The 547,102-nt window shown below is 47.7% G+C and overlaps 10 protein-coding genes, 2 long non-coding RNA genes and 5 other non-coding genes across 26 annotated transcripts; 9 read left to right on the forward strand and 8 right to left on the reverse strand.

Moving 5' to 3' along the window:
• Positions 1–30,905: 30,905 nt before the first annotated feature.
• On the reverse strand, positions 30,906–107,479 carry RTN4RL1 (reticulon 4 receptor like 1). Its single transcript, XM_069603082.1, has 2 exons — positions 107,025–107,479; positions 30,906–34,016 (listed from the first exon to the last, which is right to left on the reverse strand). The coding sequence occupies exons 1-2, from the start codon at positions 107,035–107,037 to the stop codon at positions 32,689–32,691; spliced, it is 1,341 nt and encodes a 446-aa protein (XP_069459183.1). The 5' UTR covers positions 107,038–107,479; the 3' UTR covers positions 30,906–32,688.
• Positions 107,480–111,207: 3,728 nt separating this feature from the next.
• Positions 111,208–120,700, forward strand: DPH1 (diphthamide biosynthesis 1). Of its 2 annotated transcripts, none has more exons than XM_069603073.1 (13): positions 111,208–111,321; positions 113,123–113,275; positions 113,401–113,464; positions 115,076–115,197; positions 115,584–115,741; positions 115,861–115,982; positions 117,607–117,675; positions 118,073–118,229; positions 118,346–118,446; positions 119,140–119,218; positions 119,493–119,633; positions 119,790–119,897; positions 120,612–120,700. In XM_069603073.1, exons 1-12 carry the CDS (start codon positions 111,261–111,263, stop codon positions 119,877–119,879), a joined length of 1,317 nt encoding a protein of 438 aa, XP_069459174.1. In that variant the 5' UTR covers positions 111,208–111,260; the 3' UTR covers positions 119,880–119,897; positions 120,612–120,700. The 2 variants fall into 2 exon arrangements, with proteins under 2 accessions (XP_069459174.1, XP_069459175.1); XM_069603074.1 differs by having other exon boundaries at positions 111,246–111,364.
• OVCA2 (OVCA2 serine hydrolase domain containing) lies at positions 119,910–121,466 on the forward strand. Its single transcript, XM_069542572.2, has 2 exons — positions 119,910–120,256; positions 120,612–121,466. Exons 1-2 carry the CDS (start codon positions 119,944–119,946, stop codon positions 121,109–121,111), a joined length of 813 nt encoding a protein of 270 aa, XP_069398673.2. The 5' UTR covers positions 119,910–119,943; the 3' UTR covers positions 121,112–121,466.
• A 9,188-nt stretch (positions 121,467–130,654) lies between these two features.
• HIC1 (HIC ZBTB transcriptional repressor 1) lies at positions 130,655–135,306 on the forward strand. 2 transcript variants are annotated; one of them, XM_069603050.1, is made up of 2 exons: positions 130,655–130,829; positions 132,297–135,306. In XM_069603050.1, exon 2 carries the CDS (start codon positions 132,317–132,319, stop codon positions 134,459–134,461), a length of 2,145 nt encoding a protein of 714 aa, XP_069459151.1. In that variant the 5' UTR covers positions 130,655–130,829; positions 132,297–132,316; the 3' UTR covers positions 134,462–135,306. The 2 variants fall into 2 exon arrangements, with proteins under 2 accessions (XP_069459151.1, XP_069459150.1); XM_069603049.1 differs by lacking the exon at positions 130,655–130,829 and adding an exon at positions 131,828–131,955.
• Positions 135,307–135,457: 151 nt separating this feature from the next.
• SMG6 (SMG6 nonsense mediated mRNA decay factor) lies at positions 135,458–335,835 on the reverse strand. 2 transcript variants are annotated; one of them, XM_069603023.1, is made up of 19 exons: positions 335,537–335,835; positions 331,656–333,390; positions 330,928–331,120; positions 330,241–330,351; positions 327,084–327,190; positions 326,776–326,854; positions 319,558–319,668; positions 318,968–319,180; positions 287,178–287,239; positions 280,194–280,339; positions 242,991–243,107; positions 241,266–241,434; positions 228,507–228,708; positions 157,535–157,711; positions 153,714–153,860; positions 143,725–143,878; positions 140,644–140,855; positions 140,309–140,390; positions 135,458–137,148 (listed from the first exon to the last, which is right to left on the reverse strand). In XM_069603023.1, the coding sequence occupies exons 1-19, from the start codon at positions 335,622–335,624 to the stop codon at positions 137,018–137,020; spliced, it is 4,236 nt and encodes a 1,411-aa protein (XP_069459124.1). In that variant the 5' UTR covers positions 335,625–335,835; the 3' UTR covers positions 135,458–137,017. The 2 variants fall into 2 exon arrangements, with proteins under 2 accessions (XP_069459124.1, XP_069459125.1); XM_069603024.1 differs by lacking the exon at positions 335,537–335,835 and adding an exon at positions 335,277–335,387.
• LOC138447358 (uncharacterized) lies at positions 148,879–157,334 on the forward strand. The gene is made up of 2 exons (XR_011259805.1): positions 148,879–149,097; positions 156,226–157,334. It is a non-coding gene; the product is annotated as an uncharacterized lncRNA (long non-coding RNA).
• On the forward strand, positions 183,887–183,996 carry LOC138415525 (U6 spliceosomal RNA). Its single transcript, XR_011247283.1, has one exon. It is a non-coding gene; the product is annotated as a U6 spliceosomal RNA (small nuclear RNA).
• Positions 210,289–210,361, forward strand: TRNAG-UCC (transfer RNA glycine (anticodon UCC)). Its single transcript has one exon. It is a non-coding gene; the product is annotated as a tRNA-Gly (tRNA).
• SRR (serine racemase) lies at positions 335,345–355,678 on the forward strand. 3 transcript variants are annotated; one of them, XM_069603083.1, is made up of 8 exons: positions 335,345–335,876; positions 345,634–345,805; positions 347,450–347,576; positions 347,762–347,865; positions 348,891–349,010; positions 349,138–349,212; positions 349,695–349,904; positions 350,236–355,678. In XM_069603083.1, the coding sequence occupies exons 1-8, from the start codon at positions 335,863–335,865 to the stop codon at positions 350,434–350,436; spliced, it is 1,023 nt and encodes a 340-aa protein (XP_069459184.1). In that variant the 5' UTR covers positions 335,345–335,862; the 3' UTR covers positions 350,437–355,678. The 3 variants fall into 3 exon arrangements, with proteins under 3 accessions (XP_069459184.1, XP_069459185.1, XP_069459186.1); XM_069603084.1 differs by having other exon boundaries at positions 335,853–335,920; XM_069603085.1 differs by having other exon boundaries at positions 335,865–335,955; positions 350,236–350,565.
• On the reverse strand, positions 349,244–360,940 carry TSR1 (TSR1 ribosome maturation factor). Of its 2 annotated transcripts, none has more exons than XM_069603052.1 (15): positions 359,442–360,940; positions 359,151–359,254; positions 358,786–358,836; positions 358,366–358,500; positions 357,571–357,995; positions 356,688–356,847; positions 356,152–356,309; positions 355,699–355,895; positions 354,808–354,970; positions 354,337–354,447; positions 353,033–353,165; positions 351,805–351,921; positions 351,284–351,424; positions 351,103–351,177; positions 349,244–350,978 (listed from the first exon to the last, which is right to left on the reverse strand). In XM_069603052.1, the coding sequence occupies exons 4-15, from the start codon at positions 358,475–358,477 to the stop codon at positions 350,800–350,802; spliced, it is 1,971 nt and encodes a 656-aa protein (XP_069459153.1). In that variant the 5' UTR covers positions 358,478–358,500; positions 358,786–358,836; positions 359,151–359,254; positions 359,442–360,940; the 3' UTR covers positions 349,244–350,799. The 2 variants fall into 2 exon arrangements, with proteins under 2 accessions (XP_069459153.1, XP_069459154.1); XM_069603053.1 differs by having other exon boundaries at positions 358,617–358,836; positions 359,442–359,594.
• Positions 352,813–352,905, reverse strand: LOC138415571 (small nucleolar RNA SNORD91 family). The gene has a single exon (XR_011247322.1). It is a non-coding gene; the product is annotated as a small nucleolar RNA SNORD91 family (small nucleolar RNA).
• On the reverse strand, positions 354,104–354,197 carry LOC138415572 (small nucleolar RNA SNORD91 family). The gene has a single exon (XR_011247323.1). It is a non-coding gene; the product is annotated as a small nucleolar RNA SNORD91 family (small nucleolar RNA).
• On the forward strand, positions 360,589–398,340 carry SGSM2 (small G protein signaling modulator 2). 3 transcript variants are annotated; one of them, XM_069603037.1, is made up of 24 exons: positions 360,589–360,938; positions 366,146–366,221; positions 379,717–379,879; positions 380,130–380,291; positions 380,562–380,629; positions 380,729–380,874; positions 381,140–381,274; positions 381,749–381,873; positions 382,264–382,331; positions 382,465–382,625; positions 382,782–382,908; positions 384,442–384,576; positions 389,411–389,564; positions 390,317–390,381; positions 390,486–390,631; positions 391,085–391,213; positions 391,442–391,624; positions 393,641–394,015; positions 394,225–394,349; positions 394,761–394,843; positions 394,987–395,096; positions 395,713–395,809; positions 396,357–396,524; positions 396,740–398,340. In XM_069603037.1, exons 1-24 carry the CDS (start codon positions 360,882–360,884, stop codon positions 396,826–396,828), a joined length of 3,147 nt encoding a protein of 1,048 aa, XP_069459138.1. In that variant the 5' UTR covers positions 360,589–360,881; the 3' UTR covers positions 396,829–398,340. The 3 variants fall into 3 exon arrangements, with proteins under 3 accessions (XP_069459138.1, XP_069459139.1, XP_069459140.1); XM_069603038.1 differs by having other exon boundaries at positions 394,225–394,301; XM_069603039.1 differs by lacking the exon at positions 384,442–384,576.
• TRNAG-CCC (transfer RNA glycine (anticodon CCC)) lies at positions 370,783–370,855 on the reverse strand. Its single transcript has one exon. It is a non-coding gene; the product is annotated as a tRNA-Gly (tRNA).
• A 6,020-nt stretch (positions 398,341–404,360) lies between the features above and the next one.
• MNT (MAX network transcriptional repressor) lies at positions 404,361–420,708 on the reverse strand. 2 transcript variants are annotated; one of them, XM_069603119.1, is made up of 6 exons: positions 420,250–420,708; positions 414,054–414,633; positions 413,472–413,513; positions 413,215–413,326; positions 408,047–408,239; positions 404,361–407,913 (listed from the first exon to the last, which is right to left on the reverse strand). In XM_069603119.1, the coding sequence occupies exons 1-6, from the start codon at positions 420,320–420,322 to the stop codon at positions 407,156–407,158; spliced, it is 1,758 nt and encodes a 585-aa protein (XP_069459220.1). In that variant the 5' UTR covers positions 420,323–420,708; the 3' UTR covers positions 404,361–407,155. The 2 variants fall into 2 exon arrangements, with proteins under 2 accessions (XP_069459220.1, XP_069459221.1); XM_069603120.1 differs by lacking the exon at positions 413,472–413,513.
• Positions 420,709–434,934: 14,226 nt separating this feature from the next.
• Positions 434,935–495,914, reverse strand: METTL16 (methyltransferase 16, RNA N6-adenosine). Its single transcript, XM_069603123.1, has 10 exons — positions 495,748–495,914; positions 489,896–490,023; positions 475,496–475,695; positions 469,539–469,679; positions 467,033–467,148; positions 463,695–463,837; positions 446,647–446,716; positions 445,838–445,927; positions 436,707–436,880; positions 434,935–436,585 (listed from the first exon to the last, which is right to left on the reverse strand). Exons 2-10 carry the CDS (start codon positions 490,021–490,023, stop codon positions 435,962–435,964), a joined length of 1,686 nt encoding a protein of 561 aa, XP_069459224.1. The 5' UTR covers positions 495,748–495,914; the 3' UTR covers positions 434,935–435,961.
• Positions 495,915–500,721: 4,807 nt separating this feature from the next.
• Positions 500,722–517,543, forward strand: LOC138447362 (uncharacterized). Its single transcript, XR_011259807.1, has 5 exons — positions 500,722–500,879; positions 503,539–503,639; positions 513,636–513,725; positions 515,156–515,259; positions 515,932–517,543. It is a non-coding gene; the product is annotated as an uncharacterized lncRNA (long non-coding RNA).
• The last annotated feature ends 29,559 nt before the right edge of the window (positions 517,544–547,102 follow it).

The following is a 547,102-nucleotide window of genomic DNA, read 5'->3' on the forward strand; positions in this document are numbered from 1 at the left end:
TGATGATCCGGCACTTTGGGATTTTATTGATGTTTACACAGTGGTCTTAACACCAACCAGGCTTTGAAATGTGAACAGACAGTGAGCTGGTAAGAAAACAGTAATTATGCTACTGGGCTTTTCAGTCGGCAAGAACATGCTTGCTCTGTGTGTTCCTAATCATATTAATTATCTATCCGGTCGCTGCAGCCCCTCATTTGGCGTTTGCAGCACACCTCTTTCCAAGCATCCAGGCAGCATTGCAGTCTTCCTGTGGTGCCGGGCCCTGGTTTTTAATCTGGGTGAGCGCGGCACATGGAGGCCCTTGCTAGGCCGGAGGAGTGAGCACGTCCCGCCTGTGTCATCCTTAGCCTTCCTCTGCCGGGAGGAACCAGCTGGCGTCAGGCAGGATGACTTCCATGGCTCAGAACCTAGGATGGCCTTCTCTCAGGCCCTCTAATTGTCTGGACATGGTCTAGTCTCAGAAGATAGCCACCAGGCTGCACTTGATTCTCCGACCAAGGCCTCGGCGATTTTTTACGGAAGCTCCTTTCTGTCTGACCTTGCTCGTAAAGCGCTGACTAGAAAATTACAGTCTTCAGTGCTATGGTGGATTGACAAATTGTGGGTTGGAAGTAGCAATCTAGCTTTCAGCCTGGTAACCAGTCTTTTATATCTACCGCTCCCAGCATCCCCACCTCTCCCCATCACGGCTCCCACCCTGCGAAGAGCACTGACCGGCAGCGTGACCCCAACGCCTCTCCCGGAACATGGTACCAGCCGCCATGTGTTCTCCACGACCATGAGGTGACACCAGCACGTCTCTGCGGATGTGCTTAGAAGCCCACAGAGGGATGCTCTGAGATGGGGCGGCTCCCTCGAGGGGGCATGTAGAGCAGATTCCCCACTAAAAAGCAGATCACCGGCAGAGGAGCATCAGAAATTGGCTCCACTGTTAGGCTTTTAAGAGCCTCAGGTCCCTGAGGGTCACCTAAATAGATTCTGGCCCACAGTTCTTAGAATTCTCTTGGAGATAGTTTAACCTCGAAAGGCTGTTCATGTTCTATTTCTCATCTTTCACTTAGAGATCAATGTTTATTTTGTGTACACCATGACATCAGCGTTAGACAATTAGGGAAAAATCTAATCATTTCGTCTTTGTTTTAAATGGCTCTTGGATCCCTTCCAGTCTCATTGTGATGGAGGCAGGGGGGGAGAAAGGGTAATAATCTGATTTCTGTCCATATTTTCTGTGTTTTACGCTTTCCATTAAGGCCTTAGTAATCTCTGGTGTGCTCATTCTGACTTTTTGAACTTCAGGATCAAAAACTTCCCCTCCCCCACATCTTTTCCTGAGTGGCCCATCTTCCAAAAGTATAAATAATATCGATTATGGCGTTTAATACCCTAATGAAACCCATAGTTATTGACTACGTAATTAATATACTGTCTAAAAGTGAAGTTTGGTAGCCCAGTGTATAAAGGTTTAGATATTGACTTGTGTTTCTTTGGCAGTATGCCTTCTCAGATTTTATTTATAGAAAATGAAACTGGTTGTTCAGTCTCTTGTCACTTGTTAGAAACCCACTACTCCTCCTCTAGTAAATTGATTATTTCCTTATCTCAAAGAGAATATCCCCCCCACCCCCCAGGGCTCCCTCCCACCCTCTTTTATGTGGTTTGTTAGCTCTTGGTTTTATAATCCACTCTGCTGGTAGAGCTATGGCTTTCAGAAACACTTTGGGGAATAATCTTTTTTTTTTTTTCTTTCCCTCTCAAAAAAAACTTTAGATGTTTAATTTTCATTGTTTTGAAAAAGAAGCCAACTGAGTATGTTTTATTATTAAGCTGATAAGTATTGTTAACATCAATAAAGAAAAGAATGGGTACTATTTGGACCATTGATTATTTCTTAACTCAAGTAATCCATGTTCACTGTAGAAAAAATAACCTGCAGACAAGAAAAAACAAAATTGTCCTTAATCCCGCCTGTCAGCAATAATTGCTTATGTAGCTGACTACTTTTCTCTCTGCTTTTATGTGTGTAATTATAGTTTTAACTTAAAAATGGGATTATATTATGCATATTATTCTGTAACACTTTGCTCCTAGCACTAAAGAATGGACCTCTTTCCTGTTTCAATAAAAAGAGATCTGCATTATTTTTTTGTAAATCTGCATAATTTTAATTGGCATTTGGCCATGTGTTTGCATGGGTAAGTTTATTGAGCCAATTCTACCGGATGTGCATACTTTCTAACTTCTAAAGTTTTATTTCTATTTAGACCTAATTGGCATATAACAGGAGAAGGCAATGGCACCCCACTCCAGTACTCTTGCCTGGAAAATCCCATGGACGGAGGAGCCTGGTAGGCTGAGTCCATGGGGTCACTAGGAGTCGAATATGACTGAGCGACTTCACTTTCACTTTTCACTTTCATGCATCGGAGAAGGAAATGGCAACCCACTCCAGTGTTCTTGCCTGGAGAATCCCAGGGACGGGGGAGCCTGGTGGGCTGCCGTCTATGAGGTCGCACAGAGTCGGATGCAACTGAAGCGACTTAGCGGCGGCATATAACATTGCATGAATTTTCTTTTTTTTTTGACTGCATTGGGTCCTTGTTGCGGCGCACCGGCTTTTTCTGCTTGTGTTGGGGCATGTAGGATCTTAGTTCCCCAACCTGGGATTGAACTCACATCTCCTGCATTGAAAGGCAAACTCTGAACCACTAGACCACCAGGGAAGTCCATTAGTTTTAGGTATACACACACTTTCTAATTGTATTTTCTTAAACTCAGCTTTTGAGCTTTTGATAGACAGGAACATTCTCCTTTGCTCCAGCGTGAAACTGTGTGCCTCTCTACTTGTTCTGTACATTTTTCTGATTGTGCTTTCTTTGCCTTAGTTCAGTAAGGGCTCCTCTGATCCTGTATACCATCAAGAGCTGGCAGGTGGTTCGAGCAGGCACTAGAATCCTCTGGAGCAAAAGCGGGTGGTTGACTTGGGAGGAGAGGGCTAGAGCCTTGGTGGCTTCTTCCTACCTACCACATGGACGTGGTGGTGGCCAAGAAGAGGCCTGAATCCTCTTGTTTTCGATGAGAAATGCCCTTTTGAGAACACATTTTACTTGCTTTATAAATCAACCTGATTAAAAAAAAAATTTTTTTTTGACCACACTGTATGGCATGTGGGATCCTAGTTCCCCAACCAGGGATTGAGCCTGTGCCCTTTGCCTTGAAAGCTCAGACTCTTAACCACTGGCCCACCGGAGAAGTCCCAAATTAACCTGCTTTTTATCTAAAGCTAATAATGAATGATTATTAAAATCTTTTCATTATATTTGCGATGGCGGTTTTGAGTCCTTGAGAAAAGTACATAGCACCTGTCTTCACTGACCTCCCGTGCCATTTTCTCCCTCTGGGTGACTCCTTTTTTTGGCCATACCGCGTGGCTTGTGGTGTCCTGCTTCCCTGACCAGCGACTGAACCCATGCCCTCAGCAGTGAAATCATCGAGTACTAGCCACTGGACCACCAGGGACTTCCCCTAGGTGACTACGTCAAAATACCTTGTCCCCAAGAACTGCAGTCTGTTTGGAGCAAGGCTTGGGGCGAAGTAGTATTATCACAACTCAAATTAAAATTCAGTAGATGGAGAGATCACTGGAGACTGGATTCATCAGAAAAGATTTCACAAAGAATTAGGTGATTTGAGACTCACAAATTGTAGCCTTCATTTAGGTCAGGGGCTGTCTGATCTATATGGAAAATGCGTGCAACCCCTGCTAACAGCTATTCATTCCATATTCACCACTGGCAGATGAAGCCACGTAGATGCCATTAGAGTTTTAAGTAGCATCAAAGGAAACGGGGTTCCTGTGGAAGTAATGTTTGCCCATGGCTGGTATAGAAGGACTTGCTTGTACTATCTGTTGCCAGGCCCGCCCGTAACTCTTCCCACGTGGTGCAGTGGAAAAGAATCCACCTGCCAATGCAGGAGACACAGGAAATGCGGGTTAGATCCCTGGATCAGGAAGATCCCCTGGAAAAGGAAATAGCAACCCATTCTAATGTTCTTGCCTGGAGAATCCCATGGACAGAGGAGCCTGGCAGGCTACAGTCCATGATGCTGCAAAGAATCGGACACGACTGAGCAGCTGAGCACACATAACTCTCCTTGCATCGGGCTTGCAAGTCACATGAGTTTGTGACTTGCCCGTGACCTTGTGGCTGAGACCCAACCCACCACCTGGCCATTTTTGCAGCCCTCCAGCTTTGCCAGGCTCTTGATAGCTGTCTCCTTGGACCGCCTCCTCCTCCTTAGCTCTTGATAAATCTCAGAAAAAGTAGACTTTTCATTTCTTTTTCATCCTTGAATACAGACCACGTGAAAAACAATCCCACCTGCCTCGTGAGATATATTTATATCCAATTCAAAAGTAATCGTGTAAACTTTTTAAATAATTTTGAGCCATTCTTATAAAAATCATACCTGCTCCCTGGGGTATTACCTGGTTGGTAATTGGAAGTTTGTGCTGTCATTAAAAATGACAGCTTCCTCAGTTAACATTCTTGGTGCTTGTAAAATGCAGATAACTCAGCCTATATTTAACTTGTGTGGGGCAGCTTCCATTCCTTGGTTAGGTAACCAGGGGCTGGTGCTGGGAAAGCAGTAGAGCTCACTGCAGGGAGCGGCAGCTTTGTGTCCGTGAATGTCCTCCCCCCCGAAACGCAGTCAGAACAACCAGGACTTTTTAAAAATAAGCTTGGATTGGGCTCTCATCTCCCCTCTCACAGTTGACACTGCTGTTCATGTTGAAGTTTATTTATATCTTCAGTCAGCCATGGTACAGAGGTCATTTCTATTGGCCTAAAATTTTAGAGGCTTATGTTTGCCTCGGAAAGCTGATCTCCAAAGCACTTAGGCTTGGAATGCAAAGCTGGTCTTCTGTGGAAGTTTTCTGTCTCCACAGCAAACCTCTTCCCTCCTACTCCTACCACCAGCACCAATTTCTCTCTCCATCATTTATTTAAAATTTGAATAGCTTTCGGAGGTGCATTCCTGTAAACGAGCTCCCCACCTCTAATGGGCTCTCTCCAGGCAGCAAACCTTCCGTAAAGGAGCCACTAATTAAGCAGAAAACGTTTGTCTTGCTTAGCCATGTTCCATGAATCTAGCAGTCAATTTAGAAGATGGCAACATCCTTCTTTATGGCTATGATTTTAATAATATTCTTTTGTCTTTCTGCCAGCGGTTAGGGTGTTTGTGTACGTCTTCCTCTCCGTCTTGAAGTCTCATTACCGTGGACTTTTTATGAATATCCTGATTAAAGTTACTCTTGACCGATCAAACCCTTGCCGAGCCTTCCTGGTGGGAGAGCCAGGCGGTGGGAAAGCTCGTCCATTTGCAGTGAAAGCACGCACACAGGCTCCCAGGGAAGATGCCTGTCAGTCAAACGGCTCTCGTGTTGTGAGAGGCCCCCAAGACTCTCGGGCCTTCTTCATCTGAAGGTGTTAGCAGGCTTCCCCGTTGGCGGATGTGCACACCCCGGTCAAGCTGCACATGCCTCCTATTCGAACCTTTAGCTCCGGGAGCCGAGTCGTCTTGTGTGTGTGTTATTCAAGTGCCGGGAGGCTAGGAAAAGCAGGGCCTTCTTAATTAGAAAGCAACATTCTTGCATAGTAGTGGTGTTCCGTTCGTGGCATAATTGTCACAGCAAATTACCAGTTAGGTTAAATATTGAGCTGGTAGTTCTCCGAGCTTCAATTATTTGCTCCACCCCGCCCTCTCCACCCGCCCCCACCCTCACCATCACCTGCTAACGTGCACTTCTAACTTGATCTTCTGCCAAGTGGTAGCTTTTAAGTGAGGCTTAGAGAAGATACACTTTACAGCAGGAGCAATAAATCTGGCTTTGGGCAAGTTATAGAACGCTGGGAACATCTGAATGAGGGGTGCAATTTTTGCTCGGCTTGAAAGCAGGGGATAAGCTGGGTCGTCTTTCCTGACTTCTCACTCCAGCTATAAAATCGTTAGGTCAGTCAGTATATCTAGCAAGGCTGTCTCCTAATGTGAAAACCCTATTTGAAATGCCACAAGAAACGCAAAGGAAATATAAGACTCAGTCCGTTCTCTCTAAATGTGCATCCGTGAGGGGGAAGGCCTACAACATGGTAGAGTACTTCTTATAAAGAAGCAAAGTAGGAGATTTCTCTGCAGGTCCAGTGAGTGGTTAAGACTCCTGGCTTACACTGCAGAGGTCACCAGTACGATCCCTGGTCAGGGAACTAGGATCCCGCAGCCAAAAAAACAAAAAGCAAAATAATAGCTGTGGGAAAGGAGCCGGTGGAGAGGAGGGAACAGACTCTGGCAGAGGCAATCCCAACACATGTGAATTGTCATCATCGCAAGAGCAGGAAAATGAATTGGCAGGGAGAAGAGATCCATCTCCAGCTGAAGGAAGGGCACACAGTGTAGGCGCAAGAGAAAGGAAAGTGGGTGCAGTGTTACCAAGGAAATCAGCTCGGTTCAAGGGCTTGATCTTTGTAGAGAAATAGAAAGTGAGATTGCTGAGCATCAGGAGAGCGGCCTGGACCTTGATTTACAGGGAGCTTAATGTTAAGCCCTTTGGAACGTGGGTCCCAGCTAGCATCCTTTGTCTTTAATTGACCGATTGTCGGCTGCTTCCTGAGCCGGCGTTCAGGCCAGCCAGAAACCCTGGCAGACTGCTCCAGTGCAGCCTCTCTGCTTAGCCAACTAAACCGCCGAGGAAATCCTGCAGGGAATGTTATTGGAATGTTGTACACTCCATTCCTCACCAGCTTCATGCTGGGCGGCTCATTTTCTTTGGACAGAGATAGACTGGCTCCCTCTCTTGTTGATGGAATGAAAATTCTCCCTTGCATTATGGCTCATGTGATAGCTTTGGTGGCGGTGCTGTGGGGGTAATGAAGAGCCTCTTAATGGCTCTAGTTAAACCCAGTAATCTCACTCTATCAACCTTCAGCCGGCTGTGGGACTCTAACCCCGTTTTGTATTCCTTAATGCCCAACGCCCACCACTGGTATCCGGAGCACATTTATAAATGGGTGCTCATTCCTTGACTCTGGGATTGTGCCTCCTTTAACTCCACTTCCTGGCCGAGGTCAATCTCTCTGAATAAACCGGGTAAGGTGAAGTTATTTTGGCCTCAGCATCACCCTTCTCAGTCTCTCAGCTACTGGCCTGCTGGTATAGTGTCCCCAAGGCGAGAGAACTCATTTTATCCTGGAAAATGGGGAACCAAATTTGCTTCAGGACCTGCCTAGGTCTCATTAGCCCGGTCTGTAAGCAGGTGTGTGAGCACGGTTTGTGAGGTGGTGTGTGTGCACATGTGTGCCCTTGGCTATAGGAACCTGGGCTCAGCAATGGCTGCTGCTCCCTCTGGGGGGCCCACTTCAGTCCCCTTGTTCTCAAGAGAGCTGGTGCATGAGCCCACCTTACCCTGGTCTTCCTGAATTTCCCAGGTTCACCTCCAAATGGGAAAGTACTGATGAACTTATTTGTAGGGAAAGGAATGGAGACGCAAATGTGGACACGGTGGGGGAGAGGAAGAGTGGGATGAACGGAGAAGGTAGCATCGACGACATACAGACACTCTCAGGTGTCAGAGGGACAGCTGGCGAGAGGTTGCTGGGTAGCGCAGGGAGCCCAGGTGGGTGCTCTGCAGTGACCTGGAGGGATGAGATGGGGGAGGGGATGTATGTATAATTACGGGTGATTTTGCTGTTGTAGTTCAGAAACCAACACAACATTGTAAAAAAAAAAAAAGTTTTAAATTTAAATTAAAAAATAGGAAAAAAAATGGAAAAGTGGCCAAGTGGATATGAACATCAAGGCAACTTTCTGCTGCGCCTGAGTGAACTAGGAAATGCGCCCCCACACATCCCCCGCCCAGGCAGAGGACGGCGATGGGGCCGGAGGAAAGGTATAGGTGCGGAGAGAGGTCATTTTAACCTAAATTAAATAATGGAAATGACAATTATGAGCTGCAATGAGAGCGATGACTAGGCAGCCGGGGCTACCGGACCATGACAAATGGCTCTCCGGGGTAGGGGGTGCGGGCGCAGCCTCCTCCTGGTGGAGCCGAAAAGGGGTCCCTCCACCCGCCGGGGCGAGAGGCAGGGCGGGCGCTGCCTGATTTAGCCTGGAAGTTAAAATCGCTGGAGCAGTTTATAGAAACAGAGGAGTGAGCTGTACCGCACAATCAGTAGGCAGGATCCAGAGATGATGGCATAAACGTTTCAAATGTGCTCAGGGTAATTAGTTTTGAATTACCATGTGCATATTTTAAACATTTAAATGATCATCCCAGGTTTTCGAAAAACAGTTTCACACGGCCTCACGTCGCTCCCCCTCCCGGCGCGGCCTGCCCGCGGGAAGGCAGCCGGCGCGGGGCTGGAGATGGAGCCAGGTGGATGGAGCGGAGCGGTTCTGCGGCAGCTTCAGTGCAGAGAGCAGAGCGGGAGGCGCGCTAACCCCGCGGATCAACGGGGATTAGGCCTCAGCCCAGGTCCTGGCGCAGACAGCTCGCCCAGGACTCTCCTTCCTCCAAGCCACTGTCGTCTGTGCCAGGTTGTTTTTTTTTGTTTTGTTTTGTTTTTTTTTTTTCCAAAACGATTTGTTCAGCTTTCACGTTTTCCATTGTGCGTGAAAATGGAATTCCATTTGGGTAGCTTCTCCCCCTCTCCTGCCCCATTTTATTTTATGAAGACCTGGACAGCTGGGAAACTTGAAAGATGGTTAGCCAGGGAGGAATAACATGAGGGGTTGTACACGCGGGTCTATGTCCGCCAGTCAACTTCCAGCAACTTTAGTCGACCCCTGTGTTTGGGCCAGAATGCCAATAGAAGTTTCTAAAATCCCTAACTCGGTGGAGAGTGGAAAGGGCAAAGGTTTTTCATGCTACAAACCTGCAGTCTCTCTCCTCTTACAGGAATTGCTAAAGGAGGTACACGCTGGTGGTATCTTTCACAGGACCTTCCTAGGTCCTTCCGGTTAGGAGAAGCGGGTGTTATAAAGTCAGGTCTCTAATAAAGGACCTGAATTTAGTGCAGAGGCTTAGAAAGCAGCCCCGCCATCCTTTTCTCCCTGTTAGATGCTGTTCTTCCAGCAGGGGGAGCTGGGAGAATAAAAACTAGGAGCCCTTGTCTAGGACCTTTGGAGTGGGAGCTATCGTTGCTGAGATCCTGATTGAATGAAAATTGTTCATTATGCAAACTGTGTGGTGATACACAGAGGCGGCCCCCAGGCACAAACCCCAAGTAGTTGCTTTTTCTCTCTGCAGATTAAAACATATGAATTGCTTTGATGTAATCTTATAACAAAGCCTAATAGAAATTTTATTTCTTCTGAAGTTGCCTGTCATTTCTTATTGCCCCCCTTCTTCTGTCCTATTAATACCCTTACAGTCAGGGATACGCGGCTGAGTTTAGACTGTATCTGAGGATGGGAACAGTGAACAGTGTGCTTTCCTTGGCAACGGCCGGGGTTATTTAAATACACGTACACTGCTTGCGATATGTTTAATCTCTTGGTTTTCCCCACCCCCCCCCCACTGCTATTTATCATCTTAATGGAATGCTACAGAATATCACATTATGCAATGTGTTTAAATTGATAAATTATATTAGAAAAATATTGGATCGGATTTTTTAATGGTAAGTGGGTTTTGTAGAAATATTTCCTCATTAGTAGATCAGCTGCTTGCAGGGTAGACATTGTAAGGATTTGGGAATAAGCTATATTTATGACCTATTTGGCTAATTAAAATTAAAGCATAATTTTAGCATGAAGTTCCTGCAAGACTTTGCAGAGAGGGTGGAGGAAGAAACTTGCCCAAATCCAGTTACTTTTAAATGTCAGTTGCCATAACAACTTCATATGAGCCATATTTTTGCTTGAAAATTCCTTTTAGGATTCGGTTGCTATAATAATTTGCCTCAGCTCTTTTTAGGAGGCATATTTTCCTGTTTTCCTTTTGTGATCATTTCAAGGCTTTCAATACTGTAACAAAAATGACCATGTAAATAGCTCCACTCTTGTTTCCTTCTACAGGAGCAGAGTACCACCCCCCCCCCCGACCCAAAATAGAAGTGTAGGCTACAGGGGATTCTTTTACATGGAGGGGTCTCCCAGACCACAGGGGAAGAGGGCAAAGTTCTAGGACTCCGTTGCTGCAGGAGCCTGTGTCCTTGGAGTTGGGAATCATTAAGCCCACAGAATTTTCTGAAGTGTCACTGTTCAGCTTTTCTGTGTCCTGGGGGTTTTGCATAAGGCAAAAGCAGGTCTGACCCTCTGAAGGAAGTCTAGGTCCGCTCATGTATTCTGGAGGCCCATCGCCTGCCATCAACTTGTTGTTCAGAGGAAATCCTGGCATTTGATGACTGAATGAGGCAATCCCCAAAGTATTTACTTAGAAGCAGAGTGGTAGCAGAGTCAAGTTCAATGGCCTTTCTTTAGCTGTTTAGCTCTTAACCATAATTCATTAGATGATGTGACCTCAGAGAAGCGCTTGCATCTAAGATCTTCTGGCCAGAGGCACACCAGAGGGGACCAGTTGCCGCCAGCCTTCCAGCTCTCTCTGGCCCGACACTGTCTTTGCTGAGGGCAAGCTTGGGGTCCCAGGGAAAAGGTGTTGCAAGTGGGAAGAATATTTAATTTCAACAGGCTTGTGGTCCTGTCTCCTTGGAGGAGTTCTGCTGTTCTTGCTCACTTCCGGTGTCCCTTCCCTGGGGCAAAAGTTGCAATCGAGTCTCTGAATTGACCCCACCATGACTTTAGGGACCCCAGCTTATCTTCTGGGTTCTCACCATGGTCCTTCTTCTCCCTTGACCATCTTTCCTGTTCTCACCCCAGCTCTTTGTCAGGATCTTGAATTGTTACATTTTTCCTGTGACTTGGAGGCTTGCAAAGGAACAGTGGGACTCCTGCTAGGAGGATAATAAAGAAAAGAGAGGACTTGATGGCTCCCCTATGGTCCCCGGGGACTCCGCAGTGGGCAGCCCACTTGGCTTCCTGCTGTCCATGCCTGTGTGGGGAGGGTAACCCCTGCCACGACCCCCACCTCTAAGGGTGGAAGTGAGCATCAAATGCAATGATTTGTGACAAAGAGAAAGTGTAAAACCCTCATAAATTGCCGGGGAATAATAAGTATTATACTTTCTCCTTGGAGTGAAGGCAGACTTTGGAAGTATGGAACTTATACTCTAGAAAAATCAGCTGGGCTGCAGACACGAGCTTCTCTTTCCACACCTTGGTGGTGTGTCTCCAAAGGAGACTTTGGTGAAGGTCTGCGTCTGTTTGGGGATGTTCAACCTTTTAATTGTTCTGTACACGTTCGCTAAAATGTAATACTTGACATTTCTCAAGCACTGGTTGTGCTTTTTTCTTGTTTTTCAATCTGAATGTAACTGAACTATACGTTCAGGGAAGTGGAAATAAAACATGATTGCTTGGTTTCGATGTGAAGCTGGAGTTTCTGCTTCATTCTCATCCTCCTTTGAGGATTTTCATCCTTTCCTCGAGTTTCAGTCCCCAGGCACTGAAAGCAGACTGTTCCTTCACACAGCAGGAAGACAGAGGTGTGGGGGGGTGGGGCACAATCTGAGGCCTCTGCAGTTAGATAGATATGGGTTCAAATCCCACATGCTCCACTTATCAGAATTCATTCCCTCATGTGAAAAGCATGGATGATAATGACCCACACCTTTCAGACTGTTGGGTAGATTAGAAATAACATTTGTAAGTTTCTAGCAGATCTAGCATCAGTTCATTGGAGAAGGAAATGGCAAGCCACTCCAGTGTTCTTGCCTGGAGAATCCCAGGGATGGGGGAGCCTGGTGGGCTGCCATCTATGGGGTCACACAGAGTCAGACACAACTGAAGTGGCTTAGCAGCAGCAGCAGCATCAGTTCAGTTCAGTCACTCAGTCCTGTCTGAGTCTTTGCAATCCCATGGACTGTAGCGCACCAGGCCTCCCTGTCCATCACCAACTCCCAAAGTTTACCCAAACTCATGTCCATTGAGTCGGTGATGCCATCCAACCATCTCATCCTCTGTCATCCCCATCTCCTCCTGCCTTCAATCTTTCCCAGCATCAGGGTCTTTCCCAGTGAGTCAGTTCTTTGCATCAGGTGGCCAAAGTACTGGAGTTTCAGCTTCAGCATCAGTCCGTCCAATGAATATTCAGGACTGATCTCCTTTAGGATGGACTGATTGGATCTCCTTGCTGTCCATGGGACTCTCAAGACTCTTCTCCAACACCACAGTTCAAAAGCATCAGTTCTTCAGCGCTCAGCTTTCTTTATAGTCCAACTCTCACATCCACACATGACTACTGGAAAAACTATAGCCTTGACTAGATGGACCTTTGTTGGCAAAGTAATGTCTCTGCTTTTTAATATGCTGTCTAGGTTGGTCATACTTTTCTTCCAAGGAGTAAGTGTCTTTTAATTTCATAGCTGCAGTCACCACCTGCAGTGATTTTGGAGCCGGCCAAAATAGAATCTGTCACTATTTCCACTGTTTCCCCATCTATTTGCCATGAAGTGATGGGACCAGATGCCATGATCTTGGCTTTCTGAATGTTTAGCTTTAAGCCAACTTTTTCGCACTCTTTTACTTTCATTAAGAGGCTCTTTAGTTCCTCTTCACTTTCTGCCATAAGGGTGGTATCATCTGCATATCTGAGGTTATTGATATTTCTCCTGGCAATCTTGATTCCAGCTTGTGCTTCATCCAGCCCAGGGTTTCTCATGATGTGCTCTGCATATAAGTTAAATAAGCAGGGTAACAATATACAGCCTTGATGTACTCCTTTCCTGATTTGGAACCCAGTCTGTTATTCCATGTCCAGTTCTAACTGTTGCTTCCTGACCTGCATACAGATTTCTCAAGAGGCAGGTCAGGTGGTTCTGATATTCCCATCTCTTTTAGAATTTTCCACAGTTTGTGGTGATCCACAGAGTCAAAGGCTCTGGCATAGTCAATAAAGCAGAAATAGATGTTTTTCTGGAACTCTTGCTTTTTCCATGATCCAGTGGATGTTGGCAATTTGATTTCTGGTTCCTCTGCCTTTTCTAAAGCTAGCTTGAACATCTGGAAGTTCATGGTTCACGTATTGTTGAAGCCTGGCTTGGAGAATTTTGAGCATTACTTTACTAGCGTGTGAGATGAGCAATTGTGCGGTAGTTTGAGCATTCTTTGACATTGCCTTTCTTTGAGATTGGAATGAAAACAGACCTTTTCCAATCCTGTGGCCACTGCTGAGTTTTCCAAATTTGCTGGCATATTGAGTGCAGCACTTTCACAGCATCATCTTTTAGGATTTGAAAGAGCTCAACTGGAATTCCATCGCCTCCACTAGCTTTGTTTGTAGTGATGCTTCCGAAGGCCCACTTGACTTCACATTCCAGGATATCTGGCTCTAGGTCAGTGATCATACCATTGTGGTTATGTGGGTCATGAAGATGTTTTTTGTACAGTTCTTCTGTGTATTCTTGCCACCTCTTCTTAATGTCTTCTGCTTCTGTTAGGTGCATACCATCTCTGTCCTTTATTGAGCCCATCTTTGCATGAAATGTTCCGTTGCTATCTCTAATTTTCTTGAGGAGATCTCTAGTCTTCCCCATTCTATTGTTTTCCTCTATGTCTTTGCAGTGATCACTGAGGGAGGCTTTCTTATCTCTCCTTGTTATTCTTTGGAACTCTTCAAATGGGTGTATCTTTCCTTTTCTTCTTTGCCTTTCATTTCTCTTCTTTTCACAGATATTTGTAAGGCCTACTCAGACAGCCATTTTGCTTTTTTGCATTTCTTTTTCCTGGGGATGGTCTTGATCCCTGTCTCCGGTACAATGTCCATAATTCATCAGGCACTCTATCTATCAGATCTAATTCCTTGAATCTATTTCTCACTTCACTGTATAATCATAAGGGATTTGATTTAGGTCATACCTGAATGGTCTAGTGGTTTTCCCTACTTTCTTCAATTTAAGTCTGAATTTGGCAATAAGGAGATCATGATCTGAACCATAGTTGACTCCCGGTCTTGTATTTATTGACTGTATAGAGCTTCTCCATCTTTGGCTGCAAAGAATATAATCAATCTGATTTCGGTATTGACCATCTGGTGACGTCCATGTGTAGAGTATTCTCTTGTGTTGTTGGAAGAGGGTGTTTGCTATGACCAGTGCGTTCTCTTGGCAAAACTCTATTAGCCTTTGCCCTGCTTCATTCTGTACTCCAGAGCCAAATTTGCCTGTTACTCCAGGTGTTTCTTGACTTCCTACTTTTGCATTCCAGTCCCCTATAATGAAAAGGACGTATTTTGGGGGGTGTTAGTTCTAGAAGGTCTTGTAGGTCTTCATAGAGCCATTCAACTTCAGCTTCTTCAGCATTACTGGACAGGGCATAGACTTGGATTAGCATGATATTGAATAGTTTGCCTTGGAAATGAACAGAGATCATTCTGTCATTTTTGAGGTTGCATCCAAGTACTGCATTTTGGACTCTTTTGTTGACTATGATGGCTACTCCATTTCCTATAAGTGATTCTTGCCCACAGTAGTAGATATAATGGTCATCTGAGTTAAATTCACCCATTCCAGTCCATTTTAGTTCTCTGATTCCAAAAATGTTGCTGTTCACTCTTGCCATCTCCTGTTTGACCACTGCCAATTTGCCTTGATTCATGGGCCTATCACTCCAGGTTCCTATGCAATATTGCTCTTTACAGAATCAGACTTTGCTTCTATCACCAATCACGTCTACAACTGGGTGTTGTTTTTGCTTTGGCTCTGTCTCTTCATTCTTTCTGGAGTTATTTCTCCACTGATCGCCAGTAGCATATTGGGTACCTACCAACCTGGGGAGTTCATCTTTCAGCGTCCAATCTCTTTGCCTTTTCATACTGTTCATGGTGTTCTCAAGGCAAGAATACTGAAGTGGTTTGCCATTCCCTTCTCCAGTGGACCACATTTTGTCAGAACTCTCCACCATGACCCGTCCGTCTTGGGTGGCCCTACATGGCATGGCTCATAGTTTCATTGAGTTAGACAAGGCTGTGGTCCATGTGATCAGATTGGTTAGTTTTCTGTGATTGTGGTTTTCAGTCTGTCTGCCTTCTGATGGAGAAGGGTAAGAGGCTTATGGAAGCTTCCTGATGAGGGGGAAACTGGGTCTTGTTCTGATGGGTGGGGCCGTGCTCAGTAAATCTTTAATCCAATTTTCTGTTGATGGGGTGAGCTGTGTTCCCTCTCTGCTATTTACCTGGCATATATGGGCTAAATTTAAAAACTGCAGTAATGATTGCTGTCCATGATTGTGGACGGGTCGAAATTCCTTTGGTCAGTCTGGCCCAGCTGCCAGTGCCCTGTGACCTCTGAGGGGAGGGTATATTTTTCACCCCTCCAACTGATTAGAATAAAACCTGAACTCCTGAACCCAAGAGTGACCTTCATTTGCAGAGTTCTTGAAGGTAAATCAGGGCCAGTAGGAGGATAGCATTCCAGGTAGGTCACTTAAAAAAAAAAAAAAGCCATTTATTTGGCTTTGCTGGATCTTAGTTTTGGGATATGAACTCTTTGTTTTACCACATGAGATCTAGTTCCCTCACCAGGAATTGAACCCTGGCCCCTTGCTTTGGGAATCAAGGAGTCTTAGCCACTAGGATACCAGGGAAGCCCTCCAAGGAGATCACTTTGAACTCAACCACAGAAAGTGTTTTGTAATGATCAGAACTCACGGATGACGTAAGAGGTCACTTTAGAATATAATGAGCTTCTATCCATTTTCCATTAAGAAAAGGCTGGTAAACATTTGCAAAACCCCTGAAGGAGAGGAGCCCTGTGCTTGGCCCTTGCAGCTCAGAGCTTGGGAGAGGACAGACTGTGAGGAGGAGCATTTTGGCTGCAGGGTTCGGCTAACACTCCCCTTTGATTCTTTCTCCCTGAGGATTCCTGTGGGGAGGTGTTCTGTGGTGCATTCCTGTGGGGAGGTGTTCTGTGGTGGCTGCCGTGTTAGAAACCGCCTCCAAGGTTTCTAAGGCTCTCATGGCTGAGTAACAGTCCAGGGACATGGTTTAGAAAGCTGTGGCCTGGCTCTGAGGAAGCGCATGGTGTTGTGGTGGCTTTGTTACAGAGCCAAAGTCCCAGGTGCCTCAAGGGTAGGCAGAGGGTACAGTGGGAGGTGGGCTAGAGAGAGAGTTTTGCCCCGGAAGCAGTTCCCCAGATGACTTCTAATGTCACTGTAAGTTGAATGGTGTTTCTCCAACAGATACATCCAACTGAATCTGTGAGTGTGACCTCACTCAGAAAGAAGGTCTTTTCAGATGAAATTATGTGAAGGCTCTTGAGATGAGATCATTCTAAACTAGAAGGTGAAAGTGTTAGTCACTCAGTCGTGTCCAACTCTTTGAGACCCCATGGACTATAGCCTGCCAGGAATACCCATGGGATTGTCCAGGCAAGAATACAGGAGTGGGTAGCCATTCCCTTCTTCAGAGGATCTTCCCCACCCAGGGATCGAACCCAGGCCCCCTGCATTGCACGGATTCTTTACCATCTGAGCCACCAGGAGCATTACCATCGTACACTAGAGTGGACCCAAAAGTCAGTGACCAGTGTCCTTAGAAGAGAAGGCTTGAGGACACAGAGTAAGTAATGTGAAGGTGGAAGTAATGCTGCCTCAAGTCAAGGATGCCAAGGATTGCTGGCAGCTATGAGAAACTTACAGAGAGGAGTGGGGCAGCTTGTCCCTCAGAGTCTTCAGGAGGAAACAAGCCTACTGACCCCTAGATTTCAAACCTCCAGAACTGGGGAGAATAAATTTCTGCGGTTTTGAGCCACCCAGCTTGTGGTTGTTTGTTTCGGCAGCCCTACAACACTATGCAGCTGCTTTCCTGCTATCTTGAATTCTCTCACGCTCTTTGCAGTGGGGCAGTGAGGGGAACCCTGGACCCAACCACCCAAGTGTCCATCATATCCTATTAACAACTAGCTCCCTTGCTCCTGAGGCTGTTCTGTGAGGTGCCTCAGCTCAAACTGTCCCTTCTCTATCTCCAAATGCTCCCTGGGATCTGACTCCTTCTGCACCAGGTACAATTGTATTGTATTCTTAGTGGCTGGGGTTTTATTACTTAACAATGTCTGAGTCACGGCATGAAGAAAACACAGGGCCATCGCCACAAGGCATAAGCCCAGTGCAAAAATCACCAGTAGAAATAACATTTTTGAAAATCACCTAAAATATAAAGGTAGCACCAAGCATGCAATAAACAGCTTTCAGCCACAGTCTGCCAGCCATAAATTTAATCTGTTTTGACCTGGACACAGCTGTTTTCCTCTCCTTTCTTCAGCATCTTATTCTGAGCTGGCAGCGGCCAAGTGCCCATTGTCATTGGCAGTGAGTTTTCATGCTGAAAGACACTTTAATGAGAGAGTTGGCACCACATTCCGCACCTCGGTGGGTATTGTTCCCTCAGCAAAGTTTGCAGTTAACGAGTTTGGGGTTTTGATCTCAAAAGCACTAGGGAGATAAGCTCGGAGGCCTGGCAGTGACATTCCTTTGGAGACAGGCAGGAGCCAGCACCGTTTTCCAGGAGCTGCTGATCAGCCTGGGAGAAGTCTGCAGGCAGACCACACAGAAGGGGTGAGCATGCTGGGCTATTTCATCCCACTCATCACAGCACCCACCTGAGCTCCTGCTTTCTCCTGGGAGAGAACACCAGAACCCCTGGGTCTGCTTCCTTGAGCTATTGTGGCCCATCTTGCTTTTCAGAAAGATGCCTTTCTTCCCAGGGCAGCCCAGCATTAGCATGGAAATTGAGACATCATTCTTGAGGGGACCTCTGTTGACATGTTCCTTACACATCAGTGCTGGGGAACCAGTCCCTCGGCTGTGCTCTGAGCAGAGAGGATACATTTATCCTGTCTCCTGGCAGGTGGTACCCAAGGAGCCCTTGCATTGGACCCTGTTGCCACAGAATGTCAAATAATGCACCGACTTGGATTCTCCGAGCCTGGCTTGGATGTCTCCGGAGGCAGCCTTTCTCCTTCCTGGGACTAATGAGAACCTTTCAAACAGTCTTTTTTCTCTTTCTTTCTTCTTCCTATTTTTTCCTTTCAATATTCTTTTCTGTCTGTGTGAAAGTACTGAGTCCTGAGTGCTGCTGAGAATGGAGTTGTCAAAAGTGAAAAAGGCAAGGAAAAATCAAATGTTACTCTCATCAGTCACAGCTGAAGGTGTATGATGACTGTCTCCCACCGGGGGCCCATGCCAGGCACATTGCCCCCTGTCTGCAGCCCTGGGTGATCACGAGGAACTCAAGCACCAGGTATACTTGAAATGACTGGACAGTTAAACCGCGGCCAGCTACCGCCCACGCACCTCTGCTTGGCTTTTCTTTTTTGGCCATATCATGCAGCATGTGGGATCCTAGTTCCCCAAGCAGGGATCAAACCCGCATTGGAAGCACAGAATTTAAACCACTGGACCATCAAGGAGGCGCCTCTGCTTATTGGCTTCACTTGGCTTCGGAGGAAGCCTCTCCTGCCCATGGACTCCATTTCCCACCTTCGTGTGGACATGCGGTGGCCTCACGTACAGAGCGGGGCGGCGTGTTTGGTGGGCAGGGGTTGTGATTTGGAAGAGAAGGTTGGGATCCGTGAGGCCAGAGAGAGAGAGAGGCTGGGAGGGAGGAGCTGTCCTGGGCAGAAAGGCAACTTGTCTTTAATGGAGTCCTTTGCGGGAGCAGAGGAAGGGGGGCTAGAGGGAGACGCGGAAGCTGCAGCGCAAAGTGTAAATAGGATGATTGTTGTCTCTTTCTCGGGAAGTAAATAAATCAGCTCCGTGTAGATTTGAGAGGTGGCTGGCGATGCTGTGTACTTACACGGCGTCCTGAACCCGGCCTCTTCATCGCACTCCCGACGTTGATTCATGACGCCTTCACCAGCCCACCGAGGGCGGGAGGTGGAGGAGAGTTATTATCCTTCCTCTAAATCCAGAGACTGAGAGAGGTTAAGAGGCAGTAAGTTGGGAGTTGAAGGCGGGGTCCCAGCAGCCCTTCCAGCATCTCTTCCACTAGACCATGCTCCACTTAGAAGCAAGTAATTGTCAGGTAACCTATTTTTCGGGGGCTAATTTCAGCGTATGAGGGTTTTGTCTCCCCCGTATATTTCTTTGCCTGAAAAATGTATGAGCTTATGGAGCAGGAAAGAATTTTAATCATGTGCCTGAGCTCATCTGGGGACCAAAGGTCCAAGAGAGAGTGAGCAGAGGATGGGATTTCCCGCCCCACCCCACCAGAATGGAGTACCTTTGGCACCCAGGTGAAATGTGGATGGGGAAACGCCTGTATCGGTGGAATCATGGCGCTTCTGGCCTTGGGTTTCCTGAAAATGTGGATCTGAAATGATTTTCTCATTAAGAATCTGTTGACCAAGTGTCCTGGGGGAGGGCTCAGTGCGGGAGAAGAAGTAAGACGCTTTGGCTGTGGGTTTTTGCTCAGCAGCGGTGCTGTGGCAGTGGAGCTGGCTGCTGGGGTTTGCAAATGGGTGGAAAGGGCATAAGCCTCTGTTATCCCAGGCCTGGAGTTCAACCCCTGCTGGAGGATGGAAAAGCCAGGCAGTGAGGAAGGGATGAGACTCAGATCTCAGATGCCAGAAGGGAAAGTCCTTTGGAATAGTTCTCCGCAGCGCTATTGCTATACACTAGGCCATCCGGAGCTCTTCTCACCCCAAATCCTGCAGCTCTCCCCAGGTTCCTGAGAACGGGCGGGGGTAGGAGGGAGCAGGCGAGCTGCCAGTGGAGCTCTGTCTTGTATGTTACCAAGGAGCAGGTGAGCGAAGGAAACTGCCTTCTGTCCCCAAAGACCAATTTCTTCCAGCACCAGCAAGTGTGCAGAGCCTCCACCGGGTCCCACACGTCAGGGTGGCCCCGGTTGGAGCCTCGCGGATGGCTCAGAAGGTGGATGCAAACTCCGCATCTTCAGGCCCCCTGGGGAGACGCATGGCTCCTTCTATGAGGAAAGGCACACCTGGGTATGCCTGCCCCGCTATCTCCTCCGCCCCCCGCATGCACACCATGGGGAGAGGAAGCTCTAGGCAGCCTGGGCCCTGTTCCCTTATCCTGAAGCGTCAGGGCCCACACCAATCCCTCTATATTGGGCAGGCCCTGCGGGGACGTAATAGTATGTGTTTAGCACTGCAGGGACCTGCCACCATTATAGCCATCTGACGCAGTCTGGCGCGCCCCCCCCCACCGCCCCCGACAATTGCTTCCCTTCTTCCCCTCCCTGCCTCGCTTCTCCATCTCTTTTTTTCTCTCACTCGGCCTCTGCTGAATTCTGCATTGACATCAGCACTTCCAAAAACAACAACAAAGGAAAGTAGGTCACTGGCGGTTTCAGGTTGGAGCTGGGCCCCGGTGCCAGCTGAGTCAGGGGGTATGACTCCTCCCATGGAGAGCAGGGAGACACCCCAAACGCTGCGCCTGCTGCTTTGTAAGTGGGGCTGGGTTCCCACCCCTGCCCCATATTCTCTGGGAAGGGTAAGACCAGGCACATATTCTGTGTGTTTGCACGCTGGCTCACTGACAAGGCAAAGTTGGGGCTCTGGGACTGAGAGCCACGCTCTGATCCTGGTATAGGGCTGGGGTTCAGGGACCCCGGGGTGTGCACAGCCGGTCTTGTGAGCGGGAAGGCAGCCTGAAAATCCACATGTTTATTCACACATGTGTACATAGGCCCGTCGCCTCGGCCTCTTCTGCCCTGTTCCTCTGAGGCATCGCACGTAATATTTCCTCTGCTCTCTGTGGTCATGGAACTCCCAGTTCTACTTGAAAGATACCCAACATGCTAATTGGGACTCCTGCTATGATTAAAAAGAAATTTCAGATTAGAGCCACCGCGCTCTAGAGCCGGGGAAGAAAACAGCTCTTTATAAACGCAGCAGGAGCAGACTTTAGAGGTTTTTTTTTTTTCTTCTAACTTTGAAAAAAATTGCATCTTACTGGTGTTTTGCCCATGACGGCTTATGTACAAATAGCCACTGGGTAGGGCCCAACCCATAAAGAGAGGGGCGCTTACAAGGAGATGAAGTTGCAGTTTCCCCCCACCCTTTCTAATACAACAGCTGCAATGGAGTTCTTTCTGTGAGCCTGGATCCTGCCTCACCGGCATCTCTGGCCTCCTGACTTGGGAGATGCCAGCATCCATTCTAGGGCAGCCTTTGCCCAGGATAAAGCGTTTATGAGCAGCCAAGGGTGAGGCGCACATTTCAGTCAAGCTCCCTGAAGCGATTAGCTCTGGAGGTCCCCAGGGCTGGCCGGGGGGCGATTTAAGCTGTGGTCAATCACCGGCAGGAGGCACACCAATGAGGGCAGCGCTCCTGAATGATTTCACTGCAGGGCTGAGCTCATCGCATAGGTACTTTAAGATCTCATTAGCTTGGGGAGAGCAAGAGCACACTGTACCGGATCCTGGGGGCTCCTTACCTTCTTAAGCAGCTTCTCTTGTTTCAAGAGGGATCAAGTTCGCCCCACCCCTTCCTACCCCCAGCCCCCAGGTACGATGTTTAAATTTTAATTTTGAACTCAAATCCTCCTCAAAGGGGACCATTTGACTCTATGTAGATGAAGTGTCTCCTTTATGTCAGTTTCATTAAAAGACCCAAGAAAAGAACATCAATGTTTGCTGATAGAAGAGTATAATTTTCTTTAAGGGTAATTGGGTAATTATTGCAGATAATTGTCTACAAATAATGGAGAGGCAGGTAATAAAGAGAGAGAAGGCTGCATGGAGGGGCTGGGGCAGGTAAGGAGACCTCACTGCTTCAGTGGGATGAGGTTGAGGCTAGGAGAGTATAAGGCCAGCACTGCACTGTCTGACTCCTCCAAAATTACCATTCTCAGGGTCTTGCGATTCCCCAGAGCAGGAAAATTCCAGAAAGAATTTGGAGGGCCTCCCTGGGATGGCCAAGGAGAGACGTGCAGAAACAAGAGCCCCTATGCACTAATTCTATCCGTTCACAAAAGGAGGGGTCCTTTCAGGACCCCTCTCCATCTCCCAGCCAACACCTGGACTCGATTTCAGAAGAAAGGATTATCTTTACATTGAATAACTTTGGTTTAATGAAAAGTTCGCTAGGTTAACGTTTCATCGCAAATCAGTAATATCACAATCACAGGCTCCCCTTGTCTTCAGACCACTGTTTCCCAGAAGCAGTTGCCACATCTTTTGGAATGAAGAGGAAGCAGAGAACCTGGGTTTGGCGTGTGGGATCTTAGTTCCCTGACCAGGGAGGGATTGAACTCGTGGCCTCTGCAGTGGGCACATGCCGTCTTAACCACTGGACCAACAGGGAAGTCCAAGAACCTGGGTGTGAAAGACTGCCGCCATTTTATTCTCGTAGTCTCTCGATCTTCCCTGCCCACTCCCCTCATTTCCTTCGTGTGAAGTAGACGATTTGGTCAAAGCCAAGCTGGTCAAGAAGGACTATTTCCACTGCCGCCTTAGCCTGATCTCTCTCCAGGGCTGCCGTGAGAGCCAGGAACGGCATCTGGAAGGCAGGGCGCCACCTGTGGGCCAGGGTGGGGAGTGCAGCAAGGATTACTTGAAGCTTTAATTAGACTCCCAGTTTTTGACTTTTTTGAGGATCTGATGAAAAGCTCTCTGTAGAAACTTGCACATCCCCAGAGGGCCTTGCATCAGTGCCACACAGTTTACGGACACAGTCCCTCATTCCCCAACTCTGTTTCAGAATCCTGAATCTTGACAAAGCTCTCTCATCTTTCTCATTTCAATGACATAGTTACACTTAAAATCCCAATGTTTCATTCAGAAATATTCAAGCAAAAGTGTAACCATTTATATCATCGTCCCTAAAGTCGAATAAAGTTTCACTAAAGTTGAAAACTTTGTTTTTCTTAATCAAAGTTGTTTAAATAGAAAACTCTATCTAAATACATAAATAGCATGAATTGAAAATAAATTTAGAATTGAAAAAGCAAAATAACCTGAAGTTATACAAGATGTTACCATTGGGGAAAACTGGGTAAAGTCTATACCGGACCTCCTTGTACTCTTTTGTGGTGGGATAGGGGATGGGAAACTACCTGTGAACCTATCTTATTTTTTTTAATGCTTTTTAAAAATGGAAAAAATTTTCACCAAGATAAATTATAAAAAAATATACTATCATCTACAATAAATTATTACTTGAGCTAGTGATTGCCTGTTCATGTTTTAGCCAATTTGCTATTAGACAATTTAATATTGGAACCAAACTTTCAAAATTCATGAAAATACTTCAAACAAACAAAAAGCAGATATATTTGACTGAAAATATTATGATGATGGTAAGTTAATTTTCCAAATGAATAAAAACAACAAAAAGAAAATCTAAGTGTCCAAAACAGTCTCAACAAAGCTCTGAGGAGAGGCCAATAATAAATTATCAAAAATGCTGAAGGGGAATTTCCCTGGTGACCCAATGGCTAAGACTCCATGCTTCCAATGCAGGGAGCCCAGGTTCGATCCCTGGTCAGGGAACTGGTTCCCACATGCTGCAACTGAGACCAAGTGGGGCCAAATAAATAAATGAATTTTAAAAAAGTGAATACTGAAGAGACTTCCCTGGTGGTCCAGTAGTTAAGACTCTCCGCTTCCACCGCAGGAGGTGCAGGTTTGATCCTTGATTGGGGAACTAAGATCCCACATGCTGTGCTGGGTGGCCCAAAAATAAAGCAAAAAATTGCTGAAAGCACAAAAAATTGTAAAAAATGCAGGCACTTGAGAGGAGCAGCTAGGAAGGTACCTGTTTTCTGTTTGTACATAGGGACCTCCATGTTGTTCTCGCAGGTCTAACTGTTGACTTTGAGGGGTTCTTACCCACTGTCTTCCTGTCACAAGGCGGGAGGTGTGCTGCAGGGGAAAAGAACATGGGGCTGGGTCTTCTTTCTCTGCCTTTACCATTGGAATTACTCTACTATCAATACATGGGGTCCTTTCAGAAATGGAGACCCAGATACCCAGATACCCCTGGAGCGGGGCTTCCCTGGTGGCTCTATGGTGAAGAATCCATCTGTCAATGCAAAAGACACAAGTTCAATCCCAGGTCTGGGAAGGTCCCCCATGACGTGAAGCAACTAAGCTCATGTGCCACAACTTCTGAGTCTGTGCTCTAGAGCCCGGGACCCGAAACTACTGAGCCCATATGTTGCAACTACTGAATCCTGTGTGCCCATGCTCCGAAACAAGAGAAGCCACCCCAATAAGAAGCCTGCTCCCCGCAGCTAGAGAGTAGCTCCCACCCTCTGCAGTTAGAGAAAAACACCCGCACAGCAACGAAGACCCAGCACAGCCAAAAATAAATAAATAAAATTATTTAAAAAACAAAAAAAGAAAGAAACTGGAGAAATAACCCTGCCAGTGTGGAAGTTCATTGTTACTGTACCCCGGTACTTGTGGGGGTGTCTGCCAGCTCCTCCAGCCACTGGCAATCCCAGTGACCCAGTTTGGGAAAGTTTAGGGGGTCAGGAATGCAGAGAGAACCTCTAGGAAAAGATTATGCCTTTTGATTGATTCTGCAAATCAGTTCTTCTGAGGGTAAAATTCCCGAGGGTGAGAAGAAAGAGTTGAGTCCCACCCCACCCAGGGTGGTCCCATTCTTAGCGTTAGGTCATGTGGGAGGGAGCCTTCCACTCGGGGAAGGAAGCCCACAGCTGTGTTGGGGAAGACCCCAGTCTTGGGCTGAAAAGCATGGATTTGAATTATCAGGAGACTAATTTTTTCCATCTGCAAAATGGGGATTGTGATCCAATCTCCTCAGAGGTGACACTTTCCAATTAACTCCGAGGTTGTGTCTACAAGGGGACTTTAAAAAACTCTGAAATTCCACCCAATTCTAAGTTGCTTTTTTATTGCCACTCATCACTGGTCTTAGGAGAGAAAAACAGATGAGGAGGAAAGATTCCCAAGAAGACAGGGTCATAGCCTTGCTGGAGCTGGTCTCATGGGCTGAGGTGGGTCAGCAACTCTGAGAGAGGAAGCTGTCCCTGAGTGAGGAGGCTGAGGGGGGCCACAGGAGGCCACTTCTGATGATGGCTGGTGGCCGCTGGCGAGACCGAGGCCAGGCTGGGCCCAGTGTGGGGTTGGTAGGGAAGGCGAGAGGAGCTCCAAAGACAGCGAATGGTTGCAGGGAGAAGCCCCCCACCCCCGCCCCGGGAGCATCACCTGTGAGGCCAGGAGGGACGTTCGTCTGGTATAGGGAGTGGGGAAGGGCCGCCGCAGAACAGGTCCAGCCAATCAGGGACAGCCTGGCAGTGCGGAGTCCACAGCAGTCACTCCTACATCACCTTCCACCCAAGATATCCAGTCTCCACCCTTCCCGCCTCTGTGGGCACAGAACTGAGGGCACGTAGGGCCCCCAGGGTGGTCTGAGTCACCTTTCCGATGAACTTGGTTCACAGCCAGCAGAGACACAGACGAGATGAGCCTGGAGTGGTGTCGGGAAAGGAGGCTGGTGTGGAAATTCAGAAGAGCCTGTGCCTTAGACTTGCAAAGTGCCAGACACTCAGTGGCACTTTAAATGCCACAGATAAAACAGTGAGAGACTCTCTGGGCGGCAGGCAAGACGAGGGGTCAGGGACCTCGGGGCTTCTGAGGCTCAGATGCTGGGATAAAGAATAAAAACACCTTGGAGACCTCAGTGATCCTGAGCATGGGGGCGGAATGCCAATACAGAGAGGCACCTGCCACATGCCCATGGACACGGCCTCCAGGAGATTCAGGACTCAGCCCCCTGGAGCCGCCTCGGGGCTGGGAGGCATACAAGCGCTTTCAGGGTCAAGGCTCAGTGGGAAATGCCGCCCCCCAGGGCTCAGACCAGGTTCTGTTTCCGGCCACATGCCTACCAGTCCCTAAAGAGTGGCCACTAGCGTGTGGGCAGGGTAGGACTCGTCCCACCTTCCACTCTCCCTGGGCAGCGGGGAGTGGTGTCTACATGACAAACCCCTCCACCCTGCTCCTGGCTATGCTCCTTGTAATCCTCCCAGACAGCAAAGAATCTGCCCGCAGGGGCAGAGACCCAGGTTCAATCCCTGGGTCGGGAATATCCCCTGGAGGGGGCATGGCTACCAACTCCAGAATTCTTGCCTGGAGACTCCCCATGGACAGAGGAGCCTGGCAGGCTACAGTCCTTGGGGTTACACAAAGTTGGACATGACTGAGTGAATAACATTTTCACTTTTTTTTTTTTTTTTCAGTCAAAGGGGGATGTTGGTGGCTGGAAGGTAAGTTCCTCATCAGTGCATGTGGTGGGTATCCAACCTGGGGACCATGTGCATGCCCCATGCTCGGATGCACGGGGCAGCGACAGGACATGGTGCCTGAGAGATGCAGTTCTCTGCCTACTGTACCCTCCTGTCTGTCTGTCTGCATCTTTCCTGCCTCTGACTCTGGCTTCATGATGCCCCAGAGGGTTGTTTTTTCTTTCTCTAAGTGACACTATGTGTGTGTCTTTTGGGGTCTCGCTTGGACTCCACCAGTCCACAGCGGGACCCCATCCCTCACCACAGTTCCCTTGGTGGGTTTGTCCTGCCGGCCCTGGTCCCTGAGAACGTCTTGTTTGGTGGCTGTCCCTTGCATCTCTCTCTGGCTGGAGCAGTGAGCAGACACCTGGATGCTGCCACGTCTCCACCTCTGGTCAGCTGCCACTTGGAAGGCATCCCTGTCTTGCCCATGGCCGTCCCTGAAGCTGGGGGGTTGGGTGATCCGGAGCCTCTTGCCTCGGAGGCCTCCCACCTGTCTAGGTCCTGAGCTCTTGTGTTTCCTTCTTCCTTAGAGTCTGTCTCCTGGGAAATGGTACTTACAGAGATTGAAGAGTTTAATACATCTCTCGCTTCCTCTATTTTCTGAGAGGGAGCTGTGGAAACTGTGGTTGGCAGGGGCTCCCCAAAATGCCTGGGTGAAGGAGGAGGTGGGGGTGGGGTGGAGCCTCAACCAATCTGGACCGCACTGTGACCCAAGCCCGCTCTGCAGCAGCAGTGTCAAATTCTGCTGTTCAGACATGCCATTAATGTGCGCGCTGCCACACAGGAATCCGTGACACAAAAGGCACAGCCTTCCCCACCCTCCTGGTGCTTAGAAACGAAGAGCTGTAATGAGAAATAAGAGCTGAAAGCAGAGAGACGCAGGGCAGGCCACATCCGTGCAGGAGGGTGGCGTACTTTGGAGGAGGCTGACCCACTTCTTTTGGAGGTAAGGGGCCTTGTGGGCCGGCTCACTGAAATACCACTTAAATTAGCCACTGCTACCCACACAAGGGTCCCCTTTGTTCTCACCCCTCCTGCATTGCTTTTGAAGCATGTCAACACGGACTCACAGTTATCCTGCGCTCACTCTCCCTCGGGGCATCCTCTGCTGCCTCGCCCAGTGGACATTTTAAGACCACAACCCACCCTGACTCTAGGGGCCCTCTTAAAAGAGACAGACTGAGAGAGACAGCACAGGTAGGCATATCTCACGCTGAGTTTCCCTTTCTTCCTGGCTTTTTGGGCAATGGCACCCCACTCCAGTATTTTGCCTGGAAAATCCCATGGACAGAGGAGCCTGGTAGGGGGCAGTCCATGGGGTCGCTATAAGTCGGATACGACTGAGAGACTTCACTTTCACTTTTCACTTTCACGCATTGGAGAGGGAAATGGCAACCCACTCCAGTGTTCTTGCCTGGAGAATCCCAGGGACAGGGGAGCCTGGTGGGCTGCCGCCTATGGGGTCACACAGAGTCGGACATGACTGAAGTGACTTAGCAGCAGCAGTGAGTTATTTAGCGAACAGTAGATGTTTATGTATACTTTTTTAGAGCTTGTATTTATTAACAGCCTGCAAAGAGGGGAGACGGGGAGATTTATACTGAAAGCACAGTGAGTTAAAAGGGACAATTAGAGGAGCAGAAAGAGATATCGAGTAGAGAGTTGAAAAGGATATTTTAATGCACAAAGGTTCTTGAGATATTTCCCAAGTAGACAGAAGGTAAAAGAAAATTGGCCCATTACAAGCTGATGGTGGGGAATTGGTAACATGGGATGGGAGTAATAGCTGATGGGCTAAACTCCTACTTAGACCAGAAAACCAGGCTGGGAGGAGGTGAGCTGTAATGCGACCACAGTTGCTTCAAGAGGCTGAACATTAGATATTGAGAGGGACCCCATCAAAAGGTATACTCGCTGCAGATCCAGCAAAGAAGATACACAAAGCAAGGCTGACATCTTCCAGGTCAGAGTGGAAAAGGCCCCTGAGGAGCTGGGTCCCAGAGTTGGGTCCACCCAGGGGCTGGTGGGGACAGTCTGAGTGGTGGAAACTCAAGGGCAGGTTTGCTGGGAGCCACCAAATCCCTGAGGCTCCCAGCCAACTTCAGGGAGCCCCACTCCCAGAGCAAACCTGTTCTCTCTGACCCCAGATGCTGCAGCTTGTCCTCCAAGAAGCCTTCCTGGCTCCTCCCAGCCCCCTCAAACCTGCCAACAGGCCTTCTGGAACCCCCCATTTGCCATAGTGGCAGAGTGCTGAGTGATTAGTTAGGTGACAAGTAAACATTTGCTAAATGGGGATTCTTGGCTCCCTGGTAATGAACAGCCCCAGCAGGAGAGGCAAAAAGGGAGGTGCAGTCTGGGGGGAGTTCTGGGGATCACTGATGGTCTGCTGGAGCCAGCACATGCGGAGGTGTCTGGGCAGCCCTGTGGAAGTGCGGAGAGGGGCTGAGGGGTGAGCCCTTCGCGGATGGGGAAGGAGGGAGTCTGGAAGATAAAACAGCTCTGGGGTATTTCCGAGCTTGGAAGCAGCAGGTGTCTGGGAATGGGACTCTGGCCCAGGCACACTTCCAGGGAGCGCTCCAGCCTGCTGGCACGAGGGGAGGATCTGGCTGAGCAGAAGAGGCAAGGTTTCGATGATGAAATCCACTGTTGAGGAACATTGGCAAGTGTGCCACGGGTGTGGGCCATGTGCTTGCAAAGGTGCTGGGGGTCTGGAGCAGGGACGAGAACCCCAAGGTAGGGGGCTCACACCTCCACTTTTGGAGTAGAATCCAAGTTCCCCAAGTAGGATCTCTGGGCCTTTCCCTTGCCAGGCTCACCTCCCACACCTCCCCAAACAGCATTCCCAGTCTTCAACTCACAGTTGGTTGCAGATAGCCCAAACGTGGTGCTATTACGTGCCTCAAGCTCTCTGCCTGGAGTACTCCCCACACTCCTCTGGCTGCCTCCTCATCCTCTGAGAGCCATCTGAGTGTCACCTCCTCCTGGAAGCCCTCCCTGACAGCCCTCACCCTGCCTGAGTTTCTCATGGTGGTAATGGGGTGCACTTACAGAGACACCGGTCCCACTCTGGTTTCACCCATCCCATACTTCTTTCCACATCTAGGCTCTGAGGGTCCTTTTGGCAGAGCCACGTCTTCACACTTTTAGGTCCCCCGAGCCTGGGCCAATAGTTGGCGTAAGTAGATCCTTGTTTAAAGCTTGCTGAATGAAGGGTAGGGAGCTGGCCAAGCTCTGCGGTCTGGGGAGGAACTTGTGAAGAGAAACGCTGAGACCACTGGTGGCGAGTGAGCAGATGGCTCCCTCCTGGGGCCTGGGGACAGCAATGAGCGAAGATGGCAGAGGGGCTGGCCCTGCCAGGAACAAAGGGGTGGGGGATGGCCCTAGCCTCTGGGAGGAGGATGGAGCTTTCCAGGCAGGAACCCACCCCTCCCTGCCCTGAACCACCCAGAAGAGATGCCGGGTCTGGTGAATTGAGGGGCCTTGGCTTAGCTCCCAACTTGTCAGCTTGCTCCAATGCTCTGCACAATGGTGTCACTGTGCCTGCGTAGCGTATGAGCCACTGAATGACAAGTGATGTCATCCGCCACAGAGCTGCTTTTCTTCCCTCTACTCTTCGAGGAGCAAGCTGCTGAAGCACACCTGGCATCCTGGGCCCCTCTGCCTCGGCTCTAATAACAGTCGGCAGCCAGAGACTGCGCTCTGCTTGACAGAAGAGGATCATTTATAAAACATTAGCATTTCTTGTCCTGACATTTCACTCCCATATTACAGGACTTACAAAGTCTTAAAAAAAAAAATTTAATAAAGTGCTTGGACCCTTGATTTTCCCGCCGAGGGCTGTGCTGTCTAAAGTTGGAAATGAAATCAACAACATAACAGCATCCTCAGGTTCTAAAGGGGACAGCTAGGCCCTGGCACCGGCCTGGGTAAGAGCAGGCAGACCACTGGGAGCAAACGCAGATAATTTGTTCTGCCGCCACCAGACTCCCTTTAGGGCACATTTCCAGCCCTGTAATTAGGAGGATTTGTCCAGGCCTGGAAACACAGCCTCTTTCTTCTATTTGCGGGAACTCGCTCCTTCCTTCAAAGCCAGGGAGGTGGGTGCAGCCTCCAGACCCCACATACATCCCCCTCTCCATAGGGCAGTCTCTGGCTTCCTGGAACACCCTCTGGGTCCTGGGAACTGGCAGTTCCCTTCCAACTAGCCCCTGGAGCCCACTTAAGAGTCGACAGCTCAGCTGCTGTGGGTGAAGCTCTTAGGAACAGGCCAGGAGTGATCCAGGGCCAGCCTGCTCTGGGGACAGCCAGTGCAGCCAGAGCATGGGAAGTAAGTCACGTCCTGTGTCAGTGAGCAAAGAACCGAGAACGTGTGCACGCGTGTGTGTGTGCGTGTGTGTGTGTGTGCGCGTGCAGGCACACGTGTCCCAGTGAGTCAGTGTGCCCTTGCTTCAAACAGCTCCTCCCACCGACAAACGTGCTTGTGTTTTCAGAGCTGAGCCTAGCCAGGCTCGCCCACCCCCACAAAAGCCTGGGATCTGCCACTCCTTTAGGAATGCCGGGTTAGGAATTGAGAAACAATGTTCTTTCCAAGAGAATTTTTTTATTATTATTATTTTTCTCTCTTAATTGGATTCAATGTTTCTTGCACCTGACACACAGCCTCTCTGGTGGGGAATTCGGGTTTGTGCAAAGCCAAAAACAATTGTGCCCGCTCGGACCCCAGCCAGCAGCATGGCTGACCTTGACTTGAGCCCCTCTCCCCTGTCTCTGGGCTTTCCTGCTCCCTTCCCTGCATGTCCCCATCTTCTGACCCCTGAGTCTGGCCACCCCCCTGAACTCTCCCTGTCCCCAGGGCATCTTCAAAGGGTCCAGGAGGGATGGGGCCTCCTTAATGCAAAAGTGCCTGAGATGGTTCTTGAAATGCCCTCTTTGTTCTCCTTCTGCTAAGGCCGCCTGATGCCACCCTCCTTCCACCCTACCCAGGACCCTTGCTGGGACACCCACCAAAGAGCCTCAAGGAAAAATTCAGCAGCTGAGCCACGCTGGAGGCCTGGGCTCATGCCCAGAGTCTCCCTGGCCGGTCCAGACTGTTGCTGGCAAAGTCCTAGGCTAACAACACTGCCCAGCCTGTTGGACTAACACTGTGGATGCTGCCTCGCCTGCCTGCCTAAGAAATCCAAATCGCCTTCCTGCTCCTTCTCCTTCCAGCCCCTTCCCAGAGCCTGGCTCCCTGATGTTCAACAAGCTGCTTCTAGCTTCTCACCCTGATGCCAACAGCTGCTGTACTGGGAGAGATCGGGTGCTCTGGGGAAGCAGACGGTCTTGTGTTGCATATAAAAACATGGTGATGCTCTAAATAGCTAAGAATATTGGTCCCCTGAAGTGATCCTTGTGGCATCCCCTTCTCCCTGACCCTCCCCATTGCCCCTTGGCCCCAGGCCCGGGAAAGCCCAGGTTACACGGGGAATACCGTTGCCAGGTTGGGATTCTAGACAAAAATCCTAGAACTCCTTTCTTGCTAGAAATCACCAATACAACCCTTAGTTCCGCAGATATAGTTTTCCATATAGTTTATAAACATGATAAGACATACAGTTAGGTAAGGGGGTAGGGAAAGGACCTGTGCATTTGTGTATATATATGTAGAGAGTGTGTATATATATATATATAAGTGGACATAGTTATAAAACTGCACCTCCTGTGAGAACCCCATTGCACATGATGAAGTTCTAAATTTCAGCCTCTGATGATCTTGCCTTTGGTAATTGGTTCTTGGAGCCCAGCAGCTGGGCCTGGTCTGCCAGGGTTGCCTGAGACATCAGGAATGAGAGGCGTTACCCCCAAAGGAGGGACTGAAGGTGGCACAAGGTTGGATTCAGGGCAGGGTGACTAAGCGGCCTCAGGCAAGAGCCAAAATGCCACCTGCTCACCTGCCCCCACATAGCTGGTGGACCCAGCCTCTCGTCTGTTCGCCGAGTCCTGCTTCCTCCAGGGGTGGCGGGGCCCCTTCAGACATCTCCAGATGACCAGGATTCCACAGAGCTCAGCTCCTGTGGTGCACTGTCCCATTGTTGTTAATGAAGGATTCACCTTGCGGCTTTAACTGCCTTGCTGGGTGGATGCTGTCCGTGGTTGCTCGGCGAGGGGGCTGGCTGGGAACAGCTGGGTGGGATGCACTAAACCTCCCTCTGCTTGGGGCTGTACACTTTGGGTTTTTAATCCACTGGCCAGGGCCCAGACAGCAGCCGAAGCCTCTACCAGCCTTTGCCTGAAACCCAGCAGATCCTCCACTTGTAAAAATAGAAAAGAAATCCTGTTCCTTGGTGGACATGTAGCAGTGCTGCGTGCTGGCACCCCGCGTCCTCAGCGGAGAGTGACCACCAGCCCCAGTATCCAGGCCAGGAGCGAGGCCCTCAGGGAGGTGCCCAAGGAGGCCTGCTGCACCCCGCTGGGGGCACGGATGGGGGTCCTTCGGGCACACTTGCCCTTCCTCTTGGGCCGTGATGTGGGCATGAAGTCAAAGCTGAACTTGTGCTGGTAGTCGGGGGCGTAGTCCTGCAGCTCGGGGGCCTGCTTCCCAGAGCCTGCCTTCGAGACCTGGTTGCGATTCCTATGGCTGGTGCAGTTCTTGCCCGGCTTCTTGGAGCCTGACCGAGAGCCGGGCAGATGGCCATGTGGGTGGCCCTTGTCCCTGGCAGGGCCGTGGAGGGGCGGGTGGTGCTCTTTGCGGGTGGCCCTGTCGGTGGTGGTGAGCGTGTGCGACTTGATCTGGTGCGGGGACACCGGCCCCGTGCAGTTCCGGAAGTCCTCGGCCCTCAGCAGCTTCAGGTCTTGGCCGTGCAGACGCTCGGGGGACACGCAGGGGACGGCCGAGCTGGAGCCCCGGAACCTCTGCAGCCATTCCCACAGGGAGCGCGCCCGGCAGCCACAGTCCCAGGCGTTCCCATTGAGGCGGAGGAACTCCAGGGCCCCCAGGGGTGCCAGGCAGTCACCTGGCAGCTCAGAGAGACTGTTGTTGAAGAGGAAAAGGGTGGTCAGCCTGCGGAGGTCGTGGAAAGCCTTGTGATGGACCCACTGCAGCTGGTTCTCATGCAGCAGCAGCCGGTCCAGATTCACCAGGCCCCGGAAGGTGTCCTGGCCCAGGCTCCACAGCTTGTTGCCGTGGAGAAACAGGTGGCTGAGGTTGACCAGGTCCACAAAGATGTCATCCTGGAGGTACTCGATGTGGTTGTCCTGCAGGTAGAGGTACTGCAGGCTGTGCAGGCCGCCAAAGATGCCGGCCGGCAGGGCGCTGAGCCCGCACTTGTAGAGGTAGAGGGCGTGGAGCTTCACTAGGCCCTGGAAGGTCTCGGGGGCCAGCGTCCGCAGCTGCCGGTTGTCACCGAGGTCTAGCTCCTCCAGGTGCACGAAGCCCTGGAAGGTGTTGGGGTCGATGAAGGTGATGTTGTTGGAGTAGATCCACAGGGTGACCATGGCCGGGCTGAAGTGGCCCTGCCGCAGGAGGGTGATGTGGTTGTTCTGCAGGAAGATGCGCTCACTGTCCTCCGGGATGCCCTCGGGGATGGCGGCGAAGTTGTGCGCCTGGCAGCTGACTGTCATGGGCGCGGGGTAGCACACGCAGTCCCGCGGGCAGCCGCCGCCCAGGGGCAGCTCCCCGGCCAGCAGCAGCAGCAGCAGTTCCACACAGCACCCTGGAGGGGAGAAAGAGAGCACAGCCAGGTCACGGGGGTGGGGGGGGGGTGGGGGGGGTGGGGGGGGGGTGGGTGCTGCCCGGGAGGTGAGACACTCCGAGACACTCGGAGAAGCCGAGCTCCACGGGTATGTGAGCCTCCTTAGTCGCCGGGGCTCTGTCCTTGTCTTAGCCGCACTCAGCGATCTGGGGACTGGGGTCATGGCCCCCTGACTCCTGATGGCTTCCCACGCCCTGGCGCCCCACCTCTTCTGGGGGTTTCTATTCCAGCCTGGGTTGTGAGGTGGGTTGGTGTAGAGGCTTCGGTCCCCCTACATCAGGCAGACTTCTTTAGCCCCACCCCTCAAACCCCTAGCCCCGCCCACAGCTTCTGAGCCCCGCCCCCTTAGGCCCTGTCATCCTGGCTAGGATTGGGGTCACCTCCCATGGACCCAGCAGCCAGCCTCGGGGGTCCTGTCCCCCTGGGGTCCCAGCTCTGCCACTTACTTGCCTTTATCTGCAAGAGCAGATAGTGGGGCAGGCTCCTGTTCTAACATAGTAAATATCTCACATGGGCTCCTGAAGCGTCTTCTTATTTCAATTATTCCCAATAACAAACAAAGCGAGCAGGCATGTCACCAAAGTTTATCTTGAAAGATTCTCATTTACAGTGCCTTCCACGTCCTCAAGCATGCATCATTCCCCCATGACTTAAGTTTCCTCATTCCTAAGTAATAATAGTTGTTCTCTGCAAAGGACACGTGTGTGTATGTGTGTGTGTGTGAGAGAGAGAGGGACAGAGAGAGAGGAGGACTGCGGGAGGCACCAGGACTGATGGTTCTGGGGTCCTAGGAGTAGCCAGAGAGAGACTGTCCCCCACTGCGGTCCACCGTCTGGTCCCTCCCGTCTCACCCCCTCTCCCCCTCTCTCTGGAGATCCCAGGCTACCACTGCAAATCAGGCCTTGCCTCTCGATTGTCCAGAGCATTTCCTCTGTAGCTTCTCTCTAATTGGGCATTAATTAGGCATTCGTTAATGGATCCTTAAAATAATTTATTTTTGGATGTGTCCAGCCTGTGGTCGGATAACAGCCACGCACTCATTATCGCAGCAGCCTCATTATGGATGATCGTCATTACCTGCCTTTTTCCAGGGTCGCAGCTGCCCCGAGCAGCCTGGCAGGCACGCCAGTGTTGTGGGGACCGGCTCCAGGCCTGTAGACCCCCGCCCTGCAGGGCCAGGCCGTCATCTCATCCCTGCCGGGGTTGGCTTCCTGATCCTTCCCTTCCAGCTTGGCTGATCACAGGCCTCTGGGGAGAGCTGGGTGCCTAGGGCAGCTCGGCTGGTTCTTCCAGCTGCCAGCTCTACCCAGAGCATATTGAATGAGAGAACTAGCCCTCCCGGCCACTCTCGGGCTGGCCCCTACTCCCAGTCTCAGGCCGGCCGCTGCCCCAGAGCTGCCTTCCTGGGCTCCAGCGGACCTCACCACCCCTGCCACCCTCTCTTTCCTCCCAGAAACGGCATCGTAAATAAGTGACAGCTCCCAGCTGTTGGGAGTTATGGGCTCCCAGAGAGTGGCAGCTGCTTCCTGTCCCCCTGTAATCACCCGGCTTCAACAACGTTTCCAACACATAAAAATCATCGCACATAATTCGGTTTCTGCATAATTGTGTTGGGTTGTGATTTCAGAGCAATTATGACCTCGGCGGTTGTGGCGATGGTGGCGGAGCAGCTGTGAGTTCCCATTCTGGGCTGGGCCACGCTCTCTGTGGCCCCTGCCCCGCTTCAGTCATTGCCACCATTGAATAGTCTGCAGCCCCAGCCCCAGGCAGGGGGGCCTTTTCAGCCTCAGTTTCCCCATGTGTAACAAGAGTAGGAGAGGATCGCTACGCCAGCACTCCCTGAATGAAGTCTGTTCTCACCCACTACTGCCCACCTAGGTCTGGCCAGGGGCCCCCAGCCCTTCAGGAGGAGACTCTGCCTTGGGAGGACCCCCTAGGAGCCTGGCCCCCAAACCCAGGCTGACTCTCAGGGAGCCTGCCCACTGCCTTGAGCCTCCAACACCAGGGCTGGGAGGAGGGCCCAGCAAATTCCAGGTCCACCTTCCACACAGCCTGCCACCCCATCTCCCCTTGCTCATCTCTGCTCCTCCGCCTGGCCCAGATGGCCCTGGGGAGGCGCCTCCACCCTGCCACCCTGAGGGAGCCCAGGGTCCCCTTCCTAGCTCAGGGACATTCAAGGCACTCACTGTGCTAAAGGGGACAGGGCCACTAAAGACCCCCACCCCCACCCCCTGGAGTCTTGCAAAGACAAGGCACTTCGTTTAAGTCAGGCAGGGAACGCGGCCCACAGTGGGAGCAGGCTGAACCCTGGCAGGCTCAGTGTTAATACCACCGACATTTGTGCAGCTTATAGAGTTTACAGAGTGCTCTGCTCACATTCCTCGGAGCCTCAGAGCTATCCTGTGTGGTGGGGGGTGGTGGGGGAGGAGGTTTCCTGCCCCCAGACCTGGGGTGGGTCAGATAGCCCTTCTGCCTACTACTGTGGCTCTGTCTCTGAAAGGCCCTGAGTGGGGGTTTTCTGAAGTCATCCTCAGAGAAGCTGAGGGTGCTCCATAAAAGCCACACCCTTCCCTCAGGCAGGTGCCCCGGGGGTGCTGGGGTACAGGGAAAGCCGGGCAAAGACCCCGGTTTGGGTAAAAGAGCCAAAAGTCCAAAAATCTAGGTGTGGCCTTAGCGGCTGGCCTATGAACACATTTTGGCAGGTGGGAGGGGTCAGGTATTGTGGGTGGGGGCAGGGGTATAAAGGTGGCACTCAGGGCCGGAGCCTGAGAGGGACCCAGGAGGAGGCAGGGACCCCAGGCGATGCTTACAGCTGCTCTCCATCCTCTGGTACCATCCAGATGCCAGGGGACCCGGGCCAGTGGCTGCTGCCCTCTCCCACTGGGCACTGCAGTGGGTCTCAACTGAGTCTGCTTCTCCAACCTGGAAGCTGGTTCCATCTCCGAGGCCCTGGACCAACTCTCCCAGCCTATCCCGCCTCCTCTGCCCGAGCCAGCGTGTGCCCTGGTCATGGATCATCACCCTGCCTATTTCTTCCCAGGGAGGCTGGCACTGCTTCGCCACAGCTCCTCCTGTGCCCCTGTGCCTGCTCTGTGTGGCCCATGGGAGCCTCGACCCACTGATTACTGATTAATGTACTAACAATGACACTGGTGCCTTTGCTGTGCGTTTTAAGATTGCAAATTAGCATGGATACAAGTCTCCGTGGAGGAGCCTTATGGTTCCTCCCATCAGCTTCCTTGTCCCCTCCTGGGGAGCAAGGAGGTCACTCTACCTGAGGGGGCTGGAGAAAGTAAGGTGCGGACTCAAACTCCGGACTTCCTCTGGCTCTCATCCTCCACTGTCTCCTCCCCTGATCCCCCTTCCTCCCCCTGCTGCCCGCCTACTCCAGGGGCATCCACCTGATTGTTACTCGGCTGCTCCCAGACCTCCTGGCCTCCCACACACAGATCTGCAGCCTCATTCATTCCTTCTTCCATTCAACACTTGCCGCCAAAGTCCTGGAGTATGCAGAGTGCCTGGGTAGGGAGGGGCCTGGGAAGAACTTGGCAGGCAGGTTCTATTCCTGGGTTGGGAAGATGCCCCTGGAAAAGGAAATGGCAACCCACTCCAGTATTCTTGCCTGGAGAATCCCATGGACAGAGGAGCCTGGTGGGCTACAGCCCATGGGGTCACAAAGAGTCAGACACGACTGAGTGACTGAACACACACACACACACAAGCAGATGGGGGTCTCAATGCCAGACTGTCCAGCAGGCGCCAGGCCCAGAGTAGGTGCCTTGGTGTGTGCATGGCAAAGGCACTTGCTGCCTTGTGCCGCTTCCTCCATGAAGTCTTCTTGCTTCCTTGCCAGCACAAAGGATGTGCAGAAAAGGAGAGCCATCACTATCTTCATGTCCTATGTGTGTGTGTGTGTGTGTGTGTGTGTGTGTGAGTGCGTGCTCAGTCGTGTCTTTTTGCGGCCCCATGGACTGTAGCCCACCAGGCTCCTTTGTCCATAGAATTTTCCAGGCAAGAATATCGGAGTAGGTTGCCATTGTCTCCTCCAGGGGATCTTCCTGACCCAGGGATCGAACCCACATCTCTTGCATCTCCTGCATTGGCAGGTGGGTTCTTTACCACTGTGCCACCTGAGAAGCCAGTCTTCATGTCCTCTTTGCCTCAAATCCCCAAATCCCTCACCTGCTGAGCAGGGACCTATGAGTAGCCTGGGTGAGTAGCCTGGGCTTGGGCAGGTGCCTCACCCAGACTCAGCAGCCCATTCACAAGCTGTGCCTATGAAAAGTTCCATAGGGGCTGGACCTCGTGGGCTGGGTGGAAAGGGCATTCCAGGCAGAGGGCAGCACGTGCCAAGGTACTGAGGTGGGGAAGTAGGCAGCAAGCCCTGTCTTACCTCCACCCTTCTCTTAGCCTCTAAGCAGCTTGAACTCGCCAGAGAAGGCGATGGCACCCCACTCCAGTACTCTTGCCTGGAAAATCCCATGGATGGAGGAGCCTGGTGGGCTGCAGTCCATGGGGTCGCTAGGAGTTGGACACGACTGAGCGACTTCACTTTCACTTTTCACTTTCATGCATTGGAGAAGGAAATGGCAACCCACTCCAGTGTTCTTGCCTGGAGAATCCCAGGGACAGGGGAGCCTGGTGGGCTGCCGTCTATGGGGTCGCACAGAGTCGGACATGACTGAAGTGACTTAGCAGCAGCAGCAGCTTAAACTCCTTAAGAGGCTGTAACTATGGCTTAAGCTGGGTGAGGGCTTTCCAGGGCTGGGGAGGCCAGAGAGCTCCCCACTGGGACCAGCACCACTGATAGGGCCCCTGCTCCTCTCTCAGGGGCCCTGCAGCTTCCCTGCCCCAGAAACAGGAAGGGAGCTAACCAAACGGGACCCAAGCCTGTACCAGAACCGAGCGGCAGGTTCCTTACATGGCATCCCCCTGCTACCCCACAGGTGGGAGGCACAGAGGGGAGGGGCCGGCCAAGGCCACGTGGCTGGCGAGCAGGACAGTGGGGGCATCCTTGTCTGAGGACTGGTCCGCCCTCCCCGGTCCCAAGGTCTCGGGCCTCACTCTGGCCTGAGTCTGGTGCCTGCCCCTCCCCACACCCACGTAGGGTGCCAGCCCGGTGGGCTGATAGCCCCCGGAGCCACCAGGCAGCTCCACGGGGCTCTGGAGACTTCGAGACCAGTCAGCCATGTGGTCAGACCTCCTGCCTCTGCAACCTGCTCCCCCTGCATGGGGCTCGGCTCCTGGTCCCCCTGCTGCCCCAGCCTGGCCTGGCGCTCCTCTCCAAGCCAATCGATGCTAACGGGATGGCTCTGCCGCCAATAACGGCCTCAGGCCAAGCCGGCTGTGTTCACAGAGTGACTGGCGCCTCCAGCCACGCGGCACTGCCCCTCTGTGCCACACCCAAGCCCAGGTCACTTCTGGAGACAAAGAAGCCAGCTGGGGCGGAGCTGGGTTTCCCTCCTCTTGTCCTTTCCGTGCCCGGTGCATCGTGCCTCCAGCCTTCTGCATGCGCCGTCCCCTCTGCTGGAAGCTCGCCCCAGGACACCTGCAGGGCTCCTGCCCTCACCTCTCCGTTCAAGCCCCTCCCCTTGTCACCTGCTCAGGGAGGCCTTCCCCAGCAGCCTTTGAAAATATTTGTTTATTTATTTAGGGGCTTTCCTGGTCGCTCAGACAGTAAAGAATCTGCCTGCAATGCAGGAGACCTGGATGGGAAGATTCCTTGGAGAAGGGCCTGGCAACCCACTCCAGTATTCTTGCCTGGAGAATCCCATGGACAGAGGAGTCTGGTGGGCTACAGTCCATGGGGTGGCAAAGAGTTGGACACAGCTGAGTGACTAACACTTTCAATCCATTTATGTTTTTTGGCCACACCACCAGCTTGTGGGATCTTAGTTCCCCAACAGGGATGAAACCCAGGCCCTCGGCAGTGGGAGCACAGAGTCCTAACCACTGGACCGCCTGGGAATTCCGCCCCCACCCCCACCATAGCCTATTTTAAATGACCCCTTCCCTGTTTTACTTTTCCGCATAACATTTCTTCTTTCCTAATAAATTCCCATCACTTTTTAATTGATGTTATTTTCTGTCTTCCCTCACTGGAGGGGCAGTTCCATGAGGAGTAATCTTGTCTAGTGTTCCCTGCTGTGCCCTCAGGGCCTAGAACAGTGCCTGACACACAGTAGGTACTCAGGAAGAAAACCCTAGGCCCAGAGCCTGGCTCATAGTGAAGTCCTCAGTGATGTCCGACTCTTTGCGACCCTATGGACTGTAGCCCATCAGGCTCCTCTGTCCATGGGATTCTCCAGGCAAGAATACTAGAGTGGGTTGCCATTTCCTTCTCCAGGGGATCTTCCTGACCCAGGGATCGAACCCAGGTCTCCCGCAGTGCAGGCAGACGCTTTACCCTCTGAGCCACCGGGGAAGCCCTAGTAGGTGCTCAGTAAACACAATGGTCTTGATTAGTACACAGGCCTCCAGGGTGAGCAGAGACTCCACTGTGGCTCTCTTTCAAGGGCCCAGCACAGAGGTGACCCAGGAGGACTGGGGAGGGAGGGGACGCGCCGGGCCTGCCTGGGGCCTGGGGCAGCGTGACCAGCACAGGTTTGTCTGGGACTCAGGAGTTTCCCAGCATGCAGGACTTTTAGTGCTAATGCCTGAAAGTCCCAAACAAATGTCAATCAAACTATCTGGGGGCCAGGAGTGCCGTGGCCCCCCAAAAAATACTTCTGGCCACAGGATGAGGAGCGAGTAAACAGGCAGGCATGAGGCACACTTGTTCTCCAGGCCCGCACCTCAGACCCTGTGGCTGCAGCTTAAGGCCTAGACAGAGCCTGTGTGTGTGTGCGTGTTCGTGTGTCTCTGCACATCTACACGTCTGTCTGTCTATGTGTGTGGACATGGCCGTGTGCACATACCTGCATGCCCGCATGTGCATATTTCAGCAACCTTTATCTCTGGAGACCATCGAGGGGGCTGGGCACCCAGCCCTTTCATCCTGAGTGTTCCTGAACTCCACCCCAGGGAGGGGGCCGGCCTCTTCCGAGGAGAGGCACACCCGCCCGTGACATTCCCGTCTTATCTCAGCGCCCACTCTGGCTTTGCCTATAGCTCCCGCTCTCCTCCTGACACGCTGAATTATGTACCCACCCCAAGCCCCTCCAGCACACCAGGATCACTCTCAGCTGGGAAGTGGGCGGCACCTTATTGGAATAACCTTTCAGCTTTCATCTGCTGCAGCTAGTCCCCCGAGCGGGCCTGGCCAGGAACGCTGTGCTAATTGGGCCGCCAAGCTCTCAGGAGGCCTTATTGGAGCAAACTCAGCCTCCTCTCTCCTCTGCCTAACCGTATCTATCACTTCCTCGCTGCGGGGGTCCCTGCATGGGATGGAGAGGTGGGGGAAGTACACTGCAGGCCGGCACAGGCAGCTCTGTGTCCATGAACTGCCTGGGCCTGGGACCAGTCCCAAAGGCAGCACGTTTCAGATGGACAAGCTCAGACAGGTCACTAAACCTCCACAGCCTCAGTTTCTCAGTCCGAGAATGGGGACTTGGAGCACATGCATTCTTGGGTGTTGGCAGCACTCATTGAGGCTGTACTCTGAACTGGTACCCAGACTGGCTGCAGGGCGGGGCATCCCCAAGGCTGAGGGCTGCCATCAGAGGAAGCCACTGCCTCCCCACCCCCCACCCTGTGGACCCTGGCTTTCACCCCACCCACCCTGGCACTCCCAGACCCCAGAGGCCTGGCAGAGGGACCTGATGGATTAGATTCCAAGTCAGGGCTTAACCTCAAGTTCCTGCCAGGTCTTGGCTGCCCCAGGGCATAGCAGGTGGGGGGGCCAGGTCTTGACCTTTGTACTTGGCTCTCTCTCCCAGTCCATCCCCCCCACACACTGCCAGCTCTCTGCACAAAGCCCTGGTCATATGAGCTCTATCTTCACTTTGCAAAGCTGCCCTGGGGCTTATAATATGTGCTCAGTTCAGTTCAGTTCAGTTCAGTCGCTCAGTCGTGTCCGACTCTTTGGGACCCCATGAATTGCAGCATGCCAGGCCTCCCTGTCCATCACCATCTCCCGGAATTCACTCAGACTCACGTCCATCGAGTCCGTGATGCCATCCAGCCATCTCATCCTTGGTCGTCCCCTTCTCCTCCTGCCCCCAATCCCTCCCAGCATCAGAGTCTTTTCCAATGAGTCAACTCTTTGCATGAGGTGGCCAAAGTACTGGAGCTTCAGCTTTAGCATCATTCCTTCCAAAGAAATCCCAGGGTTGATCTCCTTCAGAATGGACTGGTTGGATCTCCTTGCAGTCCAAGGGACTCTCGAGAGTCTTCTCCAACACCACAATTCAAAAGCATCAATTCTCTGGTGCTCAGCCTTCTTCACAGTCCAACTCTCACATCCATACATGACTACTGGAAAAACTATAGCCTTGACTAGACGGACCTTTGTTGGCAAAGTAATGTCTCTGCTTTTGAATATGCTATCTAGGTTGATCATAGCTTTCCTTCCAAGGAGTAAGCGTCTTTTAATTTCATGGCTGCATTCACCATCTGCAGTGATTTTGGAGCCCAAAAAAATAAAGTCTGACACTGTCTCCACTGTTTCTGCTACTCAAATTTGCTTCTCAGTCTGTGGGCCCCAGAACCTGGGCTGTGGCCACCAGGACTCTAAGGCTGGGGACAAAGGCTTCTGAAAGCCAGCCCTCCCAGGGAGAGGTTCTGGGCCCTCTCTGCTCCATCTGGAACCAACTGTCTGTCCCCACAAACCCCAGAAAACTGTAGGCCCACCTGGAACCGGACAGGCCCCCTGACACCCACGTGGTGTGATTACTGGGGCTGGGAACCTCTGCAGGGGTGGGACAGTCCTGAGGGGCAAGTGTCCATTCAGATGCCTTCCTAGGGGGCTCCTGAGGGCGTGTGAGAGAGGGGAGTTGGGGGAGTGCTCTACCAATCCCTGAACGAAAACAGAAGATGGAACCCAGCCTTTGAGAAGCAGGAGCAGAGCTCTCCACCCGGGCCCCTCATTCTGAGTCCCTGGAGCAGCCACTCCTTCCTTTCTGTTTACGAAAAGCCTTCAGAACTCACGTCCTGTTTATCGATCACCCCATCCTGAATCTAGCTTCCAGTTCTTTCATTCATGTGAGGAACAGCTCCGCGCTTGGTGCTACCAGTAAGAGTCGTGGCTCCTTCCCTCATGAAGCTTACAGTCTAGGGGGAGATGATGTAAACAACCAGAGATGCCCAAACAGATTGCTGGGCACTGGGGGCACAGGAAGACGGTTTAAGACAGCTGAATGAATGAATGGCCTCTCTGAGCAGTGGGTGACACCTAATGTTAAGAAGGAGCTGAAGAACAGCTTTCCAGGCAGTGGGAACTACAGGTGCATAGGTCCTGGGGCAGAACTGAACTTGGTGTGGATGAGAGGGACACGTGATGGGGTCAAAAAAGGCTTTAAAAGGCTCAGTCAAGAGTTTAGTTCTGGGACTTCCCTGGTGGCACTGTGGATAAGAATCCACCTGCCAATGCAAGGGACATGGGTTCAATCCCTGGTGGGGGAAGATCCCATAGGCTGCGAAGCAACTGAGTCCGTGTGCCACAGCTATTGAGCCTGTGCTGTAGGGCCTGGGAGCTGCTGTGAAGCCGGCGTAACCTAGAGCCTCTGCTCCACAACTACGGAACCTGTGTGCTGCAACTACTGAAGCCTGTGTGCCTACAGCCACGTTCCGAAACAAGAGAAGCCACTGCAATGAGAGGCCGGTGCCCCACACTGAAGAGCAGGCCCAGCTTGTCACAGCTAGAGGAAGCCGGCACACAGCAGTGAAGACCCCGCACAGCCATAAATAAACAGAGTTTGGATCTGATTCTGTTTCTGGCAGGAAACTGAAGTACTAGCAACCTGATCAGATTTGGGGGGAGCATGGATTTGTGGGAGCAAGAAGGGAGGCAGGGAGGCCTACGGCTGTCATCCACGAGAGACATGGAGGATTCAGAAGGGGTAGAGGCCATGGAGACAGACAGCAGTGGACAGGCTGAGAAACATCCGGGGTGCAGAGCTGACAGGACATATGGATGGACTGCTGTGAGGGAGACAGGAGGCTGCAGAGGGTAAGAGCACAGCAAGACGGGAGGAGCCTAGGAAAACAGGCTTCGGGGCCGCGAGGAGCTCCGCTTAGGATGAACAAAGTCATAAATCTTATAGAGATGGTTAGCTGGAAGCTGGTTGTTCAAAGCTGAAGCCCAGCGGCGAGAAGCACACCTGGGAGGCATCGGCATAGAGATGGTATTTCCATCCATGGGAATGGATGAGGTCACCTCTGAGAGTCAAGAGAGAAGTTAGAGTCAAGACTTCCCTGGCGGTCCAGTGGTTAAGATGCTGCACTTCCAACGCAAAGGGTGTGGGTTCAATCCCTGGTCAGGGAAGTTCCACATGATGCATGGCACAGCCAAAAAAAAAAAGAGAGAGAGAGAGACTGCAAGAAGATAAAGGATTGAGGACTCTGGCAACACAGCAGAAGGTGTGTAAAGGAGAAGGAATGGGCGAGGAGGTCAGAGGAAAGCCCGGAAGGTGTGGCATGACCAAAGCCAAGAGTGTTTCGAGAAGGAAGGAGGAATCAGTCGTGATGAGAGTGGCTGAGAGTTTCTGTGAGGACTGGAGAGTGTATTTGACAACGTGGAGGTAATGGGTGATGCTGGAAGTTCGCTGCTGGTAGGAAGGTGATGCTGGAACGTTCACTGCTGGTAGGAAGGAGGGGGCAGAAGGCACGTGGGAGTGGGATGAAGAGTGAATGGGAGCTGAGGAGGGGAGACAGCACTGTATCAGACAGCACAGGCTGGGGCACGCTGATGTGACAAGGGACCCAGAATCTCCACGGCCACAACAACAAAGACTGGCTTCTCACTCAGGCAGGGCAGCTGCCGCTCTGCTCAGGGACGCAGGGGAGAGCTCACCCTCCACCCAGGACACTGCTGGTCTCCTGGCAGAGGGGACAGAGGACTGGCACTTGAGGCTTTCGTTTCCAGGGGTGCATGTCACTTCGGTTCACGCTTCACTGGGCAAGGTCCTTCAGAGGGCCCAGCCTGTCATCGGTAGGAGAGGGACAAAGGCTCCCAAGGGACTCCGGGATCAGCAGCTGGGAGCATCCAGAGGCCATTCACTAGGGAAGCTTGGCTGCAAAGGGAGCAGAGAGTCTGGGTAGGACCTGAAGGGGTGTTGTTTGTTTCCTAAGATGGAAGGAAAGACACTAGAGTCAGTTTGCATGTTCCTGGGGGTGATCCAGGAGGAGAGGGAGAGAGAAACTGATGCCTTAGGAGTGAGAGGACCAAAGAGACCAAGATCCAGAGGTCCAAAGTGGCTCAGGTGTTCCTCCTGAAGAGAGGAGGATGTGTTAGCTTCTGAGGGCTCCTATATTCTCCTGGAAGTAAGTGGGGTCATCAGCTGAGAGCGGAGAGAGGGAAGCGGGAGGGAGTTTGAGGAGGAAGAAAACAGAATGAAACAGGCCCTCTGGTGAGAAATCAAGCCACCCTGGTCACACACAAGGTCTGTGGGGACAAGGAGACAACGTGCCTGTAAACCCAGGCTTCCACGGCCACTGCCCCAGGCTCTGCCCAAGCTCTCCTTACCTTTCACTGGACAGGTGGGGCTGTCTGGCCCCTCCCATGAAACCTGCTCAGGTCACTCCCCTGCTGACATTGCCCTGTGTGTGTGCACGTGTGTGTGCTCAGTCGTGTCTGATTCTTTGCAGCCCCATGGACTGTAGCCCACAAGGCTCCTCTGTCCATGCAGTTTTCCAGGCAAGCATACTGGAGTGGGTTGCCACTTTCTACTCCAGACCCAAGGATGGAACCTGCGTCTCTTATGTCTCCTGGATTGGCAGGTGGGTTCTTTACGACTAGCGCCACCTGGAAGCCCTCACAGTGCATTAGCTCAGCAAATATTTACTCCCCTACTTTCCTCTGACCAGGCACCATGCCAAGATGGCTCTGGGGATAAAAGATCCCGTTCCAGGCTTCCATGAACTGAAAGTCTTCCCCAGATGCCTTCAGGAGAGTATGTTACGGACATCTGTCACTCTTGCCAGCCACCCAGTAGCTAAACCCTCTTCCTGTACTTGGCAGATCTTCCAGTTGAGGTAGATGAGCCTTTCCTTCCCCGTGGAAGCTGAAAAGGTCCAGCCCTCACTTTCCCAGCCTCCCTTGCAGCTCCGCCACGACCCTGGGTCGGGGCTCTGCCCCTCGACACGACTACCCCAGACTTCTGAGCTGGGAGTTAATGAGGTGGATACAGAGGGGGCTGAGCGGGACCCACGCTTGCCAGGATGGCAGCAGCGGCAGAGCCAATGGGGGCAGAGGCTGTGATGAGAACCTTAGGTGCTCACTGGAGGTGTCTTTGCCTTCACTTGGGCTGTTGTTCCTACCTGTGGAGTCCCCAGCCCTCTGGGAGATTCTGTGAAGGACTCAGTATACTTCCAAAAGAATTGCCTTTTATTTAAATTAGTCAAGGCAGGTGTCTGTTGCTTGCAAATAAGAATCCTCACAGATGTGAGGTCCCTCCTGCTGAGCGTGACTCCCAAGCCCTCCGTGGTCTGGCCCTGCTCCCCCAGTTCCTGCTCTTTTTGTGGGAGCAGTGCCCTAAGTTTCCTTGGGGTTGGGGGGAAACACCCTCACCTAGTGCCGGGTATGTGGAGCTTATCCAAGCATGTCTGGTGAGTGCATGAATGAATGATTTCGCTGATGTAATTCTAGCCCAAAGCAAGGAAACCAGGTGCTAGAGTTGGCTGAGATGGCTTGTTCTGAGTAAACACATCGTGCGTGCTCAGTTACTTCGTATCTGACTCTTTGTGACTCTACTGACTGTAGCCCGCCAGGTTCCTAAGTCCATGGGATTATCCCAGCAAGAATACCGGAGTGGGTTGCCATTTCCTCCTCCAGGGGAATTTCCCCCACTCAGGGATCGAACCTGCATCTCCTGCAATGGCAGGCGGATTATTTATACCACTTGAGCCACCTGGGAAGTCCAAATATATACAATATATATTTTACAGTAAGTTTTAGCAGCAAGAGAGACCTCGTGCGGAAGAGGGTAATTTACCAGGCATTTCAGGCCTCACCTCACAGACCTTTCTCTTTTGACCCTTTTGCAGAATCTCTCTTGATTGGCTCCTGAAGACACTTGGTAGGGAATGCTTCCAATGGATGTGTGGTGTTCTGTGTGTTAAACTGAGCAGTGGGCTCAGGGATGCTAACTTTCTTATTCTTTATGCCTTATATTTGCTTACATTTACTCTTCAATAAAATAAATAAATCATACAGAAAAAAAATAGCCTGCCGAGTTTAGCTGAGAATCTTAGGTCCCAGGCCTTGAACTGCTGTCTCCTCCCTGCTGGTGGAGCCCCGTACTTTCTTCAGGGACCCTCATCTGGCCAGCCAGCAGCACAGGACAGCCTCTGACCCTTATCCAGAGAGCTTTAGTCCAGGTGGCACGGGGCTTCCCGGTGTCCCCAAGCCCTACCTATTTCCCTCCACAAGGTTTTCCTTTAAAGTCACTCTTCCTCACTTGTTTTAGCTTTAAAATAATACTTGCCAATAGTGGAAAATGTGAAATGTATAGAACTAAAAAGGGAGAAAAATCACCACAATCCTATTATCCTTGACAATCATCCACGGGGCCTTCCTGTACCTTCTTACGAGACTTCCTTCATTTATGTAGGGATATATAAAATTTAAATAAAAATTTTATTTAAAGCAATAAAACTGGGATCATGCTATATATGCAGCTCTGAAGCCTGCGTTTTTCTGCCTAACTTATTCATTCGTTCAGCTGCTCTCCAGGTGCCTCCATCTGTGAGTCTCTGCTCTAAGGCAGCCTTGGGGAGCCCAGCAGATAGACTGACCCCACCCTCCAGGAGAATACAGTCTGATGGGAAAACAGACACTCATTGAAGGGCCATATCCATATCTAATCACACCCTGTGCTTGGATGGCATCACCGACTCAATGGACATGAGTTTGAGTAAACTCCGGGAGTTGGAGATGGACAGGGAGGCCTGGGGTGCTGCAGTCCATGGGGTTCCAAAGAGTCGGACATGACTGAGCGACTGAACTGAAGGAGGAGTATAAAGAGAGAGATCCAGGTAGCCAGGAGAACTGTGGGGCTCCCCTTGTCCGTGGGGGTGGGAGGGCTGGGGGTCTGAAGGTTGAGCAGGACTCCACTGGGGTGAGTGGGCATTCCAGGCAGAGGGAACAGCAGATGCTGAGGGTCAGAGGCAACACACAGGCAAGTGACGGAAGATCGGGTATGGTTTTTGAGACTACAGAGGCTCCTACTGTATGGACAGACCATAGTTTATCTTTCTGAGACATTTAGATTGTTTTCCGTTTTTCGCTGCTATAAATCATCATGGCAAAACTGGTAATATCAGTTGCCTCCTGGGAGACTCTCCTGGAAGCTTAGGGACTGGTGTGGAGGGAAATTCACTTGTATACCTGTCAGGAGTTTTCGATTTATTACCGTGTGAATGTACCTATTGATTCTTTTAAGAGTCAGTTAAGCTAAAACTAAATAATATTGAAATGAACATCCTTATGCATAACGCTTTATCCAAATTTTTTCTTTTTTTTTTTCACTCTTTCCCTAAATCAGAGATTCATTATCAGTCCTTCTGACACACGATGAGAGGTCACCCAGAAAGGTTAGTCCATAGAGCCTTACGTTCCGTGCTCAGGAAGTCACCAACCACGGGGTTTTCAGAGACTTGAACTTTTCCTTTGTCTGCCTTCCCATCTAGGCTGTGAGCTACTCAGGAGACAAAAGCTGTGTGCCTCCTACAAAGAGGAGACCTCTGGGGTGGGGAAGCAAAGATGAACATGTGTTGAATCCCTCCTGTGTGACAGATGTACCATCCTGGGAGCATCCACATATACTCTTTAGAGGTGTATGTATGTGTGTTCAGTCGCTTAGTTGTGTCTGACACCTTGCGACCCCCTGGATTGTAGCCCGCCAGGCTCCTCTGTCCTTGGGATTTTCCAGCAAGAACACTGGAGTGGGTTGACATTTCCTCCTCCAGGGGATCTTCCCGACCCAGGGATCGAACCCTCAACTCATGCGTCTCCTTCACTGGCAGGCAGATTCTTTACTACTGCTTCACCAGGGAAGCCCACTCATTAGATACCCCCCCAGAGATTATTTGTTTATTTATATGTGTTTATGCGGCCGCATCCGGTCTTAGTTGCAGCACACAGGATCTTCATTGAGCCCTGCTGGATCTTTCATAGCAGTGCACTAGCTCTCTAGTTGTTGCATGTGGGCTTAGAGTCCTCTTGGCATGTGGGATCTTAGTTTCCCTACCAGGGATTGAACCTGTGTAGCCTGCGTTGCAAGGCAGATTCTTAACTACTGGACCACCAGGGAAGTCCTTCCCCAAAAAATTATTAGGAAGGTATTCATATCCCAGATAATCATGATGATGTGATCACTAATCTAGGGCCAGACATCCTGGAATGTAAAGTCAAGTGGGCCGTAGAAAGCATCACTACCAACAAAGCTAGTGCAGGTGATGGAATTCCAGTTGAGCCCTTTCAAATCCTGAAAGATGATGCTGTGAAAGTGCTGCACTCAATATGCCAGCAAATCTGGAAAACTCAGCAGTTGCCGCAGGACTGGAAAAGGTCAGTTTTCATTCCAATTCCAAAGAAAGGCAATGCAAAAGAATGCTCAAACTACCGCACAATTGCACTCATCTCACATGCTAGTAAAGTAATGCTCAAAATTCTCCAAGCCAGGCTTCAACAATACGTGAACCGTGAACTCCCTGATGTTCAAGCTGGTTTTAGAAAAGGCAGAGGAATCAGAGATCAAATTGCCAACATCCGCTGGATCATGGAAAAAGCAAGAGTTCCAGAAAAACATCTATTTCTGCTTTATTGACTATGCCAAAGCCTTTGACTGTGTGGATCACAATAAACTGTGGAAAATTTTGAAAGAGATGGGAATACCAGACCACCTAACCTGCCTCTTGAGAAATCTGTATGCAGGTCAGGAAGCAACAATTAGAACTGGACATGGAAAAACAGACTGATTCCAAATAGGAAAAGGAATACGTCAAGGCTGTATATTGTCACCCTGCTTATTGAACTTATATGCAGAGTACATCATGAGAAATGCTGGACTGGAAGAAACACAAGCTGGAATCAAGATTGCCAGGAGAAATATCAATAACCTCAGATATGCAGATGACACCACCCTTATGGCAGAAAGTGAAGAGGAACTAAAATGCCTCTTGATGAAAGTGAAAGAGGAGAGTGAAAAAGTTGGCTTAAAGCTTAACGTTCAGAAAACAAGATCATGGCATCCGGGCCTATCACTTCATGGGAAATAGATGGGGAAACAGTGGAAACAGTGTCAGACTTTATTTTTTGGGGCTCCAAAATCAATGCAGATGGTGACTGCAGCCATGAAATTAAAAGACGCTTACTTCTTGGAAGAAAAGTTATGACCAACCTAGATAGCATATTAAAAAGCAGAGATATTACTTTGCCGACTAAGGTCTGCCTAGTCAAGGCTATGGTTTTTCCTGTGGTCATGTATGGATGTGAGAGTTGGACTGTGAAGAAGGCTGAGCACAGAAGAATTGATGCTTTTGAACTGTGGTGTTGGAGAAGACTCTTGAGAGTCCCTTGGACTGCAAGGAGATCCAACCAGTCCATTCTGAAGATCAACCCTGGGATTTCTTTGGAAGGAATGATGCTAAAGCTGAAGCTCCAGTACTTTGGCCACCTCATGCGAAGAGTTGACTCATTGGAAAAGACTCTGATGCTGGGAGGGATTGGGGGCAGGAGGAGAAGGGGATGACCGAGGATGAGATGGCTGGATGGCATCACGGACTCGATGGACGTGAGTCTGAGTGAACTCCGGGAGATGGTGATGGACAGGGAGGCCTGGCGTGCTGCGATTCATAGGGTCGCAAAGAGTCGGATACGACTGAGCGACTGAACTGAACTGAACTGATTCATATCCTTATTTTACAGCTGAGAAAAAAAAAGGCTCAACAAAGTGCAGTGATTCACCTGAGATGGTGGAACCAAGATCCAGACGAAGATGGATCTGGCATTGATCGATGGGAAGACAGTTCTCTTTCTTCTTCGAGACCCCTGGCCCCTCAGGGACCCTCACCTGCATCCCACAGACACTGTCTGTGCTCCCTTGCCGACAGCTTCACCACCCCCTGCAACCCGCCCCATTGTCATTATTTCCTCTCCTTGTGCTTCTCACTTGCAAGGCTGGGGAAATGGAGGAGGCAGATGGGGAAAGAAGTAGAAATTCAGTGTAATACCGTTGACTGTTATCACAAAACTTGTCTTAAGTGCCAACCCTGGGGATTTGCCGGAGTTGGTGCGACAGAGGCGGGGCCGAAGGTCAGATTAAATTGGGCTAGTAACCCCAGGGGGATGCTTGAAAGGGGTAGCTAAAGAAAGCATTTCCAGCAGGAACACGAGGCAGCTGAGGCAGGCAGCAAGCCGGCCGGCCAGGTCAAGCCTGCTTAGAGAAGCTTAGTGGTGACAGGCCTGGGTTCACACATCCTCCCCCAAAAACCTGAAATCTTGCCTTTTCCCCCCAATAATGAGTTGGTATAAAAATGGATCCTGAATAAAATCGTCTGCAGTTTTCAAATTTCAAACTGCATTAGTCAAAATATATCAAATTTCCGTGTACTGACTTACCACCTGCTCAAAATCGGATCCTTTTTCAGCTGGAATATATTGAAATATGAATCACCTCCTGAAGGAAAAGGGGAGACGTGGAGGGAAGGCCCTCACAAAGTGTGTGGATGGACAAGCCAGCATCCTGTGCTCCTTGGGCTCCCCGGCCTCCGCCAGCCTCCCAGCCTCCCTCAGCCTCCTGTGACAATGGGCTCCCTGGTGGCCCATGCTCCTCAGCCACTTCCCCTTGATAGATACCTGATTTCTAGCTCGAACTCTGATGCTCTGGGCAGTCTATGCTGCATAGTGCAGAACATGCTCATTTCAGGTCCTCCAGTGTTTAAATAAGCATCTACTATGTGCTGGGTGACACAACTGAGCAACCAAGCTCAGCACAGCACACAGGTGCTGGGTGCTCAGACTCACAGGGAAAAGTGGAAGTTGCTCAGTCATGTCCGACTCTTTCAGTCCATGGAATTCTCTAGGCAAGAATACTGGAGTGGGTAGCCTTTCCCTTCTCCAGGAGATCTTCCCAACTCAGGGATCGAACCCAGGTCTCCCGCATTGCGGGCGGATTCTTTACCAGCTGAGCCACAAGGGAAGCCCAAGAATAATGGAATGGGTAGCCTATTCCTTACTCCAGGGGATCTTCCTGACCCAGGAATCGAACCGGGGTCTCCTGCATTGCGGGCAGATTCTTTACCAACCGAGTCATCAGGGAAGTCGGACTCACAGGGAGCCCAATCTCTAGTTACACTGCTAAATCCTAAGGTGACTCCTTGTCCCCTTCTCCTCATCCTCTCAGCAGCACTCACTGAACAGTGTGGGCCCTCCCTTCTGGAAACACTTTCTCCACTGCAGAGGTGGAACTGCCGTTTTTTTCCTCCTGCCTTGCTGGCTGCTTTTCTTGGTCTGCTGTGCTGGGGGCTCTTCTTTGGCTTGATTTCTACATAGCCTAACTCCCTAGGCACAGCCCTGGGATCTTCTCTCTTCCATACCCACACCTATCCCCAGGGGAGCTCACCCAGGCTCAGGTTTTAAATACTGTCTCCATGGGGATGAAGATCAGACATGTGTCTCAGTCCTGAACTCCAGACCTGCCCACCCAGTGGCTCCCCTGACATTGCGCATGGATATCTAATAAGCTGCTCAAACTCTGAGTGCCCCAAAGGTGTTCACTGCACAGGCTTCCTCATCTCAGTAAACACCAACCCCATCCTTTTAGTTGCTCAAGCTGAAAATGTAAATGGCATTCTCCATTCTTCCCTAGCCCTCAGTCTCTTTCCCTTTAATCCATCAAGTCCCACTAGTTCTACCTTCAAAATAAATCCTAAGTCGGTTCTCATCACTCCATCCTCACCGCCTGCACTCTGTCCCAGGCCACCATCGTCTCTCCCCCGGACCCTAGCAGCAGCCTCTCCACCCAATCTCCCTGCTTTTATTTAGGTCCCATCACCACCCACGGCCCACACACAGCCACCAGCATCTTTAAAAATGGTAAGTGCTATCTTGTTCCTTTCCTGCTTGAAGACTTCCCAGTGGCTCCCCCACTGCACCAGAATAAAATGCAAGCTTCTTACCAACCCAGCACTTCCTCATGACCAGCTTTCGTCACATCTCCAGCCCCATCCTCTACCATTTTTCCCACACTGGCCTTCCGGTACCTAGAATACAGCAAGCTCATTCTTCTTCTTCTTTTTAAATGTATTTATTTATTTGGCTGCTCTGGGTCTTATTTGTGGCACGTGGGACCTTTGATCTTCATTGCGGCATGCAGGCTCTTTAGCTGTGGCATGTGGAATCTAGTTCCCTGACCAGGGATCAAACCTGGGCCCCTTACACTGAGAGCTTAGAGTCTTAGCCACTGGACCACCAAGGAAGTCCCAGCAAGCTCATTCTTTTCACCATCCCAGAAGAAAACCCCATAACCATTAGCAGTCATTCCCATCCTGCCTGCCCGCTCCCTCCGCCCCGGCCTCTGGCAACCATTAATCTGCTTTCCATCTCTGATTTGCCTATACCGGAAGTTCCATACAAATGGAATGATACAATATGTTTGCCTTGGCGTTTTAGTGCTGACGATTCCTGCATGAACCATCCTGCCCCTGGCCCTGTGGGACCACCTCCCTCTCAGCACTCAAGCCACAGCTCCAGCATCACCTCTTTGTCTAAAGCAGACGCCCCCGCCCACACTAGTCCCTCTTGATTGCAGAAGTGCATCGCGCTATTTCCCTCTTAGCCCTCTTACTTAATTATTTGTTTACATGTTTATTGTCTTTCCTCTCATCTGCCTGTTCCCTGTCATGTCCCAACCCCCAGGACAGTGCCAGGCACCTGGGAGGCACTCAACAATTATTTGTGGATTGAGTTACCGAGGGCAGCATCAGTGCCATGATGGAGCACTGAAAATGCTCTTAGAGAACATGGGTGAGAGTGGGATCCAGTCGTGCTGCCAGGGAGTGGAGGGGTCACAGCGGAAAGGCTGCCTCCAACAGCGAGTAGAAGCTGCCCCTGGCCTTTGTGTTAGGTGGAAGGAACCGCCATGGTCAAAGGCCTATAGGCAAGAGGCAGCCTGTCTGGTTTGGAGCCCATGGTGTCTCCTCTGGCTTGCAATTTGTCCCCTAATTCATCCGTCCCCAACCTTTTTGGCACCAGGGACTGCTTTCACGGAAGACAGTTATTCTCTGGACCAGGGTGCAGGGGATGACTTTGGGATGATTCAAACACACTACATTTATTGTACTTTATTTCTAATCCAACACCACCGCCGACCTGACAGGAGGTACCGGTCTGCAGCCCACAGGTTGGGGGCTCCTGCCCTAACTCTTTCACTAGCTTCCCACAATGAGGAGACACAGATATGTCTAGGAGTTGGGTTTGATACAAGATGCAAGGTACAGAGGAGAAAGAAAAGATGGAGTCTTTTTCATGTTTCTTCTCCCCCAGCCTGGTCCTGGCATGGGCTGGACACCCGCACAGATGCAGAGAAAAACAGACCGGTTCCAAGTTTTCTGATTCTGAGTCATTCGCAGCTACCTTTCAGAGACATGGGAAGGTGGGAGGAGATGGCGATGTATATTACAGACACTTGCAACTGTGTTTTGAAGATGGGGCTGAGCCAATGGCCCCTCTGGGCGCTGGACTGTCTGTGAGTCCCACATCCTTTATTTCTCCTGATCCAATCAGGCCCTGCCAACCTAGGCCCTGTGGCTCTGGGAGTCCAACTGGGCTCCCAGGAGGAGAGGCCCTTCCCCAAAGCCAGGAGGCTCAGGAGGGCAAATTCAATTGTGTGCCAGGCAGGAGCCATTAACCTGTCTGTGGACTGCAGTCCCCCCGGCCTTTCTCCGCTTGGCCAGCCAGGCCTGTTCAGGCTGCCTCTGCCAGAAAACAGCCTCCCACCATCCCGAAGGCCCCCTGCTGCCCCGGGGCTGTGCGAAACCCTTCCTGTCCCTTGGTGCCCCATAGCTCTCATCACCACTGCCTCTAAGATCAGAGCAGGTTCTGAGCTAAGAAGAAAAACCAATCCATGTGGCACTCACTCTGTAGTCAGAGGCAAGCCTGTATCTTGGTGCTTCCTGCCCCTCAAACTTCCAGGTGGAATCTGCCCTTGTGTGTGCATGCTCCGTCACATCCAGCTCTTTGCGACCCCACGGACTGTAGCCCGCCAGGCTCCTCTGTTCATGGGGATGCTCCAGGCAAGAATACTGGAGTGGGTTGCCTTGCCCTCCTCCCGGGGATCTTCCTGATCCAGGGATCGAACTCAAGTCTCTCCCATCTCCTGCACTGGCAGGCTGGTTCTTCACCACTAGCGCCACCTGGGAAGCCCATCTTGGCAGGGATACCCAGCACATTATGTGGGAGGGCGGGCTGGGAGCACTCTGAGTGCATCTGCCCGCCCCTCAAGGGTGCAGAGGAATTAGCTCAGAGCAGGGCTGGCCTGCACCTCTCCCAGGTGGCTTCTCCTGAAAACTCCGGGCCTCTCTCAACCCAACCTCAGGCCTTGGCAGGCCTTCCTGCCCACTGCCCTGCCAGCCACACACCCAGTCCACACTCCAGAAAGTCTGGCTCCTCTACCCCACGATTTTCTGCCCTCACCTGGACTCAGTTTATCAAATGGCTGCATGCCACCATGGATGATTGTGGCTTCTTTCCCCTAGCCCAGAAACACACAACTTGCTCGCTTTTTCGTTTCAAAGCCCAGAGTACCCTTTCAGGCTCTCCACTAAATCTGCTGCTTTCTGTTCAGGATCAGGCCAGCTTATTTAGGCAGCTGGAACGAGGAACAAATCAGGAGCACCTCCAGAGCTAATGAATGATCCGAGCCTTCGGCTCAGGTCAGCAGCCCCCCGCCAGCCTCCTGGGTCCTCTGTGATGGCTCATTATTCCAATATTCCCAGGAGATAGACGGAATTTTCCCCAACATCGCCTAATTACATTCCGGCTCTACGTGATTCTGTGACATGTGTGCAAGCTCGCACCGCTCCCCACACGACGCAGACTGGAGCCTCCCTGCAGAGGGCGCGGACGGGATGTTTTCATCTCGAGGTGTGTGCTGAGAGCTGTTACCTGGGGAGGCTCAGGGATGATACCCCCCCGCTCTCCTGTCAAGAGCAAGCCCCATCCCAGGTGACAGAGAACCAGCCGCAGAGGCACAGACAGCAGGGACTTCAAAGCGAGGACAGCTGTAGGGAGGGGACGTGTGTTTCCTGAGGGCCTGCCGCAGAGGATCGGAGATGGCTCTGATGTGGAGTCTCAGGAGCACTGATACGCAGGGCCCTCCTGGGCTTGAGCCCCTCAGGGTGCCATGCTGAGCTTCCCAGTGTGCTCCCAGCTTGGGAGGGTCCCTGGGACAGAGGAGGGCAGGCTCTCTCTTCTGGGGCCCTGTCTGTGTGGCCCCAAGGCCTGGGGACAGCCCAGACCCACTAACAGAGCCAAAGGACACGGAGGTGGGTGCGGAGGCTCCTGGAGAACAGAGCAGCCTCCTTTGTGCCCTCCCCTCCCTCCAGCTTCTGTTCCATCACCCGGGGGTGTAGGCTGGACTGAAGGTCCCTGCCCCCCCAGCCTCACTCCCTGCAACCTTCACAGCCTCCTCTCCCATTCTCAGTGGCCTTTCCAAACCTTTCCCACTCTCCCTAAATCGCTACCCTTGGCCTCCGGGCCTGCCTCCTCACCTTCTCAGCACCCTCCCTCATCAGACCTCCTGCTGAGGCTGGCTCTGGTCTGCCCTCTCACCTCTCCTCACCCCAAGGTTTCAGTGCAAATGTCTGTGCTGTGCTTGGTTGCTTCAGTCGTGTCCGACTCTTTGTGATCCTGTGGACTATACTCCCCCAGCCTCCTCTTTCCATGGGGTTCTCCAAACAAGAATACTGGAGTGGGTTGCTGTGCCCTCTCCAGGGGATCTTCCCCACCCAGGGATTGAACCTGAGTCTCTTAAGTCTCCTGCATTGGCAGGCAGGTTCCTTATGACTAGCGCAACCTGGGAAATGTCTCCTGGGGCCAAACAGGAAACACAAAGCGTGAGAAGGGCAGGTAGGATGAACGGGTGGCCACCTGGAAGCCAGGACCATCTGGAGAGGCCCAGGCTTCAACCCCTGCTGCCTGTGGAAAGGAGGGAAGGGGAGGGTTTTGATTTTTCTGGACAGTGGGAATGAGAATTTCCACATGTCATTGTTTAGCAGCAAATTCCACCCAAAACAAAACACGCTGTGGGCCAGCGCAACCCCACCTGCAGCCCAATTCTGCCTGAGGCCGTGGTTTCTGACAGCTGCCTCCCTGTCTGGTGTGCGCCCTCTCGGCATCTCCAGTTCCCTGCCCCCACTATCGACTGCTCCCTCTCCGCCTTGAGACTCCTTCTAGCCTCTCCCATTGAATAACAAACCCTGCCAAACCAACATTGCCCTGCGGCCACCTCCTCTCTCCTCCCGACTCAGGCCAGACAGAGGCAAACCACTGGAAAAGTCTCTCTCCTTACAGTCAGTCCACTTCCTCTCACTTCCAGCCCCTGCCCTGGGATTCCACCTGCTTCTCATGCACAAACTCCCTGCTTCTGCCCAAATCCAACCGTTTTCAGTCTCTCTCTTGGATCAATTGCCCCTTGAAATCTCCTCCGCCCTCAATTTCCTCAACACAGCTCTCTCCAGGGTCAACGCCACTCAGGTCTACTCCGGACGTGCCTTCTCAGCCCCTGCCATGCGCACCTCTTCCTCTTCCCATTCTATCCGCAGTCCTTGTGGGGCCACCAGAACCCATACAAATTCCTCCCCCGCTTAGCTCACTCCTAGCTCCAAATCCGAATCTCCAAAGGCTCCGTGCACGTTTCCTGGGATCACCCAGACTCTTCCTACTCAGCATTCCCCAAACGAGTATCACCCCGCTCCAAACCTCCTCCCCTCTCCCTGAGTCACCTTCTCAGTGACCATTGACTCCTCAGTCTGCACAAAACCTGGACTCTGCATTTCTTCTCTTCCCTTGAGTCCTGTTCACCCCTGTAGCTTCCACTTTCAAAACTCCTTCCCAAGACAGCAGCTGCCTGCTCATCTCCTACCTTCATCCTTTCTCCCTTCCAGCTCCTCCTTCTGATCCTATCACTCCAATGGCTGTGACCCTCTTTGTCCAGTGCCCTGGATCCTAAGCCAACATTCAGCTCCTGTCAGAAGCCCAACCTGGTCCACCAGGCACAGTGTCTCCCCCATCTCCAGGCCTTGGGTCATGCTCCCCTCGCCTTGAGATGTCCCTCCTTCCCTCATCTACCTGCGAGTTCTCACCTGTTCTTCAAACTTAGTGCAAGCTAAGTGTGATTTTCCTTCTTTTGGGCTTACCTAGAAAGCTCTGTTCATTCCACACGGCTTCACTATCATCAGTTCACTGGCAGGAACCTGTTATCATATGAGAGACTGAATATACAAACAGGTGCCGAACCACATAGAAAAACAGAACTCTGACACTCAGGCTGCAGTAACCAGCCCAGGAAACTGTCCCCTTACCTGCAGTAACCAGCCCAAGAAGGCAGCCTGTACCAACAAGTCAGACTTGTAGGAAATCAGTCCACATCTCTAGCAAACAGTCCAGGAAGCCAAACAGTAACCCCTGTGACAATCAGCCCCAACCTGCAAGAACTTGACTAGCTTCCCTAACTTTTGTCCCCACTTGCAACTTAAGGTCAAGCAGGGGAAACCGAATAAGCTCCTAACCACACATAGAGGATACCCTACTTCTTTTTTGAAAAAATATTTATTTATCTGGAGCTGCACTGGGTCTTTGTTGCTGCTCCATACTTTCTCTAGCTGTGGTGAGCAGGGGCTACTCTCTAGTCGCAGTGTGCAGGCTTCTCGTTGCGGTCAGGGGCTTCTGTGTCTGCAGAGCATGGGCTCTAGAGCTCTCGGGCTTCATAGTTGTGGCACACAGGCTTAGCTGCCCCGAAGTATGGGGAATCCTCCCTCCAGACCACGGATTGAACATGTGTCCCCTGCACTGACAGGTGGATTCTGAAGCACTAGACCACCAGGGAAGTCCAAGGATGCCCTACTTCTAGAGAGTCCATCCCTAGCTTCCCCAGCCCAGTCAGGGCACAACTGAGGCCTTCCTTTCATTCCACTCTAAAACTTTCCTACTCCTCTGCCTGCCTCGGACTCTCTGCCAAAATAAGTGATTGTTACTTCAAAAAGCAAGCTCTGAATAAACTGCCTTTACATGTTCTCATTCCGTTGGTCCATTTATTTCCACATGTGTAATAAACTATCCCAGACTTGAGCCATTAAAACAAAACTCATGACCTTGTGCTCTGTGGGCTGAATGGGCTCTGTGGGATGGTTATTCTGCTGTTCTCACTCGGGGTATCTCTTGTGCTTGCAGACAGATGGTGGAGAGCCCTGGGTCCTCTGGGCTCAGAACTAAGAAGTTGGGGCTCTTGAACCCCTCTCTCCTTCTCCATATGGTCTTGGGGCTTCTCCTCTCAATGTGGTCACTGCCTGTGATCTCTCCAGAGGAGCCTGGGGAGCCAGACTTCTTACACCATGGCTCAGACCTCCCAAAATCTTCTTCAGACTTGGGAAAGTGAAGATGCTGGCTGTGATCAAGAACTGGGGATGGGAATTGGCACAGCTTCACTTCCACTGCATCCGAGTGGTTAAAGCTAGTTGTGTACCAGCCCGATTCCATGTGGGAAGGGACCCTTCCGGGCTATGATGACAGGAGGCACGGGGGCCACCTTTGGAGACTGGCTTCCACACATCTTCCCTCTCACTGACATTGTTCTTAGTCTCTGGATGTTGGCATTGAGCAGGAGCTTGGCTGAATCAGGGCTCAGCAAGGCTTGACAATTGGGTATGAACCGACAGAGGGTTGGCGTGTCCAAGAGATGAACAGAAAGGCTCTGCACTGGAGGCCCTGCCCCCAGGCCCACACCACCATGTGTCATTCACATAAACACTGCTCTCTGCTGCTCAGCACACTGCTATTTTTAAACCTCTCAAGCAGTGAGCGGTGCTTAACATTTTTTGAATCAGGGACCCCTTAGGGAATCTCATGAAAGCTGTAGGAGACCCTCTCTCTGCAGAAGTCACTCACAGTTCTGCAGCACATTAATGACAGCTGCCCTTTACCGAGATCTTTAGAGCAAACCAGTGGCCGTGCACAATGCAACATGTCCATGATCTGGACTTATTACCCCAAACATACTGCAGGCTAAATACTACCATTTAGATCCATTTCATAGAGGAGAAAGCCGAGACTCAAAAATGTTGAGGAGTGGGACTTCCCTGCTGGTCCATTGGCTAAGACTCTGAGCTCCTAATGCAAGAGGCCTGGGTTCAATCCCTGGTCAAGGAACTAGATCCCACACGCTGCAACCAAGACCCAGTGCTGTCAAATAAATAAAAACAAACACTAATTTTTTTAAAAAAAAGCTTCCTGGAGAAGGAAATGGCAGCCCACTCCAATATTCTTGCCTGAAAAATCCCATGGACAGAGGAGCCTGGTGGGCTACAGTCCTTGGGGTCACAAAGAGTCGGACACAACTGAGTGAGTGAGTGCACGCATATTAATTCCTACTTGTAGATGCTTTATGCCTTTCAAAACTAAAGCCTCCTCTTAACAAGAAAAACTTCACAGACCCCTGTGGTAATTGTGTGCTTCAGTCCTTGATTAGAAAAAATGGACAGTGACAAGAAGCAACTACTCAGACATTTGCAAATGAGAACTACTTCATCATCTGGAACAGATCAACACTTATTTGAACACAGTAGCCTAGTAAGCACCTGCTGTATGGTGCAGGGACCTCTGTTCAGTGCTCTGTACTGACTCAGACGGGAAAGGATCTAAAAGAGAATGTGTGTGCGTGTATGTGGCACTGATCCACTTTGCTGTGCAGTAAAAGCTAACACAACATTGCGGACCAACTACACCCCAGTAAAAATTAACTGGGAAGGAAAAAAGGGTAAGGAGTACCTAGAAAACAGCACTAGAGCTCGGTGCAGGAAGGTCTGAAGACAAAGCCCAGACCCTTCAACCACTGCACCCTACAGTTTCGGGGTTTCTGGGATGCTCTGAGTCCATCTGGGAACCCCAGGTTAAGAATCCCTCCTCTAAGGGCTCCCAAAGTCCTACTTCCTGATCTAAATACCCTACCTGTATTTAAGGCTCTGAATAAGCCAGACCCACTCCTTGCTTCCCCCTCCCCACCCCCAACACCTGGATTTCCAGCTACTCCCAGGCCACACTTAACTGCTGCCTCAGCCTGGCTACCCCAGACTCTGAGCTGGCCTCCCTTGAAATGCCCTCTCCACACTCTGTCCTCACCCAAAGGTCAAGTCCCCTTCTCCCAAGAACTTTCCTTGACAGCCTGCCCTGGACTAGTGCTGGCTTATCCCTCTCCCACTTGGGGCTCTCATCACTTCTTGAGTAACTGCGATTTTCCCAACTTAGCTCTGATCCTCTTGAGAGCAGAGACCCATCCTCCCTGTCTTTCTCACCTTTCTAGATAGATACTTTCATAAACACTAACGGTTCACAGACTCCTCACCAGGCCCATTTCCTCCACTCTCCTTTTCACTCCTGGACCCTCAACCCCAAAGGCTGAATGAGACTCCAGAGTAGACCAGGTCAGAGAGGCGCTGCCTAGACCCAGACATGTTTCCTTTACGCAGAGAAGCAGCTGCTGAAATACAGTTTTAGAACCCAGCCCAGGATCCAACCCACACCTGGCTGCTCCAGCAGGAATATCTGGTATCATCTGTTTCCTTCTTTTGCATTCTCAGGGGACACTATATTGCACGAAATCTGTGACTGTTTTGTTTCCTGATAACAATAAATAAAGACTGAAAAGAATGTGCATGTATCAGTTGGATGCACAGCTTCTGTGGAGCAAACAGGACAAAAGAAACATTAGCTTCTCAGACTTCGCTGGTGGTCCAGTGGTTAAGAAGGCAGGAGACACGGGTTCAATTCCTGGTTGGCGAAGACCCCACATGCCTCGGAGCACCTAAGCCCGTGCACCACAACTACTGAAGCCCATGCGTCCTTCAGCCCGTGCTCCGCACGAGAAGCCACTGCAATGAGAAGCCTGTGCGCTGCAGCTAGGAACAGCCCCCGCTCACCACAACTAGAGAAAAGCCCGCACAGCAACAAGACCCAGCACAGCCAAAGTCAGAAAATTAAACAAGCAAAATTTAAAAGGAAAGGAAAACCAGCTTCCCAAGTTCCGTGAGAGTCTGCTCTCCTGGTGCCCCGCTCCTAAACCAGGCAATCGGTCAACAGGCCCTGGCTTGTGGATGGAAAGCTGACAGCAGGATCTAAGACCGCCACAGACGGAAGACCAGGACAGACAACTGCCAAGGACAGAGATGATTGACCAGTCCCCCCAACACACACCATTTCTGTCCCCGAAGGCTAAAGTTACTGTCCTCCAAGCCCTGGGTCAAGCACTTTGCACTTGTTACAACCACACGAGCAAACTGTTGAATAATAAAATTCATTTTATAGGTGAGAGAACCAAAGCTCCAAGAGGTAAATGACGTGCCCAGGACCACTGAGTCCATCGGGTGCCATTAGGTATTTTGAGAATAGTTCAGTAAAGGGACAATTGACCAAGGTATGGGCAGGGCCTAGGCAAATCCTCAGGGATAGCAAATAGCAGGCAAGGAACCACCAGTGTCACCACCCCTAGGCCTGAAGAGGGGACAGCGGGGAGTCAACCCCAGACTTCTGGAGGACTTCTGAAAGTCAACCCAGAACACAGAAGCTATGTGAGGAAGGCAAGAGTTGAGACATTCGGTCAGGGATGAGGATAAATACCCAGCAAGCACTTTCTTCCTGGCCTCTAATTGCCTTCCCTCCCCATGCTACCTGTTGGCTGGGCAGGAGGTCACAGTTGGGAACAAATAGGTCAGACTCCAGGGGTGGGGTGGGGGAAGGGCTAGCACCTTCACCCTCTGGAAAGGGGCACATTTCTATGGGGTGGAGGCCAAAGAGGCCCAGAGGGGCTTACGCACAAGTCTGGGGTCCTGCACTGCCCTGGGTGTTGGCACTCCCATCAACTCCAAGCATTGAGGTCTCACCCCTCATTTGTTCCCCACACGGTCCAGAGCCCAAAATGAACCTTCTAGTTCTTTGAGAAAATACTGTGCGGGAGGTTTGAGAAGTCCCCAGCAGAGGGGAGCTGCGGTTTCACAATTAACCTAAAAGCCTCTTATTAGCATCTTGGCCTAAAAGTCTCCAAACACCCACGCAGAAACAGGTCTTCCCCCACACCGCCTGGCTTTCAGCTTTCGGGTAAAGAGACGGTTTCAGCAGAGATGTGGGCTGAGGCTCTGCAGTTCAGCACAGCCCCTTTTGGGGTGGGGGTGGGACCAGGCTGCACCCCTGTGACAGGAGGCTCAGGGCGGGCTAACATCACATCAGCTCATCAAACCCTCCTTCATTTGCAGATTTATTAAATCGAGAGCCAATTCTGACACAGTTTCTTTCAAGCCATTCTACCTTGCAGGTGTGCAAAATTTATCTGAGATAAAGAAAACCATTACAGAGAGAGCACAATCTTCAAAGCCCACCTCTGAGACCAGGAAGAAATAAAAACAGTAGCCCATACAAATGTGCAATTAAGTTTGCAAATACTTGGGAGCCAGGAGAAACACCTTCCCTGTGGAGAGCAGGTCTTTAAGGCAATTTTCTTGAACTCTATTCAACACTTACTCAGAATGCCTTTTAAAAAATAACATATGATTTTCTTCTCTCTCCAAAGGCTCCCTTATTCTTTCTCTTCCAGGTAAGAATGAGCCAGCTCTGGAGTGAGAAGAGCAGTTGCTCATATTGATAGGGGATGATGGACTATGTTTCAGGGGAGGTAGAGAAGAAGGACAAACATCCTTGGCCAGGGAGCAGGGTTTTGCTGAGGTGTAGGGAGGCCCAGAGCCTAGGGGCTGGCCCTGGGGGTCTTCACCCACCAACAGAAGGCCACGGTTCCAAAGATCAAGACTCAGCTCAGAGGAAGTGTCTATCCACAGCCTGGCCTGGGCTCCACAAATGGTCAGTTTCCCCAGGTGGGGATTTGATTGCCCATGAGAGGCAGAGGGCTTGTTTCTGCTATAGTGTTTACTAAGCATTAGATTCATTTTTCTACATGAGGTTGTGTGTGTGTGTGTGCTCAGTTGCAACCAACTCTTTGCAGTCCCCTGGACTGTAGCCTGCCAGGCTCCTCTGTCCATGGGATTCTCCAGGCAAGAACACTGGAGTGGGTTGCCATTTCCTTCTCCAGGGGATCTTCCCAACGCAGGGATCAAATTCACATCTCTTGCATGAAGCAGAGCTACAAATAGGTATAAGATGGAGTCAGCGCCGCAGAGATAGGATTCACATTCTGGCCCTGCCACTCAGCAACAGTGTGACTTTGGGCAAGTGGCTTGGCCTTCTGAGCCTCAGTTCCCTGAGCTGTAAAATGAGACACTTCATAGGGCTGTTGGGTGAATATGTGGTTTAACTATATGAGCACCTAGCAGGTTATATGTCCTGGACCCAGGAAAAAACCACTGCAGCTGGGGCTCAAAGCATTGTCCTAATTCTGGAAAGGGCCACCACCCAGTTACCAGGGCAGAGAACCAGAGGTATCACTCTGTACAGACAGCACAGTTTTTGGATGCTGCTGCTGGTGCTGCTAAGTTGCATCAGTTGTGTCCAACTCTGTGGGATCCCATAGGTGGCAGCCCATCAGGCTCTGCCGTCCCTGGGATTCTCCAGGCAAGAACACTGGAGTGGGTTGCCATTTCCTTCTCCAATGCATGAAAGTGAAAAGTGAAAATGAAGTCGCTCAGTCGTGTCCGACTGTTAGCAGCCCCATGGACTGCAGCCTACCAGGCTCCTCCGTCCATGGGATTTTCCAGGCAAGAGTACTGGAGTGGGGTGCCATTGCCTTCTCCGAGTTTTTGGATGGGACTCAGCTTTCTTTTTTTTTGGCTGTGCCTGGTCTTAGTTGCGGCACATGGGATCTTTGATCTTCGTTGCAGGGGTCTTTAGTTTCAACATACCAACTCTTAGTTGTTGCCTGTCGGATCTAGTTCCCTGACCAGGGATTGAACCTGGGCCTTGGGAGACTTGGGAGCACAGAGTCCCAGCCACTGGACCACCAAGGACTCACCTTTGAAACTTAGTTCATAATTTAGCGTCTGTATGTCCCTTGGCCAAAGCCCTTAGCTTCTCTGTATCTCAGTTTCACTGTCTGTGAAATGGGAACATGAATAATATCTGATCAAAAGAGCTAATCCATGTAAAATGTTTAGCTAGTGTCTGGCACAGAGTAAGCATTAATAAGCATTGTTTTGTTGTCATTATGGCTTTCCCAGATCAGACTCCATGTGCTAAAATTTAATAACATTTTGGTTTTTTGTATTTATTTCTGCAGTTACTTTCTATTTATGGCAAGTGGTACTGTCTCCATTTACAGAGGTGTTATCAAGTTTCCCTTTTAAATACATCTATTTAAGCTAAAGTGGGTCAATATACAGATGAGAAAAGAAATGAAAAATTAGTGCAGGTGGCTCACAGATGGGTGAGACGCTAAGAAGGTGCGAAGCAGAAATTGAAATTTGGGAAACACCCAGATAGTAAGCCGTGTGTAAAGCCAGAAGCAGATCCAAGCCATGCCCCACGCCCACCCCAAGGCCATCCCAAGGTCGTTCGGAGGCCAGCGACCTTGAAGCCTGCTCTTCCCTGCCTTCGGAGTCCTCCTTGGATATCCCACCCTGCCTCAGGCAGAAGTCCCCAGCTCCCCTGAGGAAGACTCCCAAAATGAGGGTGCTGTGAGGCGCTCCCAACGCCCCTTGCATGCCTAACTCCCTGGGGTGCCTGGGCCCCAAGCGGAACCACGGAGCCGGAATCTCGGGGCAAGTCTGATGGAAGACCTCCAGGCTGGGGGCTGGGGGCTGGAAACCGGAAGGTTGAGGGGTGTGGTCCCTCTGAGGAGGTAAACCGAATGCCATTTTTCTACAACTTTTAAGGAGAGACTTGGAACTGCCTGGAAAATAAAAACAGAATCCTGGCTCTAGTCGCCGAGGTGTTACAACTCAGTCCCAGTCGCCCGGCAACTGTGCAGGTGTGTGATTGGGTGAGCAGCGCTCCCAAGGAGCCAACCAGCGCCCGCCGGGCCGGCCAAGGTGGGAGACGGTCCGGGAGCAGGCCAGCGGCCGCATCCGCATCCCGCATCCGCTCGCCGCCCGCCGCCACCCTCCTGCTGCCCCTCCTGCCCACTCCGCGAGAGAGGAATCGCTATGGCCTCTGGGGGTCGCGGTTTGGCCGGTTGCCAGGTACAGGCACCCGTGCTGCGGCCTCCACTGCTGTCTCTAGCCCTGGAGGGGTCACCGACTTCAGAATCCGTGTCCGAGAACCCTGACCCCTACAGACTGGCCTCCCAACCCAGCCCAGCCCAGCCCAAACCCGGCATTTCAGAGAAACCCGAGAATGAGAACGGGTGGGACCTCGGCCTCCGGGATCTAGGCTGTCTTTTGGCACATAAAGACACCTTCTTCTGTCCCCAGAGAAGGTGCTAAGGGAGCAGAAGCTTTCAGAGGAGGGTTTTGGTGGACTTTTTTGGTTGACTCCGCTCTCCAGGTGGGTTCTCCCAGCACCAACAACCAGTAGGAGTAGTGGCTAAGACAGCAGGCCTGAAAGCAGGCCTGCATTTGAATTCCAGCCAATGACCAACGGGGCTGTGTAGCCCTGAGCAAGTCACGTTGCCTCTCAGTTTGCTGATCTGTAAAATGGGGGGAAACACCTGCTTCCTAGGGCTGCTGTCATGGTTAAGTAATAAACATAGAACATTTAGCATGGTGCTTGACAAATTCTCAGCCCTCAGTCCCAGAAAAATAAATAGTTCCATTAGGGCCTAGAAGCTGGTGCCACCAGGCATAAGTCACTGATGCTGGGGTGCCTCCCACTCAGCACATGGCATTCCAATCCCCACCCCTTTTTCAGTAACCTGTTCAGGTGGCCTCTCAGAGGTGGGTCCCTGTGATGAAAGGTGGGCTGGCTACCTTGTTCCTCATATGGTGGCCCCTCCCAGCCAGCATCCCTGCATTTGCCACCTCCTGGCACCATTTACAACCACCCTAAAGAAATGCTGAAGAACTTCTCTGGTAACCCAGTGGTTAAGAATCCACCTGCCAATGCAGGGGATAAGGGTTCGATCCCTGGTCCAGGAACTAAGATTCCCACACACCACGCAAGAGGCAGCTAAGCCTGTGTGCCACAACTACTGAGTCCATGCTTTAGAGCCACCCCAGTGAGAAGCCCATGCACGGCAGCTAGAGAGTAGCCCCCACTTGCTACAACTAGAGAAAGCCCACACGCAGCCAGGAAGACCCAGCGCAGCCTAAATGAATAAATAAAAAGGAGTGCTGAGTCAAGGGGCAGGGGGTGTGGGCAATCAAGGCTTCTGCCTGGCTCCACCTGCTGTTTGCTCCACCTGCTCCTGGCTCTGCCTTTTCACTCTCCCTCTTAGGCAGCGCTCTCCGTGGGGTCCTCTGCAGCCTGCACTAAGGACGCATCTTCTCAGGGCAGGTGTTGCTCACTTGCAGTTCAGTAGGACTGGGCACTCCCCACCACCCCCACCAGGAAAGAAAAAGGGGAAGAAGGTCAGCTGACTCCGCCCCTTGGCCAGTGGATAGCTCTTCTTTGCGGAGAGTATCACCCCCACACACACACCAATCCCTCTCTTCCATCCTCTACCCTTCACTGCCTTCCACAGACCCCAGGCAGCCGGCGGCGAGGCCAAGTGTGAAAGCACTCCTGCCGGGCAAGAATGTAGAGAAGGAAATCTCTGAGATTGAGGCAAACCCCATCCCACCTTCTGGGAGGCTCCTGGAAAGACTTGCTGAACCCCAGGGGCTGAAGACCCAGACTTTGTTCACACTCCCCAGCCTGGAGGGGGGTGCCTGCAAATCCCCTACACTCCAAATGCGCTTGGTTCAGATGTGTTTTCTTAAAAAGATTAATTCCATGCAGTCCCAGGCAGCCTTTGACACTGATGTTTACATGGGGTTTTTAAAAGCTTCTGCTTTTCAGCCAACATATTAACATGTTAACAGTTGTGCTTGACTCTGCTTTGGTGTCTGGGCTTTTTCTCCTGCTTCTTTAGAGTTTTCTACACTTTTTTTTTTTTTCAAAATTTCCACAGATGGCGTGTATTACTTTCATACCAAAAAAATAAAATAAACAAAAACAAAAGATTAATTAGTGGGCCCGCTCAACAACCTGTTTAAATCCTTATCAGAAGGGTAGCAGAGTTTCCCAGAGGGCCAGAAATGGCCCCTGTCTCGGGATCCACGCTCCTTTCTGAAGTCACTCTGGGCAAGAAGGGCAGGGAGGCACTGGTGGGACAAAGTGATCCCAATGATTCTCCTGGGACCCCTCTAGGGAATGGCTGTGGTCCTACCAGGGAGCAAGTGGCCAGCAGGTTCCTGGAGGTCACCTACCCATGGTACCAGGCAGAAACAACCCTCTTAGGAAACTGGCAAATGAAAATTCTGGTTTTCCCTTTGTTCAGCCCTGCACTTCCGGGAGGGCTTCCCAGGTTGTTCAGTGGTAGAGAACCTGCCTGCCAATGCAGGAGACATAGGTTTGATTCCTGGGTCTGGAAAATCCCCTGAAGGAGGAAATGGCAACCCACTCCAGTATTCTTGCCTGGAAAATTCCATGGACAGAAGAGCAGGGTGGGCTAAACCATCCATGGGGTCACAAAGAGTCGGACTTGACTTCGTGACTGGGTACACATGCACACCCTTTCAGAGACATTAGGGAAACAGGCTGGAAGGGCAGGGTCGGGAGGTGGGTTGTCCATCCCTTATTCCTGCAGCTTCCTCATCTGCCCATCCTGACCCAGCCCCACCCGAGTTACCGACCCCTTCCAGCTTGGCCTGCTCCAATTTGTTGCAACCAGTACTGCCCAAGGCACTGCCCTGGGAGATCCATCCATGCCTTGGCCTTGACCAGTCTTCTCCCAGGAAACTCTAGGACCCAGCAGAAAAGGAGACTTGCCAAGGTGCTAGAGAGAAAAGGGTGGAAACTCCAACGGGGCAGGGATGGCTCTTCCAAAACAATGACAGTAAGTGAAAATTTAGAGCCACTGACCTCAGGGCCAGCACTGTGCTCAGCCCTACATGTGTGAGATCCCTAACCTTCTCAACACTCCAGCAAGGCTGGTGTTATTATCCATCTTCTAGATGACAAACTGGAAGCGCAAAGAGGTTCAGAGGCCTCCACAAAGCCCACAAGTACAAACTGGCAAAGCAAGAGCCAGATCCGGGTCCTCTGGGGTCAGCCTCTTGCTCCCAACAGCATCTTTCTTCCCATCATATCTTCAGTGTCATGCAAATACAGGTGAATAGATAAGGCAAGGATGGAGGGAAGGGACTTCCCTGGTGGTCCAGTGGCTAAAACTCAGCATTCCCAATGCAGGGCACCCAGCTTTGATCCCTGGTCAAGGAACTAGATCCTACATGCCTCAACGAAGCATTCATAGGCTGCAAAAATCGAAGATCCCTCATGTTGCACCTAAGACCCAGCACAGCCAAATAAAAATATTAAAAAGAAAAAGAAAGAAAGAAAAAGATGGAGGGGACTTTCCTGGTAGCCTACTGGTTAAAAATCCATCTGCCAGTGCAGGGGACACGGGTTCTATCCCTGGACCAGGAAGATTCCACATGCTGCCACAACTACTGAGCCTGTGCCAGGAGAAACCTGTGCACTGCAATGAAGATTAGCCCCTGCTTGCAGTAACTAGAGAAAGCCCTTGCAAAGCAAGGAAGACCCAGCACAGTCAAATAAATTAAATTTAATTAATACATTAATTTTTTAAAAAAAGATAAAGGTAGCTTCTATGCCCCCTAACCCTCCATCTTCCAAAGGGCCTGCCCCAAACCTGGGCCTGAACAAAGCATCATACTCAGCTCATCTCAACAGAAACTATGGGAAGAGACCATGCCACAGACACTGGGACCCCTCCTTAGAGGCTCTACCGACAGCCCTCTCCTCTTCCTGCACAGAAGCAGACAGCCAGGACCCTTTTTATCTGTGGGATAACCCTGAAAGTGAAGCCGGGGAGGCCCCACCACTTGCTGAGCTGTGGGGATGCAAGGTGGCTCAGCAGGCAGCAAAACAAAAGCTGGGGGAGCTGCAGTGGCCAAGGGGTCATTATTTCCCCGTAAACTGGGTCCTCTGTTACTGGGAGCTCCTTGAGGGCAGGCTGATCTTTTCACACATCCATCTCAAGCACCCAGCGGAGCAGCATCCGGAAAACTGGGTCAGTGCCCCTGGGAGGCCACAGACCTTTGGTGGGTGAGCAATGCTGAAACCCCATATTCTCTTGAGGACACTTGTTTAGTAACAACACCAGCAGAGGCGGATTTACAGGGATCCTAATAAAGCATCCACAGTCCTCCCAAGACCCTGCACCTAGTTCTGTATTCATGACTTATTTTTTTTAATATTTACTTATTCATTTAGTTGGACTTCCCTGGTGGCTCAGTGGTAAAGAGCCCACCCGCCAATGCAGGAGACACAGTTCGATCCCTGGGTCAGGAAGATCTCCTAGAGAAGGAAATGGCAACCCCCTCCAGTATTCTTACCTGGGACACCCCATGGATAGAGAAGCCTGGCGGGCTGTAGTCCAAGGGGGTCACTAAAGAGTCGGACATGACTTAGAGATTAGCCACAATGGTTTATTCGTTTGTCTGCCTCAGGTCTTAGCTGCAACACATGGGATCTTCATTGCACCATGTGGGAGCTTCCTTCAAGGCACGAGGGCTCTAGTTGTGGGTCCCGGACGTGGACCTAGTTGCTCCTTGACATGTGAGATCTTAGTTCCCCCACCAGGGATCGAACCTGCATCCGCTGCCTTGCAAAGCGGACTCCTAACCACTGGACCACCAGGGAAGTTTCTCATGACTTGTTACACTTTTTCATAAAAAGGGGAGTCTAAATTGTGTAAACCCCACAAAATCTGGAACCAACCCAGAATGTCAAAACCTGGAACCCCCCACCCCCACCCCCCACAACATACACACACCCTGCTCCTAGCTGGCACATGTAAGCTGGTTTTCCAGGGAAAGAACAGCAAGAACCAGGGTAGAATGAGAAGGGCTGGTGGGGCCCTGAGGCCAAGGAAAACCCCAGATCACAGCCAGATTTTGATCATGATCAAAGATGCGTAGAACATCAAATGCAGGTGGGAGGGTTGGGCAATGCCCCCACCTCCACCCAACAGTCTCAATATCAGAGTCCAAAAAAGCCCTCAATCTTTCTGAATGGGGGAAGCTTTTTAATGTTATATGACTCTCTCTTTCTTTAAAAAAAAAAAGTTTGTTCATTTATTTTTGGCTGCCCTGGGTCTTCGTTACTTTGCAGGCTTTCTCCAGTTATGGTGAGCAGGGGCTACTCTTTATGGTGGTGTGTGGGCTTCTCACTGTGGTGGCTTCTCTTGCTGCAAAGCACAGGCTCAGCAGTTGTGGCACATGGGCTTGGTTGCTCTGCAGCGTGTGGGATCTTCCCAGACCAGGGACTGAACCCATGTCCCCTGCATTGGCAGGCAGATTCTTATCCACTATGCTACCAGGGAAGTCTTGAATGGGGGCACCTTTTGAGAATCTGATGAAAACTCTGGCGGCATTAAAATGCACTCACACACAGAATAGTGCACATCCTTGCAAGGGGTTATGGCTCCTGAGGCCCATTGGTTGGCCCCGCAGGAGGCAGGGAGGCCCAGGTTGAGGCCCCTGCAATGGAGGCAATATGATGTGATGATGTACAGTGGTGACTGTCAGGAAATTGGGTTCCATCCAGCTTCTGCTACTGCTGCTGCTAAGTCGCTTCAGTCGTGTCGGACTCTGTGCGACCCCATACATGGCAGCTCACCAGGCTCTTCCGTCCATGGGGTTTTCCAAGCAAGAATACTGGAGTGGGGTGCCATTGCCTTCTCCAATCCAGCTTCTAAGTCTCTTCAATTCCCCAAACCTCTACTAAACTTTGCATGAGGTGTTCTCTAAATTCCTTCCAATTCCTTCTAGAATTCTGATTATTTCTGTGACTTTCATCTTCTGCAGGCCTGAGCACTGCCCTAGGCCTTTAGGGGAAAAAAAAAAAAAGAACCAAACCACCCATTCCATGCAATAAGAACTTTTCATACGTTGCTTGTTTAATTCTCTCAGTTACTCTATGGAGCAAATATTCTTTGCTCCATTTTACAGACTAAGAAACCCCTCTGTTGGCATGAGGGGTAAAGGAACTCCCCCAAAGTGACGGTAGGTAGTGAGGTTCAGATTTGAACCTGGATCTGCTGGGCCCACACAAGCCTGTGCCTTTGCTATGGGCACACTGATGCCCTTAGTCCCTGCTCCTTCTCACACCCACTGTCAACTAAGCCTTGAAATATTGGTTTTTCCCCCCACCTCTTGGCCTCAAGCCACTTGCTTCCCACTCTCTGTCCATAGGGGTCTGCTTGCCACCCAACAGATGGGGAATGAAGACCCCAATCCCATCCGGCTGGATCAGATCCTATTGAACCTGATTCCTCCTGGGGCCACTGCTTTGTCGGGGGATAATTAATGGCCATGGTTGATTGTTGGACACTTAGACATGGAGCAGCATCACCCAGGTTTGCCTTCCCAGCTTAAAAGCCCAGATTAATCGCCCTGGGCTGGTTCTGTCACACACGGGGATATATTTTCCTCTTGGAATTTACAAGTAGTTCCATCTGAGAAATAAACAACTGGAGATAAAAATTACATTGTCACAGTGCAGGTGTGATAGATGTAAGAAGCAAGCCATCGTCGTGGTTGCCGCGGAGGTGCTCTGCGGACAGAATCCACCAGATGAGACCTGGAGGAGCCCCAGGGAAGGGGAATGAGATGCTGATGGGACCTCAGCCGAATGGGAAGCGTGGACTCTCTGCAATTTACATTCCATCACTCTAAATCATAGGGTTCCAGGCCGGCCTCCCGGAGCCAGGGTGAGTTTGATTGACAGGAGACCTCCTCAAAAAACTCCGCCTCTCAGCTGCAGGCCTCAGGAAGGGGGAGCCTGGACAATAGAACAGGCCCCAACTGAAGAGCCAGCAGGGGACACTTGGCTTAAACTTGGCCAAAGTGTCTCCATCAAGGGACCAACTAGGGACGTCCCTGGTGGACCAGTGGTTAAGAATCTGCCTTCCAAGGCAGGGGACGTGGGTTCGATCCCTGGTCGGGGAACTAAGATTCCACTTGCCACTAAGGACATATGTCACAACTAGAGAGAAGCCTGCTCACCACAGAGAAAAGCCTAGATGCTGCAACTAAGACCTGACACAGCCAAATACATAAATATTAAAAAGGAAACAAGACACCAACTACTTGACTTGTCTCTACTGCTACTAGTTGAGCGAACCCAAGCCTACCTAAGTCTACTTGTAAAGAAAGCCACTTCAGAGAAGCCCACAAGAAGACCAGACTGGACCTGGGTTCAGAATAACTAACCTTTACTGAGTACTACATGCTCGGTCCTCTGTGAAGGACCCAGCAAAGATTATCTCATATTAATCCTCAAGGCAATGCTATGAAGTGGTATTATTCCCATTTTGCAGATGACAGACTGAGGTTCGGAGAGGTTAAGTGACTTGTCCAAGGTCCCTGGAATGGATTCAATCTTGTTGTTTAGTGGCTAAGTCGTGTCCAACTCTTTGCAATCCCATGGACTATAGCACACCAGGCTTCCTTGTCCTTCACCATCTCCTGGAGTTTGCTCACAAACTCATGGTCATTGAGTCAGTGATGCCATTCCATTCAACCATTTCATCATCTGTCACCCCTTCTCCTCCTGCCCTCAATCTTTCCCAGCATTAGGGTCTTTTCCAATGAGTCAGCTCTTTGCATCAGGTGGCCAAAGTATTGGAGCTTCAGCTTCAGCATCAGTCCTTCCAATGAATATTCAGGGTTGATTTCCTTCAGGATGGACTGGTTTGATCTCCTCACTTTCCAAGGGACTCTCAAGAGTCATCTCCAGCATTCACAGTTTGAAAGCATCCACTCAGCACTCAACCTTCTTTATGGTCCAACTCTCACATCCGTACATGACTACCGGAAAAACCATTCAGCGAATGGCCCCCAAAATATATGTCCACATCCAAATCCTTGGTACTTGGAAATGTGACTTTATTTGGAAAGAGTCTGCAGATGTAATTAAGGATCTTGAAATGAGATCATGCTGGATTACCCAGATGGGCCCTAAATTTAACAGCGAACGTCCTTCTAAGAGACAGGAGAGGAGAAGATAGCAAAGAGAGAAGCCTGGTGAAGACAGGGGCGGAGACTGGAGTACCACGGGGGCCACCAGCCGCCACCGGAAGCCACTGCCACCGGGAGCTCTCCCCAGAGCCTTTGGAGGGAGCACAGTCCTGCCAGCACCTTAAGTTCAGACTCTTTTTTACCTCCAGAACTGTGAGAATACATTTCTGCTGTTTTAAGTCACTCAGTTTAGGATTCTTTGTTGCTTGTTTCTTTGTGAGTGCATGCGTGTGTGGTTTTTTTTTTTTGTTTTGTTTTTTTTTAAGTCATGTCACACAGCTTAAGGGATCTTAGTTCCCCAACTGGAGACTGAACCTGGGCCCCGGTATAACGAAAGCACAGAGCCCTAACCGGTAGGCTGCCAGGAAATTCCCTGGCCACTCTGTTTGTGGCAATTTGTTATGACAGCCTTTGGAAAAGAATACAGGGCCACAGCTGACAAATGGCAGAGCCAGGATTCAGATCTGGCAGGCTGGCCCCAGACTTAGGGTCGGCCCTCCAGGTGATGCTTGGATGCCAATCCCGGCTCCACTGCAGTCGTGGTGTGTGACCTTGAGAAAGTTGCTGAGCCTCAGCCTGCTCACCTGCAAAATGAGGAGGTCAAACAAGACAAGTGGGGTGACTCCAGGGCTGCCATGGTGACAAGAAGGACAAATGGGGTTCTGAGTACATCATCTAGTGCAGAAAGAAAGAGGGCTTTCTTAGCAAATCACTTGCAGACTGCAGCTTCTGTGGGGTTTTCGCCACCCATGACACAGTCCCCACCTTCTGGTTACAGTCCCCCATCAGCGCTCCTTCCCAGGCCTCAGTGACTGGTTCAGGGCCAAACCAAGGTTGTGACATCAGACCCAGAAAGATAAGCTCTCTCTTTCTGAGAGGGAGGGGGGTGTGAACTTAGAGTTGCTGGGCCTTTTGAGCATGTGCCGATGCAAGAGAAGTCATGCTAAGGTGCTAAGAAGCAAAAACCAAGTCCTGGTGGTCAAGTCACACCTGAAGATGAATCTCACAGTTTTACGAGCCTGGGAAATTTCTTTTTTTGTTTCAGCAGTCTGAGTTTCTGGCCTTTCTAAACTGAGTGTCCCAACCCTCAAGGAAAGGGTGGGATGAACTGACAGAATAGCAAGGAAACATATACATTACCGTATGTAAAATAGATAGCTAGTGGGAATTTGCTCTGTGACAGGGAGCTCAACCCGGTGCTCTGTGACAACTGCCTGCAATGCAGGAGACCTGGGTTCGATCCCTGGGTTGGGAAGATCCCCTGGAGAAGGGAAAGGCTACCTACTCCAGTATTCTGGCCTGGAGAATTCCATGGACTGTATAGTCCATGGGGTTGCAAAGAGTCGGACACAACTGAACGACTTTCACTCACTGAGTCAGGATGTACAGGTATTTGGGAGGGAGGTTCAGGAGGGAGGGGACATATGTATACCTGTGGCTGGTTCATGTTGATGTATAGCAGAGGCCAACACAATATTGTCAAGCAATTATCCTCCAATTAAAAAAATAAGAAAAGAAAAAATATATAAGCCAGTTTTCTCTACGGGTCTCCATCACCCTGAGGATAGCCTCCTGTGATCGCCCCATGACCCAAAAGTTCTCATGTGAACTGAACACTCTGCCCACACCCCTTTCCCCTGATCCCTGTGCCCCGGCCACTGGGGCCATCTTGCTGTTCCTGGAACACGCCAGGCACACTTGTTCTCAGGGACCTTGCTCTGGTTTTCCCCTCCGCCCAGTCCCTCTGTTGCCCCAGCATCCACATACTCCATCCATCATTCATCTGGCTGTCTGATCAGTGTCACTTCCTCCTAAGGTTTCCTTGAGCACCTTATCTCAGACTGCCCACACCCACCTTCTGTGCTGTCACCTCCGAAGTCCTCATCAGCCTGCCATTGCTTTCTCGTCCCTGACCCACCCTGGAGTGTGGGCCCCATGACAGCAGGGCTCTGCCGGCCTCATTCACCACGGTGTCCTCACCATCCAGGCTCCTAGTATCCGGCAGGTGTCATTACATGTTTGTTCAGTGACCAAATGAATGAGTGCTGGATGCCCTGGGTGCCTGTAACTGGGGAACCTGCTGTAGTCTGGCAGGCTCAGGGCCGCTTCTTGAGAAAGGGTCATTTGAGCTGAGCTCTAAAGGAAGAGGAGGAATTATCCAGGCGACGGGGTGGGGCAGAGGCAATATTACAGGCAGCGTCATCTGCTTGCGGGAAGACCCTGACCAGGATGAAGACTGACACAGTGAGGGACCGAAAATCAGTAAGAGGGGTAAGTCGTGTGAGGTGTGATCAGAGGTGTAGGCAGGAGGGGTCAGTTTACACAAAGCCCTGAAAGCCCTGTTAAAAAACGAAGCCTCTGATCCCAGAGCCGTGGGAAGCCACTGGAGGATTTTAAACAATCAAAGTGATATGATCAGATCATTTTCCCTAACATCACCTTTCTGCAGGGCAAAGCCTAGAGACAAGAGAAGCAGCTAGAACACCAATCAGGAGACTACTGCAATAGTCCAAGCGTGAGATGCAGGGCCCTGGTTTAAGACGGTAGAAGCAGGGGACATGGAGAGAGGGGGATACATTTGAGCAATCTGCAGGGGATGGGCTGGACTGGTGGAAGATGACGAAAAAGCGGATGACTCAGTGGGTGCGCAGCAGATAGCAAAGCAGGCCCCTCAGTGTCCTAGATTTGGACCCTCCTATTAATGTGGCCAAAGATTATAGCTGCTTGGGTTTTTTTTTTTTTTGGAAGGCACATCAAACTTTCTGACTCACTGCACTTGCAGGCAAACGCTTCCTCATCAGAACAACCCTTATGGGGACAAGAAGTCTCTACTGCGAGGGAGGTGGAGCCCGCGGCAAGTGGCTGGATCACAGCCTGGAGAGAGGTGTAGGGGCATCACACATTGGCCAGGTCTAGAGAACCACTAGGAGTGGGGATTTTATTTCAAGAATGAGAAAGTGATCATGGGCAAGGGGTATATACTCTTTCCTTCCACTAGGCTGGAGAATTTTTGCTGCTGCTGCTAAGTCGCTTCAGTCTTGTCCGACTCTGCGACTCCATAGATGGAAGCCCACCAGGGTCCCCCATCCCTGGGATTCTCCAGGCAAGAACACTGGAGTGGGTTGCCATTTCCTTCTCCAATGCATGAAAGTGAAAAGTGAAAGTGAAGTCGCTCAGTTGTGTCCAACTCTTAGCGACCCCATGGACTGCAGCCTACCAGGCTCCTCCGTCCTCCTCCTCCTCCTCCAGGATTTTCCAGGCAAGAGTACTGGAGTGGGGTGCCATTGCCTTCTCTGAGAGAATTTTTGAGACGGGGAAAAAAAGAAATCAATAGTTGGAGCTGCTGCTGCTGCTGCTAAGTTGCTTCAGTCGTGTCCGACTCTGTGCGACCCCATAGACAGCAGCCCACCGGGCTCCCCCATCCATGTCACCAAATTATGACACCTATATCTCTGTTTCTAGAGTCTTCCGTGATCCCCTCCCCACTTTGGTGTTCTACCGGACTGTCAATGCCTGCGGATGATTACAGAGACCAGGGAAGGAATGCCCCTGGATGGCAGTTTCAGAAGCTGCAATCTGGAAGACTTATGTGGGACACAGGCCAATCCCGAGCAAGGATGAGCTCCTTAAGCAGAAATCAAGTGGCCATGAATTTGGTGGCCTTTCTCTACTTTTTAACAACCATGCCTCATTAAAATCGGTCAGCATGGGTTGCAAACCAGTGTGAAGGTACTTAATGCTACAAAACGGCACACTTTAAAACCGCTCAAAATGGTACATTTTATGTTATGTGCAACATAAACACGAAAAATGTAGTCCACCAAAACAACCGACTACTGAAGCGTTCATTTCTCCTACACCTGCCTGCTAAGCGGCTGTCTTCCAGCCTCAGGTTGAACATATACAGCAACAGGTGAGCCACTGCCACTGTCACAGAAGATGCCATCTTTTCTATCACTATTAAAAACTTCTCAGAATAAAACCAAACTGGCCAGGGACTTCCCTGGCGGTCCAGTGGTTAAGAATCTGCCTGCCAGTGCAGGGGTCCCAGGTTTGATCCCTAGTCTGGGAAGATCCCACATGCTGTGCACCACAACTTCTGAGCCCGTGCTCCAGAGCCCATATTCCAAAACAAAAGAAGCCACCACAGCGAGAAGCCTGCAGACTGCAACTACAGAGAAGCCCCCCACCCCCCACAGCAACAAAGACCCAGCGCAGCTAAAAATTAATATTTTTTAAAAAAATCAAAGCGGCTAATACCTAAAAGAAAAAAAAAAGTCATGGAGTTTTGGGGCCCCTCTCCGGATGCTCTTCTGAGTCAGAATCATTCCAGAGCTGGACCTCCCTGTCGATCACACCATTGTTCTATCCCGCTTCCTCAAGTCCCTCTGAGTTGTGTCTCTAGGAGAAGAAATGGTATACACGAAAAGTGCCCCCAGGTCATGTTGGAGCCAGGGTTCAGAATGCATGCAGGGAAAGAGCCCCTCTCTGAATCCAGTGAGCCAACCTGTGTGGGATTTGGATGGCTGACCTTGGCCAATTAGTGCCTTGCTCGGTGTAACCAACCGAGTCACAGATTCAATTCAATTCGGCAAACATTCATCGAGCATCTCAGAGCCAGCTGATTTCTGTCTGTTCTGTAAGTGCAGTGAAGCTCAACCTTCTCTCTAGATTAGAGTTATTTGTATTTCGAGGCAAAAAGGTAGGTTTTAAGTACCTGTGAGAGGTGGTAATGGATCCTGGGGGAGGGGTGGGGGAGGGGTGGGCATGGGCTGGGGCTGAGAGAGCAGAACTGAGAAAAGGCCTGTGAGTCAGGACCTGGGCACATACCAGGGAAGAAAAAGTACCTGAGAAGCCAGATAAAACCTGAGGATTTTTTTAAACTCCCCCTCCCCTACACACACTTTCTTTTTAATCAAAAAGATAATGCATGCACATTGTTTAAAAAAATTTTTTCCCAAAAAACACAAAAGGGAATACAATGAAAAACAAGCCTCCTTTCCTCTCCCAGACCTCCAGTCCCTAGTATCTTTCTTCAGAGGCATCCCACTGTTAATAGTTTCTTTTGTGGTCTTTCCAGAAAATTTCTATCACATACAAGCATATCTTTCTTTTTAAAATACAAATGGGAGTGCAGTATATTACCACTGCTTTTTCACTTAGCAATGCATCTTGGCATCTAGCCCATATCAGCGCTACACAGTCACCCATTCCTTAGAGCACAGAATCCGATTGTTGTAATCTACCCAATCGATCCCCTACTGATGGACATTTAGGTTGCTTCCCGTTTCTGCTATTACAAGCAGTGATAACGTGCATGCTCCTATATGTGCATTTCTGCCCACAGGTGCAAGGGAATCAGTAATAATTTCCTGGAAGTGGAATTTGCTATATTTAGATAGATGTGACTGACCGTGGCTGAGAAGTCCAGTTGGAGCTCTCTCTCCGGGAGAGGAGCTGCTGTGTATCGAGTCTCTACCTGCACTCCTTCCTTGCACAGGACCCCAGTTCCCTCACTGCCATGTGGCCATATCAGAGCAAGGGTTCAGACTTCATGTTGGGAAAGAGTTCCTCCCTGGATTCTGGGTTCAGTCCCTGGGTAGGGCAGATCCCCTGGAGAAGGGCATGGGAACCCACTCCAGTATTCTCGCCTGGAGAATTCCATAGACAGAGGAGACTGACAGGCTACAGTCCGTGGGGTTGCAAAGAGTCGGACATGATTGAGTGACTTTCATTCATTCACTGAATTCAGAGGAGCCAACTTGCATGGCTGAGGACCCAACTGGGAGCTAAGAGTATGCAGACCCCCCCCTCCAGTCAAAGAGGATAAAAACATGCAGAGAGGGAATTCCCTGGCAGTCTGATGGTTAGGACTCTGCACTGAAGACGTGGGTTTGATCCCTGGTCAGGCAACTAAGATCCCACAAGCCAGTGTTTAGGAATCCGCCTGCTAATTCAGGGGACACTGACTCAATCTGTGGTCCAGGAAGATTTCACATGTGGTGGAGCAGCTAAGCCCCTGGGCCACAACTACTTAGCCTACGTTCAGGGCCCTTGAGCCACAGTAAGAGAAGCCACCGCAAAGAGAAGCCCACACACCACAAATAGAGAGTAGCCCCCACTGTCACAACTAGAGAAAGCCCATGCACAGCAACGAAGACCCAGTGCAGGGCAAAATAATTAATTTAAAAAAAAAAAAAAAAGATCCTGCAAGCCTTGAGGCAAGGCCAGAAGAAAAAAATGAGGGAGAGAGACTATACAGAGAGATCAAACCATCATGGTAAGGCATTTGCACAATGCCTAGAACATAAGTATTCCATCAGCATGAGTTATCATTGGTGTAATAATAATAGGAGCCCTGTCTTGCCAGTGGTGAGGGTCCGGCCGTCCAAGCATCCAGCTGACTCAAAGGCTCAGACCTGGGAGCCTGCTCCATGTTTGGAGCCGAGACAGGCAGTTTCCACTTATCACAACTTGGCATCTGGAACTCGCGGGCCTTTGCCAGTGCCTAATAAACACCATACTTCACGCCTTGCCATTGTCACCCACGCGTCCCCTGACGCCTGCTGACGCCGCCTGCCACCGCACACAGTCAGCATTTCGGCCAAGCACATGACTCCTTTATGACCTGCTTTCTTTTTTAAACTGGTGGATGTAGCCTAAATGACGTCACCTTGACATAATGAAACTAAATCTGTGTTTGGCGGGCGGGGGCGGGGGGGGGGGGCCGGCGGCGGCGGTCGCAGGGGGCGCGGGGAAGAGGAGTGTGCTGGGCACACCAGAACTTACCCAGCCAGAAAAGAATCAGCCTTGAGTTTGGGGCCAGTCAGACCTGGGTTTGAATCCTGACCCTGACACTTACAAGCTCTTAAGTCATTTAACTTCCCTGAGCCTTAGTTTCCTCACTTGTGAAATGGGCTAAGTACTTGTTCTAACAGGATTACAGTGAGAAGTACGGAGTACACAAGATAATGGATTATTGATGAATTGTTTTTTATAGACAGGCCTTATTCCAAAAATGATTTCAGGCAGCTGAGATAATGTATGTAAAGTGTCTGGCACATGCAGTGCTTCCATAAAGGATCAATTCCCCTCCCTGGCCCTTCTGTTGAAGTGGTCACCTTCAGACCCCAGCACCCCCACACACACTTCAGTTTCAAAGTTCTGCCATCACTTGAAATACTTCTGGAAATTTCTTGTGAGAAAAGTGGTTCAATTCTCTCTCTCTTTTTTTTTTTTTTTGGCTGTACTATGCAGCTTGTGAGATCTTAGTTCCCTGACCAGTGATTGAACCCAGGCCTTTGGCAGTGAAAACATAGAGTCCTAGGAAAGCGAAAGGAAAGTGTCCGACTCTTTGAGAACCCATGGACTGTAGCCTGCCAGTCTCCTCTGTCCATGGGATTTTCCAGGCAAGAATACTGGAGTGGTTGCCATTTCCTTCTCAAGGGGACCCAGGGATCGAACCTGGGTCTCCCGCATTACAGGCAGACTCTTTACCATCTGAGCCACCAGGGAATCCCTCAATCCTAACCACTGGCTAAAACAATAAAGCTTCTGTGCTGTGTGCTGTGCTAAGTTGCTCAGCTGTGTCCCATTCTGTGTGACCCCATGGACTACAGCCTGCCAGGCTCCTCTGTCCATGGGATTCTCCAGGCAAGAATACTGGAGTGGGTTGCCATGCCCTCTTTCAGGGGATCTTCCTGACCCAGGGCTTGAACCTGTGTCTCTTACATCTAACCTGCATTGGCAGGTGGGTTCTTTACCATTAGCACCACCTGGGAAGCCCCCAAACACTGGACTCCCAGGGAATTCCAAAAGTGGTTCAATTCTTAAGTCCCATCTTGCTTTCAACCTAAAAAAAAAAATTCCCAACAACAAAACAAACCACATTCTGAAAATGTCTTGTCTGTTTATTCATAATACACAGCTTCAAATTATTCTTGGCCTTTTCCAAAAAATCAAACCTACCCTCAGCGGCCAAGGATTCACCACCATCGAGGCTATTAAGAGGAAAATGCTGAGAGATCTGAGGCAATTTCCAAGAACTGTTGTGATCTAGCAGAACTGGAATAATGGCAAAGCCTTCCCAGTCCTCCCCTCCCCTCCACTCCTCACCCCCACGGCTCCTTGACCCAGCCCATTTCTGGGGACATTTGGAGTCCAAAACCTCCTCGCAGGAAAGTCCACCTGCCGCTTCCTGGTCCCACTCGTGGATCACACTTCCAGTCTCCCGGGTAACAGCAGACTGCTGCCTCTGGACACTGAGTGCAAGGACAAGGTATCGAGGATGGAGTTGCCTTCCTTCCGTCTTTCATGGGGACACTGAGAAAGCAGCCCGGGGATTGGAGCCCAGGGGTTGGAGACAGGATGCTTCAAAAGCAGAGAGCAGGGTCCCCCTGTGCCCACGTCCACTGTGGACAATATCAGCCACCAACTCTCCTAGAGGGAGACCCACTTGACCCCTCCTAGGACCAAAGGAAGGCAAAGGCTGCCCATAGTCAGAATTTCCTCAGCCTCATCCTTGCCAGCTGGTGAGCTTGTTCCTCCTATTCCCCCAGTTCCCAAGAAGGCCCTGCCCCTACTTAACCTTGGAGAAGGCTGCCGGCACTGTGGCCAAGCGGAAAGATCTAGCCTCCAGAGTGAGCCAGGCCTGGGTTCAGACAGCTCAGGCAGCACAAGCAGACAAGTTACCTCCCATTCCAAGCCTCAGCACCCTTGTCTAGGAAAGGGGATAACACCTGTTTGGGTTTGGGGGGAGGGGTATTCAGGAGGCGGGCTCATAAAGATGAGATGACTTAGCCCCTTGGCAGATGGCAGCTAATATTCCCAAGGCCCTGGGTGCAGGCCCTGTATCTGGAGTGGATGGTTCGCCCGCTCTCACAGGAAGCCTGGGATGATGCCCTGATCCCACTGGGATGGAACTCAGCCTGCTGAACTCTCACTGTGTATCTGTGAAAGGAGGGTGGGGGAGGGGAGCTTCCACAAGCAGGAGAACCTAGAATTGGCTCTGGGAGGACAAGACCTTGGTGTTCCCTCACACTCCTCCCCACAGGCTCACCCCAGAGACAAGATGGGCTGACTCTTGCCGTGGATGGAAGCACCGTCTGGAAGGTAGGACAGCCCATTAGTTAAGCCTGGCACTTGGGATCTCTATCAGCCCTCTTAGATGGTTTGTTGCAAGATCTCCCCTTGGTTGAAGATACACAAGTCCTTATCTTCTTGCTAATTGGTTCAGATCAATCGACCTTCAAGTGGGCCTAATGTACAAGTGGTAAGAGATGGCTTGTATGCCAAGCAACCCGTGCACTTAACTAGCTGTTGCTCAAGCAACCAAATGAGACACATGAACCCAAATTTCTCAGAACACCTTCTCCTAACAGGCTGCAAAGCCGGGATTTCCCCCATCAGCCTGAAATACTTGGTGGGTCCACAGACCTGCTTAAAGGCACCAGATCCTATTAGGCAGGTGGCAGATTCCTCAGGGAGGCACAAGGGGGACTGAGCCTGGTACCACAGTCCCTAGGCCCTGCTTTGCCCTGGCTCAAGCCACCTGGCAGGAGAAGGGGCTGCACCCCAAGCATTGGCAGAGGAGGGGGAGGAAGACATATTTCTGGCACTCTGGCTCCCATCTGACATTTTTTTGGGGGGTCAAGTTTCGAGGCTTGTCGGATCTTAGTGTCCTGACCAGGGATCAAACCTGCACCCCCTGCATTGGCGTGCGGAGTCTTAACAGCTGGATCACCAGGGAAGTCTCTCCCATTTGCATTGTGATCTGTTTCCTTGCTCAGCCTATTCCCAGAAAAGTGGGAGTCTGTCTCACTGAACCCATCTCTGAGGTTAGGTCACTGCTGATTTTCAAGTGGGAGCTGATGTTTAGTCTTTCATTGCTGCCAGTCCCTGAAGTGATCTGGAAACAGGTAAAGACACCAGGAGAGGGCCTAGAAATCTTGGCCAGGCTGGGGGTGGACAGCAACTCTCCCCATCTTTCATCACCCCCTCTGTGGTGCCCCCTCCCCACCCCGAAGAGAGCTAGATGCTGGCCAGAAGTATCTCTCTGCCTGCCAGAGTGGAGGTCAGCCACCCCTAACTTTCCTGGGCTCTATTTATAAACCTCTGCTGTGTTCATTCTGAGCCCCCTCCTCAGGGTGTGAGCCGAGCTGCTTTGCCTTATCAGCCTTGCTTTTCACATGCGCTTAAATTCATGAGAAAAGGGAAAAAGTGAAATCAGATAGAAACGCAGGTCTGTTTGCTGTTTTCTCCAATGAAATGGTTCTGGGTAAACAGCAGACGCCTTTGATGAAATCCCAGCAGGCTTAAACAATAAAGCTGGTTACAAACTCAATCTGGCCGAGATATCAGATCTGAAATTGTTTCAAAAAACATGTCAACATTTTCTAATGCTCCTTGAAAAAACTTCGTGGGTTGCCCTCTGTGGAGTCTGGGTCGAGGACAGAGGATGGGGGCAATCCAGGCAATCAGTTTCTGCTCAGGCCCCACGGGACTTAAGCAGCCGGGAGTCCAGGAACAGGCTGTTCCAGCTGCTGCGAGGCCCTGCCAGGGCCTGCTGTACACATCTAAATGGTCACTTCGCAGTCCTTGTCTGATCCAGGCAGAACACCAGCCTCCTTCCTGTCTGCCACTTCACCCCCCTCCCCAAGCTGGCCTGTCAACCTCCTCCCCTAACTCCCTACCTTCTCTTCTCCATACTGCAGCCAGCAGAAGCTTTTAAAAATGTAAATCAGATCATGCCTCATGCCATTCCTTTGCTTAAAACCTCTAATGCCTTCACACTGCACTTAGAATAAAATCCAAACTCCTCCTGTGGCCTACAAAAAATCCTACGGGATCCGTCACTGCCAGCTTCCTTCGGCTCACTACTACAATTCCAGCCTCCCCCCACCCTCTTCTCTCCAGTCCTAGAAGCCATACCCATTTCTGCTTCTGGGCCTTTGCACTTTCTGTAAACTGCCTGGGATGTTTCTGTCTCAGTTTGTCAGCAGCTCCCTGCCCACCCTAGCTAAAGTTGGTCCTCTCCTGGCCAAGCACAATATCACCTCACAGCGTATTCTCTACACTAAGTCCGACCACTCTCTGAAATCACCTTATGTGTTGACTCATTAACTGTTTCCTCCTTTGGAATGCAATCTCTCTGCAGGCTCCCCACCTGTGAGTCCCCTTACTGGTAGTTTAGGACTGGCATACAGCTCAATCATGAACTGCTGCGTGAATGAATGAGTAGCAAGGATGTCCTCACCCCCTTTAGGTATCCCGCAAGACCCAGGAGGACAGCACCATAAAGATACCTCACCAAAACACACAAAAAAAGATACCTCACCAGCCTCTCCCGCCTGGTCACCCTGGCTATCCTTGCCCCGCCACCCCCCTCCCCAGCAGGCCTCACCCAAGGTCGCTGCAGGCTTTGGACCACCAGGCCTTGGTGGAGCCTGAGGGCAGGAGCTCAGGATTGGGCATCTTCCCACTCTCACTGCCTCCCTTCCTCCTGGCTGTTTCTCTACTCTTCCCATCCCTTCCTCCCCCAGGACCCAAGCTCACACAGGCCTGAGACCGGGGTGGACAGGGGCGCAGCGGCCCCCCACCTCCTCCTTGCCGGCCTTCTTGGACAAGCTCAGGCGCCCGGTTGGCTCGAGTCTCCTGGGTCTGGGATGGCGGAGCGGGCTGGGGGGCAAACAGCGATGCCACCCGAGGGCTCGGGCCCCCACCCCAACCCCCACCCCGCCCGGGCCACGATCGATCCTTGCTGCTCCGGCCTCATTACCGGGGAGTACAGCCGGGGCTGGCAGAGGAGCCAGACGGCTGCCGAGGGAGGTGGGGAGGGCTCCCGGCTCCCTGGCCCGGATTAAATATTTACTATGTTTTGTTTGGCCTTTGGGGGAGGGGCAGGAGGGCTGTCGCATCGATCCCGAGCTGCCGGCGGGGCGGGGCCCGGAGGCGGGGGCTGGGCTCATGCTCGGCGCCCCGCACCCCAGCCTCCCTGGGCGGGCCGGATCGGGAACCCAGGACCCCCGAGAACCCCCTTCCCGGTCGACCCCTCTAGGGGCGGGGATTTGCTGCAGAGACGCGGGGCCGCGGTGACAGATCTGGGTTACCGCGCGGGAGCGACGGGCCTCTCTGGAAACGCTTCCCACCCCGAGGGCGCCTAGGCCGGCGGCCCGGGAGCGGCCGGCGCTCGGCGATTCGCTCCCTCGCCCACCTGCGTCCTGCCAGCAGACCCCAACCGGGATCTGAAACCGCTGCCGGAGCGCCGGTCTGGTTTGATCACACCAGCAGCCCTGAGCCGGCTGCACTCGCCCATTGCACAGATGTGAAATCCGAAGCAGAGAAGGAGACGCGGGGCCAAGCTGGACACCCGGGCCCTTCCTCACCAGGCTCGCCCAGCATCTGGTCGAGCTTTACATTTCCACCGAAGGCGGCGCCATGCCGACGCCCTGGCGGGCTCCCAGCACCCGCCTAGCGGGCTTCGGAGAAAGGGGGAGAAATGGGAGTAGTCTGGGCCTCGAGGGGCTCTGGGAGTGCTCTAACACTGCTCGCTGGATGCGCGGGCTTGGCACACTCCTCCGCAGCCAGAAAGGATCCTCCCGGAGGCCCTCTAATCTGTCACACACACAACTGCTAGTGATCCATTTAGTGTTCCCCCAATCGGATCAGGTGCGGTGGGGGCAGAGTGCTGCGTAGACAGGGTCACTGCCCTCAGCGAGCCTATGGTCTGCTGTACACACAATAAGAGTTGTCATCTCTTTCCAGCCCTCTACCGGCATGCGCGCGCGCGCGCGCGCGCGCACATACACACACACACACACACACACACGGTGACTGCTGCTGCTGCTGCTAAGACGCTTCAGTCGTGTCCGACTCTGTGCGACCCCATAGACGGCAGCCCACCAGGCTCCCCCGTCCCTGGGATTCTCCAGGCAAGAACACTGGAGTGGGTTGCCATTTCCTTCTCCAATGCATAAAAGTGAAAAGTGAAAGTGAAGTCGCTCAGTCGGGTCCGACTCTTAGCGACCCCATGGTGACTACTCCCCCACAATCCTGCTACAGGACATAGACCCACCCTAAAGGACTGCTCCAGGCTTCCCTGGTGGCTCAGGCAGTAAAGAGTCTGCCTGCAATGCAGGAGACTCAGGTTCAATCCCTGGGTGGGGAAGAGCCCCTGGAGAAGGGAATGGCTACCCTCTCCAGTATTCTGGCCTAGAGAATCCCATGGACAGAACGGGCTACATTCCATGGGATCACAAAGTCGGACACGACTGAGTGACTAACACACACACACAAAGTCCTGCTCACATCACATTCTACACGGGCAGGTGCACCCACAAATTCCCAGCCCACTCCAACCCCATCTCTACATGCGCATGTGTGCACACCACCCCCCACAAAACAACTAAAGGGTGGCCGCGGCACTCATCACATGTGTGTCCACTAACAAAAACACACATGCGTACAAAGAGCTGCCCATCCCTGGGCGTGCATGTGCCTATGCTAGTACACACACGTTCACACACAAAGAACACCCCTCTCCACCTCCACACAAGTTGGTGAACGTGCCCACAGAGCTGACCGTCCCCTCACCCCATCCCTGCACACACACACATATGCACATGCAGTGGAGCATCCACTGACACCTCATCCCTATATGTGTGTGTCCCCCTGCACACCTGCACACACACAGGCACATACGCATGCGCACTGACTGTATATAGGCAACTGGGGAAGAGCTGCAGCCTCCAGCCCTGCTCCTATTTAAAGAGAAGCATTGCTGGAAAAGGAACAAAAGCAAAGCTGGCTATAAATAGCCACCTCCCTCCCTGCTTTTCCTGCCCTCCGGCCTGGCGGCCTTGCCTCTCCTCTCCTGCCTGGGGCCCAGAGCAGCCAGGGCAGGGCTGTCCCCAGGGGTGGGCAAGGGGGCCCTCAAGGCCCAGTGGCCAAGCACAGAGCACTGGGGCCCGCCAGGGGCTCTGGGCCCAGGTGGGTGCAAGAGCTCACAGCCTGCCACCTGCAGCCAGCCCTGCGTACATGTGCCCGGCTCAGAGGGAGGGAGGCCCACTTGGGCCTGGCGGGGCTGCTGCCTCAGCAAAACTGCAAAGGCTGGCAGCTGCAGGGGAGGAAGGCAGGGCTGCTGAGGAAGGCCACAGCTGCCCCCTGCCCGGGCCCTCCCTTCCCGGCCAGGCCAGACCTTCCTGGGGTTGATTCCTGGTTTGGTACCTGGGCCCAGAGTCAGGGATACTGGGTGCCCTCTCAGAAGTCACATGCACTGGAGGAAAGGTTGGCAGGACCAGAATGGGGGATGGGACACAAGCCCTACTTGGAGTTCCAGTTCTATTTCCTCTGATCCACCAGCTTTAGGCAAGGCTCCTAACCACACCACCCAGCCTCAGTTTCAACCCCCTCTTCTTGGGGTTCTAGAAATGATGCATGAAAAACCAGTGTGCCTAGAAGGCCCTTGGAAACTGGAGAGCCACTAGGATGGGGGAGATTACAGACTGCTGTCTGCAAGAATCCGCCTGCAGTGCGGGAGACCAGGGTTTGATCCCTGGGTCGGGAAGATCCCCTGGAGAAGGGAATGGCTACCCACTCCAGTATTCTTGCCTGGAGAATTCCATGGACAGAGGAGCCTGTCCTGTCGAGCTATACAGTCCATGGGTTCTCAAAGAATCGGACACAACTGAGTGACTAACACTTGCTTTTTAATGCTTTCTGTGTCTGAGAAGAACTGGATGAAAATAATAATTTTGTTTTGTATTTGCCATGTGCTAGGCACTGGGCTATCTTTATTCCATCCTCTGTGAGGTAGGTACTATTTATTCCCATTTTACAGATGGAGAAACTGAGGCTCAGGGGCTTACTCTAAGGTCACACAGGACCCTAAAGCACAAAGCCAGGTCGCAAAGCCAAGCTGGAACAGAGACTGAAGGCCTCTGTTCTATGTTTTATACTGTGGGGGGACTGAGGAGCCCTGGTTCTCAGGTTAGCCCCTCCTCAGAGACCAGTGGAAGGCTGGGCTGGGCTGGGCTGCCTGGAACTGGAACTGAACGGGCTGCAGGGAGGGAGCTGGTGTGACCCTCAGCTCCTGAGGCCCCCACAAGGGTCTTGTAGCTGAGCCCACCTCCTGCTCACCCTTCCTGTCCCCTGAGGGGCTTTTCTCCACTAACCCTGGGGGAGGGGGCGGAGGAGAAGAGCTCAGGCAGACCTACTTTCAAGGCTTTAATCCTTTTTGCTTAAAGGATTTTTTTTTTTTTTGCTTGGGGAAGACTTGGTCTGATCAGACGAGAGACACAGGGAGCTGACAAGCTGCGGAGGATGGGGGGGAGGGATTGGTGAGGAGAAAGAAATACATATTTATTACCCTCAATTATTGAAAAATAGATAGTACCAGATCTTAGGTCCTGGCAGACACTGCAGTGGCATTTGTGCAAGGACTATTTTCTTTCCCTTTTCTATCTCTCTTTTTCTTTTTTGGTTATTTCTGTTGAAATTGTAATGCTTGTAATGTGGTGAGCTTGTTAGTAAAAAAAAAAACTCCCTGGCCAGTTCCCAGCGGGTTGGGAAGAGCTTGTGACCAGGGAGCCTCTGTACTCCAAGTACTGGGAGGAGCTGGACCCCTTCTCAATGGAGGAGAGGGTGTGGACAAGAAAGATCTGAGCCCTCATTTGGGGCTGCAGGGGCTGGGCCCAGGCAAGCATGTGGCCCCAGCTGATCTCCATTCCCGTCCTGCCCCCTGCTCTCTCAGGCAAACCCTCCACCAATTCGGCCCCCACTCCCGCCCCTTCCCTCATTGCTGCTCTTTTCGAGGGAGTGGAGAGAGAGAGAGAAATCGATTCTGCTTCTTCTGTGAAGGAGGTGACAGCTCTTGCCCCAGGCTTCTGAGGGCTTTGCCCAGGGGCACTGCCAGCTCCCCAGACACACCCTTCTCTTGCCAGGGCCTGATCAGCCTATTGAAAAGGGGGCAGGGGCAGGGCACCAGCTTGGTACAAAGATGCGAGGCATCCTGTAGGGCAAACTGAGGCCTGAGACCCAGTTCGGTATACACCCCCAACCTCTTTTGTTGTGGATTCCACATCAGGGCCAGGTGGGGCCTTAAACAGAGAAAAAAATAAATTAATAATGAGGGAGAGGAGGGGGAGATCTACAATGAGGAAAAAGACCAAAAAGCAAAGCCACTGGGAAGCGGACCGTGGCATTCATTTTGGTACTTGAAGACTCCCAGAGCCTGGCACACAGTCAGCCTCAGTCGAGGACTGTTGGCCAACAGATGGAGCTGATGCAGTCAGAAGAGCAACAGCATCTCATGAGGCCTTGCTACCTGCCAGGAAGGCCCTTTCCACCTACCTTGTCACGATTTCTCAGAGCCCCGAGAGGCACCTGGCATTAGCCCCAGTTTTCAGATGAAGAAATCGAGGCCCAATAGAGAATTAAAAGCAACTGCCCAAGGTAGGGCAGCTGGTAAGTGGCAGAGCAGGGCCCTGGTTCCCGCCCGTCTGGCTGCACAGCCTCGGCTCCCAGCTACTCAGCTCGATATACAAAGACAGCAGGCAGATGTGAGCAGACCAAGGATACTTTTGAGAAAAAGCAGGCAAGAAGACATATCTCACAGGCCAAGAGACAGAGTCACTGAATGGGGGTCGGGTTTTCCTTTCTGATCAGGGAGAACCTGCTTTGGGGAGAAGGAAGAAAGAGCTGAGGAGAAGTCAGGGCTGTGAGCCGGTGGCTGGTGGATAATGTCCCAGTTTTCTGGGGAGGCTTTCAATCTCTTCTTACTTTCCTGAGCCATTGAAAACCCCATGGGGATGCTTTGCAAAGCCCTGTCCCCTGCACTGCCTTATGGGGTTTCCCCTAGACTCTAGGCAGAGGGGCAGGAAGTTGAGGACATACCCAGTCTCTCCCAAACAAGGTGACCCATCCCTGAGACTCCTCCCACTGGCCAGGGCTGGCCTGTGTCGTTTTGTCCACTCACACGGACTCAGCCCTGGACACAGAGAGGCAAAGCTTCAAAGGGCGGCCAGTTCTGGCCTGCAGGAAGGAGGGCACAGGGAGTTACCATTCATGTTACTCATACTCCGGCCGCATCGGTTGAACTCCCATTCTGGGTCATAGTAAAGTGCCATTCTTGGTCATAGTAAACTTCATCAGCATCATCTCACTTAAGCTTCACAAAACTCCAAGACAGGTACTCTTGGTAGCCCGATTTTACAGATGGAATAAGTTAAGCTCAGAGAAATAAGGTCATTCCTAGGACTTGAACTTGGGTCTGACCGGATCCCACATGCTTGATCCCCACTTGGAGGTGAAGGGCTCGATTGCTGACCCCTGGACTGAGCTCTGCCCACCAGACTCATCTTTCAGAAGCAAGCCTCCACAGCCACCAGCATAGCTGCCGAGGGCCCCTCTGAAAGAGAGGTACAGGGAAAGGCTGGCCTGGGCTCCTGGACAGATGAGGGGTGTGGAACCAACCTTACCAGCCAGTGTGCTGTGGACAAGCTTTGGGACGCAGCAACCTGATGCTGTATGATGCTGGGCAAACCACTTGGGCTCTCTGGGCATCAGTTTTTCTCAGCTGAGTTATAAGGTCTTTTCTAGCACCAAAGAGCCTGCAAATCTATAAAACTCACACCAATTCCCTGGTCCAGATCAGAAGCTAGGGACCTGCCCTTTCTCATGTTCCACCCTCAGGAGTTTTTGGTGCCAGAAGCCACCCCAAGTGCGAGGAAAGCCAATGCCCTCTATTCATCTCCCCCCTCTGGTGTGCTCACAGCCCCTTTCACTGGAGATCCATGCTGTGTCCACGGCCCCAACACACTCTCTCTCTCACACACACACACACCCTCCTCTCCAAATAACCAGAAGACTTAGGGTCTGGCTGTCTTCTGCTTGGGGTAGTGTCAAGCCCACCTACCTAAGGGACATTACTGACCTCCCAGGATGGCTTCCTTAGGAAGCCCTTGACCTTTCAGCCTTCTCTTTTCCTGCCCAGAAGCCCACACAGCACATGGACCAAGGCATATACAAAGATGTAGGCTGTGGCACGGTCTCCAACAGCAAAAAGCAGCTAACAGCCTCCATACACAGGCCGGAGGATGGGCAGTCAGATGAGGCACCTTCTGCAGCCATTCAATAGAAAGGCCTTTGAGAACTACTGTTAATTCATCAAGACAGGGCACATTTCATGCAACAGAAGGAAGGACGCACCGAACACCCTGGGAGGGGTAAGCGTTCCCACTCTTTGGGTTGTGGGATTACAGTGATTTTCTTCTTTCTGCCAGTCTGTGGGTTTCCAGTGTTTTCTGCCATGTGTGCCCATTAGTTGTGAAGTTCAAAAATGTTACTCTGGGGAGAGAAGTTTGGAGTATGAATGAGGCAGCGAGTGAAAAAGATAAGACATTACAGAAAACTAAGTTCTGTGTAAAAGGCAAGGTCTTATGGGAACTGACCTCAGGCCTTGTGCCTGAACCCCATTAAGAGCCAAGGAGGAGAGGTGTCTGACCTCAGTGGGAACGGGGAGCCCAAGACCCACCACTCCTCCTCCCCACCCACCATAGCTGTCTCTTTGGTCTGGGTTTTGGCTCCTCCCCCTTGGCCAAGTGACTGATGGGCTTGGGCTGACCCTGAAGCTCTGGTCCTCTCCAAAGGAACCCGAGACTACTCCACGGGCTTATCTCAGAAAGTGTGCCCTGCTCACAGCTCCAGCCCCCAAGGCAGCAGGTATTGTGTTAAGCACACTCCTGCCTCAGGCCTTTGCACTCACTGCTTCCTCCTTCTCGAGAGGTTTTCCCAAGCAGAAGCAGCTTTGGTAGCGAAAGAGAGCCTTCCCTCACTTCCCTTAGGCTTCTCTTCAAATGTCACTTTATCAGAAAGACTTCTTAGCCACTCTCTCTAAAATAATAGCTCTCTGGTCACCCTCTGTTCTTTAATGAACCCTCTGTTACTTTTCTTTTTCTAAGCACTTATGCCCACCTAACAGAGTTAAGTTGATCAGCAGTTTTGTTGTTGGGTGTTTTTTTTTCACTCATTTTTTGACTGTGCTGGGTCCTCCTTGCTGTATATGGGCTTTCTCTGATTGCAGTGAGTGGTGGCTTCTCTTGTTGCAGAGCACGGGCTCTACGGTGCATGGGCTCAGTAGTTGAAGCTCGCGTCCTCGGTAGTTGTGCACTTTGCCTACAAAGGTCCATATATAGTCGGAGCTATGGCTTTCCCAGTATTCATATATGGATATGAGAGCTGGACAATAAAAAAAGGTTGAGCACTGAAAATTTGATACCTTCAAACTGTGGTGCTGGAGAAGATTTTTGAGAGTCCCTTGGACAGCAAGATCAAACCAGTCAATCCCAAAGGAAATAAACCCTGAATATTCACTAGAAGGACTGATTCTGAAACTGAAGCTCCAACACTTTGGTCACCTGATGCGAAGAGCTGACTCACTGGAAAAGACCCTGATGCTGGGAAAAACTGAAGGCAAAAAGGAGAAGCAGACGACAAAGGATGAGATGGTTGGATGGCATCAATGACTCAATGGACATGAATTTGAGCAAACTCTGGGAGATGGTGCAAGACAGGGAAGCCTGGCGTGCTGCAGCCCATGGGGTTGCAGGGAGTCGGACACGAATGAACTGAACAACTGAACAACAGGCTTCGTTTCTCCAAGGCATGGGGGATCTTCCCAGACCAGAGGTCGAACCCTGGGTCCCCTTTGTTGGCAGGCAGATTCTTAACCACTGGGCCACCAGCGAAGTCCCTGATTGCTCATTTATTGTCTGTTCTCCTCACTAGAATGGAAGTTTCATGAGAACAGCAGACTTAGTTTTTGTTCACTGCTTCATTCTCAGGGCCAAGCCAGCAGAAGGCGGGCACTCAATAAATGTTTAATGTTTATCAAACGGAGGGAGCCCTCCCAAACCTCTCTTGGCTGACAGGATAAAAGCTCATCTATGGACAGATAATCCATGGTCTGACATGGAAAAACATGGCTGGCTCAGCTGGGATCTTCCTTCTGGGAAATAAAGCTGAGAATACCAATAGGAATTCCCTGGTGGTCCAGTGGTTAGGATTCAACACTTCCATTGCTGGGGGTACGGGCTCAATCTCTAGTGGGAGAACTGATATTCTTCATGCCGCACGGCATGGCCTAAATAAATAAATAAAGCTGAGAATACCAAGGATGTGGGGCAATTGAGTGGTGGGAGGAGGGGGGTGAAAGGCCATCTCGAAGAATAAGCAGCCCAGAGTCTTCCCTGGTGGTCCAGTGGCTAAGACTTTGTATTCTGGGAATACATGCCGGGGCCTAGGTTCAATCCCTGGTTGGGGAACTAGATCCCACATGCCACAGCTAAAAGATTGCACATGCTGCAATGAAGATCAAAGATCCTATGTGTTGCAAATAAATCAAATAAATTAATTTTTAAAAAAGAAGAGGAAGAAGCCACCTTGGGTGGCCATATTGGGCTTTACGAGAGGTGAAAAGTCATGAGTGCTGACAGTGGGGTCAACAGGGGCAGTAATAGCTGGCTTAGGTGGAAGAGGAGTCCATGAGGGGGATCACACAGAGGCTGCCCCTTCTTAGAGGGACTCCTTTTCGTGGAGGTTTCTAGAGTCCAGGTCATGCATCTCTTTGCGATAATTCCCCATTTCCAGTGAGAAATCTTGAATCGCTGTAATCACATTTGTTCACTGAAGGCGGAAATACCAGCCCACCAGGGGCACTGGGCCAATTACAGGGAGATGATAACCATTGCTACCTCGAGGCAGCCCCAGGGCCAGTTGCCGCCCCACAGTTTGGTGGTACCGTTCCCCCTTGGGCTGGTGTGTTCTCCTGAGCGTGGCCCCGTGAACTGTCCCAGCCTCTCTCCCCTGCTCAGAGACTCTGTATCAACTGCAGCCTTGGGCAGCAACCCGGGAGCCCTCCCTGCAAGGAGAGGAAGTGGTTCAAAGTAAAAGTCATTTTCACAGACAGGAGAGAAGGCAAAAGAGGCAGCGTGTTCTCACCCCAGGCACCACCTGAGCTCAGCTTGGCCTGGCAATTTTATCTCCTCATGTTCGGTCCAGCCTCATTTAAACATTTCAGATCTCTGAAGCCCAGAATGTCCACGAGAGGTTTTTCATTTGCCACGGAATCAATAGTGCAATTTTTGTTCCATACAAACCTGCCAGGTCCAGCCCTAAAGTTTTTCGAGCGAGAGTGCTGCCTCTTCCCCCAGCACAGCTCTTGCCCTGCTGAAGTCCTCTGTGGCCTGGTTGCCCGGTCTTCCTCTGCCTTTTGGCTTCCTCCTCCTACAGAGGAGCGGAGCTGGGCTGGAGTGAGGCAGCAACCGCCCTGGGCCCTGATGAGCTCAGTGGCCCCTCTGTGCCTCAGTGTTCTCATCTGTAACTTGGGGCTAATACTACCTGCCTTTTCTGCTCTTAATGAGGCATTGCACGAAGAAAAATGTGAGACACCTTTCTCCACCCTCCTCACTAAAAAAAATAATATTAGGGCTTCCCTGGTGGCTCAGTGGGAATGCAGGAGCTACAGGTTCGATCCCTGATCCAGGAGGATCCAACATACTGAGGGGCAGCTAGGCCTAGGTGCCACAACTGCTGAGCCTGTGTTCAAGAGCCTGGAGCCACAACTGGGCCCATGTGCTGCAACCACTGAGGCCCTTGCTCCCTAGGGTCCGTGCTTCACAACAGAAGAGGCCACCGCAATGAGAAGCCCATGCACTGCAACCAGAGAAAAGCCTGTGCAGCGATGAAGACCCAGCACAGCCAAATATAAATAAATAAAAATTAACATTGAAAAATAAATAAAAAGAAAAAAGGGAAGAAAAAAATATTTTCTCCTAGTTCCTGATACAAAGTTTTTTTTTCTCTCTCTTTTTTAAGCCCTAAGTTATCATGATTTAATTTTTCTTGCAGTTACAGAGCAATTTAAAAATTGAGTTTCGATACTAAGTTCCTTGTGTTCCAACGTACGTGTACAGTCATTCAATCAACATCGCTAGTCAACTCATAAAGACACAACTTCAGTTGTTGATTCAATACTGTTTGCCCAATGTCATATTCGCGCTACATTTTATTTTCTGCAGGATGCTGTATTCAGTCGGGTCCTGGTAGGAAACACAGAGCACTTTCAGACTGAGTAATCTGATGAGCACATAATGATGATGAGGATGGTGGGGGTGTGTGCTGTGTGCTCAGCCTCTCAGTCCTGTCCAGCTCTTTGCAACCCCATGGTCTGTAGCCCACCAGGCTCCTCGTCCATGGGGACTCTCCAGGCAAGAGTACTGGAGTGGGTTGCCATTTCCTTCTGCAGGGTATCCGCCCAACCCAGGGATCGAATCCAGGTCTCCCGCATTGCAGGCGATTCTTTACCACTGAGCCACCAGGGAAGCCCCAGGAAACCCTAATAGATAATGTCTTTTACAGGCCCCTCCCTCCTCCCATGGCACCCCCTCCCCTAACCCCAACTCCCCCATCCCTCCAACCCCCCATCCCTGGGGCTGAGTGAGGGGAGGGAGCTCTTACTGAGCGTGGAGACAGAGCTGCTGGGAGAACTTTCACTGGTTCAGCACAGACCAGACTGACATCCAACTGCCAGAACCTGCATTCCTTTGCCTGAGGGCCTTCTCTAGCAGAGAAACTGTCTTTGCTCGCTTTAGGGGAACAACACTCACCCAGTGAGGGACTGGAGTTGTGTATAAATACCCAGCTCCCTCCCCTTAGGGTGAAATAACTTTGAAGTGCATGTTCTAAACTGTATCTGAAATTCCCCAGTGGGTCTGAGTTCCGGGAGAGGTGGGGTGAGGTGAGGGGCTCATCCGTGGGTCCAGTTCTCCGACTGACGTACCTGCAAGGATGGTGGTGCAGATGCTGAAATGGGAGAGATGGGGAAGGGTGAGTGTGCTCGGAGCTCAGGCAACACACCTGCCACTGGCTTCTTCCTTCCCTGTCTCACTTCCACACTCCTCTCCTAGTGTTCCCCAGGATCCTTCCCAAAGAGACCGGCACTTGAACCCTTGTCTCAGGCTGTACTTCTGGGAGGAACTTTGGGTGACCTGTGATGGAGGGACACAGAGAGTCCATCGTGACCCACCCATCGGTTGAACTCGGCTGGAAGCTCACGGCTGAACTTCAACAGAACAAGCTCCCGGGACAGAGAGCACATGGAGAAGGATGGAGAACAGATCTGGAGGGGTCGGGGAGGAGGGTAAAGAGGAAGCTGTTTCCTCATGGAACTTGCCATCCAGTGGGGAAGGCTAATGACATAAAGGTAACTGCAATAAAATCGACTGAGTACTGTGACCTGGGGTACAGGGAACAGTGGGATATCAAGGACCACTCCCCTAGCCCAGGTAAGTTTTCCTCGCGGAAGTGACGTGAAAGCTGAATCCTGAAGGATAAGTGTGAAGGGAAAGAAGGAAGCAGTGTTCTGGGCAGCAGGGGGTGCTTGTGCAAATCTTTAGAGATGAGACAGAGAGAGAACAATTCCATTGGGGGATTGAAAGAAGGTCATTAGACCTGGACCTCAGAGTCCAAAGTGGGGAGTGGGGAGAGGAGAGCTTAGTGGGGCTGTAGGTGGGACAAGAGAGGAGGACTTGACCGCCAAGCTGGGACATCTAGACCAGCCCCTGAAAGACAAGGAATCAATGAAGGTTCTTAAACAAGGGAAGGACAAGATCCTGCGGCACTGTAGACTCTGACCACCATGTGAAGGCTGGAGCGGGGGAAGGCAGAAGACGCAGGGGGGCTGGGAGTGGAGGGTGGCAAAGGCTAGGGTAGAAGCAGGGAAGGGAGGAGCGAAGGATGCTGAGGGAGAAGGGGCATCACTGCTCGATGGACTTGTGGGGAGTGGTGGGCTGAGGTGAGGGGCTCATCCGTGGGTCCAGTTCTCTGACTGATGGTACCTGCCAGGATGGTGGTGCAGATGCTGAAATGGGAGAGATGGGGAAGAAGTAAGGGTGCTCAGAGCTCAGGGTCAAAGTAGGAGCATCGTTTCACACACGCCAGGTTTGAGGGTCCTGTGCGGCGGCCAGTGGAGACATCTGGGGGTGGGGGGTCAGCTGGATGGATGGCCCTGGAGGTCGGAAGTAACACCTTGGCTCTCGATAAGACGTGGAGGGGAAGCGGTCAGTAAATGGACCCTGCAGCTGTGGACAAGCTGACATCATCCCCAGGGCTGAGCTGACACCCCTAGAAGGCAGGCCCAGGGCAATGCCCCCAGGAGGCACCACACTGGAAGGACGGCAGGCGGTAGTGAAGCTGGCAAGGAAGGCTGAGAAGGAGCAGCCTCAGAAGCAGGAGAAAGACCAGGGGAGCCGCCGTCGGGGAAGTCGAGGGAAACTATGACCGACAGAGTCAAGGGTCACCAGGTCAGGTGAGATGAGGAAAATGTCCAGCAGGGTCAGGCCAGAGGGGTGGCAGTGGAGTGACCACCGAATCGCCTCTCCCTGAGGGGTGAGCGGTAGGCAAGGGCAAGCGGACTCCAAGTGTAGACAGCTTCTCCCAGCGAGCTAAGCGGTCACAAGGGGTCCAAGTCCTGCTGCACAAGAGCGAGCTCCAACCCAGGCCTGGGCAGCGTGGTGTCCTCTGGGTCAGCACACAGCACACGACACAGCCAGTGGCCTTCCTGCCTGCACTGCTTGCTAGTGGAGGACCAGAGGGGACTCCCCAGCCCCCAAACTGGAGGAGCTTCCAGGGCAGCAGTAAGGCCAGAGGAGGAGGCCCCTTGAGCCAGGTGTGACCAGGGCCACCTGAGCTATCTGCTTTATATTCTGGGCTCTGACACTGGACATCATTTGAAGAAACTCTCTTACTGCCGAAAAACATTTGCCAAACCGTCCATCTAGTTATATGACATATGGGGAAACTGAGGCCCAGCGTCCGGGGTCCTAGTGAGTCAGTCACAGAGATGGAAGCAAATCCAGCCCCAGGGCTCCAAGTGTGGGATCCTGTCCACAGCCCCAGAGTCCACAGCGAGAAAAGGGCCGTGGCCAGGCCAGAGGCAAGATTGTGAGAGGCTGCTGCTGCCGGCGGAGCCGGGCAGCCAGTGAAGACACAGACAGACAGCAAAGTAAACAGCACGTGGCGGGCCGCCCGCAGCACAGCCGCGGAGGTGGCCGGCGTGCCGGCCAGCGGGCTGCCAGTCCGTGACCGCGGCCCTCGGCCCGTGCCCAGCCCGCCCCGGCTGCCCCACGCTGGCCACTGAGTGACCGACTGTCTCCCCCAGAGCCCCCCGCACCGCCTGCTCCTTCCTCCTCCCAGCCTGCTCAGACAAGGCCATGAATAGAACATTAAAGGTAAAACCTTCTAAAAGAAAAAGCAGCTCCCTGGTAGGAGTCGCCTCATGAAATGTCAAAGGCAGAGCAAGGCTTCCTGCCTTGTGTGCTTCTCACTAATGGAGGCACCTTAGCCTCTGTATCCCCATCATCCAATCGCCCTATAAATAAATCATGGTAAGAAGAATGCCAATTTTCCCCCTAGGGCCTCATGAATCTCTGCATAAAAGCCCCCTTCATGATGCACACATTGGCTCAGGTGCCCAGAGAGAGAGAGATGGCGAACTGTGCTTCCAACAATTTCATAGGCAGTAGCAACTCTCATGCCACCTCTGTGGGCTGAGAGTTGGGAACTCTGCTTTCCTCCTGACTTGGGGAAGAAATTTTTGCTCCATTTCCTGCAAATCCACCCCGACCACGGAGCCATTGCCCTGTGGAATCAGCCCAAGGGGCTACCAGGAGGCTTCATCTCTGAGGGCTGCGGTCCTGTGTCCCTTGGCAGATGTATGATGACGAGTCGTGCCCACCCCCCTGCGTGGGTGGGCGAGCTACGTACCCACTGGAGCTCTGTTCCCGACATGCGGCACGCATAGTGCTGGCCCACCCGCCCACTCCCAGGGGGCCCCCCACTGGGTGGCTCACCAGCCGCTCGTGCTGCCAGTGGTCCCGTCGGAGGGAGTGCCAACCTAGGTGCCCGGGAAGCTCAGCTCTGCCAGCGGGGGCCTCTGGCAAGCACTCCTGGAACCTGTTGCATGCTCGCCAGGTGTGGTTCTGCGTGCAGACACACACACAGCATTGTGCCAGCTCTCTTGCTGGGTGGGCCTGGAGGCCTCCACAGCACTTCTTCTGAATCACCTCGCAGGGGATGTTTGCAGGTTTGGATCCCAGCTTCACCGACTGATTAGACCGTAATCACAGGTTCCAAAGCACCCTGCTGAATCTGTTAGCTCTGACAACCTGTCCTGCCCCCACCAAGGAGAGGGACGCTCCTCCTTGAAAGGTGGGAATGTGCTCTTCTGCACCCAAGATGAGATCCACTAGACTCTCCGCCTTCTCTTTTCTTTTCCAAACTGCAGGAAGAGTAGGTCTCTGGGGTACACATCCGTGGCTGGAAGTGGGCAGGAGAAACCCTGCATGGAGGGCCTGCAGTTACTGCCCAGCTGACTGGCTAGGGCTGGGCCATGGGAACTCTCCAGAGGAGAAGGGGCAGGTGGAGGGACCCCTGCCCCTGCCAAGTGCCAGTCCTGGGGCTATTGCTCCCCAGTCACCAACCAGTCTGGGGTGTGGCTGTGTTAGCCGTCCCACCAGGACAGCCTGGAAGGGGAGCCTTGGAGAGCAACAAATGCAGAGTGCCCCGCCCCCTGATAAGCCAGGGCCCCGCCTTCCTGAAGGGCCTGAGAGCAGGCAGGATGCTTCATTGTCTGATCTCTGTCTGCAATGAAGACAGCAGTGCAGGAAGCAGTAGGGGAGAGAAGGGACGGGGGCAGGGTAGAGGAGGACAACTGAGAGAGGGGTTCAGGGTCTCAGGAGCCCCAAGTCCCAGCCAGAGACGTTCCTGGAGGAACACCAGAAGAGTGCGTGGGAATTACCAGGGAACTCTGTTACGAGACACGACTGATTCAGATTCAGCAGTGCCCGGCACCTCACAAAACAAATGTCACATAAATCAAGGCACGTGGGCGTGTGAGGCAGTGGAGCTGAGAGGTTAAGAGGGCGAGGCAAAGAGCGTGGTGGCACACAGACCTGGGGTGGCATCCTGACTCAGCATGCCAGCTGGGTGACCCAGGGTCAGGGAGATCATCTGGCCTGCACCTCAGTTTCCTTATCTGTATGGCAGGGACGAGCACAGACTGATCTTGAAGGGTGGCTGTGGAGACTGCCTGAGGCTAGGCATGGAGTCCACTTAGCCTGGCCCATCACTAATTATAAGCCACTATCGTCAGCATGTGGACAGGGAGCATGGAATCGGATTCAAGGCAGGTGAGGAAGAACAGTCCATTCTCTGCTGCTCATTCCCTGCTTGCATCCATGCCTCCTCCCAGCAGGCTTGGCCAAGCGTGTTCGGACCACAGCGGCCTCCCCTTGCTCCAGTGATGGACCCCAAGTCAACTGTATCTTTTCGCCCCAGTTCAATGACATCCAAGGAGGTCCCTGCTTCTGGTCTCCCCTTCGCCTTGGGGTTGATGTCTTCCTAGGTGTTCTCTTGGGCTTCCCAGGTGGCACTAGAGGTAAAGAATTTGCCTGCCAATGCAGGAGATCCAAGAGACGTGGGTTTGACCCCTGGGTCAGGGAAGGTCCCCTGGAATAGGGAGTGGCAACCCCCTCTAGTATTCTTGCCCGGAGAATCCCATGGACAGAGGAGCCTGGTGGGCTACAGTCCATGGAGCCAGAGAGTTGGACACGACTGAGTGACTAAGTACACATGAGGTCTTCTCCCAAGCCTGAGGAAGCCCTCACCCTGGGGTGCCTGCATCACTCCTCTCTCAGACTCATTTCTACCCAGGTGGCCTGGCCAGTGCACCCCGAGGAAAAGGCCGCTTCCGGCATTCTGCATGGAGGTCCTGCCTTCTGCTGTCCCTGGAGGCTCTGTTCCTGTTTCGCCAGCTATTTTGCTTCCTCGGCCATCTGTTCCCTCCCTGTCATCTCCTCTCTGCTTTAACCTTAACCACTACTTCGCTGCAGATGGTACCAAACAGATCCGTTCTTGACATCCTTCAGCAGGCCTGCCCCCTCCTTCTCATCTCCAGAGAGTGAACTTCTGCTCTGTCCTTTCTCAGGCCCTGACTTCAAAGCTTGGAGTTAGACTCACTGCCCACCCCCCCCAAACCTCCCTCCTAGATCCCATCTGCTGTCAACTCTGCCACAGGTCAGGGGGCAAAAACTCCTACCAGTCTCCCCTGTCTTTTTCATTTCCTAATGAGACTTCCTTGCTTCAAACTTGGCCAAGAACCTCTCCCCGTGTCAAGTCCACTGTCTGCTCTGGTTATCCACCTGATCTCCTAAAACAGAGCCACTGAACCCTCCGGGGTGGTGGGGGTCGAGCTTAGCAGCCTGAGCCTAAGACCAGAAACTCAGGTTCATTCCTGCAGTAGAGGAGTCAGTGTGTCCACGCTGGGAGTTTGGGTCCTGAACAGTTCTTCTGCAGCAACTAGACCTGGAAACTATGGTGAGGAGTTGGCTTCATGTTGGCATGACAGGGGCGGAACCAAAACACATTTTCTACTTCGTCTTAGCTCACAAATGGGGAGCATTGCATTTCTTTCCTTGCTTTTATTCTGGCTACTGGTGAGAAAATGCATGCAAGGACTTTATTTAGCAACTCTGCCTCTTTTCTCTGTTGAGGTGACCTGGTGCTTCCTTAAAAATTTCTCATCCTGTCTTCTCTTTGCTGGTGTAAGGACCAGGAACTTTGATGGGAAAAGCAGTCCAGAAGCTCCCAGTTAAGGAAACTGTCTTAGTGTCACTGGTTTCACTGGGCTGCTTTCCTTGAATGGGACAGACTTGTGCTGGGAAGACTGGAACTCCACTTCTGTACCTAGATTTGGGCTAAAAAGGCTTGTATCTCCTCCCGCTACACAGGGTTCTTATAATTTCCCTCTCTACACTTTCTCTAGTAGAAAGGGGAATGTCTTGGCTGTCTGCGGAACACTCTCCACTTCCCTTCACCGTTGGGGCTAAGAAGGGCCACAACACTAACAGCTCTAAGGGGAGCCTGCTTATACCTGGACACCTGGAGACTCTCTGATTCCCTAGGGGACCTCTGAATGCAAATCAACAAAGCATCTGACAACCCCATGGTCCCTTCTTTCTCCTACCTTCCCTTCTTCCCACAAAAGAGACCCAATCCAGCCACCAGGCCAGCCGATCTGGCTATGGAAACCAAAAGAACAAAATGCATCTTACTGGGTTGTAGGCCTTAATCTAGCTCTTGCTGAATTATTCAGGGATGGCATTAACTTATAAATGAGTGTGTTTGACTGATTTTGTGGTTGATGTACAGATAAATTCTAATGAAAGACAGCTACACGATTTTAAATTATTAATTAGACTGCCACTTAACAAAGCCTATTTGGCACTCTATTTCCTTGCTTAACAAGACAAAAACTTTAAGGAAAGGTTCTGTATTCACCCAGAGGCTGTTGATTTGCATTCTGTTTTTTATAGCTCTAAAAATGAAAACCATAGATCCTGACCTTAAGCAGGCCACTTCTGGCCAAGCAAAAACCCAGCAGGCCACTCTTCCTTCCTAGATGGTGCTGAGTGGCTCGGGGCCTCGCTTGCCCTGCCTGCCTCTCATCTCTGACCAGAGATTTGCTTTTTATATCCCCGGTTCTGCCAGGCTAGGCTGGGAGATGGAAAAGCCAGCAGGGCAGCTGCTGAAGCCTTCAGCTACCAGCGCGGTCAGCAGCAAGATCCACTGAGGACTCGAGGCTGTTCAGGTTCATAGAGGTGGGGCTGTGGCCAGGAGAGTCTGTTCATTAAGAGATGCAAGTCAGCACCCCTAGTTCTTAAAATGTCCTGCCCAGGGACAACACCATATTAACTGTCATAGGACAATCAGAAGTCAGAGACGTGACCCTTGTGGTCTAATGCCTACTCTCACCTTCTTCCTTCTCTGGGGTTTCTCCGCAGGATATGTAGGGCTCATGGTCCTCTCTCCTCCCGGGATCTAGGAAAGGCTACTCTTTCGTCATCTTTCAAACCCTTTTCCAAATCATAATTAAACTATGAAACTCCCCCGAGGGTCAGGACCCCATGTAGGGTTCTGCATCTGATGGGCAGGGAAATTGCAACAAATACCTGAATCCATCCTATGACCTTTTTTTTTTTTCATCCTATGACTTTTTTTTTTTTTTTTCATCCTATGATATTTTTGCCAGGAGCTTTTGGGAACACTTGAGAAGCAGAAACTTCAATGGCCACCTCTCTTGCCACCAGCCCCAAGCATATCTTTGTCTCTGGGCACATACCTAGAATCCACACAGAAAATCTGAGTGCCCTGTGTTATGTATGCACAAGAGAGACCAATCCTGGTGACCAGGATCAGGGGCCAAGGGAGAGATTTGCCCAGACCAGGACCAAAATAAAAGCCCTTTGCCCACACAATGGCCCAGAGCAGCAAAGGACTTCTCTGCTCTGCTTTCCTCTGGCCAATCCAGGTGAAAACCTCTTTGTCGGTAGAATCTCTCTTGCCAACCAAGCTATGCAGGAAGGGAAAAATAGCCCAAGTGGCAAACACACGTGACTGCCAAGTCTCCAGTGGCCATCTCTTGGGCAGGGTAAGGAGCCTCCTGCTGGGGAGCAGGCCCCAGAATGCACTGGGTTCATCCCAAGCTGGGTCTCTGGCTAGCGAGGATGGGAGAAAAGGCTCTTGGAGGCTGCTCAAGCCTCCCTGGACACCTCAACCATATAAATAAAACGCGTGGGCCGCCTCGTGGCTCATTTTTAACTGTAAACTGACAAAAGACCAAAAGGGAAATGAGATGTCAGCTGCTCTCTGTTATCTCCATCACAGACCTGCAGCCCGGACATGGCGGCCTTTAGAACTACCTGGGAAGCCTTCCCCACTGGGGCAGGTTTGCAGGATCCAGGTCCAGGCTGCCAAGCTCTGTTAAAAAAAGGCACCTTCTCTGTGCAGACACACTCTGGCCAGCACTGGCGGGTGCTGAAAAGACTTTTGGTCCCTTTTTAGCTGGGGAAAGGAACTGGAGTGGTGCCTCCAACCAGCAGCAGAGACTTCCCACCCACAGTGAAAGGCAGTCAGGGTTCCCCCACCCTGCACCGCACCGACCCACGTGGAGGATACAAGTCACACACAAGTTGGTGGCTATTCACACAGTGGGGCGACCCAGATTCATCGGTCGGCCTGAGCCAGCCAGGACCGCCACACAGCCTTTAGGGCTTCCAGCGCAGACGTGGTTTCTTCACGCACCTGTCCCACCAGCTTATGGGGTCTCTTCCATCACCCCCACACCTGCTCCTCTCCGCCCATCCCTGGGCTTCGCTTCCCCCTCCTCCCGTCACCTCCCCTTGCCCATTTTCTCCTTTCCCATCCTACTGTGAGGTCAGAATTCCGTGCTTACGACACCTCGGTCTGTTGCCATGGAAACAGGGGCGGATTAAGGCTGGAGCGCGGAGCTCAGGGATCAGGCCCCTCCGCTACCTGAGGTCCCACCTTAGCTGGCTCCCGTAGGGCCAGGGCAGACAGCCGCAGGCGCGGGTGGCTCACCGGTCGCTCGACCCGGGCCAGGGACGAGGGGGTCCCGGCGGGGCGCCGCAGCCCGCCCGGACCTGGGAGGTGAGAGAGGTAGACGCAGAGGCCCGAGCGGCGGGTGGCGGAGCCCGCGGGCTCACGGCGTGGTCACCTGCCCTCCCTGGGCCCTGGGGACCGCTCCCCGCGCGGCAGCCACGTGGGGGCGCGGCGGGACTTCCCCAGCGCCCGCGCCAACTTTGCAGCGCTCGGCTAGGAGCCCGGCGGCCCAAGGGTCGTGGTGAGGTGGTGGTGGCGGTGAGGGGGGGGCAGCTGTCCTCAAGTTAAGCCTGGCACCGGCTGCGCACGCTCCTGGCACCCCTCCGCCTTCCAATCCCTCCTCTCCAGGCAGAAGGAAAGTTTGAGGAACCGGACCTCTGGCGCTAGCCACCAACCCTCGGCCGCTGGATGCCCAGAGCCCATCCCTGGGGACCACCAAAGCGCGGTGCAGGGAAGGTGCCCGTGTCCGGGCCCCACCTGGGAAGCCGGGACGCGCGGTGAGTGAGCGCAGGGGCTGCGCGGCGCCTGACCGCCGGCTGCACCGGAGCGCGGGTCGAACCCGGCCCCGCCTAAGCGGCGGAAGCTGGCGGCGTGGGTCCGCGAGGGGGATGGAGGCTGCAAGTGAAAAACTTTATACCGGCAAAGCTAAGGTCCCAGGAGGCCGGCTCCCCTTCCATTACAGGTAGTTCACTGTGGTCTCCAAACGACCTCGCCGAACCAGATCTCTAGGCCTGGCTGCTGGATTCAGGGAGCAGATCCCAAGTCTCGCTCCTAGCCCCCGTCGGGAGCCGAGCTCCCCCAGCAGCACTCCCTCCGCGGCTGAGTCCCCGCGAAGCCCGCTAGCCTTCCCAGAGCAGCTTCCCAGACCGGGAGCCTCGGCGCCGGGCGGCTCTCGGGCGGCTCCCAGGCTCACGGCTCTGCCCCGTGCGCATACAACTCCAACTTGCCCCTGCGGCTCCAACTCACCTTTGCGAAGCATGTTGGCCGCGGGGCCGCCACTCTGAGGTCGGCCTAAGCGCGCTCCCTCCCGGGGTCCGGATTCAAATCGTCGGGCGCCGGCTGCAGCTAATCCGTGCGCGTCGAGGCGGGGGCAAGCCGGGGATCCACTGGTGCCCGGCGGCCCGGCCCCGCAGGGGCATGGTGAGCCCGAGCCCCGCGCCGAGGGCACCTGCGCCCACCGGCAACCGCGGCTCTGCCCGGCAGCCCCCGGGGCGAGCTGCTTTCTCCGCGGAGCCGGCGGCCTGCTTCTGCAATCTCGAGCACTTTGCAGGCGGTTTTGAGGGGGGACGCCGCCCCCTGGTCCCCTGGCCGCGGCCCCCTGCTCTCCGCCCCCTCGGGTCGCCGCCGCCGCCGCGGCTGCTGCAAAAGGGCGCTCGCACGCACCACCGAGCTCCGGGGAAAGCGCCGGGCGCGCGTTTGCAGGACCGTGCGATCGGCGGAGCGGGGCGCCTCCCTTCCTCCCCCCGGCTTCCCCCACCTCTCCTCCTTCCCTCCCTCCCCCGCTCGCTAGCTCCCTCCCTCTCTCTCTGCGCTCCCCGCCCCCGCTCACGGAGCGCCTCCCATACAAAATTTATGAAAGTGCTCTCAGCTCGCGGTGCCGAGCGCCGTCCTATTCCCAGGGCAGCGGCGCTCAGCCGCGCGGCGCCGCCTCCCAAGGTGTTTTCGCCGCGCCCGCCCCCGGGGACGATCCTCGGCCCGCGTCGGTCCAAGTACCTGCCCCAGTCCCCGGGCCGGTCGTCGGGCCACTCGAGAGTCCCTCCCGGGCTCCACGGGCTTCCCAAAGCTCGCACCCGCAGCCCCACCCCCTCCGGGCGAGCGCCCTTCGCGGATGGAGGTCACCGAAACAGGCGGCTGGAAGCGTGCTCTCTGCCCACCGGCTGGGATGCGAGGACCGCCGCCCAGAGTCCCCGATTATAAGTCCGCACTCCTGCCCATCTCCTCACTGGCGGACTCCGCTTTTTCTTCGGAGGCTCGACGGCTCCTCCTTGCCCAGGACAGCTCCCACAAACCCAGCAGCATCGCATCCCGCGTCCTAGGACACTGCTCTTTTTTGGGGGGAGACGAGTGCGATGTCCCCCTGGCTAGTCTAGACCTGGCAACAAGCATTGGGGAGGCCCAGCTGCATATCCTAGCGAGGGGAAGACCGATGTGGGGCTCAGCCAGACTATCTCTGCTTAGGGGGGGCCACTGTTGTCCCTCAGTCTATACAGACCCAGCCCAGGGCTTCGTGGAAAATGGAGGAGGCACCGCCTAAAAAGCAGGTCCAGCTGGGAACCAGTTGGGCTGAGCTTAGAGAAGGTTAAGGCCAGACCAGTCCCGGGTGGAGGCCGGCACCCCCTACTGGCCTGATATAAGAGGGGTCCTAAACAGGGGAAAACAGTGGCCCAAGTCACCTATTAAAGGTACATTTATTGAGGGACTATCAGTATAGAGCTTTAGTCTTCTGGGATTCAGTCAATGAAAAAGGCAAAGTCCCTGTCCTTGTGAAATTTATGGTTATTAGGGACCAATTTAGGAAAGTCCAAATGAGATCTTGCTTGGAAGAAGAAAAAATAAGTCAGGTGTTGTTCTGGAGCTAATAAGAGGGGATCAGGGAAAGCACTCTGAGCAGGCGACATCTAAGCAGAGATCTAACTGAAGTGAGAGAGTCGTGTGATTCCTTGGAGACAAACTTGACATGTTAGGAACCTCAAAAAGAAGGCCAGTATCATTCATTCACTCATACATGCATTCAGCAACACCAAGGTTTGTGCTAACTACATAGGCTTGGTATTCTGCAGTCCATGAGGCTGCAAACAGTCAGATGTGGCTTAATGACAGAACAACAACAACAACATAGGCTTGGGTTTTCAGAAGCTTATGGCGAGCTTCTGTAGGGGAAGACACATAAGCTGTCTTAGAATGTGCTAGGAAGAGACAGTGTGGGAGGGGACTCTGCTAGCTCTGTAAGGGGCTGAAAGACCATCCAAAACTGTTTCACAAAGGAGGTGCCATTGGTCTTGAGGGCTGAATGCATCAGGCTGAGAAGGGGAAAGACTAGGACAGGCAGGAAGGAATGTGTAGATGGCTTGGAGGTGAGAAAGTAAGCTTGTGCTGAAGATTAAGAAGATTGGTCCATCTTGCAATAGAAACCCCAGGTAAGGCATTCTCTTAGCCTCTGCCAGCTGCAGGACTGGACTGAGCAATCCTGTCTGAGCCCTGCCAGGCAGACACTAGCTGAACTCCGAGGACACTGAGAGCTGCAGAGGCCCTCCACCAGTAAAACCCAGGTCAGGGAGGTTGAGCAACTCACAGCAGATCAGTGCTGAAGTATGAGCCTGCATCAGGATATGCTAATCCTTCTTCCACCTCCCCAAGCCGCCTCCCCATGACCCCCTGCCCTGCAATCTGCAATCTCCAGTATCTTAGGCAAGGTTGGCCGGGGCTGGGCGTGAGTGTGAGAAGCAGAGTTATTTCGGGCCTCTGGAGGGCTGGGTGCTGTTTTGGAGTCCAGCCAGGGGGTGGGGGCGACTGTAGGCGGTACTGTAGTGCAAGGTGGGGGTGCGCTGTGCCCGCCTTCTTGTCAGGCAGTAATTACTCAGACTGCTGAGTAACTCTGGCAGGGAGACCCCCGCGGACAGATGGAGGTGTTCTCGGCCTAAGCTGAATGATGGCCCCCAGTGTCCTGCACAGCAGAGTCTTCAGGCACAGGCTTGTTTCCTAATGGGGGCCACACAATTCATTCAGGCCAGAGGCTGTGGGGTGGCGCTATAAGAGGAGGGGGGCCTTCTATTACCACTTCTGCTGAGGGAAAGGTCCTAAGGGGTGCGGGCCTACTAGGGAAACGCCATCACTCGGTACTGAAGCGAGTCTTTCCCTCTTGGGACTCTCAGATGCATCCAGAGCTAAGGCTGCCCACAGACTGGGCCTTCGTGTCCTGAACGTGGAGGGGATGGACTCAAGTGGACCCCGGAATTGAGATCCTCCACACTGTGGGTCTGGAGAACCTGAAGGATTGATAACGTGCAGGCTGGACTCTCATCACACTGATGGGTTGTTCCTTGGGCCACATTCCTGTCCAAAGGTGTGACCATCCTAAGAGCATTCTTTGGGGGTCTGAGGGGCAGAGCACTGACCCCTTCTGGTCTGCCCCTCGGCTGCTCATTCTCAGCCTGCCCAGCCAGACCTCCTCTCTGGGCAGTCTCCCAGGCAGAGCCTGTCCCTGGCTGCTTGTTTTTCACTTCTCCCTGCACCTTAATTAGGAGTTTCCAAGCAGGGAGGGCCTCCAGGGGAGCCTGAGGCCACAGAGCTGCCTTAAAGGGCCAGCTGTGTTCACACAGAGCAGAGAGGAAGATGGTGCCAGAGGGCTGGGTGGGCAAAACGCCCTGGGGGTGACTGCTCTGTGGGGCAGACCTTGATGAAAGCCAGTCCTGCAGGCAGTCTGCTCTTCCAAAGGTCAAGGCTGTCTCACTGGCCACTTTGCCTTCTCTTTGGGATTCCAGGAGCTTATAGGCCGGCTGCCTAGGCTGGAGGGGCAGCCAAGGCAGGGTAAACGTTGGCCAGAATCCAGAAGGTTTAGGCAGTCGAGTCCTTGGACTTCCCTTTTCTCCCAGGAAGGCATCCTCAGGCTGGAGTCCTTCCCCTGGTAGCAGTTTTTCACAGTGAACCTTCCACACTGTCGGTTCTAGAGGTGTAAGGGCATCCCAGCACTCCGGAAATCGGCCTCAAGACTCGATTTGGCACCGGCTCAGTGGGCGCTGAGTTCTGTCCTGTCGGGACAATGGGATCCTCTGAGGCAGGGAATGCGGCCCCGCCTATAGGTGTCCAAGGCTTATCAGGAGGGGAGATAGAGGAGCTGAAGGAAGACCCGGCGGTGCTTCTATTTACAAGACTGCGCCCCCCCGAACTAGGGCAGGGAGTCTTTAAATAGGAGGGCACTTGTGCAGGAGAGCCAGGTTCAGGCTGCTCGCAAAGGGAGGAGGGGACAGGGTCGCCGGGAGAATGGAACCACAGTGGTCGAGGACCACTAGGGGCTCCCAAGAGTCCCGACCTTCCCGGCTGAGACAAGCGGCCCATTCTGGCCCCGCCCCTATCTTTCTCCTTCACGGTCCCCGCCCCGCAAATCCCCGCCCCTCTCTGGCCGATCGGCGATCTATCGCACTGTCTGCGTTCTCTGCGTTCTTCTAGCGCTGTCTTTTTGGTCCCAACGTGGGTCCGCTGGCGATGGCGGCGCTAGTAGCGGCCGAGGCCGCAGAGTCTTGCAGCCGAAACGGCCCGGGCAGAGGTGGGTGCTAGGACGCTGCGGCCTCCGGACCTCGCATCTCGGGGTAGGGCCCCTGAGTCAGGGACAGGACCAGCCCACTTTAACAGCGGCGATGCCGTTCTCCGCCAGATCCGGAAGGTCTCGTAGTCACTCGCTCAGAGTCACTGTCGCTGGAGTCCAGGGGGACCCTTCTTTCTTATGCGACCTTAGGGCACCATCGGGAGCAACCCCTCCTAGAAGCTTGTAGTCCTCAAGCCAGAAACGCTGCCTCCCTGCCTTGGCAGGTAGACAGACTCATGAAGACTCAAGGATGAGACGGACCCGACGGGGAGGGAAGGAGCCAGGCGTGTTGGACGGGGCATTCCTCGAGTCTGCCTTCAGGGAATGCTTTACGTAGGAGGCACAAGGTTTCATTAACCCGGCACTTATGGAGCGCCCGCTGAATGCCAGGCCTGTGCTAGGTGCAGGGACTAAATTGCAACCTTGCTCTCAGGGATCTCACCGTCTACCGGGGAACACTGAAGTAAACAGAGGGTTACAGCCAAATTGTAAAGAAGGAGGAGCTTACTGGCCTTTGGGACAAATTGAGCTGCTGGGAGTAGCAGCTCCCACAACCCTGCAACCACTAGGGACGTGGGCCTGTCAGAGGAGCTTCTGACAGGGCCGGCCCAGAGACACTGGTGTTCCAAGGCCTTTGAAACAACTGAACAAGTACCATAGCAGTGGTTACATGCAGATCAGGACTTAGGGTCCGAGCCTGCCATTCTGCTTCTCCACTGCGCCATCACCATCATCACCCCTGTGTCTGCTGCTGCCCCAAACGGGTGCCCACACACAGAGGCTGAAGTGTCAGTCTAGCAGGATCTCTGGTAGAAGTTCTGGCAAATAGTACCAGCTCAGTAAATATTCTCTGAATGAGTCCATTTCTCACCTTTTCACACTCTTGAACTGTCTGGTGCCTAAAGAGATGCCCAGGTTGGGGTAAACTGAATTATGGGGAGTTGGATGTTGAGTAAGGGGCTACAGCCTTCCTAAAGGACTACAGTGTTTCTTCTCCTTTAATCTTGGGGGTGGGGGGGTTGTAATTATTTGTGTCCCTACATTTCGCCCTCTGGACTACAAGCCCTTAAAGGGCAAGATCACTTTTCTGTCCTCACCTGTTTGCCCACAGTCCTGACTAGAGTGTATTCTTTCCAGCCTTCCAGGAGTGGGAAGTGGGGGAGAATGATGGAACTAGGGAACTTAAGTTGGTTAAATGTATGGTGCTTACCTTTTGAATGAGGAGAGGGAAAAAGCAAGAATTAACCAGTGTCGACATAGTCAATGGGACTCGAGTAAGGAAGGAAGTCTTTTAAATTAGGACTTATAACAGTTTGTTTATAGATCTCATATCTAGGATCTCAGAACTTCAAGGCTTTCTCAGGGGCTGGGAGCAGAGGGACATTTTCCTAGACTGATTGGGCTGGCTGGGCTCTCGGGTTTTCCTCAGGATTGTTCTCAATCAAGGAACAGTTGTGTGGATATTTTTCCCATTTGCCTCTCAGTTGTGTCCCCTGGTGCCAGCTGTACGCTCAGGGTGAGCCACACATTCAAGTCCTTGATTCCCAATAATCTCATAACATGGAAATTAGTTACACAGATTTCCTCCTAGCTTAATGGGTTGTCTCTCCAGCTTCAGGATGAACTCAGTGGGGAAGAAGGCTGGGCCAATCCTCTTGGCTTCTGGGATCTGGGCCTTAAAGTTGGGTGGCATTAACAGCTCCATCAGGTCTGGCTGTGATTTAGGCCAGGCACCAACTCAGGCCTCTCACATTTATCCTAGGTCGAGCCCCTCGGGGCCGCTTGGCCAATCAGATCCCAGCTGAGATCCTGAACAATCCCCAGCTGCAGGCGGCCATCCAAGTCCTGCCTTCCAACTATAACTTTGAGATTCCCAAGACCATCTGGAGGATCCAACAGGCCCAGGCCAAGAAGGGTGAGCCCTGCAAGCTCTGAGCTGGAGTATGGGTGGAGAGGTTGACCCAGCCGGAGGGTGGGGGGAGGTTCCCATCCCAGCCTTTTCCCAGCCCTGTGCTCTCCTGTCTCTGCTCTGTCTTGCAGTGGCCTTACAAATGCCCGAAGGCCTCCTCCTCTTCGCCTGTACCATTGTGGATATCTTGGAAAGGTGAGCCTTGGGGCACTGAGGAAGCTGAACCGAGACCTTCCCCGTGTCCATTATAGCTCTGGCCATCAGCTAGTTGAGCTAGTGTCTGCCTGGCAGGGCTCAGACGGGATTGCTCAGTCCAGTCCTGCAGCTGGCACCTCTGCCTTACTGTGTTCCTTCCCACAACCATGCACACACCAAGGGAAAAACCCCAATCTAAACTCCTAGCCTGCTACAATACCTCGTCTCTGTAAATCTCCCCTTCCCTAAAAAAAAAAAAATTGGGAGGGAGAAATGAGTCAATTTCATTATCTTCAAAGCTGGGCCCAGAGCAGTTGGTGGGGCCTGAGGAAGAAGCTGAGAGCCCCTAGAGTTGACCCTAAATGGGCTGTGTGGTCAGCATGGGGTCTGGCTATGGGGGGAGACTTTTTCTCTGGCACATTTGGAGGAGCGGGGCGAGGGGGGCTTGGCAGCAGGAGAAGTGCCTAGGAGATGGTATTCAATTCCTCCACCTCCCTCATCTAAGTTTCAGTACAATGAGCCATCCTCAGGAGGGGGGTGAGCGCTCAGCCATCTGGAACCAGCACGGGAACAGGGAAGGCGAAAGAAGAAAGGGGAGGTCATCTCGTGATGGGAACCTCCCACTTCCCTGCTGCTGCCCTCCCCTCACCCTGCTTCGCATCCCGCAGCCACAGACTCACTTCCCTGCTCCCACCCTCTTGCCCCTTGGGGATGCTCTCTGGGGCTTGGGCCAATTTGCATACATTTTAATCTATAAAAAATTAAGTGCTCCGGCTGACTCAGACGACTGGGCTGCATTCTAAGGAGCTGAATAATCTGCTTCTGTGCACAGCCTGGCAGCAGCTCAGCATTCCCCACCACACCCCCAGGAGAACAGGGAGACCCCCCCAACCTCCCGTCCCTGAGCCGGACTGCATGCCCCAGGGGTGGGTCTCAGGGAAGAGCTGGGCCTCTGGCCCCATTCCTGTGGTGAGTTTAGGGGCTGTGGGGTCTTCCTTACCCACCCCCATCCTCCAGTGATTCAGGCCTGGCAGCAGATCCCATGGCAGTGCGCTGGCCATAGCCCACTCTTCCTGACGCATGAGGCATGTGGGTGGCGCCATGTGCTGTGGGGGAGCTGTTCATGGGTTCCCCCATCCTGGCACAGAGGGCCTTGACTAAGGGTGGGGAGGCAGCAGGGGTTCTGGGCGACTGGGAGGTTATGTGCATCCACTACGCGTCACGGTGCCAGGGCGTGGAAACGGGTGTCTTTGCCTGTATGTGCGTGCACCTGGCTCTGGGTGGCATGAGTCAGGGCAGCGGAGGTCTGTGGATGACCCGTACGCATGCCAGGCTGAGGCCTGGGGGGTCCTTCTTGCAGTCGGAGTCCGGGCAGAGGAACCAGGGTGCTGCAGAGTCCATCCGCATACAGCTAGAGTTCCAGGAGCTGCTGCCAGACCTGGGGGAGGTAGCAGCTGGGCCCCTCCTACTCTGTTGGCAGAAGTGGCAGTTGCCAACCCAAGGGATTGGGAGAGGCAGGGAGAGCAGAGCTGGGCCCTGAGATAAGCCACATTCGGGTCTCTCTGCCACCTCACTCCTTGTGTCATTGTCCCATCGTTTCCACCCCCACAGGTTCACAGAGGCCGAAGTGATGGTGATGGGCGACGTGACCTACGGGGCTTGCTGTGTGGACGACTTCACTTCGAGAGCCCTGGGGGCTGACTTCCTGGTGCACTATGGCCACAGCTGCCTGGGTACAGGCCGCCAGGACACCCAGACCTGGCAGGGAGGCGGAAGCGCCCGCTCATCTCCATTGCAGTGCCTGGTGCTGCTTGCACGCCTGGGGTCCCTCCTGGCGTCTGGGATGGCCCTGGCCTTCCTGCTCCATGGGTGGAGCTTGCCTTTGGACTTGGTTGCCTTGGAAACCATGCTGCTGTCCCAGTTGTGGGTGTTTGAAAGGCTGTTGGTGGTAGAGCAGGCTGGACCCCCCAGTTGAGTGGCAGAGATGGAGCTTCTGAAAGACCCGTGACACCACCCTCGCCACCTCCCTGAACTCCCTGACTGTCCTCAGGCTGAAGCTGCTTGTCCTCTGCCCCTCTTGCCTTCCAAAACAGTCTCCTGAATTCTTCTCTCCTCCCAGTTCCCATGGACACCTCGGCCCAAGACTTCCGGGTGCTGTATGTCTTTGTGGACATCCGGATAGACACTGCCCACCTCCTGGACTCTATCCGCCTCACCTTTCCCCCAGCCAGCGCCCTTGCGCTGGTCAGCACCATTCAGTTCGTGTCAACCTTGCAGGTGAGTGAGCTGGTCTCCGGGCTCTTCCTGGGTCCCCACGTCAGGTGCTGCAGACTGGTCCTCTGGGCCTGGCTCTCCCTCCCCGTCCACTTGCTCCTCTTCCCTCATTCTTCCTACAGGCAGCTGCCCAAGAGCTGAAAGCTGAGTATCGTATGAGTGTCCCACAGTGCAAGCCCCTGTCCCCTGGGGAGATTCTGGGCTGCACGTCCCCCTGCCTACCCAAGGAGGTGGAGGCTGTGGTGTAAGTGGAAAATGGGGGGCCAGTCATAGACACATAGGAAAAGTTCCCTAGGTTCCTCTGGACACTGAGGTTCATCGTCCAGGAAAGGAAACTGAGTCTCAGATTCCTTAGCCATTCGCTCAAGGTCACTCTGCAAGATGGGGACCAAAGAGGGTTTCAGGTTCCCCAGCTCCCTCTCCAGTGCTCTGGCCAACATCCAGAAGACTATCCCCAGGGTGGGGCAGGAATGAGGGCCTGAGGGGGGCGGTGGACAAGGGTGGGGCTCAAAATGGTGCGCATATAATTGGAGAAGATGGATGGGCACGCCCAGGCTGCAGCCCCATTAATTTAGCATTTGGACAGCTAACAAGCAGGAGCAGCGTGTCTCCTGCTGCCTAATTATTTTAGGTAATAGAAATGCTTAATGTTGTGTGAATGCAGCCAGCCTCGGAGCCGACAGCTCCCCCCCGCTAAGACTGAGGAGGGGAGCCCCATTCTCAGCTAATGGCAGGGAGGGGGGGCATTCCCCTGACTCAGCCCCACTTCTGGGGCTGCTGATGCTGTTCCTACAAGCTTTGCAGAACCCACATAGGACACCCTTGCCCCCAGAGAGGCCCACATCAGGGCCTTCCCTTTTTCTGGCAGCCCTGCTCCCCGATGGGCATTCCCTCTTGCCTGAGCATACATAACTCTGAGCTCATACATGACTGCCCCTAGGGGCTTCGGGTGTCTGTTGGAGGGAGGAACACCCCGAGTGTGTGTTGGCCATTCATCACAATTTGGTATGGTCTCCCAAGAGAGAAGGAGCTGCCACGTGGACTGTCTTCCATGCTGTGGCCTCTCTTCCATGCTGTGGCCTCTCCATGATCTGGGAAGGTACAGTTAAGGACAGCATCTCCTAGCCCTGCTTGATACAGCCTGGTGTTTAAGCCTAAAATCAAGTCCCAGGTATACTGCTTAAAAGAGCTGTGTGACTTTGGGAAAGTTTCTTAACATCTCTGAACCTCACTTGTATCTTTTTTGAAATGGGGATTCAAGTTTCTCAACATTGAAATGGGTAGCTTGGAGGATTACCTGTTAGGACTGAGTGAAGTCATACATGTCAGGTGTTTAGCCCAGGCCTGGTACACGGAAGGCGTAAGCCCAGTAAACCGTGGCTCTTATTACAGTTCAGTAACTGGACCCAAGAGCTAGTTTGAGCAGAGAGTAGTCAAACTATATATACACCCTGAAAGCTCATTTATGGCCCAGATGACACCCTGGACACTACTTCCCACATCCGTACTGAGCTAGGTGAGGGACAATCTCTCCTCCCACCTCCACGTTAGTCTCTCTAGAGCCTTCCCATGACCCTGGCTGGCTCTTTCCTCTTCCCCTAGAAGGTTCAGGTGGGGATAGGGGCAGTTCTCAGACTCTGCATTACATAACTAGAGGGGCCTTAATGGTCCTCCAGTTCAAACTCCTATTTTACACGTGAGACAGCCAGGGCCTGGGGGGTGGGAGGAGGGGTTTTAAAGGATGGCTTGTCCCAGTTCATACACACCGCAGTGTAGCCAGCCAAGAACTCAGTCCTCTGGACCTCCAAGCCGGTGCCTGCTTCTGGTGCCCCATCCCACCCTCATGGCCCCCTTTCTCCCCGCTGCAGGTATCTTGGAGATGGCCGCTTCCACCTGGAGTCTGTCATGATCGCCAACCCCAACATCTCCGCTTACCGGTATCGGCTAGACTAGGCTGACCAGCTGGGAAGGGGGTGGAGTCCCCTGCCCCTGAGACCCTCAGTCAGCCCCAAACTTCCTCACCGCAGGACCACTTAACAGTCCCCAGCCCTGAGGATCTGAGGTTCTGAATCTGGGTCCCAGACGTAGGGTTGCTGCTACACAGCACCTCCGCATCCACTGGATCCACACCGAGATCCTAGAACCCTCTCTCACTCGTGCCTGCTCCAGCTGTGGAACTGATCTTCCCAGTAGCAGTCTCTGCTCTTGCCTTTTCCTAATTGCCTGCATGGAGCCTGAAGGTTCCAAAGACCAAGGGGCTGCATGAGGGAGCTGTGTATACGGCGCAAGTTCTGTGAGTGGCTGTCCCAGTGACCCTGACAGCTTCTTTTCCAGATATGACCCTTACAGCAAGGTCCTGTCCAGAGAGCACTATGACCACCAGCGCATGCAGGCCAACCGCCAGGAAGCCATAGCCACTGCCCGCTCAGCTAAATCCTGGGGTCTCATCCTGGGCACTTTGGGCCGCCAAGGCAGTCCCAAGATCCTGGAGGTCAGAGGGGCTCTGGGAAAGGGGACTAGCTGGGAACCCAGCTGAGAAAATCAGGAGGCCAAGGGATTTACTTTGGCCGCTTGATCACCCCAGCTCTGCCTCCCTCTCCCAAACAGCACCTGGAATCTCGGCTCCAAGCCTTGGGACTTCCCTTCGTGAGGCTGCTGCTCTCTGAGATCTTCCCCAGCAAGCTCAGCCTCCTTCCTGAGGTGGATGTGTACGTTTCCCCACCTTAATCTATCTAGCGATGATTGGCTAAGGAAGCGTAGAATCTGGGTTCTGCCCATTACCTATTGCAGGCTGGAGTCAGTGCTTCCATGACCATGAAATTTTAATGTTTAGAGGGCACTCATCTCGCAGGGGCTACTTTTGGCTGTGGGTCAACCCAACTTTGTCTGGCTTGGGGGCTCACAGGCAATGGCTACATCATAGTTGTTCTGTGTGAGATGAGTTTGAGGGGTGGTTGGCAACTGCATTGGACCAGGCGTTAAATTTTATCCTGGGGTCTGATGGCAAACATGCTGCCCAAGCCCTCTCTTCAGAAAGTTCATAGTCAGGGACTTCCTGGCCGTCCAGTGGTTTGAGACTTCACTTTCCAGTGCTGGGGGAGGGGGGGGGGGGCTGCAGGTTTCAATTCCCTCGTGGGGGAGCTAAGATCCCACATAAGATATGCAATATTGTAACAAATTCAATAAAAACCTTAAAAAAGCTCACAGTGGGGGAAACAAGAGAACAATGCTATTCTAAACAGCAGTGGGTGAGAGTCTTTACTTTCGAATTAATAGTAAGCTCCATTGAGTGTGTTGGGGACACAGTCATGTTCTTCAGCATGCTGCCAGGAACAGGAAGGCTACCCAACCCCACTCCCACCCCCTGCCCCTTGGATCTGACCTGATTTCCCTTCTTATAGGTGGGTGCAGGTGGCATGTCCACGCCTGTCCATCGACTGGGGTACAGCCTTCCCCAAGCCGCTGCTCACGCCCTATGAGGTAACACTAGGTTCTGAAAATCCCTGGGGGAGAACGGACTTTACCCTTAGTTCTGTCCTGGAAGGAGTCCTCAGTGGAGCAGCACTTAAGGTACAGCGGAGGCACTTCCTAGCTGTGTGGCCTTGCGCAAGTCCCTTCCTGCTCTCTGAGCCTCACATTTCCTTTCTATGCTATGGGTATAATAGGACCTTCGTAGGTCATTGTGAGGACCGAATTAAATAATCCTGCGTAGAAAAATGTTGGCAAATGTTACTGCCCAGATTTTCTCCCCCAGGCGGCGGTGGCCTTGAGGGACATTTCCTGGCAGCAGCCCTACCCTATGGACTTCTACGCCAGCAGCTCCTTAGGGCCGTGGACGGTGAACCACGGGCGGGATCGGCTGCTCCAGGTCCCAGGCCGGCCGGGCCTAGGGAAGGTAGGAAGAGACTCCAAGGAAGACCGAGGTGTCTGGGCGCGGCCGCCCAGGCGGCGCGAGCCGAGGCCGCCCCCCTGCGGCCGCTAAGGGAAATGCACGACAACAGGGTGGGGAACGTCGCAGAAGCGGGACCGTGACCAAAGTCTGCCACCCCAGGTTCAGGGGGGGCCCGCGCGCCCCTCTCCAGCCGCGGCTTGCGAGGCTTGCAGCTGCAGAGGCGAGGAGGTGTCGGCGATCGCTCCCTGAGACGCTCCTGGTTCCCAGGTATCCGCCCTACCTCTGGATCTGCAGCACCCGCTTCCGTGTTGTCATGGCAACGTCCGCTTGCTCTGTGGCCCGCCTCCAGGGTGGTGGCTGTATTGGGTCCCCCACTTCGCGTTCAACTTCCGCTCGGGGAAAGGCTGCTTCCGGTTCCTCTGGCGCGCAGGCGCCATGCATGATGGCTGCGCAGCCGCTTCTGCGGATTTTGTGTCTGGCGGGTTTTCGGCAGAGCGAGCGGGGCTTCCGTGAGAAGACCGGAGCGCTGCGGAAGGCGCTGCGGGGCCGCGCAGAGCTCGTTTGCCTCAGCGGCCCGCACCCGGTCGTGGACGTAGCGGGGTCGGAGGGCGCCAGGCCAGACTCTGGTGAGAGGAGCCCTGCCCGGAAATGCGCCCAGAGTCTTCTGTCTTGCCTAGTCCGCGTAACACCTGCCTGCACACAGCCACCCTGTCCCTCCCCACATTCCTGTCATCCTCCCACTTCATTCTGCCCATACACGCCATCTCTGCCAACCTAGCCCCTTGCTCAAATTCCTGCCTGGCTCTCCCAGGCTTCTACCCATCTCCTCTTCAGGTCAGTCTGTTCCGCCTCATTTTCCCCAGACTTTCTACTCTGCTTCAACCACCTGTTTCCCTCATTCCCAAACCCTCCCTCACTCCCTTTCTTTCCCCCTGGATTTCCCCTTGCCTTAACTCTGTACTCTCCCCTTCATCGCTGTAGGACCCTGCCCTCCGGAGGAGCAGCCTCGAGGTTGGTGGTTTTCCGAACAGGAAGCAGACGTTTTCTTGGCCCTGGAAGAACCCACGGCGTGCAGAGGTCTGGAGGAAGCTCTGGGAACGGTGGCACAGGCACTGAACAAGCTGGGGCCTTTCGATGGGATCCTTGGTTTCAGCCAGGGGGCCGCGCTAGCAGCTCTTGTGTGTGCCCTTGGCCAAGGCGGTGATCCCCGCTTCCCTTTGCCCCGGTTTGTCATACTTGTATCTGGTTTCTGCCCGCGGGGCCTTGGCCTCATGGAACCCATCATGCAGGGCCCCTTGTCACTGCCTTCCCTCCATGTTTTTGGGGACACTGACGGCGTCATCCCCTCTCAGGAGAGTATGCAGCTATGTAGCCGATTCGATGGAGCCGTCACCCTTACCCACTCTGGTGGCCACTTCATTCCAGCAGCCGCACCCCAGCGCCAGGCCTACCTCAAGTTCTTGGACCAGTTTGCAAACTGAAAGCTCTGTAAAGGCCTTTGCCTTTGCATCCCCTTTCCACTCCACCACCACCCGCCACCCACCCGCGCCCCGAACCATAACCTTGATGCAACCTTTGTAATCCCTGCGTTTATTTTTCTACCTAGAAATCTCCCCTGCTATTTAGGGCACCTCACCATCTCCAATTAAGAGACAAATATCAGTACTTAAGACTCAAATCATATAAGCCTAGCTCTGCACTCCAAGAAAAAAAGCGAGGCAGGATTAGGAGGCCTCAGTGGACTTTGACCTTGGCATCCTGAATGAGGGGGGGGTGACAGGAAAAGCTGAGACCGGCAGCACTGACTACCACACAATAAAGTGATTTGGATTTTGAGCATCTTTTTCCTGGAAAAGATAGACAGGAAAACTTGTTTTATCTTTTTTAGAAAGTGGATTCCTGGCCATCAGCACAGCCTCCAGGGCAGCAGCAAGCAGGGAGGTGTTTGTAGTTGCGAACCCCTAAGACAAGCTCATGCATATGTGCACATAGACACATTTTTGGTGGAAGTCTTAAGTCCCAAGCTAAAGGAAAGGACTCCTCCCTGAAGGAGGGAAGAGTTTACATCTGAGAAGTTTAGGGAAGAGACCAGTTGGCAAAGCTCTGCCTGGGCCATACTGGGTTTTAGCTCCTTGGATCCTGATCCCTGAGAGTTGTGTGTGGGCCTGTCAGAACCAGGTTCATGTATTTGTTTTCTCCACTGTAGCTGTCAGCTTCTCTGAACCGTGAGTTTGAAGGATGGGATGGTACTAGACCTAGCTGGAAACAAAGCACAGAGGTAACCTTTTCCAAACTTAACCCTGTTTGCAGAGTTGGAGATGGATGCTACTCTGTAGTGGTCACAGCCAAGGCCTAAGCAGCCCATCTCGTCTGAAAATGCTGTTAGTTATTCTTATGAAAGTGGCTCAGTCATGTCCGACTCTTTGCGACCCCATGGACTGTCCATGGAATTCTCCAGGCCACAATACTGGAGTGGGTAGCCTTTCCTTCTCCAGGGGATCTTCCCGACCCAGGAATCAAACTGGGGTCTCCTGCACTGCAGGCGGATTCTTTACCAGCTGAGCTATCTATTCTTAGGCACTCTAAAGACTGCTCGCTTTAGCTATTCCCTCCAGTTCCAGTGCCTTCTTCCCCAGGCTGCCCTGCCTCTGCAGATTCACCAGTTTGTTCCTTTTCTGGAAGATTGCAACATACCCTATCTGGCCTGCAAGCATGGCTGTCCCAAGTAGTTAGTAACTGAGCAGGAATTGGGGTTAGGGAACTGTAGCATAAATGCCCTAGCCCATCCTGAGGCCGCCAGACTAAGAGCCTTAAATCATCTGAGATCCTGAGTTCTTCACTATGATAGCAGCTTTCTGAGACTTACAAGGGCTCCCTGGGTACACTAGTGTTAAAGAACCTGCCTGCCAACGCAGGAGATGGTAAAAGACGCTGGCTCGATCCCTGTGTCAGGAAGATTCCCCTGGAGGAGAGCATGGCAACCCACTCCAGTATCTTTGCTTGGAGAATCCTATGGACAGAGGAGCCTGGTGGGCTACAGTCCATAGGGTTGCAGAGAGTCAGACACGACTGAAGCGACTTGGTAGGCACCATACAATATTAAAAAAAAAAAAAGTAAATGCCTAGGCAGAAAGTGGGGGTGGGAAGAAAGTTCTTTGCTACAGTCTGATACTGCCTTGCTCTTGGTGTTTTAAAGGGACCCCTTCCTTGGCAAAAGGAAGAAACTGAAATGCTCTGAATTATTCCTACAGACCTGTGGGATTTGGCCCATAGAATTTTAGGGGAAAAATTGGGTTTGTGATAGTTAAAATTTTAGGATTGTCACACAAAAATTCAGATTCCTTTCTTTGGAAATAAGCAGTGAGTAAGTCTGCAGTTAAGGGCTCACAAGCCCTCCTGGCAATCACAGGCTTCCCTCTTTAGCAAGGCCTCAAGAGGTGAAAATGATGTCTTGCATACCATAGTTGCTGCTACTTGGAATTATTGGGTGGAGTAAATGAGAGAGGGAAAGACATTTGGGGAGTGAATATTAAGGCAGTGTTTAAGGCTGGAAGGGTGAAATTGAAGACCAGAGAGGATCTGGTGAAGCAGAAGTGAAAAAGGTAGAAATTCCCCTGAGGATCAAAATGTGTGATGGGCTTCCCTGGCAGCTCAGATAGTAAAGAATCTGCTTGCAGTGTGGGACACTGCTTGCACTGTGGGTTCAATCCCTGGGTTGGGAAGATCCCCTGGAGGAGGGGATGGCAACCCACTCGAGTATTCGCGCCTGGAAAATCCCCATGGGCAGAGGAGCTTGGGCTACAGTCCACAGGGTTGCAAAGAGTCAGAAAACTAAGCACAGCATAGAAGGAAACATGATATGGTCTACGTGTTCCCAACAAGTGTGATACGTCATCTCCCATCGTGCCCTCCAGGAACAATGGGGAATCTTAGGAGGTTATTCCCCTCCACACAGCTTCTATGGACCATTTGCATCAGGATCATGTTAAACCTTGGGTTCCTGGGACCAACTCCAGACCTAGTGAGCTAATCACTAGGACCCAGGAATCTGCATTTTGACAAACCATCCTGGTCACTGTCATGCAATGAAATGCTGGGAAACCACTGTCTCTATAGAGTGTAAGTGTCTGGTGAGTGAGTGAGTGAATGAGTGAAGTTGCTCAGTTGTGTCAGACTCTGCGACCCCGTGGATTGTAGCCCACCAGGCTCTTCCGTCCGTGGGATTCTCCAGGCAAGAATACTGGAGTGGGTTGCCATTTCCTTCTCCAGGGGGTCTTCCCAACCCAGGGATCGAACCCAGGTCTCCCGCATTGCAGGCAGATGCTTTAACCTCTGAGCCACCAGGGAAGCCCAAGTCTCTGATAAATATGTGTAATTTGAAAAAACAGAACAGTGATTCTCAGGCACTCCACTAGGAAGAGGTGTTGAAACAAGCTCTCTGGCTAAGAAACATTGATCTAACATTTTCAACTAAGGATAATGAGGTCCTGAAGACAGGAAGAGGAATATCATCTATTGAGTGCTAACTATGCAAGGCCTTGTGCTAAGCAGAAGGTTCAGTTACCTAATTTAATTCCATAGCTTCATAAGGTAGATGCTAACCTAGTTTTACAACTGAGACAAGAGGCACTGAGAGGCTAACTTCCCCAGAGTTGGATTCAGATCCAAGAACTGCCGTTCTTGACTTTGACTAGTCATTTTCTTCTCTGCTGCTGCACAGAAGATGAGCAGAGAGGCCACTACTCACTACTGGACAGCATGTCCTGCAAGGGCCTCACCTTCCTAATCCATAAAGTAGGTTGTGGGTGCGGTGCCCTGAATGATTTTCAAGATACTCAGATCCTAACTACAGTCAGTCCTCTGGTTTTTCCCCCTCCTCTGGCCACTTGCAGATGGGTTCAAACTGCAAAAGACTTCATCTCTTCTTTCCAAATCATCCCTGCCATTTATCTTTTCTACCTGTCACTCAACCTTAGTTCCTAAAGCTCTTGGGAGAGAGAGTCCCTAAGCAGAGAACCCTCAACAGCCTCAGTCTTAGAGCTTCTGCTCAGAGAAATGTGTCCCCCCACTCCCCTGTTCATTCTCAGTGCCCAGAGCTGGGGTCTCCCCAGCACCACCACCTCCTTACAAGGACATAGTAGCCTAAGAGAATACTTCAGATCAAAATAGCTATCTGCAGTTTTCAAAGGTTTTTACTTACATGATCTAATTTGGTCCTCACAACAGGCCTGCCAGAAAGGAGGGATTATCTCATTTTACAGAAGGCTCGGAAACAACATGGCCCCTTAACAGCCAGTTGGTGACGCCAGGGGGGACCTCCTGCCTCCCTGTGCTCTCTTGGCAGGTGCACACAGTCTGCCCACCGATGTGCACTGGATGCCAGAATCAGGTGCATTTTCATCTAAGCCTTCAGTGTCCTTGGGTGGGAGACAGACAGTGTGGGTGTTGATTAGCTGTGAAACCAGCACCAACTGTGTTAGAAACAGTTTAGAAAAGGGGAAATGGAGAGGTCAAGAAAAATTGCATCAATGGGTGTCAGGGCTGGGTTGCATTAATCATCCCAGCACTGTCCCTCGGTGGTCCTGCACCCAGTATTCCAACAGTCAACCCTGAAGTGGGTGATGGTGGTGGCGGCAAGTGACAGGCAGAATGTTTTTGAAGAGGTCATTGCTTACACTTCACTAGCCCAAGAGGACTAAAGCTCCTCTGGTATTTACTCCCCCTCTTTATGGCTAATTTGAGACAGTCTAAATTGGAATCCAGCACCTAGAGATAGAGTGAGGTGAGCATGCACACAGCCGTTTAGGGACGGGGTTAACTTTACAAGCTTTACGCTTCCTGAGGGTCGGGGATCCTTCTTATCCTTCAAGATTCGGAGGGAAAGAGAGAAGGAGGGAAGGCTGTGACTCCATCAGGCAATGGGTTCAAGGTTTACCCTTTGCCCTCTGCCTACTCAGCTAGGGGTTCCTGGAAGAATGAGGTCGTGGCGCATTTCGAAAACCTTTCCTCCGTCAAGCCCGTTCAGTTCCCAGGATGCAAACATTTTCTCAGGTGCCTGCAGCCTCCCTCCCTCCCTCCCTCCAAGGAGGTAAAAAGAACCCAAATCCCAGAACTCCCCATTCTCTCACGATCCCTTGGCTGCAGTACCTCGGCTAGGAGGACAGGATGGTCACTGAGGGGGACAGTCAGACATATTCCGCAGAGCATACTCCGCTTCCTTCTCTGCCTCGTTGGATGCCCGGCTCCGGAGTAGCCCGCCTCCCTGTGCGGCACCTCCCGCCACCCCCGCAGACACATGGGCTCTCGACTCGCCGCCTCCGCTTCCTCCTGTTCTGAGTCTCCCCCATCCCGCCGGGCGGTGCGCTGCGGGGCGCGGCGCGTGGGCGTGCTGCGGGGCGACCATGGCTGTAGACTGTTACCTCCGGTTCCCACAGTAACAATCGAAAGCCACGGTTGCCCTGGAGACGCGGGGGCGGGGCGCGCGCTGCTGACGGCACCACGGCAGCTCGGGTTGGGCTGACGTCAGGACCGCGGGGTGGGGGGACGGTGGGGGACGGCGGCGGTGCGGGCGGGGGCCGGTGCTCGCTGCAGGGACGGGGCTCTGGGCTCTTGGCTCTGCGAAGTGCGTGTGGGCCGGCAGCCCCTCAGTAGCCCCTGGGGACCGGTGACGGGACGGCCCAATGGCGGTGCCCGCGCTGGATCAGCACCGCGGACAGCGGCGGCGCGGGCAGCGAGCGTGGGGCTGAGGGATCTTCGGGGACCGAGGGGCCGGGGGCGCGGCAGGTGGCCGGGTCCGCGGTCCTGAGGCGGGGCCAGGCGTCGGTGGCCGTGACTGGAGACTGTTACTGAGGGCGGCCCGGGCAGTAAGCAGTCTAGAGCCAAGGTGCCGGCGCGCTGCCCGGGCAGGATGGCTCCGTCGCCCACAGCTGGGGGCGCTGCTGCTCTTCCTGCCCCGCGTCTCCAACCCTTCTCGGCCCCGGCGCTTGCGGACAGGCACGCGGCCCTTGACGTCAAAACACTGTGACGTCAAAGATGTCCCTGCGGAGAGGCACTTCCGGCTGCGGGGAGCGGGGAGGGGCGGGTGATGGGGGCGGGGCGGGGCAGTCAGGCCGAGGCCCCGCCCCCGCCTGGTCCTGAGAGGACAGCTCCTCATGCAGAGGCGGGAAGTTGGGGGCGCTGAGGGACCAGCTCGACGGGACGGGGAGGGGGCGCCCCGGCTGAATGAGGGGAGGGATCCCGAGGAAGCTGCGGCAGGGGGGCGGGTAGGTGGGCGTCTGTCTCTCGCCGGCGCCCCAGCTCAGCAGACCGGGGGCAGCGAGGCTGAGTCACCACTCTGCGGGGAGGAGAGGAAGGGGCGCGTCTCCTGGGGCGCCAGCACCTTGGTCCCACTTTCTTGGGAGGATGGCGCAGGAGCCTCAGGAAAAGCCGCAGGGACTCTGGTCGGTCCTCTGATCGATGCTCCTCCGAAGTGGTTGCGTCTCCATCCGGGCGCAGGCAGGTGCTGCTCGGGGTTCTGCGTACGCCTCTGGCTCCAGCTCCAGCAGTTGCGAGGGGACCCTCGTCCCCTCCACCCTGTCCCCAACCCCACCCCTTTGGGGCCCCTCTAACCTGCCTCCTGTGGGTCTCCTCCTTGCCTTCCAGTCCATGTCCGTGCATCGTCCATCTGTCGCCCATTGGTCGGTCGGTCCCGCTTACCTGTCGGCTGTGTTGCGCCCGCGCCCGCTCGCCTCCCGCAGCCCGGCTGGCGCGGCGGCTTTTATAGGCGCGCGTAGTACTCGTGCGGCGGCTCATTCATGCGGCCGCGGCTCCTACACACTGACGCGTTGCAGACGTCAGCAGGGAATTTAGGAAACGGGAAGAGGGGCTATTTATAGTGGCGAGGCGGGGGGGTGGGGTGGGGCGGGGTGGTGGGGACTGAGGCGATGAGGAGCTGGGAAGGGAAGGAGGGCGCACGGAAGCAGGAACGGGGAGGGGAGCTCGCGCCCCCCGTACGGGTCTACAAGGGGTTAACTTTCCGGAACTGCGGGCTAGGGGCCAGGGAGAGGACAGTGCAGGGAGTGTGGCCAGGCCCATTATAAATGTATTCACTCTGGGACATCTGGGAGCTCAACCCCAGCCCACCACCCGGCTTTCCAGGGTCCTCACCCAGTAGCCCCTACTCCCACTCCTCAGTTCCTGGACCCGACGGCTCTGTGACATCACTGGATGCCCCGCGGTGGTGGCGTTATACCCCTCAAGGCTATTGCGGTGTCGTCACCCTTGGGCGAGGAGGGGGGAGAAAAAGCTGGACCCCCGGAGGAGCCTCTGACATCACCTAAAACGGTGGTGTCAGGGACATGAGGGGAGGAGGGGGATTCCAGGGGGTTGTAGGAAGAGGCTGCGCATGGCCTCAATGGGAATCCAGGAGCTGGAGACCCAAGGGAAGGGAGAAAAGTTGAGGAGAGTGGCTTGGACTCCCCAGAAATGAGCAAGAGGGTGCTCTATGGGGGAGGTGGGAGAGAGGTGGGAGGAGAAGGGAGAGAAAGGAGCCTCAGTGAGTGGAAGGGAGGAAGACCAGACCACAGTTTCAGAGCCTGACTCCCAGCAAACCTCATTTAAGACCCATCTGTGGAAGGAGGGACATTGACAGCTCAGCAGAGAAGAGTCTGGGGGGAGGGTAGCTGGGCTGACAACCATTCCTATAGGAGTAAGAGTTCCTGTAGGTCAGAATTGGTAAGAAGAGTCCATGCTATATTAGGCGAAGTTCTCCTGGACAGGAGTAGGGAAATGAATGAATGAATGGTCCTGGCCAAGCCTAGCTCAGTCAATTGAGGAAAGTTCTAAACGAGGGAGGGGAGTGTGTTCAGAGACAGGAGCTGGGTTAGGGTGGAGAGAGGGGAATGCCAGGCCAGGCGGAACTAGGGAGGGAGGGAAAGGTCAAAGATTAAAGGCAGCTAGGCTGGGGGCAGGTATGTCAGACCCTTCCATACAGACGTAAGGACAGTATGAGGGTAGGGACTGGGGGAGCAGGAATCTGGGGAGATTGTTAAAGAAAAAAAACTGGCACCGGGGACCCTGGGGTGGGCCTACAGTGGACAGACACCACTGCACAGAGACCGGGCTGATTGGATCCTTGTGGGGCTAGGATGTGGCCTCATCATGGGGAGAAAAGATTACAGCAGAAATGGGGTCAAAGAGGTCCTGCATACCCTTTGCCATCTGGCCACCTAGAGTTCTCTATTTTTGGCCTCCAGCCTTTGTCCTACTAGTTCTCTTCCCCAGGAATGTCTTCCTGCTTGAGGGAGAACTCCTATTCATCCATCAAAGCCCAGATGTAAGAGCACTTCACAGGAGTCTTCCTGCCTCCCTGCCCAGTACTCTATACACTTTTCCACCTCAGTGTGGCAGCACATCTCTCTGCCAAGATGTCGATGGATGTCCACCTCCCCCTGGAGGCTCTCAGCTCCGGACCCCACCATTTTCATTCTTGGAACCTATTTCCCTAGTGAGCACCCTAGGGCGGGGGTTAGGGAGACGGAAAAGAGGACTGTGATCAGATGCACCCAGAACACAGAGTGGAAAGAGGGTAAAGACTCGGGACGCAATGGGTGTCAGAAGAACCCGTGGGGACCAGGAGCCGCCTTCTGACTGTTGAGGAAAGGGAGCCTCTGGGGGGCGCCCGAGACCTTGGTGTCTGGGACCGCGGGTGGCCGCTGCGGCGGCCCCTCAATGAATGACTCAGCCACTACCTCTGGCGGGGGTATGGGGGCGGAGGATGGCGCGGAGCCGGGGGGAGATTGGTGAACGCGGCCCCCACGGCCCAGCGGCCCTGCGCGGTTGCTAAGCTTTCCAAGGCCTCGGAGAGACGCGATCTGGGCGAACCTCATCGGTTACCATGGTAACTCTGCGCCCCAGCCTCTCGCGCTCCGCGGCTGAGGGAGGCGCAGCCAATCAAAAGCTGCAGGCGTTCTTGGGGACCCACTCCTACCCACCACGTGTGGGCGGGGGTCAGGAGGTGCGGGGAAGAGGCGGAGCGTGGGCTGCGGAGGCCCACTCAGCCGCTCAGGCGCTGGCTGCCGGCCTGATGTGCTGGGGCGGCGCGGGGACACTTCCGGAGTTAGCTGTGCAAGCGCCATCGCTCCAGCGCCCGGTCTCCTCCCTCCTAGAGGGGGCGTCACCTGAAAGAACTGGACCTTCACGTGGGGTGCAGGACCTTGCGGGGGATCCCGGGCTGCAGGCCCTCCTGTGACTTTTCTCTCGAGGAGGTCGCTCAAGCTGGTCGTCCCTCAACACAGCTCACACGGGAAATCTGGGGGCTTGGGTCGCTTCTGTGGGACCCCCAAGAGGCTCTGTCCAGCCATTTCCAGTCACCTTTCCTGGGTTCCATGTAGAGGCCTGCAAGTTCAGGGTGGGGTTTTGGGTACCACCTCTGCCCAGGTCATGGAGGGCTCTATATGGCAGTACCCTGAGTATGACAGAAAGCCGGTTCTTGGACTCCAGAAGGGACAGGTGTGCGTCTGCAAACATGCACGCTCACGGGTGTCAATGCATGGAGAGGGTCTGGGTGCAAACGGGTCTATTCTGTGCATACCTATCCCACGTGGCTGAGTGAGGTTGGGTGTATTGGGGGGCCGGTGTACAAATGGAGAGTGCCATCCAGGGATATCTAATGAGAGACCCTTAAGAGCTTGTCTATCTTCTTCCTTAGGATTTCGGAAGCCTCCTCCCTTCCACTGCCCCTTCCTTGAAGGCCGGACTTATCTGAATTGGGACAATGTCAGAATTTAGAAATATGTACACAGGAACATTCAGCTCAAAACCCCGGTTTTTGTGGGGCTCGAAGGTCCGGGGCTGGGGCCTCCAGGTGGACACATCTGGAAGGCTGAATCTGAGAACGGGCCCCACTCCTGGGTCCACTTCGGCATCTGCGAGCCTCCCTCCATCTCAGGTGCGCAGGAAGGAGGCCGTGGCTGTGCCGCGCAAAGTACCGCACGGCCGCGAGGTGGCGCCATAGCTGCAGCAGCGCCCGCCGGCCCGGGCCGCTCCAGATAAGAGTGTGCGGAAAGCGCGGCGGGGCTGAGACGCGACCAGGACGCGGGGAGGACGGACCAGCAGGACAGACCGACCGGGGGCCCGGCGGGCGGAGGGCAGCGCAGCGCAGCCACGTCCCCCCCTGGATCCGCCGGCAGCCGGGCCCGGGGCTTCCGACATGCCCCCCAGGTGGGTCCTAGGGCTGGGGACGGGGGAGGGACAGGGGACCCGAACAGCCCGGTCCTCGCGCGCTGGCCGCCTGGGGCGCATCCTCCGGCGCTGGCGCCCCCAACGCGGCTGGCGTTCAGGGCTCCGGGTGTCACCCCTAGAGGACTCAGGACCGCCGGGCCGCTGCTCTGCGCCGGGTTCACGGCGGGGTCAGCGGCCCGGGGCCGGCTCTGCCCGCACATGGGCTGGAGAGGCGAGGGGAAGGGAAGGGGAGCTGGCGGGCGGGGCTGGCAGGGGCGCTGCCCTGGCACAGCGCGGCGCCTGGCAGCGGGGCGGGTGGGGCGCCGACTAGGAGCTGCCACCGCCGCGGGGAGGGAAGCCCGGCCGGGCTGCGGCCGCAGGTAACGGGCCGCGCGCGAGGCCCTGGGGACTAGGCAGCGAATGGGGTCGGGCGGGCGAGCGGACGGCCGGGGTGCTCAGGGCTCGGTTCAGGCCCGGCGGCCGCTTGGCAGCCGAAATTGGGGGCCGAGAGGAAAAGCTGGGAGCCGAGGGACTGGGGCTGGCGCGCTCCTCCCGGCCTGTCTGAAGTTGGGAAACTTTTCCCCAAGTTTGGGGCGGCGGAGTTCCCGTGGAGAAGGGGCCGAGGGGAGCCGGGGAGGGAGGCGCCGGGCCCGCGAATGCAGAGCGGAGGCCGAGGCCGGGGCCGGGACGCGGGTGGGGCGCAGGCCAGGGTCAGGGCCGCAGCCGGCTGTATGCCGTGCCCGCCCGGGGCGCTGCCCCCTCCCTCCCCTGGGAGCTGCGTGGCTCCCCCCTCCCCCCCACCTGCTTCCTGCCTCAGCCTCCTGCCCCGATATAACGCCCTCCCCGCGCCGGGCCGGCCTTCGTGCTCTGCCCGCCACGGCAGCCGCTGCCTCCGCTTCCCGCGCCACGGCCGCCGCCCGGGGCCCCAACCGAGGGTCTGACAGCCCCCGGCCAGGGCGGCGGCACGGCGGGCACCGCATTGCCCTCCTCCGGACCTCTTCCCCCAACTGGGGCAACTTCTCTGGAGGCGGGAGGCGCTTTTTCACTCGGCTCCCTTGTATCCCACTTGGGCAAACTTCTCAGCCCTGAATGACTTTTCCTGAAGCGGACATTTTCCTCAAATCGGGTAACTGTTTCCACAAGGGTCGCTTCGCCGGAACAGTTTTCTCCTCGGAAGCCCCCAGAACCCAGGCAGAGTGCCCGGCTGCATCCGGGCCTGGGGGTGCCGGCCAGCCTGGCCTCCTCTCTGCCGGCTGGTCTCGGCTCCTTCTTCTGGTCTAGGCCGGCCGGCCCAGGCGCCCACTCTTGGAGGCCGCGGATTCTCCGCCAGGGCCCAGGCCGCCGTGCTCCATGCCCCTGCCCCTGCCCAGCTGAGGGGAAGGGGAAGTGCAGGGGAGAAGCGCTGGGCTGGGGGCAGGCAGCCAGCGCTCGGTGCGGCTCTGACCCCGCCGGTGTGTGTCCCCGCAGGAGAGTGTGCTGGGCAGACGATGCTGGACACGATGGAGGCGCCCGGCCACTCCAGGCAGCTGCTGCTGCAGCTCAACAACCAGCGCACCAAGGGCTTCTTGTGCGACGTGATCATCGTGGTGCAGAACGCCCTCTTCCGCGCGCACAAGAACGTGCTGGCGGCCAGCAGCGCCTACCTCAAGTCCCTGGTGGTGCACGACAACCTGCTCAACCTGGACCATGACATGGTGAGCCCGGCCGTGTTCCGCCTGGTGCTGGACTTCATCTACACCGGCCGCCTGGCGGATGGCGCGGAGGCTGCGGCGTCGGCCGCCGTGGCCCCGGGGGCCGAGCCGAGCCTGGGCGCCGTGCTGGCCGCCGCCAGCTACCTGCAGATCCCCGACCTCGTGGCGCTGTGCAAGAAACGCCTCAAGCGCCACGGCAAGTACTGCCACCTGCGGGGCGGCGGCGGCGGTGGCGGCGGCTACGCACCCTACGGGAGGCCGGGCCGGGGCCTGCGGGCCGCCACGCCCGTCATCCAGGCCTGCTACTCCTCCCCGGCCGGGCCTCCGCCGCCGCCCACCGCCGAGCCGCCGTCGGGCCCCGAGGCCGCTGTGAACACGCACTGCGCCGAGCTGTACGCCTCGGGCCCCGGCCCAGCAGCCTCGCTCTGCGCCCCGGAGCGCCGCTGCTCCCCGCTCTGCGGCCTGGACCTGTCAAAGAAAAGCCCGCCGGGCTCCGCGCCTCCCGAGCGACCGCCAGGGGAGCGAGAGCTGCCCCCGCGCCCAGACAGCCCTCCCAGCGCCGGCCCCGCCGCCTACAAGGAGCCACCGCTCACCCTGCCACCGCTGCCGCCGCTGCCCTTCCAGAAGCTGGAGGAGGCCGGACCGCCTCCGGATCCGTTCCGAGGTGGCGGCGGCAGCCCGGGATCCGAGCCCCCCGGCCGCCCCGACGGGCCCAGCCTCCTCTATCGCTGGATGAAGCACGAGCCAGGCCTGGGCAGCTACGGCGACGAGCTGGGCCGCGAGCGCGGCTCCCCCAGCGAACGCTGCGAGGAGCGCGGCGGGGACCCGGCCTCCTCGCCTGGGGGCCCTCCGCTTGGCCTGGCGCCGCCGCCGCGCTACGCGGGCAGCTTGGACGGGCCTGGCGCGGGCGGCGACGGCGACGACTACAAGAGCAGCAGCGAGGAGACGGGCAGCAGCGAGGACCCCAGCCCGCCCGGCGGCCACCTCGAGGGCTACCCGTGCCCGCACCTGGCCTACGGCGAGCCCGAGAGCTTCGGCGACAACCTGTACGTGTGCATCCCGTGCGGAAAGGGCTTCCCCAGCTCGGAGCAGCTGAATGCGCACGTGGAGGCGCACGTGGAGGAGGAGGAGGCGCTGTACGGCCGGGCCGAGGCGGCGGAGGTGGCCGCGGGGGCCGCTGGCCTCGGGCCCCCTTTTGGAGGCGGTGGGGACAAGGTGGCCGGGGCCCCAGGGGGCCTGGGCGAGCTGCTGCGGCCGTACCGCTGCGCGTCGTGTGACAAGAGCTACAAGGACCCGGCCACGCTGCGGCAGCACGAGAAGACGCACTGGCTGACGCGGCCCTACCCCTGCACCATCTGCGGGAAGAAGTTCACGCAGCGCGGGACCATGACGCGTCACATGCGCAGCCACCTGGGCCTCAAGCCCTTCGCGTGCGACGCGTGCGGCATGCGCTTCACACGCCAGTACCGCCTCACAGAGCACATGCGCATCCACTCGGGCGAGAAGCCCTACGAGTGCCAGGTGTGCGGGGGCAAGTTCGCCCAGCAGCGTAACCTCATCAGTCACATGAAGATGCACGCTGTGGGCAGCGCGGCCGGCGCGGCCGGGGCGCTGGCGGGGCTGGGGGGGCTCCCCGGCGTCCCGGGCCCCGACGGCAAGGGCAAGCTCGATTTCCCCGAGGGCGTCTTTGCAGTGGCGCGCCTCACGGCAGAACAGCTCAGCCTGAAGCAGCAGGACAAGGCGGCTGCGGCCGAGCTGCTGGCTCAGACCACGCACTTCCTGCACGACCCCAAGGTGGCGCTCGAGAGCCTCTACCCGCTGGCCAAGTTCACCGCGGAGCTGGGCCTCAGCCCCGACAAGGCGGCCGAGGTGCTGAGCCAGGGCGCACACCTGGCCGCCGGCCCCGACGGCCGGACCATCGACCGTTTCTCTCCCACCTAGTGCACCTCTGGCCTCCGTGTGGCCCCGGGCGCGCCCCCCGGCGGCGCCGGCGGCCACCAGCAGGCGGGTGCCCCCCACCTCCCCGTGCCCGGACGACAGTAGCAGCCGCGGCAGCGTCGCCACAGGGTCGGCGGCCTCACCTGGCCTCACTGCTTTGTGCCTTAGCCCGGGGGTGGGGGTAGGGGTGGGGGAGGAAACCCCGGGACGGGGGTGGGTTGGGGGAAGGGAGATTTATATTTTTGATATCAGCTTTGACCAAAGGAGACCCCCGGCCCTTCTCCGCCTCTTCCTGTGGTTCGTCGGCCCCCACCTCCCGGCTCCGTGCTGCTCTTGTGGGGGGAGGGGTGCCACTGTTGGGGCGCTCCCAGCCCTACCTCCGGCCCTTGCGACCACACCCATTCTCACTGTGAATCTCCCCGCTGGGGTCGGAGCGTTGGGCAGAGCTGGGAGCGGGGAGGGGACTGAGCCGGCCGGAGGGCCCCCCCGCCCCAGCCCCCGCCCGCCCCGGGACGGATAATGTGAAGTTCCTCATTTTGCACAAGTGGCACTAGCCCCAGGGCTCACCTTTCCGGCCCTCTGGAGTCAGAGGGCTGAGACGGCCCTGGCCTACCCGGTCTCCCACGCCCGCGGTGGTCCCCCCTCCCTTCCCTGGGGCCCCGGACCATATTTATTGCATGCGCCCTGGGCGGCCCCCCACCCCGAGCCCAGGCTGGGCTGGGCTGGAACGTGGTCTCTTTAGCTCCCTCCTCCTCGTTTGTATATTTCCTACCTTGTACACAGGCTCTTCCAGAGCCGCTTCCATTTTCTATACTCGAACCAAACAGCAATAAAGCAGTAACCAAGGACCCTGGACCCAGCGGCTCTCTTTGCCCTGCACAAGGAGCTGGGTGGGGCGCACGGGGGTGGGTGCTGGGGCTAGAAGCAGCACCCTCAGACAAGTGCAGTGGCTTGGACCTTCCCTCCCCAGCCCCAGAGACAGGTCAGCAACAGTTCAGGTATGTTTTATAACTGAAAATTTATTCAGGAAACAAAACCAGGGCTGCAAATGGAACAGAAAGGAGGGATGGGGGTCTCCCACCCACCCAGTCATTAACCTTCATCCTGGAGAAGGGATCTCAAAGAAGAGGCCAGGGACCCTATACCCCAAAGCCCAGTCTTCTGAGCCCTGTACCCTCAAATCATGGGCTGTGGCTCTCCTGCTCCCCATCTTTCTGGCCACATCTTTCGGGGAGGGCACTGCCTTGTTCCCATCATCTGGGCAGGCTGTGTAGTCAGTCAGGGGCCTCTGGGGGACTTCCCCACTGGTCCCATTAAAATTGATTCCTGGCTTCGCCTCCACATCCTGTCTTCCCCTAAGTCTTCCTCCAGCCCTGTCCCTGGCTTAGGGGGAGAACACAGTCCTGGTAGGAAGCCTCCAGAGGGAGACTGAACACAGGTGCCAGCTAGAAGCAACAAAAAATTCCAAGCATAGCCAGAAGGCCCCTGCACCTTCCAGGGCAGAGCTAGAAATGAATGGGGTGCAAACCCCAGGTCAGGCAATGCTCCTCGTGGGCACTGGCCTGCCTTACCCTCAGACTACTCTGAGCATTGCTCAGAGCACAGGGGCTTGGGAAAGGAGGTCAGGGGCAGGAAAGCTACATTAGGTTCCTGCCACAGGTACCACAGCAGAGTCAGAGAAGCTCCATGGCAAGGGACTGAGGGGCCGGGAAGGACTAGAAAGGGGGGAGGAGGGGGGTGGCTCAGGAGGGAGAAAAGGAGGGGGAGTTGGGAAGAAATTTTGTGAAGCAGGAAGAGAGCAAAAGGAAGGCCACTGAGGGGAGAGGGAGCAGGCAAAGGCAACCCAGGGGGCATGGGCCTGAGCGGGCAGAGGGCCCTTCCCTACAGACCCATGACCAACTGAGGGGAGAGCAGGTGGCAAAGCACAGGGGACCCAGGCGGCAGGGCAGGGAGAAGAGCAGCAGGGCGGGGGGAGAAGAGGTGAGGGCCTAGGGCTGCTGTTCCGGACATGGTGTTCAGAACCCAAATGGGGTCTCTGGGGGTCAAACAGGCATCAGGGACCCTGACAGACCTCCTGGGTACTCTCCTCATGACCAAGGCCTCTTGGACACTTTCGGGTCAGGGCTTCTGAAGACTGAGGGGACCCATGGTTTCACCTGCATCTGATGGAAATGCTAACCCCGCCCTGCGCCATCTCCAGCTGAGAAAGTGGCTGCATCTCCGGGCTAAGAGGCCTTCCGCTGGCCCTTGATCTGGACAGGGGGAGGGAGAAAGGCTGGGCATGGGGCGGCCCATCTGGCTCGCCCGCCTGCCATCACTGCAGCCAGCCACCTCCCTGCTAAATCCTGGCAGCCCAGGAGGGTCCCAGCACTTCCGCCCACCCTTAGGAGGGGCTCTGTGAGGAGCAGCTCCCCCACAGCACGGCCACGGCGTGGGTTGGAAGAGGATGGTTTATTGTCTGGGTGGACTGGTGGCTCAGGCGCGTGGGTGTCTTCTGTGCTACACCGGGCACCTGGCGGCCTTCTCAGGAGCGCTTCCGTGGGGGGCGGCTGCGCCCCCTCAGCCCACCTGGGCCCACGTGAGGAAGGCTGGGATGTCCCGCACAGGCACGTTCCTGGTCAGCGCCTTCACACGCAGGTTCCGGTCGTCCGTCAACAGCACCACCTCCCTCAGCAGCCGGATGGGCTCCTCTGTGGGCACGAGAGAGCACGGGGACTCAGAGAGCAGGACGCGGAGGCCCTGGCTGCCTCTCCTCTTCTGGAGGGGAAAGCAGTCCGGGGGGCTCAAGGCCAACCATTTCTTGGCCCTCCCACAGGGCCTTTCCCTCACGCAGACCATGAGCAGAGGGCGCCTCTCCCCTGCGGGCTGAGGGAGGGCCGTCACGGGCCTGGGCTGGCCTTCTGTTCTGCACTCCTGCCCCCGGCATGGGACTGGGCCACCTCGTGCCCTCTGAGCCCCCCAGCCGGCCAGCCTCTGCACACCCCTCTTCTCAGGACTCTGAGCTGAGGCAGGAGAAGCAGCCTCCTGTCCCTTCTGACTGCAGGGCTAGTTCTGGGCTCATAAGACTCTCTTCTGCATTATCTTGCCCGCCCCAAGGCCAGTAGCCTGATGCTTGAGGTATTCAGAAGTAGGAAATGCAAGATGGAATATGAAACATATCCAAGGCTCCCAGGATGTGAGGAGGGGTGCTAGCTCTGAAGAGAGGAGGGCAAGGGTCCCCCGGCAGAGGCCAGCCAAGTTGGCCCTGAGGCTAGAGCCCAGAGATTCCCACCACTGAATAAAAGTAATCCACGTCTGTGGTATAAACCTTTTAAGCACAGAACAAGGAAGGTAAAGTTGACTGTCCCCCAGCCGCCCCGTGAGCTTCCTCATGTCTCTGTCTTGTCCCAGGGTAAGCTGTGTATGTTTCCAAAATTTCTTTATGTACATTTACAAGCATAGATACTTGTCATATAAGCTTTTTTTCCTGTAATGCTACAGTCATACTAGCTGTACTTCACTGAAATTCTAAAGATCTTTCTATGTCAGCACAAACAGCGCCTTCATTCCTTTTAGATGACCTTTTTTTTTTTTTAAAGCAGGATGTCTTTCCCCCCAGTTCCTTAACCTTTTAATACTAATGTATCGGGGAGAATTTAAACTGGGGCCAAGGACTCTCACAAGTGACATCCCACCCCCGCTAAGGTCCCCCGGGTGGGAGGTCCACTCCTCATCCCCAGGCAGGCAGGCAGTGAGGCCCAGGAAATGTCCTGCAGGGCTTCCTGACCACGGGGGCCTGGTGGGGCTGGGGGACTGCAAATATCCGTGTCAGACCTGAGCAGTTTCAGGCTTGCCAGCTCCAGGCAGGGAGGCTGCGAGCTGGCTGTCAGCCTTGGGAGGAGTCTGGGGGAAGAGGGAGGAGAGGCTCGCGGGGTTGATGGTGGTGAGAGAAGGGGAGCGGCGGAAGGAGGGTGTGGTGGGAGGTGAGCGGCCGTGGCGGACTGAGAGGGCGAGGAAGGCGGCCGTGGGGAGAGGAGATGCTCTGAGACGCCCAGCAGCTTGAGGGTGTGTGGGCGGGGCGGGGTGACGGGCAGTGCCCTGTGGGGCTCGCAGCAGGCGGCCCGGGTCTGTCCACGGCCCCACTGCTCCTGCCCTGGGACTCAGACCAGGCGAGTCCCAGGCCTCACGGCAGCCAACCGAGGCCCGGAGTTGCTGGCAGGGGTCTGCAGGGGTTTCTGTGGATACTTTGAGACATTTTGAACAATAAACATCCTCTGTTTTGACACTGGTAACTTCACTTTGTTAGAAACCAGAGACTGTCATCCTGTCAGGCCCCATCCGCCATAATCCACATGATTTTAAAATTCAACATCGTTTACACATAAACATTTGGTGATGGTTTCTCTGTGAATCTGACAAGTTAATCTGCTAAGAATTCACACTGACAAATGGGGTTTGATTACACCAGCCCTTGCTGATGTAATTCTGATAGGGGCGGTCCCCAGGATGCCAATGGGTTCCTGTAGGCTGTTGGGGGTGAAGTGGGGGCTGGGGAGACTAGGGCCAAAGCCAAAATGTGTCTCTGCTGAGAAAGAAACAGCTCTGAGGCTGGGTGGGGCCACAGCGGTATCTGAACCGTACTTCCCAACAAGGCCTTCTGCAGTCCGGCCGACCTTGCCCTCAGAAGGTGCCCCTCCAGGAAGCTGCCTGGGAACAGAGCCCCACCCCTCCGCTGGGCTCAGTGGGGCTCCTCTTTGCCCCCCTGAATGCTCCGGATCTGCCCCTTAGGGACGGTGCAGGCGTACCACGTAGCTGGGGCCCTCTGAGGAACAGCAGCTGTGGGCGTGTCACCCGCCTCAGGTACAGGGCTGTGGGCGGCAAGGGCGGTGCTGAAGCCGCGCGAGGAGGCTGGAGGGAAGGCAGTCCCGGGCCCGCCGGGCAGCAGGGCGGGGAAGCCAGCAGAGATGGGCTGGGCGACCTCAACACAGAGAAGAGGACAAGAAGGCTGCAGACATGCAGACAGGAGACCAAGAGCTGGGAATTATCAGCTGTGCAGATGACACTGAGCTGGAGAGCCTAGGAATTCCTTCCCGAAGAAGAAAGGGCTGGAGTCCCAGGAGCCAGGACCAACACCTGAGCCTCGCTGACTCTCAGAGGCCAGCTCAGGCAAGAGACAGTTCTGGGATGAGGTTAAGGTGCTCAAGCACCCCGAAGAGAGTCTCTGACCTGACAGGCTTCTGCTCACCAAAAGGGTTCTGAAAACCGGGCTGAGGGCTCCATCTGCAAGGTCCCACCTGCCTCCAGAGTGCTATGTCACACAACCAGAGAGACAGGAAGAGAAGGACCACTACTAGCTGGGGAAGTACTTCCACCCTGGCCTGATACAGGGTGAACATTCACGGATGAACTGAGAGGGTGAGCATGGCCAAGGACAGGGAGGTGGGGCCCTAGGGACCGCTAGGGACTGTCCTCAGCGGCAGAGGGCTGGGCTCAGGAGACCATGGCCGGAATAAGCTACAGTGAATCATAAAGACATTCTTGCTGTCAGAGAACTCACTGAGGACCCAAGAAAGGAAATGGATGCATGCAGAGGAGGAAAGTTCGCTGCCTGAAGCCCAGCTTCCTGGGTGAGGCCCGTCCTTAGCTGGCTGAGGGTCCACCTGAGGCTGGGGGAGTCGGGGGTGGGGTCTGACTTCCAGCATGGGGTGGTTGTGTGCTGGGGAGGAACTGGGTTGGCCTCAGGCTTGTATCAGGCCTCATCCCTGATTGTTACACTTCCCAGGCCAGAGTCAGGGAAGGGACCTAGGGCTGAGGCAGGCAGGACGAGGCAGGGAGGGAAGGGAAGGTCCCGAGGGGGAGGGGGCGCACTACCTTTGTTGGTGGGCATGAAGTCCTTCGCCTTGTCTTTACAGTAGTGGAGGCAACAGGAGAGGATCAGGTCATCGTTGTTACCCTGGAAGAAGACAGGGTGAGTGCCGCTGGGGTCACATCTCAGTGGCCCGCCGATCCACGCCCTGGACCTGCTTGGCCAGGTCCCACTGTGCTGAGAGTTACCCGGGGGACAAGGAACCCCCTCCTGGGCCTCGATGGCGGATGCCCCCTAGGGGCAGGAGGTCCAGGCTGGGGGGCCTGCCTTGAGCCCCTCCCTCCCAGGGCGCCTGTTCTGAAGGCTGGCTCAAGTGCTCCCGTTTTGCCCTGGGTCTCACCAGCTGGCCAGTGATGTCCTCGCTGCGGAAGGCGATGGATTCGAGTTCATTGCCACGGCTGGTCAGGGCCCGCAGGCAAGAGTCCCGACTCTCGAATCTCCGCTCGAGGAACTCAATGGACTTCCGGGCCTTTTCCTGTACCACGCGGGCATAGCCCCCGGCCCGGTGGTCTGTCTCCTGCCCCTTGGCTAGGCCGTCCAGCTCATTGATCACTGAGGAGACACAGTCCCACAAGGAATCAGCCTCAACAATCATGTCTGTCTTGTCTGTCTGCGCCCGAGGCCTTGCTTTCGCAGGCAACTTCTACCCGACCCCGGAGGCCACGTGGCCCCACAGGAGTCTTCCCATGAAACTGGGGGCCCTTGGCGGGCAAGAATGCCCTTGATGTTCCAAGTGTTCTCTCCTTTTTCTGCCTCTTCCCCTGGGCCCCACCCTTCTCCTGGGAGGGATTTACAGGGATTTTCTGGAGCTGCTGTATTCAGAGGAAGAAACCTGGCCCCTCCATCACATTCCTCAGTTATAGAATCAAATCAAGAGGGTCCCTCAGGAAAGGCAAGGGTATGCAGCAGCTAGAGGGAGAGGGGCACCCTCCCTCATCCACCCGGGCCCCCAGCTGTTCTATGCCTGTCCTTGGCAGAGCGCGAGGAGGTCACGGGGTGGGAAGTGGGGTCACGGCCTCACATGCAGGGACCCTGCTAGTCCCCTGAACCATCCCCTTGGCACTTTGACCTCCTCTGATACTGCACGTGTGTGTGTGTGTGTGTGTGTGTGTGTGTGTCTGCCTGCCTATGTGTCTGGGACACGGCTTCATTTTCTGGTGAAGATTCTTTCCAAAATTCCAGCCAAGAGCCTGAGGTCAAGTGGGAAATATGCACTCCTTGGGGGCTCCGGGGAGAGTTTGGGGTCTGAGGCCTCTCCTCAGCAGTGATTCATGGCTCGGGGAGTCGGCGTGAGCATGCTGTTCCATGGTGAGCCTGGCACTCACTGTCTGGGTATTCAGAGACACTTTCTGGAAAGGGCCCATGTGGGAAGACGAACACACACACACACACACCACCACCCCACCCCCCCCCCCCCCCATGCCTTCAGCAACCTGAAGCTGCAGCGTCCACACGATGTATGGCTGAGGTTGCGGAGTAGTGGTGGCTGAGTGTATGGTACACCAAACAGAACATCAAACGTGAAAAACTAGTATTCTATCCCAAAATCTGCTTTCCTGCTTCCAAACTAAACAGGCTTCAAAGGGGAAGCTTGTTTGTGCTTCTGCACCAGGCGGGGCTTCTTGATGCTGGGGTCAGGCCTAAGGAGCATGGAGCAGGTTAAAGAGCACAAGAGACAAGCGGGGAGGCTGTCAGCTTAACCCTCTGTGCCCTGGGCACAGGGCAGGGGCCCGCTCTCCTGTGACAGAGCTGGCATTTCCCGGCGCCCCTGAGGGCTGACTATTCTATAGCTGCCATCTCCTCTGGGCCCCCTTATATATTTGCTCCCTTCCCACATAATCTGGCTTCCCCCACTGGCCCGTAAGCTCACCAAGGCCAAGGGCTGCAGCTCTGCCTTTCATGGGCGACCTTGGGAACAAGGAGACAGAGCACATGGTGGGCCCCATCGGTGCTGGTGACCAAGAACTCGTCGGGCTGGGGTGGTGTCTGAGGCTCCTTCCAAGACTTAGGTGAACAGCCTGAGACGTGGCCGCCTCTCAATTACCCCATTTCCTGACCATCCAGCAAAGAGCACCCAATTCACTTTCTTACTCCTGAAAATCTCCTGGGCAGGAGGGCACAGGGACTTGCTCTCCTGAAAGCTGCCCAACCCGGGACCCAGTGAGGGCAGAGGGGTGGCTCCAACAACACGAGGGTCTGGCTTGGCCCTGGGGAGACAAGCTGCTCTACTTCTGAAGAACAGAAAACCTTCCTGTGGGTCTCAGGGCCTGGGCTGAAGAGGCTCTGGCCAGGCCACATGGGGAGGGGGAAGGAAGACAGGGAGGGTGGAGGCGGGCCGAGGGCCGCTTCAGTGCCAACATTCTCAGGTGGTGCTAACGTGTTTCCCACAACCCCCCAGGGTTCTACAGCCTCTGCAGGGGCGGATGTTTCCTGCCCTTTGTTTCCACCCTCATCTGGCACTAAGACACTGGGGACTGGGAGGGAAGGCCCAATGGAACATCTTGGCATGGATGTCAGAGGTGGCTTGGCAGGCAGACGGCCAGTCTGGCAGACCGTCTAGAGGCCAGGGCTTCCAAACTTGCTCCAAGTGGCTGCTGAGAGGGGACGTTAAGCAGCCCTAGCTTCCCAGTCGTCTTCCAGACCCCCTCCCTCCAGAGGACAGCTCTCGGCGCTAGCGGCTGTATGAGTTGTACAGACAGAAGCCCGGGGCCCCTCCTGAAGCCGACCCACCACAGGGCTCTGAGAACCAGGGGTGCCTTAGACAGTCCCTGGAGATGGCCCAGCTGGGCTCCTTTGGCCTGAGGGTGGAAGTGCGCGAGCCGGCCCTGAGACGATGACCCTGTACCAGCAAACAGCGACCAGACAGTGGTGAGGGCCCAAGTGGCAGGAATCCACAGGCGGGAGCCACGGGCTTGTGCTGGAGGGCCTCCATCGGCCTGGCCTTAGGGTGACACTGGCCAGAATAACGCTACCTCGAACCAACAGAATGATCGTGAAAAGCTACGAGCCCATCAGACCAAAGGCATCTAACCACTTCAAAATCCTCCCAGCCTCCCTGCCAGACCACCCAGCAGCACTGCCGTTATCTGCCAGGGCTGAGTGTTTACCAATAACGGGAACCAGCTTTGCTGTTTTACTGCGAGCTTTATAAGGATAAAAACAAGGGCTGGGCTTGGGCAGCCTCTGGTTGCTGGGACACAGGAGTCCATTTGCTCAAGCAGTTTAAGCCACGGATCAGCCATAATAATTCGAACTGCTTTGATTATTAAACAGTCTCCCTTGCCCCACGCATTCCCGACTTCCCTGCAAATCCTGTCTTACACACACGGCGGGGCTCTGCCTGCTGGGCCCCCGGGCTGCGGCGCGTGCGCGCAGAGGGGCCTCGCTGCGCATGTGCAGGGCGGGCCCGGCCCTGACTCACCGATGAGGGGCACTACCAGGATGTAGTTCCTGCTTTCCAGCAGCTGCGCCAGGCTGGCCAGGTGGTCAATGAAGCCGTTGGTGTCTGGTACGAGGAACAAGGGTCTGATCTCGAGCTCCATCTGCCTCACGTGACTCTGGTCCTCCAGGACAGCCTACGGGGACACAGAGTGGTGGATGAGCACGCCAGTGCCGGGCAAGCCCGGGCCCTGACTCTTCCGTGTGCATCAGCACCCTGCCCCCTCAGCCTCAACCCCTGCTCCAGAGGGACAGCCAGCCCCCCGTGGGGCTGGCCCAAGACAAACCCACGGAGACCAAAGGCTTGGGGAACAAGGTGTGACTAAAACCCCACGTGGGACTGAGAAGGGACCCTGATGGCATTCAAAATAAAGGGGCTCTGAAAGGAAGACCTGGGGCTAAAAATCAACAAGGCGCAGGAGAGTGGCTTCACACACGTTACTGAGAATACAGGAGGTACTTCTTAATCTAGATACTTTAGACACACACATATACTCAGACAGAATTTGTCATTTCCACTTACTTCACTGTGTAGTTAAGAAAGAAAGAAAGAAAGAAAAAGAACCACCTCAAAACCTATGCAAAAAAAAGTGATGCTGACAACTAATAATTGACACCACTGTCTCCCAGAGTGGCAGGAGTCCACAGAGAGGGACAGATGACATCCCAAGTCACATGTCTGTAGAGAATGCCGTCTGGACTGACGAGAATGAAGACCGTCTTCCCCCGAGCAGCCGGGTGCTCCCTACGCAGGGGTCGTCTGTGTTCCGCCCGTGCTGCTTTGCCACAACTCTGCACAATCTATACTGCTTGTTTACTTGGTGTTTTTCTTTAGATGGACTTCAAGTCAACTCGCTTTTGTGGCTCAGCAAATAATATACGTGGTATCGGGAGTCTGAGCGCCCAGGCATGTTTACCAGTTCAAGCTGAATTTCCGCAGTAAGGAGTCAGCGTGTCTCCTACGCATCACTAAAAAAACCCCTCGGGCAGTACCAGTGGTCTGGGCAGCACACCTCGGAAAGCTCATGGCCTGGAGCTTGTCAGTCTTACATGTTCCCATCTTTCAGGGTCGCTTCCAAACCCATTTGGAAAAGCCCAGCTTTCTCAAGTCTGACAGGGCACGTGTGGCGGAGACCCTGGGAGATAGGCTCTGGGTCCACCTGTCACTAGGGGCCTGGTCACTCTCCGGCTGCTTCGTCTTCTGGGGACCATGGCCAGGAAGCAAGCTGGTTTGTGGGCATCTGCCCAGACCCCGTGCCCCCAAGTGTGGAGCTGGAGGACACCACACCAAGCCTGGCAGGGGCCCGGTGCGCAAGTCCCAGCCCTGCCCTGCCCTCCTGTGGCCTCCTGCCACACACCAACTTGCAGGCACACAGACACGAGCCCCGAGCAGGGGAGGAGATGTGCGTGCCAACTGAGATGGGGCCCATGGGCTGGGCCCTGGCCACTAACAGTCAGTGAGGAAGGTGTTCAGGTTTCGCTGGCAGTGACACTAAAACTGAAAGGGCATGCCTCCGAACGCCGGGGGTGGCGCCTCTGTGACCTGCTGGGGACCTTTCCCTTTGAGTAAGTCGCTGCTGCCACTGCCACCAGAGCTGGTGGAAGGCACAGGGCGCCGGCGGGCATGAGAAATGTGGCCCAGGGGCTTGCCTGCAGTCTCCTGCGGCTCTCACTTGGGGAGGGAAAGCACCTGGCCTGCGGGCCACCTTCCCAGGAACCCGGGTCCCCGGCCCTCGCCCTGGGGCTGCCAGCCAGTGGGTGACACACATTCCATCGAACTCAGCCTGGGCATTTTAAAAATATTACTTCTCAGTGTGAGTGAGTCGACACAGAACATGTGTGATGGCGTGGGTATTTTGTGAGGACAAGAAACGGTCCCCGCTCAAGCTCAGCAAACACCCCAGCCTCTCCTCATGGGTGGGGCTCCAGCCTCTGCTCCTGTCACCCCTCTTCCCAGGTCTCAGGGCTCTCTAGCTGCCTTTCCACTGCCAGGAACGTGCTCTTGGTGTCCCGGGCCCCCAGACCTTTGTCTTTCTCGGTGAGAAGCGGCAGGATGAGCCCCCTTGTCGGGTTTGCCTGAGGATGACATCTCTGCCGCTGCCTCCCCTGCATAGACCCGTCACGTCTTAGTTTTCCTGCCTCCAGAAGTGACCCTCTGGCCCTCAGGCTGACCCTAAGGAAGTGGCACTGGCTGCCCTTTCTACCCTGTGGGAACAATGAGCTCCCAAGACCTTGGAACAGCCTTCCTCACCGGGGGGGCCCTTAGGCCAGGTGGCTGAGGGAGGCGGGGGGCTGAGCCTGCTTGGGTGTTTTGATGACAGGACGGAAGAAAAATCTAGGCACAAGGTCCAGGGAAGCGTGCGCCGTCTGAGTTCCTTGAGTGCTGGCTCAGGGCCAGAAAGGTGAACGGAGGCCACGGCGTCGTGGGGAGGTGGCAGCCTGGCTGGGTCCCCGGGGTGGGTGGGACCGAGCTGCTGAGGGTGGTCGGGGCTGTGCTGCCACTATCCGGTCCCGGGGACACCCGCGGACAACTTCCCTTAACCTGGTTTCTGCCCAGTGACTCACCGCACCACTGCTTCCTGTTCCCCACATGCCCTCCTGGGTCTCAGGAGATTCGATGAAGCTGCTCCCCCTTCTTTTGGGGATACCAGTAGGCCTCTGGGGGGGGGTCATGCCTGGGTCATGACACTAGCCCAGCCCCCTTAAGAGAATTCAGACGAGGAAGGATTGGGAATCGCAGGCCCTTGTCTGTGGGTGTCGGTGTTTCCGGTCCTCTGAGTGGCGCTGTGTGTGTGTGTGTGTGTGTGTTTAGCATTTGCCCTCCCAACTTTTCCAGATTTTACCCGTCAGATTCCTGGCAGCTGTGCACGGCGCCTGTGCCGGCCGTCACGTCCCACTCTGATCCCTGGGTCGCACGGTGAGAGAAGGACACAGGATGCGCAGGGAGTGAAAAAGTGATGTCGGTGGGGCGAGTGCCAAGTCCCCACTCAGAGCCATGGGACGCTCGGGGAGAGGGGAAGCATGCTGTCGCGGAGTTCAGAGGCCGGTAGTGAGATTTATTTTTGTTTGTATGAGCAAAAAGCTGCAGAAGCCTCTGGTGGGGGTGAGGGGGGCGCAACTGGAATGCTGTGATTCAGACAGACTGGCCCTGGCCCGGAGTCAAGTGTGCTGACCCGGAAGGAGAGGTCCTTAGGAACCCTTCTCGTTGCGGCGAAGGCTGGGCCGCAGTGGTCCTCTGATGCAGAGCTGGGAACCCTAGGGAAAGCGTGGACATGCTGGATCAGACCAGGGGTGACAGGGACCATGAAGTCATCCAGTGTGAAGAAGGAAAGAAGTTAACTGTGTCTGAAGGCACTCAGTAACTGACTTTCTCTCAAGCCCAGAGGCACCCTGGCGCAGGCTAGTGGGGACCTGGGAGGGGGCTGGTCCACAGCGACATCTGAGGAGGAAGCTACAGGGCCTGGGTCCCCAAGAAGGGCTCCTTCACAGGTTAAGTTCCTCCTTCGATGTGCTGGGGATGACTGGGGGAGGCTGACCTTTTTATAAAGTTGAGACACTGAGAGTTACAAATAAAGGCACCGCCGTTAGTTCACACGGGAGTCGTGGAACTGGAGGAGCTCGGGTCACAGAGCAGCGCCAGGTCAAGAGCAGGCCTTCCTTCTGCTCAGGGCTCCACAGGGACTGCAGCCACAGGCTGATGGGACTGTTGATCCCTGGGCCTCTCTGGCCAGACCAATGTCTTCACCAGAAATGAGAAGTGTGGTAACACAACGAATTTCCACGCTCATCCTGTGTCTGAAAGTATCTAGCTAGATGCCTGATATTAGTAACAGCCAATTTCAGTTTCCATTCTTCCTGCCCAACTCCATTTTTCACCTTTTATATATCCAGTGGGGGTGACTATCTGGGGCAGCCACTAGGGAGCAGAGCTGGGGATGGCGAGGCGGTGGACTGCTGATCTCTGTTATGAGATTCACGGTGCTCTTTTTCCTTTAACTAAAGTTATATGGAGTATTTAACTATTTAAAGTTAAGTGGAGGTATTTAAAAAAAATTTAAAAACCTGGAAAAATGGGAATGAAATATAAACTAGGAAAAGCTGGTGAGATAACCACCGGCATTGCAGGCAGACATTCTTGTTTTTGGGGACACACTGTGCAACATGTGGGGTCTTAGTCCCCCAACCAGGGGCTGAACCCACGCCCTCTGCAGTGGGAGCTTCCAGTCTTATCCACTGGCATTCCTTTCTGAGCTGCAGAAATCCATGGGTGCAGATACTGCATCTGCTCCACAAAGCAGCCTGGGTCACTGGCTTCCCTTAGCATCTTCATTGCAGGGGGGTTGCTCATGGGAACATTTCTGCTTAGGATCCCTTCTCTGGATATTCAGAGTCGGTACCACAGAGCTTAACATATACTTGCTGTCTTTTTCAAGGTTATAATTATGATGACTTGCCTGCTACTTCTTGCTGCCCTTTCAATGGACAGGGAGTGGCAGGGCCAAGCATGCCAACCCTGGGCTTGCTCCAAGCAGCAGCCCAAGGGTATTTTGGCCGAAAAGCCTGACCTCTCTCAGGATGACAGCCCCCTGTGGATGCTGCCGGAGCCAGAGAGGTGCGAGTGGCTGAAGCGAGCTCTGGGATGGGCGTTTGCCCAGCTCCACGGGCTGCTGTGCCTTCCTGTCCTGGCGTGAACGTGCCCCTGGCCGGGTAGTGCGCTGGCTCCCGCCCCGTCTCCGACAGTTAGGAGCCAGGGCTGAGTGTCCGCCTTCCGCTGGATTCCATACAGGTGTGGGGGCTCTGTGTATGCCCCATTGTTCCACAGCGCCGCCCCCCGCAGCTGGGTGGCAGTGTGAATGGGCTGCAGCTATATTTAGCATGAAACTCCTGGGGCCGTCACAAAGGAATGACCGCATCTTCAGGAGGGTGGGTGGGCGGGAAGGGGACAGGGGAGCAAAGCTATTTTCAGAACACATGTCATTGCTGGCTACGGAGCAAGGCTGTGGCCATAACGCCGAGGGAAACAATAGCTGTGGCCAGAGGAAGAGCCTGTTATGTTTCAGGTGGGATGTTTGCAACTGCTCAGGAAACCTGACCCCGCCCGACAGCAGCACAAATCACAGCAGAGCCTCGTGGAGGCAGAGAGGAGGCGGGGGATTCACAGGGCCAGGGTGAGGTGCCAAGAGGCCACGCCTCGAGCCCGGAGGAGGATTTTCAGCGACTGCTGTGCCCTGGGGGCCTGGTTAGGAATGAAACACTTCTGACCAATTTCCCAGACAAACCAGGCTCCCTGCTTTGGTCTCTGACACCTCCCGAGAAGGGCAATGCGAACAAAAGGAACTCGGCAGAAGGCAGCAAGGTGGGCACAAGCAGGGCAAGATGCAGAGCCGCCTCGGGCAGTGGGCGAAGGCTGGGCTGAACCGAGAAGGCGGTCTCGAAGCCTTCCCTGGGTGGGCGGACTTGGCCCCCAGCGCCCAGGGCCCGGCCTGGGTGCTGAGGCTCCAGCTGCACAGGTCCTGAGAGCTGCCCACACCCCTTTCCTGACCTCCAGCCGGCCCCACTCACCAGCCTCTGTGCAACGCCGGAAGCGGGGAGGGACAGGCTGCGGAGGAGGCCAGGCCTCGCCTCCCCCCATCCCGCAGCTGAGCGCAGGCCCAGGGGTCTAGGTGGGAGCGGGGGAAGAGGGGGTGTGGCTCTGGCCCCAGATCTCAGTTGGACTTTACAGCCAGCATGGGGGCCGGGAGGGTTTTTTCCAACCCCATCTTCATATCCCCTTCCCCAAACATGTGTGGTTCCTGTTTTGCTGCATCTGTAAAAGGCGCTGGGAGCTGGGGACCTGCCTTACACCTCTTGGTTAACACCCCTGGAGACGGAGGGGGTTCGGAGCCGTGTAATTTACAGCCCATCTCCCCGATCTTAATTCACCCGATGCTCCTCTCTTCCTTATTGTATTAGTGTGACCAGGTACCTGCCAACAATAATGGCCTCTCCAGCTAGGAGCCTCTCCCCCACTCCCAGGACAATTTATACCTTTTCCTTGGGATTTTCCCCCCTTAAATTAAACAAAAAGAGGAAAAATAAGAAAAGGTTAACGTGGGTTTGGAGCGCTGCAGCCCCGTAGTTCTGGGCAGGGAGCCAATGGCCTGAGGGCACACACATGTGTGTGCTCTCCCAGAAGGGCCTTCACCGGCCCTGTTTTACAGCCACCTCGGCACAGACTCCAGGGTTCACGCATATGGCCAGACAGATGTGTCTGGCTTACGTTCAAGGCTGGAAAATGAAGAATTATGGAAGTGAAGGGCCCCGGGCATTAAAGGGGGGCGGGGAGAAGGGAAGGGGGGAATTTTTTCTCTGCTGAGAAATCCTCCTGTGGCCGTGAGGCTGGAGGAAGAGGGCTGACAGGAGGCAGGCCGCCAGCAGCGGCGCATGTGGGGCCTGCTCTTAAAGGGGCCCTAGCCGCCCGGCCTGACAGCCCGCAGCAGGCCCTTGGTGCCTGGACCCGAGCATCCTGCTCCGAGGGAGCTGGACGGGCTCCCCAGGCAGCAGCGGCCACAGGCACCAGAAGTCAAGTCCCGCATGGGACCGCTGTCAGGTACTGCTCGTCACTGGGGAGGCCGGGCTGTCCACAGCGCTCGGGACAAGGCCAGGTCCCCTCGGCACGTGCTCCTCCAGCGGCCAGCACTCCCCTTTGGTAACAGGGCTCGCTCCCACGACACATCACTGACCTCCGTGCCAGTGGACACTCTGGGGCGGGACTTCCTTGGTTCGCCTCCATGTACCCTGGTAACCAGCCTGGTAGGTGCTCAGCACTGCTTACCACACTGAGCGGAAGACGCAGGACCTGATTCCAAGGAGTTCATGGTGCAGCGGGGGAACAAACCCAGCAATAAGTGTAATCTGAGACACGATATACATTTCACAAGTGAAGTATAAATCAGTGCCACAGGAGCACTTAACAGAGAGGTGAATTCCTCCTGGGGGGAGTCGGGGAAGGCTTCACTGGGGAGATGGGGTTTCGCCTGGGGACTGAGGGAAGAATAGAATTTCAACAGGTAATAGGAAATGTGGAGCAGAAAAAAGGGTACTTGGGCTTGAGGGAGCAGCAGGAACCAAGATGTGAGCGTGGGGAAGGGGAGCGCCGTCTGGGGATGGTGGGCGGAAGGAGGGTTGGCGCTGTCCAGGCAGCGGGGCCGGAGTGTCTGGATGGACGGGCACTTCGCGTGCACTCTTTCTGAGGGAGGTGCTGTCACCACTTTTGTCTGACAGGTGAGAAAACGGGCTCAAGGAAGTCAAAGCATTTGTCCAACATCCTACAGCTTGTGAGGGCTCACGGGGAATGGGAGAAGAGGCTGGGAAAACAGACTGGGAACAGCCTCAGATGCCACAGTAAGGAATTCAACCTTATTAGGCAAGCAAAGGTGCTGACGATTCCTGGGCAGGGGAGTGGCGCTTTTGGGAAGGGAACGATGAAACTGTATAATGATGCACTGCAGGCAGTGAGCCTGGCTCACAGACCCGGTCCCACAACTTCAGGAGCTGCCATTCACAGACTCCAAGGTAAACAGGACCCCGTCAGACTTGTGCCGTGCAGGGCTGCTGGCTCCAATCTAGCCAATCCCTGGGCTAAAGCAGCAGCTGTGGCGATGGGAATGGAGAGGAGAGGAGGGCATGAACGAGTGAACAGACAGGATCTGATACGAAATCAGACATAAGGGGGCGTTCCTGGTGGCTCAGTGGTAAAGAATTTGTCTGCCAGTACAGGGGACACAGGTTCAATCCTTGGGCCGGGAAGATCCCACATACTGTGGAGCAATTAAGCCCGTGCACCACAGCCACTGAGTCTGTGCTCTAGAGCCCGGGAGCCGCAGCCACTAAGCCCATGTGCCACCACTACGAAAGCCTGCATGCCCGAGAGCCCATGCTCTGCAACAGTGAGAAATCCATGCATCACAACTAGAGAGCAGCCCCCACTCGCTGCAACTAGAGGAAAAACCTGTGCAGCAATGAATACCCAACACAGCCAAATATAAATAAATGAATAAAAATAAAAAATAAAAGAAGCAGACATGAGGGCGTAGAAGCCAGTGAGGAGCTTTAAGATGATGCTCTCAGACTTCCTTGATAGTTCAGTGGTTAAGAATCTACCTGCCAAAGCAGGGGACATGGGTGTGATCCCTGATTCAGGAAGATCTCACATGTTGCGGGGCAACTAAGCCTGTGAACCAAAACTACTGAGCCTTGCCCTAGAGCCTGTGCTCTGAGACGAGAGAAGCTACTGCAAGGAGAAACCTGAGTACCACAGTGAAGAGCAGACCCCACTCGCCACAACTAGAGAAAGCCCAAACTCAGCAGCGAAGACCCAGCACAGCCAAAAAGTAACAATAAATAATTAAAATAAAAAAAAAAGATGAAGCTCTTTTTGGTATCATTCATGCACCCACTGAACAAAAATATCTGCTGAGTGTCAACTCTGCATGCTAAGACTAAGAAGTAAGAGAAAGGAAGGAGAAGAGCAAGTGAAGACCGATGGTTTAGAAGCCCAGGAGGTTGGTGTGGTCAACAGACAGAATATGAAGGTCCTTGTGAGCTGTAGAGAGGTGGCTTCAGGGCCCAAAGCCACAGGGAACTCAAGCGTGATGAAGAACCAACAAAGACAAGTACTTGCGGACCTCTGATACAATCGACTCTATGACTGTTGGGGTGAGAGTCAAGAAATAGAGGTGGTGGTATCGAGACAACTTTTGGGATGACTGATGGTGAGGAAGAAAAGAGCTTCAGTTCAGGAAGACAGACATCCTGAGGATGAAGCTCTGAGGGCCAGGACAGAGGTTTACAGAGATCACGAAAAGAGGGAGGCAGTGGCCATACCACCGTGACGGTGATGCTGTAGAGGTACCACACGCTTAACTCCAACTGGCCGACTAGTACACACATGCCTAAAGGCCCACGGATCCCAACAGACAGAGCTCTTCCCAGGGCAGGGCTCTGTCCAGTGGACCATCAGTCTGCTGTCAGCCCTCGGTATGCCACGAGCACACCCTATATGCCACGCGCTGTGCTGGGGCCTGACGTGCACCAGCTCCTGCAGGCCTCACGGCCATTCCATGAGGGAGGTGCTGTCACTACTTTCACTGTGCAAATGAGGAAACTGGTTCCGAGAAGTTAAACCATGTGCCCAAGACACATGGTTGGTGAGTGGTGGAGCCCAGCCTGATCAGGTCGGCCTGACCACACGCACTACGCTCCATGCCAAAGGCCAGAGGTGGGTGAAGAGAGGGCTGAAGACAGACATCCCTGAAGAGGACTGGCGCTTCCCCACGTGTGCAGCTAGTCTTAAAGCAGGAGCGCGGCTGGCCCTTCCCCGTCTGCCCTGACAGATAAGAGGAATAGGTAAGAGGAAGTGAGCTTACAGCACAAGAGCTGGACCTGGGAGAACCATAAGGAAAAGTCTGCGAGCACGGACAGCATGGGTCCACGAGAGGCCCGCTGATGTGAGAATCCTGGTGTGGAGATGGAGTAGTTTCTCTCTGAAGGGTTTAGCGTGTCCTATCCAGAGGGGCGCGGCTATTACAGTGGGAATACATGCACGCAGACTGTCGCCATGACACCGGCTCACCCCCGAGAACAGGTGTTCTCAATAGACAACCCTGGTTTCTCCAGGAGTGTCTGCACAAGGCTCAGGGGAACTGGGAAACCCCCGAAACTATGTGAAAGGTCAGGTCTGTGCGGCATCACAGATCATCACAGGGGGAGGAGCTTTCAGCAGATTCTTGGGGAAGAACCTGACCCTGCCTTGGATCCCAGGAGGAGGGGGACTGCAGGCGCCGAACCAGAATTGAGCAGCAGAGGAAGAACACAGGTGGTGGAACCAGTCAGGTCCCAGCGAGAGTGTCCTGCTCACCCCCACCCCCACCTCCCCTGGGCCCTGGGCAGACCACCACCCACCCCAGAACCGCGTGCCTGGCCGGGCCCCACCTGGATCTTCTCCTGGCGACGCTGCTGCTCCGCTATCTTCCTGGCCAGAGCCAGCTTCTTGGCCCGAAGTTCCCTGATGTCATCCTCGCCCCCGCTGCCTTCGGCCTCCGAGTCTTCCTCAAAGTCTTCAATCACCACGTCCTCCTCCTTCGGTGGGGGTGCAAGTCAGGAGAGAGAGGAGACCGTGAGCCCACAGCACTGACCAGACCCACCCTTTGGTCCCTCCCGCATCTCAGCTCAGGCTTCTCGACCATTCCCTGCACAGGGCCCCATGGTGTGTGCTCCCCTCAGCCTGGGGAAGTGTCACGTATTCCCCTGGCTCTCCTGTGCACTCCAGGGTCCTCCTCTTGCACACTCATAGATCCACACTGTATCTACTTCCATGCCTATAGTCACAGCCCTTTCTTCTTTGCACATACTCCAAACGTCAAACTTTGGGCCTATTTTCATTTTGAAACTCACCAAAGGGGGAAACGACAGAGAAAGTTAAACCACCCAACTGAAGTGTAATTCATTCCAACGATCTGATAGGAATCACTCTGGCCCACAGCTGGGAGCTGGGCGTGGACGCGCCCTCGCCCCAGACGGCGTCAGGGAGCAGATGCTGCAGCTCAGCGGACCTTGCCCTGGTTTCTTTTTAAGACCACAGGCTGGCGGTGTGAGGGCTGGGGGCCCCATGACAGGAATTCACATGACACGACCTTGCACAGCTGCCCTCCAGAGGCCGGGACAGACTGGGAGAAGGCGGGCTAGCTCAAGGAGTCTCCTGCCAGGCTGGAGGCGCCTTCCCCAGGGATGGCACCTCCCTGCTCGCAGCCTCGGCTCTTAGAGGCCACTACTCCCCGGGTGGTCCTGGGCTCCACTTCTCACTCCCTCACTCTTGGCCTTGGTCAGTGGAGAACATGCAGCTGCCCGAGAGAGCTCCCTTGGAGGGACAGCGTTAGCACTGGTAACGGGGTGGTTGAGCAGAAGATTCCTGGGTCTGAATGATGACTGGATGGTAATAATGATGATGATTATGACAGTAACAGCTGTCATTTACTGAGTGCTTACTATGAAGCCAGGTACCTGGCTAAGCATGTTTCACGTATTAATAACTCATTTAATACAACAGCCTGTGAATGGATGCTATCATCACCCCTAGTTAATAAAATGAACAAATAGAGGTCTAGAGAGTTAAACAATTTGCTCAGGGTCACGCGGTGAGCAAGCGGCAGACCAGGGATTCAACCCTCAGTGAGACTGATTCCAAAGTCTGCACTCCTACCAATGACCCCCAGAGGTGCAGGTGCAGCCCCAGACCTAGATGGAGCTCAAGGCCAGCTTCAGCAGCCCAGCTGAGCTCCCGAAGGCCCATAGGGATCCTGCTCAACACAGGCTACCCTTTCCTCCAACTGCCCGTTGCAGTGGCATTCCGATGGACACGCTTTGCGGAAAGTGGTTAGCAGTGTGTGTCAGTGGGTAGGCAGTGCCTTGTCTTAGGAGGAGAATCGAGGGGTGGGGGGTTAGGTGTGTCGGCAGCATCCTTAAGGAGACGGGCTCTGTTCTGCTCGTGAAGAATGATGTCTGAATAAATAGCACCCCCTTCCTCTCCTGATCACCTTAAGTGACTCAGTCTTACAGGGTAGAGAGGGACGGGATCTCAGGATGGGGCCACTAACCTAAGAGGTCTCAGGGGTCTGGGGTGCCGTCTGCAGCCACTACTCATCTGACAATCTGCAGGCTCCCGCAGTGTCACCCACTTCCAGAGTGGCCCAGGGCTTGGGAAGGAGGAAGGCTCTCTCTGCACACTTACTTCCTGTCTTAGGGGTTAACCTGGACGGGGTGAGTGGAGTCAGGTCCCTGGCCGGTCTGTGGGAGACACTGCCCTTGCCTGCTCTGATCAGTGATACACAGGGTTATCATGGGGCTCGCGCTGAGCCTGACTGAGGTCAAAAGAGGGTCAGCGAGGCTTGTCTGAGGTTGGCTCAGCTCTCACACCAAACGAGGAAGTGCAGGGTTGTGAAATTACACAGACCAGGGTAAGCAGGGTTTCCCAGGGGCCACTAACACAAAGGAACCCAGGAGGCTCGTGGGAAAAGGAAGAAGTGGGCAGCACGGTGTGGGTCACAACCTTTGTCTGGTCAAGAGGCCTTGGAAGGAGGGAGACAAGTGTGACACAGCCGAGATCTGGGGCCAGGAGCTGGACTGCTCCTTGCGAGAGGGGAAGAGCCCCTGCCCCTGGGCTCGCCTGCCGCCCTGGATCTGGTCCTGCAGGCTCCTGGGGCCCAAGGACATCTCCTGCAGTACCCTGGAGAGCTACCTTGCTCACCTTCTACTGCCTGCCTCAGCCTTAAAACATGGCTGAGAGAGCCTACTGCGGCGCTACCCCGCCCAGGAAGCCTGGCTGGCACCCAGAGCTTGGGTGGCACTGCTCTGCCCTGCCCAGAGCCTGGACACCCTGGTGGCTTTAGCAAGCCCACTGGCTCCTCCCATACTGACAGCTCATTCCTTCCCGTTATTCCCTGCCCAGGTTTCATCTGGAGGGCCTGGAATCATGGGCTCAGCTTCATCCCTGGAACCACCTCTCGCCTGGAAGCGGAGCCCTGTGTCATCAGGGGTGGGGTGGGGTTCTCCAGCTATTCCAATGAAGCCCATCCAAGACTGTGCTGCTCTGAAGACTCTGAAGCAAAGGTGGCCACTCTATCACTGCCTCAGATCACCAGCGGCAGCTTCCAGCTGACATCTGGCTTCCCGGGCCTGCTGCTGATTTCATTCCCGAACCCCGCCCTGCTCCACCGGGCGCTGGAGACCGCCGCAGGCCAAATGACTGTGCTGGCCGACGGCTGACCTGGCCTCTGGCTGCAGTTGCTTCCGTCCCCTCCTTGAGTCCCACGTTCCTTCCCACCTAAGCCCCCTCTGCCTCTTAACACTGGCGGGGTGGGGGGCAAAGAGGAGGGAAGAGATGAGCATCAGGCAAAGCGGGCTCTGTGTGCACCCTCAGCAGACAGTCATCCACCCCAGACACGCAGCAGGGCAGCGGGCAGTGGCAGTAAACGCACGCACGCACCCACAGTGCCCCACCTCACAGCCACTCACCACCCACAGATGGCGGGGCAGCTGGCAGCAGTGTTCAGCTTAAGCTGACACACAGACCCCCTGCGCACAGAACCGCAGTAACAGTCAGCCCCAGAAAGAAACCTCACGCACGGTGAGGTGAACACCAGTGGGGTCTGGCAGGGGTGGGCACTCGGGCTGGTGCACACACATACATGCACACACACCCTGTCTGGAGTGAGTGAGGCGAGGGCTACAGGAACAACCAAGGGCAAACAAGCAAGAGGAGCATTCCTTAATCACATCAGGATGTGCAGGAGGGAGGGCGGGAGGCAGCGAGGGAGGGGGCGATTTTCCACACGGGGCCAGCAATGTCAGCTCTTCCTGTACGTGTGCTGGAGACTGCAGTTCGGGCCTGTGCTGTGCCGGGCTCCACACATCCATAAACTTGATCCTCGGCCTGAACCCTAACACTCCCCACCCCCCCGACCCCCTTCCCTAAGCCTCCAGAGCTGCACATTATTAAACTCCTTCTTCCCTCCCTTCTCCTCCAATGCAACATTAAAAAGAAGCATCTGGAACTCGTAGCAGAGCGAGATGGAGGCACTGGGGGACTGGCAGGAAGGGGCACCAGCAGAGTGCACTCTTGAGGAGCCGGCTGGTCACGTCGGCATCACCACTGCTCTGGGTGGTTATAAATAGCCAGGGGTCAATGCTGAACCCTGGGCAGCGCAGGGCTGGGGGGAGCCGTCCCTTGGCCACAGCGGGCTCTCCCCGCATTGTACCTCATCTTCCAGTTGTTTTCCCTCTTGGCTTCCCATTTCCTTTCCCATGGTGTCTGGGACGGGTGCCACTGACACATATTTTCCACCCTTGAATGCCAGCAGAGGCTCTTCTTGTCCACAAAGGGCTTCCAGAAAATACTTCAGCACTGTGACCCTTTTGCAGTCGGCTGCAATAACCTACGGGGCGAGAGAGAGAGAAGAAAAATAACACTTTCTAAAAGGGAAGGTGAGAGACGTTGACTGGAGGCTTAGGGGCACCCGAGAAATGTGTCATCTGCGTGGTGGGGGTACGCGGGGACAGTGAATGGGAGCGTGTGTGCGTGAGATGAGGCCAAAGGCCAAGATCCTTGAGTTACCACCGTCTCCCCTCAGGTCATCTTTAGGGTAGCGGACAACCCCAGCACCAATGACCGCTGTCCTCTGGGGGTGTGCCTCTCTCTGACTTAGGTCCTGATGTGGTATCTAGCTGGACAGAGGAGGGGTGGCGGGTAAGACGCCGACGGTCACAGAACTCGCAGTCCTGGCACTCTCACTGCCCCTCTCCATTCTGCTCCCAGCTCCACTCTCGCCAGACTCCTGAGGGGAGAACTTCCGGCCTGAGTGAGAAATGGATGATGAGGGCTTTCTTGGCTGTTTCATTTCGGGTTTCCCGACAGGTTCCTGCCCCATCTAAGAGCTTCTCGTGCTCAAGAGACGGGTCCGGCAGGAAACTGTTGTCAGGAGAAGGGAGACAGGCGAAGCAGGTGGGAGCAGGCTGTTCCACCAAGCCCTGCTCCTCCAGGGGTTTGGGCTGTCCCGCTCCCATGTGGCCACATCAGCACACAAGCCAGTGCTGTCAGAGAGGCTGGGGCTGATTTAGCTGAAATGAAATCAGTGTCTTGAGCAATCATCACATTTGTAAGTGGCTGAGATAAAGTTTCCATAGTCACCCTGCCTGGGGTCCTTCTGTGAAATCTGCAAGCCCACCTGCTTTGCACCTTCTCGTGCCCTTTCCTTCCTCCCTGGCCTCTGGCGTCCTCTCCTCCCTTCTGGGAGGGCACTCACCAAGGGAGGAGAGGGGACCCATTGGATCTGGAGCTCACAAGTAGTGAAGGCCATTCCCACAAGGAAACTCTGCAGTGGCCAAATATGCTGCAGGGCGGCAGCCCTCCATGACCATGACTCCGGCTCCCCACCTGCCACCAACCCCATGCCTCCCATCCCATCACGTGACAGGGACTGCCCTGGCTGCTTCGCACAGTGGGGTAACTAACCTGCAGACTGTCTTAGACTGTTTGCTCAGTGGTGCACAGGTGTCTTTGTTATCACCCTTGCCTGGGTAACAACCCCCAACCCCCTGGTGGCAGAGATTACATCTCACACTTCCCTGGCAAGGGGCGCCGGGGACAAGCAGGGCACTTGGGAGGCGCATGGGAAGGGCTGAGAGGTGCAGGGAAGCCTGGCTGGGTACCAGAGGGAGAGATGAAGCAGGCATGACCCAAGTCCGCCAGGAGCCGGGGGAGACGAGCACCACTCCGGCAGCTGGGTGGCCGCGGGAGGCTGACTGCACACGGCTGTCAGCCCTGAGCCGTGTGCCTCCATCATTGGCCATGTCTCAGCCTGGATGGAAGCCTAGGATGGAGGCACATGGCTCAGGACCGACAGCGCCTGGTGCTGGCCCCACCAACGGCCTGGGCAGCAACTGAGGCCTGAATCGCAGGCTGAATACCTCGACCACCTGGGAGGCTGGCCTGAAAGGTGCTCAGCCACCCGGGAACGGCTGAGGGAAGCATAGCTGTCATGAGCTTGGGGTGCCTAGTCCTGTGCTTCCAGAGAGGGAAGAAGTGCATGCCGAGCCAGGGCAGGTCACCATGGGTTCCATCGCGTGTCTTCACACATGGGATGAGGAAGGCTAGAAATACAGAAGCAGGGGCTAAGAGGCATTAAAGAACAGAGCTGAAATGAGTAATAGCCTGGCAGCCAGCACGCACAGCGGCCTCCCTGCATCCCCAGCCTCTCACTTGCAGAGGAAACTTCTGCATTTCCACAAGACTGCCAGTTTCCTCTCTGTGGTCTAATTTTAACCACCTTGTCGTTACAGTGTGTGTCAGCCACCTGACCCCACTGTGACCTCTGACCTTCTGCCCCAGCTACTGCTCGCACTATGGAGAGTTATGTAACGGAGCCAGGACTTTCCTTTTCAGCGTGAGGCTGCTGTCACCGAATGGAGAGGAGGTGGGGTGAAGGCGTGAGAGGACAGAGGCAGCACCTGACGGTGGTCCTTGGCATCACCCTGGGATGAGGGGTACAGCGGCGCTCCTGCTGAGTGTGCAGCTGAAGTCTGCCCAGGAGACGAGAGTGTGCCCTGGTGGGGTGTGTGCTGACAGGCAAGCCGGACAATTCCTGCAGTTAGGGCATGGGCCAGAGGGCACACCGAGCGGCTGGGGAACAAAGCAGGATTCCTGGCCAAGAGGGAGGAAGGCCACAGTGGTGGACGTGGGGCTCCTGGAGATGGGGATTTCCAGGGACGCAGACACCCTGAGCCGGCCCATGGCACATCCTTAGAGGATCGTGGGGAGCGGTCATCTGTGTGGACACACACACAAGCAGCGTCGCCTCCTTTCCCTAGCCCCTGCTCCACCACCTGCCCCCATTTTAGTTTTCACTCTGTTTGGAAGGAACCTGGCTTCCGGGGGATTCTGTCTGCTGTGCCCATCAGTTCCTCCCTGAGGGCAAAGGAACTCCTGGATGATTCTCAAAGGAGCTCTGGTCCAAGGGGGTCTCTAAGTGGGGTATAGAAAAGAATTCTGCAAGTTTGGAGAGAGAAAAGTCACCCAGCCTTTTGGAAGGGTGTTCTCGCCTTCGTGATCCAACTATGGGGGAGAAGAGCCACGGCTGTACAGTCTCCTTAGGTTTCAGAGTGCACTGCGGAGGTAGGGAGTGGGGCTGGAGCGATTAAGGAGCTGGGAACTCTGAGAGGCAGGAAGTCCAGGGCTTGTCCAGGGGCCCATAGACACCTTCAGCCTCCAGCCCACTGGCCTGTCTGCTGAAGCCTTCTGCTTTCAGGTGGGAGGGACCAGCCCAGCAGGGTATGTTCCTCCTATACAAAGCCTCCAGCACTTGAGTTGGGCAAGAAAAGTTTAAATGTGTATAAAAAGGGCTGTCACAACAGAAGCCCTTTAAACCACCCACAAAGAGCCAACTCCAAGGCGAGCTTTGTCTGGCCAAGGAGGATTTCCTGGTAGGAGAGGGGTTAAAGTTGGGCTCCCCGCTCAGAAAGGAAGGAGCCCAGATGCAGCCTATGACATAATCCCCACAATAGCTCTGTTTGTGAGTACATTTTTCCATTCTGTATCAATGAAAAACAGAGAATGTATGTGGTATGTACATTGTAGCTCTGGGCAAATTCTAGATTCTCTAGAGGAGAAAGATCTGGGCTGTTAACAGGTGGGGCTGGACCAGGGATGGAGGCAAGGAAAAGGCCTGGTGGCCAGGAAACACCCAGGGAACCTAAGACCTGGGGAACCTGAGACCTGCACCTTCCTAGGGACAGTCATCGTCTTCCTCGAGGGACTCGTGGTGCAGAAGACTACGAGGAACTCCAAAGTTACTGGACAAAATGCCTCTCATGTCTCACTCCAGTCAGCTCGAAAGGAGCCTGGGGCTCTCAACAGAAGCCACCGCCATGGGAAGCCTGCACACCACAAGGAAGAGGAGCCCCCACTGGCCGCAACGAAGACCCAGCACAACCAAAAATAAATAAAATTTAAAAAGAGAGAAGGAAAGGAAACTGGGGCTCTGGGTCAGGGAAGGGTTCAAAGAAGGGCACCCAGAGAAAGCCCCTTCCCCTCCCCTGAAGGCCGTCTGGGGCAGCGTGCCCTGCCGGTGGGAACTGAAACCTCAAGCTTCAGGGCTCCAGCTATCACCCGGGTCAGGTCCACACGCAAAGAACCCAGCAGAAAGGAAAACTGAAAGTGAGATGTGGCTGGGCGATATGGGAGCCTGGCCTGTCCCGGGCTCAGTCCCTTCGAGAGAGATAATGTGAGCGTGCATGTGGTGAGCGGAGGCTGGTGCCCGGAGGAAGCAGAGGTCTTGAGGAAAGCAGGAAGAAACCGCCAGGGTAAAGAGAGAAGAGGGAAGGCAGTCTGGGGCATATCTTGGGTGGGGTGGTGGATGAGCAGAGAACCAACAGTGTTCTCTGAAAACCGGTGGGTGTCCATGGCCACGTGGCAGAGCATCAGCGCAGCCTGTGCAGAGATGCCTTGAAGAAACAGAAAAAGAGATCTAAGCTGTCTTATGGAAGGCGGTGGAGGGAGAGGGAGCGACGGGGAACTGAGCCGCAGGTACCACAGATGCATGTTAAGTCGTGAGACTTAACACCAGCCAGGGAAGAGGAGGAGGGGTCAGAGAGCTGAACCAGGCCTCTGGATGCCAGCTCCCCGGAATGAGGGACTTGCTGCATCTTTACTGGGCCCCCATTTTCTCCAGACAGGCCTCCTGGAAGGCACAGACACTGGAGCGGCTGGCTACATTTTGCAAAACTTCTTTTTCTAAACTTTCGGTTTGGGGTGGTCAGAATTTAAACTTGCTCTATCAGCCAGTTCTTTTTTTTTTTTTTTACTGGTTTTAAAAAGTCTTGCTTGCTACTGCTCCTCTGGTTACAGAGAAAAATCACACGGATTTTCCCCTACAAACTCAAGTTTACAGGTTATTTTTCTTGTTTCTCTAAATGGAGCCAATTACTTTCACATTTGTTGAAACCTTCAATCAAACTTTATAGCTTGTTAATTTCACAGAATGTCCTTAGAGCAAATAAGATACAGACAGAAAAGTGAAGTCTTGCTGAGATTATTAAGAAATTTTAACATAGCCTATAAATCCACGACCAAGGCTGGTAAAACACAGGCCCGCCCGGCTGGCTGCTGAGGTCAATTAGCAATGGGTTAATTATCATCTTTAATGAGCCAAGCCTGCATGATTGGCTACAAGAAACTGAACTCAGACTACAGTGTTTTCACAAACTGAGAACCTCTAGTGATACACGACACATCCTCACGGGAGACCGAAGGGTGGGTTGGTTATCCTGGAAGGATGATTCTATAGCGGCCAAGGGTGTGTCAGCCTGAGAAGGGGTCTGCCAGTGAAAGTTCAGACACAGGGAATCCTCTGGAGCTGGGGGCCAGAGGAAAGGGGTTATTCATGTTCCTAGGGGAGGGAAGCTGGCTTTGAGGATGCACAATCCCTCTGAAGGCCGAGGCAGCTGCTCACGATGAGACGGAAACAGACACTCCCAGCCCAGCTGAATCAGGACGAATGGGTACTGACTGCACTGTGAGAGAGGGTCACAGGTCAGAGGGGAGAGGAGGGAAGAACCTGGCAGGTGCTAAATGACAAAGTGGACAAGGAGAGAATGTCTGGGTCCTTGTGCCAGACATGGATCCTGACGAGCCCCGGGTATCCTGTCCCAGGGCCTCCACGTGGTCAGCGGGTCACTTGCTCCCCATCCCTGCTGCAGCAGGGCCCCACGGCTTCCAGCACAGGCCTGGCCCTCAGTCTCCTTTAATCCCAGTGTCCAGACTCAGCCAGCCCTGGTGCTATGGTTGGTCTGCGCCAGCTGAGGGGTCGACAGGTCACAAGGCGAAATGCTCACAATCATCGGGCAAACCCACCCCCCAGCAGCCACACCATTCCACGCGTCTGGTCCCAACAGCTGTGTTTTCTTCTTCGTGAAGGCAATGCGGGCCGTTACCAATCAGCTGGCAAGGCACAGATGCCTGTTCAGAGTGAATGGCAGCCAGCTAGCCCCACTCACACCTCCCCAACCCCGCACTGGCCTTAAGTTTCCTAGAGAGGGGTGGGTGGGAACTGGCAAATGGTCAGGTGGGAAGACTTGGTAAGTGTGGGGGAGACGGAGATTATGTTCACACTGGGAGGAGAGGTGGGAGAACAGAAGTGGAGCAGACACTGGTGGCAAGAAGGTAAGTACAGAAGGAAAAACAGGCCCATTTTGGGAAGAGACAAGTTGAGGTTATACAGCAGCTTGGTCAAGAGCCTGGGCTTCATAGTTGGAGGTCTAAATTCAAGTGCTGATGGACACTTTCTAGCTGTGTGTCCTTAGGCAAGTTACTCAATGTCTCTGAGCCCTGGCTCAAAGCTGTTTAAGAGAGATAACGCATCTCAAGTATCCAGCAAGGTGCCTGGGCTCAGAAAGTGCTAAATACATGAGTGGCTGTTATGCTTTTTCTTCTGTGCTGCCCTGCTCTGCTCAGAGGCAGGAGGGGGACTCTGTCTGACACCACGGAGACATGTGGAAGCCAGGCTCAGAGGTAAGGGCACACGGCCCAGGGCTGAGGGGAAAGGCCCTGGAATGCTTACCTGGGTGCTGGGAACACCCAGGTAAGCTGCTGGAACAGTTTATTTTGAGCTAAGGTATTGGATCCAGGTGACTGGACAAGGCACTTGGTGGAGGGAAGGGCCAGCCTTTCTGCAGTGGCCCCTTTCCTGCTGTCTATAAGGACTCACCACAGACCTGTGTGCGTTCTGTAGGACTCCAGAGGGGCCCCCAGGGCCAGGGCTTTAGGGCAAGCGTGGCACTAACACACATCACAAGTGAGGCCCTGTGGTGAATCTCAGCTGCCTTAGCCCCCTGACCCCTCCTACTGGGGTGTGGCTGGCAGATCTGCCTCTGTTACTGGCACCCTCCTTGCACGAGGCAAGCTGCATCCCTGCTCCAGGTCTCTCGACATGAGAGAAACAATCTCTACCCACCTTAATTTCCTGAGCTTGGACATTCTAAACAAAGCGAGAGAGGAGTCCTGGCTCTCCTGGGTAGAGGACAGCTGGCTCTTCTTGAACTGTTCCCTCGTGGAAAGAAACTACCTTTTTCTTTTTTCCCCTGGAGCTCTAAGCTCTGACTGTATGAGCAACGTGCATTCTCAACAGTGAGCGCGTTGCAGGGAGCAAGCTATAGGCAGCAGTAGCTCGGGCTGCAGTCCAATCGGCTTCCCCTGCAGAGGCTCTGAGAGCAGCCACCCGCACTGGCAGGGGCTGGGCGGATACTGGCACTGCCAACACAAGCCTTTCAGGTCTGGCTGGCTTCAGCTGCTCTGAAACCTGGAGCTCTGGCGCTGGGGCCCTCACTCACTGAACCAGCAGGGGAGGCTACAAGCTCAGCCCCTGGGGAGGAAAGGCCTGAGTCTGTCTCAGTCTGCAAATATCCACATGTAGTCGGCTTCTACACTGCTGGTTAGTTCTGGGCCAGGAGCACGGTATCTGGAGCTCTGGTCGCCCTGAGCCACCTGCCTCTTTGCTTTCCAGACAGCCAGCATCAGGAGGCCGCCCCTTGGGTTCGTGTGCAGGCTCCATCACCCAGTTTGCTTCTGGTTTTATTTATGTGTGTGGGGATGAATGCTGAGACCTGCAGCATTCAACACACCCAATCACCACTCAGCTCCACAGATGCTTAGTAAGTGTCTACTGCGTGCACGAGGCCCCATTCTAGACCATGAGGATTCAGCAGAAGGGGGTGGGGCACATTCAGAGCAGGTGAATTAAGCTCCCAGGAGAGAGATACCCGCCCCACCAATGACTAACAGCACCCAAAAGGGCAGAATTCTCATTTCTCTTCTTCTCCTTCAAGGGAAGAGGAAGCCCGGGGAGAAGCAAAGCCCTTCGTAGAGACTGGGCACACGCTCCTTTATCCCTTTTAGGTGGAGAGAGCCTGAAGAAGTCAGGAGGGAGAAATCCCTTGGGCTCAGCCTTGGCACCAGGTGAAATCCCCGTCTCTCTCAACACTCCCCACAGTCCATGCGAGGTCTCCCTACCAGACGTCTCTTCGCTCCCCCCTCACTGTTTCTCCCTAACCCCCAACTCCAGGTACCCCTGTTCAACATTCCTTTGCATGCCATTTGCCCCCTGGTACCTCTGAGACTAAAGACTACTCCCCAAACTGCCTCGACCTACAGGCCTTTACTTCCATGCAATCAATTCATTCCCTCACCTTCCTTTAAGTGTGATACAAACTCTTTCTTTTCAAAGAGTTATTGTCCAGCCTGCCAGCCCACTGCCCACACATGTTCCCTAAGGCTCTGCTATGTGACAGGAATCATGCCAGGCATTTTGGGCAAGAAGAGAATAAGGCAGGACTTCCCGGGAGGTCCAGTGGCTAGGACTCCACATTCCCAATGCAGGGGGCCCAGGTTCGACCCCTGGTCAGGGAACTAGATCCCACATGCTGCAACTAAAGATACTGCATGCCATAAAGAAGACGAAGATCCCGAGTGCCACAACTAAGACCCAGGGGAGTCAGATAAGTAAATATTAAAAAACCCAAAACCATGCATGGTTAAAAAAAGACAGAACAAGTCAGATGCAGTCCGTGACTTCGCAGAGCTTTCAGGCCACAGAGGGATCCGACAGTAACCTGGCACTGACCTCTTCCACATCCCCAGAAGCCCCTCCAGCACCTACAGGCTAGGCCTCCACGTCCTCCGCCTCTTCTCCAACAGCACGGGGAGCCCTCCACACCTGTACTGATGCCGCAAAGTGAGCTAGCAGTCACTCAGAGCCTCCCTGGAACCCCCGCTACGTCTCCCAGCGAGCCAACCCTTTCCTGTCTATGCCGGGTGCAGAGGACTCAAGATCCTCTTAAAACCATTATCGCTTCATGCTGAAGACATATATAAGTAATTTTTCTTATGGCCTACTTAACAGATTCTTTTTCCTATTAACTCTCAGTCCTGAACATGCTGTGTGAGAGGCCCATTACTGTTCTCAGCCTACAAGGGGGTTCACTCCCTTCTAGGGAACCTATTCCCCCTTTGGACTGTTCTCACTGGTGGAAATGTCTATCCCTCTCAAGCCCAGATCTGCCTCCCTGTGCTTCCAGTTCTGTTCTGTGGGGCCACGACAAAGTTCTTAACTCTGCTTCTGTCTGACTGGCCTCCAATTTTTTTGAAGTCTGCTCTGTTACACCTTCTCTAGGCTAAACAGTCCCACTTCCTTCCACTGCTCCTCACTTCAACCGTCTCCTCAACATCCTGGGGATTCTCTCACTAAGACTTTCACGGAGACGAGTGTCTCCTGCAGGGAGTGCCCAAGTGCGGCCTGGCAGCAGAGAACAGAACACACAGCTCCTCCCTGCTCTATCCTGGACACCTCAACTCTGCGAATTGGCAGAAAAAGCACGTGTTCTGCTGTTCACCGCTTTGCCCTAGTGACACATTGTGAGCTTTTAATCAACAAATCCCCAAAGTGTTTTCACACATGTGGCTAAATAATATCTCCCCCCACTGAGTGCAAGCCCTCCACTAACTATTTCCCTTTATCACATTCCTTCACTGAGGCCTCCCCACACTATAAAAACCCCATTATTCAGTATTGTCCTGCACACTACTTGCTGTGTGTGCTGACTTTCTGGATAAAGTAGGATTTTAGATTTATTCCTATTGGATTTCGTGTCATTATTTACTTCTTCCATTGGAGCCTATCAAGTTCTCTTTGGGTCCTTCCTTCGTTTGTCATCTGAGAATGTCACCTTCCTTCTCAAGTTCGTGACATCCATAAATTTCATCTGTTTATGCTTCACAGTATCTTTCTCCCATTAGGCTATCCTGTTTTCTCTTAAGGAAGGCTCTTGAGGACAGGCATGTAATCTGTACGTATGTGTGTGTGTGTGTCTATGTGTGTATATGTGTGTGTGTATTTAAAGAAAAATCTATCTGCTGCATCTAATATGCACCATGGGTGGTCGGACAATGTGGATGGCTGACTGTGGGAGGCTGACGGCAACTCCAGGTGCCATCGTGGCCGTGGGCACAGGGGTGCCGGCCACACTGTATAACCATGAATCACGCTCCTTGTGCTGCACAACGGGACACCTTGGACAGACTCAGTGATGCTCCTTTCTGCGGTGGGTAGTGCTCCCAAGGAGATTCAGGCTCCATAAGGAATGATGCTCTCTTTTGACAGGCTACCTACGGAGTTTCTAGTTTGAAAGAAGATACCATGAGAAGCCAAGCTCTGGGCACGTCCTGCCTTGTCCTCACTGCAGGCTGCTGCCCCAGGGCAAGGTACAACACACCTCAGCGAGAGGTGAGAATCATTCTCTTCAAAGCACTGATGTCATGCTCAGAGGAAAACATTACACCTATATCTCGAGAATCCCCATGGCATATTAAAAATACAGTGCAGATAATTTCCCTGAGTTTAGGGCTGAGGCCTGAGGCCACTTTAAGCTGCATTTTCAGGTTCTACATCTAGAGGCCTGAGTCCCAAGTGGCACAGGGCCTCATGGCTGGAGACACGACAAACGTGGGTAATAACTAAAGTGAACTGAAGTCTATTTATAGTTTGATAAGGTTTAAGTAAGCCAAATGCCTGGCATATACAAGCTCTTCAATAAATATTAGCTCCCCTTTCTTCACCTCTGAGTGCTAAAAAGCATTTTAAAAACCACCTGCACTGAATCACACACAGAACTGGTTAAAAATGCCGATTCCTGGACTCTACTTTGGACTAAATAAATTAGTATCTCTGGGGACAGGGCCTCGGAATGTGTACTTTAAGTAAGCGTTCCTGTTATTAACACTTAGGAACGCTGCAATTGGAGAATCACTGCTTTAAAGGCTGGAAGACTCTCCGATTAAAAGAAATAAATTTATATTAAAAAAAAAAATAAAGGCTGGAAGACTAAGAGGAGGCAGCCGCAAGTTTAGTCCACTCTTCAAATGCAACTCTGGGGAAGGTACAAAGAAGCAGGCTACATTTTTCATGGCAGTCTTGAATCTAGAAACCCTCAGCACCCTATGAAGCAGCAACTATTACATTCAGATAATGATACTAGAGATGAGAAAAAATTAATGAGATGTGAAGCCAGATGCAATGACTTCCTATGCCAGCATTCTTGCCACCGCACCAGACCCACTTCCTGCAAGAGCACCACTGGGGCTTCCCAGGCATAAAAATAAAACTCGCTGAGTGCGGCTCTACCCATCACAGCCAGGCATGGTGCCTCATCGAATCCCCTCAACAGCCACACAAGGTTGGTGCTGTCAGAACCTCTATTTTACAGACGAGGAAACCAAGGCACAGAGGAGGAATGTGCTTGGGTTCAGGTGGCTGGTAAGTGGAACGGCTGGGAATGGGCCCCTGCTTGGAGCACTTCAGCCGCCCCAGCCCTCGACAGGCCTGAAGCATCACCTGTGCTTCAGCCAGAGACTCTTACAGTCTCCGCAGGGGAAAGGGCTGATCACAAAAAAATCCGAACAGCGCGGCCTCTTGCCACTGATCTTGTGAGGACAGAACTCTCAGGTTTGCTGCACTTCTCTGGGGCAGCCAACCTGCTACAGGACTGGAGGGACGGACGTTCACTGCATGCTCTCCTGCGTGATGGTGGGCAAGCCACCCAACCCTGTTTGCAGAGACGCAGGTGATTCCGAAGGTCTCTTTCCATTTTCAGGGGTTTCTCTGACTCTGGGCAGTCATCTTGGGAAGGAGAGGAAGACGGTTCTGCCACTGACCTTGATGCTGGAGCCTGGCTCTGTCATGGGGGATGGTGCCAAGAGCTGGGTTTGGCTTTTTTGGAAGGAAAGGCTGAAGATTCAGAATCTGAACTAACAGTGAGAGCCGGGAGATAATTCCGGATGGGAAAAGATGGTACAGGTTCTTCTCACATGGTCGGCCCCTCAGGGAGACTCGGAGGGTTTTATGAATCATTAGCACAGAGCTCCCCTCTGGCCACAGAGCAGAGGAAGAAACATCAGACCAGTTTATAAAGCTCCAGAGCGGAAAATTTCTGGTGGTGTCCAAGCTAAGTTTTTTGGCTTTCTGTGAAGTTTGGAAAGACTTATACTGATGTTTTAATCACCTGTTTAGTGTTCTGAAGACTCTTGTCAGCGGCTCACTGAGCCGGCTCCAGCAGGCAGTGGGAGCTGCTGGCGCACGCACTGGGCTCGTCCTGTGAGCTGTTTCTTTCCCATGGCCGTCTCTGACATCCTGCAGCTCCCACCAGGCCGCTGGGAGGGTACAAGCCAAGCCAGTGTGCCCTGTAGGAGGCAGAGGACAAGGTTTCTGGACTACTTTTCACCAGAGCGGAGGCCAGCAAGGGTGGCTTAAGAAAAGCCAAGGTGGGAAGAGAGAAGGGGTGGTCTCAGGGGACCAGTCTGCCTCTGGCAGGCACTGAGGAAACAGGCTTGCCGTCCAGGAGTACCACCGTCCAGACATTCTAAAGTCCCTGGGTACGGATCATGAAAAGACGTTCTCACGAGTGAAAAAGAAAACTGAACAAACTCAGGGCAGGGCACGTTCTAGAAACAAAAACTCATGAGCATGCAAGAAGTCCATCAAGGAGGTTCAGGGCAGCGGCATGCAGACCAAGTCAGCATTCTACTTCTGCAGTTTGCATGGGTCACAACATCTCGGTGGCGGAAATAGCCCATTTTACTGGGAAAGCTGTGCTGGAGATGAAGTGGTGGCTGATGGTTGCTAGGCACTAGACTATTTCGTTTGATTATCACAGTAATCCTGGGAGACAGAAAGAGGAAGAAGAAACTGAAGCCCGGAGGAAACAAACACCCAGTCGGGGGCAAAGCTGGAATTTAAACCCATTGTGTCTTACTCCGGGCTTCCCAGGTGGCGCTAGGGGTAAAGAACCCGCCTGCCGATACAAGAGATAGACGCAAGATACGGGATTCGATCCCTGGGTCAGGAAGATCCCCTGGAGGAGGGCAAGGCAAGCCACTTCAGTACTCTTTTCTTGCCTAGAGAATCCCATGGACAGAGGAGCCTGGCGTGCTGCAGTCCATAGGGTCTCAGAGTCAGACATGACTGAAGTGACTTAGCACGCACATAGCAGGTGTCTTACTCCAAAGTCCATTATACTCTGTAGCCTCTTAGGAAGTAACGGTAGTTTTGGAGAAAGGGACCTACTGCGAAGTCCGTTTCACACAAGGATATATTGCCCCACCCGCCCCCAGCCCAGCAGGAGCCCAATGGCCCACTCCCAGAACAAAAGAAACAATTCTGATGAACTCACATGCAGATGAACAGGAACCAAATGGGAGCATGGCTAAGCTACAGGCAAGAGCTGCTGCTGCTAAGTCGCTTTAGCCTTGTCCGACTCTGTGCGACCCCACAGACGGCAGCCCACCAGGCTCCCCCGTCCCTGGGATTCTCCAGGCAAGAACACTGGAGTGGGTTGCCATTTCCTTCTCCAATGCATGAAAGTGAAAAGTGAAAGTGAAAGCGAAAGCGACCCCATGGACTGCAGCCCACCAGGCTCCTCCATCCATGGGACTTTCCAGGCGAGAGTACTGGAGAGGGGTGCCATCGAGCAGCAACACTCAAATCCAAACCTTCTCGGGCTACCTGCTCTGTCATTCAGCTCATTTCATTTCCCCAGACACAGCGCAGGTAAGACCTCACCTGGTCAGCTGATGAGCTGAATGAATACGGGAAACTTGTCACTAGGGGATGTCAAGTTAAAACACACACGTGAGTATCCCTGCAAAGTTCTCTGCAGTCTTGGACCCGGGATGGACTGCAGAGAAAAAAAAGCCCATCAGAGAGCCTGGGGACAAGACAAGGAAGTCAAAGCTCCTTCCTGGTCCCCACAGGGTCCACAAACCTGTCAATTTGAGAAACTTTCACAGTGAGAGCAACAGGGTGTGTGGTTCATCTAGCAACCCTTGATCCTGGAGCAATGCACGAAGGCAGAGGAGAGAGAACAACAGCTTCCTTCTCAGTGGAGAGGCCAGGCTGAGGGAGGAGATGCTGAGAGACCGAGTTCTCACAGGATTTTCCCTTCCCTTCTCTTCTGCTCTTTCCAGGGGACGCTTGCTCTCCAGCTGAGAGTTAACTTCCCTCCGCCCGGCTCCACACACAGCACCGTTCCCTGCCCTATTATGCCCGAGTGCAGCAGGGCTTCTAACGGAGGAAGGGAGGGGGCTCTCCAGGGAACTCCGCTTTCTGAGGGAAAGGAGACTTGTACCACAGCAAAAGGCACACGCTGCCCTTCCTCAGTGACCTCAGAGAGGAATCTACTTACAAAGGCTGCAGTCGGAGAGGGAAGTGGGAGAAGGAAGGGACAGAGAGGGAGACTGTGACCAGCGAGGTCGCAAGTCCCACTGGGATAACTGGGAGGACAAGGAAAGGGCCGCCTTGTCACGAGGACAGAACTGCCCGGACCCCGCTGACTATGACGGAGGGAAGGCGGGTGCTGAGGCGGTGCCTGGGGCAGAAGCTTGCGGACCACTGCGTCGTATGTGGGGACATGCAGGAGAAAATGCTCTGAAGCTGATGACAAGGCAGACAGGAAACTTCCGTGTCCTTGCTGACAGGAAAGAAAGAGTGAAATTCTGGATCCTCTCTCCTCGGCAGGATTTCTAATAGGCGTCTGAGGCTCACCCGCTTCCCAAGGATGTGCTGACAGCTGGGAATACTGCCCTTCAGGTCAGGCAGAGCAGGGATCTAGGCCTCTCCAGGAGTTCACAAGAGGTTCAGTAAGGACTCAGACCATGATCCAAAACACAAACGGGACTGCCATTTCCTGCTGGGTTTCCATGCTGTAAAAAAGTGGGGAGAGATGCCAACAGCAAAGTGCTCAGTCTCCTGTGGAAAATGGAGTATGCGATGTAGCCGGCTCCAGGCTCTGACTTGTAAATCTAAGTGAGAACTAGTTGCTAGCTGTAGAGGATTACAGTGTTCAGGAGACACTCCACCACCCAACCTGCCAGCCTTTCTGCTCCCTGCCCGTGGACTTCTAGGGAGCTGACGACAAAGCTGTCTGGGGCCTCCATGGGATGGGCAGCCTGGGGCTCTGGCCGCTCCTCTGGACCTCGGCTCACTGTCCTGTGTTCTTAAACAGCTTTGATGGAACAAGCCATCTGTGAGGGCTATTTAGCTTGGAACTGGAAGAGGGTGAGGATGTGGAAAAAATAAATCGGGCAGCTAAAGGATGGGGCCAGAGAGAGAGAGAGGGCAGGTGGCATGTTCACGGGACTAAGTGCCAGGGCCGAGAGGAGGGTGGGACTGCAGAGCAACGGTGCCGACGGAGGCCAGCACAGAAGGTGCTAGGGCGCCCAGGACAGCATAACTTTACTTCCAAAGTGGTGTCTGCCATTCTCCCTCAAGGGCTCACAAACCCTCACTTGCAGGTGTCTGTGATGGGAGACTCCTGGGCTAACACAGCTGTTAAGCGCCCCTGCTTTGCCATCTGAAAATCAACCTGAGTTCTGCCTAATTACTTGCCGGGCCTGGGCCTGCATCTTAGCCTAAAAGGCAAATCTAACAGTTTTTTGACACCCAAAGCCACAAGATAACGGCAAGAGCTGAAAGAGTGGAAAAGTGAGATGGTGGAGGATCAGGGGGAGTCCTTATGAACTACAGAAAACAGCAAGAGAAACACATACACTGCACGGCAAGGGGGGAGGATACGCGGGAGTCTGAGCAGGACTGGGCTGTACCTGGTCGTTTCTTTGGGGTCGTCTTAACCGCGTCTCCAATCAGTATAAAGAGTATGTATAAGGGCTTCCCTGATGGCTCAAATGGTAAAGAATCAGCCTGCAATGTAGGAGGCCCAGGTTCAATCCCTGGGTCCTGAAGATCCCCTGGAGAAGGAAACGGTAGCCCACTCCAGTATACTTGCCTGGAGAATCCCATGGACAGAGGAGCCTGGTGGGCTGCAGTCCATGGGATCCCAAAGAGTCAGATATGACTAAGTGACTAACACTTTCAATTTCATATATATGTGTATATACACAGAGAGAGAGACTTTTATATTTAGAATCTAGGCATTTTCACATATGTTATCTGATTTAATCCATGTCAAAATCTTAGGAGGGGACTACTAGCATTCTCATTTCACAGAGCGTAAACTCAGGCCCAGATGGAATGAATAACTTAGGTGTAGTTTTCTTATGATCTGAATGGAGCAGAATGAATATTATGATTCGTAACGAGACTTTTAATCAGACTTTTCTGCAGGTCACTCTGGCAAAATGGCATTAGCATTGATGGTGTCTCATCTGATCTATTCTCCTCACAGGATTTGAAAAAGAGACCAAAAAAGCTGCTGCTGGAGTCTATTTCTGATTCTTTACCAAATCTTTCCAAGTCATCAGACTAAGAACAGGCTTAGAGACAGTGAGCCAGCAACTCTGAATGCTGTTTACTTGACATACACACACAGAAAGACATACAAACAATTATAAACTGCTTAGTATAGTTTCAGGGCTTCATGCTGGTAAGACAGAGACACAAAATTTCTGTACCAGCCTGTATTAGTGTACCTACACACAGCCTAAACTGTTTTAAAATGGACGACACAGAGCTAAAACTGAATCCCGTCACTGAATTCTGTTACACGGACTAAAGTCATTCTTGCTGCTGACAAAGCAGAAGAGAAGTTCAACGACAGCATCTCTTCTAGGAGCCACTGAAGAGGTGGTGGCACCTGGGCTTCAAGTACCGGGACAAATGGAAGCTGTTCAGTAATAGCTTAAACACAAGACACGTGGTAAAAAACAAACATCAAAATGTAGAGTACACATGGCTGAATTTTAAAAACAACCTTCCCACCTCTCGTTTCTACAGCCTCTGCCAGCCTTGCTGCCAGTTTCCGGGGTGGCCGGCAGAGGTATTTATGCACATACTGCCACGTATGATTAACTACGGCTCTATACCTGTTACATATATTTACATAAATGGTGATATACACATTGCCATAAAAGAAAAACAGCACATCTGAGAGATCGTCAACTTCATTTGTGTAGCACATTTCATACCAAATGCTAAAGATCATCAACAGTAAGGTTTTGGAATAGATCCAGAAAACCAACCATGTTTATTGCAGCGGAATCTCTCAGTGTTGGGATGACTCAAAGACTCAGCAAAAGCAGCAAGGGAAAGCAGACAGACGAAAAACTGTTCATCAGTAAAGTCCATCAGTCACCATCAGGTCCGACACACCCGGGAGTGCTCAGCAACCACAGACCCTCAACCAGGCAGGGTCTCAAATGACAACAGGCTTGGGCCCCGAGGACTGCACTGACATATCCAGAAAGAATGCGAGGGCTTCCCCGGTGGCTCAGTGGGAAAGAATCCTCCTGCCAATGCAGAAGACACGGGTTCGATATATGTAAAAGGTACAGAGCCACAGTTAATCATACATGGCAGTATGTGCGCAAATACTTCTGCCGGCCACCCCAGAAACTGGCAACGAGGCTGGCAGAGGCTGTAGAAACGAGAGGTGGGAAGGTTGTTTTTAAAATTCAGCCATTTGTACTCTTCATTTTGACTTTTGTTTTTTACCACATGCCTCGTGTTTAAGCCTGTGAGTCACAACTACCAAGCCTGTCTGTGCTCTGGAGCCTGGGAGCCGCAACTACTGAGCCCACGTGCAGCAGCTACTGAAGCCCACGCAGCCGAGAGCCTGTGCTCCGCAACGAGAGAAGCCACCACAGTGAGAAGCCCTCACGCTGCCGTGAAGAGCGGCCCCTGCTCGCCGCAGTCAGAGAAGGGCCCGCACACCAGTGAAGACTCAGCACAGCCAACATGAGAAAGTCATATATATAAAAAAGAAAGGGAGCAGTACACGCATGCGCTCCAGTCTGCATGCTGCCCTGACTCCCATACCAGAGCAGACAACATCAGTGGGTCCTCAACACAAAACACGGTCACACTTTCTAACAAAAATCAGGTTGTGTTAATTCCATCTCCACTTGTAATCTGGGTTTTATGGCAAGAGGCGCCCGGTACACCTGAAGGCGCATGCACTGTCTGCAAGTGCCTGTCTCCCTAGCAGGGCCTTTACGCAGATGCCACACAACTGTAGGGTATTTGAGGGGCTTCCGGCTGATCTCACAGTCTGAGCTTCTGCTGTGATGGTACCCTATTCCAGGGATCAGGGGACAACAATTCTTTGGCTCCCTGGATTGTACTTCCCCAAACATTTCCAAGTATTCTACTGAATTCATTCAATAAATATTTATTAAGCAACTGCTCTGCACAGGAGGGTTTATTTGAGGCACAAGGGATACAATAGTCAATAAAATTATGTTCATGTTGTCATGAAGCTTAACATTCTTGGGAAACGAGAAACTAGCAAACAAATACAGGGACAAGTAGTGGGAAGAACTAGGAAAAAATAAAGTAGGGTAAGAGGGACAGAGAGCAACAGGTTAGCAGAGAGGGCGGCTGTTTAACACGGACAGAAGAAGGCCCCTAGATCAAGTGCTGTTTGATCAGATGTGAAGGAGTGAGCCACAAAGCAGAGATGGCCTTACCTTCTGGGGTAGGTACCCGGAGTGCCAGGGAATCCCTTCTCTCCTAACAAGGATTGCCAGCTACGCAGCATGGAGGAAGGGGCAGGGGCCTGCTCTTCCAGCCCGGCGGGGTGAGAGGAGAGGCCTTTGAGAGAGTATGCAGCTAGCACGCCCTCCATGCAGTTTCTGGATAGTTTCCATCACAGATGAGAGTTTTATGTTGAATTTTAAGTTGACCACAAATATTTAACTTCCCTGGGCCACAAATGCAGTATCTTCTCTGTGGTTTAGCTGGCACCAAGTACATATTTACGAATCTCTATATGTCTGCCTGTTATTTAAATTTCTTACAGAAGTGCCAAGGTCTTCAGTTGTGATTTATCCCCTCGCATTCCATATGAGTGGGGCTAAACCCTGATCAGGCCTAATTCTTGGAGAAAGGAGGTATCTTTACCATTGAAGCTCAGGGTCTTCTGAGTTACATTTTCCTATTACTGCTTTCTGCCTCAAAAAATATTACTCAGGGGTGGGGGGGTCCTGTTCCGGGTTCTCGTATTTGAATTACAAAGTAGAAAATATAAAATTTCTCTGTTTTTTCCCCACAAGAGAATGAAGAATAAAAATGAAACAGAAAATCTATGTACCTTAGCTACATTAGAAAGCAAAACAAACAAAAAAAGCTAGGTGTAAAGCGCCACAGATTTCTAAATATGTATTCTTATTTACTTAGCAATTCCTGAGTATCATAAGGAGCACTAGGCTTACAAAGACTATAGCAAACCAACTGCTCCCTAGTTGGGTCTTCAACAAGCTGGCCTGGGAAAGGGCTCTGGCTTGACAAGAGCACAAGATTCTGGGTCATTCCACATCCCAGGGTCAGTTTCTCCTGACAAGCCGGCAAGAAACACGAGGCGGCAATTTTATTAAATAAAGGCATATGAGCAGATCGTAGGTAACCCGTGAATTTCAAAACAAGCCCTCCGACTTCATTCTGGGTGTCTGTCATTGCCTTCATCTTCTGCAGTGCCGCTTACTGGGCCTTTGGGTTATGGTTCTACTCGTGTGCCAGTTGTGCGTGGTGGGGGGAGATACCAAGCTACAGAGCTGAGACCAAACACAAAAAGACCAACACTTACTTTCAGAAAATCAGTGAACTTTACAAGTATTCAACTTGGAAGGCTAGAAGCTCACTTAAAGGGCGACTTCCCTGGTGGTCCAGTGGTAAGGACTCTGCTTCCGCTGCAGGGGGCACAGGTTCGATTCCTCGTTAGGAAGCTTAAGATTCCACACACTGTACACATACTGCACACCCCCCTGGCCCCATAAAGAAACTCATTTAAAAAAAATCTAGCACTGACTTGTAATTAGAATGGCTTTAAGTACATGGATCTAGTTATTCTGTCCACCCTTCTAGTTTTCCACTGAAATGACTGAAGGAAAAAAAAGAAAAAGAAAAAAGAAAAGTATATATCAGTACTAGGCAACCACATACCAGAAACTATGAGGAATTTTCTGTAAGACAAACTGCAGATGGGACTGGAATGAGGAAAAGAACAACTGATGTTCAACCCTTTGCCTGCTTGATAAGTACACAGAAGAGACTTCAGCAGCCATACCCCACTGATGCCCTTTTCTTGGAGCAATTAAGCTAAGAGCCAAGGTGGGTTCTGATCCACTCAGAAGGGCACAACTAGACTCATCAGGGTATCAGAAGAAGCTTAGCGGCTGCTGGATTACAACTGTTGTGGTTGGCCACGTGAGACAGGAGGAAAACAAAGCTGAACTTGGCTTCTTAAAGAGGCAAGAACCCCAGAATGAGAACACGAAATTGGTCTATTACAGCAAAGAGAAGGGTTAGCTCCTTGCCATGACTATCTCCAGCTCTAATTTCCACTCTAGAAGTATTTAACACCAGCAGTGCAAATCAAATGTTCCTCTTTTCCTTTTATACGCACCTGAAAATCTTAACAGACCCCAACCTGAGATCCCAATATGAACAAGTACAGACTGCCTAAAAAAGGATGGGGGAAAAAAAAAATCACCTAACGTATGAAAAGGTATTAAATTGAACAGAAGGATACCAATGTAGGGAATAAGTGAGTATCTCTCTAGAACAGTCACTGCAAAAACTCTGGACTCTTTCATTTAATCTTCAACAGTAATGACACAAGGAGAGATAAATAGACCATTGGAACAGAACATAAAGTCCAGAGATAGATCCCAACAGAGAGTCACGTGTGTTACATAGTAAGTTAACGATGCTCAATCAATGGAAAATGCTCCTGTATAGAAAAAAATTAACCTTGTCTCTACCTCATGCCACAAACAAAAATTAATTTGAGATGGATTACAGACCTAAGTGTGAATGATAGATAATGTAACTTCTAGAAGAAAAGAACAGACAAATATCTTCATGATCTTGTAGGCAAATAGCTCTTACATAGGACACAAAAAGCATTAACCATTAAAGAAAAACATTGATAAATTTGACTTCATAAAAATTAAGAACTTGTGTTTATCAAATGATACCATTAAAAGTGAAAATATGAGCCAAGGGTGAGAGAAGGCATTTTTAATACAAACATGTATACCCAACATAGGACTTACATTCAGAGTACTTTAAAAATTATTCTATAAATTGATAAGAAAAGACAAGCCTACTGAAAGGAAAAATGGGCAAAAGTCAGGAACAGGCACTCCATAGAAGAGGACATCCAAGTGACCAGAAGCAGAAGAAAAGGTTCTCAACATCATTATTCACCAGGGAAATGTGAATCACAGTCGCAATGAGATACTTCTGTACACCCACCAGAAAGGCTAAAATGAAAACCAAAACCAAATTAAAACCAAGAGTTGGCAAATACGTGGAACAACTGAAGTTCTCTTATATTGCAGATGGTCATGTATACTGGTACAAGCTCCTTGGAAATCTTCTTGGCAGTGTCTACTGAAGTTAAACACACATCCACCTTACAACCTAACAAGCCCATTCCTAGGAACGCATCAAAGAGAAACAGAGTATATGTCCATGGTTGCTTTATTCATAATAACCAAGACTGGTAAAAGAAACGTCCATCAACAGTAGAAGTAGCAAACTGTAGTGTATTGATACAACAAAATGCTACACAGCAATAATGCAGCATGAACTACTCTTACATGTAATAATCTGAATGAATCTCTCATAGATTGTGCTGAACAAAAGAAACAAGGGGTATGTATTGAATACAATATCATTCTATTTATACACACATCAAAACCAGGCAAAACTAACAGATAGTGAACAAGGTCAGGATAACTGTTACTTCTGTTAAGAGGAGGGAAGAGAGGGGGCATAACAAAGCCTGCTGGGATTCGAGAAATATTCTGTATCTTGATGGGGGTCACAGTTAGCATGAATATAACCATATGTAAAAGGTACTGAACTCAAAAGTAGTGCATATTACTTAATGAAGGTTCAACTTCAATAAACAAGTAAAAAACAACAACAACAACAACACACACACACACAAACAAAGTAAACTGCATTTCAATCTAGAGAAGGCAGTCATATGAGAAAGTGATCAGGAAAAACTATAGGTAAGGCTATAAGCAGCAGTTAAACATAGCAAAAGAAAAGCAAATTACTGATATGCATGACTTGGTTGAGTCTCTTCTGTAACACAGAGGAGAATTTAGAGATGAAAATAATGGGCAGGGGAGAGTAAATCTTTAAAAAGCTATTCCAGAAAGATCAAGACTGATGGGAAAAGAGCAATAATTTAAAAAATGAGAAAGGAAAGGGGTGGAGGGGAGGAAAAGTAAACTTTCCCGAGTAACAGAGACATTTGGAGCCTGAATATTCAAAAGTGTAAGAAAGTGAAGTCACTAAGTCATGTCCGACTCTTTGTGACCCCATGGACTACAGCCTGCCAGGCTCCTCCGTCCATGGGATTTTCCAGGCAAGAATACTGGAGTGGGTTGCCATTTCCTGCTCCATATTAAAAGCTCATGCTAAAAAACTTAATTTGAAACCAACACCTTCATTAGAGATGGCAAAAAAAAAAAGTGGGCTTTATTTATTTATTTATTTTTAATGAATACAAATTTGTATTCAGTGGGAAAGAGTGCTGTGATCAATTAGTAATGCCTGTCTTTGGCACAGAATGAAAACGCACCTATCAGACATTTGCCATGTGTGATTGAGACATACCTTGGTTCAGTCTTTAACTTCCACGGACAATGAGAAAAAATAATCCTATTAGCATTAAAAAACAAAACAAAACGAAAGAACCCACACAAACCTGATTGGCCTCATACTTGTGTGCCCCACAGTGCCCTACTCATGTAGAAGGGCAAAAGAAAGGCGTTCTCAGATAAACTAAAGTCTCACTGATAACCTGTGATACCTATACAAACTAGGCAACGGGGGAGTGGTGAGAGGAGGAAGCAGGAAGTCGTGCACTTCTGCATGGGGGTGTGTGGCAGAGACTGCCAGTTGTTTCCCATGTCTGTTCTCCTTCTCTTCCTCTGTAATAGAGCCCTTGATTTTTAGCTGTGTATACAGGGCTTCCCTGGTGGCTCAGAGGTTAAAGCGTCTGTCTCCAATGCGGGAGACCCGGGTTCGATCCTCCAACCCGGGAGACCCGGGTTTGGTCCCTGGGGAAGATCCCTGGAGAAGGAAATGGCAATCCACTCCAGTATTCCTGCCTGGAGAACCCCATGGACAGAGAAGCCTAGTAGGTTACAGTCCACGGGGTCCCAAAGAGTTGGACACGACTGAGCGACTTCACCTCACCTCACCTCATACACCCCATGGGGTTGCAAAGATTGGATGCAACTGAGTGACTAACACTTTTTTTCATGGTCTAACTATTAATAGAATAAAAATACTTCCCAGTCTACACTGCAGTTAGGTTTGGCCAAGTGACTCAGTTCTGGCCAGTAGAATGTAGACTGTAATGTGTATGAACTCCCAGGGAAGGCCCTTATTAGAAAAATTTTTTTAATTGCATTCCTTCTTTAACTGTTTCTACTTCACACAGGCTTGCAAGCAGATGAAGTGGCTGGCATTTCAATAGCTATCTTAGACTTTAAGAGGTTGTTGGAAATGAAAACCAAGTAAAAAGCACATCAAAAAAGTAGAAACTTGGTCCATGACACCATGGAGTGTCAAATACAAAACCTCTGGGCTTCCTACACTTGAGAGGGAAATCTATCTTGTTTAAGTTATTGTTACTGCATCTTGCAGCTAAACATAATCCTAACTACACTGAGAGCTAGTTATATCCTATTTAATTTTTCCACTTGATAAGTAGAGAAAAAGAACTTAATGCATTTTATTTTAAAAATCAGAGATCAACAACTGGAATTAAAATGCAATGAGTATACAAGTACTGGTTGTACAACACTGAATGTTCTAAATGCCACTGAATTGTTCACTTTAAATGGTTAATTTTTATGTTATATGAATTTTACCTCAATAAATTAAATTCTAAAGAAAAAAAATCCCAAAGTAGAAATTAATAACAACAATTTAAGAAGTCCAACTTTAAAAACAAACTTCCAAATAACTTTAGAATCAAAAAGGAAAAAAAATCAAAATGATAATCAAAGACTACTTAAAAAATGACCATTAGAAGAGTATTTATCCAAATGGATTAGAGTACAGCCAAAGTATTAGTAATCACATATTCAAAGTCATAAAGCTTTTAAGTAAACTAGTAAGAAATAAGCAAACACAGATTCAACACAAGCAGAAGAAAAAAACAAGTATAAGAACAATAAAAGAAAAAAAGATAAAAGTCAATAAATTAGAGGACAATAAATATAAGAGCTAGTTTTTTAAAATGAAGAAATGCAAATAGCTAACATTCTAAGAGAAAAGTCAGAGAACACAGAAAGAAAAAGTGAAGATTTTAGAGAAATGGATGATGTCTTGTGATAAGGTCAGTCAAGAAAACTGACGCAAGAAGTGGTGAAAATATCCTCACTGTGGTGATGTTTACACTACCGCATATTTCTGTCAAAACTCATACTTTGAATCAAACACTTAACACTGTTGAACTATTTATTGCATGTATTTGTTGTAGCTTAATAACCTTATCTAAAAATTTTTTTTTCTGCCTAGAAAACGGACTCAAAACCTAAAAAAGCCTTAAAAAAAAAACACATACTAAGGGAAGAAATAGAAAAAGGGAGGTGTCAGAGGCTTTCTTTACAAAACTACTAGAGGCTGAGGTGCCTTTATAGGTAAGTTCCTTCAGTTTATTCACCTATTCAGTCAGTAAATATTTATTCATAGTATGGAACAGGATCCATCCTCCAGGCACTGTTCTAAGCTCTGGGGAGTATACAGTAAATAAAATAAAAGTTTTTACATTCTGGTAGAGGACAATAAACAGGCAAAGCGAAAACAAAACAAAATCCAACTTGTCAGGCAGGTGATGGAAAGTGTTAAGAAGAAAAATAAAAGTTCAGTGAAGGGACAGAGAGTGCCTGGGGTAGACTGTCCATTTCTTTACCATTTATTACTGGTAGAGAACTTTCTGATAAGGTTGGCTCTTGAACAGGAATCTGAAGGACTTTAGGAAGTAAGCTATGCAGTTGGGTAACAGCAGAACAGAAGTGCAAAGGCCCAGAGGCCTGAGTTGTTTGGCATGATTAAAGAATGAGGAGGCCAGTTTGGCCAGTGAAGAGTAAGCGGAGAGTGGTAGGAGATGAGGTCAGAAAGGATGTAAGCCTTGGCAAGGGCTTGATATTTTCTTCTGAGTGAGATAGAAATCCTCTGGAGGGGCTTAGAGCAGTGGTATTAGCTAACCCAACTTACATCTTAAGATCACCCAGGCTGTTGTGTTGAGACTAGGCTGAAGGGGAGAGAAGATCACAACATGCCTACACTAACAGTCTAAGCAAGAGAAAGGACTGTTTTGGATTAGGGTGGTATTAGTAGAAATCGTTGTTAAACGGCTGGATTCTGTACATATCTCAAAGGCAGAGTAAAAAGACTGCTGAGAGGCTGAAGGTAGAGAATGCACTGCAGTCAAGAATGACTCTGTAAGTAACACACTCTATATACTTGTCAGGTCACAGAAAAAGAAAAGCTGCTTCCCATTTCTTTGCACAGAGTCAGTACACCAGAATACTCCAATACACAAAGAAAAAAAGCAGTAAAGACAGGAAAGAGAGGCCAGGCCCACTATGGAAATGGATATAAACACTCTAAGTAAAAAAATAGCACATCAAATGTAGCAGACCACTAAAATGCAACCCAAATAAGGTTCATCCCAATAAGAAAAGGACCAGTCAAATTTAGAAAACATTAATTTAAAACACACCACATATAAAGATGTGGTACCTCTACACAATGGAATACTACTCAGTCATAAAGAAGAACAAATAATATCATTTTCAGCAACATGGATGCAACTCGAGCTTACCATACAAAATGAAATAAGTCAGAAAGAGAAAGACGAGCACCGTATGACACCACTTAAATGTGGAACCGCAAATATGACATGAACGAACCGATCTGTGACACAGGAGAGAGTCAGGGACATAGGCTGGTGGGTGCCAAGGGAAGTAGGGGTGAAAGATGGCGCAACTGGGAGTCTGGGGCTAGCAGATGCAAGCTGCTATATACATGGAATGAACAAACAACAAGGCACTATAGTGTAGCACATGGAACTATATATTCTTGGGATATACCGTATCAATATCTTATGATAAACCACAGTGGAAAAGAATACGAAAAAGGATGCATAACTGAGTCACTTTTCTGTATAACAGTAATTAACACAATATTGTAATTCTACTATAACCCAGTGAAAGTAAATTAAAAAAGGGAAAAAAAATCACATAAATTAATGAATAAATGATCAGCTAAGAAGAGAATTAGTAAGAAAATTTGATGTGATAGCTGAAAATAAAAGTTAGCTTTCCCCAAGTACTATATAGACAGTGTACCAAAAAAAATCCCATTCATTATAGCAAGAAAATCAATAAAAAAACATGGGAGACATAAAAGTACTGATGTCCAGAGAATACATTGTTTTAATAAGAAAACTTGTAACAATGTCAAATTTTCTTCAAAGATATTTTTAAAGTGAATGCAATTCCAATCAAAATACCATGAAGAGTGCTCCTTTCTGGCAGCGCATATAGTAAGACTGGAACAACAGAAAGAAAATTAGCATGCCCCCCTACACAAGGATGACGTACAAATTTGTAGACATGTCCTTTTTTTCTTTTATCGTATATCTGAAAGTTGCTAAGAGAGTACATCTCCAAAGTTCTCTTCACACAAAAAGGAAATGTGTACCTATGTGTGGTGATGGATACTAACTAGACTTACTATTAACTTAGGAGATCAAACTAGTCAATTCTACAGGAAATCAATCCTGAATATTCATTGGAAAGACTGATGCTGAAGCTCCAATACTTTGGCCACCTGATGGAAGAACTGACTCATTGGAAAAGACCCGGCGCTGATGCTGGGCAAGATTGAAGGCAGGAGGAGAAGGGGATGACAGAAGATGAGATGGTTGGATGGCATCACCGACTTGATGGACATGAGTTTGAGCCAGCTCTGGGAGTTGATGAAGGATGGGGAAGTGTGGTGTGCTGCAGTCCATGAGGTCACAGAGTCGCACATGACTGAGCGACTGAACTGAAGTGAGACTTATCGTTGTGATCATTTCACAATACATTCATATATCTAATCTTTATGTTCTATACCAAAAACTAATATGTTATATATTACTTATATCTCAACTAAAAAATACGATAAGAATTTTTTTGGGGGTGCAGTGGGATTGAAAATTATTCTGAAGTTTGTATAAAGCATAAGTAGATGGGAAAAGCCAAAGGTATACAGCAATAAAATATAAAAGGAATGTGTGTAAACTCACATCAGTAGAATGAGAACACATTACAAAGCTACAGTAACTAAAATGGCAAGGTTATGTTTCAAGAACAGACTGGCACAAAATAATAAAAGGCCTAAAAACAGATGCTAGTATGCATTTATATCTATGTATAAAAACAGATTCTAGCATAGCTATCCATATATCAGTATATAATGAAGCTTAACTTTTGGTTAAGCTAAAAGTTTAATAATCATTTAATAAATGCTGCTACTTTATAAACTATTTGTAGAGAAGGCTAAGGATGGGGGGGCATATGTGCACACGTGGCTGATTCATGTCAATGTGTGGCAAAGCCCACCACAACATCGTAAAGCAATCATCCTCCACTTAAAATAAATAAATTAAAAAATTAAGTTAGATCGCTGTTTCACACCATTCAGAAAAATAAATGTTTTACAATAATAACAATTTTTCAAAAAGTAAAATAATGAGAATAAAATATGAATATTCATTTGGTTTGAAGTTAGGAGGACTTTTTAAAGCATAAAAACAAATTTCATAAAGGGAAAATTAAAGATTTGGCTATGTAAAATTTTAAACCATTGACATTTAAGAAGAATCCCATAAATAATGGAAGGTAAGTGACAAACTGTAGAAAATATTTTCAATGTAAATGACTGAAAAGGGTTCAAATCCTTCTCAGAAAGGCCTTTAAAATTAAAAAAAGTGAAAAATACTCCAAAAAAAACCAGGCAAAGGATATGAAAAGGTCTCCTTAAAAAGACATAAAAATGCCAATGCTCAAAAGTACCTGAGAATTCCTCTTTTAAACATTTTCAAGATCATTTTCTTAATTACAGTGGTAACACTCATTGAAAAGACCCATTTTATTTTTTACTTTAAAAAGGAATTAAAAAAAAGAAAAAGGAATAACTGAATTTGCTCACTGTATTGCCTACTGAAAAAATATTTACTATTCTTGATTCCAAGTGTTGTTCTGGCTATTTAAAAGAAAAACAAACAACTACCATAACATTGTAAATCAACTATACTCCAATAAAAATTAATTTTAAATATCAAAATAGTTCAATGATATTTTCTTTATCAATGAGATAAATGAAAATGACTGAAATAAATGAAAACATAGGAAATCTCAGCAGAAAAACAGAAATTGAAAAAGAATCAAATGCAAAGTCGAGAACTGGAAGGAAAAAAAAAGGAAGGCAATAAAATGAAACAAACCTGACAATCCAGTATCTGGAATAAGAAAGTCACTGGATGTGCTTAAAAGGAAACGGAGATGATACAGAAGTGAGTGAATCTGAAATCTCAAATCTCTGTATAGCCACAGAGAAGAAGCCCCATATTCTGTGTACACACAATATTCAAATTTCTGGCCTGACTTCTAAACCATGTATGTGTAGATTAAATGTAAAAAACAGTAACAACAACAAAACCAGACAAACAAAATGGATGTTTGACCTACTGCAATTTGAGTCCAACCAACCGAAATGCCCAATACACCAAAGCGAAAACCTTCTCTAGAGGAACAAAACAAACTCCACATGACATTTACAATTACAGGGTAAAATCTCGAATCACTCAGTGTATAAAGAAACAAGACAATGTGACCTACTCTTTTTTCAAAGTGTTTTTTACCTGAAGTATAGTTGATGTATAAGTGATAGACACACAACACAGTGATTCACAGCTTTCAGAGATTTCCCACTTATATTGTAAAACATTGGCTATACTCCCCTTTGTACAGTATCACTGTAGTTTCTTTTATACTTAATAATTCATACCTCTTTATCTCCTACCTCTATATTGTCCCCCTCCCAGCAATTTGTTTATTCTCTGCAACTGTGAGTCTGCTTCTTTTTTGTTACAGTCACTGGTTTGTTTTTCGTTTTGGGCTGTGCCATATGGCACGTGTAGGACCTCAGTTCACTGACCAGGGATCAAACCCATGGCCCCGCAGTGGAAGCATGGAGTCTTAACCACTGATCCCCAGGGAAGTCCTGTGTATTGTCTATATTCTACACATAAGTGATATCACACACTATTTCATGTGACCTATTTCTAAGAGAAAAGACAGGAAATGGAGACCACTTCAGAAATGACACAAATGTTAAAATTAACAGCAAGATTAGCGACAAAGTTACTATAATGGCATTCAATTAGATAAAGGAAAATGACTGAAATAAATGAAAACATAGGAAAGCTCAGCAGAGAAACAGAAATTGAAAAAGAATCAAATGCAAAGTCTAGAACTGGAAGAAAAAAAAAAGGAAGCCAATAAAACAAAACAAACCCAACAATCCATTATCTGAAATAAAAAAGTCACTGGATGCGCTTAAAAGGAAATGGAGATGACAAAGAAGTGAGTAAATTTGAAGTCAGAACAGAAATCACTCAAGGTGAAGAGGAAAAAAATAAATAAAGCCCTTGATTTGGGAGACAACAGCAAAAGGCCTAATATACGTGTACATGAGTCTCAGGAAAGATTGGAGCAGAAAAAAATAACTTCAGTAATAATGCCTGAAAGTCCCCTAAATTTGGTGAAAGACAATTTGTAGATTTAAGAGCAGTGAACCCCAAGCAGGAGGATACAAAGAAAATCAGGCCTAGACATATCATAGTTAAACTACTGAAAACCAGATACAGAGAAAAATCGAGAAAGCAGCCAGAGAAAAATGCCCCACTACATGTAGAGAACAACAATCTGAATAAATGCTAATTGATGTCTTATCAGAAACTATACAGGCCATAAGACAACAGATGACTTGTATTTAAAGTACTGAAAATTTTCTATACCCAGTGAAGAGAACTTTAAAGGAGGAAATGAAATAAAGATTTTTTTTTTCCTGATAAAAGAATAGTAAGAGAATTTGTAGCATATGCCTTACGAGAAAACCCAAAAGCTCTTCAAGCCAGAGGAAAATGATACTGCTTGGATACTTGGCTCTCCACAAAGAAATGGTAAGTATCTGGATAAATACAAACAACAACTTTTCTACCTTCTTAAATTAAAAAAGACACACAGATTTGCTTAATGCAAAATTATAACATTTTACAAACTCAATATCCACATTCCAATGAATGAGGTTGGTTCCTTACCTAACATCATACATAAAAATTAACTCAAAATGGGTCAAAGATTTAAACTTACGAGCCCAAACTACAAAACTCTTAAAGCATAGGAGAAAATCTTTACATTGTTGGATATAGTAATGATTTCTCCACAAGACACCAAAAGCATGTGCCGCAAAGAAAAAAATAGACACAATGGTAAAATTAATGTCACATATATATGTACACACATATATACACACATACACATACGTGTATATGCATGTACTGTATTGATTAGGGCTTGCGGGATCTTAGTTCCCCAACCAGAGATTGAAACTGGGCCTTCAGCAGTGAAAGCACAGAGTCCCAAACACTGTATCATCAGGGAATTCCCAATCTTACATATATTTTATCACACATATACAAACAGCCTTATCAGCACAAGACTTTAGCATTTTACTCCCAGTATTTGCTAATATTAAGTTAGTAGAAATAAAATTTGCATGTCTTTGAAGTAAAAAACCAAAACCCAACACTGTCATGTTGGTGAATATAGTATATTATGTATATAGTATGTTATACACACATGTATGTTATAGTAGCCAGTATATACCATGTAACAACTATAATAATAAAAGAGCAATGGGTAACTGGAACTGTATGCTTGGAAGATTTCTACATTTTATGTGAAGTGGCACAACAGCAACCCTTAAGTAGTCTGAAAAGTTCAGGACATACACTATAATCTACAGAGCCACCACTAAAAACAGCAAACAGAAATCCCCAAAACCCCAGTAAATAAGTTAGGGTGGAATTCTTAATAAAAATCATATAATGTAAAAGAAGACAGGAAAGTAGGTACAAAAGGAAGAGATATATACATGTACATGTATATGTATATGTACATGTATATGTACATGTATATGTATATAAAGAAGGAACAAACAACCCAGCAGGGACAAACAGAAACAACTAACAAAACTGTAAACCTAAATTCAACCTTCGGGTTAATTACATTAAGTGTTAATAAACTAAATACTTCACTAGAAAGGAGGAGACTTTCATTATGGATTAAGTGTAAGACCCGACTACATCCTGTCAATAGAGATTTTTATATATATAAAGATACAGACTGCTTAAAAGCAAATGGACGGAAAAAGATAATACCATGCAAACAAAAACCATGAGAAGGCTGGAGTGGCTATATAAATATCAAGAAAAAAACTGATTTTAAGGCAAAGTATTATCAGAGATGAAAGAGGGACATTCCACAGTGATAAAATGGTCAGTCCATCAGGAAGCTATAAAAATCATAGTGATGTGCCTAGCAAGAGATCTCCAAAATACAGAAAACAAAAATTGACAGAATTAAAGGGAAGAACAGAAAACCCACAACCATATTAAGAGATTTTAACATTCCTCTCTCAGAAATTAACAGAGCACCAAGACAAAATAAGAGTAAAGACAGGGGATCTCGACACTATCAACCACCCTGACCTTATTGATGTTTATACAACGCTATGCCCAACGTACAGAATACATTCTTTTCATTGCATGTGCGGTTATGGTCTTCCAGGTAAATATGTGAGAGGCCATAAAGCAAGCCTCAGTAAACTTAAAAGGACTGAAGTAATGCCAAGTATGCTCTCTGATCACAATGGAACTAAATTAGGAATCAGTGATGGTAAGGTATCCAGGAAAACCTGAAATACTTGGAAATTAAGCCACACACTTCTAAATAACCCATATGTCACGACATACAGATCCTACAGACATCAAAATAACAAGAAGACATTATTATGAACTACTTTATGGCCACAAGTTCACCAACTAAGACTTAACACCAGTATTACACAAACTCTTTCAGTAAATAGAGGAAGAGAGTAAATTTCCAAAGTCATTCGATGAGGTCGGTATAACTAATGCCAAAACCTGATAAGATATAACAACATTGTTAATATTACCCAAACACTGGCAAATCCAATACAGCAAACAGGATTTATTTAAGTAATACACAGTTGTTCAAACATTTAAAAATCAATCAGTAACTTTTAAAACGTAACAAGAAAACAAACAACCCAATTAAAGAATGGGCAGAAGCTCATTGAACTAAATATACAGGTGGCAAACATGAAAAGATGCTCAACATCATAAACCATTTAAAAATGGCAAATTAAAACAATCATGAACTACCACTATACACCTATTAAAATGGCTAAAATCCAACATACAGACACCACCAAATGCTAGTGAGGCTATGAAGCAACAGGAACTTTCATTCATTGCTGGCAGGGTGCAAAATAGTATAGCTACATTTAAGGCAGCTGGGCATTTTCTTACAAAGCTACACATAATCTTACCATGAAACTGAAAGTGTTAGACGCTCAGCAACGTTTGACTCTTTGCAACCCCGTGGACTGTAGCCCACCAGGCTCCTCTGTCCATGGCAGAATACTTGAGTGAGTAGCCATTCCCTACTCCAGGGGATGTTCCCGACCCAGGGATCAAACCAAAGTCTCTCGCATTGCAGGCAGATGCCTTACCATCTGAGTCACCAGGGAAGCCCTAGTCTTCCCATATGATTGAGCAACTGCAGTTTTTGGTATCTACCTAAGTGAGCTGAAAACTCACCTCCACACAAAAATGTTTACACTGGCCTTACTAGTAATTGCCAAAACCTGTAAGCAACCAAAATGTTCAGCAGGCAAATGCATAAACAAATGATGATACTTTCATACCACCTCCATGAATATTATTCAGGGATAAACATTATTTTATATCATGGAATATTAGAAATAAAAAGAAATGAGTTATCAAGCCATAAAAACAACCTTAAATGTATACTGGTAAGTGAAAGAAGCCAATCTGAAGAGGCTACACACGATTCCAAAGGTTGTATGATTCCAACTGTGTGACACTCTGGAAAAGGCAAAACTACGGAGAGAAATAAGACCAGTGGTTGCCAGGGGCTAGAGATGATAGAGGGAGGGATGAACAGGTGGAGCACAGTGTATTTTCAGGTTACTGAAACTATTCCGTGTCATACTATAATGGTGGATACATGTCGTTATACATTTGTCAAAACCCAAGATCACACAACACAAAGAGTGAACCCTAAACTATGGACTTTTGTTAATAATAATGTACCAGTTTATCTGCTCATCAGTTGCAACAAATGAGCTACACTAACACAAAATGTTAATAACAGAAGAAACTGATGTAGGGAGGGGTGGTGGGGGAGACAGTATATATGACTTGGGTTTTCAAGTTCCCATAAAATAACAGCCATAAAGGAAAAACATGATAAATTAGACTACATCAAAATTAAAAACTTCTGTTCAGCAAGACACTGTTAAGAAAATAAACAGGCAAGTCATGGACTGAGTGAAAACAGTCACAAAACATATATATCGACAAAGTACTTGTATCCAGAATACATAAAGAAATTTGTAACCCAACAAGAAAACAAACAACACAATTAAAGAAAATGGGCAAGAAATCTAAAACAGATCCTTGATGAAGAAGACATACAAGTGGCCAGTAAGAATGTGAAAAAAGCATGTAAATTCTATATTAGTAAGCAGGAAAATGCAAATTAAAAGCCACAAGGATATACTGCCCCTCTCTTCCAAATGAGAATGTGAAGCAACAGAACTCCTGCACACGGGTGGCATGGAATATGCTGCAATCACCTCTGGAAAAAGGTCTAACCATCTCCAATAAAATGCACACATCCACTCTGTAACTCAGCAATTCCAATTCTAGGCACTTACTCAAAAGAAAACACATGTCCACAAAAAGGTGGACAAACAGACACCTGTCCATCCATCAGAGAACAGGTAAACTGCGCTATAGTCATAAAATGGAAAACTACTCAGAAACAAAAAGGAATGAACTGCCGGTAAGTATGACAACATAAAGGAATCTCAAAGCTTTCTACTAAATGAAAGAAGCCTTATTTAAAAAACTATATGCCATTCTTATGAAGTTCTGGAAAGAGCACATCTCATCTATCGTGGGGAAAAAAGTCAGGACAAAGAACAGCCTCTGAGGGAGGTGGGAGGGGGGTTCATGTTTGGGAACACATGTAAGAATTAAAGATATTAAAATTTAAAAAATTAAAAAAAAATTAAAAAAAAAAAAAAAGAACAGCCTCTGGGGGTAAAGGTGGAGCTAAGGGAGCATAATAAAAAGACTTCAAATTTTGAAAGACCTTGGGTTACAGAAGTATATGCATTTGTCAGAACCTATCAAAGGTACACTTAATATTTGTCCATATCACTGTATGTAAATTTTATCTCAAAAGAAAAAACCATAAGCAAATACTGAATTCTAATGACATATATTCATGCTGAAGGATTTAGAGGAAATGTATTGATGATACAGATCAAAAAGAAACATGATAGATGGAGAGATGGATGGAGAGATGGATGACAAAGCAATATTATGAGTGACAGAATCCAGATGTTGAGGATAAGTGAGCTCACTGTAACTTTCAACCTTGCAATATAATAAACCATTGAGAACCAATTCTATCACCAGAAAATAAAAAGACAATGTATATATGGATGCAGTGGACATGGCTGTTTGCATTTTAAAAAAAAAACAACCCACCTATCTTTATCCTGGTTGCCTTCACTAAACGGCTGTCTCAGTAGCTATTAAGGAAAACAGGTCAGAATGCTGGTTTTGCCACCTAGAAGAAGTCTTCAGCTGCTTATGTCATAACACTGGCTCTGATACAAATCTTCAAATTTGAAAGGCTAGAAATGTTGAAAAAGTAGAGGCAGTTTCAATACCCAGAAGGCAGGGCTGGGAACTGAGAGCTATAAATTTGGCTCTGGCACCCGGTGGGGAGGGGGCCATGGCTGAACGATGTCAGAAGTCACAGAGAACCTCGCCAGCTCCAGCAGTTCTCTGTCTGGATGTCAGCCCCACACACTGGCTTCAAACCTCAAGAAACTAGAAGATCTCACCAGTGGGATCCGCCAGAGCAGCTGAAACACCTCCCTGTAAATAATAAATGTTTATCTGGGCAGATAACCTGGCAGATAGCCGCGTCCTGATCTTAGGCAACTTGAAACCCCACAACGGGAGGCTGAGCACAGAGGGGCCCTGTGCCTCTGCCACACGGGTAGGAAGGCAGGGATGGAAGGTGGTCCTGGCTCCTACTACAAGAGAGGCAGCAGGAAGCCACTCTGCAAGTGCCAGCTTCTTCTCTCCTGGGCCACGGCCAGATGCCTTGAAACACAGAGGGTGGGGACAGAAAAGTCAAGTCAACCAACACTAAACAATGCCACCGCATGAAGCTGGCTGTTACACCACAGCCCCGAAGGTATGAGGAGATCTGGCGTGTTGGCCGCTGCCACAGGAACCACACTGGCGGAGGGCTTCCCCAGGCCTGGGTGGGAGGCTCATCACTGACTCCGGCCACACACACAGGCTCAGTCGCCACCTCGGTCAGTGGCAAACAGCTGCCGAGAGAGGAGAGGCAGACTCTGGGATGCCGCACTCTGCACAGCCAAACCTGCCACTTTAGGAGACTCCAGACAAGATCTGTAAGAGCCATGCGGCTTAGACCTCACAGGGGAAGCGGGGGAGAGGGCCGTACAGGGAACCAGGCAGCTAGAAGAAAGGAATGGAGGTGTGCTGGCGGCACAGAGATGCTGTTCACTGACAACTGTCTCTGCAAACAATTTGACTACCAGTTCTGAAAACCCTACTCCCTAATTGAGGGATTAAGTCTTGGCACTGGTTACTCCTCCATCTACACAGGCGTCTGCTCACACTGCTCCCGGGAGCGGAGAGGACAGGGAAGTGGAACCCACAGTTTGCCTAAAGGGAAAGTTCAACCCTTGTTCAGCAGATTATGCTCGAGTTCTTTCCCAGGGAAGAGAATGGAGATACTTTAACAAAGGTTCTTTGCACTGAAAGAGTACCAAGTTAAGTTCAGCAGAACAATGAGGGTGTGGATCTGGGATGAAGCCTAATGGAGGAGTCGAGGAGTAGAGGAGAGAGGGAGAGAGGGAGAGAGGGAGGGAGAGAGAGAGAGAGAGTGTGTGTGTTTTCTTCTTTGGAGGGTTGGGGGAAGTTGCCAATCCATTCTGTAGGCTTCAATAGCACTTATAGCTCCTTTATAATCATTTCCTGAAAACACAGTAGGAAGAGAGTGGTATTTGCTTACCCCACCCTCCATCTAACACTGCCCCAGCAATCCAACTATGTGCTTTAAACTGAGAAGAGGCCAGCTTTTTGCCTTTGGCAGCACTGACGGCCAGACATTACCAGCACTCCTGTGAACAGCTCAAGGCTCCACCCAAAGAAGACTGCACACACTGAAATCCAAGAGGAATATCATTCCAGCACAATAGCCCAGGAGAGAAAGAGGAGAGCTGAGAAAGCTGGGTGGGACAGCTGGGACGCTACTGAGTTCTGACACCAGAACGCCCAAGTGGCTAGCACAGGAATTTGGGCAGAGTGGCAGTAGAGCAATTCTAGCGTGGGGAAACCAAATGCTACAATAAAGAAGCTATCCGTTTACAAGGCGAGAGATGACAATGAGGGTAGGGTACAGGCTAGGGGGCAGAAAGGTAGAGAAAGCACAGAGAACTGGATGGCTGCTGAGCTAGACGAATTCTGAACACACGGGCGATATTCCAGCCTCTTTTCAGGAGAGGCTGATGGAGAGCGGTTATGGGCAGGCTAGGACAAACAGGTCCCATTTCTGCTCCAGAAGCTGACTGGAGGGGTCCTCTGCAAGACAGTTGTAATAAAATGTTTATACAAAGACACTTACTCCTGGCTGTCCAAGGCCAAAGGGACCTTATTCCAGAAAACTGTGTGATAGCCAATAAGCTCTAAGATCCCCAGTGTTATTTACCGAGTTTTCCTGTTTACTCTGAGAGGATCAGCAGATCTCCCTAGAAGTCTTTAGAGAGATGCTCAGCAGGGGAGCAGGAAGACCTCTGTGGAGTGCACTAAGGACACAGCTCTGTTGCATCCTAGCATTACTTCCTCCCTGGCAGGAAAAAGAGAATGGACTTGGAAAGGGGGTTCTCTAGTTTGTTTAACTAATTACCTAATTGATTGATTAGTTAATTCTAGTATTACCTGTTTTTTGTTTCTAATGTGCAGGGATCTCTTGGACTCTTGACCCTCAAGGAAAATGGGATTGGAAGCACAATAGTTACTGGCACCTGAAGGCACGTTCTGCTGTTTGTTGTTGTTCCCGTGAGAACAGCATCAGAGAGATGAACAAGGTATAAATGCTTTAAAATAATCACCATTTTCATTTAGAAAGGAAATTTATTTTGAAACATTTGATCTACTTTGGGTACCATAGTTTCTGTTTATATGAAAATAAGAAGAGGCAGAAGGAGTTCCATTTCTGCCAGAGGCAGTTTGTTTTTTGCTAATTTTTTAAAAAGTTGTACGTTCTTTTTAGTTCTGGAGCAAACCAGACACTTCCAAAAGGAAAACAGAGGAGACAGGATGCTGCGTGACTTGTGGTTGTCTCCTATCTCGGGTGGGGTCGGGGATGGGGGCGGCGAGCCTATACAATCACCTTGTGGAGAGACTTATGCCCTCCTGGAGGTAGGACTGTCTAACCAGGCTTTTCATATGCGCAGCCATCTTGAGCCTAAGATGATTCAGGTACTACAAGGCCTCTGCAGGTGTCACCATTGTCCAATGTTTTAGAAAGAAAATCTGGGAAAAGAATCTAAAAAAAGACTAGATGTATGTATATGTGTAAGTGATTCACTCTGCTGTACAGTGGAAACTAACACAACGTTGTGAACCAACTATAATAAAATTAATTAAAAAAGAATCTGAAGATGATGCTCTAGGGCTGTGCTAATACAACAGTCATTAGCCACATGTGGCTATTTCAATTACTTAAAATTAAATACAAGTAAAAATTCAGTTCTAATAAATAGAAAGACATCCCATATTCATGGGTTGGAAGGCTTAATATTGTTAAGATGATAGCACTACCCGAAGTTATCTTCAGATTCAATGATAAATCAAAATAAGATTTATCTCCCATGAAACTAGCCTAGAATATGTTCATTTGAGGGGTGAGATAGTAAGAATAAGAACACACTGAACTATTTTAGGAAGGAAATGACAGTTCTCCATCAGAAATGTATTAATGTAGATCCCCATACTAACAGGTTAGAAAAGACAGACCACATGATCATCAACAAATGAAGGAAAATATTTACTATAATTTAACTCATTTATTTACAATGAAAAACAACCTCAGCAAACTAGGAATAGAAGGGAACATACTTAAACTGATGAAAGATATTTATCAGAATTCTATGGCAAATAGCAGATGTAATAATACATGTTTAGAAGCACTGCTATTTAAGTCAGAAAAAAACCAAGAATTTCTGTTATTCTGTCATCTATTATTAGAACTCATAATACTAGGGTTGGCAGATATAGCAATAGAAAAGAACAGCACTCATACTTATACAATTAATAATCAACTAGAAAATACAACATTCAAAACAGCCATGAAAACTGTTTTATGGAGATTTCCAATACACACGGTGGACAGAAAATTCATATCCAGACCTCCACATCTATATGAACCAACCAGAATAAGGAGAGAAAGCGGGCAGAAATGTGAACATGGGATTCAAATGGCTAACAAACATATGAAGAAACGTTTAACCCCTCTAGTGACAAAGAAAATGAAACCTAAAACAAGACACTTAAAACCCATCAACTTGGTAACAATGAGAAAGTTTGGAGCTGCCTAGTATTGATAAGAATGTGGAAAAGTCTGAACTCATTCACCTTCACAGGGGGTGTAAACTGGTATGATCACTTAGAAAGCAATATGGTAACAGCCAGCAAGGGCATACCTTACAATGCAGCAATTCTGTTTCCAATATATTTCTTAGAGAAACTCATACATTAGGAAAAAGAGACTGCAGTGATGTTAATAGTAGTAAAAAAGTTGTACATGTGTAGGAAAAGAGATCAACGAATTATAGTATATTCATATTAGATTATTAATTACAGTGAAAGAAATAGGCATCATAAGTAAATCCAAACGCTGCACTGTTAAGAAAGCACAGCAGATGATGGGCACAGTGTGCCATGCGTCTATATGTGGAAAATAATACTATGTTGTCGATGGATATACACGCATTAAGAACATACACAGATATAATGAATTCAGGATAGTGATTACCTTTAGGAAAGGAAAAAGAGAAATGGGATCCAACAGGATACAGAAGGCGTTCCCAGTGTTATCTATGATGTATTATTTCTTTTAAAGCTGGGTGGAATGTACCCAGGTGTTTGCTAACTATTGTATTTTTAATGTAAGGATCATTGCTTTAAGAAAAAAACAAAACAACTGAGTAGCGATTAGGCTCAATTATCCAGAGAGCTCTAATTTGCACAAGGGTGGAGTACTATTAGTCTCTTATCAAACTTCCCTGTTTTATTTATTCATGGTATTTAACACGAGCTGAATTTATTTCACTTATTTACTTTTTTTTTTAAAACTGCCTGTCTCCCTTCAATTAGAACATTAGGGCCATGAAGTAAGGGACTGTCTCTGAATGAGTATTAAGTATTAGGAGAACGACCCACATCAAGCCTGCCAGAGGAAGTGGAAATGTCAGAGCCTGCAGAGAAGCCCAGGCTATCTACTGACAGTATATTCAAGAGCCAGTCTCTGTGGGGCACATACGGGGAAGACACAACGATAAATGGGCCCGACTACACCAGTGAAGCTGGGGAGTGGGAGAGACGAGAAAATTTTAAAATATATTTGGAGACAAAATTTCTGTTAACAAGATAAAGAAACTTTGAACCTCTGGATTCTCTACAGACACCTAATTAATTACCTAGCAAATCTTCTCTTGCAAGTTCCAACAGAAGTTTAGGGAGATGAACTTTCTAAAACCTAAAGCATATCACAATCTCTTTTCTCAGCCTCAGGTTTGGAAAAAGAATAGAAAACAGGGAAGAGGGAATGGAAAAGCAAGACAACACAACAAACATACTGCTTTTAACACAGTTTATGAATAATCCCAAGGAGGAGAAAGGCATGTCTGTAGTGTGATGAAGGCCACTGACTACTTTTAGGCAATTATAGCACCCCCCCAAGAGGCTGTGTAGAGTAGCAGTGGTTCAGAGGATGGGCTCTGGGGCCTGACTTCTTGGGCTTGAATTCTGACTCTATTTACTACTTGTGTAACCTTGGGCAGGTCATTTAATGGTTCTGCACTTGGGTTTCCCTTAATATAAAATGGAGGCTAATAACAGTACCTATCAGTAAGGGTTGTTGTGAGGATTAAATGTCTGAATATATGTAAAGCTCTTAGAATAACAACAACTAAGACATAACAAGTCCTCAATTAACAGTAGCTTTTAGTGTAACTATTCAACTGGGAGAGAGAGAGCGAGCTTATGTTTAACTTCTTTGGAAAAACTGGAGCCCTGGAGGCCTGGATGACTAAACCATTAGCTAATGAAACAGAGACAACAAGAAACAGGGAAAGCACTAGGCCACAAAATCCAACTGCTGCTGGAGGAGAGACTGCCGGCTCTCTCCCTACACCCGGGCTCTCCCTCTTTTTTTCGGCTGCTCTCATGGCATGCAGGATCCTAGTCCCCCTACCAGGAATCAAACCTGCAGCCCCTGCGGTGGAAGCCTGTAGTCTTAACTCCTGAACCACCAGGGAAGTTGCAGTCTCCTCCTCTCCTTTAGTAAAAGAACTTTGATTTTTGGCTGGGTACACTTCTAGCCAACCAGGAGACTACACCGCCAGCCTTCTCTGCAGCTAGGGTAGCCGTGTGACTAAGTAGAGGCTCCATGTAAAATCTTGAGGAAGTCTCTTTAAAAGTGTGAGGAGGACCCAGTCTGTCTTCTTCCCCTGTGATGCTGCCTGCTGATGCTCTAAGCAGCCATCCTGGGATGGGGCCACATCCTGGGATGTTGCAGTCGTGAGCTGGAAGAGGTCATGCACCTGCCCACGTGGAGGAGCGCCCACACTAGCCCTGCACTGCCTATTTCTGGACTGTGACAAGAGAATTAGACATTATGTGGTTATCCCTCTGTGTCTCGTGGTTCCATATCCACTCAATACTCAATGACAGATCTGGATTCTGGACTATTACTACTATATGATCTCGGATAAACTAGGCTCTTTACATCTGTGTTCTCACCTGTAAGATGTGGGCAATGCCTCACAGAGTTGTGAGAATCACGTGAAACAACACATCCAAACAGTGCTATGCAGAATACTGATTTTTTATCAATGAAAATGGGAGAGGCATTCAAAAAAGGAAAAGCAGGTGATAATGATGGGTGGGGGGTATGCACCAAGATAAAGACTAAGAAAAGGATTCAAAAAAGAATCTAAGAAAAGACATTCTGCTTATGAGAGTAGGAAATTTCTTTCAGAAGATGGTGAAAATTGACCTCTTTGGTGAGATAATACCTCGTATTGTGAATCCTGCTAAATATATTACTGGGGCTTCCTGGTGGCTCAGTGGTGAAGAATCCACCTGCCAATGCAGGGGGCTCAGGTTTGATCTCCAGGTGGAGAAGCTCCCCTGGAGAAGGAAATGGCAACCCATGCAGTACTCTTGCCTGGGAAATCCCATGGACAGAGGAGCCTGGCGGGCTACAGTCCACGGGGTTGCAAAGAGTAAGACACAACTTAGTGACTGAACATTACCAAATTATCTTGATAGGAACCTTGTAATTTTCCACTCTTTGGAGTCCACAATCTCTGATCCTGATTCATTTCTAATTAGATGACTTCTGCCCTTCAAATCCTAGTATCTTCCTTTCTACATCCTTCCTGTCATTACCCCCCAACCTTAATAATCAGGTCATACCTCTTGATTTTACCACATAGCAGAGCTGTCCAAAAGAACTTCCAGCAATGATGGAAATTTTCCAAAGCTACTTTTGACAACACGGTAGCCATTAGTTTACATGTGGGTTATTAACCACTTGAAAGATAGCTAGTATGACTAAAGAACTGAAGTTTAAACTTAAAATTTAACAATTTCAATTAATTAAAATAGATACACATAGCTAGTGACTCCTGTTATTGGACAGTGCCACCTATGGAGTGAGCTCTAGGAAAGAAAAGCAAATTGAATGTCGTTTCCTCATTTCTATTTGATCTGTCCCATTTCCTCTCAATACCTACATGAAAATGCTTTCTCTTAGCCTACTCCTGACAGCCAGTAAATTCTTGGGGAGTACCCTTCCCTATTTGGGATTTGAGTCAATTATCTTTTTTCCAGAAGAATACATAGATTTGTTCAAAATACATACACACACACGGTCCTCAGTGAGACGGACATCCTTAGGGCAAAAGCTTACTGAATACACCAGAATAACTAGACCCATGGAATCTATCAGAGGAAAAAAAAAAAAAAAAAAAAGCTCCAGAGATGATTAATTCCCCCCAAAGCCCAGACCCTCTTTTTGGCTTTTTTTTTTGGTCTAAAGACATCTAAAGTTCAATTATCCTTCTTGATAAGTTCTTACATATCCAATCTAAGTCTAGCATGTCCTTTTTAATTAAATAAAACAGGAGGAGAAACAGGCAAATTCTGCTCCAAGGCGAAGATCAAACTAAAAGAAATGGCCTGAAGCAAGATTGCTGACCACAGAAGGCATGGTACAGCAAATAAAGCTGTCAAAATAAGCAATCTGTCAACCTGAAGAATTAGTGTCTTCATGATGGGGATGGGAGGTTGGTTAAAATAATACCACAGGTGATTTAACTCAGAGAAGGGCGAAATACCTTTTCCACAATGCTAACCCAATCCCATAAAGGACTGAGGATCAACAATCTGCTGGCCTGCTCCATCTGCGTGGACAGCCAGAGACATTTCTAACTACGCTCTATGAATCTCAGCTGAGGAGTGGGCAACTTCTTTTAGGATTTCTACGACCAAGCAGATAGACAGGGCAGAGAAAAAGCTCTAGAAGCAGAGGATACCAGACAGATATTTTTCTAGCTTGAAAGACACACGTTAGAACAAACACCCTGACCCTGATGACCCCTCCAGGTTGCTGCTCAGGTGCTCGTGTTTTAGATGTGAAGAAAAGTGTAATTTCTTCAAACTCCTTGATGTGAATCCAAGAAAGGATATGACAGTACTCGCTGCAGATTTCCCTCAGAGGCAAACCAGTGCGACTTTTTTTTTTTCAAATGCAAATTGGCTTACTCACAGTAGCTGTCAGGTTTCTTGGGGAGGAGTTTAAAAGGAAAGGCAACACTCCCCTTGGACGGATCTGAGGAGTATGGATGACCTTGATTAAGTGAGAAGAAGGGACAAAGGACACCTGGAGAATGACCCCAGGGAGCAGAATGCTCCACCAGAACTGGCCTGGGCAGAACTTGATGGGAGGTGGGAATTTCTATTTTTGCAGATTCTTGATTGAGTTGAACCACCTTGATTTCAGCAGCTCCTTCCCTCTTACACTGGCTCAGGTATTCAGTACTGATAACAGTACAGAATCTGAAAGTCCCCTTCCTAGACGTCCAAGTCACTTCTCTTGTCTCTACAGCAGGAGTGCCCATAACTGTGTCATCCAGCTATGGCCCACTGACTGGCTCTTACTCACTACGGAAGTATTTATCAAGCCCCCGTGAAATCTTCAGCACTACACAAGACGCCTGGGGGATGTCCAGAAGAGAGTGGTTTCAAGGAGTTCAATGTGTAGTCTTTTTTTATTTTTAAAAGAAAGAATATTTATTTATTTATTTTTGGTTGTGTTGGGTCTTAGTTGCAGTGTGTGGGCTCAGTAGTTGCACTGTGCAGGCTTAGTCGGCCCGTGGCATGTGGGATCTCAGTCCCCCTACCAGGGATGGAACCCCCATCCCCTGCACTGAAAGGCAGATTCTTAACCACTAGACCACAAGGGAAGTCCCGGTGTGCAGTCTTAAAGGTAGATGCAGGCAGAAAGAAGCGAGAGATGACCCAAGACAACTGTGTCCACATTCAGAAAGAACCCCCAGTCTTTCTGAGGACTGTTATATCACAACATGGAAACATAATTATTTCATAAGAGGTGGGGGGGGGGGGGGAAGGCTAGAATTTCAGAAATGAGAGGAAAAACGTGGGGTAAGGGCAGGTAGTTGGGATTAGTGGAAATGCCAGAGTGGATGCTTTAGACTCAAATAGAAAGGCCAGGAAAAGGAGGCCTGGAAATTCAAACATGCCTAGATTAAGGAGCCTGTCCCCATCTACAGGAAGTTTATCTCTTACATCTAAATAGTCATGTTTTAAAATCAACAAGTTTGCTGGTTTCAGCTGCCACTGACCGGAACCCCCAGTGGCTCTGGCCCACAGTGTAGACAGACTGTGCCCAGCCGGACTAGTTGAAGACATGCAGCCGGAAGTCGGCCAGCCAGCCTGATCCCTCCCAGCTTTGGGAGGAGTTTGAGCAAAATGCTACCCAGCTACGGTGAGGAGTAGACAAGAAGGTTTAACCCTAACAGCAAAGGACTATCTGTGGAGGACAGCCTCTCCATCAGCAGATTCAGAGAGTAAGCGGTCTAGGACCCAAGGGGACTCTAGGAATGAGAACAGAAATCTACCAGCAAGTTTAGCAGGACCTTTGGTCCCTTCCTGTCCACTGCAGTTGCTTATTCACGTTCACAGTCACATATTTTAAAATTTTGATATAATTATCTCCTAGAAATTACTGTATGTAGCCTCTTGGGATCTAAAGCAATTAAGTGAAGATAAATTTCTTTCATGGAGCAAGCTGTCAAAGGATGAAGCAATTTCATTCCCCATTTGAAGTGGAAGCTTTGGGTCATGCATGGTTTATTTGAAACAATGCCATCACCTAAAGCTGCTGATCTTATCTCTAACTCCGTTCTCCATTTCAAACTGCTGGAGATATGTAGCGTGGCACTGCCTAAAGTTATGACACCTGGCTCAAGGCCAGCAACAAAACAAGCCAGCTCCTCTTCTAGATTGCAAGCTTAAGAGGACAAAAATAATATTAAAGCAAGATAATTTTATAGGTGAAGTATGTTAAACCCTAAAAGGGGGAGATCTTCCCAGGGTATTGAGTGTGACTACAGAAGCACCCAACCAGTGGGGAAGTGACTGAAGAATCAGGCAGGTACGCCCCCCAAAGGGGGTAGGGTGAAATACACGCCAAAGATCTAAATTTTTCTCTTCTGGGAGAAAGAGAAACAAACCAAAGAGAAACTGAACCAAATAGTACGGTCTATTTCATGAAACTGCCTGATAGGTTGGAAAGCATACCAGGCTGAGAATCTAATCCAGCCCAGGGTTCTAATTCCAGCACTGTAAGACTATGTGTGAGATTCAGGGGAAAATTCTCATTAACTTTTTCTTCTGAACGGCAGCTGGTACTTTATTTTTAAAAATTCATGACCATGTATCATTTATTTTATGACATACAGTCAATGTGCTATCTACGTTGTAGTATTCAAACTTTATTTTTAAGCCACTGAAACTTTCTTCAGGTAGAATCACCGCAGGTCAGACCATGTCTGAGCACTGCTTTTTTTTTTTTAATAGGAACCTTGGGAAGTAGAACTTGTCAGTGCATTAGAATCACCAGAAGAGCTGGTTACTATGGATTGCTGGGCTCTACCCTCAAAGTTTCTGATTCACAGATGTGGAGGAAGACCTAAAACGTTACCTACCAAACCTGTTCCCAGGTGCATCTCACAATGCTGGTCCAGCAACACAATTTGACAACTAGGGATATAGAGGAATCTGCCCAGAAGAATGACCTGGGCTTGGAGGGTCTACTATAGAAGCCACTGGTCACACGTGGCTATTTCAGTTTAACTAAAATTAAATTGTCTGTTTCTCAGTCACATTTCAAATAGTCAATAGTCACACATGGCTAGCGGTTACCATATAGGATGGTAAGGAAATACATTTTTCTGCACCATCATCAGAATAAATTCTATTTGATCATGCTGGTTAATAATCTACTTGATTGCACTGGTGAAATGTTTACCTGAGAGAAAAGAAAATTTAAGGAAAATTTTAAGTATATTAAGATGTGTCAGACATAAGAAAAAAAAGGCTCTGTGATTCTCAGAGTCTAAAACCATTAAGTGGGAGTTATGGAAAGGCAGACTGTGTTCAGTTTGAGAGAGAACTTTTTAATAGTGACTGTCTTATGACACAGTAAACTCTGGGAAGTATCTGAAGCAGAAGCTATGAGGACCTGGGGAGACAATTTCTTAATCAGGTAGAAGACTAACTGTGGTGTCAGTTCTAAGAGGCCTCCCAATTCCATGTTTCTTTTGCAGTCTGATCTAATTTTATAATTACTATCATGGCAAACCAATCCTTCTTGCATCTGGGATAGTTTTCTGAAGTATGTACTTGTAGAAGGAACTTCCTTTATTAGGGTGTTTCAGTGATAAAACTTCCCAGTTTTTATTGTTTAAAAATGTTTTTATGGGAATTTCCCCACAGGCCAGTGCTTAGGACTCCATGCTTCCAATGTAGGGGCACAGGTTCAATCCCTGGTCAGGGAACTAAGATCCCATATGCCGCATGGCACGGCTCCCCTCCCCCACCAAAAGCTTTTACAATACCAATGTACAAATAACAAAAGAAAAAAAAATAGATGAACTGAATTTCATCAAAATTAAAAATTTCAAGAAAATGAAAAGACAGTCAACTCACAGAATGGGAGAAAATATCGGCAAACTATATATCCAATAATGGACTTTTATCCAGAACATTTAAAGAACTTCTACAACTCAAGAAAAGACAAATGATCCAATTTTTAAAATAGGCAAACTATTTGAATACACATTTCTCCACTTTTACAAAATCTTTACAAAGTTCTTTCACAAACCTGATCTTTTATTCTCAAAAAAGCTCGAGTTGGATACAGCAGTTGTAGGTTTCCTAGTTTTAGTGAAAACGAAACAGATGCCCAGAGAGGTTATATAAACTGTCCAAGGCAATACAACCAGCCTGTGGCAGAGTCAGAATCAGAGCCCACACTGACTCTTTTTCTCTTTTTTTGACCTTTTGAATTGTGGGATCTTAGTTTCTCAACCAGGGATTGAACCCGGGCCACAGCAGTGAAAGTGCCGAGTCCTAACCAGGGAATTTCCATGACCCTTTCTTTATTCCATCCTGCCTTCCTTTGCCTCAAAGAGAAAAAGTTAATGCTCAGGCATCCCAAGGCCAATCAAGTCAGAAAGCAGAAACTATGTTTTTAAAATGCATACAGTAAATAAGTATGTGAAAAGGTGCTCAACATCATTGCTCAGTGTGGAAAAGTAAATCAAAACCACACTGAGTTATCCCTTCACATCCACTAGGACAGCTAACTTCAAGTAAACAGAAAATAACAAGTGTCAAAGATGTAGAAAAATTAAAAGCCTTGTGCATAGCTGGTAGTAATGTAAAACGGTATAATAGCTGTGGAAAGTGGCATGGCAATTCCTCAAAAAATTAAACAAGATGACTATTAAACAAGTGGAATCCAGTGATTCCACTTCCGGGTATATACCCAAAAGAAGTTAGAGCATGGACTTGGATAGATATTTGTATTATCCAGCATTTATTTACAGCAGCCAAAAGGTGGATGGAAGTGACTCAAGTGTCTATCCACAGGTGACTGGATAAACGACATGTAGTGTATATATGCAATGGAATATTATTCAGCCTTTAAAAAGAAGTAAATTTTGACATGGGCTGCAACAGGATGAACCTTGAAGACGTTATGCTAAGTGAAATAAGCCAGTCTCAAAAACACAAAAACTGTACGATAACACTTTATATGAGGCTCAGAGAGTAGTCAAATTCAGAGACAGAAAGGAAACTGGCAGTTGCCAGAGGCTGGAAGGAGGGAGGAATGGGGAGTTTTAGTGTTCAATATATAGAGCTTCAGTTGGGGAAGATGAAAAAGTCCTGGGACGGAGGATGGTGATGGATGAAAAAACAATGTGAATGGGTTTAATGCCACAGAACTGTAAACTTTAAAAACAGCAAATTTTATACTATGTATATTTTAACAATTACATTAAAAAAAAATGGGATGTGACGCTTTTAAAAAGTAAGATTCTAATTAGAAGAAAGCCACCCTTCCTAGCTCCTCACCCTCTTGAAAAGTCTGGTATAAGGATTTTCCAGCTTCTGGTATTGATAACGTAAGGAAGAACCAATTAAACTGATCACTGAGCCAAAGGCTGCCCTGTGACCTTGGTCTCTTCAGAGCAAAACAGAACCTAGGCAGGCTGACAGTTACTCCTTGACTGCGTGGTCTGATTCTCAAGGCCAGAAACGATCCTCGGCTCCATCTATGTGGGATTCTGAGATAAAATAAGGAACACCGAAGTACTACTTCAGGGGTCTGCTTACAGGTTAGGCCCCCAGGAAACAGAGCTGACTCTCAGTTCTAGAAGGCTCAAACTTGCCTTATACCAAAATGCAAGTCAGTGGCAAAGCACCAATTCTAGCACTGAAGTTACACAGCCACAGGACTCTAATGTTCCTACAGGGAGAATCCTGCTTATGTTTTGTAATCCTTAAAGGCAGAACTGCCGGCTCTTTAATGTTCAGGTTAGCCTGAGGGCTAGAAAGAAGACAGGTTGGATTCTGGGAAAACCATCTTCCTGGGCCAGATGCAGCCATGCTCTTGAGGTTCTAACTTGAATGCCTCGGACAGATGTCTTCACCGTGTTCATTAGGATCCCCCAAGGAATATAGCTGTGTCCCTACCTCTCAAGGGGTCAGCTGACCTTTCAGAGGGTTGTTTCCTTGATTCCATGGACGTGATTAAAACCAACTCTGACGGCCATCTTGAGATGTTTTTTATTTTGCACTTGCTGTTCCCAGAGTTAAATCTTGAGTTGATTTTCCAGAAGGCAAATTACTACAGATTTCTATCCACAAGAAGTGGATGTAACTCTAAAGTAATAAGAGAATGAATGCCATGCTAAGTCGCTTCAGTTGTGTCCGACTCTTTGTGACCTCATGGACTGAGGCCCCCCAGCTCCTCTGTCCATGGGACTCTCCAGGCAAGAATACTGGAGTGGGGCGCCATTTCCTTAAAGTAATAAGACACGTCTTTAAAAACCACAAATGAGTATCAGAGTAATGAGTATACCTGGGAGTCACACCTTATACTGAGGCTGTGAAGTACTCTTTCCCCTATCTCCCAAGCCCAGATCTCACTTGTGTGTGGAGGAGGTGTGTTTTTCTGTTTTGTAATATCCGTAACCCAGCTGTGACACTTCCTTCCACCTCTACCTGTACATCTGTTTCCTACAGAGTGCTGCTGCCTCAAGCGAGGTGCGTGAGGCTTCTGTAGATGCTGGGGAACAAGATGGAACAAAAATGCTTCACACCTGGCTCCCAAATTACAGGCACGCTGGATCGGGGCCAACATAAGCTGGCACAGCACCAGCTGAAATGGACATCAATTAAGGAGGCTGTCATCTTTCAAGACTGCGGGGTCTTTTTTCACTCCACGATCCACACTGCTCCACAAACCAGCCACGGCACCGCTGGTAGAGTTTTCCAGATGGGATCATTTCCCTCAGATTCCATACTTGCAGATTTATGGCAGGACTTGTTTTTAACCCCTCCCTTTGTTTTTAAAGCCCGAACATTTTATTTCACATTACAGTTTTATCTTTAATTGAAGCTATTTGTCCTTTAGGGAAGTGGGAAATTTGTACCTACATGAGCAGGAAAAGTTTTGCGCTTTCCTAAAAGATGCTTTGTTTACAAAAAGGCATTCAAATAATTGAGCTTAGTAAAGGGTCAAAAATTCTTCTCTCTACACATCACTCCTACTGGGGTCAGAAGCCAGAGAGCCTTGACCAGACTGCATTATCCTGGAAAAATGGGCAGACCTCTAAGGCTAAAGCAGGTCTCCTCCGGCCATCACATGCAGTATCAGCGAGCCATCTCATGTGCGTAAAGAAACTCTGCTAGTGGCAGTGTCTGGCTAGTGGCAATGCTGTTTAAGAAAAACACCTTTTTAAAAAATGTATTTTTGGACTGTGCCACGTGGCATGCAGGATCTGAGTTCCTCGACCAGGAGATGAACCCCCTGCAGTGGAAGTGCAGAGTCCTAATCACTGGACTGTCAGGGAATTCCCAGAAAAACACCTTAAGAATGTCAGCAATTAAAAAAGGGACAAGATTCCACAACGAAACCTTTTCTTGACTTCTGTCCAAAGGGGCAGAACATATTTCCTCCTCCATACCTAAGCGGGCTGCCCTGTGGAAGGAATTCCATGCAACATGAAAGAGCCCCATGATAAATAAATATCTCATCCACATTTAATGTATGTTCTGAGAACCGAATTCCACTGCCCCAGGGGGCGGCCTGTTGCTGCCAATTTGCTTCTTATGGCAGAAGCCTGAGTGGCAGAGCCCTGCTTAGGCGCTGCCGATGCTTGTTTGGAAAAGAGGCCAGCTGGAGATGAAAGAAGCTCTTCAAAGTGGGTGACTCCTCAGAGGCTATCACTTTAGGGCTTGGGAATGATTACTTATCAAAAACTCTTTCAGTCTGGAATAGACTCTGGTGCGAAGCTGGCCTGCCCTCTCGGGCATTCTGTTGGTGTTTGCGGGGCTGGAGGGGGCCTCAGTGGGGCTGAAGTGATGGGAGGAACTGAAGAACCCCATTGAAGCCAAGAGCCCAGAATCCACACCATAGGTGGGGACAGGAGAGAGGAGAAGGAATTAATGAAAGCTTCAGACATCTGTCTGCACAACTCAGTCCTGGGGCACGCCTTTCCCCCCTTCTTGTATTTTAAATAAACAGCTTCAAAAGGGGTGGTCCTCACATCTTTCTGCTGACGAAGGTCTCAATTTCCTTACTTTCTTCTAACAAGAGAGCCTGAAACCTCTAACACTCAGCATTTAATCAGTCAAAACCTTAAGTCTCTGAAGCGAAGAGACAAGCCACAGGCTGAGGGAACATACGGGCAACATATATATCTGCCAAAGGACCTGCAATGAGAATACATAAAAACCTCTCAAAACTCAGCAAGAAAACAAACACTCCAACTTAAATATAGGCAAAAGATCTGAAGACATTCTACCAAGCACAAGAAAAGATGCTCAACATCATTAGTTATTTGAGAAACGTAAATTAAAACTGCAACGGGATACCCGTTGGAATGACTTTAAGAAACAAAACAAAACAAAACAGCAGTACCAGGTGCTGGCAAGGATGTGGGGAAACTGGAATTCTTGTACGTGGCTGGTGGGAATACAAAATGGTACAGCCACTCTGCAAACAGTCTAATAATTTCTAACAAAGTTAAACCTACACTTAACAAATGACCCATCCATTCACTCTGAAGTATTTTCTCTAGAAAAATGAAAACCCAAGTTCACATAAAAACCTATATATGAATGTCTGCAGTCATTCTATCCACAGGTACCAAAAGCTGCAGACAAGACAAACACTCTTCAGTTGGGAAATAGATAAACAAATTGTGGTATATCCACACAATGGAATCCTACTCTGTAACAACAACAACAAAACTGAATTAGTGACACAGGAGACAACAGGGATGAGATGACTCTCAAATGCTTTATGCTATGTGACTGAAGCCAATTCAAAAAGCTAATTACTGTAAGCCTTTTTTCTCATTATAAACAGCTGTTTTATAGATATCTATAAAACAAAAATCAAATTAAAGGTGGAAAAATAACCTAAGAACTTCTGTTGTTTAAAACAAGTAAGAAAATCTGGTTTGGGAAACTTCATTTGTGGTCTTTTTTTCCCCTCAATGGGTCTTAGAGATGCTAATAAGAGTATAAGAATAATTAATGTCAACAACAAAAAAAGAGGAAGTCTAGCTACTATTTCCAACAGGGTAAAACTTTTAAAAGGAATTATCTCAAATTAATAAAGAAATCTTTAGGTGGTTATTTGAAACAGAATAAATAAAATGGACATTTATGTGATTAAAACAAGATTTTTACATTATTGCACACCCTAAAGTTAAATGGGAGAACCTGCTTTTCTCAGTGGCGCTAGTGGTAAAGGATCCACCTGCCAACACAGGAGACAACAGACATGGGTTTGATCCCTGGGAAGATCCCCTGCAGGAGGAAACGGCAACCCACTCCAGTATTCTTGCCTGGAGAATCCCATGGACAGAGGAGTCTGGCAGGCTACAGTCCATAGGGTCACAAAGAGTCGGATATAACTGAAGCGACTTAACACAAAATTAAATAGGCATTCTATGGTTTTTTAATATGACATTCTGGAAAAGGCAGTCATAGGGAGAGTAAAACATGAGAGGGTGCCAGGCACTGGGAGTCTGATTGCATGAGGGAGTATTTTGGGGGTGATGAAAATAGCCCGTATCTTAATTGCAGCGGTGGTTCTATGACTGTATGTTTGTCAAAACTGTGTAACAAAGAGTGGATTTTCATGTACGTAAACCAACAAATCTTGGTCTCTGGGGAAGGGGATGAACTTGAGGAATTCCACTCCATGCTATGAGTGGGCTTACCTGGGGATGTAATATAGCTAGATTGTGACAGGGTTGACACTTTCACCTTGAGAATGGAGGCAACAGTGAAACAGACCTACATTGGTACTTCCCTGGTGGTCCAGTGGTTAAGACTCTGCGCTTCCGAGGCAGGGGGCATAGGTTCAATCCCTGACCAGGGAACTAAGATCCCACGTGCCGGATGGTGTGGCCACAACATTTTTTTTAAAAGACCTATATTTCTGTTGAAATAAAAGGAATTTTATACCATTTGTCCCCCAGACTTTTCACAGTTACAGAGACAATGCAATCTTCCATATGCAGATTAAAAGATACCAAGTCCCAGCTTGGTTTTCCTCCTCCCCTTTCATTTCCTGTTTCATTTGGGCAGAGGTCTCTGTTTCTGCAAAGGGCAAAGTGTATGTAAGTTTAAAAATCATGGGGAAAATCAGAGGCTTAAGTTAACTGGAAGCCTCTTAGCCTGAATGGGTTAGTGAGCACAGACCCAAATAAAAATAAATTCCAAAATGTTATTTTCTAAAATAGTAAACAAACACTTGCCAAGATCTAATTACAAGAATTCTCCAAGAAATCTTTGTCATGTTGCCAGTGAGTAAAGTTAATAAATCTTACAAGTATACCTGTTACTAAACAACAACATAACTGTAATAATAAAGTTTATTTTAATATCATGATGACCTAATAATGAAATTACGGGCATCTTCAAAGGTGCAATATTTTGAAAGAAAGTTTATACTCCTTATTATAAGGTGGTCACAGGACCACGGAGAGTGAGAAAGTCGAATGGATAAAGGTGTGTGTTAGTCACAGCAGTACCTGGAGAGTTGTGAAAGCAGTTAGCTTGAAGAAGGGACTACATTTCCACTTTCATTTTAGTGGCTTATCTTCACACCTCTGCTTCACAGCTTATTCCTTCTAGTACTTCTTGGGTGCCTCAGGTTAGAGGAAGGAAACAGTACTTGGAAATAACAGCTAAGCTAGAAACTCTCTGCTCCTACCTTCGAACAGCACAGGCCTGTAAGCATATGCATACATACAAATGCAGAGAAAAGGGCTTTTTCATTTAAATGGAGGAAGCTGCCATGTCTACCTCCATAAGCAAAAATATTAATCATCCACCTTCTGGTTTTAATCCACACGCTCCTGATCCTGCATCTGAATGTATTGTTATCAGGGGAAGGAGCATTTCTGCTCAATCTTATTCACCAGCCAAAAACCTGAAAATGGGAAAACCACATTGGTGGAGTGCCTTCTTGGGGACCCAGAGAACTCTGAGCTGATGCTTTTTTATTGTTTTCTTTCTTTCTTAAAAAAAAAAAAGAACAAATGTGAATTTCAGAGGGTCTGGAGGGGAAAAAAGAAACAGCTCAAGTTACAGGTCCCTCGTCTCTTGGATTGACACTATCCTCGGGGGAATTAGCACTTTCCTTTCTGTATTTCCCAAAGGGGCTCCACCAGGCCACCTGATTGACATCAGCCTGTCAGAGGCACCCAGGTGCATCCCTTCCGAGTATTTACAAATGAAACGGCAAGCCCAAACAGCCAGTCTTTGCCTCTGGTCTCCATTCTTCTGGTTTGTGCTTTGCTAGCAGTAAAAGCAGGGACTAAAAGGGCGTCTGTGTGAGTCTAAGCATGCTTCTCCCACTGTCTGCACTGAGACCCTTCCCTCTGGTCAGGCTCTCCCTAAAAGGGGTCTCCAAGCCAATACGTGGGCTTGAGGGCCTTCAAAGCCATTAGTCACCACCCTTGCAGTCTCACTCCCAACTGCGAATGGGGCCACCCGTGACACAAAACTCTGGCAAGATTAGGGGACTAGGCAAGAGCAGAAGAAACCACAATACGCCGGAGACTCCCAGGAGAACAATGACTAGTGCTGGTAGGGAACAGACTGACAGAGCAGACAGACTCTAACCAGGCCTCACTCTGTTTTCGATGCAACACAAATGTTTTCCATTAGGAGTTCCCTGCCCCACACTCACTCATACATGCGGCTATGAAATCCACATACTTAACTTCTGGCACTCTGACCCCACTACCTCTCCTGTTCCTCTGGAACGGAGCAAAGTGGAGAGTGAAGAGATTCCAAAATTCCCAGGACAAAGGTAAGGTGGGGAAGAGAATCAGAGTAAGCAGCATGCTAAGTACCATCTAACATGAGTGTGACTGAGCGGGCTAAAGGGAAGAAGGGAGGAAACGGAGCCTTTTCTTTTGCCAAGAGAGAAACAAGTCCGGTCGAGCTCTGGCTCTCATTGGTTGGCTCCCAGGCTTTAAAGCTTAAAGTCTGGCTTTACTTTCTAGTAAAGTCTGCAGCTGATCATCATTGGGAGGTGTCAGTCGCCATTAAAAGCAAAGCAGGCAAAACCCTCTGAAAACTCATTACAAAGTCTGTGAAATTCTAGTGTTGAGCAGTCAAGGAACACTGGCTGATCAGTACGCCATATTTCAAATGCTCAGAATCAACTGAGTAGGGCAGTTGTGAGAAGAACCTGAACTAGAAACCTTAAGCCATCAGTAACCAACCTCCCACCATCTGCAGAGTCAGGTCCAGGTTCACTTCTACTCACAGTCACAGAGGTGGTGACATGTGGATGTCAGACTAATTAACCTCTTCCCTAAAAAACAAAAGACAACAACAACAAAAGGGAAAAAAAAAAAGGAAACAAAATATCAGGGAAAATAAACCACAAATAAGTAAGAATTTGAAGAAATAAAATAAAAAGAAGGCTGAAAAGGAGGGAAAAAGTAAAATTTTAAAATGGCATGTAAGAATAAAAGGAAATCCCCTATTCAGGCAGCTCTGGAGTTCCCTAATTGCACAAGAGCAAAGGACAACCCCCCAACGTGGATGCCTCGTTAAGCAATTGCTCAACCTACACTCATTGTGCAATTCCAACCTTCTAAAGCTTTTGCTGCACATATGAAAACCACGTTTTCCACTGCCCTCTAGAATTAAGAACAGTTTCTCATTTTTCTCTTCTTCACTTTAGAGGGGGATGTGTCCATGAGCAAAAAAATAAAACCCAACTATTGCTAGATAAGCATTCACTACAAATGAGGTTTTACATTGTTTCATCTGCTTACTTCTGAGTTTACTGGTAGTTAAGAAACATTTGGATTTTTTCCTTAGGCAGCTAAAGATTCATTTTTCCTGCCACAGACAATAGTGATATCACAAAAAACTGTCCACAAAAACATCAAACCTTTCAAAAATCTTTGTTCTAAGTGACTGCAGTTCTGGAAGATATGCAGCAGTTAGAAGTGGCGGTTCTTTCTTTACAGCCAAAATTCCAATAGAGGCCTGCGTAGCTCACAGCATAGCTTGCTAATCACAAACTTTTCTTTTCAGAGAAATCAAGTTAAACAGTTAATAAGAACAATAATCAGTATACACCAAGATGAAGAAAGCATAACAAGAAAACCCAGTGGCCACACAGAAAAAGACACACAGATATGACTCTATAAAAATTTTAAGTCGTACATTGTAAAAAATATAAACAAGATTATAAAACAAGTTTCGAATCAGGAGAAAATATCTGCAACATATAAAACTACCTACAGTATAGTAAGGACTCCTGCATATCAAACAGGATAATAAAAAACATGAAAGTGGGCATGGTCATAAATATATATACATGCAAGTCAAAGAAGAAGAAATATAAACATACCATAAATATACAGAAAGATTCTTTATTCCACTAGTAAACAAGTGCAAGTCAAAGTGGGATACATTTTTAAACCTAGAAAATAAGCAGAAATTGAAATATAATAATAAAGAGTACTGGTAAGAGTATGAAGAAACAATGTGTATAGTGTTAATAGGAGTGTCAACTGGTATGGTCATTCTGAAGAGAAGTTTGGCAGAGTTTGTCAACATAGTAATATGTATACTTTTTTTGACAAAGCAATTCCACTTGTAGGAATCTATTCCACAGAACAGTCCTATAAGTATACAGAGACTTAATGCAAGCATAAGAAGTTCATTTCAGCACTGTATGTAATAACAAAAATTGGACATAACTCAGTTATCATCTGAAAGATAAATATACCTATACAATCAAACATGATGCAACTTGAAAAATGATATAGATTTATATGAACTGATGTAGAAACAGTTCAAGATATTTTGAAAACAAAAAATACTGATAATATATACATAGCATACATTTGAAACTTATTAGAAAAATCAACACTCTGCTACTAAACTGCTAATAACAATCATCTTTCGAACGGAGGAACTTATATTCCCATGTTCTATTAGTCTGTATTATTTTAATATTACTGCAGAGAGCATCAACTACTTTTGTAATTAGAAAGTAAAGACAGGAGCTTCCCTGGTGGCTCAGTGGTAAAGAATCCGCCTGCCAATGTAGGAGACGTGGGTTTGATCCTTGGTCCGGGAAGAGTCCACACGCCACAGGGCAGCTAAGCCCGTGCGCCACAACTATCTAAAGCCTGTGCGCGAAAGCCTGGGAGCCACAGCTACTGAAACCCACGTGCCCTGGAGCGCATCCTCCGCAACAAGAGAAGCCACCTCTGAGAAGCTTGTGCCCTGAACTAGAGAGCAACCTTCGCTCACTGCAACCAGAGAAGAGCCCTTGCTCACCCCAACTAGAGAAAAGCCCGTGCAGCAACAAAGACCCAGCACAGCCATAACGAAATAAATAAAGCGAAACAGTAAAAAAAAAGTAAAGACAGTCCATCTTATTTTTCTGACCACGATGGTAACGGACTAGTCCTCACCCCATAAACAGCTCTAAAATATATAAGGCAACTATTTTTAGGCAGTGCTCAACAGGCAGTGCAAGACATTGATCCCTGAGGGAAAAGAAATTCATGAAATGAGCCTGCAATCACTCCATCCTCTGCTTGGGGATAATTTTCCAACCATGATACAGAAAGCTGAATCCCAGGGATAGTATGATTGTCCTGAGGAGCTGAGGAGACAGAGAACAGAATCCAAGGCAGCTGAAAGGGCTGAATCTGCGAGTAAGGAAATGAACAGAAAGAAGCTGTGCAAAGAAAGGGCTTGAAGTCCATGTGAGAGTCCTCAGTGCACAAGTACGTGAAGGCTCGACGGTACATATGTAGGCCAAGATGACCAGGGCTTGCCAGATGGCAGCCGCTCCAGGGCTAAAAGTGGGAGAGAAAGCTATTAGAGGCGGTGGCTCAGGGGCAAGGGATCCACCTGCGATGCAGGAGACGCAGCTTCAAGTCCCTGGGTCAAGCAGACCCCCTGGGAAAGGAAATGGCAGTGTTCTTGCCTACGGAAATCCCATGGACAGAGGGGCCTGGCAGCTTACACACCATGGGGTCGCAGAGAGTCAGATACGACTTAGCGACTGAACAACAGCAACATCCCCTGAAAACCAACCGAGATTCCAGAGAGGCCACATTCTAGATTTAGACCTAACCTGAAAGTGCACTAACTGTTCCTAAAACCCAGCCTAAAGCAAAACTGGCAGAGGAGATGGGGCTTGGAAGCTGACTATCACCAAGTTAGTGGGGCTTGAGAAACATCCTAGGTTCCGTCATAGCTGCACTGATAATGTATAAAAGCTAATCCTATACCAGTTCAAGAGGATCAAGCAGTAATATAACTGCCTCTTAAAAAAGAACCACAAAGAATACTCTGCAGAGAAAGGTAACAAAGTCCAGAATCTCTTTAACAAATTATCCACAATGTCCAGTGATTTTAAACAAAAGAAAGTATTCACAGGACAAAATCTCATAAGGCTTTGTGTCCAGAGTCTAGAAAGAACTTTTACAACTCTTATTGGAAAACAATTTTTAAAAATGGGCACGAGATTTGGACACTTCTCAAATGAAGATCTATGAATTGCTAATGAACACATGAAAAGCTCACCATTAGGAAAACACCAACTAAAATTAAAATAAGATACATGAGAATGGCTAAAATCATAAAAACTAGAAATACAAATGTCAGCAATGATGCAAAGCAACCAGAATTCTCATCCATTGCTAGTGGGAGTAAAATGGTGCAACCACTTTGGAAAATAATTCGGGAGTTTAAGAAAGTCATTTATATATGGCAGAGCAACTCTACTGATATTTCTAGCAATTTACCCCCCAAAAATAAAAACATTTGTTCACAATAGATAGTACATTAATGTTTACAGCATCTTTACTCCTAACACTGAAAGATAAGGCAACCCAAATGTGGCCATGATCAAGTGGATGGATCAATAGACTGAGATATATCCATTGGCAGGTGGATTCTTTACCACTGTGATATCTGGGAAGCCCTCTATAAATCAGTTACTGATATAAACTGAAAGGATGGAAGTAAATGGAAGTGGTAAATAGTAATTCTGTAAATTTATATACAATTAGTAAAGAGGTGAGAGAGAGCACACACAAAAAGGTGAGGGAGGGCAATGAGCCGACAGAGAGAAATACACAGTACAAAAGATGCGTGCCAAAGGGCCACCAGTGAAACGAGCCATCAGCGTATCATACCTCAAGCGAGAAGATACAAAAAGAAAAAGACGCCTTCTCTGCTGGTCCAGTGGTTAAGAATCTATGTGCCAGTGCAGAGGACACGGGTTTGATTACCTGGTCCAAGAAGATCCCACATGCCACAGGGCAACTAAGCCCATGAGTCACAACTAGAGAGCTCATGCTGCTGCTGCTAAGTCACTTCAGTCGTGTCCAACTCTGCGCGACCCCATAGACGGCAGCCCACCAGGCTCCCCTGTCCCTGGGATTCTCCAGGCAAGAACACTGGAGTGGGTTGCCATTTCCTTCTCCAATGAACGAAAGTGAAAAGTGAAAGTGAAGTCGCTCAGTCATGTCAGGCTCTTCGTGACCCCATGGACTGCAGCCCACCAGGCTCCTCCATCCATGGGATTTTCCAGGCAAGAGTACTGGAGTGGGGTGCTATTGCCTTCTCCGCTAGAGTCCCTTATATCAGTATCCAGGGCCCCTTTGCAAAGAAGGCAATGGCATCCCACTCTAGTACTCTTGCCTGAAAAATCCCATGGATGGAGGAGCCTGGTAGGCTGCAGTCCATGGGGTCGCCAAGAGTCGGACACGGCTGAACGACTTCACTTTCACTGTTCACTTTCCTGCATTGGAGAAGGAAATGGCAACCCACTCCAGTGTTCTTGCCTGGAGAATCCCAGGGACGGGGGAGCCTGGTGGGCTGTTGTCTATGGGGTCGCACAGAGTCGGACACAGACTGAAGCGACTTAGCAGCAGCAGCAGCAGGGCCCCTTTGATTAAACAGGCTAAACAGTGAAGGAAATAAACACAGTTCATAGTTTATTTCTAAACATCTGACTGGAAACAATTTTTCCTTAGCTATCTACAGACCAACAGAGAAGGAATTCCAAGAAGGAGAAATAATTCAAAGGGTGAAAAAAAGAGATCTTATCCAGCATGGTATGACAAAGGAACATACATGTTTTAGTGCCTAAAAACTAGAGAGTGCTCTCCCTTCCAAGTTTCCAAAAGCTCTTATCTTATTCAGTGTAAAAAGAAAACACCTCTTGTATGAGGGTAACCAAAGAAAGTTCAAAAGTTATTCATAAAAAGCCTTTACAAATCATTAAGAAAAAATGGATAAGCATTCTAATCATAAAATGGGCAAAGAACATAATTTATAAAATATGATACCAATATATATACTCAGTAAGCATAACACTAGAAAAAAGAAACTCTATTAGTAAACAAAGAATGAAAATCAAAACAATGGGATGCTATTTTTTGCCCATCTTTGGCTTAGTTACCAAAAAATCAAACCATTCATGATTAGTGAGGATGCTAGACAGCAAGAGATGATATTCTGCAGTTTACACAGCTATAAACTTTTTTGGAGGGCAATTTGGCATTATTTATCAAAAGTCTTAAAAATCTGTATACCCTCTTTGACCTAGTGACTCCTCCTTTTCTCAAAGATTATTTAATTTGTGGCTGCACTGGGCTTTCGTGGCAGTATGCAGTCTTTTCTCCAGTTGTGGTGAGCGGGGCCTACTCTCCTGTTTCTGAGCTCGGGCACTAGGGCACGAGCGGGCTTCAGCAGTTGGGGCTTGTGGGCTCTAGAGCGCGGCTCAGTAGTTGTGGTGCACAGGCTTTGTTGCTTGGTGGTGTCTGAGACTGCCCCAGTCTGGGGATGGAACTCATGTCCCCTGCATTGGCAGGCACTTCTTAGCCACTGGACTACCAGGGAAGCCCTTACCTAGTAATTCTACTCAAAAATTTACCTTATGAACTGATAAAAAAAAAAAAAATGTAAAGACTGCCTGAGATAGCATCATTTACAAAAGTGAAAAGTCAGTAACTTTCTAAATGTCTTATTGAGGACTAAAATATCATGGTATGTCCATACACATTAATATAATGCAGTCATTAAAGTTCACATTACAAGTGAATATGGAACTATATCCAGGATACATCTACTGCTAAATGACCAAAGTAGATTACAAAACAATATATGTACCTTCATTATAGTTCTGTTCAAAAGCAAAAAACTTCACATGTGTCTCTCTCTCCATCCATCTATCCAACCAGGATAGAAGACAGAAAGATCAAGGGATCTTTTTTTCCTGAATGCTAATATTGATTTTTCCAATATTTCTTCAAAGGAACATCTATTTTGTAAAACAAAGAAAAACTTTAATAATTAAAAAAAACTTATAATCATATGCTCCTGAGTTAACTCTAATTTCAAAATCCCAACTGAAGTGACCAAACTGAATACACAGAGCACACCCCCAACTCCCCACAAGGCCTCCTTTGTCAATCACATTCACAGCAAGGGCCATGGAATCTAGCATAGTGCCTGACACATAGCAGTCAACAGCTGTTAAATGGGAAAATGCTAGCCATCTGCCATAAACCTTACGGAATTACTGCCAGGTGGATGGAGGATAGCTAGAAACAGGTCATGAAGAGCCAATCCACAGCTTCCCTTCCTGAGAGAGCAACTTAAAAAAAAAAGTTTACTTTGCACGATTTTAGTATATAGATTGGAGAAGGCACTTGGCGACCCACTCCAGTGTTCTTGCTTGGAGAATTCCAGAGACGGAGGAGCCTGGTGGGCTGCCGTCTATGGGGTCGCAGAGTCGGGCACGACTGACGCGACTTAGCAGCAGGAACAGCAGCAGCAGTATACAGACATGGAATTGATTTTTGTATACCGACTTTATATCCAACAACTTTGCTAAACTCATTTATTAATCTGAATAATTTATCCTTATTTTCTACCTAAGAATCACATTATTTACAAATATAGTTTTTTTTTTTCCTTTTTTTCCAATTGTCTTTTTAGTACTTTTTCTTATCTTACTGTATTGGCTAGAACCTTCAAAATAATCTGAATGAAATGTAATTAACGACTCTTGTCTCATTCTATTTCTTGACATGCTTGGTGGTAATAACAGTTGTTCACTGAGGGATCAGTCTTTTTCTTTTACATATTCCCATATGCATATTTCATAATTAAAAAAGCAAAATAAAAAGAAAGCAGAAAGAGAAGAAACTATGAAGAACCTGGCAAAATTCTTCAGTTTGGAAGAGTCAACTAGTTTCTTACTGCTGCTGTTAACAAGATAGCACAAATTCAATGACTTAGAACAACATAATTTATTATTTTGTAGGCTAGGAGATGAGAAGTCCTATAATCAGGGTGTTGGCAGGGCTCTTCTTTCCAGACACCTGTGGGAAAAATCTGTTTCCTTGCCTTTTCTAGTGTCTGGAGGTCACCTGGCATTCCAAGGCTCATGGTCCTTTCCTCCATCTTCAGGGCCAGCAGCATAGTATTTCCAAATCTCTCTCTCTGACTTCTGGTTCCATCACCATGTCTCCCTTTTCTGACCCTGACCCTCCTGCCTCCTTGTAAGGACCTTGGTGCATATGTCAAACCGCCTGGATAATCCAAGGTTACATTCCCATCTCAACATCCCTAACTTAAACACATCTCCAAAGGCCCTTCTGCCTTGTAATGTAATTTATTTAACAGGTTTTGGGGAACAAGATGTGGCCCATCTTTGGGGGAGGGCATTATTCTGCCTACCACAAAACGTGAAGATGTGGGGGCAGATGCAGAATACCACTTGGAAGACTTTTCACAGCTACAGATTAGTACCATTCACAATCAGCAGTTTAGAGAGGCCCCAAAAAATGTAAATGGGAAGTGGCCAGAGGGTGGAATTTCTTCTTGACACGGTAGGCCGCAGTTCTGGGAAGGAGGTCGAGAAACTGCCTCATCATTTAGGTGAAACAAAAACTGGACATGGGATGCTAGCTCTGGTAGGTAGCTCCATTATACACAGGACAGAACATACAGAAAATAAATTCACATGTTGCGAATGCACACCACCTGGCCTCCTCCCCATGCCCTTCAGGGTGGTGACTTGGTAGCACAAACCTATATCAACCAAATTTAGACTTGACTTTAAATAATATCTGTAGACAAAGAAGGCATCCAGTGAGAATCTACCTAACCTGTTATGGACAAAATATCAGAATGGAGTAAACCTTTAAAGAAACATAAATCGCCAGAACTGGATTGCAGAAATACAAGCTTGGGACCTAAGGAAGAGAGCCTGAAATATAAAAAAAGGGAACAGAGCATGCAAAGAGACGGAGAAACCGAATACTTGGAGGAAAAATGTTAGATGAAAAAGACAGTATCTGCTTTATTCTCACACTGGATTGGGTTTTTAAAATCACAGATTTTGTAAAGTATGCTAAAAAATGATAAAAACAAAAATGATAAAAGAGACCTGGATAAAAGGCAGGCAAAAATATAAAGATTCCAGGATAAGACAGGGAAATAAGGAGACAAATAATGCAACCGAAAATTAAAAAAACTGAATTAGAAGCAGTGAAGAATAGAATCAACACTATAAAAATCTGAACCAACTACAGAGAGGAAAAACTTGAGAAGCCTTTTGAGGCTGTGGGAGAAAGAAAAAAAAATTAAAATGATGACAGAAAGACATATTGAGGATAAAGAATAGAGATCTAACACACATGTCAGGAGGAAAGAAATTACCAAAGAAAAGAACAAACCCATTAGTAATCAAAGACATGAGACATGAAAACTTTTCTGATCCAAAGATAGAACTGCATCAGCTTATTAAAGAGCTCATTATATGCCATACAACATTAAACTGCAGAGCCCAACATCTAACCAAATCCTCATATAATTTGAAATTCAAGATTTAAGAAGCTGTAAGTTACCCATGCTGTATGGGGAAAAAAAAAAGTAAACCTACAAAAGAAGAAAAGATTCTCTTCATTTTTTCCTAACCACTAATGCAATGGAATAATAGCTATTGTTTTAAAGGGGAAAAAAGTTGACCTAAGTTAAGTTGCCATTCATGTGCAAGGGCAAAATAAGAACACTTTCAAAACACAAGTGTTCAGATAGCAGCCATGAAGAATGTCATTGATATATTGTTTAATGAAAAGAACAAAGTAAGGAAGAGAATGTATACCACACTATCATTTTGATCATATATGTATATATATTTATAAATACATTTCAACGGGCATAGAAGTGGTATAAAAAGACAAATATCGAATTGTTAACAGTGGTTATCCCTAGATTGTGACTTTTGCCTATACATTTTTTTGAATTGTTTGATTCTTTTGCATATATATATATATTACTGTATTTTACAAAAAATCATCTTAATTTTTAAAAAGCCTTCACGTTATCTTTGCTGGGAAAAATTCGATAATGTCGCATCTAAATAACAAATAAGTCAAAGTAAAGAAGATAAAAATGGGAAAGCCACAGAATAAATAGACTAAAAACTGAGCACTGAAAACATTTAAAATAAATTTGAAATAATTATAAATTTAGAAACAAAATGCAACTGTGTGAAAAAGAAAATACATATTGCAAGCAGTCCTAATTTCTACATCTTAAATATAGGATAGTCAACTGGACTCCCCCCTCCCCCCCTTTCATTCTTGATGTTGATACTTAGAGAATAGAAGATTATGTCATATTTTTAAAAAAATTAGTCCCACTTAAAATGAATATTTTCCAGATCACCAAAAAACAAAGGCAACTTTTGTCCCCAAACTATATATATATATGTATACGTGTGTGCACGCGTACATATATAAAAACAAGGATTTTTTTTTTTTAAAGCACAAAGCAAGAAGCATATACTATATGATTCCAACAGTATTAAAGGAAAAGAATACACACATATAAGAATGGGGGCGTGGGTGTGGAGACTGAAAGGACACCTCTGAAACCTTAACACTAGTTAATTTTAGGTGGTAGTTTGTAGATGATTTTTATTTTCCTGTGCTTTTCTATATTTTCTATTTAAAATGTTTGCATAATTATGTGTACAACAAGCAACTTACCAAAACTGTCATTTAAGAAATGGACAAGCCAATGGTTTCAAAAGTTGGACAGTTTAAACCTCATTTTTAACCTCAATTACGTATTACTGACAGTTTTCTGGGATCCTACATCCAGACAGAAAGCAAAGATGACTGTTTAAGAATGAATGGGATATGACTGTGAGATGTCTAACATCATCCCCAGTGGCTCAGAGGTAAAGAATCTACCTGCAATGCAGCAGATGTGGCGACATGGGTTCGATCCCTGAGTCACGCAGATCTGCTGGAGAAGGAAATGGCAACCCGCTCCAGTGTTCTTGCCTGGAAAATTTCATGGACAGAGAAGCCTGGTGACTATAGTCCATGGGGTTGCAAAAGGGTTGGACATGACTGAGGAGACTAAACAACATCACCCTATAATACAACCTATATCTCTTAATCAAGCTTAAAAGTTGCCTCAGCATTAACTTGTTGGAAAGTTCTTCACTGAGTTTGTGGGTCAGATAACATAACATGAAATGAAGACACTGAGGATCACACAAGTTAACTTACCTGGGGAAGCTAGAATGAGGATAGCTTACATCACTACTTATGACATAAATGATTTGGTTCTCATTAAATGGCTAGAGCTTCAGAGCCTAAGAAAAGAAATAGCCTGTCACTAAATAAATCCTTGTTCAGTACTACCTATAGCTATACAGTCACATGCATGCTTTTTATATAATTAAGCTTTTTTGATATAAACTAACATATAAAATGAACTCAACATGTTTCTCCTAAAACAATTTCCTTTTTACCACTTCTCCTATCTGCCCACAGGGTTATTGGGGTTTCAGTGAGGAAATATGTGTAAAGAGCTTAGCACGCCTGGAACCTGACCAGTTGACTGCAAAATCTTACATTTACTATTATTATGGTTTGATTACTTTTTTCAATCACTTATGCTTATTCAGTATAATGCAGCAAAAAGCACATAGGGTTTTAAAACTTGTTCTTATGGAAATTTTCATATATGTACAAAAGTGGAATACTGTTAATATAAGAAACTCCATGTACCCACCCGATGCAAAGAGCTGACTCACTGGAAAAGACTCTGATGCTGGGAAAGATTGAAGGTAAATGGAGAAAGGGGTGGCAGAGGACGAAATGGTTAGATAGCATCACCGACTCAAAGGACACGAATTTGAGCAAACTACAGGAGATAGTTAAGGACAAGGAAGCCTGGGGTGCTGCAGTCTATGGGACTGAAAAGAGATACAATTTAGCAACTGAACAACAACAAAAACCCATTATTCAGATTTAATCACGATCAACATTTGGCCTTTTTTCCCCCATCTACACTCCTATCCACCTTCCTTCCTCCCTAGATTATTTTGAAGCAAATCCTAGATGTCAAATCATTCGTAAGAATAAGATATGCTAAAGCCATACAGACAAGGATTCTAAACCTCACTTAGCTACATGACCCTGGGTAAGATACTAAACCTCTTGAATTAAGGTGCCGAGTAGCCACTCATGAACTTAACATCACTTTCTCCTAGCTGGCTCTAATGTTCAATGTCTGTGATATTTCTGTCTACATGTAACCAGCTCCACTCTGTTGCTTTGACCCTAAACCATACTTTTTATCTCACTTTTGAATAATCCCAACAACCACCTGTTTTCTCAACTTCTTGTTCATCCCACGCCTGGGTTTTCTATTACAGTTTGTTTCTTTTAGGCAGAATATTAACCCTGAAGGATGTTCAGCAAACCAAAAAGATCAAGGGTGAAGCAAGTCTGGGAAAGGTAGCAAAGGCTATCCTCCTTGCAATGTACACGACATTAGAAGTTCCAAAAAGTCCTGCAGTAACAGCTTCTGTCTAATACTGTGTTACTCTAATTTACACAATTGTGGAACTTTTTTTCACCTAACTATTAAGAACCTATAAAACTAGAGTTACTTGGAATATGCTTAGGAAATACAGTTAATCGGTTAATGCCAAATCAGTGCTCCTTGAGCAATGTCTTCAGTGGGAAACTACCAATTCAATAAAATTTCAAGAGTTCCTCCTTAACTACAGACGCAAATTAACTTGTTTGCTTGTCACATCTTTGTGTATGCCACAAGTCATCTTCCAAACCAGGTGGGTGTTTGCCTTATATGTCTGGATTTCTTTTGCTGTGTACACAGGACTGGTGTAGGTCTGTCTGCTCAGTGAACACCTGTCTAGTGAACATCCAGGCTGGACCAAACGTGACCACTCTCGACCAAGATGAAATTCTCACATTGCTGCTACAAAGCCCTTGAGATACTTTAAATTCCTTAGTCGTGAACACCAGAAGCTGGAGGAGACGTCTGTCTTCTTCAGGTATCCAAAAGGCTGAGAGTTCCTAAAGAGTCCCCTATATCGATACTGACCTTCCAGGTCAGTGGTGGAGATGTCTCCTAAGAGCTGATCATCACTCTTTGCTCCTGTCTTGAGCCTCAGTTGTCTCTTTTATGAAATGAAGGTACTAATACCTACTTGGCAGGCACTTTGTGTGGACTTAAATACTGGACAGAAGTAGCTTGTCCAGGGACTGACACATGCCAGGTATTCAAGAGATGTTCTTTTTCTCTGCCATGGAAAGAAAGAGAGAAAAGGGCAAAGGAAGGCATGTAGCGTCTTACACAGGGTAGCCAGGGAAGACCTCTCCAACCAAGGTGGCATCGAGAAGGGCGTGAGAGGGCAACACAGTGCTCTGGGGACAGGGTGCTCCAGGTTACGAGGAAAGCAAGTGCAAAGACCCTGAGTGTGCGGCTGGTCTGAGGAACAGCAAGGATGCCAACGTGACTAGGGCATACTGGGCACAAGCAGAGTAGCAGGAGCTGGACCAGAGAGTTCATAGAGAAGGGACATGATCTTACTGATGCTTTAAAGAGGTCGTTCTGGGCTTTCCAGGTGGTCTAGTGGTTAAGAATTCACCTGCTATATAGGAACATGAATCAGCCATAAGTATACGTTACGTTCCCTCCCTCTTGAACCTCTCTCCCAAACCAACACAATATTATAAAGCAATTATCCTCCCAAAAAAAGCACAAAGAATTCACCTGCCAACACAGGGGACATGGGTTCAAGGCCTGGGCCAGGAGGATCCCACATGCCACAGAGCAACAAAGCCCGTGCATTACAGCTACTGAGCCAGGGCTCCAGAGCCCGGGGACTGCAGTTACTGAAGCCCACGCACCTAGCGCCCGTGCTCTGCAGCGAGAGAAGCCACGGCAATGAGAAGCCTGTGCACCACAACTGGAGAGAGCTGGCGTGTGGCAACAAAGACCCAACACGACCAGATACAAAATAAGTAAACAGAAATAAAGAGCTCATTCCAGTGGCTGTGTTGGACACAGACTGGAGAGCAGGAGGAGGGAGGAGCTAGAGAAACTAACCAGAAGGCATTTCACTGAATCAAACTAGGGTGCAGTGGTAAGAAAGCACTGTACGCGTTTATTTTGAAGGTAAAGAAGACTTGGATTGCTGACAGATTAGATATGGAGGTGTGAGAAGAGAGGAGCCAAGAATAACCCCAAGACTTTTGACATGAGCAGCCCCAAAGTCAAAGCTGGCATTTACCAAGATGAGAAGACTGAAGACAGATCAGGTTTGGAGGAGAAAGAAATTCGGAAGCCTGGATTTGGAGATGTTGTATTAAAAAATTTCACAGTCCTCGAAGTGGAGACAACCTTCAGACCACCTGAGTCTCAGCGAGCTGCGACCGCCCTGGGCAGCCTGTGATTCACGACCACAGGCTGAGGGCATGGACCACGGGCTTGCTGTTCTTCCTGCCAGTCACGTACTTACCACGTGCTGTTGTATATCATATACTGTATCATACACGTGTATCATGTGCTCACACTAAAGCTGGGAGAGGGATCTCCCTGGCAGTCCAGGGGTCAGGACTCTGCACTTCCGCTGTAGGAGGCACGGGTTCAGCTACTGGTGGGGGAACAGATTCCACATGCCACACAGCGAAGGCTTAGCAAGTCTAAAGCTGGTTAGGACTCCTTCTGCGTTCTTTACTGAAAGACAGTTAACCCAACAGCCAGTTTCCAAAATTACCCTCCAGAGTCAAGACCACCCGATGATCACAGAACAGGACGTACTAGGATTCCCCTGGCCCAAGTCGTGGCTGCCCAGTTTCCCTTCCAACTCTTCCAACTGAACATCTTCCATAAAGTTTGCATTGTGTTAGCTGTCCTCAGCCTCACACAACACAACTCCCCGTTAGTATTCCCTCTGGAGACTAGAACAGCAGGACTTTATTCCAACTTTTTGCTGGAAAAATAGAAAATGAGTATTTCTCTAGAGAGAAAGGTTCTCACATTCCCAATATTAGTCATTAACTGCATTTAAACTCCATTGATATGTCAATGTCGAGACCTTAATCTGCTTATAGAAATTTAACCAAAGGGAATATATGAAATAAATTCTACTATAAGGAATCACTTCACTGATTATAGTAGTTCAAAAATTCAGGACAGTCCCTTGGTTCAAAAAAGCAAACACTGGTTAAAGAAATCTTTGCACAGAAATGAATACTAAGTGATCCTCAAACATGATTCCATTTAATAATACATTAAAAGATACAAATGAAAAAAGCAGATCACAGGGACCTCCCTGGTGGTCCAGTGGCTATGACTCTGCGCTTGCAATGCAGGGGGCCGGAGTTTGATCCCTGGTCAGGGAACTAGATCCCACATGCCCCAACTTAAGTTTCCTTATGCCACAACTAAGACCCAGCGCAGCCAAATAAATTTTTAAAAGCAGAGCACAAGTAACATGTATATGACCCCTAGTTGTGTTTAAAAAAAGTGTGCGTATATACTGTAAGTTAAATATGACTGTATATAATCAGCAAAAACAACAGTTGTATTACCACTGGGTAAAGGAGTTGTGAATACATTTTTTTCCTTTTTACTTGTCTACAAGGAACATAGATCCTTTTTTCAGAAAGATGAATTAAAAAAATTTACATTTAACATAAAATCTCTCATATTTGTAGTTTACGTTTGGATTTTAACTTTTACTATCTGACATTAAAACGAAGACAAAAAAATCTCCCTGCCTTTCTATACATACTTCATCTAGCTCAAAAGTCTTCCTTCTGAGAAGCCACTTGTGGGACTGTCCCCAAAAGGCTCTCCCCTAGGGGACATGAAGCCAACAACTCAGCACAGGGGTCAGTCACAGGGATCCCCTGCTTGGCATAGGAGACCCTACTCCGGGGGTCTGTGGGCGCAACTTCCCCAGCCCAGCAACTGCTGCATGGGAATGGGAAGCAGAAAGGATGGCTCTACTCTCCACACCTGGCCGCAGCCCCAACTGTTAAGCAGAGACTAAGAGCTCCACGGTCCCCACCAGGGCAACAGGCAATGGGCTTTGTTTTCTATAAACAGACAGACAAGGAAAAAGTTCAGGTTAAAACGTGGTCCTCAGAGGAAGAAAAATAGAAACCAGGCAGCGGGGAATGCTTCATATTCCTAAAAGCTTTTTTGTAAGTTAACACATGGTGTCTGCTTCTCTCTAGTCACCTATTTATCACTCTCCTCCTTAGAGAAGGGAAAAAGCCCTGGCTGTTTTCCTAGTGCAGAGTTTTGTGGCTGGGGGGAAGGATGAAAGGGGGGAGGAAGGAGGGTGCCTTAAGCATGATGCAAACCATTTGGAGCTGAGTGAGAGCACTGCCAACACAAGCTGCACTATTTAAACAAGTGAGGAAATGATCGTATATACAACATGCCAGCGAGCGCACACACACACCAAAGGAAGTCGAGAGGGCTTTTTTTTTTTTCAGGACACGGAGCTGGATGTCAGCGGCTAAAAGGTCGATATTTTCCCTTAACACCCTCCTCAATGACTTAATCATGTTCCGTTTGCACAGAAAACTTCCCAAGAATAAAAAAGTCTGGAGAATTGAGAGGAGGGGTGAATGGGGGAGGGATGTTTGGCCTGGGGCTGACCTTATCCGAGGTTTTCTCCACGTAGCAGGGGTCCTGAGGGGCAGCCAGCAAGGGGACAAAGCCCGAGAGAAGCCGATCCTCTTCCAAGATGAGGAGGGTGAGGTCATCGTCCGGGTCCTTGTACAGTGGCACCTCAGACTGATTCACCGCAGTCAGTATGTTACAGAAGTCAGCCAGCGTCGACCACACATCCACAGCAACCCTGCGAGAAAAGAGGGAAGACGAGAAGAGAAGAGCAGCTCTAGAGAGGGACCAGTTCAAGCCGTCTAAGCACTTGCGGGCAGGGACATGCTGTGGCAAATGCCGTCTACGACTGGCATCTGCCAGGAAATCTAACCAAAAGGGCTCGGAGACAAAACTGTGCCCGTGGCAGTAATCTGGTGGGTGTGTGTGTATCCATCTCGGCAAAGTTGAAATTGATTAGGGGGACGCTTTTAATCCTAACCAGAAAGGAAAAAGAATTTAGAGAATCAGTTGCCTAATGCAGGTCCTGTCACCTTTCCAGACAGTGTGCCTGAGACACTTACTCAAACATTCAAGACAACCAGTGCCTGAGGCGGCTCCCAGAATTCCCCTGCTCCTGTCCAGCCAAGTATATGCCACACTGACAGCAACACCATGCCAATCTCTCCTTCTCCTACACGGCCAGCGGGACCAGACACACCAGGCAACGAGTCATGTGGTTGTTGCCTCCCACCCCAGTCCCGTACAATGGTTTAGAGATCTCTTCCTATAGGTAAGGAGGAAAACAGTTAAACACACCGAACAAAAACCTTATTCCTGGCCTGCCAAGATCCTCCTGGGAAGGAAAAGCCACCCATGCATTTCAGCAGGTGAACGACATCAGTACTGTCTCGGCCACCACTCTCTCCCTCCTCTCCCACACAAGCGGAAGGTAACATACAGGGTGACCAACTCTTCTGGTTTGCCTGGGACTGTCCCAGTTTTAGCACTGAAAGTCCCAGGTCTCCAGAAACCCCTCAATCTTGGGCAAACTGGATTGGCTGCTCACCCTAATTGTGTATCACCGGGTCCTGGTCGAACATGCTAAGAACTCCTGAAAAGGCAAAGTCCGGCTCACCCCAGTTTGAACTTCAGAGCCAAATTAGAAAAAGGAGGTTCACTTCTCTGTCACTGTCATTTGTCAAAACTCTCCTGTGGCTCACATCCCTGCTTTGGTGGGTGCTAAGGATCCTTAGAGCTTTCTTTTTTCATCTGTATGGGACACAGCTCTAACAGTCAAACTGTGGTCAGATCCGGGACCCGCCAAGTTTTATAGGCCCTGGGCTGTACAGGACTTGGCTTTCTTTTCCAGAAGACTACCTTAACCAGGGCGTCTGGAACAGGCAAGTGTCCTGTGGATGCTAAGCTGTACTGTAAAAGGAGTTGCACAGAATAACAAAGAAAAGCTTTACAATGAGGCTCAAGAGATGGGGTGGCGAGAGGCGAGAAGCAGAAGAGAGCTGTAAGAGTGAGCTACATCCTGGAATCTTCCCAGAGGAGTCACTGCGCATGAGCCGATCTGCCAGGGAGGGGCCTCAGATCCCAGGAACGTGTTTCGCCCGGAGATGGGGAGCTTTTGGGAGATGGCAGAAGGGAGGGCATTCAAGGGCCATGGCACTGAAGGTGATGCTGGGGGAGAGAGTGGAGTGGAGGTGTGAGGACTCCTTGCCTGGATCCAGGTGGAAGGAGCCTGCACTGGTTTATTTACTGAAATCGCTGCACAAGGAAAAGGCCATGAAATGAAACATCTTGTTTTCAAGAGTGTCCTGGGAACCAGGCGGAACACAGCTCCATTAATCACACAACGGCACATAATCAACACACGTGTATCGCACAATGACTCGCCTCCCAGGCTTTGCCCAGGAACAAGAACGTGTTTAGGAAGAATCACTGGAGGGGCGAGAGCTTTCTAAAGCCTCTCTCTCTGCACAGACACCGACAACCGGACTCATTCACAAAGCTCCATCTTTTGGCTCGGCTGAGTTTGGCTGTCAGAAATGTTTAAATATGGAAAAAAATAAACAGTTGCAACACGTTTCTGTGCGGAGATCTGCCTGAGCCCCTTTGTGATGTAATGGGAAACGCGGCATTCAGGCTACCAGCTGTAGAATAAACAGAACTTGGAGGGTTAAAAGGAACTGAACTTTCCACGACCCCATCTGCAGAGAAGAAAATAATAAGAGGAATGATGCACTGCCCCACAGCTCTGATAGTTTATCCTCCGGTCCGGCTGCAGAGACAAGCACCGGATGTGATAGGGCCGCTCAGGGCCGCCTCCGAGGTTAGCGCTGCCCATGGGAGACGCACAGGGAGGCTCTTCCAGCTCCCCGCTTCCTCCCCCTGTGCCCTGCTGGCCACTTGAGCCCACTGCCTGAGTCTGATCCCACAGCAGTGGTGAGCTCTGGCCAACAGGCACTGCTCGGCTGCAGAGCAGCAATTTGGAAAATAAACAGGAAAGACGACAGCGAGAAGGAAGAAGGTGAAAAGTCTCCCAGCTGAATTCTTGGCTTGGGGGCCTTGGTTGGTGCTGTGCAGGTCAAGGCTGCTTCAGGACGTACTTGGGGGCAGGAGGAGGTGGTGGTGGTGAGCAGCATCTAAAGCCAGGGAGAGGCGGCAGAAAATTACCCATGGCTGCCACAATGGGAGGCCCCACATCCCTCTCGTCCTCCCACCCCTACCATCTTGGATCCAAGACGAAGAAATATGTGGTACCATGTGGTTCTCATTACCATGCTCCCTGTCCCTAAGGCTCAGATAAACCAAAACGGACTCCTCCCAGAGGCTGCTGGCCACCATGAGGGACCCCTGCCCACATCTGCCTTTCGCCCATTACCACCCACCTTGTGCCCAAACCTGGAGACTCACTGCACAAATGCAGTAGATGGGAGGTCCTACCCTAGCATTGATTTGTAAACAGCAGCTGATGCCAAAAGACATAGGAAGTGTCCTGAGTTCCCAACTCAGAAATGTCAGGAGGCCCAAGGGGCCAAGCTAGACTGAACCAAGCAGAACCAAGGGAATAAATACACAAAATGCTCCAAGGAAAGGCCACTTCTGTCTGGATCCCTCCAAATGGGTGTGCAGGTCTAGTGGCTTCTTTCTTCTGGTGCCGCAGTGGGGCTGCCCCGGACCACTGCATAGCTCGATAGTCCTCTCCCTCCTTGCTAAGCCCCACAAACACAACAACTGACCAGGTGCCCACGGACCAAACGGTGACTCCCCACAGAGCGTGGGGGAGAGGGGAGTGTCAGGAAACTAATGCTAAAGGGAAGAAGTACTTCGAAAAACTAGGTGAGATGTCTGAACTCAAAGTTAAGATGTCCGCAATGGGATGAGGTAATTCCTGGAACCTGGGCAACATCACCTCAGCTTACCCTGATCGGGCCTCTGGGCTGAGAGGTCAGTTCCGTGGGTGAACACAGGGCTTCCTGTCTGAGTAGAAGGGGAAAAGTTAGCCTTTTCCTGCTCTAGTCTTTATTCCAGCTGGGAGTGCCTGCCAACCTTCACCCTACTTCAGCCCTTGAATGCTAAGGATTCAAGGTTGGCCCAGGCCAAGGGGCCTGATGTCCAATTCTGGTGGCTGTGAGGAACTTTACAGCGCTCCCATTCTTCTAGAAACGCTTAGGAAATGACTCCCCAGGAGAGTTTCTAGACATGCTCAAGCCACCAGTGGTTCTAAATGGACCCTCTAGAGCGCTATCCGCTTGGGCAAATCCCTCTGGTTTGTTCTGGTCCCAGCTCATATTTGGAGAAAGCTCCCAGAGTCGAAAAAAATCTTCCCCCCAAACAGATGCAAGGCAGCCAGAGAACATGAAACTGCATGCGGGTTTGTTTATGGGCTTCAGAATGGCGGCAAGGGAGCCTCTCAGGCAGCTGTGATGTGACCGGTGAGCAGGGATCGGCGGCTGCAGGGTGACCCAGTGGTCCAACCCCACAGAACACGCCACACACCAGGAAAGTAGACCTCTGGCTGGAGTCTGAACACCAGATCCTAGCTTGGGACCGACCAGCGGTGGCTAGTTAGAGGTATGCACTCAGGACCACGGCTTGCTTACTTCCCTACAGACAGGCATTCACTTACTCCACCAGGAAAGAAAAAAAATAAGAGTTAATTTACTTTTTATTGCCTCAGAATTCCAAGGTTTAATGTAGCTGTCAGTTTGAGTGCGGTGCAGCTGCCGGCCGATACAATGCAGCCCAGGCCAGCCCAGGTGACTAGGGAAACACATTTCACAGAAATGAACCAACGCACACTCTTGGCCGGTTGTTTGGGGGGATATTGACTCGAGGAATCAGATTAACCCTTTGGGCTGGGGTTAGTTCTGCAAACAGCGTTTGAAAAGCAGCTTTGGTACAAGGATCTGAGAATCCTTGATCTCAGGTGGACCAGTGGGTTTCTGGTTTCTTCAATTTTGGCATTTCCTCATAAGACATGCCACTCAACTACAACGTGCTTGGAAAGATTCAGGTGTGAGGCAAGTTATACCACAGAGCTCTATCAAGCTCCTTCCTAAACTTCAGAAAGGAAGGCAGATCTGCTGGTTTTATAGGGAGCAGGTCAGGTATGAACTTTTCTGCTAACTCCACCCGAGGCCGGGACGACAGCTCAGAGAATGAGGACGAGGGCCCCACTGGGGCTCAGGCCATCCTTCTGGCAGGTCTGAGGAGGACAGAGGCCTCACACACCCCTTCATATTTTTACTGGGGGAACAGGCTGACTGGTGATTAATATCAAGTACAATGACCCCATGTTACAAGCCTGCAGGGGCCTGTGGAGGTGGCCATTTCCTGTGTAATACCAGCTTGTTTAAACACTAACATTCAAACGCCACAGCTGCAGAACAAACCCGGAAAGAGTTGAGTGAGAAGAAGCCCTGCATTGTGTTTTGGAGCTATGGAAGATCAGAGAAGCAGTACAGATGGGAAACGAGTTGGGTCTTTGGTTCCTGGAGTGAGGAGCTCTGGAAACACAGCTAAGATGGCACAGAACCCAGGCACAAGAAAACTGAAAAAGAGATGGCCTGTGGACTACAGCCACAAAGGGGAAAGGCTAAAGGCCACAGCAAGAGAAATGCTCTTAAGATATGTTATATCCTCTTTTTCAAACTTGTTTGCTGACGGACCATCGTATTCTAGCCCACTACCCTCCACGTGGGGTTCCAAGCCCCACAGGAGCCCTGCAGGACCCCCCACCCAACTGGAGGAAACTGGAGGAAATGAGGAGGTAACAGCAGAAACGGACCTGAATGCAACAAGCCTGGTAGAGTCAAAAGAATAGTACCTGGGCTTGAATAGCTCGGTAAGCCCCTTGGAAAGCCAACTCTGTTCTCAGTGGGCTGAGGCTCCAGCTCTGGTCTCAGGCTAGGCAGCTCGGCAGGATGGGGCAGAGCCTGGGTGGGGGTGGGGGAGATCTACACAGCTCTCTCTGAGACTCGGGAACCACAGTGTATTTTCCAGATGCCACCGTGATATAAACAGGAGACGACGTTATCAGGGCTCTCACTGCTCTAGGAGTTAAGACATGGGCGGCCAGATACCATCCTCTGAGAACATCACTGTTTATTAGGTGACCATTGAGAACTATGAGACTCCGTTAAAGAAGATCCTTTCTGCCTTTCTAAGTCACACAAACAAGTCAACCTGGGCCCTTGGAAGAGTGCCCGCTGAAATTAATTCTGCCCAATAGGGCAAGATCAATCTGCAGTCCAGTCGCCCTGCACTTCTCCGAGAACATAAACTTCATGTTCTCAGCAGTGCAGCTGGAGCCCTATGGCCAACAAGCAGGTCACGGTAACCTCATTCCAGGATTTCTCAAGTACCTCTCCTGTACCTCCCTCAACCTCTCTCTAGGTCAACGCCTTATTTGACTTCAGTTCTCCTAAGCTACGTTCAGACGTATGGCCTCGGTCGCATGATGATGGTGTGTTAAACCCATCAGCACTGTGTGTTTGGGAAAGAGCGGTCCCCAGGGGACCTCGACATCTCCATGGCCTGAGTGGAGTCCTCGGTGGCCTCCCTGGTGCGGATTCTCACGGTTCCGGCCTCTCTGAATTCTGAGCTGTAACCACTCCAACACGTCTTCTCAGTTTAGCACACACTGGACCCAAATAACCTCAGCCTGGAGCTGGAAAGTACTCTCCCGGGGTCAGCGGCTGTACCCTGCTGGGGTCAGACTGGAGCCTTGGGCCAACACCCCTTCCTCTCACAAGAAGTCCTGAGTAGGGGGGGAGGCGGGGGACGGCGGCTCCTGCCGTGGGAGAGATCACGTGTGCCCCACACTCAGCACTTGGAGGAAGAGGAACCCCCTGGTGCCAGGCTAGAGTGCTGACGCCCCAACCCGGAGCCAGGGAGACTGGGTGGGGAGCCAGGGTAGCAAAGGGGCTTCCCACAGTCACCACCACTTCCTTCAGGGAAGTGCTGATGGACTAGTACTTAGTGACCTCCTAAAATGCCCTTCTGGGAAGACGTATTAAGCGTCCTTGAAGGGGTGCCGACTAGGCTTGGGATTAGTTCTTATTTCAGAGCTGCCCTAGGAGGGTGAGCGAACGAGCTTCTTTTTAACTCAGGAATGTCTATCTCGTCTACAGGGTCAGCACAGGCGGGCTCCCTGCGGAAATGAGCTTACTGCACGCTCCCTCCATGTCCCCACGTCTCCTGAGGTGGCGGCACCTCAGGGGGCTCCCTCCAGGTCATTTCCAGCATGCACAAGGCAAGCCGTGGAAAAGCAGCAAGTCCAGGAATTTCTGGAGGTTTTTTTTTTTAACAGTACTCCAATCCAACAGTGTGATAAATGCATCCGAGCTACAATTAGGAAGATATATAGCATCAGAATGTGAAGGTCTGGGCAGCCTGGTGAAGCGCGGGCTCTCCAGAGCCCCGGCTATGTTTCCCATTATGTAACCCTGGTCATGGGCAGACAGCCAGACTCCAAATGAAAAAGAGACTCTGGCTTGGCACCGGTTCTATTTTCCTATCCTCATTCGGGGTCAGCGCAGTGTCATACAGCTGCAGAGAAAGCTCCGGGGATTAAACCTGGGAAAGCCTCCAAGACCAGGACCTGGGTTCAAGTACCAGCTGAAAGCAATAAACCAACTGCCACAGCTGGGCTAGGTTTGGATGTTCTCAAAGTCCCCTGACTCTTTCACTTACTGAGAACTAGAGATCAAGATGAGGGAAGATTTGGCTTTGGCGGAGCCTCTGAAATGAGGTAGGTTGTCCCACTGCCCTCGCCTTGCCAAAGGTCCTGGGATGCAAGGGGGCTACGCGTGGGCTCGCGGAAGCCCGTTTGCTGTGCTCTTCTCCACCACCTGATGTTCACAATGGCCTCATGCTCCCTGGGCAGAGTCAGGAATGGCTGCCCCTCCCCTCTCACGAAAGCTGTGGCACAGAATCTGTGCTCCCCACTCCTCCTCCAACCCCCAACATGTGAATGGCCCCTCCAAAGACTGTGATCTGTTCTAAACAGACCAAAGCACTCTACACTGCCTTTTACAGTGGCTCAAGGCAATTTTCCATACCCTGCTACAATCCTCCATACCCAAATCTCGGATACAAAGCCATCCCATTACAACTCCTAACAGACACGAATGGGAAGTCAACGTGCCCACGTGCCAACGCCAGCCTACTAAGTGCCACTGTGTGCAGAGGCACAAATGGCTCTGAAGCCCTGCCCCTGTCACTCTGCAGTGTCGGGGAAGTCCTGTCACCATCAGAACAAGTGCTCCATATGTGCCTAAGTGGCTCCTGCGAGGAACAGTCAATGTGACCAGAAAGAAGAGGAATATGGGCCAAGAGGAGAGAACCAGGGAGATCTCATGATGTGGTTTAGAATTCCCCTGAGAAGGTGGAGGATGCTTCAAAGTGACTGACTACGAGGAAAGATGGTAACACAATGAAAGGCAGACGGGGAATGAAAGAACAAGATTAAACAAGAGTCCAAATGTGTCAAGGAGACAACGTGGGAGTAGGCATTTCTGGAGGAGAAGAAAACTGAAGTGCAGGCTTTCTGGCCACCTTAGTTTAGGATCAATGAGGAATCTGACTTTGCAGAAAACAAACGCGGGCACAGACTAATGAAAACGCGTGAAGGAGAGGCGTTAGGTGGAAGTGATTTCCTTCCTACTCTCCTGAGAACATTCCCAGACCTTCCAAAGTGAAGAGCAGCATAGGGACCTAGCGTGTCAGAGGGATTTCTGTTCTGACACCTACAGAACTATCTGGAGTATGTTATTCCTCACAGCCTTAAAAGAAAAAGGCTCCACAGTATGGAAGATCAGCGAATGGGAGATGGCATTTTGTAACCTAGAAAAGAACCACCAGACCCTGCCAATCCCTCAACTATAGCATCCATTCAGTGAGTGTTAGGAGGTTATATGAGAAACCAGAGAGAAGGCAGGTAAATTCTTACTCCACTTTTCCACAGCTTGGATCTGAAGGCTATGAGGTGGGGTGATGGTCAGACCAGGTCTGCTTTGTCCAGTGGCACCAGCCCTCAAACCACCGTACCTTGTGGTCAGGCCCTGGGATGGCGGGGCCCCTCCTCTATGCTTAAACTTGCACTCCAGAGACAACCAGCCACTGATTCTGACTGCAAAGGCAGACAGTGCAGGAAGGACTCTATTCTCTAGCACACTGACTTCTCCAGCCTGGTCTGGACTCACCAAAGAGTAAGTTAACAGCTACAGGAACTTGTTTACTAAGCAATGAGATTCACATTATTTGGTCAGATTTGCTATCCCTGTGAAGGAAAGTCTGAAAAGACTGAGCAAATCTGCTTCACACATCCCAGCCCTGTCTGCCTCTCTGTGGCCTTGGAGGTGAAGGCCAGTTGGGGGTGGACGCAGCCTGGACCACGTGCCCAGCTGCAGTCTGAGCCCTTGCCCAAAGATGGGCAGCAGCTCGCATGAGCCGGCAATGGTCCATTTGCTCCAGCATCCACAGAGAAAACAGACTCAGCACCTCGAGCAGATGAGGCCCAGCACTTCCTGTGTGAGCTTTCCATTTCCTCAGCCAAACAAAAGCCAAGGTGGTGGGAGAGGGAGGAGGGGTGAAGGGAGATGGGTCGCAGCAGAGAGGTTATCCAGCCTGATGGCCAGGATATGGGGAAACGACCTGGGTCGACCATACCTAAGGCTGTGAGGTGGAGTGACCCAGGGAAGGCCCAAGCTCCAGGAGCAGATGGTCTGCCTCCCCCTAGGCCAAGGGAAAGGGAGGAAGACACTGTGACCCTGCACATGCTCAGAAGCAGCGGCTTGAGATACTTGGTGAGCAAGAGTCCTTCCTTGTCAGTTTCCTTCCAGAACTACAAACTGCCTAGTCGGCACTGCAGATTAATGGCCTGAAAAGTCAGAGGCTGACATGTTAACTCTTCAGGGAATGCTGCTGAGAACCGGCTGCCCCAAGCCAGATCAGCCTGCTCCTTTGTGTGTCTGCAGCTGCCCAGCTCAGGGTTCAACTCTGGCTCTTGGGGCCTCAGCCTGGAGTGCATCCTGGAAACTTAAGAGGGTTCACAGCAAAGATGCAGAGATTTGTTTGGTGTTCTGAGCATCACCCACAGAGCCAGAGTTGGGGGTCCTAGGAAGGGCAGGCTGAATGGTCCAGGGGTGGCTTCCTGGGGTGAGGAGCAAGGGAAAAATATGAGGAAGGAAAGGCAAAAAAGAATCAGACTCTCCAGTCCACACGGAAAGGCTGGTAACTGCTGGCCAGAAACCTCTGTGTGTTGCCTAGGAGCCTGGAGACCCCCACGGCACAGCTGGCCCAGCCCAGAGAAGCACCCCCCCACTCCCTAGAAACGGGCCATCCCAGCCACCCATCGTCGTCCTTCCAGTACTCTCCTCCTCCCAGGGAAGAGCGCTAGACAAGAACGAGAAGACGCTAGGCATGCATGCTTGCTCCCAAACACACGCATACGCCCAACACAGAGCCTGAAGGAACCGTGCGTGTACCACACCTGCCAGAGACCCCAATACAACTGCTGGCAGAGAGAGGGATGGCGGGGAGAGAAAGGGAGACAGAAAGGTCGGACAGAAAAATGCCGAGGGAAAGACCGAAACAGGGAAAGAGAAAGAATGAGGGAGAGAAATGGACAGTCAACAGAGTTGACCAGAAATAGGCGCCTGGGTGCACACACATTAGGACACTCTTAGGCAAACACAAACACACACACACACACACACACACACGGTGACCTGAACACACAGAAGAACAAGATGCACAGGAACATGGATATGGAGCAGGAGCGGCAAACCTTTTCTATAATGGGACAGATGGTGAGTGCTTTTGGCTCTGCGGCCCGTGTGGTCTCTGTCACAACTGCTCAGCCCTATTACTGCAGTGCGAGAGCAGCCGTGGACAGAGGGTAAACAAACAAGCATGGCTGTGTTACAATACAGCTTTATGGGCTCTTTTCAGGATCCCTTTTCATATACTTTCTGCAAGTCATGAAGTCTTATACTTTTGATCTTTCTCTCAACCATTTAAAAATGTAAACCATTCTTAGCTCATGGGCCACAGCTTGCTGACCCCTGATACAGACACAAACAGCAGGGAGGGAGGCAGGAGAAGAGGCAGGTGGGAAGAAGCTGAGACAGGCAGGAGGAACAGACAGAGGCAGGTAGATGGACACAGGAAGGCCCACATATACAGCAAACTTCCCCTGCCCCCAGCAGAGAGACCAAGACTGACAGACAGAGACACACTCACAGACAAATATGGACAGGGCACAGGCAGTCCTGGGCACAGATACCCAGGAACATACACAAACACTCCCACAGGACACAGCCACAGAGACAGACGCGGGCAGGACCAAAGCAGAGATGGACTGACACGGGCCCAGACGTACGTATGAACAGAGACAGGGCGTCAGACACACAGTGCAACAGAGTCCTCATGGGGACACAGGGACCCTGCAAAGAGGCCCAGACACAGATATGGACACAGCACGCAGACACGCACAGACATAGAAAGGCACGCCAAGAGCCTACAACAGACAAATCCACTCATACATACACACACACACACACACACCCACCCACCAAAAAACCCTCACAACCAGACACGCACAACCAGACCCAAACAGGCACACACACACTGCTACGAACACAAGAAATCGCTCTATATGGTTGCACAACAACGTGATGCACTGTAGACTTAAAAATGGTTAAGATGGCAAACTCTGTCGTATATATTTTTTACCATAATTTTAATAACAGAGAGAAAAAGTCATATGGACACACAAAGAGATCTACATAGAGACATCCAGCAGACACACATTTTCCCCACACCAACATCTAGAGCCAGGGCAACGAGGCAGGATGTGCTGGGGGATGGGGATGCAGTGAGCAGGGGGATGGGGATGCAGAGAGCAGGGGGGATGGGGGTGCAGTGAGTGGGGGGGGTGGGGATGCAGTGAGGGGGGGGATGGGGATGCAGTGAGCTGGGGGGATGGGGATGCAGAGAGCGGGGGAGGATGCAGTGAGCGGGGGGGATGCAGTGAGTGGGGGGGATACAGTGAGCGGGGGAGGATGCAGTGAGCGGGGGAGGATGCAGTGAGCAGGGGGGGATGCAGTGAGCGGGGGGGATGCAGTCAGTGGGGGGGATGCAGTGAGCGGGGGAGGATGCAGTGAGCGGGGGGATGCAGTGAGCGGGGGGATGCAGTGAGCGGGGGGATGCAGTGAGCGGGGGGGATGCAGTGAGTGGGGGGATGCAGTGAGCGGGGGGGATGCAGTGAGCAGGGGGATGGGGATGCAGAGAGCGGGGGGGTGGGGATGCAGTGAGTGGGGGGTGAGGATGCAGTGAGTAGGTGGGTGGGGATGCAGAGAGCGGGGGGGATGCAGTGAGTGGGGGGTGGGGATGCAGTGAGGGAGGTGGGGTGGGGGTGCAGTGAGTGGGGGTGGGGGTGCAGTGAGGGGGTGGGGGTGCAGTGAGTGGGGGTGGGGGTGCAGTGAGTAGGGGGTGGGGGTGCAGTGAGTGGGGGTGGGGATGCAGTGAGGGGGTGGGGTGGGGATGCAGTGAGTGGGGGTGGGGTGAGGCTGCAGTGAGTGGGGGGATGGGGAGGGGATGCAGTGAGTGGGGTGGTGCACTGCGCAGGGGGGTGGGGATGCAGTGAGTGGGGGTGGGGTGGGGCTGCAGTGAGTGGGGGGATGGGGAGGGGATGCAGTGAGTGGGGTGGTGCACTGCGCAGGGGGTGGGGATGCAGTGAGTGGGGGTGGGGTGGGGATATAGTGAGTGGGGGTGGGGATGCAGTGAGCGGGCGGTGCACTGCGCAGGGGGTGGGGATGCAGTGAGTGGGGGTGGGGTGGGGATGCAGTGAGTGGCAAGCGCTGTATGCTCTCACCCCCACACACACCACCACATTGTGAGAGGAAGGTGGGGAGACAGAGTGTGCAGGACAGCATGAGAAGTGGCAAGGGCCTGAGAGATGCACGGAGACGAACTAAAAGGGAGAGACAGAGAGGGCCTCACACACACTGACTGACACCCACCCAGACCTGGGAGGTAGCTGCAGAGACGGTGAGCGTGAGCAGTGCACAGTGGAAACTCACAAGATCAAGGGCAAGGAGCAAAACAGAGCAAGCCATGAAGTGAGAGAGAGAGAGACTGGGAGGAGGGGGAGGAGTGGACCGGAGAGCAGGCGGAAGCAGGGGCCCTGGGAGGCGTTCACGGAAGGGGAGCACCCAAGCTCAAGTGAAGAGCGGAGACGCAGGCCAGCAGGCCAAGGAGCGGCTGTGGGAACACGGGCGGGCAGGGCTGACTCACTGTGAGGGCAGGTCCAGGGAGGTGGGCGGAGGGTTCCAGGTGTCTGGGTAGCCGAGCATCCAGTCTGACCAGACCTTCACACTGGGGAGCAGTTCCTTCAGGTCCGGGACAAAGGAGGACACCTTGATGTCATCTTGATCCTCTTCCCCCTCAGGAGAGGACAGCTGAGCTGCAGAGGCAAAGGGTCAGAGCTGGGCCTAGGTCTGCAGTGGCCCCGCGCGGCCAGGGGCACTGGGACGGCAGCCAGCTCCCAGGGAAGGGAGACCACGTCCACAGGACAGCTGGGCCCAGAAGCGAAGGACAAATGCCAGCACCTAAGAGAATTCTGAAAAGCAGGACAGAGAGGGAACCAGTGCACTGGGTCTGCCCTGCACACAGCTGCCTGTGCTCCACCTGCGGCCTGGCGACAGGGTCGCTGTCCTGGCCTCCAGCCTCCCATCCACGCCCACTCTAGCCTTCCTTTAGCACAGCACTGACATGGCAGCAGGGTTCCTGCTCAAACGGAACAACCCAAACATGATGGTGAGGAAGCACCAGAGAAACCCAAACAGTGGGGCGTTCTATAAGATAAATGCTCTGCACACTTCAAACATGTCAGGAGCATGAAGAACAAAGGAATACTCAGAAACCATCCATGCTGCAGGAGGCTATGAAGAGACACGACATCTAAATTCAACATCTGATCCTGGAGTGGATCCTAGACCAGAAAGAAATATTTTTTTAGGACAACTGATACAAACTTAGTAAGGTCTGTAGATTCAATAATAGTACTGTATCAACGCTGGCTTCCTGACTGTAATAACAGTACTGTCATGTAAGAGAAGGTCCTTGTGACTAGGAAGTACACAGTCAAGTATCTGGTGAGGGAAGGGGCAGGGCAGGGAAGCTACCATGTCTGCAACTTATGATCAAATGGTTCATAAAGAAAATAATACGTATATGTGTATGTATGGAAAGAGATAACTTAAAGCAAGTGTGGTAGAATGTTAACAATTAGGGAGTCTGGGTGAGGGGTAAGTAAGAGAGTATTATTCACAAAACTTTTCTGTAAATTTGAGATTCTAACCAATTAACCTCCCTCCCTCTAAACAGGTGGCCCCAGTGGCTAAAGGCACTCCCAAAGGCTGATGTGGCTGGGGCACAACAGAGGGGCCTCACTACTCATCGCAACTGATCCAGAAGCTGAAAGAAAGGTGCACCCTTCAGCCCTGCCTTACATGGCCCAGAAGTCAAGCTTAGAATTCTAAGGGCAGACTTAAAGGACATGCAGACACTGCTCAAACCAAGGGCTAGAAAGAGTCCCTGATCTGGTCCAGTGAGTCTCCTGGAGATGTCTGGTCCACAGCAGTTACAGCCCCCACTGGGTACCAAACAAAGAGGGACATATAGAGAGAGGGGGAAACCAAAACATCAATTACGGACATCAAGGAAAACTCATTTTTCAAGTTGCGTGAACACTCAGCAGTTCAGAGGTGCACTGAAAATCCTGTTAAAGGAGAAGAGAGAGAGAGGATGAAAGAAGTCTCCTCTCCTTTCCATAAAACGGAAGGAGGGCCGGAGAGAAAGTGGGACTAGTCAGGTAGGCAAAAGGAAGAGGGCACGCTGGCAAGAGGGAGCCCAGAGTAGGGGGAGAAGACACGGAGAACGCAGCATGGCCTCCTGAGCGTGTCTGGACAGGACCCAGGAGCTGGAAGGTCCACCAGTCAGGGGCCCTCGTCTGCTTACCTTTGGCTGACTCCTTCAGTAAGTAGGTGCAGCGTCGCACCAGGAGAGAAAACATGGCCAGGCCCAGGGCTGCAGCCTGCTCCTGGATCACAGAGCGACACTCCTCCGAGAAGCAGTCTGGGGAGGGGAAAGGCAAGTCCATCAGCGTCCTGGGGGCTAAGGGTGCCTCTCCCCACCTTATGGGGCTGAAGTCCTTGATCATGTCACTGAGTTCCTTTTCCTCACCTGAGCCTGGGGCTGAAAGATTCCCACTCTCAAAGGGCAGTCGGAAGGGTAAACAGAGGATCGCACGTGAAGCGCTCACCGTGACGCCTGGCATGTGGTAAGTGCCTGATACGGTGATTATAGGGCTCCCTGGTATAAACTGTTTGACACCACTTCCCCGAGACCAGTTACCCCAGGCGTACAGTCGGAGCCCAAGCTGCATGCTCTCTGCTGACGACATGAACCCATAGTGAACAGGAAGTCATATTAACTCAGTCTCTCTAATGCATAGATGGCAAGAATACAGTCACCAGTTAAGATCAGAAAAACACAAATTTAGAAGTCATTTTCTTGAAGTCCTTTGATTCCAGCATTACCTTCTCTCTGTTCCTCCTCCTCAGAGAACACACACGACACTTAAGAAACAATATATTTTTCACTGAATGAGTCAAATTTTATAAAGGACAGTGCCTGGCACATAATAAGCACTTAAGCAAGTATTAGTTTTAATTTTCACCTATTCATTCCTCTAGGGCTAAGAAATAAACCTGGCTCTGACATTAGCAGTCTATGCCCCTCACTTCCTGAGCCTGACCAATTTCCTTCCCGCTGTGGGTCAGGGAAAGGAGCCACCCTGGCGGGGGCCAGGCCTATCCTTTAACAGGAGCTACAAGCACATACACCCTCAAACCACTGTCCGTACCTGCTCCCTGTCAGCGGCCCTCCCTGACGGTCACCTCATCCAGCCCTGAGAGAAACAGGTGACAAGCGGAAGGCAGCAGGCCAGGCTGCAGCCCCAGGGGAGGAGACCCCTTTATGCGCAGGAGGCAGAATCCACAGCCAGGCTCGCTTGGTCTGGCAGCAGCTGATCTGTTAATTCCTCCTGTAATACCGGAGAACTCTCAGAATCTCCAAGTGTTAAAAGCATAATGAGCTGCACGTTTGATCTCTGTCCCTGCTTGCGTTTTAACCTCGGAAGTCAAGGGGGAGCCCTCTAGCCTCTCCCCTCATTGACACTCGGCTTTTCAATGGGGCCTAATTGAAGTCTTTACTCCAGGAGATGCTATACAACCACAGTTATTCCTAACCGTCTTGGCCACAGGAGCAAACATGACTGGAGTATGCAAAGCCAGCCCAAAACCACTTTAGAAAGCCCTGGGGGTGAGAAGGAACAGGCTGCTGCTCAGAAGGTCCCAACATATGACTAGCATCAGTGTAGCAATTCTTCTTTTGTGGTTTTCCCACCAGCCTGCCAGATGCCCAATGGTCCCAAATGTCAGCCTCGAACTTTTCAATTCAACTGTGGCAGGCAGCAAGGAAGTGGTAACAATCCATGTGATTAGAATAGATCACCAGTCTCCTTCTTCTTCTGGTAAGGCCCTAAACCTCTGCTAGAGAGACAGGAAACGAGCATCCAAGGGCCCAGCAGAGGGAGGATGGACAGCAGGGAAAGGGGAGACATGGAATCCATCCCAAGGGAAGCTGCCAGCTTCTCCCCTCCATGCTCACAACAGGCAACGGCACTCTCCACATCACCCTGGCCCAGTCCAGGCCCCTGCCCAGCACTGCCAGCAGCCCACCTCTAATTAGCAACAAAGCCCAGAGCGGGAGAACAAGTCCTGGACAGAGGGACTTATTAGGAGAGGATGAGTGGAGGCCACATCCTGGCAGATGACACAGAGTACACATTAGTGTCCCCTCATCAACTGGACATCTTGGGCAGAAGCTGTTTAGTTGCTAAGTTGTGTTAGACTCTTTGTGACCCCGTGGACTGCAGCCCACCAGGTTCCTCTGTCTACAGGAACTTCTGGGCATAGGCAGACGCTACCTGCACATAGAAGGCCCTCAGAAGACATGGAAGTGGGTGTATGAGCTCCAAGGACTGGCAGAAGCCGGGACTACAACAAGATACTTTCATCAACCTTGATAAAGATAAGACAGGGCAAAGAGAGATGACTTTCACCAAGACCATTTCTATTTTTATGACAAATGGCAACCTTGGGTTAGACTCCTTCTCAAAGTGCACAAGGCAAAGACTCAAGGGGAGAATCAACTGCTTAGGAACAACAACACTGAGGCCTCTGGGGAGTCCACCCTGGCTCTTTTTTAAGCGTCCTACAGGAAGGTCTGGGGACCAGGTGAAGAAGCGACCACTGGAGCCTCTCTGCTATGTCTGGAAGGGATCAACCACCTCTCAGGGTTGCAGCTGAAAGGCAGCCGCTTGATGGCTCCGCCCCTGGCCATGGTTACATCACCTCACCCTTCACCCTTCACCCCTCCATCTCCCCAGGAAGGGCCTGACAGCATTCCCTGCTGTGTTTGGGTCTGATGGATAGGGAGGTATTAACACAAATCAGTACGCTGTCCTGTGCTGATCAAGTAGGTGGTGATACCACAGTTATCTCTGGGGATCAGAATGCCTGGGTCTTGGTCAGCTCTGCACACAGAACACTTCTGGAAGGCCTGTCCTCCTCCACGGCTCAGTGGTGCCATAAGCACACACTGAGCACCCACACATACAAAGCTACAAATAACACAGGGTCCTTGCAATCTTAGGACCTTCCAAATGGGTTATTTATTACCCCCAGGTAACCATGGTGACTCAGACCCCGTGCCTCCAGTGAGGAATGTATTAAATGCTACTGTATCTTCAGGAGATGCTGTCCGCCTCACTTAGGTTTCTGTGGGCTAGAAGCTGTAAGATGCCAGTCCTTGAGAAGGACCCACAGGATGCAAGTGGGCAGGAAAGCAGCATCCAGGGTCCTAGGCCCACCCATCCCAGGTGAGGCCTAGGAAACTGGCGCCACCCTCACAGAGGCCCATATATATCCCTGGAGGGGGCTGGGCCAGGCCAACAAGTGATGCGGGGCGGGGAAGGAAAAAGCATTGTTTGCCTTGGTATTTGCCTGGGTTCCTCTGGCTTTGTGTCAGGTGGCTGGAGCCTGACATGAGCTGAGGAACTCATTAACATTGTGAAACGGCCTTTCCCCTTCTTTCCAAAAGCAGGCCTGTTCAAGGGGGTAGGGAAAAGCTTCTGGCTGAGGAAGTCAGACGGAAATATCTCGTACCAGAGAGTCACCTGAAGTCTGAACCCCTCCCACACGCTCTCAGAGGGGCAGGTGACTGCGGCTCCCACGATTCCTCTGGCCAAATACCTGCTCAAGCAGAAAAACTCTTCTCACTCCTATTAACGGGGAGACCTTCTCATTTTTCTGAGAACATATTCATGGAAAACATAAACCAACTGTCGTCAAAGTTGTATGAAATCAGGAAATGGAGCGGCCGGGAGAAGGCTGCCATGTGGCCGGATGTTATGTATTTCTAATTAGTGCTATACATCTTTCAACAGCAAGTGTCCTTCTGCTGGGAAACACAACACACTGCCCTTGTTATTGTAACTGTCAGAGAAGTGCTTAAACAGATAATCTCCAGGAAAAGTGATAAACACGGCCCCTCTCCCACCCGTGTGTGCACGACGGTGCTGCCAAAGCAAAGCTGTGCTTGACGGCTCCAGGATGGCAGAGCGGTGTCCTGCAGGAAATGGGAGTGAGGCGGGAGGGGGGAGAGGGGAGTGGTGCGGAGGCGAGGCAGGCCCACCTGCCCAGACCCGTGGAGCCCGGCCAAGGGACCGCAGTTCAGAACCATCACTTCTGATCGATTCCTGGGTCGGGGGAGATCTGGAGGAAATCAGATCAGCAGGGCTGAGGTTTTGGCTGGTCACGGAATAGTCTGGCAGCAACGGACAAGCAGAGTTTGCCTGGCGCACACAGCTAACTTCCTAGCAAAAGAATGAGAGGAGTAACAAAGAGAAGACACAGGGCAGATGACACACAAGCCTGACACCCCCATGGCCACAGAGGGCACTCGGGGGGCACTGGGGCCCACTCGCCACTCCAGTAGAGAGGACCAGCTGTTTGCTCAGCGGCTTCACTAACAGCCAGAGAAAAATGCAGTCAAGACCACTTATTCACCGATTCCGTCCCCACCGGCTCCTCCCAGGGAGAGGAAATGAATGGTCAGTCACCTCCAAACTACCACCACCTGGAGGCGATTTGTTGGCTCTTATCTTTCAGACATGAGGCTGCTTTTCTCATGAGTCAGTCACCAGTCAGACACAGAGCTGGCACCGCTCCTGAGCAGCCCACCAAAACCTCCCCGTCTACAGGAAGTGGGCAGTGAGAGCATCTTTTGACTGCTGCTGTTCGAGCCACAGAGTTCCCTGTGGCAGCTGCTGGCTGACAGGGAGGTGGAAGAGGCAGTTGCTTCTATAGGAACCAGACAAAAATCTCACAGCAAAAGCAGAGATGTCCACGCCATCAGGGCATCACTTTATTCCCCAGGGAATAAAATTCATCATTCGAGAGGATGATGAATGAGTCAGAAGAATCAGGCACCAATACAGCCAAACAAACTATATTCACGCACAATGGCAGAATGCAGGCTGACTGGGTGGAAGGCAATCCAGGACGTATCCCTGAGTAAAATGTGTCTAAGACAAGACACAGGAACATGGGAGGGAATGTCTTCTCTCTGAGACCCTACTGTCCTTCTGGATTTTCTAGGATTCTAAACTCTAACTTTCTCTTAGCAAGCGGGTAGATGTCGGGACAAAGGAAATCCCAACCTCCCGACAAAGTGACCTCTCCCATTGACTCCACAGTTGTTGATTTGGCCCAACTGTGGAGGATACAATGGAAAACAGGATACTGTCCATGAGAAGATGATATTCTAATGAGGAAGACAAGAATACTACACAGACACCCACATAACTGTAATTCAAGACCATGTATTATGGCATTCCATAAGGAAGGCGGAAATAACATGCTTTCTCTGTTTCCTGCTAGTGTATATCACGGAAGGTTTCATGGAAGAGAGCACATTCATGCTGCAAAAGATGAACAAAGACGGAGCGTGCTAAAGAGGCACGCAGGTAGAGACACACCAGGCACGTACTCTGACAGCAAGCACTATATTCGGCATGTCATAAAATAGGGACCCATCGCACAAGGCCTGCGATGCCAGGGCAGCAAACAGGCTGGACCCAACAGGCAGTGAGGAGGTCTCGCTAAATCTAGCTAAAGCATTTACGATAGATTAGCGTAGCTGGAAAAAAGTGACAGGGAGGCAAACAGGCTGGGAAGCTAGGAGGACATGAACTTGCTTGAATGAAGAGGAATTACATGTAGAGCACTTCATAAACTTTATAATGCCAAATAAATGTAACATCTTTCTTAGAAGAGAGGTGGGAGAGGGAACTGAAAGACATGCATAGATATGAGAAACTGCGGAAGGAAAATCAAGAGAACAGAGAAGAGAAGAGAAGATAGAGATGATGTGGGGAGGGAAGGACCCTCGTTGATAATCTTGGCAGGTTCCAGAGGATCCCGAGATCCCAACAAGGGAAATACCCACCAAATGAGATCCAGGAGACGGGCAGAAACTGGGACTGTGGAACACCTGGAGGGAGGGGGGTTGTGCGGCACAGAGTCCCCAGGCTCCCGCCCACTTGGCTCTGGGCCAGCCCTGTCTTTCCAGAACAAAGACACTTCAGGGGGTCAGAAATACTTGAGGAAGACCTTGCAGAAGGAGGCCTGGGAAGTCTGAACGGGCTCTCCCTGTGGAAGCCATTAGATATTCAGCACTTCATTTGTTTCCAATTCTTGTAGGAGCGCAGCTCCAGGCTGTGGGGTGAGAGGCTCCCCTCTGACGTAACCAGGAAGCAGCTGCAAAATTAAGGAATCCCTCATGACATCATAAAAAGGGTCGATGGTTTACTGGGGAAAGTATAAAAATTAATTACATATTCCCACATGACCCCCTTCCCCTAAATCTGTACACACCCCCTCCTACCTCCACACATTCTCTCATCAACAACAACCAGAAGCCACACTGATGAACAGGGTACAAACAGGGCAAACAAAACCCAGGAAGAGAAAGTTCTCTGGTGCACCCACTCTCTGCACCACACATTTGGGACTGGACAAGGAATGCCTAGTCCTGGAGTTTTTATACATAGAGCATCCTTCCTCAACAAAATTATAAGCCCCTTGAGGACAAGAGCTATGTCAAAATTTCACATCCTTGAAAATTAGCACCATGAAGTGGTTCAAGAAACGATTGCTGCTCTTAACAGCAGGTACACTTGCCTCTGCATTTGTGGATCATAAACGATGATTCCACTGTGGCCAGAAATAATAATAAAGATATAGGGAGACCTGTACAGGGCTTGTATGTGTGTGTGTGTTTAAATATACATATATACATATATATATATATATATGTAAAACTCTTTTATATATATATAAAATCACAGAGCTTTACAAAAGATCTGCACAGGAGGTTATTCTCCCTTTCTGACAACTGAGAAAATAGGCTCAGAGAAGTTAAATGGCTGGCCCTAGGTCAAAAAGCCAGTAAGTGTCAGCCCTGGGATTTGAACCCAGTCTGTCTGCTCTTACACATATACACTGTCTCCATACCTTGTGGTTTTTTCCTTTGGTGGGTTTCTGGATATTTTTTTGGCCGCGCCGCTTGTAGGATCTTACTTCCCTGAGCAGGGGTTGAACCCAAGCCCTCAGCAGTGAAAGTACTGAGTCTTGACCACTAGGCCACCAGGGAATTCCCCATACCTGGTTCTCAAATGCCTGTGATTCAAGTTTCAAACTCCAACTCTTCTTCTCTCCTTTGCTATGAACATAAAAACCTCAGACTACTCCACAGTTCTGTACCAAAAGCTCTGCGATAACTATGTGGAAACTGAAATTAAAAACATCAACATTGGCGAAGAAAATGAAACACTTAGGTATAAATCTAGCAAAATATGAATAGGATCCTAGGCTGAAAGCTACAAATGCTGATGAAAGAAATAAAGATGACCCAGAATAAGTGGAGAGACTTATTAACATGTTCATGGATCGGAAGAATCAATATCGTAGAGACATCCATTCTGCCCACAAAGATTTATAGGTTTAACACAATTACTATCAGAATCTGGGCAAAGATTTTTGTTGACAAAAACAAACTTCATCCTAAAACAAAACTTTAACCTTTATATAAAAAGGCAAAGGACCTAGAATAGTTAAAACAACCTTGCAAAAGAACAAATTGGGAGGAGTCATTCTTTCCGATGTTAAGTCAAAGAATGACTGCCTTTTCAACATATATTTGCTCAAGCAACTAGATATCCACAAATTCAGATGTTCTTCAGTGATGAATGGTTAAACAAATTGTGGAATATCCATATTATAGAATACTACTCAGCCATAAAAAAAAAAAAGAAGAAGAAACTCAACCTAAATGTTACACCTTACACAAAAATTAACCGAAAATGGATCAAAGACTTACATATGAAACATAAGACCATAAACCTTTTAGATGAAAAACAGAAGAAAGTCTTCAGGACCTAGGACTGAGTGAAGATTTCTCAGACTTGATGCCAAAAGTACAGTCTATACAAGGAAAATTGATATGCTACATCTCATAAAATTAAAATCTGTTGCCCTACTGTAAGACAATGAAAAAGCAAATTACGGACGGGAAAAATATATTTGGAAACTATATATCTTACAAAGGACTAGTATCCTGGCTATATTAAGAACTCTCAAAACTTACCAATAAGAAAACAAATTGTCCAGTTAGAAAATGGGCAAAAGACATGAACAGACATTTCACCAGAAAGGATATACAGGTGAAATATCAACACATGAAATGTTGTTCAGTATCTTTACAGTTTACATCTTTACATTTACAGTTATATCCCATTAGGGAAATGAAAGTTAAAACTACAACGAGACATGACTAAACACCTATTAGAATGGCTAAAATGACAAATAGTAACACCACCAAAAAGCGGTGAGGATGAAGAGAAATTGGACCATATACACACAGCTGACTGGAATATAAAATGGTACAGCCACTCTGGAAAACAGTTTGGCAGTTTCTTTCAAAACTAATAATACACTTACGATATGACCCAGCAATTATACTCTTGGGCATTTATCCCAAAGAAATGAAAACTTACGTTTGCACAAACACCTGTATGCAAATGTTCATAGTAGCTTTATTCACAACAGCTTAAAACTGGAAATAACCCAAATGTTCTTCACTGGATAAATGGTTAAACAAACAGTGGAACATCCATACTATAGAATACTACTTGGCCTCATAAAAGACCACTGATAAAGGCAATAACATGGACAGTCTGTCATGGAATTATGCTGAGTGAAAACAGTCAATTTCAAAAGATTACCTGCTATATGATCCCATTTATATAATATTCTTGAAATAATGCAATTGCAAAGATAGAAAACAGGCGTTAGCATCTGGGGATAGAAGAGGGGATGGTTCTTAGAAGGTAGCATCATGAAGGAGCTTTTGTGGTGATGGAACAGTTCTGTATCTTAATTGTGAAGCAGTACATTAAACAACCTGTGTAGGGATTACCCTGGCGGTCCAGTGGCTAAGACTCTGAGTTCCCAATGCAGTGGGCCCAGGTTTAATCCCTGGTCAGGGAACTAGATCCCATATGCTGCAACTAAAAAAAACAAAAAACAAAAAAAAACACCCTGCAGGCTGCAATGGAGGAGGAAGATGCCGTGTGCTACAACTAAGACCCAAAGCAGCTAAATAAACAAAATTTTTAAAAAAGAAAACAACAAACTACCTGGGTGGTAAAATGGCACACAACTACACGCACACACACACACACACACACACGAGTGCATGTATAACTAGTGAAATGTGAATAAGGTCCATGAGTGTACCAATGTCAATTTCATGGTGCTGACACTGCACTACAGTTGCGCAAGATGCTACCATTAGGGAAGGTGGGATGAAGGGTGAACAGGATCTCCTGTGTGTATCAGTTCAGTTCAGCTCAGTCGCTCAGTCGCGTCCAACTCTTTGCGACCCCATGAATCGCAGCACGCCAGGCCTCCCTGTCCATCACCCACTCCCGGAGTTCACCCAAACTCATGTGAATGGAGTCGGTGATGCCATCCAGCCATCTCATCCTCTGTCGTCCCCTTCTTCTGCCCCCAATCCCTCCCAGCATCAGGGTCTTTTCCAATGAGTCAACTCTTCGCATGGGGTGGCCAAAGTATTGGAGTTTCAGCCTCAGCATCAGTCCTTTCAATATATATATATTTTTTTCTTACAATTTCCTGTGAATCTGTCATTATTTCAAAACAAAAAATTAAAAACAGGCAAGCAAAAGTAAACCGAAGGACAAAACCCAAAAAGACTGGACACAGGATTCCAGCAATGTTTCTCTTTTACACAGAAAAGGGCGACTAAGACATTCTGAGGGCAGCTTCTCAGTTGAGAATCCTCTCAACCCTTGTTCTCATGTGCTGCCCGGCTTGAGATGCTGGACATGCCCATCCGCATGGTTCCTTATCTGGACTGAGCAAGAAACTGCCGGGGGGCAACCAAAAGGAAAGTAAGAAAAAAGAAGGGAAAGTTCACTGAAAACAGAACTTCTGTCCAAAGAATAAGGAGTCAAGCAGGAGAACTCCATCAGCAAGGCTATGACTCATGGGACTGGTAAAATCCATGACAAGCAGCACTAAGTGAAGGTGATGAGAAAGTGAAGAAAGATGACAAGAAGAACAAACTGCAGAAGCTAAGTGAGCTGTTTGAACATGTTCTTGCTGTTCAAAAAATAAGTGAAGGTATAAATCTCAAACAAATGGTATGCACATTCTTCAAACAAGGGCAGGTGGGGTGGCAGGGAGTTGTTTTAACACCGAAGTCCTAGCACTGATATCTTCATAAATGAAATTGCTTACGCATTTTCAGGGCTGCACTGCTTTGGACTGTTAATCAGATGGATATTAAGATTTTTTCAATTAGCAGCATGAGCTGCTGCTGCTGCTGCTAAGTCGCGTCAGTCGTGTCCGACTCTGTGCAACCCCGTAGACGGCAGCCCACCAGGCTCCTCTGTCCGTGGGATTCTCCAGGCAAGAATACTGGAGTGGGTTGCCATTTCCTTCTCCCATGCATGAAAGTGAAAAGCGAAAGTGAAGTCGCTCAGTCGTGTCCGACTCTTAGCGACCCCATGGACCGCAGCCTACTAGGCTCCTCCGTCTATGGGATTCTCCAGGCAAGAGTACTGGAGTGGGTTGTCATTGCCTTCTCCAACAGCATGAGCTACAATACTATTTTAAACTGCTCCTTTGCCAATAAATCTGTAAAGATCAAATTAAAAAAAAATAGATTTCATTTAAAAAAAACTGACTTTTTAAAAGACAAAAATAAAAAGTCACAAAAATTTTCTCACTGGGAGAAAATATTTGTAAAACATATATCTGACAAAGGAATATCAAAAATATATAAAAAACTCTTCCAAATTAATAAGATACACCAAAAAATGAGCAAAAGACATATGCAGATGGCAAATAAGAACATGCTGAACATGTACTTCTGATAAGATGCTCAACATTAGGGAAATCAAAACCATGAGAAACTCTACCCCAACTAGGATGTCTATGATCAAAAAGCCAGAAAATAACGAGTACTGGTGAGGATGAAGATAACTTAACTCCTTACACACGGCTTTAGGGATATAAAATGATATAATCACCTTGGAAAATAGGTGGGAAATTTCTCAAAAATTAAAACGGATGACTTAGGTATACCACTCCTAGGTACCGACCTAAGAGAAATGAAACTGTATGTTCACACAGACTTAACACTTGATCGAGTACAGCAATTTTATGTGTTAACAGCCCCAAACTGGAAATAAAACCAATATCCATCAACAAGGGGATAGATAAACAAATTGTGGTATATCCACACAATGGAAGACCAGTCAGCAATGAAAAGGAACAAACTCCTGTATCACCCAACAATGCTGACGAATGTCAAAATCAATGTGGAACAAAGGCAGGACAGAGGGAGGGTGAGGAAGGGTGGAGAGAACTTACTGTTGAATTTCAGAAAACTCAAATGAATCTACAGTGACAGCAGATCAGCGGTTGCCTGGGACTGGGAGGGGACGGTTAGGGAAGAATAGATTACAAGCAAGCACAAGAAACTTCTATTTTAAGGATGAAAGATATGTCCACTATCTTGATTGTCATGATGGTTTCACAAATGTATATATATATATATGTCTAAATTCATCCAACTTACACGCTTTGAGTATATGTAGTCTAAAATACAGTTCTATCCCAGTAAAACTCTTAAAAAGATTTTTTAAATTAGGGGAATCAACTCTTCAGATTTTTCAGAGCTTATAACTTAGAGACTGATTTAATCAAGAAAGCTGGACATCTATCCAATACATGCAAAGGCCCTGAATAAGTTGTTCTGCATACATTACTCTGATACTGAGAAAAACACGGCAAACTGGCATTGACATTCCCTACCTTGTTGTTTTTGTTCAGTCTCTAAGCCATGTCTTACTCTTTGAGACCCCATGGATTGCAGCACACCAGGCTGCACTGTCCTTCACTATCTCCCGGAGATTGCGCAAACTCATGTCCATTGAGACGATGATGCCATCCAACCATCTCATCCTCTGTCATCCCCTTCTCCTCCTGCCTTCAATCTTGCCCAGCATCAGTTTTTCCCAGTATTGGAAAAAAACTCATTTCCAATGAGTTGGTTCTTCACATCAGGTGGCCAAAGTATTGGAGCTTCAGCTTTAGCATCAGTCCTTCCAAAGAATATTCAGGATTGATTTCCTTTAGGATTGACTGGTTGATCTCTTTACAGTCCAAAGAACTCTTCAAAGAGTCTCCTCCAGCACCACAATTCGAAAGCATCAACTCTTTGACGCTCAGCCTTCTTTATGGTCCAATTCTCACATCCGTACATGACTACTGGAAAAACTACAGCTTTGACCATATGGACCTTTGTCAGCAAAGTGACGCAGCCATGAAATTCCCTACTTTATAGACAAGAAAACAAAGCTTCAGAGGGTAAGTTAACTTTTTTCATCAAGGTCACACAGCTGATATTAATAAATGGTTGAGTGGCGAATTCAAACCTTTGGTCTGGTTGACTGCAAAGCTCTTTATGGCGCTGTAACACAACTGCTACCTTCTGAAGGCACGGACATGACCTCCAGAGGTGTTAGGCCCTCTCCAGAGAGCAGCTTGGCTTTCCCTCTTCCTCGACATGGAGTTCTAGAGCCAAGAAATGTCCTGGGGACTTTATTGATACATCTTGGCAAGACAGATGGCAAACCACTTCTACTCTTTTCAAGGAAAACTGAAAACACTTCTAAATGAGTGCTCAGCTTTTTCCAGGAAATACCCATGCCATCTTAGAAATGGAATTCCAATAGATTTCCTGGGAAAATTCAGTCAATTGCCAATGAAAACGTACTCTGGCTGTTTCTACCTTAGTTATATCTCCAGATTGATATTTCCGTCACTCGGAATTTCCAGCCTAATTCCAGGGTTATTCAATTCACGTCCTCTCTTGGGCAAGCCGAGCTGCTGCCAGCAGAATGGCATGCTGGCACCAGCCAAGCCTCTCAGGAATGGGGCCCAGTGGAAGCGCACCTGCCACTCCAGCATCACATTTGGAGGAGTTACAAGCAGATCTTGGAGGACAGTGTCTCTGCTTCTACACTGCTTGCCAGAGGTTTGGGGAAGCTTGTCTCTCTCCCAATATTTGAGGGAAGCAAAGGAGGCACAGAAAAGAGTGGCAGCCTCTTGATTTCACATCAGGCAGCTAAATCCCTGTGGAATGCCATCAGGAGATCTGGGGGGCCTTGAGCCAGAAGTCACTTAAGGTTGTAGAGAAGAGAAGCAAAAGAGGCTTCCTAAGAGGCATGCCCATTGGCTAACCTAGAAGAAAACTTCTGCTGTAAAACTGTTGATGGAATTAATACAGCTACATCGCTTCTGATGGAGCAGGCAGAGGTTTGGCATCTGATTCAAGCACGATGAAACCCACCTTTGTTGGTATGATGTTTCAGGAGCAATTTGGGCCCAAGGTAAAAGTCAGTGAGAAATAACACCAGCAGACACCTCATTCAGAAGAGGCTCCTAACCAATACAGTATTGTAAAGTAAAATAAAGTAAAAATAAAAATTTAAAAAAAAAAGAAGAGGCTCCTTTGAGATTGCAGGCAGCGGAGCAGAGAAGTGTTCAGCTTTCATTTTAACAGATTAACTCAATTTCTTTTCATTTTATGGTTTACTGAAGGATTTTTTTTAAAGAGCTTGACAGTTTTCAAACAAGGCCAAAAATAAAACAACCCTGAGACAGGTAGGCCAGAGAGGTACCTAGAATAGGAAGGATCTCTTGGACTCCTTTTGAGAAGCTTCCAGAATGCAAAGATTACAGCCATCAAACAAATTTGAGGAGTCAGTACTGAAAATTGAGGCCAACGATGAAACATAATTCCTGGGTGGATTCCTCGAGTATCTAGATCTGCATGTTCATATCCGCCTGCTCCAGCAACTCACCTTGAAAAGCTCCTCAAAGCTGTACAATCCAAGATCAATGCCCAACCTACATCAAGTAATGACTTTATCCAACCCCACCCAAGGCGGAGCATGTGGTTTTAAAGCAGAAAAGAGATCAACAGAATGAGAGCTAAATAATTATGCCAAGGAAGAAAAGTGAGAAAGTTAGCACTCCATGAAGGTAACTAGAAACCCATGAGGCACCAGCTAGTCCCTGACTGAGAAGCTCTACAAAGGAGATTCCCTTTAGAATTTGTATTCAGGGGGCTGACTGGCTAGCTTGTCAACAATACTGGCTGAAACGTATATACATTGCTTTAAACTAGGTTTAAACTTTTTAGTTTCTACTTATTCTTTTATACTTCAGTACATACAGTAATGTAATATATGTACAGTACATACAGCATCCATATATACAGTATAACAGTATATAACAGTATACACAAGCTAGGGCAATGTATATACAATATATCATCTACAATGAATAACATTAAATGGAGAAAACCAGGACCAAGAAGAAAAATATAAACATGTCAATCATGCAGGTTAACAATCTTTCATGAATGAACTTAAAATTTGCCTCTGGATTTTCCTGGCAGTCAAAGCAGAAAAGGAAACACCAACAATAGTATACTTGTCAGTATTGGAAAGGAATAAGTATATCAGTTCCTCAGGAAAAACAAATCTTTTCTCAGCACTGAGTTCTAAAATAATTTTTTTTTTTTTTTTGGCCTCGCCATGCAGTATGTGGGATCTTACTTCCCAGACCAGGAATCAAACCTGTGCCCTATACTGGAAGCTTGGAGTCTTAACTACCAGACCACCAAAGGGAGTCCCTAAAATAATTTTTTAACATTGACTCTGTGCAAAGAATACTGTGTGTGTGTGTGTGGGGGGGGGGAGCAAACAATAATCTTGGAAAGGCCTTTATAACACACGGCATTATACCACATACTGTTAAAAGATATCTAAGAAATATTATCCTGAAGTTATCTGTGTGGTGAGACAAAATACATTATATATCACAGTCTAAGAACGTTCTTCCAAAAACAAAGACGTAGGAATATTCTATATATTGATAGATATATAATTCTTTAAGAAACTCTTTAAAACTAAGTTAAAATAATGCTAAATTAGGAGACTGTAATTCTTATTTCAAAAGCCTCCACAAAGGGTTTCCTTAAGTTGAGAGGTCGCCGATGTCTAACATATCAGTCCAACACTCAGTTTGCAACACAGACCAAGGGTCAGAGAAAACTAAATGCAAGAGCTACTTGCAGTTGATGATGAAAGGCTGCAGTATCCTAAAATCCTAGAGAATCTTAGATCAATGGGAACATGACATATGCTATAAAAGTCTTATTTTAAGAAGACCAAATGATACATTAAAGTATATACGCTCTTAAATATATACATGCATAAACATAATGTGTGGATATGAAAGGGAAATGGTCTAAACTGTAAACTTTGATTTATGTACATTTTTGGGATATTTCCAAAACAAAAAGTTCAACAGCATGCTATAGGGCAAAGTGACTTAAAAGCTAAATTTATATTTGAACATTGGTGCTGAGAACAAAGCTCAGTAATTCTGGGATTAGCACCCCCTGCCAAACAGGCAGTCTTTAAGCACCAGCTCAACTTCATCTTCTTGGTGAGATTTCCTCCGTTTGGAGGACAGAACTGACCTGCTTCTGCCTGGTTCAAAAGACCTAACAGATTTATTTTTAGAGCACTGCCTTGCCCCTTAGAGCGGGCCCAAAAGACAAGTGAAAACAGCCAAGAGGAAATAAAATAGCAAACCTGCCGCCCCTGTGGCCCTGAATGGCCATTCTTCCACCCTCCCTCTCCGAAGCCCACCTCCTTCCTCTCCATTGTCTAAGTCTTGCCTTCAAGACCCAACATACATTAAACCTGTGCTGTGCTCCCTGACAGGCCTCCTGTGTCTGGGCTCAAAGCAGTTCCATCCATAACATGCCCCTAGCAGGTGGTTCAAAGCCACTCCAGCACCGGATTTATCAAGCTTCCCCACTAGGCCGGAAATCCCATGAGGGAAGGGTCTACAGGCAGACTCCCGTAAATCCCAAGCACTTGCCACAGTGCCTGGTCAATGGAGACGATCTGTTCTGAGCAGTACCGCACTAAGTGGTGGACCGATCCATTTCCTTAAGCACAGTCAGCCTTTACTAAGCAGCCACTACATGGGACAGCCCTAAGCTAGGCACTGAGCTTTCAAAAATGAATCAGACATGAAGCTGGACCCTCAAGCAGTTGAAATCCAAGAGGATCCCCCGTGCATAGTTAACTATGAGCCAAAGAAGAAAGTGCAAACTACCTTAAGAGATACAGATAATGTGAGAAATGAATGAAGAAAGTCACCATTATAAAGTTTGGACAGGAAAAGCCTGCAAACAACTTAAGTGTCCATGACTGTTTAAATAAATTATGGGACATATGTATAAGAAAACACATAGTCATTTAAAAGGGTGAGATAACTGTAAAATACGATATACAAAAATGATATAATAGAGCTACTATTTACTGAACCTTTACCATGTGCTGGGAAGGGAGGCAGGCAGAAGGAAGCAGAGGTGTAGAAAAAAGGCTTTCCTGGCTCCAGTCCCTTTTGCAGGACAATATCCTTGTCCTCAAGTTCCTTGCAATACATTTCCTCTCTTGCTTAAGCTATTTCAAGTTGATTCTTGTCATTTTCAAACACTCCTAACATACAAGGTAAAAAAGACTAGACAATGGGGTTGGCATTTGTTAAAGCTCATCAAACCGAGCGCTTAAAATCTGTGCTTTACTGTTTTATGTAAATTACATCTCAACTTAGAAACAGTGAGGCCAAGACAGCATGAATAAATGGAGGACACTGGTACCAGTAAGACAACAACTGCACCGAAGGAGCAGTTCCGGGGCAGGGGTTGATCTGGTGCACTGCCCACATCCCCCCCAGGACGAACACACTCGCTCTCCCAGCTGGCGGGAGTACTGGCAGCCACAGATCTCAGCTGATCCCTCTCCCAGATCTGCTCTCAGCTGAAGAAAAGCGCTTCTCCAATGTCACTCCCCCTTCCCGCCATGACTCACATTCATCGACCGGTGGATGGAGGGAGGGTGTGTAACGATTCAGCCCCGCTGGCCTAATCTGGGGCTACTCTGAAGGGTTAGCCCCTTTAAGCAGCTTCAGAGTTCCGTCCAGGACTGGCTAAGGCCTCTGTTACGTTTGCAGTGAAGTTCAACTTCTCTCTGCTCCCCATCCTGCTTCCATCATGCCCCCTCGGGTAGTGGTCCTGAGAGCATTCCCCAAATAACTTCCTGGGGATGCAAACCTCCGTCTTAGGAGTATGCTTCCTGGGAAATCTGACTTGCAACATGTCAGAAACAGGATGAATCAATTTTTAGCAAGCTTGAGAACCCAGGTGAAAACATCTAACAAGGAGTTAGAAATGTGGGCTAGAGCTCAGGAAAGTTTTGGGCAGGAAAGAGATTTGGGAGCGAACCACAGAAAGGTGACAATTAAAACCATGGGATTTTACAATATACCAATGGGGAAAGGCTGAAGAGAGGAAGGCCAAGGTAATAAAAAGGGCTGATATTTCATGTGTGGATAAGAAAGGGAAGACCCAAGACATAGGCAGAGAGAAGGGGAGAACAGAGAATACAGTCATTATCACCAAAAGCACTTCAGGAAAGTCTCCTGTCAACAAAGGCAAATACTACCAGGAGAGCTAAGAAGAACAAGACACGACACAACAAATGCTTAACAAACCCTGGTTAATCAAGCTGAGTGGGACACGTGGCCTGCAGGGTGCTCAGCTTTTGCTGGGTTGTCTTTGGCAGCTTCTGTCCTACAGCGACAGGCACAGACTCTACCTGAGTGCCCTGAGGCAGATCCACCGTTGGACTGGTAAGCAAAGAAAAGCTGAAACGGTCCAGTACACGGACATAAGTGAGCCAAGACAGAGTTCAGCTGCTTAAGCAATTTGGAAGAAACCTTCTTCTGAAAGGTTTCTTTCAAGAGTATTCCCAGGGATCCTCTGAATTAACAGCTGGGATCCTTGAGAAGGCTCACTGTCCCTGTGGACCAAATTCAAACCTCAGTCAAATCCACAGATATTTAAATAGACTGATTCTAGCACACTTTTTTCGAGGGGTGGGGACAGAAGGCCACAGGTATGAGGAGGGAGGAGGGAGGTAATCACTTACAGACATCAGTGACATCATCATTGCTTTGAATACAAATAAACAAGCTCTTCTTAGCCATGGCACCCTAAAGCAAATGACATCCCACACAAACAGGTGTTACGTGACCTCCAGTCCTAGACCGGAGTAAACAATTTTATTTCTGCTCCTGTGCCCGACGTAACTAGGCGCAATGTTCAATGGCTCACGGGCCTTCCCTGGGTGTGGCTGAGGGATTCTCACACCTATGCCGCTTGCCCTGAGTCCTGCAATCCAAGGCCAAGGCATCACAGATGCCCAAGAGCCGATGTGGCTCTATTTCCTGCAGAGATTTCCAACCTGTCAGGAATTCCGAAAGTGAGCACCAATTTCAAATCTGATCAGCATCTCTGAAAGTCACAGTTACCATACAGCTGAATAAAATATTTTTTCATAAATTTAACGCCAGTGTGTCTGTGTTTGGAAACTTTGAAAATACATGTTGTATGGTTTACTGCACTGGAAAAGGTGCCAACAGAGTTTCAAAGGAAGGGAAGTGTATAACTGTTTCCTTTCAAATGCATTTTCCAATGGGATCCATTCAGGGAAAAGGCTGGAACTAACTAAAGCATTATTAAAAACTGTTATGGAAAGAGACAGGGAGATGGAAAAAGATAGACCCAAAAAAGCGAAATACATAACCAAGAGTGAGACAGACATATGAGGAAAAAGAAAGGGGATCTGGGCAGAGAGACAGGTTGGACGGGGAAGTGGGGTGAGATGGAGTTTTGTCTGGCAGTTGCTGCTCGTGGTCTCATACTGCTGCAGATCAATCGACCCGGGCTGCAGTGCTGCTGGCCCAGTGGCACAAGACAAACCACAGAGTTGGCTTCAAGTTCGGCGCTTGCGAACTGCTGACCTTCAGTTTTCAAACCAAAAATATTCTTTGGGAAACGGTAATACCAGGTTCAGCCCAACCAGCCAAGCAAAAACAAGGACTACTAACCTGAAGTAACACCCTATTCAGTTACATCAGGCACCAAGCCTTCACAGGCATCAACTGGGAAAATCGGCAAACCTGAAACCACACCCCACCAAAAGCTAACTCCAGATTCTGACTCAACCAAATAGGCAATGATAACCAGAAATGCTAAAGCAAGTGACATGGTGTTTCAAAGTTGGCTTGACCAGGACCTACTCAAGCAGGAAGGCCAGTCCTTGCTCACAGAGCCAGAGATATGGCAATTCTTTCTGAGGTCACATGTGCATGACTCCAGTGGAATCCGCATGCAACGCTTAGGGCAGGGTTTGGCACTGCCTTACAAGCCATTACACTTCTAGACAAAGGATTAACAGTTTGTAGTGAGTTGTTTTTTTGGTTCAGAGTGGGTTTTCCCCCCCCCCCGTCTTTTTTTTAATTCATCTAAGTTAGGGTGATGCTAAAATCTATTTCCTAAACTGGGATACTTGTGAGGGCAAAAGGGTGTGCTATTAGTAACTCATAAACAGGGGGCAGGCAATCACTGGGCAAACCAGGACTTACCGTCACCCTAGCCTAAGCCATAGTAGTTGTTCTTCTCTCTGGGTCAGTATTATAGTTTCAGCTCAGACGAATCTTATTTTAAAAGCCAGGACTGCTCCTGATTAGTGCCAAAGCACTTTTTGAGCTCCTCCAATGGAGAGGTAAACAAATCAATTAAGTTAACTGCAAAAACTAACAAGAAAGATTGGGCTTGACAATCAGGATTCTGGAGAAGCTAAAAATTCCAGGCAGCAGCTTCAGGGGAAAAGGGAATGTGCCACAGATGGACTGTGGAGGCTGATCCGCCCAGCCTCTCAGTGCTGGGCCCCGATGCCTCAGCCAGCTTCAAACGGCGAGTGGAGGGCGGGCAGACCTTGGTGCAAGTCTGCTGAGTTCCAGGCCATCATTCTTGAGGGTGTAATAACCATGGGCTGTAGCACACATGTTGAGGGATGAGGGAAAAAAATAAACAGAGAGACAAAAGAATGAGGATGCACTGCCAATTTCAATTGTGCAGCTTTTATTTTTAAATGCTTATCAAGCTGAGAGAGAGCAGAGTTCTTGGAAAACAAGGTTTCCTTTTTTCCAATGCCAGCGTAAAACACCCTCAAGGACGGGCACTGCACAGACTGTAACAACAAGGAACGTGGCCCTGCACCCTCCCAGCAGCACAGCCCGCCACGGGTCCCACGCTGCTCTGATTTCGGCTCAACTGAGAACTCGAAATAACAGGCCCAGTGCCTCTGGTAAAAACTGCTCTTTTTAAAATTTTTATTAATCTCCAAACTGGCTGTGTTAGAATTACAGCCCATTACCTACTAACTCTCTTCACTAATAAAATAAATTTGTAAAAGGCCTAATTACTACTTTTACTGAAGTATACTGCCTGGGGATCAAGTACAGGAAGCCAAGGACTCAACCAGTTGTCAGCGAGACTAGGATGGGGAGGGGGCCCGGGGGAGGATATGGAGTCACCAGAGGGAGGGGATAGGAGGGCCGCAGAAGAGGCTGAGCCTGTGCCCAAAAAGAAACAAAAGGCCACTAACCCTGCTGTTGTTCTGAACAGCCTCGAGAGGATCCATGCCATCATGGCATTTTGGGAGGCCTGTCACGGGTTACACAGGCCTGTGCTGCCCACGCCCCAGCTCAGCAGAAAAAGCGAGCTGCAGTCCAAGACAGATGGATCCTGGCCGGACTCTCAGCAGAGAGCCTGGAGAGTCTGACCAGTAAGGAAATAAACAACCATCCTTCCCACCTATCCCTCTCTCTCTCCTTGCCTCCCCACCCCCCAATCTAGGCCCCCAAAGAAGAAAAAGACACAAAACAACAACAAACGCGGGCAATTGCACAAGAGCTGTACCGTGAAGGCGAGGCCGACTGCATCGACTTCTGGGCTGTGCCCTGCACCCCATCCCAGAACACTGATTACAGAGCTGGAAACGTTCCTCACCCGCTGAGCCAGCCGGCCCCTCGTCCAGGGCTGGTGTGGAGCAGTCTGACTAGAAACGAGCAGTCAACTCTGACACGCTCATTTGTAACAGAAGGTGTGTATGAGACAAACTAGTCCAAGCTTAGAGAGAAAGGAAGAACAAGACGTGACTGTCATTCTTAATTGTCCACGAAGGGCCCTCGAAGGCAAATCCTGTGCCTCTCTGAGACTCTGATAAACAGTATTTCTCCTCCAGAGAAAACTGAAAGGAAAAAAAAAAAAAATCAAGTGCTGCCAAAGAACCTCGTTTTTAAGGAATCCTGATAAGAAAACCTGCCATGGCAGGTGAGTGAAGCCTGTGGCGGATATGCCTTTTGGGGACGACCAGACTGAAAGCTGGCAGCTCACTGAGGCGGGGGGCTGCACTAACTCTCAGCACATCACATGCCTGACCATGAAGGAAGGGCTGAGGAATGATCTCAGTGGGAAAAACCCGACAGCAAGGGCTGTGACACCACAGCCACAGCTCCGTGGGCCCCTGGAGCCTCTCAAACTAAGCTGCCAGCTAGGGAGCTAACACTAGCTTTGGATATAATGCAGCTCTGGTAGAGTAATTAATTTTTTTCTTAACTGGGATTACATTAATTTTCGAGGACTAATGGAGTCCAGCTGTAATGGGAAGAGCGGCTGTCGATGCACAAAGGCACTTGTGCGTACAACATTATAAACACACACATACACACACACACGCGCGCGTGCGCACACACACACACAGACCTATAAAAAGGATCCACTATAACAGGATATTTTTAGTTTCTACAATGCTGCACTAAAAATACAGCCCCGGCTGATACATCATGGCAGAACTATTCTCTCTCTGTCCCTTCAGGAACAGTTTAAAACATTTATTTTTGTTTCCTTTTTGCGATGGTCAGAGTAGAGAGAGAAAATAGCAACTCATTGATAAGAGGAAACGAGAGAGACATGAAAAATTGAAAACTACCTAAAAACTCATGGAGAGGTTTATTTTATTAGTTCTTAATAAATATCTTGCAGATTTCCTCAGGAAATACACCAGATCACATGTAAAATAGTTTGATACTGATGTCAACTGCATCAACATATGAAGTCTATTAGGGTGAAGCCACAGCAGGGTGATCAGCGTGCTGAAAAACTCCACAGTACTTGGAGGGCGGGGGGGGGGGGGTCTCACGGCCTTCCAAATTCTTCGAGAGGTAAAAAAGTCAGCCAAGACGCAGAGAGAGAGAAAGAGAGAGAAAAAAAAGATCCCACATCCTGCTTTCAGCTGCCAGCAATGTGAAGTGCCCAGAGATTAATTCTACGTCTGGCCTGGAAATGTGACTTTAAAGCATGAGGGAGGGGAGCTGGGGTGGGGGGAGTGAGGAGGAAAGAGGAAAGAGAAGGGCAGGCTAACTGAGGCTGGCAGCGGGCCACCAACCCCCTCCCAAAGCCATGTTTCAATGTAGACAGAAGTAAACCCCAACAGACAGCAGCGCCTCAGCCTGCCAGGGCCTTACACCAGCTGCAGCGCATCTCGCTCTCCGCTCGGCCCGAGTGCAGATGTTCCCCACAGCATCACTTCCGCTCAACTTTCTTTTAAAGAAATAGCACACATATGTGGAGGCATTTCCACCACTTCCCAACAGGACGCTCCTTGCCTTTAAGGGCTTCGGAGCAAGGGCGAAACTGACAGCAGGTACTGTGATGGCTGACTGAAGTGCTCCGCCTCCCGCGGGAAGGAGCATCAGCCATGCGCTACAGGGCATTAGTTAATTAAGGGGACTGTCTTTACAAATGTGGCTTCCTACTGTCTTCAGTGGGAGAGGGCCCCATAGTTTGGGGTAAAGAAAAAACAGGGGAGAAATATGTTGAAGATCTTACTCCTGGTTTCTCAAAGCAGTCCACTGTAGCATTACCGTCTCAAAGTGAAGGTACTGATGGCTTGTCACCATGGAGACTGCATAAAGCATCTTTGGGAATCCCCTGGCAGTCCAGTGGTCAAGACTCCAGGATTCCACTGCAGGGAGCCCAGGTTCAATCCTTGGTCTGGGAACTAAGATCCCACAAGCTGCACAGGGTGGCCTCGGGTCCGGGGGGGCAGAGGGGGCAGGGGGGAGTACATATATATCTGTGTAAGTTTTTTAACATGCATGTTTACTTGGCTGCAAGAAAGATACCCATTTTTTAAAAAAATTTAAGTTTGCTAATTTCTTACATGCCTAAACTCATTTTATATAATCCCAAACCTTGGTAAGTTAATCAATTGATAATTAATGATTATTACCTAATTCTGAAGTTAGCTTTGATATTGCTAGGGATTTCATAAAATATACAGTCTTCTCTTGTTCTCATGGAGTAAATACTCTAGTTGAGGGATCTACGTATTTCATGAAGCTAAAATAACTGCATTTTTTAGAACAGCTGAATTACCCTCTAGTTGGTCTGTTAGGTTATTGATTCTTCTGGAATGAAAGAAGAGAGAAGAATCAGCAACGTCAAAAGAAAACAAAATATTTTGTTTTTGAGAAAACAAAACCCTCAAAATCAAAGATGCTTTGTTTGAACCTCAAGTTAAAGAGAGGAAATAGGATCTTCCTGTAAGGGAAGGAGAGAGATACTGGCAATCAGTGGCAAACAATTATGGTGAGAAGGTTTAAATCAGTAAATACTTAATAAATGTCTTCTATGCTCAAGGTACCAGATATAAAAACAGATTTGGAAGCGGTTAACTAATTTGCATGATACAGCATATAACACAATCAGAGCTAGAACCTAATTTTACCTAACTTCAATTTTTTTGTCACTATAATTTCTAAAAATAAGTTTAATACAAAAATACTGTAATCACTATAGAAAACTATAAGAACCCAAAGAAAAAGAAAATTGAAGACACCTTTAATCTATCCCAGGGAATCATGAGTAAGTTTTGATGTATATCCATCAGTTTTTTCTGCTGAAATGTGTATATAACATGTATTATTTTACAAAAATGTGATCAACTGCAAAGTTCATAACCACACAGCCTTCAGAGGAAGGAGAGATCACATTTTTGGCAGCTGACCCCACCCCTAGGAGTCACTCGCCCAGGAAACAGAAATGTGATGATCTGACTCCCCTGACTTGGCAGCACACACATCTGTCCCAGCCCTGTAACTCTCCCTGAGTTCCTTAAAGCAAAGAAATTTCAAAGGTATTTCATTCTCCTCTATCCTCCTTCTGCACATCCTTGGGCCCAAGTCAGTCAGGTGCACTGATTTCACAGAGATGCTGCCCTTTCACGTGAGTGTGTGCTAAGTTGCTTCAGTCGTGTCAGACTCTGTGGTACCCTATAGACTGCAGTCTGCCAGGCTCCTCTGTCCATAGGGTTTCCCAGACAAGAATACTGGAGTGGACTGCCATGCCCTCCTCCATGGGAATCTTCCCTACCCAAGGATCGAACCCGTGTCTCTTACATCTCCTGCCTTGGCAGGCGGGTTCTTTACCACTAGTGCCACCTGGGAAGCCCACAGTGCTTCCAAAGCCAAGACTAACCAATGGAAAGGGCTATCAGAGATTATGGGAAACATTGTATCCAAACGTCTCTGGCTGCGTCTAGTTCCATGTGCTGGTGGCTTCTGCGCCCCCACTGGCACAGCCTTAATTTCTTGCAATTCTGCTCCATAGACTTGTTTACTCCCGGAGATTTTGCTACCAAATAAAGATGGTACCTCCTTATTAACATTCTGTTACACACTGACAATTCATTCCTTAGTGAAAAGCAGGACAGCCACAAAAGGCAACAGCACTCTTTCCTCCTTGAAATGGCAAGACCACACAACCACTCGCCTACACACCCGAGTTAACTTTCGAGGCCTGAGCTCTTCCCAGCTGGCAAGCAGTCACCTGAGGTGAGGTGAGGGGAGAGGAGGGGAAAGGTCTGACTCCTGACAGTGCAGCCCCTGGTGACTCCATCTCTACCTCACTCTGCGAAATGTGTAAAAATGGGCTGCTATGCTGGTCCGGAACTTTTCCATCTGATGCAGAAGATCTACTGTCACAACTCTCAGGTGTTATTCCATTAAGCGCGTAGGGTTCCTCCCATCTCTTACCAACTGAATGAAATTACAAACGGGGCTAAAATTCCCTCCAGCTGATGGAAATGAAAATACATTTGCAGAGCTGCCTAAAAACGTCTTCTTTTTAAGCTTTAAGAGCAATGAAGCAAATCATAAAGGATGACATTTTTAACTATAAAAATTTTTAACAACTTTTGTACATTAAGAAAAACAAATATAAGAATCAAATACAAGTAAGAAAATCACCAATGAGCACAGAAAGGACTTGCTATATTAACTATCTATAAAGCTCAAATAAACTGGTAGGAAAAATATTAGGGAGGAACGAAAAAATTTGCAGAGAACAGGACCACACAGAACTATATATGGTTAATAAAACACAGGAAAAAATGTCCACTCTCACCAATAATCAAAGAAATGCAATTGAAAACAGGATAGGCTGGAAGACGGTTTGGCAGTTTCCTACAAAACTAAACACAGTCTTACCATATGACCCAGCAATCACACTCCTTGGTATTTACTCAAATGAGTTGAAAACTTAAGTCCCCACAAAAACCTGCACTCAGATGTTTATAGCAGCCTTATACATAATTGCCAAAATTTAGAAGCAACCAAGATATTCTTCAGTAGGTTAATGGATAAATCAACTGTGGTCTACTCAAATAATGGAATACTACTCAGTGCTTAAAAAAAAAAAAAAAAAGAGCTGTCAAGCCATGACTAAGTGAAAGAAGCCAATCGGAAACAGCTACCTACTATATGACTCTAATTCTATGACATTCTGGAAAAGCAAAACTATGGAGACAGTAAAAATATCAGAGGTTGCCAGGGGTTAGGAGAAGGGAGGGTGGGAAGGATGGACAGGCAGAGCACAAACGTTCAGGGCAATATGATACCACAATGGTGGATACACACCATTCTACACCGGTCTAAACCCACAGACCACCACCAAGAGAGAACTCCACGGTGAACAATGGACATTAGGTAATAATGACGATCAGGTTCATCAACTTTAACAAATGACCCACTCATTCTGCATGTTGATAGCAAGGGAAGCTGTGCGCATTTAGGGCAGGAGATAGTACGGCACTCTCTGTATTTCCACTCCATTTTTGCTATGAATCGAAAACTTCTCTAAAAAATAAAGTCTATTGAAAAAAAACAGAGATAGGTTTTCTTCTATCATTTATTCAACAACTTTATGAATGCCGACATTGTGCTAAGGACTATAAAACATTAACAATACTCAGTGCTAGCAAGAGGTGGTCACTGGGCGTTCTCAAACACTGCTGCTAAGACTGTAAACTGGCACAGCTTCTTAAGAAAGTAATCCAACACACCATGTATCAAAAGCGTTAAAAGGCTTCAAACCTTTTAAACCTAACAGTTAGTTTCTAAAAATACAGTCCAATTAAATAATAGGGAAAGCATGTTTCCTATTTATTAAAGGATGTTACTTAAAGCATTATTTATAATCTGAGAAAAGTGGGGGAAATGTGTGAAAACAGGGTAACGATTACATTAATGTTAACACATCTACATGAGAATATTATTCAGCCATTAAATATATTTACAAAGAATTTCATAACTGAATACTTATAAAACAAGTGAAAACAGAATCAAACACTTTACACTCAGTATACTTTCAACTGTAAAACTTGAATATTCACACATACAAATAGGAAGGAATGTCATTGCTGGGAAGCCGGTTTATAGGTGGTTTCCACCTTTTTTCTTTTTTTTTTTTTCAGTACTCAACAAAACCCAAAAGGTGAAAACTTATTTTAAAAAATTATTTAGCTTACACAAAACAGGACACAGTTGCTCCAGTAAGGTGAGAGTAAAAAAAAATATGGTAAATGAGTAGACAAGGAAAAATAAAAGAATATTTATGGGCAGGAAGAAAGGACAGAGAATTTATGATGAAAGAATTAGGAGACAAAAGGGGACAGAACTCATGTTGTATTCAAAGAAACTTCGCTTCCAGAGCCGTGAAGACACTGAGTCCAGTATTAACAGTAAACATCAAGACGCATTTAATGTGTTTTAATTTAATGTCAGGATATAAAACAGGCACTTGGAAATGACATATGCAGAAGTGGCACCTTAACAAAAAACAAGAAAAAACATGATTATAAGCAATGGCCCAAACAGCAGATGCCCCGTGGCCTTGCCACTCAACTTTCAGTGTCTAGACTGACTTGCTGACCAACTTTATTCTTGATGTGAACTCAACTCAAAACTTACTTGGGCTTCCCTGGGGACTCAGACGGTAAACAATCCGCCTACAATGCGAGAGACCTGGGTTTGATCCCTGGGTTGGGAAGATCCCCAGGAAGTGGGAATGGCAACCCACTCCAGTATTCTTGCCTGGAGAATCCCCATGGACAGAGAAGCCTGGCAGGCCACAGTCCATGGGGTCGCAAAGAGTCGGACACGGCTGAGCGACTCAGCGCAGCGCAAAAGCTGCTTATTGGGAACTTACAGCACGCGAGGCACTGCCCTGGGTGCTCACAATAAATACACCAGTGCGCAAACAGGTCAGGGATCCGCAACTGCTGGGAACTTACAGTCTCGAAGAAAAGTTGTGTGGCTAAGGCACTTCAGTCGTGTCCGACTCTGTGACCCCACAGACGGCAGCCCACCAGGCTCCCCCGTCCCTGGGATTCTCCAGGCAAGAACACTGCAGTGGGTTGCCATTTCCTTCTCCAATGCATGAAAGTGAAAAGTGAAAGTGAAGTCGCTCAGTCGTGTCTGACTCCTAGCTACCCCATGGACTGCAGCCCACCAGGCTCCTCCATCCATGGGATTTTCTTTTTTTTTTTTTTTAGTTTTTTATTTTTTACATTTTAAAATCTTTAATTCTTACATGCATTCCCAAACATGAACCCCCCTCCCAATCCATGGGATTTTCTAGTCAAGAGTACTGGAGTGGGGTGCCATCACCTTCTCCAGAGGAGTCGTGAGGGAAAACAAAGAAACACACAAGTTGGAGAAGGCGATGGCAACCCACTCCAGTATTTTTGCCTGGAGAATCCCATGGACAGAGGAGCCTGGCGGGCTATAGTCCATGGGGTCTCAAGAGTCAGACACAACTTAGTGACTAAACCACCACCCAGGTGGGTTAGCTGAGAAGCAGAGCCACCTGGAAGTTAAGTGGGGGGTTGGACGGGGGTGCAGAGTTCTGTCTGGGGGAGAAAGTAGCCTTGGACTAACTGGGGGAGGGAGCTGCCAGAGACACTGCTCAAGAAGTCATTCCCAACAAGAGAAAGGTCAAGTTCAGATGTAGGCTTAGAAAAACAGGTAACTTGACCAAAGGCAGCAGAACAAGCCAGCCCAACTGGCTCATGAATGTACTTTAATTAAATGAATCCGGATGGGAACAAAAACAGATTGAGGAACCACAGAGTGACTGGAGGAGTGGAGAAGGCTCAGCAGGGTCTGGCTGACCTCACCTGAAGCCTAGGTGAGGAATCAGGGACCAGGCAGAGAAGGGCTGTAAAGGCAGCTGGGAAGCAGTTCAGGGAGATTTTGGAAGGCAATCTGACTTCTCTTCGGAAGAAGTTTGAGCTGGTTGGGTTAGCAGCCAAGAGAAATGGGATCGAAAATGGAGTTGGGGCCTCCGTACCCTTGGTGTTGGCCCAGCAAATATTTCTTAGTTGCCACCGGCCTGAAGAATCCATGTTGTAAACTCTTTCATTTCTTTGATTGTGTGTACTTTATATCCTTTTTTCTGTTTCTTAATAAATTCTTTTGAAAAATGTGGGAAAAAATGAAAAAAAAAAAAAAACACAAGTTATCTAGTGTTTAAAGAACAAGTGTTATGAAAGGATGGGGGCGATAGGCGAACAAGGTGGGAGTGCAGCAGTCTCCACCGAATGGTCCGAGTTAAGTCACGTGGAGCTAAGATTTGAACAGACTCATGGGAGATGAGATATAGGCCATGCAGATGGCTGGAGAAAGAGCACTTCCACGTAGAGGAAACTGCTAATGCAAAGGCCCAAAGCGGGGAGAAGCCCCTGGCTCATCAGAGGACCTGCAAGAAGGCCAGAGTAACTAAAACAAAGTAAGCAAGTCAGGGTGTGGTCTGAACGAGACCAGAGACAGCAAGGAGGGGAGTGGGGAGGAGGGAGAGTCCACACCGGAAGGCCTTGTGAAGACTTTCACGGCTTTTGCTCTGAGAGAAATAGGAAGCCAGCAGAGGCTTGTGGAGAGCAGCCTGTGTGTGTGTGTGAGTGCGTGTTAGGAGTTTCAAGTCTTTCTGGAGAGCAGACTACATGTGTGTGTGTATCTGTGTGTAAAAAGGGGAAATGGGAACAATAGAGACCACAGTTAGGAGTTTCAAGTCTTTCTGGATCATCTTTCTCTTCGTGTTTAAAAACAAGTTTGATTCACAAAGGGTATCCAGGGCATGTTTGCAAGAGGATTTTTGCTTTCAGTGTGGAATCTTGAAGAGTGTGTCAACAGCCTACAACTGTGTCCTTAGCAGGCATCTCGAAATAATGATTACCAAACATTTCTCTCTGTTCGCTGCCCTGACACGAGTTCCGGGCATCACCCTCTCTCAGGGGAGAGGTGGGAAGAGGTTGTGCAGAACAAGCAGTGATAACGGGATGACGTCACAGGTGTGCCTCAGAGAAGCCCCTGGTGAGCTGGGCTCATAACCACTCCACAGTGATTTACTCTGTCCTGCCAACGCCAGCTGGAGGAGGGATGAAGAAAGCTGACACAGCCTTAAGCCCTGGGCAGGCATTATAAGATCTTTCTCCCTCCAGGCCTGCCAGCCCCTCCCCTCTTCCAACCGCTGATCCTTGCTTCAGAAGCCAACGTGTGAACAGCACGTGTCTGGATTTCAGAAACCTGCCCAGCAGTTGGAAACTCCCTGCAGCGTGTCAATCGCTGCATCTGTTGTTGGCACTTGGGGCAAGGGATCACATGGGCAGTTTCTGAACTAAGCTTCGAGATGGGAGTCTGATATCTGAAGAGGGGACTCGAGAAGCCAGAAAACTCCAATTACAGTAAATAAATTCCTAACCATATGACAATCTGCCTTCTAAAAAGGAAACTGGGACATACAAGCCAACCAAACAGCTCTAAGGACGGCAGTAGTTAAGAACAAAAGCACAGAGCACCCTGACTAATGGAAAGGATTTTATGGGCCAACAGAGTTTACCAGCTCTGGAGTGTGATGTGGCTGAAACTAGAGAGCACTCTTGTCCAGATCCCTAGCTTACACCCTTTCAGCAATAAATGGCTTGTATCAGTTCAGCGACAGGCCTCTCTCCCTGCCTTCCATTACCTTTCTTCCCCACCTGTCAATTAGTCCTCTGAGTAGTATATACCTTGACCATCTCTTGGAAAAATCAAAAAATCTGAGCCCATATACCATCTGCCATAAAACTAGGCTGCAGGAGCTGGAAGAGGAGTGCTCTTTGGAAGCCCAGCCTACCATGCTCTCGCCACCAGACATACAGGTGCCCCTGTCACAATGCTCACAGGCAGAGGTTAGGAAAAAATGCTCAAGTCTGATGTTTCAAAGAAAAAAGGAATAACAGCATTTCCTCTAGTAACACGGCAGGCAGACTAGGAACCTAGGTCTACTCTCCCAGTGAAACAAGTAATTATCCTGGAAAGAGCATTTTAAAAATCCTTCTAGAAAGCAGCGTTGAGTTAAAAAATTAAAAAGGAATCCTCTGGCCAGGGACTGAGTAAAGACAAAACTAGAGCTGTTAAGCATGGGATAGGGTCACGCTTTACCCTAAGAACCTCTGCTACCTGCTAAACCTGAGCTCTGGGTTTCTGAGGCTTCGTGGGTACAGCCAACATAAGAGGATGCCCAAGATCCCTGCCATAAAGCTGAAGTCCCACAGAGCTACACCCAAGTACAAAGGTCAATCAGAAGCCATCCTCAGCCTCGTGATAAGACAACTAGCTAAAAAACTGACTATATCAAACCCTGAGGCTGACTAGAAGACAAAAAAAAAAACAGTGCACGGAAAGTACAGACTGTGCACTAGCGCTCACAGGGGTGTGCAGCCTGCATCCGCATTACCTGAATGGCTGGAAAACCCCGAAGCAGGCATTTGACCTAAAAGGATTATTTTAGACTCTTCACACCAGACTGTGGACAAAAGCAAACTCAAACCCTTTCCCCATTTTCATCCCAGGTCTCCAAGAATTCCCACTAATGAATTCCCACAGAAAATTAGCAGATTACAGGGGGAAGAAAAAAATTTTTTTAATTACACAGGAAACAAGGCACACGTACAACAGCCAGCAGAAATAAGAGACTAGAAGAACCTCACCTAAAACGACCCCTTGATCAGAGTCCCTAAAATAACCACGTTTAATATATTAAAAAATAAATAGAAGACAAGCTCACAAATATGTTCAGGAAATAAGAAACTAACAGGAAAAGACCAGATTTAGGGGGGAAAAAAGTCTGGAAATAAAAATATATAATTGAAATAAAATCTCAGCAGAGCATGTTTAGCAGATTAGATATAGCTAAGAAAAGGTTCAGGGACAGAGTTAAGGAAATTACGAGGAATGCAGCGCCAAAAAAAAAAAAAGAGAGAGTCAAAAATGAAAGAGAAGTTTTGAGAGACATTAAGACAGAAGGAGAAGAGAAAGCATGGGCAGATGCAGTATGTAAAAAAAGAATGCTAAGAATTTTCTCAAACTGCTGAAATCGACTCACAGATACATGAAACCCTATAAAGCCCCAGCAAAAAAAAAAAAAGGGCAAACCTAGAAAATCATTAAAGCTGTAGAATATCAAAGGGTTTATTTAAAAAAAAAAAAAACAACCTAAGAATCATCCAGAGATAACAGATTATTTTTAAGAGGACAATTAGACAGACGGCTGACTTTTAGTTGGTTAGGGTCCAAAGTGCAACTTACTCTCCCTAATGCCCACCCCCAGAACATACTCATGTTCCCTGAATATTCAACAAATAGCAGAGAGCTGGCCCACGCCCCCTGTAACATGTAGAATTTTACTCCCCAGGAAGAGTTTAAGGAGAATTCCGAAAAGGCAGCTGAGAGTCCTGCTGCCAGCATCCCCCCAGTAATGTCTCTCTTTCAGAATAAGTCCATCCAGGAAGGAAAAAAAAAAAAATCAAATTGAGAAGCTATAAAATGGCAGCAGAGATGACGTCTCTAGCCCATAGTAATGATGAGATGGTGACGGGACACTGCACTTCTCCACCGCCCCACAGAGCAGCCACGGACACCAAACCACACTGTAACCCTGGGGCAAAACCAGAAATCATTTCATCAACTGGTAAGAGGCTTAATTTTATTGATATGAGTGGATTTTCACAACTGCTTCTCCTTCCTCAGCCTAAAATAACGGATTCATTCTGAAAACAAGGACCCTGGAATTCAGAGTAGGGAACATAGGAAGATCCCTCGACAAACTCATTTCCTTAGCTCTTCTGTTTCAGGGAACTCTGAGGGAAGAAATCCATGCTAAGCAGCCTGTTGATAGCTGTAGCTCCCCCGGAGGAACAGAAGGCATGGCAGAGGGATGCGCCCTTCCCCTGGTCTGCCTCCTAAAGCCTTGCCTCTTCTGACCTCTGAATCCATTTCTCACATAATTTGGGGGCCAAGCTGGCTGTTTCTTTGTTTATCTGCCCTCAACTGAGCAAGCAGTCCTGAAAACGAAGGTCAGGCAGTGCCGACTACCTGTAGAAATCTACACAAAGGTCCTTGGGGAGAAAAGAGCCCAAGAGTTTCTATCAGCAGAGACAGACAAGCAGGATGAGAGGGCAGTTTACACAGCTCAACTCAGGCCTACCCTTTCCGAGAGGTGGATTCCTGTACAGCTGTTCTGACAAGCAGGGGATTAGGCACTTAATACATTCTGCTCGGGTGAGAGATTCAGACAGAAGTGAACTGCACGGGGCAGCACCCTGCCTTATCAAAGGTCTCTAAGGCGGTGGTTTGCTGAAGACAAAGAAATTTTGGTTGTGACTGTAACTTCACAAACTAGGGTCAACCTGCATACATGACCACAGCCTGGAGGTGAGTGGCTCCCATCTCAAATGTCCCACACACTGGGGTCCAGTTCTGTGGGTCTCCTGTCGACAGGTGTCTCTATCCCTCTGGAGGCAGGCAGGTGGCACCCGCTCCCACCACCTCCTGCAGTTCAGGATTACTAGCAAACCATAAAAGTGAGCATGAATGATAACGAAAGGAAGGCCAGCCTAGCCCTAGCTCAATGCCAGCCCCTAAACGTTCCCTAAGAACAGGGAGCCCCAATGGCAAACACACGAGCAGTGTCTCTTGGGTGCCCTCTTGCTGTCACCAGGGCTTTTCTGCAAGGCTGACACGGAGACCTCCTCTATGAACTGGTAGAGGAGGAAAGAGAGGAGGAAAAAGAAGGGGCCAGGGCACAGAAAAGGGAAGTTATTCTAGTGGTGGCCAATGAATAACATCCAATGATTTATAGGAAGTATAATCCAATAATACAGTAAAATAAAACAGTGTGTGCCTGCAATGGTTTTGATTCCAGGAATTATAAAAACATATTTTTTAAAAAGACAAAGAGAGGGAGAGAGAAAAAGGGGGGAAGAAACAAGGGGGCCAGACTGGAGCAAATTGGGCACAGATGGGAGATGCAGTGGGGTTCCAGGGGTGCCCTACCACAAATACTGCTTCGATTACTCCTCTTCAAGAAACGAGAGCTTTATTTCCTTACATTACAGAATTTTAAAAAAAAATTAAAATTCTTGGAGTGCTTGTGGTTTAGATCAACCATTCCCTCTCCAGCACCACATCAGCCAATCAGGTGGCTACTGAAGTGTTAAATGCTGAGGCACGTGGAGAAGGCCCCACTTCTCCGATGACCAGTGGTGACATCACCCTGGGAACCACCTATCTCGCCACCACCCATTACTCGCCGAAGGGCAATTCTGGACACAGGCCAGGAAGGGAACACATTGTTCAGTGATGGTCCGCCTGGAACCATGGACTTCCTCATCCATGTGCTCAGTGAATGCTTACTGAGTGCCTGATAAATACCAGGCCCTCTGCTAAGGGAAACCCAAACATCCCTTGAATGCCTCTGTCCTCAACCTCTTCAATGTAGACTAGTAGGATTCTGGACTCTCTGCAGTCCCACTCCAGCAGGCTTCTTGCAGAGGGCCCACCCGATGGGAGGAGATAAAGGTATCAATAGCCTTGAACTTGTGAGTTTTAAGATCACTGCTGAGACCTGAAAGGTTCGCTGGTTAAATGGTGTGGCAAAACTCAACTTACTTTCCTTGATCGGAAGGGGGACAAATCTCACGACCTCTGCCTCCCTGAGCTCCTGGGAAAACTGTAAGTTAAGAAAGGCCTCTTTGACCACCTAAGTGTTTTCCCTCCGTTGGGCCTTCTGGGGTGCCTGAAGCTCTTTAAGAGTTCTGTGTCTCTCGACCCCAAGGAAAGCACATTTGGAAAGTATTTTAATAATCACACTATTAGTATCATTTCCGGTATTTTGAAAAGAGGACTTATACAAGGGTAGCACCGAGCCCAGACAGAAACGAACTAGAGGCAATAGCAAAGGACATGCTTTTCCTTCAGGCCATCCCTGTGGCTCTCCCTAGGCACCACATCTCCAGGGAAGGGCCAGGCATAGATGGAGAGAATCTCGACTGCCGTGGGGGGACACATATCACCTCTGCTCCAGGCTGGAACGCTCCTTCTCCACAGAGTCCAGGAACTGACATATGCAAACACCCACCCAGAAGGACAAGTCCAAGAAGGAATGGAAAGAAAAATGATGGCCCAGATGTTCTGTTAACTTGCAGTGACTGCCAAATCACCACAGACCCCAAGCACCTGGGAGGGCCAGGCAGCAGCAGGCCCTCGCTTCCTGGCTGCAGACAGCCGGGGTCCCGCGGCTGGGTGGCGGCTCTGACAGCCAGCCGACCGGCCTGGAGGGCAGCCTTCAGAAGGGCACCGGCTGACGGGACCCGGGGGCTGAACACTCCAGGGCTGATTTATCACTTCCTTACTCATAAAAATGTGATTCAAACTGCTGCTGATTAGTGAAGGATTTAAATCTTTACCCTCTCCCCAACCCCCTTCCCGCTCCACCCCCGGCACAGATGCTGCAGCTCAGCCACAACACCCCCTTCTTGCCACTGTCCGTGCGAGCACAGCACAGGGGCCCAGTGAAGATGACTCACATGCTGGGAAATGGAAAAGCGCATCTTCCCACCAGCCAGCCCCGCTGAGTGCTCTGCTCACCCCTCTCCCAGTGGCAGCCCACACAGTGGGGTCTGGACGGCCGCCTCAGCTGCACACCGGGTACTTGGCAGCAAGTCCACAGAGCGCTCTGTCCTAGCTGAGTGTTACATCCTGTGGCCGGGCTGTTTTTCCCTGAAACACCCTTGGACCACCTCAGCTCTCGGCCCCAGCTGCCCCGTGGAGGTGAGCATCAGGACAAAGCCGGAGCCGGTGGCGGGGTCTCACGCACAGGCTGCGACGTGTCCTTCCTGGCAAGCAGGCCCTTGTTAGGAGCGACCAGGGTAAAGAGTCTAAGGAAAAGCATGCTGGCCTCCAAGGGGAAAGCACGACTTCCTTCTTTCTCTGTTCTCACTGTCTCACCTTCCTTTCACCCACATTTTCTCAACTTTTAACTTTACAACAGCTCCAAGGAAAGGACTCATTGGTGGCCTATGAAAAGGCCAACATCTTCCTTCTCGTGGAGCAGAAGTTGCTGACAACAGAGGCTCCGCAGACTAGAGCTGTGGGGCCTTTACATTCACACCTCCAGGTCCCCCGATGGGGAAACTACCTTGGCAGAGGCTGCGCTCTGTGACAGGCGGCTCACTGACTGTGACGCTGCCAGAGGGACGCAGGGAAGTGAACAGGAAGCCGACTCGGGATGCGCCATTCCCCCAAGCCTGCGAGCTCCCCACCTGGTGGCCTGACCCTCGAGACCCTCAAGCGATGAGGAAGGGATCAAGTTCCCTCCCCTCCGGACTGACCGCCTCACCACCCTTTACAGACCGTATTTCCTCCTTCCTGGAAACCACCATTGCCCCCTCAGTACTGCGTGCTTTCTCACTGGTATTCCCGGACATATTCAGAGAAGTTCAAAATGGCACCTAAACCTGTGCATTTCACCTTCTGCAAGGAACTGTAAATGCTGTGGCAGGCAGCATGAGAGAACACCCTCCAGGCTTCAGATGTGATGGAAAACCCAGGCAAACCAGCAGAGGGCCTGGCGGAGTCCCAGGAGAAGCCAAGTTTCAGGGGAAAGTGCAGCTGCCTGCTCACCAGGGAGAACACCCCCCCACCTGACCGGAGCAGGCTGAAGCACAACCCTAAATACAAATGGGAAAGGGAAATAAACCAACTTCAGAGTGACAGAGACCACTAAGAAAAGGTGCCCTGAAAGAACCAGTGAGACTCTGTCCAGAAACACTGGGTCTGCTTTGCAGCAGAGTCTCTCTGGAGGGCAATCCCCACTTCTTGGGCCTGCAGGTGACAACCTTCTAACCCTGAGACCAGACACTCTCTGTTGAGGCTCTGAAATGATTTTTTGGCAGCATGGACCAAGTCTCCTTTGCAAACAAACACACAAAATAATGTAACCTCCAGGCTACAGATTTCCATCAAGTCAAACCACATCATCCTTACCTCAGTGGGGTGGAGGGAGGGGAAGGGATCCGGTTAACATCCTTCCACTGTGACCTGGTCACCAGAACATTTACAAATCCTGCCAATTAGCCCCTCTCCCATTTCTCGTTCCCTACCTCCCACCTCATGTCAAAAAAAGAAAAAAATATCCAGTGTTCAGAAAAGCATCTCAGAATGCATACCACTACATCTGCCAAACTCTGAGGCTGGTGAGTTTTTTGCTTCCAGATTTGAGTCACCAAAGCTCATCAATTCTCTGTTCTTACTCCCTGGCAGACTCCCACAAGGGATATCCCATAGGGAACTAGACTTTTCCATATTGAACAAACAGGGTACATTAGTCCAGAAACAGCTATTCCCCATCCCTGCCAAGCGTATGGTCTCTGCAATGAAACATTTCAGCCATGCCTCCCCCCTGGGACAGGCTTTGGGTCTGCAGCCTCCAAGAGGCCTTGCTGCTGCCTTCAGCACAGCCAGATGTGCAGCAGCGTCTCTGGGTTTGCAAATTAAGCTCTATACCCATGATTCCCTCCAACCATCCCACCCAAGCACTAGAGAGTCATACGGATTTCGGAGAGTACATGAAAGATCTGAAAGGCGGGGTGGGTGGGTGTGTGTGGGTGTGTGTGTGTGTGTGTGTATGAGTGTGTGTGTGTGTGAGACTGTGTAGTGGTATGGCAGCACAGGAAAGAAGACAGATTAATCTTTATCTGTCTAGATTAAGAAACTGGATGTTCCTTACCTTTCAACTGGGAGTTGTGTACAGCAAACATGTTGATGGTCATAAGCTGTAGCATGCGGGTACTTCCAATAGGAGAGGGGCTGTGCTGCAGCAACACCTGGAACTCCTTGAGGACCTTCTCAGCCACTGCAGGGAACGTCTCCATCCTACAAGCACAGGCAGCCCGTCAGTGAGGCACATCCCAGAGAGCACTCAGCGCGTGCACACACACACACACACACACACACGCACTCATTCATTCATTCCTTCCCTCCCTCTCTCTCTTTCTTTCTCAGAAAAGCAGACAGCTGACACCTAGGATGTTTCTTTGCCTTCACAAACCTTCCGGGTACCCTAAGGTTGTGAACAAATTTAAGAGAAAGACGTGTTCAGGGTTTAGAGATGGAAACAACTCAATTCTTTGGATAAATCACCATGAGTTATTACGCTTTGGTATGCTATTTCCTAACCTCTGGCAATAAGTGGATTCAAGCTGAAATCAAAGTTTCTCTCTGAAACCATCAGTTTTTCTAAAGAGTGAACAAATTTCCTTTAAGCTCTCAGGCCAGCATAGTCCCCAAACTCTCCAGTATGAAAACCATATTCTAGGAAGAGGTTTGTGAATCTAAAGATTCTTCACTCAAAGCTTCACTCCAGAGGGGCTCTCAGACGCAGTTCAGCTGCTGTCAACTTAGGGGTCAGCACACGAATCATTCCATGCAAGGACCCCAAACATCCCCTGGAGAATCCCTCGACCGGGGGCCCCAATGGTCTGTTTCGGCCTTTCCTGGGTTGCTGTCCTCCTCCCTCTCACAAGGGCTCTGCTCATCAGGGTCTGTATGTTTTCAGGCCAGTGGAAATATAATGCCCTGGCCAACTGCCACTCCCAATACAGGAAGAGCCTGTAATGTAGGGAGGTAGAAATCTAGCCAGTGACCCGGCGCTCCTAAGGAGAGGTCATTCAAACCGCTGCTTGCCAAACGCGGCCACAGAACGGTGGTGCACGCCTGGAGCTCCTCTGGCAACGGGAATAAACCACAGCTGAAGTCCTCAGAAATAAAGAGCAAAGTCAAAACTCAGTGCTCGGGAGAAAAAAACCAGGCACAGGGGCCTGAGAGCCATGCTGAACAATTCACGGTCACCAGAGCATCTTTCATCCATCCTCACACCCCCTCACAAGCAAACAAACTGCTTGTGGTACACTGCGTGTGTATTGGGGTGGGGGGAGAGGAGGGTGAGGAAGAGCTCCAGCTTGGATTAATAAATAGTTTCTGGAAAGCCACAGGGAAGGGAATCCTCCTCGAAGGACACAGCACAGTCTCGAGTCCTAGGGAAAGGTGCTTCTGCTTTCACCTGAACCTCGACCCTTTCTCCGGTGTGTAGTAAGCACCCTCCCCAGGGAAGAAACGCCACAGCCTTCTGAAAGCCTGGCAAGCTTCATTCCTCGCCCTTGGAGGCAACTCCGGCGACTGACCCCCCAGGACCCAGAAGTCATGCCACAGCTACGGGTCAATTACAGTTGATGTCCCAGTGCCCTTCTCTGTTGAGCTGTCCTCGTTTTCATTGGCACAAAACATGCCAGGAATTTGCTTTCTTGCCCCCACATGCCATTTCAAGTGCCACCCTACCCCACACTCCTGCCACCACCACCCAACAACAACAAAACAACCAAAACACACTGATTTTCTCCCACCTCTAAAAAGTTTCAGAACCACTGAAACTCTTGGTCGGTTTGGAATGGCAGAGAGTGATATGTTTGGGGCTGGACTGGATCCATTTTTCCCCCTGGGCTGTAACAAAGGTTTCATTTTAAACCCTGACACTATGCAGCACTCTTTCTGGTCGGAGGTGGGGAGGGGGGCTAGCACTTCTCATTACGAGAACTGCAGAGTTCACTCTGCTTGAAAAGCAGCCACACTGGGCGAGATTTGGAGCCATGTGTCTCCGTGTTGAAAGGCGGTGGAGAGCCAGCACAGAACGACGTGACAGAAGTGTCACGTGGGACGGTCCTGCTTCGAGGCTGTGTCTGAGGAAGACTCCCGGGATGGGAATTGAAACACAGCCATTATCACTCCCTAGGTCAGACTGAAGCCTCAAACGAGCGCCAGGCCAAATGTCCACATCGTCTTTTTTAAGTTAAAAAAAAAAAATTTGCTGTTCACCTTTCAACTAGTTCACAATGATTAAAACAAAAGAAAAAGAAATCAAATGCATAAGGGTATGAGTTAGAGTAACTCAAATTCTGAGATACAAGGGAAGATGGAGTTCTCAGACAACATCAGCTTTGTGAGGCAACAACTGAAGGACATGCAGATAAAAGATTCTTCCTCAGAGCTCAATAACGGCGTTTCTCGTGCCCAATTTCATAACCAAAATGCTCTCTGGTTTTGGTCTCCAATTACCTGTAAGTAGTTTTATTTCTTTCTCTTTGCTCCACCCCATATTGCAGAATGAAAATTATACTAAAACTGGGATGACAGAATATAATTTGTTTAGGGGAAAAAACCCACAAAATAAAATGATGGTTTTTATGGCTACATAAGTAATTATGCAAATGCAATAAAAAGGTCTAAAGAATACATAACCTGATGTCTAGCATTATCTCTTTGGAGGGCACAGAGGTTGGGAAAGAGTTGAAAGAAATTTTAGAAAAGCATACTATACTTTTACAAGGAGATTTTTATATATTACTTAAGTAATAATTGTTAAAGTTTTACACAAGAAGCAGCAGCAGTAGCAGCAACAGAGAAAGAGGCGAGAAAGCATAAAAAGACGGCAATTTATAACAGTGAAAAACTGGAAGCAGCCTAAAACATCCAACAACAACAGATTATTAAGATGGCATATCCATACAACTGAATTCTATTTTTTAGAAGCTGTATTAGATTTTTTTTAAGTTTAATATATATTAACTGAAGATAGTTTTAAAGTAGTTTAATGTGATCCCTTTTATAGATATTTATAAAAAATAAATAAGAGAATATACGTGTGTGATGTATGGAAGAAAGATAAAAATATATATCAAGTGTTAACGGTGGATAGTTATCTCTGGACAGTGAGAACAGGGATAATTTTTTATTTCTTCTTTTTGCTGGGTTTTCTAAATATTTTACAATGAGCACTGTATACAGTAAAAAGATTTCCCCTACGATGGACACTTCTGGCTTTTGTATATAATACATTTCTAGTTTTAAAAAGTAAATCAAGACACAAACATAATATTTTTAACAATTCGAAGTCCAAAATAAACACATGAGTCTTTGAATTCCAAGAGATCTTGAAAGTGTGCAAAGAGCATGACTCGGCAAGCACGTAAAAAACTAAAGTGGCAACTTCAACCTAGGCTACAATGGGAAGCTAAAGTATTCTCTTCGTCACAAGTCAGAAGTCTACAGATGGCCGGCTTGCTGACCCCCTCGGAGGAGTCCAAGTGCAGGTCCACTGTGCTTCTCCCTGGGAGACCCAGTGTCTGCAAGGAGCCACACAGCACTCCCGCCTGGTTCCGTTCCCTGAGCCTGGGAGGACTCTGGCCCTGTCTTTTAAAACTGTATGATCACTTGTAGGATGTGCATTTCACTGGCTGAAGTGATCGCTTTCTGAAGGGATCTCGAGAGACACCTCGTCTCCTGTGAATGGCAGTTTCAAGAAACCAAACTCTCAGACAGTGCTGGGACCAGACCCGGGAGTGACTCAGGCAATGACTAACGGGGCAGGACCCAATCTCTCAGATACTGGGGAACACAGCTGGCCTGACGATATTCTCTGTGGAAAAGAATCAGGCTCCCTAATTTTTCTTACCATCTTGATTTTTAAAAACTGTACAAGATAGGAGCAAACCAATAGCAAAATCAAACCAAACAACTCGGCCGTGTGACAGGGTAGCCACGAGAAACAAAAATCACAGGGCTATAGGACATAAGGACTGTAACAGAGCTTGGAGTGCATCTGTTTAAACTACTGATAAGGAAACCAGAGCCCACAGACACTCTGACTCGTTCCCTCTCGAGGTCTTAGAACTAGTCAGCAGAGAAAAACAAACTCTTTTTGGCACCTGATTCCATCAAACACTTGGAATTTCTTTTTTTGCCGGCTGCTGAGAGAAAGGAGACTGGTGTGGCACACAGTAGGCCCTCAACTACACACGGATGCAGCAGGGAGCACAGGCCCAGAGAAGACGAAGGCTGGGAGGGCCACGCTGCCGGGGCTTTTCTCAGCAGGCAGGCGGGACGGTGGCTGTGTCTTCAGCTGCTCCCCATTACAATCTCCTCACTCTTAATTCGTTTTCAACGCCTCCCACATTTCACATCTTCTTGGTAATTAGGCAGCAGTCCACGTTGCTGTGTGTGGCTTGGGCTCATTGCTTTTCTGGTCTTACAGACTTCTATAGTTTGGGGCTTTTTTTCTTTCCAATAGAAAAATTATTGCTGTTTCTCTGCCTTCCAGAATAAACATGGGGCTCAATTCTCTTTTCACCTCCAAGAGAGCACAAGAGGAATACTCACCGAGGGGCTGAAGTGCCTAGAATTTACATGCATTTTCCTCATGTGAACACTACTACAACTCAGTGTTCATGAAGGTGGAACCAGACCGGCCTTATCTTTTTGCCAACAGAGTTGGTTATATGCAGGAATGGAAGAGATCTTGAAAAATAATCTGGACCACAGGAAACCACCTCTGACAAATGAGATAATCTGCTCATTTTTCAACAGAGAAGAAAACTCCTGAACACCTTCCCTCTGTGAAATTTTCTTACATATAACCCAAACCTCTCCAGCTGCAACATAAGCCTATTTTTCTCTTGCTGTCATCCCAAAGAAATCAAAACTATTTGCTTATGACTCTAACAGTTAAACACAGTTAGGGTACCCCCAACAGCTGTCTCTAAGTAAACCTTTGGTTATCTTATTTTTTAAAGATCCATTTATCTTCTCAGAAATCATTTCTAGCTTTTTTATCATTGAGACTCTTTTCCAAACTTCCTCCAAAATATATCTAAACATGAGAAATTTAAAAGGGAGAAAAATAGGGTTTTAACTAATGCATAATCTGAGTTTATATACATATATAATATGTATATTATATATATATATATCCTAAACATTCCTATATTCTAGACCAAGATTTTTAACTTTTTTAGTCCCAGAAGTTTCTAACAGAGCTGAGAAATGCCTGTGGCAGTGGTTCTCAATCAGGAGCAATTCTGCACCACAGGGAACATTTGGCAATGTCTGGAGACATTTTAATCGTCACACCTGGGGTTGAGCGGAAAGGATGCTACTGGCCTGTAGTGGGTAGAAGCTTGGGATGCTGCTAAACACAGGACAGCCCCTACAATTAAGAATTATAAGGTTCAAAATATTAGTAGTACAGAGGTTGAGAAATCCTGCCTTAGAGCAAACATGGTGCATAAACATTCAAAGGGCAAACAGAGCAAGAGGAAAAATGGAGAGAAGATACTGACAACAAAGGCAGTAAAGGACAGATTTTTTTTTTAACGAGAATTTTTAAAGAATAAAGAGATGAAGAATCACAGCACCTATTTCAAGTGTAGTACAATAGTTTTTTTCCATTATGATGTGCTATTGTATGAAATAATATCATCTTACCCACCCTGAAACTGCAGCTTCACATTATTCACTAGTGACTGGCCTGGGTCTATGATGACCCAACAGAATTCAAGATTCCTTCTCTCCAGTCTTTTGCAATCTACCCATTTCTTGTAATGATTCACTTATTCCTACAATAACTATTTACTGAGCACCAACTACATGCCAGGCACTAGGGTTACAACAGTGTTGAGCAAAAACTCCCACCAGAGTAGAGCTGACGTGGGGGCAGGGTGGGGGGGGGGTGCTGCCACTGAGCTGCCTAGCTTCCTTTGCTGAGTGGATTACTTTACGCGTATTTCTGCTAGCAGACAGGCCTCTACTGGCACCGCTCCAAGTTTTCCAAGTCATTTCAAGACTACGGCCATCCTCGTCACTCTTGCCCAGGTTGATGATACGTGAGTATGTAAAAGGCACAGTTTCTAGTTCACCAACACGTTCAACAGTGTCCCTCCGAACAGGACGAAGCCTTTCAGCTTCTCCCACTAAGGAAACCTTCTAGAGCATTAAGAGATAAACTTACAAGGTTATGACAGAAAGCGAAAGGGAAACACAACAACTGGGGCAACTGGAGTCTAAAACAAGCACCTCAAAGGGTAGTTCTCCAGAAAACCTCCAGCTCAGAACGCATTAAAATGCAGAGAAGACTTGCGGGCACCGCCACCTGTTCCTCTCCTGGAGTGACGAAGCACTCAGCACAGGGGCGCAGGCTTCACAGTCAGGAGAAACTCTGACCCACCGAAAGAACACTCGAAACGTGGCCTCTTCCCAGAGACTTAAAGCGCTAAGCGACAGGGTCTCCCACACATCACCTTCCCTGAGATTTATCTGGAAATCCATGGTGGCCAGTGAAACCACAGCCAAGTCTCAGCATTGACTGAGCTCAGCAGCATGGCGCCAGAAACTGAGCCCAGAAGGAAGGGGTATGGTTCGAAGAGGGAGAAACTGTCGGAGGAAAAAAAAATCACTGTCCACTCTTTTTCCCTTCTCCTTAAGGGGAAGTGAGTAGATAGTATTTTCCCCCAAGGAGGACCCCTGGCAGCTGCACCCTGGGACTGAGCATGACTTCCTTGAGGAGCTCACTAGGGGCTGAGCCGGAAGGCAGAGGAAAGAGAAACCCAGAGGGATAAGGGGTGGGGGGTGGGAAAAGACTGTAGTTAAAAGGGGGTTTTAACAAAGGTAGGGAAAGGGGAGTCGGGGGGGGGGGGGGGAGAGTAACATTTCCCAAACTTCATGAGCACAGGAGGAGAGTGAGTGGAGGGAAGGGGAGGGAAGGTGGAGGCCCCTAAGAATTCACACCCTGTGCCCTCAGTTACAAACACAGTCTAGTTGCTAACAATATTAAATTCCAAAATGACTTGTAATGTAGGAAAATAAAATAAACATCCTGCACACTTACCCAATCCGGGTAAACAGCTTCCCATGGGCATGGAGAAAACTGAGGATGAACCTTTTGTTCAGCTGCATGGGAAAAAGAGAGAGGAGAAAACAATTAAACTTTCCCCAGTTTCCTGTTACTGAACAGAGTCCCTAGTGACACAATAACCTGGCCAGGGTCTAAGGGGTGGGCACTAGGGATGGGAACCAAATGAACATGCCCAAACTCTCACACAGACCCAGAGCCCATGCCCAACAGCTGCTGCTCAGCTGAGCCAAGAGGACAGCAGGCTCAGTGAGGAGACAGCACCCCCTGCTGGCAGCAGTGCCTGAGTGCACGGGGCGAAGCTCAGTACCAGCCAAGCTGCACAGAAAGTGAGATGCCTCTCGCCCTCTGCCATCTACAAGTCACTCTGGCCTCATACAATGAAAATGAAACAGCAACAAGGGCAAGACAGGAATAACGATGATCCTGCATAAGTCCATGCTCTTACTTACGAGCTGTTTTTCTACCTACCCCAAAAGCAAAATTCTTCTTTGGAAACCAAGGGTAAGGAAAGCCACCACTAACTAGCTCACCAAATTGTACTTCTCTGGCTTTTAAAACCAAAGTTAAAATCTTTCTCTTTTTTCTTCTTTTAAATAAAAACTGAGTGCTGGTTTTTTATGTGAAATCCTCTGGCTTTTAAATGTTAGCTACTAACAACAACAACAACAAAAATTTAAATATTAGGCAAGCCAAAAACATACATTTGCCAGCCATATCTGGCTCACATCCATAAGTCACCAAATTTGCAACCTCAATTCAAGGTTCTAGAAAATCTACTTCTATCAAAAACTAGGAGAGAGACTCTTCTGAGCAAAACAAGGGAGGGAAAAAAACTTCAAAGACAGTAGGAGTAATCTCAAAATCAAACCCTATCATCCTCCCTGGTCTCCTGGAAGAAATGTGCTCAGGGCCTTGTAGCCAGACACGAAGAAGGATCAAGAATCCCTCAAGAGTGGGTGCTTAGGACAAGGAATGGTCCAGCACCCTGGATGCTCTGCCCAAAAGGCTCATACTCTTGCAAAAAAGAAAACCAATCAAATTGTGGCAGTGCCACCAATTTCACACGGAAACTGAATGTGAGGAAAGGAGGGCATTCTCACCTCACCAGTGACTTCAACCATAAACTGCACGTAATCTTCAGTCTTTCAGCCTTTATTTTTGCTTAAACGAATTACATTTAATCAGCAACACCAGATCAAACACTGAATTCTGGAGTTAAAAAGGATACTTTACGGAAGGTAACCTGTCTCTATAGAGAGGCGAGTCAGGACTGGGGGGACACTGGGTTCCATGAACAGAAGGGAAAGATGAGGACCTGCTGCAAAACGAATGGTCAATGGTTCTGCCATGATTAGCGGCAAGGCCTGGGCTAGAATGCAAAGGAAGGTAGTGGAAACTCACCCCTCAAACCTCTGCCACTTACCTGCCTCGGGGTCTCAGGCAACAGATGTAACCTCCCTAAGTTTCCCCTTTTACACGATTGAGATACAACAAGTAGAACCTCCCAAAGATTTCCCTTCTACACAACAGAGATAACAGTGCCTCCCATGCTCAGCATGCTGTAAACACTCAACTGTCAGCCAAACATCCTCTCCCGATGAGCAAGTGGTAAAATGTTAATAACTGGGGAAACCAGGTGAAGCATATACAGGAGTTCTTTGTATTATTCTTATAGCTTTTCCATGGGTATAAAATTATTTCAAAACAAAAAGATAAAAATACATATTTCTCTATTCCTGTTTTAACTCAACTGTCCCTTTTTCCAGCTGTCAATCATAAACTGGTTAACTCATCCATAACCACTTATATTTATACATACAAGGTCATTAGATAAACAGTATTAACCCATCTCATTCAAGCCAGTTATGATCCCCCAGCCGCAACACAGCTCAAAAACTGAAGCAACTTAAACCAGTACATGGCAGAGTTAGAACCTGAACCCAGGTCTTCGGACTTCAAAACAGTTCTCCTCCCCTTCAACTGCCGTCTGTCTCAGGAAGAGAACTGGTGAGCTTATTCATGGAGGGCTGATGAGGGAAGAAGAACTGAAAGAGTAGTTCAGTTTTATCTTCAAATTTTCCTTACTGATTAGGCAGGAAACATACTGCGTGACCCACAACGCCTCCTGCAATAGAATGAGGGCACCACGGGGTCTTTCAATACTGTGATTCTAGCTACGTATTTCCCAAAGACCTCACCCTCAGGGTAGCAGATGACTCCGACTTAATTACCTGAGTTCACACCTGCCATTAGTGTATTTTAACTGTATCCAGTAGAAAGCGGATTTCAATGCATTGTTTCTCAACTAGTGATAGTGAAGGGAATCTTAGCAAACTCAAACTACACACACATTCTCTCTGACCTTGGTTAATGAGAACCACTGCTTTATTTTTAGTCTGAAAGTACCTGCTACCCTAAATATAGTTTCTCTCTATTTGTCACCAACATTCTGAGCAGGAAAGGAGCTAAAATGTAGATACATTCTAGAGAGAGGTAAAGCATGCTATTCTGAGGAAGTAGATTTGTTACACGTTGATTAAAATGGGACTAAGCCTCATCGTAGATATCAACACGAAGTCAGCAAGTGCTGAGGCAGAACTTTAGGACAACTTAACTGACACCAAGTCCACAGGAAGGAAGGTCTCAGTCTGAGCTTCCTCTCTCTCCAACACATCACCCTGGACTGGCCTCACGTTTTGAACTTCTTGACTCTTAACAGGGCACTCGGATGGTCTCCTAGGTGGAGAAAGAACCGTTTCTCCTCGTATGGTGAGACTATCCGCCTCCAGATCTTCCTTGTGCAATTATATACTGTTCACCAGAAACCAAAAATGCTTCTTGGGTGTAGCCCTGAGAGAAGGCGTTAGCATTATTAAAGGGTGCCTGGCTCTTTGGTTCAAAGTCCAAAACCCACTCACTGTGGACACATGAGTCTTCTGTAACATCTAAAAGCAATGACCCAAAGAGAAACTAATCGTGGGTAGGACACTCACAGTAAAGTCTACCCGGCCATTAACTATAGGATTATGAGTTAAAATGGCTTGGGTTGTTCTTAAACTGTAAAATGGAATTTCTACCACTGATATCACCTAACTCAGAGCTAAAAGGATAAAATGAAATAATACAAATTAAAGCATTCTGAGGAGTTAATGTTTTATGCCTGCCCTGGTTATCAGCACTCAGAACTGCCTGAGTGCTCTGCAGAGCAAGGAAGGAGAAAGAAGCTGCTGAGAGGCAGCGAGGTATCACCAGAGGAGAGGACTCTGAAATATGCCCAATTTCAATTCCAGAGAGCTGGTCCTCCTTCGAAAGAGCTGTATGGAAAACTGAATATCTGAAAAGTGAATCATTTTAAGGACAGTAGGAGAAAACTTGATATTAAGAGGAATGCCAGCATGCATCTTTAAAGGGTTTGGGGAAATACAAACTACACTCTCTAATTTATTCATCTGGAATGCCTCTACTTTTATACACCAAGTATTAAAAAATTAAAAAGAAAAAACTTTGTTGTGTTTTAAAAGGGGGCTCTATACCCTTCAATATGACACAACATGGGTGAAGGCCAAGTTTCAACAGTACCTATTAGAAATAGTCAAGGACTCTCAGAGCCTGCCATCAAAGCCCAGTCATCACCTCCGTAAAGTGCTGAGATTACAGGGCGAAGAGGACTGTGAGCACAGAGATGAAGCTGCCCACCTTCACCCCAGCGCCCCTGCCAGGCACAAGCAAGAGCAGACTAACAAGACAGGGTCCTCAAAGCCAAAGAACTTGCAGTCCAAGAATAAAAGGTAAGCAAATAACATATGAACTTGCCAGCTCCCCATTTATGCCCCGAAACCTAGGACACGGCCTTCTGACTACGAAGGTGACAGGAGGACTGTGCTTCCCTTACTGTCGCTGTCCCTCGGGCACAAAAGTCTGTGGTGGGGAGATCTAAGAAGAAAACAGAGAAAGGGAGGATGTAGAATGTGGAAGCCAACGGATAGGTCAGCAGTATAACCACCACACAGTAGGAACAAAACTGTTCGTTAGAACGTCCGTGATTCCTCTTTCCAGGATATAGATGAAGAACAATGTAAAGGCAAGTCAGGTGGCAAGACTCAGAAACCTTGTAGGGACAAGACAGAGCAAACCACAAAAATCAATCCTCAAATCCCAAAGAGCCCCGCCGAGGCGGAGATGGAGCAGGTATGGTGAATTACTCCTCACCTTCAGTTTCTTCTCCCCTGAACCGTTCTGGGCAGGATGACAGCTCAATTAGCTCTAATTAAGCCCAAGCTCCATGTAGCGATGTCCTACTTAAATGGCTGGACTGGAGCCATATGAACTCAAGTGTAAAACATGCCTCTTAAAACTAGGGACCCCTTCAAACAACGGTTCTCACTCTCACACAGCAGCTTAGTGCTGCCTCAACAAAGTCTTACATGAAAGCAATTTACTTGCTATTGCTTCATTATCTCCCCTACTTAGAGCCAGCAGACCAGAGGGAAATGGGGCTAAATGGTTTGGCAAATCAGCAGTCAGCTCCGGAAAACCCGGTGAGCAGGGGGACAGCCGAGCTTAGAGTACCGGCTGGCTCTCGGGAGGGTGACTGGCGCTAGGTTTAAAGAAAAGAGAAAGAATCACGCATCTGTGACTATTCTGTATTTATGACTTATTTGTTTATGGGGGTAGGAAGTGGTATAGAACAGTTTGAACAAAGACCACTGAACTGGGTTCAAGACCTGGGTTTGAATTTTGATTATGCCACTGATTTGCTGTATAACTGTTGATGAGTCACATAAAATTTCTAAGGCTCTTTCTTCAACAATAAGATGAGACGGCTGTGGAGGAGGAAATGACAATCCACTCTAGTATTCTTGCCTGGAGAATCCCATGGACAGTTCGGACAATGCCTGCGATCCATGGGGTCACAAAGAGCTGGACATGACTGGGCAACTGGGAACCCACACACATGCAGGTGTTAGTTTCAGCAGGGCACTCAAGGCGAAGGAAGCTCGTAGCATGGCAGGGCAGGCAGGCATGTGAGCACGTGTGGGGAGCAGACCACGTCCCAAAGTGCAAGTGTGTGCAAAGGAAAGAGGAGGTAACCATATGACCCAGCAATCCCACCCCTTGGTATATACCTAAGAGAAACACACACACATGTCCACACAAAAGCTGGCACATAGGTGTTCATAGGTCATCACTCACAACAGCCAAAGAATGGAAAAACATATCCACTGATGAACAGATAAATGTGATAAATGAAATAGATAAATGAAAATAAAATGTGGTCTCTATCCATAGAATGGAATAATACTCAATATAAAATGTAGTAAAAGTTTTTAGTGATGCAGACAAAAAAATAAATAAATAAAATGAGAAGGCTGGGTGAGATGAGTATCAGCAATTCCACACCCCTGAGCATGTCCACATGCTCAAAAAATACAGATTCCCCAGGCCTTCAGAATCAGAGTCCTGAGGGAGGGGAGAAGCGGCCTGGGAGTCAGCATTTTGAAAATGTCTCCAGGTAATTCTGAAAAACAGACAGACTGGGAAACCCTGGGCTAGATCATGGGTCAGCAAATTACGGCCGAAGGATTTTTTAGTATGGTCCATGAGCTAGGAGTGGTTCGTATGTTTTTTAACCACTGAAAATCGAAAGAATTTTTCATGACACATGAAAATCATATAAAGTTTAAATGCTGGGGTCCACAAATAGGGCTCTACTGAAACACAGACACGCTTGCTTGTTTCATATTGTCTGTGGCTGCCTTCCCCCTATGAAGGCAGAGCTGAGTGGCTGTAGCAGAGAGTATGTCCCAAAGCCTAAAATGCTATCTGGTTCTTTCCAGAAAAAGCTTGCTGATCCCTGGGCTCATCTGTAGCACTGGGGTCTCAAAAAATGTTTGGATCTGCACAACACTTGAGGGCTACCACACACACAGTGGAAACAGCAATGATGCTCCTGGGCTGTTTGAAAAGAAGCACCACCCCCCAGGAAGTTCTGACAGCTACCCTCCCACCTACCAGCTCAGGGGAATCGCCAATCCACAGTGCTCCTTCCAATTCTAAACGCCCAAAGATGCAGAGTTCTAACTAAACTGAATCTTTCTTGCCGGCTTCTCAGCAAACATCATCCTGTTCTGTGATGACAGCACAAAACACACCAAACGCCACAGACTGCTGCTCCCACAGCTTTTGAACCCAAACGCCCCGAAAGCCAGAGAAATACGAATGGGGTCTCAAGGCTTCCAGCTTGGAAGCCACCATGGGGCTAAGGGGCCTGGTGAAAACATAACACACCCAAGCCCAATCAGTATTTCACTTGGGCCAGCGGGCCAGGAGTTCTCCCAAAACAACCCTAATCAAGGGAAAGTGCCAGACTAAGGTTTATGAATCCCTGTGCTGTGTGGTCTGACAACCTAGAGCTCAGAAGTACCACCAACTTAGCATCTCAAGGTATACAGGGAAAGAGAGAAAGTTCAGCCAAAGGGCAGCACTGTTGCTCTGACTGAGTTACTTTCTGAATGAGTCTTCTTTCTGACTCATCTCTCTCAAAGAGTCTGGGAACTCTCATGCCCATCCACCCAAAAAAATGGGGGAACCGGGACAACTCTGCATCTGCACAAAGTGGGAGAGAAGAGGAAGGGCTGAAGCTCCCACTTGGTGATCAGGTAGGCAATTAGAAAATAGCTTTCCAAAGGCACATATACAAGTTCAAACCATCTTTTAAATGAATGGGTCAATAGTGTGTTGATGATGGTGAGTGAGGTCCTTCTCACCCTGTGTCCACCCCACTCATTCATTCATTCAACAGAAACTGACTTGCCATCGTCTAGGTACATGACACTGTGCATGAACTATGAACAAAGCAGAGAGAATCTCTGCTCGGCGGGTAACCCAATTATAAAGCACCATGATTGGGCAAGTATAGGATGCTATCTATTGCCACAGTAGAAGCATCAGAGATGTCAGAGGAAAAGTAGATTAAGGAGTCACGTCTATGCATCATAAGCAAAGAAGACAGTGTGAGTGATGCTCCCAAGAGTGGCACACTAGCCTGACCAGGTGAGTGATTCTGCAAGGAGGAGGCTGGAGAAATAGGCTGGGCCAAGTTGCAGAAGTCCTTGTTAAAGAGTTTGACATTGATCAAGTCACTGAATGGTTTTGAGCAAGGCAGTGACATAAACAAAGCTCTATTTTTAAAAGGACGTTCTGGCTACTGTTTAGAAATTTTAGCTTTTTTGGCGGGGGGGCAGGGGGCAAGATAAAGTGTTCAGAGGCCAGGAGACCAGTTTATAAACTGCTGTAATCCTCCAGTGGCAACAGAGAAAAAAAAAGGAAGACAAAGAAAACGATCATTCCATGCTCAAATGATCCTTTGTCCCTAACTCCCAACGGTTCCAGTTCTATTAGTAACTCAATTTACAGAGACCAGCAGTGGCCCAGACCAAGTAGAAGCCTTTAGAATCATATAGAGGTCTTACTCAAACTACGTGAAACACAGATTTCATCTTTAGAAATACACTGGAAATTCTCTTATTTCCTTTCAATAATATTTTTAAACAGCCTAGCATAGTGTTTGAACTTAATACGTATTTAGTAAATGACCGTTGAAGAATCTATTAAAACATACAGATTTGATAATGGTAAGATAGATTATCCAGGTAACACACAGGAAAAAAAAAAAAAAACCTCAAGAAAAACAGTCCGGTACTAATATTAATGCTGGAGAGAAATAACATACTCATCACTATGAGCATTTAAATCTCTCTCTCTGACAGACTCACAGACTAAGAGAACAAACGTGTGGCTGCCAGGGGGTAAGAATGGGGGGAAGAGACAGGGAGTTTGGGATCGACATGTACACTCTGCTGCATTTAAAATGGATAACCAACAAGGGCCTGCTGTACAGTGCAAGGAACTCTGCTCAATGCTATGTGGCAGCCTGGACGGGAGGGGAATTGGGGGGAAAACGGATACATGTATGTATGGCTGAGCTGCTGTCCACCGAAAACTATCACAGCGTTGTTAATCTGCTACACCCCAAGATAACATTTAAAGTTTAAATACATATATATGCGTGTGTGTGTGTGTATGTGTATATATATATATACACATACACACACACACATACCTTTCTGGAGGATAGTTGGCAAAATCCAAAAGTATTCAAAGAAAAACAGTACTATCAGGAATTAAGGGTTTTGATTCTGAGTAACTGCTCCATCTGCTATATTCCAGCTCAAGAGACTGGACAAGAGACCACAGCTAACATGAGAATAAAAGCCAAAGTCCTTACAATGGCCGACAAAGAGTCCTGTGTGATAATCTAAATCCTCCACTCCTGCAGCTTCCTGATTCCTGAACGTGTCAAGCACCGTCCCTCTGAGGACACATGGAAAGAGAGTATGGTGGCCACCCTGATCCTCTAGCCCAGCGGTTCCCCACCTTTACAGTTTACTGGAATTGCCTATGAATCTTTGAAAAATTCGATGCCTGGCTTCTATCTTCAGATATTCTTTCTGATTTAACTGGAGAGGGGGTGAAACCTGGGCATCAGGATTTTTAGAAGCTTCCCAGGTGACTGTACTGTGCAGCAAAGTTTGAGAGCCACTGCTCTGGTTCCCACAGCTTTTACAGCACTGATTGCCAATTTGTATGCACATACCACGGCTTTGTGGACTCTGTTCACCACGGCCAGCAGGCCCATACAAAGTAACCTGTAAGCACGTGGCGAACAAACAGCCTGTCCAGTTTGGCCTTTGGCTGCTCCTCCTGCCTCCCCTCTTGCTGACTGAGCCTGCCCTCAGCAACGAAGAATTATTCAAGGTGCCCTCAATTCACCGTGTTCTCCCTGCTGCTATGCCCAGTCTCTGTCTAATGCCTTCACACACACTCCTTTCTATTAAATATATCTAACAAAGCCCTACCTTTCCTTGCTTAAACCCCTCTTTCCAAACCAACTCCAGGCTGTGCTTGACACCTTATCCTCTAGACGCAGAGACTGTTTCACATGGCTCTGTGATTCTGGGTCTCACGGTACATCTTAATCACATACACATGCCTGTCTTTAGACCAGCTCTGCCCATAGCATTTCTCCATGGTGATGGAAATATTCCTTATCTTCACTGACCAATACAGTAGCCACTGGCCACAGGTGGGAAATGAGTGAAAGGTGGCTCCTGTGACTGAGGAACTGAATTTTTAGTTTTATTTCATCTCAATTAAGTCACCACATATGGCTAGTGGCCACCACAGTGGTCAGCTCTGCTCCAGGCTGCTGTCCTTTAGTGAATGATTCGTTTCTATATCCCAGGACGAGAAATGATCAGCAGTGATGGACAGCGGGCTGAAGAGATGGGTGGATGTGAGTTTTCTCTAAGATTACAATACTCCCCACTTTTACAACTTCTGGTGTATCCCATGGTAGGAGGAAGAGACACATGTCCCGAGTCACGAGTGAGGCTCAGCCAAAGGCGCAAAGGGCTGCAGGAACCACTCTACTCTTCTGCCCAAATATATAATCCACACAGCCTGAAGTGTGGCCTAATAGCTGATTTTAACTATTCGACTGCACCTTTCAGAAGCTTGCGGGCAGCTCCCAACTAAGGACAGAGCTTAAATTTACAGAGCTTGCTCTGTGCTTTAGGAGTTAAAAGTACCCTCAAGCTACTCAGACACAATTCAGACACAGAGCGCTCAAGTTTTCCTAGCCGAACAAAGCAAGCGTTATGCTCAGCTGCCCTAGTGACAGTCAAAACTCCCCCAGCACCTTCTCTGTGTAAGGCACATTTCTAAGCACCTTTTAGGACTATCGGCCCATTTCACCTCTCGACAATCCTGTGAAGTGAGTACTACTATTATTTCTATGTTACAGATGAGAAAACTGAGCACAGAGAGGTTAAGTGTCCAGCCCAAGTCTGCTTCCAGACTCTGAGCTCTTCACCTTTCACCTTAAAAAAAAAAAAAAAAAAAAAAAAGCAACCTTTTGGCAGAACCAAGAATGACAATAAAGATGTTTCTAAAGGCCAAAAGCTAAGGCAACCCCAAACAAAAACCCATCAATGGCTCGGGTATCATTCACTGAGAGACCAGTGGTCCAAACCAAGAGAGATGTCTTGCACATGAAGGGAAAGAGACACTTCCACTCCAGATCATGTCACGTATGTTGGTGGAAGCACTTAACAACTGCACCCGAGGATAATGCCGGCCAGAAGGGAGAAAAAAGAAAAGTGAGAAAAGCGAATAAAAGCTTATTCTCCATGTCAGTAAAATAGCAGTAATAAAACTAGTAAAATAAAAACCCTAACATTTTTCTAGACAAATCCCCAATCTGCCTGTTTAATAAGGAAGTAGTGCTTCAAGAGTCAAAGAAGACAAGTGCATTTACAGACTATCACCAAGGGACTGTGCAAAGTCTGGAAAAAAATGTCTGAAAACATACCCCCCCACCCCCCCCCACCCCGCCTACCACCTACCACAATACAGGAAAACCCCTGAATCTCTCAGGAAAGGGAGGAGTAAGAACTAGTCTAAGAACCCAGAGGAGACCGAGGGTTCAGTTTAAGAAAGATGTGGTCACAAAGGTTTCACAAACCATTCTGCCATGGGCACCAAAAAAGCAAATAGCCAGCATGACAGGGAGCTCTGACAACCTCACGTGAGCTTCGGATTTGAGCAAGGCACCAAATAAGGAAAGGATTCTGGTCCATCGACTCCTAGGAACAGTGTTTCAAGTTAAAAATGGTTATTCAGGTTTGGATGCGAACTTCTGTATCTGTTCTTTATCAGCAGAGGCACCTCTATACCTCACTGGCAGCCAGCAGGAGACAGGAAGAAAACGGCTGAAATAAAAACGGGTTACACACAGATGACAACACAAGCTGACGTAGCCTGGCATTTACCTGGACACCAAAGACAAGGCTATAAATGTGCAACACAGAGCGTGGGGGATCCCACATCCCAGCTGGACCCAACATCTCCAGGAGCAGACAGGCTGTGACGTCACTGTTCCCCCAACAGCAAGAGTGTTCAACATCGAGGCTGACGACCACAGCACCTTTGGTGACAGACTCAGTTTCACTGTGACTGGAGGAAGGCATGCTTCCATCTAGTTTTCTGTCAGTCATATCCTTTGGGTGCTGGTTCCCAGACTCAAAATATCTGGTTCAAAAGACATGGCAAACATTTTCAAATGTCTTATCTTTGATGCAATTCTCCTCTGTGTTCTCCTTGTCCTCTCTCAACAATGAAAATCAATCCTGGGCATGCCAGAAAGCAGGGAAATCATGAGCATTAACTTTTTCCGAACTTATTTACAGTGCTTTATCCCTCTCACTGTTCCTATTCAATGTATAGGGGAAATGTGAGTTTAGAGTTGAAAGGAAGGGGAAGCACAAAACAGCAAGTCAAAAACCAATTACACTGGACTACACAGTTTGCTCAGTCTGTGACAATTTATCAGACTGTATGGCTTTGATACAGGCCCTTTCCTGTATGTATACCACTCTGTAATAAAGTTTTCTTTAAATTACCACAACCTTTTCCGCTGTCCCACAAAAAGCCTTTATTTCATGCCAATACCCTTTACCCCGTGTGTCCTAACCCCCATCAAACTCTAACCTGAGATGGTAAAAATGAAGGTGACCGTGCTGAAAGTCTGTGGCTCCAACCCAGATGCAAGAAAGCTACACAGGTGTTACATTCCAGATCTGTTGATGGTGCAAAGTGGATCCCGTTTTTCAGATGTAGAAACAAGGAAAGAGCCTGAGAAACATGTTCACAGAAATAAAAAGAAACTTAGGAATATGATCCAGAAGAACTGACTCCAAGTCTGCATCAGCCACAAGGGACAGCTTCTGAGGGGGCAGCAAGGACATCCACTAGTGTCTTAGCCAACCTTTTGATACATGTCACTTCAAAGTATTTTAAAAGCCATACTGTTTTACAGATCTGTCCAGAAGTCTTAAAGAAAATATGCCGAAGAGATTCCTCAAAGAGAATGTCAACTGACTTACAAATAGTTTGCTTTACAAATTAGGGCTAAATATCTCAGAGATTTGTGGCACAAGTCAGCTCAAAATCTCATTAGATAGAGTAAGACTCTAGTATCTTTACCAAGAAAGAAACACCCCAGAAAAATGCAAATCAGCAGAGGTATTATTCTAAATCCTCTCTCCCATATGTTTCAGTAGTTGCAGTCCTACTATGCGTGTGAAGAGCAAGAACAGAACTTACTGCCAATGGTTACAACACAAAGCATAACTTATTCCCAAGCCAAGCTGGGCTTGGCTCAGAAAGCTTCCCAGAATGATGGAAGGCATGACTGTAGCATGACTCAACCTTTGCTAATGCATAAAATAAAGCAGAGAAGAATATTTGAAGGATTCACTTCTAAGCTTGGGCCAAATCAAAAGCCTAGAAGTATCCACTCTGTGATGACTCTTCGGTTCCAGCAGACTGATTAGACAGCATCAGTGTGGACATCTGTACCACGCCCTAAGATGTTCTAATGACAGACTCCTGACTAGGAATCTCAGAAGAAACCACCATGATTTTAATCCATGCCAGAAAATTCTGCTACCCACATCTCCCTGAAGAACTTGTTTCGTCCTTCAAAATGAAGGACACGTCACTTTTCTAGGCAGCATTCCTTGCTCATCACGAGTTAATTTCTTTCCCTCTGTTCTGCCTCTACATGGTGTACGTATTTCTATTCACACGCAACATTTCATTTTAAGTATTTATTTGCTGCTGCTGCTGCTAAGTTACTTTAGTCGTGTCCAACTCTGTGCGACCCCATAGACGGCAGCCCACCAGGCTCCCCCGTCCCTGGGATTCTCCAGGCAAGAACACTGCAGTGGGTTGCCATTGCCTTCTTCAATGCATGAAAGTGAAAAGTGAAAGTGAAGTCGCTCAGTCGTGCCCGACTCTTGGTGACCCCATGGACTGCAGCCTAACAGGCTTCTCCATCCATGGGATTTTCCAGGCAAGAGTATTGGAGTGGGTTGCCATGCCTTCTCCGAAGCATTTATTTAGATATCCATTTTTCTTACTATACTGTATCTTTGAAGGAAGGACTACTATTTATCATTTTCCTTTCTAGGTGCAGTGCCTAGAATAATGAGCAACATACAAAAATATTCACTAAGTATTTATGGAAATGACCTGAATGGGGACAGGAAAAATCCTGATCCACTCAGAGATGATTAGCTGACCTGAGAAAAAGGTTTCACAACTGAACAAGCAAGGGAACAGAGAAAAATGTCCATATAAAACTGTGAAGTAAGTTATTTAGGCCACGTATAAAAGTATATACTGTACTGCAAGATAAAATTAAAAAAGAAAACGAGCCAGAGAGATAAAGATTAGAGGTCAGGAGTAGTAAGGACGTGACAAAAAAAGCATGCCAGAAACTCTTGACACTTACTAAAGCCAGTTACGAGTTCAGTTCTAACCTCTGGAATAATTAAAAGAGAGAATTATTCTGAATTAACAAATTAGTAAATGTGCATGAGGTTTAAAAAAAATACCAAAAACCTACCACACAACTATCTCTGATACTGAAAACAAAAATTTGTCCCACAGTTTCCACAATGAGACCTGGTAATGAAAACAGCAATAATTCCCTAGACCTCTTTATTGTTTTAATATAGGCTGTTTCTGACCCTGCTGGTGGGGAGATGTATCTGCGGTCCTGTGATTTGCCATCCCTCTCTACTCTTTAAGGTCTCAGGATTTCATCTGTCTGGTCTTTTTTCGCTGCCTTGGGTGTGATGTTTGGGCTAAGGTAGAGACCTTACTGTTCATACTGTTCAACCAGTCCATCCTAAAGGAAATCAGTCCCGAATATTCATTGAAAGGACTGATGCTGAAGCTGAAACTCCAATACTTTGGCCACCTGATATGAAGAACTGAGTCACTGGAAAAGATTCTGATGCTGGGAAAGACTAAAGACAGGAGGAGAAGGGGGCAACAGAGGATGAGTTGATTGGATGGAATCACTGACTTGATGGATATGAGTCTGAGTAAACTCCGGGAGTTGGTGATAGACAGGGAGGCCTGATGTGCAGCCTTCAGCCCATGGGGTCACAAAGAGTTGGACACAATTGAGTGACTGAATTGAACCGAATGACAACTTTACACCAAAGTACGATTCAGTCAGAGCAATGCGACCAGGGACCAACACGTCACCTGGGTGCATGTTCTAGGCCTGAATGGCAAGTAAAGAGCAACAGGAGGAGAGGTGCCTCAAGATTCCCAGAGCAGACTCTCAGTAAACCTTGAATCGGCAGAGAGACAGAAAACAAACAACTGGAAAAATCACTGAAACTCTCAATAATAAAACTGTGTGGTAAATAGATTTTTACAGGGACTCCAGCATCAGAAAGCATCGATCATATTTTAAGTTCCTTCTGGTCTAGAGAGCCTACTTACCAACACTTGGGAAAATAAAACTGAGCAGTAACTTCAATATTAAATATTTATGAGTAAAGGGAAAAGCTTTCAGGAGGGGAAAAACCCGAGTTTCCCCCTGGAGCCGAACAAAGAGTCTGCCGACTGGGGTAAGATCACACGCCAAGAAGACAGCTATTTTACATTCTCTACCTTAGCCCAAACATCACACCCAAGGCAGCGAAAAAAGACCAGACAGATGAAATCCTGAGACCTTAAAGAGTAGAGAGGGATGGCAAATCACAGGACCGCAGATACATCTCCCCACCAGCAGGGTCAGAAACTTAAAGAAACACAGGAAACTGGTGAGAAAGGCAGAGAAAACAGAGGCCAGTGCAGTCTCTCCCCCCACCCGACAGGCAGAATGCTGGACAGAAAGCGAGCCGCTCCCACTCACTACTGGTAACATTGCCTCACTCCTCCATTCCTTCCTATAGCAGCTGCAGCTTGAACATGGGTGCAGGGGAAGGGTCTCATTCTCACTTGGAATGAGAATTTCTTCGCAGGCTAGGAGCTGGATCCTAGGGGACGATTTATAGCACACCCGCACATACATTCCAGTTGGCTGGAAATCAGCAGCTGATTGCTCCCTTGTCTAACTTGGTGAGCAGCCAGAGGAGGACTTTTCTCAGTCGGCTCTCCCAGGCTGGAAAATTCTCTAACCCCAGAGTTCTGGCTTAAGTCTGGATATCAGGTTATTCAGGAGATGCCAAAACTACGTCTTTACATTGGCTTTGAACAAGTCTCTCAAGTACACCGTACCGATTCCCACAGATCTCAAAATCATCTGGACGTTAAGGTCAAAGATGGCCACTCTTCCTCTCACGGAGAGAGGAACATGCTTTTTAAGGCAGGGCCAACATCAAAACAAACCTTTCACAAATCACACACCAACCTGAATGAGTATCTTGACGGGTGAACAAGCAACAAACACACTCATTAAATGGCTTCCTTACAACCTTTTTACTCCACACTGAAAATTCTCCTTATTCCGCCAGTGCCTGGAATTCCCTCACTGTGGTTGATCCCTATACCGTGAAGGACCAAATGCCAAGTCTGTTTCTCTGAGAGGAAATGAAGGAAGAAACCTTAACAAGGTGTTTTTCTAATCTCAGTAGGTGCTAAATCAGTGGTTCGCAACCAAAATACTTCCACCCCTCCCAGGGGATACTTGGAAGAGTGGAGGCCAGCCACTGGCATCTAGTGGACAGGCCAGGAATGCTAAACATCCCATGGTGCTGCTGCTGCTGCTAAGTCGCTTCAGTCGTGTCTGACTCTGTACGACCCCATGGACGGCAGCCCACCAGGCTCCCCCGTCCCTGGGATTCTCCAGGCAAGAACACTGGAGTGGGTTGCCAAAACATCCCATGGTGACAGACCTGAAAAGTGAACTGTGTCTCCAAAAGGCAGAAATACCTCCGTTGAGAATCAACGTCCTCTGGGTTGCCTGCCTTCACCTGTCCAGCTTCTGGAGCAGTGGTGGGCCAACCTTTAGTTGGCACAGGGTCAGGCACTAAACAGTTTAGGCCTTCTGGGCCACGCACATCTCTCTGTCCATGTTCTTCTTTTTAAACAACTCCTTACTTAAGAAGGTAATAAAGTAGTTCTTAGGGCTTCCCTGGTGGCTCAGAGGGTAAAGAATCTGCCTGCAAGGCGAGAGAGACCTGGGTTCGATCCCTAGGTTGGGAAGATCCCCTGGAGGAGGGCATGGTAACCCACTCCAGTATTCTTGTCTGGAGAATCCCATGGACGGAGGCGCCTGGCCGGCTACAGTTCCCAGGGCTGCCAAGAGTCAGACACGACTGAGCTTAGGACTGAGCAGAGTATAGCTGCAGGCCACTGGCAGTCTTGATGATCTGACTCATTACAGTCCATTTACATAGAGAGATGCTGACTAAAATAATATTCAGTGCAGTGTGTTATCAGCAACTCCAATAATAAGCATTACAAAGTTTACAAAGGCAACAAGAACTTCAGAATTTAGTCTTGAAACCTAAGAACTGGGGCATGGACTCGACTTCTAACCAATCAAGATAGTTCTCTTCTCCATCCCTGTGCATTTCAGTAGCAAGTTATCTTGTGAATGTTCACATTTTCAAACATGTTACTGAAAAGAGCACAGGGGCAGCCTTTCCTCCTCCCTTCAGGATGTCTAACTTCCCATTCACTATGCGTGCCATGCGAGAAAGTCTCTGTAAAATTACTACTGTTAACATTTTCTAAAATGTCTAAACCAAACCAAAGCCTGGAAAATCTGACTGGTATCTGGGTCCTGACTTTCCGGATGGTAACTAAAGGTCACGTGGGGTGGAAAGTGGCCTGTGGGTAACACAGAATACACACAAGCACGCGAACAGGATATGTTGGTAATCCGGTTTCCTGAGACCTGGTGAGTTGTGAGAGTTCTCATCAACACCCCTGGGGAAGACAAAAAACCTTAAGCTGGGAAATACTGGATTGTAAGCCAGTGTCCATTCTTAGAATTAGATTTCTGGCTGAAGCAGAATGGGGCAGGTCCACCTCTTCCTCACTGTACTTGTCTAAAAACATAAATTAAACGAACACAAACACTAAATGAAGCGAGTTTCTGATCAGGTTTCTTCACCATGTGGAAGCTGGTGTTTGCAGCATGGCTTATGTCACGTCTCAAGCCCCGAAAGACGAAGAGTGTGGTTTTGGTGTCTAACCAGCCTCAACTGCACCCTGGCACTCTGTTTCGTCCCCCTAGAGAACTCTGCTCTGCTAGAGGAAAGAAACCAACCTCACATCTTGAAACGAAACGGCTGGGATAAAAATAAAGCCCTGAAGTGGTTTGGTGACCGAGGTCATGTGAGGCGTTAGGGTTTGCAGGTAGGGCCAATGTACTTTGAGAAACTTCCACTCCCGGCCAACCACAAAGAGACAAAGACAGACATCGGCCTGAGAGTCCAGCAGTGATCCAGGCAGGCGGATCAGTCCTCGCCTGGTGGGGACTGTTCCTCACCGCAAAGGCATAGGATCAAGATCCGAAAAAACCCAGTCCCGGTTCTGCTTTTCTTTGACAGTTATTTCACCAAGTTATCTTCATGAGATAACTTTCTTATGGCATGAGAAAAAGAGCCAAGCTGTAGCCTCGTCCTGAAGAAAGAGGCTCGGATGAACCCGTTACCACACGCTGTCAAATCTCAGTTCACAGAAAAATATTTTCAGATAGTTGCCAGGGTGGAGGAGAATGATACGGGGTACACACTGCAAACTACTTTACAAAAGGCAAGGACCACATCAACGGCATGAAGCTAAGATAATACCCACAGCAACCCTGAAACATACATGGTGTCCACCTTACAGATACAAAATCTCTGTGTGTATGAGGCAAAAAAAATTAAGCTAACATTCTCTGCTATGATGATATAATTATGGGGCAATGAAACAACTGAGTTACCAAGGACAAAACATTTACCTGCCAGCATAGAGACTCAACTCTTCTCTATTATTGTAAATTAAATCAATGCTTACGCTACCCAAAGGAAATCAGGTCAAAAGCTATTTTGACTTCACAGTGGCACTAGCATTACAAGTGCCAACCTGAAGGATCATGACGCAACCCTAGAAACTGGAACTCACTCCAACACAAGGCAAGGCATCCTGCCTTCTAACCACGCTCTCAGCTATAGCTGTATTCATGGATGGGGGGCCAGAGGGTAAGGAGAAGGTGGAGACATTAGATGTGTACCACCCACACACCACAGCTTTCCTCTGCACAGTGGTGGCAGCGGTGGCAGCCACAGCAGCAGCTCAGGGGCACAAGCTATGCACGGGGCACTGAAAAGCAAGACGAAGGATGGGTCTGAAGAAAATGCCACCTGCACAGCATACGTAAAAAAAAACCTTTGAGCAAATCAAACAAGTTGAGCACATGAGACCTCTGTGCTACCAGGCCATCTGGCCTGGGTTTCTCACAGTGAATCTGTGCTCCTTTGTCAGCCAATGTTCACATTGCTCGACTCTTGATTAAAGGCAAGGAAAAAAAAACATATACCTCATATACCTTCCAGCCTTGTAGAGCCATGTATTCAGAGTCAGAAAGGAAACCATCAACTTATCACAGAGCCTTGAAGGAACTTATCACAGGGCCTTGAAGGAAAAACCACCACGGAAACATGGACACAGGAGATGCACGCAGGGGCAGCACACAAAATTCCAGGCAGATGATCCCGATACCTTGGCAAACAAGGTTCTCACTCTGCCAGAAACTTCAGATAGTTACTAAAAGGCCTGGGCAAGGGGAAAACTACCTGAGATCAGAAAAGCTTATTCTAACCATCTGGTTTGGTGGGTGGCATTCAGACTTTACGAAAACCAGCCTAAAGCTTTTCAGTTCACACGCTTAGGCAGTGTAACTTCTCACTTTTCACCAAGTTTGGCTGCAACAGGATGTTGAGGAAAGAGCTCTGTCCCAGAGCTCTGCAGGTAGGCCTCAATTCCCACAGGCACAAATTTCATTAGGAAACAGAAGTGATACCTTTGGACTCCCCAGGTTCACCACTGGGCAGCAGACAAACAGCAAACCAGCAGGCAGCAGGACGCACTGCTAAGTGGGTTATGGGTCAGCACCAGTGACAACGTCCCCAGCAAAAACACCTATGGCCCAACGATCAAGGCACCTCCCTGCCCAAGTCAGGCCCGGTTGGGTGCGCCTGGCAATCTTAAACGGAATCGCTGAGAAACAACCTAAACAGGTCCTAAAAAACCTGGAATGTAATGTCTTACTTTGGTGGCCCTTCTGGAGCATGGATCACAAATCAAATGCCTGCACAGGCAAGGTGGGTGGTGTAAGCAAGCAACATGAGGGGGACGGGGCTAGTGACAAACTAAGGCTGAGTAGCCTGCTCAGCTCTGGCGAATTGATGCCAGATCTTGATTTTTTTTTTTTTTTTTTAGAATTAGCTGGCAACTCATTGTAATTTAAAAATAAAACCAACAAAATCTATGTGTACCTGAACTCTGGTTATTGAACTAATCAGACACCTCCTGATACAGTACAGAATGACACTCACAGTCCCACCAGTGAAGCACTCTTGCTAAAAAGGCTGAAAGTATCACACCATGCTTCTGTGCTGACTCTCATTTAGAGTTACATGGGGCTAGAGGAAGAGGTTAGATGATACCACGAGGAAACAGACAAATCCAGAAATGTGGAAATGCCACAGGACAACTGACCTGCTTCTTTAAGCAGCAAGTGACATGAAGAAAATTTTTAAAAGGGAAGGCAGAGCTGGTCTTAATTAAGAGAGACTTAGGAGATAATATAGATCTTGATATGAACAAACCAACTATAAGAAGACATTTGATAGATGAATTGGGAAGTGAAATTATAGATCAGATGTTGAATGACACCAAGGAAAGGCAAGGGAATGGCCCTGTGATACTTAGAAAAAGTCTGCTATTTTTTTTAAAGGCATGTACGGAAGTGGAATATGTACGGATGCAGTGATGTGATATCTAGGATTTGCTTTAAAATACTTCAGCAGGGAATGAGCGGAGAAGAAGCCAAAACAAACGTGGAAAATATGGGTGACAGGTATGAGGGTTCGTTATGCTATTTTCTTGTGTGTGTTTGAAATTTTTCATAATTAAATAAAACTCCTCAGATCAAATGAACAGTCTGCATTTAGACAGTGGGCTGTCAGTTTGTGAATTATCAAGCTTTATGGTTCACTTTGGTTAGAAACTGAAAAATGCAAAATCAAACCTAATAGCTTAAAAGAGCATTATAACAAAAACATGTCAGTAACAACTACTACCACTGTATGGAAGTTACAATATGCCACTCATTGCTCTCTACGTGCATTATCTCATTTAGTCTATCGTTATCACCCCCTTACAAATGAGGAAACTGAAGCACAGTCAGATTAAACATGCCCAAAGTCTCACAGCTAATAACTGATAAAGCTAGGACTTAACTTAGGACTTCCCCAAACCCAAGCTGTTAACCTCTGCACTGTCCTGCCTCTGACATATAAGATGCTGGACAAAATTAATGAAAGCTAACAAGCTGCCAAATCCTAAAGAGATATAATGGACTTGCAGGCTATCACTCATGGAAAGATCTCTTAACTCTCAAGTCCAAAAGTGATATTATAAAAAAAAAAAAAAAGATGAATAACAGTGTGTATGACATACTACTAACGGACAATCATATATCTATCTGATAAATACCTGCATGCTCAGTCACTCAGTTGTGTCTGACTCTTTGCGACCCCATAGACTGTAGCCTGCCAGGCTCCTCTGTCCATGGGATTTTCCAGGCAAGAATACTGGAGTGGGTTGCTGTTTCCTCCTCCAGAGGATCTTCCTGACACAGGGATTGAACCCGTTTCTCCTGCGGTTCTTGCATTGGCAGGAGGATTCTTTACAACCGATCCACCCAGGAATCCCTCTTATATATATATAGAATTTATATTTTATATATAGACATACAAACTATATTACCCCATTCAAAAATATGTCTTTAATTAAAATATCTAAAAAGGCAATCATTCCTTTACTAGATCTTCCAATCCCCATTCCCACCTACCTAGAAACCAACCTCAACATAACTGCCTAGAAATTTCCCCAACAAGAATCCAGCTTTCCAAACAAGGTCATAAATTTCCTAAGCCCAGGGAGCCTCGCTTTAATCCTTTATGCCCCAATTTATTCCTCATTCAAGATGCTTCCCCATGAAATGTATCCTTTCAGACTCAATCTTTCAAAAACAATAATCAGTCCTATTAGATGCCTAACCTTTCTTGAACCCTTCCTTCTTCATGTGGCTTGAGAAGTTTCTCTTTATGCATGAGAGAGGACATTACAGTTGTCACTCTAACTGTGCTACTTTGATGAAGACCAAGATATGGATAACTCTGTTGACCTAAGAAATTAGAATACCACTTTCCTAACCAGACTCTAGGTTAAAAATTAGGCATGGATTTTCCAGCATATTGAGCATGAGACATTTCTGATCTCAATGCCAGGAAGAGCATACCCTAAAATGTTAATGATAGTTATCTCTAGGTGATAAAACGTAAGTGTTTATTGGCATGTTCAAACTTTTTACAATAAACATGTGTTGGCTTTGTGAACTTTTAAAAGCAATAAAAATGTAAGTATGAAAAAAACTTTGCCCTTCTTAATTGAAGCCATTAACAATTTCCTCCAACCACCAAGACACAAGAGACACTAGTACCTTCTCCACATTCATTAGGAATGCCTAAAGCACAATCTAAAGTAGTCATCCTTTTAGTCAGCAAACTATGGGGCAAAAAATTCAGTCAACTTTCACCCTACCAAACTTAATGAATGGAATGGTATTGCTTTTGTTGAATTAGAAGTGCAGACATGACAAGGAAACAATGAGAAATTCCAGAAACAAAATGTTATTTCCAGAATCCAGAAGGATGTCATAAGACCAACCTCCTGACCACCACACCCATGTATACCTACAGCACCAAACCAGAAAGTGGTCTTGTGGAAGGTTCGGTCTTTCTACCACTCCAGCTTTCTCACATCCTCCTCCAAATTATCACAGCTTCAGATACCCTGCAGACCCTCTGCTGTGTCCATGGCCTCTGTCTCTGCTCAGGCTGTTCCCCCTACTCGGAACATTCTCTTTCACTCTCCTTAGTTAACTTTCCCTGGAATCCTTCTGAATTGGCCCTTCCCTTCCCCACCACAGCCCATGCCCCCACTTGGACTGGACTATGCCCTTCTCTGTGCTTCCGTGGCACGTAAGACATATTCCCTCACGACAGGCGGTCCTCCTATCTGTGGATTTTGTATTTGTGAATTCACAGACTCACTAAAACTTACTAGTAGCACCGAACTCAATACTCACGGTGCTTTCACAGTCATTCGTGAACATGCACACAGCAGCAAAAAAAAACGAGTCACCTCGTAAGCATATTCCCAGCTGAGAATGAGCACGGTGATTCTCTCACACTTTAAACAAGTGTCCTTTCTGTGGCCTGTTTAGTGCCACATTTCCCACATTTTTATGCACTGATTAAAACGGTCCCCAAGCACAGTGCTGAAATGCTAAGATTCCTAAACATGAGAAGGCTGTGATGTGCCTTAAAGAGAAAATACATGTGCTAGATAAGTTTGCTTGGGCATGACTGGTGCTGTGGGTCATGAATTCAATGTTAATGAATCAACAATATATTAAATAACTTGTCTTTAAACTGAAACACACATGTGTACCGATAAGTTGATGAAAATCTTGTAACCAGAGGCTCATAGGAACCTAACCCTGAATTTCCATTAAGAGCATTCAGTACCTGCTCATTCAATGTCTATGTTGACTTTACAGAACATAACTACCACAGACAACAATAATCAACTGTTGACGGAAACATTCCCTTTACGGAGCCATTCCTCCCACTCACCCGGAGGCTGGCAAACTAGGCCTGCAGGCCAAAGCTAGCCTGCTACCTGTCTTTGTAAATAGCTTCACTGCAACACCGCCATGCTCATTCATTTACATTTTATCTGTGACGACCGTGGCACCGAAACTGAGTAACAGCAGAGGCCATATGGCCTACAAAATCTAAAACATTTACTATCTGGTTTTTCATAAAAAAGCTGGCTGACCCATGAACTAGACTCTAAACACTTTGAGGAAATAACAATGTTGCACTTATCTTTATGATCTTAGCACAAAACTGGCACAATAGTACAGGTTAACCAGTCTGGTTAAGCACTGGACCCAGAATATAGTCTTCCGCTCTAAAAACTCAGGGGTAACTGCATTAAATTCCAGATCTGAATAAATCCTGAAAAAAAAAAAAAGATACTATGCAAAGAAATAAAATAATGGAATGTGACAGAAGGATGAGGAGAAAAAAAAAAGACCAAGGCAAACAATATCATTTGGTGGGTGAAATAATGAGATTCAAATAAGGAAAGGCCTAATGACAAGTATTAGTAGCTACTGAGATTCAGTCTAGTCTAACCCTCCAAAAATATTCAGAGGAGCCAAAGAGAAGGTCTGGCAAGAGCTTAGCCAAATATACAATGACATTTAACTTGTCTAAAGACATATTTCTACATATAGCACTGAGGGTGTTGTACATACAACAATCACAATGGGTTGAGCAAAATGCTGAGCATGGCAAACCAAATCATGCCACAGCAGAACTCACTGAAGTCTGAGAGACAAACATCTAACAAACGGCTCTCATTATCACCTGCTCATTCTCTACCAGCAGATGGACACATGCCACACTGCATTCGAGATGTTGGTAACAGAGCAATCAGGTCTCAGAAAATCCTCGGCATTTCCAACAGAGACTCTCGCCTTTCAGTATGAACATTATTTCTGCTGCCATCATTCCATATCCTTCGATTAACTCATGCTCAGCAACAGCTCATTTGCTAAATAGGACACTTTCCTGATTTTCAAAGGAAGCTGAGACACAGCAGAGGCAAATTCAGTAAATAAAGAATGCTTGGAACCCTGGTGACACTGAACTGGGAGTGGCCTAGCTGGCAGGGAGACAGCCTAAATGCGAGGCGCAAGTTTCAGAGGATGCCACTTACAGCTGGGGCTGGCAGTCCCTCCCCAGGTTGCATGTTTAACCCAAACCACATCTCAAGACTGAAAACCAACAACCCACAAGCTAACCTCCTGTAGCCACTCAGAAAGAAAGCCAAAGCTCACGCTTGGCAGAGAGAGAACAAACTAGTTTGGAGCTGACTATCATTACTAACAACCACTTGAAGCCAAATTTTCTGTTTCTTATCCATGGATCTGAATCGTAGCAACTGTAGCAGTCTGTGCTAGAAACTCTCCAGGAGTTGTCAAAGGAGCAACTTCTGTCAAGGCTAATCACTCAAAAAGGACAACTGGAGTGGATAAGCAAGTAAAACACGAGCAAATATTTAAATTACACAGATAATTACATGGCATACATTTTATTTATAATAAAATATCATACAGCCATACTAAGGACGTACTAAGAAAAGATATTCTTGGGCAAGTGGAAACACAGTCCTGCTGTAACCCTTATTTTGAAGACACAAATGTGTTCCATCATGATCAACTTATTAGGGAACAGTCTGAGCCTAACACAAACTTTTATTTTGTTCGGGAGAAACAACAGGTAAACACAGAAAACTCCACCCAGCTGAACAGAGCTGCACAGGAACACACAAAACACATACACACACCCCAAACATTCACCAGCTACTGCAGTTCACCACGTGAGCTGACATTCTGAGCCACGCCTAAGCCCATCTGGTGTTACCTGCAGGTCCAATTTCAAGGAACTCTCCTTCCATCACTTCACCATAACTCGCAAGCCGCAATCCTTCCAAAACCCACTCTACAAGCAAACTTTATGTCTTTTTCAAGACAGTATTTACATACTTCTTAACCAATGAACATGTAGAAAACACAACAACTGTTTTATTAGGTTCTTATCTTTTTTTAAAACTATGTCACTGAGGAAGCTTTTGAGTGTTATTCTCCTAACCCCATTTTCCCCGTCAGCTCTGTGGTTTTTATTGTGCAATTTTGCACAGCACAATGATTTTTAGGAACGCATGTGTTACCTTATAGCATAAGTAACTGTATGTCCAGTGGATAATTCAGAAAAGCAAATTGTATGTTGGTATATGTAGTATAAACCCATTTTTGCTTAAAAATACATTTCATGTGTCTGCAGGCATGTGTGTATACATAGACACACACCTGTAAAAGTTTAGAAAACTGTCTGAAAGAACTTCCAAATAGTTAATAGTGGTGCCTCTGAAGGAAAGAAAACAAGTGACTCTCATTTTAAACTTTGTTTTTGTTTGACTTAGATACAGTGAATTGATGTTATCTCTGCAATTAAAAAATTTTTTTTCCTTTAGAAAATACAGAAAAAAATTAACAAAAAACAAATTAAAAAAAAAGAAAAACAAATCTGTTTCAACATTAAAAGTATTGAAAAGAGTGATCATTATATAATCTGATTATGTGATTCCCCTGCTTAAAAGTCCTTATTAGATACTCAAACTCTTCAATATTTATGAAGAACCTGGCCCTTCCTAATTCTACAGTTTCATCCCTCACTTTTCCTCCCCTCCTTTATATACTCAACTAAGATTTATGTAGAATCTTCTATACACAGGCACTGGGGATAAAGCAATGAGCAACCAAATATGGACCCCACTCTCACAAAGGCTTGAATCTAACAACAGAGACTTCAACCAATAAGAGAAAAACTGCATCTAAAATTACTTAATCAGGGCTTCCCTGGTGGCTCAGTGGTAAAGAATCTGCTTGCCAATGCAAGAAACGTGGGTGCGATCCCTGGTCCGGGAAGATCCCACAGGTCAAGGAGCCAGCTTAGCCCGTGGTCCACAACTCCTGAGCCTATGCTCTAGAGCACGGGCGCTGAAATCACTGAGCCCACAGGCCTGTGCTCCACAACAAAAGAAGCCACCTCAACGAGAAGCCTGCGCACGGCAGCTACAGAGTAGCCACCACTCGCAGCAACTAGAGAAAAGCCTGCAAGGCAACAAAGACCCAGCAGAGCCAAAAATAAATAAATAATCACTTAATTAGAAATATGGCATTACAAGGTGGAAACAGCCAGGCTCAGGGATCAGGAAAAGCTTCCCTGGAAAAGGGAAGTGATATTTACTCTGAGAATTTAAGGATGAGTCAGAGTAGAGCTGATTAAGAGAGACCAGCGCTCCAGGCAAAGAGAATGTGTCATAGCCAAGGGCCAGAGAAGAAGTTGGGCCCTTCAAGGAAGAAGCCAGTATAGCCAAAGAACAAGAACAAAGTGGGGGGTGGGGGCAGTGGAGAGGTATAAAATAAGGCTAGAAGTAGCAGAGACCAATCTCGGAGGGCCCAGTAAACTATTTTAAGGAGTTTGGACCCGATTCTAAGACCGAAGAGAAATAACTGAAGACTGTCAAAGAGGGAAGTGGCATGATCAGAAATGTGTACCTGGAAGCTCATTTGGGTTATTGTCTAAAAAGAAAGGCCTAAGGAGGACCAGGAATAAATGTGGGAAGACCATTAAGAACTTCTTTCAATAATCTGTAGATTACTGAAATGATGAATGATAGCTTAGACTAGGATAGTGGTAGTAGAAATAGAGAAAAGTAGATGGATTAAAATTATGTTTAGGAGGTAGAGTAAATAGCCCTTGGTATTAACTGAAAAAGAAGGGGTAAAGGATGACTCATATCTCCAGCAAGAGCAAACGCTCACATTCTAGCCTCCAGCCACACTGAATGACTGGCAGCTCCCTACGCCTTCATGCCTCAAGAGTAGAAATGCCCTGACATCATCCTTCAGCTGCAAATCGCCTCCTCAGTCCAGCCTTCCTTAACTGTGCCCTTTAGGTGCCTTAATTCCTGTTCCCATAGCCTCTCATTCTTGCCTTTCGCACAGCACACCGCATTATAATATAATCAAATATTTATGTTTCTATCTTCCCCACATGACAGGGTGCTCCTTAAGGCTAGAAATCATCTTTGTTTATTTCAATCTCTGCATCTCCAAAGCCTAATTACTCAAATGTCTGTGAATAAACTCTCACTTCTCATCTAATGTATGTTCCTGTTCCGGGGAACAGAGAGTGAACTGAGTTCTTGGGGCCTGCTGTATGAAAGAAAAGGATATGGGAAGATGACCTGGGCCTGAGAAAAAAGGCAAAAAAGGCAGTGTGGTTTCCTAGCTGGACAGAGAGCTATGAAACTGCAGGCTTCTTCCTCCTGTGCTGGTAGTATAGAACTAAGAGCCCGAACCCAAAGATGTAACTTTAAAAGAAATTAAGGGAAATGATTACTCCAGGATGATGCAGAGGCTGAAAATATACAAAGAGCTTCACCAATAGTTCAGAAAACAAATTACCACATTTTACTCTGCATATATATGTAATTATTTGAAATTTTTACTAAAAATATATTAATATATTATTTGCATTATTTAAAATGCACTAAATATAATAAAATGTAATGGCTCCAATGTGGAGCTGAAAATGCCTCTCTTAGATGCACGCAGAATAAGAAAACATGCCCTATGATCCACCAATCCCATTCTTGGACACATATCCAGACAAACTAATTTGAAAAGAGAGATGCAACCCAATGTTCACAGCAGCCCTGTTTACAATAGCAAGACATGGAAACAGCCTAAAAGTCCGCTGACAGATGAATGGATAAAGAAGATATGAGTGAGTGTGTGTGTGTGTGTGTGTGTGTGTGTGTGTGTGTGTGTGTGTGTGTGTGTGTGTGTGTGTGTGTGTGTGTGTGTGTGTGTGTGTGTGTGTGTGTGTGTGTGTGTGTGTGTGTGTGTGTGTGTGTGTGTGTGTGTGTGTGTGTGTGTGTGTGTGTGTGTAGCACTCAGCCATAAAAAGCAAGGAAATAATGCCATTGCAGCAACACGCATGGACCTAGAACTTACCATACTAAGTGAGATGAGTCAGAAAGAGAAAGACAAATAATGTATGATGTCACTCACATGTGGAATTTAAAATAGGACACAAATGAACTTAACTATGAAATAGAAACAAACTCACAGACATAGAGAACAGAGTTGTGGTTGCCAAGGGAGGAATGGGGTGAGGGAGGGATGGATGGAGAGTTTAGAGGCAGCAAATTCAAATGGTTATAGAATGGACAAATAACAAGATCTAACTGTATAACACAGGGAACTGTATTAAATATCCTATAAGAAACCATAATGGAAAAGAATATGAAAAAGAATATATATATAAAATGTATAACCGAATCACTCTGCTATACACCAGAAACAAATATGGCATTGTAAGTCAACTATACTATAATTAAAAAAATAATTTAATAAAAAAATAAAAATAACGAACAGCCTGGCCTTCAGGATTGTGGGATCCTGACGTTTGTTACCAAAGGCCTCTAGTAATTCTTCTTCATAGATTTTGAATATCATATATTTTTGAGATGACTTTAAGCCTTATAGAACAAGCTGATAGAATTATTTGAAACTTTAAGACAACTGATTTTTCTAGAACACTTTACAATTCTGTGATCAGATGAATGATCAGGCTATTCCTTTACTTTCCCAGGGAAGGTAGGTAAGATTCTCAGACATGTTGCTATCAAAGAGGTAGACACAACTAATGATGGGGTTTTCCTTCAAGTCAAATATTCAAAGCAAGTAGTCAATATATGCTTTTTATATATTTTCAGGTAGAACATCTTGCTCCCATTTATAGGAAAACCAGGAACATTCTTTTTCAACAGCCTGGGTTATTCACACAAATAAGATTCTCATAATTTGTTAAGTTAGAAGCTGGACCTTTAGCTTCTAAAACAAATTTCCTTTCACTACAGTTAGTTTCTACTCACAAAGTACCTTTTTCCCCCCATGTACACAGAATGGTTAGTTTGATTTTTTATAGAAGCTTAATACATGGAATATTTATGTATTTAAAATGCTTCTGAATATTAAACTTTTTATTTTTCTTAAGTCTATTTACTATTCTTGAAGCCCTAAATTTCTCTGTCACCATTACCAATATTATTTCTTTACAGGTTTCATTAATAACAAAATCCCAAAGGGGCCAAGTGATTTGATCTACGGCCCCTCCTTCATCTTCCCTCAGCCCTCCACAGCAGCCACACCAAATTCAAATTTGCTCACATGACTAATACCACCCTGACCCTTGTCACCTGCCTATGAGGGAACACCTATTCTTGGCTAATTCTCAGTGCAAGTACTGCTGATATTCTAAGAGTTCTTTTCTGGCAGTTTCCCCTACTCCATCCTGCCTGAGAATACACATATTACTTCTTTTAATTCATTGCTCAAATTTCTATATTATACCACATATTCCCTGGGAGAGAATAATGCTTTCATCCTCTTTACATCTCCGAAGCCCAGCACAATATCAGATATATAGAGAAGAGCATGGCAACCCACTCCAGTATTCTTGCCTGGAGAATTCCATGGACAGAGGAGTCTAGCAGGCTACAGTCCACAGAGTTGCCATACAACTGAGTGACTAACACTTTCAGCATTTACCTTTTCATTGGGTACTCAAGAGATGACCCATGCATTGTGGAAAACTCTATGCCACTCAGTAAGTCTAAAAAAACAACCCCCCCAAATTAAAAAACACAATTGGTTTAGCAGGTAGATACTTGTAAGCAACTACATGGTCATTAGAATTACTATTATATTCAAAATGTGTTTAATAACTTAAAATATGGGCATATTAATACTAAATTAAATGATGTCAAACGGTAAATTCTTGATATAAGCAACACACATTAGCTTTTTCCCCCTTGACTTACAATCCTCTTTTTCTTTTTCATGCTTATGCCTCTTGTTTTTACAACCAACTAGATCATAAGTTCTTTACGAAAGGTCAGTTGTCATAGATGGGTCCTTGATACTCATGGCAACTCTGAGACCCTTGCAAACTACCAAACTTATAAGTATCATGGATTTATAACTGAGAATTTCAAAAATACTAATTTCAAAATGATGATAAACTGATTTTATGTTCATATATTTTTATAAGAATTATTGTACTTTCTGAAATAAAATTATAGTGAAAAAAATAAAAATATGAACTTATAAACATATTACTTAAAAAAATAAATAAAACACCTAATGGAAGACAGAGATCTACAAAACATTAATTATAACTTTAATGAGGGATACTCCCTAAAAAATGCTATAAATTACTTTATCAAATTGTCAGTTACTTTCATTTTAAAGACACACAGTGGAGCTAATCCCATAGAACAATCTGTCTCCCGTTCAAGTAGACTTCCGGTCTGAGGTGGTAACATCCAAACTAGAAGTGGCAGCAGTGAGGATTCTGCCACAGTAGCAACCCCTCTGAAGCACCCTCACGTCCTGGGGCCCCATGCACACCATAGCACACAGGAAGCTGGTAGTTTCATTTATAAGCAATGACTTCTTCCCAAGTCATTCAGAAAAGAGCTGAAGGCTAAAGACAGAGGAAGATAAATGGGAATTTTAAATTAAACCCTGAAGGATGAGTCCTCCTATCCCGCCACCTTTGACTCATTCTTAGCAGACAACCAAGCCTCCAACTTCAAAGAGGAAATAGACAACATGAAAAGGCCCTCCTTCACCTTCCTCCGACGATACTCACGATCTTACCTGCACCCCCAATTATTCATTCCTCTTTTCCCTCAAGCACAAGAGGGAGCTCTCATCTCTTTTTTCCTCTATCCACTTCACCTGTGCTCTGGATCCTACTCCTTTCTCATCATTTGCAAGGACATTTCCCTGCCATCTACCTCCTTTCTTTCATAGGTCTTCAACCTATTTATCATTATGCCCCTTCCTCGAGTAGCTGAATCAACTCTCTCTCATGACTTCAGTATCATCTATAAGAGGATGCTTTCAAGTATCTTCACCTCTGGCCCAGATCACTCTCGCGTTTCAAATATTTGCTAATCTCTAAGTATCTGCACGTCAGTGTCCTACAGAAATTCCAACATGTCCAAAACTAAACTCATCATATTTTTCCTAAAACCAATTCCACCTTTATCCTCCATCTCAGGGACTGGACCAGTTCACCCAGTTCTCAAGTCAGAAACCTAAGTGCTACTTCCCTCAGCTCCCATGCCCAATTAAGCCCTTTGGATTCAACCTCATTAATATACTCTTCACTTTTCCCCATCTACAAAGCCATTTCCTGGTTCAGTTCCTTCTCACATCTCACTTGGATTACTTTTGCCCACTCCTGCTCTCCTTATTTCTAGTTTTACTCTTCTCCAAACTTTCCACAAAACATCCAGAGTTCTATTTCTAAAATGCACACCTGACATTTCCCTATTTAAAGCACTCAATGGCTCCCTATGACTTTCTGGGTAAAAGGCCAAAGTCTACTTATTGTATGACCTTTCAACACCTGGTCCCAGCTCATCTCGCCATCCACTGTATAAATTTTGCTCTCAGGGCACGATAAACCCGCCATTCTCAATTTACCAACTACTGTGCCTTCTCCCTAGTTTCAAAAATCCCACCCAGAATCCTAAAGCATCATATTGATGACTATGAACCCAGGGCAGCAAAAAACTGTTAATCCTAAATTCATCTTCATCTAGAAAAACTTTTACTAAATTCTATGGTGCCACACAGTGGTGAAAGAGGGAAGCGCATAGTAAAGATAAAGGAAATGTAGGTGGAGGACGTGTATAGAACATCAGGGAGCCTGAAGTGGTCTGATTCCCTGAGATGAATGGGAAACGTCTGCGCAGTGCTCCATGGTGGCATGCACCAGACTCTCATGCCTACTCAGCTAGTCGTGCTCATGACATCGCTTCCAGGAACTTACATCGCTGGGGCTCAGGCTGCCCAGCCCATTCTCCTGCTCAGAATCCTTCCCAGACTCGGTGCCCTGGGAGGACCGGGGATGGGATGGATGAATCCAGATCTCCAGGCGAGTGGTGTCGTCTCCTACATGCCGGAAAGTGGATTTCTTCCCTTTCCGCCACTGGTCAGGGCTCAGCTCCAGTTCTTCGTGTTGCTTCTTTTCCATCTGTTCCGCCTGTAAGACATACAAACATGTAAGCTCAGACTCTCCTGGTATTCAGCCAATAAAGAGAAGTGCTCATCTCACCTGAGCTTGTTTGCTAAGAACTGTAAAAAGTAAAGACTTAGCCATAGTTCCAAAGTACAAAGTATCATCTGTTTTGTCTCATAAAAGTTACTTATTTTGTAAACCAGATGCTGTGGAACACGTACACCCAAGGGCCCTGGAGTGCTCTCCTAAAAATGAGTTTGGTTCTGCACAGAGACTGACTCTATAGCACAGACCAATGGCACCCCTTGAGGACAGTATTAGTCATTTCCTAAAGGACACAGAGATAGTAACAGAAATGCATTCTTCTAGGAAGAAATGATTTTGCCTGCATCCCTACTCACCTTCCGTTTGGTCTCTTCAAACAAGCTCATGAGACTCTCCTTGGCAGTCAGGATAGGGTTGCTGGCAGCTAAACTGCGCATATAATAATAGACAGCATCCAGCTTCCTCCTCTGCAGAAAGAGGTCAGAGACACTGAGTCAACCAGTTCTCTGACAGACTCCAGCCTGAGTCAGCCAACCCAGGAAACCCTACCATCCCTCCCAAGCTGTAAGGAATTCCAACAAGAAAATGAGAAGGCTACCCATAGGAGAAACCATGGTGCTAACAGCAGAGCTCTCCTCTCACCCAGGACCATGTCTAACATGCAGAGGTACTCTCAAAGCCACACACTCAGAAGCGGGGGAGAAGAGTAAAAAGCCTCACAAAATAGGGAAGCAATTACATTTTCTCTTTAGAGAAAGAAAACGGTCAGCCTGTACTAGTCATTATTATATTTAAATTATAAATAACAACGGCAATATCACTGATTAAGCCTAACTGTGAGGCAAATGATGAGCACTTCAGAAACAGTATTTCTGTTTCTGAAGGAAATAAGAAAAACTGCCCAAGGAAACCCAAGGAAACTGCCCCGTAGACATTATTATTCCCATTTTAATGATGAGAGACAGGAGCTCCGGAAGATTATTATGTAACTTGGTCAATAAGGTCTCAAAGCCAAATCTCTGATAAGCCAGCATTTGAACCAAGGCCTCCCTGGCTCCTAAGTTCACGTTTGCACTATTGACTCTACTGAGAAAAGGAAACTTTTACTCAATGCATTCAGCAAATAAACACTTCAAGTCCAACTGTACAACCCAGTAATACGGAAATCAAAGGGAGAGCATTAGAAGGAAAGAAAATCAAAAGCCTTTCTGTCTTTCTATCATATATGTCTTTACCCTTTCCCTGTCTCAAAATGTACCTAGACTACTACTTCCTTCTCTCCCCAGCACCTACTTACTCTTTAAAAAGTCCCACCTTATTCTAAGCTCAACTGCCTGAGCGTGAATTTGGTCCTGCCACCTATTATGTATAAGCCTAAGAAAGTCAACCGAGAAAAATTTCCTTATCTGTAAAATGAAGATATTCACCAACATATATAGCTCCTGAAAAGAATAAAATTCACATAATTATACATTTAAAGGAACATATGGTACATGGTTTCAGTCAGTTAAGTGGAAGCTGTCTTGTATGTTATTCTAATTATGCCACTCCCTTGATTTTACAGTAATTGATCAGTCCGACAATGATTTTTTTCATATTTTAACATCTCTGAAGTCAAGATACAACTCACAATCAATATCTACCATCATCTTACTTTAGCTCACGTTTTTCTTTCTTAGCGGCATAGAAAATTATGTCTCCAACAATCAATTGCATCATATCCTATCAAGTGCAATTTGTATTGTTGTCTGTACACACTTGTCTCAATGTTTTTTTTCAGGACAGAAACCATATCAAATTACCTAGCAAAACACTGCACAGCATGTTCTCAGCAAATACTTGGGATCCACTGAAGGAAAAGTTATAGAAAAGTTGAGAAAGTGATATTAAAAGACAATTGGGTTAAGACAGAGAAAGAAAAAGAGGGACAGAAGAAAAGAACTTGCAAAGAGTACTAACTTAGGTCAGAAGTCCATGAAAAAACAGCAAAAAAAAACCAAACACATAGCAATTTAGTTTGTGTGGCAACAAACCACTGAGGGAAGACACAAGATTTATACTCAAAAATCAGTTGTATTTATATATATTAGTAATGAACAATCTGGAAAATTAGGAAATAATTCATAATAGCATCAAAAAGAACAACATACCTTATTTATAGCTTAGGAATAAATTTAACCAAGGAAATGCAAAACTTTCAAACTGAAAATGACAAACATTTCTGAAAGAAATCAAAGAAGACCTAAATAAACGGAAAATATCCTGTGTTTTCGCAACAAAAGACTTAGTACTGTTAGGATATAAACAGACCTCAAAGCCCTCTAAAGAGTCAACACAATCCTTATCAAAATCACAGTTGACTCTTTTGGCAGAAAAGAAAAAGTCGATCCTAAAATCTATACGGCATTCCAAAAAATCCCAGACAACCAACCAATGTTGAAAAAGAACAAAGTTAGAAGACTCACATACCCCAACCTAAAAACTTACCACAAAGCTGCAGTAATTAAAACAACATAGTACTCGCACAGGAGAGAGAATTGAGAGTCCAGAAGTAATTTTATCATATATCAACTGACTTTTTAAAATATTAAGACTATTTCATGGGGAAAGAATAATCTCAACAAATGATGTTAGGGGAATTAGCCACGAAAAGACAGCCATGCAAAAGAATAAATTAGACCCTTACTTCACACCATAAATTAACCAAAAATGGATCAGTGACCTAAACAGAGCAATTAAAACTATTAAAAAAAAAAAGATTTCTGTATTTTCATCTAAATAAATAAATAAGAAACCTTAACTTTTAATTTGGTTAAGCATTTCTTAGCTATGACATCAAAAAACAAGCAACAAAAGTAAAAATAGATAAACCACACTTTATCAAAATTAAAAACTTTGTTGAAAGGCCACTATCAAGAGAGTGAGAAGACAACCCATAAAATGGGAGAAAATATTTATAAATCACCTATCTGATTAAGGTTAGACTATATAAAGAACTGCTACATCTCAACAATAAAAGACAACTCAGTTTAAAAATATGCAAAGGATTTGAATACACTTTTCTCCAAAGATACACAGATGGCCAACAAGAACATAAAAAAACCAGTACTCATTAGGGAAATGCAAGTCAAAACCACAATGCCATACAGCTTTGAAGGCAATAAGGTTGGCTACTATTCAAACACACACACACACACACACCAAAAAGTAGTGTGCTTTAGCAAGGACGGAGATAAACTGGAATCCTTGTGGGACTGTAAAATGGTACAGCTGTTGGCACGGTGATTCGTCAGAAAACTGAAAATGCTATTGCCAGATTACCACATGATCCAACATCTCCACTTCTGAGTATATGCCCAAAAGAATCGAAAGCAGGGTCTTGAAGAGGTATTTGTACACTCATATTCATAGTGGTATATTCACAATGGTCAAAGGTAGACATGTCCACTGAAGAATGAAATGAAAAACAAAATATGGTATATACACAACTGAATATTACTCAGCCTTAAGGAGAAAACTGACATGAGCTGTAACACGGATGAACCTTGAGGATTTAATGCTAAGTGAAATAAGCAGGTCACAAAAAGACAGATACTTCTTGATTCCATGTATATTCAGTAACTAGAGTACACAAGGATGAGATGGCTGGATGGCATCATGGACTCGATGGACGTGAGTCTGAGTGAACTCCAGGAGCTGGTGATGGACAGGGAGGCCTGGTGTGCTGCGATTCATGGGGTCGCAAAGAGTCGGAGACGACTGAGCGACTGAACTGAACTGAGAGTACACAAATTCACAGAGACAGAAAGAAGAAAGGTGGTTACCAATGGCCAGAGGGAGGGGAGAACAGAGAGTTGCTGTTTAATGGGTAGAGAGTTTCAGTTCTGTAAGATGAAGAGTTCTGGAGATTAACTGCACAACAACGTGAATGTACTCAACACTACTGAAACATCACACTTTTAAAGATGGCAAATTTTGCTTTCTGTGTGATTACAGTTGAAAAAATTTTTTGCTGAGGTTTGACAGTAAACAAAACTCTGTAAAGCAACTATCCTTCAATTAAAAATTAAATAAGTTAAAAGAATTTTTTTTTATTTTCTTGGTTTTAAAAAAATGGGTAAAGGACTTGAACAGACTAATAAGCATATGAAAAGATGCTAAATATCATTAAACATTAGGGAAGTGCAAATCAAAAGTGAGCTACCACTTCACACAAACTGACTGCAAAGTTTACGTGAAAAGGCAAAAAAAAAAAAAACAGAAACATCCAGGATAGCCTACACAATACTGACACTACCCGACTTCCAGATTTGCTATAAAGTTAGCAATGGCAACCTACTCCAATATTCTTTCCTGGAAAATTCCAGGGATGGAGGAGCCTGGTAGGCTACAGTCCATGGGGGTCTCAAAGAGTCAGACACGACTGGGTGACTTCACTTTCTTTCTTTCTGTAGTTCCTTTTGGAGAAGGAAATGGCAACCCACTCCAGTGTTCTTGCCTGGAGAATCCCATGAACAGAGGGGCCTGGTGGGCTACACAGTCTGTGGGGTTGCAGAGTCGGACACGACTAAGCAACTAACACACACACACACATAGTAATCAAGATAGCGTGGTACTGGCCAGAGAATAAACAAGTAGATCAACGAAACGAAACAGAGAACCCAGAAACACACCTTCACAAATACAGTCAGTTGATTTCTGACAAAGGAGCAAAGGCAGTTTAAAGGAGAAAGCAGAGTCTTTTCAGCAAATGGTGTCAAAAACTGGACACCCACATGCAAAACAATGAGTCTATACACAGACATTACACCTTTCACAGAAATTCACTCTAAATGGACTACAGACTTACATGCAAAATGTAAAACTCTACAACTCCTAGGAGACGACAGAGAAGAAAATCTAGGTAACGTGTTTAGCCATGCCTTCTCAGATACAACACAGAAAGCACAATCCATAAAAAAAAGTTGATGAAGTTCTTAGATTTCATTGATTTTTAAAAACTTCTGCTCTGTGAAAGACACTAAGAAAATAAAAACTACAGATTGAGAGAAAATATTTGTAAAACACGTATCTGATAAAGGACTGGTATCCAAAATATGTGAGCTCTAAAAACTCAACAATAGGGACTTCCCTGGTGGTCCAGTGACTAAGATGGCAAGCTTCCAATGCAGGGAAGCTTAGGTTCGATTCCTGGCCAGGGAATTAGATCCCACAGGCCACAACTAAAATATTCTGACAGCCACAAGGAAGACTGAAGACTCTGCATGCCACAACTAAGACTCAGCACAGTCAAAAGAACAACAACAACAATAAGAAAACAATCCAATTTAAGAATGGGCAAAAGATCTAAACAGACATCTCACCAAAAATACACAGAAAGCAAATAAGCATATGAAAAGATCCTGTACATCATCTGTCATTAGGGAACTGCAAGTTAAAACAAAGCCTAACGCAAATAGGATTCTGCAGAACTATTAGAAAGAGCAAAATCCAGAACACTGACAAGACCAAATGCTTAAAAGGATCCACAGCAATAGATGGGAATGCCAAATGGTACAGCCACTTTGGAAGACAGTTTGACAGGTTATTCCAAAACTATATATACCCTAACCACACAACCCAGCAATCACACTCCTAAGTAGCTATCCAAATGAGTTGAGAACTTATGTCCACAAAAAAACGTACACACAAATGCTTCCAGCATTTGATAGTCAAAACCTGGACATAACCAAGATGTCCTTCAACAGGGGAATGGATAAACTGCGGTACATCGATACACTGGAATACTACTCATCAATAAACAAAAAGAGCTATCAAGTCACAAAAATCCCTCTAAGTGCTAAATGAAAGAAGGCAACATGAAAAGGCTACACACAGTAGGGTTCCAATTATATGACATTCTGGAAAAGTCAAAACTAGAGAGACAGTTAAAAATATCAGTGACTGACAGAGGCTTGGGGGAGGGCAGAGGGATAAAGAGGTGAACCGCAAAGCACAGGGTATTATTTTTAGGGCAGTGAAAACATTCTGTGATCCTGTAATGGTAGACACATGTCACTATACAGTTGTTCAAACTCACAGAGTGTATAATAATAAAAGTGAACCCAAGTGTAAGCTGCAGACTTTAGTATTAATAAATGTACCTGTACTGGCTCATTAACTATAACTAATGTACTATACTAATGAAAGATGTTATTAATAGGGAAAACTGAGAGTTGAAGAAGTAGACGGGAACTCTCTGTACTTTCTGTTCAATTTTTCTATAAACCTAAAACTGACCAAAAAATTTTTAAAATATAGTAAAGAAGAAGAAAAAAAAAGTCCCCAGGTAGGGAGGAGGGAACCACAATGAGATATCACTTCATACCCACTAGGCTGGTCATATTCAAAGCAATGAAAAGCAATAAATGTCAGTAAGAACATGAAGAAACTGGAAGTCTCCTACACTGCTGGTAGAAATGTAAAATGCTGCAATCACTATAAAAAATAGCTTGGCAGATTCTCAAAAAGTGAAACATAGAATTACCATTTGACCAGCAATCTCACTCCTAGGTACAGACCATAATTAATGGTTAATTTTCTTACATGAATTTTATCACAATTTTTTTAAAAGCCATTGAGGGGAAATTTTTTAAATATATTTTCTAGTTAACAAATAAGACTAAAGGGGAGAGAAAAAGCCACAAAGAGGGGCAAAAAAAATCTCAACACATATCAAAAAGAGAATAGGACAGAGGTAGAAAGTAGAGAGAGAAATCCATAGATTCCACAAGAAGTGTTTCCTTAAACCACATTCCTTATTAACAATGTCAATCCATAATTAAAGTGTTAGAAATTTTTAATTTTTGTGGAATAAAGGATAAAAATATCAATTCAAACACTGTTTATGTGGGCAATGAATTTTACAGCATTAAGAAAACTCTCCCTGCCAATGAACACATTAACTGCTTCTTATATTTAAACCTTCGGTACCTACAACTGGCCCCTCCCCCTTGAAGTCAGTTTCCTTACTAGGGGCTCCGTCAGATCCCAAGGCTCACTGTGAGAGCCACATTTAGAGGAGTTCAGCAAGATCAGAGAGGTACGATTTGGCATTTACTGTGTTTCTGCTAAAAAGACTCCTAAGGTGAAAAGCTCAGATGAATAAGGGGATGATCTGGGGAAAGGAAGGAAGGATGTACTTAGGGCTAGTTGAGGACTTTAAAGGGGAGAAATACAGGGAGCCTTCCTTTCCTTCTAGAGATGAGTAACCTAGTTCAACCCAGGGAAGGGAAACAAGACTAGATTCAGAGCAGAAACCTTGGTCAAAAACAAAAGAGTAATGTCTGACTGGCACATAAGCATTCCCCTGGGAACTTAAGTGTAGTGAAAGTGGATTCAGCTGAAGTGAAAAGTCCCTCACAACTTACCTCTGAAAGCAACAGTTAACAAAAGGAGTTGGAGCATGGCAGATAGAACGGGGTACACTTTGGGTTGGGTGTTCAGATGAGTTCTAGTTTCAGGAGCTGATGCTATCAAAATCCATATATCTTACATATTACCTGCAAAATACTTCCCCATCCAAAATTTCTTACCGTATACACAGCCAGCAGAGCCAACTGGTTATAAGGGCGCCCATTCTTTGGAGCAATATGCTGGGCCTTCAGGTACCAACTAGAACAGAAAAACAATTTTTAAAAAATGTTTCTGTATTAACACCTTCCCAATTTATCACCTGATAGCTCTTACTACTTAAGCTGTAACCATCGAGTGGTAGAGCATGAGGCCTACGGGAGCACCTGCAGGACGTATATACAGGACGCAGCTCAGGTGGGCCACTGCGCTTAACAGGGCCTAGGTTAAAGCCACACAGGGAAGAGGAGTAACGAAGAGGCAACAGTACCTGCGTGCCTTCCCATAATTTGCTGTGTCGTTGGCTTGCTCCCGATACCTGGCAATATCTCCTTGGCAAATCATACATCGCTGGGCACTGATCAAGGCATATTTTACCTTCAGGAGAAACGACCAGTTAGCAGCATCTACCCAAGAAACTCTAACGTCAACCCAAAGGACAGGGAGAGGGTCAAAATCACAGAGCAACATTAATAAGGGACCAGTAATCCTCAACAAAGTCCAGTCAAATGGAAAAAATATTCTGCCTGTCTTTGTAGTAGCTGAGTAACCTCAACTAAGTCTCTGGGACTCAGCTTCTCCATCGGAATATAAAAATACCTATCTCACAGGGAAACTGGAGGGAAAATGTATAAGAATCCTTTATGAATTATAAAGTGATATACAGGGATTTCCCTGGCAGTCCAGTGATTAAGACTTAGCACATTCACTGCTACGGGCCTGGGTATGATCCCTGGTTGGGGGACTATGATTCCCCAAGCCAGGCACAGTGATATACAAGTAGAGTACTAAAACTGTTGTTTGTTCTTTCCTTTGCATCTTTCCATCATCTTTCTCTCCTCAAACTATTAAAACAACTGTATTGTGTTACTGCACTCCACCTCCTTTGCAGGACAATAATAATTCCCTAAAACAGTAAGTTACCCTTTTCCAAACACCCACAACATCCGGTACTGGGAATACTACATGTATGTTTTCTCACTGGTGGGCTTGGCATCTGCCCCTCAAAGAGAAGACAAGAGTAAAACTTTAACTACCCTAAGACATGAGCTCAACCAAAAAACCTTCTTAAGGAACATCACTTCATAACATGTATATGCTGTTACTACATACCGTTAGGAGCTTCGCTGGTGGCTCAGCAGTAAAGAATCAGCCTGCCAATGTAGGAGATGTGGGGTTCGATCCCTGGGTTGGGATGATCCCTTGGAGAAGGGAATGGCTATCCACTTGAGCATTCTTGCCTGGAGAATTCCATGGGCAGAGGAGCCTGGTGGGCTATAGTCCATGGGGTTGCAAAGAATCGGACAAGACTAAGCAACTAACACTTCACCTGGCTAACATCTTGGGTCTTCAGCCTTAGCTTAACCATGACTTCCTCAGGCTTCTATGATCCACTAGGCCCCTTTACACCTATAGCACACCCCCACAACACCCTTTGCAGAAGTCGCTACACCTGCAGTTACTAATCCAACACCTGTACTCATCCCTAATCAAAGTAAACTCTGAGAGCTGGGACCACAGCGTTCCTGTTCCAGGCTGAACTATGTGTGCCTAGAATGGCACCTGGTACGGAGGAGGGACTCAACAAGTACTTGTTGATTAGTAATACAGCTTCTGCATGGCAACTGATAAGAAAGAGCAGAAAGGCAAAAGGAAGCCTCTGCTCCATAAATCACACTCGTTTCTCTAATGAATTGACCTCTTACTCTTCCTTGGCCCTTTCCTCTCAACATATAATTACGTAAAGTTTCTCCAAGCTTAAAAGCAAACTTCTCTTGGCACTATGTCTTTTAACTACTAACTTCCCTTCCCTCCTTGCCTTCACAGCCTTCTTACAAGAAGAGCCTAGGGTACCCTCTCATTATATCTGCTACCCTACTTCTCATTCACTTCCATCTGGTTTCCATCCTCCCCAAGTAACATAACTCCTGATAAGGTGATCCAACCCAACCGATACTTTTCAGCAATTGTAACATGTGAGGGTTTTTATAGCACTTGACCATTTTACCCACCACCACCCTAAAATCTGACTCCCTGCTCTCAGGCTGGCTCTCCTAGTTTCCCAACTTTATAGGTGGTGTGTGCGTGAAGTCGCTCAGTCGTGTCTGACTCTTTGCGACCCCATGGACTATAGCCCACCACGCTCCTCTGTCCATGGGACTTTCCAAGCAATAGTACTGGAGTGGACTGCCATTTCCTTCTCCAGGGGATCTTCCCGACCCAGAGATCGAACCCAGGTCTCCCACATTGTAGACAGACACTTTACCGTCTAAGCCACGAGGGAAGTCATTGACAACTTCTGAATCTCTATCACCACTCCAGCTCTTTCAGAGCTCCAGACAGACTAAAACATTCATTTGTTCATTTCCAGCTCCTCTACTCAAGCTGATTCAAAACAGAACTAACCTCCTCCTTCCCAGCCTCTCTTCTAGGGCACAAAATGTGGGGAGGATCTGGACTCCTCCTCACGCCTCCAATCTCGACATTCACACTGAACCAGCCGGCAATTCTATGCTGCTCCCTGCAGTCTTCCAATCTGTCTCCTCTTCACCTCCACTTCCTCTACCTCAGTTCACGCCCACACCCAACTCTCCTACCTCCACCCTTGCCCAAACTCATCTAATGGCTGAGTGATCCCCAAGAACATATCTATGCCATCCATTTGCTGAAAACCAATCAATAGCTCCTCACTCCTTTCAGGAAAAAAAATCCAAAATCTTCAGCATGATCCATAAGAGTTTATGATCCATCCCTTCCTACTTCATTAACTTTACCTCCTCCAACAGCCCAATCCACGTTACAGACATCAGCATGCTGACTTCTTCTACTTTCCCAAGGTGTGGTCCTCTCACTGTGCCCTGTTTCTAAACTGCCCCTTCCACTCCTAGTCATGTTTCAAAACTCAACCTGACAGTCGCTAAGAAACCTTCTTTGACGCCCCATCAGTCTACAGCAGACCCAATGCCCTCTACACTCTATACATACCACTACTACAGTATTTATGACGTTACATTATAACTGTTGCTTTAACTCATCTGTTCCCCCACAGGGCTGTATCTTTCATTCTTGTATCCTCAACACCCAGCACATTCAGTTCAGTTCAGTTCAGTCGCTCAGTCGTGTCCAACTCTTTGCGACCCCATGAATCGCAGCACGCCAGGCCTCCCTGTCCATCACCAACTCCTGGAGTTCACCCAAACTCACACACATTGAGTTGGTGATGCCATCCAGCCATCTCATCCTCTGTCATCCCCTTCTCCTCCTGCCCCCAATCCCTCCCAGCATCAGAGTCTTTTCCAATAAGTCAACTCTTCACATGAGGTGGCCAAAGTATTGGAGTTTCAGCCTCAGCATCACTCCTTCCAATGAACTAACACTAAATAAATGCTAAGTGAACGAATAAATTTAAGATAAAGAAGCTGGCTTACTGTCTTTCGTAATGGCTTGCTGCGAATGGCAAGACCATCCATGTAGTCCTCCAGTTTGAACTTGTAAGTGACCTGCAGCTTCTGAAGCAAACTATCAAAGAAGTCACTACCCTATAAAGAGAAAAAATAAAAATCAGCCAAATCAGCCTGTTCTGATTCATTCTACCCAGAAACTGAGGCAAGTAACCCTTTCACAGTTCTGCTATTATTCAGCCAGCAGATGTTAAGGGAGGTATGTGCAGTATTTAGTGGCCACCAACTAAACCCAAGACAAATTAATAGCATAAGCCTTTCCGTGGTTTTAAAGACATGAAAACACACACAGGATTTGCCTGGCAGTCCAGTGGTTAAGACTGAGCTTCCAATGCAGGGGGCATGGGTTTGATCCCTGGTCAGGGAACTAAGATCCCACACGCTGCAAGGTGCAGTCAAAAACACACACACACATGAACACACACTCCAAGTAAGACATTCAGAAAGCTTCCAAGCTCAAAACTAACTCCACCAGTCAGTTAAGTTACAGTGTCAAGGAAGCAACAGAGGTAGGGTAGGCCTAAACTCAAGAAAAGAGCATAAAGTCTATGGTCAAAGTTCTATTATAAAACATAGTATTTCGGGTGGTAAAAACTCATCACAACTAAACAATGCTGAAGCCTTTATCCTGAGGGCATAAAGATGATGGTTTACCTCATCCAAGAGCTCCAAAAGTCTGTTCCGAATCTGTTCTGGGTTCTCAACATTCGGATCCTTGAGAAGCTGCCTGAACTTCTCAATCACCTGATAGAAAGCATTCTTCCACAGGATCTGATCCACATTCTGATTATCAGAGAACTCAATATCTAATAGAATACAGCGCTCATATAGCTGCAGCAGTTCAGCTCTGGAATAAAATACATGCAACTTCTAGCTCCAAATATACCACAGGAGAGGCTAGACCCAAGACCTGAGGTTCCTGCAAATCACACACCTTCCTTGGCAGGAAATCCAAAATGCCACCAGGTATAGCTCTCACTCTAGCTTCCATTCTGCACAGCAGAATGTCATTCTATAGACAAGCTGTCTAGGAAAGTAGTTCTTCCCCATATACCTCTACCTGAATTTAATAGCCAAAGTAACAGGGTACATGCTGTTTATTTCTTGGCACTTTCCTTTTCCATATCCAGAGTCCATGCTCTCTTAAAAGACTTTTTTCTTCTTAAAAACTGGGAAGCACCATCATTTCTAGGACTAGAAACAAATTTTTTCTGCTCCGTTCTTTTTCTAACTTCCCTTCCGTTATAAAAATTAATGTGAAAGGGAGGTAACACCCGGGAGTTTATCTGAAAGGCTTCTCCCTTCCTCAGCTTTGGGGCCCTATACACCTCCAGCTTATTCCTACTCCCCTTCAGCCAGGATGGGACTCTCCCCCCCCATACCTGAGCTGAGCCATCTTCTCCAGGCCCTCAGGACTGATGCGGTCCCTGGAGAGCAGGTTGCTGAGTTGCAGTTCTTGGTTGTCAGCCACCCGGAGGAGCCGGTGCAGTTCCTGTTGCTGCATGTTCCTCACGTGCTGTTCCACCTCCTCAGGACTCATGGTGCTGGCAGGGAGAGGGCTACACACATACTGTCCTGATGGAGCTGGGAAGCCCGGGTAGTAAGGCGCTGGGTACACACCGTTTGTAGGGCCCACCGGGTACTGCAGAGGGCTGTAGCCTGTGTAAGGATACTGGGAGGCAGGGCCTGGTGCCCGGGGGTAATAATAGGGGTTGTCGGAGTTCTGAAACTTATAGTAAGAGGCTTGGGCCTGGCGTGAGTCACCCCAAGAGGTAGGGCTGACTTCATCATCAGTGTCCAAGAAATGTAGCTGCGGCGTCTGGCTCTTTAGAGCGGGTTTCTGTTCAGGATTGTTTGGGTCCCACAGTCGTCGAGTGGTGCCTCCCCGGCCCCAACTCCGAGTTCCCTTGCTACCAGTTCCAAATAAAAGCCGAGGTCCCAAAGGTGTCGACTCTGGAGAACCGGCTGAACTGACCGACAGAGTGGTGTGGGCAGGGAGAATGAGAATGCCCCGGCCGCGACCCCGAAGCTCCTGTCTCAGGTTTTTGGACTCCTGCTTCTCAGAGCCTTTGCCCCCACCGCTCGAGCCTTTGTCTGGCTTTAACCTATCCACCTCTTCCCTGGCAGACCTCACCACTGGGGAATCTTTGTTCATGGTTTCTGCATCGAAAGTCACTCGAAGAGTACCTCGATTTTCTTTACCATTGCTTTTCTGCTCTCCCTCCCCTCGGCCAGACCAGCTTCTTTCTGAATGTTTCTTCCTCTCTGAGTTCCTCCGTGGTCCATCGGGCTCATCAATTCTGTCCTCATCCAAGGAGTCGGTTGAGGACATAGACACCTGCTTCTTCAGTCGAGGCCTCTCCTTGGTCCGATCCTGGCGGCGGCGGCGACTTCCACTGTCAGTCAGGCCAGCCCCCTCGGCGCTGTTGTTGCTCCCGGCTGAGCTGGTGCTGCAAGTGCGGTAGCGGTTCCTGCGTTTGTCTGAGCGGGAATAACGCTTGGCAGAACCCGGCTTCCCCGGGGCCGAGTCTTCGATCGCCTTCTTCACCCCCTCCCCCTTTTCTACCCTCTTTCCTTTTTCTCCCTTTGCAGCCCTTGCTCTGTCACCACTTAAGCTCTTTTCAGCCTCCTCTCTGTCTGGCTTGCTCAGCACCTCCTCTTTCACATTTCCCCTACACTCATCTTCCTCTACCCTCAGTTGCTCTACCTGGTTGAGGATTTCTTCCTCTTCCACCCGGCTGGTGGCTTCTTTGTTAACAGTCTGCAAACGCCTTCCTGGCTGATAGATCTGCATGTCTGGTTTCTTTGTCCTCTTAATAATTCTTAGGCTTCGATCCTCTTGTCCAACAGTCCCAGGAAAGGACTCCTGTGCCCGAATATTTTCTGAGTCTACAGGACCATTTTGCTGTGGGTTGTCTTTGCAGACATCTTTCATGAGCTGGGTACAATTTCCAACAGCAGAAGAATCTCTGTCATTAACAACTTCATTCTTCAATTCGTCACTCCCAGAGGGTTCCTTGATTTTAGGTCTGTTTCTTAGCCGGGAAAGACCAGGCTTATAGATTTCCAGATCTGGGCGCCTGTTATCTTTTCGCTGCCTGGGCTCCTTCATGTTTTCTGCCATGTTGGAGAGAGTGTTGGGGAGGAAAAGGTGGAAGAATAAAGGGGAAGAAGAAGAAAAAAACTGTCACTAAAAGTAAAGCAAGAATTACACGTCCAAGTGTTCATACTGATGGACAAGGAAGCAACTTTCTGCAGAAATGGAAATTCTACTAGGTTTAAGATATTTGTTCAGCATCTGGCAAAACTAAAAACTTAACTATATTGGAGCTACCTACACTTGAGTTAGGGAAACAAGGGGGAAAAAATTATATTCTTTTGATTTTTACCCAAATCATACTCGGATCCACAAGACCCTAAACTACCTCATCACTGTCAGAATAAAAGATCTCTGACCAGTTCTGCATTGGACTTTTTTTCTGCTATAGAGGTCTCAGCTCCGTCGTGGTCTCTTCTGCCTCTAACATTTTTTAATGGGGTGGTTGAGTCCTTTTAAAATACTAATGGGGGAAGAGAGAGAAAATGAGGGGTATGCATATAACAATCCACAGTTCTGGATATCTCTGGAGAAAAAGTTTGCAACTCCAGTCACTGAACTCGGCCAGGACAATCCTCTTCTTGAGGCTTTCAACTACCCAATCGCATACCTCTGGTTGAAGCAAACAGGAAGCAGTTCCTTTCACACTCTTCCTCTCCACTCCTGCTCACTAACTCTCTAACAGCAGCCAGTTAGAGCCATTTCAAGGAAACACTGCTCAGACTGTCATCATTAGAATACTGAGACTAACTGCCACTATGATGATGGAATATGAGAAGGAAAAAGTTCCATAGGGGAGCTTTCCCTGGAGGATGACGGAAGTATTGTGACATGCTCTCAAAACACCAAGGACCGGGGCACTCAAGAAGAAAACTGGACTGCAGAAACCACTCTCCAGGCTCCAGGAACTTGCAGAATGACAGATAAGCAAGTATCAATTTTCTGATCAGTTACCTTTAGCTGTCAAGGGGAGAGTCAACTGTAAATAGCCACTGAACTGTGTTCAGTGAGGGAAGAAACAGGACTTCGTGAGATTACAGAGTATTCAAAATGGAAAGCTATAGAAAATTCTAGTATTGTTCTGTTAACACCAGCGCAAACAAGCTCCTAACAGGGGTCACATGCTCCAGTATTTACACCCATGGGTGTAACAAAATTGAAAAAGAAAAAAACCAAAACCCTGAAGTTTAAGATACCGCTTCAGTATTTTCCAAAGTTTAAGACTGCTTCATCACTTTGAATAAATGTAAAGCTGTTTAACTCCAGAATAACTCACCCTCAGCAGCCTTTGTAAGCTGTGGGGAGGGGGTGGGGGGGGGGCAGAGAAGAACCACTACCACTTTCCAGATAGGAGAGAGAAAACAACCCGAATAATCCAATTCAGATGGCCAAAGAAAATCAATTTCACAAACTTCGGCTGTAAGCCTGCAGAAACAGAACTACCATTCCTAAACGAACTCCCCTGACTAACCAAGGAGAGGTGAGACACTAGAATCTTCCCCGATGTTTTCCCAGTGTGGCTGGAGGCTTTAACTTGCAAGTTGGACATTCTCTCTGATTAAAAAAAAAAAAAATGCTCCCACACATGCCAAAGCCAAACCAGAGTACAATCAGCTTTCTGAGGTCCTGGATCCCTCCGGTGGCGCAGCCTTCAGAAGCCTGCCTTGCGGGAAAAAGTTCAGCAAGGAAATCCCAAGCTGTTGAACCTTTTCTTCTACAAGTCTCCAGCCCCTTCTCTCCCAGGGGAAATAAGAAGAGGCAGGCCTGCGGCTGACTCCTCGGGGAACCATACACTCCGGGGGCCCTCCTCCCCCAGACCCCGGCGCCCAACTCCTTGTCGCTTCCCCCGACAGCTGGGAACCCACGGGCTGGTGTGAGAGGGCCGGGGCAATGGGGAACAAGTCACCTTCGCCGTGAGAAACGGGGCAGAAACAGGAACCCGGTCTGGGCTCTCCGGGAGGGGCCGGAGGCGGCGGAGCCCGACCCTACACCGGCTCTCAGGCTGGTAAGGGAGGGGAGGGCCCGCCCAGCCCTCGGCCCCCGCCCCCAGCGTTGGGGGAAGGGGCGGGGGCTCCGGAGCACCGCGGACCGAGCGGGGAGGAGGCAGAGGAGGAGAGGGAGGCGGGGCGGGCAGGCCCAGCCCAGCAGCTGGGCGGCGCGACTCACCTCTGCTCCCGGCCTGTGGGGCCAGAGTGGCCAGTATCCCTCGCAGCTCCGACGCGGAGATCCGGACACGCTCCAACCCCTCCGCCATCTTCGCGGCTGCTGCTACAGCTGCAGCTACTCCGCCAGCGCCGCGCGCGCAGCCAGGAAACCACGACGGCCGGGCGGCGCGCGCGCGCGCTCACCCACCTCCCACCCTTTTCCCCTCCCCGTCCCGCTCTCCTCCCCAAACGACGGTGGCCGCACAGGGAGGAAAGGCGCCGAACGCACGCTCGGTCGCTCCGGAGGGACAGCTGGGCGGGGCCGGCGGGCGCCGCGCGTGCGCAGAGATGTGGTCAGAAAGGTGAGTTGAGGCTGGAGTTGGAGGCGCGGTGCCCGGGATGTGAGGTGAGGTTAGGCCCGGCCGAGTCAGGCCGAGCGAGGTGAGCGTTCGCGGAGGTGACTGCTTTTGCTGTCGTGGTGGCCGTCGAGGACACCGGTGCCGGCATGGGGCTCGGAGTCTGCCGGGGCCTTCTCCATTCGTCTTAGGCCAGGGTCTCTTCGCCACAGGCCCGGACTGGCCCATCGGGCTTTTACTTTGGGACCTTAAAGATCTTGGAGGGTAGTTCCTATTGTGCCCCCCACCCTTTTTTTTAAAGGTGATGGAACTGAATGTCAGGACCATAGCAAATTGCCCAGGATGACACAATGGATAATGGCCAGAGACTCAAAAGTCTTTTCCTTTATGGCAGTTTATATCCCAAACTTCCTTTTTCTTTTTTTTAAATACAGTATAGATGGCTCTTGCTGAGGGAAGGGTTGTGTGGAAATAAGTCAGGAGGGGTGATGAGGCGACTTGGGAATTTGCTGTATCACTGTGAAGTTTTGGAAAAATTACTTGACTTTCCTGGATCTCAGGTTGATTTCTTTTTGTTTTTGTTCTTTTTTCATCTTTGAAATGTAACTGGTATTTTACTGTTTGTTCCTGAGCCTGTGTTCAGAACTGGTGAAACTCCCTCTTGCAAGGCTGCCTTCCTCCACCTCTTGCTCCTTCCCAGTAGCACACAGCCTATTGGACCTCTGCACCATCAAAGAATAGTTACTAGTTACTCCTTAGACTGAGTGGGCACAAAAGGTGGGAACAATCTGACAACTTACTCAGTTGCTATTAGGTGGCAGACGCTTCCCCTCCAGAAGGCTAAACAGATGGAAGAAGTCAGTAGATGGGAAAAGAAGAATGATTGGAGTGGACAGAGCAAATGGCATGGCAGGCTTTAAAAACATGAAAGGAATAGGAAAAAATATTTAATTCGATATCACAGTGAAATTGGAATGTTGGAACAGTTTTGTTTTGTTTTTTTTTTAAGATGAAAAGTGTGAACAAAGCTTCCCTAGGATAAAGATGATCGCCAAATTAATGCAACCGTTTCAGTGAACTGCAGATGAGATACGCCAAAAGTTAAAACCAGCTCAAAAAAATTTACCAGAATTCAGAGGGGAAATGTAATAGAAAGGTGGCTAAGTGGTAAAGAATCCGCCTGCCAGTGCAGGAGATTAGGGTTCAATCCCTGTTCGGGAAGATCCCCTGGAGTAGGAAATGGCAACCCACTCCAGTATTCTTGCCTGGAAAATTCCATGGACAGGGAGCCTGGTGAGTTACACCCCAGGGGTCACAAAGAATCGAACACGACCAAATTCCATGGACAGGGAGCCTGGTGAGTTACACCCCAGGGGTCACAAAGAGTCGAACACGACCAAACACACACACATTGAGAGATGAAGGAGACATGGAGAATGGATCCAGAAAACTAAGAATCAAATATGACTTCAGAAGGTAATATTCAGAAGAAAATTTACTAATTTGATGGAAAATTTGAATTTAAAAGTTAATTTCAACTCTCAGATTTAAAGGGTTAATGAAATACCAGGTAAAAATAAATGAAAAAACAACCATATTTAGACCTGTATCACAATGAAAGCTGAGTTTAAAGAATTAAAATATGTGCTAACATATTTAAGATGTATTTTTTTAAACCAATTGCAGAGCAAGATACAGAGTATGGTTCTGAGAGCAGCAAAACCATTTATTGCAAATATAAGTTTCTATATATATCAAAAAGGATGTGGAAAAATACATACCAGACTTTTTAAAATGGTTACCTTGGGAATTCCCTGGCAGTCCAGTGTTTAGGATTCCTTGCTCTCACTGCTGAGAGCCCATGTTCAGTCCCTTGTCAGGGAACTAAGATCTCACAAGCTGTGTGGTGTGGCCAAATAAATTAATAAGTAATAAGCTACATATTCAATAAAGTTAGAAAATAAAAATAGAAGGAAGAAATAAAGATAAAATCATAAATTAAGGAAAAAGAATAAGACCTGGTAAATCAAAGCACTCATTCTTCAGAAATAAAGTAGGCATTATATAATAGACACATTTCTGGCAAAAATTTTTAAAAATCTAAAAGACATCCTATCAAATGCTTCATAGGAAGTGCAAACTTAACTCATCAGATTTCTGATTTTTCTCCTAAAATGTTCCTTTACCAGCCTTATATCTCAGTAAATTATACCACTATCTAAATCGAAACCCAGAAGTTACCTTCCTCTCCCTCAGTAACCCCATTCAATCCAGTATCAAGGTACGTTTTTTCTATCTCTGTAGTAGACATGTATGGAGTTTATAACTTCAATATTTTCCCTTTTTTTCCCTTAAAAACTACCCCTTACTCTCACTGATAGTACTGTGTCTTTTCCTTTTTCTACTTAGTTTTTTCCTTTCTTTTCTCTTTTGCTGCTTCCCTTTGCTCCTATTTTTCCCTCAGGTGTATTTCAGGCAATCATACTGTTTGGTTCACATCATCAACAAGGCCTTTCTCTTTTTTCTTTTTTCCCTACATTCCAGTTCCCACTCATGTTCCTTCCCTCTTCAGAAGCCACTCTAATGTGTTTGATGTATGTCCTTTGAAAATACATGTATCTTTGAATAATATATAATATTGTTTTGTGTATCTATTTTAAATATACATATTTGATATTGTATTCTAGAAATCATTGTTTCTTTTTCATGTTTTTGTAAATACTTCTAACTATTGCATGGTATTCTCTTAAATGACCTCATACTCTTGGCCACTGGTCCTAGCCCAATATGAGCCAACCAGAGTCCCTACCCAGAACTTTTTAAACCAAAACTAAGAAAACGAAGATCATGGCATCTGGTCCCATCACTTCAAGGGAAATAGATGGGGAAGCAGTGGAAACAGTGTCAGACTTTATTTTGGGGGGCTCCAAAATCACTGCAGATGGTGACTGCAGCCATGAAATTAAAAGATGCTTACTCCTTGGAAGGAAAGTTATGACCAACTTAGACAGCATATTGAAATCAGAGACATTACTTTGCCAATAAAGGTCCATCTAGTCAAGGCTATGGTTTTTCCAGTGGTCATGTATGGATGTGAGAGTTGGACTGTGAAGAAAGCTGAGCGCCGAAGAATGGATGCTTTTGAACTGTGGTGTTGGAGAAGACTCCTGAGAGTCCCTTGGACTGGAAGGAAATCCAACCAGTCCATTCTAATGGAAGGAATGATGCTAAACTGAAACTCCAGTACTTTGCCCACCTCATGGCCCTGATGCTGATGCTGGGCGGGGTTGGGAGCAGGAAGAGAGGGGGCCGACAGAGGATGAGATGGCTGGATGGCATCACTGACTCGATGGACATGAGTTTGAGTGAACTCCGGGAGTTGGTGATGGACAGGGAGGCCTGGCGTGCTGCGATTCATGGGGTCACAAAGAGTCGGACACGACTGAGCAACTGAACTGACTGAACTGAAGAAAAAAAGAAAACCCCCTCCCAGTGTGGAAGCCATAAAATGCAAAACACAGGAGCTGTCAGCAGCTCTGTGTCCTGCCGTGTGGAACCAGCTGGTCTGCAGTGAAAAGTGAAGCCGACATGCAGAAAGCAGTGGAGGTGAGAAACAGTAAGTCCTGGAAAACCTCCAAGTCCCTGGTTCCACTTGTTGCTAATGTTCCATATTCCTGCCCTTTCCATGGTTCAACTTTTCTGGATTCCATGAGCCAATAAATTCTCATCGCCTCCATCAGGTTCAAATTGGGGTTCTATCACTTGTAACCAAGAAGTCTAACTGATTATAATCTCCAAAATGTGTGTGTGTGTGTTTAATTGTAAAATGCATGTAACATGAAATATACCATCACGACCATTTTTAAGTGTGCAGTTCAGTAGTGTTAAGTACATTCACATTGTTGTACAACCAATCTCCAGAACTCTTTTCATCTTGCAAAACTGAAACTATACCCATTGAACAGCTTCCCATCCCCCTGTCCTCCCCACAGCCTCTTAAACCACCATTCTGTTTTCTCTCTATGAATCTGACTACTGTAGGTACCTCACATATGTGTAACCATATGGTATTTGTCTTTTTCTGATTGACATTTCAGTTAGCGTATCCCCAAGTATCATCCATATTATAGCACAAGTCAGAATCTCCTTTTTTAATGCTGAATAATATTTCATTGTGTGTATATACCACATCCATTCATCTGTTGATGAATACTTGGGATGCTTCCACCTTTTGGCCATTGCAAATAATACTGCTATGCACATAGATGTACAGATATGTCTTTGAGACCCTCATTGACTTCTCTTGGGTATGTACCCAGAAATAGAATTGCTGAGTCATATGGTAATTCTAATTATGGGAGGAACTACTATAATATTTTCCACAGCAGCTGCACCATTTTACATTTCTACCAACAGTGCACAAGGACTCCAGTTTTTCTATATCCTGTCAACACCTGTTATTTTCCCATTTGGGTTTTGTATTTTTTAATAGTAGCTATCCTCGTAGGCATAAGGTAGTATCTCATTGTGGTTTTGGTTTGCATTTCTCTAATGATTAATGATGTTGAACATCTTTTCATGTGTTTGTTGGCCATTTGTATATCTTTTTTGGAGAAATGTCTATTCAAGTCCTTTGCCCATTTTTCAGTTGTTTTTTCCAAAATGTATCTTGAATGATTATTTTTCTCTGCCTCCACTTTCACCATCAAAGCACCTGTTGTGTTTCATGTGGACAACTGTAATATTTCATAACTGGATTCCCTGATTCCAACTCTTATCTCCTTTTCATTCATAACAGTGTAATGTAGCAAGTGACTTTTTGTAAATATGAATTCTTACATGTCACCTGCTCAAAATTCTCCAGTGACATTTTTTTGTCAGAGAATAGTGGATTTACAGTGTTGTGTTTCTGTGGTACAGCAAAGTGAATCCGTTATACATAAAATATATCCACTCCTACATTCTTTTCCCAGATAGGTCATTATAGAGTATTGAATAGAGTTCTCTGTGCTATATGAAGTAGGTCCTTATTAGTTACCTAGTTTATATATAGTAGTATGTATATGTCCATCCCAGCCTCCCAATTTATCCCTCCTCCCTACTTTCCTCCCTGGTAATCATAAGTCCAATGACATTTTATTACTCTTAAAAAAAATTCCATGAGTCATGGTCCCTTATGATCTAGACTCTGCCAACTTCACTTTCCTTATCTCTTATCACATTTCCCATTGATCACATTTTCAAATACATTGATCCTTTAGTTCTTGGAAAATGCCAAGCTCTTTCCCTCCTTAAAGCCTTCACATATTATTATTCCCTCTACCTGAAACACTTTCCCCACTACTCTGCCCATTCATCTTATAGGTCATAATTTAATTTACTTCTCAAAAAAAAAGCTAATTATTCACAGAAAAATTAAAATTCACTTCTACATAGGGGGTCTTCATTGACCTTCACTGATCTAAAATAAAGCCTTTCAATATACTATCCTATCCTAATACACCTCCTTAACACTCAGTTATTGGCAATACATGTTTAATTGGATTATTTATTAAGACACCTGACCAATACATTGTAATCTTTATGAGAAGAGGAACAAGTCTACTTTTATAATACTGTATCCGCAGATCAAACAGTATCTGACACATAGAAGATGCTCAACATTTGTTGAATGAATATGACAGATATGAAAAACTTAGAAATATTAATATGTACAACTTTATACTAATAAATTTTAAATGAAGTGGTTTTACCAAAAAAAATTACTGAAATTAATTCAAGAAGCAATGGCAAATCCATATAAACCAGTAACTGAAGTCACTGAAAAGTTACCAGAGGTATGTTTATAAGGTAAAGGCAAATTCTTTGCAGATGGCATGATTGTTTAAACTGTAAAACTATTAGCTATAACAAGATAATCTGGTAAAGTATTGAATTACATGATAAAAATTGTTAGTTTTCATATACATCATCAGTAAGCAGTTTAAAAATCTAAAAAGTGTCTTCTCTCAAAAGCAACAAAAGTATGTTGCATTTAGGCATAAATTTAATCAGGTCTATACAAGGAGCAAATAAAGTATGATAACTTTACTAAGAAACCTAAAACAAAAGGACTTTACTAAATTAAAAGACATCCATTGTTAATGGATGTGGAGGTTCAACATTTTCAAATGTTAGTTATGACCCCAATTCATTTGTACATTGTACAAAGAAATTTCTGGCAACCTTGGTAAAGGATTTCTAAAGTTCTTTTGGAAGAACTGATATATGAGAAAAGCCAATAAATTTTAGAAAGGGAAGAACATAGTAATATTATTAAAGGAATTGGCAGTCTAATCAATGGAACAAAATCCAGAAAAGCCACAAGCATTAATAGAATTTTAATTTTTTATAAATGTATTATATTTCACAGGAAAATTATTCAGTATAGTGTGTTAAAGATTTACAAAAGAAAAAGTGGCCAATATACAGAAAAAATGTTTGTCACTTGCCGGGGTCCAGCCCCTGCAAGATCCAGGGAAACCGGAAGGAGAAACGGCATCAGTGATTGATTTAGAGAGAGATAAGGAAAGAATGTTGAAGATAAGAAAATAGAGGCGAGAAAGAGGCTGATATTCCTTTGTTTACATAGAAAGCCAATAAAACTCCAAGACAAGGAGTTTGCCCTGTTCACGGAGGCCACAGGTGCCCTCCCCGTCTCCCAAGGGAGTGAAGACCCAGAACATCTTCCTGTTCAGGTCTTAGAAACCCCGGGCAGGTAAGTGAACACAGGGAGCCTCTATGCTCCAAGGGATCAGCCTGAAAAAGAGTGAGAGGGAGAGAGAGAGAATAATTGACATGGGGAGACCAAGTTGCTTCGGTGAGGGAGGCCCAATAGCTTTATTTTTAAAAGGTACTTTTATGCTTTGCCTTATACATAGAGGGAAATGAAAGATGCAAGGTCGTACAGAGTCAGCCCAAACATTCCAGCAGTTTTGCCCTTATTGAAACCAGGATTTTTTCTGCAAACCTTTCCCACAAATGATGTTGTATACATTATCTTCTCGCCTTGGAGGCCTGTGAACATTTTATGACCCTCTTTTGATAAAGGCTGCTCAACCAGAAAACTTATTTTCCCTCAAAGTTTTTTCTTTATATTTCTAATCTATGTCAGCCTCAGAAAATGCCAAACAGAGTTACGTTTCTCACAGAGCAAAGGTGCAGTGAGTTGCAAGAAAGAACCAATTAGCTCAAAAGTCTGATGTGGTTAATTTCAAGGCTATGCTTGTTTTTCTTACATTCTAACTGTTAACTAATGCATTCCCAGGTGCACAGTGGATAAGAGATATGGGAACTTAGGAACAAGCATTGGCCCAATAATGAAATCCTACACCAGCACTACTCTAATAACTTTTAACTCTTTGAAAGGCTCTATGCTTTCCATGCCTCTCACAGTTGGGAGGCTGTAAATAATCATGCGTAGCTGCCAGAGTCTGGATATACCTGCCAAGCAAGCTAGAATGCTAACAGAGGGGGTTTGATTTGAAACATTCCTCTCATGTCCAGGAGACTTATTAGCTAGAGCCCTAAGTTGATTTTCTCCAGAGAAAGGTGGTCGGGGATAGCCCCCTGTAGGTCAGGAAAGTTGGTGAAAGACACAAAATAGTAAGACAGATTCTGGTCTTCGGGTAGATGGTCGAGAAGGCCCAGGGAGACCCTTGAGTCCTGAAGCCTTGCTTAACAGTTCTCTTCCACATGACCTTTGCCGTGGGTGGGATCTCCCATGCTGGCTCCCGGCAGTCACTAGTAATTAAATCTAAACTACTAGACATATTTCAGTAAATTGACAGATAAAAATGATAAGGGTAAAGGAAAATAGTCATCCCTCAGAAAGTGATGATGGGATATAAATTGACATAATCTATAACTCTTCTGATCAGTTTGGCAGTAGGTGTCAAATGCCTTAGAAGTATGTATGCCTTTTAGTGAAAAATGTCACCGGTGGAATCTACTCAAACCATGTATAGAGATAAAGATATTGCAACAAGTCTGTTCATTACATCATTATTATAGCAAAAAAAAAAAAAAAAAGGAAAATTTAAATGTTCAACAGGGTTATGTCAAACTGGTATTTTTGTAAAAAGAACTAGTGATTTAAAAAGTCACATAAGGGCTGATGTCTCACTGGTAAATAATCCATCTGCCAATGCAGGAGACGTGAGTTTGATCCCCAGTGAGGGAAGATCCCACATGCCCTGCAGCAACAGTGCCCGTGTGCCACACCTACTGAAACCTGTGTGCCCTAGAGCCTGGGCTCCGAAACAAGAGAAGCCACGGCAGTGGGAAGCCTGGATACCTCAACTAGAGAGTAGCCTCTGCTCCCTGCAATTAGAGAAGTCTGCGCAGCAACAAAGCACAGCCGAAACATAAAAATTTTTAAATCTTTCTTAAAAAGTCAATTAAAATATCAATTGATAAGCTAAGGTTCATATTCCTAATACTGTCTGAAAAAAAGCAAGTTACCAAACCTGTCAAAAAAGTTTTGTCTGCATATATATATATGGGCCTGGACAGAGAGACACCAGAACTTTAGTAGCAATTGTCTTTGGAAAGGAAGCAAATTAAATTGTCTTTCTATTGAATATGCATTGCCTTTGTTAAGGAAATAATCACAATAAAAACAGTGAAAAGTGGAAGCTTAATGCAGTTACTGGAAATTATAATTAGGAAAACTTTGAAGAAAGTGAGCCAAATGGAAAAAGGGTAGATGAAATACTATCTTTGGTTTAACTGTTACATGCATATTGAAAAAACAGAAGGAAACACAGAAAGTGAATTTATTAAGATGGTAGGATTGTAGGCGATTTTTCCCCTTGGTAAATTGTGAAATATTTTTAAAAATAAAAATCTGTAGCAGATTTTGAAGCCAGTTTATTTAAGCTTCACAACAATGATGAAAAAGTAGAGACCAGTGGCAGTAGCAACAGATGGATGTGTATAGGTGAGGACTGAGCTTTAAGCCTTCCAGAATCTCCAGGAATCAACTTTATTTCCTATAAAGTTTCAACAGAAGAAACTTAGACACCAAAAAACTCAGCTTTGAGAGATGTTCCCTTATGCAGAAATTCTGCTGCTGCTGCTAAAGTCACTTCAGTTGTGTCCGACTCTGTGCGACCCCATAGACGGCAGCCCACCAGGCTCCACCATCCCTGGGATTCTCCAGGCAAGAACACTGGAGTGGGTTGCCATTTCCTTCTCCAGTGCATGAAAGTAAAAAGTGAAAGTGAAGTCGCTCAGTCGCAACCCCATGGACTGCAGCCTACCAGGCTCCTCCATCCATGGGATTTTCCAAGCAAGAGTACTGGAGTGGGGTGCCATTACCTTCTCCGGCAGAAATTCTAGAACCCCAGTAATGAAGATGGCTCCCACATTAACACCACAGGCTGAGTCTATTTTCCAGTGTTAGCATTTTCTTTCTTTGTTGTTTTTGAGTGCTAGTTTTCTGAGTTTAAGATTCACAGCAAAACTGCTAAGGTACAGAAATTTGCCATATGCCCCTTGCCCACACATATATAGCCTCCCTCATTATTGACATCCCCCACCAGAGTGGTGTATTTGTTACAGTTGAACCTGCATTGATAGACCATTACCACCAAAGTCCATAGTTTACATTACAGTTCACTCTTGGGGATGTACATTCCATGGGTCTGTGCGTTTTCAAAATCTTTTCATTAAATATAGTGTCTAGGCTTGCTTTGACCCCCTTCTTATTCTTGGGTTACAGAACCATGTGTGATCAGTACTGCATCTCCTTTGCTGATGTTGAAAAAGCTCATGTCAACATTCGAGATTCTATTCACCTCACACCAGTGCTAACAAGTTCCATTTTGAATCAAATAACAGAACGCAATCTTTTCTTCAAATGTGAACTCTTCCAGAAAACTGGATCTTTTAAGGTAACAATCCGTTTTGATAGTGTACCATGTTTCTTTTCAAACCACTTTCACATACAAATGTATATGATCCTCCTGACCACCCAGTGAGGTAGGTAGAATTAATGTCTTTTTATAGCTAAAGAAAGGGTTGTCAAAATTTTCCTTTGGTAAGTCCTGGTTACTTACCATCATAGTGTTCCGGGGAGCCACTTTTACATTATCTCAAAATTCCTTATAATTAAGGTGATCACATACAGCTTACTGTCCAAATTAGGACATGTTTGGGGATGAAAAGGGGAACTTCTAATGATAGAACAGAGAGCACAGTTGTCAACTTGGACATCTGTGTTGTTGTGTCCAATGCCTTGCGACATGACTTTGCAACACGACTTTGCAACACGACGTGTGATCACGCTGTATATACCCAAGTTTACGCATTTACTTGCTATGTGTTTATACATTATGAATAAAAAAGGTCTAAACCTGGCTCAGCCCTCATATAACAAAAGTTTTTTCTTTTTCTGTAATATGTGTCAGGGCCTCTCCTTTGCATAAAAATAGGTTTCTGTGTTTCTTCATTATCAGAATTTTCTGACCATTAGTTGAACTTCATTCATTAAAAGGAACTTCAAGATTCATTCAAGTAAAAACCTGAAAGCTACATTTTGGACTGTGTCAAGAAGTATCAGTACCTGTTAAGTGGTAGCTTTAGGATATCATGTATTTACCTTTTTTTGGCACCCATTAACTGAGAACTTTTAAACAATAGAGAAACTTCTCTATTTCCTTTTGCCCTTTGCTTCTGTCACGGTTTGTTCTTCATTTGTCACACATCAAGCACATATTTTCACTACCTATACCAGGTATATGTACTGGAGGCCTTGCCCTACACCCATACTTTCAGGGGAAGACAAAAGTAGGTTGATGACAAGTGTCTCACAGAGATACAGAGAATTCGCTAGCCATCCAGTGGTTAGGACCCTGTGCTTTCCCTGCCACAGGCCCAGGTTGGATCCCTGGCTGAGGAACTAAGATCCTGCAAGCCATGCAGCACAGTCCAAATAAAAAGATACACAAACAAGGAACAAGGAAGCCAATGGAGTACCTAATTTTGCCTGGGAGAGCAAGAAGTTTGAGCCAGGTGATGTTTGATCCAAGTTTTATAGGATGATACTTTCAGCCAGATCAGGGAGTGAGGGAAAGAGCTACAGGTAGAGGCATCAGCATGTCAAGAAGTAGAGGTGTGAGCTAACCTGGTAGGAAACTAGCAGCAACTTAAGATGGCTAGGACACTGATGTGTTAGAAAGTAACATATGAAGTATGTTAGAAAGGCTGCAGCTTTTAAGAATTTGTACTTTTCTCACAAAGATATGCAATCAGTGAAAAAGGTAACATTTGTTTTTAAAGGGTAATTTTCATAATCTAGCGAACTATTAGATGAGAATGATCCTTGAGGCAGGATCAGCTGAGATTCAGAAACTCCCGGTTGAGAAATTAAGCCTCACCAAGGTAGTGGCCAAGATGAACATGAGATATTTAGGAGGTACAACCAATACAATTTACTGGGTATGCAGTGTTGGGAGAGAAAAATCTAAAGCTGGTTGGGTTTTTTTGAAAAGAAACATTTAAAACAAATGGATTAATTCACCATCCCTCTTTTCCAGATTCGTGGTGCCCTTAATGCAATCAGAGGGTTGATTTCTGCCCATCCGAAAGAGAAGCCCAGAGCTGTTGTTACTTGTAGCAGTGGAAACCATGGCCAGGCTCTCTCCTTTGCTGCCAGATTGGAAGGTGCTTTACTAATTTCCAGGGTCCTGAGTAGGGTCATCAGAGGAGTGGAAAAGTATCCTTAACTTTCAGTGAGATTGGTGATAGCCATGGAAATAAATTTCCCAGCCCGATTACAAGCGAACAGAACAGAGATTTCTATCCTAAATTCTGATTTGTACTAACTAAACGTTGTTTCTCCCTCCCAGGGATTCCTGCTCATGTCATAGTGTCGGAAACAGCTCCCAACTGTAAAAAACTGGCAATACAAGCCTATGGAGCCTCTATAGTATACGGTGAACAGAGCGAAGAGGTAAGGAAGAATGTTCAGCACCACCTTAGCAGCGGTCAGTCATGTGAGACCTCTCTACCTCACTGGGTGCAGCTTCCAGTCTTTTTTAATGTTGGCACACCCCTCACTCAGATGATCTAGTTATGGTCTCCTAGTTTAAAACTTCTAACTCTAGTCCTGACCTTTACTCTTAGCCCAGACTTGCATATTCCCAATTGGGTGTCTTAATAGTTATCTCAAACTGCCTAAAACTAAACTCATTTTAATACTGTTCCACCTTCCATCTCCCGCATATCAGTAAATGGCAACTTGTCGGCCCAAAATTCTCCAATGATTTTCCACCTCATATATAGTGGAAACCAAAGTGTTTTTTTTAAACAAACTTAAGAAATCATACTGTATTTTCTCAATATTTGGCTGAGGTGGGTCTCAGTTGTGGCATTCAGGATGTTTGATCTTCGTTGTGGCATGTGGGATCTTTAGTTGCAGTATGCAAACTTTTAGTTGCAACATGTGGGATCTAGTTCCCTGACCAGGGATGGAAACTTGGTCCCCTGCACTGGGAGCATGGAGTCTTAGCCACTGGACCACCAGGGAAGTCCCAGAAACAAAAGTTCTTGCAATCACCTGTGGCCCAGATGAACTGGCCCATTACTTTTCTGATCTCATCTTCCACTGTTACTGTCCCCCAAACACTCCACACCAACCACACTAACTTAGCAGTTTCTCAAAGCCAAGCACTCCTGTTCTGTGGTCTTTGTACTTGCTGTTCCTTTCTCTCTGGAATATTCTGTGGAGACACACAGGACTTGTTCATTTTCCTCCAAACCATGCAGACATAGCATGTATTTACTTATATCCCACCCTATCCCACTATATTAGAATGTAACTCCACTGAGTGCAGGCGCTATTTTGTTCAGTCACATCCTCGGTGCCAGAACCAAGTCTGAGAAAAGCAGCCAATGAAGTGTTAAATGACTGAATCTAACTTGTTGGGGACTCTATTAAATACAGATAAAGTAAGCTAAAGTAATGTCCTCTTTCAGGCCAGAGAAAATATTACAAAAAGAATTGCGGAAGAAACAGAAGGCATTATGATACATTCCAACCAGGATCCTGCAGTGATAGCTGGGCAAGGGACAATTGCCATGGAAGTGCTAAACCAGGTACCGGCTTAGTCGTTTAGCTGCCAGTAATGCTGATGTTTGGCCACAGAACCAATCCTTTCATAGGTACATATAAAACTGGTTATTAACACGCCTATTCTAATACTTTATATTCTCTTCACTGCAGGTTCCCTTGGTAGACGCACTGGTGGTACCTGTAGGAGGAGGAGGAATGCTTGCTGGAATAGCCATTACAGTGAAGGTGAGAAAACAGCTTCTGGAGGACTCCCCACTTGAGGCACAGAAGTTTATTTTGTATTACAGTACATTGTGAATACTTGCTCAACATTCCCTCCAAACTGCCGTTCCTTCTTATCATCCCCTGGCACTTGAGGTGGAAGGCTCTGCTTTGCATCACTGCCCTCTTCTTAATGAAAACTTTACAGCACAAAAGCCATTTCAATGAGTGGCACCCTCACAGTCCTTTGAATTCCATCTCACCAACTTACTATCCAGATCAGGAGCTACTCCTTTCCCAAGTCACCAGCAGAACCAGCTGTGATCTAGGCAACTGAAGGCCAGAGTAGAAAACAATTTAAAGTGCTTAAACGCCTTATTTCTATTACATAGATTAAAAGAAAGGCTCTTGGGCAGAAATGTGTTAACTGTACCATCTGTTTTACTGCAAGCATGCCGGCAAAATGCTGTGTCTAGTTGTAAGGTATCTAATACTCCTCTTCCTAGGCTCTGAGACCTAGTGTGAAGGTATATGCTGCTGAACCCTTGAATGCAGATGACTGCTACCAGTCCAAACTCAAAGGGGAACTGACCCCCAACCCCTATCCTCCGGAAACCATAGCAGATGGTATCAAATCCAGCATTGGCTTAAACACCTGGCCTATTATAAGAGACCTCGTGGATGATGTCTTCACTGTCACCGAGGATGAAATTAAGGTGAGGCTCCAAGAGGAAAGAAAACAACAAAAGAGCGGAGCAACTTATTAGGCAAAAACCTTCCTGTTGTAAATGGCAACTAACCCACAAGGGAACTTGACTAGGTGATTTCATAACATGTGAGAGGGTGCTCTAGACGAGTGTCAAGACAGTAAAGCAAGTCAGAATGAAAAAAGCCCTGCCCTTCACTGGCAAACACAAACGTATCACAAACAGGAATACTCAGACTGGGCATACACCCCCATTTGGCCTTTAAGCATAGAGGCCAACCAACTAGGCTCTTTCCCCCTTTTCCTGTGTCACTAACTCTTACTCCCTTCTATACCGACAGTATGCAACCCAGCTGGTGTGGGAGAGGATGAAATTGCTTATTGAACCTACAGCTGGTGTTGGAGTGGCCGCTGTGCTGTCTCAGCATTTTCAAACAGTTCCCGCAGAAGTAAAGAACATCTGTATTGTGCTCAGTGGTGGAAATGTAGACTTAACCTCCCTAACTTGGGTGAAGAAGCAGGATGAAAAGGCAGCTCCTTAGCAATCTGTTTCTGTTTAATAGGTGCAAAAGGAAGAAAAGGGACTCAAGTGTCTAGACACTTGGAAATTTTGTCTCCTGGTCATTGTCAAGTTCCTATCTTCCCCTCTAAAACAGCCTTCAAAACCCTAATGGAGAATGTGTATTTCAGTAAGATTTAATGGTTTTTTTTGGACTAAGTTGAACTAGAAAAACATTCATACTTAACTGAGACACCTTCTCAGGGCCAAGAAAAGTCTTCTGCACAAAGGAGCAGGAGCCCTTAAGTAGGCTTAAGTAGAAAGCACAAACTGGGCAATCACAACCTATAGGCTCCCATCCTAGAGTGCTCACTAGTAGCAGTGAGACAGAATCCCACTGAATCCATTACTCCATGTCCACTTCAGGCACTGTCGAAGAAATCTCACTTTTCACCCAGGGGACTGGTTCTGGTACATATGGATCATAAGTCCACTTGGGGAAAACTCTCTTATAAAGATTCATCAGTACTGTGTCCTGAGATTTTAGCTTCCCATCAAAACTGCACTTCATGTGACCGTGAGTACCTAGAATGAAAACAGAATGAATTGGTCATATTAACAGAAAACTTTAAAGCAGTGGTCTCTTAACCCAGTGGCCGTCTAACAGCACTGGGGAAGTCTACACAAGCTCCCAATCGCACTCTCTTACCTAGAGGCTCCTTGATGTGGCCCCTGCGGCCCCACTTTGTTCTCAGTTCCACAGGTTTAAACCACAGTACATCCTCTTAGACAAAGAAACACACAGAAGGCCAGGGTGAAACACCTATCCATAATGCATAAACCCAACCTTCATCCCACAAAGGCAACTGGATCCCCTCTGTCACACCTACCTCTGTTGAAAAACATGTAACGCACCACTGCCGTCTTGGTAAAAATTTTGAAAGGATGACCACTCAGAACAACTCTCTTGATGACCATCCTGTCTGGATCCACTGACAAGAGATGGCCTGTGGCAATGAGGCTGTGCATTCCTGAGGGGCGAAGGCAGAGCAGCAGGAGGCTTTTGGTCAAAGCCGTCACTTATTGTCCAGTCTAGTTAAAGGCCTATGAGAGATCTTGGGAAACCCAGTGGGGATGTACTATGTGGCCCTCCTGAGTTCATGGCCGAGATCACTGATATTCCTGCTGAGCCTGTCCTCAGAACCCACCCTAAATAGAGCACCTTGAGCGGCCTCCACAGATTAGCTAAGGTTTGCAAGCAAGATAAAACCCCATCTGTCATCCTGAAATTGGGATAATTTTAAAAAAATCATTACTTTTTCGTTACCATCTGACTCCCAAATTTAAATACAGAGAGCAGTTAATCTTATTAAGGACCTGCAGGCTATTCACCTCTGTGAACTCAACTTACCATTGCTGTTCTGTTTGAAAAGCAGCACAGATGCAGGAGGAAAAGTGATTGGGGCATATACTGTCACCACCAGGGCTGTGTCTGCAGTCAGGAACCTCTGAAATTTATGTTTATCCGCTGTCATTAAAAGAATAAAAACCAGAACATATTTTGAGAAACAATAGGTAATCCAGAGGCCTGTGAAAAAGCTGTATCACTGGAACTCTTAAACTAAGGCAACTAATGTTTCTTTATCCTATTAGTTCTCCAAACATTTTCTGGCCTCTGTACAACTGAAAAATACAACCTTATCCTAGCAGAGTGATTTTTCAAGTAGGAGGCAGAGTTTTGGAGCTTGAACTGTATTTTGGGGTTTGTCAAAGTTCTCCAGGTGATCCCGATACATAGCACCCTACCTCATTTAAGAATCGGTGCTTTACAGAAAAACACTAATTCAGCAGCTCTTAAGTCTTCAGCAAGGACTGGCAAACATTTTCTATAATCAGATTAAGTATTTTAGGCTTTGTGGCCATCAAGTATCTCTTCTAATTACTCAGTTCTCACTAAAGCACAAAAACAGCTATAGATAATACATTTTTTAAAATTAATACTGAAAGTTATAGGGAAATAAAAGGGCAGTATCAATCCCTCATTTAGACAGAATGGTTGGTGAGCAAAGAAATTATCCAGAGCATCCATTAATACTGCCTTTTCTCACCTTCCTCTGGCCACCGCTGGGGGCTGAGAGTGTGGGTAACGTTCAGAAGCCCTGACATACTGCAAATATCTTCCCACTCTAAAGACTGTAAGAGGACAATCACTTTTTGTCATAGGAGTATCCCTAGTCATCACTGTCCAAACTCTCATCTAATCTCAAGATCTCAGAAGCCATATACCTCTGCTTTATCCAACTGTGGGCCACCCCCTAGACTTCACCCACTGGGACATCAGATGCCAAGAGTTCCACGACACATCATTTCTTGAAAGCTGCCAACCCCTATTCAACACTGAGTCTGCAGCAAATGCTCATGGCACAGGAGCCTCAGCACCACACAGTTTGCATCACAGGGATGCTTCAGACAGGTTCAGACATTTTGAATGGAAACATCACTGGCTCCTAAACCAAAGTCTGAAATGCTGTATCTGCACACCCCATCCCCGCCATCCCACACTCCCACCCCCTGCCGCAAAATCACAGTCCCCTAACAGACAGTAAGATGAACAAAAACCCAGAAACTGCCCTGCTTACCTGCAGTGTGCTGAGAGAATAAAGGTGAGGCTCGGAAGCGCCTGAATCCACAGTGGAAGATCAGCTCCTCTTTAGCTTTCATGGGTTCAGTGTTGCCAGGGTGCCGGCTCACCACCATATTAAGTACTGACATCTGGGACCAAGTAGAGAAACAGAACTTCCTATCAGGAGTAGAACACCCTAAAGTAAAAGAAGACAAACCAAACCAGCAGACTGGGTTCACCCTAAGAGCTGACAATACTAATTTATGTTGTTTAGTCACTAAGTTGTGTCCAACTCTTTGTGACTCCATGGACTGTAGCCTGCCAGGCTCCTCTGTCCATGGGATTTTCCAGGCAGGAATCCTGGAGTGGGTTGCCATTTCCTTCTCCAGGGGATCTTCCAGACCCAGGGACTGAACCCACATCTCCTGCACTGCAGACAGATTCTTTACTGCTGAGCCACCTGGGAAGCCCTATACCAATCTATGGTGTAGTATAAATGATGAAACACAAATCCATCTTTTACCTTCACTAATATCTTGCATTCAAATTGAAAATAAGCTGACTTTCAGAACTTTCATGTCCCTGCTTATACTAGTTGACCTTCCCATGTGTAACATGCAAGGGTTTAACATCTACCACAAAATGCCTACAAGTCACTAACCACACACCGCCAAACCACACTCATTCAAGACACTTCTTGCTTCAACCGTTACTCACATTGACCAAAAGCCAGAGCTTTCTTACACCCCAACATACATGACTGCTGGCCACCAAGAGAAAAAAGATCTGTACCTTGGCGTGAAAGTGAAAGTTGCTCAGTCGTGTCCGACTCCTTGCGACCCCATGGACTATACAGTCCCCATGGACTATACAGTCCAGGGAATTCTCCAGGCCAGAATACTGGAGTGGGTAGCCTTTCCCTTCTCCAGGGGATCGTCCCAACCCAGGGACTGAACCCAGGTCTCCTACATTGCAGGTGGATTCTTTACCAGCTGAGCCACAAGGGAAGCCCATACCTTGGCAGAAACCCTCTTTATTTTTATGGATGCCAATCCCTGACTAAAGTCTGATCTGACAAACATACTTAGGTCAGAGAAGTCTCAGAACCATACAGAGATGACATCACTGAGGTTCATCAGACAGGTTCAGACATGTAGGTAAAACCATCATTGACTTCTCTGTTATCCTCTCCTCACTCATCATAAAGGCAGACTTTCACATCCCCAGAAGCAAAACATCAGCCACGTAAAACATTAGGCTGTCAGATAAAACTGGTTGGAAAGTGCCGTAACTCCCATTTCCCACAAGACACTAACTCACCTTCTGTTCATGAGGTAGTAACGAAAATACAATCAAGGGTGTGCCTCGCTTGAAGTGCTCAACCACTGAGACAGGGACTTCGGAAACATGAAGTGTGACATACCAGCCAACCTGCCAGGAGAAAGCAGAATACGGTCATGCAGTTATACTCTTACGGTCTCATTAATGATGAAGCATTTCTCCAACTATGTTAACAGTCTCCCAAACATTGATAAAGCCAGTGCTCACCCTCCAAGACTGCCTTGCACAGATGCCTCAACTACCCAGATTAAGCTTTCCCAGTTAACATCTCTGACACCTCTTTGTTCCCAGTATCACTCTGATCAGTACCTCAGTAGCTTCTCTAAATCAGCTGTATGCAGCATAAAACTCATTAAGGTACTCATGCCAAGAGAATGAGTGGGGAGGGGGGGACAGACACGACCTCAGCAAATAAGCAAATTATAGGGATGGACAAAGGAAAGCAGATACTTCAGCTCCTTCAACTTCTTTTTCTTCAATCTCTTTAAAGATGCGTCTCCGGGTATTAATAAAGTTCTGAAACTGAAAGATCCGAGCATAATCTCGAGGAAGGTTTTCCTTAGGATCCCATGGAGATGTCCGGAAGCTCTTAAGGCCTCTGTATTTCTGAAATCTAGAATACAGAGGATATTTTAAAGAAATTCACAGTGACATTTATATGGTGCTACTTAACTGGTTCACTCAACTCACTTAAAATGCCTAAGGCTTAAAATGAAAAAAAAGAAAAAACTTTTTAACTTTTAAAAATTAAATAAATAAAATGGCTAAGGCTTTAGCTTAAAGGAACTACCTTTCAAAATAATCTAATGGCCTAAATCAGGACCACCCCCTAAAAGAGCCAGTAACAAGTATTTCAGTACCAAACCCCAGCTTCTTAAAAGTATTAACAGTGGCTCCCTGCTGCATATCCGGGAGTGGCTTTCACCTGACTAGCAAGGTCCTTGATAAAAGCCTTACCCCTCTAACAACCAGCATCAACTCTGGTTTTAGTGATACTCACCTTTAGAGCGGATAAGATCACCTTCACCCCTAACTCTTTTGTTCTTGCTGTTCTACCCAAACTTCCCCAAACGTTATATACTTTAATCAAGTCTTAGCTCCAAAGGAAGTATATGCTAATTAATCACGTGTATTTCTGTAACATTATTAGTCTGTACTACACAGTGTAGAATGTGAATATATACAACTGTTTCCTATGTCTGTGTTACCTTCCTGTATAAGGTTAGCCGTTGGGAGGTAGAACAATGTGTTTTTTCTTCTTTTATATCGCACTGACATAGTTCTGAGCCATGTAAGTTTTAAATAAAAATGTATTGATTGATTTTGGACTTGTTGACTCACCGAATTCTAGCAGCCACGTCACGGGGGGTATCTACTTCATCTGGGAACATCTCTTCCAGTCTTTGTTGTTTATATTTCTCCAGCATTTTCTCCTCAGCCTCTTCATCCACTTTCTCATCATACAGATCATCACGTACAGACTCTCCTATAGTCATAGTTTCACATTCCTCCTCTTCTTCCTCTTCACTACCCTCATCCTGTAGAATGAAGGATCACAGTTTCTGAGGAAACTCACATCTTTACACAAGAGGCCACTATGCTGAAATTTACTAGATACACAGTCCAAACCAATATTAACTCTAACAGAGAATGAGTTATAAAACAGAGACTCAGTCTGGCAACTACAAAGCTATTCTTAACAAACAGACCACACATACCCCTTAGGGTCAAGAAAGCACCTTGCCTTGAATTGGGAGCTATACACAGAGGGTGCCCAAGGGCCCATTTCCTTACCTGAGACTCCTCTTCCATAAAATCTTCATGTTCTATATCATCGTATTCATCTCCTTCCCCACCACTTTCACCATCCTCATCCAGAATCCATTCAGCTTGATAACTGGATGTTCCTTTGGGAACCTTCTTCACTACCTTGGAACTTTCCTTCACTAAGTCTGTAAAAGCCCACATGAGTGAAGTTACACACCTCCTCCTCTCCTCTATGACACAGGATACATTGCTACCAATACCAGGAACTCTGGCAGGCACTTGCAAATTTATTTCAGCTGCCTCAGAACCAGCAATACTAACACGGTCAAACAAGTCTTACAATGAACGGAAGTTATTTACCCGTTCATTAGAAAACAGTAAGTAATTCTTAGAGCAAAGCTGTGTCCAGTGTTTCCTCAGTGCAAACTATAGCCTTTGGAGGTAAGAGAAGACAGACTTCCAGTACTTCCTCATCTAGGCTACCTTTTAAGGTCCTCACTGTGAGTAGTTACACAAAACCCACAATTCTAGGCTAGATGAATTTCAAGTTTGCCAATACCAACCATGTGCCTCGCTCAGCTCCTCCTCTGTGGGCCAGGTCTGTTCCCCCTCCATTGGATCTGGGATAACCTCTGTTTGCAAAGATTCTTGTCTATCAGGGTCTGCCTTCATTAGAACCTTCAGGTCTTCCTCCATATCAGCTACAGCATCTGCAGCACAAATCTGAAAACCCAAACAGTTGACAGTCAATTAAGTGTGAGCCAAAAATCTACTAAATCTAACAAATTAGAACGATCTAGAAGAGCACAGTCCTCAAATAGAATAGAAAGCCAAAACTTGTCAGGATTTTTCAAATGGTTCTATTTCCTAGCATTCTAAATCTATAAGTCTGCTTAGCTCTTGAAGCTTTTCATAATCTGATCCCATGCCTACCTGTTTGTTACTCTCAGCCACTGTTATCCTCAGAGTTCAAGAAACCCTTTGATCTATCACTTTGCCTAGGCTCACGTTGTCTCTATTTGCTGGGATATTCTTCCATCTGTTTTCAACTTATAAAACACATTCATCCTTCTCAATACCTAGCACAAGTCAATCTCTTCTGTGAATCTTGCCAGTCTTTTCAACTTCCACTGCAAGCATGTAGCTCAACCATACTTTCTCAATCTTTATTTCACAGGTGTTTGCCATTTTTCTGACCTAATTGTCTAAGGAGAGAGACTACATCTGTGTCTATCTATAGACTCAGAGCCGATTGCTATGCAAAGCATCTACAAAGCACTGAATAAATATTTGATACATCAACTTATTTCTAGTTGACTATTGCCTTATTTGACACTTACCTCCAGGGACTAGGATATTTGTCCAAGTGTGTACCACTTTCTCTGACGTTAATTAGTTCTCATCCATGAACGTACAAAACATAGTTTTTAAGAACACCAATCTTACCTCCATTGCTGTGCCTGAGTCCTTTGAGGATCTGATCACTCTTGGATTTAAAGGGAAAGGGTCCACAGGGGCATCTATCTGCTTCATCTGGAAATCACCATGTCCAACGATATGCAGCACGCTGTTTACATTCAGAGCCTGCCCACGAACGTAGCCTGAGATCTTCAAGGTGCCCACCAAGTCACTCTCTTCACTAGGCACAAAGTCAGCAGCATGAGCAAATAGATGGGCACGCCGATCTCGAAAGGCAAGATGCCGCTGTTTTTGGTTAGCCAACTGCCTGAGCAGCATCCCTGCCTCCTGCTGAGTATCTAACAGGAGGAGTTTGTCCTCAGGAAAGCGCTTCTCCACTGCTTTACTTAGCTTTTTTCTGGCATCTATTTGTTTCTTCGGCGGGAGGCTAGAAATCCCTTGGACAGCTAACGCTGTGAGCAAAAAAGAAAAGGTTTCATGACGTTGCTTCACTATATGAAACTCCCCCTCTGCAGTTCACAAACAAGCTAATGGTTTAGTTGTGAGCCCAGATATCACTGAGCAACCCAACACTCAGTTACACTAAAGAAATTCACAATAAAACCAAACTTCATAATCTTCTCCTTTCTCTGGGCAACTGGCAGTCCAGAAATAGGCACATTGATATATGACTTGTAAATAATGGACCAAGTTAAGGCCACACATACTCGTATAACCCCCCAAAAATATCAAGCGTTAGACATAGTATCTGGCAAATTAGAGGTGAACAATAAATGCTAATTCACTTCCTTTCTTGGCCTGCAATACTTCCAACTCACTTACTATAGGTGGGAAGGCCCTGAGCAAACAGGCAAGAAAGGCAGTAATCCCCGGTGCTATCCCAGCCTTCTAGTGGATCAAGGAGGAACAGGATGGTATCAGCCACTTTAGCCATGTCTAACACAGTATGCAGATCCCCTGGAATAGAAGACAGTCAGTAGGAAAAGGTGGTTGACATCAGGACATTTTACTTACAAAGTATTACCATTAATGCTCAAAACATAATGATAGGAAATATTGTTGCATACTCTAACCTGGCCTTGCCGATGTGAAAAACCACCGATGTTTCAAGCGGGGGCATAACAGCATAAAGCTATGGGTGCTTCCCCATTCATTCAAGTGTACAGTTCCAGTGTCCCTATCCTGAAGGAGCCGAAATGCCTCTGGCAGGGAAATCCTGTTGTGCAGGGGCACCACCAGTACCTGATGAGGAGGGCCATCCTTGCTGCCAAGCTGTCTCTTTTCTGCCAAAACCTGAGGAAAGAAAGCATCAGAGAACACCTCAATGTTTCAATACTTTTTTCCAGTACTGCATTTCCAACAATACAGAGGCCCATCCTCAGCCTCCAAACCAGTGTCTCTCTTGTTAAAAGGTGTCAGGTATGCCAAGGAGGTGGGCAGGAGGTAGGCACAAAGCAAAGAAAGCTATAGCCTGCACACCTGACACGTGCTCTAGACTTATCCTCCATCTCTGAGCCCTTCCCAGGGTCACAATTTCTAGTTCGAGGCATTACCCGCCTATAAAAGTTGTGAAGCCACACCAGTCCCCTAACCCCCAGTCCTCTCACCGCCTCCTTCTTCTGCTTTCGGAGCTGGCTGGCGCGATGCCTCTGGTCCACCCTGCTGAGATCTTTTCTCACCTTCTTGCTTAGGGTTTTAGGTGCTAGACGGCCTGGAAGGATATCAGACCTTTCTGATCTTGCGCAAAGCACTGGCAGGTCAAGAAAGGGGACCCCTGTCTGCCCTCCTTAGACCCTTTGCGCGAGGTCCAGGCCGGAAGCAGGAACTCATTCTGGGCACGAAGAAAAGCAGTTAATATCGATTAAACAGCTCTTCTTCCTCCAACCCTACCTTCTTACCTTTGCCATCTCGCTGCGCGGATCCTCGACCCCGATGCCGCCCGCCTTTATGCGCTTTATTCTGCTGCTTAAGCGGGCCAGAGCGATGGGCCGCCATGCTGCCGTTCACGTGTACCAAGTCGCCACTACTTCCGGGCTGAATAGATCGCTTCCGGTCCCCGCCTCGGGGGCGTGTCCTCCCCTAGCGGGGCGGGGCTCCTCGCGATCTCTCGCGAGGTTTATTTACACACACCTCTAGGAGAAACCTCCGCGTAAACTTTTCCCAAGCTGGTGGTCTGCTTTGGGGGACTTGAAAACACCGGATGCGGGCTCGAGGCTTGGGCTTTCAGTTTCGGAGGGCCGATATGCTTCCTTGAGTTTTGATATTTTTTACGCTATCATGTTGCATCACTTAGGAAGATTCTCCATTTGTGCGATAGAGGGCTAAGCCCCTCCTCTCAGCTAGCTTTGTGCACGCAGCTCCTCGGTTGGGAGCATCAGGTGTTCTTTGTCTTTTTGGGCCACCGTTTGTCGCCCTCAGTTCCCAGGTGGGGCTGCTTAAGCCTACCAAGCAAATCGTGCGGAAGGCGCTTGTCTCACCTCCAGTTTCCGTGCCAGTTCCTCCTGGTCCCAGTTACCCCAACCCGCGCCCCCACGTCCCATGTAGCTGCGAGAAAAGCCAGACGGGTCGTGACCGTGACTCTGGCGCTCTCAGACCCAACCGCGCCTCTGCAGACGGGGGCGGCTGCTCTCCCACTCCTCCACCAACAAGCTTTGCAACGGAGGGCGCCCAGCCGGCAGGGGGATTTAAAGAAACGATGGTGCGCCACAGCCTTCCTCCCAGCCGGGGGACCAACATGGGCTTCCCAGTAATCAGACTCGAGGCGCGGAGGTCCCAGTCCCTCCCGTCGGGAAATCGAGCGTGTAGGAATCACGGAACATCCAGCTGGATGGGGCCAGCTTTCGCAAGAGCGACTTGCCCCTCTTAGCCGCCTGGGGGTGGGGGGGTCCAGGGGCGCGCCCCGCCTTCCCAGCCCAGCGCTGTGCAGGGCGGGCGACTGGCGCTCACAATGCGGGTTCGCGCCCTCGGGGCTGGAGCCGGCACGTTGCCATGACAGCGGCCCATGGGGCGCGCGCCCGGGCACGCCGCCCCCAGGCACGCGCAGTCTCCCCCCCGCTCGACCCCCCCCCGTGGCGGAGCGCACCCCCCCCCACCCCGCCCCCGGCAGTGGGAAGGGGCCGGGCCAGGCTCCTGACGTCTGTGCGGGGCTCGGAAGATGGCTGCGGAGCACAGCACCGGGCAGTGGCTGCGGCGGCGGCGGCGGCGGCGGGCGGGGAGCGCGGCGGGCGGGGGCTCTGCCTGGCGCGTGGGGCGCTGAGCCGAGAGGCGCGGAGGCGGCGAGGGCGCGTGGGGGGGATCGGGGGCCGCTGGGCACCTCCCCCCGGGTCAGCCGCCGCAAGATGGGCAGCGCGGAGGACGCGGTCAAAGAGAAACTGCTGTGGAACGTGAAAAAGGAGGTAAAGTCGGGGCACGGACCTCTGGGGGCTCGCGTCCCTGTCCTCACGGCCCACGGGACAGAAGGATCTGCGCCCATCCCAGGGCGCGGGCGCTCACGGGCCTCGGACGGGCCTGGACTGGCTGCGGTTCCCGCCCGACTCCCGGATCAGGGGGCAGCACCCCTCGGCCCCAGGGGCTAGGCCGGCGCTTCAGGGTTTGTTTGCTCCGCGATCCCGCAGCTCCCCACCCTGTGACAGCAGCAGCTCTGGGAGACCGAGGGGGAGGGGTGGCGGCGATTTCTGGAGAACCGAGCTGCCCATTCATTGCCCTCGCCGCCTGGAGAGGGGGCGGGGCCCGCGCTAAACCGGTGACTTGGGGGCTTAGCTCCGGTTTGCCCTCCACTCCATTCGGTTATCTTTCTGGGAACTGAGTCTCGGCGGCATGAGGGTTCGCCGCACACCACATCTTCTCACTCCACGCCCACCTCCATACCCAGAGGCCAGGGGGGCTTTTTGAGAATGGTTTTTAAGACTCAGATTTTTTTTTTTTCCTCTTTTGAGGAGCCCCCCCGCCCATGTCACAAAGAGAAGTCCTTCCCTGTACGTACTAATGTCCTCTACTTTGTCCCTGCCCTAAAACCCATTTCCATTCATGGGCGGGGGGTGGGGGGGGGGGAAGGGGAGGTGCCGGTGTGAATGACTCACCCGCATAGGCAAGCTGGAGCGCTCCAAACCCACAGAGTGGATTAGAATGGATGCAGCCTCTGAATGGAGCCCTGGACTCTTCTCATCTACCTCTGTCGGCCAGATGTGTCAGCTCCATGAGGGCAGGAAACCTGTTTTATCCAGAACTCTATATCCATGCCTGACACACAGTAGGCACTCAGTGTTGTTGTTCAGTTGCTCAGTTGTGTCAGACTCTTTGCGACCCCATGGACTGCAGCGCTCTAGGCGTCCCTGGCCTTCACTATCTCCCGGAGTTTGCACAAACTCACGTCCATTGAGTCGATGATGCCAACCAAAAACCAACTCATCCTCTGTCGCCCCTTCTCCTGCCCTCAATCTTTCCCAGCATCAGAGTCTTTTCCAATGCACTGGCTCTCCGCATCAGGTGACCAAAGTATTGAAGCTTCAGCTTCATCAGCAGTCCTTCCAATGAATATTCAGGATTGATTTCCTTTAGGATTGACTGGTTTGATCTCAGTGATCATTGGCACTCAATAAATGTTTGGTAAATAAGGCCTATTGAGACTACAAAGCCTGATGGGAATGCATAAACTTTGAAATAATCTGGACCTAGCTCTTTGTGATCTTGAATAAGTTACTTAACCTTTCTGAGTCTCAATTTCTACATCTCTAAAATAGGGATATGATATTTAGCTGATATAGAAAAATTTACCATATTGGCTCCTTTCCCCTTTCCTAGAGGTTGCATACTAAACAGCAGAGACAGTACCTTACTGACAAAGGTCGGTATAGTCGAAGCTATGTTTTTTCCAGTAGTCATGTATGGATGTGAGAGTTGAACTGTAAAGAAAGCCGAGCACCGAAGAATTGATGCTTTTGAACTGTAGTGTTGGAGAAGACTCTTGAGAGTCCCTTGGACTGCAAGGATATTAAAGCATACAATTCTAAAGGAAATCAGTCCTGAATAGTCATTGGAAGGACTGATGCTGAAGCTGAAACTCCAATACTCTGGCCACCTGATGCAAAGAACTGACTCATTTGAAAAGACCCTGATGCTGGGAAAGATTGAGGGCAGGAGGAGAAGATGACAGAGGATGAGATGGTTGGATGGCATCACTGACTCGATGGACATGAGTTTGAGCAAGCTCTGGGAGTTGCTGATGGACAGGGAGGCCTGGTGTGCTGCAATCCATGGAGGGTCGAAGAGACACAACTGAGCGACTGAACTGAGAGGTTTCAGGACTGGAGAAGGCTCAGGGTTCTTATAGAATTCTGGAAGGCTCATAATTAAGGCTCTGCATTAATTATAGCGTGGCTATTGTGCCCTAAATTTGTTTCCTTACTTCCTGTTGGCAAAGAGGCAGTTGAAGCCATCACCTTTCCAACTGTGTTTGAGAAGCTCCATTGTACTTTTGCTGTGAAGTGGCCAAGAGTTTTTTTAAGTCCAGGAGTATATCAAATTAACATTTAAGCCCCAACTCTTGTCTCCCCAAGGGAAAAAAAAAAATCTTAAATCCCAGTGATTATCCTCAGGAAAGAGTGTAGTGACAGAGACTTATATGAACAGTGTAAACAAGAATAAAAATGTAGCTATAGCCAAACTATGGGTGCATGTGCTAGGATTGTTGGTGCATTCCAAATTTGGGGTTAGTCAGGGATGATAGGAAAGATTTCAGGGAAGGCAGTATTTAGAAGGGCTGTCTGTACTACTCTGAGAATGATTCTTAGACAAATGTGAGAAATGTCCAGGATATGCCACAGCTCTGTATATGACCAGAGGTTGACCCACTCTGAACTCTTGGTTCCGTTGACCTTCAGGGCTTGATTTTGAGAGAAACATATCCTTTCTTATCCGACATATAGAGACAGTCGGGGCGATTGTTCACTGACTAAGCTGGCTTTTCACAAAGGACCTGTAGTCCTTTTTTTTTTTTTTTTTCTGGTCCTCACTGCATGACTTGCAGGATCTTAGCTCCCTGACGGGGGTTTGAACCTAGGCTCCGGGCGTGAAAGCACTAAGTCCTAACCACTGAACCGCCAGGGAATTCCCAGGGCATAGATGTGTGTGTGTGTGTGTGTGTGTGTGTGTGTGTGTGTGTGTTAGTCACTCAGTCGTGCCCGACTCTTTGCGACCCCTTGGACTGTAACCTGCCAGACACCTCTGTCCATGGGATTTTCCAGGCAAGGATACTGAAGTGGGTTGCCATTTCCTTCTCCAGGGGATCTTCCCAACCCAGGGATTGAACTTGGGTCTCCTGCATTGCAGGCAGATTCTTTACTGTCTGAGCCACTAAAGGCATCTATAGGTCCTCCTAATCCAAAAATCTGCCCCAGCAGCCTGCCTTAGTTGTCTACTGGTCTTTGAGCTGTGACATGATGCTCTGTTTAATGCAAACACCCCTTGAGGAGTAATCTAGGAAGCTTTTAATAGCTTAGAGTGCAGGATCGGTCAGATCCTCCTTTACCTAAACCACTAACCATTAGCACTTTGCAGTAAGGAGGAGACCCCTGGTCCTTCCTCCATCCTCCCCAGACTTTAGAAGCTCTACCACCTTACAAACAGAAGTGAGGGCCTGGAGAGCAAGGGCAGCATCAGGACGCTGGACACAGGACACTGTCCAAAGAGTGGCAAGACTCGCTCTGACCAGAGCTCACTAAATCAGCAAGATTTAAAACAGGGATTGAAGTAATCCATCCCTCTAATCTTCAGTATTAGTATTTGTCTCTTGGCAGGTTCCCCCAGGGGCTTCCCTAATGGCTCAGATGGTAAAAAAATCTGCCTGCAATTCAGGAGACTCAGGTTCAACCCCTGGATGGGGAAGATCCCCTGGAGAAGGAAATGGCAACCACTCCAGTATTCTTCCCTGGAGAATTCTATGGACAGAGAAGTCTGGTGGACTGCAGTCCATGGGGGTCACAAAGAATCCGACACGACTGAGCAACTAACATACACACACACACACGCACACACACACACACACACAGAGGTTCCCCCAGGGCATCAGAAGTGCTTGGCTTCAGTGTTGGGAATGAACTAGAACCTCCTATACTGCTGATGGGAATGTAAATTGGCAAAATCTCATAATGCCAAATACCCTCATCAGAAATTCCTTGCCTAAAAATATAAATCCAAAGAAATGAGCCCCCGTGTTCATTCAAAGACACATCTAGAGTGTTCAAAGCAGCACTGTCCATAACAGCCCCAAATTGGAAGCTACCCAAATGCCAGTCAGCTGTGGGTTGTTCACACAATGGAGAATGAAAAGTGTACATCCACACACAACATGAACAAATCTCACAGTCACACAAACTACACACTGAGCAATTCCATCTATAAAAAGCACAGAATCCCACACATGCGCTCTATGCTGTTAGAAGTCAGGATAGTGGGTACCTTGCAAAGGAGCAGTGACTAGAAGGAATCATGGCAGGGTCGGGGGCTACTTTAGGGTGCTGTTTCTTGAGCTGATGCTGCTTTCACAGGTGTGTTCAGTTTGTAAAAATTCTTCAAGCTGTGTAATTACGATGTATTTGTTCTTGTTCAGTTGCTCAGTAGTGTCGGACTCTGTACAACCCCCTGGACTATAGCATGCCAGTCCTCCACTGTCTCCCAGAGTTTGCTCAAATTCTTGTCCACTGGGTCGGTGATGCTGTCTAACCAACTTACCCTCTGCTGCCCCCTTCTCTTCTTGCCTTCAACCTTTTCCAGCATCGGGGGCTTTTCCAGTGAGTCAACTCTTAGAATCAGGTGGAGCTTCAGCAATGGTCCTTCCAGTGAATATATACCCTTTTCTATATGTTTATTGTACATGAATTTAAAAGGTTTTTAAAGTGTTTTCTAAAGAAAGCTGTGACTGCTTACCTTACAAGATATTCTGAAGCTTTTACATGCAGGTAGGAACCCGAACATAGGGTTTTACCTAGACAGAGAGAAGGCTGGGCTTGTGAGCATGTGGGGAGTGTCTCTGAGACCTGGATGGACTTACCCTCCCCTTGGAGAAGGGAGAAAAGGAGGGTCAGGTGTCTTCCTGCGGCCTGTCCTGAGACAATTTGTCCCTGAAGGACAAGCCTTCTGTCGCCAAGTACAGAAGTGCAAATAGCATCCCATCCCTGTTCTTACAGCAGGGTCCTTCCTCCTGGGTTGGAATGTCTGAACTGATTGATGAGTGGGTTTATAGCACCTTTTTTGGCTTCCCTGATGGCTCAGTTGGTAAAGAATCTGCCTGCAATGCAGGAGACCTGGGTTTGATCCCTGGGTTGGGAAGATCCCCTGGAGAAGGAAATGGCTGCCCACTTCAGTATTCCAGCCTGGGAAATCCCATGGACAGAAGAGCCTGGCAGGCTGCCTTTCTCTGGTTGCATTTCCAAGACATTTGGCAACGTCTGTATTGAAGAAACTTTCCTTCCCCAGCCCTCCCATTCCTATCCTCTACTCTGCAAGTGGCTGAACTCAGACCAGGTGGGCAAGCCAAGCTATTTACTTGCTCACAGGCCTTTGATCAATCAATCAATCAATAACGGTGCCGCCCATTTATTCACAGGTGAAGCAAATCATGGAGGAGGCTGTCACCAGGAAGTTTGTGCATGAAGATAGCAGCCACATCCTTGCTCTGTGTGGTGAGTGAGTGACTGGAGGGTAATGAGAAAGGGGTTTGAAAACTGAGGATACTGCCCTGGGGCCACAGGAAGAGTCCTCAGGGTCAGTAGTTTTCAAATCGGGTTGTAAGTCAGAATCAACTCAGAAGCTTATGAAATCTTGTTGGGTCCCATCCCAGACCTACTGAATTAGGATCTCCAGGGCCCAAGAATCTGCTTTATATGTCTAGTCCCTAAAGACTAGTGCTCAAATTTTAGCATCATAGTCACCTGCTGTTGCTGTGTTTAGTGGCTAAGTCATGTCCCACTCTTTGTGACCCCATGGACTGTAGCCCGCCAGGTTCCTCTCTCCATGGGATTCTCCAGGCAGGAACATTGGAGTGGGTTGCCATGCCCTCCCACTCTGGTACTCCTGCCTGGAAAATTCCATGGGCGGAGGAGCCTGATAGGCCGCAGTCCATGGGGTCATGAAGAGTCTGACACGACTGAGCGACTTCACTTTCACTTTTCACTTTCATGCACTGGAGAAAGAAATGGCAACCCACTCCGGTGTTCTTACCTGGAGAATCCCAGGAATGGCGGAGCCTGATGGGCTGCTGTCTGTGGGGTTGCACAGAGTCGGACATGACTGAAGCGACTTAGCAGCAGCAGCAGCAGCCATGCCCTCCTTCAGGGGGAATCTTCCCAACCCAGGGATTGACCTCATGTCTCCTGTGTCTCCTGCAGTAGCAGGCGGATTCTTTACCGCTGAGCCGCTTGGGAAGCCTAGAGTCACCTGTTGGGCTTGTTAAAACAGGTTCCTGGGTCCCAGCCCTGGAGTTTCTGATTCTAGTATCTCTGAGGTGAACCCAGGAATTTGCATTTCTAACCAGTTCACAGGAGATGCTGGTGCTGCTAGTCCAGAGACCGCACTTTAAGAACCACCAGCCTCAGTAGTTTGGTTGGGGAACCACAGTGCTGGTTTATCCTTGCATTAACTTTGGGAATGGGCCTCTGCCTTTGGATGCTTTCTGTACTACATCTGTTTTCTAATCAATCCCACCTGCATTGCTTCAACATTCCCAACTCTCCAGACACTCAATTGCATGCAAATCCACAGGAGGATCGAGGAAGTCTAGCCAAGACTTCCCCGCTCAGAGAAGAGAAAGTCTGTAATAAACCACCGCTTCCTGCTCAGCGTGAACATTTCTGCCTTTGTAGGAGCAAGACTGTCTCTGCACACAACTGAGTTTTCTTGGATTTCCAGGAATTTGACTTTCCATTTGCCATCTTTTGCAAAAGTATCTACTTATGTATTTTTGGCTGTGCTGGGTCTTCGTAGCTGCACTGGCTCCTCTGCAGTTGCGGTGTGTGGGCCTCTCGTTGCGGTGACTTCTCTTGCTGGGGCGCACAGGCTCTAGGGCACGCGCGCTTCAGCAGTTGCAGCCCCCGGGCTCCAGAGCATGTAGTTGGGGTGCATGGGCTTAGTTGCTCTGCGCCGTTTGCCATTTGTGTGTTGTTTCCCTTGGCCTCTGAGGTTGGTGTCTGGTGTTCATGGAAGGGAGGTTGTGCATTTCTGAGGGGAAGGAATGAAAGGAGCAGATCAAGAGGGACACTTCTCTCAGTAGCATGGTGAGGCCGATAGAGCCGCCCTTCCCATCCGTCCAGCAGCAGACACTGAAGGTCCCCCAGGTTCCAGACGCTTCCTCTACCAGGCAGGGAAACAGCAGTGACAAGATGAACCGTCTCTCTGTCCCCAGGGGATTACACTCTGTGGGCAGACAGACAGAAAACAAAAGCACACAGGAATATATCCTGGAGTAACAGGTGTGGTAACAGCTATGAAAAAAAAAAAAAGCAAAAAAAAGCAGAGAAATGTGGGAGGCGACTGGGGAGAGGTGGCCTGTGAGCAGAGCCCGAGCAACAGGCTGAGGGTTCAGGCAAACCCTGGTGCTCTTCTTCTCGAGTTGTGCTGGACATGTTCCTTGACTCCTGGCACCCTCAGTGTGCTCCTCTGAAAACAGGGTGGTGATTCCCACCTCAAGGAATTTTCCTGGGGATTGAGGTGATGCATGTGAACATTCCTACCTTTGTAAGAGCTCAGGAAAACGTCCGTCTTTCCTCCTCTTTTGGGCATTAAGGCTGAAGCTAGGTTTGCAGGATTTGAGGTCCTACTATCTCCCTTTTGGGTAAGTTGATTCTTTGAGATGATATAGCTCTTGTCAGGTCCACAGGACCAATCCGATCCCACCTTTTCTCTGGCAGAAGTCCTGCTGGGGAAAAACCATGCTGGTCTCAAAATAAGTGACTTTAGAGAGTATTAGAACCCTACTCCCTTCTACCTATGCTGAGTCCCCCTGACATCAGCCACTGTCTGTCGCTGTCACCAGAAGGGCTCTGCTGGAGGCCCAGTGGCACCATGGCAGTGGTGCTCAGCTTCATCCAGAGCACACACAGCAAACACAGAACAATGAAACAGCGAAAACAGCTTGTGCATGGGCGCCGAAGGTGGGTGGTGGTGGGGGAACGGGGATGAGAGGCAGGCGGGAATCTGTGGGCATCCCACCATCAGGTCCATTAGGGTGAGAAGAAACTGCCTGCTCTCCTCTGATCAGTCCAGGGGTCCTGGGGAAACAGCAGGGCTTTCACTTCAGCCTCTTGCCTTGAAGCCCATGCCTCCTTCCAGCAGGTAGAGATACCACCTTCAAAATGAACGATTCTTGTACTTTCAGTCAGTTTCGGTCACTGAAATAGATCAGTTCAGTTCAGTCGCTCAGTCGTGTCCGACTCTTTGCGACCCCATAAATTGCAGCATGCCAGGCCTCCCTGTCCATCACCATCTCCCGGAGTTCACTCAGACTCATGTCCATCGAGTCCGTGATGCCATCCAGCCAATCAAGAGTCTATGAAATTGACCCAAGTCTCCAGGGTTCTAAAACCAGCCCCAAAGCAAGAGGAGCCCGGTTTGGCTGGATTTCAGGAGGTACCTTAGGTCAGAGTGCAAACTGAAATGTCCACAGGGTCAGATGAGAAAGTCTGGATGTGGGACAGCAGGCAGTGGTCAGGAGTGGGTACAGCCCTGGCCAGGTTTGAAGGGGGCAGCCACCAATCAGTTTCTGCAGGAATGCTGGTCCTGGGCTTGCCACGGCCTTTGTTTTATTTTAAGAGAAGCCAGCAGTCTGGGTTTCTGTATGAAATGTCCCAGTTTTTAAATGCTGATAACTAACTCCCATTAAAAAAAATTGTGTGGGCTCAACAAGAGGCATCTGCAAGCCTCTGCCAGTTTGCTGCCTCTGCCTTGGGCTCAGTGCACAGTCACTAAAGTGAACACCAGCAGGAGGGGCTGCCAGCAGAATAAAGCTAAGTTGAGCCGGGCATCTGAGACCCATGGGAAGAGGAATCCTTACACTGTACTAATGGTGGTGTTCAGTGGTGAGGTGGCTCCCAGCTTGAGCTCAAAGTAAGGTTGGTTTAAAGCAGTGATTATCAGCCCTTTCTCCTGCCTGCATCACATGGTGGAATCATAACCAGGGATTCCTGGGGGTGTTGGGGGGGCAGGCAGGAAGAATAGACATGTACTGATAGAAAACTCCAGTCTTCTGGCTTTTTGGAGATTCTGATATGCCAGGCTCCTTCACCCGCTGGGAAAACGTTCAAAAGTGCATTTTTAGTTGGAAGTAGATCCAGTCTTCCCCTGGGTCTTGTTTTAAAAATCTTTTGACCATTCTACATGGCATGTGGGACCCTAGTTCCCCTACCAGGGATGGAACCCACGCCCTCTGCATTGGCAGCACAGAGCCTTAACCGCTGGACCACCAGGGAAGTCCCCTGCCCTGGGTCTTACAGTGGTCCTAGCCATATCCAGAAGTCAGCTTTGTTCTGAGGGGAAATGGGAGTGCAGAGAAACGGAGTGGAGTGAAGGCTGTGGAGACTAGATTAGCTATGCAGTGAGTGACCCCTTTCCCTTGAGCTTTATAGAGGCCTGGGGTCCTGGGCCCCTCTGCCCTGCCCTGCCCCCTCTGTTCATGGCAGAGGATGGCTAGGGGGTGTCTGACGGAAGAGGGCAGAGCCTGAGCTAGAAGATTCCTTAGAATATAGACATTTGAACCAGAAACATCACCTTGTGGAGAGCCTTAGAAATGGAACTGAAAAATCCCTGGGTCAACACCTAGCCCCGGTGTTCCTGTTCCTCAAGGGGAGGAGGGAGACTCGGGGCCTGGCAAGGAACACGCTTTTGTTGTGTGTTTGCTGTGCTTGTTTCTAAACCTGTCTGACTGGAAGCTTGTTTCTAAACCTGCAGGTGGTAACCTTGTGAGCAGGCCCTGCTGGCACACCCGGCTGGCACACCCGGCCGGCAGGATGGGATCTCTGTGTGCTGCTCTCTTACCAAGGAGAGTGGCTGCAGCGCTACCCTGAGACGCCCCCTCCCAGCCCCCCAGACCTGGTAACTGCCCCCGGCAGAGAACAGACCCAAACCCCACTGTGGAAGATGGCTCTCTAATATCCCCTCTTCATCTTTTTTTTTAGTTTATGTATCTATTTTTTTATTTGGCTGCACTGAATCTTTGTTGCTGGAGCTTTAGCTGTGGCATATGGGATCTAGCTCCCTGACCGGGGATCAAACCCAGGACCCCTGCACTGGGAGTGCAGAGTCTTAGCCACTGGACCACCAGGGAAGCCCCTCTCCCCTTTATCTTGAAAAGTCGTGTCAAGTTTGCATTTTCCTCCCTAATATGGCCTTTGACACTTTTTGACTGTGGACCCTTACTGCTGAGTGAAATGAATGCTTCCTATTTTCACTCTGCTTCTTGAACCCGCAGGTGTAGGCCAGTATCTTCTGCCACCCCCTCCTCCAGAGGGCAAGGTTCTTTGTGGCAACTCAAGCTCAGGGTCAAACAGAAGATTGTCTGAACTCTGTGTTTGTAATATGCCTGCTCACTCTTCCCATGGAGGGGTCTGGGGTAATTTAGGGCTCCACCGAGGAGCACTGGGCCTCCCCTCAGTTCCCAGCTTAGGCCTGGGAGTGTCTGCCTCCCCAGTGTCTCTGCTCCATTCCCATTGGGCACTGAGGTTGGATTTTTAACCACCGGTGGGTAGAAGGGCCTTAGGAGGCCCACGGAGAGGTTCCAGGCCTGGCCAAGCAGGTTCTTCGATATAAATATCCTCGGGCATTGGGGGTGGACCCAGGCCAGAGGGGGCCAGCCCTGCCATCAGTCCCCAGGCTCCCTGCCCTCCGCCTGGCAATCGGTCCACCTGAGGTTGCTTTGGGCTGAGGATGAGCTGTAATGGGAGATGGGGGTGGAGTCTCTGGAGCTGGGAACCGCACCAGGGCTTTATTAACCAGCTCCCTATTGCTAAGCGGCTTTCGTTAGCCGGGGAAGGTCCCCGCAGCAGCCAGCTCCTCCAGGGAAAGGCGGGGAGATACTAGTGAGCTGGAGAGAAGCAGGTGTGACGGAGGATGCGTCCCACCTGGGATGCTGCCGCATGTTCTGAGAGTCAGATACCAGGCAGTTTCCAGTCTCTCTCTTCAGTGAAAGGGAGCCCTTCTCTCTGCTTCCTGCCCCCACTGAACAGCTCATTCTCAGCTTATCTGTCCCCCACTTTGCACCCAAAAGCAATTGGGTAGGCAGGAAGGCCCGCTGGGGGACTGGCTCACGCCCCTTGTTGGGGCGTGGCTGAGGGCAGGTGGCAGCGGTCTGCAGCTGAGACCCTAGCGTCCGACAGACCTTACCTGGCTTCACAGACTGAATGTCACCCAGTATGTGACCATGCCCTCTTACTCAGCGACTCTGAACCTACACCAAAAGGTTGTTGTGAGGGGTTAAAGGAGTGACGGGAGCCAAGCACACGGCATGGAGTATGCAGTAGGTGCTCAGTAAGTGTCATCACCACCAGCGACCTTCTGCTTTGTTCTTGGAAGTGATCTTATAACCTTCCCCATAAAGCCTCCTAGAACCCTCTCCCGGATTCCCTCTGGGAATCCATGTTTCTGGGAACTTGGAGGATCTGGACAACCAGAAATTTGAACTCTGGGAACCCAATCTAGAAATTTGAAGATATTACAAAATTATTATTAATTATGTAGGTGCAGTACAGGTATTAGGCACACGTTTTTAAAAGTCCTCTTTTAGAGATACATACTAAAATATTTATGGCAAAAAATACATGATGTCTAAAATTGGTTTCCAAATAACCTAGGAATAAGGGGAAAGTGGTTGGAGGTGGTATAACTAAAATAAGATTGGTCAAGCCTTGCTTATGGTGTGTGATGGGTACATGGGGAGTCATTTTATCATCCTCTTTTGTATATGTTTGGAATTTTCCATAATGAAATGTTTTGTTTTGTTTTTTAAAAAAGGAAGCAGAGGAGAGGATGGATGGAAGAAGAGATAGAAATAGCAAGTGTATGTAACTTATTTTACAGGAAATGTTTTTATTTCAACACATCTGTACTGAAGGCATCCTTAAATAGGATTATGGGCATATAAACCTACAGAAGAGACAAGTATGCATATCTGTCCCACTCTCTGGGTGCTGGACCTGGATGTTGGATACAGGAGGGGGGGGGTCTAAAGTCCTGCTCCCTCGTGGCTCAGCTGGTAAAGAAGCCACCTGCAATGTGGGAGACCTGGCTTCCATCCCTGGGTTGGGAAGATCCCTGGAGAAGGGAACGGCTACCCACGCCAGTATTCTGGCCTGGAGAATTCCAAGGGGGTTGCGAAGAGTCGGACACAGCTGAGCGACTTTCACTTCACAGCACTACATGCTAGTCACTGAGTTTTCATAACTGAATTTGCCTTGTAGACTGAAGACATTGTGTTCACTCAATACACAGAGATTGTCCTATTCCCAAACTGACCCAGGCTCTGTCCCCAAGTCCATGTACACACATCTGTGAGCGGTGGGGGCTTCACTGTCTAGCATCGGTACCCAGGGAGGGTGGGGAGAACAAGGGAAGGAGCAGATGTTTCTGAAGGGTCCTCCCTGATCCTGGACCCCCAGTTAGAACCAGAAAGGACCTGTTGTTGGCTGAAGCTGCTTCCTCCCCTTCCCATCCTTGGTCTTCTAAACCAGAGACAGGGTCTGGGCTGGGGGACATGGGTAGTTCTAGACAGCAAACACAAGAAGGGCACAAACCTTACCCTCTCTTGCCTTCAACAGCCCACACTAGACCAGCCATCATCTGGCTGCCCAGCGGTAGGATGGTCAGTCGGGCAGTGGCCTGTCATGGTGAAATTCCAAAAAGAGGAAAAAGGGTAGAAACCCAAGACACTGGACCCCTGCACCACCACAAGAGAGCTTCTATAGGGAAAGCCAGAGGCCTGAAACCTCAGCGCTGACCACAACTGCTGCAGCAGGCTCTGAAGGCTGGTTTTGTAAGAAAAACAAGGGAGTTTGCAGCTCCCCGGTCCCAACAGAAAAGTTCTCGGTACTCTGTCTCCCCATCCGTCAGTGCCCATGGGAAATCCCTGACCTTGACAGAGCCACAGGCGCGCCTGTCTGGAGGGAGGTGGGGACCGTGGCACATGTCCACCCTGTCCCGCCTTCTTGGGCTGCCTACAGAGACCGCCCCGAGGAAGGGCACCCGGAGTCTCTCCCTGGAGATCAAGACCAAGCCCTTCCTCAGGGAGACAGCCCCAGATGACCTGTCACAGCAGTCACCACACCATCACGTTCTTGAGAGAGGTTACATAAAGGGGAGCAGCTAAATGGTTTAATACCTAAGTGGGGATACAGGGCCTAGGGAGGTGGTGGTTTATTTTTTTTGAAGAAAATAGAGAATATTTCAGAGAAGGCAGTGGCACCCCACTCCAGTACTCTTGCCTGGAAAATCCCATGGACAGAGGAGCCTGGTAGGCTGTAGTCCATGGGGTCACCAAGAGTCTGACATGACTGAGCGGCTTCACTTTCACTTTTCACTTTCATGCATTGGAGAAGGAAATGGCAACCCACTGCAGTGTTCTTGCCTGGAGAATCCCAGGGATGGCGAAGCCTGGTGGGCTGCTGTCTGTGGGGTCGCGCAGAGTTGGACACGACTGAAGCAACTTAGCAGCAGAGAATATTTATTTACAAATATGCATGCGTGTTCAGTCACATCTGACTCTTTGTGACCTCCATGCACTATAGCCTGCCAGTCTTCCCTGTCCATGGAACTTGGCAAGCAAGAATACTGGGAAGTGTTAGTCATTCAGTGGTGTCTGACTCTTTGCAACCCCATTGACTGTAGCCCGCCAGGCTCCTCTGTCCATAGAATTTTTCAGGCTCGAATACCGGAGTGGGTTGCCATTCCCTACTCCAGGGAATCTTCCTGACCCAGGGATCGAACCCTGGCATCTCCTGCACTGCAGGTGGATTCTTTACCACTTCACCATCTGGGAATCCCTTATATACAAATGGAAAATATCTAATAGGGAAAAGTGAAAGATACAGGGAAGAGAAGGGACGTTTGCTGGATTGATGTCCTTGAGACAGTGGGTCCCTTGCCAAGCTGGGTGTGGCTGGCACTGGCCTGGCTCCCTGGGCAGCCAGTGTGAGCTCTGCACTTGGACTTTGCCCCGCATCCCCAGCGGGACCAGGAAGATGGGTATGTGCTGGATGAGCCTCATTTCCTTCACCTGTGTAATTCTGGAATCTCAGGGAAGGGCTGTCTCCCAGTGAAAGTCTGGATGGGAGAGTTGTTTCTTGTTTTAGGGCTTTGAACAAGGCTGCATGCCAACCCCCCCCCACCCCCAACACACAAAGCTGAAGCAAACAGCCAGCATCACCAGTGCAGGCAGAGGGAAAATGTACCCCCGTTACCATAGAAATGCTCATTCCGCGTGGAGGCAGCTGTTATAAATCCCTGGGTGGAAATAGTTGGCCAGGGAAGTGGGGAGGGGAAAGATGTGTGATGCCCGGCCTCACCTCTTTGCTCCGCCCACTTTATCCACTGTGTGAAAGGAGGCCACCTATCCTACCCCGGCTTCTATCTCCAGGTGGGTTGCTCCTCTCCTGGAAATCTTGGTTCTCCCCTCCCAGACTTTTGAAAATTCTGCTCTGAGTCAAGTCCCCCAAAACTCCAGGCCCCAAACCAGCCACCTGTTTAACTGTCCTCACTCGGAAGCTGAACTCGCCCGATGCACAGATGGCAGCTGGCGGAGGTGGGGGCCGGGGCACTGGACACACCTGCTCCTCCCGTTATCCACCCCTCCCGCCTCGGAGCCTCGGGCGCAGCCTCCACGCCAGGCTGTGCTGACTCTGGTCTCCGTGTCCTCCACCTCAGCCAACCAGCGTCACCCTTGGAAGGCCTTGGGGCCCCCTGTAACTGTACTGGGCTTGTCCAGGCCCCTTGGCTGCTAAACGCGGTTTAGTTGTGGATGTGCGTGTGAGAGCTGGGGCTGCTTCTGAGGACCCAGGGCTGATTGAGAACCCTTGTCAGTGCCCACTGCTGCGTTTCCATGTCTTTAGTCCATTTAGTCCATTCTTTTTTTGGGCTGTGTTTCGTGGCATGTGGGATCTTAGTTCTCAACCAGGAACTGAACCCGCACCCACTGCAATGCAAGTGCAGAGTCTTAACCCCTGGACCACCAGAGAAGCCCCACTCGCTTTAATCCATTCTTGTGGGCTCCTGAGACACCAGAGCTGCTCTCAGCCCACAGAATCATTTCTCGGTCTCTGCGCAGCTCAGATCACCAGTGACTGCCCTAAGCAGAGCTCGGGTGCTCCTGTAAGAGGGGGCAACCAAACTAACCTGCAGACCCTACTTGCTGAGAGCTGGTGAAGGGTGGGGTGCCCATGGACAGATCCGAGCCTTTCTGAGTTGTGTGACAATTCAACTCCGGGATGGAGAGAATCTCTGGCATCTTTTCATGATGCAATATTATTATTATTTTGAATCAGTAACCTGGCTCAAAAATCAAGACTATCTTGCTTCTTGTGCCTCCTTCCAGAGTTTTTTATCCTAATCTTAAAAACGTTGTGTTTTTTGTTTACCCCACCCTGTTTGTCATCCAAAGGTCTCTTTTGAAGACTTTTCTGTTCTTAGCTCCTGGAGAGCACCCTCACTCTTTTTCAGAGTGGCATTGTAATTACACCGTATGAATGTGTCGTGCACGTGAGCGTGCATGTGTGCGTGCGAAGTTGCTTCAGGGCACCCTCTCCGTTCTGCCATCCTGGCTCACTGACAGCAGTTCCCTGAGCCTTGCAGTCAGTGGAGCAGGATGACGGAGTAGAGAGGGTGCCCTGGGCCCCTCTGGTACTGCAGCTCCAAAGGCCACCATAGGTGGGGAGTGAGAGGATCCAGCTTGTTGAGTCATGTCTGTGTCTCTGCTTCAGTTCACTCACCCAAATGCTTCCGTCCCAACCAGTCACCAAAAACAGTAACAGTGTCGATTTGTTCTTAATCAGTCTGTGTTTTTCTTACCTGAAATGAGCCGAATGACTTATCAGGATGGTGTTTCCCATCTTTGGGGGCATCTGGAGTGGCTGTGGGTGGTACTAGGAACCCTGGTATCTGAAGCCTTCATGTCACTGCTGGGGGACCAGGGCCAGGACAGCTCTGTCAGAAGGGGGACGGTTTCGGCTGACTTGGTGATTTGGCTGTGATGGGTGTCTCCTTGCCAGGGCCCTCTCCTGCAGAGGCTTCTGTGTGGCCTTTACCCTGGGGAGGGGAGCTTAATGGTCTGTGAGAGGCCCTCCTGGGGACTGTGGACAGCTGGAGAGTTGGACATTATTGCTGGTGGCTCTGCAGCTGCAGCTCTGAGTGTGGGTTCACTGTACACGGGGAGGGACCAGGCAGGTCTTTGTGCTTGCATCTCTGTGAGTGTCGATCAGTGGATATGTCTGTGGTTCTGCTCAACCTGGAAGTCTTAGAGAGGGGTTTTAAATTTTTCTGGGATCAGAGACCCCTTATAGAAACCAAAACTCAAGGATTCTTTATCCAGAAAAGAACCACTCACCTATGCATGTGGGAGCAGGCTGATGATTCTGTGTACAAAGTTAGGAGCTCTCTGGGAAGTCCAGAAGCCCATCCACAGACCCTCTCAGGAGAGTAATTCTCAATTATTTTAAGTGTTATGATCTTATTTTGCCTACACACTGCACATGATAACATCTTTCATTGCACGCACTGCTCCTCTGCGAGGTTCAGCCCTTTGGGAATGGGGGAGGCGTAGTGTGGTCTAACAAGTCCTGACTCAGGAGCCTGGGGAGTCAGAGTAGGAACACCTGGCAGAGGGTGTTACTTTGGCCGAGGGTTGATTACTTTGCTTGGAAGGTAGGGAGGCGAGAGAGATTTCTCCTGCTGCAAACATTGCCTGGCACCTTGCCCAGGTTTCACAGGAGGCACTTCAGGGCCACAGGGTGAGTGGGGGCACCGGATGTGCTGTTCTTCTCTCAGCATTCCCTACTCACGGTGATTATGGAGGCATGCCTCCGCCCACCCGCAGAGAACTGTGTGCCCAGAGGCTGCCTGGCAGGCTGGGTGAGGCTAGGCCACTGCTTGGATCCCCAGCTCCCCAGCCTGGCTTCGCGAGTGCCACTCGACGGTCGCCTGGGGAAGGTAGGAAGGCTAATGACTCATTACCCCGGCAATTAGTCACGTCACTGAGGAGCTTGGTCCCCTGCAGGACTGATGCCGCCTGCTGCCACTCTGGTTCCTGTTCCTCTCTGCTTTTCTCCCGATCTGAACGGGCACTGCCACCCCGGGAAACAGTCACCACCGTCCTCCAGGTGTGGGCGTGTAGCTGCAGCAGGACCAAGAGCCTAGGACTACAGTGCCACTGTCTGTGCTCCCTGCCCCAGGGCTACGTAGGACCTCCAGGGACCTACCACAGAGCGGGGCATGCGACTCTGAAGTGGAGATTCCCCCACATGCCTCATACACACATGACACCTGTAGATACACCTGTCTTGCGTACACACGTGCTCACGCATGTATGAATGTGGCAGGAGGGAAAGGCTGCGTCTCCCAGGCCTGAACTCCCAGGAGAGGGCAGGGGCGCTAACTTCCCCTCCCCTGGGACCACTCTCATTGAGCGGGCCGGCTTCCAGGTTGGCCCGAGGGGCTCTCTAAACTCAACCTCAGTGCAAGAGATAGCCAGAACTTACAGGACAGCAGTGACCAGAACAGTGAAGGCAGAGATTAGGTGACAGCCACTGCTTTCAGTGGTTATTTCCGAAGTGCAGGTTTCTTTCTTTTTCTTTTTTTAAGATAGTTTTATTTGTTTGTTTTCGGCTGTGCTGGGTGTTCGTTGCCGCAAAGGCTTGTCTGGTTGAGGTGAACAGGGGCTACTCTCTCGTGGTGTGTGGGCTTCTCACTGCGGTGGCTCCTCTTGTTTCGGAGCACAGGCTTAGGACCTGCTGGCTTCAGTAAGCTGCAGCGCGTGAGCTCAGTAGCTGCAGCTCCCAGGCTCTAGAACACAAGCTCAGTAGTTGTGGCTCACGGGCTTAGTTGCTCCGAGGCATGTGGGATCTTCCCGAATCCCGGATTGAACCCACCTGTGTGTCCTGCACTGGCAGGCAGATTCTTTACCGCTAGCACCACCTGGGAAGCCCACCTCCAGCCCAGTCCCTGTGAAAGGAGAACACGTGAGGCAAGAGGAGACCTCCTCCCACCTCTGAGCCCCCACCCCCAACACACCTGGAGGAGGTAAAGGGGGCTCAGCCCATGTTGGGGGCCCTGGCTCCTCCTCCTATCTCTGCCACTTTGTGATGCGAATCAGCCTTCTTCCCCTTTCAGGGCCTTTCCTTCCTCAGCTGTAAAACAATCCGCTTGGCCTCAGTCATGGCCAAGCCCCTTCCTCCCCCATACCGCCACACTAGTTTCTTTTTAGCATCTGTCTGTGCCCAGGGCAGCTCCCCACCCTCCCCCACCACGCCCTTCTTTGCTTCCTGTGGAGCTTGTCTGCTGTAAGCAGCATCCAGACGGAGAGAGTAGGCCTAGCCCCTAAAAATATGAATGAATGAAGGGAAGCCCTCCCTGCATGGGAAGGAGAAATCTCTCACTCCTGCAGGGCTCCTCAATAATTCAGGGCCGCCGTCAGGTCTGATCTCTGCAGTGGCTTCATCAATATTTCAGCTCCTTCTCCAGAGCCTTGTTCCTTAGCAACCGCATCGTTGGTGCTCTCCAGGAGGGCTGCCGGGCTGTGTGCTCCCCTCGTCCCTTGTCCTGGGGCTGCTGTCCGAGCTTGCCCTCGTGGGCAGGGGTGGAGTCACCCATGCCAACCCGCCCTGGCAGCTTTGTCCTCAGAGCCTCAGGACGATGCCACATACAGGAGGCATGACATGCCAGGCCAGGTGGCGGGAGGGGACAGGGATGGAATGGCACGTCAAAGCCCCCAGGGGTTCACCCTGGGCGGGCAGGAGCAGGGGTGAGGGCGGGAGCCCTGTGGGAGGAGGTCGGGGTGTATCTCCGTGGCCTCCCTAAGCCTGAACTGCACCCCCCCAGTCCTCGCCCGGGGCAGTCCTCGGCTTTGTGCTCCCCACAGATATGAGGGAGGGGGTGTTCTCCCCGTCGCCATCCTGCCTAGGCTCAGTTGCCGTCCCTTCTGTGGCCCAGGTGCGGTGGAGGCTTGCCTCCTGCATCAGCTGAGGCGCCGTGCTGCCGGCTTTCTGCGCAGTGACAAGATGGCAGCCCTGTTCACCAAGGTGGGGAAGACGTGCCCGGTGGCCGCGGAGATTTGCCACAAGGTGCAGGAGCTGCAGCAGCAAGTGGAGGGCAGGTGAGCCCTGGGCCGGCCCCGCCCCGCCCCGCCCCTCCCTCCTGCTCGGTCCATTTTCAAGGGCCTCTCTGGTGAGGGGCCAGACTAAGGGTGGTGGTGAGGGGGTGGCCCTTTCATCTCCAACCCCTCCTCCCAGTCAGTCCTCTGGGTTCTCATCCTGTGGCACCAGACGGCTCCCAGAGCCACCAGTCTGCATTGTGGCTTGCCCCCCAAACCCTCACACTCCTGGAGCCCACCTCTCTCTTTGCAGGAAACCCTTGGCAGGCAACCAGGAGACCCTGTGGAGACAGGGCTCTGCCAGCGGGAAGGCCCCCGCCCTCAGCCTGCAGGCCCTGAAGCACATATGGGTGCGCACAGCGCTGATCGAGAAAGTGCTAGACAAGGTCGTGCAGTACCTGGTGGAGAACTGCAGGTGACTGCCCTTCCCTGAGACCCGCTCCCCACTCCCACCCTGGTGCCTGACTGCCCACCATGATCTCTAGGCATGCACCATTCCCTGTAGCACCCTGAACGCATGGACCACCCCAGGCCACCCACGAAGCTCAGCCCTTGTGGACTCATTGCTGCTTGATTACTGGACATGGATTGGGTCCTTGTGTGGACGTGTTTCCTTGGTGAGCTTGACGGCCCTGGAAGGAGGCCCAGAGCCCTGTGGTCACTCTGTCTGTTTCTTTCCTGACAGCAAGTACTATGAGAAGGAGGCGTTACTGGCAGACCCTGTGTTTGGCCCCATCTTGGCTTCTCTTCTAGGTAAGGATGGGATCAGAGAGGCCTGTGCTGGCCCACAGCGGGGGCTCCAGGGCAGGTGCCAAGGGGCCACCCCCGAGCTGGTGGTCCCTGTCTCCACAGTGGGACCCTGTGCCTTGGAGTATACCAAGCTTAAGACAGCTGACCACTACTGGACCGACCCCTCTGCTGATGAGCTGGTCCAGAGACACCGTATCCGGGGTCCCCCGCATCGCCAGGACTCTCCCGCGAAGCGCCCAGCCCTAGGAGTAGGTGTCCCTCTTCCCACCCCGTGCTCACTCAGGGTGGGCCTCTGGGCCTGTGGCGAGGGCAGCCAGCCTATGTGCTCCTGGCAGATACAGGCGGTAGCGGCCAGCCCGGGAGAGCCTTCCCCGCACTGGCTCTTACGTAAATGCCTGGAGCACAGAGCTGGTCTGAGGCCAAGGGCAAACTGGGGACAGGCAAGACCCTCGGGGTCCTTGGCCCCCAAGCCGACCTCCCCGGACAGGGGCCAAGCCATGACTTTGTGCACAGATCCGAAAGCGACACTCAAGCGGCAGTTCGTCGGAGGATAGGCTCGCCGCCTGTGCCCGCGAGTACGTGGAGTCGCTGCACCAGAACTCCAGGGCCCGGCTGCTCTATGGCAAGAACAACGTGCTGGTGCAGCCGGTAGGGCAGCCAAACGCCCCCCACCTCTCCCGCCTCCTGAGGGGCCCAGACCTCCAGCCACATCCAGCCCTCCCTTCAGAGGCTTCATTTCACACGCCTCACGCCCAGCCTTGAGCTGTCACGAGCCACAATGGCATCGGCTCCAGCCCACTGAGACCAGGAATTCCTTCCGGGGGCAGGAATGGCCGCCAACAGGCAGGGGGAACACCCAGCTTGGGTATCACTGACCCGGAACATCTGCTAGCCAAGAGGCTCACGGGGCAGAGGTAGTGGCCCCAGCCAGGCAGGGAAAGGAGGTGCCCACATCTGCAGGGGGCACATGACGCTCCTGCTTCCTCCCGGTCCCCAGGCCCAGACCCTGCGATGGGCCCAGTCTGGCCTCCGCTGAACCCACCTGGAGCTCCTCTTCCACAGGCTATCAGGAGCCTCTCAGGCCCTCATCTTCTCTGTCCTCTGTGTGTCTCCTGTCTGTAGAAGGAGGACATGGAGGCTGTCCCTGGCTACCTCTCCTTGCACCAGTCTGCAGAGAGCCTCACTCTGAAGTGGACCCCCAACCAGCTCATGAACGGGACTCTGGGGGACTCTGAGCTGGAAAAGAGGTGAGGGCTTTGAGACCCCCTCCCAGGAGTCAGGGAAGGGAGTGGGCACGTGCTCCCTGGCGGAGAGGGCATGGAGAGACCCAGCCTGCTCCAGGGGGCAGACCTCACTTCTTACCCAATGCCAAGAATTGCAGGGAGAGGCTGCCTGGAGAGGTTCCCGGAATCTCTCAGACTGAGCCAGGCCTGGGCACAGAGAGGTTTGTCTGAGCCAAGTTCTGGGCAGCTGCGACTGCCAAGCTCTCTGCTACAAGGACAGCACGGGGCCCCGGGGGACACGGCTGGCCGAGGTCGCTTCTCAGCCACAGTCGCGCTATCCTCTGGATAGTCTCATGGCGTCTCGGCGGGGTGGCAGGTCTCGGGCACAGTGACACCAACCTGATTCCTCTGCAGCGTCTACTGGGACTACGCCCTGGTCGTGCCCTTCAGTCAGATCGTCTGCATCCACTGCCACCAGCAAAGTGAGCCTCCCCTGTGCTGGGCACAGGGGTGAGGGGAGAGACGCCGGGCGGCCCACGGACCTCCTGTCCCCCTCCCACCGCCCCCTGGCTCTGGGCCCTTCCCCCAGCCTCACTGGTGCACATTCACCCCCAGAGAGCGGCGGCACGCTCGTGCTGGTGAGCCAGGACGGCATCCAGAGGCCACCGCTGCACTTCCCGCAAGGGGGCCACCTGCTATCCTTCCTGTCCTGCCTGGAGAACGGCCTTCTGCCCCGAGGGCAGCTGGAGCCCCCACTCTGGACCCAGCAGGGCAAGGTACCTCCGGGTGAAGGGACGTAGGGACTGGGTTCTCTCCTGCCCCCAAACCCCCATCCCCCATCCTTCCCCACATGGAGCTCTTCGCACCAGCCTAGGGGTCTCCTGCATCAGACCCCACCCAAGGCAGACTGACCACCCACCCCACCCCTACAGGGGAAGGTGTTCCCCAGGCTACGGAAGCGCAGCAGCCTGCGGTCCGTGGACGCGGAGGACGTGAGCACGGGGCGAGCGACCGACTACGTGTTCCGGATCATCTACCCTGGCCACAGACATGAGCACAGTGAGTGTCTCAAACCTCGCTCAGGAGGAAGGCGGGGGGGGTGCAGCATCACCTGGGGCCAGGGTCGGGGGTGACCCAGGCAGGTTATCGCTCAGCCTCGCGTGGGACCTGTCCCCCAACAAATCATCCCTCTGAGATAGACATCCCTCTTGTCTATCTAGCTGTCTTCTCCTCACTTCGTAACCCCAGGTCTCTTGGCTCAGAAGTCACTGCTCAGTATCTTGGCCATCTTTTCATGCCCTGCCCCAGGGGAAAAAATGTGATGAAACTAGAAATAGAAGGTGGGGAGCTCTCTGTTTTGCCTCAGCCTGCCGCCTGACCGCCATAGGGAAGCCTGGGTGCTGGGTCAGCGCTGCCTTATGGGTGGTTTGTGGGTACAAATTGTTCTCTGGCTCTGCTCTAGCCGGGCCTCTCCCCCAACCTGCCACTGATGCGGAGGCAATAGTGGGAGTCAGGGGCATCTAGGGTGAGGTTTGGAGCTACAAGGGGCCTCTGGAAGCCGGGAGTTGAAAGTCGGCTTTGTTCTCGTGGGTTATTGCCCCACCTGGACGTAATCCCTTTGGGCCCCAGGGGGCTGATCCACAAGCATCTACCAACCCCTGAGCTCCCTTTCTGGTCAGAGCACCGCGGTGAGCATCACCGACACGTGAGCACTGGGCACTGCCCACGGGTTTCTCCCAGCTAGACTCGCTGAGCTTGGGGGCGAGGTCAGGGAATGTGCCAGCCCAGAGCACGTATTTGCCAGCCAGACCACCTGCTCCCAAGATGCGCTAACTCATACCAACAAGTGGTTGACCAGTGGTCTCTGTAATAGTGGACAGGCTGTACAGACTGCAAACACACAGCCACAGCGCGAGTTCCCGACCAGTGTGGAGGGCAGGAGGTGTGGGGCCCCTCCGCTCCCAGGTGTGCCTGCCGAGGAGGAGACGCAGCTTTGGCCAGCCGTGTCTGCCGGCCTGGCACTTAATCTCGGGCTCTTGCTCGGCTCAGCTGTTGCAGCTTCCACTTGCCCTCTTCAAGGCTTGTCATTTCCCAGCTGCAGTCACCTCAAGGAACAGAAGCCCAGCGGGGTGACTCTTGACTCGGGCTCTCCGAGAGCAGCTCCGGAAAGGCCTGGGAAGGTTGGATTTTCAGTCTGAAGAGGGGGATTTTAGGGTGACATTCAGATGTGGTTCAGCCTGACCACAACACGAGCCAAAGAAAGAGAGAGATCCATCTGCCAACACTCATGCCCGGCCTCGGCCGTGCAGGGCCGGGGAGCCCCTGTCTTTCACTACCCCGACCGCCCCCGTCAGTTCTCGCTTCTGTTCTTCCTAGAGAGGGCATCCTTCAAGAGTGAGCTCTGTAGCTGCCTCCCGGCCCTCACTTTCTTCCATCCTTTCCCCAGTAATTCATCAAAAGGCTCTCCGGTCCCCTCTTCCACACCCTGCAGGCTCAAGGCGACCCCAGACTCTGTAAGGAAGGAGTCTGGATCCTCCTGCCCTGGGACCAGGGTCCTCATGCCTCTGCGTCTCTGCTGTTCTCTTTGAGCAGTCACTATTAACTACCACCACCTAGCGGCCAGCCGCGCGGCCTCGGTGGACGATGATGAGGAAGAGGAGGATAAACTACATGCGATGCTCTCAATGATCTGCTCGCGGAACCTCACAGCTCCCAATCCGATGAAAGGTTTTTATCCCTCCCCGTCTCCCTGATCCACCCCTTCCTCCCGCCCCGCCCCAACCCCCTGGGCCCATGTGCCACCCACCGCAGGGGCTCAGATGGCAGTGTTGGCATTACAGGACTTGCACCCAGGAGGCAGATCAGGGAGGGTGGAAGGAGGTGCAAGCCAGAGGGACAGGACCAAGAGCAGCCAGCTCTGGGTTCCCCATCGAACCTGTGAGGGGAGGCTTCCCACCCAAGAGGGAAGAGATTAGAGATTCCCTGGTAGGAAGTCTGATTATCTGGTTCCTTCCTGGGAATGAATGGCTCTCTGAGCCTTGTTCCCGCTCCGGGGGTGGATCATGCTGCTAAACCCAAGACGGTGTCTTTCTCTCTCTCCCACTGTCTGGAAAGACAGGCCAGTGCCTCTGCCTCCCGACTGAACGTGAACAGGACGGAAGAGCAGGCCCCTCCTCGGCAGGGCTAGGGGCTGGACAGCTCATGGGGACAGGAGTCACCTGTGGTCAGGGGAGGGGTTGGGGCCACCATTGAAAGAGACCCGAGGCTCAGTTGACCCAGCTAGCCCTTTAGCATGAAATATAGAAATATCTGTGCCAAGGATATCAGACAGCTGGTGTTCCCGCCCTCAGGGACCTGAGTACAGGGTTACAAAGACCCCTTTACTGGGAATGACAGGGCAGTGCCCACAGCTTCTCTGGCCACCAGTCCTCTTGGGGCAGAGCTTGACTGGTGGAGAGGCACTGGCTGGGGGACCAGCGAGGCCCAGGTCACGGTTCTGCAGGGCTGAGATCCCCTTTCTCAGATCTGAGAGGAAGCATTCCCATGCCGCAGATTCACTTCTTTCTTCTATTTTTTCATTAAAAATATATATTGTGTCCATATAGGAGCTAGTGGGAAAATCTTCATCTCTGTCTCTTTTCTATACTCCGCACGTGTGCTAAGTAAGTCACTTTAGTCATGTCCGACCATAGCCCGCCAGGCTCCTCTGTCCATGGGGATTCCCCAGGCAAGAACACTAGAGTGAGTTGCTATGCCCTCCTCCAAGGGATCTTCCTGACTCAGGGATTGAACCCAAGATTCATGTCTCCTTCACTGGGAGGCGGGTTCTTTACCGCTAGCTCTGCTTGGGAAGCCCTTTCTGTTCTCTAAGAATGACCAATTAAATATATAAGCGCCAACATTTTAGGAGATGAGGGTGGGGTTTATACAACAAGTAGGAAAAGAAACTTGAGACAATCCATTGTCCAGGATGAAAGTCAGCCCAGCTCTATTCCATCAGACCTTAATGCAGACACGGAACCCTTTGATTCTGTTGCCCCACTGCAGGGGGCTTGATTGCTATTCACGGTCACACTCACCTGCAGACAATATAGCCAGAGCTTTGAGGTCAATAGATTTCTATGAAATACACACACACACACACACACACACACAGAGTTTGTGAGGCAGATTGTTACAAAAATATCTTCCGGTTTGTTATGCCTCCCTGTATGCACTTGAACAATTCCCTACCATTCTTTTTATTTATTTGTTTTTATTTTTTAAATGATTTTACAATGTTGTGTTACTTTCAGGTACACAGCAAAGTGATTCAGTTTTGTATATATATTCTCTTTCAGATTAGTTTTCATTATTGGTTATTGTAATAGTGACTGTAGTCCCCTGTGTTATACTGTAGGTCCTTGTTTATCTATTTTACCTATAGTAATATATGTTAATCCCAAACTCCTAACTGATCTCGCCCCCCAGCCACAGAGTGATTCCTTCTCCCCTTTCCCTGCCCCTACACAGGGAATGTGAGGCTTCCCTCATAGCTCAGTTGGTAAAGAATCCGCCTGCAATGCAGGAGACACCGGTTCAATTCCTGGGTCAGGAAGATCCGCTGGAAAAGGGATAGGCTACCCACACCAGTATTCTTGGGCTTCCCTTGTGGCTCAGCTGGTAAAGAATCCACCCGCAATGCGAGAGATGTGAGTTCAGTACCTGGGTTGGGAGGATCTCCTGGAGAAGGGAAAAGCTACCCACTCCAGTGTTCTGGCCTAGAGAATTCCATGGACTGTTTAGTCCGTGGGGTTGCAGAGTCGGACACGACTGAGTGACTGTCACTCCCAGTTTCACAGGGGGTATTCAGGAGTATGCGACACTCTCATTATGCAAAATTCTACCAAAGAATCCAGTTGCTGAGCTTGGCCGCCACACCTGTAACGGGCAACCCAGTCCATGGCCTAGAACACGCCTGGCACACCCTCAGCCCAGCCCCTGGCTCCTCTTACCCACCAGGTCCCTGCCCTTGCGCCTGCCCCCTCTGCCAGCCCTCCAGTGGGACCCCCTCCGGGCCAGCTGGTAGGAATGGGGGGACCCTCACTCTCCACGTTTGTCGCCTGCACTGGGCCTGCCACTTGGACTTTCCTTGCAGACCTGTGCTTGGTGCTGATGCTCATTTCCAGGTTAGCTGACTTGGAGCAGTGTAGGAAGGCTAGTGAGGAGAGTCAGGGAGCCCCTTCCCACCCCACAAACGGTAGTCAGGCTGAAGGCTGGGGGTGTCCCAGTAGAGCCCCTGTTTGGTGCTCGTGGAGATGAGGAAGCCATCCCTAGATGCTCTGAGAACTGAAGCCTCCAGGGTCAGAGAAACTCAGAGGGTCCAGGGGCAAGGGGGCTTGTCTGAGCATCCTCCTGGGGAATTCAGGGGTCTGGCCAACCCAGTGTATAGCCCCCGACCCCAGCCCTTGAGAAGGAGGGGGTGTGCGAGCAGTGTCATCGGGTGGCTGGGGGATGGCCTGGGAGCCCCACCTCCACCCCAGTCCATAATGACAACACTGTTGAGTCCATTCTGCCAGCCGTTGCTTTCCAGGCCTGCGACATGCTTGACTTGTGCATGTGAATCAAGTGGCGGGGGTCCAGACCCTCCCCTCTCTCCCCCTCCTTCCCCCCCTCCTCCCCCGGCTGCCTCCCCACCGAGCAGAGATGCTGTTCACTCTAATTCTGCTCCAGGCCAGGCACCTTTCACTCGGAATCTTAGGGGCTGTGGGGTTCAACCACCCTAATTGTTTCGCTTCAAACTTTCCTCATGCTCAGAGGAGAGAGTCAGAGTCAAAGCTGGCCCAGCAGACCCTCCCCGTCTAGCCTGCTACCCCTACAGAGCTCCGGCTGTCTGCACTGGGTTAATTCAGAGATGCAGTGTTCAATGCTGGCTGGCTCAGCTCCTTCCTGGAGAATTAAGGTGAAGAGCATTGACCCAGGACACTTGCCTTGGTTGGGCCCTGCTTTCTGGGCATGAGCTCGTTTTCCTGTGTGCCCACCTTCTATACCTGGCACACCCCCACACCCTGCCTGCCCACCTGCTGCTGCCTGCTGCCTACCTGGCTGGGCCCTCTGCCACCCTCCCCTGCCTCCCCTCACCAATGGGCGTCTCTCCTGCCTGCCTGCCCAGGGGCCTGATCTGGGCTCCTGCCCCATCCCACCTGTATTTGTCCCCTCCTCCTTCTTCCCAGAATCTCAGGCATGGCTTGCACCCCTCCCTCCCAGAGCCGCAGCCCCCCACACACACACCCAGTGTGTTCCCTTAATTTTCCTCTGGGTGGAGCTGAAGGGCCAGATATCAAAAAATCCCAGCTATGGATCTGAAAAGAGAGTCCCCAGGGCCCAGACAGGGCCGCCTCTGAGGGGACTGGAGGGGGTCAGCTTACTCCTGCTCGCCAGGGCACGCCCAGAGCTGGAGTCTTCCCCAGACTCACAGCAGCCCAGGGCCCAGGCTGAATGTGCAGAAAGAAACTACTGCTTGAACAAAGTCTCTTTATCACACACACACACACACACAGCACTCTTCCTCTCTCTCTTTCCTTGTCTTCTTCAGGCTTCTCGGTCCTTTCCCTCCCCCCGGCGTCTTTTCCTGGTCCTTTCACTTTCTGCCCTCATGACTCTGCTTCATCTTTGTGGCTCACCGGACCGTCAGAGTCCCCAGCCTGCCACGCACCCACCATGAACAGTGCCTGCCCCACGTGGGCCCTTGAAGCCCTCAAAGATCTCGAGTTCTGATTCAGACTAGCTGGGCTGGCTGAGGAGGCTTGGTCTGCGGTGGTGGAAACATGTCCAAGGAGCTGTCTTCTGCAGCACGTTCTTCTGGGTGGCGGAACTGTGTGGGAGCTTTGCCCTTCCTGCCAGCTCACCTATGTGTTTGCAGGAGGCCACTGCGCCGATGGCAGTCAGGCTGGGCAGGGACAGAGAACTCGCCCACTGCTGAGCTGGCAGCAGGGGCACCTGCCCAGGCAGGGCACACTGCTCCTCCTTAGCCACTGGCCACCAGGTCTAGAACCCTCAGAGGGATGAGGTCTGTGGACCCGGACTGGTGGCTCAGGGGTCCTTCAGGGACTTTGATCAGTGGAGACTCCTGGCATGGGAATGTTCAGAGATCGCAGTGTTCCAGGCATCTTCCTACAAATCCAAGAGTTTGCTTAAGAGGACCAGGCTGAATCCTGGCAGGCCAAGCCAGCTGGCAGCATTTTCTTGTTCCTTCCCTTTCTTTCTCCTCCGTCTAGAAAAACAAGTGTCTATCCCATCGCTCATAGCACAACCGAGAGGATAGGCACAGTCATCCATGACTCAGTGAAAGTGCCGTATCACGCTCAGAAAGCCCAGGTGGGAAGAGTCAGGCACCCTCTCTCTCTCTCCACCACCTCCATCTCTGGGCTCTGGACCCTGGGCCAGGCAGGCACCACCCCTGTGGTTTTCCACCAAAGGGCGACTTCATGCTGCAGCTCTGGGCACAGAGGTGGGCATGCTGCAGGGTGCTTGGGGGAGGAGACCGGCCAGGCCCTGACCATGGCCCCCTTCCTGCCCTCAGATGCTGGCGACATGATCGAGATGCAGGGCTTTGGGCCCAGCCTGCCAGCCTGGCACCTACAGCCCCTGTGCAGCCAGGGCTCCTCCTGCCTCTCCTGCTCCACCAGCAGCTCCCCCTATGCGCCCCCCAGCCACTGCAGCTGTGTACCTGACCGGTGAGTGGGCCTGTGTGCCCGAGTGCATGTGTAGGTCTGGGCCCGTGTCACTTGCCTGACATGGTCTTGAGTTGAACGTACCTGGGTTTTAATTTCACTTTTGTTCCCCACGTTGCTCTGCCAAGTCACTGAGTCTCTCTGAGCTCCTATGTTTCTGAGCCTCAGTGTCCTCATCTGTGAAATGCTGATAATACCCCCTGTTCCCTAAGGTGCCTGTGAGCACTGAGTGAGGTATACAGTGCACATGAGTGCCCAGAGCTGTGCCTGGCACCGGGCGGGTGCTCGGTATCTGGAGCTCCTCTTCCCAGGTTGGACCTGGATCCCGCCTTCAGGCTGACGTCTGAGGATGCTTCAGCAGGTGTCTGGGCATTTGCTGTGTTACCAGGAACAGTGTGTGCATGGCATTTGTGAGAGGGACATGTGCCCACCCTTGATGCTTTCACTGACGTCATCCTAACCCTGTTACGCCTGTTGACCCTCAGATGGCTCTCTCCATTTATACACGAGGACACCAAGATGTACTAACACAAAGTTAGTTGGCCAAGATCCCTGGGGTGGTTGGGGACCAGGCTGGGCCCCCAGCAGCTCTACCCAGAGTAGTTGGCAAAGCCAGGGAGCCCTTGACATGTTCCCGGGCTGTAGATCCTGCTCCCTGCACCACCCAAGCCCCTCACCTGCCCCCTGAGCCCGAAGATCCTCCCTTCTCACTCCTCCCGCCAGAGGAGCAGCCCTGAGTCAGGCTGATCCCACAGGTTGCCCCTCAGGCTGCTGTGTGAGAGCATGAAGAGGCAGATCGTGTCCCGGGCCTTCTACGGCTGTGAGTGTGGGGTGAGGTGGGGCCGCCAGGGGAGGGGGCGAGGGTGGGGGCGGGCACCGGGACACAGGGTCACAGCCTCCCGGCTCCCCCTCCGCCCTCTGCAGGGTTGGCCTACTGCCGCCACCTGTCCACGGTGCGCACCCACCTGTCAGCACTGGTGCATCACAACATCATCCCTCCCGCCCGGCCCCCAGGGGCCTTGGGGGGCCTCACCAAGGACGTGTGGAGCAAGTATCAAAAGGACGAAAAGGTGCGCACTCTGGGGTACCAGGCTCTGGGGTGGCTGGGCAGGAGGCCGCAGTGAGAGCTGACCACCGTGCTCTGTGAGTGGCTTTCACAGACCAAACGGGCATTCGGGTGAAACGTGGTGCAGGCTCGGAGGGGACAGGCCAGGACGGATGGCCTTGGAGTACAGGGGTCATGGTGGGGTCTCGTACAACCAGGCCTGTGGTCTCCACGGGAAAAAGATCAGACAGGGAGTCCTCTCTGCTTCTGTGTGACTCCACTGCCCTGGGGAGCGCCTCTGCCTCTCTCCAGGCTCCTTTCCTGCCCTGGAGGGGTTGAAGTAGATCTTCGTCCAGCTATGGTGCGGTGCTGGGATGTGATGGTCCCAGAGCCGTCCAAACCATCCCTGGCCCCGGCTCTCCAGGGCGCAGGGGGCGCCTGGCTGGCCCACACAGTCTTGCCTCCCTGGGTCCCTCAGAACTACAAGGAGCTGGAGCTGCTGCGGCAGGTCTACTACGGAGGCGTGGAGCATGAGATCCGCCAGGACGTCTGGCCGTTCCTGCTTGGCCACTACAAGTTTGGCATGAGCAAGAAGGAGATGGAGCAGGTGAGGGGGAGGACGGAGGCACAGGCGGGGAGCCAGGCCAGGGGAACCCGGGGCGGGGGGTGCCTCAGAAACCTTGGTCTCTTCCCAGCCTGAAAGAAACAGGGCAGAGTGGCCCCACCGTCCTCACCCCGGGCCCGGCCCGAGTCTCTGGCTGTCCTGGGAGGACGGCCACCAAAGGGGGCCCGGTGCGCCCCTCCCCCCAACGGTCGCGCTGTGGTCTGAGCACAGGTGGACACAGTGGTGGCAGCGAGGTACCAGCGGGTGTTGGCGGAGTGGAAGGCCTGCGAGGTGGTGGTGAGGCAGCGGGAGCGGGAGGCTCACCCGGCCACACTCACCAAGTTCTCCTCGGGCAGCAGCATCGACAGCCACGTGCAGCGCCTTGTCCACCGAGACTCCACCATCAGCAATGACGTGAGCCCGACGGGACCTGGGGGCCGGGGGCGGGGCGGCCAGCACTGCAGGCCTGACCTCTGGTGCTCGTGCTAGTGGGCAGCAGGGCCCTGGAGCACGCCTCCACGTGTCCGTGTACTCGCTTCCTTCCACTGAAAGATGGGATGACGGTCCCCCTGCTGCCCACTCCTCTGGCTCGTTGCAGGAATAAATGATATGGCGCACTGTGTTCTGTCCTAATAGGCTAGCAGAGGAGGGTGGATTTATGGGGGATTAGGGAGGCCCTCCTTCTCTGGGGCTTCCCTGGTGGCTCAGACAGTGAAGAGTCTGTTTGCAATACAGGAGATCCAGATGTGATCCCCTGGAGAAGGAAATGGCAACCCACTCCAGTATTCTTGCCTGGAGAATTCCATGGACAGAGGAGCCTGGCGGGCTGCAGTCCATGGGGTTGCAAAGAGTCAGACACGACTTAGCAACTAATACTTCAACACTTTTCCCTCTTTGTAGAGAGACCCCAAGGCTAGGAGTGGGCCTCCCTGGGTTCCAGCCCTAAGTCCACTAGTGACAGGATGAGTGACTTCTCTGCCCATCTCTGGGGCTCGGCGGCCCCTCTCAGCTCCTCTGATTATAGAGGCTTCTCCTAGAGCTGAGACTGGGGGGGTGTGTGTACTTGGAGCAGACCCATCTCATAGAGTTGGCCATGAGAAGCCAGTGCAGAGCCTGTGTGGTTCTTCCCACATCCCCTCTGACTTTTAGATGAACATCAAATCCCAATCCATGGCTGCTGGGCCCAACTAGAACTGAAAAGTTTCAGTTTTCAGGACATTCTTTTATTAACTTTTTTTTTTTTTCTTAAAGACTGCCTCTTTAGATAATGTATATTCTTGTTCCTTAACTCCTACTAACCAAAAACTCAAGTTGGAGCAAGACTTAAATATAACTGCCAAGGCATCCTCTCCTTTCCACGGTCTTTGTCTGAATCCCATGTTTGTGAACAGATTCTCTGTCTGCTGTGGGTTTTGTTAAACTCCGACTCTGAACCAGGGCCCCAGCTGCTTAGCTTGTGGACACAAGTAGCCTTTCTCGCAGGCACTAACCCAGCAGCACTTCGTACTTCTTGCCCAAAGTGAAAACTCCTTTTAAGTATCCCTTCCCTCCATAATCCAAATAGAAAAAGGAGACAAAACCATCCACATATGTCTCTTCTTTTCCTTGTGACTCGTCTGTGGGAGTGTGTGGACCATTCCCAATCAGTAGAACGTGTCTCTTTTTCCTTCTTCCTTCTCCTCAGCTTATCCTCAGCTAGTCTAACTGATGAGGTACTTGCTAGAGAGGTTTCCTGCTACTACTGCTTCCCTGGTGGCACGGAGGTTAAAGCATCTGCCCGCAGTGCGGGAGACCTGGGTTCGATCCCTGCATTGGGAAGATCCCCTGGAGAAGACAATGGCAACCCACTCCAGCATTCTTGCCTGGAAAATCCCACGGACAGAGGAGCCTGGCGGGCTACAGTCCATGGGGTAGCAAAGAGTCCGACATGACTGAGCGACTTCACTTTCACTTTCTACTACTGCACACTCAGTCCTGAAAACAAAGAAGAACTTGTTTTTCCTAACACCTCCAGTCTGCCAGGTCCCTGGGCTGCCCCAGAGGCCACACCACAACACTGTGGAAGCTGTCCCGGCCCGAGGCAGCCCACGACGTCTGTGTTTGTAGAGGATCACTTACTCACACTGGCCATCGAGTGTCCAGGCCTCCATCCCTCTTCTTCCCTTCACACTTTTTCTTACCAACGTGAGGCCAGATGGGGCTGGAGACGGCATTTTCATGTTTTCCCAGAGCCTGGTCGGCTGGGTCAGGGCTTGGGGGGTTGCTTGGCACCCCCCTGGGAAGGGTGCTAGGGAGCCATAGAGTGGGGTTGGGGATGTGAGGAGAATTCTGTGTCCCTCTTGGTTCTGACCCTGGAAGAGAGGCTGAGCTGAGGGTGGTGCTGGAGGGCAGGCATGAGCCCCGCTGTCTTCACGCCCCCCTCTCCAACAGGTGTTCATCTCTGTGGATGACCTGGAGCCTCCAAGGCCCCCGGGCCCTGAAGACCCCACACCAGAGGCTGAGCCGGGGGCGGAGGCTGGGCCCACGGGCACAGCCATGGTGGGGCAGCAGTCAGTGGAGTTCGACTCTCCAGACTCGGGCCTGCCTTCCTCCCGCAACTACTCCGTGACCTCGGGCATCCAGTCGAGCATAGACGAGGGCCAGATGGGCTTTGAGGAGGAGGACGGTGCTGGGGAGGAAGGCTCCGCCGGGATGGTCCCCAAAGCCCAGGTCTCCGAGCCCCAAGAACCCGGCCAGGAGGCCTTGCAGGCCGGCGAGCTGGAGGCCGGGGAGGAGCTCGCGGCCGTGTGCGCCGCTGCCTACACTGTATGTGCTTGTTCCCCAGGAATTGGGGACCCCGGGGCGGACCGTGGGGTGGCCTGGACTGTCCTGGAGGTGGGCACCGAGCCCCTCCCTCAGCAGGGCCACAGGACTCAGTGCTCCGAGGCCCTTGGCTCCCTGCCTTCTCTGTGTCCCTTTATTCGGGCATCACCTTCGGCCCCTGACTCACCCCTGAGGGCCCTCCACTCTTCCAGATAGAATTACTGGACACCGTGGCCTTAAACCTGCATCGCATAGACAAGGACGTGCAGCGATGTGACCGCAACTACTGGTACTTCACACCCCCCAACCTCGAGCGGCTCCGAGACGTCATGTGCAGGTGCCACTGGGGGCCGGGCTGGGCGGGAGGCGGGGACCCTGCTCCGTGCAACATTAGGTCCGGCAGCGCCCTGCTCCCCTGCCCTGTCCCCGTCTCATGACCGGCTCCCTATGTCTGTGTGTCCCCCATCCTGTCATTCTTGAGGCCTTTCAGATCTCAGCTTTAGCCATGCTTCTCCAGGAAGCTACAAGCTGGTCCCCACCAGCACATTGGGGGTGGTGATGGCTTGTCCATTCTACCCGAGCGCCTTGAGAACAGTGGCTATGGATGGTTCAGTATAGCACTCCAGTGCTTCAGGGTGGAGGAAAGGCTGACCTCTGCGTAGCTGACTGCTCTAGGGGTCGTCTCCCCAGGAGTCCCTGTGGGGAGGGGAGGACAATGCATAGCCACAGAGACTCCGTGGTGTTTCAGCTACGTGTGGGAGCATCTGGACGTGGGCTACGTGCAGGGCATGTGCGACCTGCTGGCACCTCTCCTGGTCGTCCTGGACAATGGTGAGGCAGGGCTAGTGGGATTGGGCCTGGGCCGATCCAAGCTGGGGAAAGGAACAGGGGGATGGTGTGGTCTGCATGGATTGGGGGGATGTGAGCCAGCTCTGCCCCCCTCCCTGCCAGCCTCACACCCACCTCCCCCACAGACCAGCTGGCCTACAGCTGTTTCAGCCACCTCATGAAGAGGATGAGCCAGAACTTCCCCAATGGGGGTGCCATGGACGCCCACTTTGCTAACATGCGCTCCCTTATCCAGGTGAGGTCTGCAGCAAGCGGGGGCGAGTGATGGGGCAGTGCTGGGCTTGTTCATTACCCACGGGAGGCTGGGGAGTGCTCCCAAAATGTGTTTTATGTATAAGCTTAGTTTCTTTCATTAAAAAATAAAAACCAGGAGAAGGAAATGGCAACGCACTCAGTATTCTTGCCTGGAAAAGTCCATGGACAGAGGAGCCTGGAGGGCTGCAGTCCATGGGGTTACATGACTGAGCATGTGTGCATGAGGGTGGAGGGAGATGGGCTGTAGCAATAAACTGGTAGAACTAAAAAATAAGTAAAAATAAAAACCCCAAACCCCATCATTTTCAACCTTACCAGTCAAAGAGGAATATTGGCATATGAATGCTTATGCTTGTGAACGTTCTGGGGAGTAGTGTGGTCAATGATGAAATCACCCAGAAAATGGCATCATTCCAGAGAGGACATCCCAGAGAGATGGGTGGGGCCGCAGGGTGCAGCCCTGCCCTGGGAGGGAGACAGGAGGGGCAGATGCAGCTGCCTGGGGGGCACCCGAGGGCCCTGAGGGTCGGGAGTACAGGGCGCTGGGGAAAGCGCCCGCACCATTCAGTCTAGCGCCCTTTCTCCATTTAAACCAGATCCTGGACTCAGAGCTGTTTGAACTCATGCATCAGAATGGAGACTACACCCACTTCTACTTCTGTTACCGCTGGTTCCTGCTGGATTTTAAGAGAGGTAAGAGACGGGCTGGAGGGCGGGCCTGGGGTCGGGGCAGTGGGACCTCCCCAGGGTCACTGGTTCTCAACCCACACCGCAGTGTAGAATCCCTCCAAGGAGCGCTGGGCCTCAACTAGACCCTGACTTAACTAAGTGTGGTGACTTTAAAAGCCATCAGGTCAACCCACAGTGCAGCTGGGGTTGAAAAGTCACCCAAAGGCAATGGTTTTCAGAACTGTTTTCAAAACAAGTCTACCTGAGCACCAAAGTCTATAGAACTAGAGCTACTCTAGTGTGACGTGGCCTCCGCAGAAGGTCAGGGTACCGGAGTCGGGTGCGACTCCGGGCAGGAACTACACGAAGGTGGGCGGGGCTTACCCAGCTCCAGTGGCGCGATTGGGTAGCGCGCGCTACCTATAAGAGGAAGGGCGGGGCCTTGCCTGGGAGCCGCCCTCTTCACCGGTTCCCACGGTGGACCGATCCCGGGACCACGGCGCTGGAGCTCTGTCTTGGCATGAGGCGACCCGTGGCGGCCAGGCCATCTCAGCCCCCTCGCCACCCCCAGAGCTGCCGTACGAGGATGTGTTCGCTGTATGGGAGGTGATCTGGGCAGCCCGGCACATCTCCTCGGAGCACTTTGTCCTGTTCATCGCCCTGGCCCTGGTGGAGGCCTACCGAGAGATCATCCGCGACAACAACATGGACTTCACCGACATCATCAAGTTCTTCAACGGTAGGAGCCACTCAGCGGTGCCGGCTGCCCCAGCATGGCTATTGAGTGGCGCTTCCACTCCCAGCCTGGGCAGGGTAAGGGGTGTCTTAGGAATACTGGCCCGGCCCATAAGGGAATGTCAGGAGTCCTGATGGAAATACAGCCGGGTGGGCGGACCCCGGGCTCCTCCCAGACTGCAGCCCCCACCTGCCTTCAGCTATCCGTGTCTCCCGCAGAGCGGGCCGAGCATCACGACGCCCAGGAGATCCTGAGGATTGCCCGGGACCTAGTCCACAAGGTGCAGACGCTCATAGAGAACAAGTGAGGCCGCGGCCAGGAGGCAGCCCCGCCAGAGCCTGGGCTCCCTGCCAGGGGCCCCACACAGCGAGGTGCAGGGGCGGTGCAGCCAAGACTGCCCCAGCCCCCAGCCCCTGCGCCTGCCCCACTGTGTTCTAACAAAGTGCTTGTGAGCCTGGGATCCGACTCCGGGCAGTGCCGGCCCTGCAGGGCGATGCAAGGGCCAGAAAGCCCTGAGGTCAGGGCTGGGAAGGGAGGCGTCAGCCTCAGGGACTGACTGCCCTTGGGGGACACCTACTCTACTCCCCTCCCAAATTCCTGGGGACAGCCCCACTGCCACTGGCCTACTGAGCCTGGACAGCTCCCCGTGGCCTCACTGGGGCCCTGTAGAGTTAGGGCTGTGGTTGCCTGCGCCCCAGCTGGGTGGGTTGGGGGGACCCTGGGCTGTATCTCTTCTGAGCGTCCCTCTGCAGGCACAGTGCCTGTGCACACACCAGCCCCAACGGGGGCAGGCGGAACAGCTGCCAGTTTGGGTGTGTGTCCTGGATGCAGGAGTGTCCTGGGCTGCATCCCAGGCCTCCCCCGAGACTGCGGGACAGCCCAATATGGGCCCTGGTGGGAACAGCCCACCTTAGCAGCACTGCCACTGCCTCTGGCCACCCGAGGTGACCCCGCACACCATCCCCCCCCACCCCCGTGAGCCTGCACGGTGCACCCACGTGTATCTGCAGTGTCGCTCAGCACCCTGCTCCTGCTTCGTGCGTTAGACGCATTCCTGAACCGTGTGTGAGTGATGCTTTCGCCAGCAGAACGACCTGGAATGTGGCAGAAGCACCTGCATAGGAACCCCAGGGTGATTCTTTTAAGGAGGCGATCCTTTCACAGCCTCCTCTCAGGAACAGGCTCTGGAGCCCCAGGCAGCCCACCATCTGTCCCCTGCATCTGCTGAGTTCCTGAGGTGGAGGGGAGGGTGCTTGGATCTCCCCAGCCTGTTCTTGGCGAGAAGCAAGGCTCGCTCTTCCTTCCATATGCTTCTCAGGATGCCGAGAATGCTAGAGACCCAGGAACCCCCTTGGAGGAGCCTCACTCACAGAGGTGCTAGGGGGGCCCCAGCTCCTGACCCCAGGCAGGCCTAGTCATACCGCTTGCTTCGTTGTCCCCAGCGCCCCCCTCGTCAGTACACGCAGGATGGTCCTTGTTCTGGGGTCAGGAGGCTGCTCTGCCACAGGGGCTGGGCCTGCCCAGTGATCACTGAGGTCTGGAGACTTCCTGCGTTTGAGAAACATGGGAAAGAGCCCAGCAACCCCTCTGCATCCCACACAGTCACCCCAGCCCCGGGCACTGCACAGCCTGTTTAGGGGCAGCCTGCCCCATTGCCCATCCATCGTCCGTGAGTCCTTGGCCTCCACCAAGCATGGTGGCCGTTGTGTGCCTGCCTTAGTGACTCTGGTTTTGTGAGGAGCAGAGTGTGTATGTTTTTTGGCTCAGAAACTATACTCTTCAGTGTAACAGACCAATAAACACAGCATTTGGCAATGTTTGAGGCTGTGGTGGCTATTTGTGGGCTGGCACTGGGCAGTGAGTGTGTGTGCTGGGGAATTCTGCAAGCTCCACGACTGAACGCTAAAGAGGACCTGCTCCACAAGGCCAGGATGGTGGAAAAAAACAGGATTTCCAGAAGTGAGGGACCCTGGTGGTGGACTGGTTGAAGGTGAGAGCCAGACTCTTAAGTACCTGGAGAGAACCCTTGGGGGAACCCTCACCCCAGAGCCAGCAGTCCTGACCAATGGCCTCTCCAGCCTCTGGATGCATGTGAGTCCCCGCCCACCCTCCTGACTGGCTACAGATGAGCTGGAGCTCAACTGGGAATCTACAAGACCTCCCAGCCCCTCTAGCCAGTGGGAAGGGACCCTGCCCCTCTGGCCTTGGCTCCTCCTGCCCACTGAGCACTGTCTTCCAGATGCCCGCTTCACGCAGGAGTGGGGAGGAAGGTAGTGGCAGGAGAGGCCAAATGCAGTGATGGATGGAAAGAGCTGGGCTAAACAGCAGCTTCCTGTCTGTCTGCCACCACCTCAGGGGCCGGCCTATCACCCGTAGTTCCGGATATCGGGCTGCAGTCACCAGCACGTCGTCTGGTATAGAGGACACTAGCTTTCTGGGGATTAGGGCCTGCTGTCAAATCACTCAGCGTTGTCCAGGTAAAGAAACGAGCTGACACCAGTAACTCTGCGACCAGGACCTTATAAATAAGCCCCTCAAGGGGACCATTCCCCACCGTCAAGCTGACCATGTAGCCTGGAGTGATCAGAATCCCCCCTGCTATAACATCTATTCAGGTAAACACTCTTGCCAACGTGGGTATAGAGGGAATGTATGGGCCATACTCAGTCGCATCCGACTCTGTGACCCCATGGACTGCAGCCTGCCAGACTCCTCCATCCATAGTGATTCTCCAAGCAAGAATACTGGAGTGGGTTGCCATGCCCTCCTCCAGGGGATCTTCGCAACCTAGGGATTGAACCCAGGTCTCCCGCATTGCAGGCTGATTCTTTACTGGCTGAGCAGCAGAGAAGCCCAAGAATTCTGGAGTTGGTAGCCTATCCCTTCTCCAGCGGATCTTCCCCGACCCAGGAATCAAATTGGGGTCTCCTGCATTGCAGGCAGATTCTTTCCCAGTTGAGCCACCAGCGAAGCCCATAGAGGGAATATATCTCAACATAATAAAAGCTATTTTTGACTAAGCCATAGCAAATATAATACTCAATGGTGAAAAGCTGAAAGCTTTCCCACTAAAATCTGGAAGAAGGATGCCCTCTCTCACCTGTTCTATTCAACAGAGTATTGGAAGTCCTGGCCACAGCAATCAGAAGAAATTTAAAACATATCCACATGGGAAAGGAAGAGGTAAAAGTGTCATTATATGCAGATAACATTGTAACTATATAGAGAGAATCCTAAAGACTCCACACAAAAATTCCTGATACATTCAGCAAGGTAGCAGAGCACAAGATTAACACACAGAAAGCTGTTGCATTTCTTTTTTTTTTTTTTGCATTTCTTTACACTAACAATGAAATACCAGAAAAAAAAATCCTCTTAAAATTGCATCCAAAAAAAAAAAAAAAAACAAACTTAGGAATAAATCTTACCAGAGGTGGAAGACTTATATGCTGAGAACTATAAAGCACTGATAAAGGAAACTGAAGATGGGTCAAAGAAATGGAAAGATACGCCACGTTCATGGATTGGAAGAATTAATATTGTTAAAATGGCCATACTAGCCAAAGCAATCTATAGGTTTAATGGGACTCGCTATCAAGTGTCCCAGGACATTTTTCACAGAACTAGGACAAATAATCCTAAAATTTATATGGATCCATAACCCAGAATGGCCAAAGCAATTCCAGCATTGCCAAAGCAATGAGAAAAAAAGAACAGAGCTGGAGGCATTGCCCTCCCAGATTTCAGACTACAGACGTCAGACTACAAAGCTACAATAAATCAAAATAGCCTGGTATTGGCACAAAAACAGATATGTAGATCAATGGAACAGAACAGAGAACCCAGAAATAAACCCACACACCTACGGTCAATTAATCTTCAATAAAGGAAGCAAGAGAATGGAGAAAACCACTTGTTTCTTCAGCAAGTGGTTTTGGGAAAGCAAGACAGCGCATGTGAATCAAAGAAGTTAGAACACTCCCTTACACTTTACACAAAAATAAACTCCAGATGGCTTAAAGACTTAAATATAAGACATGACACCATAAAACTCCTATAAGAAACCATAAGCAAAATATTCTCTGACACAAATCATACCAATGTTTTCTTAGGTCAGTCTCCCAAGGCAATAGAAATAAAAGCAAAATCAACAAATAGGACTTAATCAAACTTATAAGCATTTATACAGCAAAGGAAACTATTAAAAAATGAAAATATCTGCAAATGATGCAACGAGTAAGAGCTTAATCTACAAAATATACAACAGCTCACACAAGTAAAAAAAAAAAAAAAAGCCAACCCAAAAAAAGGGGCAAAAGACCTAAATAGACATTTCTCCAACGAGACATACAGATGGCCAATAGGCACATGAAAAGATACTTAACATCATTAATTATCAAAGAAAAGCTAATCAAAACTGCAGTGAGACCTCCCACTGGGCAGAATGGTCATCATCAAAAAGTCTACAAAAAGGACTTCCCTGGTGGTCCAGGAGTTAAGAATCCACTGGCCAATTCAGGGGACATGGGGTCAGTTCCTGGCCTGGGAAGATCCTGCATTCCTGAGGAGCAACTAAGCCCACGACTACCAACTACAGAACACTGCAATGTAGAGTAGCCCTTGCTCTCTGCAACTAGACAAAGCCTGCACGTAGCAGTGACGCACAGCCAAAAAAATAATTTTTTTAAAAAGAAGTCTACAAATAATATGTTGGAGGGAGTATGGAGAAAGGGGAACTCTCCTACACTGTTGGTGAGAATGCAATCATAATTTTACATAGTGCTGCCACTATGTAAAACAGTATCCAGATTCCTCAAAAAACTAAAAGTGGAGTCGCCATATGATCCAGCAATCTCACTTCTGGGCACATATCCAGGAAAACCTCTAATTGAAAAGATACAGGCACCCCTATGTTCCCAGCAGCGCTATTCACAACAGCCAAGACACGGAAGCAACCTAAAGGTCCATCAACAGATGAGTGGATAAAGAAGATGTCGTGCGCATACACGATGGAGTGTGCTCAGCCACAGAAAATAACGCCGTTTGCAGCAGGATGGAGTTACCCGGAGACTATCACACTAATTGAGGTCAGAGAAAGATGAATAGCATGTGCTACCACTTATACACGGAGCTTAAAACATACAAATGAACTGATGTGCAAAACCAAGACAGACTCACAGATGCCAATCTAAGTCACCAAAGGGGAAAGGGCACGGGGGATGGACAAACTAGTTTGGGATTAGTAGATACAAATTCTCTCTATATATAAAATAGAGAACTATAGTCAATCTCCTATAATAAATCATAATGAAAAAGAATATGAAAAGTGTGTGTGTGTGTATATATATATCTATATACATCTGAATTGCTTTTCTGTATACCAGAAACACAGCATTGTAGATAACTCCTCTAAAAATAAAGAAGAAAAAATTCCCTCTGCTGTTGACACCACCTGAAAGCTCACCAAAGACCCCTGAGAGCTAGCCTGGAAGTGGTTGGTTCCTTCACACACTCCCACCCCTTCTCTGCTCCATTCCCAGACCCCTGGCTGGGCTTTTAGGGCCAGACAGAACCCCACAGCCAAAACGATGGGTCAGCTGAGGGCTGGGTGTGGGGAGGGGGGAGCAGGAAGCGTGAGCAGGGTACTCGAGCCCTGAGGACACTGGTCATCACTGCCAGGGGCAGAGTCTTCATCTCTGACTCAAGTGCTGGGCACAGCATCTGACACTGAGGTGTGTTAGGGTTACCGGACATGGGACAACAGACTGGTTTCAAATAGGAAAAGGAGTACGTCAAGGCTGTATATTGTCACCATGCTTCTTTAACTTCTATGGAGAGTACATCATGAGAAATGCTGGACTGGAAGAAACACAAGCTGGAATCAAGATTGCCAGGAGAAATATCAATAACCTCAGATATGCAGATGACACCACCCTTATGGCAGAAAGTGAAGAGGAACTAAAAAGCCTCTTTGTGAAAGTGAAAGAGGAGAGTGAAGAAGTTGGCTTAAAGCTCAACATTCAGAAAACGAAGATCATGGCATCTGGTCCCATCACTTCATGGGAAATAGATGGGGAAACAGTGGAAACAGTGTCAGACTTTATTTTTGGGGGGGGCTCCAAAATCACTGCAGATGGTGATTGCAGCCATGAAATTAAAAGACGCTTACTCCTTGGAAAGAAAGTTATAACCAACCTAGATAGCATATTCAAAAGCAGAGACATTACTTTGCCGACTAAGGTCCATCTAGTCAAGGCTATGGTTTTTCCTGTGGTCATGTATGGATGTGAGAGTTGGACTGTGAAGAAGGCTGAGCGCCAAAGAATTGATGCTTTTGAACTGGGGTGTTGGAGAAGACTCTTGAGAGTCCCTTGGACTGCAAGGAGATCCAACCAATCCATTCTGAAGGAGATCAGCCCTGGGATTTCTTTGGAAGGAATGATGCTAAAGCTGAAGCTCCAGTACTTTGGCCACCTCATGCGAAGAGTTGACTCATTGGAAAAGACTCTGATGCTGGGAGGGATTGGGAGCAGGAGGAGAAGGGGACGACAGAGAATGAGATGGCTGGATGGCATCACTGACTCGATGGACATGAGTCTGAGTGAACTCCAGGAGTTGGTGATGGACAGGGAGGCCTGGCGTGCTGCAATTCATGGGGTCGCAAAGAGTTGGACAGGACTGAGCGACTGAACTGAACTGAACTGAACTGAACTGAACCCCTGGGCCTTCCCTAAAGTGCAAGTGACCGAACACTTCCTGAAGCTACCACCAGAGGGAACCAACGTTTCACAAATGAAATGAGCAGGCAGGTTTGTTAAGCAGTGGGGAGGGACACTGGGCCTGGCCTTTCCTGAGATTAGGTCTTCAGGGAAGGGGACCTCAGGTGATTGATGGCCACCAGGCCCTTCCCCAAGATAACGCCCCCCCATACCTCACACAAACCCACCCCAGGAAGAGAAGCGGAGTCAGTTCCCTGGGCTGTGGTTTTAGGGAGAGCAGACATGGCTGGCCTATGGCTTGGCCCAGCTGACTGCTCCCTGACCTTACTCTCCCTTACCTCCCCACCTGCTGGCTGGCCAAATGGCTGACTTCTTCTACCAGGGAGAAAAGATGTTATAGGGTCAAAGGTCTTCAAGGCCCAGCTTAGAACATGGCTCTTTGACCCCTGACCTACTTCCTCCTCTTGTTCCTTACCCTATAAGGACAGCCTTATAGATCGCGCACACACACCGCCTCCCCCAAGACCTGTTCTAAATACAACCCCAAGAATGCAGCCCCCTCTCAGGAAGCCATCAGGCCCTCCTGTGCACAGACCCTCCAGCTTTTGTGCTGGAACTTTCTGGAGCTTGGGATTCCCTAGCTCCAGGACAGGGACAGGCCCAGGGGCAGGGTGGCACGTGCTTGGGGACAGCTCTGTACCAACTGACATCAGACTGCTGCTCCAGACAGGCCCTGGCTGGTCATGTGACCTTAACAAGTCACTCAGCCACCCTCAAACCTGTTTCCTTATCTGCTAGCTGTTGGTCTGTTTACTTCACTGAGCTGTTAAGAGATGAAACAAGATAGTGTTTGTGAAAAATGGTTTGAGGAAGTATAAAGTACTACACAAGTATGAGGAAGACCAGTGCTGCAGTTCTCAGAGCCTGTTGGAAATGGAGCCCAAGGGATCAGAACTGGAAGGTCCCTTGTCTTTGCAAAACCCACCAGCCTGGAATCTACCAGATCCCAGCCCCACAACGGGAAAAAGATGCCACCGCTTCTTGCTGGGGCTCTTTCCCTCAAGGTCTCTGCCTCCTTTTGCAACAGAACGACCCAGATGCTGCAGGTGGCAGCTCCGTCTCAGGTTTCAGTGCAGGTTTATTTCAATTTTATATTTTATTCCAGGCAAGTGCTTATTACATGGATAGTATTCATGTCTCAATTCCTAATGTCTTGGAGCATGAACAGCCACTAGAATACAGTTCCATAGTAAAAATACAATATGTACAAAATTAGGGTTTTTGTAGTTTTTTGTTTTTTTCCCACACAGCAGATGTATCCAAACACATAAAAATCTCTACAGTCTGGGGTCGCTACAATTTATATTTCAGGAAACGGAGACACAGTGACCGAGTCCTCACTGTAAACAAGGGCCACCTCTTCATGGGGGTGGGGGGGTGGGGGTGGGACTCTGGGATGGGGAGAAGAAGCTCATCCTAGAGAGGGCAGGGGTTATGGTGGCCCCCTACTTCCCCTCCAGGAATTCCCTGCCCTTCTTTGGCCCCCCTAGGAACCAACCTCCCGCTCTCCCCGAGGTAAAGACTCCCAGCCAGTGAGCCACTCTGAACATCAAAAAGTAAAACACGCATGAGAGGTAAGATGTGTGTGTGTGTGTGTGTGTGTGCGCGCGCGCGTGTACACACGCACGTCCCCCAGGCTGGAAGGGCTAGGGAGGGGAGGGGCAGGCGGTCCCATGGGGTGAGGACAGATGTGGTCCCCACAGCGCTCAGAGGGGAGAGGCCCAAGGAAGGGCTGGGTGGCGGCTGCCCTCTCGGGCACACAGCATCACAGCGTTCACGAACAACAACAAAAACAACAGCAACAACACCCATCGTCACCAATCTGGACATAGTCATTCGGCACTAGATTCTGAGGCCCCCCACTGCAGCAGTGGGGGGCGGGGAGGGACGGGGGCGGCGGGCGGATGAGGTATCTGTGCAGGCCCGAGGGGCAACTGGCTAACAGAACAGTTTCAAGGTGAGCAGGCCTGAGAGGAGGGCGGCTCGCCAGTGCTTCTGTTCCTGGGGGCCAGGCCTGCCCTTCTCTCTCTGCTCTTTCCAATGTCTTCACATCAGGAAGAGTAAAACCAGCTTCCCCCCAAACAGGGTGATAGTGGCGGCAGCTGCAGGTGCAGAAAGGCAGCAAGCTTGTGAGGTGGGAGCTGCATTCGGTGGGGGGACAGCATCGCCTCCTAGAAACCTCTGAAGTATCCGTAAGTCTCCCCACCCTGGGAGACAAGAAACAGTCTCCAGGGAGGTTTTCAGGACCAGAAACTGAAAGGGAGTTCCGAGGTGGCTCCATCTACCCAAGACCTTTGTCAGCCTCTTCTGTGAACCATGGGACCACCTCCCCCCGCCCCGCCCCAGCCTGTCATTGCAAACTTCACACCCAGGATCACTGGCTCCCCCACCTCCACACACTCTGAAAGGCCACTGGTGAGTGTGTCCAGGTGGGGAGCCGAGTGTGCACGTGTGTAACTGAGTGTGTCTGACACAAGGCCACTTGTAATAAATACCCACATAAAAAGAGCAGCCAAAGCAGTCTGTTGTGGCAAAGGCATAGAGAGCAGTGGCCCTCGCACACAGGCCCCCTCGCTCCTCCCCACCCCAAGCTCAGCCCTGCCTGCAGCCCTCGCAGGAAGGCAGTGGCACACAGCAGCGCCCCCTGGGGGAGGGCACATGCAGAACAGCCTGCTAGAGACAGCAGGGGTTCAAAGCAAAGAAAGATGAGCCCAGGGATGGGGAAGCTGGGGCAAAAGCAACAGTCCTCCATGGCCTGGCCATGCTCGCTCCCCGCAGGTCCCCAGGGCCAAGCCCCGGGACTGTAACCTCCAGATTACCTCACCCACACGGCGCCAGGGTCCTGGAACCCAGACCAGACGCTGGTCCCGTCTCCCAGGCAGCAGGAGGCGTCCAGGCGCACTCATCCCTCCAGGGAGTGCAGAGCACGGAGCAGAGCCCAGGCCTCCTCTCTATCTTCTGGAAGCCAAAGTCAAGTCCAGGGATGGGGACAGGGTCCAGCATACCCTCCTCTCAGGCCAGACCCGGCTAGAGGTCAGCAGGATGGTTGGGGGAGATAGTCAAGCCCCTCCTCCCTCGCCCCTCCCAAGCCCTCAGTCTGCCCTCCTGAAGTCAGGAGCCCAGTGGTAGGGCAGTTGGGGGGCTTGGAAGTTTGGCAAGGGATTTTGGGTTTGGTTTACTATTGGTAGAGAACTGTCTTAACTAGCTTGTTATGATCAATCACAATGACTGCAACCAGCCTGGAGAGCCCCAGGCTGGGGCACCCACCTGTCTGGAGGAATGCCACACAAGCCACCTCCTAGGACTTGTCCCCTGTACTCAGAGCACACCCCCCTCTCCAGTCCCCTTGGATATCAGGGCCAAGTTGCTTGAGTCCTGCTTCCCCATGTCCCCCTCCAGAACCCTGGAAGGAGAAGGCTGAGGCTTGGGAGGGGAGGGCCAGGGTGCCCAGCCGTCTCACCAGACAGAGCGATAGCAGCAGCAGCACAGGAAGGTGGGCAGGGCGGGGGAGGCGGAAGAACATGACGTCCACATCGCACTGGTGTCAGGGGACGGGTGGGGGGCAGGAACGGCCCCACGGGCACCAGGCCGGACAGGTGGCACGTGGGCCAGAGCGTCTCTCATCACTCTGTCAAGTTCTAGTGCACTGGGGTAACCCCCTGCCCGGTGCCCAGCTCCCTGGGCCCCTCCCTCCCCTGGCTCAGAGTCTCTGCACCCCCTTCCCCTAGGAGGCCTGGGGGTGGGTATGGGTGGGGCGGGCCTGGGCCTGGCTGGAATGTGTGGAGCTGGTGGGTGGGAGAGTGGAGGACAGGTCTCCCTCCCTGCCCCACTGGGGGCTTCTGAGTGGCCTCATCCTCAAGCCAGCTTGAGCGTGCTGACTGGGAAGGAGGGCATGGTGACCATGGTCACAGGGTTAAGCACTGTCTGGCCCACCAGCTGAGGGTGGTGCACCACCTGAGCCCCCACAGCTGGCTTTGCCATGACTGTGGCCGGGGGCCCCAGCCCGGCTGTGCCATTCACTTGCTGGTGTGAGAGGGTGTGGGCGATGTGACTCACGGCCACTGGCTGGCTCACTGCCACGGGCTGCGGGTACAGGGGCAGCTGGGAGCCAAGGTGGGCCACATGGTTGAGGGTGGCAGGGTGCACCGTGATGTGGCTGATGGGGGGCGTGGCTGGTGCCAGCTGCACGGCGGGGCTGGGGGCCGAGGGTGCAATGTGGGCGATGTGCTTGCCCCCCGGCCCCTGGAGAACGTGGTTCACAGTCTGGATGACTGAGGCGTGGGTGGTGGCAGTGTGGGCGATGACCGTGGAGCCGCCCCCGGCCGCGGCCACAAGATGGGCCGGGGCAGGCACCAGCGTTTGGGCTGGGGCTGCTGGTGGGGGCGGAGGGGCCGGCAGAGGTGTCTTCTGCTGTGGCGGGGGCTGCTGCCCAGGGAGGTGGGCAGGAGACAGGGCCACTGGCTGGGCGTGCGGGTGTGGGTGCGGAGGCAGAGGCGCAGGGGCCGTGCTGGGCGGTGGCTTCGGCAGCTCTGGGTGGGGGCGATGGCTCAGCTTATGTGGGCCCAGGCCAGCCTGGTCCTCCTCCATGTCCTCGTCTATGTTGTCCTCACCCTCTGTGGAGGGACACGCAGGGAGGGACCAGTCAGAAGGGCTGAGGAACTAGAGCCTGGAGAAGCAGATGCCCCCGGGGCTCTGGGGATGTCATGGGGCCGAGGGTGGGGGTGACGTGGGGTGGGCGGGGCTCACCAGAAGCGGTGGAGGTGGAGGCCTGGTCGTCCTCGGGCTGGCCCGTCTGCCGGAGCACGCGATCGATCTCCAGCACGTCCATCCACTGGCTCAGCTCGTGCTTGAGCTCCGCCAGCCGCTGCTGCGTGGCAATCTTCTCCCGCGCCAGCCGCTCCATCTCATGCTCATATTCCTTCTCCTTCCTCTTCAGGGACTGGAGAACAGGGCGAGTAACGGCAGGATATCCTGAGCAGGAGCCACAGGGCCCATGGTGCCACCAACATCTCCTTCACCCACCCTCACCTGCGCATCGGGGGCCCAGGCCTGCCAGGGGGTTGCGGGAGACTACACCTGCCTCTCGGTCCATGGCTCCACCTAAGGAGCCAGCATCTGGGACAGACTGTGGGCTCGCAAGAAGGTGCAGATTGAGGCCAGTTCCTCCCCTACCCCTACGTCGACTCTGTCCTGAGGGGCTTTGTTGCCTCATGCCCCATCCACCCTCCTGGGAGCATCTCCCTCCATTCTGCAGAGAAGGGCAGTAAGGGTAGGAGACTTCTCAGGCAGTGCCCAAGGCCTGCACTGCCATTCACACCATCCAGTTGCTATGGATGTGGATCACGAGCTACCCTCCATGGAACCCATTGCTCAAGGCTCCCCAGACGATCCTGCCCTTTGTCCCTTCATCATTCGTTCATCTTCTTAACTTCAACACGTTTGCAGGACGGCCAGCAGATTCTGAGACCCCTACCTCACCTCCTTGATCACCTCCATCTCCTCCTGAACAGCTGCTGACTTGCGCACATCCTCCCCACGGTGCCCACCTGCACTGCCTTGCACACCGCTCTATTCCCACACTCCCCAGGCCCCGGGATGTGGCCTTCCTTCCCCACCTGCACCTGAGCGGCCTCGGCCACTGAGAAACAGCTCTTAGGAGGACAGCACCTCGGCCTCCATCTGAGCCGCCCTGGAGAGGCTCCTCTCCCTTTAACGCTGAGGCCACCCCATCACTCAGAACTCCGGAGGGAGCTCCTTGTCTGCCGCCCCATCTCCCCTTCCATGCCTCCAGGGTCACGGGCCGCCTCTCCTCTCGGGCTAACCCTCCTGGGGCACGCTCCCCCATCAGAAGGGTCTCCAGTTTCCCTTCGCCCGATGCTTATTAGCAGTTCTGGAAGGCCAGCTCCTATCCTGTTCCTCAACTCCCTTCTGCACCGTCTTTCCTTGTTCTCTGTGACCTCCTGTCTGAAACTTTATTAAACAAACACATCTTAAATCCCGCAGGCCTCCCTGTGGCCAGCTTTTCCTTGATCCAGGCATGTCATGACCGCGGTGTCCAACAGATGACACAGACAATCCTGTCCTCCCGAGCTTCTAGTCGCCAAGGCTTGCCAGTCCTGGCCAGGTGTAGGCCCCATGCGTCTCCCCCGTCACCACTTCAGGTCTTGTCCGCTGGAGCTCCTCCACAGCCCAGCCCCCTCTCACGTCCTCCAGGTACACCAGCCTACTCTCAGGCTCGCTCATATTGGGAGTGGCACCCCACACCACACCGCCCCCCAACCCCAAGCATTCAGTGAGACTGTCAGCCTTAATGAGACTGACACTGGCTCATACGACCCCCTAAATATTTCCCGTTTGTTTTTCCATCTCAACACACGCTGTCCCAGTCCAACCCTGTGAGAGGAGTACACACTGTTCTATGGTTAGCTTACAGCCCCTGACGCTGCAGGTGGCCAGGACACAGGCAAGCACCTGTGAGGACCAGAGGGTGCTAGTCCCCACCTCTACCATCTCTCTCCCCATCATCACAGGAGAATCACAGTCTCTCATGAGACTTGAGCTTCCCCTGACTCTATTTCCTTGGGGCAGTTTTGCAACAGCCTTTCCCAACTGTTCATCTGACCTCCTGGGCACACAAGTCTTCAGCTCCACACACGGACTAGGCCCAGCTTCCCCACGCTCCCTCCTGAGCCCCACGCTCCTTGCATTCCTGGCCTTACTGGTCAGAGACGCCTCAAGCCATTAGTGCCTGTGACTCGTAACCCAGACACGGCCATGCTGTGCACTGACCTGAAAGCTGGCAGCTTTATACTCTTTGCCAGTTCCAGGGCACACTCAGCCCCCTCTATCACCCTGGCTTTGAGATTAACCTGCCTCCTCGCCAACTTTTCTGCCAGAAAGCTCCCCCACTGCCCCACTCCCCCCACGCACACCCGGCTTCTCCCTGAGAGGCCAGTGGTAGACAGGCCATCGGAAGGGGCCACGACGATTACGAGGTGTGGGATGAGTCAGCTCTCAGGCCTGTCCTGAACTCTATGCACTAGCGGGGCCGGCTGACTGCCGGCTCAGAGACAGTTACTCAGGAGCCAAAACTTCTCACCTAGTCCAGTTCTCCATAGGTCTAGACATCCCTGGAAAGTTTTCCCAAGGTCTAACTTTTGTTCCTATTGTTTCATTTTAAGCCCATTTCCTTTCTAAGAAGACTGGATGTGTTGCTTGGTACCTGCCTACCCCACTTCCTGTTTCTGTCCACTTCTCTGAGAACTTTCTTCAAATCCTTTACCTCCAAGGCCCTATGGCTCTGGCTGGGGGCTACAGCCTTCCCAAAGCTTCCACCCTCAGCACACAACCAAAGCCCTCAGTCTCCACCCACTCTGTGGGCTCTCTGGTACCCCCTTCCAACTCCCATCTCAGCATAGCAACCCTCCTGACCATGTTCAACTTCCAAAATGCATCTTGCTCCCTCCTACTGGAAAAACTCTGGCATGTGCTGGGCTCTCTGCCCCACACTTATCTTGGTCACCCTGGCCTTCAGGTCCCAGCTTAAAGGCCCTTTCCTCAGCAGCAACTTCCCCAACTCCCCAGAACATTGCTGTGACCCCTGTCCTCACTATGCCCTTGGAGCAGACTCCTCTGCTTGGTTATTTTATAATCTGCAGCAAGACCAAACCTAAAGACAGAGATCTGCACTTTTTCCCTTGCTCCCCACTTTTTATCTGCCCAATCAGATACAGGGCTGTCCAAAAAAACCTGAATGAGTGAACAAATAAATGAAGATTTATGGAGAACCGTGTTAAGTTTCCCAGCATTTCTGCTTCCGTTGCCAGCCCCAGGACAAGTATCTTTTACGGACAGCTAGGGTCCACCTTTCTTGCCACTCAGGCCAGGCCCGTATCCCAAATCTGCTGGTTCTACTGAGTCTCTTATTTCTGATGTACTTTCAAATCCACCATCTCGCAATCAAGGCTTTCTGCCCTAAGTACTTCTATACAGGAACGCACCATTCCATCCTTCTTTCTTCTCAACAATTGCTGCTGCTAAGTTGCTTCAATCGTGTCCGACTCTGAAGAACCCCATAGACGGCAGCCTACCAGGCTACTCCGTCCATGGGATTTGCCAAGCAAGAGTACTGGAGTGGGGTGCCATTGCCTTCTCTCAACAATTGCTATTAAGTTACTATTTATAAATGGCCAATCCTCACGTCCTTACCACAAAAATACTATTACTTTTTCCCGCTTTAGTATCATCGCAGTACAAGAGGAAACCGATATTCACAGAAAATGTCGCAGAATTTAGACAGGAGTTTGCTCCCAGGCTACATGATTTCCTGTAGCTGAAGGAGTAGCAACTTAAGTCTCCAGCCTTAAGTCTCTCCAGTTCTGCAGAAACATCCCAGAAAACACCCTCCTGGAGATCCTCTGAAACTCGAAGCTGGGCCCCCTCCTCCCCCCTCCTCCCCCCTCCTCCCCCCTCCTCCCCCCTCCTCCCCCCTCCTCCCCCCTCCTCCCCCCTCCTCCCCCCTCCTCCCCCCTCCTCCCCCCAACGAAGCCCCGCCCATCCCGGAGCACGCGCGCACCCACGCGGACCCGGCTTTGCTGCGTCACTCCCCACTGGCCGCACCCTCCCTCCGCGCCTGCAGGAGTCCCGCCCCCTACCCAGCCCCGCCAATCCGCGGATCCGGACCCGCCCCTCCCGTGCCGGGAAGCGGCCTGGAGTTGCGCCAGCCCCTCCCTCTCGTCCGGAGGGCGGGCGGAAGGGCGCGCGTTCGCGGGAGGTCGGGAGGGAGCTGCCGGCTGGGAGTAGTCTCGAGGCTGCGCCTCCGCCCGCCTCATTCGACAAGTCAGGCTCCGGTTACCTCAGGGCTGTGACCCCGCAACAGAGGCCGGGGAGGGCTGGCCCACCGGAGCCGTGACGCCGCCCATCCCCTAAGCTTCCCTAGAGCGCCGAGTGGGAGACCCCGAAGCTGCCCCCGCAGTCCGGGAGGCCTAAGTCCCTCCCACTCCTCAACGGCTACCTCCTGGCTCCGCAGCAGCCGAGCGTGGCCGCCTGCCCCACCCCCACAGCCTCCTTCCCGGCACGCGGAACCCTCGGCCGGTTTCCAGGGAAACCGAAACTCGGGCCGTCATGGCAACAGTCTTATCTGGCGGGCACCCCCCCTTCCCCGTACGGCCGAGAGAAGCCAATTCCCAAAGGCAGGGGACACACGGCAAGGAGGGCCCCTTGAAAAGGCTTCTTTTAAATCATGGGGGAGGCAAAACGTAAGGTTTTAGGTTCGGTGACCCCCAGGACTACCCATAATCGAGAGTGCCGCATTTCCCCTTCCCCAAGGTTTAATCCCCAAAGTCGGGAGGTGGCATCTACGTGCGCTCAGTTGCAAGGATCTTGATACTTTTGGGCTAAAAGTCCGGGGCGCGCAGCGGGGTGGGGCGTATTTCATGGGTTCCCCTGTGGGAAACGAGCCACGCCCAGCACCCCCCACCCCCTACGGTAGAGTCTCGGGCCGAATCCGGTTCCCGCCCAGCACTGCGGGCGCGACGGAGGCACCGGTCGCCCTACGTCCTTCCCATTCTCCGGGCAGTAGCGCGCGGCAGGCGGTAAGGCGGGGCGGATTCCGGGCTAACACCGAGTCGCGGGGGCCGTGCAGACGGTAGGGCTCCGCAAGGCCGCCCGGCGGGGGAGGGGAGCAGAGCGCCAGCGCCGCGCTCCCTCGCGCACGCGCGCCGGTCACGCCGCCTCCACCCGGGTGGGGAGCCCCGCTGACGTCAGCCGGGCCATGTGCTCGGCGCCCGCGTGGAGGCGGGCGGGGCCGTGGGGGGAGAGGCGGGGCGTGCGGGGAGGCGGGGCGTGGAGGCAGCCTGCGCGGCGGCGGTCTCCCGCCCTTCTCTGGGCCTTGCTTCTCCCCCAAGCCTGCATACCTGAATGTACCGCAGCGCCGTCCGCAACACGCTCAAATTCGACGTCTTCTTGTCGTCCACGTTGGGGATGTTGCGCTTCAGGGTCTCAAAGCATTCCTTGAGATGGGCCCTCCTGGGGAAAGGGAGCAGGGCCGGTCAGCCAGCGTCAGGGGCGGGAGGGAAGGTCCAAGGAGAGCTTGGGGACCAAGGATGGGACCTTCCGGGTAGCTGGTGGGGCGGGCTGAGTCACAAGCTCACACACACACACACACACACACCTGTTCTTCTCCAGCTTGTTGTGGACTTCTCTGGTTCCGATTCTGAAATCCAGACAGACAGGGAGCTCAGGGAGGAGGGCCCAATTAGGTGGCCTTCCCACCCCCTGCCCCCACTCTCCCCAAATGCCACAGGCTTTTTGTCCCTGACATTCTCTCCCTAGAGAAGGAGTGATGAAAACTGTTGGCCCTGTGTCCTGGTGCATACACCCTCCGGAGGGTACGGGTAGGCTCATAATTCACAACCCCTTCATATTCCACCCCACCTGTGCACCTGTGAAGGGCTCTTGGGATTGGGAGAAATAGCCAGTGGACCCTGGCCCTTACCCAGGAGGTCTAAAGGCCTGGTGATGCCATTAGACCCAACCTTGGAGGGGGTCAGAGGAGCCTGAGAACAGCAGAGGGCAATGACCATCCCCCACTCCCCAGGGTGGGGATAGTCCTGCACAGTGAGAACATATCCAGATACAGGAAGGTGCGGCTCTGACAGGCTAGCTGGGAGGGCACTTTCTCTTGCACACACAGCCCCAGCTGTGGGCAGTTCTCTCCATCCCACCAGCCCCCACTCTGCCACACCTCACTCACCCCCCAGGCCTCTTTTTCTGTTCGGTGGATTTGACTTCTTCAGCGGGTGCCAGCTTCAGGGTCCCAAGCGTGGATGGAGGTGGCTGTGGGGGAGCCAGCTGGGACTGGACTCCGGGGTGTGGAGCAATAGTCAGGATTGGGGTGGGCAGGGGCTGCAAGGGCTTGGGGCTGCCAGTGGGCGGAACGGTGGCCTTGGTATCTGGCAGTAGAGGAGCAGGAGTGGGCACCTGTGTCCTGGTGGGAAGGGGGGCAGGCTCCTTAATGCTTAGTCCAGGGGTGCTGACCAGGGCTGGCTGGCGAGGTGCCAGGGGCAGAGGCTGGGCCGTGGGGGGTAGTGGCGGGGGTGGGGGCAGAGGCTGAGGGGAGTTGGTCACTACTGGAATAGGAATGACAGTCAGTGGGGTGGGGGTGGCCAGTGGTGGCGGGGGGGCTGGTGGAGGGGCCGGCGGTGACAGAGGCAAGGGTGGTGCCTCAGTGCGGGGCTCCTCCACCGGCATGGTGTGGGCCAGCCGGGCCAGGCTGTTGGCCTTCTTCTGCTCCTGTTCCCGCTCCCGCTCCAGGCGAAGCCTTTCCTGTTCCTCTGCACAGAGAGAACACAGCTGTCTCTCAGCAGGGCCTGCAGTCCTGGGTGCCCCAGCTCCCGTTGTCCTCCAACTGTAACCCACCCTGACCCCACACCAGGGAGCACCCATTGCCACCACAAATACATACACTCATCCACACCCAGCCAGGCACCGGGCACAGCAGTGAACAAATAAAACAGACTCCTGGTCCTTGCTGTTGAGGAGCTCATAGACCAGGGGAGGAGGGGCGTAGGACAAATCACAGAATTAACAACCCAGGATGTGGGAAGAGAGAGGCTATGGAAAGAGCAGAAGCTGTCAGTGAGGGTGCCGGAGGAGGCCTGGCACACTGCAGGTTGAAGTGTTAAGCAGGTGATGGGCAGGGGCAACAAGGCTGAGGAGAGGGAGTGGTAGATGAGGTGGGGAGAGGCCAGTCCACAAATGATCTCACAGGACACCACAGGAGAAGAGAAAGTGCAAGTCACTCAGTCGTGTCTGACTATTCGCACCCCATGGACTGTACAGTCCATGGAACTCTCCAGGCCAGAATACTGGAGTAGGTAGCCTTTGCCTTCTCCAGGGGATCTTCCCAACCCCAGGGATTGAACCCAGGTCTCCCACACTGCAGGCAGATTCTTTACCAGCTGAGCCATGAGGGAAGCCCAAGAATACTGGAGTGGGTGGCCTATCCCTTCTCCAGTGGATCTTCCCAACCCAGGAATCAAACCGGGGTCTCCTCCATTGCAGGTGGATTCTTTACCAACTAAGCTATCAAGGAAGCCCCACAGGAAAAGAGAAGAGGCAGTCAAATCCTAGATTCTGGGGCACTACCTTCTAGAGGGCAAGCATTACCTTCGTTTCACAGATGAGACAGATTAGCTCTAAGAGGCAAAATGATTTGTTAAGGATCATACTGCAAATAAACACACACACACACCCTACACCCGTGTGTCTCACTAGAGCCCCACACTGCAAGCAGGAGGGGCCATCACCTTCAGCACACATAGGAGACAAGGCCCGGGACTCAGGACTGCCAGGCTAGGTCCCAAAGCCTGTTTCCTCAATCGAGGTCTATACCCCAAATGCTCCTGGTCCTTCTCTGCCCTTGGTTGTGCTGGAACTTATTCCACCACCACCAGCAGCAGACTAGAAAGGGAAGAGGCAAGCAGAAAGGAAAGCAGGGCTTTTTAACAGGGGTTGAACAAGGCAATGAGCTCCAACAACCCTCCACGCCTCAGTTCAGCATCTGAGGTCTGCTCAGCAGTGGGCGGAAACCAGGGCCAAGGCAGAGCCCCCCTGCATTGGGATGCTCCTCTCCATTCCCACCCTGCCCCGTCCCCTCCCAGGCCCCACCATTCCAGTTCCCTGGCTATAGGCTGGGGCCAGGGCCCTGGAGAGCCGCTGAAGCAGCCCCACCACCCCACAGGCCAGGGAGCAGGCCAGCCCTCCCCTCCTGCCCAGTTCACCACACTGCTGACTAACAGAGCTGACAGCACAAGGCGGACACGCCCCAAACACACCACCACCCACAAGGGGTGGGGCTGGGGGAGGCAAGGCTGTGCCCCTGTGGGAGAGGACAGCATCACCCTCTCGACAGGTCTCTGGGCCAGGGACCCCAGAAAACATGTGGCCTTGGGGGGCCCTTTGGCCAATCAACCACTGGTGTGTGAGCCAGGCCTGCTCAGAGCCCCTCCCTCCTGCCGAGAAGAAGAGGCGCAGGAGGAAGTAGGGGGAAGTGTTCTGAGAGGGGAAGCGCTCAGTGGTTTCCCAGCAGCCAGCATTCAAGGGCTGGAGTCAGCAAGCGCAGCCTCTTCCGTGTCTCCCCTGGCCCCTCAGGAAGGGAAGCTGCCCAGCCTGCACCGGCCTACTTCTTTACAGCCACCAGCACTGGCTTCCTTTGCGGCCCTGGAGAAAACCCGCCCTCTATGCTCCCCTTTCCACACTGGGAAAGAAACCTGCTGAGTTCAGTCAAGGAGACCTTCTCAGGCCCAGCCCAGGACACCCCCAGTCTACTCCACACCTCCCCAGACCCCAAGCCCAAGACAAGGTCCTGGAGCTCGGAGCCCAACACAGCCCTACCTCCATTCCTTTGAGCCAGGACCTGGGCTTTCACTGGCCTGGGGGCAAGTGTGCCCCTCTCCAAGCAGGGCAACAGACAGGGCCTCAAGCCCCAAGGTCAGGCACTCTGGGAACCCAGAATGGAGGCAAACCTCAGATTCCCCGTATTTCCTTTCTTGTATTCCCCATGTTTTAAGGCAACTCCAAAGCTCCACTAGAAGATGGCAACCTCCTTCTCATATACCCTCTCGTCCAGCACCAGGCAGGTGCCAGGCTCACAGGTGCCAGGAAGGGCCCAGATGAATGGCCAAGCTCTATCACACCTGGATCAGCATGAGAAAGCTTAACTGGCACTGAAGAGGGAGGCAGCCCAGGCCAGATCCAGCCCACTAAAGCCTCCTGCCTCCTCCTGGCCGGTTCTGACCCATCCCTTGCCCAGTATGGACCCTTCTCCTGTGCACTGGGAAGACGGAAACAAAGCGTGCAGAGCAAACAAGTGTCAGCAATACGGGTTTAAGCTCCTAAATGCTGCTGCACCCTTGGGTGCACCCCTCTTCTCACTCCCATACATGCACACACACACTCTGGCACCTTCCCTGGGCTCTGCCCAGAAGCTGCCCCAGAGAACTGAGCATCACCCTTCTGGGTGACCTGGGGGCCAAGGCTACAGCCCCCAATGGAGAGTACAGGCTTTGAGGTTTTCCCGAAGCCACTGTGGCCCAGCACCTCAGCCGGGGCCAGAGGAGACCGTATCAGGGGCCTACCAATGTCCAGGGGAGTTCTCTCCTCCTACATGTAATAGGGACATGATGCACAAGGCAGGCACAGGGTGGGACTAACTCAGAAGAGGGTCCCATTTGAGTCAACTTCTATGATTGACAGAAATGACCAGGCCTCCATGCTGGCCACCAGGATGGCCTCGCCCTCTCCCCTCCTGTACCAACATGAAGGTGCACACCCATCCTTGGACTCATCATGTGAACAGAGTAGCTGGTCTAGGTCAGAAAACGGTCACTTGAGGCTTGAAGTTGAATGGGGGCCCAGACAAGAGGATCCCTGTTCAGGGGTGCCCATCGGGTACACAGTCCCTGGAAAGCAGTTCTGGTCAGCAGGCTCCCCAGCAGCACACACACTTCTCTTCCATTTCTCGCCACCCCAACTTAGAGAACAAAACCTCTAGTAGGAGCAAAAAATGAATTCTAGAGATTAGGCTGCTGCAGCCAAGTCAAGCTATCTGTGCATGAGTTTTGGGAGTAAATCTGGCTTTCCAGCAGCCATCCGTCCATCCCCTAAGACCTCCTGCTCCACCAACAAGAAGCTTTAACTACCTGCCTCTAGTTCTCACCACCTGGGGGAGGGGCAGGGCGCTACAACTTCTTAGTGGAGAGCCATTCCCAGGTTCCTTCCAAGTGTTGCAGACGTCATCCTTGTGATTCTTACTCTCAGCTCTGGACTGACTTATTTCGGAAAGGGTGGTAGACACTGACAGCGAGCGTTTCCTCCACTCCCTCACAGGGCCAACCAGCCTGCGGGGTAAGTGAAGGTGAAGCGAGTGTTCTTTGGTCGATCCTGCCGCCTCTAGCACAGTGGGCGGTACACAGTGGGGACACAATGGGGACTCCTGAGCTGCACTGTGGATGGCGGTAGCAGGTGACTCAATCTCTCCAAATCTCGTGCACGCTCCTCCCCGAGCCGCGCTGGTCCCGCACGCAGGACAGTCTCGGTCGCCACCTGCACTGTCCACCGCCTGACCCTGATCTGGACCTCGAAGAAAGCGGGAGGGGCGCGTGAGCCGAAGTCCTGACCCCTCAGTTCCGAAAACCCAAGCGTTCTCAGTCTCACGTATCTCAAGTGACTCTTGACCTTGAGAGGCCGGACGAACCGACTTGGCCGGCGGACCCGCGGCTCCCCCGCCCCTGGCCCGCTGCTACTCCCCCCGCCCGCCGCCGCGGCGGTACACGCTGCAGGCGCGCGCGCGCACACAACACACACTACTACCTCCTGCATGACTCATCATTGAAGCAACAATAGGCAGAAAGGAAAGGAGGGCGAAGCACTCTCTCCACCACAATCTACCCGACCGGGGGCTGGGGAGAGGGCTGGAGGGGGCAGCAGTCCCCGGATACTGCACACACGCCGCCGATCCAGGGCTGCGACCCTCGAAGCAGTCCGGAAAACGGAGGTCTTTCCCTGGCCCCTATTTCTGCAGCACCCTTAAGCTGGGGCCACCAACAAGGGCGCGTGGAGATAAGGGCATATGAAATCTCCGTCTCCCCGCTTCGAAAGAGCACCAAAGTTTGCCCCTTCTTGCCCGGCTCATTTCACATCGCGGTCAGGGGTTCTGCCAGGGGGTCCTGGTGAGAACGTTTGGGGGGGTGGGGTTAGTGGGAGCATGTGAGCTCTATATATCCTGTCGCTCGGCTATTCTGAGGGTTTCCCTCGCGCCAGGAGCAAAAACGGGAGGCTGGGGCGAGAACCGACAGGTGAGCGCGGCTCCTCCCACGTAGGGCAAAGGCTCTACCAGACAGATGCCCAGCGGCCAGAGCCAGGGCCCAACCCGGCGCAAGGCCCCTCGTCAGCCCCGCCCAGGCCCCGCCCCCAGCCGAGCGCTAGGCTGCGGGGAGGGGCTGGGCCGCGCTGTCCCCAGCGGGAGTGTCCCCCGTGCACGTGGTCGGGGGCGGGGCCGGTCCACGTCACCACCCGGTGTAACCAACGGGCTTGAAACGCAGGCACACGCAACATTCCAGCCGAGAGCGGGTTTGGAACGCGTAGACACGCCACATTCCACACCGGCTAAAGTGGGGCGCAGCAAGGGGGGCCCGGGGTCTGCCCCCGGCGACCTGCCGGCCGTCTCGCAGATGTCCAATCAGCCCGGCTCTCACCCAAACCCCTGTCGCGGGACCCAGCCCAGCTTTAGGAGGCGGGGTCAGGCGGGGCTGGCCAGGATCATAAGACACGCGATGTCATTTCATTCTGCAAAGGCCGCCTCCGCCCCAAGCGGCGCGTAGATCTGCCGGGAGCGCCCCCCGCACCCTCCCCACAGGGCCAGGGAAGCCGGGGAGCTGCTCCGCGTAGAGTAATTCCACCCCCCACTCCGTTACACACACGCCCACTCGTGTGCACTAGACACTCGCCCGTGTACACGTCCGTCCATCCGCTCTCATCGAGGTTCGCATCACACAACCCCGTGCATACACGCACACACGCGCTGGTCTACCACCCCACGCAACACCATTCTTCACCCCACCCCCAGGTTCGCACATATTCATCCCTACCGAGGGCACAGCTGACCCACAGCAAAAGAGACCCCCATGAAAGGTGCACGAGAGGTGGTAGGCAGTTGGGGTGGCGCCTACAGGAGCCGGGTCCCTCGCTGCATGTTAATGAATTCATTAATTAATTTCACTGCCCACAACACTCCTCCCCGGGCGGCGGCTCTTGCGCGGATCTTTGCACTGCCCGGCTTCGCGGGCCGCCCGGGAGCGGGTACCGCGCGCGGTTTCGCGTAGGCTCGGGTACCGGGGTCGCTCGCCTCCCCTTCCCTGGTGCCCCAGGGGCCCAGCCCGGCCGCTCACCACGTGCTCTCTGTTGTTGCTGTGCTTGCCATTCCAGGAAGCGGGCCGCCTCCAGTAGCGTCTCTATGCTCATCGCGCCGAGAGCTGCCGGGGGCGCGCCGGGGCCGAGACTGCAGCCCGCGAGCCGGGCACAGGTCAGGCTGGCGGGCGGGCAGGAGGGAGGGATCACCTCCGGGGGGCGACAGGACTGGGCGGCGCAGCGCACTCCGCAGGGAAGAACGGGGGAGCACAGGAAGAAAAATCAATGTCTCCCCAGATATTTGCAAAATGTAACTTGCAAATTTTTAAAAATCTGATGCAAAAAAAAAAAAAAGGCGGCACTGCCTCCCTCCTTCCCCTCCCTCTCTTCCTCCCTTCTGATGCCTCCCGCCCTGCGGCCCCCAGGAGTCCCGCCGACAAGAAAAGGCTTTGCAACAAGATGGCGAGGAGGCACAGACACACACAACAAGGGAAGGAGCCGCGCTGCCCCCGGCCGCCGCCCCCGCTACTACACCGGGGCCGCAGCCAAAGCCCGGACCGGAGCCCCCTCCCGTAGGGCCCTGGCGTCTCAAGAAGGGAGGGGCGGGGCCCCGGGCGGCCTGGCCCCGCCCACCCGAGACAGCGCGCGCACACGTGGCCTGGGTGGGGGTGGGAAAAGCTCCAGCCCGGTTCGCGCCCTGCATTTCCGCTCTCCCGCCCCGCCTCGCCCCGCCCCGATTGCAAGCCACAAGTTGAGCAACGGCTGCGTGTTTGGGTCATTCACAACGAAATTTGTCCTGCTGGAGGTAAAAAAGGGTGAAAAATTCAGGACTTAAGTTTAGCTCAAATAAGAATATTCCAGGTCAGGGAAACCTAGGTTGGTAAAGACTGGCCTGACCCCTGGGTCTCCGCTTTCTACCTACACGTGACCTAATTCCTGCAACCACCAGGCTGTCGCAATTCCCCCGGGATCCGCCCCTGGGCGGAGCTGACGGCTGGAGGCGGCCAGAGATCCCGCGAAGGGAGCGGAGTGAAAATCCGATTCCGCGTTTTGTCTCCGTTCCTCCCCCCGCAGTGCGTTCGCATCCTATTAGGCGACGTCACCGGGCCGCGGGCCAATGGGCGGGCAGGACAACACGGCATGGAGCAGCTCCACATGGACACCCCGCGCCGCCAGCCCTGTGTTTAAAGGGCCAGTGTCTAGCAGGGTCACATTCGCGGGTGCGGATGGGGCCACTGTGTGAAGCGTGGGACGCTGAGAGGGAAATTCTACAGTTGGGCCCTACCTGCTGTTTACTTTTCACCACCCTCCTTTTAAAACTGAGTCTCTTTCCTTCCTTCCCCTAGACTCCCATCTTCTTCCACGCGCATCTGATGCGGGTGGAGTCCGACTGTGTCTCCCCAGAGGCCGCCCTTTGCTCTGGGGCCGGGCTCAGGGCGGTTACAACTTAGGCGTCCACAGCCAGACCAAGGGGGTGTGGCGCAAATCGGGAACAACAACGTGGAGGGCGGAAGCACGGCCCTCGCAATGGCTGGACTACTGAGGCCGCGGGGCGGGGCCACTCCGCCAAGCCACAACCGCGCTCGCCGCTAGGGCGGGACCCGGGCTGGCACTCCCAACGGTGGCTTCTTGTGTTAGAGTTTGGGGCCGCCTGGGGTTACAGTTAACAAATTAGACCTTTGAGGTCAGCCCAGGTGGCTCAGTGGTAAACCCACCTGCCAATGCAGGAGACCCGAGTTGAATCCCTGGGTTGGGAAAGATTCCCTGGAGAAGGGATTGGCAACCCTCTTCAGTATTGTCTGGGAAATCCCACTGACCGAAGAGCCTGGTGGGCTACATTTCATTGGGTCGCAAAAAGAGTCGGAGATGACTTAACCACTAAACAACAAAATACTCCAATTCTCTCATTTTGCAGTTAAGGAAACTGAGGTCCAGAGATGAGAAAGTACTTGTCTAAGGCCACTCAGTAGTCCAATTGCTCCTTGCCGGGTAGGAGCATTTATCCCCAGACCCCACAGGTAACTCTTCTAAACACAGTTCTGGGTCAGGGCCCCCAGTTAGAAAACAGTGGTGGAGGAGTATCAAACTGCTCACGTGGGAAAGGGGAGTCTGACCACTTAACACTGCTAGACACATATAAAGCTGGTACAGATGATGCTTGCCGGCTTCGTGTCTTTCCTTTGAGGGCATAATGCATCCCAGGGAAAGAAAGCCTGCACAGACTCTGGAAATTGAGAACCTAGTGAACAGGAGGAAAGGGGCTGTTTGCCCCACCAGTTTACAGAGGGCTCTTATCTTTCCACAGTTACTGCCCCAGCATCTGTAGCTGAGCAGAGAGAGGCCATTACATACAAGTGACTGGGTGACACTGGCTTTATTTATGATGAAGCTGAAAAGCAACAGGGGATCAGGGCATTAAAGAACAGTCAAGTTCGTCTTTGCAGGATGAATGCTTCTTTCCTTAGAAGGCTTGATCAGTGAACATCGCTTCTTTTAAGGTATCTGCCACCTAAGACTGTGTGTGTGTGTGTGTGTGTGTGTGTCTGCACACACATGCATGCTCAGTTGCTTCAGTCACATCTGACTCTTTGTGACCACAAGGACGCAGTAGCCTGCCAGTCTCCTCTATCCATGATTCTCCAGGCAAGAATACTGGAGTAGTTGCCATGCCCTCCAGGGGATCTTCCTGACCCAGGGGTCGAACCCAAATCTCCAGTATTGCAGGCTGATTCTTCACCCACTGGGGGGATATATTATACGTGTGTATATACATATATATATATGGGCATATAAATACACGCGTGTATATATCTGTGTATATATATATATAGGCTTCCCAGGTGGCTCAGTTCTGGCCTAGAGAATCCCATGGACAGAGAAGCCTGGCAGGCTACAGTCCAGGAGAGCGCAAAGTCAGACACAACTGAAGCAACTTAGCACGGACACACATATACGTATACATGAAATGGTCTAATATATATCTAAGTGACTTGAGATAATGTTGTTCGCCAAGTTCTCATTTTGTTAGGGGCTAGCACTGTACCATTCTGCCCAGTGGCTCGGGATGTTCAGAGAACTACCTCCAACTGTACCCTTTTGCCTTCAAGTGGTCATGACATTCTTACAGCCCTGAAGTCTCTTCTGGCGGCTGAAGTCCAATTCTTCTGACTCATCAGGGACCCAGCTCTGTCACATCACAAAGGCAACCCTCTGAAAAGTAGTGTTCTGAAGACAGCTTTGCCTTCAGGGGTGGGGAAGCAGGAAGTAAAAGTGGGGTGAACAGAGAATTCAAATGCCAACCTCTCCCTTGTCCCCAATAACCCATCTGGTCCAGAGATTAGTGGAGATGCTCACTGTTTAAAACAAACAGCCTTCCTGGCTTCACATGATCATCTGTTTATTTGGGTCATGTGGGGACAGCAGCCAGGGGATGTTAGGCAAAAGCAAAGGTTTAGAAAGGAGGCTTTTCCTGGGCTTGTTGCTGCTTGCAGGAGCCTGAAAACGGCCAGACAGGGTTTCTCATCAACCAAGGTTACTCTAGTTGGGGAATGGACAGTGGGGGTGAGAGATACCATTTAGGCAGTAAGGGGGAGGGTAAAAGGAGAGGAATGGATAGGGCTGTTTAATGTTTTAGCCCAACTTCCTGTTGCAAGAGGGTGGAACTCAGGTAGAAGCTGGCCATTGTATTCATTCAGGGGAAAGTCTTTTTGATGTTTCAGCAGAAAGGTTAGCATGTTTTGGGTGTAAGCCAAAGCCCAGCCATTTCCAAAAAGTTGTTCCTAAATGGCTTCCAGTGCTTAGTATCTTTGGGGCAGGAGGAAACCTGTCCCATCCGTCATTGTGTAATTCTCATGAGAGGATTTGTGTTTCTGCTCTTCCTCCTGAAGTCTTGTGCACCCCAGTGCCGTTTGGCCCCCTTGATTTTTCTCTTTTGGCCAGGCTGCTCAGCTTGCGGGATCTTAAGTTCCTCAACCAGGGATCAAACCTGGGTCCGTGACAGTGAAAGCGCCATTCCTTACCACTGACGCGCATGCATGCTAAGTCACTTCAGTCGTGTCTGACTGTGCAACCCCATGGACTGTAGCCCGCCAGGCTCCTCTGTTCACGGGATGGATTCTCCTGGCAACAATACTGGAGTGGATTGCCATGTCCGCTCCCAGGGGATCTTTCCGACCCAGGAACTGAACCTGTGTCTCATGTCTCTTGCATTGGCAGTAGATTCTTTACCACTAGCACCACCTGGGAAGCCCCCTTACCACTGGACCACCAGGGAATTCCCAACCCCCTCAATTTTTTAGTATATGGAGCTATGACATTCCTTAATGAGACAATCTCCCATCGCCCCACCCTTCATCCCAACAAAGCTCTACATATATACACAAATTTAAGATATAGATTTGATATAGATACACACATATCTAAGAACTATGAAGATCAGTTCTCTGATCCTACAAAGCAGAAAAGTATTAAGATAGGGGGAAAGGTGTGAAGCCAAAGTACAAAATATACCAGTTCCCAAGTCGCATATGCCCTAACCCTTCAGGTCTGACTTCTCAAACTATGCATGTTGTCTTAGGAGAGCTTTTCACCTACTACAGTTAAAACAAGAGCAAATGGAGAAAGTCAGCTGTGCAATGAAGAGGGAAAGACAGGAGACTAAGTACACTCAGGGACACACTGCAAGATGTTCACAGATCCTGTGTGTCAAACATGTGCCAGACAGTGGGCTCTCCTTGTAGCCAAGGCCAGGGGACCTTTGGTAAGCCAGAGTGGGATAAAAGGTCAGAGTTGAACTCAACCCCACAGTGATACATGGAAAAAGTAAAGCTTTGCTCTTTCTCACCATGCTGGACGTAGCACAAGAAATCCCAGGACCATAAAAGCATCTGTGAGGGTACTGATCTACCTATTTTAGAAAGTTAGGTTCCCAGATAATCATATTTTTTTAGTAAGTGAATTAATTGGATTTAAGGCTGGGTTAGCAAACTGAACCTGATACCTGATGAGATCAGTCTGAATGATGATGAGCAGGATTCCAAATTACCGTCTTAGAGGTGTATCCTATAGGGCATGCATTCAGTTGCAGTAAAGTGGGCTCCCCAGAGCTGGACGTTTTCACCTAAGTCCTCATCTGCCTTCCTCTATTCCTGGTGAGCTGTCAAAAGACCTCTCCTAAACCTAAGAAACAAACACAGTCAAGTTTAACCTTCCCATTCACTGACTTCCTCTTCATTGGCGCATATGATGTTGGAGCTAGGAGACTTGTGATCACCTAAATCAATCTCCCAAGTGGTGTTTTATCCAAGGTCACAATGCTGCTTAGTGTCAGCTGGGGTGAGGAGTGGTGTGGTTTTCTATGTGGGACAGCCCAGCCTAGGGAAGAGGGTCCGAAAACTTCCCAGCAATAGCTGATGATGGGGAGCTGGCTGAAGACAGAAAGAATCATTGATTTTGCTTAGCAGGTGAGTTGAGAAGGCAAGGAGAGAATTAAACTTAGGATCCAAGGGCTCAGATGACCTCCGGGGATGCTGTAACTGCCTCAGGCTGCTCTGAGGAATGAAGAGCTAGCCTGGGTTGACAGCCATTCCTCGCTGGTGCTGTCTGGCCTGAAAAGGTGACTGGGGGAAAGGGGCAGATTTTTATCCAGACAGACGCCCTGGGTGTGGACACTGAGTAATAAGGAAAGAAATGCAGTTCACAAGCAAATAGGGAGGAGCCACACACACTAAGCTTTTCTGAGAAACCAAAGTGGCTGGCAAGCAAGCTATGCAGCTAGAGAGATGGGGGCTGTGAATGACTAGGAAAGGAGGGAACTGATCAGAGTGGAAAGACAGATGGGAAAGGTCGAGGACTTTAGTTACTCCTTTGAAGCAAGAAAAAAAGAGGCAGCTTCATGAGAGTAAGTTAATTCAGGTCATGGGAGTGAGACTGGGCAGAGTTATTAGTAAAGACAGGCGGAGTTTTTGCCATGTGAGTCAAGAGCCAGCTGGACCCAAAGGCTCCTCCCAGGGCAGAGGGGCTGGAATGCAATCAGCGCCCCACACAAAGGACTCTAGGTCTAGGTCTCAGCCAATCCCAGCTCATAGATAAACGCAAGGCTGCAGATCAAGTCTTTAAAACCCAAGGTATCAGCTGCCTGCACTAGTGACTGGTGCCCCTCAAGCCAGAAGAGGGTGTGAGGCCTGCAGCAGTGGCCTCTTACTGGCTGGACCACCCTGATCCAGGGTGCAGCTCCATGCCCACCATAGGATTTCTTACCAAGGGCCCAGGGCCCATCAGGACAGTCTACATGGGGCAGTGCTGGGGACACCCTACACTCTCCAGGAGCCATGTTCCAGCCAGTGACTCCTCCCACTTTGAGGCTGGAGGCTGGGATAGGACAGACTCAACCTGTTCCCCAGCCCCCAGCCGCTTGAGTCCGGGTTCCCATCAGACACCTCACAGGGCAGGCAGGGCTAGAGCTCACCAGCCATCTCTCAGAAGAGTTACTCTGTGGTAACTCTAAACCGTTCACTAAACACTGTTAGGTCCTTAAAACTTCCACCACACACCAACATAAACGCAAAATGTCAAAGGAGCCAAAATAAAATACAGGCAAACATTTTTTGGCTCCAAGGGTGGTGAAAGAGGTATCTACCCATAAAGGCAAAGAGAATATGAAAGGAACAGTTTGACACACTTGATTATATAAACTTTTCTAAAAGCTCCTTGACTGTAAAAACAAAACCACCATAAACAAAAGGAAAAGGTAAATGACAAAACGGAGGAAGATGCTGGCAAGCTGTGCCTCCTTAATGTCAGTAACAAAATGAACACCTGGGTAGAGAAGAGAACATAGGACGTGATTTAAGATTCATGAAACACAAACTACATGAACATAAATATATACAGGAAGATGTCTGGCCTTGCAAATACCATAATAAAACAATGAAAATATTCTTGCTGATCAGTTGATGAAAGGATTTTTAAAAAGTAGCCTTCTGGTGCTACCAAATGTGTGGCAAAGACAAGAAATGGTAAAGGAGAACAGCTTTTTCAGTGAGCAAATTGGTAATATACGGAAAAGCCGTTAAAAGCACATTCCCTCTTCTGCTTCAGTAATTCTTACACAAATTTATCCTAAAGCAGGAAGCACACACACAAACATTTCTGTACAAAGATATTCACTAAAGCATTACGTACAAAAGTGAAAACCAGAAAATCTCGATTTCCAATAAGGAACAACTGGTTTCATGAAGTGCCGCTCACAATACGGCATGTGAAGAAAACAGGATATAAACCAAAATATTACTGGTGCTTGTCTTCGGGCAGTGCAACCTCTGGTAACTTTTATTTTCACAAGTTTTATGACACACAGGTTAATTTTATAACCAGAAAAAATTTATCACAACATATTGCTGAATGAAAACATTTATAAAACAGTAACACAGACCGTTGATTCTACATTTGCTGCTTAAAAATATATATGTATATAAAAATACTAAGATAACAAAATGTAAAATTCCATTTGAGTAGTGAATTGTAAACTTTTATTCCTTCTTTTCTAAATATCTTCTAATGAAAACATTGCTTTTGTAAAATGAAATTATGTGAAGGGGGGAAAGTTCTGGCATGCTTGACCAGCAAGAGCCTCACACGAGTCTTGACCTCAACTAACTTGGCCTGGGGTGCTGGGTCTACTTCCCATCCTAGTTTTCCTTCCTGTTTCTTCACTCCTCTCCCCAACCCCTCCCCAACCTGCTGTTCCTGCTGCTTAATTCTGAAACCCCCCAGAAACGGTTCAGGCTACCCTCACAGTCCAGGCGAGAGACGCAGAAGGCCACTAAGGTGGTGGCACCAGGGTTGGAAGAAGAGGCTGGGCTAGAATTGGGAGGATCTTTCTCAGGTGGAAGATTTTTAGACCCTAGTGGTGAAGGAGAGGGAGGAGCAGAGATTTCTATTCTGGACAGCGGGCTCAATGTGGTGGAGAGTACGGGAGACGCAGGTGCAGATCAGCTGAGTTAGCACAATGGTCCTGGGGGTGATGTCCAACAGGAGGTGAGGCATGTGGAGGGTGAAAGTTCAGGAAAGGCCTAGATTTGTGTGTGAAGAATGCAGGAGTGAGCAGTATAAAGTCACAGAGTGGATAAGGTTGGCCACGACTGAGAGAAAAGCACAAACCAGGCCCATGGCTACTGGAATCTTCGGGATTCTCCCTGTTAAGAGGTGAGAACACTTTAAGAGGTGGGAGGCAGCAACCAGACTTCAGTGGCTGAAATAAATGAGTTAGGAGAGTGGAGGCAGCAAATATTTAGGTAAGTTCTAGCAGCTGGTGGTAGGAGAGGCCACAAACTGACGGTTGACCAGGTTTCTGTAGAATACTGAATTTGTTGTAAAGATTTACCGTCAAGTAAACTTCTTATAGCTCCTCTCGACCGCGCTTAGTGAGCCGGCTCGCAGCCGCCTGTGCCAGACTTCAGCAATACGTGAACCGTGAACTCCCTAATGTTCAAGCTGGTTTTAGAAAAGGCAGAGGAACCAGAGATCAAACTGCCAACATCTGCTGGATCATGGAAAAAGCAAAAGAGTTCCAGAAAAACATCTATTTCTGCTTTATTGACTATGCCAAAACCTTTGACTGTGTGGATCACAATAAACTGTGGAAAATTCTGAAAGAGATGGGAATACCAGACCACCTAACCTGCCTCTTGAGAAATCTGTATGCAGGTCAGGAAGCAACAGTTAGAACTGGACATGGAATGACAGACTGGTTCCAAATAGGAAAAGGAGTACGTCAAGGCTGTATATTGTCACCTTGCTTATTTAACTTATATGCAGAGTACATCATGAGAAACGCTGGACTGGAAGAAGCACAAGCTGGAATCAAGATTGCCAGGAGAAATATCAATAACCTCAGATATGTAGGCGACACCACCCTTATGGCAGAAAGTGAAGAGGAGCTAAAAAGCCTCTTGATGAAAGTGAAACAGGAGAGTGAAAAAGTTGGCTTAAAGCTCAACATTCAGAAAACAAAGATCATGGCATCTGGTCCCATCACTTCATGGGAAACAGATGGGGAAACAGTGGAAACAGTGTCAGACTTTATTTTTGGGGGCTCCAAAATCACTGCAGATGGTGACTGCAGCCACGAAATTAAAAGACGCTTACTCCTTGGAAGAAAAGTTATGACCAACCTAGATAGCATATTCAAAAGCAGAGACGTTACTTTGCCGACTATGGTTTTTCCTGTGGTCATGTATGGATTTGAGAGCTGGACTGTGAAGAAGGCTGAGTGCCGAAGAATTGATGCTTTTGAACTGTGGTGTTGGAGAAAACTCTTAAGAGTCCCTTGGACTGCAAGGAGATCCAACCAGTCCACTCTGAAGATCAACCCTGGGATTTCTTTGGAAGGAATGATGCTAAAGCTGAAGCTCCAGTACTTTGGACACCTCATGGAAAGAGTTGACTCACTGGAAAAGACTCTGATGGTGGAAGGGATTGGGGGCAGGAGGAGAAGGGGACGACCCAGGATGAGATGGCTGGATGGCATCATGGACTCGATGGACGTGAGTGTGAGTGAACTCCAGGAGATGGTGATGGACAGGGAGGCCTGGCGTGCTGCGATTCATGGGGTCGCAAAAAGTCGGACATGACTGAGCGACTGAACTGAAGCTTCTCATAAGTCTGGATTTCCGGCTTTCCTCAAGAAATAAGATCCAGCATCACTGGGTAGCTACTTCTGCTCGGCAGTAACCAGCAGGCATCAAACACAAGTGACTTGATAGCAGCAGTGCCCCACCAGTGGGAGTGGGAGCTCCAGCCCTTCTTGTCTGGCCCCTGGGGTAGAAGATGAGGAAATACTTCCCTTTGTGAATGAAAGCGTCCATTAATAAAACAGAGGCCAGCGTTTGCTCCAGAAGCCCCACATCTGCCCCTCTGAAGGCAAACCCTGGGACAAAGAGACTTCAATTAGGGATCCTGACCAGACTGGGAATGCCCACTTCCCAGCAAGAGACATGGAGCCACTGGCATCACACACGTGGGGGGGCAGGTTACCCACTGTCCCAGGCTCAGCAGCGCTCGCAGGGCAGCTTCCCCTGGGGGCAGGCTGGCTGCTGGAGCTGGCCAAGGCTCCCCCAGCTGGGAATTTCTTGGCTCCGTTTCCTCCACTCTCAGCCACACTCCTTGAATTCCCACCAGATGGCAGGCAGCCTTTCCTTTTCTCCAGATTCACACGGTCCATTCCCTTACCTGGGGAAGACGACTTGCTATTTTTTACGATGACTGTTACCCTTCTATAGCAAGATCTGAAAGTCTATCAGTTTTGCTTTCTGTAAGTGAAATATTTGATGCTGCCTAACATTAAAAAAAAAAAATCCTTCTTCCCCTTATTATATAATTATGCGTTGTCAAAGAGTCATTAGCTAATTATCAGTTATTTTACATTGATTCCGATCCAAAGTGCGCTTGCACTAGACTGTGGCTTCACTATCGACTTAATTATCTGTACTACTGCCAAATACAAAATTCTATAAAGACTTGGTAGTGTAAGTTAAGAACTAATTATAAGCAATTTCATTTTATTAAAGCTTGCTCACTGATCAAAGGCTGGAAAATAATACGACCTTCAAATGCTCAATGGCAGAGTTGGTTAAGACTTGATTTTCTCTTCCCTGTGTCGTATCGTCCAAGCTTCCTTCCCTAAAGATGGGTCCATGGAGCCCAGGAGTCCGCTTCCATCCTAAGTGTAGCACTCGTGACGGATTGAGATTGGTATGAAACCTGTCTCCTATCTCTGGACCTGAGGTCAAGTCCCTGTAAACAACCTTAGGGCAAGTCATTTAAGGCATTTCTGAGCTGCCACTTCTTTACAAAGCACACAGGGACTCCACGCCTCTTTGTGGGGTTAAGTCAGACAACTGACATAGAGGACTGATAATCAGTATTGGTTGCCTGTTTATCCTCCCACTACACAGAAGTCTGGATTTCTGCTCTCAGTCCGAGTGGCAGTCTATACTTGCACTGACACACTTGAGGTCTTGGCTTTTTCACCTGAGCCCCTTGATAGAAGATGTTCTGACCAGAAAGTGAAAACTCAAGAGAGACTCAGAAGCAATGAGCCTACCTACCCCTTGTTTATGGACTCTTCCAAGGGGCTTTAGTATTCCTCTCACTTAACTGCTGTTATGACTCTTGGACGTGAGAATCCAGCACCTTTTGCATGACGACGTCAAGCCTCAGTGAGAACGCCTGACCCTGTAGGTGGAACTGGAATGTAGACTCGGGTCTGATGAACTGCGAAGTCTGTGACCTTCTCTGTTTTCCAGGCCCCTGCACTTTCTGGCCCACTCCGCGTTATCTCAGTTCCCTGGCTCCTAATCAGCACCTGTGATCCCCCGCTTCCCTGAAGACAGCCTGGAGTCCCCAAAGGTTCTGCCAGGCTGAGAGAGGAGCAGAGAAAAGGCTGCACCTCAGAGACCATTCAGAGGTGCAAGGCCTTCAGTCACAACATGGTCCCCTGGAGTAAAAGCAAAGCCTCCAAAAGGCAGCATTAGCCATTCCGAAAGGCAGCATTAGCTGTTCCAACCAGCAATTAAAAAAATAAACTGCTGTTTTAGTCATTTGGGTGAGTCACAGCAGAGGATCTGAATGTCTTTGCAGAGCAGAGCAGGAACCCTCTGGTATGTGTGTGAGGTCCCACTGCTTGCAGGGTGAGCCCCCCACAGCCTTCCTTAATACGGTGCTGGCACAAGCACCAAGAGGTTTGTACCCGGAAGCATGAGATGGTTCAAGACCATCAACGCCCTGCTCCAGGAGAGAGAGGCCAATCCATCCCACTAGTAAGCCTCCTCTGGGTTTTTATTGGGCTTAATGCCCATTCAACAAACTGATTCTCCTGAGTGCCAACTTCTCCAAGAGTTGTGGCTGTGCAAGTGTTGCACCTCTGAGACTTCCCTTCTGTCAGAGCACTCCTTAGGAATGCTGAAGGCAGCTTCTTTCTTAAGGCTCTATTATTCTTCCTGCGACACAAATAGTAGTTTTGGATAACTTACTATGTAAAATCATGAAACGTCTCCCTCCAGCACCAACTAGAGACCAATAACAAGTTGATCCAAAGGACTAACACAGCCTGGGTCTATTTTAGAGTAGTAAGACAGGTGGAAAGAAAAAAAATTTTTAAATCATCTGGGACCATAAAGAAACATAAAAAGGTTGAAAACTTATGCCCAGACCACAGGGTGGCGAGTTTTTCCTTCTTTCTTTCATCTCTCTAAGTTTTTTTTTAACGTAAAAACGTACTTGCTTACAAAAAAATATTTATCTGAGTAGTGACTGGCTATTTCAGGAAAATACCAAGGACACAATTTTATCCACGCCCACCGTGAAGCTGATTTTTAAAAAAAAGCCACATACGCCCTCGTGTGGCCGCAGCGGAAAACACCTGGATTTAAGTAAGAAGGAGGGGCTTCTTTTAGGAGGCCTATAATATTCTAAAGGCCTTTGCATCTCTTCCACCCCTTGCAATTTTACTACACGTCAGAACTTAGAAGCTGGTGTACTCATATGGTAAGCTTTGACAGGTTTCATGTTTTTAAAAATACATACTAAAATTATAAGTATATATCACCCACACACTCCCTTAAGACTAGCTGAAACTCCATCACAGAGACACAGACCCTGTGAGGACAAGCAGTGATGCTCTGGTGTGTGAACAGCTGGGCAAGGATGCGGGGTGAAGGAACCCACTGCTGGAAGCAAAACAGATTCCAAAGAACAAAAGCAGCTTATTTCCCTCCTTGGAAAACAAGTCCTGCTTCTGTTCCCACTTTGGTTATCAAGAGATCAGATGCCCAGGCCAGGGACCAGAACAGAATTTAAGATAATACCACAAAGACTGAATTTCATACCAATCCATCAACATGAACTTGACCTCCAGACACTTAGGCAGTTATCACTCAACATTATGACACACAGGTCAGTAATCTATTTCTTTAAAAAAGAAAAAAAAAATTCATCTTCCCCTTTTATCAGAGGTATAGGCTACCCCATATCACACAATTATAAAGTATATGCGTAAGTGAAAGGATTTTTAAATGTCTTTTAAAAATGTTTCAATGTTCTCTCATTAGATAGAAATAAACTATTCTTCTCAGAGAAGGAACTGAAGACACACCAATGCAAAAACGGCACTCACAGTTTCAGCAGTGGAAGGCTCTCTCGCCACATGCTTCTTAAATTCTAAGAGCATTAGCTTAAACTATAAAACATCTTTGACTGCACCAAGCCTCAAACCTGGGGCACCAAACATACACAGACATAAGATACCTCTTATGTGCTTCCAGGTCCACAGAGGATTCTCTGGGAATCCCTTTTAAGTACTAGACTTAACCAAGGCTAATACTGAGGCTGAAATACATCGTGAACAAGTGAGGAGGATAAATAATACACTCCTGTGACAACACGGAGGAAAAAAGCATAAAGTGAATAAACAGAATGAACACAACCAAAGTTGAACCCCACACACTCACACACCCCATCTATAGAGAGAGATTAGTGACTGGAAGAAAACACCGAAACACCAACAGTGGCTATGCTCCCGATGGCTGAGACAAGGGGTGACTGAAGCTGCTTCCTCCGTTCACCTTTCCAAATCCTTAATGAGCACGTACTACTCCTTTACAGTGAAACAAACATGCAGACAGTGACGGCTTTACTGACTGAAGAGTTGTTACCTACCTCACTTATCCTAAAATTTGACCAAGACAGAAACTAGGCTTGGGTCCAGCATACGACTCCAATGTGTCATGAGAGGTGAGGAGAGCAGGATGGTGTGGGTGGATGGAGGAGATGGCTGGCCCACTGGAATCCAAGGCCCTGTGCTGAACCTTGGACTCTGTGGGACCCTGGGCATTAAGTTCGCTTTTCCTGTCAAAGGCTAACCAGCATAGCGGTTCCTAATCGCCAGTGAGTCAGTAGCTCCTCTCTCTAAGTCGGGGACCCTTCTCTCCAGGAAAAAACCCAAACATGTCCACAAAGCCTTTGGAAATAACCCAGGAGGCTCTGGGTTCTCCAGAGGTCCATGGACCAGCTTAGAACACTGGTTGGTTCGTATGTTCTCTTCGGCAGCTCTGTCTCCACTGCCACGGGGAGGCATGATATGGTCCTATTTCTGTTTCCAGTATCTTTGCTGAAGGACTGGTCTAGCTGCTGCTAAAGTATGCCAAGGTCATCAGTTTTATGCCCCAACCAACAGCCACCTTTCAAAACTGTGGCTTAACTACTGCACCGCAGTTTTCTTTGCAGACAGTAAGAAGCAATGGCACCATACTCAAAAATTTCAGGATAAACAGAACCCTCGGCTGCTGGTATAAAATCAAGCAGTGAAAGTCAAGCACAGAAGAGGGTAACCGAGACAGCAAGAGGAAAAAAGAGAGACACCTTTCCCAGAGGTATTCCTGCTGAGCCCTGGCAGCACAATTAGGAAACATGTTTTAAGAACACAGTTACCCTGGCCTCAGAGTTCTCCAATGGTAACAGCTAAACACAGAAGGGATTACAAACGAACTCCCGTGCCCAAACCATCTTTGATTAGCGATAACTTATCTGCCAATAGATGAGACTTTCTTAAGCAACTTACTACATGTAAGTATATCTTGCTCCATTTCTCATTTCCATCACCAATCACTTATCCATTCAAAGCCAAGAGAGTATCTTCCCCAACCCCAGGATTCAAACAGGACTGACAGTTTTCAATTCTGAGTACTCTTATATTAGCGCCACTTCAAACGTCAAAACAAATTAAAAAAAAAAAATCCACACCAGTCAGACTGCTACAAAACAGTTCTTTAAACAGGTTGGAGGGACGGGTATGGCTTCATTCTGCTGCACCGCCATTATGTCTGGCAGTTTTGCTTACCTAATTCTGTTTCTGAAACAAGCAACATCCAAAACAGACAAGAGTCAGGAATGTGCCGATTGTCTCCGACGTTTCCAGGCGCTCCCTGATCAGGCCTTCTTCCTGGCGTTACTGAGCTTTCTCTCCCTGACTCTCAAAGGCTAGTTCCTTTGCCAGGACTGACACAGGGGTCATCAATCGTATGTACCCAAAGTATTTAGACTTGAAAGTGACTTTAGAAGAGGGTATAGGGCTATCCACCCTGGTATACCCCCTCCGTGGGGTAGAGGGGAAGGAGGGCAGGGGTGAGAAAGTCACCCCTTCTCAGGAAGCAACCAAGGCTGACACAGAAGGCAGGATGCACTGTTAAGTTCTGACCAGGATCAGACTGCAAAAATAATCCTTTTGGCCTCAGAAAACCAGTCTGAAGCCAAGGTGATCAGCTTAGTGAAGTAATCAAAGTCACTCAGTCGTGTCTGACTCTTGCGACCCCATGGACTACAGACCACAAGGTTCCTCTGTCCGTGGGATTCTCCAGGCAAGAATACTGGAGTGGGTTGCCATTTCCTTCTCCAAAGGTGATCTGCTTAAAGTCAGGTTTAAATCCCTTATGAGTTTACCGATGGCATTTTGTTGATGCTGATCACAATTCTTTCTCTGAACTACCATACTACAATGCCCTGTAATTCTTTTTTTTTTTTTAAAGGAGGCAGGTGTTTAAAAATGGACTTAATTGTTGGTTTTTTAAGACAATTCCACATAATATTACTAGTGGGCTAATGATGGAATTCAGCTTGCCCCCCTCACCCCCCACCCCAGGCCACTCTTCAAAGCAAGCTGCTTTATAGAACTTTCCCAACTGTGCGATAATTTTGGAGTTAACTAGCAACAAGCCTGAAAATTTGGTTACGTATATAAGTACAAAGCTGGTTCATCAAATCCCTGTTCTGGCCCTCAACCCAGTGCATTTCAACTAAGGCGTCATCTACTTCCTTCTTAACGTTTATCAGACACTTGAATAAGTAACGTCCAGCCACTCCTTGGAGATGGTTCCCTTTTTCAGACACTGGGCTGCTGAAGGGCTCAGAAGCCTCGTGGTCCTGGGCTCCATTACTAGAGCCTTTACAACCTTCCAGAACCTCCATGTCCCCCTTTTCCTCACTCCTTTCATCCTCCGTGGGTTCTGGGTTTTCCTCCTGGGAAAGCGAGTCCTGGCTGGGGCCGTGGCCCCCCACAGTGGCAGACTCGCCTTCTGGCGGAGCAGGGCCCCCCCGGGCACTCTCCTGGGGACCCTGGGCAACATCCTGGCTGCTGCCAGACTCTTTGGGGGGAGCCTTTTTCTCCTCCAAGGCTTCGATCACGTCCTTGGGCGCTAAGGGCACTTCTCTCAGCTGTCTCACTCGGTCTCTTTTCTTCCTCCGTAAGTGAATCCAGGAGTTTTCTATGGCCGTTAGGAAAAGGCTGATTTCCTCCTTTCCACAGGGAACTCGTTTATGTTGGACCTGTTTGGAGGAAAAACAATTTTACAGATCACTTTTCTGCTCTGAAAACTCCTTTTTAAAAAAAAGAAAAGAAAAAAGATTATTTGTAAGTACTTCTTCAATGTGCTTATCAACCAGGTACCTTTAGATCAGTGAGGATTTTTTCAATCCATGTCGTCACAACCACGATGCCTTCCACTGTCTCAGGGCCCAGAGATGATGCTTTGAGGGCTAGTTCTTTCATCACAGACCCCAGGACTACAAATGTAATGGGCTTCCTTGGCTTCTCTAGTTTTCTTCGCTTACTGGGTGGTGACTGAAAGAAAAAGAGGGCACGGGAGAATAGGGGAAGGTCATCCAAATAATCAAATTTCATGCATTATAATGAATTCAGCTGGGGGAATCTCCATGACCTTTGCTACCAACTGTAGAGCCCTAAAAAAGAACACAGGCCTTGGCATGTTTAATACTTAAAACAACTGTGCCAAATGGGTTTATCATCTCCCCATTTTATAGGCAGGAAAAACTAAGATACAGAGCAGCGATGGAATCTGCTTGAGGTCACATGGTTAATATTTGTAAAGTTAGGATTTGAATCCCAAACCCAGGTATTTTCTGCCCGTGTTTTATCAGTACGTAACTCGTCTGATTACTAAATGTCCTTCATCTACCTGCTGTGCCCAAAACAGGCCGGTGCAACTATTTCTTTCAAGGCAACTCAAGGACCCCAAGGGCACTGTGTTCCTTTCTATCAAAAAAAAAAAAAAATGCATGGCTTAAAATCACCACTACGGAGCCCAAGTTGATACGTGCTGAGACTTGTTGAAAGAGAGCAGCTGGTGAGTGGCAGTTTGTGAGAACGACCAGGGCACCAGGATCGCACAGGCAGAAGAGGATGCTGAATCCAGGCACGTTAGGGTCAAGCCAGTGCCCACCTATGCACTGCCTCTTGGCTGGGGAGGGGACACTAGCGCCCACGAGGACAGTGGATTTGAAAGCTGATTCCACGTAGCTCAAGGCTGTCCTCTTCCTTTAAATTTCAACCTTGGAAAGTGAATTACACTCTTACCACTAGAGGGACTCAAGTTTCATTTTAAAAACCAAATGACACTGCTGTATTTAAAGCTGATTTCTTTCAAGTAAAAGGTTGCCCCCTGCCCTTTTTTTTTTTCCAGTTAGACTCTTAGCTAAGATCAGATAAATTATGGACACTTTAAGAGACTGACTTGTAAACAAATTTTATCAAAATTTGAAAATGAATTTAAGCTAATTCTAAAGTTAGGATCAAAATGAGTAGGATTATAAGAAAAGCTCAAAAAGAGACAATACCCAGTCAGCTTTGAAGATCTTTTCCTAAGAAGAAGCATTTGATAACTGTGTGGCTGTGAACCAGCAACAGAGCACCTAAGTACACACACAGTGAGGCCCAGCTACTGGGTGAGGCCTTGCAGGGACTAACTAGCAACTCCCTGACCCCACACACACAAGAAAATAGCCCGTTTATTCTATGCTAGAACACTTTAAGATGGTATTTCCTAGAAACAATCAACTTTTTCTCTTTATACCAGATATTAACTAATAAAAAAGGGAAGTTAAAGAATAGAAAACAAGCTTAGAAGAAAAGGACCAAAAACAAAGGGTGTGTGTATGAGTAAGAAACCTGCTCTTGAGAAATGAACGGCACACTCTAAGCCCTGAAGTCTGAACTTGCTCAACTAATGTTTCAGGCAAGATGGGACAAATTCATATGGGCACCAAGACAGCAGCATTGTTATTACCCAATTGCCCAACATAAGAAACACTTATGAGAGCTGAAACTTTGCACTGAGGAGCTTGATATATGATTATTAAGCTGTGGGTGAAAAAAGATGGTGGTATGTAGGAGCAGGATGGGAGACAAGAATCAAATTATTCTTTTCACTTCCTGACATCTAAAGCTGTTACCATGGAAAGGTCACCGTCACAGGGCCATCCCCGACAGCACACCAAAGGTCATCTACAAATATGGCTGGAAGGATAGCACCTCGTCTCTCTTTGGACAGAGGCGGGAATCATTTGTGCTCACAAATTCCAACCAGCAACATGAAGATATTGCTGTATCTGTCATTTCCTGCAATAGTCTCCTCCAAAAGTAAGAATGGGCTTTTCTAGAACTTAAAGGAGAGAAATGCACCCTCATCAAACTTAACAAGAGCTCTCTCAAGGACCCACTTTCAGAAACAGCAAAACAGACAGCTCGTTGCCCTGTTACACCAGAACAAAAATGAAAACTTCTCCATCTCATGTATGGCGCCTTTACCTTGCATCCGGGCTCCAATGTGCCATATATAATGGTCAATCAACAAATCTGGCATTTCTGAGGATTTTTAGTGAATTGTTTTCACTCTCTCACACACACATTCTCAGGATTTAGTTTTACTCTTGGCCATGTCTCACAGCTTAAGGATCTTAGTCCCCCAACCAGGGACTGAACCTGCACCTTTGGCAGTGAAAGTGCAGATTCCTAACCAGGGAATTCCCTAGTTTTAGTAAAACTAGGTAAGCACTCAAGAGACAGATAATTTATACTTTAGAAACTCTAAAAGCTTTTAAATGATTAAAGATTAACTTAAGTCTGGCTTACAGCAATCATTCCTCATCCTTTCTTGCTCATACTGAAAATTCTCGGTAGGCAGGGCCAGAGTAAAATACAGGAGCAAGTCCTAATAAATTAATAGGTAAATTCAACCCCACAGGTTCAACAGCAGGTAGTTTTATACCCTGCCACAACACTATTAAATAGAAGATGTCTGTTTTTCCCCAACTGAGATGATCTTAATTTGCTAATATGCTTTAAAATCTTAAACCACATATATTTTCAATGAAGAGTGCTATACTCAAACTGTCATAGTTTAGAAGACAAAGTAACAATTTAACACTTTAGAGCATAATTTAAAAAAATCAATAACGGTTAATTCAGTTTAATGTAAAAAACTAGAAGGTGAATTTACAACTGATTTTGGGTTAGAAGATGAACTACTATATCACCCAGCTGAAATTACAATGTGAAAGAAGTCTGGTGGGGAGTTATACATTCTGCAGAGAACACAGGCTTTGCATCTTTTACACTGCAAGGATTCCATGAATAATTATCAAAATGGTAGGAGCTTCAAGTGTTACCACACTGAAACCATGAACTGGACAAAAATAGTTCTTACATTTTTAAAATACATTTTACCTAGCAGAGCTGTCTTTTTTTTTTTTTTCTTTTAAAATATTTATATGGCTGCACATGTCCTAGTTGTAACATGCGAATTCAGCATGTGGGATCTAGTTCCCTGACCAGGGATCAAACTCAGGCCCCGTGCATTGGGAGTGTGGAGTCTTAAGAGCTGTCTTTAAATTGCTTAAATCTTCACTCTTCCTTTAATTTCTAGACCTCAGTGGTGCAACCAGTCAGAAGACTTTCAAATCAGGTGTTTTTGCTGATACAAATCTGTATAGCATTTGCATTCTGCTAAAGCTCTGCTGCTAACTACGGCTAAGGTAGAACACAGATCTCCCTCATATCTGCAGGACAAGAAGAGGGTCATTCACTAAGATCTGCTGAGCATGAAGCCACAGCTTCCTCGATAAGACAGAGCAGCTTCCAGAATGGTCTAGAGGGGAAAGGCGTGCTCCTGCCCACCACATGGGGATCTTCCCTGCTCTGCTACATTCTGAATGGCTACCGCTCCAGGTCCTCCAGGAACAAGCCGAGTGTCTGTGAGCTGTTATTCAGCACAGGCTACTATTTATGGAAAAACAAAGCCAAGGGGCCAACACTGACACCTGGTTGGAATACACACAAGAAGTGCACTGGGATGGACAGTCAGATCATCTTGCCTTTTACATATGTGTATCAGCCCTGCTGCCATGAAGTGGACTAAGTATTTTGCTCTCCAGAAGTGTGGCTTCTTTATTAACAGCCCAGTGGCATTTCTGTTGTTATCTAATCTGACTGGTTGCTGTTTTTAAAATGTCCTGTAATCATTCCTAGATATATGTAAAAACAATACAAAGCAAAAAAAAGGGAAGAAGTTATGTAGAATGCTACCTATCTAAGAAAGTAACTGTGTATTTTCTTATATTAACACAACCAACTTCACTATAAACAATGAGAGGATAAATCAGGAAATCATTTTAAAAGTGCCCAAGGAGAAGAGGAACTGACCGGGGTGAAAGAGACAAGAGAATAGAGCTAGACCTCTAACAGTATCCTTTTTGAGATTTGATTTTGAAACCATGTATGAGTATCTTTTACAATTACCAAACAAAACTAAATAGCATATACAAAAAAAGGCAATCCCTAAAAATACAAAGTAAAATGAAACACCTTTTGTAAATAAATACGAAAATAGTTATAGATGAAATAATGCACTCTAAGATTTACTTTAGAATCATCAGGGCAGCTCAACATTACTGGGACATCAAATACAGAGGCGGTGAGAAGGAATGGTGGGAAATGATAATACAATATATTTTACTGAGCACCTACTATATATATCAGGCACTGTGTTATGTACATTTAATCCTCAAAACCTGATGTGGTAGGTACTATCAGTAACCCCCAACTTACAGATGAAGAAACAAAAACTTAGAGAAGTAACCGGCTCAACCTAAAGACAGACAGTTTCTATATACTCTGCAATAGTTTTAGGGTAACCCACTATGCCACCGTTAAATCAAATACCAGAACAAACTATGTCAGAAGTAAGTTCATGCAGAATACAAATGACTGAAAGAGATAAATCCAGGGACATCCCTGGTGGTCCAGTAGTTAAGGCTCTGTGCTGCCAATGCAGGAGGCCGCGGTTCGATCACTGATCAGGGAACCAGATCCCGCACGCAGCAACTAAGATCCTGAATGCTGCAACTAAAGATCCTGCACACCGCAATTAAGACCAGCAAAGACAAACAAATAAATATATACAAAGACAGGTCCAGAGAGATGTCTGTGGGCTGCACGGTTAAGAAGGCTTTATGCAGAAGCTGGAATTGAACTGGGCTGCAGTGAAGGGAAGTCCACAGAAAGGATCAGACAGAGAAAGGCTGTGAGCAAAGGCTGTAATGACAGTCAGCAAAGACCCTGGCATCATGAGAAGACTGTGTAACTTCTAATACCGTAGAAGGCAGCACAATCAGGAAAACAGGGAGTGATTAGGATGGGTGAAGGTGAAGTTGCTCAGTCGTGTCTGACTCTTTGCGACCCCATGGACTGTAGCCTACCAGGCTTCTCCGTCCATGGGATTCTCCAGGCAAGAATATTGGAGTGGGTTACCATTTCCTGCTCCAGGGGATCTTCCCAACCCCGTGAACGAACCCGGGTCTCCCGCATTGGAGGCAGACGCTTTAACCTCTGAGCCACCAGGGAACGGAAGGGATAGAAGGGAAGTCAAAGACAGATTTGGGAGGAACAAGGAGCCACTGAGGAGCCATCCTTTCTTTGAAAGGCGAGCTCAGGATGAATCCAGGTGACCGTTGCATGAAAGGTGGCTGGGATGGGTTTACAGCAAGGTGCTGAGGGGCTGCTGAGTAGGTAATACCTGGTTAGACTGGAACAAAGGGCAGTCCTTGGGCAGCACAGTGACTTAGGGCTTAGGCTGTGAAATTGGACTAAGCAAGGCCTCAACCCGACTTTTTAGAGTCTCCAGTTTTCGTCATCTAATAAGTGAGGATAATACCACCCACTTGATTATTGTCAGGTTTGAATAAAATAACAATGTGTGTGAAGCATTCACATCACAACAAAGACTATCTCTGGTGCTTGAAATCTACTATACCAATTAACATTATGCTTGCAATGCTGTTCCTCAGTAGAAGTTCTACATCATATTCCTTTTAACACTCAACAAATACTCTATGCACCAACTATGAGTCAGACATTGACAATTCCTCCTCCATGAAGTCCTCCCAGGCTGAACCATTTTCTTTTCTGAATGGCCTAATTCTCCACCATTCTGGTTCCTACCATTCATTTCAGTACTGACTCATATGAACTTTTGTATCCATACTTCTCTTTCGTAAAACTAATCATTTTAAGTGATAGGAAATGGTATCTTATTTCTTTGGTATTATCACAGTGAACGTCACAATAAGAAAAGTAACAAGAGAAGGAGCCTTAGCTTTGGTTTTGCTAAACAGCTCAGATCCCTAACCATCACATCTGTTTTAGAGCATAGTTTATAGTCTGGTATAGTACTGGTTTTTGAACCATGTCCTTCCCAACCCCGCCCTTTGCCACACTGAGCAGCTTATGGGATCTTAGTTCCCCAACAGGGGACTGAACCGGCACCCTCAGCAGTGAAAACACAGAGTCCTAAACATTGGACTGCCACAGAATCCCCTCTAACTATGTCTTAACAGGGGAATTCTCTCAATAAATAAAATCAATACATAATACTGACAAAAGCAGATCAGAGATCTGCTGATGAGATCTCTAAAATGAGAGAGAGCCCTGAAGTACCAACCTGTCTCCAAGTGTCATCCCCTGAGCACCTACACAGAATCCCTCCTCTATCTGGAATTAGTTTGAAAACATGTGAACTAGGAAGTGGAGCACTGTCAGAAGAACCCCATTGTGACACTAACAAGGCTACCTAATTAACTTGACCCCTTCCCTCCATCTGTTCTCCAGAAAGCCCTCTAGTTATGACTCCCTGGACAAGAAAGACCCAGGCTCAGAGGAAATGTTTTGAACAGAGGGAGCTCATTTTTAAAACCAGAGTTCCTGGGCAATGCTCAGACCAAGAGTACATACCATTTACTAGAGTCACATTATTTCCCCTTTTTCTTTTAGCAAGTGTCAAACTTCTGAAAGCAAAGCAAAGCTAAAATAATGCCTTGAGCAATGCAAGAAGCTCGGACAAAGAGGCATTCTAAATGGCTTGTTAAAGAACAGTCCTTATGATATGCTTCCTTATATTTGTCATCAGTTGGAAATGAACAGACACAATTTTATCAACACTAGGACTTGTCTTTTGGCTGTTAAAATAAATCCAAACAAGAGGAATGGGCTTAGTGTGGGCACTTGAATCAGCAGCAAATTAGAATTTTTCAGCATTCAGCATCAACAGAAGCAAGCCAGTAGGCCTGAGATAAGTGAAAACAGAAGTTGCCATAGTAACTTGCACATTTACCCTAAAAAGGCGGGAATGGGGGTGGGGCGGGGAAGTAGGTCAATGTTTCTGCTTAACCAGCTCCAGTCCTTGGCCTCCTCTCCTCACCTAAAGCAGCATGCTCCTCCCTCCCCGCCACAGCAAGGAGCAAGAGGAGAGAATGAGGTGACCACTTCAAAAAGCAGGGAGCAGGGAGAGGTCCAGGTAGCGAGAGGGAGAACCAAGAGGGCAGCCCACTGAAGCCCTCCTGAGTGCCCTGGGACCCCTGGGAGAGCAGCTGCTGATCACGGCCACCAGTGCTAAGAAACGGTTGCTGGGCTACCACAAATCAGAAATTGCCATTTTCCCTGTAGCAGTTTAAGTGCACCTAATGGAGCACTTGGGAATGCGTTATTAACAGCTTTGGGTTGGGGGCAGTGTGGAGGGGTGAGTACTCTGGCGTGGCAGAAGCCTGGGGCCCTTAGCAAGAGGCAGTCTTTCATGGCTGAAACTATGAACAGGGCTCGAGGATGACCTAAAAGACAGGAAGGGAGGGAGGAAGGCTTAGCTGATTCCTTTTCAAAGTAAGCTGGTTTTACTACCACAGAAACACAGTGCTCTTTGATACTCTGATCTGAAATAGCTGTTAATCCAAGAGGGCAAGGGTGTCGCTGGTCCCTGAGATGGCCTGGAGGGTGCCAGAGCTCATTATCAGCTCTTCTGCCTGCGGTGCCAACAAGTGCGGAAAGCAGGTTCAACAGAAAGCACTCGGAAACAGGTGCAGTTCCATTTTCCTGCAGCTGTTAGTGTCTGCATAGGGATGAGCTAGGGCATTACCAACGATTTTAACCATTTGGTGGGAAAGCCCTGGTATTCTTATTCTAGAGGATGACAGAAAGGATAATCCCTCAGGGAGGTCAAAAAAAGCACAACCATCTTTGGTAATCAGTGAGTATTTCAAACACTAACCTCTGGATACCCTACTGCAAGGCATAGAGGCAAGTCTGGACTTCCATCAGACAGGCCATCCAGACTTGACTAGGAAAACTTATGTCAAGCCAGCAGCACACCTAGCTGCAGAGTACAGGAAGGGAAGGCTCAGTTTCAAATCTGAGCTCATGTATTCAGAAATATCTGCAAATGGCCCCCTCATACTTCCACACATCTCTACTCCTCTGCCCTACAGGAGAAGGAAAGAGGCTCACAGTTACAGCAACACTTAAGAGACTCTGGAGAGAAAGCGTGGCCAAGACCGTGGGAGAGGAGCACCCAGGACAAACCTATGGTGTGGACAGGGGACTGGAGACAGTGAACAAGACCAGGTACGAGGCCTCCATAAATACTGTGGGCAGCAGCAGTTCAAGCTGAGCAACGTGTGCATGAACGTTAAGGCGGACCACTCCAGGCAACAAGAAGTCAATCCTTCTTCCAGGGAAAAAGTGAGAACAAACAGATGCTATTCGATTACCACCTCTTACGTAGCCTAGAAAAATTATTCCGGCTAACCAGTTCAGAAACATTTTTCTTTTGCATATAGTAGCAAGCACAGAGGACGAGAATTTTGTGGATCATAAAATTACAGAAGAATGTTCACGGTCAAGCACATGCAAAGTAGACAAAATAAGCTAATGAACTATATCACCCAGCTTCAAAACTCATCAATATTCCAGTGCTCATCTGAAAGTCAAGACAGGACCCTTTACTCAAATGATCTCTGAGTTTTACACATCAAAAGCCTGCAATCCCAAATGGCAATTTCTACATCCACAGGAACCCGGGGAGACAGCTACTCTAGGAAAACAGCAGTGATAAAAGAGAACAGACTTCAGTTTCAATTCTTCAGGAATGTCCAACAGAAAAATCATACCCACAAGGTGTTTGTATTTGAATTTTTTAATTGCTAAAAGATGCATTTCCAACTCATTTACATTTCCTGATTCAGAATCACTGAGTTGCACAGATTCAGAGAGAAAGGTTTTATGGTCACCACAGACAGCCTTCCAGGACTGTGCCTGGTATACAACCACTCTCCATTGTGATGTAAGCATTTGGGGCAAACTTCAGGGAAACAAGACAGTACAGATTTAATTGATTTATGACCTACTAAAACCCACCATGTACTGGATTTCAGCAAAGCTAAAGGAAGGTCTCAACTTACTGGTACTGTTACGTCATCATAAAAACTCCAAGCCAAAGCCCATCTCATTGTCCGACCCTGGCAGAATTCAGTATAGGTGACTTTAGGAACCTGAAACCAAAAATCACAGCATCGAATCATTCCATTAGTTCCACTAATATGTTTCTGGCTGCTGCCTCATTTTAAATTATAGGTTGGTCTTTCTTTTTATCAGTTAACAAAGGCTAACATCCAAAAACAGCTATGCCCAGCTGCCTAATAACCAATGAGTAAATCGTTGTTGTCCAGTCGCCCAGTCATGTCCGACTCTTTGTGACTCCATGGACTGCAGCACACCAGGCACCCCTGTCCCTCACCATCTCCTGGAGTTTGCCCAAGTTCATGTTCATTGCATCAGTGATGCCATCCAGCCATCTCAACAAAGTTGTAGGCTTTTTCCTTCCCATGAAACACGGGAGACAATTTATAGTTCCGGCTTCAAGGTTAGATGTATAAAACACTCAAAATGCAGCCCTTCAGAGAACAATTCAAACGTTCTCTTGTTTTCTTTTTTTAGGAAAGAGAGCCTGAAAAGCCTGGCTAGACAAAGCTATGTAGTCTCCATTTCAAGGCCTTAAAAAAAAAAAAAAAAAGGCCTTATTTTAATGATTTGCAAAAAGTCCCTACTAGCCCCAAAATTACATCATTAAAAAAACTAAACAAGCAATGGACAAGCAAAAATAAACAAAAAACACATTTAGAGTTTTTTGGTATACAGGAAAATTCTGTACTTCAAGTGTTCTACACCATCGAAAGTGGCTCACACTGGAATAGTAATGACAGAGCCTTACCCCTTGTATGCGAAGTTCTTCCTTCAGAGGAGCCAGGCTGCATTTCTTTCCCAGCATACAGCTATACCATCTGGGGGGAAAAAAAAAAGCAGCCAAGTCAAACATTGTTTATGTGGTTACATTTTTAAACCAAGCATTACTCAAGCCAACAAGATGAGAAGAGTAGCAAACAAATACTGAGTCAAGTTACAAGTGACAGAAACAAGAATTGTATATAATGGATTTAGGCAGAGAATAAATCTAGAGAAGGAAAACATACCCACAGCAACTGAAACAAAAAGTCACTTAGTTTCTCCAATTATTTCAGGGCTATATGTATGTAGAAAGAGAGAGGGGTATCACTTATAATGCTCAGAATGAACGCCATTCAGCTCTGGGACAGAAATTAGTTAATAAATAGCAAAAACAAGGATGCACACCTCCCTACAACATATTAAGACAAACTGTAAAATCTAGCATGACCTGTACTTTGAGATATGCAATCACCTGCAAATAACTTGAGAATATATATTGCACTAAAATTCCAACAGAACATGAAATCAGTTTTCTCTATAGCAAATACAAATCCAAGAGAGGGAGTATGAAGATGAAGCGAACTGGTTAAAACATAAAAGGACAGACTTTATCTCTTCTGATTATTCTAGAAAGTTTGCAAAGTATAAAATTTATACGGGGCTTCTGCTTCAGGCTATGACAGATTAATTAGTAAGAAAATTGCCAAAAGGAAACTGGACAAAATATATGAAACGATTTTTCAGAACTGGACAACTGCAGTGAAGACCTATGATCTCAGAGAGGAAAACAAGGTGAATCCCACAACTGCCAGAGCTTACTGCCTGGCGGAAATTTCCAAGCTGCAATGCAGGGAAGGGAAACTAAAATAGAACCCCCAAATCCTGCTGAATTGTTGAGACAGACTGGAGCTCAGAGAGTCTGAGGCAGTAAGAATTTGAAGAGCAAAAGAGAAGAGAAGGAGCTGCACAGGGAGAGAATTCTGGACGTCTGCAGAGGAGTTCCCTGGAATATTCTGCAGAATAACGATCTTGCGGGGCAGGGGGATGGGGGGGAGGGGGGGCGGGTGGAGGCTGAGGAAAGAATTCTCAGAAAACAGTAAGCTGAACTCCTGGATTCCAGACAGCGAGGACTTAGTTTTGTGGTTAGACAGCTAGTTTGTGGTTCTACTATCTACAGCAGAAAGCCCTTGTTAAAAAAAGCAGCAAGTAGAAGAATCCTGAAAAGGATGCTGCTTTTAAGGGGGCGAGAGGCTGTTCTGTATCTGCACTAATAAAGCTTACAAAAACAAGACCTGAAAAAGGATCCAACTGATCACAAGTAATCTAAGTAAGCAGTAAAACAAAGTCCAAAACTCATTAAAGGAATACAATGAAACAGAGCACCCCCACACATCAGATACACAATGTCCAGCATTTACTAAAAAAACTACCAGATATTAAAGAAGCAGGAAAATGACTCACAACCAGGATTTAAAAATCAATCATTAGAAACAGACGAAGAAATAAGATGATGGAATTAGTAGACGAGGACATCAAAACAGCTATTAGAAATATGTCCCATAATAAAACACAGACATGATGAGGCAAAGAGGGAAGGTATAAAAACCAAACAAAACTGTAAGACATGAAAATTACAATATCACAAATAAAAAATTCACTGGATTGGATTAACAGCATATTAGCCTCTGCAAAAGAAAAGATGTATGAACCTGAAGACACAGAAAAAAAAAATCTGAAATCAAGCACAGAGGGGGAAAAAAAGAAAAAGATGAAAAAAATAACACAGCACCAGTGACCAATGGGACAATATCAAGCTGTACACACAATCTGAGTTTCAAAAAAGAGACAAATGGGGGACAAAAAGTATTTGGAAAAAAAGATCAACATTTTTCCCAAACTGATAAAAACTATAAACATATATAAGTTCAATGAACTTCACACATTAGAAACATAAAACCATATTATATATTTAAAATACATAACCAACAAGGACCCACTGCATAACACAAAGACCTTTGCTCAATACTCTGTAACAACCTAAATGGGAAAATAATTAAAAAAGGACATGCTATGTATGTATATGATGTGTATAATGATGTGTATAATGGAATCTCTTTGCTGCACACATGAAACTAACACAACACTTAGTCAACTATAAAAGGTAGGATAAAAATTAAACCAAACCAAACCACACTACGGCACTTCATAACCAAAGTGCCAAAAAGCAGAGACAAAAAGGAAATCTTAAAATCAGGGAGAGGGTAGAGACTTTTTGTTCAAAAGAAGAGAAACATAAATATTTAATATCAACCTCTCATCAGAAATAATGCAAACCAGAAGACAACAGAACAACATCTTTAAAGGACAGAAAGGAGGAACTCCCTGGTGGTCCAGTGGTTAGGACTCCATGCTCTCACTGCCAAGGGCCCAAGGTTCAATCCTTGCTTGGGGAACTAAGATCCCATAAGCCATGTAAGAAGCAGCAAGTCACCACTTTGTCTTAACAAGAGCTGAACAAACTAAAAATCAACTCTTCTTAAATCCATGACAGAAGTACTCATAGGGCCTCTAAAATTGGAGACAGGCAGACAAATACAAAGAAGCAACAACTTACTAAGGCGGAAACCCACCAGCAAACATCTCCGTGGGAACAACCAGTGCTGAGGTAGAGAAACCTGCACTGAGACTGACAACTTGCCAGAGACTCAGCACTGACGAGTCTGAGAAATAAAAGCTCCAGGGGTACCCACTCACCAGGGACCCCATGCTTTTGTAAATATTATCTGGGAGCTTGACCAGGTTCTTATAGTGAGTAAAAGGAAAAATTCCCTTACGCTTCTGGCTGGGGGAGAGGAAAAGGAACCATTTTGAATTAGACTAGGGCATCCTGTTCTTTAAAAAGTCTGCCCCCAGGAGAAACCAATTAGCCAGAGTCTGACCTCTTGGGGTTTTATCAGATCCTGACTGACCCAGAGGAGGGATATCATCCAACTCCAGCATACTCTAGGCATCCTTTCCCACCAAAGCAGGGGAAAAAACTGAGAAGCATGTGTGTAGATCACAACCCAGAGGTACAGGGTCACTGAAGGGCTAAAACCTACTCAGGGGACTACAGAATGCTTTGGCATTACTGAAGACCTGTAAGAGCAGTTCCTTTGACCAAGGACATCATGTCTTCCTATTTTAATTATAAAACACACTAAAAGGCAAAAAACACTCTAACAGTCTGACAGGCAGAGAAACCATCAGAACCAGACATGGCAAGGATATTGGGTGTTATCAAACTAGGAATATAATAACTATGATTAAGATGCTAAGGGCCCTAACGGCTAAAGTAGACAGCATGTAAGAACAGATGCGTAATGTAAGCAGACAGAAGGAGATTCTAAGAACCGAAGAAAAATGAAAGAGATCAAAAACGCCGTAATGGAAAGGAACAAGGCCTTTGATGGTCTGATTAGTAGATTAGACACAGCTGAGCAAAGACTTTAGCCTGGGGATACCTCAATAGAACCTGCCAAAAGTGAAAAACAGAGAGAAAAAAAAAGCAACCAGAATATAATATTCAGGAACTGTGGGACAACTACAAAAGATGTCAAATCTGTGTAATGGAAATCTAGAAGGAAAAGAAAGAGAAAAAAACAGAAGAAATACCTGAAACAATAATGACTGAGAATTTCCCCAAACTAATTCGGTTAGATACTGAACCACAGATCCAGAAAGCTAACAGAACACTGAGCAGAAAAAAATATTCAGAAACTGCACCTAGGTGTATGACTTTTAATAAAATCAAAGATTAAAAAAATCCTCAAAGAAGCCAGAAAAAGATACACCTTACCTATAAATAAGAATTACATACAACTTGTGTTAAGAAACTATGCAAGCAAGAAGAGAGAAGTGAAATACTTATTTCAGACACAGCTGACTTCAGAGCAAGGCAAGTTATCAAGAATAAAGAGGGGCATTATTCTAAGCTAAAATGGGGACAGTCCTCCAAGACGACGTAACAATCCTTAATGTGTTTGTACTTAACAGAGCATCAAGCTACATGAGGCAAAAACTGATAGAGCTGCAAGAAGAAATAGATGAATCTTCTTTTAGAGATGGAAATTTCAATAACCCTCTATCAGAACGGACAGATCTGGCTGGCAAAAATAAGACAAGACATAGTTGAATTCAACAACACCATCAATCAATTGGATATAACTGACATATATAAACTATTCATCTTCTCAAGATCACACAGAATATTCACCAAGATAGACTGCTCTGAGCCCTAAAATACATCTTAACAAAGTTTAAAGGAATAAAAATCATACAACATCTGCTCTTAGTCCACAAGGGAATTAAACTTGAACTCAGTAACAGAAAGAGAGCTAGAAAATCCCCAAGTACTTGGAGATTAAACAATACATTTCTATATAACACATGGGTCAAAGAAGCTATCTCAAGAGAAATTAAACAGCATTTTGAACTAAATGAAAACGAAAATACAATTTGTTAAAGTCTGTGTAGTGAAAGCGGTGCTTAGAGGGAAATTTATAGCACTGAATGAATACGTAAGAAAAGAAAAATCTAAAATCAATCATCTAAGCTTCTACCTCAGGAAGCTAAAAGAATTAAATCCAAAGCAAACAGAAGAAATAAAAATTGAAATCAGGAAATCAATAGAGAAAAATCAATTATGTCAAAAGTTGGTCCTTTAAAAAGATCAATAAATTCAATAAGCCTCTAGCCAGGCTAAGGAGAAAAGAAAAAACAAAAAGAGAGGACACAGATTCCTAATATCAGAAATGAAAAGGTGCAAAGATAATCTTTTCAACAAGTGGTGCTGGAACTGGACATCATATGCAAAAAAAGCCCCAGAACCCAAAACTATACACAAACCTTGTATTACTTACAAAAATTAACTCAAAATGGATCACAGACCTAAATGTAAAACATAAAACCTAGACAATAATATAAGAGAAAATCTAGATGACCTTGGATTTGGCAGTAACAATGATTTAGATACGAACACCAAAGGGAGGATCCATGAAAGAAATAATTGGCAATCTCGACGTCATTAAACTTTGTGAAAGATATGTCAAGAGCGTGAAAAGACAAGTCACAGACTGGGAGAAAATACAGAACACCTATCTGTTATCTGAAATATACAAAGAACACTTATAAATCAACAATATGAAAACAACCAATCTGATTAAAATGAGCCAAAGACCCTAACAAGATACCCATCGAAGAAGAAATACAGATGACAAACAGGCATTTGAAAAGACGCTCCATATCATATGTCATCAAGGAAACAGAAACTAACAAGACACCCCTACACACCTATCAGAATGGCAAAAATCCAGGACACGACAACACCAAATGCTGGTGAGCATGCAGGGCAACAGGAACTCTCATTCTGTCAGTTCAAAGACGAAAAAGGTCAAGCCACTTCCAAATATACTCTTACCATGTGATCCAGCAATCGTGCTGCTTGGCATTTACTCAAAGAAGCTGAAAACTTACGTCCGCACAAATATATGCACACTGATGTCTATAGCAGCTTTGTTCATAACTGTCAAAACTTGGAAGCAATCAAGATGCCCTTCAGCAGGTGAATGGATAAATAAACTATGGTATGTTCAGACAATGTAATATTGCTGCTGCTGCTAAGTCGCTTCAGTCGTGTCCAACTCTGTGCGACCCAATAGACGGGAGCCCACCAGGCTCCCCTGTCCCTGGGATTCTCCAGGCAAGAACACTGGAGTGGGCTGCCACTTCCTTCTCCAATGCATGAAAGTGAAAAGTGAAAGTGAAGTCGCTCAGTCCAACTCTCAGTGACCCCATGGACTGCAGCCTACCAGGCTCCTCTGTCCATGGGATTTTCCAGGCAAGAGTACTGGAGTGGGGTGCCACTGCCTTTTATTTGGCACTAAAAAGAAATAAGCTGTTAAGCCATGAAAAGACATGGAGAAAACATACACACATTCCTAAGGTAAAGAAGCCAATCTAAAAATGCTACATAGTGTGCAATTCCAACTATACAGCATCTGGAAAAGGCAAAACTATAGAGATGGTAAAAGATCAGTAGTTGGGAGAGATGGTGAACAGGTAGAGCACAGAGGATTTTTTAAGGCAGTAGAAATATTATGTATATTATAATGATGCATAAATGTAAATATACATGTGTCCAAACTCACAGAATATACACCACCAGGATAAATCCAAATGTAAACAATGGACTCTGGGTGGTAACAAAGTGTCGAAGTAGGCTCATCAATTTTAACAAATGTCCCACTCTGGTGAGGGATACTGAGTGTTGGGGAGGTATAGGGGCAGGAGTAAATGGGAACTCTGTAATTTCCCCTCAATTTTGCTGTACCTTAAACTACTCTAAGAAATAAACCATGTACACCTGAAATTAACACAACATTGTAAATCAACTAGAATCCATTATATATATATATATATATATATAAAAGTCTAACACAAAAGAGAGAGAGAGACAAGAATGACCAACAAGCACACGCAAAGATGCCCCACATCACTGGTCATCAGGAAAATGCAACTTAAAACTAAAACAAGGTATCACTATAAAACCAATAGAATGGATACATTTTAAAGTAATGGCAACATCAAATGGAGTCAGCTGGAACTCTCATACATGGCTAGTGAGAATGGGAAACAGTACAGCCACTTGAGAACAGCCTGGCAACCTGACTCAGGAATCCTATTCCCAGGTATTTACTGAAGATAGAGGAAAACTTAAGTCCACGCAGACTTGTTTGCAAATGTTCACAGCGGTGTTATCCATACTAGCCAAAACCTGAAAAGGGTCCAAACATCCATCAACTGGTGAGTGGATTAACCAATTCTGGTAGATTCACACAATGGCATACTAAGCAATACAAAGGGAGACACTATGGATACAATGCATGTTACATGAGAGCCTGTTTTGCATTGGGTCATTTACAGTAATGAGGAAACAGCCTCAGGAAAAAAGTTTACTGTACTAACAAATCCTAGAGACAAGCAGAAATCGCCATGCAGGGTCACATGAAGAAGACACTAGGGTGGTCAGGAGGCAAACAGGAGTGAAGGGAGTGCTTAGGCCACGGCCTCTATTGGGGTTTTCTCAGGACAGGCAAGACAAGGCATGGGGTACAGTTTAGGATCAGCTAATGTGAATAACCTCCAAGGGCTCTGGGCTGTGAAAGGGTCCCCAGGCACCTAGCATCTGGCCCTGGGATGATCAAGCAAAGGAAGATGGCTTCCTGGGCTGAGGGGGCAGATAGAGTAGGGATCTCTCTGCCTTGCAGATCCAAGGCTCACTCAGGCTGGGTCCTTTGCTGTATCTAAGAATCGGTGAGCCCAGGGAGGGGCAATCTCCCCTAGCGAGAACAGTCAAAACCTCATAATACATAGAAAATTAAAAACATTTACAATACAAAGCTAGACACAAAAATCCATTTATTTAAAAGTCTAGAACAGGCAAAACTACTGTGATAGAAAAACCAGTGATGACTAGAGGTTAGATAGGGTAGGAAGAGACTGCAAAGAGCCACTAGGGAACTTTTTCATAGTGACGGAAATGTTTTATATCTTGACTATGGTGGTGGTGATGTATACATTTGTCAAGATGCAACAAATCATACACTTGAATTGGAGAAAGTAACCATATGCAAGTTATACCTCAATAAAGCTTACTTAAATATACAAACTTAAATATGATCTAGCTTGTATCTTCAGACATAAATACTAGTAAACAATGCAGTAATGCTTTGCATAGTTCTGGCTTTATAACACAGCTTAGTTACACTAGCAATACATAATCTGTATCCTCCTTTTTTCACCAAGCATCATAATTATTCCTGTGTCATTTGAAGTTCATCCAACTGCACATTATTTTTAAAGAGAAATTTCAGACTAAGGGGATACACACTCAACATTTACTTGTTTATATGCAAAGTAGCTATTGCTGCTGCTGCTGCTAAGTCACTTCAGTCATGTACGACTCTCTGCGACCCCAGAGATGGCAGCCCACCAGGCTCTGCCGTCCCTGGGATTCTCCAGGCAAGAACACTGGAGTGGGTTGCCATTTCCTTCTCCAATGCATGGAAGTGAAAAGTGAAAGTGAAGTCGCTCAGTCGTGTCCAACTCTTCGCGACCCCATGGACTGCAGCCTACCAGGCTCCTCTGTCCATGGGATTTTCCAGGCAAGAGTACTGGAGTAGGTTGCCATTGCCTTCTCTGCAAGTATCTACTGTGAAGGTGAATTTATAGTCACTAAAACTCAGGTGGATTTAAGAGCCTCTAAAATCACATGCCAGGTTAAACTTATAAATTGTTCTTTTTTTTTTGCCATTTTTATAAGTTGAAAATGGTTGAAGATTGGCAATTTCATATGGTTCATCTTACATTAAGTAATATAAATGAAAATCTTAATTATAAAAGCATGATAAATACTATTATACTGCTTTAGAAGTAGTATACATTAATCAGTACTTTGTTTTTATTGTTTATGGGTTCAAGAACAGGTAACAATCCTTATTTTTATATCATCAATCCTCTTCCAGATTTGAAAACACAAATAAATAGTTGTTCTACCTAAACTACTTTAAACAAACCTGGATAAATTTACTTAGAGCCTAATCTATTTCATTTGGCAGCTTTACAAGGTTTGGAAGAAAAAAAATATGGTCCCTTTAAGAAGGCAGTGTATAAATGGAGAAATCATTAAGCAGAATTAAAAGCCTTTCGTAAGTTAGGAGTAAGATGGAGAAGTTAAAAGCAATTCGTGCTTACACAGTAACAGTATAAAATAAGTTGATTAACACCTTTCCTTTAAAATTAGCATTCCTGAACAGATTAAAAAATTTTTTTCATTGAAGTATAGTTGATTTACAATGTCTTAATTTCTGCAGTACAGCAAAGTGACAGTTATATACATATATATTCTTTTTTTATATTATTTTCATTGTGGTTTATCCCAGGATACTGACTATAGTGTCCTGTGCTATACAGTGGTATTTTGCTGTTTATCCGCTTTGTAATAGTTGGCATCTACTACCCCGAAACTCCGACTCCATTCCTCTTCCACCCTCCTGCCCCATGACTACCACTGTCCTGCTCTCTGTGTCTGTGAGTCTGTTTCTGTTCCCTAAGTAGGTTCGTCTACGCCATATTTTAGGTTTCACATATAAGAGATATCATTCGGTGTTTGTCTTTCTGACTTACTCCACTTAGCTGAAGTACTCTCTAGTTGCATCCGTGTCCTTGAGACATGAGATGAGAATCACCAGAAGCCAAGACAAGTTCAACAGCAGAGAGAAAAGAAAGATGTTACAAACCTCCTCAGGTGATGAAAGGAAGCAAGAACTTCATAGAACTTCCCTGGTGACTCAGATGGTAAAGAATCTGCCTACCAATGCAGGAGACACAGGAGACGCAGGTTCGATCCCTGGGTTGGGAAGATCCCTGGACAAGGGAATGGCAACCCACTCCAGTATTCCTGCCTGGAGAATTCCATAGACAGAGAAACCCGGCAGGCTATAATCTTTGGGGCCGCAGAGTCAGACATGACTGAGCAACTAACACATTTGACAAGGCTTGTAATATGTCATTGGTACTTAATATAACCTTGGCAGAATTCATATTTCTTTTAACCCTTACTGTAACTTAAATGGGGTTCTCAAGGCAAGAATACTGAAGTGGTTTGCCATTCCCTTCTCCAGCGGACCACGCTTTGTCAGAACTCTCCACTACGAATACAAGAATACACAGAAGAACTTTATAAAAAAGATCCTAATGACCCACCCAGATAACCACAACGGTGTGATCACTCACCTAGAGCCAGACATCCTGGAATGCGAAGTCAAGTGGGCCTTAGGAACCATCACTACAAACAAAGCTAGTGGAGGTGATGGAATTCCAGTTGAGCTATTTCAAATCCTGAAAGATGATGCTGTGAAAGTGCTGCACTCAATACACCAGCAAATATGGAAAATTCAGCAGTGGCCACAGGACTGGAAAAGGTCAGTTTTCACCCTAATCCCAAAGGAAGGCAATGCTAAAGAATGCTTAAACTACCATACAACTTTTATACACTAATAAAGTAATGCTCAAAACTCTCCAAGCCAGGCTTCAACAAAATGTGAACTGAGAATTTCCAGATGTTCAAGCTGGATTTAGAAAAGGCAAAGGAACTAGAGATGAAATTGCCAACATCTGTTGGATCATAGAAAAAGCAAGAGAGTTCCAGAAAAAAAATCTACTTCTGCTTTACTGATTACACCAAAGCTTTTGACTGTGTGGATCACAATAAACTGTGGAAAATTCTGAAAGAGAAGGAAATACCACACCACCTGACCTGCCTCTGAGAAATTCATATGCAGGTCAAGAAGCAACAGTTAGAACTGGACATGGAACAACAGACTAGTTCCAAATCAGGAAAGGAGTACAGCAAGGCTGTATACTGTCACCCCGCTTATTTAACTTATATGCAAGTACATCATGAGAAACATTGGGCTGCAAGAAGCATAAGCTGGAATCAAGATTGCCAGGAGAAATATCAATAACCTCAGATATGCAGACGATACCACCCTTATGGCAGAAAGTGAAGAGGAACTAAAAAAAGCCTCTTGATGAAAGTGAAACAGGAGAGTGAAAAAGTCGGCTTAAAGCTCAACATTCAGAAAACGAAAATCATGGCATCTGGTCCCATCACTTAATGGGAAATAGATGGGGAAACAGTGTCAGACTTTATTTTTTGGAGCTCCAAAATCACTGCAGATGGTGATTGCGGCTATGAAATTAAAAGACGCTTACTCCTTGGAAGGAAAGTTATGACCAACCTAGATAGCATATTCAAAAGCAGAGACATTACTTTGCCAACAAAGGTCTGTCTAGTCAAAGCTATGGCTTTTCCAGTGGCCATGTATGGATGTGAGAGTTGGACTATAAAGAAAGCTAAGCGCCAAAGAACTGATGCTTTTGAACTGTGGTGTTGGAGAAGACTCTTGAGAGTCCCTTGGACTGCAAGAAGATCCAACCAATCCATCCTAAAGGAGATCAGTCCTGGGTGTTCACTGGAAGGACTGATGCTGAAGCTGAAACTCCAATACTTTGGCCACCTCATCGAAGAGTTGACTCATTGGAAAAGACTCTGATGCTGGGAGGGATTGGGGGCAGGAGGAGAAGGGGCCAACAGAGGATGAGATGGCTGGATGGCATCACTGACTCGATGGACATGAGTTTGAGTGAACTCTGGGAGTTGGTGATGGACAGGGAGGCCTGGCGTGCTGTGAATCATGGGGTCGCAGAGTTGGACACGACTGAGCGACTGAACTGAAACAGATACACAGATGACACCACCCTTATGGCAGAAAGCGAAGAACTGAAGAGCCTCTTGATGAAAGTGAAAAAGAGTAAATAAGTTGGCTTAAAACTCAACATTCAAAAAACAAAGATCATGGCAGGTGGTCCTATCAGTAAATGGCAAATACATGGGCAAACAATGGAAACAGTGACAGATTTTATTTTCTTGGCTCCAAAGTCAATGCAGATGGTGACTGCAGCCATGAAATTAAAAGATGCTTGTTCCTTGGAAGAAAAGCTATGACAAACCTAGACAGCATATTAAAAAGCAGAGACTTTGCCAACAAAGATCCGTCTAGTCAAAGCTATGGTTTTTCCAGTAGCCATGTATGGATATAAGAGTTGGACTATAAAGAAAGCTGAGCGCCGAAGAATTGATGCTTTTGAAGTGTGGTGTTGGAGAAGATTTCTTGAGAGTCCCTTGGACTGGAAGGAGATCAAACCAATCAGTCTTGAAGGAAATCAATTCTGAATATTCACTGGAAGGACTGATGCTAAAGCTGAAACTCCAATACTTTGGCCACCTGATGCGAAGAACTGACTCATTAGAAAAGACCCTGATGCTGGGAAAGACTGAAGGCAGGAGGAAAAGAGGACAAGAGAGAATGAGATGGTTGGATGGCATCACTGACTCAATGAACATAGTCTGAGCAAGCTCTGGGAGTTGGTAATAGAGAAGCCTGGCATGCTGCAGTCAATGGGGTCACAAAGAGTCAGACACGACTGAGTGACTGAACTGAACTGAACTGTAACCTAAATACTGTATCATGAATCTTTTCTTTTTCCATTCAGGCTGCATGGTGTGGCATGAGGAACATCCCCAACCAGGGATCAAACCTGCACCCTCTGCAGTGAGTAGAAGCGTGATATCTTAACCACTGGCCTGCTAGGAAGTCCCTTAGCTTCACTTAAAAAATCATTTATTTGGCTGTGTCAAGTCTCAGTTGCAGCTCACAGGATCTTTAGTTGTGGCATGCAAACTCTTCCTTAGCTTCACTTTTTAAAAACATGTCTGCCCATTAGATCCTAACTACTCTCAACAGGCATCTTGTGACAACTAATCAAAATGTAAGTAGCAAAAAAAAAAAAAGAAAGAAAAGGATATCTAGCTACCCAAGAGACTTTGAACCCATTATACTATTTTAATGATGAAAGCAGCACTCCACTCATTACAGCATTTAGTAATTCTTTTGGGACAGCAGGTTTCCAGAAAAATTATTTTGAAATTATTTCAAACGTACAGGAACTGCAAGATTAGTGCAAATAATTCCAGCATACTGTTCACCTCGATTCACTGCACTTTCCCCCATTTGCTTGCTGTGTGTGTTTTTTCTAAACCATTTGAGAGTTAGCTACAGACACTATCATGCCCCGAACCTTAAATATTTTGGCATGTACATTTTAAAAACAAGGGCATTCTCTCTTATAACCACAGAACAACGATCAAATTATGAAAATGTAACACTCATATAGTACTATTATCTGGAATATGGTCCATACTCAAACTTCGCCAATTATCCCAGTAACGTCCTTCATGTCAATTTTCTCCCCTGATATAAGATCCAATCTAGGATCATGCATTTCATTTACGTGTCAAGTCTCTTTAGTCTCTTTCAATCTGGAACAGTTCTGCGGTCTGTTTTTTTTTTTTTTAAACATTCATGACCTTAATATTTTTCAAAAATTGTCTTACAAAATCTCTCAAGTTTGGTATGTCTGAAATTATCCTTAGTCAGATTCAGGTTAAACATTTTGGGCCGGAAGAATAAAGAGATGCTGTGATCATCTGGTCAAGGTAGTAACCCTCAATCTCTCCACTATAAAGTTACTATGTATTTCTTTGTCATTGAGAAATGCTTTGTGATTAGGGAAATATTTTGAAACTATGAAAAATACCTTCTCTACAAATTCTCCATTGTCGACTCCTCCATGAATCAATTACTATAATGATTGCAAAATGGTGATTTTTTTAACTTGATTATTCTTTCTACATTTATTAGTTGGCATTCTAATGTAATAAAGAGCTTTCCCTTTATCCCTTATGTACTTCATTTGTTTACCTTATTCAATGTGTTATAATCCACTATCATCATTATTCACCCTAACCTTGCACTATATTGTCCCATATTTTGCTTGAGCTGTCTCCCTGTTCTTTTAACATTTAATACCATAAAAGGTATTTCTCAGCTTACAGATAAGGAAAATGAAGTGGCTTACACTTTTATAAAGGCAAGTGTGTAGAAAGTTTACAGTAGAACCAAACAGTCTATCAGTTGGAAAATTAACTACAAGGTCAGCTATGAAATTTACAGCTGTTCCTTGCAACTACCAGGTATAGAACCTTGTAACTATACTAGCATCTAGTTTTTAAAACCAGAAAAGGAGGCTGGCTCCACATTAGAATAAAGTAACAAAGTATTTTTAATGTTTCCTTTCAATATAGCAGACCACAGCAGTTAAATCTGCTGGGTCACTAAAAAGGACAAGAGTTAAAATTACCCTATTTACTATTCATTATTATTATTTACTATTATTATTAGTTACATCAGATATATATTTATTTAATTATATGACTACCCCATGAGGCATAATGTAGCTATCATTATTTCACTTTATCAATGAGAAAACAACTTTTAAAATTCAAAGAACCACATTCCAAAAGGCCCAGATTGTTAAATTTATTACCCAGCACCTGGTGATGATCACCAGATATGTGGATTTTACCCACATCCAAGAAGTCCCCACCATATGGCAGAGGGCAGCGGATGGAAAGGAAAAAGCAAAAATGGGGAGTTAAACCAGCACTAAGTTGGAACTTCGTAGCTCTGGTTCCTGGAAAAATCAGAGAATCACTGCCATAAAGGGTGTCAGTTATAGTCAGTAATAAGAGTGGCACCCAGGCCATGAGGAGTTTGATAAAGTCTGCTGATTTATTTAGGTTAGGTAAGTGAGTCTCTAAAAAGGAAAATGCTATTAAGTAAGCTCAAGTCACAGGCACAAAGAATGAAAGGCAAAGATGACAAGCACTTGTAAATCTTCATCAACGATAAAAAGGCTGTCTAATAATGACAATATGTCAATTATACCTCAACAGTAAAGAAAAGGCTGTGCACTTAGAAGTCTAACTGCAGGGTGGGCTACAGCGGCTGCGTGGGGTGGTGGAAAGGGGACGAGAGCAGAATTAGAAGATCTAGAGCCCACATTTCTAACTTGTACATCTAAGAGGCTGGATAACCTTCTCTCCCAAGGGCCTCCCAGCTGCAAAATTCCTTCAGATATAAAACTGCAGTTGCTGCCGAGCATGGCTCAGGTGAGGCACCTGGAGAGCCACCACTGAAGGTCAGTCCAACAAGTACAGCTTATTTCACCCTGCAATGTTACACATTTGGCTTAATTTCTGCACTTCTTTGGGAACAAGAAGAGGGTTAAGAAGAAGATGGTGGAGTTTAAATACTTATTTTTAATCTCTCCTTTTTTCATAGCTTCAAAATATGCAGTTTCCACAGCAATTTAAAATTTGAGAGTTGCACAGTGGTATAAACTTTATGTCAACAATAAATATAAGCAAGAGGACATGAACTGATACCTTTCTTCCTTTTATCTTCCCTCTGAACCTGCCTGAGTCCTAACAGAGCAGACAAGACTGCTGAAACCCTTTCTTTAAGTGTACTGTACCTGGTAACTTTTCCCACATATGACACCAATCTTGAAATGGTTGACTCTTTAGAAACATAATTTGGTGTTTTCAGTCCCTCAGTCATGTCTGACTCTTTGCAACCCCATGGACTGCAGCATACCAGGCTTCCCTGTCCTTCACCATCTCTCGGAGCTTGCTCAAACTCACGTCCACTGAGTTGGCGATGCTATCGAATCATCTGGCACTAGCAATTTACCCTTCGCAGCAAACATTCACCTTTCATTCAATCTGAGGGCAGCCACAGAGCCAGGTACAGGCAGACTTGGAATATATTGACCAATTTCTCTCCCTTAGAATGGTGTTCCTTTACAACATACTTTTTGTAGGTCAAATGGAACTTTGGAAATAATAGAAATTTACTGATTAAAAGGCCCCTGAAAATGACCTTCCCCATTTTCCTGAGTGGCTCCAGTTCCCTCAAAAGCTGACAGACACTGAAGTGGCCACGAGGCCCTGTTTACCTGCTGTCATGAGTTTCAGTGCTGTTACTTTCTCCCAGTTTAATTTACTTGCTCACACTCTTCTTCATACCCAGTATAATTTAAGTCTCTTTCTTCCTCACACCCTAATGTAGCATTAAAGAAATCGATTAAGGTAAAAATATATTAACCTTTGGCTTTAATATTGTGTCAATTTTCTGAGAGGCAGATCATCCAATTGCCTTCCATGTTTAAATAAAATCACATTTAACAAATCAGGGTATGTGTTGACTTTGGAATTGGCCTTCTACTAAAATAAACAACTTTAAATGCCTGTAAGTCCAAAATTAGGAATTCTAGTTCTGAATTGAAAGTCAGGTCTTAGGAAATATTTGCACATTCATGTTCCTAGCAACATTATCCACAACAGCCAAAACATGGAAGTAACCCAAGTGTCCATCAACAGATGAATGGATAAACAAAATGTAGTATATACACATAAAAGAATATTAATATTATTCAGCCCTAAAAAGGAAGGAAATTCTGAAACCTGCTATAAGATGGATGCATATCGATGACATGATGCTAAGTAAAAGATGCCAGTCATAAATCATATATGATTCCATTTATATGAGGTACCTAGAACAGTCAAATTCAGAGAGACAGAAAAGTAGTGGTTGCCAGGGGAACCACTATGGGAAGAGAGAGAATAGGGAGTAGTTGTTAATAGGTACAGAATTTTTTGTTTAGTTTTTTAGTTTTACAAAAAGAAAGTTCTGGAGGTTAGCAGCACAACTATATGAATGTACCTAATGCTACTGAACTGTACACTTAATAAAATGGTTACAAAGGCAAATTTTACATTATGCGTATTTTACCACAATTTCAAAAAATTCTTATGTCACAAAGCTAAATCCCAGGGCTGAAAGTCCTTTCAGTTTGAACCAGCACATTATCCATCATTTCAACAACACTTGGCAGGGTGATAAGTCAAGCAAGACAAACAGCTCTCTCTGAGTACCTTACGTTGCTTAATGACAGGTGTGTTGTCCGAAATAATTAGCTTTTAAAAAGGAGTAGCCTTAACTGTCCTCTGGAACTGGTTAGGGATCTCAGTTTCCCTTCATTAAGTTCCTGACAGCTCAATGTCCTCACATCTGTCACTGTTTGGGAGACTGATTCCAAGAACATAAATTGCTTCGAGGACTGGGCAACAAATTTATTCTGGTTCACAGGACAGAGCTGAACCCATCTGTTTTCTAATCAAAAGCCATATTTGAGTCAGTTTTGCTCCATCACAGGACCACACTAATGGGAGCAGCACAATCATATGGTATTTTCCTCCTTTCTATCCATGTAGTACCCATGATTATGGGAAACACAAATCAATTAGAGGCATGACAACACCCTCAGAAACAGGGTCTCTGCAGACTGTAGGACCTTCAACCAATTCCATTTTTATCTGTTAATTCTTCAGACCACAGTGATTCATTTCCTCCAAGTGACATGGTTTCTTTCTGAATTACACACGGGAAAATATTCTTACCAACTTACCTTAATCTTTTTTTAAGCTGTAAACTGTCATGGATGATCCTTTTAACAAACTCTAGTTCACCTCCTTCTGCCATGATCTCTGTGATTCCTCCTGTATTTACAGAACTGGGTGGGGGTCTTCGAGGATTTCGAGAATTTACTCCCTTAACAACAACAACAACAAAAACTCTGGTGAAAAATTTTTACACCTTAAGACCAGGTCTCTGTAACCTAGTTCTAAGTAAGAATACTTAGACATAATTTCAATTTCCAAGTACTATGCTAGGCTTAGGATTTAAAAAATCATATAACCACAGCATTTGAAACAACTACATTCATGTTAATATTCCTTTCTTAAAGGGTCTTTAGCTTCCATCTTTGTGATTAAACATACTAACATTGTACTTTTTTATGTAACAATTCTGTCACTTTTTCTTTACATTTTCTGTCTTGGTATTATATACTGAAAATATTCCACCCAAAGACTATAAAAACATTGAATTTTGATTTCTTCTAGTACAGTTTCACTTTTAAATTTTAAATATTTAATCCACTCCTACTTCACATCATATTTTTTTAAAAATCCTAGTAGAACAAAGATTTAAATATAAATAGTTAAAACAATAAAAAAGAAAACATAGGAGTAAATATGCTTCTTAGCTATGATACCAAAAGCATAAGCAACAACAAAAACCAGATAAACTGATAAAAGTAAAAAAAAGAAAGCAAAAACTTCCAAGCTGCAAAAGACACTGCCAAGAAAGTACAAAGACAACCCACAGAATGGGAGAGAATTTTTGCAAATAATATACCTATTAAGGGGCTTCCCTGATAGCTCAGTTGGTAAAGAATCCACCTGCAATGCAGGAGACCCTGGTTCAATTCCTGGGTCAGGAAGATCTGCTGGAGAAGGTATAGGCTACCCACTCCAGTATTCTTGGGCTTCCCTTGTGGCTCAGGTGGTAAAGAATCTGCCTCCAATGTGGGAGACCTGGATTCGATCCCTGGGTTGGGATGATTCCCTGGAGAAGGGAAAGGCTATACCCACTCCAAGGGACTTGCATACAGAATAAAGAATTCTTAAAATAGTCAGAAGAAAAATAGGCTAATTCAACTGGGCAAAGGATCTGAACAGACCTTTATCCAAAGAAGATACACAAATGATCAAAAAGTACGTGAAAAGATGTTCAATATCATTAGCCATCAGGGATATGCACATTCAAACCACAATGAGCTACCACTCCATTCCTCCTAGGATAGCTGTAACCAAGAAGATAACAACAAGTGCTGACAAAGATGTGGACAAACTGGAAGTCCCACACACTAGTTATAATCAAAAATGGTGCAGCCACTGTGGAAAACATTCTGGCAGTTCCTCAAACAATTAAACACACAGTTACCAGATGACCTAGTAATTCCGCTCCTAGGTATATACCTACGAGAAGTGAAAACATGTTCATGCAAACACTTGTACAAGAATACTTGCAGCAGCTTTGTTCATAATAGCCAAAGAGTGCCTAAAACCCAAATGTCCATTCATGAACGAATGGCTTGATAAAAAGGGTATTTCCATACAATGGAATATTTATTCGGCAATAGAAAGAAACTAATACATGGCACGATATGGGTGATCCCTGAAAACATACTATGTTTAGTGAAAGAAGTTAGCTACAACAGACCACAGATTTTATAATTCCATTGTAATGAAATGTTCAAAACAGGCAACTCCAGAAACAGAAAGCAGACTAGGACTAAGGGGGCTGCAAGGGAACCAAGAGTAACTGTTAATGGAGGTGGGGCTTTTTTGGGGGGAGGGAATGATGAAAATGTTCTAAAATTAATTGGGTAATGGTTGCACAACTCTGTGAATATACTGCTGCTGCTGCTGCTGCTATGTCACTTCAGTCGTGTCCGACTCTGTGCGACTCCATGGACAGCAGCCCACCAGGCTCCCCCATTCCTGGGATTCTCCAGGCAAGAACACTGGAGTGGGTTGCCATTTCCTTCTCCAATGCATGAAAGTGAAAGTGAAGTCGCTCAGTTGTCCGACTCTTAGCGACCCCATGGACTGCAGCCTACCAGGCTCCTCCGTTCATGGGATCTTCCAGGCAAGAGTACTGGAGTGGGGTGCCATTGCCTTCTCTGGTGAATATACTAAAAATAATAAAAGTCTACCCTTTAAGTAGGTGAACTGATGGCATGAAAATTACATTTCAGTAAAGCTGATGCAAAAAGATATTTAATTCTGGTGCCAGTAATAGTCTATTTCTTCACCTGGAAGCTCGTTCTACAAGAACATTCACTTTGGAAAATCCAGCTTATACTTATGGCCTGTGTATTTTTACATATATATAGAATATCTCAACATTTTTCTTAAAAATGTACTCTAGGATGTGACTATTTTAGTTCTTAAATCTATTTGCATCAAGAGCCAAAATTTAATTCCCTAAATCCTGCTTGACTTCATGCTCCAATCTGGAATGTGCCATTGCTAATAAATTTCTGTCCACCTTACCTCTAACTCAAATGTGATCCATGTGGAATTTATTTTGTTATGAGGTATGTAAATGGTATTTTAGAGCATCTAAGTGATTCTAAAAATAATTCATTCTCTCAAAGTTTTAAGCATACATACCATCTCTTGTTTCCTCTAATATTTCTATTAACTTTTCTTTAGATGAGGAAAAATTAGGTTAAATCAATAATATTTTATTGATTTTCAACAGCTTAGCTATTTTCAGCCAATGTATAAGCTGTTTTAAGCCAATATATGAGCTGTTTTTAGCCATTTTCATGAGCAAATATATTTTATTTCATAAAATCAATATACTCATTTCAAGTTGGAACACTAAATCAGCCATTTGTTTACTATCAAATGATAGCTGGCTGTAAAAACAGTGATCTTTCTTTAGGCCAAAAAGCCCAATGCAGGAGTAGACTGTAACCTAAGTTGGTCCAGTCAGAAGAAATCCAAATGTTCAATGGTTTAAGAAAGAAAAGAGTTTCCTCCTCACCCTCTCCCCCTCCCCATACATTACTCTGCCACAAGTAAACCAACTTGAGAAGAGAACCAACCAAGGGTCAGATCAGAGCCAAAGGGAACTCGAAAAAAGTCTCAGCCTTGATATTATGATGAGCTCCTTGATCAAACTGTTCCTGAAGGTCATGCTATTGCTGGATTTCTCAGAAACATAAGCCAATAAACCTTTTTGGAAAGTCAATCTGAATTAGATTTTCAGGTGCTTGATACCAGAAGCATCCTAACTGATACAGCTTCCAAAAGAAATGTTGCTCTTATCTTTGCAAACAAGGAAAACTTAGATAAATATTCAGCTACTTTAAAGGAGAAGATATTTTACCTTGGCTTCCAACTGATTGGCAAAAAAGGGAGGGTTGCACATGCAAAAGTCATAAATTATCTCAGACTCTTCTTTAAGAGCATCCATCAGGAGTGTCTTCTGTGGTACTTTAACCACTAGGAATAAAAAAGAGAGACTTAACTACTATTAACACTGTGACAGTTTTCAAATATATCCACAAATTCTTCAGCACTAGTCCCTTCAAGAGGTGGTGTTTGATTTCCCTTTCCTTGAGAGCAGCTTCACTCAATGGCTTGCTTTTATTGAAAAGAATATGATAAAAGTAAAAAGGTATCACTTCTGAGGCTAGGTCATAAGAAGCAATATGGCTTCCTCCTTGCCCTATCACTTAAACAACTTGCTCCATGAGAAGCCAGCTGACATGCTCCAAGGATGCTTAAGTAGTCCTGAGGAGAGATCCACAAGGCAGTGAACTAAAGCTTCCTGCCTACAGCCACGTAAGCGAGCCATCTTGGAAGCAAATCTCTATCCCCAATCTTTCAGACTACAACCTTATGAAAGACTCTGAACCAGAATCACCTGGCTAGGCCACACCCAAATTCCTGACCCACATGAATAATGAGATAATAAATGTTTACTGCCTAAACTGCCAGATTTGGGGGTAATTTGTAATACAGGAATGGATAACTAAAAATCTCATTAATAATATACTAAGGGACTTCCTTGGTGGTCTAGTGGCTAAAACTCCACACTCCCAATGACCATGGGCTCAGGTTCGATCTCTGGTCAGAGAACTAGATACCACATGCTGCAATGAACTGCAACTAAGAGTTCACATGCCATAGCAGAAGACCCACAGGCCACAACAAAGATCGAAGACTGAAAAAAAAAAAAAATTGAAGATCCTGTGAGCTGTAGCTAAGACCCAGTGCAGTCGAATAAATAAATATTTAATATATATATCAACATCTCCCCTTATGATATATTTAACACTAGTAAGAAAAGCCGATTTCTTAGACAGCCAGTGTAAATTTGCTGCATGACTCAGGGAGCTCAAACTGGGGCTCTGTGACAAACTAGAGGGGTGGGATGGAATAGGAGGGAGGTCCAAGAGCGGGGACATTTGTTTACCAATGGCAGGCTCATCTGATATATGGCAGAAACCAACATAATACTTTAAGGCAATTATCCTTCAATTATAAATAAATAACTTTAAAAAAAGAAAAGTCTATTTCTTCCAAAGAGAGACATAAAGTCTCTTTAATGCCAAAAAAAAAAAAAAAAGAACTGTCAACTGCCTTTTATGTAGACAGTAAGCACAGAAATAAAAGTAAAAGCTCTACTTGGATACACTGTTTAAGTCAGGGTGCCCCATCAGTCTCATGGTACTTATATAACTTGAAGGGGCTTCCCCAGTGGCTCAGTGGTTAAGAATCTGCCTGCAATACAGCAAACACAGGAGACAAGGGTTCGACCCCTGGGTCGGAAGATCTCCTGAGGGAGGAAATGGCAACCCACTCCAATATTTTGGTCAGGATAATCCTATGGAGCCTGGCAGACTAGTTGGTGGGGTCGCAGAGTTGGAAATGACTGACTGACTTAGCACAAAGGAGATTTGACTATTTGTAGCACAGTTCCATGTACTGAAATTAAAAAGATGGTACAGTTTAATCAACAGCAGGATTTTCTTCCTTTTAAAGTCTTGGTAACTAGGTTACTTCATATACAGTTGGTTCTCATTAGCAGTAAAGTCACCACAAACACTGAATTAGTGCCTACTGAACCACTGACTCCTAAGAGAAATACAGGGTTAGGTAGCTTCAAGCCTCTGATCACATTTTCATCACCCAATCAATACATATCCTATTTTAAGTATCTCTGTTTAAAGACACCTTATTTAACATGCATTACTGACTCAACACTGAACTCATGGCCAAAGGACTATAATATGTCTGAAGAAAATTTATCTGACACACGTATTTTCTGTTAGGCACATCACAGCCTTCTTGTACTTAGGAACACTAGTACTCAAGTACTATGTTTAGGGGCCATTAAAAACAGCAAAATCACCAAGAAAAAGCACAGAATTGCAACAACAACAAAAGTGGTAGTAAGCAGACCATGAAAAGAACACTTGTTTACAGTGTGTGAGCTGAAAGGAGACAGCAGGGAAAAGAAAAAGAAAAGACAGCAGGGAACACACACACCGGGTGATTCCAATTTTTTCCCATTTTGCACATGTCTGTGAATGACCACAAAAGTACCACAAGTATTGATTTGGGGGCTAAAAATAGACACAGGTAAGCAAACTTTAGCAAGGAGGCAAAGTCACAACACAGAACCTACAAAGTATGAGGGTCAGCTGCGTTCACTCTATTTCTGAGTTGATTCCGATAACAAAGCAGCAAACCCAATTACAACTGTACCAAATTTTTAAAAATTACCAAAGCTTGTATGTTAAAGCAAAAGATAATGGGATGTGTTAAATTAGAAAAACAGGTTAACAAACAAAACTTGAAAGGAATATTGATTGTGCAGAGCTAACCTTTTATAAGATCAGATAAGTTATTCTGCTCCACATTCTTCTTTGCGTAGTTGAAGCACATATCATCTACTTCTGTTGCAAGGAAATACCAGCCGTTTAAGGTTGTTCCAAGTAAAGGATAGATGCAGGATGCCCCAGTACCTAGTGAAATAAGAATTCAAAACACATTGCACACACCTGAGCAGAAGGTGAGACCAATCAGCAAAAACACCATTCTTCTTTTCTTAGAATCCTTACAGCCTTAACAGCTTAAAACAACAAGCTGGTACTGATTATGCACACATTGCAGCTACTGGTTTCATGTATGTTAGTCTTACATCATAATTAGTTTCAAATTTCCTAAAGGAGAGAAACCTTCCCGCACTCATTGTATGCTGTATGTAAAATGAAGTATGGCTGGTGATCAAGAAATACAAGACTGACTAACTGAAAACTGTCAAAACAATTTATAAAAAGTCTTCATTTTAAATCTCTCATGAAACTTAATTTTCTTGAAAGAAATCAATGTAATTTGTTAAAACAGCACAGGAATATCTTACAAAGATCAACGTACATATCCCACTCTACAGAAGCAGGAAAAAATACAGAGAGTATAAGATTTTTATAATATTAAATCACCCAATTTCCCACATATCTATCTGTAAGTTGTTACTTGAAGGAAACCAGAAGTAAAAAGGATTTATTTCTCAGATGTGGAAGCATGGAAAAACATTTGATCCAGGTCCAAAACATCAGTCATAAACTGGTCCCACCACAGTTTCAAAGGAGACCTTCAAAAGCAAATGCTCCAGGCAAATATCTCTGACAATTAGGGTTTGGTCCTAAACTTGCATGTAGAACCTCTAACCATAGATTGGACAAGCATATACTAACCACAAATAATTGCCACTCACTGATCTTGGCCAATGAGATCCTAAAGAGTATATTCAAGAGAAGAAAAGCCGGTGTTTTTCTCAGAGGCTCACAGTAGTCAGCCCACTTTCCAGGACCACATTTTGGTGCCAGTCTAGCCTTAGAAGGATTTGGCAGGAAGAACTAGAGGCCAGAGTAATGCCTAACTCAGAGGAAAGCGAGGGTCCTCTTACTGCTTCCTCATTAAGTACTCAGAACAGGAGAGTAAAAGACACGACAGTGACTGATGGCTGGAACATTTACGATCTTTTGACAGTCACAGTGATGCTACATTTATTGTCATGTTTACTAACAACATCCTGGCCCTGATGCTACTGGGCAAACATCTCTGGGGGATGTGAGAGGTGGTAAGGGAAGGACTGGTAAAAGGTACTCAAGCCCCTCTCAGAATCCACAATTATGTAGACCCTGCTAGTCATTCTGGAAAGATAGTCACTCAAATAAGGATATTAAGGAAATTTAAGTAGCACTTCCAGCTCTGTAGGAAAAAAAAAACCCAACTCAGAGCAGATCCCAGGCCCTTGGGTCTCACATAACGGCCCCTCTCTTCATACTTCAATTTCATTTAAAAGTGAAAAGAAAAAGGACATCTCCCTTCAGCTGTCCAAAGATCAGGTGTCATCAGGGTAATAAAGGTGAAAGACCTGCCCTCTGCCAAAAAAATCAAGTTTCTCAATTCTTAAGACCAGAAGACTTGCATTCTAACATTCTAATCCCCTCAGAAAGCTGAATGACATTTTTAAATAGGTAATAATCCTTCCAATGATAAATAAAAATGGAAAGTGTATAACTATAGAATTAGAGCAAACTAATGGAGTCCGGGGTAGGAATTTATATAAAACCCTAATTAGAATAAATGTGATTTCAGCAAGAGTGCCCCTTGTGAAGAGCTAAAATCCATTAACCTCCTATATCCCCAAGTGCTATTTTAGAGGGTTTGGGGCATAATTAAAATAAATTAGTACTAAATAGGCTCTCAAGCTTTTTAAGCTTTTTATAATCCATCAGGCAAACTTCTGTGAGGAACATAAAAGAAACTTTTTTTAAACCCCATTATTTTTACCTATTGCTTAGTTCATATCATGTGTTCAGAATTTTGTATGTTGAAAGAATGATGTATTTATCCATCAACATTCAACAAATCATTTACTGAGCACCTACCTTGTACCAAAAACTTTGCTAAGACTTTGAATGTTAAAGTATTAATAACAGACTTGGTACTTTGCAATTGGGTAGCAAAGAAAAACATTAATCAATCAGACAAGTGAATGTGGTTTTTAAAAAATTACATGAAGGAAAATACAGTTTTCTGAAGTTCATATTGAAGGAACGTATCTTATGCTGGAAAGTCAGAGGCTTTCTTACAAAATAAGGCTTCAGTTGACAGTTCACTTCAGTCGCTCAGTCGTGCCCAACTCTTTGGGACCCCATGGACTGCAGCAAGCCAGGTCTCCCTGTCCATCACCAACTCCTAGAGTCCACCCAAACCCATGTCCATTGAGTCAGTGATGCCATCCAACCATCTCATCCTCTGTCATCCCCTTCTCCTGTCTTCAATCCTTCCCAGCATCAGGGTCTTTTCCAATAAGTCAGTTCTTCGCATCAGGTGGCCAAAGTATTGGAGTTTCAGCTTCAACATCAGTCCTTCCAATGAATATTCAGGACTGATTTCCTTCAGGATTGACTGGTTGGATCGCTTTACAGCCCAGGGGACTCTCAAGAATTTTCTCCAACACCACAGTTCAAAAGCATCAATTGTTCAGTGCTCAGCTTTTTTTATAGTCCAACTCTCACATCCATACACGACTACTGGAAAAAACATAGCTTTGACTAGACAGACCTTTTTTGGCAAAGTAATGTCTCTGCTTTTCAACATGCTGCTAGGTTGGTCACAGCTTTTCTTCCAAGGAGCGTCTTTTAATTTCATGGCTGCAATCACCACATGCAGTGATTTTGGAGCCCCCAAAAATAAAGTCTGACACTTTTTTCACTGTTTCCTTTTAACTATTTGCCATGAAGTGATGGGACCAGATGCCATGACCTTAGTTTTCTGAAATGCTGAGTTTTAAGCCAACTTTTCACTCTCCTCTTTTACTTTCATCAAGAAGCTCTTTAGTTCTTCTTCCCTTTCTGCCTCAACGGTGGTGTCATCTGCATATCTGAGGTTATTGATATTTCTCCCGGCAATCTTGACTCCAGCTTGTGTTTCATTCAGTCCAGCATTTCTCATGATGTACTCTGCATATAAGTTAAATAAGCAGAGTGACAATATACAGGCTTGACGTACTCCTTTCCTGATTTGTAACCAGTCTGTTGTTCCATGTCCAGTTCTAACTGTTTCTTGACATGCATACAGATTTCTCAGAGGCAGGTCAGGTGGTCTGGTATTCCCATCTCTCAGAATTTTCCACAGTTTATTGTGATCCATACAATCAAGGCTTTGGCATAGTCAATAAAGCAGAAATAGATTTTTTTCTGGAACTCTCTTGCTTTTTCTATGATCCAACGGATGTTGGCAATTTGATCTCTGGTTCCTCTGCCTTTTCTAAATCCAGCTTGAACATCTGGAAGTTCATGGTTCATGTACTGTTGAAGTATGGCTTGGAGAATTTTGAGCATTACTTTGCTAGTGTGTGAGATAAGTGCAATTGTGCAGTAGTTTGAACATTCTTTGGCATTGCTTTTCTTTGGGATTAGAATGAAAACTGACCTTTTCCAGTCCAGTGGCCACTGCTGAGTTTTCAAATTTGCTGGCATATTGAGTGCAGCACTTTCACAGCATCATCTTTTAGGATTTGAAACAGCTCAACTGGAATTCCATCACCTGCACTAGCTTTGTTCATAGTGATGCTTCCTAAGGCCCACTTGACTTTGCATCCCAGGATGTCTGGCTCTAGGTGAATGATCACACCGCTGTGATTATCTAGGTCGTGAAGATCTTTTCTGTACAGTTCTTCTATGTATTCTTGCAACCTCTTCTTAGTATCTTCTGCTTCTGTTAGGTCCATACCATTTCTGTCCTTTATAGTGTCCATCTGTGCATGAAATGTTCCCTTGGTAGCTCTAATTTTCTTGAAGAGATCTCTAGTCTTTCCCATTCTATTGTTTTCCTTTATTTCTTTGCATTGATCACTGAGGTAGGCTTTCTTATCTCTCCTTGCTATTCTTTGGAACTCTGCATTCAAATGGGTATATCTTTCCTTGTCTCCTTTGCCTTTCGCATCTCTTCTTTTCACAGCTATTTGTAAGGCCTCCTCAGACAATCATTTTGCCTTTTTGCATTTCTTTTTCTTGGGGATGGTCTTGACAAGTACAAGTATGGGGGAGAGTTGGCAAGTACAGTAGAAATGAGAAATAATGAGGTGAAGGTGGGAAACTCCAGGCAGGGAGAACAACATGTACAAAGAATCATAATGTCTGATTAGAAGAACTAAAGACAACTGTAGAAATCAAAGAAAAAGAACATAATGTAAGGGTTAGAGAGACCTAGAGGGGCAAGAATCAGACAATGAAAATTCTAATAGGCCTACTAAAGGTTTTGGGTGTTTATCAGAGAAGCAAGAGAAAGTCATTAAAATGGTAAATGTAATAATTAGACATAAGTTTATACACACTTTCTGGAATGGAGAGGCAACAGAGCAGATGAGAACAGAGTAGCTGAGAAGCTATTCTGTAGACAGGGAGACATGATGGTGACTTGGGCTGGGATGGTGGGAACTGAGATGGAGAAAAGTAGATGATTTAAGAAATATTTCAGAAAAGAAAACTATTTAAGGGTACCAGGTGATAGACAATGTCAGTGAGAATGGAGAGAAGCAAAAATGAAGGATGACAGGGTGGACTGTGAGGGAGCTGCTGAAACAAGGAACAAAGGAAGAGGACCCAGATTCGGAAGGAAGAATCTGAGTTTGGTCTTGGACTTGCAAAATCTGAGAGGTCTTTGATATATCCAAGTTTCTTGTATAGTTTGGACCAGAGTTCAAGAAAAGTAATCTGAGTTGGAGGAATAAACAATCTGTAGGTTATCTGCATGGAGGTAGAAAATAAAGTCGTAGACATGGATGAAATTGCCTAGAGGTAGAGTGCCAAATAGGAAAAGCGTTAAGACAGCTTCAGAAATTCTCAATATTTAATAGCCAGATACAAGAAAGGAAGCCTGAAAAGGGGAGAAGAGTGACTAAAAATGAAAAGAGAAAACCAGAGTCTGGTGTCGTGGAAGCTAAGGGAGGAGAGTGCATTTAAATGAGAAAGGAGAGGTAGGTAAACGCTGCTGGAAAGGTCATGTACTATTGAGCCTTGAAAATGTAGAACATTTACTATCGCCTAGAAACTGTCTCCTCTTAACTATATTTAGAAATAGAGTACAGAGTTTTTAATTCTTCATTCTTTCTATAAAGAATAAATAGAGTCCAACAGATTAACAAATTTTAAACTCTACCAAAATGAAAACACTGGCTATGACAAACATACATTTATAATAGCAAAACACACCCTGGCTTCATTTCCTTCTATTTCTCTACTTATTTCCCCAAATGAATCAAACAGGACAGTTTTCTCCACTATAGAAGTTTACAATTAAGTGAACATCTTAAAGCCTTTTTCCTTCCTTTTAATTTTGGATTAAATACTCTCTATGAATAATCATCTAAGAGATTTCTAAAAGTATTCAGGCCCACATGATCTTTTATTAAATGGCCATCACCACAACATCCCAATATGGGGACTTCTGTACTAATACCAAATAAATCAGGGTAAAAATAGTGTCCAACAGACACAGATGTAAACATGGTGATCTGAAAAGCTAAAAAAACAGGTGCCTCACTTTCATCCTGCACTCTCTTACTCCCTTCTGCTGTTTGGGGTTGACAATCCCTTCTCAGAGAGACTGACAGCAGAAAAGCCCAGGTGTACCAAAAAAGGACAATGATATCTGCAGTCAGTTTCTTTTACACGACAAACACCCAGGAGTTTTCAAAGAACTTGCAAAGACTTCACAAAATTTATGAAACTTAACAGTTAGCCAAGAAGAATTTTAAGCCATGTACCTATGTCAATTCCTCTTCGGAGGGTACTTTTGTCAGAGTTCTGATGACCGATCAGATCTTCTACCCAATGAATATAGTTGAGTCTCAAGGGAACTGTAGGAATCAGTCTCTCCAGCGGAATATCGATAGAAAGTCCAAAATCTTCCCTTAGCAGAGTACAAGTCAGAGCTCTGACTGCTTCGGGGTCTTTAAAATTAAGACTGAAAGGTGGAGAAAAAGAAGTAAAACTGGTTAGTAAGATGCACTATGTTGCAAAAGCTCTATGGCAATCAGGCAGTACCAAACACCCATTTGAATTTCCTAGGAAAGCACGCACAAATAGTTATGCAGGAGCATTCAGGGCAGTGGCAAACACACACGGGCGTGAGACAATCACAGTATACGAGAGGCAGCATAAAAATACTGCATCCTCACACACGAAGCATACAGGACCAGAGTACCTCAGTTCCAGTTCCTGCCGAGTTGTCTCCTTACTTAGTTATGTAACTTTGACAAGTTATTTAGCCTCTATGAGGCCATTTTCTCCACTGTAAAATGGGAATAATATCTACATGTAGAGCTGCTGTGTGATAATCTGTGAAAAGTACTAGCATAATGCCTAAATGCTATTTTTACTATCACCAATTAACATGATTTGATAGTAGCATTCTTTGAAAATCATACTTAAAAGTGGAAAGAAACCAGTATAAGATGTTTAATAATGAAAACAGGTTAACATATTTAAATACAACAAATATTACAAATATTAAAATTTAAATGTGACTAATTTTAGCAGGCTTCCTGAATAGTAATTTACACACTATAAATTCACCTATAAAGACACAATCGTTTCTTGGTATTCATGGGGTCATGCGACCATCACCACAAGCCAATCCCATCACCACAAGCCAATCCCATCACCCTCAAAAAAACCCCTGCACCCATTTGCAAGTCATTCCTCATTTCTGCCCTCAGCCCTGGGCAACCACTAATGTAACTGTCTCCAGAGATTTGCCTTTTGTGAACATTTCATACAAATGAATCATAAACATGTGGTCTCTGCATCTGGATTCTTTCACTTAGCACAATGTTTGTGAGGTTTATCCACGGTGTAGCATGTATCAGCACTTCATTTCTTTTTATGACCAAATAATACTCCACTGTATGGACGACCACATTGCAGTTTAGGTACTGGATGAATAACCACACTGGCGTTTTGTTTACCCACTTACCACTTGATGGCCACTAGGATTGTTTCTATTTTTTGGCTGTCATGAACAATGCCGCTAATAAATATCCACATACAAGCCTTCACATGGATGGGTTATTATTTCTCTTGAGTAGACATGGAGGAATATGTCATATGACATATTTACATTTAACTTCTTAAGAACTGGTGTCAATGTAACTATTCTGAGAGGCAGGAAAAGTGTTAAATGAGAGGAAGTAACTTTGTAGCAACAAAATGCTGGAACAGAATCAGGAGGATAAATAACTTCAAAAATGACTGACTTCACATTAGGTGGGGATTTACGATCTTTTAAAGACAAGTTTCCATAAAACAACGGGAGTGGAAGTTTGCTGCATAAATATATGCTAGCAATAAAAAGTCTCATTAAAATATGTTAAGCCTATTTAATGGGATATTAATGAGGTCTACTCCTAGGCATCAGAGGTAGATAATATATCAATTTTGTCAATCGTGGAGGCTGATAAAAGAGAGTTAATCCACGGGCAAGCAACCATGAACACAGTTTTGCTTCACTCAATAGCACAGCAATTGCCTCAATCAATTTTCACATTAAAAAATAAAAAAGAAGAAGACTAGCACTGCCTTTGTATTCCTTCCTTAATGAAAAGCAGCACAAAAGCAGATTCAACAAGACAAATTATGTAGCAAAAAAAAAAAATCTATAAAAACTTAATTTTTAACTCTAACAAGAATATCCTATTTTACTCCTGTGAAATCAGTAAAGTGTTCAAAAAAGATGGGCCAACTCCACTTCAGCCCTTTGACTGTGGATCACAATAAACTATGGAAAATTCTGAAAGAGATGGGAATACCAGACCACCTGACCTGCCTCTTGAGAAACCTGTATGCAGGTCAGGAAGCAACAGTCAGAACGGGCCATGGAACAGACTGGTTCCAAATCAGGAAAGGAGTACGTCAAGGCTGTATACTGTCACCCTGCTTATTTAACTTAAATGCAGAGTACATCATGAGAAATGCTGGGCCGAAAGAAGCACAAGCTAGAATCAAGACTGCTGGGAGAAATATTAATAACCTCAGATATGCAGATGACACCTCCCTTGAGGCAGAAAGGGAAGAAGAACTAAAGAGCCTCTTGATGAAAGTGAAAGAAGAGAGTAAAAAAGTTGGCTTAAAGCTCAACATTTCAGAAAACTAAGATCATGGCATCTGGTCCCGTCACTTCATGGCAAATAGATGGGGAAACAGCGGCTGACTTTATTTTTTTTTGGCTTCAACTCACTGCAGATGGTGATTGCAGCCATGAAATTAAAAGACACTTACTCCTTGGAAGGAAAGTTATGACCAACCTAGACAGCATATTCAAAAGCAGCTTTGACATTACTTTGCCAAAAAGGTCTGTCTAGTCAAGGCTATGGTTTTTCCAGTAGTCACGTATGGATGTGAGAGTTGGACTATAAAGAAAGCTGAGTGCAGAAGAACTGATGCTTTTGAACTGTGGTGTTGGAGAAGACTCTTGAGAGCCCCTTGGACTGAAAGGAGATCCAACCAGTCCATCCTGAAGGAGATCAGTCCTGGGTGTTCATTGGAAGGACTGATGTTGAAGCTCAAACTCCAATATTTTGGCCACCGGATGCGAAGAACTGACTCATTTGAAAAGACCCCGATACTGGGAAAGATTGAGGGCAGGAGGTGAAGGGGACGACAGAGGATGAGATAGTTGGATGGCATCACCGACTCAATGGACATGAGTTTGGGTAAACTCTGGGAGTCAGTGATGGACAGGGAGACCTGGCATGCTGCAGTTCACAGGGTCACAGAGTCGGACACGACTGAGCAACTGAACTGAACTGAACTCCACTTCCTTCAATGACAGTGACAACAGTCAATTTTTATACATGGAAAAGAAGTTCACATCAGAGTACCATACTAAAAACATTCAAATAAGTTCACGTTCTTTATTCTACAACAGCAGCCCAATCTATTACTAATCTAGCCCAGTCACTGCTAGACACACAAAAGGAATATAAACCATTCTGATGTCTATGTCCAAGCCTTACAACCTGAAATGCAAAATTTCAGAATTTTTCTATCGAACCAAGAATAACCTAGATACCTTATAAAATAAACGATGGAAAATATTCTCTAAGAGCAGCAGTACCTACTGATAGAATCACTAACCTAACGTTTCTCAATGTTATTATGTACTGGCATTTTGAATAAAATTGTGAAAATTGGGAACTGCAAACTCAAATATTTACCAGCTACTACTCAAAATGCCAATGCTTGACAAGATATGTCCTTGTGCCAGAATGTAAATCAACACACACCGAGGAGAGTCACATACAAAGACATGTCTGCTGAACCACACCTGTGGCACAGGTCCTCGCCTTGGTGGTCAGCAACAAGTAGTTTGTGGTCGAGCAGCCAGGCCAATGGCTACACTAGTGGCACTAAACCAGATGGCACAAACCACCATTTCAAAGGGGATGGTCACCAGGCAGTTCTAGGTAATTAATATCAAGTGGGTTTGCCAGCCCACCTTTGCCAAATCTCTAAAATTTTCAAATGAAACCAGGAACCCATATCTTTATATGAAATTTTTCTGATTCTTAAAATCTACGTGGACAATAAATAACTGCAAGTCTCATACAATTCACAGGCTAAAAGGTGGCAATCTCTATTGTAGAAAGTGGAATAACAAAGTTGGGTACCTGGCTACTCTGCACTTTTAAAGTAGTATAATACTGTTTCACTCTTTTTAAATACTACTTTGCTCAAATGAGTTATATAGACCAGGTCAGAATTTTTTTTTTTTTAATTTTTTTTAGGTCAGAATTGAGAGGTTGTGATTGCTTCATTCCTTTATTTATTCAACAGATATTATATGTCAGCTATGTGCTTGGCCATTGTGCAAAATATTGGAGACGCTGCAGTACGCAAATACAATCTCTCCCTTCATGAAGCTGACAGTCTGGTAGGTATTAATTCCCAGAATCATTCAAAATATACATAAAATTGTCACTGTGATGAATACTATAAAAGTATAGGTACACTGTGCTATGAAACATACATACTAAGTGGAACTGCCTTGGGAAGGTCAAAGGCGGCTTCCCCGAGGACTAAAAGTAGAATAAAAGTTTAACAAAGGAAAGAACTGAGAGAAGGGAACGTGGATGGCATTTTAGGGTCCTAAGTAAAGAGAAGAGCAGGTACAAAGACCCTGAGGCAGGAGAGAGCTTACGGGGCATCCCTGGTACTGAGAGACAGCCACTGCGTCTAACATGCAGAAGGCAAGGTAAGCCTGCATGGTTTAAAATGAGGCTGGAGAGGAAGAGAGAAGCTGGAGTACGGAGGACCTTATAATTATGGTAACCATAAAGCTTTCTCAATTAATTCAGGACTCTTCTGAAAGTGAAAGAGCTATTAATCATATCAGGATAATTATAATCTATGTCAAGGAGTTAGGTCTAGTACGGAATAAAGACGGACCAAGTGGAAGCAAAGATGCCAATTAGAGAGCGACTGCCGTAAGAGGCTGGACAATGGCAGCAGTGGCAAAGACAGGGAAAAGTGACAGCAATTTAGACATGTTTACGAAAGAAAACTTACAAGATTTGCTGATGGACTGACACGCAAAGTGAGGGAGGGTGTGTTTACAGGTGTCTCCTGGTTCTGGCTTGCTCAACAGGACAGACAGTGCTATTTGCTGAATTTGGGAACTCTGGTAGAGAACCATTTTTGAGGAAACATATCATATTTGAGAGCCGTGTTTGAGACACCTCAGTGCAGATATTGAGTAAACATGATCTCTAGGTATAGAACTCAGAAAACTGGTCTGCACAAATGTATAAGCTATTTGCAAACAAACAAATGAGACCCTAGCACAGATGACAGTGTCTAAGGAGAAAACACCAAGTGAGAGGAAAAGAGCTTCCCACTAAGCCTAGAAGAGTCCTTTAATGGCTGTATGCACAACTGTTACAGAGGAAGCTACGTCAGGAAACAGAGGGCGGAAGAAGGAAAACCAGGAGAGTGTGACGCGATGCCAGCGACACCAAGGGAAAAAGGCGTCCACGAAGGGTAAGAGTGTCAGCAGAGAAAACTGCTTCTCAGAAGTCAACTGAAAACTGAAACTGGATTTAGTAATGTGACACCTTTTCAGGAGCTGCTTTTGGAGTGGTGGAATTTAGAGTCTACCATGAAATGTGCTAAAGATTAAGTGTGGTATGAAAAAAAAGACTGGAAAAATAGATAATTCTTCAAGAAGGTGAGTTATGCAAGGGAGACAGAGGAGCTGAAGGAGAGGTTTCTTTATTAATTTTTTAATAGAAGACTTAAACATGGTTAAAAGTCAATGGAAAGTCACACACGCCACATACTCTGATTTGATTTATTAGAAACATCCAAAATAGGCAAAGTTTTAGAAACAGAAAGCAGATTAGTGGTTTCTAGGAGTTGAGGAGACAGAGCAGTGGGGGATGACTGCTCAATGTGTTACAGGGTTTCTTTCGGGGGTGATGAAAATCTTCTGGAATTAGACAGTGGTGATGTTTGCACAACCTGTGAACCTAGTAAGAACTGAATTGTACACTTTAAAATGAAGATTTTATGATATGTGAATTATATCTCAATTTTTTAAAAACTCAAAAGGAAGAAGCTAGTTGATAAGACTTTAAGTAAAGGAATTTACTGGACTATGTAAGGTTCTTGAGGTGGGGGAGGGTAGGGAAGCCAAAGTGCACATGGCAAATTTAATTGAATTAGGATATAATAATAACAGTTATAAAGATAATAACAAGGTGTCAAACAGAAACAAAAGCCAAATGTATGGCTTTTTGTTGAGTTTCCACCAACTCATACCTACCCACAACTAAATTTAAGAAATTTTTTTAACTTATCACACCTATGGTCAAATAAGCAATGAGACAGTAGTATCATATAAAAACAAAGATTCTGGAGCAGTTGTAAATGACCTTCACTGTTAACCCTTTATTACCCAAAGAACCAAACTCCTACTTACAAAATAGTAAGAGACTACCTTGATCAATCAAGTTGATCTTTTAAACGCAGATTCTTATTTTAGCTGACGAACAAATGACAGGGAAGAAAACTTAATCATCCAAACTCTCATTTGCTCTTTCCAAGTACAGCTAAGAGTACTCCAATTTTTCTAGCTAAGGCCAGTGACGTACCCTAAATTTGGTGAAATGTAAAAAAAAGAAAAAAGTCCAAGAGTAAGGGAAACAGTTATATATAATTAAGCTTTACAGAAAAATCAGGAACAACCTGAAAGTAGTCAGCAGAAATGCATCTAAACAAGAGAACACTTTTCAGTCGTGAAAAGCAGGAAGACTGGGCTGATCCACAGGTTTGTATGAGGAGGGTTCTTTAATATATTAAACTAACAACAACAAAAACAAAATCCCAAGTTTGGGAAAAAGCATATGTGTACATTATAATCACATTCTTGTAAAAATAAAAATAAGACAAAAAGACCCTCTACATGAATACACACAGAAAACAATCTGGAAGGGTGAGAACCACCTCTGGATGTGGACAATCTCATATTTTTGTAGTATCTGCATATACGTTACACAGTATCACCTTCAAAACAACAGTAAGTGTTTTGTAACTATAAGGAAAATGCTCAAGTCAAGTGGGGGTTAAAAAAAAGTCCTTTGGTTATGCCTGTATCAAAATCACAGCCACAAAAATTACCATATTATTAGTAAGTCAGGGCTTAGAAAGGAAAAAACAAAGTAATTTGATCTCTAGGGTGGAAGAACATTTTTTGACCTTTTTTCTTTTATGTATGCAACATTACCACTATAAATGTAGGTAAGAAGGATATATTTCCATAATTTCCCCATTAATGTAATGGGAAATGTTTGTATAATATATAAATGTTTGTATAATAGTTTCAAAAATATCTTTTTCAAAAAAGGAAAACAGATCCTTGGTTCCAGAGTACCTGTTTTCTGTGAAAGTGGGCCAATTCTTTCGGAGACCAAACCAGAGTATTTCCCACACTGACAGCAATCACCAAGAGATAGTTGTACAGCTTGAGCATTAATTACATGGCTTCATGAAACACTTGGAGCAAGAGAAACAGCAGTATAATTAATATTTTCTTAGCGCCTTCAAACAGAGTTGTTGTTTATATAAACAATTCTCATTATTTTAAAAAATGTACTTACTTTGATGGGATAAAACATATAACTTATTTATAAGGAACTACATCCTAATCAACAAAAAGTATAAGACATCAAGCAAAAGCTAGTCTAATTGAAGAAAATAAACAGAAGTCAATGAAGAGCTGATTCTCAGACTTTGTTAGCCACACGAGTGGTTGTTTACTTACTTCTAAGAAAATACAGACACTAATCTGAGGGTTGGAAATCTTTTTGTAGGACAGAAGTGAAGTCATCCGACTTGTCTAGTTAATTATCTAGGTCACTTTAGTACCCTGGGACATTCAAAATTCCTGAACACAGGCAAGATCTTTTTTCATTCTCATTTCTGAGAGCACAGGGAGGCACAGGGACTAAAATTAGCTCTCATGTGGAAATTAGCAATTTATTCCATCAGTCTTTGTTGTTCGCTTAACACATCCAGCTCCATAAAACAAAACAGCCTATTGTCAACATGCTCATGCCTGATTTCCCCAGGATGACTCTTGCTCTGCTATTGATGAATACAGTATCACCATTATGGATGGAGTTTGGAAAGATACATTCTGTAACCATGGTTAAAGTAACAAGCATTGTAACACTGTATAGGCTGAACCTTATGTAACAACAGAGGTTGAAGCCTCCCCACCTCACTCCAACACTGGTTTCTATTCATTAGGTCTTCACTGAGGTGCTAAAAATGGTACAGTCATAAACTATGACACAGCCCTTCAATGCTGGGACTTTGGTTTTGAAAACAAATCAGTTGAGTGTCATACTCTATTCAGACTCAACTGACAGGGCTCAAGTAGACTGCAGGATGTTCCTATGGGGCTGGTTACTGTGAAAAAGCACAAACTGAAATCTAATTGCAATGGTCAGATATGATTACAACAAAGCAGTGACAGATGCAGGGAAGAGAGAGAGAGACAAAGGAAGAGAGATCACACCAGCAATCCTTGATACCTTATCAAGTATACCAGGCTTAATAACAATAATAAATATCCTTTACTAAGTGTCTCCAATGTGTTAGGTCACTTTGCACTTGCTAACCTTTATGACAAACATCCAAAGTATGCGCTTTTATCCCTCCTTTTTAGATGAGGAAATTCAGTCTCAGTAAAGCTAAGAAAATTATCCAAAACCTCACAGCTGATAAGTAGCACTCTCAAGACTGGTCCTTAGGATGACTCATTCAGAAGTGCCCCTCTTTCCACACCACACCCTGGTTGCCTTCAGAGAGCACTTCAGGGCTCAACAAATAAATGACACTTCAATCCATCTCAGGTCTAATGTTCTATCTGGTATTCCTTTTCCATCACTAGCTGGATTTGCGTTTTGGCCATTCTTTTTTTGTGTATCTTCTTGAGTTAAGTTAAAGTAGGTAAGTGTTAGTTGCTCAGTTGTGCCCGACTCTTTGCGACCCCATGGACTGCAGCCCACCAGGCTCCTGTGTCCATGAAATTTTCCAGGCAAGAATACTGGAGTGGGTTGCCATTTCCTTCTCCAGGGGATCTTCCCAACCCAGGGATCGAACCCAGGTCTCCTGTACTGCAGGTAGATTCTTTACCAACTGAGCTACAAGGGAAGCCCGTTAAGTTAAAAAGCCACTATAAAAATAAAGAATATGCTACTGATGCATATAATCATAAATGACTCTTACCTAAGTAAGCAGAAAGGGGGGTGATGTCCAAAAGGAGGTAGGTCGTTTACCCTAAAAAAAAGGACATCTCTTCTCCTTCTATCGTGTGTGTGTGTGTTAGTCACTCAGTTGTGTCTAGCGCTATGTGACCCGTGGACTGTAGCCCACCAGGCTCCTCTGTCCATGGAATTCTCCAGGCAAGTAAACTGGAGTGGGTTGCCATTCCCTTCTCCAGGGGATCTTCCCAACCTAGGGATCAAACCTGGGGTCATCTGCATTGCAGGCAGACTCTTACCATCTGAACCACCAAATCATAGACCCCTTATGTGCTTATTGCCAACCTAAAGTTGGCATCAACTCATACTCTCCCATTGTTAAAGTAAGAGAAGTTCTCCTCAAGTTTGCTTCAATCTCTTTCCATCCTCTCACAGACAAATTTGCTTCTCCTTGCAAAAACTTTTTAAATTACCTTTGCCTATCACAAAACAATCACTATGAACACCAGGTTCATGATTTTAAGTCCTTTTCTATGCACAGCATATCTGCAGATACTTTGGTTTCAGTCTGAAACAAAATCATGTTTTATAATCTGCAATACCCATTCCCTGGGCTACGTGGTAGTCCACTGTAGGGAACTGCACTGTAAGAATACACAATTTTGGAAATATAAATTATTTCCAATTTTCCTTGTTATAAACAGCTCTGGAATAAACATCTTCAAACATACATTATTTCATTTAAGTATGCTTTTAGAACTGTCAAAGCTGCAATCCTACCAGCATTTTATCACTATGCCTATTCAACTACATTTTTGCCATTGATGAATAGTGTATATTTTATCTTTGCTAATTTGGTCCATTTGTCTTTCTTCTTTTGTAAATTGCCTATTTTTATCCTTAACCTATATATTAAGGTTTTTTCCTTTTTCTTATTGTCTTCTAAGAGTTTTTCATATTAAGGGAGCTAATTCTTTGCTATATGCTGTAAATACTTAGACTGTCCGTGTTGTCACTTTTTACCGTTTCTTGATATGTAAAAGTTTTTATTTCTTAGGCAGTTGAATTCATAAAATTTCTTTTATGCATTCTATCTTTGAGTTTAGAAAGACTATTCCTATACCCAAAATTCAACAGTTCACCTATACATTTTTTCCTAGTATTTAAATAAAATAAATATACTGAAATCATTAAACCATCAGGAATTTAGCTTGTATAATACATAGGAAAGGGAATCTAATGCACTTTGCCCACAGCTGTTCCAACTGCATCTATTAAAAATCCATTACTAAAATAAATAATAAATAAAAATCCATTACTTAAAAAAAAAAAAAATTCTGTCTCGTTCCACCCTTAACAACCTGAAATGCTCTTATTCTACATTATAGTCTTTACATGGTGGGGTGGTATCTTTTACTTAGGAGTCAGGTTCTAAAGTAAACCTGTAAAGTGAAAATCCAAAATAACACTGTGACATCTCTTTAATCATTCACAGCACTGTAATGTTCACATTATGCGGAACACACAGGAGTCAGGACTGATTAAGAAAGGAAGATTCACCCTGTCCATTCTACACTCCCTCTGGGAGGTTCAGTACTGAGTAGAGTGCAGGCTGGACTCACTCTATTTAATGTGCACATGCTGTTTAGACTCGAACGCCACTTTGTGCCAGACAATGGGGGCCCATTCCTGTGGCAATACGTCTCTAATGTTTTAATTCCTTGAACTTCACAGTATACTAAATACCCATCTGGGAGAGTTTACACTCCTTCACCTTTCCATCATCCATTTAGAACATTTGCTTTGAGCATCTTTTCTTTGAACGAAAGAAATGTCATGTCATTTTCTTTCACAAAAACCTCAGGAGGATTCTGATTTGGGGAAGAATTGACATATTAACTTTATTGAGCTCTCCCATCCAGAAACATACTGTGTCCCTAGATTCACTGTCTCCCCTGGACCCCTGAGAGCAATGCTGTTGCTTTATGCACACGGGCTTAACGTATTTCTTTGCCGAGTGTCTGCCTATTTCTCTTTGTTACTATGTACAGGATCTTTTATTGTAATTATATTTTCCGACTAGTATCTGGAAGGCTATCAATTTTCCTTTATTTATATACATTTAAAATATATACATGTATGTATATTTTATTCAGTAATCATTTGAATATTTTTAGGTGATTCTCAAATGTTTCTTCAGGTAGACAATAATCAAGCCATCTGTAAAACTGCAATTCTTTTTCTTTCTAATCTTTGAACTCAATAAATAAGAGAAGCGGAAGACTGCGTTAAAGAGTTCCAACTCAGTCACTTCTAGTGTTAGAAGCTTGTGCAAGCTATTTAAAAAGAATGTGTGTTCATGTTTGTAGATTAAAAAGTTCAAAATATATCATTAAATCAAACCCATATTATTTAGGCTCTCTATCAGTAGTTCTTAACCTTTTCTGGGTCAACTACTCTTTTAAATGTGAAGTTCTAAATTATAGGTTAAAGCTTTAAGCCCTTCATGGACACAGGAACCTGGCGGGCTAGTCCATGGGGTCGTAAAGATTTGGACATGACTTAGCGACTAAACAACAACTTCAAGAAAAAGAGCGTATATATAGAATATTTTTGCCTAATTGTCTTTGAAGCATTCACTGATCCTCTGAAAATCCCTAGGCCATTGTTGTTTATTTTTACCTACTTGGTTCGAACTACAAAGAAAAATGTCTCTGAATTACATCAAACATGTAAGTCTTCTGAAAGTTATTCCCTTCAGAAGACAAAAGACAAACTTGTTTTCTTTTTTTAATAAATTGAGGCTTTTTGTCTTCTATTTTACTTTAATTTGGAGGGAAGTCTCATTTCTAACAAGATTTTGCCCATCCCTTTATTTTTTATCAGCAATTTTAAGTTTTGAGCATGGCATCTATAAACGGCATATAGTTAAGATTTTAAAGAATTATTCTCATGCATTCAACAAACATTTATTGAATGTCTATTACTTGTCAGACACCCTTAAACCATTCGGATATGTTGTGATAATAAAGTTTGTGGTCTGCTCTGAGTGATTTTTTTTTAAAATATAAATCTTAAAGCCATCTTAAAAATCTAACCATTTAAAAAATCCTCCTCTGGTTCCTTAAAGTATGAGCAATCAAGTTCATTCTTATTTGCATGCTATGAAAGGCTCTTTGTAACCTGTTCTTTGTCTTCCTTTCAGTCTCATCTCCCAGTATTCCCTAAGCTGTTATCCTATATCCACTTCAGCCCCATCTAATGCAGCTCTGCAAATGTACCAGGCCTTTCACAAAATTCTGTTCTTTATACTTGGAACTCTTCCGCCCTTCTATTAAGCCATCAGAATTCAGTTCAAAGACCAAGGTCTTCACTAACACCATTTCCAAATCACCACGGGTCCTTCCCTTCAGACTTCCGTTTTCAATTGTCTACCCAATACCCCACCTTGGATACTGCATAGACTTTTCAGATTCAATGTGCCCCCAAATGAAAATATATCATCTCCCCTAAACCAGCTCATTCTGCCTTGTTCCTTACTGCAGTAAACAGCACTATCACCTAATCTCTTGCTAAATTGAGGTCACTTGGCTCATTCTTAATTTCTACCATGTCCTGCTAATCCTATTCATCAGTTTCTCTCAAATTCATCCGGTGATCTATATCCCTCCTCCCTCTACCGAGTTAGGCCATCAATATATCTAATGTGGATTACTGAAACCAGTCCATACTCACTCACTTATACTTCCAGTCTTAATTCCCCCTGCAATCCATGCTCTACAGTGCTCCTAGATTATATCTATCTAAACAATTCTGGTCCATCCTAAAGGAGGTCAGTCCTGGGTGTTCATTAGAAGGACTGATGCTTAAGCTGAAACTCCAATACTTTGGCCACCTGATGTGAAGAGCTGACTCATTTGAAAAGACTCTGATGCTGGCAGGAGGAGAAGGGGACGACAGAGGATGAGATGGCTGGATGGCATCACCGACTCGATGGACGTGAGTTTAAGTAAACTCCAGGAGTTCGTGATGGACAGGGAGGCCTGGCGTGCTGTGGTTCACGGGATCGCACAGAGTCGGACACAACTGAGTGACTAAACTGAACTGAAACAATTCTGAATGCTACTGACTTGCTTTAAAACTTAAGTAGATAAGGATGGGGATGGGTAATTCTGAAGACACAAGAATTCACCGCACATGAGCCTAAGATAAATTCCAAACTCACGGCCTTATACAGCACTGCAAGCGTCACCCTCTCAGCCTCACCTCCGGTCATGTGTCCACTATACCCCAGCAGCTTTTCCAGTCCCCCACAACTCTGTGTTCTTCACACGTAACATGGTAAGTAATATAAGCATTCATACATGGAACTGTGCTCAACTTTCACTGAGTGAAATAGACAATAAAGCTTGGAAATTACAGCTCTAGGGTATTTGACTTAACCTTGTGTATTGGTGGGGGGGTGGTGTCACAGATCTCTTTGAGAAACTGGTGAAAACCAAGGATTATATCCCAGAAAAATAACATAAATACATATATATGTATATATATATATATATATATATATAAAGTTTTAGGATTTTTAGGATACCTTGGCCCCACGTTAAGTCCTGCCCTGGGGCCTCCACGGCTACAAGAAATCCTCCAGGAGGAAGGCTGAGGTCAGCAAAACGCCTCAAGCCTTCTGATCCTATTGTTCCTGACCTTCCCACTTCTCCCCAAATCCTGCTCTTCTTCCTCCCAACAGGTGAATCAACACATTTTCCCCACGCAGGCTTGAAATTTCCACCCTCCGCTGTAACTCACATAGAATTTAGGATGGCAGTTAAAGATCTCCTTCTCAAGGGGGTAACACAAACATCAGTTATTCCCATACCATGATCATCATCTCTGCCATTTCCTGAAGCATCATACCTATTATTTTCTTAATTTTTAATAATTAACTTTTAAACTTGAATTTAGTGACATCCTAAGTAATACTGAAGTGAAATCAGTTTTGAGGTCCTGGTTATTATTCACCTACCTCACAACAAAATAAATATACGCTTAAAATAAGGACCTCAGACCCCCACCAGGTCTGAGAGCACAATCCTAAGGTTTCTGCAGTTACCCTGCTGAGTAAGCAACAATCTGGACATCAAGAGGTTTTTCTTGTTGTTGCTTTCTGGGTTTTTTTTAGTCAGAAGGAAACTTATAAGCCTTTGGTCCAGTCTTCTTATTTAATAGATTAAAAAGCTAAAACAGAGAAGTGATTTGTCCAAGATCAGATGAGAAGTTTACGGAAAAGTCTAGAATTAGTATTCAGGTCTACTATCAGTCCAGTATACTTTCCACTACACAGGGTCCATTCAAATTACACTAGAATAATACTGAATCAAGAATTCTTCATCTGTTACCTACCTCACTCTTCCATTCAGATTTATCTGAACGTGCTGCTTAAAATCTGGATATTTGGTTGCCAGATATGCAAAGTCAGGAGGTTTGTCCTTGTATCTATTTCTTGCATGCATTGATTTACTCAGAGCCATCTTTAAAAAGAAAAAAAAAGGGGGGGGGGGGATCAGCATATTTAGTTAAACAAAATCAACAAGAAAAGCTGTGGTTGCCAAGTTAACAGTTACAGCCAACACATCTTCACTAATCAAGTGAGAAAGAAGAAGCTATATTTTTTAAAGTATACAACAAATAAGCACATGAAAAGATGTTCTATGTCATTAGGGAAACACAAATCAAAACCATAATAAGCTATCAATTCATCCACATGAGGATGGCTATTATTAAAAAAGAGAGAGAGAGAAAATAGCAAGTACTGGAGAACATACAAAGAAACTGGAGCCCTCAGGCATTGCAGGTGGGGATAAACATGCGTATGACTGCTGTGGAAAAGTCTGGTGGTTCTTTAAAAAATTAAACATTACCATATGATCCAGCAATTCCAAGCCCATGTATAGATCCAAAGGAACTGAAAGCAGAGATTCAAATAAGTAACTTGGAATTTCACAGCCTTTCCATACTGTTCATGGGGGGAAAGCTGGCTTAAAACTCAATCTTCAAATAACGAGGATCATGGCATCCAGTCCCATCACTTCATGGCAAATAGATAGGGAAACAATGGAAACAATAACAGACTTTATTTTCTTGGGCTCCAAAATCACTGCAGATGGTGACTGCAGCCATGAAATTGAAAGACGCTTGCTCCCTGGAAGAAAAGCTATGACCAACCGAGACTGCATATTACAAAGCAAAGACATTACTTTGCCAACAAAGGTCTGTATAGTCAAAGCTATGGTTTCTCCAGTGGACATATATGGATGTGAGAGTTGGACCATAAAGAAAGCTGAGCGCCAAAGAATTGATGCTTTTGAACTGTGGTGTTGGAGAAGATTCTTGAGTGTCCCCTGGACAGCAAGGAGATCAAACCAGTCAATCCTGAAGGAAATCAGTCCTGAATATTCATTGGAAGGACTGATGCGGAAGCTGAAGCTCCAATACTTTGGCCACCTGATGGGAAGAACTGACTCATTTGAAAAGACCCTGATGCTGGGAAAGATTTAATGAAGGGAACGACAGAGGATGAGATGTTTGGATGGTATCACCTGACTCAATGGACCTGAGTTTGAGCAGGCCTCAGGAGTTGGGGAGGCCTGGTGGGCTGCAGTTCACGGGGTCGAAGGAGTTGGACATGACTGAGCAACTGAACTGAACTGACTGAATGCTCATGGCAGAGTTATTCACAATGGTTAAATGCAACTTCAGGTATCCACAAGCAGACAAATAATCAAAATGTGGGAAGTACATTGGAATATTATTCAGCCCTAAAGGGATGAATTCAGACACATGCTACAACATGTATGAACCTTAAAAACATTATGCTAAGGGCAATAAGCCACACACAGGAGGGCAAATACTATATTATTACACTTATATGAAGGGCCAACAATAGGCAAATTCATATAGAGTAGAATGGAGGTTACTGGGGGTGGGAGGAAGGTGGAATGGTGAATTACTGTTTAATGGTATATGGTTTGTGTTTAGAATAATGAAAAACTTACAGAAATGGATGGTAGTAATGGTTGCACAACACTGTGAATATACTTAAAGCCACTGAATGGTATACTTGAAAAAGGTTAAAATGGTAAATTTTGTTACATGTATTTTAAAAAACGTTTCTGCAACATATGATGAATCTTTTTCTTTTAAACCAAGGGAAGAAAATTGAAACTATTCCCTTTCAAAGCATCAAAGTGGGACTTCCCTGGTGGTCCAGTGGCTAAGACTCCAGGCTCCCAGTGCAGGGGCCCCAAGTTCAATCCCTGGTCAGGGAACCAGATCCCATATGCTGCAACTAAGACCTGGTGCCGCCAAATAAATAAATAAAAAATAAAAGCATCAACGTGGCCGAAGGCAATATAATCTACCACCAAGAATACTACAGTAAGAGGTTAGTTTTTACAGTGGTCTTGAGTGGACTATTTGGTTGTGCACCATGAAGTCACTAAAGTTTCAAAACACATCTTTTTCTTTTTTTAACTTCCTGATTTCAAACTCTACCAAAAAAACATCTTCTATTCCAACTTCTTTTATAAATTTCAGTCTTGCCATTTCTAGGTAGCTAAAACCAACTGAAAACAAAAATTTTGTTTTCCTTGAGAATACACAGAAGAAAAAAGTTAACACATTTATAGCAAGAGAAAAGTCACTGCAGTAGCTGAGTAAATCTCTAAGCAGGTGGTAATTCTATTCAGTGTATATCTCTAGCTGGTAGGTGATTTTTCTCTTTGTATCACTCTGCATTTTATACCCATTCATCTAAATGGTCCTATGTAAGAATCCTAAGAGTCACCTGATAGTTCTCTATCCCTCTTGTATTTCAAAAAATTAAGTCATATGGATTTTACCTGGTGAATATCTCTCAGATCCAACTATTTCTCCCCAGGCTCACCTATAGCAGCCCATACAAGTCTGCCCATACTGCTCCAGCGGCCTCTTAATTGGTCTCCATGAACCCACACTTTTTCTCTCCATGCCTTTTTCCACCATGCAGTGACCATTTCTAAACACAAATTTCACTGTGTCCACCTCCCATGCTCGCTTGCTCAAAACTTTACTTTTAGGAGAAAAACAAAAAGCATTACTTCAGCATACATACAAGGCCCAGCACAGTGTGGCTTCAGCATGAGCTGAAGTCTCACCCTTGCTCCTCTTTCTCTCCCTCCACTCTGGCAATAGGGTCTTTACACAGATTACCCTTTCATCTGTAATGGTCTTTCCTCCCCGTCTTCACCTGATTAATTCCTACTCATCCTTACTACCACAACTCAAGCATCTCCTCTTCAGGAAGGTCTTTCCTTCCTTAATTTCCCCAGGTCAGCCATAGCAGCTACTGTAAACTCTTAGGGCGTCCCTGGTGGCTCAGTGCTAAAGAATTCACCTGCCAATGAAGGAAACACGGGTTCGATCCCTGGGTCGGGAGGATCCCCTGGAGACGGAAATGGCAACCCACTCCAGTATTCTCGCCTAAGAAATCGCAAGGATAGAGAAGCATGAACGCTACAATCCAAGGGGCTGCAAGAGTCGACATGACTTAGCAACTAAACAACAAGAGAACCTCCTAGCAATAAGCACATTTCTTTTGCAGGCTTTGTTGGAGATATAACTTTACATGGTTATAAATGCTAACACTCTAACTCAGGTTTTTGATAGCTTTTCACATTTAAGAACCATTTTCAGAAAAGAATTGTTTTCATCACAGACAATTGAAATCATGCAGCTAACTGCCCCCCAGACCACTCACGTGAAAGGCTCAAAAGCACTTCATGCCCAACATGTCCAAAATGAAACCATTTCTACCCACCCCAAATAGGTCCTCCTCTAATCTTCCCTATTTTGCTGAATGACATCCAGATCTTCCTCATGGCACAAAAGCAAGAAATCTTCAGCAACTTTTTACCCTACCTCCTCCATTCCAAACACACTATGTCCTGAATATTCTGTCTCCTAGTGATTTCTTGGCCCATTTTTTGGATCTTTCTTCTCCAAAAGGATGCTTCCAAAGTATCCTTTTCTTTTCCAGAATTTTATTTTATTGTATTTCATTTTTTTAAATTTCAATCTCATTTATTTTTTAATTGAAGGATAATTGCTTTACAGACACTCCAATATTCTTGCCTGGACAATTCCATGGACACAGGAGCCTGGGGAGCTACAGTCCATGGGATCACAGAGTCTCATGGGACACGACTGAGTGTCTAACACCTTCACTTCACTTTCATCCATTTTTCACCCTTCGCAACTTCACATCTCTAGGCCAGAGATCATAATCATCTCTTTCTTGGCTGACTACAACAGCCTCTAACTGATGTCTCTCTAACCACTCTTAACCCCAACAATCCACTTCATCCTGGTGACAACATACCCCTCCTCCCACCCCAATGCAAAACTGAACATTCCTAGCTAAATCCCTTCAGCAGCTTCCTAAAGCTTTTAGGCTGATGAAACTCAAAATAATTAACAAGCCACACATAAATCTATCCCTCCAAACTCATTTGTTGCCACTTTCTCCTCCCTGTCTAGTGTACATCATGGAACACACATGACACTGTGAACACACATGGACAAATTAAATTACAGACATGGTAAAAATCACTTCCTTCATTATTCAACCCTCTTGATCAGAACAGATACACATCGAATCAATAAAGCCACGTCTTTGCTAACGGAGCTCCCTATACAGGCAATGGGTTCTTAGCTAAATCTACCCCATTCCTCAGAGTTTAACTGACTGTCAGCCCTTGCCTGGCATCAGCCTTGTCATTCTCCACTTCTCTCCAAACTTTTCTCTTTCTGGCTCATTCTGCTGTAGCCATACAGGCTTCCTTACTGTTTCTCTGTCAAGTCTGCCACACTCCTGCCTCAGGGGTTCTGTACTTGCTGTTTAGTCTGCATGGGTTTCTCTTCCCCCAGAAATACATACATGCAAGGTACCCTCCGCTTGTTCAGATCTTTGATCAAACCTCACTTTCTTACTGATACCTTTTCTGAGTACCGCCATTTAAATGAGCAGCGAGTGAATCCTTTGTCTCCTTTAGTTGCTTCAGTCTTCTTCATAGAACTTACTCATCTGATATTTCATATACTTTACTTTTTAACATTTGCCTTGCCAGTAAGCTTCATGAGGGAAAATACTTTGTCTATCTTTTTCACTGCGATATCCCAGAGCCTAAAGTAGGAACTGGAGAGTAGGTAAGCAATAAGCGCTTTTTGGTTGAAAGCAAGATGGAACTCTTACACTGTCCAGGGCACTTAAAACACAGAACTCTCAATTCTTGATAAGCAGCCCCCATCTTGAATCTCTAAAAGGTTCAGGCCTAGGACTGAATCTTTTTCTTCCGGGTTGCCCAAGTCAGTGCAGAAAGCCAAAGTGGTAGGCCTTCATTTAAGTAAGCTGACGCTTCCACTTTCTTTAATCTTTTCCATCTCCATGCTTCTGTTTCCTTGGTTCCTCCTGACCCTCAGTATACCTCTTCAACTATCACTGGTTACTTAATACATAATTCTGTAAAATAATCTAAATTCTGCTCTCAGAACTTTTAATTCCTTCTGCACAGATCTCTACCACTTCTAATTTCTATTATTCTCTCGTCTCCCTTTCTCATCAACCCGACTTTTTCCACAGTTCCGCCATTGCCAGTTCTCCATCTCTTCCACTCCTTTCACGTGCTCACCTTACCCCCTCATACTGTCTTCCCGCCTCAGTTTTGGATCTCTCTAAACCGCCTCCGCTTTCCTGGTGGTTCAGACAGTAAAGCGTCTGTATACAATGTAGGAGACATGGGTTCGATCCCTGGGTCGGGAAGTTTCCTGGAGAAGGAAAAGGCAACCCACTCCAGTACTCTTGCCTAGAAAATCCCATGGACGGAGGAGCCTGGTGTCCATGGGGTCGCAAAGAGTCGGACGCGAATGAGCGACTTCACTTTCACTTTTCAAATCGCCTCCGCCTAGGGGGTCTTTCCTACTCAGCACTAGTTTCCATTCTATTTGCCAACTCCCCCACCCATCCCACCACACATACGCCCCCGCGCACGCACGCACACGCACACGCGCGCACACACACACACACACACACAATCAGGTCTAGACCCGACGATCCCAAAGCCAGCACCTCACAGGCCCAGAAACTGGGAATAGGGAACCTGGGTGCTACAAAGGTTAAGTGGACTCGCAACCTGTAAGAGTGATATTAAGTGACTCACCTCTGAAGTCAAAGTTCCTGCCAGACGACTAGTATAGTGTGGACCTCTACAACCCCGGAGTCTTAACCACCCGCTGCGCGAAGATCCTAGAAACGCAGATGTTACGCTCCCAGTGCGCCGCCATCTTGGGCCTCCATTCAGTTTCGTGATTGGACAAGTAATTCTCGCGAGATCTGTAGCAGTTTCCGAGGAAAAGAGAAACTGTCGCGAGACCTGGAGTTTGAGGCTCTTTCTGTTAGAGGGAGGGGGGCGTGCTAGCAAGCTTTTTCAGAATGTTGTGTTAGTTTCGGGTGTATAGCATAATGAAGCAGTTATCCCTATAAATATATCCACTCTTTTTAAGATTCTTTCCGCATATAGGCCATTCCAGAGTATTGACTAGAGGTCTTTGTGCTGTACAGTAGGTTCTTACTAGTTATCTATTGATTTTTTCTATAGAGAAGGCAAAAATTGGTGTGTTTTTTTTAAAAAGACACTCCAGTATTCTTGCCTGGCAGATCTCATTCATAGAGGAGACCGGTGGACTACAATCCATGGGGCTGCAAAAGAGTCAGACACAACTTAGCGACTAAACAACAACAACAAATTGATCTTAAAGAAATTTAAATTAAAATATCATCATAAATATTTTATCTAAGGGAACTGGATTGGTCGTAAATGGAGACCAGTTAGGTAGAACCTGGTAATGCAGCCATGAAAATAGTGTTCTTAGAATGTTCTAAAATGATGTGGGGAAAATGTTTATGTTCTAGTGTTAACTGTGGAGGAAAAGGGATTATCAATAGCCTGGGAAATCAACTGTGGAAAATGTGTGTGCTGCTGCTAAGTCGCTTCAGTCGTGTGCGACTCTGTGCGACCCCATAGACGGCAGCCCACCAGGCTACCCCGTTCCTGGGATTCTCCAGGCAAGAACACTGCAGTGGGTTGCCATTTCCTTCTCCAATGCATGAAAGTGAAAAGTGAAAGTGAAGTCGCTCAATCATGTCCGACTCTTCGCGACCCCATGGACTGCAGCCCACCAGGCTCCTTTGTCCGTGGGATTTGCCAGGCAAGAGTACTGGAGCGGGGTGCCATTGCCTTCTCCGGGAAAATGTGTGTATATATATATATAAATAAAACTAGAAAGAAGCATAACTGAAAATAAAAACAGTGAGAGTTAAAAAAAAAAAGTTTTAAAACAACCATATAATTAGCTCACTGTGAAACCTGGTCTGGGATTAGCCCTGCCATTTTTCTGCTGGCCTTACTGTAGGTCATAGCATCAGCTGGGGACTGGTTCAACAGGAATGATTGCGCCTCTCTCTTCCCACAGACTTAAATTCTCTCCTTCTCCATGTGACTTTTCTACATAATCTGTCCAACAGAATAGCCAGATTTCTTACATGTTGGATTGCATGCGTGCATGCTGAGTCGCTTCAGTCATGTCCAACTCTTTGCTACCCTAAGGGCTGTAGCCCACTATGCTCCTCTGTCCATGGGATTCTCTAGGCAAGAATGCTAGAGTGGGTTGCCATGCCCTCCTCCAGGGGATCTTCCTGACTCAGGGATCAAATCCGTGTCTCCTGTGGCTCCTGCATTTCAGGTGGTTTTTTTTTTTACCACTGAGCCACCAAGGAAGCCCCCCATGGTGGCTTCCCAAAAAAGGCAAAAGTGGAAGCTGCAAGATAGCCTCAGGACTGGTGCTTTCCCATATTCAATTGGTTAAAGCAAATCAAAGGGCCAGCCCAAATTCAGGAGTAGGGGACTGTGTCAGGGTATCTTCCTGATACCCTGGAAGGTATCATACACAGGAAAGTATGGTTCACTGGGTCCCCTGGTGGAACAGAATACTACAGAAAGTTTTATGTCTTTAGCTGGTAGTGACTTTTAAATGTTAAATTATCTAGTGCTTGCTTCTAGAAAGGTAAACACAGTAGATGGCCTTGGAGGTATGACTAGTAAAGTTGAAAGTGGATTGCTGGTGAATTTCTCTGTTAGCATCAAACGGATTTCCAACCCCTCTGTGGGTCAAACCAGAAAGATCATCGCTCTGCAGACAGGGATTTTCAAGCCTTGATTTGCTCATTGTGCAAATCTCATAGGGTTGCTGTGAGAAGTAAATTAAAATCTATACATAAAACATTTAGCACAGGGACTTCCCTGGAGGTCCAGTGACTATTTATCCCCCCCACCCCCACCCCTCCACCACAGCTTGGAGAATTTCTGTTACCTCACCAGGGATCAAATCCAGGCCCCTGGCAGTTGAAGGGCAGAGTCCTAACCACTGGATTATCAGGGAATTCCATGTACCGTTAAAAAAATAAAAACTGTATTAGAGCAACAGGTCTTATGTAGGTGTGTACATCAGAATCCAGGGAAAGATTTTTTGAAAATCCACATACTTTGATCCCACTCCAGGAAATTCTAACCCAGTGTGTCTGAGGTGTGACTGACAGCAATATTCTGCACAGATATTCTTAAAAATCTCCACAGGTATGCTGTGTACCTTTGGTTGAGAATCGCTGTTTTTAGATAAACCTCTTGAGCTCCTAAATATCCTATATATAAACCTAATGTCCTGGTGGTCTAGGGGCTAAGACTTCATGCTCCCAATGCAAGTGGCCTGGATTTGATCCCTGGTCAGGGAACTAGGTCCCATAACTAAGAGTTGGGATACCAAAACTAAAGATTCTGAGTGCTACAACTAAGACCCAGCACAGCCAAATAAATAAATGTAAATATTAAAGCTAATGTCCTACCAAGTTTTTGCTCCCCAAGTGCAAGTCCTATGTCTCACTCATCAGCTCACCCTCCTCTCCAAGTACATAGCCCTGTAAAGGGTTGGCAAGTACACCTGCATTGAATCAAGCTTGGACTGGTATTAAATGATAACTTTGCTCTATTTTAATATCTTTACCAACATTCCACCTACTATTGACCGCAGTCACCAGTCCAGGGACCCCTCCTTGCACCCTGCAGCCCTGAAATCTGCAGCAGGCAAAAGGAAAAGCAGGAGAAATGCCAGCCCTCCTGGCATCAGTAGCTACAAGCCTGGTGCAGGAGCTCTAGGAAGGCTGGCTTCAGAAAGCAGGCAAGGCTGGGTTCTACCTAACTTCTGGCTCCGAACCTCATTTTTCTCACCTGTGAAATGAGAATTACAGTATTAGCCATACCTACTGCCCAAGGATAGTGTGAGGCTCAGAAGAGGGAATAGCAATGAGTGTGCTCTGACATTGTCCACCAGCACGCAACACTTAGAACAGTGTGTTAAAAAGCAGAGATATCACTTTGCTGACAAAGGTTCACATAGTCAAAGCTGTGGTTTTTCCAGTAGTCATGTGCGGGTGTGAGAATTGGACCATAGAGAAAGCTGAGCACCAAAGAATTGATGCTTTTGAATTGTGTTGTCGGTGAATACTCTTGAGAGTCCCTTGGACACCAAGGAAATCAAGCTGAAGGGAGATAGACTCCAGGTTAGACATTTGCAACTGGCCTCCTTTTTCCATTTCAGGAGGCATGAAGAATTGGGCTTCAAGCCGGATAGTTAACAAATGTTAGCATTTCCTGAGACAAGAGATAGATGGGCTCCAGTTAAGGCATTCACAATTAGCCTCCTGTTTGACCTCCAAAATGGATGTAACAACAGAAACAGGGTAAATAGCCAGTGTTTGTCTCTTGTAAACACGTTAAGGTAGTAGTCATAGCAAGGACAAAGAGGGGCAAAACCCTGTTTGAGTAAAGGATTAAGGGCTCTCCACTCCTCCCTCTTTTGGGACAAGGGAGACACAATACACGTGCAGAAAGATTCCCTGTAGGTAAAAAGTCAAATGATAATGCCAGGCGATCAGGAGTTTTGCTCCTCCCAGAAGCCTTCACTTCAAGATCCATCTTGGCAGAGGAGTTCGTGCACACCCAGAAGAGGATCCCAGGGGAAAAGAAGCCAGCTAATTGGCCTGAAGGAAGACAAAGGCCCGGAAGAACTGAGCTGTATAAATAACTTAACAGCCTCTTTAAGGTGCTCTTCCTCACTCCTAAGGGTATGGAGGGGACATCCATGTCCTTTCTCTCCGGGTGTGCATCTTTGTCTTGCTTCTGTCTTAACAAATTGTGTCTCCACGTGCTCTCCCACTTGTTGTTCTGCTGTGTCTCTAGAAATAAACTTTGTACCTGCATTTACAGTTTTGCCTCCATGATAAATGCATTTTTCACTGGGGACAAAGATCCAGGGGAAAATAGCTTCTAGCCTCTAACCCTGGCTAGGATTCTTGCTCTTCATCCAGGCTCAATTCAGTCGCTCAGTCTTGTCAGACTCTTGCAACCCCAGGGACTGCAGCATGCCGCTTCCCTGTGCATCACCAACTCCCAGAGCTTGCTCAAACTCATGTCCACTGAGTTGGTGATGTCATCTAACCATTCAGGCTACCCAGGTTCAATTCCAGGGCAGAAAATTAAGATCACACTTTACACCACTGCTCATTACTGCCTCGCCATTGATCAAAATGAGTCAATTCCTAAAGGAAATCAACCCTGAATATTCACTGGAAGGACTATTGCTGAAGCTGAAGCTGAAGCTGCAATATTTTGGCCACCTGATGCGAAAAGCCTGATTCATTGGAAAAGATCCTGATGCTGGGAAAGATTGAAAGCAAAAGGAGAAGGGAGCGGCAGAGGATGAGATGGTTAGAGGGCATCACCAACTCAATGGAAACGAATTTGAGTAAACTCCAAGAAATAGTGGGAGACAGAGGAGCCTGGCCTGTTGCAGGCCATGGGGTCACAAAGAGCCAGACACGACTTTGCCACTGAGCAACAACAACACACACCTAAGGGAGTGTAGTAGCTCTTAGTACTTCTGAGCCAGGGTCGCTCCCATAGTCCCTCCACCTCTGCTTCTAGAGTCCCAAGGGTGCAATATGCCTCCCAGCAAAGGCAGTTCAATCAGGCAACCATTCATTATGTACTCAACCACCAACTGCGGAGAGGTTACCCTGTGCCAGGCACTGCAGATGTGAAAATAGACCAGGCCTGCTCTCAAGGAGCCCCGAGGTCTCTGCTGAAGTGCAAAAGAGGGACACAGTTTTGATCCTGTGTGCACTGTTTAAAACGAAATAAAAACAACTTCGAAAACAATCGCAGACCAGTGGAAGAGACAAGTGAGTAATCAGAGCCTTGTGAACAGGGAGGGTTCGCGCGGAGCCCAAAGCGTGGGCTTTAAGGGAAGGGCGCAGAGCTCGGTCAAGGGCGTTTCGTGAAGGCGGGGCCGGCGGATGCCAACTCCCCTTTGGTTCGCTTAACCCTCTAATCCACCCCCACCCCCCGGGTTCCTTCAGATCCCCGCTTCCTCTGGCTCCTTGTCCCCGCCCGCCCACCCCCAGGGCCCGGCACCCTTCGCCCCGCGCCTTGGCCTCTCCCAGTTCCCTTCCGCCTCAGCCGCGTCCTCAAGTTCCTCCAGGCCGTTAAGCTCGGTTTTCCCCGCAGGCCGCACCGCGCTGCGTCGGGCGAAGGCCTCGGGTTCTCCCCGGCCTTCGCCCACCCTCGCCGCCCCGCCCGGGACCAGAAGGCCAGCAAGGCCGCAGACCACTGCCCGCATTTCTCCGCCCCAAGGCTGCCCGCTCCTCGCCGCTGGGACGGGGCTGCGGCCGCCCGCGTCTTTGGTCCCCAGCGCATCTCTGCCGGGGGCGGGTGGGTAGCGAGACGGAACTCACTCGAGGAAGGGCCTGGGAACCTGCCGCTGAGACAGCGCCCAGAAAAGATGAGCTACTGTTGCTTTTCTCTGAAATCCTCTCCTACCTGCCCTGCTTCATTAGGCTTAATTAAACTGCTCAGTCTGGGAGCTGGAGGGCAGTTCCCATTAGTCCGCGTTCAAGACGTTGTCCTCTGCTAATATTAAACAGCTGATCTAAGTGTTTATCACTGCCAGGCGCTGTGTCTGGGGCTTCAAAGACGTTCTCTCTTCTTCACAAGCACCGAATGAGATGGGGACTGTGATTGCCCCATTTTAGAGAGGAGGAAGACTAGAAATTCTGCAGAAGTTGCAGCAGTAAGTTAGTGATGGGGCCAGAGCTGGAACCCCGGACTATCTGGCTCTCAGGCATCTATTTACCTCCACTGTGTGCTGTCCCCACAGCGCCTCTCCAGAGCTTCTGAGCAAGGGTCTTGGAGCAAAGTGGGTTTGCGGCCCTTGAGGAATGGAAGTAAATTGTGCACATTGGGTAGTTTTTGTTTTTAAGTACCTTCAACTCAAAACACATCTTTTTTTAATTGTTTAAGGCAGTTTGAATTGGATGTTACAATTGAACGTGTCCTTATTGAGACCAAATTTACATAAAGCTATTTGACCATTTTAAAGTCTGCAATTCAGTTTTTATGATATTCACAATATTGTACATCCATTACCAGAACATTTTCATCACCCCCAAGAGAAACCTCATAACCCTTAAGCAGTCACACCTCACCTCCCTCTGCCCCTAGCCCCAGGCAACCAGTAATATACTTTCCATCTCGATGGATTTGCCTATTCTGGAAATTTCATATAAATGGAATCATACAATATGTGACCTTTTGTGTCCAGTATCTTTCTTTTAGGGTAATGTTTTCAACATTTATCCATGTTGCAGCAGGTATCAATACTTCATTCCTTCTTATGACTGAATAATAATATTCCACTATATGGATATATCACATTTTACTAACCCATTCATCAGTTGGACATCTGGGTTGTTTCTGTGTTTTGGCTATTGTGAGTAGTACTGAACTATTCCTGCACAAGATTTTGTCTGAATATCTATTTTCAGTTCCATTAAAGTCGAGATGCAATGATAAAGACATAAAGTCTCTTAATAATTGCATAGCATTCTTCTGGAAAATGTACTGTAATGAAACTGACTGGGTCTCTACCAACAGGCACCCGTTTGTAGTTTGTCTTTACTGTGAACAGGGGTGGGATCCACATCTGGTCCACACAGATGCTACAATTTAAGTGTTCTTATCCCTGCTGCCCTGGGGTACAGTGGGAAGTAGAAGGGTCATGAGTAGATGGGATTTAACTCTTTGTTTTTAAAAATATTACATATTTATTTAGTTGGGACTTCCCAGGTGGCACTAGTGGTAAAGAACCCACCTGCCAATGCAGGAGACATAAGAGACAGGGGTTCCATCCCTGGTTTGGGAAGATCTCCTGGAGGAGGGCATGGCAACCCAATTCTCCAGTATTCTTGCCTGGAGAATCACATGGACAGAGGAGCCTGGTGGGCTACAGTCCATGGGAGTCACAAAGACACACTACTGAAGCGACTTAGCACAGCACGGCGTTTATTTAGTCATTTATTTGGTTCCACGTGGTCTTAGTTGTGGCATGTGGGATGGGAGTTCCCTGACCAGGAGTGGAACCCGGGTTCCCTGCATTGGGAGTGTGGTGTCTTAGTCACTGAACCACCAGGGAAGTCCCTCAACTCATTCTTTCTGGAGGAGGTATTGAGAGAGTGTCTGAACTTGCCTACAGATGACCTTGGCTTGACCTCCCTGATGGCAGTGCTTACAGCAGCAGCTCTCAAACCTCACTGTGCACATAGATCACCTGGGGAACTTGTTACAGAGCAGGTTCCTGAGCTGAACCCCAGAGGATCTGCTTCAGTAGGAGGAGGGCTCTGAGAATCTGCTTTTTTTAATAACATTTTTTGTATTTTTTAACTTTTATTGGGGTATAAAATACCCCAATGTTACAAATCACAGTTGATCTACAATGTTGTGATAGTTTCAGGTATATAGCAAAGCGAATCAATTGTACCTATACACATACCCACTCTCTTTTAGATTCTGAGAATCTGCATTTTTAACAAGCATCCCAGCTGATTCGCATGTAGCTGGCTGGTAGACCACACCTGGAGAAATACTGACAGTAGAAGAGGAAGGAGGTAGGTAAATAGTGTTCACTTGAGAAACAGGGGAGGCTGTTGGGGGGCAGATAGGGACGGAAATTAACCAGCCTTCTTCAGTCACCCCAGGGCTCCAATGTGCTTTGTGTTAGGACAGAACTAACAAATCTATCCAGTGGCCTTCATTCTCCAAAATGATCCAGGAATTCTGATGGTCACGTAGGTCCAGGAATTCTGATGGTCACGTAGACCCAGTCTATCTCTAACCTGTCGTTTCCTCTCTTGTGCTCAGCTAGGAGCATAGGGATACACAGAAACATCTCACACGTTCACTGGGGCTTTAAAAACATCATGGGGTCAGGCTGGGAAAGATGGGAGTGCCCCCATGGACACCAGCAGAGATAACCGAGGTTAGGGATGCTGCTGGAAAGTGGGAGGACACCTCCGCACCTCAGTGAGGGGATGGAATGCAACAGGAACTCTAATGAGTGAAACATAAATGGGTCTAACCACTCAGAAAAACAATTTGACCCAATAACTCCACTTCAGGGTATATATTCCATAAAAAGTCATGTGCTTAAACTCCAGGAAACATAAATATCCAGGATGTTCTCGGCAGAATTTCCAAAAGAGCAAAGAAAAAAAACACTTGAAAGAATCCAAATGTCCTTGGACAAAAGAATGGACGTATTAATTGTGGCATAGTCACACAGTGGAACACTATGCATATTTCAGACGAGTGAACTGTACACACATCAGCGTGGATGAGTCTTGGAAACATAATAAATGAAAACAGTCATCAGGAAAAAAAGGCATTCTTGTTAAATTAAAAAATAAGCAAAACTACGCAATTCATTGGGGATTTACGTGTGGGTAAATATAAAGGAAAGCAAAAGACTGTGGGATGGGCTTCTCTGAGGCTCCAGTGGTTAAGAACCTGCCTGCTGATGCAGAGGAAACGGGTTTGATCTCTAGGCCGAGAAGATACCACTTGCCAAAGGGCAACTAAGCCCTTGTCCCACGACTACTGAAGCCCGTGACCTAGAGCCTGTGTTCCTCCAAGAAAAGTCACCGCAACTAGAGCAAGCCCGTGTGCAGCCGTGGAGACCCAGTGCAGCCTAAAGTAAATAAGTAAAAAGATCACAGGATAAATTCAGATTAGTGGTCACCTCTGGGCAAGGTAGGGGATGAGAGCTTTGAATAACGGTGGTGTATTCTAGCTCTTAAGTTGGATGGCGAGTTCACAGGTGTTTGTTTTATTATTATGCATATGACTCTATATGGGCTTCCCAGGCGGCACTAGTGGTAAAGAACCTGCCCGCCAATACAGGAAACATAAGAGACATTGGTTCGATCCCTGGGTCGGGAAGAACCCCTGGAGGAGGGCATAGCAACTTATGCCAGTGCTCTTGCCAGGAGAATCCCATGGAGAGAGGAGCCTGACGGGCTACAGTCCATAGCGTTGTAAAGAGTCAAACACAACTGAAGCGACTTAGCATATATAACTCTATAATATATATTCTTTTGGCTATATTAAACATCTTTAAATTTTTAAAATGAAGAGAGAGAAAGATGAAATCCTCTAGCCGCTACTGTGTTCTCTTAAGGTTATTTAATTCTTGGATCCCCCCCCATCTCTCCTCCGACAGGCACTGTAGACCAGAAAGCAAGATCTCAGGCCTAAAGAGACCACACAGGAACGTAGCTCAAACCGACTTCCATCTCAGCATTCGGAGCAGGGCAAGCCCCTGTTCTGCCCCTTCCCAGTCTGTTTCTCATAGACTGTGTCTATCACTAAGTAATGGCTTTTTTTTTTTAGGCTTGGTCAGGCTAACTCCATGCTTAGCTAATAGGGCATTTTTTTCTCTGCTAACAGCAGGACTTGGGACACTTGGGACATTGTTCTCCTAAACAAGCAAGCCAGCCTACCACCTACTTTTCTTATCTGAATGCATCCCTAGCAGTCACTCCGTTGAATCTGCCGGTTTCACATCTGTCTGCTTCTCCAGGCTTCCTTTTGCATCCCTGATGAGGCGCTTTCTCTCTTCCTTTCTTCCCTGCTTGTGAGCTCAGCACATCTGGAGCTCTCCAAGGCCTTGATTGTTCTCCTCTTGCCATGTTTCCTAATTCAAGACCACTCATCCGTCAGAAGAGGGCAGAGCTCCTGAGACAAAGTTTTGCCTTGAACAAAGCAGTTGAATGGGTTAGGTGGGTTTCAATGTCCCATCTTCCTCCTACCTGACTGTGTGGCCTGGGGTAGGCCTCTTATCTTCACAGATCCTATTGGTTTGCCTGTAAGATACAGTTGTTGTTGTTGGTTTCGCTGCACAGCATGTGGCATCTTAGTTCCCTGACTAGGGATTGAACCTTGCCCCCTGTGTGGGAAGTGTGAAATTTTAACCACTGGACCATGAGGGAAGTCCTCAAAGATTTTCTTCTTCTTTTTTTTTAAAAATTCCTTAGTTGACTGCACTAGGTCTTAGTTTTGGGGCTTCCCAGGTGGCGCTAGTGGTAAAGAACCTGCCTTCCCATGCAGGAGACATAGGAGATACAGGTTCGGTCTCTGGGTAGGGATGATCCCCTGGAGGAGGGCGTGACAATCCATACCAGGATTCTTGCCTGGAGAATCTCAGGGAAAGACAAGCCTGGCGGGCTACGGTCCATAGGGTCGTATAGAGTCAGACACGACTGAAGCAACTTAGCAACAGCAGCAGGCCTTAATTGCAACACAAAGGATCTTTCAGTCATAGCATGGGAATTCTTCCTTGCAGCATGTGGGATCTAATTCCCTTCCCTGGGATCAAACCCATGCCCCCCTGCACTGGGAGCTCAGAGTCTCAGCTGTCGGACTAGGGAAGTCCAAGAGAGGCTTGTCTTTGGGGATGCTGATAATGTGTGAGAACCATTAAAAGATGGAAAGGATGTTAAAGTCCATCTAGTTTCACCCACTTGTCTTCGATGAAAAAACTAAGCTGAAGGAGGAGACCTGGATGGACTGGGGACATTTGATCGGCAGGTACCTAGAACCCAGGCCTTGCACCTCTCCATTACCTTGCCTCCCTGATCCTTGCTGAGACACAGAGGTGAGGCAGGAGGGACCTAAAGCCAGTTGCCTAGCCCTGCCCCAGCTCCACCCAAGGTCCAGGTGTTCAACCTTAGAAGATGTTGCTTTTCAAACTACTGACACTATCTGGGGGCGGGAAGAGCTTGCCTCAGCTGTCAGCTGGTCCATTGCACAACTTGGCAAGTTGAGGCCTGAGACTTTCCTTCCCACACCAGGCTCAGCTGTAGGACAGGTCAGGTTGTAGGGAACAACAAAAGAGTTGGGGACTTCCCTGGTGGCCCAGTGGTTAAGACTCCACCCTCCCAGTGCAGAGGGCCTGGGTTCAATCTCTGGTCCAGGAACTAGATCCCACATGTTGCAACTAAGAGTCTGAAGGCCACAACTAAGACGAGTTGCAGCCAAAAAAAAAAAAATGTGAACACTACCCCTACCTTTCCCTCAGATCGTACTCCCCACTCCCTGCAGGGGTCGTGGTACATTGAGGGTAAAAGAGACCCGAGGAGAGGAAACAAGAGTGGGGAAAGCAAGCTCTCTGTGAGAGCTAAAGGGGGCAGATCTAGTCCTCCTCCTCACCCCTAAATGGGTCTTCTATTTGGGGGAGGAAATTTGTGGACAAGGTAGAAAGGAAGAGGAAGCTTTTGGCCTGGTCCTGCTTTCACTCCATGAGCTGAGAATTTATCTTCAAAATGGAGAAAGGTAAGACATTCTCCATTTCAAAATGGAAAAAGAGGTGAGACAGAGAGCTGAGTTGGTCTGTGAGGCTGCCAGCGTGGATTCTAATGGAGGCCGTGGAAACTGGACCTGATGCAAAGATGTCTGGAGTCCCAGTTTGATCCCCTGACTCATGAGGCAGCAAACATGGAGGCCAGGATTGTGCACAACCTCTCCAACCTCTGGACTCACACAGGCTGCCATACTTCAGCCTCCGTCTGAAACAGAGGCCCTATTCAGGAATTTCAGCAAAGGCACTCAGCAATCCAACTAGAGGTTGTTTTTTCTCTTCTTTTTTTTAAAAAATTATTCAGCTGTCATACATGACTATAGCACAAAAGGGAGTTCTTTTTTCGTTTAAAATTACAGTATACACAGCAAGTCTGGGCTAGATCTTCCAATCTGAAGATCTAGAAAAAGTATTAACTTTTTCTGTGCTGTTCCTGTCTACAGTGCACAGAAGTCCTATAATTGAAGCCATGCCTTTCAGTCACTAGAGGAGTCTTTGTAGCTGCCAGAGACTTCAGCTCCCAAACTCGATTGTATTAGAACTGGAGCTCAGTTTTGGGGAAGTCTCCCATTTCCATAGATGATGTACAGTTTGAGGGTGGTGGTTTAGTTGCTAAGTCATATCTGACTCTTGCAACCCCATGGACTGTAACTCGTCAGGCTTCTCTGTCCATGGGATTTCCCAGGCAAGAATCCTGGAATGGGTTGCCATTTTCTTCTCCAGGGCATCTCCCCAATCCAGGGATCGAATCCACCTCTCCTGTGTTGCAAGCAGACTGTTTAATGCTGAGTTATCAGGTAAGCCCAAGTACAGTTTGGGGAAGACTTTTGTTGGGGTGCGGGTGGGGGCCACCAGTCCTCAGGCATTGATCCCCACAGGTTGAAGTGGCTCTGCCAACTGTTGCCATTCCAACCTGGCAACCTGGGACTCTGTCCCTGGATGGAGTGAGCGGCCGCAACCTCCCCGAGGACCCAGCCTTTCTGCTCTCAGTCTCACAGCTTTTTCCTTCTTTCCTTCCACCAGCCTGAGGGGAAATACTGATGTACGATGATTAAAATATTTTTTTTAAAGACTTATGATAGAGTAACGTATGGGTTTTCTCAAAAACACATGAAGTATCTAATGGCAGATATAATAATTTCATACTTTTGAGGTAGTGATAAATATAAACAATATTTCAACATATTGCAATAATCATCAAAAGATCTGAAAATAGCTCATTTCTCTGGTAATGAAGGCAATTTGTTGCCTACACTTATAATTGAAGGAAATGCTATTTTTCAAATACAGGTTAGTGAAAATAAAAAATGTAATCTTTTTCCCATCCAAGTTCAAGGGTCCCAGGTCATAAGAAACCTTGGTCAGAAGAAATTCATCTCTCCTCAATCCTTATTTCTGCTGCCAAAATCTTGGCTCTCTGTGCACCAATGCCAAATAGAAATGTGGAGACAGAGTTATGGAGCAAAAGGAAAGAAGTGGCTTTATGACTTTGCCAGGCAAAGGGGGAACACAGTAGGCTAGAGCCTCAAGAACTGTGACCCCCTTCCTGGTGAGTAGGGAAAGGTTACATAGTCAAGCAGGCATATGTGCAGTGACAGTTCTATTCTGCAAAATTTTAAAGGGTGGGGTTGCTGACAAGATTAGGATGTGTGCAGGGCCTTAGGAAAGACCCTGATGCTGGGAAAAATTGAGGGCAGGAGGAGGAGGGGGCGACAGAAGATGAGATGGTTGGATGGCATCACTGACTCAAAGGACATGAGTTTGAGCAAGCTCTGGGAGATAGCGAAGACAGGGAAGTCTGGCGTGCTGCAGTCCATGGGGTCTCAAACAGTCAGACATGACAACAACAACAAAGGGCCTTAGGTGGTCTAGTCTCCTAATTTTGATGAACCTTGGGGTTTCCCTGATAGCTCAGCTGGTAGAGAATCCATCTGCAATGCAGGAGACCCTGGTTTCATTCCTGGGTTTGCAAGATCTTCTGGAGAAGGGATAGGCTACCCACTTCAGTATTCTTGGGTTTCCCTGGTGGCTTAGCTGCTAAAGAGTCTGCCTGCAATGCGGGAGACCTGGGTTTGATCCCTGGATTGGGAAAATCCCCTGGAGAAGGGAATGGTTACCCACTCTAGTATTCTGGCCTGGAAAATTTCATGGACTGTAGAGTCCATGGGGTTGAAAAGAGTAGGACACAACTGAGCGACTTTCACTTCCTTTTCTGGTCCTTTAGTCTTGCCGCAGGTAGTTTCATTGCTTTTCCTTCTTTGATTAGCAACTGTTCTGCCCTTTGGAACTGAGAGAAGGTCACGGAGGCTAGAGTCTTGCCTATAAGCAATGGGGGACCAAAAGACTTCCATGCCCAGGAGTCCCACAGGGCCCTGCATGGCATCATTTCTTCAGAAGGAGTCACAAACGCTCCCTGAGACTAGTAGCGCAAGAGCTGTTAACTGCTTGATTGAAGGAGAAAGTACATGCATAGGTTAATATCTTAACAAAAATTTTCCATCTTTACTTTCATCAAGGTTTATTTACTCCTAGTTTACACACACTTCCCTGGTGGCTCAGATGGTTAAAAAGTCCACCTGCAATGCGGGATACTTGGGATTGATCCCTGGGTTGGAAAGATCCCCTGGAGGATGGCATGACAACCCACTCCAGTATTCTTGCCTAGAGAATTCCTATGGACAGAGGAACCTAGCAGTCTCCATGCAGTCCATGGGGGTCACAAAGAGTCAGACACGACTGAGCAGCTAACACACACATACCACACAGCACAGTTTTCACACAATCCGAATGTACCTGAGAGTCTCATTTCTTAACTCATAGGAAAAAGAGGAGTACATTTCAAAATGGGAAATGTTGCTATTAAGAAAACACATTTGTAATACCCAAGGTGTTTGCAGACAGCCTGAAATCAGAAAATTGGAAAGATTTAGTTAGTGTAGAAGCAAATAATTATATGTATTTTGATTTCTCTGAGCTAACAATATCTAATATTCATCACTATGACCCTATATTCTGAAGAAAAAGCTAAAGAATATATATTTGTTCATCTGTACTTTGGAAAGAAGGGATAAAGTATATTTAGCATAATATCAAAGCAAGATGGTTTTTTAAAAAATGTTACAAATAAAATAAAGTAGCACCTTAAAAAAAAAGATACCCTCAGCAAGTTTTTTGTTGTTACTGTTAGCATATGCATGGTGAAACCCTCCTCCTTTTTGCTGAAAAATCAGTCAACTCTCACCAATACTTACTTTCTGGGCATTTTTGTTTTTATTGTTGTTTTTTAATAGTAACCATCATAATGATAGTAAGATAGTATCTCCTGGTGCTCTTGATTTGCATTTCTCTAACAGTTATGATGTTGAGTGTATTTTCATGAGCTTGTTGGTCATTTGTATATTTTATTCAGAAAAATGCCTACTCAAGTCCTTTGCCCATTTTTTAATTGGGTTATTTGGGGTTTTTTGTTGTTGTCGTTGAGTGGTATATATTTTGGGATTATTTTATATCCATCTTTTCTGCATCCTGATATTTAAGGTGTGCCTACTATGAGAAGTATATGCTTCCTTGTTAATCCGTTTGAGAATCTTTTTCTTTTAACTGCAGTGTTTAGTCTAATTGTGATTGTTATTATAATTGTTATCCATTGTTCAGTCGCTAAGTCGTGTCTGACTCTTTGCAACTTCATGAGCTGCAGCAGGCCAGGCTTCCCTATCCTTCACTATCTCCTGGAGCTTGCTCAAACTCCTGTCCATTGAGTCGATGATGCCATCCAACATTTCATCCTCTGCTCTCCCCTTTTCCTCCTGCCCTCAATTTTCCCCAACATCAGCGTCTTTTCCAATGAGTCGGCTCTTTGAGTCAGGTGACCAAAGTATTGAAACTTCAGCTTCAGCATCAGTCCTTCCAATGAATACTCAGGGTTGATTTCCTTTAGGATTGACTGGTTTGATCTCCTTGCCGTCCAAGGGACTCTCATGAGTCTTCTCCAACACCACAGTTCAAAAGCATGAAGTGTTGCACTACAAATTATCCAAAACTTAACAGCTTAAAGAACAATAAACATTTATTGTCTTACACAGTTTCTGTAGGTTATAAATTTAGGAGGAGCTTAGCTGGGTGGTCCCATTAAAGGAAGTCTCAGGGTTATTTCATGACATCAAACATTCAAAGGGTAACATGTGGAAAGCTGATCCAAACTTAGAAAGGGGTATAACAATTGGCCAAGTCATAGAAAATAAGCCTGCTTTGAATCACAAATTATATGAAAGGCAGGCACTGATAATCTTTTACAAAGAAATAAAACATCTTAATTTTCAATGTTTCTAGTGTTTTAAATTAGTATACCAAGTAAACGTTAACTTTCCTTGTTTTTTTTTCATTTTCCTGAACAGTTATAATGGGCTTCCCTGGTAGCTCAGATGGTAAAGAATCTGCCTGCAGTGCAGGAGACCAGGGTTTGATCTCTGGGTCAGGAGGATTCCCTGGAGAAGGACATGGAAACCCACTTTAGTATTCTTGCCAGGAGAATCCTGTGGACAGAAGAGCCTGATGGGCTACAGTCTATGGGGTTGCAAACAGTTGGACATGACTGAGGACTGATGCTAAAGCTGAAACTCCAGTACTTTGGCCACCTCATGCAAAGAGTAGACTCATTGGAAAAGACCCTGATGCTGGGAGGGATTGGGGGCAGGAAGAGAAGGGGATGACAGAGGATGAGATGGCTGGATGGCATCACCGACTCAAAGGACATGAGTCTGAGTAAACTCTGGGAACTGGTGATGGACAGGGAGGCCTGGCTTGCTGCAATTCATGGGGTCGCAAAGAGTGGGACACGACTGAGCGACTGAACTGACTGAACTGACTGACTGAGCAACTAACACACACAAACAGTTATAACTGACAGTAGAGTTTTTAATGTTTTAATTAAACTAATTCAAGATCACAGAACAATGATACTTTTTCTCACTGACTATTAAGGTTGCTATGCATGATTTCAGCTTTCATAGTCATTTTTATGGTCCTGCTTTGCCATGCAAAGCAGAGATTGTATATATTTATTACTGGGATTTGGACTTACATAATCTTGGGAGCTGGTTAAGCAGTTTCTGGAAGGCTTTTGTCTTCCTGTCTGATGCTGGAGCTTGAAGTCCACAGAGCAGGCAGTTGGAAAGGGAAAATGGTTGTCATGTGAAGAAGAGCAAGACTAAGCTAGAACTTACAACATGAGCTGGAGCCCACTAGGACCTCTGAAGCCCATGTTGGTTCTTATTGCCTCAGATGTTGATGGTGTGGGCATTCTGCAGAAGCCAGGGCTCTTTGCACAGAACCAAATGCACACCCCTGGCCCAGGAGTCAGAGAAGCTCAAGGAAGAGTAAGGGGAAGGTGAAGCAGTTACACGCATGGCTCCTGCCTCTTGCTGATGAGGTGAGGCAGCCGGTAACCAGCAACACGCGTCAGCTACAAAATGGCTGCTGTTTCACTTCCACCCTCCAAATCTACTACAACTGGAAGCATACCAGAAAGGGAATTCTGGGAAATGCAATTCAGCCCAGCAAAGTTAATACATTTCAAAGCCATTGTACTTGCTGTATAGCTTAATGGTTATGGACTCAGGCCCTAGAGTCAGTCTTTCCAGGTTTGAATCACATGCAGTTCCTTTATTTCAAGCTGTGTGTTCGCGAGTAAATTACTTAGTTTTTCTATGCTTAGTTTCTTTGACTAAAAAATGAAGATACAGTAGTACTTACAAAATTTATGTGAGGTTTAAATGGGATCGTATAGAGACACTCTTGATATATTATCAGTAAGACTTGGCCCGTTGGAACAGTTCAATAAATACCAGGTTTTTGTTTTGTTTTTTTTTTCCTGATCTTAGGCAATTTATTTAATATTGTTCCCCTCAAAATATAGGATCTTAGTTCCCCAACCAGGGATTGAACCTGTGACCCCTGCAGTGGAAGGGCAGGGTCTTAACCACTGGACTGCCAGGGAAGTCCCTTGGGAAAATTATTTAATCTTTCAGAGTTTCAGTGTTTTTTGTCTGTAAAGTAGGGAACTTCCTTGGCCTATTTTAAGACTTCTATTGAGGATCAAATGAAATAACCAGGAGGGAGGGGATATGTAGATACCTATGGGTGATTCACGTTGATGTTTGTCAGACATCAACACAATATTGTAAAGCAATTATCCTTCAGTTAGACATTAAAAAACATTACATTACAATATATGTTCTTTAAATGTGAACAGAGGTGACGGTGATGACAAGCACCTTTCTTAGTTCCTTCTGGCCAGAGGACTGATGCCTACCCCAGTGATGAATCTAAAGCAAGCTGTTTGGTGAGTATTCATTAGAAAAGTGGTTCTCCAAGTGTGCCATTTTAATGTAAGATGTTACTAATAGGAGATGTTAGGTGGGAAGGGAGTGGCATAAGAAACTCTGTGCTATCTTCGCAGTTTTTCTGTAAATCCAAAACTATTCAAAGTTTTACCAAAAAAATTAGAACTTAAAAAAGAAATGGAAATAAAACTTAAAAGAAGAAAATGGTTTTCAAACTTTAGCAGGTATTAGAATCACCTGCAGGGCTTGTTGGAATATACCTTAAGGGGCCCTAATCCTTGAGCTCTGATTCAGTAGGTCTGGGGTGGGGCCAGAGAAATTGTGCTTCTAATCATCACAGCTGAGGCTGCTAATCTGTGGATCATACTTTGAGAACCACTGACATAAAGCTGAGACTATATGAATTTTCCTGTATTTCTCATGAACACAGACTTGCATTCATCATGACCTGTCATTTCTTGGCTCATTCTGGCTATGACATCAGCCAACATTTACTTGCCAGGCAAGAAGAAGGAGACAACTCATGACCTATTCAGTCACTCAGCAGAACAGTTAAACAAGGCCTGGAAAATCCTTTTTATCTTCCCCCTCTTTTCTCCAATCTCTTTAAGCCTCTAGGCTGTAGATCAAGCCATGCTTAAAAAAATACACACATATATGTATTCAGATATATAAGTTTCACTGATAGAAGAAGGTGCTGATGGAGGAGAATTAAGGAAAAGTAGAAAGAAGAAAAAAAATTACCAACTGCTTTCCCATCCAAAGGCAGCCACTTAATATTTAATTTTTGTACATTTACTTCTTGAATTTCATTTCAACTATATGTTATGAGGTTTATCTCTTTTTTATTTTTATTTTTATTAATATACATAGTTTATTAAAGTACAGTTGACTTACAAAGTTTCAGGTGCACAGCAAGGGTGGTTCAGTTATGCATATGCACATATATTATTTTTAAAATTATTTTCCGTTATAGGTTATTATGAGATTAGTAACTATAGTTTCCTGTGCTATTAAGTTTTTCTTTAAACATTGTTGTGATCAAAAAGCACATATATTTTTATATTCTGCTTTGTCACATATCATAAACATTTTGTATTATTATACAGTATTTATACAGTACTTGTATAATAATACAAACATTAAATGATTGCACAACACTGAAATTGTTCCCCTTTTTTCAAATACTCCAGATTTTGCAATTTTTCACTATTGTAAAAAGTAAAAGGAGGTTCAAATTTCACAGTTGCATGAACTCAAGTGCAGAAAAATACAACTTCCATTATTTTCCTATAACTGAACTAAATTTCTTTCTTAAACTCCAGTTTTCTAGAATAAAAACATAATCAATAATCATAATCATTTCTAGGTAAACCCCGTCATAATCAGAATCTTTCTACTCTTCTTGTTCTTCACCTCTCTGCTTCAGAAGGAATTATGCAAATATCACGATGGAGTAAATGATGAGGGGCCAACCTCTCCTTGATCTTCATCTGCTTTGTCCCATGGTGGCCTCCTATTCCAATATAACAGGTGAGCCCTCCCTTTCTCACTCATAGAAAGGGGGCAGTGGTGGTGGTGTGCCCATGGGAGTTGGGAAGGGTCCCCCTAGTATCCTGACAACCTGTTGATGTGTAACCACATCTTATCTGTCCATGTGACTTCTCCTAACCCAGCCAGGGGTCCCCACCACCCACCCCTGCCAGGAGTAGGGTGTAGAAGCTGGGAGAATGTGTTTCCAGTCCCAAGCCTAGACACCCAAAGCTGTCATTTCAACTCCATGGTGTCTGCACCATAACAGAGGGAGATTTGCCTAATAAGGCTTGTGTTGCCTGCCTAAACCTTGCCTCAGAAACAATAAAAGAGGTTTACTGAACTTCAGGTGGGGTCAGATACACAGTTCCTGCTGTTCTGTCTCCTCTTCAAACTCTCCACCTGCCTTTCCTCTCTAAATAGGTCTTATTTTCTCTAACGTGGAGGTGGGGAAGATTGTTTTTCACTGTAGTTTTGACATGACTCTTCCTTCATCTTTTGGTTTATACTTGAGTTTAAAAGCCAGCTCCCCACCCGACACTGTGCAGCTTGCGGGATCTTAGTTCCCAGACCAGAGATTGAACCTGGGCCTACGGCAGTGAAAGCAGTGAGTTCTAACCACTGGATCACCAGGAGCCAATATGTTATGGACTCTTTTTTTTTTTTTTCTAGGTGTCCTCAAGTGAAACTTGAGAAGTGGAGGGGCAGAGGGAGGTGAGGATGAAAAAAAAAAAATGGAGGGATGGTGATCTTGGACTAAAAGGGATTTTGGGGAAGGGAAAGAACACACCAGGTTATGCTCTTAAACTATCATCCTGCCTCATGATAATGCTGCAAAAATACTGGGGCAGCATCGCGGCACCTTTGACAGACAGGGTGGAGGAAGTGTGAATGAAGGCCTGAGGTCATTAAGGAAGACAAGGGGAGGTTCTGGAGAATGAGGGTGGAGAGAAAGATATAAACCTGTGGTCCACCCTTGGAACAATGGCAGTACCATCCAGGAAACTATGAGTAATTGCCTGCCCCTCCTCCCTCAGTGAGTAAAGATCGGGAGAAGGCTTTGACACGCTTAAGGTTGCCCTTTCCAACCCACAGGGCCAATGATGATTGCCCAAAACAACTAGTTTATTCAGACAGTCCCTGCTCCTCATAATCTGCCATTCACTTATCAATCAACCAATCTACACAAACCCTTTATGTGTATGTGATTTAGATGTTTTGGTTTTTGCTTTTTGTTTATTTGTTTTTTATTTCCTTTAAACATTGTCCCAGAATCGAAATTACTGGGTCAAAGGATAAAACTTGTGTAATTCCAATGTTAAATAATTCGATGTCTTAATACAAAAAGTGTAAAACTGTTAACTCGAAGGGGATCAGGCTTCAGACCCTGGCAGTAAAGAATAAATTGGTACGATCTTTCTGCAGGGAAATTTGTCAGCATGTCAATATATGTACCACAGTTTGACCTAGCACTCCACTTTTGGGAATTTATCTGAAAGAGATAATTAGATATACAGGATGTATGTGCCAGGAGGTTCACAGAAGCATACGTATAATAGTTAAAAGTAAACATGGTTTAAATATCTAACAATAAAGGATTGTTAATTTAAAAAAAAGTACATCCGTATGATCAAACATCATGCAGTCATTAAAAATCATGACAAGAATCAGTATTGACTGAGAAGAAAAATATATTCAAGATACAGTGCGCAGTGAAAAAAGGTTAGAAAAAAAATCTTACATAGTGTCATCCCTTTTAAATGTATATTGTGTTGTTGTTGTGTAGTTCCTTAGTCATGTCCGACTCTTTTGCAGCCCCATGGACTGTAGCCCACCAGGCTCCTCCGTCCATGGAATTTTCCAGGCAAGAGTACTGGAGTGTGTTGCCATTGCCTTCTCCAGGGGCTCTTGTTCACCCTGGGATTGAAAGCAAGTCTCCTGCATTGCAGGAACCACCAGGGAAGCTCCTCACATTGTGTGCTGCTGCTGCTAAGTCGCTTCAGTCGTGTCCGACTCTGTGCGACCCCATAGACGGCAGCCAACCAGGCTCTCCCGTCTCTGGGATTCTCCAGGCAAGAACACTGGAGTGGGTTGCCATTTCCTTCTCCAATGCATGAAAATGAAAAGTGAAAGGGAAGTTGCTCAGTCGTGTCCGACTCTTCGCAACCCCGTGGACTGCAGCCCACCAGGCTCCTCTGTCCGTGGGATTTTCCAGGCAAGAGTACTGGAGTGGGGTGCCATTGTGTAGATGCATAAAATAAAAGACCAGAAGGAAACACACCAACATATTAGTAGTGGTTATTACTAGGAGGCAAAATTATTTTCTTTTCTTGGTTATTCTTTTCCATATATTTCACCTTATATTACATTACTTTTAAAATCAAGGGAAATAAACACTGAAAGGTAGCATACATAATTAGGCCACTTGGAATGTTATTTCATACAATTTAATTTGCTATTCACATAATGACCTATCTGCACTGGAATCTATCTGCACTAATTTCTTGGGCTTCATACTATTTTTTTTTGTCCATGTCCCATGGCATGTGGATCTTAGTTCCCTGACTAGGGATAGAACCTGCGCCCAATGCATTGGAAGTGCAGAGTCTTAACCACTGGACTGCCAGGGAAGTCCCCTTGGACTTCATACTGTTTTTCATTTCATTCAACTCAAGCCCTGCTCTTCCTCTGGCATTAAGTCTGGAATCCCCCACCCTTGTTCCCATTTTCTGGTTGCCTCTGCCTCTTCCCACAGGCCCCTGTTCTGTCCCCACCAGGCTTCCTTACTCCATGTTCTTTTCAGAAGTGGTGATACCTCACCCACGTGATATCTCACTGAAGTGGTTCAGCCTGGAAAATCTCCAAGGACAGTTGCCCTTAACTGACCTTCACTGCAGCTAGACTTGGAGGTCACAGTCCTCTGCACTGTGGGGCCCTGGCGTGAACGAGGGTGCCCGCCAAACTGGCACTTCTGGAGCACTTAATAGATCAACCAAAGTTCCCTGTCAAGTAATCACCTGGGCTGGGCCATTAATGGGTCCTGATAAGTTGCTGAGAAGGCCTGGTCTTCAACCCCTGGACTCTAGCCATGGGAGAACTCAGCAGAACTCAAAGTCCTGCTCACATAGCTGGCCAGCCTTACCCTTAAATCTGGACATTGGGACTGAGGCGGGGACAGACAGCAGGGAAGCTTCCCACAAGCTCAGGGGGCCATCAGACCTCTTCCCCCAGCTGAGGGCATTCACTTTCCCTTCTGATTTACTTCACAGTGAAATGTTAGGGCTGATATCTTCTTGGTGACTATAGGTCATGGGCTTATATAGGGCCACGGAGTTAGAAAGGCCATTAGATACCACCTGCTCCAAGCCTCTCCTTCTGCAGCACAGAGAAGCCAAACCACGTGCCCAGAGCTACTCAGTTTATGATGCAGCAGGTAGCAAAGCCCAGGTTTCCTGACTCCTAACTCAGAACTCTTGCTTCACTGTAATACTGTTTGTCTTCTTTGCAAATGGGGTATTTCTAAAGAACACTGTTGTGCTTTGTGTCATCTTACCCTCAAATCAACACTGACTCAGAATGAGACTGTAAACCATCAAAACTAGAAAATAAATGCGTACAATCTAGTCATTTTATTTTTTTAAACTTTTAATTTTATATTGGAGTATAGCAGATTAAGAGTGTTGTGAGTTTCAAGTGGACAGCAAAGAGACTCAGCCATACAGATATGTGTGGCCATTCTCCCCCAGACCTCTAGCCCATTCAGGCTGCCACGTAACATTGAGAAGAGTTCCTTGTGCTATACTGCAGGACCTTGTTCATTATCCATTTAAAACATAGCAGTGCTATACCTATGACTGATTCATGTTGATGTACAGCGGAAACTAACACAATATTGTAAAGCAATTATCTTCCAATTAAAAATAAATAGAAAAGAAATAAAAATACATAATTTAAAAAATATATATATAGCAATGTGTATGTTTTGATCCCAAACTCCTTAACTATCTCTTCCCCCAGAGAGATTACCCAGGATCCCTTAGCTGTGCAGGTCTGGAGCCAGACCCCTGGTGTCATTCACAACTGTTTCCACTACAGACTGCCCAGGCCTCAGCCAAAGAGGACTGGACCCCACAGAAAGCAGACTTGTGTCTCCAGGTACACATATTCAACAGGAACTTCTTAAACAGATAACTCTTCTCCACTACTTTTTCCTCCTTCCTTTAGTTTCATGTCTTTGTCTTTAATTCTTGGAAAGATAAATGACCCAGCTTGTGCGGATAGTACCAAGGAATGTAGATCCCAACCTAGGAAGAAAGAAGTAAGAGCAAATAAGAAGTTAAGCTAGGATAAGTGTGTATGTGTGTGTGTTGGGGGGGAAAATTAGGCTGAATCTGAAGGGGTTATGGGGACAGTATTTTTCAACTATTATTTCTTTTTCATTTTTTGCCACACTGAGTGGCACGTGGGATCTTAGTTTCCAAACCAGGGATCAAACCTGTGTCCCCTGTATTGACAGCTCGGTCGGAGTCTTAACCAGTAGACCACCACAGAAGTCCCCCTTTCAAATATTACTGAGATTGTGATCTAATGCTTCATTTAATTAAAGGCAGAATGTTTGAAATCAAGATTCTTTTCTTTGTAGATAGTTTGAAACTCTGAAAGATATGTGTGATTGATTTGCTCATCTGTATCACCAAGGACAGACAATTGCTAAATCATAGCACAGAAAATAACGAGTCAGTATTTGCCTCCGGGTTCTAGGCTGGCACATGTCTCCATAATCCAATATAAATGACTGTCCTTTCTTTCTCTGATGTCTCCAGGGATATGATATTACAACCTCTGAAGGAGGATTACAAATATTCTCTGAAGGATTACATGCTGAGCAAGAGCAGGAGATGGAATACTCTCATTGCCCAGGGCTAGTTCATGTACCTCTTTTGGGACTGAGGTCTGAGATCAGCCTCACCCAGCCATAGATTGAAAGTGAGAGAGGTGATCCTCCAAAGGAAAATTGGGGGAAGTAGACAGCAGGGCAGGCAAAAATAGCTCTTCCCATAACAGAAACATTGATGAGTCTCTAGAGGTGATCATGTGTTAGATAGGGTTGATGGACTCTTCAGCATTTACTCCATTGGTCCTTCCTCTGTTGCAGAGGCTGAAAAACTAGAGCTGTATTTACTTCCCAGATGGTGTGCAGCAAGGATTCTGGGTACAGATTAAGCCCTGCCACTTAGATACATTTCTGTGAGGTGTGAAAAGCAGAAGTGACGCGGAAGTCATGCCATGTTCTTGTTGCTTTGGACTGCTTGCTTTTGGCAAACAAAGCCATGAGATGCCAACATCCACTCTCCAGGTTCAAAGATGTTGAGAGGAAATTGTGGGGGCAACAATGGCAGAATTCCACATTCCAGTGTCCAGGTTGGTTGGGGTGAATAGCAACAGCCTTATGGTCTCAGCTTTCTGGTACTTGGATTCTAGCTAGAGAAGTATATCCTAAGACTCACTCTTCTAAAGGAAGACAGAGGGACTGACTCTCCCTGAGCCTATTCCATGTGCCCATCCAGGGATTTGGTTATTGCTGATTTTTGTACTGAATGCATTCTATTTAAACACTGGAGGAGACTTCCCTGGCAGTCCAATGTTTAAGACCACCTTCCAATGCAGGAGTTGTGGGTCCTGGTCAGAAAGCTAACATCCCACATATCTCATAGCCAAACAAACAAAAACAAAATATAAAACAGAAGCAATATTGCAACAAATTCAATGAAAAGCTTTAAAAATGGTCTGCTTCAAACTTTGTACCTAGCACTGCAGTAAATATCAGAAACTGAATAGCAATAATAGCTTTTGAAAATGGTGCAATGCACAAATAAATGCAAACAAATAAATAAATTAGTTGCTTAAAATGGTCCACATTTATATATATATATACACACACATATATATGTATACATATGAAGTGAAGTGAAAGTTGCTCAGTCGTGTCCAACTCTTTTCAACCCCATGGACTATATGGTCCATGGAGTTCTCCAGGCCAGAATACTGGAGTGGGTAGTCTTTCCCTTCTCCAGTGGACTTTCCCAACCCAGGGATCAAACCCAGGTCTCCTGCATTGCAGGCGGATTCTTTATCAGCTGAGTCACAAGGAAAGCCCAAGAATACTGGAGTGGGTAGCCTATCCCTTCTCCAGGGGATCTTCCTGACCCAGGAATCGAACTGGGGTCTCCTGCATTACAGGTGGATTCTTTACCAACTGAGCTATCAGAGAACCACTGGAAATGATTGTGTTTGCTCACCTGATCCCTGACTGATACAGCTGTGTGGCTTAAAGAAGTACCTGTATGGTTTGATTCTGATATGACCTCTTGCCTTCTTGAGAATTACTGATGTAAAAGAATAACGACATGGTTCAAGATACACTAAGAGATAAAAGGAAATTACAAATTTACCAATACAGTAGTCTGATTTTCTGCTCTCCTTCCTTAATGTGCTTGAGTCTATAACCCAGATGTCTGCCTCAAGAGATTGCCTCTATTTTCAGCCTTCAAGAGTCATGCTTTCCTGATTATCCAGCCTCTATTCCATGTCCTCTAGTGACCATCCTCAAAAAAAACTCCTATGATTTTTCAAGGGGCTCATTAGTCTTTTGGACAACTTGCAAAATTCTATATCTTCGCTTTGTTTTCACCCCCAATTTTGTTCCTTGCTCGACCACCTCATTCCTTCATTTCTCCAAAGACACTGCATTGCCAACCTCAAACTGTGTGCAGCAGATTTTTACTAAAGTTGTGAGGCTTAGAATCATTCTACAATCTGGGTGATAGCTCCAAATTCAACATTACACATCAGTGTGTTCTCCCTTCTTAATACACTTCTTGGTCCCCATGTGTTTGCCACCTCCCCCAGGGCTACACACTAGCCTACCATGTGCCTTTGTGCAAATAAGAGGAAGATACCTGCTTTGAGAGGAGCTGATGTAAAACATGCCCCAAAAGATCATGTGGGCGACTGGAGATTTGTGCTCCCTCTTAACTGGGCAATTGCTACTCCATTCCAGCCAATTGCAGCATTGCAGGAACACCAGCCAGGGTTGCTAGGCATTACAAAAAAAAAGCCAGAAACCTAGATTTTTATTTAGAAATCCTCAACTTCATTTGTTAGTAACTAACAAGCAAATCAAGGTATTTATTAAGTACTTACTATATGGCAGGTACTTCCCTAAACACTTTATTTATTATTTTAAACATAAATTAAAAAAAATATATTTACTTTTATTTATTTATTTGGCTGAGCCGGGTCTTAGTTGCAGCAGGCAGGATCTTTAGTGGTAGCATGTGGGATCTAGTTCCCTGACCAGGGATCAAACCCAGGCCCCCTGCACTGGGAGCAGGGAACCCCAGCCACTGGACCACAAGGGAAGTCCCCTAATTACTTTATAGGTCTTAATTTTGTCTTTATAACAGCCTATTAGGTAGTTACTATCATTATCTCCACTTTACAGATGAGGAAACTGAGATGCAGAGGTTAAGTTGCTCAAAGTCGTATGGATAAGAAATGGCAGAACACGATCTGGCTCTAGAGACCACCCTCTTAGACTATCATGCTTTTCTGCTATGAACTAAATCTGGCCCATGTGTTGCAAGTTTTTGCTCTTTGTTTAGAGACCAGTGTTTTCCTTATAGTTTTCTGCGGTGAGGGAAACATCCTTTTCTGTGCTGACCAATAGGGTAGCCACTAGCCACGTGTATCTGTTGAGTAGTTGAAACACGGTAAATGCAACTGAAGAACTGAATTCTTAACTTTATTAAATTTAAATAGCCTCGTGTGACCAGTGCCTACTGTGTTGGATGATGTGGCTCTAGACTCTTATTCTCTCAAACTCTGTCTCAGTTTGTTCCATGCCTTAATTTTTTTAACTTTAATTTTACAGTCCTTAATTGCTACCATTTTATTGCTTGCTTTGTTTGTTTGTTTTTTTCAAAAATACTTTCTCCCTTTTCTTAACCATACTCTGGTGGGGCAGGAGGAGGTGGTATTTTTTTATATTTGTAGATTCATCGGGTCCAACAAGCTATTTTTCTCCACGGAAGAATTATCACTCAAATAGGAATCAAGCTACTCTCCTAGGGGTAGAAATGCAACAATCATGGCCTTTATTTTCTAAACAGCACTTTCCCTCTTTGATGTATTGAGAAGTATGGGAAAGATTGTGAACATATACACCAAAATCTTAATTGTTATGTTTAAGTAGAAGAATATATTATCTTTCTTTCTTGGGCCTTTAAAAAACTTCTACAATGAACTAGTAGGCCTTTTGAAATCATTTAAAAATAGCTATAAAACAATTCTCTTCAGAGTTCCCAGGAGGTCAGCAAAGGAAAGCCTCAGGAAGGAAGCCTCAGAGGGGCCCAGAGGGCAACTAGTACCGGTGGGGGGAGGGGCTGCAGGCTAGAGGGAAGGGGGCAGGGGGTCAGGGAATGGAATTTACAGTCATAATAATCAAGACATGAGGTACGGCTTTAACCAAAATTGGCTTAAAATAACATTGAGGAGGGAGAAGAAGAGGTGAAAGAAGAGTTAAACCCTCTTCCCACTCCAGTATTCTTGCCTGGAGAATTCCATCGACAGAGGAGCCTAGGGGGCTACAGTCCGTGGGCTCCCAAAGAGTCAGACATGACTGACAGAGCGCACCAGAAGAAAACAGGTAAAAATGGGTTAAAAGGGGTTGGACCTGAGGAGCTAGACTTGGGATGAGAGTATGGGAGCAGAGAACTGCTGCTTCACCTTTAGGCCTTTTTCTTTTATTTGACTTTTTAGCTTTTGAGTTCTGTACATATGTTATTTTATCAAAAATAAAAATTTTAATAGAATGTTTTAAAATTCCCTTCGATGATGAGAAAACAGGTATGGCGCTACCTCGGCTCCTCTCCTCCTAGTGATGTCAAGCGGATCCCTGCTTCCTGCTCTTATCCTGGTTGGGCCACATTTTTGTTGGGCACTGTGACCAGAATGGGACACCTCGCCCATGCAGGCTGAATGACTAAGCAGGCGGGAAAGGACTCCTCAACACATCCCCGTGGCTCTGATGGCCGCATGGCAGAGGCCCTTTCCACACACACACACACACATAGAAAAAGCAAATGATTGAGGCTCACACAGCAGCAGGACAGTCGCCCTCAGGAGGACCCCTAAGGCCAGAGGACACTGCCGGAGAGTAGAGCAGGGAAGGAGCCCAGGCATGGTTCTGTTAGTTCATTACTTTGACCCTATGTGTCCCATTGGGGCCCAGGGGTGAGCCAGCTGCAGCTGGAGGTGGCAGAGCTTCAGGGAGACAGACAGGACCTAGTGTTCGATTGGCTTTCTGCTAAAGAACCCAGGGACCCAAACAAGTTCACAACATCCACCTAGCCCTCCTGTCTCCCCTCAGTCCTTGCCTCGACCCTGCTAGAGGCAGACCACTTAAGGAAGACAGGACCAGGTGCCTGGACAAAGCTTCCCTTCTTCTTTTTTCTTTTCTAAAGGAAACTTGCTTAAAAAAAATTTTTTTCCCAGTGTTTTTAAATTGGAGTATAATCGGTTTACAATGCTGTATTAGTTTCTGCTGTACGACAAAGCGAATCAACTCTGTTTACATATATTCCCTCCCTCTTGAACATCCCTCCAACTCCTTAAGAGCTCCCTTCTTGCTTCTCCACTTTCTTGCCTCTAGAAGCCTAGCCGAGGAGTCCTACTGGGAAACACTGACTTTGTGTGTCTGTGTGTGTGAGAGAGAGAAAATACATGTATCATAAAGTACCATTTTGACCATTTTTAATTATGCAGCTTGATGGCATTAAGTACATTCAGAGTGTTGTACAACTATCACACCATCCATCTTCATTTTCCCCTCCTCCAGCCCCTGACAATCATCGTTCTACTATCTGTCTCTATGAATCTGACTACTCTAGGAGCCTCATATAAGTGGACTCATACAATGTTTGTCCTTTTGTGACTGGCTTCTTCACTTAGCATAATGTGTTCATTCATGTTGTAGCATATTGAAGAATGTCTTTCCTTTTTTAAGGCTGAATGATAATTCCTTCTACATATATACCACATTTGGTTTATCCATTTATCTGTTGACAGACCCGTGGGTTGCTTCCATCTTTTGGCTATTATAATTAGTGCTGCTATGAACACGGGTGTGCAAATATCTATTCCAGTTTCGCTTTCACTTTTCTTTGAGTATATGTCCAGAAGTGGGATTGCTGGATCACATGGTAATTCTATGTTTAATTTTTTGAGTAATTGCCATATCATTTTCCATAGCAGGTACATCATTTTACATTCCTACTAGCAATAACAAAAGGATCCCAGCTTCTCCACACCCATCCAACATGTGTTATTTCTGATTTTTCTTTTCTTTCTTTTTTTTTTTTTTTTTCACTAACGGCCTTTTTTTTTTTGGCTGTGCCACATAGCATGTGGGATCTTAGTTCTCCAACCAGGGATCATACTCATGGCTCCTGCATTGGAAGCTGGACCACCAGGGAAGTCCCATAATAGCCATTCTAATGGATGTGAGCACTGATTTTTCCCCCTCTTCTCTCCTAGTCTTTCTCCATGTCAGAAGTTTAATTATAATGGAAGACTATGTGTTGATTTAGACTGAGCTGTCTGGAGATCCCAAGGCTGCACTGGGAGATGCTGAGCTAGCTTGAGACTGATAGGCAGGAATAGGGATGAGGTTTACCATTTCAGCCTTGTCCTGAAACAGACTTGAGCGATGGTTAATGGCACTGACATCAGAAACCAGAGTCTAGTTCAAGTCCTCACTCTGCTTCTTCCCAGCTATATGACCCTGAGCAAAACATTAATTTCTCTAAATCATGGCTTCTTTCTCTAAACAAATGCAACTCTGTGATTTGCACCTATATTTGCAGGAAGATACATAGTTCCATAAGCAGATGTAACATGCTGGGGGTCTTCTTAGAGGAAGAGATGCTTGGATTGAGTTAGTCAAGAAGAGAGTGGGATGGAAAAGATTTTCAAGCAAGGGGACAATCCCACCCAAAGCCCCCAAAATGGAAAGGAATTTGGTATGTTGAAAGGAAGAGAAGGAAGACACCCAAGATGTGGGTTTGATCCCTGGGTCAGGACGATCCCCTGGAGAAGGAAACAGCAACCCACTCTAGTATTCTTGCCTGGGAAATCCCATGGACAGAGGAGCCTGGCAGGCTACAGTCTGTGGGGTGGCTGGGACAGAAAAAGCAAAATGGGAAGTGGCACAAAATGAGGTCCGAAAGATGACCATCACAGAGTCTCATAAACCAGTTAAGGCTTTTGGTATTTATCCCAAGAGTAATATAGAGCCACTGAAGGAGTTTCGGTGAGGGATTATGGGATTAGATTTGCTCTCCCCAAGTGGTAGTTCTATTCACCTGGAATATAGTTCCCATCCCCTCAACCCCAGAATGGTAACCCACTCCAGTATTCTTGCCTGGAGAATTCCACAGACAGAGAGGCCTAGTGGGTTGCAATCCATAGAGTCACAAAGAGTTGGACACAACTGAAGTGATTTTACAGGCACAACTGAGCGACTTCACTTTCACTTTCACTTTCATGCATTGGAGAATGAAATGGCAACCCACTCCAGTGTTCTTGCCTGGAGAATCCCAGGGACGGGGGAGCCTGGTGGGCTTCCATCTATGGGGTCGCACAGAGTTGGACACGACTGAAGTGACCTAGCAGTTAGCAGAAGTGATCTTTGCTTGTTTGCTAGGACCAGTGTGCTCTTTTGGCAAAAGTCGATGAGCCTTTGCCCTGCTTCATGGTGTGATCACTCACCCAGAGCTGGACACCCTGGAATGTGAAGCCAAGTGGGCCTTAGGAAGCATCACTATGAACAAAGCTAGTGGAACTGACGGAATTCCAGTTGAGCTATTTCAGATCCTGAAAGATGATGCTGTGAAAGTGCTGCACTCAATATGCCAGCAAATTTGGAAAACTCAGCAGTGGCCACAGGACTAGAAAAGGCCAGTTTTCATTCCAATCCCAAAGAAAGGCAATGCCAAAGAGTGCTAAAACTACTGCACAATTGCACTCATCTCACATGCTAGTAAAGTCATGCGCAAAATTCTGCAAGCCAGGCTTCAGCAATACGTGAACTGTGAACTTCTAGGTGTTCAAGCTGGTTTTAGAAAAGGCAGAGGAACCAGAGATCAAATTGCCAACATCTGCTGGATCATCGAAAAAGCAAGAGAGTTCCAGAAAAAGATCTATTTCTGCTTTATTGACTATGCCAAAGTCTTTGACCACGTGGATCACAATAAACTGTGGAAAATTCTGAAAGAGATGGGAATACCAGACCACCTGACCTGCCTCTTGAGAAACCTATATGCAGGTCAGGAAGCAACAGTTAGAACTGGACATGGAACAACAGACTGGTTCCAAATAGGAAAAGGAATATGTCAAGGCTGTATATGGTCACCCTGCTTATTTAACTTACATGCAGAGTACATCATGAGAAACGCTGGGCTGGAAGAAGCACATGCTGAAATCAAGATTGCTGGGAGAAATATCAATAACCTCAGATATGCAGATGACACCACCCTTATGGCAGAAAGTGAAGAGGAACTAAAAAGCCTCTTGATGAAAGTGAAAGAGGAGAGTGAAAAAGTTGGCTTAAAGCTCAACATTCAGCAACCTAAGATTATGGCATCTGGTCCCATCACTTCATGGGAAATAGACGGGGAAACAGCAGAAACAGTGTCAGACTTTATTTTTGGGGGCTCCAAAATCACTGCAGATGGTGACTGCAGCCATGAAATTAAAAGATGCTTACTCCTTGGAAGGAAAGTTATGACCAACCTAGATAGCATATTCAAAAGCAGAGACATTACTTTGCCAACAAAAGTCCATCAAGTCAAGGTTTTTCCAGTGGTCATGTATGGATGTGAACGTTGGACTGTGAAGAAAGCTGAGCACAGAAGGATGGATGCTTTTGAACTGTGGTGTTGGAGAAGACTCTTGAGAGTCCCTTGGACTACAAGGAGATCCCACCAGTCCATTCTGAAGGAGCTCAGTCCTGGGTGTTCATTGGAAGGACTGATGTTGAAGCTGAAACTCCAGTACTTTGGCCATCTCATGCGAAGAGTTGACTCATTGGAAAAGACCCTGATGCTGGGAGGGATTGGGGGCAGGAGGAAAAGGGGATGGCAGAGGATGAGATGGCTGGATGGTATCACCGACTCAATGGACATGAGTTTGGGTGAACTCCGGGCATTGGTGATGGATAGGGAGGCCAGGCGTGCTGTGATTCATGGGGTCGCAAAGAGTCAGACACAACTGAGTGACTGAACTGAACTAAAGTGACTTAGAACAACCACAGAATTTCCTTAGGCCGGAACCAAATACTGTTTAGTTTTGTTGTTTAAGTTTAGGTTTTGTTTTTTATTATTTTAGGAAAATACATAACATAAAATCTGCCATTTTAGCTATTATTTTTTTTAGTTCTACCAGTTTTTCGCTACCAGCCCATCTCCCTCCACCCTCATGCATGTGTGCTCAGTCATGTGACCCCATGGACTGCAGCCCACCCGGCTCCTCTGTCCATGGGATTCTCCACGCAAGAATACTGGAGTGGGTTGCCATTTCCTTCTCCCATTTTAACTACTGTTAAGTGTGCAGTTTAGTAGCTTTAGTTACATTCACAGTGTTGTGCAACCATTACCAATATATAACTCTATTTTTTTTTTTTGAGGTTGAACTTTTGCACTTGTTAATCATTTAACAACAGATTGTTGGATTGCGCTGTATCATTGCAGCAGTCACTGTATGTGAATTCCTAGAAAGTGGGCTGTGGGCTTCGAGGAGGAGTTGACCAAATCTGAGACAGCTGAGGCTAGCCTGAGGAATGTCTCACCCAAGCCGACAGGTTTGCCAATCGATCAGCTGTCACCAGATGGGTCATCTGGTGTGTGCTTTACTTATGAGGAAGAGTTTTTTCTCCAAACTGGGTAGAGACCAGAGTTAATGGATGCTTGATCCCTTCCAGGGCTTCCCTGGTAGCTCAACGGTAAAGAATTCCCCTGCCAACGCAGGAGATGTGGGTTTGATCCCTGGATCAGCAAGAGCCCCTAGAGAAGGAAATGGCAATCCCCTCCAGTATTCTTGCCTGGGAAATCCCATGGACAGAGTAGCCTGATGACTACAGTCCATGGGGTTGCAAAGGAGTCAACACGACTTAGCAACAACAACAACAGGATCTTAGGAAAACATTCTGCCCTTGTTCATCTACCAGAGAATGCCAGTGACACAGAGAACTGATTTTGTCTGTGTCTATCAACCTGGGGCAAGCAATTCTCCCAATATATACAGTAGTGTGTCCAGGACACTTGAAGCCCCAGGACAGACAAAGAACGTCTGCCTGGAGCATTTACTTGACTTGATGGGAAATGATTTTCATGTTTTTATTTTTAAATGAATTCATGTCTTAGGAGACAGAAAGTAACTTCTGATGCATTTTAAGGGCAAAATGGGAAGCTTTAAAGAAATCATATTTACTTCTTTGGGCCTTACTCTCCAATTTCTAGGAATCTCTGTCCCATTCCCCAGATGAGAGTGGTATTTTCATATCAGTTTTTTTTTTTTTTTTAACAGACTCTTAAGCCAAATGGCACAGAGTCAGACACTGCTCTGACACTTCTTAGCTATGATATCTTGGGGAAATCATGAGTCTCCATTTCCTAATCTATAAAACAAGAAGAATGACTGTATCTAACTGAGAGTTATTTATAAGCTTAATGCTTGTAAAATGCTTAGCACATACCAAGGATTCATTTAAAGCATTATTACTGTTATTAGTAGTAGTATCGATTGGAAATGTTTCAGACCTGTGACTTTTTTAAAAGTTTTTAAACTAAGGTGGGACTTTCCAGGCAATTCAGGGATTAAGACTCTGTGCTACCCCTGCTGGGGGCCCAGACTTGATCCCTAGTTGGGGAACTAGGATCCCACAAGCCATTCGAACCCCCCCCCAAATTGTTTTAACTTAAAGTACTAGCAGTACACTCTGCTGGTTGTAAAACATTCAACTAACAAAGAAACAAATATAGGAAATCATGAATTTTCTGCTCCCCCTAGATTCTGGTGATGAGATGAGAGGTAAACACAGACAACTTTTAGGTGTATATATTCCTCCTTCTGAATAGTTTAAAAAAACTCAATAAACATTTATCAAGCAGAAAGTGTTCATGTACTCTGTACCACTGTTACATTTTCAGCCCCACTCCTCTGTAGAACTGTAGGGCATCATGGCTGTAATGTTGGTAATGCCTTCTTGCAGAAACTTTTGACAAGTGGCATCACTGAGAATGAGTGGCAAAGACTATCTCCGGGCCCAAAGCTGTAAGCAGCGGCCACTCAGCCTACAAGCTTGATGTGGGAAAGCCACCTTGACAAAGGATCTTTTATGGAGAATGTAATCTGATGAGACTTTGAGAGACTGGGGAGCCCCAGGAAAAGCGGTCTTGCGTTTTTCTTTGGTTCTGCTTGACTTCAGACTTTCATGGTGATTTCATGATTCTATACTTATGTGCAAAAGGAGGACGATTGGAGACTGAAGCCTGACTAAAGCTACTAGCCCCTTTTTTTCAAATCTATTTTTTATAGAAGTTTGATTTTCAATGTTGTGTTAACTTCTGCTATAAAGCAGACTGACTCAGTTATACACACGTGTATGCACTCTTTTTTAGATTCTTTTCCATTATGGTTTATCCCAGGATATTGAATATAGTTTCCTGTGCTGTAGCATAAGGCTGCTGATTCTTCTTTTATTTTGGCCACACCCTGTGGCACACAGGATCCTTGTTCCCTGACCACGGATAGAACTTGCAACCGATGCATTGGAAGTGGAGAGAACCATTGAACTGCCAGGAAAGTCCCTTTTTTTCCTTTTCTTTTCTTTTTTTAAGGCTGCTAGTTCTTCATTTCTCCTATTCCATTCCCTCCTTCTCTACTCATTGAGAAGGCAAAGTAGAGAGGGTCTCCAGACTCTTTACACCAGTCACTTTCTCCAGGCAGCCTTTCTGTGTCCTCCACCCAGTGGGAATCATGTGGCCTCCCATCTACTTGCATAGTATCCTCTAAACAGTGTGGCGACTCCAGCTGCACTGGAGTATGATGTTGGTTTGTCTGTTTTCTTCGTGAAATCACTTTTTAAAAAAATAATGATTTTATTCATTTTTGGCTGTGCTGGGTCTTGGTTGCTGTGTGGGCTTTTCTCCAGTTGAGGTGAGCGGGGGCGACTCTCCAGCTGTGGTACTTGGGCTTCTGTTGTTTCAGAGCACCAGCTCTAGGGCACACAGGGTTTAGCAGTTGTGGCATGTGGGCTCTGGAGTCACAGCTCCCAGGCTCTAGAGCACAGGCTTAATGGTTGTGGCACGTGGATTTAGTTGTGCCATGGCAATGTGGGATCTTTCCAGATTAGGGATCAAACCTGAGTCTCCTGCATTGGCAGGTGGATTCTTTAACGCTGAGCCACCAGGGAAGCCCCATATCTTCTTGAGGGCAGAAAAGATTCCAGTTTTCTTTTTATACATAGGTCCTAGCTTATAGCACATGATATTTACTGAATGAAAATATATTGACTAGCTCGTAGGAGTGGCCATTTGTTTACAAAGATGGCTGCAATAATTTTTCTCATCCCTATATGCAAGCCCCCTTGCAAAATGACTTTGTACCTCCCATCAAAGAATGGAAATTAGTCCTTTACTTCTTGAGTCTGGGCTTGATCAATGAGACATTAGCAAATATGAAGCAAGCAGAGACTTGAAAAGTGCTTGTGCAAAAGGGCTTACCCACTTCAGGCTGTGGCTATTAACCTGAGACCAAGATGTGAACAAGCCTGCGCTGGCTCGATGAAGAGGCCATAGGTAGAAGAACTGAGGATGCCCAGCCAGCAGCCTGCCTACTGCCCAGCTGCCAGACATGTGAATAAGACCATCTTAGACCATTCAGTACAGTTAAGACCCCAGATGACTACAGAGAGATGAATGACTCCAGGAAAGGCCAGTAGAAGAACCAAACACCAGATGTTCATCATATAAAAGAGTCTCCTTGAAAACATCCCTGGATGAGCATTCCAGCAACAACTACAGAACACCTCTAGCAGCTTTGAGATGCACAGGAAGTAATGTAACTTAAAACAGGTTTGATGATGATAATGTTTAACACATATATATATATGTCAAAGCTTATAAATTTTCATACTTTAAATATGTGCATCTTATTGTATATCAATTATACCTCAAAAAATCTGTCAAAAATTTGATAGGGAACTATAAGCTTGGATTTTACTGATCTAGGGACAGGGGTGTGCTGAAACTGCCTCATCCAGCTTGTGAGAGCTGAAGATTATATTTTAAGTAAGCCAGTTGTTAAATGCAAACATCATTCAAATGAATTTATATACCCTTCTTATGATGTTATATTAAAAACAGAAGTAAAATATACTAAAAACTCATTTTACTACATTGCACTATTATCTATGCTTGTGAGGTTATTTACATCTATTTTAATATGCATGGTAAAAATACATAACTGTGTCCTGTTGTTCCTCTCTTCCTTCCTCCACGTCCAGTGATGTCACGTTGGAAGCTTTGAATTGGCCATGATGCAAATATTTACATCATGGAAATTGAAAAAACATTACAAATAAGGGCTTCCCCCGCCCCTCAGTTGTTAAATATTTATTAGCAGTAGACTATTGAGGGGTAACCAGAGGAGAATGAAAATAGATGTATCTTTTAAATCAACAATGGAGAATTTACATATCAATATATATTGAATTTATATATCAGTAAATAAATAATTAGAGGAAAATATGTAGCTTTGTAATAAGATAATAAATTTGGTTGCTTCAAGTCACAAAAGTTTTGGCAATTTGTTGTAGCAGTAATAGGATACCAATACACAATGGAAGAAACAAAATTATTATTATTTATAGATGGTATAATCATCTATATATAAACCCAATATATAACCCCTATATCTAAACCCAACAGAATCAACAGGTTCTCAGAGGTAAATAGAATTTAGCAATAATACCAAATAGATCAATGTACAAGACTCAATAATAATAGATGACTAGATAAACAAAATGTGGTAATACATCTAATGGAATATTAATTAGCTTTTTAAAAGGGTGAAATTCTTTTTTCTTAAATTTTCTTGACGTATAGTTGATTTAGAACACTGTGTCAATTTCTGCTGTACAGTACAATGACTCAGTTACACACACATATATTCTTTTTCATATTCTTTCCCATTATGGTTTATCACAGGATACTGAATAAAGTTCCCTGTGCTGTATGGTAGGACCTTGCTGTTTATACATCCTATATGTGAGAGCTTACATCTGCTAATCCCAAGCTTCCAGTCCTTTCCTCCCTCTTGGCAACCACAAGTCTGTTCTCTATGTCTGTGAGTCTGTTTCCTTACGGAGTTCCTAATGACCTTGTCTCTGCCTCATTCTTAGAAATAAAGGGATAGATAAGGATCGGACATTTGGTGGAGCTCCAGTGAAATAGAGATACTGCAGAGAAGATACTTTACAAAAAACCCAACTATGATTAACATTCCCAAAGTGCTTGGAGAGATATCACATTTATGAAATAAGAACAGGATGATTTTTAAAAGGAATATTTAGCGAGTAAGAAGCATTCCTTTAAATTAAAAATATATAAACAGAATGTATTGGAAGGAAAAGTTAAAGAAATCTCCAAAAATGGAGGTAGCAGGGGGTGGGGGGGGGTAAGGAAAGGAAAGAGAAAAAATTGCTGGTTTCAAGAGTCCAACAACTAAATAATAGAAGTTTCAGGAAATACGAGAACAGAGAATAATAATTGTAAAGAAGGTAAAAGCATGAGGTAATTTTCAAGAATTAAAGGATGTTTTCAAACAAAAAGTGCTGACCAATTGCCCTTCATGATTATTGAGGAAAGACCCACGCTCAAGCCAGTCTTCATGAAATTTCGAAATACTGGAAACAATGAAAATCTTAAGAGAAATGAGACAGGTTACACACAGAGTGTCAGGTATTGGAATGATACTAAATTTATCATTATAAATGTTGGGAGATAGAAGACAGTGGTGAAACACCTTCAAAATTCTGATGAAAAATTGATTTCCAAACTAAAAGTCTAAACAAACCGTAATTCAAATGTGAAGGGATAATAAAAACATATTTGAACATTCATGATCTCCAAAAACATATCTCCCATGGAAGTAAATTTCTCAGTAAATTCCAGGAGGATGATCTCCACCCTCAGGATGATACCGTGGGTCTGTGTGACAGGGGCTCCAACAGAGACCAAGAATGGCCTGAAAGGACATCCAGTTTTTCAGTGGATCCTTAGAATCACTAATCTATTTTGGAGCAGGAGGATGAAAAGCTTCAGAGGCAACATCGCCAAGACAGCTGTGTTTGACTAAGCCGAGAACAGTTTTAGATTCTAAACTGTTCTCTGAGAGCAGTTTTAGAGCTGCTGCAGACTTGGAGCATGTGATCAGTACTCGGAAAACCAACCAACAGAGCAAAGCAAGGTCGTTTTAATGTCAGGGAAAACAGAAAGTTGTTAAAGAAAGGACACCTCAGTGTGGCATATTACTGTATGACTCAGCTGTATTATATGGTTATAACAAGTTAAGCCCTAAGTACCCATTTTTTTAAATTGTAAAACTATGTTGGGAGGATGAAAAAGGATGTGTTTATGTGTCAACATCTACTGTAAAATAGAGCAAAATCCTATTTCTATAGTAAGAAAGCAATAGATAATATCTAAAACAGGAACATTCTAAAATGACAGAATAAACATCTTGTTTAGAGATATGGAGAGAAATACCAGAAGAAAGAGATAAGAGGGTGTGAGTGGTGGTGTGTGGGGACTGTGGCTTGAGATTCGAGGATAGAGCAAGGGATTGCTGAACCTTATTATAAGCCTTGTAGTTCTAATTTATTTTAAATGTATGCACTTATATTACTTTAAAAAATAAATTCTCCCCCAAAGTCTATCTATAAATTAAATGCAATTCCATGCAAAATACCATCAGGATTTTTTTTTTTTGAGAAATTGGACAAACTCACTCTTCTCAGAGTAACTACATTTATTTTGGAAACAGAACAAGAGGGAACTCGCTCAATCAAGTTTTATGCTATAATATAAAGCCATAGTCATAAAGTCAGGATGGTGATGCTCTGAGATTAGATACATGAACCAGAGGAACAGAATAGAGCTCAGAAATAGACCCATAGATCTATGGGAATTTGGTATCAGATGATGATGACACCACAAGTCAATATGGAAAGGACAAATTATTCAGTAGATGATGTCAGAGGAACTATCTCACTATTTGGAGAAAAATAAAATATGATTCCTATCACCTGCTATACACAAATCTACACTCCAGAAGAATTAAATATCTATACGTGAAAGACAAGAGACCATGGCGGGAGAGAGGAAGAGAAGGAAATGAACTAGAAAAATGGGCAAATACTGTCAGTGGGTAATTCCCAGAGGGGAACTGTAGGTGACGCACAAAAGTAAGAAGCGATGCTCAGGTTCACTGGTAATCAATGAAAGGCAAATTAAAGCAATGAGATATCATTTTATATTCACCAGAGGGACAAAACCAAAGTTAGAAAATAGCAGATGATTAGGAGAATCAGAGAAGTGAAAATCCTTTTGTCATGCTGGGAGTGCCAACTGGTACAGATGTTCTGGAAAGAAATCTGGCAGAACTGGGGATGTTGGGGATGCAAAAACTCAACAACCAGCATCCCAACCTGGAGGATGTGCTCCACAGAGATTTCAGGTCCATAAAGAACCGTGTTCAAAGATGTTCACTGAAGCTATGTTGTGAAAATGAGGCACTGGGGTCATCCGTGGGCCATCACTCTTGGAATATTTGGGTGCATCTGTGCAGTGCTGTTCAGCAGGAGGATCTATGAGTTAGATGTACATGTAGCAGAGTGCGTTGAGTACCGAAACAAAGGAAACACAAAAAGATCCTTAGACCAATACAATCATGTGAATTTGAGACGCATGACAGAGCAGCAGTATGTGCTTTATAAGAATATATACATATCCAAGGGCGCATTTCAAACATGTAACACCGGGTGTTTCTGTGGGAGGGGATGAAGGCTGTATAACCAAGGATAAGGGAGAGGTTAAAATAAGCAAGGGCCTTACTTACAGGACCATGTTCGCTCTGAACTGAGGAATCTAATGAACTCAACTCAGCATGCAAGATACCCCCCAGCCCCCAACATTTTCAGCAGAAATCTCAGTGGAAAGTCTTGAGGATTTTGCAACATAATTCTAAAGCTTTACTGGAAGGCAAAATAATGAAGAAAAATTAAGAAAACTTTGAAAAAGAAGACCATCTAAGAATGACTTGGCCTCCCAGATAATAGAATGCATAAATAATGCAACAGTCACTAGAACAGTATGTTACTGGCACAGGATTAGACAGAACAATCAATAGAAAAGAAAGGGCAGAAATTGACCCAAGAACTTCACAAAAACTACTAGATGGTAAGAGTGGCATTTCAATCAGTGAGGGAAATGCTGGATTTAATAGCAAATGACTAATGATTCTAGGAGGAAATGAGAAAATATACATAGGGTTTGAATGCCATTTTTGCCACTGATTAGCTGTGTAATTGTAGGCAAGATATTTAACTTCCTTAAGCCTCATTTCTCCCATATTTAAAAATGAGGTAATAAAAGTGACAACCTCATATGATTATGAGGATTAACAGAGATAATGGGTGTTAAAAAATTAAAACATGGTGCCTATCACACAAAACATGCCTCTTAAATATTAGCTATTATTATATCCACTCTATCCCACATGCAAAGTAATGTACAAAATGATACCATAAATGTTCCAGGAAGAAAATAAATGAGTATTACTATAATCTTGGGGAGCAGAGGGACTCTCTAAATATGACCCTAAGGGTGGGAAACACGAAGGAAAAGATAACAGTTCTGACTACAGAAAAAAACAACAAAAACTTTTTTATGCCAAATCCCACCGCCAAGTTAAAGTACAAATGGCAAACTGGGGGAAATAGTTGCAATACATATAATAGACTAATGGTTAATAGTCTTACTAATCAACAAGGGAAAAATGGGAAGAGCAAAAGAAAAACACACTAAGAACATTAAAATTAAACAAGCAAAAAGAGACTACAAATACAGAAACAGAGGGGGAAATGTTCAGTCTTCCTAATAAAAAAGCAAATTAAAGTAGAACCTCATTTTTCACGTATCAAATTAACAGAGTAGATTTTTATGATAATATTCAGTTCTACTAACTAGAAAATGTAAGGCACTAAAGCTGATAAGCCAAATAAGGAACACCTTATCTGAAGGGAGTAAACCCACCAGCAGGTCAGCTATTTGTGGTTTATGTGGCCAGGTTGGAAAAGATGAGCTTGACCTAAGAGTCCTGTCTCAGGAAACAACTTAAAAGGAAACTGTTAATCCAAGACAGTTAATTTAATGGAAAGGCCAGGTAAAATCAAAGATGGTGTAGCATGTTTGTGGGGACGTGCAATCCAGAGTTGGGAAGAAATTAGACCAGGGGAAGACAGTTCCAAGGGAGCTAGAAGGCTGAGCAGATACACCTACAGAAGCAGATAAACCATCACAGAGGGGTTCAGAAGATCACTGGTCCCAAAATGAATGGCTCCTGCCCTTCCTCAAGGCTCCTGGCTCATTTGTGCTTTTTCTCCAAGTTATTTTTTACACTAAACTTTCATCTGCTGCTGCTGCTAAGTCACTTCAGTCGTGTCCAACTCTGTGCGGCCCCACAGACAGCAGCCCACCAGGCTTCCCCGTCCCTGGGATTCTCCAGGGAAGAACACTGGACTGAGTTGCCATTTCCTTCTCCAGTGCATGAAAGTGAAAAGTGAAGTCGCTCAGTCATGTCTGACTCTTAGCGACCCCATGGACTGCAGCCTACCAGGCTCCTCCATCCATGGGACTTTCCAGGCAAGAGTACCGGAGTGGGTTGCCATTGCCTTCTCCTAGCTTTAGCTATTTCTTCTCCTTACAACTGAAGGAGCTTTGACTAGAATGCAACACTGGTGAGACAGAGGCAAAATGGTTGCTTTTATCTGTGTGGAGTTCAATGTCAGACATCTTAAAAAAAAAACAGATCTATGGGACTTCCCTGGTGGTCCAGTGGTTATTAAGACTTCACCTTCCAATGCAGGGGGTGCAGGTTCGATCCCTGGTCAGGGAGCTAAGATCACACAGGCCTCATGGCCCAAAAAACCAAACCATAAAAACAAGAACAATATTGTAACAAATTCAATAAAGACTTTAAAAATGGTCCACATCAAAAGAAAAAAATCTTCAAAAGCAGATCTAGTAATTCCACATCTTTCTCTTGACCCTCAGTATAAGATGCTAGAACTGGATGGACTGTAACAATTTTTTTTTAAATGAAGATATAATCAATATATAACATTATGTAAGTTTAAGGTGTATGACAGGTTGATTTCATACATTTACATTGCAATACAATTGCCATTGTTAGCTAACACCTCTATTGTATCACATAATTATCCTTTCTTCTAGTGACTAGTGACAGGAACAGTTAAGATCTAGTCTCTTAGAAAGTTTAAACTTATAGTATAATTTTGTTGTTTATATTCCCTATACTATAAGTCTCCAGGACTAATTTGTTTACTAGTTACAAGTATATACCTTTAAACAACATCTCTGCCATTCTCCCACCTCCCAGCCTTTGGTAACTATCATTACATTCTCTGCTTTTTCGAGTTTGTTTTTTTAAGATTCCGCATATAAGGGATATCATACAGTATTTACCTTTCACCCTCTGACTTACCTCGCTTAGAATAATGTCCTCAAGGTCTATTACTGCTTCACAAATGACAGGATTTCCCTTTTTCTCATGGCTGCAAAAACAAAATAACACACGCGCACACACACATATATCTTCTTTATCCATTCATTCGTTGATGGACACTCATTTCTCTATCTTGGTTATTGTGAAAAACACAGCAATAAATGTGAGAGTGCAGATCTCTTTTCTATAGCTTTTTAAATTTCCTTCGGATATATACCCAAAAATGGGATTTCTGGATCATATGGTAGTTCTATTTTACATTTTTTGAAACATAACATTATATTGAGGGTTCACGATATGTACTAAGTGCTTTACTTATATCATTTTATTCTTCACTTCAACCTGAGATTTAAAAATTCCTATGCTTATTTTACAGTTGAACATACTGAGTTATGCAACATCCACCTGCTCCCCCATGGTTCCCAGTCCCTTGCAGTTGGGTGGGACCAGAGGTGCTGGTAGAAAAGAGCCTGTGCATGGTTCCCCAGCTTCCCTCTCCCCTTACGTAGTGCCCAAAAGGTCAGTGTCCGGATGGGGCGGTGGATTCAGCATCATCCGGGGGCTTTGAGCAGAGTCCCTCACTTCCCCCACCGACCAAAATTATATGTCAGATAAACACTAAAAATAAGAAATAAATCTTTGTCTGTTATGCTACCAAGATTTCAGTGTTTGTTTGGTTTGGTTTTAATTGCAAAACGACCTGAGCACTTTCACATATACAAGAGAGTCTGAGTAATTTACCTAACAGGACACAGCTGGTACATAGTAGAGTCAGGATTCACACCCAAGTCCACCTGTGTTCCTTTTTAAATGTGGCAAGATGTGCTAACATAGCTTCCCAGGCGATGCTGGTGGTGAAGAGCCTGCCTGCAGGAGACGTAAGCGACACGAGTTTCTGCATGTGGGCTCTGGCGCACAGGCTCAATAGTTGTGTCGCGAGGGCTCTGTTGCTCTGTGGCAAGTGGGATCCTCACGGATCAGGGATCAAACCCTCTGTCCCCTGCACTGGCAGGCAGATTCTTATCCACTGTACCACCAGAGAAATCCAGAAGCAATTTTTGTTTTAATGTATAACTTTAAGTGGCATTAAGTACATGTACAATATTGTGCAACCATCCCCACTTCTCATTTCCAGAACCTCCTTTATCATTCCGAAGAGAAACTAGATAAGATATTGAGGGTTATAAGATAAATAAGAATTCTCCATTCCTCTCTCCTTTGGCCTCTGGTGACTGTATTCTATCTCCTGTCTCTATGCATTTTCCTTTTCTAGGTGCCTCTTAGAAGTAGAATCATACAATACTTGTCTTCTGCACTCTCACATTTATTGCTGCATTATTCACAATAACCAAGAGAGAGAAACAAGTGTCCATCAATGAATGAATGGATAAAGAAGATATATGTGTCTGTGTGTAATTATTTTTTGGCCATATGATCTTAGATCCCTGATCAGGGATTGAACCTGGGCCCCATGCAGGGGAAGCATGGAGTCAACCACTGAACTGCCCCAGAAGTCCCTCTGGTATGTGTTTTTTTTCCATATAGCATAATGTTTTCAGGGTTCATCCACATTGTAGCATGAATCAGAATTTCATTCCTTTTTAATAGTTGAATAATATTCCATCGTCTGTATATGCAACATATTGTTTGTCTATTCATCTCTTGATGGGCATCTGGGTTGTTTCTACTTTTTGGCTATTGTAAATCATGTGGCTGTGTTTGTTTTAGTCCCAGCTTTCATTTCTTTTGGGTATATATTTAGGAATGAAATTGCTAGATCACATGCTAACTTTGCTTTTTGAGGAACTGACAAACTGTTCTTTTTTTAAAAAGTCAGGTTCAATAAGGAATACTGCAGACAAAGTAAAATTCACTTTTTAGGTGTACAGTTCTACGAGCTGTGTCAACACACACAGTCATGTAACTACCTCCACAATGAAGACAGAGCAACATGTTTTATCACCTCAAAAGTCCCCTTGTGCACCTTTGCAGTCTACCCCAAACCCTTACCCCTAGACCTTGGCAACTGATGGGCTATAGTCTTGAGTTTTTCAGACTGTCATACAAATGGAATCATTGGAGCCTGGCTTCTTTGAGTCAGCACAATTTATTCAAAATTCATCCATCCATGTCAGTGTATCAAGCATTTGCTCCTTTTTGTTACTGAATAGTACTCCATCAACAGAGTATACATGCATTTATCCATTCACCAATTGGTGGACACTTGTTCTGTTTTCAGTTTTGGGCAATTATCAGGAGACATTTGCATATAGGTCTTTGTGCAGACCTGTGTTTTTATTTCTCCAGGTAAATACATAGCCGCACAACTTCTTGGTTGCATGGTAAATGTATGTTTAACTACTTTAAATTGTTTTCTGGTTTTCACAGAAGCTGTACCATTTATGCATTTCTACCAGCATGCATGAGAGTTTAAGTTGTTTTGTATCTTCTATAACATTGTCAACTTTATTCCAGCTATTCTAGTAGGTGTGTGGTATGGTATCTCATTATGGTTTTAATTTTCATAACCTTAATGGCTAATGATATTGAACTTTCCCCCATATGCTTACCATCTTTTCCTCTCTTCTGGTAAATTACTTGACCATTTAAAAAATGGGTTGTTTTCATCTTATTGAGTGTGAGAGTTCTTTCTATGACCTGAATAAAATCTTTTTTTTTTCTAATATAAATCTTTTATCAGATGTTTTGCAAATATTTTCTTCCAGTCTGAGTCTTGCATTTTCATTTTCTTAACAGTGACTCTTTAAGAGCAGAAGTTTTCATTTTAATGAGTCTAATTTATCAATTTTTTTCTTTCATGATTTGTCCTTTTTATCTATGAAATTTGTACCCAACTTTAAGTCACAAATGGGCTTCCCTGGTAGCTCAGCAATAAAGAATCTGCATGCCAATGCAGGAGACAAGGGTTCCATCCCTGATCTGAGCAGATCCCGTGGAGATGGAAATGGCAACCCACTCTAGTATCTTTGCTTGGGAAATCCCACGGACTGTAGCCCAGAGGACCCTGGTGGGCTACAGTCCATGCGGTCACAAAGAGTAAGACATGACTTAGCGACTGAACAATAACAACAAAGTCACAAACATTTTCTCCTCTATTTTTATTCTAGAAGGTTTACATCTTTATATTTATGTTTGGGTCTATGATTCATTTCATTTTTGTGTATAGCTCAAGGTACAGATCGAGGTTCTTCTTTCTTGCCTTGCTGCTGTTCAGTCACTCAGTCTTTTTCGCATACTCGTGTCCAGCACCATTTGTTGAATGGTGCTGGAAATCAAGAACCACCCTGTTCTTAACTGCCATATTATATTGTATATAAGGGCTCTTTCCCTCATTTGTACCAACATGTAGTGATACTTGGAGTTATACATGACATAGTTGCACTATTAGTTTAAATAGTTTGCAAAGTACTTTTGTTTATATAATCTCTTTGACCCACAGTCAACCCTGAAAAGTAGAAATAAAAATGTTATTACTCCTATTTTACAGATAAAGAGACTCAGAGAAGTTAAGCATTCAGCTAAGATGACAAAGCTTTCGGTGCTATTTTCAATACATTATTGACCTTCGGTTTACTGAGCAGCCCTTTCCAGGATCCAGGTTAGTTTCATAAATCTGCCTGGTACTCAGGAGCACAGGAAGCAAAAGTCTATACCCACTACTTCATGTTGAGCTCACTGGTCCTTGAAAAATGGAAAGACTAAGCGATTTGGTGCAGCTGAGATCCAGGAGGACTGCCATTTGGATTACCCACGGGAAGTGGTCCTGTGTCTCAGCCCAGCCTTGTGAACTGGCCATAGTCATGCAAACCTCATTGCATGAAAATGTAATTAGAGATATTTTTTAAAAGTATATTGCTGAGCTTCAACAAGAAAAAACATCTGTCACTAAATAATTCAATAGCAAAGCAATAAAGTGATTTGGCTCATGTCTTCGGTCATTTCTTCTGCCCACTAGCCACTCCTTTTCCCCGGGAAGCACATCCACATAACACATCATCAGATGGGGCCCTTAGGAGCCATTTCGCTTCCACCTGACTCCGCCTCCCCGGCCACGGCTGTTTGTACCAGAGGGGGACAGGTCACCCTTGTTGATGGTGGGATTGTTTCTTTGGGGAATAGAGGACTGGACTGAAACAGATCATCATTCTGTTATTGGCTGGAATTTTAATATGTGGACTGGGAGCTATACAGCAGCCTTATTAACCCACATGTTAAGTGGGTCGAAGGAGAAAGAAAAACAGGTATGTAGAGAGAAAAGGAGTAAGGTTAGGGGAGGGGGGAGGTAGGAGCTCAAGATTGCTTTACTGTCCTGGTTCCAGACCCTTCCAGTGGCCTCGCTTCCTACCTGTCTATTGGTGCTGTGAAAGCACCCCTCTGTCCTTTAAAAATTGCCCTTTTTATCTGAAACTCAACTGGGTTTCTGTTACTTACAACCCAAGAGTCCTAACTATTACAGTGGAGGTAAATTTAATTACGAGAGAGTAGAAAGTCCTGGCCATGAACTGACTTATGGGGATTTAAAGAGAGAGCTGGAGACTTCCCATGCAGTCCTGTGGTTGCTGCTGCTACTGCTGCTAAGCTGCTTCAGTCGTGTCCGACTCTATGCGACCCCATAGGCGGCAGCCCACCAGGCTCCCCCGTCCCTGGGATTCTCCAGGCAAGAACACTGGAGTGGGTTGCCGTTTCCTTCTCCAATGCATGGAAGTGAAAAGTCAAAGTGAAGTCGCTCAGTCCAACTCTTAGCGACCCCATGGACTGCAGCCTACCAGGCTCCTCCGTCCATGGGATTTTCCAGGCAAGAGTACTGGAGTAGGGTGCCATTGCCTTCTCCGAATCCAGTGGTTAGGACTGCATAATTCCAGTGCAGGAGTCTGAGTTCAATCTCTGGCCAGGAAAATAAGATCCTGCTGCCACATAGTATGGCCGAAAAATTAAAAAAAAATTTTTATTAAAAAAAAATAAAAAGCTGACTTTTTGGGCAATGGGTGCTATAACTGGGAGACAAAAAAACTCTCCCCTTTTGCTATTTATAAAATAAATTGCATGAAAGGATTAGGCCAGCTGAGTGAACAACAGCTTGTATAAGAAGAACAAGAGAGAGTATTACCCAGCTTAAACTAGAATTTGTTTCCAACTGGGAAGGAACAGGAAGGAGGAGTGAAGGAGGAAACTGGAATAGAAGGGAAGCCAGTGGAGGAAGTAAGGAAAAGTCTGACATGGTGTGGTGCCCAGAACATCTTTACACATTCACATTACATTTGGTAACACCTCCACCTTTGGATGAAAAGTGCTGGTCCACTGCCAAGTTATATTTTGTAAATTAGATCCTCTCTGTGAAATTAGCCTTTTGACACATTTCCAGCCATTTCTCTGAAGCAGCCCTTGTGAAATCTTGATTCTCTCTTTACAAGCAGAATTAAAGACTGGGGCCTGGTGTTTTTTCTTTGCCCAGAGTCTGGGTCTCTTTGCTGTGTTCCTGCTTTGGCCATTAGCTGTGGTGAACAGAATGAATGATGCACAGAGGCGGGTGGGGACAATGGGGCTGATTCATGGTTTGGGAAAACAGGGAATTGTCACAGCGCGAACACTGGCCCTGCTTTTTGCTGGGGATGTTGCAATGTGGTGCTGAAAGCATCTTGTTTGGATTCTTCCAACCAGTGGATAAGCTTCTAAATTACAGGTGCAGTGTAGGGTCCCCAGGGTCCCCAGGGGCGCTTATAACAATCCGGAGATATGCTGGCAGAGTTTGTGTTCTTTGTAAACAAACAGAGAGAGGTTATTCGAACAGCTGTTAATTTCATTAAGAAGCCTCCTCTTCAGGTCCCAAAACAGGCATTTCTTTTGATGTCAGGATTATCTCTGAGTTTTTTATTTGCATCCACTCTTGTTAACTTAGCTAGGACGTCAGGTGCTCAGCTCAGGGTTGGTGTTTTGGCTTGGGCTTCAAAATGAATTTACCTTTAGCGCAGATTAAATTTGACCAAAATTAATCTGATCGATAATACAGCACTATATGTATGTTTATGGACGTCATATTGTACATGTTGTTTGGTGGTCTTTTTTGAGCACTATAACATGAAAATATTAATTTGTCAACACATTTTAATCTCCAATATCACTTCTCACGGGTGTGTTGTGTGTGACTATGTCAATGAACCATCATTTCTTGTCCTTTGTTGTTGGACATTCAGGTTGGTTTCAACTTTTCATAGCTGTAAACCATGCGTCAGTAAAAATTATTGCAGCTAAACCTTTATATATTTCCTTATTTCCCAAGGGGAAAAATCCCGGATTTTGATTACTGGGTCAGAAGAGATGCATATATTTAATATTTTTCACTCACGCAGAGAAATTGCCCTCCAGAGTACAATTCATACTTCCTCCAAGTATGAAGTACTTTCTTCCACAAACAGGCTCTCTAGTCTAAACTTTATCTAGCTTATTTTCTTGTTTTTTTTTCTAGGAAAATGATCATATAATATACACATAATGACTTTAGGGGGGATTTAATTTACTAGGTGGGTAAAAGTGCCAAGAATTGTAATATGTCATTGTTGGTGAAAATATGGATAAGTGGGTGTGCTCAGGACTGTAAGTATTTTGAAGGATAATTTGAGAGTATCTGTAAAAATTTTCAAATTGCATATCTGTTGGCTTAGCAATTTCAATTCTAAAAGATTATCCTTCATAAGTGAATAAAGATAGTTGCACAAAGTTATTCATTGAAGCATTTTTAATAGCAAAAAATATTTAAACAACTTAAAATTTATCAGTAAGGTATGAATTAAATTATAGTACATTTATGCTATGAAATACTGTGAAGCCATTAAAGAGATGAAGATAAATCTCTGGTACCAACCTGGAAGTCTATGCGCTTAGTCCCTCAGTCGTGTCCAACTCTGCGACCCCATGGACTGGGGGCCTGAGAGGCTTCTCTGTCCATGGGGATTCTCCAGGCAAGAATACTGGAGTGAGCTGTGATGCCCTTCTCCAGGGGATCTTCCCGACCAGGAAGATCTTTGCATCCACGCTATTTTGCTAACTTTTAAAAATATTTTGCGAGATAATAATATATTACCCCAATTTTATTTTTCAAAATCCAAGTATAAATCTCAGAAATATATATACAAAAAAGTTTATTGAAGGTGATTACCTCTGAGTAATAGAATTCACAGAATAATGAGAAATGTTTACTTTTAATCTTGTATGTTGTTTAAATATTTTAATAAGCATTTATTCTTCTATAAAGGGGGAAAATTAATTTGTCTCCTCTTTCTTGATTTTTATACATTTTTCTTTTATATCTTGTTGAATTAGCTTAGAATTTTAAGAATAATTGTAACTAAGAGTAGTAACAAATGACATCCTTGTCTTGTTCTTGGCTTTAATAGTAATATCTTAAATATTTTTCAATTAATATTGGTGATTGTTTTCTGGACATTCTTTATGATGTCTAAGAAATACCCTACTATTCTTATTCAGTTGGAGATTTTTATTGTGCTTGTTGAATTTTATTAAAAGCTTTTTTGTCACCCATAAATATGATCATACAGTTTTTATTTTTAGTTCAATTAGTGTGATGAATTGTTTTAATACATTTTCAAATGTCAAACAAATCTAACATCCCTAGAGTAAATCATTCTTGGTCATAGTGTTATTATTTTAATGTGCTTTCTAGATTTGATATTCTAATATTTTTATTATGGTAAAACCATAATAAAACAAAAACATAAAACAAAACAAAACAGAAACATAAAAAAAAAAAAAAAAAAAAAACAAGGGGCTTCCCAGGTGGCTCAGTGGTAAAGAATCCAGCTGTCAACACATGAGATTCAGGAGACATGGGTTCAATCCCTGGGTGGGGAAGATCCCCTGGACGAGGAAATGGCAACCCACT

The sequence above is a fragment of the Ovis canadensis genome, chromosome 11, assembly GCF_042477335.2.
Source record: "Ovis canadensis isolate MfBH-ARS-UI-01 breed Bighorn chromosome 11, ARS-UI_OviCan_v2, whole genome shotgun sequence".
Lineage (NCBI taxonomy): Eukaryota > Metazoa > Chordata > Mammalia > Artiodactyla > Bovidae > Ovis > Ovis canadensis.

Coding starts and splice junctions, on each gene's coding strand:
- TSR1 (XM_069603053.1), bottom strand. CDS start 359,538: ATGGCGGCCCATCGCTCTGGCCCGCTTAAGCAGCAGAATAAAGCGCAT. Junction 353,166..354,336: donor TACTACCTCATGAACAGAAG/GTGAGTTAGTGT, acceptor ACTTGGTCCCAG/ATGTCAGTACTTAATATGGT. Junction 351,425..351,804: donor TTTCAAACAGAACAGCAATG/GTAAGTTGAGTT, acceptor TTCGCCCCTCAG/GAATGCACAGCCTCATTGCC.
- HIC1 (XM_069603049.1), top strand. CDS start 131,919: ATGACTTTTCCTGAAGCGGACATTTTCCTCAAATCGG. Junction 131,956..132,296: donor GGACATTTTCCTCAAATCGG/GTAACTGTTTCC, acceptor GTGTCCCCGCAG/GAGAGTGTGCTGGGCAGACG.
- SGSM2 (XM_069603037.1), top strand. CDS start 360,882: ATGGGCAGCGCGGAGGACGCGGTCAAAGAGAAACTGCTGTGGAACGTG. Junction 394,844..394,986: donor CCTGGTCGTCCTGGACAATG/GTGAGGCAGGGC, acceptor CCTCCCCCACAG/ACCAGCTGGCCTACAGCTGT. Junction 396,525..396,739: donor CATCATCAAGTTCTTCAACG/GTAGGAGCCACT, acceptor TGTCTCCCGCAG/AGCGGGCCGAGCATCACGAC.
- METTL16 (XM_069603123.1), bottom strand. CDS start 490,023: ATGGCTCTGAGTAAATCAATGCATGCAAGAAATAGATACAAGGACAAA. Junction 445,928..446,646: donor AAGAACTTCGCATACAAGGG/GTAAGGCTCTGT, acceptor TTTTGGTTTCAG/GTTCCTAAAGTCACCTATAC. Junction 436,586..436,706: donor AAATCCTCACTGATCTAAAG/GTACCTGGTTGA, acceptor TCCTCCAAACAG/GTCCAACATAAACGAGTTCC.
- OVCA2 (XM_069542572.2), top strand. CDS start 119,944: ATGGCAACGTCCGCTTGCTCTGTGGCCCGCCTCCAGGGTGGTGGCTGT. Junction 120,257..120,611: donor GGGCGCCAGGCCAGACTCTG/GTGAGAGGAGCC, acceptor TCATCGCTGTAG/GACCCTGCCCTCCGGAGGAG.
- MNT (XM_069603119.1), bottom strand. CDS start 420,322: ATGAGCATAGAGACGCTACTGGAGGCGGCCCGCTTCCTGGAATGGCAA. Junction 414,634..420,249: donor GCAACAACAGAGAGCACGTG/GTGAGCGGCCGG, acceptor CTCTCTGTGCAG/AGGAACAGGAAAGGCTTCGC. Junction 408,240..413,214: donor CGGCGCTGCGGTACATTCAG/GTATGCAGGCTT, acceptor CCTGTTCTCCAG/TCCCTGAAGAGGAAGGAGAA.
- SRR (XM_069603083.1), top strand. Junction 349,011..349,137: donor CCATGGAAGTGCTAAACCAG/GTACCGGCTTAG, acceptor TCTTCACTGCAG/GTTCCCTTGGTAGACGCACT. Junction 349,213..349,694: donor GAATAGCCATTACAGTGAAG/GTGAGAAAACAG, acceptor TCCTCTTCCTAG/GCTCTGAGACCTAGTGTGAA.
- DPH1 (XM_069603073.1), top strand. CDS start 111,261: ATGGCGGCGCTAGTAGCGGCCGAGGCCGCAGAGTCTTGCAGCCGAAAC. Junction 111,322..113,122: donor CCGAAACGGCCCGGGCAGAG/GTGGGTGCTAGG, acceptor CATTTATCCTAG/GTCGAGCCCCTCGGGGCCGC. Junction 113,465..115,075: donor ATTGTGGATATCTTGGAAAG/GTGAGCCTTGGG, acceptor CCACCCCCACAG/GTTCACAGAGGCCGAAGTGA.
- SMG6 (XM_069603023.1), bottom strand. CDS start 335,624: ATGGCGGAGGGGTTGGAGCGTGTCCGGATCTCCGCGTCGGAGCTGCGA. Junction 319,181..319,557: donor TTGAAGAGACCAAACGGAAG/GTGAGTAGGGAT, acceptor TATGTCTTACAG/GCGGAACAGATGGAAAAGAA. Junction 143,879..153,713: donor GTCGCCAGGAGAAGATCCAG/GTGGGGCCCGGC, acceptor GTGTCCCCGTAG/GCTGTCCTGGAGGACCAGAG.